General features: G+C 36.1%; 28 protein-coding genes and 2 long non-coding RNA genes across 49 annotated transcripts in view; 17 read left to right on the top strand and 13 right to left on the bottom strand.

Annotated features, from left to right (window-relative positions):
• The window catches only part of LOC6033230 (trafficking kinesin-binding protein milt), a 129,774-nt gene extending 65,839 nt beyond the window's left edge, over positions 1 to 63,935 (top strand). For 2 of the 8 annotated variants that reach the window (XM_038254586.1, XM_038254584.1), the window contains exons 3-6: positions 52,989 to 53,270; positions 57,921 to 58,121; positions 58,188 to 59,651; positions 59,713 to 63,935. In XM_038254586.1, coding sequence (XP_038110514.1) covers positions 52,989 to 53,270; positions 57,921 to 58,121; positions 58,188 to 59,651; positions 59,713 to 60,653 — 2,888 coding nt within the window. In that variant the 3' untranslated portion in view covers positions 60,654 to 63,935. The other 6 variants (XM_038254587.1, XM_038254588.1, XM_038254590.1 and 3 more) reach the window with 6 other exon arrangements.
• On the top strand, positions 15,263 to 22,508 carry LOC119767079. The gene is made up of 3 exons (XR_005277315.1): positions 15,263 to 18,666; positions 18,769 to 19,077; positions 22,391 to 22,508. It is a non-coding gene; the product is annotated as an uncharacterized LOC119767079 (long non-coding RNA).
• A 1,008-nt stretch (positions 63,936 to 64,943) lies between the features above and the next one.
• LOC119767263 lies at positions 64,944 to 66,869 on the bottom strand. Of its 2 annotated transcripts, none has more exons than XM_038255503.1 (4): positions 66,750 to 66,869; positions 66,640 to 66,681; positions 66,498 to 66,578; positions 64,944 to 66,438 (listed from the first exon to the last, which is right to left on the bottom strand). In XM_038255503.1, the coding sequence occupies exon 4, from the start codon at positions 65,615 to 65,617 to the stop codon at positions 64,958 to 64,960; it is 660 nt and encodes a 219-aa protein (XP_038111431.1). In that variant the 5' UTR covers positions 65,618 to 66,438; positions 66,498 to 66,578; positions 66,640 to 66,681; positions 66,750 to 66,869; the 3' UTR covers positions 64,944 to 64,957. The 2 variants fall into 2 exon arrangements, with proteins under 2 accessions (XP_038111431.1, XP_038111430.1); XM_038255502.1 differs by having other exon boundaries at positions 65,685 to 66,438.
• Positions 66,870 to 71,387: 4,518 nt separating this feature from the next.
• On the top strand, positions 71,388 to 72,219 carry LOC6033231. Its single transcript, XM_001843655.2, has 3 exons — positions 71,388 to 71,585; positions 71,658 to 71,911; positions 71,972 to 72,219. The coding sequence occupies exons 1-3, from the start codon at positions 71,510 to 71,512 to the stop codon at positions 72,107 to 72,109; spliced, it is 468 nt and encodes a 155-aa protein (XP_001843707.2). The 5' UTR covers positions 71,388 to 71,509; the 3' UTR covers positions 72,110 to 72,219.
• Positions 72,125 to 73,934, bottom strand: LOC6033232 (protein tilB). The gene is made up of 5 exons (XM_038257838.1): positions 73,764 to 73,934; positions 73,524 to 73,580; positions 72,621 to 73,470; positions 72,366 to 72,568; positions 72,125 to 72,310 (listed from the first exon to the last, which is right to left on the bottom strand). The coding sequence occupies exons 2-5, from the start codon at positions 73,531 to 73,533 to the stop codon at positions 72,180 to 72,182; spliced, it is 1,194 nt and encodes a 397-aa protein (XP_038113766.1). The 5' UTR covers positions 73,534 to 73,580; positions 73,764 to 73,934; the 3' UTR covers positions 72,125 to 72,179.
• A 2,476-nt stretch (positions 73,935 to 76,410) lies between these two features.
• LOC6033233 (phosphatidylcholine:ceramide cholinephosphotransferase 1) lies at positions 76,411 to 120,272 on the bottom strand. Of its 3 annotated transcripts, none has more exons than XM_038252016.1 (4): positions 119,536 to 120,272; positions 77,850 to 78,549; positions 77,610 to 77,788; positions 76,411 to 77,551 (listed from the first exon to the last, which is right to left on the bottom strand). In XM_038252016.1, the coding sequence occupies exons 1-4, from the start codon at positions 119,563 to 119,565 to the stop codon at positions 77,396 to 77,398; spliced, it is 1,065 nt and encodes a 354-aa protein (XP_038107944.1). In that variant the 5' UTR covers positions 119,566 to 120,272; the 3' UTR covers positions 76,411 to 77,395. The 3 variants fall into 3 exon arrangements, with proteins under 3 accessions (XP_038107944.1, XP_038107942.1, XP_038107943.1); XM_038252014.1 differs by lacking the exon at positions 119,536 to 120,272 and adding an exon at positions 94,247 to 95,136; XM_038252015.1 differs by lacking the exon at positions 119,536 to 120,272 and adding an exon at positions 91,560 to 91,715.
• Positions 101,596 to 105,970, top strand: LOC119766701. Its single transcript, XR_005277069.1, has 3 exons — positions 101,596 to 101,905; positions 102,133 to 102,287; positions 105,396 to 105,970. It is a non-coding gene; the product is annotated as an uncharacterized LOC119766701 (long non-coding RNA).
• LOC119766700 lies at positions 103,233 to 105,233 on the top strand. The gene is made up of 2 exons (XM_038252013.1): positions 103,233 to 104,037; positions 104,086 to 105,233. Exons 1-2 carry the CDS (start codon positions 103,255 to 103,257, stop codon positions 104,785 to 104,787), a joined length of 1,485 nt encoding a protein of 494 aa, XP_038107941.1. The 5' UTR covers positions 103,233 to 103,254; the 3' UTR covers positions 104,788 to 105,233.
• A 2,680-nt stretch (positions 120,273 to 122,952) lies between the features above and the next one.
• Positions 122,953 to 124,743, bottom strand: LOC6033236. The gene is made up of 3 exons (XM_001843660.2): positions 124,438 to 124,743; positions 124,110 to 124,369; positions 122,953 to 124,048 (listed from the first exon to the last, which is right to left on the bottom strand). The coding sequence occupies exons 1-3, from the start codon at positions 124,659 to 124,661 to the stop codon at positions 123,120 to 123,122; spliced, it is 1,413 nt and encodes a 470-aa protein (XP_001843712.2). The 5' UTR covers positions 124,662 to 124,743; the 3' UTR covers positions 122,953 to 123,119.
• Positions 124,744 to 129,287: 4,544 nt separating this feature from the next.
• On the top strand, positions 129,288 to 145,216 carry LOC6033238 (chromodomain-helicase-DNA-binding protein 1). 2 transcript variants are annotated; one of them, XM_038258488.1, is made up of 7 exons: positions 129,288 to 129,766; positions 132,725 to 133,294; positions 133,374 to 133,492; positions 138,777 to 143,546; positions 143,604 to 143,759; positions 143,822 to 143,941; positions 144,004 to 145,216. In XM_038258488.1, the coding sequence occupies exons 1-7, from the start codon at positions 129,758 to 129,760 to the stop codon at positions 144,248 to 144,250; spliced, it is 5,991 nt and encodes a 1,996-aa protein (XP_038114416.1). In that variant the 5' UTR covers positions 129,288 to 129,757; the 3' UTR covers positions 144,251 to 145,216. The 2 variants fall into 2 exon arrangements, with proteins under 2 accessions (XP_038114416.1, XP_038114415.1); XM_038258487.1 differs by having other exon boundaries at positions 132,722 to 133,294.
• A 4,650-nt stretch (positions 145,217 to 149,866) lies between these two features.
• Positions 149,867 to 383,584, top strand: LOC6033261 (inositol-pentakisphosphate 2-kinase). 4 transcript variants are annotated; one of them, XM_038251591.1, is made up of 13 exons: positions 149,867 to 150,649; positions 200,199 to 200,216; positions 287,058 to 287,117; positions 341,807 to 342,558; positions 350,932 to 351,081; positions 357,178 to 357,332; positions 372,342 to 372,527; positions 372,595 to 372,653; positions 381,572 to 381,739; positions 381,811 to 381,922; positions 382,012 to 382,119; positions 382,189 to 382,430; positions 382,722 to 383,584. In XM_038251591.1, the coding sequence occupies exons 4-13, from the start codon at positions 342,189 to 342,191 to the stop codon at positions 382,897 to 382,899; spliced, it is 1,728 nt and encodes a 575-aa protein (XP_038107519.1). In that variant the 5' UTR covers positions 149,867 to 150,649; positions 200,199 to 200,216; positions 287,058 to 287,117; positions 341,807 to 342,188; the 3' UTR covers positions 382,900 to 383,584. The 4 variants fall into 4 exon arrangements, with proteins under 4 accessions (XP_038107519.1, XP_038107520.1, XP_038107522.1 ...); XM_038251592.1 differs by lacking the exon at positions 200,199 to 200,216; XM_038251594.1 differs by lacking the exon at positions 287,058 to 287,117.
• On the top strand, positions 156,113 to 171,562 carry LOC6033239 (protein BTG1). Its single transcript, XM_038251595.1, is given in 2 exon segments — positions 156,113 to 157,444; positions 157,447 to 171,562. Coding segments are annotated over 2 exon segments (813 nt in total). The 5' UTR covers positions 156,113 to 156,939; the 3' UTR covers positions 157,755 to 171,562.
• LOC6033244 lies at positions 222,199 to 223,022 on the top strand. Its single transcript, XM_038251601.1, has 4 exons — positions 222,199 to 222,273; positions 222,326 to 222,490; positions 222,556 to 222,714; positions 222,772 to 223,022. The coding sequence occupies exons 1-4, from the start codon at positions 222,223 to 222,225 to the stop codon at positions 222,931 to 222,933; spliced, it is 537 nt and encodes a 178-aa protein (XP_038107529.1). The 5' UTR covers positions 222,199 to 222,222; the 3' UTR covers positions 222,934 to 223,022.
• On the top strand, positions 272,877 to 273,632 carry LOC6033247. 2 transcript variants are annotated; one of them, XM_038251603.1, is made up of 4 exons: positions 272,877 to 272,950; positions 273,012 to 273,176; positions 273,234 to 273,392; positions 273,460 to 273,632. In XM_038251603.1, exons 1-4 carry the CDS (start codon positions 272,906 to 272,908, stop codon positions 273,625 to 273,627), a joined length of 537 nt encoding a protein of 178 aa, XP_038107531.1. In that variant the 5' UTR covers positions 272,877 to 272,905; the 3' UTR covers positions 273,628 to 273,632. The 2 variants fall into 2 exon arrangements, with proteins under 2 accessions (XP_038107531.1, XP_038107532.1); XM_038251604.1 differs by lacking the exon at positions 272,877 to 272,950 and having other exon boundaries at positions 273,028 to 273,176; positions 273,239 to 273,392.
• Positions 274,528 to 275,306, bottom strand: LOC6033248. The gene is made up of 4 exons (XM_001843671.2): positions 275,217 to 275,306; positions 274,987 to 275,151; positions 274,776 to 274,934; positions 274,528 to 274,695 (listed from the first exon to the last, which is right to left on the bottom strand). Exons 1-4 carry the CDS (start codon positions 275,274 to 275,276, stop codon positions 274,528 to 274,530), a joined length of 552 nt encoding a protein of 183 aa, XP_001843723.1. The 5' UTR covers positions 275,277 to 275,306.
• On the bottom strand, positions 278,072 to 278,866 carry LOC6033249. The gene is made up of 4 exons (XM_038251599.1): positions 278,787 to 278,866; positions 278,563 to 278,727; positions 278,353 to 278,511; positions 278,072 to 278,291 (listed from the first exon to the last, which is right to left on the bottom strand). Exons 1-4 carry the CDS (start codon positions 278,841 to 278,843, stop codon positions 278,124 to 278,126), a joined length of 549 nt encoding a protein of 182 aa, XP_038107527.1. The 5' UTR covers positions 278,844 to 278,866; the 3' UTR covers positions 278,072 to 278,123.
• On the bottom strand, positions 280,114 to 281,724 carry LOC119766617. Its single transcript, XM_038251598.1, has 4 exons — positions 281,610 to 281,724; positions 281,385 to 281,549; positions 281,170 to 281,328; positions 280,114 to 280,344 (listed from the first exon to the last, which is right to left on the bottom strand). Exons 1-4 carry the CDS (start codon positions 281,664 to 281,666, stop codon positions 280,177 to 280,179), a joined length of 549 nt encoding a protein of 182 aa, XP_038107526.1. The 5' UTR covers positions 281,667 to 281,724; the 3' UTR covers positions 280,114 to 280,176.
• LOC6033251 lies at positions 284,339 to 285,875 on the bottom strand. Of its 2 annotated transcripts, none has more exons than XM_038251600.1 (5): positions 285,794 to 285,869; positions 285,575 to 285,739; positions 285,360 to 285,518; positions 284,599 to 285,296; positions 284,339 to 284,543 (listed from the first exon to the last, which is right to left on the bottom strand). In XM_038251600.1, exons 1-4 carry the CDS (start codon positions 285,845 to 285,847, stop codon positions 285,129 to 285,131), a joined length of 546 nt encoding a protein of 181 aa, XP_038107528.1. In that variant the 5' UTR covers positions 285,848 to 285,869; the 3' UTR covers positions 284,339 to 284,543; positions 284,599 to 285,128. The 2 variants fall into 2 exon arrangements, 1 of the variants encoding a protein (XP_038107528.1); XR_005277012.1 differs by lacking the exon at positions 284,339 to 284,543 and having other exon boundaries at positions 284,605 to 284,763; positions 284,823 to 285,296; positions 285,794 to 285,875.
• On the bottom strand, positions 287,051 to 288,410 carry LOC6033252. Its single transcript, XM_001843675.2, has 4 exons — positions 288,100 to 288,410; positions 287,864 to 288,028; positions 287,651 to 287,809; positions 287,051 to 287,595 (listed from the first exon to the last, which is right to left on the bottom strand). The coding sequence occupies exons 1-4, from the start codon at positions 288,175 to 288,177 to the stop codon at positions 287,428 to 287,430; spliced, it is 570 nt and encodes a 189-aa protein (XP_001843727.2). The 5' UTR covers positions 288,178 to 288,410; the 3' UTR covers positions 287,051 to 287,427.
• On the bottom strand, positions 293,606 to 294,658 carry LOC6033253. Its single transcript, XM_001843676.2, has 4 exons — positions 294,325 to 294,658; positions 294,103 to 294,267; positions 293,885 to 294,043; positions 293,606 to 293,824 (listed from the first exon to the last, which is right to left on the bottom strand). The coding sequence occupies exons 1-4, from the start codon at positions 294,376 to 294,378 to the stop codon at positions 293,657 to 293,659; spliced, it is 546 nt and encodes a 181-aa protein (XP_001843728.1). The 5' UTR covers positions 294,379 to 294,658; the 3' UTR covers positions 293,606 to 293,656.
• On the top strand, positions 296,239 to 297,183 carry LOC6033254. Its single transcript, XM_038251597.1, has 4 exons — positions 296,239 to 296,395; positions 296,472 to 296,636; positions 296,694 to 296,852; positions 296,947 to 297,183. The coding sequence occupies exons 1-4, from the start codon at positions 296,336 to 296,338 to the stop codon at positions 297,112 to 297,114; spliced, it is 552 nt and encodes a 183-aa protein (XP_038107525.1). The 5' UTR covers positions 296,239 to 296,335; the 3' UTR covers positions 297,115 to 297,183.
• On the top strand, positions 301,968 to 303,107 carry LOC6033255. Its single transcript, XM_001843678.2, has 4 exons — positions 301,968 to 302,062; positions 302,125 to 302,289; positions 302,342 to 302,500; positions 302,570 to 303,107. The coding sequence occupies exons 1-4, from the start codon at positions 301,997 to 301,999 to the stop codon at positions 302,735 to 302,737; spliced, it is 558 nt and encodes a 185-aa protein (XP_001843730.2). The 5' UTR covers positions 301,968 to 301,996; the 3' UTR covers positions 302,738 to 303,107.
• Positions 331,968 to 332,863, bottom strand: LOC6033257. The gene is made up of 4 exons (XM_001843679.2): positions 332,755 to 332,863; positions 332,524 to 332,688; positions 332,291 to 332,455; positions 331,968 to 332,226 (listed from the first exon to the last, which is right to left on the bottom strand). Exons 1-4 carry the CDS (start codon positions 332,818 to 332,820, stop codon positions 332,059 to 332,061), a joined length of 564 nt encoding a protein of 187 aa, XP_001843731.2. The 5' UTR covers positions 332,821 to 332,863; the 3' UTR covers positions 331,968 to 332,058.
• On the top strand, positions 333,164 to 333,945 carry LOC6033258. The gene is made up of 4 exons (XM_001843680.2): positions 333,164 to 333,234; positions 333,301 to 333,465; positions 333,529 to 333,693; positions 333,757 to 333,945. Exons 1-4 carry the CDS (start codon positions 333,178 to 333,180, stop codon positions 333,922 to 333,924), a joined length of 555 nt encoding a protein of 184 aa, XP_001843732.1. The 5' UTR covers positions 333,164 to 333,177; the 3' UTR covers positions 333,925 to 333,945.
• LOC6033259 lies at positions 333,987 to 334,838 on the bottom strand. Its single transcript, XM_001843681.2, has 4 exons — positions 334,714 to 334,838; positions 334,488 to 334,658; positions 334,272 to 334,430; positions 333,987 to 334,210 (listed from the first exon to the last, which is right to left on the bottom strand). Exons 1-4 carry the CDS (start codon positions 334,774 to 334,776, stop codon positions 334,049 to 334,051), a joined length of 555 nt encoding a protein of 184 aa, XP_001843733.2. The 5' UTR covers positions 334,777 to 334,838; the 3' UTR covers positions 333,987 to 334,048.
• Positions 383,585 to 387,473: 3,889 nt separating the features above from the next.
• On the top strand, positions 387,474 to 392,314 carry LOC6033262 (calcium and integrin-binding family member 2). The gene is made up of 2 exons (XM_038256029.1): positions 387,474 to 387,849; positions 391,854 to 392,314. Exons 1-2 carry the CDS (start codon positions 387,498 to 387,500, stop codon positions 392,069 to 392,071), a joined length of 570 nt encoding a protein of 189 aa, XP_038111957.1. The 5' UTR covers positions 387,474 to 387,497; the 3' UTR covers positions 392,072 to 392,314.
• A 61,155-nt stretch (positions 392,315 to 453,469) lies between these two features.
• Positions 453,470 to 454,327, bottom strand: LOC119767814. The gene is made up of 4 exons (XM_038257378.1): positions 454,210 to 454,327; positions 453,976 to 454,140; positions 453,760 to 453,918; positions 453,470 to 453,697 (listed from the first exon to the last, which is right to left on the bottom strand). The coding sequence occupies exons 1-4, from the start codon at positions 454,261 to 454,263 to the stop codon at positions 453,530 to 453,532; spliced, it is 546 nt and encodes a 181-aa protein (XP_038113306.1). The 5' UTR covers positions 454,264 to 454,327; the 3' UTR covers positions 453,470 to 453,529.
• A 14,130-nt stretch (positions 454,328 to 468,457) lies between these two features.
• On the top strand, positions 468,458 to 471,933 carry LOC119766431. Its single transcript, XM_038250973.1, has 2 exons — positions 468,458 to 471,354; positions 471,432 to 471,933. Exons 1-2 carry the CDS (start codon positions 468,458 to 468,460, stop codon positions 471,931 to 471,933), a joined length of 3,399 nt encoding a protein of 1,132 aa, XP_038106901.1.
• A 28-nt stretch (positions 471,934 to 471,961) lies between these two features.
• Positions 471,962 to 473,832, top strand: LOC119766430. Its single transcript, XM_038250972.1, has 2 exons — positions 471,962 to 472,964; positions 473,015 to 473,832. The coding sequence occupies exons 1-2, from the start codon at positions 471,962 to 471,964 to the stop codon at positions 473,830 to 473,832; spliced, it is 1,821 nt and encodes a 606-aa protein (XP_038106900.1).
• A 6,442-nt stretch (positions 473,833 to 480,274) lies between these two features.
• On the top strand, positions 480,275 to 564,240 carry LOC6033265. Of its 4 annotated transcripts, XM_038254849.1 has the most exons (7): positions 480,275 to 481,031; positions 500,044 to 500,099; positions 523,929 to 523,988; positions 554,811 to 555,137; positions 555,202 to 557,077; positions 558,130 to 558,302; positions 563,149 to 564,240. In XM_038254849.1, exons 4-7 carry the CDS (start codon positions 554,811 to 554,813, stop codon positions 563,650 to 563,652), a joined length of 2,880 nt encoding a protein of 959 aa, XP_038110777.1. In that variant the 5' UTR covers positions 480,275 to 481,031; positions 500,044 to 500,099; positions 523,929 to 523,988; the 3' UTR covers positions 563,653 to 564,240. The 4 variants fall into 4 exon arrangements, with proteins under 4 accessions (XP_038110777.1, XP_038110778.1, XP_038110776.1 ...); XM_038254848.1 differs by lacking the exon at positions 523,929 to 523,988 and having other exon boundaries at positions 480,276 to 481,031; XM_038254850.1 differs by lacking the exons at positions 500,044 to 500,099; positions 523,929 to 523,988.
• Positions 564,241 to 576,716: the final 12,476 nt, after the last annotated feature.

Genomic DNA, 576,716 nt, shown 5'->3' with positions numbered 1-576,716 from the left:
CTAAATTTCAAATTATTTTTAATAAACCCAAACATGCTTTAATGATTCTAAATGCAAAGGAATGCATATTTAATTAATTTCAGCTGATTACACTTATTTTTTTTAAGATTTGAAGTTTTTTGAAAATATGTTTTTGTTTCTGGTTTTTCGAGCCAATTTTTTAATAATGGGGGAGGTCGACGAAAGCTTTGTAACATATTTGCAACAATCTTGATCCTCCGATCAAGTAAAAAGGGTCATTATGATTTGTAAATTAATAAAGAAAACATATATTTTTGCAACTATTACAGAATTTTACCTAAGTCAAACTTGAACGTTTTTTAAATATTTCCAAAAATGTTTGATGAAAGTTTTGACGATTCAATCGTGTGATATTTTTTTAATTACTAAATTTTTTTTAATTACTAAAGAATAAAAAAAGATTCGCATATAAATGTTTAAAATAAACCTTAATTTAAAATCACTTTAAAAGTAGTCACGGGCCATTTTATATGATCATCCAAAATGGGTCCGCGGGCCACAAAATATCACCCCGCGGGCCACGTTTGGCCCGCGGGCCATACTTTGGTCACCCCTGCTGTAAATGTAATCTCGTACCATCCTTTGTTGCTCCGGAGTTATAGTTAGGCCACTGATGTAAATTTTATTTTAAGTTTAATTTTAATAAGGCTGCATTATCTTATCTCCGTTTAGCTTTAATTTATTTTACTTTAATAGCTATAAGTATTAAATTTACCGAAATTGTCGACCAAGTTTCCCGGGAATCGAGCAGTACAAAAATATTTAATTTTCCGGGAATTTCCACTCGTCACTCACTATCAGAAATTCAAATCAAATTGACGTCGTCATGCTATCTTGTCGTACTCGCCATTTCGACGTTCCGAGAAAAAAGCGTTTTAATGTTTAACCTTGAATAAACAAAAACAAAAGCACGCAATGTAAACAATAACAAACATGTTTTGTTTGGCTGACCGTTATGTACATTGTCCCAAATGTTTACGGTAGTTTAGCTTGTACGTGCGTCAAACGCGTTTTGACCTGAAATCCCTTTGGCCAGCTGTCGCACTTACATCAATTTTCATAGAGTGACAAGATAGCACGACAAGATTCAAACTACTTTCATATGTAAAGTGACAAAAATGCACGGAGTTTATTCCAATTTCGTTGAATATCTCAGGATTGAAATCGAATTTTGGGGATCTGTGAAGGTCAAAAGGTGAGGCACTGTGAGCTGCACAAAATGGCGTTCTTAACTAAATTTGGCCCAAAATGCACGTACGACAAGTTAGCACGACGGCGACGAAATTAGAGGAAATTTTTCGAGCTATTCGAAACAAATGCAAGGTTGTTTTTCCTACATAAAATATGTTTAGCTGAAAAACTGTACATGTTTCCAAAACTTGGAACAGTACTTTTCATGATAAAAATAATTTTCGATGCGAATTAGAATTTTTAAATTAATTAAATTATAAACTCAAAAATATCGACTCAAGAAATCAACCCTCAAGAATTACTCATAATGGGAGCGTTCTTTTATTACATAACACAAAAATGAGGACTTTTAAACCCCCGCTCGTTACAAAAAAATTAATACAAATTTGATATTTTTTGAACACGATTTGAAAACATTTCCCTCATTATATGACATTCAAATGGACAAATTCCATTTTGTTTAAAATTTAATGGAATTATAATGGTTAGTACTTTTTGTTGCACGCCACCGCCAGAGTCACCCAAAATAACCTATGAACTCATAGAATTTCCATTACTATCGCGTTAATTTTGAACTCCGCACGTTGAGCGTCCACCCCCAAAACAAAGGACCAAACCCCAGCTGTTGAGGTGGGGTTTAGAATGACGCAACTCGCGTCAAGCGTGGAGTTCAAAAAACGCACGGACCGCACCCCAGCAAAAAAAAAATAGAAAAAAATGCTCGCCATTTCGAGCATATTCTCCTGGGGATTGCTGGCCCATTTTTTTCGTTCCAAACCCGCTCTCTAGCAGAAAACACAAAAACTTGCCCCTCACGTATGTAACAGTCCTGTCACTTTAAGTCTATGCTGCGCTCCAATAGTTGGCATAGTTGAGCCGCTTTTTTGCAGCTCACCCCCTCGGTATGCACCAGGTATGCAGCCAAGTGGCAAGTGGCAACACTTTATTAAAAGCACAGTGCCATTCAAGCATAAAATGCCAGGCATGGATTTATTAGCTAACGTGTCCCCCCCCGAAGACTGGGTTGTGTTTGTTTATATTTTTTTCTAAATTGATACGTTCGTGCTTAACGAATCAATAAAGTTCCCACGAGTCACACGAGAGCGTTTCAGGTCTAGCTGGGGGGAAACACGTGGAAAATGTCATGAGAAAAAGGGGGGAAAGGAAAATTATGAAGGAGTGACGACGGGCTCAAGGTCTAAGTTTATGTAATCCTTGTTTTGGGGGTAAGGTTAACCGAAAATGATAAACGTTTGGAAGGACAAGTTCTAGGAAAATATGCAAAAAAAAAGACATGGGAACTGATTTGCTGACTATTCGAAATTTAAGATATTCAAGTGGACTAATCTGGAAACTGTGAAAATTCGACTACATAAACTCAATAATTTGCAAAACTGTAAAACGGGAAGCACCTTTTAAGGAATACGCCTTAACTTAAACAAGTTCTGTTTGTTGCGAACGAGAACTATAAAGATAGCAAGCAATCTGTCCAGTTCACAAATTAATTTCAGTTGAACAGAAGTTTTATGAAATCTAAGTTTCTGAGACTAATTTTTAAAATTTAAATTTTCATAAAATATAACATTATTAAAAAAACAGATTGACAATAACTTAAAGCTTGACATGGCTATAGCCTAGATCTGGCCCATGAAATTCTAGAATATCTCCCCATTTTTTATATCTTCACCGAATAGCTTTTGAGCAATTTCAGCTCAAATCAGGAATTTTTCAGGAACTTTTGTACCCGACCCTCTACGATTTCAATGATACTTTGTAGACATGTTATCTTAGGCCTATATAAGCTTGTATATGAATCCAAGTGTACTCGAAAATAACATATGAAAAAGGCGTAAGTTATTTAAATATTTTTGTATTTTAAAATTTAAAAATTACTGTATCTCGAAGCCGTTGCATCGTATCAAAAAGTGGTCAAAGACAAACTTGTAGGAAATTGGACGGACTTTCTGAAAAAAATACACTGATATAAAAAATACACGCCACTTCTATGAGATTTTTTTTATGTTTAAAGATTAAAATTCAAATTTTAAGGTGACGTCACGATTTTTTTTTCGTTCAAATATTTTGAGAAAATAGTCGTAGATGCTACAAAAAGACTGACGAAAAGTGTCTCTCCTAAAAAAATTCAAAAATCATTTACTTAAACTATTTTTTTGAAAAGTGGTCTTAAGCTCGTCCAATTTACCATAAGTTTGTCTTTGACAGCTTTTCAATTTGATGTATGGGTAAGCTTAAATTCTTTGCTCATAACTGAAAACAGAATATTTTTTCCATTGTGATAGAAACCTGAATAGTAAATAAGCTTAAGCAAATATTAAAACGAGTCAACTAAAAAAGCTGTTGGACGAGCTTTCGGTAAAAATATTTTCGAGACTGAAAAATCAAATCTGTCAGATTGAAATTGCCAAAAACCTCCAAAAAACATATTTTTTCGACATTTTAATTGTTTAAACCGCAGTATCTTCCCAAGGATAAGACATAGGACTATGTCCCACTATCGGTTTTTACAAATTTTGACGATTAGACCACTTTTCAAAAAAATAGTTTAAGTAAATGATTTTTGTATTTTTTTTAAGGAGAGACATACCATCCTGCATTTTTCGTCAGTCTTTTTGTAACATCTTAGGCTATTTTCTCAAAAATTTTGAACGATAAAAAATCGTGACATCACCTTAAAATTTGACTTTTAAACTTAAAAATAAAAAAAAAATCTCATACAAGTGGCGTGCATTTTTATTTCAGTGTATTTTTTTTTTTCAGAAAGCCCGTCCAATTTCTTACAAGTTTGTCAGATGACCACTTTTTGATACGATGCACCGGCTTCGAGTTACAGTAATTTTTGAATTTTAGAATACAAAAATATTTAAATAACTTACGCCCTTTTCAAATATTATTTTCGAGTACAATTGGCTCCACATGCACAAAAATGGCTCCATATACACAAAAATTCCTGATTTGGGCTGGAATTGCACTTTTAAAGAAGAAAATTGTAATAACATATTTAAAAAATATTATACCGCAATAACTAACTTTTTTAAATCGTCGATTTAATTACTTTTAACTCGATATAAACTTTCATCAAATGCAAGTTAAGTCAACAGCTTTTTGTAGTTAAATAATAATATACTCTTAGGTAAGAACTGTAAAATAAAAAGGCTTTGTATAGATCAAAGCGATATTCAAGCTGGTGACACCTGCTACATTTGCTAACTTATAAATTTGCACAACCAAATCAACTTTCACCGAAATATTACCAATTATATGTCCCAAATACAAAAAACACCAAGCTCAGATAAACGCAATAAAAAAATGACCCACTCATAACATTACGTATTAGGATTTCACGAAAAGTTGTGTTTTGTTGAGTTGTCGAGAAGAAAGTACTTTTCTCTACTCGCCCTATTTGTCCTTATTCGCCCGATTAATCCAGTAACATTTTAAGCAACCTTTTTTTTACTTACACATAAATTTTATCTTATTTATTTTAATTTATTTTCATTCATTTCTTTCTAGGTAAGTACAATATACAAGTTGTTATCAAGCTCATGAAATGCATCGCAATTAACGTAAGTACCTCTGTGAATTCCTTACAAATGTTTAAATTGCTGCCATTAGGTCAAACCTACCACCCAAATTTACAAGCCGTTCATATCGTTCACTTCCCTTTCCAACCCCCAACAACACATCAACCAAACCAACCCAGTACCGAAGCGTTCCCCGACAACGCTTCCCACATCGACCCAACGTCGGACGCCGACTTCTTCGGCTGCCTAACCAGCCGGGCGCTAAAACACACACAACATCTCAAAGTCGACTCGCCGGCCGGCTTTTCTCCCGGTACAAAAGCTTCGCCTACTACTCGCCAGATGGCAAACCAACGCCACACTCTTTTCAAGCGTTCCCACCTCACTTTGTTCGCTAAAAATGGCTGCATTTTGCGCAGCTGCAGCGTTTCTTTTTGTGCGTCTTTATGTCGACCGTTTTGGTCGACTCGCTGACAGCTGCACGCTCGCTGACAGCTGTCAGGCATGGGTTGAGTTTCCCCTCGCGTCGCCTTTGTCTGCATCATGGGACTGCTATGTGTGTATCTATATTGCTGCATGATGTGATATAGTTTTGCGAAAAACATGAGAGTGATTACGCGTTCGAACGGCGGGTCGTGAAATTTTCGGGTGTTGCGTTTGTTTTTTGTACCCGTGTGAAAATCACACGTTTCGTGTCACGTTTGTAAGGGCGAGTGCGTTCCGTGTTTGTGAACAAGTTTGGTGGATTTAGTTCGGCTGAGGCGCAATTCTCGAAGCTACTCGTCGGCAAAGAGAAAAGAAAAGTGGCGGAAGGCTGCCTTCGACAGCAATGAAGTTTAATAATTGAGTAGTGCGCGAGCTAAATTCAATGTCAGATAGTGTCTGTGTCTTCTTGGTGGTGTGTATAAGTGAACAAGAGTTGTACGGAATACAACGTCGTTCTCGACTGGATTCTGTGAGTCACACAGATCGTCGAGCCTTGATGGAGTTCGAGATTCTTCGCGAGACTATCCTGAACCGTAGCCATAAACCAGTTCTCCGAGTTATGTTGGGCTCGAGCAATACCCTGCGAAACCCTCCCGACACCTGACTTGTGCATTTTACGTACTGATTTATTTCTGTATCGTTTTGTTTTCCGCAAGGTACACACTTTTTGTTATTACGTACTTAAGTTCTTGTTCTAACCCGTCCGTAGATCGCTAACATCTTAGTTACCCCTTCAAGAACCCCGTACTAACTCCTTCCAGGTCGGTGTCCATATGGAACAGATCGTCGGAAGTTGAAGGTCGCTGTGCCTAGTTTTACTCTCCGTCTTACTAACATGACTAACCGTTGTGCAACCACACAATGGTCTCGAAGCAAAAGTCAGAGAGCGAAACATTGTTGAAATTTTTCCGACTAAATCGAACTCCACGCTGCTGCTTCTCTGTGTGTGCGTTTTGAAGGCCACCCCCAACCGTGGAGCCCGATCGATCCACACAGAGCTCAGCTGCTTTTTTGAGAAGTGATATCTCAAATAAATTCATTTTTAACCAAAGAAAAAAGATTGTTATGATGGTTATGTGTTCGCGCTCAAAGTGTACAAGTATCATAATGGTGTTGAACAAAACAGAGCACTCCACCGAAAAAAAGCGATGAACGCGATGACACAAAACAGCCCCTTCTCGGGGCAGTTATGTCGATATGCTAGGTTGGGGGGGTAAAATATATAGCACCAGCCGAGCAGCCAAGCAAAGGGGTAGTGTTGAGCTTTTGGCAATGCCCCGAGCAGGGGGAGATGATGATATAGAGCAAAACAAGCGGGCTTGATGAATTTATGGAGGCAATCTCGTGTGTGCCGGAAATTGGAAGTGGTAGTATATAGGTCGCGCGCCTTTGGGTTGGCAAGATTTTGATACAAGATAGTCGGAAGATAACAGGGCGTGGGATGTTCAAGCTACTGACAGCAATTTGCTAGTTTAGACACAAGAGATCTGAAGATAGTTGTTCCTGTTGATTGTTGAGAAAATTGCTTACTTTTGAGTTAGGGAATCAAATTTGATACTTGTTAACTTACCAGTTTATTTCCTAAAATATTTTATTTAAGTTTGGGAAATTTGACAAAATAAACCAATTTTGTTTTATAGTCTTTATTTTGTAAGGGAGCGTTCTTTTATTACGTAACCCAAAAAATCGGATTTTTATACCCCCTCCCCCCCCTTCATAAAAAAATTTCCATACAAATTTCAAAAATTTGTGTGGAGCGTAACACTTCCGACCCCCTACTGCGTTTTGTAATAAAAAAATCATCATAATCACACAACTCGACCAGTAAACGCTTTAGTTCCTTAAAGGTATGATAGATTTGGAATTTCTGAAAATGTCCAGAACTGAATCTAAGTGAAGTTATTGTAATAGAATCATGTTGTAAACTTCGGGAACAAATACAATTCAGTCAATTGGATCGTATGCAGAGAACCCAAATTTATCAAATGATCAAACTGAAGCATTTACTGGCATCAACGTAAAAAATGTCGCATTGTGTTAGGCCGATGCAAATATTTAAAAAAGTTTTTGTCTCTCGGCCTGGCCGAGGTCAAGGGGGGAGGAGCAAAATAATAAAAAAATATAAAAATTATAATAACAAGCCATAGTCTTCACATTTAAATGAAAAAAGTGTTTTAAAATGCATTTTACACTAGTTCAGTTCTTTTGCAATCATTAGTTTTCAAAAAATCTAAGATCTGTCAAAAACAAAAATTGTATCGAAAAAAAAGATTTTGCATCGAAAATTTTCAAAAAATCTTAAGATTTTTTAATAAACCCAACCATGCTCAAAATGATTTTAAACGCAGGAGAATGTATTTTAATTTGATTTCAGCGGGTTGCACTTGAATTTTCATTGAAATTTTGAAGTTTATTGTAAAAATATTTTTTTTGCCCCCTGATTTTCGGGCCAATTTTGAAGGGGGGGGGAGGGGGGGGGGGTGACAAAAACTTTTAAAAATATTTGTACCAGCCTTATGATTACCCCAAAATTTTTCAACACACTTTTTATTCCTTTTTTTTTTTTTTTGAATGCATTTATTTATATTTGTGTAAGTTCTAGAAGAGACATTCAACTCAAAAATATATTTAAAAAGTATAATGCAATTGTTGCAAAAAAGTATGATTTTGGGAAAAACTGAATTTCTTGAGACAATAATGTCGGCTTAAGTTTTTTTCTGAGGAGTTGACTTTCAAACTACTTTTCTTTTGAAAATATGATAAATTGCAAAATTTCGTCCGTAAAAATATGAAAATAAAAAAAACATATGAAATAAAAAATAATATTAAAAGTTTCTTTTTACAGGTTTCTTATTTTCATATTAATTTAAACATTATTTCTTGTTAAATTAACCCTGTACAGCTCAATTTTTTTCGAAGTTTCTTATTTTTCCCGTGTTTAGGAGATTCTAAATTTTTTAAAATATTTGTATTGAAGAAATCAGAAAAGATACTTCGAGAGACACTACAAAAATTACATTGAAAAGTGGACGCATATTTGTAAAGTTATCGTCACTTTAAAATTCTACGCAATTTATGTGATATATTTGAAGATGATCAAGCAAGCTTAAAAATTAATTTCATAGTAAAAAAATCTTGTTATCATAAAAAATCAGTTATTGTAAATATAATATGCCTAACTCGAAAACAAATATCGAATTTTTTGTACAGTACTTTTCGATTGCAAAATTGATTGTGCATCGAAAAATAAAAATAATTTTTTCGACTTTTTTTTCACGTTTTTCAAAAGTCATGATATTTTTCATAAATGACTTTTTCAAAAAAATTGGCAGCATTGCCAATTTTTTTGTTTACTAACTTATGGCGTTGCTCAATTGATGGCGAGATTTTCAAAATTGTTTTTTTTTGCGCAATTATTTTTTTTTGTGTGAAAAGTAAATTTAAAGATTTTTTTTTATGTTTTGAAGTGTAACTATTTTTTCCTGAGAAGTCCTAAGCGATACCTACACCTAAAGTTAAAGACCGAGGAGATATTACTCCCGAAAAGAAACGTGAGGAAAGTCCTATTTTGCGAGAGTATAGACCTCTCGCGTGTTCATTCGTTCATTGAAACAGTTCATCCTATTGAGTGGCTTATATGGACAAATGACCGCCACTTAGTCACCGAACCATGGAGGCCCATAAGGCAAAGGCACGGTTCAATACGCCGGAGATCTTGGGTTCGAGTCTCGGCACCGGTACTTTTTTTTTTGATAGATGAACTTTTTTGGGAAATGAACCCATGAGCAAAGTACTCTCGGTAATTTCGGGATTTATCCTCTCCGTCCGCACACAGTACCATTTTACTACCGAACCATGCTCTTTATCCTCTCGTATGCCGATGCCCAGATCAGGTTGTACAACCAAGGCCTAAGACACCAAATCGATCCCAAAATCAGAGAATTAATCAGCAAGGTTTGAAATTAGACAAACTTGGAAACAATAAATGAAAATTCAAGATTTTATGAATTCCGTTTTTTTACTCTCCGGAATTCTATTCAGGGAAATCCACTGATTGAAGGGATAATAAAATCATAAATCTTCAAAATCTGCAATGTTTTTAGTAAACTCTACCACTCGGTCTACAGTACCTGCACACTTGCGCCAACCAGCCAACCAACACCACTTTACGCCGACAATTGGGCTTTTGACGCCTGCCTGTCCACCCTGGCACTGAAGCTTGGAGCTGGTCGTTCGCGGGCGTGTTGTTACCGAATCCACGAGCCTTTTTTTTTCGCCCACCGTGATATAAACTGGACCGGCCCTCGAAGCATGCCCTCAGATATCCCTGCCAGCCACATTCTCTACGGGTTGATTTCGCACCTCGTTGAATAGTGTGTATTCTAGAAGACGACATTACGTCACTTCGAGGCTCACGTGAACGCCGCCGCCACTGAATTATCTGTACGGTCACGAGGAACTCATTAGTCATAAATTCTAGCGAGGCTATCTAAGCTGGTTAGCCCGCCGTAGCGGAACTTGGCTGAATAGCGGTTTTCAAGGTCTTTTAACGAAATTAAACGCTGCCGCTCGTTTTGACGGGCTTGATGTCATCGACTGGTCTGTAGATCCAACTGGATGACTTGCAGCTTAATCCGTGCAGTGTAGACGCAACATACCACTACACCCAGCACTAATTCTGTCCATTCTCCTAGAGGCGTGGACACCTACCACACCAGAGCAGACCAGCGATCGCTGAAAACTTTTGTTTTATGATGTGTGTAATTGAAGATCTTAATTGGACCCGGCTGAGTGCACGTTCGTCGCGACCCAGTTCCAGCCTCTCTACCGCTCGGCATCTTTCTCTTTCGTCGACTACACCTTTTTCGGCAGGGGCTGGTATTACCTGCCTCCGCTGTTGTTCAAGAATCGCTTTCAACGCTTTCCGCTCTCCGCACGCTCGGTGCAGTTTTCAGTTTCAGTTTGCAAACAAATATTTAAATGGGCAAAACTACGCAAAAAGCCGTATTGATTACACGTGATATCGTGTAGCCGCCGACGACGACGAGGAGGAGGAAGCAACGTGCAATTAATTCGCTTCCCCGCTTGCACAGGTGCTCCTACCGAATCCACAACCTGCTGGAGATGACTCGCGAGGGAGCTTGCGTGACTTGGGGAAGTACTAAGTACACACGAAACTGTTCCGTCTCACGAAACCCGAGATAGAGTGACTCGAGACTCAAGGTCCCCGCCGGGTTTGGGGAGGTTCCGTCGAACCTCTTGGCAGTTTTATGTGTCCCAAGACGGTTTTGGGGGAGGTTTGGAGCGATGGTATCAGTTTTAATTTAGTTTTGTTGCAGGGAACCTTTTACTTGGGAGGGACATTTGATATAGCGACCTCTTGTTGGGTGGAACTGGAAGTGGCTTTGTTCTGTTGCATGACATTAGGGGGGTTTAGTTTCATATGTATCACTGAGTGTGAGAATTGAGTTACGAGAAACGTTGAAAGCGAAGTTTTACATGAGAGGACGACTGTGATATCAGATAGTCCTCTCATAGAGAAGATAAAAGATCTATTTCTCTATATGATTTGAAGAAGCATTCAAAGAAAGTATAAGTGATGTAAATGCGATGTTGACCTCTTTTGTACATCGTTGATAATTGATATTCGATGATAATCTTGATATTTGAGATACCGTGGAAAGTTTTCCTTATCCGCTTAAAAAGGTGGATCATCAACAACTCCTATTTAATCTTCTGAATCATTTTACCTACCCGGAGCGACCATTGTAATGCGTTGAAGATCATATCCATCTAAAGTATTCAAGCTATCCGATTATCAATACCTTGTACTAAATTGATATTTTAACTTTCTCTTGAAAAGTTCACCTTCAGACCAATATTTGCAAATAACAAATGTCTTCCCGATAGCGTCATGATAGTATAGCATTACCTCAAGCTATCATACCTCACTTCACCGTTGATACCTCTCTGCAGTGCTTCAGAGCTCTCCGTAGCTAAGCAGCGTCATGATTGTTTCTGCTCATGATTTATGGCAATTTCGGTGGCGGCCATCGGAAGCCTTCTCCACCTTGGCCCCGCAAACGAAACCGGTAGAAGCTTCCGAAATGCTTATTTTGTGTTTATTTCTTTTCCCGTGAAAGGTTATCTCCGGCATCTTCTCCGGGAGGCGCTTGTTTAGGCAACGATCACTTTCCCATACAAATCAAAAGCCGGCAATTATTCTGTTTGTCAGTCCAGCTTTCCCAGTTTGCAGCCTGAACTCAAAGATCGGTAGATTTATGAGCGGGAAACAATCGGTAGCTGCTGCTGGAAATTGTTTTGACATGATGAGTTGCTGCAGCGGCGACACGATTTCTGGCGGCCAAAAGAAGCTCTTTCGAGCGGGGGGGGGGGGGGCTCAGCAATATGTGCAGAAGCAGCTCCCCCATCAGGTATTAGCATACTTTACGTAATGACTTGAGGTTCAGAAGCCGCGTGGTATGCAAAAAAAGATACACAAAATCTAACCCCGTTGGGAGGTCTGCATGTACTGAGAAGCTATTGCTGCTTCTGCAATAGCTGTGGGTACAATTTGGCCAAACTTAGATGGTAATTAAATGTCATTAGACGCCGTTACCGACGCCGCCGCCGCAAGCAAACTCACGAAGGTTGACATCACTTCCTGGAAGATTTGGCGGTACAAATGGTTGCGGTGGGAGGATTGGTCAAGAATGGTTGGGTTTGATGGGAACAAAGTTTGAGGACATTCGGAGTTGTTGAACTCGATACTTTTCGAAAGAATCAAACTTCTTAGGAAAACACGGGATTCTGTGATATTACAGACTTGGCTTTGAATCGGATCATTCTCAATTGCAGGAAGGATTCTCACAAGACTACAGAATCTTAATCATACTAGAAGTTCTTACTACTGAGTATTGACTATTAAATCATTTTCAAATCGTACTGGAAACACTACAAAAATATAGTGTATTGGATTGAATAATTCCTAATCATACCGGGAATTCATACAAGAGTATAAGGTTTTGAACTATTCTTTATCAAGTATGAAGTATGGAGTATCCAATCATTCTAAATCGTACTAGAGAGTCATACGCAAGAATTAGTTTAATTCATAATAGGAATTGAAATATTCTTAGACGTACTAGAAAATCTTACAAAAAGTATTGAAAACTTCTAGATAATACTAGGTATTGTTACACAACTATCAACTATTTAAGAACTTTTTATTAATCCGACAGATTCTTAGAAGACTTCCAATTTTTTAATCATCCTAAATCATACTACAGATTCTTACTAGGGCTTCTTAAAAGATTATTCATTTTTGACTAAATCTTAATCACATTAGAGATTCTTACAAAAGAATGTATAGAATGAATATTGACTGCTTCTACTAGGGCAGAAGTACTAGGGGATTGTTATACAAGTATCAAGTATTAAAACGTTCTTAATCATACTTGAGATTCTTAGAAGCTTACGCAGTTTTGAATCAACCTCAATCATACAAGAGATTCTTACGAAAGTATACAAAGTATTTGATGATACTAAATCATACTAGGGATTCTTACAAGAATATACATTGAAAAGCTCATACTAGAGATACTAACAATAAAAACAGTATTGAATTATTCTGAATAGTACTTGGGATTTTTACAAGAGTATCAACAATTTAATCAATCTTAATCATCCATAAGATTTTAGAAGAGTTTCGAATTTTTAATCATTCTCAATCATACTACAGATTCTTACACTTGTATTAAGTATTTAACGATACCTCAAACTGTCAAATCATAACCTACTGATATGTAATCTTGACCTCAGGAATCGATACCATTACTCAACCACGTTCTAAAAATAGAAATGCTTTTCCGATTCATTTCCCACAAGTGAAACCCACTACCTACAATTCTGATGATTACAGTCCTGCTGTCACAAGCAGAGCGACGTTCGCCACTTTCTTCTCGAGGTATTGCACTGATAGTCGTCGTCCCCCCTCTTATTGATTTTCAATTAGCCGGCGCTTTAGCCTACTTTCGCAGCTACTTCAAGTTTACCATTCACAACAACAACAAAAAAAGAAGCCTACCAATCATGCAACATTTTACCGGCATGCAACTTTGGTACTCAGAGTACCGCACCTTCTCCGGCATCCACACTCCCTTTCTGCGAGCAGAGTGTAGATCGCTCGATCACGATCGATAAATGGACGGGCACATCTACTTAGTCGACGACCTTTGAACATCGCGTGGGAATCCTCAGTCCAGCACCAACTAAAAAAATGATACATTTCCAGCAAAATCTGCCGGGGGACGACCAGCCACATTAGCACCCCCTCGTGCGAAGAGCGCCTCGTACTAATATGGGAGTCGTAAAAAAATAGCGCGCAATTTCCCTTCACTTTTGGGGGTGGAATTACGACGCTTAAGTTTTGCTGATCGGTTTAGTTATGATTTTACGAGCTGCGCTCGTCATGTAACTTGACGTCACTTTTTGACAGCAAAACCTCCAACATTTAATCAATCTGACATTTTTTCGGCTCTGCATTGAGTCAGATTCGGTAGTTCACGACGTGTGAGCCTAATCGATTTGTGGTGTTTGGGCGGCGTAGCATTTTCAGCGAGCTTCCACAATGCGCGTTAGTCACATCGTGTTAGGTTTAGTTCACTTTTTATTGGAAAATCCGTAACAGCTCTAACTAGATGTGGTTATATCAGTATGTGTGGAACTGATTTGCTTAATTGTTAGGTAACTCCAACTCATTGATTGAAACTTCTTTAACAAACTTTTTAAAGATCTGGCAACACTGCCAAAAGTTATGAACACGTAAGAGAACTAAATAAATAGATCTGCAAAGGCAAGACGTTGTACATTTAGATGAAAATGACTTACAGAACCTTATTTTTTCAATTGCCGATGTGTATTTGAAGAGCTTTTTGATAAGCTCAATTTTTCACACATCTGGCAACACTGTCCTGAGCTATCGTGACTTAAGTGGAATTTATATAATTTTTCTGGACCCGATGTCATACATTTGGTTAAAATGACTTCCAGAACAACATTTCATAACACGGATAGAAATCCTGTAAGCAAATCCGTTAACTCTATGTTGTCGAATTTGTAAACATTAAAATGTTTCCAAAGTCTTTAAACATTTTTCCAATTTTGAGCAACAATGATGTCGATTTTGAAAAAGCTCAAATCAGAAATTTTTCTGGTACTTTTGCACCCGACCCTCTCCGATTTCAATGAAATTTTTAGACATGTTATCCTAGGCCTATATAAGCAATTTTTGTGAATATGGAGCCAATTGTACTCGAAAATGGCATTTGAGAAGGGCGTAAGTAATTTAAATATTTTTGTATTTTGTAATTTAAAAATTACTGTAACTCAAAGCCGTTGCATCGTATCAAAAAGTGGTCAAAGACAAACTTGTAGGAAATCGGACGAGCTTTCTGAAAAAATACACTGAAAAAAAAATACACGCCACTTCCATGAGATTTTTAAATTTTTAAGTTTAAAATTCAAATTTGAAGGTGATGTCACGATTTTTTTCGTTCAAATTTTTTGTGAAAATAGCTTAAAATGTGTCAAAAAGACTAACGAAAAATGCAGGATGGTATGTCTTTCCTAAAAGAATACAAAAATAATTTTCTGAAACAGTTTTTTTTGAAAAGTGGTCTAAACGTCAAAATTTTCAGAATCTGATAGTGGGAATCGATTCCCCAGACAATTTTACATAAAAGTCTCCATATTGACCATTGTGCTCTGTCCAATCCTTGTAAAGATACAGCGGTTTTAAAAATAAAAATGTTGAAAAAATTGGTTATTTGATGGTTTTTTGCAATTTCTAAATGACAGACTTGATTTTTCAGTCTCGAAAATATTTTTACCGGAAAGCTCGTCCAATTCCCGCCCTTCTCAAATGTCGTTTTCGAGTACAATTGGCTCCATATACACAAAAATGGCTTATATAGGCCTAGGATAACATGTCTAAAAAGTTTCATTGAAATCGGAGAGGGTCAGGTACAAAAGTACCAGAAAAAATCCTGATTTGAGCTGGAATTGCTCGTACAGCGAAATCGAAAAAAAAATTGTCGATTTAAGGAAATATTCTCGAAAAAATGTAATTAATAAGGTTTTTTTTGTTTTTCATGGTTACTAACCAACTAAAATAAAAATCAAGTTATATCTATAAATCATTCAAATGTAATCACGATTTCCTATCCGTTTAAATCGGACGTAAGCCACAACTATTGTTAACGCAAACGCACCCATATCTGAGAAAATCCTTCACGAAAACCTTTTAAAACCACTGAAACTACCCCTGAACATGACGCACATTTGTTGCGCAACAAAAGTGCTCCATTTCCAGCCCACAATTTACTGGTTTGACGTTTTAACGCTAATCCGACCTCGAATGACCAACGACTTAGTACATCGTAACGCTTAAAATCCCTAATAAATTCATCGCTTTGCGCTGCGCGGCTGTCGAAATGGTTAAAAGTACACCCCTATTCAATAATGAAGAGGTTGATTTTCCCACGCATTTTCACACCTTTCCACGCGGCGCTTTGAGTAGCTGTCGATTTTCCGAGCGAGACGTTTAAAATCTCATTAAACTTGGCCAAACTTTGACAGGGCTGGCTCATATATACTTAAATAGTAGCATCATGTCGGATCACTTGTTGGGTTGTGCAACCCCGTCGTGGGATAAACTGGCCCAGTTTTTCGATTGTTGGGTCGGCGGTCATCGGTTGAGAGCGGACTGTGTTTGGGCGGGTTTCCATCGCGCACGGTGGGGTAATTTTGGGCAAAATTTGGACTTAAAGTTTAAATTTATCCACATTTCAACGAATCATTTCTGCGGTTAACTTTGCAAGGTGGGTCTGGCCAGTGTTTACATTGATGTTGTTAGATATTAACTCAGCATTTTACATGATGCTTTTACGCAAGTCTAGTCACTACGAACATTCTCATCACGTTGGCCAGCCCTACTGCGTAAAGTTAACCGGAGAGATGTTTCGTTGAACGCTTAGGATAATATTTAAAAAGTTTTGCAATATTTTTTTAAAATGAAAATTATGACCTGCCCAACTGTTCCAAACCCTCACCGCTCTTTGGGGTGTTTACCTGGCCGAGGAGAGTCCAGCCGTAATGAATGGACGAAAGTGGAAAAACCTTCAACGGAGGTCGCCGTCTCGAAGGCTGGCTTCTCTTTCGAGGCTAATTAGCAACCATTTTTCCCGCAACCGAGCGCGCGCGCGTTAATGGTTGCATTATATTCAAAGTGGAATCTGCCTAAAACGAATAGGCTTTCGGGTGTTGGTAATTGAAAATGTTATAATTTATTGCTACAGCGCGACTCGGATAGCTGGCAGACATTCCCACAACGAGCTCGGACAGTCGGAAACTGTCATCGTGTAGCGAAATTTGAGTCAACTCTGGGTACGGCACAACAATCGGTTGAATTTATGAACGAGCATTGTTCGGCTGCTGCGGGTTGTCAGAAAAAAAAGGTTGAGCTGGAATTGCACCTGCAGCATAACTGCTCCAGATGTCTTTCACTTGTATTACCGTTTTATTTTTGTCTGGTTGAGCACGATGTTCCGACTTGTAAAATTCAAATTAAATTAGCTGGTCTCGTTAGCATCGTGGCTTTCTGAAGAAAGCCGCGACTTTCTACCACAGTTGGATTCTGGTTTATTGTTTGCAAAATTGACAGAAATAAAGCGGTGAATTTATGATTCTTTGGGGAAATTAAGATTAAGCGCCTGATAGCAATCTAGACATTAGTTATTTGGGTGGAAATTTTCGCCAATTTAAATTTACAGTTATTTAAATTAGAAATGTAGCAAAAAAGCACGCTCATTTGCATACAATTTGCGCGCAAATGACATATCACACCTTGTCACCAATACATCTTTAGTTTTGACGCGTCGCTGTACGATGCTGCTCATCCAAAGAAATTGTATTATTCTTCTTCCAAAATTTGTGCTTGCTTGGACTCAGAGAAATATTTCAAAAATAGATTAACTCGCCTGGGACAAATTGCTCCATTTCAATTAAAAATCCAAATTCCAAAGCCTCTTAATTTTAATTTTTAAAATCTGAAACCAAAAAAAAAGGTTTCCATTGGGGCATTAGATTAAGTAGCCACCACCATCATCTGGGAACAAACCATCAGCAAACGCCATCTTTTCTGCCAGTTTGAAGGTGCCTATTTAATTGGATTAAGTCCATCACTCAAAGTCGCACAGCAGCGGCAGCAGTAGTGTCACTTCCAAGGCGGTTTGTTTACATTTCGTTTGTTTTGATTTCGCACGCGCCGCGTCGTCTCGTCTGCGATAAGTTAATGGCTGATGTCACGCAAGAATTAATCTTGGTTTTTTAGTGGACATGACGATTTTTTGAGGAAAGTTGAACGAAGTTGAAACAATGCACCACTGAATGAATTACGATTTATTTAGGTTTTTGTGCTCTATCCGAATTGTGGGTGGAACTTTAATGTGTTCATTATATGGAAAATGGGAGCTAAAATATTCAATTGTTTAAGCTAAATGTGCGTGATTCTGTACAGTTTAGCGGAGAGGTGTTAACGCACTTATCACAAAATAAAACTGGAGCGAGCGATATGGTTTTAGAACCGGATTGCATATCTCTTGAAAATAAATTTTACGTGGCATTGTTTTCTTTTGTTTGGATGTTTTGAATTTCCCCCGGAATATTTTAATTTAAAAGTTAAATATAGTTCTTCACAACAATTATCTATTAAAACATCTATAATTAAAGGCCCTTCTGATCTTATTAATTTTTGATATAAGGTACCTTTCCTCGGCAATTACTTTATTACCGATTAGTCACACACGTTGTGCTCTCATTACGAGCATCGCACACTGCTCAATTTCCTCGGTGAGCTTTAAATTTGGTTATAAAATTATCCACAACCCCTTTCACTCTGGCAACACTGCCAAAAACACACTCTCAGTTCTCCCCGCTCAAACTATCCAACTGCTTTCCAGTTGCAATTGCAATTCTCCAATTCTCACTCTCTTTCTCTCTGGGTCTATGCAATTGCACCATGCTTTCCATGTTTTGATCCATTCCTTCGCGGCTCAAAACTTCCGCTGCTCAATTTGAATGCTGCTGTTGTTGTTTATGCTGGAGCATCACACCGTGGGATAGAGCCTCCTCCGCTGCTCTTCTGGAGAGTGAAGACTTGGCGTCGTCTGACTCAGCGGTGGCTCCCCCGGTTTGGCGGCGTCAGTCTTGGCGCACCAACCCAAGCCAGCGGTCGCGGTTTTGGGCAGTCGTGGGTTTTTTGTTTTGTTTTGTTGTTGTTTCAGTTTGTTTTTGTTTGCGCGATTAATTGAAGTTGGATATCTTGATGAAAATTGCATGGAATATGAACGGAGTTGCAGCTGCTGGAGTGATAATTTGATCTTAACATAAATCAGTGTTTATTTTGAACGATTGATGTCAACACTTTTTTTAGCAATCTTTAATTCTAATCATACTTTAAATTTTTTAGTTTATTCAAAAAAATTAATCATCGTTCAAAATACTAATGCTAAAATAGCAAAAAAAATATAGTGAATTTTTGACTTAATATGATTATCGAAACTTTTGTGTAATGGACTATATAATGGACTGATGAAAAAACAAGTGAAAAATATGTGAACTTTTGAGAAAAGAGTGCCACAGGGTACCAACAAATTGTTTTAAGTGTGTGTGATTACAACCAAAAATTGCAAAATGAGCGAAGGATTATTCGAACATTCTAACTTGGTTGAAGCCAAGTTTGTTCAATCGATAAGCAATATGGAATATTTTATAACCAGTTGAGTATTGTTGTTGTTGTTGCTCTAAACTAACATCTAGTCCAACTTTACATTACTTTAACATTTCACTTTATATTTTTTTTACATTTATCTAACTATTTAAAGAATGTAATCTGCAAAAAAAAACTTTGAATTACTAACAAAATTATCTTATTGTAAACTTATTTTTAATGAACATTTGAGAGACACTAATTGAATTAAAATGACCCTGTACAGGCCTAAATGACTAATCACGGCTTTGTAGCATAGATTAAAAATATTGTTAATGAGAAACCAGAATTAAACAAATATTTTTCAAAAGATAATTCTGCGGAAATCAACCCAAAAGTGTATTAATCGAATTTTTTAAGCAATTAAACTTACAGAACCTTCAACTTCAAATTTTAATGAAAAAAGTGAAAATTCTTTGATACATTTCCTATTCATCATACAATTTTGCGGACTGTTCATAAAAAATGGGCATGTAATAAAATCGGTAATCTGTATCATGAAATTGGATTTTCTGATCGATGGGGAGTCTTCAGCAAAGTTGTAGGTTATGATTATTTCCGTAACAAAAACTTTTTGAAAAAAAAGAAAACAGAAAAAGAATTTACGATTTTTTATTTGACTTTTTACCATTATAGATTTAATTCTCGAAATGGTGGAAAATCTGATAACAAAGATATGATTTTTTAGGAAAAAAATAATAATTTTAGGAGAAAAAACTCAAAAGTATCGTTAAACGAATTTAAAAAATAAGATACAAAATGAATTGAAGTGCAAAGCAATCAAAATTGATTTTTTTTTATAAGGTGCACCGTTTTTAAGTTGTAGTAATTTTAAGATCAGCTTTCTCGAAAAATGTTCAAATTTTTGCAATTTCCTGTTAATAAACACTTACCATTTTTGAGTGTGTTACGTAAAACTGTCCAAAGAATCCAATGAAAATATTTTCTGACTTATTCTATTTGGTCCAGACACCGTCAAACGGCATTTTAAAGTTTCATTCGACCTTTTCAAATGTTAGGCATGATTTTTCGGTTTTTATACTATTTTCGGTGTAGGCTGTTTTCAAATGGAATTGCTTTATATCAATAATTTTGAAATTTAAATATCTAGCCTCACACTTGAAAATGCCAAAATAAGTGGTTTCAGCAATTTCAAATTTATTTTAATTGAAAAAAACTGAGAAAACTCATTTCTCATCAAACTTAAGCTTTGAAAAGCTGTCAACAATCAACAATCAAATTGTTGATCCGAAATAGAAAAAGGAAAAAAGAAAATTTTCTCAGCTTTTCAAAATTTTGTTTTGTTTTTTTTTTCAATTTAAAAATATGTCATGTTTTTAAATTGCGAAAAAAACTAAACATTTTTCGGAATAAAACACCTAATGCCTATTATTTGAAAACGGTGTACTTAATAAAAAAATATGTTTAAGTCATCTTTGGTTGCAAATTTGATTTTGCAAACCAAATTTTTGTCATTTTGTTTGGCATTTTATTTTTTTTCCAAAAACCTTTTTTTCAAAAACTTGTGCCTCTGCTACAAAATTTTACACCATCCTAAACTCTAACGCAAAAGTTGCCTTTCTAAGTGCATTTAAACATCAACTTTAAAAAAACACCAACACTAACCGAGGACACCAGAAATAGATCTGAAATTCATTCTCAAGATAATGATTTTCGTATAATCACAAGCTGCAAAATTGTATCAAGCTTTCAAAGATCAAAGTTTCATTTAAAAATAATAAAAAATCTAAATAATACGCGAAATTCTCAAAATTTACTTTATTTGAAACTACCTTTCTTTTGAATGAATGAAATATTTCAACTCTTCTTTAAACACTTCTAAAAAAGTAAATTTATTTTATGTGGGATAGTATGATAAACATTTTTCATTTCAAAATGGTAATTGGAGGTTTGTATGACAACGTCAAATACAAAGTTTCAAATAAAAGCACAGACTTAAAGATATGAATTGTTTTGTTAGTAGTTTATGCAACAAGTTGCAAAAAGAGGATTTTTTCAGCACGAGTCGTACATTTATCCAACGAGGTTCACCGAGTTGGATAAATACGAAGAGTGCTGAAAAAATCAAGTTTTGCAACGAGTTCCATACAACATTTTTTGCAATTCCAAAAAACACACACTGAGTGAAATTTTATGTCAAATTTTCATGTATTTTGTCAATAAATCGTTTAAATCAAAAAAATGTTGAAAAGTGTTACTTTTCGAAACATGTGCTGAAAAGTTCAACTTTTCAGCACCCATTTGAGTGCTGAAAAGTAGAACTTTTCAGCATTTATTTTGAAAAGTGTTGCTATTCGATTCTGTTATTTTTGGTACAGAAAAGTAGGCTATTTCGTCGTTAAAGAATGACAGGAAAAGTAAGTAGTTTCACGACGGAATTGCAAAAAAAATCAAGTTTTGCAACGAATTCCATACAACATTTTTTGCAATTCCAAAAAACACACCCTGAGTGAAATTTTATGTCAAATTTTCATGTATTTTGTCAATAAATCGTTTGAATCAAAAAATGTTGAAAGGTGTTACTTTTCAGCATTTATTTTGAAAAGTGTTGCTATTCGATTCTGTTATTTTTGGTACAGAAAAGTAGGCTATTTCGTCGTTCAAGAATGACAGGAAAAGTAAGTTTTTGACAGCCTACACTGAAATTAAAGAAAAGTGTATTTTTATCCACCTGAATTTCATTATGTTTTTTATAAAATAAGATTAAAAACTGCAAAATACATATTTAATGTTAATGTAAAGCAAGCATTTTCAACTCACCCAAATTTGTTTACGCAAACCCCTTTTTCATTCGCACTATCACCGCCGCCGGGACCAATTTCATACTTCATACCCAACCGTCAATATTATCTGATCTCTGCGAATGCGGCTGCTGCTCGCAAACGGTTATTTTCTATATCAAATTATTCCCCCCGTGCTTACGAAATAATTACTCACCTGATTTTGCCAGCTTTTCGTGGCATACCTTAACACTGCTGTTCGGCTCAATGTATCATTGTTTACATCAATTTCCCTTCGAATTTTGATAATCTTTGCACGGCGAAACAACCCTCGCATGTAACCCCATAACCATCCAAAGTGGCGGTTGTGGGGTTTTGAGAGCGCATTGCAATTAATTTAACTTTCTTTCTTATTTTGTGTAAGATTTGATTTGAGTGTCACCCTCTTTATTTATTTTTTCTTGTTCTTTGTTTTGATTTATTTTCTATTATTTTCTAAGATTGATGCACATTAAGAGTTAATACAAATAGACGTAACTCTACAATTTCCAAGTTCATTGAACAAATTCTGTAAATCGCAGCAAAAAAAATCTCAAGGAAGCATGTAAACTTTTAAGTTCGTGGGAAACTTACGTCCATTTGTCTGTCCGATGGCGTCATTTACGACCGCACTTTGCAGAAATCTCAACCGTTCCAAACGTCTCAATTTAAGTCCATTGAAGTGCTCTTTAGACGATCAATTAAGTGGGGGGTGGAGCAGAAGGCACCTGAAAATGCTCTACTTTGTGCAAACACAACCCTCAACAGGTGCGAAAATGTGCGGCGGCCCGCGTAGATCGTGAACAATTATCCGGATCGGCTTCAGGTCATAACTAGAGGGGCTTGTTCGCGGACTTTTTTGTATGCAAATTATTTGCGCGCGCGAAGAAATGATGAAATCAGTGGAACTGGCGCGGAAATTACACGACTCGGTATGATAGAAACTGCCGACAACCACCGACTACGACTGCTTGGAAAGTGCCTTCGATAACGCAAGTTACGCACAACAATCGCTCTGCCTTTGAGGGGAGATCATGAGTAATGCCGTCTCGCCCTCGTCGGGGCCAGAAGCGAATCGATCTCCGTCCTCCGACTACGAGGTGTTTGATTTTGAGGACTTTGACGGGGATTATCCGTACCAGAGGATCCCGCAGAACGGAAGCTTCCAGGACGAGGAGGACGATGAAGAGTTGGACGGAATTGGAACCCCGCTAAATCTGGAACTAGCTCAACTACTTAATCAAGGAATTGTGTCCAAAGCGAAAGCCAACTTTGGAATTTCGAAAAATATTGAAACTTTAGAAAAAAGTACCGTAGAGCTGTCGGAATCGACCAGTAGTCCGAAGCGAAAACCTAAGGAATCGCCGAGTGCTTCGTCCTCGTACAAGCGCGATCCGGATCTGTACCTGAGACGTAACGATGACGACGACAGTTCCGGCAACGAAGAAGAAGTTGACTTTGTCAACATCCCTAGACGGGACGAAGCGGTCTTCGAGAACGGTTCCACCGAGCAGTCCCCCCTGTTCGCCAACGGACCATTCCGGTACACCGAACCGACCACATCGTTCCACTCGGCGTTCGGCTACGACAACGAGCAGATGATGTTCGAAGGTATTTCGTAGTAGAGTTTGCTCTGTAGATGTGCGCGCGTGCTTCAACCTTTACCTTTTCCTTTGCAACAGCTTCTTTCCGTAGATTTGTATTAGTTTCGACCCCTCATCAACCCAACCCCGTTGGGGTGGACCTCAACATATCCGACCCGTAACGCCCCCCCTGACAAGCTTTCCAACTGCGGGGTCATCCAGCTGGGATCAAGCTTGGCGGTCAATGTTCAAGCGAAAACCCCATTTCCTCCAGCGAAATTGATTATTTCAAGTCGTCGGAATGCAACGGAAAGCTCCACCTTCTCAAACTCTCTGTGGCTGTGAGAAGCCTTAAACCCGGTTCGAACGGTACTACCTCTCCAACTCTATGCAAAAATATGTAGGTTACAGCGCCAGGTTTGACGTGACACTTCAATTGAAACCTTATCGATTGGCTAAGGCGAGAGAGTCCGGGGCCTGAAACATGATAAATTGTCCGTTTATTTATGTTTTTCCTCGGCTGCAGCAGCTGGAGGAGATGGTCGAGGATCGTCTTCGTCGGGTCGGAGTCAGTATTGTACCGCTATCGAGTAGAGGAGGGAGGTTGTTGATGTGTATATCAATCAATTTTCCATGATCGATCGTAAATGGTCATGGTTTTTCTTGGATGGCACGCAGATTGATTTCCAGTTTCTTTTTTTTACTAGCTGGAAAATAGGTTTATTGCCTTCGGGGTGGTTTGAAAGGTGATTGAAGGAAGACATTGAACTTGAAGAGTTTGTGCAGGAATCTGCTAAAAATTAAGTTTTGCTTTCAAAACTATTTTATCTTTCATAGTCTCCGTTTTTTTTTTGAATTTCAAAAGTGTTGCCAACTTTGATTCAATTTGCGGTAATAACATGTTCAAAAGATTTATTTTACCGAACACACAAAACTGATTATGATGTCTAATAAATCTTTGAAGGAATATTATTGAAATTCTCAAATAAGTTATTTTAATGCTTGTAAACGGCAAATCTGTAGCTTGAACATTTTTACATTTTGTTAGAAATTTGAAGTGTTCAATTTAGTAAATTTTAACTTTGAAAAAAAAAGTACAAATCATTCAAATTAACTAAAAAACGTTACTTAATCCACCCTTAGCTGGTTGGCACCTTCCTTCCTCACATTTAAAGGATGCTATTCAAAATAGACACAAAAGTGCGGCGTTTTTTAGTTTTCTATCAATTTGACTCATTATTCATGCCACTAGATTGGGTAGTCAGATTTTCATATTGCAGGGCGATCCGGACAACGTTTTCATCAAAATATCTAGGATCCGGCCTCCAAAAAGTGCATAAGTAACACTTAAGTGCTTATAACTTTTGATAGGGTTGTCAGATCTTCAATGTCTTGGACGCGTTGGACAGGTATTTTAAATACCTTTCTAAAAATGTATAACATGACGGGGTTTCTTACAAAAACCACCCTTTTTACGATCTTCCGAACTTAAGTCAAAATCGTTTTTTAGCATAACTTTTGAAGTACTTAACTAAACTGCATAATTTTTAATAGCGACTTATGGGACACCAAGACGGATCGAATGAGGTCCAAATTGGTGAAGACAGTCCGGAGATAAACGTGTGACATTTTTTTGATCAACATCCCACCACACACACAGACATTTGCTCAGAATTTGATTCTGAGTCGAGTATATGAAGGTCTAGACGCTAATTGAGAAGTTCTTTTAAATACCTTTTCTCAAAATGTATAACATGGGGGGAGATATTTTTAGGATATCAAAATCTGACAAATACCAATTTTTTTAAAAGTGAAATCGAATCGAAAGGTAGATTACCTTATTTTTGATAATCGTATCATTCTCAAGTTACAGCTTCGTTTAGGTATACATTTTGTTTTTTTAAATGGTTTTTGAGCATAAAAATAATTTCTAAAAGAAAAGTATCTCTGAAACAAAAGCTTAGAAACTATCCTACATTTTTCTCTCCAATACATTAAGATTAGGCAATTATTTTCTTTGATACAGCCTCAAAAAGAATTCGGATCGATAACAATGATTTTTTTCTGAATGTCACTTGATTAGTCTGTAATTTACAACTAACGATACTCGAAAAAAATTGGTGCGATCTACAATGCAAAATTGTGTGATCTTTTCAATAAAATTAATTTCGGAATCTTAGAAGCAAGCATAACTTTTTATAAAAAGGTTTAAAAATAGATAATTCGTAAAAATTTCAGCATTTTTGCATGACTCAACCTCACCCTAAAGTATTACATATTTTAGACCGATTTATATTTTTTTCAGATTCTTATGAGGCTGTATCTCAGAAACGAATTGAACAATTTTCAAAGTTCTAGAGAGAAAATTGATGAAAATTTCTATTTTTTAGATATGCTTTTTTTCAAGATTTTTTTTAACCCCATAAAAACCTGAAATATCAAAAATTATAGCAAAAATTTTAACTTGAAAACTCTCTTCGATTGTATATTCTATTTTGCTTAAAAAATATTTTATGTAATTTTTTTGTCCAGATTTATTTATGATTTTCTAAAACAAAAATTCATATCTCCTTAACCATATTTTTCACCGCCACGCACTATGGCTTAAAATTTTTTATTTTAAATCCGCTGAAACATATCACAAAAATTGAAATGTTGAATAATACGTATTTTTGGACTATAAATTTTATTCACAAAAAGTATTTGATTATACTTTTTGTGACTAAAATTTGAAGTCCAAACATTTTTCAGTGTATGGAGACTTGTATGGAGACTTGTATGGAAAAATTAATGATGCGAAATTACTTCTTTTGACATAAGGAATGCATGAACGAAGTTTCATACAAATCAAAAAATGAAAATTTATAATCACGGAAAAAATGCAGAATGATTGATTTTTTTCACAAAAATTTGCATTTTTGAAAAAAAATTGAAAAATTGATTTTCAGTATTGTTGTTGTGTTTATTTGGTAAGTTAAAAAAATGTAAAAAAATCAGTTAGTTATTCGCTTAGGTAGGCTTGTGAAAAATTGCTTTTTTGTTTTTAAAATTCGAGAATATTCGAGCCTTTTAAAAGCAGCTGGATTTTCTGGTAAAATTATGTTTGCATTATTTTATGAAATTATGTGTAATTTTCCACGCAAAAATCTGAAGCCCATCACTATGGAGAACCTGCTTGACCGAAATGTCAAGCCTAGTTGGCTATAAGCGTTTCTTTTCTTCAACCGCCTGATAGCCGTGCGGGCTAAGACGCAGTCCTCCCCGTAAATGCTAGGTTTGATCGCCCTGCAAAAAAAAACCGTGTGTAATATTTCATGATTTTCTCACAAAAGTGATTTACATGATTTGCATGCAATTTTACCATAGATTTCTTTGTGTGCAATTTCAAACTGCAAATTGCCCTCGACGTCCCTGAGAACCTCAAAATTACTTTTCAACCGGAAAACCCCCTAATGTGAGACTTCCTCTGCCAGTGTTCGCTTCAGAATCCACAACAAAACGAGCGACCTCCAGTGCAATTTGCCACACCAAAGTGACTTTCCACGTGAGCCAATTTTCGCACCCTTGCAAGAGTGCAAGTGCCCAAAAGGGTATCCTTTTCTTCCCGTGGTCAAGACCCCACGTAATTCGATCGACGACGACCAACCGCAATCAGTCTGGGGGAGGTCAGATCGCATGGGGTCCAAGTCACGTTCGGGGAAAGAAAGCGATCTTGGGGGGCACGCAAAAAAAAGTATGAGCGCAGAAAGGTTTTTTTTTAAGATCAGTAGTAAAAACGTGATCTTGATCGAATCGCTCCACTGGCGTGGAAAGCAATCAGCTGGGCCCGTCAAAAAGGGTGACAGCCTAATGGAACTGCGAGAAATTAATCGAAGCGAACGTCGATGAATTCTGCAAAACATAAATCCTGCTAAATTCCTGATCTTGGTTCGCGGGACTCCCGTCCACTTGTTCAACCCTCGATTGCATAACATTGCTCGTAAAAAGTCAAACAAGTTCCAGTACACCACCCTTCGGGAAGGATTGAATCGCCCAGCCATGTAGGTTTGCCGCTGTAGGGCCGCAGCATCGTATAAAAACTGGAGCCCCCTTTTTCCGCGAACCAAGTCTCGGGTTCCGTTCCGTGGGAACACCCGGACCAAACCAGACCCAGACCCGGAGCGAAAGTAAAAGTAGTAAATTCTGCGGTGATATTTGGTTCGTGCGATTCAATCAGAAGGAACTCATGCAACCTGCGCGCCAAAGCCAAAGCCACTTTGCCAAGGTTTACGGATACTTTATGGTGCAGCAATTTCATAACGAGCGAGATTGAATCTTCGTCGCGGCGCCGCCGCTCCGCAATCTGCGCGTTAAGGTTGATTTACGAGTGCATCTTTATTTTTGCTGGGTGCGAGAGTTAAGTGCTGCTGACTTGTGAAGGGATTCTGTGGGACAAGCTTATGGAATTGAAAGGGAATCTCATCGAGACCTCGCCGTTGATTGGTTTTGGACAATCTTGTACCTGTGATCAAAAATTCGTTCAGTTAACATTTTTACTGGTTTGATGAATCTGATATCGAAACAGCTTCAAAGCCCTGTTTGCTACTAATGAGCAACTGTACCGCGTTGTAACTCATAAAGACCGGAATACAATAAAACGCTGGGAAAGTTCTTAAACTGAGGAAATTTAAAAGACTCCACAACGAAACAGAACAAGATGAAAAACAAAACAAAGTAATTAAGTTGAACACCGCCAACGAGCTCGAACCGACCAAGTTCTGAGAACTAATTGAATGACTAGGGGAAAAATGGTAGCGATTCGGAAAAGAAAAAATAATTAGATGAAATGCAGCTCGGAATCAGGTGCAGCGCACTCCGGAAGCTGTTTTTATTATTTTTTTATGAGCATGAACTTGATAGTTAACAAGATTTGTTTTAAGATGGAAGATTTTCCGTTCTCATTTGGGTTCTTCACAGTCGAGATGCCACTCACGTTAGATAACCCAAATCGATCGATTTTCAATTGTCGATTTCCTTACGACAGTTTTGTCTTGTATAATTGCTAAAATTTTATCCACTTCTACCTTTCGAGTGATGATGTAACGCTGCGATCGTTTTGCCTCGTGCAGGAAATTTAAACTGATTTGGCCCCAAAAACGACTCTCTTCTAGCAGTGCGCTCAGTCGCAGAGAGAACGATAATCGTCGAGGAAGCCTTATAATATAATGGCAGCGCTCCATTTGAAGCTTAACAGTGTTTATCCTGGCACTTGGCCCTACGGCAGTGCGTGGAAATATAGGGAAAAAGGAACTGCATTGTGCTTAAAAATCGATAATTGATCACTTGTTTTAATTTTAAATCGAAATTTAAAAAATTAAATAAAAATGAAAAACTAAATGCCAATATTTCAATGAAAAAAGTGTTGTAAAATGCATTGAATATTAGTTCAGTTGTTTTACATTCATTCGCAGAAACCTTCAAAAATATTTGCAACGGCCTTATAATTTTTTGAAAACAAAATAAAATCTGCCAACCAGATTTTTGAGACTACAGAAGTAAATGTGAAATTGAATTTTCGATCGAAAAGTACTTTACAGAAATTTTAATAAAATTTATCCAGACATGGCCACTTCAAGTTTAATTTCAAATAAACTTTTGCAGTTTTTCGATTTTTTAATTGTGCCCATGCCCATGAATTTTTTTTTCGAAAAGTTCGGAAAATATTCTGAAATTTCGTCTAAAGAACATTAATTACTACGCTATTTTGAAAAAAATAGTCTTGATTCCATCATTTTTTAGAATATGTTTTTCAAAAAGTTCCCAAAATTTCTCAACATTTTAAATTTGCTTAACATTGAAAATTGGACTACTAGTTGCTGAGAAACTGGCAGAAAATTTCAGGATTTTTTTTTTCAATTTGTTAACTCATTGTCATGGACATCTTAAAAAAACTGCAATTTTTTGTTAAAGTCAAGCTTTAAATAGCCATACATCGAAAACAGTGTTTTTTTTTATAAAATTCCATTTAAGTATTTTTCGATTGCAAATTCGATTTTACCTATAAAGGATTTCAGTAAAAAATCTATTTTTGCCAAAAAAATACAATTTGGGTAATTTTCCGCCAACTTACAAAAAATCGGGAAAGTTGTCTCGACCTCTCTTCGATTCTCGTGATACCTTGTCCTAAGGGGTAATTGTTGTCCCTAATCATGAATCTGAACTCAATTATTCAATAATTTGCAGCCTTAAATGGTGATGATATGGAAGTTGGGTGTCAAAGGTACTCAGAATGCTGAAAAAAAAACAAGAAAGTTTAAAAAATTTCTGTCATTTTTTGTTGCTCGACTATAAGTATTTTTGGGACATGTCATTTTATAGGAAGTTAATGTACTTTTCAAATCTGCAATAACCCAGAAAGGTCATGTTTTCATTTAAAACAAAAAAAATCACCTAAGAATTTCGTGTTTTTTTTTTTCATCTTTGCAGTGTTATTTTTAGAGTGTAACATTGTTCTTCAAAGTAGACAAGACAATTAAAAATCACATTTTGATGTATTATGGACAACAATCACGAGTTATTGTAACAATCACGAGATATTGCGATTTTACGAAAAACATCAAAAAATTTAAAATACGGATTTTGGAAAAGTATTTTTTTGGAAAAAAGTTTATTTTCAAATCTAATCTACACTATAAAGATTTTCCGTGTATCATTTTTTATGAACAGTTCTCATAAATATCTACAACGAAATGACTTTTTGGTCATAGGGAAGGCCCCCAAAAAGTTCGAGTCAAATAAAAAAATTCAAATAAAATTAATTCCACAATTCGGAGATAATCTCTCAGTTTCTTTAGTTTCTTTGATTTCTTTAGTTTCTTTAGTTTCTTTAGTTTCTTTGGTTTCTTTAGTTTCTTTAGTTTCTTTAGTTTCTTTAGTTTCTTTAGTTTCTTTAGTTTCTTTAGTTTCTTTAGTTTCTTTAGTTTCTTTAGTTTCTTTAGTTTTTTTAGTTTCTTTAGTTTCTTTAGTTTCTTTAGTTTCTTTAGTTTCTTTAGTTTCTTTAGTTTCTTTAGTTTCTTTAGTTTCTTTAGTTTCTTTAGTTTTGTTTCTTTAGTTTTTTAGTTTCTTTAGTTTTTTTAGTTTCTTTAGTTTCTTTAGTTTCTTTAGTTTCTTTAGTTTCTTTAGTTTCTTTAGTTTCTTTAGTTTCTTTAGTTTCTTTAGTTTCTTTAGTTTCTTTAGTTTCTTTAGTTTCTTTAGTTTCTTTAGTTTCTTTAGTTTCTTTAGTTTCTTTAGTTTCTTTAGTTTCTTTAATTTCTTTACTTTCTTTTGTTTCTTTAGTTTCTGTAGTTCTATTCTTTATTTTTCTCCGGGATTATTTTATAAATTTCATTTCTTTTAATAATTCAAGTCTATCCAACATAAATTCATCCACAAACCAAATTAACACCCAATTACGTCATTTTCGGAGAAAATTTCACACATTTTCGAGACCACAACACGAGTAGTTTCCCGCACCAATTTGCAAACAAATCGTGCAAACTCACCGCGGGATTCGGCGGATTGCCTCATAAATAACCACCACTGAGAGCAGCACCACAAAACACACAATAATAGAGTTGTTACCCGCGGCGGGGAAGCTGGAGAAATTCTACTAGACCAGCGGTTGAGCTCGAAGCTCGCTCGAAGAATGTTAATCAGACGGCTGACCATTTTCAACACCGCAGCAGGAGAGGTTAACCATAGGCCAGTGGCAGCTGCTGCTGCTGCGGGTTGGTTCGGAATCGATTGTATTCCGTGTGCCCAAATCTGCCGGGAAGCCTGAGGGCTGGGAAATTTCGCCTTTTCGCTAATCACTACGGAAAATGCCACACAGTTTGGGCTTTGGAAAGTTTCGAAATTTCTCCACTTTGGAGAGCACTTGGTTGGTGCAACTGCGGGTAACCCTTGACAATCCAGTTGAAATCATGTTCTTTCCATAGACTAGTTGAGGGGTAATGGTTTCGAAAATCACGATCCAATGACCAAGTTGGGTAGATTTTCGCGATCAGTTACACGGGCGCTGACAAATTCCGATGACTTTTGGCCTCCTGGACAGGTCGTTGTCGCGGTGACGGAACGTGATTCCAAGAGGGTAGCGAAAATAATGACCCCGTCGTGAACAATTTGTCACGTCGCGTGTCGTCGCGCGGTGGTTTGTTGAAGTTGTCACGGGCCTGTCCCAACCTGGTCTGGTACACTAAGTACGGTATTTAGTTTCAAACTTGAGTGCAAAAAGGTTTCGTTTTCCGCGTTGTGCGCGGTTCCAAGAATTACCACCCCTCGGTGATCGTGGTTTATGATTTGTCACAGCCACTAGACATGTGACCGAAGCGGATAATCGTGGTCGACGCGGGTGCAACAGACGGCGTAAACACTGTGATTAAGTGCGTGCTAATTGAAGCTGACTTGGCATGTCGATGAGCGTCGTGTGCCTTATGAGCTCTTCAAACGGGTTTTTAAACTTGAGAGGGAAGACACGACGCCAACAGGTTGTCGACGATGTTCGCGCGTCGAGGTAGGAATGATCATGTCGAGCATGTGTGAAATGTAGTCAGATATGTACGTACTACAGCATAACGGGGTCTTGGTTAATGGCAGGGCATGAGGTTGGCAAACGTTGGCACCAAAGCGTTGAACAACTTAATTGATTAATGTCAATTATTGACGCTTGAATTATGTTGCCTTTCAATGTTTGTTAGGTTTTCTTTCTTATATCATGTTTTTTTAACATATTTTCAAAACTTTCAAGTTTATGCTATTTTATAGCAATCCTTTTTTTTTGTACCTTTTTCTTGTGTACATTTTTTTTCCTGATTATTTGCGTCTGTCAATTCGTGAATTTTTTTTCCTGCAGTTTTACGATCTGTGGTTTAATTTTTTTAAATACTTGGAATGCTAAGTAGGGTATTTTAACCATTAGTGGACCCCCTAGTAGAGCCGAAGCACATTTTTCACAAATTTTCAATATTTTAAGCACTTTTTCATACCCCTTTGTACAAAACAATGAAATCTGAAGTCTTTTGAACAATTTTGATTATTTGTTTCATCATTTATTTGTTTTTGAGCAGAAAATAGCCATTTGAAAAAAGTTTTTTTACCTTGTTATGGATTTTTCCTATAGTGGACCCGGGTCCATAATCCGATTGTGGACCCGGGTCCACTATAGGCAAACTGTTATTTTATACCAAATTTAACTGATATTTGATGTTTTGATGCATGGTGTAGGTCTAATGATAGATATGATGAATAAAGGATGGATTTTGCTCACTTTTCATTATAGAAAATATGTTTTGTTAACAAATTTGGCTTTAAACAACAAAACCTAACAGACATTTAAAAACATTTATTTCGAAAAAGATCAGAGAAAACGTTTCAAAAACACTATAAACATAAAAATAATTAAAAAGTAATCTTGATGCAACATTTTTCCATATTAATTACATAAATGGTTGACCGAAACTAAATAATAGATTTGTTTACAGTTGCTGATAAAATCACGCATGTTTATTTAAAAAAAATGTATTGTTATTGATTTATTATCATAAAATATCATTTCAAACTGCATTTATGATGCTTCATTAAGTACAATCAACTATAGTTTTGATTAATTATAAATTTTTACGGCTTCAGCATTTTTGGTACTTTTAACATGAAAACAGCTATATTTATACTCATAATTGAAAAAAATATGCGTTTAAGTTGATTACAACAAGCATTCTTTGTATGTTTAAGAGAAACTTTTGCTTAAATACACAGTTTTCTTTTTTTTTGTAAGTTAAATTAACAGGGGTCCACTTTTGGCAAAGTTTGGATTTTCGTTGTCTTATATTGGACCCCTAAATTTTGCTCGAAAATGAGCAGTTCTTCGTTTTATTTTAGTAAAGTATTTAACTTACATTATTTCGACTTGCTGAAGTTAATAATAAGTCAAAAATGATTGATGATTAATTCAATCATAAAATATAAATGCAGTTTTGTGAAATGCTAGTGGCCATGGCTGATTTCAGATGTCGAACTAAAAACACTTATTTTGGTGAAAAGGACAATTCAATGTCAGTCAACATTGTTTTAAATGATGCTGAACATGCCAAATAAAAGATTTGTAGACAACAGCACGCTTGAAATTGTGATTTTATTGAATTTTTCATCAAAAACCCTTCAGAGGGTCCACTATAGGAAAGGGGTCCACTAATGGATAACGTACACTATGATTAAAATTCAAAAATAGGTAACACAATGCCAATTCCAAATATTTTTTCTGGAATTTTTGTATCCAGAAATTTTATTTTTTTTAGCCATAGTTTTTGAATAAGGATACAAAAAATCAAAATTTGCCCTGACCTAAAGGAAAAAAAAAATTAAAACATGATTTTGAATACATAAAAATATTCGATTTTTCCATTTATGACATTTTGAACTCAATTCAATTTTATTTGAAAAAAAAAATATATTTAGTATGATAGTAAAATATTTTTATTTCAATTTTTTCATAAAAACGAGTGCAATTCTCGCGATTGACAAAAATCAAGGAATAGAGAACATTATTTCATAAACCTTTTCAACATTTCAAGAAATGCGTATGTATGTGAACATTTTAAAACTTGTGGCAAAGAAATGGTTTTCTTTTTAAAAAAAATAAAAACTTCTGTTTTTAAATGCCGAAAATCCATTATAAATAACAAAAAAGCACAAGTTGAATCTGCGAAACTTAAAAATCCCATTTATTATTTAATAAATTACATAGGCTAGCACAAATACTTCAAATAAATACTTTTTACTTTTTCAAAAAACTTCAAGGTTTCAAGGGAAGTTCAAGTGCTATAAGCTGAAATCAATTCAAAATGCGTTTAGGATTATGTTTTGCATGTTTCGGTTTAGGCCGTTGCAAATAACGTCATGATTCGAATTCCCGGACGCTTCGAAACCCGGACACTTCAACTTGTTTTATCAATTATTTGGATACAAGTTCGCATTAAGAATGTCAAAACTGTGTTATTTGATGAATTCTAACATCAACTTTCATTTAAAGTTTGTTTGAACGCTGTAAAACAATAAAATAAAATAAAAGTATAAGTTTACCAAAAATGCGAAACATTTCAACGGAAATATTTCATAGGCATCCGAAACACCGGGAAGGCAACGCAAAAATTTATGTTTTTGATTTTGTTAAATTCTAGCCATTTTTTATATAAACTATCAATTGTTTTGATGTTAACAGCATATTTGAGACCTGAAGAATGCCATCTACTAACATTTAAGTCCAAATTTGTGCGATTCATAAGCAAAATCGAGTGTCCGGAATTCGAAGCAAAAGTGTCCGGATTTCGAATCAGTTTTAACAGTGTCCGGGATTCGAAGCACAACAAGTCATTTTTATTTTCAAATTCTGATGAAAAATTGTTAGACAATACATATTTTGCATGCATTCTCTTAAAACTGACTGTTTATACTAAATCCTGGTGAAATTTCTTCATTAACAACTTATTCCATGATTTTTTGCCAGCTATAACATTTTTTAAAGTTTATGTCCCTCAACTCTGGTCGTGGTCGAGGGGGGAGGGGGCAAAAAATTAAAAAAATTATAAAATTTAAATAACAAGCCATTGTTTTAACATTTAAATGAAAAATGTTTTAAAGTGCATTTTACACCTGCCTAGTTGTTTTGCAATCATTGGTTTTCAAAATATCCAAGTATTAAAGAGATTTTTTTTCGCCGAAAAAAAACAACTTTTCGCGGTGCTGTACATTGAAATTCCACAAACATTGAAAATATTTTTGATCGATCCCAGACATGCTAAATATGATTTAAAACGCAGGAAAAGGCATTTATAATTGTTTTTAGTTGGTTAGACTTCTATTTCCTTTAAAATTTTAAAGTTCTTTTTGAAAAAAAAATTTCTCTGCCCCTTGTTTTTTCGAACCGATTTTGAAGAGGGGGCGACATAAACTTTGAAAAATATTTACAACGACCTTATTGTAAAAAAAAAACATTTTTTGAAAATTTTCGATGTACAGTACCGCAAAAAGGTTTGTTTGCTGAAATTTTTGTTTTCGTCAAATCTTACACTTTTTGCAAAACAACTTAATAAGTGTAAAATGCATTTTAAAATACGTTTTTCATTCAAATGTGGAGATTATGGCTTGTTATTTCATTTTTTTTTATTTTTTTTTTTTCAATATTTGTAAATATTTTTTAAAATAATTTTCACACAAGATCAAATGTGAAAATAATTGAAAAAAAACTCGAAAGATTAATTGAAAGGTTACAGATTCTTTTCGATTTTAAAGCAAAAAAAAACTGACAAACAAAAAATCTGGGAAAGATAATTGTTGGAGATTACAGATTCGACTTTTAGATTAGATTACAGATTCGACTTTAACTGACAGAATTAATAAAAACAAGAATAAATCTTCAAATTTAAGAAGAAAAACATAAAACATGATAACTTTTTTTGTAGAACATAACTGATCAAAAATACTTCATAAAATAATAATCAAGAAAAATTGGGTACACAGTAAAAAAATCATTCTAATGTTAGATCTGATACATCTTTTATGTCAGAAAAAAATGTGTAAGTTTTCCACTTTTCTGGTGTAATGTAACTTTTTCAATCTAAATTGAGGTAAAATTACATCCCAAAAGAGGTAATATTCAACCTTCCAAAATTACTCCTTCCAAATTTACACATTTTTTACTGTGCAGTAGATAGTTGGGGTTGATGATTTCCATTAGAGCCACAAATATTTTCGCAAGCAATTTTTTCTCCTTCCAACCTCGACCCACATTCGATTTCAAACTCCTTGGCAGATGATTCACGTTTGGTCCCTTTGGGAATGTCGCTTCCCGACATTACTTAACATTCTGTCTGTCTACCGTGCACTTGGGTGCGTCTTGCAAGGGTATTAGTGACAGCGCATTTTCCTTATTTTCCTTCCTCCCATCACACACACACAAATCCACCCGCACAAAGCGGATTTTCCCTCACACACTGATTTCATCCCAGAATAAAACGACGGAAAAAAAGAAGAACAAAAAGGACCCATTTTCCTACCCCTCAACACTGCTGCTGCTGTGACTCTCGGTGGCAGTAAAACTTTGAACGTGAGCGTGATGTGAAGTGAGTTTTTCAGTCACGCAATAATTTTCAAGAACGTAAATACAAAATTTCGGAAATTTTAGTTCGTGAATGTTCTTTCGAAACCGTGCGTGAATATTTTTAGACCGTGACGAACTTGAACTTGAACGATTTTTCGAGTTTTTCATTCGGTGGTCACCACTTGACGCAAATTTGTCTTCCCAATTGGATTTGAGAGTGTTTGAAAAAGAAAGCAAAAAAAAACCTCCCCACGTGGGTCGCGCTGTGCTAACAATCCGCTCAGCTGGGTTCAAATCCAGCTCGTCGCGAGTGCTGTGCTAAGAAATTTGAAATTTTCGTGTAATTGAAAGCGAAAAACAGGCTCAAACCACAGCACCATTTGAGGGTTGGTTGCATCAGTGAGAAAGTGAAACAACCACAGCAGAGTGTTTGTCGTTTCGGTGAAAATCGATTGCTCGGTTGCAATTTTAAGGGGAGCGGGCATCATCACTACAGAGAGAGTCACACACTGTGGCAATTGTCATACCAGCAGGAGTGTTTCAAGCCCAAACGAAAACATCAAGGTTTTTCACCTCTTTTTTTCCTAATGCCTTTAGGAGGGGGGCTTGTGCAACATTAAATTGTTGATAGAGCATAGAGTGTGCTTTATGTGTATGCTTTTTTCGCTTTGTTATTAGCCACAATTTTATGTTTTTTTCGGTTTGGTGCAATTATACGACGTTCAGCGACAAACCTCCAATTTTCCGTTCAAAAATAAACAAAACGTGAAAAGTGGCAATTTTCCATTTTTCCATTTCGCCATGCCGTCGAAGGATTTCAGCTGTTTAGTGCAAATCCTTTGCAGCTGTGTGAAAATGCAAACCATCGACGACGAAAATATCACGAATCGGGTTTGTGCGCAAGTCCGCAAACTGTCAACCAACAGAACAGGGGAGAGGGGGTGTAAGTAGGTGGTGGTGTTCTCATTTTCAAGGAAAAACTTCAAAGCTGTTCTCGATTTTCTGACACCGCGCTGCTGTCAAAAGTGAAAATAAACAACGCGCAGAGGTTTTCGAAAAATTGATTGCAGCTGGAGGATGCGCTTATTTGCGAGGCAGACTTTGGATTATTGTGATTGCACACAGAAAAAATAATGGTGGCAATACTCATCAGGAAATTATGACTGATTTTGTGTCAAAAAAAGTTTAATTTTACCTCTTAAAAATGATGAATTTTCATCAGTTTTAGATGAATATTCATCAGGTTCATATTTTTACACATTTCTAAAGTAATATAACACAAAAAAGAGGTAATATTTAACTAACCAAATTTTCAATATTCCAAAATTCAACTTTTTTTTCTGTGTAGCTATTTTTTGAATCATGGTAATATTACATCTGGGAAGGGGTACATCTTTTATGTCAGAAAAACGTGTAATTTTACCTCTGAAAATGTGTAATTCTACCACTTTTCTGGTGTAATATTACTTTCAGTCTAAATTGAGGTAAAATTACCTCATAAAAGAGGTAATATTCAACCTTTCAAAATTACAATTTTTTACTGTGTTTTTGTACTTTTTTGTTGGCTAAAAATTATTAATACAAAATATGATTTAATTTTTTTTTGCTCTTTGCCAAAGATGGGAAATTGTCGTTTGTTTGGCAGCTTTGATCCTTACTAAATTTCTAATTTGTTTTTTATTTGTTGATTTTACAGAGTAAAAATTGTATATATCCGGAAGGTATAAATATTGAGGTAATATTACTTGTTTTATGATGTAATAATACCTCAATTTAGATTGAAAATTAAAAATTAGATTAAACTTAGACTGGAACAGTAATAAATTTACACAGTTTTAGAGGTAAATCTACACGTCATATTTTGAATAAGCAACACAGAAAAAAAAATTATCAGGAAATGGTGACAGATTTGTGTCAAAAAACTGTGCAATATTACAACAAAAATTGATAAATATTGATCAGTTTCTGATAAAATTTCATCAGGTTCACATTTTACACATTTTTTAAATAAAATTAATCATAAAAAGAGGTAACATCCAACCAACCAAAATTAGACTTTTTTTCTGTGTGCACAGAAACAGACAGATTTGGTGTCAAAATAAATGTGTAATGTTTTATCAGTAACTAGTATATTTTCATTAGTTTCTGGTGTTTTTTTTTAAATCAAAAAGAGGTAATATTCAATCAACCAAATTTTCAACCTTCACTAATTCAACTTTTTGTTCTGTTTGTACAAAATAGAACAATACCTAGAAAATACTACCACCCTGACAATAATACAAATTTGACGAAAATAATTGCATTCGAAATTGCATTGTAATTTGTATTATACACAAATTTGAAATTAAAAACTTCAATGATTGAAATGCAATGGATATTTTTAGTACTTCGACGAGATAGTGTACACTGAAAAAAGGTTAATTTTCAATTGTTGAAATTTTGGTTGGTTGGATATTACATCTTTTTTGAGTAATTTTACTTAAATGTGTAAAAATAGGAGCCTAATGAAAATTCATAAGAAACTGATGGAACCAATTTCTGATGTAATGTTAATCTTTTTTAAACACAAAATCTGTCTCCATTTCCTAATAAATATTACCATCTCTTTTCTGTGTACAGAAAAAAGTTGAATTTTTGAAGGTTGAAATTTTGTTGGTAAAATATTACCGCTTTTTGAGTAATTTTACCTTCAAAATGTGTACAAATGTGAAACTGGTGAAAATTCATCAGAAACTGATGAAAATTCACCATTCCAAGATGTAATATTACCATTTTTTATATTTGCTATCTTGTCGCAACCGCCATTTCGACGTTTCGAGAAAACGTGTTTTAATGTGGATTTTAAATAAATAAAATCTGGATGTAAACAATAACAAACAAGTTTTGTTTGGCTGACCGTTCTGAGCATTGTTCCGAAGTTTGATTGAATTTGGTTGCCGGACTCTCAAGTTATAATTTTTAAAAAATGTACATTGTTCGGGTATATACGTGTGTCAAAACGTCTTCTGACTGAATTCCCTTTGGCCAGTTGTCGCACTTGCAGCAATTTTCAGGGTGTGTCATTGGTTTTTCGGGTTTTGTTGAATATCTCATAATTGAAATCGAATTTTGGGCTGCACAAAATGGCTTTCCTAACACAATTTGGCCATAAATGCACGGGCGGCAAGATAGCACAACAGCCACGATTTGCCTAAGTGATGATAAATGATTTTTATATGTACCTTTTTTAAATTCAAAAAGCATGTTTTAATTTTTCTTTCATAATGTTGTCCAATTCTTCAAACTTATCTAATTTATTTAAAGTTCTGTCTTTAAAAAATAAATAATAATTAATTTAAAATTCCACAAAACAAAACAAAAGAAACGTCACAAATGCACCCTCTTCCAAAAAGGTCCATTTGTCGAATCAAATTCACACACACACAGATAAACCGTGGTAGGATTCTGCGCAGCATCCCAACTGCTCGAAAATCCTAACCCCTTTCTCGAACGTTTTTCCTTCAGTCCTGTCAAAAACACAGACATTTCGAATCGATTTATTTTCCATCGCGACTTTAAAGTGGATTTCTTACTAAAAAATTGTGCTAAAATTTTATTATTCTCAGTCCGTGATTTTCGCTTAAATTTCGGCGTGATTTTTCCGTGAAATCTTCCACAAAGTGCCAAAGTAAGAGTCGCAAGCGCTTCTTCGGGAAAGGCAAAGTTTCAAACTACTTCCATGTTGTTTTCGGAGATTGCCAGCCAGCCATCGTGGAGTGTGGAGAAGATGAAATTGTTTCGCTGACGGAGCAGAAAATGCTCAACTGGGGGGGCTTGTTTCGGAAATGCGTGTGTGTAGATTAAATAACGAGCGGAGTGAATCAAGTTTGGTGCGAAACTTAAAACAAATAATGCAATTTGCATGTTACGAAATTCTTACGCGTCGATTGGGTGGAGGAAAAATTTCAGGAAGTTTCGAGCTGCCTGCTATGGAGAACAACTGCTCGACAGGAGTTGTCATTCCCTGGTGGGGGGTGGTGATTCGCTGGAAGGGTTTGTGGGTCCATTGATAAATGATGTACTTTCGTGCGTGGGAGAGAACTACTTTAGAAAAAAAAAAGATGGCAAAAAAGTGTGAATGGAGTCCAACAACCACAACAATGGGCCATTTCTTGACGCACTTGCTTGCATACCGTCATTGCCAATGAACTTGATGCTAATGGAGATAAAATATGTGATATTTTTTTCTTCTGTCCACGACACACAAGACAAACAACCATCACTACAAAGTGGGAAAAGGTCATAAAACTAGATCACCTTTGATGAGATAACACACTAAGCATAATGCCCAGAGATCACAATCCGAGTGAACATTAGGATTTATTGTTTCAACCACATGTGTGCAGTGCAGGTGATATGTTGGAGAAAATTCATAACTGTCAATCTTGATTATGCTGAATGCTGAATGAATGAAGACCTGTGAGAGAATGTTGACACTGTTTCACGATGCACTGAACTCAGCTGAAGCACTGACCTTGTGGATATTGTAATTTACGACTTAATGAACTGGAAATTTGCATTCGTACAATTTCTATTACTCAAAATCAGAACGTCCTATTTGAAAACTGAGTTGAAAACTGCTTCTCAAATTTATTTTTATTATCGTTATATTAACACTATTATTAAGTAAAAGTTTCCACAACTTTACGCAATCCCCACCTTTGCGAAAAATTCACATGACTCGCCCACATTTTTCGCACATCATACCCCAAGCTCAGATGCTTCAAATCATCCTAACCAACATTCGACTAATTCACCGTTATGCAAATGTGCCTGCTCGCGCCCACAGCGCAAAATCCATCAACTTTTGATGCGCGCGCGCGGAAATCTGATACGAAACAACAAGATTCATGGAGATGGCCACCTCCCCCGTATGAGGGCGGGTTGGCGGCCGCCGCTTTTCCGCCGGCTTGTTGGACTTTGTTGTGTTATGTGTAAAGTTTAGCTGGTTACAGTGTGGAGTTAGTGGCTTTTGTTGTAATTTTTGGTGTGAAAAATTGTGCTTGTAACATTTTACATTGAATGCAATTTCAGTACTTTATTCTGTCACATGCCAAGATATGTGTTTTCAGAGATTATGAAAAGTTTTGAATTTAAAATTTTTCGACATGTTTTATGTACTTTTTTTTTAATATGAAAAAAAAAACAAATAAGTTTTTTTATCATTTTCTTGCTCTTGTTTATGCATTATTCAAAAGTAAAAAACGTTACTTAATCCACCCTTAGGTGGTTGGTGCCTTCCTCTCATTCAAAGGGTAATGCTATCAAAAATAGACACGCTCGTGAGAAGGTCTTTAAATTACCTATCCAAAGATAGGTCGCATGATATATTTGGAATACGTTTTCATCTAAATATCTGAGAACTAGCATCCAAAAAGTGTATAAATAACTCTTAAGTGCTTATAACTTTTGATAGGGTTGTCAGATCTTCAATGTTTTGGACGCGTTGGAAAGGTCTTTTGATTACCTGTTCAACGAGGGGTTGCATGATAGATCCGGACAACGTTTTCATCGTGATATCTGAGATCCGGCTTCCAAAAAGTGCATAAATAACACTTAATAGCTAATAACTTTGATAGGTTGTCAGATCTTCAATGTATTGGTCGCGTTGGAAAGGTCTTTTAAATACCTTTAAAATGTATAACATGCTGGGGTTTCTTACAAAAACCACCCTTTTACAATCTTCGGACTTTAGTCAAAATCGTTTTTTTAGCATAACTTTTGAAGTACTTTACTAAACTTCATAATTTTCAATAGGGACTTATGGGACCCCAAGACGAATCGAATGAGACCAAAACGGTCCAAACCGGTTAAGCCAGTGCTGAGATAATCGAGTGCATATTTTTGGTGCACAGACCCACATCCCTACACACACACACACACACAGACATTTGCTCAGAATTCGATTCTGAGTCGATAGGTATACATGAAGGTGGGTCTAGGAGGTCTAATTGAGAAGTTCAGTTTTCGAGTGATTTTATAGCCTTTCCTCAGTAAGGTGAGGAAGGCAAAACGAATATCATGAACAAATTGTAACTTGATTATTCACCAATAAACCAGAATTTAATTGACTAAACATTGACTTGTTTTTTGCATACTTGATAAGATATCAGCATTTGTTTTTTTTATCAGAGTCTTCTAAAAGAATGCCCAATTTTTCCCATATATTTTGTCTATCAGAAGCCATTTGTTCTTTTTTATTTTTTTTATGTTTTAATAGACAAAAAGTGCCAACTTTTAAGCTAAAGGGTAATATTGGCCAAGCTATATTTTTTTGAAAAATAGTGTTTTTAGGAAAATATTGAAAACGCACTCAAAAAACATCATTTTAGATGTAAAATTTAATTTTATTTTGAGAAGTACTGTTGTGAATTTTTGATAATTTTATTTAAAGTCGCCCCCCCTTCCCCCCGCTTCAAAGTGGCCCAAAAAATCAGGGGGCTAAAAAAATATTTTTTTCAAAAAACTTCAAAATTTTAATGGAAATTTAAGTACAATGAGTAGAAATCAATTTAAAATGCCTTTCCCTGCTTTTAAAATCACCTTTAGCATCTTTGAGTTGATTTAAAAATCTTTAGAATTTTTGAAAATTTTCGATGCTTAAATTTTTTTTAAAATGAAAAAAATAAATTTTGAAGCTGATGTTGATTACATTTTCGAAAACATTACGATACGATCCAAAACTATATAGGGGAACAGCATCTAATTCCAGCGTGCCTCTAATGTTGGCAGGTCAGAACATTGACATTCAATTAAAGCTAATTAAAAGCGTTTTCAACTGAAATCGAGTGCTAAAAAGCTCAATAAGAAGTGAGCAAGCAAGTTTCTATCAAAAGTTTTGCAAAATTAGTTGTTTAAATAGTAAAAATCAGCAAATTGGATGGATGGAGCGAGTGCTTAACCTGCCAAACACGAGAATTTCCCCTAAAACCAATTTCAAATGATCTTGAATTTATTTTTCATTTAAAAAAGGTCATGCTTTTTTTCTATTTTTCTGTTCTTTTTTATCTACTTTGTACCATCTTTCTAACATTTTTTCTTCTAAAAGCATTTGAAAATAGAACTTACAACTTTTAGTATATGGCAATAATTTTTTTTATAGATAACTAAAGTTTTAAATAGGTTTTTTATGCTTTCATTGTCTGATTATACAGCAATTCCCCACGAAAACAGCATGGAAAAAAACAAAAGTGCGCGGATCGGGCTAAATTTTTTTTGGGGTTCCCTGGCTGAAATAATTAGACCCTTATTTTTTGTTTGGCCATTAGGGTGACCTATGCCGTGTTAGGGTGGTCTGAAAAATGGCCATTTTCGTCGATTTTCGCCAAAATCACTTTTTTCGAAAAATCATAACTCTTCGCCATTTCAACCGATTTTAACTGTCTTATACGCAAATGGAAAGTAATAAGTTGGCCTTTCAAAGAAAAATAGTAAAAACCATGACAAATTTAGCCTAACATATGAAAAGGGCGTATGAAACTTTAAAATTCCGTTTTGACGGTGTCTGGACCAAAGAGCCTATGTCTGGAAATATTTTTATCGGATTCCCCGGACATTTTTACGTAACATATTAAAAAATGGGTGGAGTTCATTAACAGAATTCCGAGGTATGATTTTTTGAAAATAAAATCCGTGTTTTTCGACGCGCCGCGTACAAAAACCGGAAAATGACGAAATCGGCAAAAAATCTACTTTTTCACTAAAACTGTGATAACTTTAAAATTTCAGCGATGACCAGTTTTTAGTATGTTACGTAAAAATGTCCGGGGAATTCGATAAAAATATTTCCAGACATAGGCTCTTTTGTCCAGACACCGTCAAAACGGCATTTTAAAGTTTCATACGCACTTTTCATATGTTAGGCTAGATTTTTCAAACTTTTTACTATTTTTCTTTGAAAGGCCAACTTATCACCTTTCATTTGAGTATAAGACAGTTGAAATCGGTTAAAATGGCGAGGAGTCATGATTTTTCGAAAAAAAAGTGGTGTTGCGAAAATCGACGAAAATGGTCATTTTTCAGACCACCCTAACACGGCATAGGTCACCCTAATGGCCAAACAAAAAAATACGGGTCTAATTATTTCGGCCAGAGAACCCCCAAAAAAATTTGAACCCGATCCGAGCACTTTTATTTTTTCCATGCTGTTTTCGTGGGGAATTGCTGTATATTTGTTTTTGATCAAATAAAAATAAAAAAACAATTTTTGATTGCAATGGCATTTCAAAACTCAAACCTTCCAAGCTTTTTGAACCTCGACTCAATCCTCCACCCGCATAACATTCCGCTCTGATGTGCCAATTTCCACAACCTTTAAAAGCTCCGTTGTATGCACCCGATTCGAAGGGTCGCTGCAGCACAGGTAGTCAATAAACGAAACCCCCCCTGCCGCTCCAAACAACAAAAACAGCAAAACTAAAGTTCTCCACGCGCGCAGACAATCCGCGCAGTTTCTAGGTTGAACGAAAGGAAAATCTAAGGTTACGGCGCGAACAACACTTTGTTTGATCTATGATCAATGTGGTCTTCGCTACCTTCAGGTAGGGTGTCCAAAGTTGTGGGATTAAATTGAAGATTTTCGTTTTGAAATTTCTGAAATTTCCAGAGCAGGGTTTTTTTTAAACGGAAATTCCCGAAGCAAAAATCCTGAACTCTCACCTCTACCTACACTCGAACAGGGTTGGCAATCTCCGTTAACAACCTTCAATTACCGTTTACTTTTCCAACGTTTGCAACAGTGACCAACAAAAATTAGACATAGATTGGTGCGTAACTTTTTGGTTTGCTCTCGCCCTCGGAAAAAAGAAGGGTTCGTCGAACTGAAGGAAGATCCGCAAATCGAAAAAAACAGACAGGTGCTCCGGAATGACCACCAGTGCAGCCGCCGCCGGGGCGGTCCACCAGCTTTAAGTGATAATCGATTCGACGTGCCAGGAAATGCCGTAACGCGCAGCAACAGTGACTTGAAGTTTTAATCTACAAAGACTGAAGACGCGGTTTGCCAAGTATGTTGACACGTGCCGTGAACGCGTTCCGCAAGCGGCGTCCAAAAGGCGGCGCCGACCAGGAGGGGCTGGCCAGCGAAACCGAAACGGAAACCGAGGACTGTGCCAGCTGCCGGTCTGAACCCATTGGCCGGCTCAACAGTGATACCTCGACGGTGAGCGACGGTGAACTGGCCCAGCTGACGGCGAGCAGCAGTAGTGGTGCGGACCAGCGGGGACGTTCGAAACGGTTTGCCGGGTTCACCGGGTCCACCAGCAGTGCGGCGTCCCTGCTCCGACTGCGGTCACGGTCCCGCTCGAAGGACGTCGGGTTGGCACAAAGTACGATAAGTAACGGTGGTCGTGGTGAAAAAGGATCGAAAAATCCCGACAAGTGTTGTGTGAATTGTGGTGGTTCTGGGACTGGTTCTGGATCTGGCAAGGGTAAAGGCAAAACACGCCAGAAATTGCGACGCGCGGTTCAAACTGAGACACCGGACGATGTTATGGATGGTGGTTCCGGTCATGGGACACCGACGCCACCGGTGATTTCTTCTTCCGATGGTGGTGGTAGTGGACGGAAAACAGGTGTGGATTGGTTTGATGGTTTTGGGGGTTTGGTTTTTCTCATGTTTCTTAAGTGTGATGAACGTCTTAATTTCAGATTACAATATTTTGCCAAAATCTCCGTGTCCCCTGTTCTAATTGTTATGGTTTGTTGGTTTTCGTGTTGTTTGATTTTATAGTATTTATCGCTTCCTGCGTTGAAGTCTGAGGTTAATCCCACGAAGTCCTATTTTATAAAAATGAATACACACATATTTAAAAAAAATCTCAATTTAACATTTTAAAATTATATTTTTTACAAAACCATGATTGTAAACATCTGAATTTTGTTATAGAATGTAACACCTTTTTTGGCTTGATTTGTTTTGCCTCGATATTGGTTTTGACCTTAACTTGAGTCAAACAAATGTGGATAAATTTTATATGTACCAAATTGAAGCTCACACAATCAGATCTGCTGAAATTATTATAACACAGGGTACCAAAGTATGGCCCGCGGACCAAACGTGGCCCGCGAGGTTTCTTTTTGTGACCCCCCAATCTGGACCGTAAAGTGAGTTATTGTTTTTCTAAATGAAAATTATTTTTTAACTTTTTTTCCCTGATACAAAAATAAAGATTTATCCATATGTTTATCCCAATTTTATGACAAAAATATTTTGTTCATAAATCTTTATAATTGAAACAATCCCACACATTTCAATGTAAGTGTAACTAATAAATGTTGTGATTTTTTTTAACAAACATTTTTGGGAATGTTTATGAAACGTTCACATTTGTCTAAGGTAAAAAAATGCAATAAAAGCAAACATTAAGTTTATAAAAATTATAACTTTAAAGCCATAATGACCCTTTTAATGAACCACCTCGGGATTCGAATTCATGACAGTTGGATAACGAATCTGTTGAAATTTGAGGAATAAGGCTGTTGCAAATATTTTACAAGGCTTTTGTCACTCCAACCCTCCCTCCACCCATCAAAATCGGTTCAAAAAATAAGGGCAAACAATATTTAAGAAAAAACTTTAAAATTTCAATGAAATACAGTACAATCAGCTTAAATCAATTTAAAAAGCATTCCTCTGTGTTAAGAATTATTTTGAGCGTGTTTGGGTTTATTCAAAATTACACAGCAAAAAAAATCCGTGTAAAATCGCGTGTAAAAGCATGCACATCACCTTTGTGAGAAAAAGCATGTAATACTGCATGAGAAAACGTGTACACAAAAAGCATGTACCCAAGAAAAAAAAAAGATTTCGCACACACCCCAAAAATAATACCAATCTGGTGAGAATCATCTCCGAATTACCAAGTCCGCACCCCAACCCTTTCGGCTATCTCGCCGTTGTGAAATTGTCTTGGTCAACACCGATGTAGCTGTATGTTTCCCATACGCCGTATTACAGTCAATGCAGTATACGACGTACGAGAAACCTATTGCTACTTTGTCGTTGAACCAAGTTTAAATAAGACGGTGAGATAGCCGAGAGGGTTGGGGCGTGGACTTCGTAATCTGGATATGTCTCTCACCGGATTGATGTTATTTTTGGGGTGAGCAGACCTGATTTTTTTCTTTGGTACATGCTTTTTGTGTACACGTTTTCTCATACAATATTACATGCTTTTTCTCACAAAGGTGATGTGCACGCTTTTGCATGCGATTTTACCATCGGATTTTTTGCTGTGTAATTTGAGTTATTGAATTTTCGATGAAGAGTTGCACCTACCGCAAAATGTGTTTTACGCTTAATTTTTTTTCGATTTTTTTTTTTTTTTTTAAAGTAATGTTTTAAAATCTGGGTACAGGTATTTCTAACATTTTTCATTGAAATTCTGGCTTGTAATTAAAATTTATATTTTGTTGCCTCCCCTCAATCATGGCCAGAGTGGAGGAACAAAATCTTTCTTTTAATATTTTCAATTGATCTTATATTAAAAAATAATTTCGCATCGATTTTTCATTATTTATACCTTTATACAGCAATTCCCCACGAAAACAGAATGGAAAAAAACAAAAGTGCTCGGATCGGGCTCAAAATTTTTGTGGGAGTTTCCTGGCCGAAATAATTAGACCCGTATTTTTTTGTTTGGCCATTAGGGTGACCTACGCCGTGTTAGGGTGGTCTGAAAAATTGCCATTTTCGTCGATTTTCGCAAAAACCACTTTTTCGAAAATCATAACTCCTCGCCATTTAACCGATTTCAATTGTCTTATACGCAAATGAAAGGTGATAAGTTGGCCTTTCAAAGAAAAATAGTAAGAAGTTTCAAAATCTAGCCTAACATATGAAAAGGGCGTATGAAACTTTAAAATGTCGTTTTGACAGTGTCTGGACCAAAAGCCTATGTCTGGAAATATTTTTATCGGATTCTCCGGACATTTTACATAACATACTAAAATGGGAGTTCATTAACAGGATTCCGAGATATGATTTTTTGAAAATAAAATCCGTGTTTTTTGACGCGCCGCGCGCAAAAACCGGAGAATGACGAAATTGGCAAAAAAATCAACTTTTTTCACTAAAACTGCGATAACTTTAAAATTTCAGCGATGACCTATAGATGTCTGGGTACCAAAATTTTCGTAATTAAAAGACGCAACTTTTTGTACCCAGACATGTATAGGTCATCGCTGAAATTTTTAAGTTATCGCAGTTTTTGTGAAAAAAGTTGATTTTTTGCCAATTTCGTCATTCTCCGGTTTTTGCGCGCGGCGCGTCAGAAAACACGGATTTTATTTTCAAAAAATCATATCTCGGAATCCTGTTAATGAACTCCTCCCATTTTTTAGTATGTTATGTAAAAATGTCCGGGGAATCCGATAAAATTATTTCCAGACATAGGCTCTTTGGTCCAGACACCGTCAAAACGGCATTTTAAAGTTGCATACGCCCTTTTCATATGTTAGGCTAGATTTTGAAACTTACTATTTTTCTTTGAAAGGCCAACTTATCACCTTTCATTTGCGTATAAGACAATTGAAATCGGTTGAAATGGCGAGGAGTTATGATTTTTCGAAAAAAGTGGTTTTTGCGAAAATCGACGAAAATGGCAATTTTTCAGACCACCCTAACACGGCGTAGGTCACCCTAATGGCCAAACAAAAAAATACGGGTCTAATTATTTCGGCCAGGAAACTCCCACAAAAATTTTGAGCCCGATCCGAGCATTTTTGTTTTTTTCCATGCTGTTTTCGTGGGGAATTGCTGTATATAAAGATAAAATTACGCCGTCGCATAAATTGTTCAGATTCCATGTAATCATCTTCAAAATAAAATAAACTTCAAAATTTCTTTATAAACACAAGTACATTCAACAAAATACTAATTTTTCCCATACCTAAAACAGTAAAATCAACAAATCTGATGAAAAACTGACATTTTTTGTTTTCTATAATTTTTAAAAAACAAAAATGTTCAAAAAATTACAGAAATTAAAAAAAAACTATCTAACTGTTTTCGATTTTAATTAGAAATGACGTAATTTTTACATTTTGTGCATTTGGCCCGCAGGCTCTCTTGAGCTTAAAATATGGCTCGGCATTCAAAAACTTTGAGCACCCCTGTTATAACTGAATAACTTGGCAGCAATAATAGTCTGTGTTTTTTAATCACTGGACTGATGCATGATAAACGTGTTACTTTTCAAGTTTTTGTTAGGTTTTCCAGATATTTGTCAATTTGTGGTTTTGAACCCATGATTGCACCAAATTATTTGATTGAAGGGGTAAAATTGCTTATATTGAAGGAATTCAAATTAAAACATGTTGAAGCATAATTTAAAAAAAATGATTAACTAGATAAAAAAAAAAACTTCAGAAAAACCTTCAACCAGCGTACTCACAAAAAAAACAAGACAACTTATTTTAATTTTTCAAGATCTTTTTGCGATTAACAGCATGCAACAATACAGATTTTTCAGCTGAAAAATTTCTATTAATTTCTGCATTTTTTTAATTGCTGTTTTTTTTTCAATGCTAAATAATTCAATATGATATTTCATGATTTAAGCAAGCAAAAGACGTTTTTATTTAAGTGTGTCTTTGCCAGAAATATGAGCTGAATTTATCATCTCAGCCAGTTATTGACTTAATGCCTCAAAAGTAAATGTCTTGAAAATAAAAATTCTTACATTGAGGCCTTCACAAGAAATTTAAAAAAATATTAATACCTCATACCAGCTCACAGTAATTTGACTCCATATTTTCGATACTACCTACCTCGTTCAACATCAATTTCTGTTTTTTTCTCGATTGGAAAAATCCAATTTTTAATATTAATCGAACTGTGATCTTTAATGGTTTAAGGTTTTTTTATTCTCTTAAGTTCTAAAAACCTTATGGTAATACAGTCTAGACTCGATTATCCGAAGCATCGATTATCCGAAGTTTCGATTATACGAAGTTCGATTATCCGAAGGATTGTATGGGATTCTAATAATCGAATCACGAACAAACAAATATTTTTTTTCTATTTTCTAACTTTGACATTATAGAATAGTTGATTGCCAATTGTATTTTCCAAAATTTCATCAATATTTAATTTTAGCCGCCATTTTGGATTTAAAAATTCTAAATCATTTTAGTAAGTTCACTTATCGAAAATAAGACACCAATTTTTTTTTATAGTGATTCAATTATCCGAAGTGAAAATTTTCTGAGGCCTTCGGATATTCGAATCTGGGCTGTATGGCTTGGTTTCAATTTCTGAAAATCTCTAGAAATAAAAGGTTATCCAATAGTAGAGTCGTGTGTGTACAAAGCAAATAAAAAAATAATCAAGTACTCCCCAGTTGAGGTTAATAGGTCGTCCAGACCTGCCCCCTAACGACTTAATCTCCCACATCCCAACTGCAACCCGTTAGTTTACATATCTACATACGGGTTAGCAAAATGTCACCCAAACCGTCATCAACTCCCGACAAAACTGACAACGCTCCCCACTTAAAGCTCGAGTGTGCCTGGTGCGTTGAACATTCTGGCCGGCCGCTTTCTAGGTCACAACCCAGAGTTGAAGCTGGCTTGCATTCCTCCTCCGGAAGGTGGTGCATAACTGTAACCCTCTGCGCCATTACCAGAGTGCATCGGAGGAGGATCTTCTCCTCCGGTTCGTTCGCAAATCTTTTCAGGCTGCGATGCGTGAAGCCCTCTTGGTGCATTAGCAAAAGCGAAGCTTTTAAACGAAATTACTTTCAAATTAAGTCTAATAATCGTGCACTTCTGTGTACCGTCGAGCCCCCCAGCATACATATGTGTGGCAATTTTATGTAATAGCAACGGTTTCTGCGCCAACCTGTCTTCTTCCAATAAACTGCTCCAAATATTCACACGAGTTCGGCTCGAAATAATGGGCAAAAATCGCTCGCGTTTGGGTGTGCAACCGTCAATATTTGTCTTTAGGTTCTTCCCACCGCAGCCTCGAACAACGCCCAACCTTTTACAAAATAGTTTCACGCGAAGCGGTGATTATTTGGGGTGCAAAAACTGCATCTTTAATCGACATTTCGCTGCTCCAAGTCATCTCTGTGGGTGTCAATTTGGCCGTGTTCCACACCGCGGAGACCATTAGTTAAAAGTGTTGAAAATCACTTAAACTTCTGCGGCTATGGATTGTCTTATAAAAGGGGCACGACTGGGACGCGACCCCCTCGAGAGGGGCTAAACGAGAACGTTTTCGTGACTGTGATCAAGCTGAAATGCCACCCGAGAGGCTCAGGGCTCAGAAGGGCACCTGACTCGCTGATCCGAAGGTGGTTAATTAGGTTGTTACGTAAGAATCGGGTTGGGTTATGAAGCAACTTGCATCTTTGAATTGTACCAACTTGGATAATAAGTTCCGCGGGACAGGAAAAGGGTCGACACCCCAAAATTATGGACGACTACCGAAGGTTGCATCTTCGGCTCAAATAATGAATGATTAAGGGTTGGCTACAGTCTAGATCTTATTAACGACCGGAAAGGAGTGGATGCGAAGGCGTTGTCGTCGCGCCGGTGGGTAGATCTTGAGTTGGACCTGTAGCTCGAATATGGGATGGGCACCAGAAACCGAGTTATGTCGTGTTATGTAGCAGGTCTATAAATATTTCCGATGGAGGAACTAGAGTTGTGACATTGATTGATGCAATGGCTTCGGACATGACGAAGAGATTGTAACTTCCCGTAACTCTGGCTACTACGAAATGTTCTTTAAAAAATCTAAGATGATTGAAATCTTGACATCTACGCTATATCGTTCAATAAACGACCTTGAAGAAGGGTATTCTAATTATAACCGTCGTCGAATCCAATTATTCCACAATCACCTGCAATCTTCTTCAAGGGCTCTCCACATCGCTTGAAACTATCCCTCTTTCGCTGCAATTCCTTCTCCAGCGCCTTTTAATCTTGTTTGCAAAAGCGACTTGAACATCGAACGCGACGTTACCGCGAGGGCCGGAAGAAAGTGGCATGCAAAGCAGCTATCAACACCACACAACACACACTTTTTGCTTCGCGACGTTTTGCTGCTTCACCTCAAGTTCAAGTTCAAGTGGTCCACTCTTGGAGACCTATTAATATCCCTCCAACCGGGCGTCGTAACGACGAAGGCAAAAGTGGCACTTCAAAACTCTTCAACCTTGAGCAATTTTATTGATTTTTGGACTGTTTGATTTGTTTATTGTTTTTTTATTTCTCACGATTTGTGTTTGGCTTGTGAATTTTTGCACCTTTTCTGTGTCGATTGTGTTACGTAACTGTAATGAACCTAAATTGCGATGCATTTCTGTCGATTATCAGTTTTTTTTACGGTTTCTCCCCGTCCCTCCAAACGATTGTGCAAATACTAAATTTCAACCTTCCATTATTCAATTCTTCCAGTCCTATGCGGTAATCGTGTGAGCCAAATGACCCGCGCGTACGATGACATCGATGCCGTAACGCGCCTGCTGGAGGAAAAGGAGAAGGACCTGGAGCTGACGGTCCAGATCGGGAAGGAGCTGCTGACGCAGAACACGCACCTCGAGAGCCGGGTAGCCGAGCTGGAGCAGGAGCTGAGGAACACGAACGAGAACCTATCGCAGCTCGCCCACGAGCTGCACCAGAAGAACGAGCTGATCGGCATCCTCACCAACGACGTGGACGACAGCGGCAGCGAGAATGGTGAGCATTTTTTCTTTACTTTTCTAAATTCTGAGATACTGCAGGGTTGTTACGAAAAGTTTTATTATATTCACAAAATGGAAATTTCGAAAATACGTTTACGTTCTAAATATTTTCTGAAGTTCATGTTCCTCGCCTCTGACCAAATTCGAGGTTGTTTTGCAATCATTAGTTTCCAAAATATCTGAGTATTGACGAAAATTTTATTTTTTGCGAAAAGAAAGTGTTTGCGGTGCTGTGCATTGGAATTCCATTAACATTCTAATCTAATCTAATCTAATCTAATCAGACCCTAGCGCAGCCAATCTTTCGAAGGGATCCTGGAGAGTGCCTTAGGTTAGATGACGCCTAGCACTCTTCTTGTAATTTATTATCATTTGTAGTGCGCCATTGCATTAGAATGCATTGAAACATCACAAGCGTTAAAGCGGCCAAGCCTACTGCGTAAAGCCGTATCGCAGAGATGATTCGTAGTTGGGTTGAGTTTGAGCACAAAGTGTTCGAACAACAACACAATTCTGAATCGACAGGGGAGGAAGAAGCGTGGGGACACACCACCATACGCTCCGAGATTTGGTTGTATTCGTTGGGAGCACCATGCTAAGAAGGTTTGGTACTCCGGGACCCTCTGGGATGGGACATTGTATTTTCACGAATGCCCTGGACACTATTTGCCGTGGTTATAGCGCCACAACTCGCTCTCTGTAACAGTATTCCTAATTTCAGTCTACGCTCACCAAGTCGTCATGGCCTAGTGGTTAGCATTTTTGCTTACCAATCCAAAGGACGGAGGATCGAACCCCGTCTCGAGCGACTTTGATTTTTCGTTCATATTCATCATTTCAGATTTCTATGTTCTTAACTTTCTCGTTGGGAGCAGATGGGAATCGAACCCAGAACCATTCGCTTACAAAGCGAACACCGTAACCAGTCAGCCACGGCCGCTCCTGCATTGGAATTCCATTAACATTAAAAAAAATATATTTTTTTCCCTTGTTCAGGTGGTCATTTTGAGCAACTTTAGTTGAACGAAAAACTTTACTTCTTTTGTTTTATTTTTAGTAATGAAATTTTCATCTATCTTGTTTAGTTTATGTTTGTTTTTTTTAATAGTATTTGGCATATTCTACCACTTACTATCATTAAAATTTGTCATTCTATTTTTGTCATGGTTTAATAACCACATTTTTAATTTTTTGCTTGTTTTTCACTTTTTCTGCTTCAGAATGACACTATTATCATTTAAATTGAAAAAAAAATCAAAGAGGCATAGTTTGGGACACTACAAAAATTATTGTTTTTTACCTACAATTTAGGAAATGTTAGTAAAAAACAAAAATACATTTTTTAAACATTGGCAAAGTCACATAAAACAAGTCAAACTTCCACCCTAAAATTTTCTTTAATTTAAAGAGTTCTTCTTTTTAAAGATCAAAAATATATTTTTGGCGATTTTTTTAGATCGAAGCCCGTTAAGAGGCGGGGTTGGGTTAATTTCAACTAACCCTCGATACTATAGTAGTTGTTCGGTAACTGGGCTGAACAAAAAAATAACGAGGGGACCACCGATGCATAATATTTTCCAGATGAAATATAAAAAAAAGTTACTAAAATTTATTTTCAATGCTTACTTTTCATATTTCTTTATTTGTAACTTGAAATTTAACAATAGTTTGCAAAAAGTTTTTTTTATTTATTGAATATGATTTTTGCATCGGACCCCTCGGTCATTTTGGTTTGTTTTGGTTTTTTGACGTTTGTCTGTTTTTTAACTGGGCTATGGCCCAGTTATCGAGCGCCCAGTTAAAAAAGCATCCCAGTTAAACAACGCCCAGTTAACGAACAACTACTGTATACGATAGTGTTGCCAGGTCAACTAGTGTGATAAAGTTAAGAAAAAAAATCAGTGGTTCAAATATCCGAATACTTATTGAAGACTTTCGGATAATCGAATATGAGTTTGAACCTTCTCTCAAATATAAAAAGTTTGATATTGGTAGGTTGAAAAAATGATAATTGAATGGTACCTCTTTTCCGATGTAATTTTACTTAAAATTATGTGGAATAAGTAAAATTACACATAAAAAAATGGTAATTTACACTACTTAAAAGGTAATAGCACAAATTACTATGACACAAAATCTGCCAACAACCCATACATGTTAGTAAATTGAAACTGGTAGGATAAGTAATAAGTATACGTTTATGGAAACTATGATGTTATAAAAACTAAAAGGAGAAAAAAAAAAACAAAAAAAAACAATAATTTCTTATTATATTTAAAAATACTCTACGTTGATGGACAATATTACATGCTTTTGCTCACAAAGGTGGTGTGCATGTGATTTTACAAAGACATTTTTTACTGTGCAAAAAGAAGTAATTCAGCTGCGTTTAAAGGGCTTAAGTGTAAGATGAATATTACATTTTTTAAATGTCATGGAAAATTACACGCAGAAATATGTAGCCCTTGGGAAACTTACTTGACCAAAATGTCAAGCTCAAAATGCCGTTCTTCCTATTTTTTACTCTTCAGCATATTATTTTACCGTTAGTTTTTTTTTTTTTTGCTGTGTACGGCCCAGGGATGGAATAATCGCAAAAAACATCAATTTCGCTTGCGAACTTTCTTCACCCGCGAAAGAGAGAGGAGGCAAATCACGCCAAAGAAAATCGCTCCCGAAATTCTCCTAGAAAATCAATCTGCTGATGATTTTTTGTGGATTTTCTTTGTCAGCACCACTCAAAAATATTCATTTCACTTTGTTTACACACATTGCCCATCTACAAAATGTGAGAGGTCATTTTTCGACGTGTGACGTCACACTTGTAAGTGTGGTAGTGAAAAAGATGTTCCGCCGAATAATCAAGATGATGATTTTTTTGATTCTTTCTACCGATCTTTCGTGCGCGAGAGAGGAGAGCCATGCTCCCTTTGGATTTTTTCTCTTGATGAACATCCAAATATTTTCTTTTGATGATGATTATTCCATCGCTGGTACGGCGCATGAAGCTATTTTTTATGGAGATTTTGATTTATTTAGACTTGGTTTAATTTTAGCATTTTAATAAACACCGTAAAAGTGACTATGGGTACATCATGCAATTCAATCGGGCAACTAAATTCATCAATGCTATAAAGTTCGATTACAGATTTCTAAAAGCGTCAAGCAATATATAGCTTAACGGGAAGTGAGCAGGTTTCTCTAAATAGTTTTAAAAGTGAAAATCAGTTGATAGGATGGAACTGGGACCGAATCCTTAGCCTGCAAAAATTACTACAGTTGTCCTTGTCCGTATTTATTTTTTTGTGTACAATGTCACTAATTTTTCAATAATACATGTCATCTTTCTAAAAAAAATTGTTTTCTATTCTGCATTTTTGTACAGTACTAAATAATACTGAAAAAATCTACTTCCTAAAACACTTTTTCGATTCCCTAGCACTTTAAGTTAAACTGACTAATTCGTAAATTATGAACAAATATAATCATTGACAATATGAAAATATTAATTGAATTACATGCGATGATGAGTACATTGAACTGTACAATGAATAAAAAGTAACAAAAGACTCTAAAAAAAGACTTGCTGAAGTACATGTTTGACATACAATCTCAAAATCGCGCATAAATATGGAAGAAAATAATATCACACATCTCTTAACCTACAATCACGTTTCTAATGCAATCATAAGTTTGGGACCATCCATAAACCACGTCGACACTTCAGGGAAGGGAGGGGGTCAGCGCTTGTCCACGCTCCATACAAAAAGAATTGTTTTGTATGAAAACTCACCACACATAACGTTCGGACGCCTAGAAATGAGCAGAAACTTGCAACAAAGCCCACAAAGACCCGGAGGTCGTTAAAGTGGATTGCTTTGCTTTTTACATTTAACTTTAAATAGTTGGTCCACATTTCAATTTAATAGAATAGTTTACCAATCGTTATAAAAATTTGTAATTTTGTTTTTTTTTCTAGCAAAAACTTAAAAATATGATTTGTAATTTCGTACTTTGTTTGCCTCGTAACAACCCTGGATTTAAATTGATGTTCAAAATTAAACTCAAAGTTATCGAGATATCAACTCAACACGTTCAAAGTTCCGCAATCATAAAGCATCCAAAAGTGCCACCGCCACAACCAAATCAACATAATCGACCAGTTTACCACTGGCTTTACTCTCTTGCGTGTTTGGAGGTATTTCCAATGCCATATGCTGGCACACGCTGCCAAACCAAAAACAGTTGGTTTTATTGAGCCTGAAAAAACAACGATCAATATGATTTTGCGCTTTTCGTCCTGCGACGATTTGACCTCCTCCTTCCAAACATTGGAACGGTTCTCTCGTCAGTAGCGATTCAGTCCGAAATGAAAACAGCTGAATTTCGGGGTTCCATTGCGGTCAAGAAGATCTTTGACAGTGATAACCCTACGATCTCGTTGCGCGCAATGTAAATTGAACTGATAACACGCAAAACTTATTACGCCTTATCAGGCACTACGCTGCACGACGGTCAAGTGATTCCGTCTTATCTCTAGGGGAGAAGAAAATTAAACCTTGTCTAGCGGGAAGATGCTTATAATTCGGTTCTGTACGTGGCCGCGGCTGGTCGTTCACCATGGTAAAGTTACGTTTCGTTCCAGTCACGCCCACCACGTCCAAGTCGATCAACCTGGAGCTGCTGCAGCGCAAGGTCAAATCGCTCGAGGATGAGAACAAATCGCTGCGCTGCGAGGCCGCCCAGCTGGTCCAGGAGACGGACGAGGTCGAGGAGCAGGAACGGCGGCTGATGGCGGACATCGCGAACCAGCTGAGCACCGCCAACAGCGAGTACGATGGACTGAGTGAGTTTTGATGGAGGTGTGGGAGGGTGAGAGGGTTTTTGACTTTTAATGTGTTGTAATTTGCAGATTTGGAGCTGGAACGACTGAAGGAGGAGAACCGGCTTCAGCATGAGAACATTATCAGCTTGACGTCGCGGCTGACTGAGGCCGAGATTCGGTTGCATCAGCTGACAACGGAGAACGAGGAGGCGTCCTCGCTGCTCAGTATTACCAAAGAGAACCAGAACCTGCTAGCGAGCGAGCTGGCTGAGTTTAAGGCACGGTATCAGGAGGTCCTAAATTTGCTGCACGAAACGCAAGAGCAGCTGCGGAAGCAGAGGAAGCGATCTGCACCGATGGCGCGTAGTTCGTTGATACCGGGCATGGGCGGAGTGCCGGCCGTGGACTCGCTTCAGTCGGAACTGATGGAAACGTCGCTCTATTCGGAGCACAGTCTGGACTCGGGAATTGCCTCGGAACGGGGTGGCCCATCGTCACACATGGCTTCGTACAAAAAGGTCTTCGAGACGGTTCGTTCGGCGACCCGAGCCAATACGACGGGCTTCAGTGATGGCTACTCGCAGCTTGGGTCGATGACGATGAGTTCTTCGTCGCAGCCACGGATGGCGCCGTACGTTTTCCCTGGAGCGACGGGTGGAACCACGACAACGCACTCGTACAAGAGTGGTTCGTCCATCTACAGCACAATGTACGAAAGTTCGTTGGGCGGTCGTAGCTTCTCGCGCGAGAGTTTGGTCTCCGAGTCGGAAGACGGCTACCCAGGGCCAGCACAAGCCGGAATACCCGGCGCACCCGGTGCCAAAGACCTCGAGGCTGCTCTGAAACGCCTGACGCCTGCTGAAGTGCTCGCCCGAAGGGCAATGCTTCAGCACGCTCCGGCCGGAACCTACAGCTACGATGACCAGCCTAGTGGAATCCCGCTCGGTTGTCGAACCCCGGACAGTATCATGTCCACCGGTTCGTCTGGCCTATCCGGCATGTCTTCGACTCAGTGGCGTCTCCCGGAGAAGCTGCAGATCGTCAAGCCCATCGAGGGTTCCCAAACGCTGCACCATTGGTCACGCCTAGCAACGCCCACCCTGAGCGGTCTCCTGGAGGAACGTCCCGGCGTAACGATCCGTGGTGGACGCGGCCTGGACGACCTAGGTCTCCAAACCTACTCCCTCTCGGACGTCGAAGAAGACGCCGAAGAACACCCCGGCAAGCGCTTCCAATCGTTCGGCTGCACGTACACCTTCACCAACAGCACCGTGATGCACCCCGATGACGGAACCACCGCCGTCACCTTCAGCCTTCCCCCGTCCCAAATGTCCTCGCAGATGGCATCGGCGGCGCCCTCGCGGCAACCCTCGGCTCCATCCACACCCCGGTCTGGCCTGTCGCGGCGGAACTCCTGCTCGACGTTCTCCGTCAACCTGGGGCTGGCATCGATGCTGAACGAACGGGGCATCAAGGCGGTGACACCGAGTGCGCTCAACACCCCCGCCGGGCCAAACTTTTCGCCCACGGTCACACCCTGCAACAGTCCCGGTAAGTTCACCCTTGCAAAAAAGTTCAAATCGAACAACTTTTTAAACAAATTCCCTTTCAGAGGGTTCCCCAACCCGCTCGATGTCTCCGGAGCCCCCACTCCTGTCCGGCCTGCTCGCGTCCGGCGCGGACATTCTGCGCAAAAAGTTCGCCGTCGCTTCCTCGTCTCCGTCGTCCAGCTCAGTGGACATGGAGCGGCCCTCGCGGCTAACGGCCCGCAACAAGCTTGCGCTCACACGGCTCGAGAAGAAGGCGCTGCGCTCGATCAAGATCATGGAGAAGGTCGAGAGCATGGGCGTGGACAACTTTATGCACCACGGCGGCCACGGAATAAGTCCGCTGGCGCTGCACGGCTCATCAGCGCTTTATACGTCGACGGTGCGCGGCCGGACCTCCAGTCCGATGGCGCAGCTGACCAGCTTGAAGCACCTGCAGGACAACCGAAAGCAGCAGCAGCAGCAACAGGACGAGCTGCTGATCGACAAGGAAACCATCAAGAAGGTGCTGTACAAGGGACTCTCGCACGACGGGTTGAAGAGTCTTTCCTCCGCTGCGAGTGACGCGTCCGGTTCGAGCTCGTCCAGTTCGGGCGTGTACCCGGACAGCGATAGCGGTTCGTCGGCCAGCGTGGGTGCCGTGAAGGCGGCGGCGCCACCAGCACTGAAAGGTAGGACGGAAAAGCAGGAAACGTCGACTTCGGCGGCCCGGCTCAAGCAAATGCAACGGCAAAAGAGCCGCCGGAGTTTGCTGAACGGCGCCAACGGGTCGCAGCGGCCCGATCTGGGCACGGTCAACGGGTCGTCCGGTCGGCCCGGTGTGCGGCCGGATCTCGGTACGGTAGGTGGAGCAGCTGGTAGCAATAAGACTAAGAGCAATAGCAAGACGGAAGCGACGACGGCCTCGGCGGCCGTTCCGGTCCCGGAGCAGAGCCGCTCGCTCGGACAGAGCGTGTACGGCACAATCAGCTCGCTACTGTTTGGACGCAAGGGAGGACTCCTGTAAGAGAGAGTGAGAGTGGCACAAACGATTATTGATTGTGTGTTGGCGAAATTAGCTTCTTGTGAGAAAGCGAAAGTTTATTTGTCTGTTTTAAGATTATACTATTGTGCTACACCTTTTCTATTTTAGTGCATGCAATTTATTCTGCACAAACCCTAAATTTGCCTTCTAATGTAACAGTTTACACCTAACGCATCACATTTACGGAGAAGTAAATGATTCATTGCATCAATCTGCTTTTTTTCTTTTTTTCTTTTTATTCTAAAAGACACCGCAAATTGCTCTCTTTTCTTGATATTAAAACAAACCTATTTGCTTTTACCCTTCTGAAATACCTTTTCACACTGCCGGAAACGATCAGTATCATTTTCAGTTCTTACCAAACATCGAATAGTAACATTTCGTTAGACTGTTTTTTAAACTAGCATAAATTTTGAACAAACAAACATGCTAAAACATTCCAGTGGGACTCACACACGATTAGGGTTAGAAAAACGATTTCCTTCCCACTGTTTTCTTGTCTTCTTCCCTTGAAATGCATTTTCCAACTTTCACGCGCTCTCTGCCTCTGTTGCTTTTTCTCTAAATACTATTGATATCAATGAAGAGTGAGCGATTTGTTTGTGTCCTAATGTTCGAAACTTTCGCACCCACTTTAGCTTATTTGTTCAATTTTAATCAACGACCCTTCAACGACAGCAAGAATATATCATCAGTCTAACTTATTTGTAATAATCCACAAAATTTTTGAAAACAAATTCTAGAAAATAATTTCTGTGATAAATTGCCAAAATTCATCGAAATCCATCGTTGTAATAATTTTCAATTTAAAAGTTCTACTGTTAATATATTACTTGCTTAAGTCTAATTTGCCTCATTTCACCTAGCACTCAAAAGGATAATAAAAAATCTCCCCCACAAAACCAGACTCACGAAACTAGATATTCTTCCTGTTTAGTATCCGAAGCAGTTTTGAAATTTAAATGTGTCACTTTTCTTTGAAAAGAACGCTTCAAATAATCGGACGTATTTCATGTAATCACAATTATTTTCCTAACCTCTTCTGAGGCGCCACTTTGACTCTCAGTAAATATAGTGACAGAGAGCAATCTCAAAACTCTCTTTGGCGCTAAAATCTCTCTCTCTTTTTTTTTGCAAAATATCTCTTTCTCGGAACTTTTGCAGCTTGAGAAGAGAAACTCTCTCTCCAGGAATTTCTTTTCTTGCTCAATCTCAGAATTCTCAGATACTCTCTTCTTCAAATTCTCTCTTTAACATTAAATTTCCCAATGTCAAAATGATTATATGAAATACACCCGCAAAAACACTGAAAACATAACCTCAAATAAGTCACCAGTTCCGGGCCTTTCCGCGAAAGGCTCGTGCCAACCGCGAGAGTGACTCAATCTGCTAAAAGATGCCCACGTTCAGGAGTCAAATTTGTCGTGAGTTCTGGACCGTAGACTCCCAGCTCGCTCCGCGCGGCTTGCGCCAGGCTTTGTTTTTGCTTGTTCTCACCATCACCACCACCTTACTTGTATATCTTACTTTTCTTTTGCGAGAAAATCACACTAAGATAAATCTTGTAGAATTTTCTAGTGGCGCGAGCGCGCACGCAGTGCAGCTGGAAGTCAAAGATTGTGTAAAGAAATGGGAGATTATTTGACCTTTTACACCAACTTTGTGCTATACTTTTTGATCCCGAAATTGCTGCATTTAAAAAAAATTGAATAATAAATTCACTCTTCGGAAGAATCGCGTTTCTTCTCTCTTCTGCAGCTTTTGTAGCAAATTTTGAAATGAGAGAAATGTTTTTCTTATGAAGTGAGATTCAACTCTCTCTCTCTCCGTCAGAAATATGGATCTCTCTCTTCAGAGTCTTTGCTCACTCAGATTTTTCCTTTTTGGTAAAGAGAGAAGAGTTCTGTCGGCAAAAGAGTATGGAAATGCGAATCAGTAGGAGAGTTCTTATGACTTCTCTCTTTTTAAAAATGTAGCAAATGGGGTTACTAGACTTGATCCTATTTTGTCCCAAAAAATTACTCGCGAGAGTTAGTGACTGCTTTTGTAGCGTAAAACGTGCGTAGCTAGCGCTAGTTGCCGATAGTTTCTTATTTCCCTTTAGTCTATTATATATCAATACTGCTAAAGTTATCATACTGGTACTAATTTTCTACATAATCAACTATCTATCCTATATACCTTTAATTTTTCGCCGTTATTTGCCTTTCCCTTACACGGACTTCAATTCATCTGTAAAATGGTGCTCTTCAAGCTAAACCAGCTAGAAGCAAATAATAATAACAGACAAACACACACATTATACCTATTGCTATCGTTACTTTTTAGTTTGAAAACCTCCCCAAAAAACAGCCAAGTTCCTCCCTTCGCTAACCGAAACTGGGCGCAAACAGCCTTTGAAGCAAAAAAAAAACATTAACACAACAAAAGAATAATGCTAAGATTGTGTGTGTGCGTAGAGAGGCGTAGCCGAGCAGGAATAAAAAAAAGGTGTGTAAATAGAAGAAAAGTTACAGAAACTAAGTAAAAATTAATCGATTCAAAAATTCTGAACACGATAACACAAAAAAAACAAAAGTAAGAAAACAAAACTGTAGATATAATAATTTAACTAGTTGAATGGAGCGCGAGAGGAAACTACGACAACAACAACGGCAAACACAATAACAGTAAGTATTTATTTTTGTATGACAACGACTAAAAATGCGTAAACCGCACATTGTACTTGTTGTCGTGAGAAGGCAAATAGAGTAACTTCTCGTTCTCCCATTTGAGCAGAAAAAGAGAGTGTTTTCTTACGGAATAGAATGCTTTTATTTTGAGCAACTGTTACTTATTCATCACAACTTACAGATCAACACTAACACACACAAGCGCGCGCATTCTCTCAACGCGAGTAGAAATAGAAGCACACACACACATACACAATTCAATTCTTAACTATAACCTATTCAACCTTTTATGTTTAAAAGAATAGTTAAAGTACAGAGAAGCAGCAGCCTAAATTGGTAGATTTTCTTTTTGTTGTTTACCAAAACAGTGGCGAACTTACAAATTATAAAGTGATCTGCGGAAAGCTTAACTTTAGCAGACTATAACGTAAAGAGAAAAGGTATACATACACAACAAATACAAAACACACAGACACACACACACATTCATAAGCATACTGAGAGGTACAGAAAAGCAGAGAGAGAAAGATATAGGAATGATGATCAACTGAACAGAGAAAGTGTATAGCTAACAAAAGAGAAAAGAGTAACACGAACGGTTGAACGGAACGAAACGAGATAAAGATGTTGGTTAATTGTATTATTAGAATGTTAAACAAAACAAGCCAGAAATATTTTTTTCTGCAGGAAAATAAAACTTGAAAATTATTACAGAAAAAAGGGTGCTGCGAAGGCAGCGTTGTTTGTGGTGCCGTCTAGAACGTATTCGAAAGTCCCTTTTTCAAGATTTTTTCCTCTTTCGCTAAGTTGAAACTTTTGTCTAGAATCGCCTTTCCTGTCCATGCTCACAGCATCAACTATTAATTTTTTATGGTCGTGTTACGTAATAAAAGAACGCTCGCTTAGCCAAACTCGCAAACTTGTATGCGGAAGCTATCACACTACGGCAAACAAACAAATTCGCACTTTTTGACAGTTTGCCTGCTTTGTTTGTTTGCCTGGATTTGTTTGTACAAACGTCAGCCTGCATACATTTTGCCTTGTTTGCGAGTTTGCCCCCAAATAATTTTGCGAGTTTGGCAAACTGTCCTTAGGCTCCTTAAGTGTATGTAACTCAAACTATCAAAAAGTGCGACTTTGTTTGGCTTAGTCTAATTGTAAAAAAAAAAAAACGAAACTATTGGCACTACGCCCCCCGGGGCATGGCCTTCCTCTAACGTGGGATTTCTGCTCCAGCGCCTCTGACGAGACAGGAGAAACCGGGATCGACGTTTTACTTCACCATCCGATAGAAGCTCAGTGGATAAGGCGGGAATCGAACCCGCGTTTCATAGCATCATCGGGATCGGCAGCCGAAGCCGCTACCCCTGCGCCACGAGACCCAATATATAGTCTAATTATAATACCTGCTTAACATTTTTTTTTTTTTTGGCTGAAGATTCAGCAATCGTTGCTGTTTTTTTTTCAGTCATCATTGAGTTTATGCCATTTATGATGCAATCCCAAATTTAGTGTGTGTGTTTGTATTTAACGTTTTGAAACAAAGTGACTGCAATTTCACACAAATTTTACTCATTTATATTTTATATTTTTCGTCCATTTTCATGAAATTACCTAAGCAATCACCAGACAACTCTTGATAACCGGGTTGCTCTTATCGTCAAGATCACCAACGGCCTCCTTAACCGCGTCGTTAACGCATTTCTCCAGTGTTCCGTAGGCCTTGTTTACCGCATCGGTCACCGTTTTCGTCACATTCGCCGAAAGCTGCGGACCGGCAGCCAGCTTGTTCTTCAGCTGGGCAGCCTGTTGCTGCATGGCGGCCGTATTGAAACCTGCAACGGAGTCCATTTGAGCGTTGAACAGCACCATGGTTGCGTTGGTGGTCGAGGTCACGTCCGTGAGAAGGGTCGAGATTGACGGTTCTAGGGTCAGGTGGCACGCGATTACGGAGCTGTTAAACGTCGACTTGATGGCGGTGATGTTCTGGATGGCTGCATCGCACTCGGCCGTACCGTTGGGGCTGGTGTCCTTGCCGATCGCTTGATTGATCCTGGCTGAAACGGTGGTGTCCTTGTTGATGAGAGCGGCGATTGCCCGTCGGTGGAGGGTGGTAATCTTTGGGAGCAGAGTGTTGACAACCTGTACGGTGGAGTCGTCAACGGTTGTGATCGGTTTGAAGTTGTTTTGAATGATCGTTTTGGGGTCGGTTAGAGCGTTGCGACTAACGACGGTGCGAAGCAGGTTGATTCTACTGGTTACTGGTTTGATCATTTTCTGGTAGCTGGTGCTGAAATTGGACAAAGCTGATCGGATAAAAGACTGCAGGGAATAGGTATTGTTCGTCAGGACAGCTCTTAGATCTACCGGAGGAGCAATGTTCTTGAACAACGTTGCAAACTCCACCTTGCCCAAATTAACCTGAGTGGCAATGCATTGCGTCAGTTCATTAACATTTGGTAGCTTGTTGAGAGTACCGGAGATGGCAGTATTCCACGCTGCCACAGTCGTAGCAGCTGCCCTCAGCAAGGCACTACACTCTTTGAAGGGCACCCAGCCTTGGCCAGATCCGCCGCAGTTGATTGACCTTCGCTGAGCAACGTATCCACCATGTTTTCAACGGTTCCTATTTCCGACGAGATGCTTCCGTTAAACGTGCTCAAACACGTGGACAGGTTTCTGTAGAACGAGTTCTCGAGTGATCGCAAGTTCCTGGCAGCCGTTTTCTCATCCGACGACAGCTTCATCCTGCCCAGGTTATCTCGTTCCAATTTTACTATCGCGGCAATGGAAGCTTTGAGCAGTGTTCCCAGACTTGCCAGAGAACGATCCATTCTCTTGTCGGCAGCATCAATAAGGGTCTTTGCGACCGTCGCGAGACTTTTCAATCCGTTCTCGACCAGTTTAAATTCGGCTCCAGTTGAGACAATCTTCGATATGTTCTGAACTGCCTCATCCAAAGAGTCCTTCACATCGGTTGAGATGTTCGCTAGAGCGGTTGTCACGATTTCAACGGTTTGGTTTAAAGCTGCGAGCGTCTGGTTAGTTTGATCTTGGACTCTGGGGATGCTGTTTTTGCTTGAAACATTGAATCCCTAGGTAAAAAATAAAAATAAATTTATTCTGTAATTTTTTTTCTCTGTAATGAACTCACCGATGTTAAACCTGTTTTTGTAAATGCGATTGTTGTTCGCGCAGTAACAGGCGCAGCAGTAGTGGTTGCTGTTGGATCAACCTGTAAGTCATTAAGTGTAATTCAAATTATCAAAAATTTTAACCAATAAAAGACACATTACGCCAGTTGTAACGACGTCCAATTGGCATGTTCCGCGTTGAATCTGTGGAAAGAATAAAACTAAAACGTTATAATCAACTCCAACAACCATACACAACAAAAATCATTCACCAGAAATAGTATCCCGACCAGCAGGATCGCGTTACGTTGGCTCGCCATTATTCAAACTAATTTTGAACAATCGTCAACAATGAACTTATCTTTTATAAGCTTTAAAAAGTTTTCAAAAAAGCATTAGCGAAACTGATTCAAAACAAGTTTCATTTCCCCTGGTTGAATAATTCGATTATAATGGAGATATGCATCGCAATGAACAAGCAGAAAAAATAATTGAGCTCATTTACACATTACAATTGTAATTTACGCACCTAGGTACGGTAGATTTGATAAACATTAAAGGGCGTTTCGACCTAGTTTTTTTTTTTTTTTTTTTTTTTTTTGAAAGAAAAGCTACAATTTATTTCATTAATAAATCAGTACAAATATTCTATAAGGATAGCTCATTTTTTTTCAATTTCATCAAAATATCAAAATTGTTTTCAAAATATTATTTTATTTTGATCAATTTCATTTTTGAACATTTTTCAATCGTTTGCGCGAGTTGTTGAAACTAGTTTGGTCATAATTTCTATCTATAATTTAAAAGTTTAACCGGAATATTTGCTGTAAATTTGCGACCCTTCTGGTTCTTGCTCTATGTTTAGGCGGGGCCAGACAATGCCCAATGACCTCGAAATTGGGCCGCTAGGATCTCTGCCATTCTGAAATGGGTCACCACCTAATACCCGGGTCTGATATGTTGTATCAGCATAACCCAAGTCTGATACAAACTATCCTTTCCCATAATTTCGCTGCCGGCCAGCGGATATTGGATTGGACCACACACACACACACACACACAAGATGGCGTTGCCGAAATGTCAATAACACGCAGTGGTACCGAGATTACAAAAAAGGGTGCCATGGCATAACAGCCACACTTTTTTCTAATGTTGGTAGCTGGATGCTGAATACACTGTAACTGAAAATCGCACTTTTCATACGATTTTTTCAGTTCGACTGTGATTACACAAAAAAGTGTAAGCGTAGTTGAACTGAAAAAATCGTATGGGGAGGTGCGAAAACGAACTCAGCAAAATGCGATTTTCAGTCACAGTGTAGTGGTTCGCAAAACGGCCTCAATTTGAACTGTCAAAGTGGAACCAATTCACTGTCTCCAAAAGAAAAGAGTATTGTTTTCGATCATTAAAAATTGTTTTTGTTTTTTATTTGCTATAATGAAAAATGTGTGGCTATTGAGAAACTGGAGTTGAAGTCAAGAAATCTTAAGAAAATTGGGAAAAGCCCTTTGTAAATTTTTATGTACAACTGTAAAAACACGGTTAAAAACCATTTCAATTCACTTTTTTTTTCATTTTAGGCTTTTGTCACTCCATTTTAAATCTTTTGCGGTCGTTCAAAGGGTTATTGTTATTGTGGGTTAAGCTTTATCTTTATGATCAATAATATCACAAATTTAAACTTCATTTTAGGACCCAGTTGGGTCCTAAAATGAAGCTTAGATTGCTGATCTTATTGTTTACAGCGATAAAGCTTATTTTTCTGAGTACAATGACCCTTTGTACGAGCACTGTAAACTCTTTTTAAAATGGATTTTTAAATCAATTTTGAAAAATTAACCTCGCGGTCCTTCTTGACAGAAAAGCTCCTACTTGACAGCTCGTTCCAAGGGGACCATAGTTGATCCATCGAAAAAATGTTGTCTTGTCAAACAAAATTTTTGCATTAAAATGAAAAAAAGTGATCAGAAATGGTTTTTAATCGTGTTTTTTACCGTTGTACATAAAAATTGACATAGGACTTTAGTACCCAATTGAATACAAGATCGTTATTTTTTATTTTATTACATTTTTTATAATTATGAATGGAAGTTGTTTATGCAGTCGACGTGGTTGTATCCATCCAGAAGTTTTTGTTGGATCAGCTTCGCTAGAATTAGCGATGTTTTTTCGTTGAACCAGGAAGAACTGCAGGATTCCAAAATCAGTCAGGGAATTTACGTGCGACATTGCAAAATGACACTCTCGCCGCAGTTCTTCATCACACGTAAAAAAAAACCTCTTCTATCCGATCAAAACTTTAAAACTCGCGATTTTCCAGCAAAAAATGTCAAAAACTAGACAAAATAAAACACATACCCTGATTATAAAACAGCTCATTTACTTGTAAGAAAAAAGTCATGCTTGTGCTTGAACAGCCTCCTACTTTGTAGATGTAAACAAAGTGGGATCATTCGGAAAACACTTAACGCATTCTCTCTATTCATCACCCAGGTTGGTAGCACTGCGCGATCTTGACATTTCGGTTGATTAAAAATCTGGATAAGTTCACATGGACAAAAGGTTGAATGCCAAAAGGTCGAAGGACAAAAGGTGGAATGTGGAAAAATTCAACAAAATTCTGTTATATTACTGTGCAATTTTTTTCAATACATGTGTTTAAAAATCTGCAGAAATAGTCAGACTCCTAAAATATTTTAGTAAAATTTATTTTCTTCCAAATAAATTTGCTTTTTTTCTGTGAGTTTTTTTCATTTTTTCAATAATGAGCAGCTCATTTAAATAAATTGAATAATTTCCAAACAATTGTTTACAGTTTTTTTTTTCATTTCTTAAAAAATGAGTTTTTGTACTAAAATTGTGAGCTATCCCATTCTATCAAACATGAACTCTGGAGTTTTTTTTTTGAAAAGGTCCAATAAACCTTTTGGGTGTTTTTAGAACCGCCTTGAGTCAGGGGTATTCAAAAACACCCAAAAAGCAAAAAATGAAAAATGAAAAAGTAAAAATAAAAATAAAATTCCACTATTTAATTTTGCGATGGAAACTTGCTTGCTCACTTTCCATTAACGTGAAGACTTCCATCATTGTCATGATGTTTCGTTCAAAGATATAAAGTTTGCGACGCTTTCAATATTTTGAAAAAAAAAATCCTTCAACAAGTTGTTGAGAATATTGCCCTACACATGTTGATTTCTTTTGGTAACGATTATATCCCATTCTCTGTAAAGTTATGGAAATCGTCATTAATCAATGTTTGCCAACTAGGACGTCAATGATTGTACCACAAAGTTATATAAATTTTTGAACCCATATGATTTATATCGAAAATTCTTACAGTGAAATAAATTTGAATTTAATACAGAATATTTTATAGTGATGATCAATTTTCTCCGAAAATGATCAACGGCTTATCCTAATGGTGTTTATTCCGTGATATTGACTGAAAACCTCGCTTAAAACGCTTTTTAGAAGCTGTAATCGTCTGCCCAAGTACTGATAACATTAGATGCACGATGGAAGTACATGCCCTTCTCTTTTTATTGATTGTCGTAAAAAATGTGTGGATTTTTCCATTCTTTCAAAAATTAACAGTTTTATTCATTCACACATACATAAGCAGTTCTGAGAAAAGAGAAAAAAATAACACTTTTGTCACCCCCTTCTCTGCCACGAAAAATCAGGGGTCAAAAACATATTTATATTTGCATCGAAAATATAATTGATTATTGCTTTTAAAATCCTCGCGGCTAGTGGTTTGTCTCATTTATGGCTAGTGTCTTGTATTTTATACAGGACTACGTCGAATAACTACTCTACACTTAACATTTTGGACCACTCACCGTGTTATTTGAACCAGTGACCTCTGGATTGTGAGTCCAGCACGCCATCAATTGATCCACACAGGCTGGTCATTTCCAACGTTTCTTTGAGATTTCAATCGCATTTGGGATTTGGCAAAACATATTTTATATTTTTGAAACAGGCCGTTTTTTTTTATTCTATTCTATTCTTTAATTCGAAAAACCTCTAAATTTTATTGAAAATAAAAGTGAAATTAACTGAAAACTGTTCAAAACACCTTTTATAACTGTTTTTAAACATTTATGCATTTAGGCGCATTTTAAAATATTTTTTTCCTGTAAAAATATATGTTTAAACAATTTTGACCTTTTGTCCTTCCAACGATTTGTCCATTCAACCTTTTGTCCATTCGACCTTTTGTGCACTTTCTTGACCCCTTTCCTTCCTTTCACATTTTGCAAAAAAAATATGATAGAAACTTGTCCAGTCTCGACGTTCCAGCAGGATTCTAGCAGAATTCTTAGAGAGCTGGATATTCTTAGAGCATTCTAGCAGAAATGTTCCACCGTTCTAGCAGGATTCTGACAGAACCAGCTCGTGACTGGGTGCTTGCTCACCTCTTTCTGAGCTATTTAAAAATTGATTTCAGGTGAAACCCCCTTTTAAAATAATAAAACCTAATAGAAGCTGTAATTTATCGTTCAAGTTCTGATATGCCAGCATTATGTGCTCGATGGAATACCATGCTGTTCTCCCTTTTTCTTATGAATTCTTAGCATGAAATTTATATCCAATGATTTTGGCTTACATCCTTAGGGAGCGTTCTTTTATTACGTAACGCGAAAAATCGGACTTTTAGACCCCCTCCCCCCCCCCTCGTAACAAAATTTCCATACAAATTTTAAAATTTTTGTATGGAGCGTAACACGGCCTCCGACCCCCCCTCCCCCTCTACTGCGTTACGTAATAAAAGAACGCTCCCTTACATCTCTGGCCCAGAAAAATGTGCGCGATTATGGCAACTTCCCCAACCCTTATTCTTAAAAGGTCGATGAGGCATGCCATAAAATAAATTTGACGTTTACGCTACCTCTGTTTATAAACACAACCAAAACGCACGTGCATGTTTTGATTCCTTCTCAGAAGTTTCCCAGATTGCTCTGTAAAAAAAGTAATCGTAATAATTTAAGTTTTACTAACAAAAATTACTAAATCAATGGTCAAACCATGTCCAAGGCACTAGTAAAAAAAGCCCTTGCCGTAGTCGAGGAGGGCCTACCCAAAAATGACACACAGACTAAAGGTGAGTTCCGAGTCCTGGATGGCCTGACCCAAGTCACTTGAATTCCGTCGTTTTTCTTCACGCTCCCTGCAGACTCCTCCTCTAAAAAGCGCAAACCAGACGCACCCCTGGCCACCCCGGACCTGATGCCACAGCACCACAAAATCATCAAATACGTCGGCAAACGGGGCAAGAAGGAGGCGCGGGAGCTGCTACGTCGGCCAGAATCGCTGACCGTGGGGGAGGCTCGCAAGCGGCTCCAGAACCGGCGGAACCACACCGAGGAGAACGTGCAGAAGCTGTTGCTGCTCAGCTCGGCGGAGATTGGCCGGGAGGCGAGTGCCAAGGTAGGAGGGATGATGGTTGGTGAGTTTGACGGTGGTACCTGAATGTTTTGCTTGTTTTAGATGATCAAACGAGCGCAAACCGGAAGATACGTGGTCAAGGCGGATGAATTCTTAGAGAAGAAGAAAAAGGAACCAGCAAGTGCCTTTACGGAAGAAGACTTCGACAACTTTGCTAAGGAACTGGAAGAGTTGTGTTAAATAGAGAATAATTTATTTTTGGTAAGTTTATTTAGACTGTTTAAAGCACAAAAAAGATATCACTGTCCAACTAAATTAGAGGGGGAATCTCTTCCTCGTTGATTTCCGTAGATTTGCCGCCTTGTTTGATAATGTTCTTGTAGTCGACGGCCCCTTTTAGGTCGGTCTTGGCAGCAGCATCTCGCCTTACTTTGCTGTAGACTATAAAATTTAAAAGTTAGTCAAAGCTTTTCACGGCTTAAAAAAAATTAGTTACCTTCCGGTTCCCTGAACGTAATATTCTGGGGATTCAGCTTGGGCATCACAATTAACATTTGCCCGGTAGTTGTGGAACGCTTACACGTGGACTCGTCCGTCTTGATTTCGTCTTTCAATGCCAGCTGGAAAACTTTCCCCTTGATCGTAGCTCGGATGTAGTTTGGTTGAGCATCCACTTCAATGCAAGAAGTGTCCAAGAATCTACCAGAAAGTAAAATTAGCTATTTCTGAATTAAAAATTATAAAAACTCACTTATAAATGTGCAAATTCAGCTCGTATCGATCGTCCTCGTCCAAAAACTCAAACTTGATCTTCGCCTCGTTCAAACTGTACGGCCTTCCACATTCTGCAAACAATTTCAACGTTCTCTGTGGAACCTTCTCCCCATTACCTACACCCACCTCGGGCCGTTCCCTTCCCTTTTTGGCGTACTTGGCCATCATGTTCCTCGTCTCCGGACAGTGTTCGCTCTTCTGCTGCCAAAACTGAGTTGCCCGTTGCTCCTCGTCCAAATCCTTAACGCTTTCCTCCTGTTCTCGCAGTGATTCCTCAACCCGAAACTTCTGCTCATCCCGATCAATCCGATGCTTCAACTCAAGCTGCACGATCCTCGCTCGATTAGCCCTAAAATCCTTGGACGCCTTCAACCGATCCGTCCTCGTTATCTCCACCCCGTCCAGCGATTCCAACTGTGGCAGCGCACAGATCACGTAATCCCGATATCCAGCATAGTCCGTACAAGGATTCCCCGTCAAATAAAGCTCCCGCAAGTTGTAATTTCCCCGCAGCGTTTCCACCGAAGTCAACTCCCCAACAAAGTTCAACGTTAAATCCAGCTTGTTCAGCGACTCCAACCCTTCCAAGTTCTCGATCCGCTCGATATTGTTAACGGCCAAGTTGAGATACTCGAGCTTTTTCAGCTTGTGCACATTCTCAATCCGCGAGATCAGATTTGACTGCAGAAACAGGATCTTCAGCTCGCGGCACCAGCTTCCGATGTGCTCGATGCACTCGATGTCCTCCTGGTGCAGGGACAGCTCTTCCAGCGTGCCGATGATGAGCTCGTTGTGCTCGGAGCGCTTGCGGATCAACTGTTCCGTTACTGAATGCGATGATTAGAAATATTGAAAGTTACGAATTTGTAGAAAAACTTACTTCTAACCATGTTTTTTGGTAATTTTGTCCAGTGTTTTTTTTTTGAAAGAGATTTTCCTGTAACGACATGCAAACAAACAGCGTGTTGCTATGGCGGCACGTGGGAAATTCAAAAGCATTTTGTTGTTGGTTCCGTAAATTTTAACTTGAAATTGCGCATGCGTGAATTCTAATCACATAACTTTTTAAAGAGATGAACTACGAACTGTATTTTAAGATGAATGCTCCAAGGGTTCTTACTTGTTCCTGGCGAGTTTTGCACCCACGCAGTGTAGTTGTCATCTCGATGAAAATGTTCAGAAGCTCTTGTGGTAAAATTAGGTTGGTTTTCCCTCCCCTTGTCGCTGATTCAACGTCAATGGCTGCAGATTTGGAACCACTCGAACAGATTCCGCTCCTGGTGACGCCAAAGCAGGAACATCAACGTCCGTGAATGCTGGTGGTTTTTTGCGACGATTTGGTTGGTGCCTCGTCGTCGCTTGCTGCCGATTGTTTACAAACTCAGCACGTTTTGGGCAGCTTCGATTCTTGGTCGAATGGTCGCCACCGCAATTGAAGCATTTGGCTTCGATGTTCTCGTTGATTGTGTTGCAAGCTTGTGTTTTGTGCTCACCTCCGCTCTTCATGAAACAGTTCCTCCACCATGCCCAAACTGCAAACTGTTCGAACACTGTGTCACGTCACAGTGAACTGGACGATAACGTTCCCAAGACACGATGATGTTGAAAATTGCCCGAACTGCTTTCAGCTCAGACGGCGTTGTCGATCCTTTCTCGAGATGAACCAGGTACAGTTGATCACGATACTTGATGTCCTTGTTGTGTCTCGTCATCTTCGATCACGTTCAACTTAAGAGTTTTGAGCTCTTCTTTCAACACACTCACATCCATGTCGTACAGGCAGGGTGGCCACTCAAGTCGGGAAATCGGGAAAGTCGGGAAAAAGTAGGGAATTCGCCAAAATCCGCCAAAAATCGGGAAAAAGTCGGGAATTTATGATTTTTTATCAAAAAGTCGGGAAAAGTCGGGAGTTATAAGCATGCTTGATTGAAAATTAATTGTTTATCTCTTGAATAATTTTGTAATATTTTGTACAATTCTCAAATTGAATTCACTCAATTCTGCTTTAATAACTTACTTTAAATTTAAGGTTCTTTTCACTATTTCAATATATTAGAGTATGGAAAAGCTGTTTAGGACATTCAAAATCTTAATAAATATTGGAGTCTTTGACACAGATCTTCATAATATTTTTCATGAATCATATGATCCCTATAAATTTTTGTTTATCATACAAGAGGTAAAGTTAAAAAAAAAACTAATATAAAAATAGAGCCTAATGGCCAGCTTAGAGTTATGATTCTATTTCATTTTGTAACATAGATTGAATATTTGAAAACAGATTCCAACTTGAGTATGGCAATGGTTTTTTGGTAAATATTTTTAATTGTTTAACTAAATTCTTTAAGTAATTAAAATATGTTTTTTTTTAATGTTGCCGTTAAACTTTTTTTGTGAGTATGGTTAAACTTGTTTTCAGTTTTCGGCAAACTTAAATATCGAATAAAAACCAAAATTTAAAATCTTTTTTACGTTTTGAAAACATAAAGAAAATTTGGAAATTGCAAAAAAAATAATCCAAGAAGTTTAGAGTTATTGCAAAACTGTTTAAAACAATTGTCTCTTCAAACATTTTGCTTAAAATAAGTGGTCAAACATAAAATCATATCTAACTAAATGTTTATTGAAAAAAAAAAAAACCGTTAAATACTGACCACTAGATAAATTAACATTGATTAAAAAAAAACAATATCGAAAATTACAAAATTTAAAAGGGAACCAGGCATTTTTTTATGAATTTCTTGACATTTTTCTAAATTTTTTGAATGAATAATTTCAGCAATTATGTTTTAATCATTCTTTGATTTAAAATGATGATGAAGTTTTAAAAAAAATAGGAACGAAATTTTAAGTTCAGTTATCTTAAACTTTTTGTCAATTCCAGTTGAAACGAAGTATCAAAAACTATACTTTTGCCAATTTAAAAAATAACATGAATGTTATAAGTATTGTTGCACTTTCGATATTTTTTTCAAAGACTAATTCTGGAGTTTTTTTTTTTTTTTTGAAAAGGTCCAATAAACCAAATTTGGAATTTTTGCTTTTTGGATGTTTTTTAACACCCCTGACTCAAGGCAGTTTCAAAAACACCCAAAAAGCAAAAACTGGAAATTTGGTTTATTGGACCTTTTCAAAAAAAATACTCCAGAATTGTTTGTGTTTCTACTCTGAACCATAATAATGAAGTTCCATTTGTGAAGTTTTTTTCAATTGTTGTTTAGTTTCTGTATTTACAAAAAATGCCTATATTTGGATTATTTTTAAATTCATTTAATTTTTTTTCGGTGGTTAATATTGAAAGTTTTTTGTTTGAAATCATTCTTTAGATAAGAAATGCATATTATTTGAGCATTCTGGAAATATCTGGAAAAAGTCGGGAATTTGAAAATGGGATTTGAGTGGTCACCCTGCGTACAGGACCTGTTTCATGGGGCGTTTACCTGTATCGTCATGGCTGTAGTATTCAATCTTTGTGTTGTTCAGGAAATCTCGAACGTAGTTGTAATCCTTTCTGGTAGGTAGCAGAATTTTGAGTTTTCCAGACGAATTTTGAGCGTCCTCGCTCAAACTGCCTGGCTTTGCAGGTAGCGCATCGGCATTCTTTAGCTTCTTCAAATCTGCCGATCCTGCTGGTGAGGACCGCCTCTTCTTCTTGCCGTGAGGCATTTTCGCACTTTTTAGCACTTTTCAGGAGCGAATATCGAGGGAATCGGTTGAAAATCACAAACAGAAATATTTCGGATCCGTAAAGTAAAACCACAATCGACTAACTTTCATCGCTTAACTTTATTGATTGTTATTTCTCTCGAGAGTAAAGGCACACAAGGAGGAAAAGATGGACCCATTAAGAGTGTGAAAAAATTTCGCCGTTGAGTAAAATTGTGGATTGCTTCCAAGAGAGATATCAAAGACACTTTCACACAAAAGTAGTTCTAGGTTACAATACTAATATGCCTCTTGTTTCAAAAAAATAAATGTTAGATATCTTGGGAGGAACAACTCACAATAAATAGTGCTTCGAGCGCTTCTCTCGCCGTGTGTCTTTTGTTTATTCTTTCTTAGCTACAGTAAAAGTTTACTTGATTTCTAATGGTTATCACAATTTTTCGTACATTTTGCTACAAATTTTATATATTTTCTCGTGTTTTCTAGAAGAGTTACTGTTAAACTTTGAAGAAGGCAGCTTCTGGGTTTGGACCTTCGCATTTTTGTTTTCGGTCACCGGTTACACTTATTCCTAATTGGCCTATCATCATTTTGTTTGCAGGTGACTAGAAATTAGTCAACGAATGATGTTCCTCTGTATAACTGTTAATAATCTGCGTTTTTTTAATGACACTTACTTCTAGTTTTCGTTCAAAATCAAACTAAACTTTGTTTCAATTACCCTCTTTACAGCTTAAAACAACATTAAAGAGCTATGTATCTGCTAAACTGGTTGCTACGAATAAAGTCTTATGCGTTTGGGTTTGTTGCCGCCTAGTGCCTGTTAATTTGGTTGTTGGCAATTCGGGACTTGCTCCGTCACACTTCCGGCCTTTGGACCACGTTGTGGTTGTCGTCGTCATCGTTGTCTTCGCGCACCTCCCAGCAAAAATATTAAAGCTTTGACCACGTTCAGGTCACATTGTCCAGTTGTTGCGCCCTCGAGCCGTCCTCGTCGACGACGGCTTTCGTCGGTTGTCCTAGTTCCGGTGGTGGCGGCGGTGTCGGCCCTTCCGGAAGTGCTGCTACGAGCGGCGCCGTCCGGTATCAGCTCTCCCGGCAGGGCAGCTTCGGAACCTTCTTGGTCCACGGGATCGGGAAGGGGCAGTCGTACTGCATGGGCAGCGGACCGCGGACGTTCTTCTCAAAGTACCGGAAGATGAAGAACCACCACTCGCGGCCGATGTAGTTGTGGCCGTTTTGCTGTAATAGGAGACATTTCAGTATCATTGACTTGGTCAGTTAGGAAACTTATTCTCACCTTCAGCAGCAGACTGTTGTTTGCCAGCGTGTGGTAGGTCCAGAACAGTCGCGTCGTCACGTAGTACGCAATCAGAACGTCGATGGTGTAGTGGCCGTGGGCCAGCAATACCATCGTAACTCCGGTTAGGCTGGCACACCACGCGAGCCAGTGCACGATCCAGAACTTCTTTGGTGAATCTGTAAAAGCAAAACAAACAGATTACAACGGCTGTGAAGGGCGTCGAGTTCAACGACTTACACTCGGCTATGATCAGGTAGCCCATCACCAGCGTCACGGTGTGACCACTGTAGATGTAGTCGCCGCAGTAGGTGTGCTTGCCGTTGATCGACAGCCCAAAACCGGAAAAGAGTTGGAAGGCACGTTTGAGGATGATCACGGCCGTGGCGTTCGGTGCCTTCGGACTGCAGTAGTACGTCGTGTTGGACATTGGCATCACCGTCACGTACATGGTTATCGAACGCATGAAGTAGAGCAACGACATCAGCAAAAAGACTCGCCGCATTACGATGAACCGGTGCTTGTGGAAGGTGATCAACAGCACGCACGAGTTGACCACGATCATGATCAGAATCTCACTAACGTCCAGCGCCCAATCAACCGCGGGGATGTTGTCCAGCACGAAGTCAGGCAGCGGCCCATACGTCGCTCTGTCCGGAACTTTGTCGTGGACCACGGCCAGTGAAACCGTCGCCAGGAACAGGTTGAACCCCACAAGCAGCAGCGCCACGAAGGTCTTCCCAATTTCTTTGGGAAAGCGCTGCTCGTCCCGCAGTGGCACCGGGACGTCGATTTTGATCATGACGGCATCGCTGCAAGGGGTAGCGCAACCTCCTCCGCCACCACCACCCGTTCCACCCCCACTGCCGTCCGACTGGGAGCCGCTAAGGTGGTGCTGGTGATACGCGTGACCGTTGTAGTCGTACGCTTCGGGGACCTCCTGGAAAGGGAACAATTTTAAAGAAAAAAAGTTTCATTTCATTTTCTTATTGAAAAGATTCCAAAATGCTTTTATACACTACTTAAACTTTATAAAAATGTTTGTTATTAAATTTAACATTTTTTTCTTAAATCCTCAAATTTGCATGCCTTTTAAATTCTTAACACTGGCATGCCCACCGCATTTAGTGTATCCTTTTCACACCTTCACCTTCACCATCACAACACCAAATTTTTGATCGCCATATTAAAAAAAAAGCTAATCCAATTTTTATTTTTTTCGAATCTCTAAATTGTAAAACTTCTTTTTTTATCTTTGAATCTTATTTTTTCAAATTTTAGGATTAAAAAAAAATGAAATTTTTGATTTCTTTATTTATTTTTTTTAAATTTATTTTCCTTAATTTTTTTTTGTTTTAAGGCCGTTGCAAATATTTTTCAAAGTTTATGTCTCCTCCCCCCCCTGGCCGGAAGAATCAAAAGGCAAAAAAAATATTTTTTTCGAAAACTTAAAAATTTTAATGAAAATTAAAGTTTAATCAACTGAAAACCAGTTAAAAACGTCCGATTTGTCAAAATCGCGCAGTAGCACCAACATTAGACAAAAAATGTGGCTGTCATGCCATGGCACAGTTTTTTCGCAATGTTGGTACCACTACGTGATTTTGACATTTCGAACGCCATTTTTGCTTAAAAAGCTGGATAATCATATTAAGCATGTTTGAACTCCTTTGAAAACATTTTAAATTTTCATGAAATACCAATGTACAGTCCCACGAAAAGTTTTTTTTTGCGAAAAAAAAAAATCCGTCAATACCTCGATATTTTCAAAACTAATGATTGGAAAGCAACTGTGTGCATTTTAAAACACGTTTTCTATACAAATGTTGGCTTGTGGCTTGTAATTTCAATTTTTAATATATTTTTTTGCAATCAAAAAGTACTTTAGTGAAATTTTGATAAATTTGATTTTACAACGAAAAATGAAATCGACCAATATTTGGATTTTTTGAAAAAAAATCAGTATTGATTAAAAAATACTCAATCAAAGATTTTTTGCACAATCTGGAAATTTCTGAAAAGTTGGCATTTAATGTCCTCTAAAACATATCAAAAAATGAAAAAAATTAAAGATAGATTTTTTTTTTTGCAAATCAAGTTTTAGTGACAAAAAGTTAAATAAAAAATCAGAAAAAAAATTATCGTGTATTATAGTCGTTTAGTGTAGCCGTGTCAAAGAGTATTATTATTATTATTATTTATTCCCTTCTCTCTGGCCGTGTATTCCATATCCATACCTACAACTTTACCGAAGACACCAAATCGATCAGAAAATTCCTTCACAAATTTGTATGGAAAATTATATGGACATGGACAATTATATGGACAAATATGGCGATTTTTTATTATATGGAGTTGTGCCATGTAAATCAGGTACTTCCAGTACCCCTTGCGGTACCTCCTTTGAGAATCGCTGACCTAAACGACATTTTTGTTAAAAAGATTTACTCATAAATAATGTGGTCCCTAGGATAAGCGTGTACGTCTTTCTATTCAAAATTACTCAAATTGTGCATTTTCACATTTAAAATCACTCCGTTTTCATCAATCCCGAATCTACTCAGAAATTATAAAATTTGATACTGTCAAATTTGAGTTAAATAAAAATGAATAAAATTCATCCATTTCTACGATGTACGTACACGATAAAAAGCTTGGTAAAAAGTAAGGTTATATTTTGTTCCAACCAGCTAAACCCATCGAGCTGTCAAATCTGCAACAAAGAGTTAAACTTTCTGTGAAGTTGCTGTGAAGTTTACCATGGCACTTCGTTAAGTTTAACTCCAACTTTTAATTTCTCGATGGTATGTATGCTACGCACATGAGATCGGACTTAGATAACTCTGGTGCCCCATTTACGCATATCTGAGTATGTTCAACTAAATTATTAACAATAAGACTGACGTTCTACGCATAATTGTCCCATGTCAGTTTTGGACGATTTTGACTTTATGACATTTTTAAGTTTAGTCTGATGTGTCTTTTAAGAAAAACACATAAAATCTGGTACTTTGTTCGGAAACTCATTAAAAACAACACCAAGTCTGTTTGTCTCATCGTTAAACTTCTACGCATAATTGTCCCACCAAGTATTTTCTTACACGGAACCATTTGTTTTACTAAGCATTATGTCTTGTTTAAATACCAGTTGTATAGAAAGAGAATCACAAATCGACGGTAACATTTCAAAAGGCATCATGTACATTTTGACACTTTCTGGGTTATTGTATATTCTGAAAGTACTTCTAATAAGCTACCTCTCCACCAAAAGTGAGCAAAAGTTACTTCAGTAAAGTCTGTTAAATCATGATTTTAAATAAAGTAACATAAACAAAATTTCTGCCATCAGCAGTCCCTGCTTATATAGCCCTGTCAACCTGTCAAACAAAAGGCTACATAAACCTCGTGACGAAAAAAAAGCAACATGAAAAAAGCGCCATGTACATTCGGCGAAGAAAACCGAATCATAACAAAGTGCCCCCCTTAGTGACAGCAGGGTGATATCGACGTTGGTGATTTCGAAAGAAGTTATGTTTGTTTTTCTCAAATATAATTACGGAAATAATGTTTTATTGAATATGGATGATCAAGTATCAACAAAAGCAACGTTTTTCATCGTTTGTTATCATTAGAACATCTTACTTTGCTTTTATATAAAAATGGTAATTGAAAATGGATGCTCAACATTCAAATGCGTTTTTCTCAAAACGCATGGTTTGTACATGATGCTTTTTGAAATGTTGGCATCGAAATAAGGGTGATAACCTGCTAACTGGGACGATTTGGGACACACAGGGCGAATAGGGACTCACGGGACAATTATGCGTGGTAGAAACACAGAAATCGGTCGAAAAATTTCAATCGCGTTTTTCTCAGTTCCACCTTTTTAGAACATGGGACAATTATGCGTAGAACGGCAGAAGAGTGTATGCTGTTTTTCCTTTTTTTTAATGGGTTAAATTTGAGCGTACATACACGTGTGTTTACAAATCGCGCGCGCGCGCCAAATTTTGCTCCACAAACTTGACCACCATCACAGCAAGCCATTTCGATCGCCCCCCATACTTCAGCCCACCCTTGACCGGCTTCGGTATCCATGGCAACCTTGCACGAGGCCACCAGCGAGCGCCTTTGGCTTGGTTTGCTCGGCCTGCTGCTGCCACTTCCGCACGCACTCTCATCGGGAATGGAGCCGGCGAAAATGGCTGCTGAGACTACCGACGACACCGAACAGCTGATTGCGAAGGGTGAAAATCACGCACCAGACTTTTCCGACCAGCAGCAGGAACAGCAACCGGGTAAGTTTTCCTGGCGAATTTTTGGGTTTTCTTTGATTGAAGGATTCTTCTCTGCCAGAAGACGCTCCGGATGGTTGCCACATCAAGTGCGCCAACTGTGACACGATCTTCACGCCGGACCAGTTTGAGGAGCATGTGTGCGAGTACGACGAGCAAGGGAATCGGATCGAACCGTCGTTGGGCGTTGGCGACGCGCCCCCAGCTCCTGCCGGAGCCGGATGTTTGCTGGATGGGCATGCGTGCTTCCAGCAACTCGAGGATAACATCCAGCAGTGGCGCAAGCTGACCAAGCGGAAGGGAAAATTGGAGGGTACAAGCGGCGATGGAACTGTTGCCGGGAAGCGTAAAAAAGCCGTCAAGGAGGATTTGAAGGAACGCCACAAGTGCACCCACTGCGAGCGCAAGTTCGTGCACGTTTCCGGACTGATGAAGCATCTCGCCAACTGTCATCCGGGTCAATCGCTGGAACCGGTGGAAGGTCCGAGGGAGCCGTTCAAGGTTTGCCTCAAGTGTCTGCCGTGCGGGATGATTTTCGTTTCGGTTGACAAGCTTATGGAGCACTTGGAGAAGACCGACTGGGAGGGCGAAATCGAGCGGCCGGAAGGGACTTACATAAGCGAGGAGCGGTTCTGCTTGAAGAAGGCCACCCGGATTGTGATCCTGACGACCGTGTTTCAGTGCGAGTTTTGCGAGAAGTACTTTTCCGACTTGCCTGCGTTGTTCCGGCACGAAGCGCTACATGACCCGTTGGTCGGGTACGAGTGTACGCTGTGCGAGATCAAGATTCCGTCGGTGAAGGACACGCTGTTTCACCGGTACAACGAGTGCGTCTTCCGGGAGCACTGGAGCGAGCAGTTTGCGGCCCTTTCCCGGTTCTTCGTGTGCAACGTTTGCGATCAGCAGTTTGAGACGCTGCTGGCGCTGTACGAGCATCGTTACGCTAGCTTCCACCTGTTTCCGCGGCTTTCGAGGGTGGACGAACACGACGCTTCGGAAATGGTTCGCGTCGGGTGCGAACTTTGCCCGGTGACGTTCGATAACGCGGACATGCTGATTTCGCATCACACCGAACTTCACACTCCGAAGAAGCCGACTACGCTGGGTCGTCGTCAACCGTCGGGAAAAACGACCTCGTCCACGGCAATCGCCTCGCCCAACAGTCCGCCGGATTCGTCCACGACCCGTCCTTACCTATGCGAGTTGTGCGGCAAGACGTACACCCAGTCCAGCCACCTCTGGCAGCACTTGCGCTTCCACAACGGCGTTCGACCCTTCAAGTGTCCGGAGGTGGGCTGCAACCGAAGCTTCACGATCCGGCCCGACCTGAAGGACCACATTCGCAAGTGCCACACCGGAGAGCGTCCGTATCACTGCGAGCTGTGCGACAAACGCTTCCTGACCGGGTCCGTTTACTACCAGCACCGGTTGATCCACCGCGGCGAGCGCCGTTACGGCTGCGACGAGTGCGGCAAGCGGTTCTACCGGGCCGATGCCCTCAAAAACCACCAGCGGATCCATTCAGGTTTGTAAGACTTCATGTTCTTGAACACATCCCAAAAAAAGGTACCGTTGTCTTAGGTGAAAAGCCGTACGCTTGCCCCCACTGCGAGAAGACCTTCCGGCAGCGGGGAGACCGCGAGAAGCACATCCGGGTGCGGCACTCGGGCGCGGTCGCCACCGTTGACGAGTACGGCGGGATTCAGGTGCCCGCAGCAGCACCCAGCCGGAAGCCGGCGGGTCCCAAGAAGTCGCGCAAGAAGAAGGCACAACAGGTGACGCCGGAGCAAACGAAGGAAAATGGTGGCTCGGAGGAGGAGGTGGAAGCATATCCGGTGCATGTTCCGCTTCCGGCCAGTCTGTTTCAGCCCATCCTGGGCGACATCGATGTGCTGTAAGTTTGTTATTTTTTAATCTGAATAATCGTAAATCGTGTTGAATGCGTTGTCTGTTCTAAAACATAATATATTCACTAATCTTCAAGAGAAATTGTTTCGTCTGTTGGAGGTGAGTCATTTGCGACTCACGAAATGGAAAAGTGGCCCATTTCTTATCAACACTTTTTTGAGGTATTAAGGTAGCAGCGTTTGAACGCTGCGGTAATCAGCAAACAAACTCTAAACGTAAACGGTTGTGAATATTTATGTTATCTTTAGATTCGCACGCATCCATCGTACAAAGTTCAAACGGTATCAAGGTTTAGTAAATTCCATGAAATTACTCTAAGGCTACCAACGGAGATTACCAAAAGCCACGTGATTTGTCCGTCAAGGCAAAATTATTCAATTTAAAAAGCAAACTCTCCGGACTAGAGCAACATTCTCGCTTCAAAACTCGTTGACGTCTTCGTTCAAAAGGAAAATGCATCTCCGTTTTACTGACGTTCACACACACACGTTATCAACTCGGACTGATAAGGTTGAGCGCGCACCTTCCAGATACAACATTCCTTGCGCGCGCGATTGAAATTGATTGCAAACAATTTTGCGCGCACCCCACACGAACATTGCAAGGCGCGCGATGACTCTCCAGCGCCTGGAAATTGTTATTTATGGGCACAAGGCGATACTTTTCGTTTAAAAGCTCGTTAAAATGGCACTTTTTTGTTCCTGTTTGGAGACTAGGGTTGAAAGATGGTCGTAAATTAATTGTGCAAACCATTTCGCGAGACATTGTATCTTCCCTAGACATCATTTGGCAAGTGATTTGCAAAATTATGGTTGAATTTTCAATATGTTTTTAATGTTGTTATTCTCAACTGAAGCATGACGAAAAGCTTGCGTGACTCTTTAAATTAAATTCAATTATTCAAACACGTTTATGTTCACGTGTGACTGATCACCAAATTTTCCGGAGCAAGGTCGAGGCGATGCCATAAAAATCAACTGCTATAAAATCGCTACGCTACGCAAGCATGACACATCGCCATAATGGCTGCTTTATTATTCCTTCGCGTGACTCCCTCTATCCCTCTCGATAATTATCGTTCTTATCGTAACTGGAAGCGATTGTTCATCACCCGCGCGTTGAAAATGTGTTCAATTTCATTAGCGAAATGCACCTTGCACCTCGTTTACAGTTTTCTTTTGTTTTACAATTTCCGTCACAGACAACGAGATCAAAGCCGGGCCGATCTTCGCCATCTTCGCCCGTTTGCTGGCACTAAAAAGTTGTTTTTATTTCTGTGATAAATTTACACTCTGATTTCGTCAGCAGAGCAGCGGGCTTCGTTATCACACCAGTGTGAAAATGTTACGCATATTTAGTCTGAGATATCACAACTTTTAAACAAGGTAAACAGCAAGTGAAGAGTCCAACTTGGGCGGTAGCGACGCCCTCTTCAGAATCTTTCGTGTAATACAAGCGCTCTTCTCAATTGAGAGCCAGAAGATAAGACCGAGTGTTCGAGTGTTCCACAATAAAAGGTCGAATCTATTTGTCACACTTAATAATTGAGTGGCAGACACGGAGACACACACGTGAGATAAGCGGCTTTGATGATGATGAATCAATGTAACGAAAACAGCCACTTGATAACACTTGCTTCGGAAGGGTTGTGTGAAGTTTTGGATAGTTTATTGCCGCCCTGTTGTAAAGTTTATTATGATGACAAGTGCCATGATGGGTGGCAATTTGTTTTTACTGTCCTTCATTTTGTTTACCTTTTTACTTTTCCATTTTTGTTGTTTTAGGTCCAAAAAACCAAATTTTCATATTTTGGCCCTTTTTGCATCGGTATTCGACCTACTAGCAAAAAACCAATTTCAAAAATGTTTGAGGTTGTTCATCTACATGTCCTTCAAGAGCCCTAAATTAAAAATTGCATTTTGCTTCAATTGGGTACTAAAGCCCTAATTTTTCAAAATTGATTTAAAAATCCATTTTAAACTCTTTGTGGTCGTACAAAAGGTCATTGTACTCAGAAAAATAAACTTTATCGCTGTAAACAATAATATCAGCAATCTAGGCTTCATTTTAGGACCCAATTTGAAGAAAAACAAGAATTAGTGCCAGAGGGCACGGTGGTCTTACGGCGTTTTGACTCTTTTCGACCTACACAGAAATGGTCCTACTTGACAGTTCGTTCCAAAAGGACCATAGTTGATCCATCGGAAAAAATGTTGTCTTGACAATTTATTTTTTCAGAAATGGTTTTCAATCGTGTTTTTTACCATTGTACATAAAAATTGACATTAGGCCTTTTTTTTGTCGAGCCATAATATTGCTTATTGCGAGATAAAATCACGTTTCTACTTAACTGGGAGTGACAGGAGATTATTTCCGCCTAACTACCGCAGTGTAAAAATCAGCAAGTTGAACTGAAATTCTGCGTTGATTTAACTGTCAACTTGGTTTGTTTTGAATATTTTTCAAAAAGTCAGCTGAAAACTCAAGGCAACCTTTGACAACAGCCAAACATTTGTTCTGCGGTTGTCATGCGACCATTATTAATATCTTGCGGTGGTATCACCGCGCGTGAACTCTAATTGGGTACTAAAGCCCTATGTCAATTTTTATGTACAACGGTATAAAACACGATTAAAAACCATTTCTGATCACTTTTTTTCATTTTAACGCAAAAATTTTTTTTGACAAGACAACATTTTTTCGATGGATCAACTATGGTCCCCTTGGAACGAGCTGTCAAGTAGGAGCTTTTCTGTCAAGAAGGACCGCGAGGTTAATTTTTCAAAATTGATTTAAAAATCCATTTTAAACTCTTTGTGGTCGTACAAAGGGTCATTGTACTCAGAAAAATAAGCTTTATCGCTGTAAACAATAATATCAGCAATCTAAGCTTCATTTTAGGACCCAATTATTGACGCCCGCAGTAATACCACTGCGACCAATTAAAGGAATATTGTGGTGTAGTAACACAGGGCTTTAGGACCCTATTGGATTACTTTTCCATTGTAGAAGATCAGATTCATTTCGATTGATTCAAATTTCTAAGCTTAGTGCAATTGTCTATGTAAAGTGATTGTAGAATTCTTGTTGTGCGGGAAATTCTCCTATGTTTGACAGGTCAAAAATGCGGTCCTATTTCCATCCAATTTGCCGTTTTTAACTATTTCATCCAAGGGTCCTGATTTTCGGTTCATTGAACGGAAACCACTCACTCATCGCCTATCCATTCGTCGCCTATAGAGGAGAAAAGCAACTCGCGACAAAATTTTGAGGCTAGGAATTTTGACAGGTATGATTTTCATAAAGTATTCGCCTCCTTTTCTCTCCCACAGAAAACCTGGGAACGAGGTAGCTGTCAAACTAGGCCAAAATGTTAAAGTCACTCACAAAATGAACTTTGAGTGATTTGAGTTCATTTCTGATGTCACGATTTTCTCCTCTATAGAGGAAAAAATCGTGACGTCAGAAATGAACTCAAATCACTCAAAGTTCATTTTGTGAGTGACTTTAACATTTTGTCACGATTTTCTCCTCTATAGAGGAAAAAATCGTGACGTCAGAAATGAACTCAAATCACTCAAAGTTCATTTTGTGAGTGACTTTAACATTTTGGCCTAGTTTGACAGCTACCTCGTTCCCAGGTTTTCTGTGGGAGAGAAAAGGAGGCGAATACTTTATGAAAATCATACCTGTCAAAATTCCTAGCCTCAAAATTTTGTCGCGAGTTGCTTTTCTCCTCTATAGAGGAGAAAATCGTGACGTCAGAAATGAACTCAAATCACTCAAAGTTCATTTTGTGAGTGACTTTAACATTTTCGCCTAGTTTGACAGCTACATTGTCCCCAGTTTTCTGTGGGAGAGAAAAGGAGGCGAATACTTTATGAAAATCATACCTGTCAAAATTCCTAGCCTCAAAATTTTGTCGCGAGTTGCATTTCTCCTCTATTCCAACCCGCTAGCATTCATGAGCGAATGATACTCGCAAGCAGCTAGCGAGTGGCCCGAACTGTTCACTCAGCGAACAAATACATCGCACAGTGGGCGAAATGGAACCCAAAATCGGACTTAATTGAACGCGGCTGGTTCCCTGTTATGAATAATAGTGTTTCTTATGTAAAAAAATCCGGGGAATCGATTGGTGATGGTTTCATCCACCGCACGAAACGGCGGTCCATTTGCCCCAATTCCCATTTTTAACATTTTTTTGAAAATCGGTCTGTATTTAGAGCGGAGGCTTTATGCGGCCTTCAAAATGCACTTAACTGATGTGAAAATGTCCCAGGAATCCAGTAAAATAACTTGCAGCAAAAATCATCTAGGTCCATTTAACCCATTATAAAGCATTTTGGCCGTTTTCAAATGTTAGGTCAGATTTTAAAATCTGAAAATATTTTTTTCGTAAAGATCAGACAATTTTACATAAAAATGACGATTTGCACTTGATAGTTTGACACATTTATGTTGATATAGAAATTAAACTAAATAAAAAGATTGAAGAATCAGTTTTGGGCCAATTTTCTCAAACGCAGAATAAACTGCCTTTTACATAATTTTTATTTTAATCAACATAAATGTGTCAAACTTTCAAGTGCAAATCATCATTCTTATGTAAAATTGTCTGATCTTTACGATAAAAATATTTTCAGATTTTTAAAATCTGACCTAACATTTGAAAACGGTCAAAAATGCTTTTATAGCGGAATTGGGGTTAAATGGACCCTAGATGATTTTTGCGGTGCAAGTGGTTATTTTTACTGGATTCCTGGGACATTTTCACATAAGTTAAGTGCATTTTGGAAGGCCGCATAAAGCCTCCGCTCTAAATACAGACCGATTTTCAAGAAAAAATGTTAAAAAATGGGGAATTGGGGCAAAATGGACCCTTTGCCGTTTCGTGCGGTGGATGAAACCATCACCAATCGATTCCCCGGATTTTTTTACATAAGAAACACTATTATTCATAACAGGGAACCAGCCGCGTTCAATTAAGTCCGATTTTGGGTTCCATTTCGCCCACTGTGCATCGTGATAATATTTGTCTACTCCGTCGCTCGACGACACTCACACACTACCATGCTCAGCGAAAAGCCACTCTCACAAAATGCCAGCGCGGCAGTCTTTTTGTCTCCACGCCCTCAGTTTGCCATCAATTTGATTTTTTCTTGGTGGAAATTTCTTTTATGGTGTCTATAATGTTATGAAATCAAAATAAATGCACAATTTAATTGATTACATTGATTTTAGGCAACCCAAATCAATGAGTATAACGCAGCGCATCAGAGAAAAAATGTTTTCAGTTCAGAGTGATCGGCGACGTTCGGCCTGCCTGAGCCGTTCGGAGACTGAGCCGATCAGAGAGAGAAGGAGAGTAGAAAAGAGAGTGTTCGGGAGCGAATGGTTTAAAAGTGACAAACGGTAGGAATTCATCTGGGCAGTATCGCGTCGCCTGCTATTTGTGCTCGCGAATGGAGTGGTTGATTTTGAGCAATCAGGACCCTTGATTTAATCAACTTATTCGTGTCTCGAGCGTCCTTTTTTAAAGTAATCGCTGTTTTTTCATGCTTTAATTAACATTACGATAATTATTTCGTGATTTTAAAAGCCCTTCCTATATCTTCGTTGATCAGAAGGCACGGCGTCGGGCGAATTGTGCATTAATTTTTCGAACAATGCGTAAAATTTTCACGATAAAAAGGTCATTTCTATTTAATCGTTTATCGAAAGACACACTGACATTTTGGTTCGTCGAGTTAATAGTTTATTAGATATAAAAATAACTGTGTGTGAGTGTTCTTGTATGGTAACAAGAAATACCTTCCCATAACATCGTTGCTCGGAAGGCTCGCCGACGTGTCCACTATGAAAGTCCTCCCCATAGCATCGTAGCTCGGGAGGCATCGAAAACCAATACCTTATCCGGTTTACAGAAAGAAAAGAAGATTGGAGTGCACGATGATGGTGGAGTTCGTTGGGGTTGTCGCGTTGCAAAATTATTTGATACAGCAAGAACGTTGCGTGGTGCGCGAGTGTTTTTGTGTTGAAAAAGACCTTCCCATAGCTTCGTAGCTCGGAGGGCTCGACGTCGAGTGAATATGTGTTACGTCTTCCCCATAGCATCGTAGCTCGGGAAGCATCGAAAAGGCAATACCTTATCCTATTAAAAAAATATTAATCCCGTGATGCTTGAAGGAGATGCTGTGGATTCAACGGTTTCATGCGGTGTCAACAGGTTTATAGCGAAAATCTGTGTGCTTGATGAGTCTGCAACTTCAACTATCGGACTAACATTCCTCCCTTTTCTTGAACTGCAGGCTTTTTGGGAAGGCGCCGGTATTGACTAATAAAGTAGGGATCATCAGAGGTTAAACAGTGGACGGATGGTTGGTTCATTGTTGATTCATTGTTTAACTTCAGCTGATCTGTCAATAACGGAGTAGGTAGCAGCTCATTGGCAGTCAACCATGCTCATGCATAAACAACTTATTTGCTAAACTTTTGCAAGAAACTTGCTTGCTCACATTCTACTGAGCTATCGATTACTCGATGTCAGCTCAAAATCTAGCAAAACATTGTAATAGGGCCGAAGCCGAAGTGTAAACAAAGAGTCTATCTTGCCGGTTCCTAATGTAAATATCAACTGGCGTGAGCAGGATAGGGTCTTTGTTTACACTTCGGCTTCGGTCCTTTTACATTGTTTTGCTTGAAATGCTTTCATAAGGAGGAAGGTGATTTTCCTATAAACAAATGTAAACATTGAGTTTATCCCCCTCACACTTATGTAAATTTTTTGATCCGTGAAAAAGGAAACAAGCCGGGAATTTTATTTCTACTTGGAGAAAACCAGGAAAAACACGGGAATTCGAAAGCCATCTTTTTTATAAAAAAAATGGTTTTCCACTTTGGTTCATAAGTTTAAAAAACAAAACAAAAAAAAAATTGGAAAATGTATCACGCAGAAAAAAGTTTTGTAGAATCAGCCTGTACGAGGTTTGAATCAACAAAATTTTTGTTGAATATAATCAACGCCGATTTTGCGTTGAAACAAACCTTGATTTTCTCGATTCCACAAAAGTCTTTTGTTGTTTTGGAAAAGCTGCTTTGACGTTTAGCGTTGATTCGACAAAAAATATGATTTTCAAATCAACAAAACTTTTTGTTGATTCAAATATGCCTTATTTTTCTGCGTGATTTTAAACAATTTATTTGTTTTACTTGTTGAGTCGTGCTGTAAACATAAACATCTTTACCTCGATAAAGAATTTATGTATTATTATTTTTTTATAGACATACGGTGTGAGGAGGGAAACACTCAACGTTTACATTTGTTTATAGGACATAATAAAAAAAAAGTACAGATGTTGGATTTGAATCTGAACCTCGTAATGTACCTAGCTGAACAAATAAGTTGATGCTTGGTTAGTTAGTTTCCCAAAAAGGTACAGCCTTCGTCAGATTTTCTAGTAGGTAAATAATCTTGCGACGAATTTCAATTGAGAAAACTTGTAACTCGTACTCGTAGGTCCGCCGAAGGTCAATTTGATAAGATGATACCACAGATGTACAGACGTAAATCTCCGTTAAAATCCATCAATCAACACCTCTGCGCAATGCAAGAGGAAGATCAATGGATTAGCTGATAACGCACGATTTAAAATTAAACTGATTGCAATTAACTTTTTTAATTTAACCATATTTGATAAGAACACAATAACATAAAAGTCTACATTCTAAATTGAAAAATACTAGCCTTGCACAAAACGTAGTTCAGCAGGTTGTACGGAATTCCGGATGGCCGGTAGTACCGAAACGTCAACTTCATACCGAGAAATAACGCGACAAAACAACACTCGCCCGAAACCCGCAACGGAAACTCACAACCGTCCGCGCAAAAGTACCGAATGCGACTGCAGCAATCCTGGACTAGTCGTAAGTCCGTGTAAAGCGCGATATGAAATTAACACTTCCACCTTTGTGTGTAGGGATGCATGTGGTGTGAAGCAAACGTTTAGATGCCTAAAAATAAGCCCAGATAAATCACTGTCACACACACACACACGGCGTTACACGTTACATGCGGCAAAGTTACGCTTATCGCCGCGGTGTGTCATTGTTTTGGGTTTCACCAAGATTTAGTTTGGTTAAGATAGCGCGCCGACATTGATAAACACTTACACGCGTGACGAAACTTGTGTTGTGATAAGATTTTCAAGATATACGAACACTTTGAAACTTTGCTGGGAACACTTTCCAGAAACAACTTTTTTATGGCAACCGCCGCCATTATGGCACTGGCAACGTCAAGCGTGTGTTATCTTTTTGGATCAATTCAATCCTTCAAGTTTACTGCGAACCTTCTGGAACGCTGAACAACACCACCCGGTTTGTGTCTGGGTAAGTCATTGTCGTTGTCGAGCGCGCATGCAAATTGCGCCGGACGGGCAAAATATTTGCCCTACACATTTTCACCGGTCGACACCGCGCCGCGCCATCTTAAGGGAAAATGTATACAGCGGATGTGTTTACATTACTCGAGACCAATCCCAGCTGGGTCGTAAACAAGACGCGAAACGCTTCTCGTTGCTAGTGACAGAGACGGAGCCCATCCCAATACTTGAAAGCTTCAAGTAAACAGAACGTCATTGCAGGTAACGCCGTTTGTACTTGTTGTTTAGTACCAAGCTTCTAATAGAATCCAAAGATCTTTAAGTTGGCCTTCAAAATGTTGAAGTGATCTAAGAAATCTTCAAAATTTGGTTTATTGGCAACCCTGCCAGAAAAAAACCTTCCAGATGGCATCACTGAGCTTGTAACGCAAAACGCTGTTTATTCAACGGGGTTAACCTTCCGCATATTTTTACTAGAGTTGTAATCATATTCCACCGCCATCGTGCATGGCTTGTGCCGGTACAATTGGAAGACACTATCTCTCTTTACTTTTCACTCTTTTTATAGAATCATCTCGTCGCCAATCAGTGTGTATAATGTAAACCCTTCTTATGTGTGTGCCACGGGTACGGTTGCACCGCGCGCGAGTCTTGTTATTATCATGTCTTTTAAACTGATGACCGCCATAATGGAGGTCAGTACTAGGTGGAAGTGTTTTATGGATTCACAGTGCGATTTAACGCCTTTGGTTGCACTTTTCTATGTGTCAGTATTATCACTGCATCGTTAATTACCCGTCAAGACTCGATCACTTAGTGATCGATTCATGCACTTCCTGCATTTGTTTACGTTACGCCATAACAGCTTTGATTACTGTCATTCTCCTTACGTCATTATGCCATAATGGCGTTGACTTTTAAACTTGTGACGTTTGCGCACGCTAAATCAAAAGACTAACTTCAGAGAATGTGATCACTGTAATCATGAGTCAATGATAAGTTAGCCAACTTTTGAAAATCCGAACGAAACCACTGCAATTAGTAAGAAAGTCCAAACTACTAAATTATTGCTTTATTTATGACACAGCGCACAAAACCCGCCATAAACTTTGTAAAAGCCAGAACGGGGAAAACCTTCTCAAACGTTCTCGCGAGTGTAAACGCTTGGCCTCCGACGGGGGGTGCGTGGGTGCCGGTTTACGTCCGAGTCACGTGTTAGTTTATGCTGCCCCCGGTATAAACAAAGCCCGGCGGTCGTGCTAAACTGAGGCGGCGAACTGTGGCGCGCTTGCCAAGAACTTTCCGTAACACAGTGCACTGTGTTGTGTTTTGTTTACGTAACACCGTCAGCCGATTCTCGCGAAGTTGCAATTTGTCAGCTGGTTGAAGAAGGGGGGTTGGAAACGGTGATTAGTGGGAAGTCGCTGGAGAGTTTTTTGATTAAATTATCAAAAAAAAACCCCAAATTGACACAAAAGTTATGTCGGCACTCCGATTTTAAATTTCTGATTTCTTAATTGCTGCATGCTTTGATTTTTTCGTTCTATCATTTGAAATCTCCCGTTCTCGACGGTCTCTTCAATATTGAAACAGAGAGAGTCCACTGTATTCTTCAACAACATTTTTCGATTTCAAACCTCGTTTCATCCTCACATTCCTGAAATACCACGCACACCAAATCTCGAAATTTATTGCGTCTATAAATCCAGTTCTAGTCCCACCAACGAAAAAAAAACCTGCCCCAACGGTGAGGGCCCTTACATTATCCACCTCTAATTCGTTTCATCAAGCGAGCTGAAGTGTGTCTCGCCGACCGATGCCAACAGATTCCGTCCCTTCTTCTCAAAACACAACTGTGTCTGACGATCTTCGCCGCAGCTAATCTACTGAGCCAAGTTTCTACGTTGGACTTTTTTATTTTATTTTTAGAATCCGACGCTCATTGTGCGGTTTTTGCTGCTGATCAGTCTCGATCGTTTTTATATTTCCCTTTATTCGCCACCCAGGAAACCGAGGGTCCTTTTGCGTAATCATCGCATGTAATACTCACTTCGTAATGCATCTTTCTGAACGTGGAACAGTTGAAGTACAGCTTGTCGTAGATCACTTTGTGTATTCCTTTCTTCACTTTGTACACATAGTTGATGGACATTCTTCGTGTTTCGTGATTTCACAACCCAGCAGTCTGCGTGAATCCCTCAAATGCTTAACTGCACTGACTTTCCTCGTTCGGACTTCTGTGAATCATCAATTCAACGCTGGCAGCTTTCAAACATTGAGCCAAACAGGGGCGGCTGACTCAATTCCACTAATTCCACTAAAGGCCGTCCGTCAGTCCGCGTCGGCTACCTTTCCCGAATTCCGCAGACACGCACTTTGAGTGCTTCTTCTTGACTCGTTAGCTCCAAGCAGGCATTCACACGATCGCTCTGCACGGCTTGCTTTGCTTTACTTTACTTCAGCGTTCGTTGCACTTTACTTTCCTTTGCGCACAGCTACACAGACTACAACAGCATAGACCAAAGCAAGCTGTGAAGACGAAACTCGATACCTTGTTCTGATCAATGACACAGAGACCAGACTGTGTCGAAGATATCGTATTTTGGCGAGCAAAACACGCTCATTCAAAGCGGACCCAACCTGACGTAGGGCCGTCGAAGGTTTCACAACACGGTTCGAGCAGGTTCCGAAGACTTATAACGTCTCTCGAGGTAACCGGAAGTACGCACGGGTAAGAACTCCAATCAGTCAAAATCGTCCAAGCACGACACGCTGATCTCACAACTGATTCAAAACAAAAATAAAGATCATGAATAATTAGCACAACAAAGCAGGCCGCGGCGATGATTACGGGCTTCAAACGAGAAAATTAAACTATTATTAATTTGCCGGTCACAGTCGGAAAGGGGCCCGTGCTACCGCTCCGGACGAGGCAATGGTTACGACTGATTGCGTCTTGGCCGTCGAGCTCGTCGTCGGTACAGAGGAACCGAGAAACAGACAACGTTGATGACGTACACAATTCCGCTCAAACAACTCGAAGAAGCGGCGAGAGATGAGCGAGCATGAGTAATCGGACCGTGCAAAACCAAGTAAGCGGCGAATTGGACTGGTCGCGATGACAGGTAGCCATAATGGCGGGGATGCCATAAAAGGGTGAATAACTCTTTTGGGATTATTGTAACTCATTATAAGACATTTTTGTAAAATAGATCTAAACTGGAGGTTTGCCCCAGGCATCGAGAACTATCGAACCTTCTCAACAATACAACGACAAGTTATAACAGTTCCGCGCTCTCACCACCACCCAAAAGAGAACGAGAGAGAGAGAGGAGGAAACCATTCAAAACAAAAACAACATTCCAACGCGAAGTTTCGAGAAGGCGGCAAAAAGAAACTGAAAAAAAGAAATACAACAACCCCGTCGTGCGTACGTTTTTTCACGCGTTTCCGATTTTACGATGTTTTTTGAAAGTTCTCAGCGAGCGAGTCAGGTGTGTGTTGTTGTTTTAGGCGACCCCTTGTTCGGTTTGACAGCTCGCCGCCATTATGGCAATGTTTATAGCGCGAATCGGCACAACAGCTGTGCACCGTTTCAGAATGCAATGGAAGGACTCTCAGTTCGAAATTGTTTACATGTTGATATCGAAAATTCGCTGCCAGTCGTAAATTGATTGACCGAGAGCGCGCGCGTTTTCGGTGCACATAAACTCGAGGCGGCGAGTAAATAGAGGGGAAAATAAACTTTTTTTTTCTCGCCGATTTTAGCACCGCTTTGGCCAATTCCAAGAAACGTCTAGAGGTTCATTCGGCAGTTCGTTTATGGTAGATAAATGCTTCTTCAAACAACAGTTGGTTTGGGCGAAAACAGATCGTAAACATGGCAGTGAGCCACCCCAAAACGGTCTGCGAACATAAACTTTGAGGAGGTTTATGTGTGAGCTACTTTCTAATGTTTCTAAATAAAAACAAATACTTGACAAAATAAAGCAATGACCTCAATGTGACACAAGCATAATCGTAAACCTTGGTATGAAGAAAATAATCAAAATGTTACCTTTCAAAATTGTTGTTGTGGATGTAGCTCGCTAAAAAGTTCGATGTTTCCAGCACTTGTCGTATTTATCTAACTCGGAAAGCCTGGCCAGATGCCAAAATACCAATTTATAATAAAATCAATCAATAACTTTGTAAAAAAATAGCCTTCAATTGACTTGTTTTCAACACTCCTCTAAAGATCGACACAACACATCGCGATGGCATCTTGGACGCGTATTTTATTGAGAGAGCTGTCTAATTGAATTCAATTCAACCGGTCGCGTTCTGAAATCACGTCCGCGTGGGGTGGTTGTTATCCAACTGGAACCGATCCGATCGGATTGAGAAATAAAAACAAACGTATCAAAGTTTCTTCACGCGTTCACTCTGGGCACGGAATGTGGAGAGCGTTGTAATTAACATTCCTGGATGGAATTCGCGGAAGATAAATAGCTTTGCACGCCAACTATCGATGACAAATCGGGGTATTACAATTGCAATGCTTAAGATTGCAACTGCGACCTGTATTGAATATTTTTGCTGAAGAATCTGAAGAATTACGATCACAGAATTAGATCATTACTTTTTCTAGATAAGTTGGAAAAACAAACGTACTCCCACGTTTACCTCAAGATCTCCTCGGAACGTTTTCTGAAACTTGTAGGTAATGTAAGTTAAGTACAATTGCACTCAACTAGCGTGACTCGTCATCATTGACCTGTTGCGTACGAGAAGATTGTGGCGAAGTCAAGGCGCGAGAAGATGATTCATAAATCTGGCGGGGGAAGCAAGCCACTGAACGTGTAAAGTGATTCAGATTGTTTAGCCGTTAACGACCAATCTAACCGATGGAATGAATTCTGAAGGCCGAGAGTTTGCGGTGTGAAGTTTGTAGGTTTTTCTCCGCAATGGAATCTACCCAACTGTGGGTATTTTTAACGATGTTGACTTGCATATTTATGTGGATAACGTAACAATAATTGTTTGATGTACAGTACAGACTCGATTATCCGAAGTTTCGATTATACAAAGTTCGATTATCCGAAGGTTTGTATGATACTTCGGATAATTGAATCACGACCAAAAAAAAATTGTTTGCTGTTACCATCAAATTTGAGTTCTGAGGCCCAATTTTAGTCAAATTTGAATATTTTAGATTAAAAAATGCATTTTTCTATATGTCATCATCATTGGTCGCTATCTTGGATTTAATTGTTCTCAATTATTTTAGAGTAGTTTATGGGTGATACTTCAGTTCGACAATCAAAAATAAGACAATTTGGAGAGCGTTGATTCGATTATCCGAGGTGAAATTTTTTCGAAGCTATCAGATAATCGAGTCTGTACACGAATGTACAATGTACACGAATATTCTATAAAATTAACTTAAAAAAATAACATTGAAAATCGGACCATTATTTGATGAGACGTCGGCATTGGAAAATGAAGGGTTGTTTGAGTGAGACTTAGAACATTTATTTTTTCCTGTTTCTTTTTCTATTAGCCGCTGTATCTCAGCAACCAGGGATCAAATATTCTTATAATTATTTGTCTCTTATACACTCAAACGAACGGGGTCACTTTTTAGTTTAAACCCCCATTTTACACGGAGTTTACGCATATTACCAAACGTTTGTTTTGATAGTTTACGTGAGCGCCCTGTAAAAAGTGACAATTCGTCACTTTTTGGTTTGACTTTGACCAACCAACTAAAAACACAATTTTATAGCAAATTTTGAATTTAAAAAAAATATTTTCAGAAATGGTAACTCGTGGTCACTACTTTTAAAACCAAAACCAAGCCATGTAGCCCAGTGGGTGATCATCATCATCATGTGAAAGAGAATTAAATTAAGAAATTTTGGAGAAAGTCACTATTTATTTTAGGAAATTGTGCATATCTCTGCTTATAATGAACCAAAACTGATACTTTTTTAAGAAACTTGTTCAGAAAACTGTTCTCTACAATGTGATTGTTTTTAAAATGTAATCGTGTAATTCGGCAGAGGAATGAAAAAATATTTTTTGCAATTCCGTCGTGAAACTACTTACTTTTCCTGTCATTCTTGAACGACGAAATAGCCTACTTTTCTGTACCAAAAATAAAAGCAAAGCAAAGCAACACTTTTCAAAATAAATGCTGAAAAGTTCTACTTTTCAGCACTGAAATGAGTGCTGAAAAGTTGAACTTTTCAGCACTTGTTTCGAAAAGTAACACTTTTCAACATATTTTTGATTTAAACGATTTATTGACAAAATACAAGAAAATTTTACTTAAATTTCTCTCAATGGGTGTTTTTCGGAATTGCAAAAAATGTTGTATGGAACTCGTTGCAAAACTTGATTTTTTCAGCACTCGACGTATTTATCCAACTCGGTAAACCTCGTTGGATAAATGTACGACTCGTGCTGAAAAAATCCTCTTTTTGCATCATGTTGCATAAACTACTATTTCGGAACCTATTGGGTAATAAACAGCTTATTTATTAAATAATCCATGTGTTGCATTGTTTATTGCTCAAAATCGTATCCGGGCAATGTGTTGCTGTATTTCCATGACAAATTCTGGGCTACTGAGAAAAACGTGATTGAAATTTTTCGATCGATTTCTGTGTTTCTACGCATAATTGTCCCGTGGGTCCCTAATCAACCCGGTTAACATTTTATCGCCCTTTTTTTAATCCTCTTACAGCTAAACAAGTAAAAAAGATGAAATGCTTCTTAAAACTCATGATTCCGTGACAGAAAATACTTGGTGGGACAATTATGCGTAGAAGTTCAACGATGGGACAAACAGACTTGGTGTGGTTTTCAATGATTTTCTCAACAAAGTACTAGATTTTATGTTTTTTTTTCTGAAAATATACGTAAAATTAGGCTTAAAAATGATAAAAAGTCAGAATCGTCCAAAAATGACATGAGACAATAATGCGTAGAACGGCAGAATTGTACAAAGAAAAGATTTATTTTCGGTCGTATCGGGGTTTCCTGGTAAATTTGGTTCGATTCTTTTTATTGGAGGTCAAATATTTATCAAATATAGATGAGCAATTCTCTCAGATTTCTGTCATTCGATTTTTTTGTATTTTTTTATATCCGGCTGAAACTTTTTTGGTGCCTTCGGTATGCCCAAAGAAGCCATTTTGCATCATTAGTTTGTCCATATAATTTTCCATTAAAATTTGGCAGCTTTGTATGGATAAAAATTATTTATGAAAATTCAAAAATCTGTATCTTATGAAGGAATTTTCTGATCGATTTGGTGTCTTCGTGTCTATGAATAAGGACTACACTGAAAAAAATTATACTTGGTAAACAAAATTTGGTGATTTTTTAACTTTTTGTCACAAAAACTTGTTTTGCAAAAAAAACACCGTTTTTTATATTTTTATTTTTTGATATGTTTTAGAGGACATCAAATGCCAAGTTTTCAGAAATTTCCAGGTTGTGCAAAAAATCTTTTACCGAGTTATGTATGTTTGAATCAATAATGATTTAAAAAAAAAATACAGATGTTGGTCGCAAAAAATGTTTAACTTCATTTTTTGATGTAAAATCAAATTTGCAATCAAAAAGTATTTTCGTGAAATTTTGATAAAGTGCACAGTTTCTAAATTTATAGCCATTTTTAAGGTAACTTAAAAAAAGTCGCAGTTAATCATTTTATAAAATTAGTGCACATGTTTGCCCACTCTTAAAAAAAATAAACAGCTTAAAATGTAGTAATCCAGCTGCATGTAAAAGTGCTGGGTGTAAAATAAATATTGCATTATTTTATGCAATTTTATGTAATTTTACGCCCTGAAAAATGTAGCCCATCAGTATGGGAAACCTACTTGACCGAAATGTCAAGCTCATATATGCGTTTATCCTTCCATATTTTCAACGGTTTGATGGCCGAGTGGGCTAAGGCGCCAGTCCTTACTGTTGGTGCTGGGTTTGAGTGCCGTCGGTTGCAACTTTTTTTTGTGTTTACAAAAATTGTATGTACAACTAATGGTCCGACTTTCAGTGTTAAAATATGAAACATTCGTGAAATTTTCCGGTTTTTCGAAAACATTATTAAAAAAAAAGTTAGATCAAGATTAGCATTTCAAAAGAGCCAAAAATTCCATTATTTTTCGACTTTGTGTATGCATAAACTGCTACAAGAACAATATATACAGTCATCCCTCATGTTCGGAACAGTTTATAGATCGGCCAATGTTAAAAAAATCATGGAAAATCGATAATTGAAGTTAATGATTCGCTTTTACCTTCATTTGAAAGCTTTTCTTGCGATCTTTCGAATGCTGTATCGAACAACTGCAAATTTCCACTTTTATATCAAGTTTTTCAAGAAGAACTTTCACCCACAAGTTCGGAACACTTTTTTTCTTACGGACGTAAACAAACTATGGATCTCTCCAGGAGTACATATCTGGAGTTTTTTTTGATAAGGTCCTATAAACCAAATTTTCATTTTTTGCTTCTTGGGTGTTTTTGAATACCCCTGACTCAAGGCGGTTCTAAAAACACCCAAAAAGCAAAAAATGAAAATTTGGTTTATAGGACCTTTTCAAAAAAAAAACTCCAGATATTTGTAACAAAATAATTTTTTCACACACTGAAACCAATGAAACTCAAGCTTAGTGATGTTTTATACATGGTCTGATAACTTTTTTGTGAAAAAAAAGTTAAAATTCAGGTGTTCCACAGTTGTGGGAGGCACAATAACATTCTACAATTATGGAACGGGCAATTTGGAGGCAGTGTTTTGTTACTCTGTATGAAACAGTCTTGAAATTAAGCTTTTGGTAAAAAATTCGGTTTTCTTCGCCGAATGTACATGGCGCTTTGTTCATGTTGCTTTTTTTCCGTCACGAGGTTCATGTAGTCTTTTGTTTGACAGGTTGACAGGGCTATATAAACAGAGACTGCTGATGGCAGAGATTCTGTTTATGTTACTGTTGAGTACCCCTCGTTTGAGTACTAGTCAAATGACAGCACAAATACATGTAACGCGCGTTCTCTAACTTACCTTAAATAAACGAGCTTGTGCTCTATTCGGCCTCTTTCTACGCTGATACTCGAACTGTTAACAACTCGCTTTTTTTCTGCTCCGCAAATCACACTTTAACGTCTTTCCCCGGTTATATTAAGTGGCGACGGGGATAAAGGTGTAATTTTTTTTACTACGTGCGGTGGTAATTGAAAACGCGCTTGGGCGTTGAAAATTTAAGCGACCATTTTGTGGCTCGTTCTGTGGGGAGCGTTCGTTGAAGTTAGCGGGCGGATTTGTGGTTCTGAGAGTGAGGAAGAATCAGCAGCACGCGGCAAGCATTCGGCATCGACGGAACAAATCGGGCGGCCATCGTGCGGTGAATTGCCGTGGGGATTTTGGCGGCGTTTGGTGCTGAAATTGGTGCGCTATTTTGTGGTGAATCGGACGGCTATTGTGAGCAGCAAGCAACTCCGTGGTTTGGCGGCATTCCAGAGCGCAACGCTGACGGTGGATTCGGTGTGCTAATCGGGCGGAACCGGCAGGAGGAGAACAAAAGAGGGCGGAAAGGCGGTCGCTGGCGGAAATTTTTGGATCAAGTTCAAGGTCGGGACGCCATTTTGGACGCCGGCTGGTCGAAGACGCGGCGCGCGTTGGTCTTCTTTTGTTCGTTGGGTGCTGCATCACAAGGTAAGGGCGATTGGGGCCAAATAAGCTCTTTTTGCCATTTATATTTATAAAAAAAAGTGAAATTCCTAGGCAGTATCACCAAGGAATTTTTGTATCGACATTTGGTGTACTAACATTTGAACATTTTGCCGTGTGATCGTAAGTGTGTGTGATTCTTTTGTTCGTGAAGAACAAAAGGACTAAATTTTATTCAAATTTTAAGAGAGTTTTCTTCTTTATTTCATTAGTGGGCCGAATAGCCAAGGTGGAGTTTCTGCTAATTCATTAGTGCAAACTTCAGTTCCGCGGACCGGAGAACTCCTGTGCTGGTGCGCGAGTCGCTGAACGAGTTTTGCAGCGCAGGTTGAGTTATTTTCGCTGGCAAAGGCCGGGAAGGAGATCGGTGAGTGAAAAGCTATTTTAAAGTGATCCCTGGATTTGCAGTAATATTTGTGTTTTTCTTTTTATTTTTTTTTTCTTTGGGAAATTTGAAATTTGTTTTTTTTACCTGATTTTTGATATCAAGACATGGGTTCGAACGGGTTAGCTACCTCTATTGAGATGTTTAGAAAGGGTACGTCATTTACGGACTGGTCCGATCGATTGGCCTATACCTTTCACGCAAATCAAGTTGCGGCTGATCGCCAAAAATCGCATTTCATGACGATTTGCGGACCGTTTCTTTTTTCTCAATTAAAGCTGCACTACGGCAAAGATGAGCTGGATAAAGCCACTTATGCTGATATTGTGTTAAAATTGAAACAAAAATTGGACAAAACGGAGCCGGACTTAGTCCAACGCTTTCGTTTTAGTCAGCGAAACCAGCAACCTGATGAATCCAATGAGGATTTCGTGCAGGCGGTCAAGATGCAGGCGGAATTCTGTGGTTTTGGGGCGTTTAAGGACGTGGCCATTATGGACAGGGTCCTGGCGGGTCTTCTTGACGGGAATCTCAAAGAGAATTTGCTGAAGGAGGAAGGTTTGACTTTGGACAAGATGGACAAGTTCATCACAACATGGAACATAGCAAAACAAAACGTTAAAGCATTAAACAATCAACCTGGAGAATCTCAATTGGGACAGTACAGTTACTTTACACCAGAACAAATTCATTACATTCAAAAGACAACAACACAAAGACAAGGGTCTTCACGGTACGGAAATTACAGACAAAATGATGGGTTGCAAGGGCAAAATTTTCCAGAAAGGCGAAACAATTCCAGATTTCAGCCTTATAAAAACTACAATTCTGATTCTCAAGTTTACACTAACCGAAGGTTCAATAACCAAACACAACAACAAAGGTATTTTGACAAAAGCTATGATAGGAGATATCCTCAGACTAGAATTTCGTGTGATTTTGTGGGAAAATGGGTCATTCTAAGCAAAATTGCTTCAAACTTGATTACTTTAACAGACAATTTGTGAATTTCATGGGTGAGAGTACTGCAGATGATTATTCCTGCAATGAAGGTGGTGAAATTGAGTACGCAAATGCGGAAATGTTCAACCAAATAGAAAACTTTCAAGATAATAACGACCAATGCATGAAAATTTTTACTGTTTTGAACACAACATATGTTAAGCTGGATGAAACACAAATAGAGGACCAAATGGTTGATTTTGAAGTTGATGATAGTTGCTTGTTGAATGACAGCAAATTTTCTATACCAATTGATGATGATAGTTATGCTGACATTGAATTGAAAAGTTTGTTTACCCCGAATTGGGAGGATGATTTGATTTTGGATTTGAACGATTTGTTTGATAAAACTTGTTATAATATTGATGAAAATTGTGATAAGGCCCTGAATTGGGATGATAATTTGTTTTGTGGTTTTGGATTTTTACATGATGAGAACATGGAAGGTGGTGAACAAGGTGGTGAATGCGAGAATGTAGGTTTTAATGAACTTTTAGCAGATGTCAGCGTGAGTTTTGAAGGTGCCCCAAATTGGGAAGAAAATGTTGTGAGTGGTTTGAATAATTTATTTTTGTATGACGATGTTTTGGATGTGAAACAAGATGTGATGTTGGAAAATAACGTGGGTTCGATTGAACATAATTTTGATACCAAAAGGAATATTTCAAGCAATGCAATAGCAGCAAATTTATATTATACCTCAAATTGGGAAGACAGTGACAATTTTGATTTGGAATGTTTATTTACTAATGTTAACTCGAATCAAGCAAATCTTGATAACTGTGAGAGTTCGGACAAAAAGCTGCTGATTGGCAATGATGGTTGTGGAATTGAGTGTTGTATTCATGATGTTCAGAATTTGATTTTAACCCCAATTTGGGGAATGTTTCAAGAAAGTTCGGAAAGTGTTTGTTTGGAAAAAGTATTATTTGACGAAGTTTCTGAGATGTCAGGGCGAAAAGGTAGTAGTTTGAGTTTAAAGCTATGTAAATCTAATTTGAAAAACGAGTATGATATGCAAAACATTGAATTGATGATAATATTTTTGATTATGATTGCTATAATTGTTTGCCAAAATGGGTTTAAAGCTATACAAAATTCGTTGTTTCTGTACGAACTGATGACTGAAATTTTGACGAGCATTGCAAATTTGCAATTTATTTTGATTTTGAGTAAAGGATGTGCTAAAAACTTAGACAATCGCTTTGTTGACGATTTTTGTGGTCGGCATGATCAAAAATGTGTGGACGATTGCTGGTTGTTAAATGACAAAGTTGGCAAACCGCTATATTTACAAAGCGGGAAATTGAAATGTTTACAAGTCATCTATGCCAAATCATTAAATCTGTTTTGGAAAGTCATATTTGGTACACAATTGAGAAACAACAAGTGTTGGACAGGAATCTTATTAAAAGCATCAAACCAAAGCTGTTGGTTTGTTTGCTTGAATGTAATTGTTTGCTGGACAGTTTGGCAATAGTCATTGTGTTATTCATATTTTTGAGATTAGTTTTCTCAATTTGTTTGCTAAGAAACCTTATTCGCGGGCTGACGAAAGTGACGAATGGAGAATTCCATAATTTTAGTTTGTTGGTCATTTGTTCAATTCAGTTCATTAATTTTATTCAAGACGATGATTGTCTGTCATGGAAATTTAGTTTAATTTCAAATAGTTGTGTGTGCAATGGTACATTGAATGAAAAGCAAATTATAAACAAGTTAAACTATAGCATACCTAAAACTAAAACTTTTCAAGAGAAATGTTTGACAGATGATCAGATAGTAGATGTGGAAACTCAATGGTTTCAATGGAAACTTTTTGAAAGGGTGGTGAATGAGGTAGTCTCTTTAACTTGGGACATACCTAGCATATATTTTCATAAAATAGATCAAAATATCTTGATTCCATGCATTGTTTGCATTAATTCTCAATCAAAAATCCACAATAGTGATGAATTACTTGTTGTTTCAAGGTCCATTGGCTTTGTTCACAGGCTGATATGCTGGATTTCTGTCCTGAGTTTTAGAGTTGTTATTACAGTTTTCATTATAAATTTCCTAAAACAATTTTATTTGTATTTTAAACAGATACTCATTCAACACGGTTCCCAGTGTAGCGAAGACAAGAAAGCGCGATGGCGGCTAGTAGCACGAACCGTCGTGTTGTGGACTCGAAGGAGATGTGCTGTTCGTGGTGACTGGCAATCAAAGAGGTTGCTGGTGGAGTGCAGCAAACGAAATGACCTTCTACTGAAGACGAAATGCGAAACGACATGGAGATTTCGAACGAGGACACGTGTGGTGCTGGATGCGGCAGATACCGTCCGTTTAGGGGTGTCTCTGAACGGAAAGGAACAAAACGTAAAAAACGCAAAAAGTGACTATTTTAAATTCCTGAACAATATTTTCATTCGAATAGTACAAAAAGTTGTATTAGATTTTTGGTTGATTCATAACCTTGCTTTATATACATTACTTTGTTATCATTTCATTAATGAGTTCGATTAACTTTAGTTTTAAGCAAAGGGGGAAGGACTGTTGAGTACCCCTCGTTTGAGTACTAGTCAAATGACAGCACAAATACATGTAACGCGCGTTCTCTAACTTACCTTAAATAAACGAGCTTGTGCTCTATTCGGCCTCTTTCTACGCTGATACTCGAACTGTTAACAACTCGCTTTTTTTCTGCTCCGCAAATCACACTTTAACGTCTTTCCCCGGTTATATTAGTTACTTTATTTAAAATCATGATTAAACAGACTTTACTGAAGTAACTTTTGCTCATTTTTGGTGGAGAGGTAGCTTATTAGGAGTACTTTCAGAATATGCAATAACCCAGAAAGTGTCAAAATGTACATGATGTCTTTTGAAATGTTACCGTCGATTTCCTGAAGCTAACTTTACAATATTCGTGTGTGTATTGATTCAAGTTATTTGTTGTTTTGTTTATTTTAGGGTTATAATTTTAAAGCGCATTTTTGTCGAACTCTTGGCACATTACAAGTTTAATTCATTTGATACAGTTTCATCAAATATCGATGAACATTAATTTTGAGATCATATTTCATTAATGCCAAACAAATGTGATGCTCTACTGACCTGCTAAAATTTGTCTTTAAATGTATAGCAACATGCAACGAGCACCGAAAACGAGCATTGAAAATTCGCTTCCAACCTGTCTTCGACTTCCGCTTTGTTTACGGGGGTAATCGTTTTGCTATCCACTACTTGTGACCAGAATTGTAATGAACATTGAGTTTTGGATTGACGCTTCACCACTCGCGTTTAGCATTCCACACTAAAGGCTGGTATGCAGATCGGAAGGAAAGGGGTCAAGAAACAGCTTTACGGACAGCAGAACAAAGGAGAGGGAATGATTTCTTGGGGCTTTTCTTCACCCTTTCTGGCTTGCTTTTGCTGCCGCTGCTGCCCATTTGATTTTTTTCTTGACCGATTCCTTCCGAAGTGCGTATACCGCTTAATGCTTGATTGAACTGATAGTCGTCCACAATTGACTTGAAGGCATCATTTGCACTTGAGAGTCTTTTTTCTATGCGTTTGTGTGCAAATGTGACTGACGTAGTTTGTACCGTTTGCTGTCGAGTCGAATCCATTATCGGTTTTGTAAGGGTGTCCCCTTCTCAGCTGAAGAACTAAATTGAATACCGTAATCGGACCCGATGACGACAAGTGACCATCCGCTCAATAACAATTCCCCAGCAAAATACTTTGAATAGTGCGTCACTAGACAAATTTTCCTATCCTGTCTCCCCCCTCTTTTTTAATGAACTTTGACCGTAATTTTGTAGTAATGAGAGCGCCGACAGTTGCATAATTAATTGCTGAAATATAGAGTAACCCACTTCTTTAAGTATATATATATAAACTAAGCCGAAGCTAATCCAATCTAAATATAACCTTGCACCGGTTGATACTGGCCTGGTTGACTGGCCAAGGTAAACACATCCACCAAGTAAACCGTGTGGTTCAATCCGGCTTCCGGTCTATAAATGGCCAAAAGTGACGACGGCGTATTTTTTAGAATGAAAAAAAGGGAGGATTGTGGTGGGAGCTGGGGGCGTTTCTAGTTCAAGGTGCGCGCTGCTTCCAGGCTATAAACAGCAGATAGCGCCCACCTGGTTGGATTAGTAAGAGTGACGTGACACGACGTTGGGGACGTGATTTTTTTTTAACCGGTAATCATGGTGCCAACAAGGGTGGGGTAAAAAAGGACAGCCAAGAAGCTTAAAGTGTGCAAGATGTGCACTTGGTTGTTAAAGTAAGAAAACGGGGGAGGAGGTACTACATTACATTCCAGGCTAAAAATAGGTTCCTGAATTAATTAGCATCGCCGCCAGATGGTCCATTCACAAATTGCTAATTTGGCTCGTAAAACTTGGCTGCTGTTTCGTAGAAAATTGGTGTACACAAAGCGAGTTTACTTTACAAGCGTGATCAGCTCCCACTCACATGAGCGAGTAATAAATTGTGAACATTGAAAATAATTGATTTTGTTGACTTTGATCTTACTTGCCAGAATTACGCTTAAGCTTACGACTCTGATTTATTTTAAATCCATACATTTAAAAATAATAGATGGAAGATATTAGACCCTGATTCAACCTAGTTCTCCATTGACCCCAAATTTCATGTTCCCAGAATTTTCAACAAAGGACCATTTCGTGCCGAACAAGTTCATCACGAACCGCACTTCGGTCATTGTTATCCCCCTCCTCCCCCCTTATCACGCCTGGTCTCGCGATCTTTCTGAAGATCTTATCGCCGACGTAATACAGGTCTCTCTGTGATTGTGTTCTATTTTTGTGACCACACTACTCAAATCGGAACCAGGCAGGCAGCCAGCCAGCAGCAGGTGAACAACGCCCATGTCCGATTGTAACGGCCAGATAACATGCCAAGCCCTAAAGCTAAATACCACCCAGGACCAGAGCTGAAAATGTCAGGGGTCCTGACGCGAAAATCGGCGACGCTTACACGTTTTTTTCAGATTCATTCACTGAACCGCAAAACCGTGACATAAACAAACCTGACTCAGTCGTGAGTGCCCTAGCTCACTGAGCAGCTGCAATGCGAGGCAGTAGTCGACCAACGCTCATTCGACGTTGCACGCACACACATAAAGAAACAAGTGTTTACACAAAAAGTTGGTATTTATGCTTGGAAATGTTATTTTGAATATAAGTTATGTTTGTTTTATGTGTTTTGCACAGTCTACTATCATTCAATTGTTTGAAAATAGTCAAAATAGTGTTTAAAGAGGATTTTACGAGTCAGTCATATGACACGAATTGAGTGAGTGTAGCTCATTTTTTCACGTCTCTCATTCTACAGCAGCCGACCGGCACGAGTCAGGCGGCAGTGGTTGAACGGACACAGTAGGCTTACAGTCAGATGCTAGCAGTGAACTGACATTTTGGTTTGCTTCATGTGTACGCTGGGTTGGAAACATTTTGCAGGCCTGCCCAGGACACACTCCGCGAGAGGACACGGAAGATTGATTCTGATTATATTGTCGCCGCTGCATTGCAACGGTTGGTTGCGGTGCTCCAGGTCTTTCGAACCAGGTCACCAACCACCGCCACCAGGCTCTACCAGGTTGTTGGTGATATCCGTTCCGTTTTTCCGTCTCTCTCTCTCACTATATCGTGCGGAAGCACTTAGTGTTAGACTACGGCACACGTCATCCAGACGACGACGACAACACGGAAACAGGGAGTGTCTGGCTAAATGATGGTCACACGAAGACCGGCGACGTTCATCATATCCGTCTAGAAACAGAGGGAGTGAGAGTGAACAGCATGGTCTTAAAGGTAGAAGCTACAGAGCAACAGATAAGCGGACATGAATTTTCCATTATTGACCTTTTCTTGGAAGGTAGTTTCCTTAATGTAAATTTCAACAACATTTGTGTTTCTTCTCTTCTTTTTGATTTCACGATTTGAAAAAAAAATGCCAATCAGCTTGTCTGTGACCCATATCGAGCGCGTACCACACGAACGAACGGATGCGGATGGTGTCCTCGATTTCCAACAGGAAATTCAACGGTATTCAGTCACAATAGGTCAGGAAGTTGATGTCTGGTACCCCCCTCCGGAGAAGTCGTGCGACATTTTCCAAATGACACCGTGAGGTGGTTAGGGGTATCTAGAACACGACCGTGATGCGTGTTGGCGTGGTACGTACAAATGTAGCATTCCATTGCATAGCTTTAGGATGACGAGTGTTTGTTGTTGTAGCAGAGCAGTTATATACGTTTTTTTTTTAAACAATTTTTATTTTTACAGTTCAGACTCGATTTTCCATTTTCATTTTCCTACTTTTAACATCAGAAAAAAAATTTGATTTCAGAAAATTCGATTATACGAAGTGAAACTTTTCTGAGGCCTTCGGATAATCGAGTCTGGACTGTACTTTTTCATCGAATTGAAATTTTAGATTTTTCAATTGTTTGAGACATAGTTTATAGGGGAAATTCTCGTATGTTTGGCAGGTTATGGACTCGCTCCTAATTCCATCCAATTTGCTGGTTTTCACTATTTAAACAACTAAGTTTGTTAAACTTTTTTTATAGAAACTTGCTTGCTCACTTCTTATTGAGTTATTTATCACTCGATTTCAGTTGAAGAAGCTTTTAATGAGCTGTAATTGAACGTCAAAGTGCTGATATGGCAACATTAGAGGCACGAAGGAATTAGATGCTGTTCCCCTATCGGCCAATTTTTACTGGCTGAGTTAAAATTAAAAAAAAAATATAACATGTTAAACATTTAGGCCGTTGCTAATGTTTTTAAAAGTTTATGTCGCCCAACCCCCCTTCAAAAATGTTCCGAAAAGCGGGGGGCAAAAAAATATTTAAAAAAAACAACAAAATTTCAATGAAAATAGAAGTACACATAATCAGCTGAGAGTAATGCCTTTTTCTGTTATGATAATCATATCTGGAGATTTTTTTTTTTTTAGAAGGTCCAATAAACCAAATTTTCAGTTTTTTGCTTTTTGTGTGTTTTTGAAACCGCCTTGAGTCAGGGGTATTAAAAAAGACTCAAAAAGCAAAAGCTAAAAAATTGGTTTATCGGACCTTTTAAAAAAACTCCAAATATTCAGTATGTTTAAGCTCGTTTAAAAATAATTTGAACTTTTATGAAATAACAATGTACAGCACCGCAAAAAACTTTTTTTATTTGCAACGGTCTTACACAAATGAAAAGAAAGAATTTCTCTTTTGTAAAACTTTGATATAATGTACCGTTACTTCATCAGTTTTTCGAAATATGTAATTTCTTTTTGAATTTCTGGAGAAACATTTCAAAATCATACCAAAGCTCGACAATCAGAAATAAGACAACGACTTTTTTGTGATTCGATTCGAAATTTTTGAATACAGTCCAGACTTGATTATCCGAAGTCTCGATTATTCTTAGCTTCGATTATCCGAAGTTCGGTTATCCGTTATCCTGTGCACTTTTCTGGTGTTTGTCAATTTTTCAGTCTGAAATGAGGCAAAATTACATCATAAAGAGGTAATATTCAACCTTTCAAAATTAAACCTTCCAAATTTACACAACTTTTTTCTGTGTGGTTTGTATGGAATTTCCGATAATCAAGAACATTTTTTTCGTATTTTTTCATTTTCTTACATTTAATATCAAATTCGAGTTCTGCGACCTCGTTATAATAGAATTCAAGAATTCGCCTGTTAGCATACCAAATGCATTTTCTCATTATTTCATCACCTCCATCTTGGATTTAAACGTTTCAAATCAATTTAGAGTAGTGTTGGGGCTATATCCGAGGCCTTCGGATTATCGAGTCTAGAGTATGGTACAGTCAAAATTATCCGATGTTTCAATTATCCGAAGTTCGATTATCCGAGGGTTTATATGGAACTTCGAATAATCAAATCATGAACAATTTTTATTTTTTTTTTTTTATTTTCTTACTTTTACCATCAAATTCGTGTTTGGCGACCCTAGTTTAGCCAAATTTTAATGGTTGATTCTCCTAAAATACACAAAATGATTTTTTTCAATATTTCATCACCGCTATTTTGGCCGCCATCCTGGATTTAAAAATTCTTAATCACTTTGAGTAGTTAAGGTTACAAAGTAAACCAAACAATCAAAAATTAGAAAAATAAATAATTCGTGATTCTATTATACGAAGTTTCGATTATCCGAAGTAAAATTTGTTCGAGGCTTTCGGTTAATCGAACCTGGACTATATTTGTATTTTGACATTTTGAAATTTCTGATTTTTTTAGTTTTGAATTTCTTTATTTTCGATATTTTGAGAGTTTAAATTTGTTAAGCTTTAAATGTTTTTATTTTGAATTTTTAATACAAATTAAAAAATTGAGCAGTAACTATTTTTACTTTTGAATTTTTGAGGCATTTCAAACATTTTGGGTAAGGAATAGCTTTTAAAATGTTTAAAAGATGCCTTTTATTTAAATTTGTTATTTTTCCTTTTTTAAGAATTGTCCTCGCAACTTTGCTGAAGATACCAAATGAATCAGAAAACAACTTCCTGAGATACATAGTTTTGTATATTTACATACTATTTGTATATGCACATTAATAAATATATAAAATAATAAAAATAATAAAAAAATACATTTTCATTAAGTTCCGGGAGATTGTAAAATTGGGTGTCTTTGTAATAAAACCCGTCATGTTATGCAGTCATAGAAAGGTGTTTAAAAAACGTTTCCAACAACTTCAAAAGATTTAAGATCTGACAATCAGATGTTACAAGCAGTTAAGCGTTATCCATAGACTTTTAAAAGACCGGATCTCAGATATTTTGATGAAAACGTTGTCCGGATCTGTCTTGCGACATTTTCGTTGGATGGGTAATCAAAAGACCTTCCAATGAGCCTAAACAATTGAAGGTCGAATAACCCAAAAAATAGTAATGAAGCTTAATTTGTTAATGATGCTATTTTGACGGAAGAGTCGAAAAAAAATACGCGCCAAATCCGCGCCGACCTAAAATCCGAAACCGCGCGAAATCTACGCCATATAAAAAAAAACGCGACCAACATTTAAGAAATTTTATTTTTCAATGAAGAAAAACTAATTCAGAAAGTATTTGATTAAAAAAACTCGTTTTATGTTTAAAGGCTCCAAAAGAATGAAAGCAATAAATCCATTTAAAAATTCCTCAAGAGACGGTCAAGGCTAGGGTCATGAAAAAAAAATCTTCAAAATAGAAAATACAATATTAAAAAACCTTAAAATTTTACTTAAAAAATATAACCTCAAAATTAAATCAAAATCTAAAATTATAATATGATAAAATTTTAAATTTCGAAAGTCTAAATATTCAAAATCTAAAAAAATGTATACAGTTTGTCATCCAAAATCCTCGCTAAAATTTCACTCCGAAAGAAATTTAATTTCCGATATTTAAAATATTGTCTTCTCCTAATTTCAAAATCTTATGTAAGATGTAATGTAATAGGACTTCAAAAATTGTGGAATTCAAGAATTTAAGAACTAAGAATTTAAAAACAAAAACATTTATGAATTCAAGAATTTAAGAATTTAAGAATTTAAGAATTTAAGAATTTAAGAATTTAAGAATTTAAGAATTTAAGAATTTAAGAATTTAAGAATTTAAGAATTTAAGAATTTAAGAATTTAAGAATTTAAGAATTTAAGAATTTAAGAATTTAAGAATTTAAATTTAAGAATTTAAATTTAAGAATTTAAATTTAAGAATTTAAGAATTTAAGAATTTAAATTTAAGAATTTAAGAATTTAAGAATTTAAGAATTTAAGAATTTAAGAATTTAAGAATTTAAGAATTTAAATTTAAATTTAAGAATTTAAATTTAAAATTTAAGAATTTAAGAATTTAAATTTAAATTTAAGAATTTAAGAATTTAAGAATTTAAGAATTTAAGAATTTAAGAATTTAAGAATTTAAAATTTAAGAATTTAAGAATTTAGAATTTAAAATTTAATAATTTAAATTTAAGAATTTAAGAATTTAAGAATTTAAGAATTTAAGAATTTAAGAATTTAAGAATTTAAGAATTTAAAATTTAAATTTAAGAATTTAAGATTTAAGATTTAAGAATTTAAGAATTTAAATTTAAATTTAAATTTAAGAATTTAAGAATTTAAGAATTTAAAATTTAAGAATTTAAAATTTAAGAATTTAAATTTAAAATTTAAAATTTAAGAATTTAAGAATTTAAGAATTTAAGAATTTAAAATTTAAGAATTTAAATTTAAAATTTAAGAATTTAAGAATTTAAAATTTAAGAATTTAAGAATTTAAGAATTTAAGAATTTAAGAATTTAAGAATTTAAGAATTTAAATTTAAATTTAAGAATTTAAGAATTTAAGAATTTAAGAATTTAAAATTTAAAATTTAAGAATTTAAGAATTTAAAATTTAAGAATTTAAATTTAAGAATTAAGAATTTAAGAATTTAAGAATTTAAGAATTTAAGAATTTAAGAATTTAAGAATTTAAGAATTTAAATTTAAGAATTTAAGAATTTAAGAATTTAAGAATTTAAATTTAAAATTTAAATTTAAGAATTTAAGAATTTAAGAATTTAAGAATTTAAGAATTTAAGAATTTAAGAATTTAAGAATTTAAGAATTTAAGAATTTAAGAATTTAAGAATTTAAGAATTTAAGAATTTAAGAATTTAAGAATTTAAGAATTTAAGAATTTAAGAATTTAAGAATTTAAATTTAAAATTTAAAATTTAAGAATTTAAATTTAAGAATTTAAGAATTTAAGAATTTAAGAATTTAAGAATTTAAGAATTTAAAATTTAAGAATTTAAAATTTAAAATTTAAGAATTTAAGAATTTAAAATTTAAGAATTTAAGAATTTAAATTTAAAATTTAAGAATTTAAGAATTTAAGAATTTAAGAATTTAAAATTTAAAATTTAAGAATTTAAGAATTTAAGAATTTAAGAATTTAAGAATTTAAGAATTTAAGAATTTAAATTTAAGAATTTAAGAATTTAAGAATTTAAGAATTTAAGAATTTAAGAATTTAAATTTAAGAATTTAAGAATTTAAGAATTTAAGAATTTAAGAATTTAAATTTAAGAATTTAAAATTTAAGAATTTAAATTTAAGAATTTAAGAATTTAAGAATTTAAATTTAAGAATTTAAGAATTTAAGAATTTAAGAATTTAAGAATTTAAGAATTTAAGAATTTAAGAATTTAAGAATTTAAGAATTTAAGAATTTAAATTTTAAGAATTTAAGAATTTAAAATTTAAGAATTTAAGAATTTAAAATTTAAGAATTTAAGAATTTAAGAATTTAAATTTAAGAATTTAAGAATTTAAAATTTAAGAATTTAAAATTTAAGAATTTAAGAATTTAAAATTTAAGAATTTAAGAATTTAAGAATTTAAGAATTTAAAATTTAAGAATTTAAATTTAAGAATTTAAGAATTTAAGAATTTAAGAATTTAAGAATTTAAGAATTTAAATTTAAGAATTTAAGAATTTAAGAATTTAAGAATTTAAAATTTAAGAATTTAAAATTTAAGAATTTAAGAATTTAAGAATTTAAATTTAAGAATTTAAGAATTTAAATTAAGAATTTAAGAATTTAAATTTAAGAATTTAAAATTTAAGAATTTAAATTTAAGAATTTAAGAATTTAAGAATTTAAGAATTTAAATTTAAAATTTAAGAATTTAAGAATTTAAAATTTAAGAATTTAAGAATTTAAGAATTTAAGAATTTAAGAATTTAAGAATTTAAGAATTTAAGAATTTAAGAATTTAAGAATTTAAGAATTTAAGAATTTAAGAATTTAAGAATTTAAAATTTAAGAATTTAAGAATTTAAGAATTTAAGAATTTAAGAATTTAAGAATTTAAGAATTTAAGAATTTAAGAATTTAAGAATTTAAGAATTTAAGAATTTAAGAATTTAAGAATTTAAGAATTTAAGAATTTAAGAATTTAAGAATTTAAGAATTTAAAATTTAAGAATTTAAGAATTTAAAATTTAAGAATTTAAGAATTTAAGAATTTAAATTTAAGAATTTAAGAATTTAAGAATTTAAGAATTTAAAATTTAAGAATTTAAGAATTTAAGAATTTAAGAATTTAAGAATTTAAGAATTTAAGAATTTAAGAATTTAAGAATTTAAGAATTTAAGAATTTAAGAATTTAAGAATTTAAGAATTTAAGAATTTAAGAATTTAAGAATTTAAGAATTTAAGAATTTAAGAATTTAAGAATTTAAGAATTTAAGAATTTAAGAATTTAAGAATTTAAGAATTTAAGAATTTAAGAATTTAAGAATTTAAAATTTAAAATTTAAGAATTTAAGAATTTAAGAATTTAAGAATTTAAGAATTTAAGAATTTAAGAATTTAAGAATTTAAGAATTTAAATTTAAATTTAAGAATTTAAGAATTTAAGAATTTAAATTTAAGAATTTAAGAATTTAAGAATTTAAGAATTTAAGAATTTAAGAATTTAAGAATTTAAGAATTTAAGAATTTAAGAATTTAAATTTAAGAATTTAAGAATTTAAGAATTTAAGAATTTAAGAATTTAAGAATTTAAGAATTTAAATTTAAGAATTTAAGAATTTAAGAATTTAAGAATTTAAGAATTTAAGAATTTAAGAATTTAAGAATTTAAGAATTTAAGAATTTAAGAATTTAAGAATTTAAGAATTTAAGAATTTAAATTTAAAATTTAAGAATTTAAGAATTTAAGAATTTAAGAATTTAAGAATTTAAGAATTTAAGAATTTAAGAATTTAAGAATTTAAGAATTTAAGAATTTAAAATTTAAGAATTTAAGAATTTAAGAATTTAAGAATTTAAGAATTTAAGAATTTAAGAATTTAAGAATTTAAGAATTTAAGAATTTAAGAATTTAAGAATTTAAGAATTTAAGAATTTAAGAATTTAAGAATTTAAGAATTTAAGAATTTAAAATTTAAGAATTTAAGAATTTAAATTTAAGAATTTAAAATTTAAAATTTAAGAATTTAAGAATTTAAGAATTTAAATTTAAATTTAAGAATTTAAGAATTTAAATTTAAGAATTTAAGAATTTAAATTTAAGAATTTAAGAATTTAAGAATTTAAATTTAAGAATTTAAGAATTTAAGAATTTAAGAATTTAAGAATTTAAGAATTTAAGAATTTAAGAATTTAAGAATTTAAGAATTTAAGAATTTAAGAATTTAAGAATTTAAGAATTTAAGAATTTAAGAATTTAAGAATTTAAGAATTTAAGAATTTAAGAATTTAAGAATTTAAGAATTTAAGAATTTAAAATTTAAGAATTTAAGAATTTAAGAATTTAAGAATTTAAAATTTAAGAATTTAAGAATTTAAGAATTTAAGAATTTAAGAATTTAAGAATTTAAGAATTTAAGAATTTAAAATTTAAGAATTTAAGAATTTAAGAATTTAAGAATTTAAGAATTTAAGAATTTAAAATTTAAGAATTTAAGAATTTAAAATTTAAGAATTTAAGAATTTAAGAATTTAAGAATTTAAGAATTTAAGAATTTAAGAATTTAAGAATTTAAGAATTTAAAATTTAAGAATTTAAGAATTTAAGAATTTAAGAATTTAAGAATTTAAGAGAATTTAAGAATTTAAGAATTTAAGAATTTAAGAATTTAAGAATTTAAAATTTAAGAATTTAAGAATTTAAGAATTTAAGAATTTAAGAATTTAAATTTAAGAATTTAAATTTAAGAATTTAAGAATTTAAGAATTTAAGAATTTAAAATTTAAGAATTTAAGAATTTAAAATTTAAGAATTTAAGAATTTAAGAATTTAAGAATTTAAGAATTTAAGAATTTAAGAATTTAAGAATTTAAAATTTAAGAATTTAAAATTTAAATTTAAGAATTTAAGAATTTAAGAATTTAAGAATTTAAGAATTTAAGAATTTAAGAATTTAAGAATTTAAGAATTTAAGAATTTAAGAATTTAAGAATTTAAGAATTTAAGAATTTAAGAATTTAAGAATTTAAGAATTTAAGAATTTAAGAATTTAAGAATTTAAGAATTTAAGAATTTAAGAATTTAAGAATTTAAGAATTTAAGAATTTAAGAATTTCAAAAATTAAAAAATAAAAAATTTAAGAATTTAGGAATTTAGGAATTTAGGAATTTGAGAATTTAAGAATTCAAGAATTTTTAAGCATAAGAATACTAAAATTATTTTAGATTTGAGATTTTTTTTCTACATTGTTTTTTAATTTGATATTTTTTAGTTCTTAAATTTTGACTTTTTAATTTTGATTTTTTTTAATCTTCAAATTTTCGATTACCCAAATTTTTGGTATTTTGAATTTCAGATTGCTAAAATTTTGAATTTCAACATTTCAGATTTTTTAAATTACGATTTTAGAAATTTCAAAATAAAATAATAAAAATAATATGTATTTTGATTTTTTTGTTATAATAAAAACTATCAAAACATTTTTTTTCGATTTTTTAAATTTCTGAAGCTTTGAATTTGGAATGTTCTGATCTTTTTATTTTCGCCAAGAATGTTTAAATTTCGAAAAAAAATATTTCTACCGATTAAATTCCATTCCAAAATTCGAAAGTGGAGGCCAGCCTCTGTTACGTCCAATCAAGCTCATATTTGGCGCCCACAAGAACAAGCCCCAATAATAGTTTTTGTTACACATTCTAATGTTTATATCTTCGGGAAAAGTTTGTAATATTTGATTTACAAAATAAAAAATAGAATAAATCCAGTATAAAATTAAAAATAAATAAGGTTAAAAATCATTACTCAAAACTCAAAAGAAATTGAATATTTAGAGCCGGAGATGTTAAGAAATGACAAGAAACATATGAAAAATAATTTCTACATAATCTTCATCTTCATTTTTCGACGTTTCGTACTAAAAAAATACAAACAAACATTTTCAGAAGAAAATTCAATTAATAAAAATTATGAAATTTTTGCACTCAAAGGAAAAAACAAATTATCGTAAATTCTGATAATATTTTTCTTAATAGCTTGAAAGTAATTCTATCTCTCTCAATTAATTTAGGGGAAGGTGGGGCAAGACGACCATATGGGGCAAGAGGAACAATCGCTCCTACGGCCGTAATTTGTACAATTTTGATTATTTCCAGTATGAGGAATTGTTGCTAGCAATGCAATTAGCTGATTCTACTACCACATAACCGCCAAAATGACGTAAACGCCACGGAGCATAAGATTTAATGAAGTTTTTTTCGAAACCTTTGTTTTCTTATAATATTTGGAAAGTACAAAATAAGGCTTAGGGTTCGTTTTAAGGCTCATTTTATCAAAATGCTATTTTTCCTAGATTAGTAGTGTCCCTACAAATGACATGCACCTATTACAAAGTATGATTTAACCTTTGGTTATTTTTGTTGAGAGCTTTTAAAAAATCTTGTTCAGGTGGGGCAAGTGTACCATATGGATTTTTAGTATGGAAAAATTACGAATTGCTGCAACAACATATTTTATTGGGAAATAAATACATGAAAGTACTTAAAAACTGATAAACAATCGTTAAAAAAAATTGTACATACAAAGTATAGTGATATTATGAAAATTTACTATTTATCATCGAAGTAGTATTTTTTTCGTAAAAACGATAAAATTTTTAGTAAAATATTATTATTTAATCTAAAAATGGAAGAAACCATTCAAATACATTCTAATCTGATGTATCTAAGTGATAACAGTTCAATTGTTAGCAAATTACCATATTTTTTCATGCATTGTTCCTCTTGCCCCAACGGGTTGCTCGTCTTGCCCCACTAGTTGAGTAGAACGTACGGAAAGTCTAAAATTTTAAAATCAATTTTTCACATTAAAAAACAGGATTTTTTAAAAAACTTGTTTAAACAAAGTCTTAGTCAAGACCTAGAATAAGATGATTATAATAAAATCCGACAGATTTTTTAACTTTTTAATGGGTTATAACGAGCATTTCCTTAGCTTGTTACACTTGCCCCACTTTCCCCTATTTATCAAAATTGCCATCCGCGCGAAATCCGCGCCTGAGCAAAATTAGCCAGCAAATCCGCGCCAGATCCGCGCCGTCCGTAACAACCCTGTATATATAAGAATGTGAGGAAGGCACTAACCACCGAAAGGTGGATTAAGATTTTTTTTTTCTTCAAAAGAACATTTTGAACAATTCGATCCGTTTTCTCAACATTACACAATAGCACTACTTACACTTCTTCGGCAGCGGCTATCCATGACCATCACGTCTTTTGAGGGTGTGTACTGCTTACCGCGTCCGATCGCTGTTCAAAGTTGGGCAAAATTTTCACCAAACCAAATTGCAATTATTGCCACTCTCACCGACGCCAATCACCCACCAACCAATCCACACGTGTAAATTGGCACGCTACCAACAGGCCCGCGTTCCAGCGCGAATAAAGCACACCCCGATAAGAACCTTTCCTCGCCAGAAGTGGCTTGGTGGTGGTTGTGGGAAATGGTAGGTAGTAAAAACAATAGAGTAGCCCTGTCGATGTCAAGTCGCACAAACTACACTATTTTTATATGACGATGATGATGATGGTGGTGGAGCTGACCTAGTTTTAGGCCACGCAGACAGATAACGATTATTTTCCTATTTTTTTTCACCGGGTTTGCGATTCACTACAGACAATTGCACATATTAACGATCAATTTAGTTTCGTTTGTCGACTAGAAGTAAGATTAGCAAACTTTTTTGTTGTTGTTACAGCAATGCTAAACTAGAAACCGACACAATAGACTCAACTTTCCACATCTTGTTGGCGAAGGTTCTTCAAAATATCACACTTTCGTTTCTTCCAACCTTCCAATCGCGCACACACGCGGCACAACCTTCACCATCGACGTCCGGCAACCAACTGAACATCTCCGGTAGAAGAGAGAAACAATAGAATCTCTATACAGCGAACAAGCCGAAGAAACGACGAAACATAATCAATCGCACTCGTCGGTTGATCGGAACAAGGAAGGAAATCTCAACCACAAAAAAAAACAACCTTCACCTTCGTGTAACCTACTGTACGGAGTTTAAATTGATAAAAGAGCCAAAACGGCCGGAAAATTAAAACAACGCGTAGGAAAACTCAACAGTCGAGGTTACGGTGAAGGCCAGCTCGGAATCGAAACACGAGGTGTTGGCCAGCTGGCCGGAGCAGAACTGACTCAGCTCAGCTCAGCTCTAGAAAGCACATCACATCAAAACACTAGACGCGAAACTATAAACAGATGAAGAAGGCGAACGGATGAGCAACAGAGTATGAAGCTTTTGGGTTGGGGAAGAGGTGATGGGTTCAGATTTGAAAAAAAAGTGCGATGAAACACACAGGCGCTGGAAAGGACGAGTTGTGGTTGGGTGGTGGATTACTCGGGTAGTAAATGTACGCGCGCACAGTCATCGACGACGTAGTCGTGTAATCGTTCGCCAGAGAACTTCTAGAAGTGTTTGGAGGGGTGAGTAACGAGTCATCGATTAGTAATGAAACCTGAAACTAATTCGTTGGTGACGAGATTGTTGGAAATCTTTTCTTGGTATTTTGTTTGATTCTTCTGTATAAATTCCCGTGTTGCCTTCCTTGCCTTACTGAGGAAAGGCTATAAAAATCACTCGAAAAATGAACTTCCTAATAAGACCTCCTAGACCCATCTTCACGTATACACATCGACTCAGGATCAAATTCTGAGCAAATGTATGTGTGTGTGGTGGGATGTTGACCAAAAAAATGTCACACGATTATCTCCGGACTGTCTACACCAATTTGGACCGTTTTGGCCTCATTCGATCCGTCTTGGCGTCCCATAAGTCGCTATTTAAAATTATACAGTTTAGTTAGGTACTTCAAAAGTTATTCGCAATTCGCAATTTTCAGTGTAAGAACGGGCCTTGACCGATCTTATGCACTAGGTTCCCGACGAACACGCACTGCCCTTACACCTACATCTCACCCTTGCTCTGAGTCAGTACGAGCAACACGCTAGAACACGCTTTGAGTGTTCGTGCCAGGCATGCACACCTTCTTTTCCGGTTACGCATTTTAACTTGGCCGGGGTGGTACATTACGTAGGGTTCGATGTAAGTATAAGCGCCTAACCATTTAAAGTGTGCCTAACTACTTTCATTAAAGCAAAAACTGTTATATTTTTAGTTTGAATTTAAAAACTAATTGTTATTTACTGTGTATTGCTTTCTCCTGAAATCTTCCCTATTGTTGAGTCGTGTTTATCGGTTGCTATTTCTTCTGTCGCGGTGTTTTGTTACAATATTTTGGTTCTAAGCATTTTAGAAAAGTTTTTCAAAAGTACAGTAATATTTGTGTTAATCCTTTTTTTTTTTTAATCATTCCATAAATTGAGTAAGGGCTCGAACCTCACTTGCTTATGAAAAAGGTGAAGTTTCAAAACAATGGACAGTGAAGGAAATATACTATGTAAAGAAAGGAGGAAAGGAAAGGAAGTAGATAAAGAAATTAACAATAGTTAATAAATAGAGGTAACAAACAAGCTTAGATTGTATTGAGGACAATTTACAGGGAAAATGAGAAATTATTCAAATAGATAAATAAAGAAAAGGCACATGATAAACAAAATTTACATCGCTGCCAAATTAAGGGAAAGCAGACAGTTTTTTACAGCAGCATCAATTGGTAAAATAGAGCGTTGAGAAATAAGAGAATCAAATGAGTAAAATCGAAATCAAATGGAGGATAGTAAACAGAAGCCGCATTAGAAAATCAGTGAAACAAAATAAACAGAAGATAGGTGGTAGCTGAGAATGAAGAGAAGAGAAACCCCGTTGTGCGATGTTTCAAGTACATCCACAGCAGTTGACTCAACATACTGCGAATCAAAACAATACCGTCTACAATCACAAATTACTTCCCTTTCCCACATTGTCGCGGACCTTTCTTTTAGCCGTCTCGACTCTGACCTGCGGTGGTCAAAGGTTTACGAGCCGTTTCCACAGGCCACCAGCTAGTTCATCATGAAAACCAAGCCAACGTGGAGGTAAGAAAATAGGACACTCGCAAGGAACCAGAGCTATGCTGTCCTGATCAAGAATGATCTAACAGGACTACGGGCGTAGTCAGTGACGCTCCTTCCAGGATGTTCCTCGCCTGAGCGTCAACTGAAGAGGTATCATCAGCATCATTCGCCCTTGGCCTGCATGAAATTATGAAGTTATGATATTAAGAAATTAGAACATTATAAAATTATGAAATAAGGCTGGTACAAATCTGGAGCAACATTTGAAAGGGGCGGTACGACATTACTCTTACGGCCTTTCATTACACGCGTTTAAATGGAACGAAGAGCCGTAAGAGCAATGTCGTATCGCTCCTTTCAAATTTTGCTCCAGAAATGTATCAGTTTTTATCGAATTGTCTATTTTTTTCTTAAATTCATTAAAAAAAATCTCAAATTCATCAATTCTTAAATTTTTAAATTCTAAAATTCTTAAATTCTTCAATTTTTAAATCCTTAAAAATTGCGTATCAGCATTTAAGGTGGATTAAAAAACGATTTTTTAAATTTGTTTCATTTACACTTCTTTTTTTTCGTTTGCAAATTGTAATGGTATTGTGATTGTGATATGCATGAGAGAAAAATATCTTGTTTCTTGAGTTGCAGATACTATTTTCAGTAACAGATTTTTATTCAATACGCATAACGACCATGTCAGTCGATGTTTAGTCATAACTTTATACTTATCAGTCAAAAACAACACATCATGTCGATAAAACAAAATACAATCAAACTTACCTAAAATCCTAAGATCCTCACTTCTTCGCCTTGCGCTTCCGTAGCAGCGCCGGAAAGACACCCTTTCGCCAGAACTCGTACGCTTCCTTCATCACCCCGTCGACGTACTCCTTGTCGTAATCGATCCACACCTGCGTCACCTGGCGCGACTTTTCAAAATCGAGCGCGGCCACCCCCAACAGGGCTTTGGTTCGGTGGGTCATGTGCATCTGCAGCTGAATCTGTGCGAAATATTTCTTGGAGAGTTTCTTCACGTCAATGTAGCACTCGAAGGTCTTTGGAGTGTACGGACACTTGATCTCGAGCACGAATTCGTCCGCGAGACCGTCCGGTGAGGCCCCCATCCAGGGAAATTGGGGATCCAGCACAAGGCCGGCATTGCGCAGTGAGGGATACTGCTTTTGAAGTACGGCGAAAACGTGCCCCTCGAGGTCCGTTCCCCGCTTCATGGCGAACGAAAAGCCCGACTTGATGCCCATGATTTTGTCGCACAGCGAACCGCGGAGCATCGAACAGCGAGACGCTTCGTGAATCCGGGACGCCGTGATGCGACCCTTGCGCAGTTCATGCCACAGGTCGGTGTCGGCCTGTTCGACGGTGAGGATTTCAGCGTTGGAGTAGTTTTCCTCCTGCATGCGACGGCCGCAAAATTCGAGAAATTGTTGCGGATCTTGGCCGTTGTACTCCTGGATGAGATTGACGAGGGACAGCTTTTGGGCGGATTCGAGGGCGACCGGAGACGGAGGAGCGGTGACCTCCTTCTTGAGTTTTGGGAGTGGGGGAAGCGTCGCCACCGGTTCAATGTTGACCGGTTTGAGGACATTGTCGTTGTTACGTTCACGTTTGATCTTCTTGAGGTTGATTTCCTGATTATTTTCCAGCTCCTCGAGCTCCGTCTGTCTTTGCTGAATCCACAGGAGAAAGCCGTAAATTTTGGGACATTTATCTGAAATGGATCACCACTAATGAATAACACTCAATCGACTAAAGACCAGTTCAAGTCAAACCTTTGCACAACTTGCAACTGGCAGCGTTGATGAGATCTTCCCCGGATTCGTTGATCTCGGCCCGAATGTTGTGAATCTCAACCGTTGGTTTAACGTCCTCCACCTGAGCCTTTTTCTTCTTTCCTTTCATCACAGGTTTTACCAAAGTATCTAGCTGGATCACCTTTAAAACTCCCTCAACGCTAAAAACATTCGACTTTGCCTCCTTCTTGATCGTGACATTCTCTACAACAATTCCGTCGGTGACCTTTTTCTTCAAGCTGCAAGAAGAATGCAATAAATTAGCTCAATTGAAGCAAATTATCATCAAATTACTTAATCCACTTACGATCGCGTTCTTCTCCCAGTCTTGGCAGATTCGTCACCTTCCGATAAGTTGTTTTCCTTTACAAAGTCGTCGATTGAATCGGCCTCCAGCAGTGGCACCTCCGCGAGAGACGACAGCTTCATGGTGATCCGTAAAATGCACTTTATAACAATCAGTAGCGACACTAGCGCGAATGCGAAACATAAGATTATGTTGGCGAAGTATGCAACTAAACGGAATATCATCCGCTTTATGCTCTGGCCGAAGGACCTGCAGCAGGTGTACGAAGCTCAAGAAGGATCACGAATTTGCGCCAAATCAAACCAAACAAAAGGTGCGAGAGAACTGTCAAATTGAAAATGTCAATGACGGGCGAAGTGGGACGAGGGTGGAGATTACGTTACGCATCTTGCTGATACCAGGATGGGTGAGAAAAAGGTGGGAAATAAACCTGAAAGAATAAAGAACTCGTTTAAGCGACTGTACTGTGCACCAGGGGGTGACATCTATATCTCACTACAGGCAGCTCGACCGCAGCCATCGCAAGCTGTCAATTACGGCACCAGAACAAAAGAGAGCTGTCATTTGTGGCACCAAAACAAAGCCAGAACAAAAGAACAGCTGCTGTTCATTACGGAACCAAAGCAAAGCAACTGTGCACACTGTAAAAAAAATGTACAAAAACTGCAGGCATAAAATGGAAAGAAACTCTAGATTTTTTTAATAGGTCCTATGAACATATCTTGAGTAATTTTTTTGAAAAGGTCAAATAAACCAAATTTCCAGTTTTTGCCGCTTAAATCAGGGGTATTAAAAAACACCCAAGCAAAAACTGAAAATTTCGTTTATTGGACCTTTTAAAAAAGCTCCAGATATGAAAGACAATAGCTTATACCGAGGCTTATACACTCAACCCCCGGTTGGTTGGTGAAAGTCAAACTAAAAAGTGACGAACTGTCACTTTTTACATGGCGCTCACGCACACTATCAAAACAAACGTTTGGTAGTGTGTGTGAACTGCGTGTAAAAGGGGTGTCAAACTAAAACGTGACCCCGTTCGTTTGACAACAGTTGGTGTCAAACCATCGGGGTTTGAGTGTCGGACCTTTTTAAAAATAACTCTAAAACTGATTATTTCTTTGATGCAAAACTTTAACGCAATTTAAGTTTAAAAGTTATTTAATGTATGTAGTAGTTTAGGAGTTTTTGTTGCACCTCAAAACTACTAAAGTTGGGATCAATAAGAACACATCGGGCCTATGGCCTCATTTAAAATTGTACTTTTATCACAAGAAACGTTTAACTAAATTACTGTGTAATTTGACTTTTAATCACCTTTTACTACAGTAATTAAGAATCTATGTTAAAACAAAAATTTGACTATAAATTAAAAATATTTTTGTTTTTACTGTGCGCAGTTTGCGCTTGATATTAATCTCAACCACCCAAGATGGCGGCCCTTAGAATTCCCCTGCTTTGTACACGGTTAAGTGCTTAATTCCAAAAGTGTATTCAAATGAATTGGAATATTCCATGACCCAAAAGAAAATGCAAACAAAATACAAAAAACAGTAACACAAAAAAAAATCCAAAAAGACAGAAAAACACAAAAATACAAAAGTCCTGACAAAAATACAAAAATACAAAAATACAAAAATACAAAAATACAAAAATACAAAAATACAAAAATACAAAAATACAAAAATACAAAAATACAAAAATACAAAAATACAAAAATACAAAATACAAAAATACAAAATACAAAAATACAAAATACAAAAATACAAAAATACAAAAATACAAAATACAAAAATACAAAATACAAAATACAAAAATACAAAATACAAAAATACAAAAATACAAAAATACAAAAATACAAAAATACAAACATACAAAATACAAAAATACAAAAATACAAAAATACAAAAATACAAAAATACAAAAATACAAAAATACAAAAATACAAAAATACAAAAATACAAAAATACAAAAATACAAAAATACAAAAATACAAAAATACAAAAATACAAAATACAAAAATACCAAAATACAAAAATACAAAAATACAAAAATACAAAAATACAAAAATACAAAAATACAAAAATACAAAAATACAAAAATACAAAAATACAAAAATACAAAAATACAAAAATACAAAAATACAAAAATACAAAAATACAAAAATACAAAAATACAAAATACAAAAATACAAAAATACAAAAATACAAACATACAAACATACAAAATACAAAATACAAAAATACAAAAATACAAAATACAAAAATACAAAATACAAAAATACAAAAATACAAAATACAAAATACAAAAATACAAAATACAAAATACAAAAATACAAAATACAATAATACAAAAATACAAAAATACAAAAATACAAAAATACAAAAATACAAAAATACAAAAATACAAAAATACAAAAATACAAAAATACAAAAATACAAAAATACAAAATACAAAAATACAAAATACAAAATACAAAAATACAAAATACAAAAATACAAAAATACAAAATACAAAATACAAAAATACAAAAATACAAAAATACAAAAATACAAAATACAAAATACAAAAATACAAAATACAAAATACAAAAATACAAAAATACAAAAATACAAAAATACAAAAATACAAAAATACAAAAATACAAAAATACAAAAATACAAAAATACAAAAATACTTAAATACTTAAATACTATAATACTATAATACTATAATACTAAAATACTAAAATACAAAAATAAAAAAATAAAATTTACCGAAAAAAATACAACAATATTTGAAGTTCTAAAAGTCAAGTTTGGTGGAAACTGCGACTGCCTAGATTTTTGAATTCTTGTTGTCAAAAGTGCGAGAAAAAGATGCGGACAAAACTCAAGTTACATACATTGCAAGAATCAATAGGCCCCCAAAACCAAAGGTAAAAACTCGATTCGCCACCTACATTCGAGTAGGAGAACTTTGGTGCAAGGTTACGTTTACGTTTTTGCGCGATAAGTGCAAAGGCTAAAACTATTTTAAGGTTTTTCAAAAGAAAATTGATTTTTTGGAGTAAAATAAAGTTAACAGGAGGTAAGAAATAAAAAGTTCTATCGATTGACTTTTAGATTTTTTTGCTAAGTTGCCTTTTTCATTGAAAATTCTGAGATCCGGATTGAAAACGCGAGAATGAGGTTAGATTGCAAATTTTGAAAATCATTCCAATTACAATTTTTCAAGCAGAGCTTTGCTTTTATGGTAGAAGTGACTTTAAAAAATATTTGTCCACTTGAATAATCTACTTTACAATCGATTAGTTAGGTTTTAGTTGATTAAAACACTCCCTTATTTTGAATCAGATAATTTTCAGGTTAAATTGGTCATCACAAAAATATTTTCGTTTATATCAATTAAGCTATATATTTCTTACCTGAAAATAGTATAATTTGCTATTAATGTCGATTGTATGATGAAATAAAACAATTTCAAATTTCAAACCAATTTACTCGCTGTAGGTTATAACACAGACAACAGACGTAGCGGCTAGAACAAAATATTTTGAAAATCGTGTGTAAAAACATGGCTGCCGCATCCTGCTAATCTACTAGCGCCATCTGTTAGCCTGTTGCCACTCTCTAAAGCAGCCATAATGGTTTTCTGAGAAGGTGTGTTTGAAAATGCATCACCCAGAAATGTTTAAAAAATATATTATTTCAATTTTTCGAAAAAAAATAAATTAAAAGGTATAGATTATGTTTTTATGCTATAGTAAATCTACTTTAATTATTAATTAACACGATTTACGAGCAAATGGAAGTTTTTTTTTCATTTAATTATCGATATTTAAAAAAATAGTCTAATCTGTTGCTTTTTTAAACACAGCAACCAAGGCCGCGCTTGAGGCTGTAAAATTCTTGCTGGTTGTGTTTATAAACAAAACCAACAGAGGTGAGCGAAAAGGAGGAGGAGACCCGGTGGAAATCGGGAGGATGGGCAAGCGTTTCTTGGAGGATAAAAGATTCCGAACCAGAAACTAAACAATCCGGAATTGTCGAAGAAGGAAAAACAGCAAGGTATGACACGGTAAAGTCTGGATGTCATCGGCGCCGTCAGCCGTTTTTGCCCCAAACGACCGCATTCCGAAGATTATCTCCGGAACCGACAAACCAGCTACCACGATCATTTCAACGCTCACCTTTAAGACATCAACCTCTTCAACGCCCTCGAAACCCACCCCACCTTCAAGTGCCGCCACTTCCGGTGAACCCTCGTCGCCATACCAAAGGCATGGATCTTGAATGTTCTCCCCGGCGCGTCAGATTCCCCCACCGGATTTCTAGTGCAAGCGATCACAAACACCAGAACCAGAACAAACGATTACAAACGTTGGAAACCAACAAAATGAAAAATGACAGTAGGCGGAAAGCGATATTTTGACAGTGGGCAATGTGTCAGGGCAAAGCGACTGCAGCGCCACAAACGGATTGCCACAACTAAAAAATCTGTAGCAATGATTTACACAAGTAAAGAATCGAGCCCAAACGTCTGTTGTCTGTGGTTATAATGAAAACATCATCCCAAGTTTCAGCGCCCTCTAGTGGGGGGTGATTTTGACGTTTGATTGCCTATATCCAGTGGTAATTTTGAATGATCTGTTTTTTTTTAAACAATCAGACCCGCTCCGCCAAGCCCAAATTTGGGTTTGTTAAAATTGAAATGCATGCAATTCCCACCTTTTCTATCTACCTTGAGCCATGGATGTGAATCAAAGTGCAAACCCCCCGTTCGCTCGCGCCATCTTCCTTTTTCGCCACTCTCCCATTGTAGTGTTCTCTTTTTCCTCTCCGTTGTAGCGCTCCCCGTGGCGAACCGTCGACGTCGCTTCATTGTAAGATGGCGCTCTGAAGAGAACGAACGTACAGAAAAATCGCTCGCGCCGTCCTTCGTTTCAACTACGGTTGTGTGTGAAAAGCCAACTGCCACTGCTAGGAAGACTGCTCGCGCGCACTATTCAGCCGCGATCAAAACAATAACAAGTGTGTCGGGCCGGGTAGCGGATTACGCGCGTTCCGGATCTCGGTGTGTCCCCGCGGACAAGTGCGTGTGTTCCGTCGCGAAGTGAAATTTTTCCGAGGTCACGCAGCCAATCCAAAATGGCGTCCGGTCGCGAGTGGTGAATTTTTTTCGCAACGGTGAAAATTGTTTTTCTCGGCACGGGTGCGGATTTCCGGACGGATTTTGCCGGTTTTCGATGTGTGGTGGCCGGGGCCATTTTCCGGACGTGACCCCCCTCGGCTGGAACCTGCTTTAGGTGGGGTTTTGCAGCAAAAACACCTTCCAAATCGACATGAGTCAGGTAAATCGCTTGTTTTGACCGTAAATAAAGCACTTCCGGCTAAACCGATCCGTTTTTCATGTCCCGGGGTCCACGGCGCCGTCCGGCAGCAGCGTTAGGGCGTGGCGTGCCCCCAGCCAAAGTCGAAAACGGGGCCTCCAGCGAGCCAAGTCTTGAGCCCGTCGCCGTTTGTGGGTCTAACCGGCAACCAAACAACCTCCGTTAGAGCCGGAACCGGTCCGTGTTCCACCCTGGAAATGTCCGCAAAAGCTAGCCCCGGTTCCGCCCTTTCCAACGAGCCCGGAATCGGCCAAATCGAAGGGGGACCCTTTTCCGCAAAATGCACTTTTAGTCAAAAGTTCTACCCTCCAAAACAACCAAAAGTGGTTCCTCACCGTAAATCCGGTCCTTTGAACCGCTTTCCGGGCCGTTTTTTGGCCTTTTCACCGCCCCGAAATGTGCCACGTCACGTGGAATTTTCTAGAAACATGCGGTCGCAATTTTCAAGCCTAAGAAAACGGGACTTTTGGGGCATTTTCTGCGGCTTTTGCTCGCCGGAACGTCTTCACCGGTGCTAATCCGGATGCCTGCGGTGGCCAGCGACGATTTTTGAGGCTTTTTCCCATTTTTTCACGATTACGTAATCGGTCCCCGTCCAAGTGAAAAACCTCTGCAAAGTGGCCAAATCGGCGATTTTCCGCAATTTTTCGACGCTTTTTGGCGCCAACGGAACAAAAGGGCCGGATTTACCGGGTTTTTCGGTGGATTTTGCTGATTTTTCCCCGTTTTTCACGCTATTGCGTCGTAACTTTATGGCCCCTTCGGTCCAGTGCAAAGTGCTTCAGGATTCCCTTGGAAACTAGCCTCAGTCGGTTCTGGAGGTTGAATTACGGGGAGTTTCCGGGTTTTTCCGCGGATTTGGTTGCGCCCGTTGTGGGGTGACCTTCAGCTGACCGGACGGTGTGGTGTGATGGTGGAAAAAGTTGAGCAGACTCGGCCAAGGCCCAGCTTACGGGAACTTTGGGACATTTGCCCTGGAGGAAACATCCGAAATATCCGTGTTTTGTGTGTGATTTTGATGATTTTTTGTTCTGTGAATGATTCTAGTTCTAGAATGTTGAGTAAAGTTTATCGGATTTGTGAGATTGTTGAAAGAATGTTGTGAAAAACAATTGTGTATTGTGAACATTAATAAAAATTGATATTTTTTAAAGAAATCTCGTCTTTTTGTTTTGTTTGGGCTGAATAAATTACTGTTTTTGTTAAATTTGCTTTATTAAAAGCAGCTGCTTCATCGTAAATTGAAAGGATTTTTACGTAAAACAAAGTATAATTACAATTTTCGAAGTTTTCCACAAGTTCTAAGGAATGTGTCAGGTTGTTTTGTTAGTTAACTAACTAATCAAACTGTATTTTTATATTTTTTTGTAATATTTTTTTACTTTTTATCATCGAAACATTGTTTAAAGCAATCTACTTTAAATTTTGAATACTAACTAAAAGAGATAATTGTTGTAAAAAATTAGAATACTGAGAAAAAAATAAACATAAATGTTAATAACTGGTTTAGTAAAATTGGAAACAAATTATTATTTTTTAAATATATCACAAATCATATCGAAATAGAAACAGTGTTGTGCTAAATTATTATTGTAATCAAAATTTACAAAGGAATCTCTCAAATACTTAAGAGCAATCATTTTTAAATATGTTTTAATTTTTTATGGAAATATTAAAACAAAAAAAAAAGGTTTTTTTCATTTGATATGTGAATGTATGAAAAGATTTTTTCAAAACTTTTGTGAAACATTACCGAAAATTTTTAGTTCTGTCATTTAGATTTTCATACTACTTTTTTTTTGTTAAAATTAGTCAAAAGTTTTTCAAAATTTAATAAAACAGTTTTACAAAAACCTACCTTATAATTTCAATATTGCGAAAGCCGTAATTTCTCAACCTTGTGCATTTGTGTATCATTTTAAAATAAAATTGAAATAAATCTTTGTTAGCTCTGACCTCTTCGACTGTTTGAGCTGGAATGAGCTGCATCCGCGCGATGCAGCTCTATTTATACTGGCGCCGAGAGTTCTCGGAAGCACCAGTGTTAGAATTGAGGGCAGTATACATGTGGTGAGAAGAAAGTCACTTTTATTTTGAGCGGCTAGAAAAATGTTTGAATTTAGTTTTTTTTGGCAGATTAATTCAACAAACATTTAAACTTTTTTGAAGATTTTTATAAATTCTAATAATTCCAAGTTCTCGAACATTTTAAAATTTAATGTTGTTCTATCATCGCATTTTTTTTTTTCTCATTTAATAACAAAGCACTTTCAGCAAGTAATTATTATCTACCAAGTTTAAATTTGTGTTGTCAAACTTCATATTAACGTTAATAAATTAAAATTGGTTTAATGGTTGTAAGGTATTTTACTGATTTAATTAAAAAAGTTCTTTTTAGCAAAAGTCTATTGTAGTTGCCATTGGTTTGTTTTATAAATAAATTTTCAAGGCAAGACAGCGAGCAAAATTCAAACGCTCTTAGAATCAAAAAGCTATCTCGCTCGCTCCCTCTCTCTCATAAAAACAAAACAAGAGCAACTCTCTCACTCCTATTAAAAAAGAGAGCAACGCTCTCCTTCTTTGGAAAAGTGAGAGTTACCTTCTTGCTTTGCTTGCTGTCTTATCGCAATTTAATTTATTTTTTCTTGTGGTTTTATTTTTTTAAAGACATCCTGCTAGTTCACATTGTATTCCTGATATTTTTTTTTTACAAATTATAAGATGCATATAGAAGGAACCGCCATGAGCAAGCAATGTGATCATTCAAATGAACCAAATTCGAAAAATATTTCTTGCTTATTAAAAAACAAATTACTCTCAAATATTTTTTTAGTATTTTACACATTAAGCATTCATAATCGCTTCCGTTTCGAGCTCAAAATTTAAAACCTTCTTCTTTCTCTCCCCGCGCCCCAGCAGTCCAAGGAGGACAAGAGCGACTCGGAGAACGAGTCGAGCAACGACAGCAAGAGCGAGTCCGGCTCGTCGGACTCGGAGAGCGAGAGCGGATCCGGCTCGTCGAGTTCCAGCTCGAGCGACAATGAGGGCGACACCACGGGCGGAACGGCCGCGGACAGCAGCGGCGTCAACACGTCCGCTGCCAACGACAACGCGCAGGATGGGACGAAGCCGGAGGAGAACGGAAACGACCACCAGAGTGGTTCTGATGCGGAGCAGGAGGAGGACCAGAGCGAGTCGGTCAGCCGGACGCAGATAAACAATAGCGAAGAGACGAATGATAAGTCGAGGAGCAGCGCGCAGACCGGCGGTTCCGGAACGGACGATAGCGATGACGACGATGCCGATCGGAGCCAGGAGAACAACCACAACAATAACAACAACAGTGGAACCAACAACAATAGCGACTCGGAGGACAGCGGAAAGCCGAGCAACGCTAGCCAGAGTCAGGAGGACGATGACGATGATGACGATGGGTCGGCCAGTCATCAGTCGGAGGATGAGGAGCATTCGTCTAAAAGTAGCTACGATGTAATATTCGCCTCCCGTTTGGATCATTGGTTGTATTAAATTGTTACTTTGATTTTTTTTCTCTTCTTGTTGTGTGTAGGATGAGGACTACGCGGCCAACAAGCGACGGAACAATGCCCGGAAGAAGGCTGCGGCGGCGCAAGCCCGGCGAAAGGGTGGCTCAAGCAGTGCGGCACCGGCCAAGAAGAAGAAGAAGAGGTAAGGCACATAGGACATTTCTTGTCAGCTAGACTCAATCGTTCATGATGGTGATCGTGAAACAATCACAAGTTATTGTGGGTATTGAAAGTCTGTTCACAATTAATAGTGTTTGTTGTGCTAACTAGAGCACAGAGGCATCGATATTCTGAAGCAAACCTCTTTTTAAGATTAAAACAAAGTTATATGAATTGAAATTGTTGGAATCTGTCTCTTATACCGAATCACAATTCAACATTTGGCTCTTTTCCTTAATTTCTCTCATTTCCAAACAGTGATAAAATTATTCTCTCGTAATAGTTATCTCTCATGCTGATCTTTCTTGTTTGATGTTTCGCGCTCTTTTTTGGTCCGATTCTCTCATTTTCTCACTTGCGAGATTTTTCTATTTTAATGAAATCTCTCATGAGTGAAGAGTGAACTATTCTTGCCCACTAAAATGAAAATAATGACAGTTCGTGCCTCTTTTTATTTTCAAGTTGCAAGATTCCTGCCAGATTCGGTGAATTTTGGAGTTTTTTTTTTAAGGTCAAATAAACCAAATTTCCAGTTTTTGCTTTTTGGGTGTTTTTGAAACCGCCTTGAGTCAAGGGTATTAAAAACACCCAAAAAAGCAAAAAACTAAAAATTTGGTTTATTTGACCTTTAAAAAAAAAACTCCAGAATTGGGTACTAAAGCCCTATGTCAATTTTTATGTACAACTGTAAAAAACACGATTAGAAACCATTTCTGACCACTTTTTTTCATTTTAATGCATTTTTTTTTTTAACAAGACAATTTTTTTTTCGATGGATCAACTATGGTCCCCTTGGAACGAGCTGTCAAGTAGGAGCTTTTCTGTCAAGAAGGACCGCGAGGTTAATTTTTCAAAATTGATTTAAAAATCCATTCTGAACTCTTTGTGGTCGTACAAAGGGTCATTGTACCCGGAAAAATAAGCTTTATCGCTGTAAACAATAATATCAGCAATCTATGCTTCATTTTAGGACCCAATTGTACAATTTCGTAAAATTAAGTTTTGTAGCCCCATTTTATAACCGATTATAAGTAGCCCGTGCGAATCTCAAGCAAAACAATGTAAATGGGCCAATGTCGAAATGTAAACAAAGAGTCTATCCTGCTCACGTCAGTTGATGTTGACAGGAACGGGCTGGATAGACTCTCTGTTTACATTTTGACACCGGCCCATTTACATTGTTTTATAACCTCCAATAAATAAATTTTACATATTTTGTGTTTATTTTTCCCAAAAAAAGTTTTTCTTTTTAATGGTTTTGGGTTAAAATCGATTTTTTTGAAAATTTATGATTTTATTTTTTTATTTATTGCATATATCAAATCTCAAGTGAAAAAGAGAAACTTTTTCTCAACGCGGTGGTTATTGAACTTGATCGTAATTTCTCAACTCACGATCACTAGCGTGCCCAGGGTGGGGCAACATGGGGCAGTTGCCCCACCATCCTCGGAAATTTGTTCTAAAATTGGACAGGGGGTGTCCATAAACGACGAAATTTTCAAAACTCTTATATTTTTGCCCCACCTTCCTTGAGGACCTGGGCACGCTAGTGCTCACGATAGAGATTTCTTAATAGTTAGATTACGATCTACCATCGACAAATTACAACTTACCATCAAGAAATTACAATCTATATTTGAAAAAGTTTTTTTTTTATTTTTGTGATCAAACAAAAATCTGAAAAAACCAAAATGCTCAACAATAAAAAAAATAAGTAAACTAAATTTTACATTTTTTTAAAATGATAAAAAATTGAAAAAAATAAATTTCAAAAAAAAAAGTTTTTTAATATAAATATTATATTTTTTTTACAAAAATGGTTTATACGGAATAAAAAAACTGCCAAGCTTCATTTAAGCTGTTTATTTGTTTTTGAGGTTTTAAAATAAACAGCTTTTTTTCATTTTTTTGTTTTTAAATGATTAAAACTGTGTATATTTAAAAAAAAAATATGTTCTATATTTTTGTGGTATTTTATTTAAGTTTCAATTGCGAGATTCCTACTCGAAACAAGGTGTTCAATGGCTTGATTGTTGAGGCAATTGCAAACCTCTTTTTACACCTTAGCTTCCCATCCACCCCGGTATTCGAACTGACGACCTTTGGATTGTGAGTCCAACTCCCTACCAGCGACTCCACCGAGGCAGGACCCAGAGAGACGACCCCTACATCTGGACTGAGCTAACGACCTAACCTTTTAGGTTAGACCAGGGTGGCCACCTCGGGAAAAAACCGGGAAAACCGGGAAAAACCCGGGAATTTATTCCATCGGGAGAAAACCGGGAAAAACTCGGGAATTTGACTGGCAAACCGGGAAAATATTTTAAGTTTAGTTAAAATTCGACAAATTCCTCTTAAATGAATTCAATGTATACTTTTCTCTATTAGAATATTATACTATTTTGTGTAATAGACTCAAGCTACTAGGCTTTGGTTTTATTTTCTTCTGTTGAGTATTCCATGATATTTTTCTTCGGTGAACTTGCTTTTTTAAATAAAATAAATTGTTCAAGGCCATGCTGTAGACTTGGCGCTATGGCTATGGCAAAACAAGATGTCTGAAGGCTTAAAACAGTGAGGTAATCCAAACCTCTTTTTCCACCTAAGCTCCCATCCTCCCCGGGATTCGAACTGACGACCTTTGGCAGTGAGTTGGTTAAGCCTGGGCCATTTACTTCCTCATTCCGACAAATCTCGTCTCGTAAAATGCCATCGGGGCCAACTGGGGGGAAATGCAACCACGATTTAAAAAAACCACCGGACCCGATTTAAAAAACAAATGTTTGATAAGCTGCAATATTCCGATCAATTTCGCGAAAATTTACTCAGCCGTATGATTTTTGAAATCTTATTTCAATAAGTATTGAATTCCATAAGCACAATAAACAATTGACTAAATTCATCCGTTTAATTTTATTATATATTTCAATATCAACTTAAGGTTGCACAGCAGCCAAGGAAGTTGTTGCCTTCTTATTTTAAAATTGTCAAACTTACGGATTTAACCCTTCAACAATATGATTGTAAAAATTGTAAAAATCTGCTTTATTTGTTTTGTAGACAGTACTTAAGGGGATGAATAAAAATCATATCGATAGTTCCCATAATTTTTAAGATACTTAAATCCGAAAAGCGTGGTGCAAAAAGCTCTACTTGATGTGCGCCGTAAAAATAATAATATAGTCCAGACTCGATAATATTTCGGATAATCGAAACTTCGGATAATCGAGTCTGGACTGTACACAATTTTTACTGTAAAACATTTGGTGGAATTTCAAAAATCTGTTTTTAGTAGTATTTTATAAGATGATTTTTGGCTTTCTCAGTCTAACAAATTATTAAGGACAAATTGCTATGAAACTTTGTCTTTGTGTTATTAAAACAGATTTGAGTACTTTTGTATAATTTTAAAATGTCGGAAATATTTGGTATTTAAGATATTTTTATATAGTTATTTGGGAATCTTTTAACAGATAAATGCCTATCAAATTGTGTTCAAATTCAAAACACTTGAAATATCTTTCTTGCAAAATTTGTTTTAAAACTGTAATTTAAATTTTAAATAAAATTTTCAGATATTTTAAAATTACAATATTTTCAGAGTTCTACTGCAAAATAGTCATTTCAATACAAACAGTCACTTTTATGTGGATAGGTACTACATCAACATAAAAGTTGAGTTTTTGTTGGGTTTTATTTAATTCTCATCTGAAAATTTATTAAAAAAATATTAACTCAATTTTGACTGTTTCGGTTGTGTTGTTCAGAAAATCGCAGCACAGTCAATTGATTTCTTACCATTTTGTGTTGCTCAAACTTTTTTAAACATCAAAACATGTTTATTTTTTTCTTTTTTCTATGTCCGTGCATAACTTATTTGCAATAAATGTGGCAAATCTTTTTTACCTATTTGATACATTGTAGATCCTATTTCCTGCTTTCCAGTAATAATTTATGTAATTCTCAAAACGAAAGGTATACGTTGTGTATACGTTCAAAAAGTATTTTGATACTAACGTCAGTCTATAAAAAACATAGTAATTTGATTTAAAACTATATGGAAAAATTCCTTCTGGCCTCGGGAGAAAACCGGGAAAAAACCGGGAAATTGAAAATCCAAATCTGGTGGCCACCCTGGGTTAGACCGGGCCAATTTTTTTTTAATTTATTTAATAATTTTCATATTTTACTTCAATCTAAGATATATTTTAAGTTGCCCTCTTTTTTAGAAATTAATTTTATAGTTTTCGTTGATTTTATATTTTAGGCAGATGCGCAGTAAAAAAAAGAAACTACAAACCCGCATTTTTTTATTTTGTCTAATCTAATTTAACACAAATGGAGCCATTCCGATGAAAGCATGCTAGAAAGTCTTGTTAATAGATTACGCTTCAAGCACTTTTCTTGTCATTTTTTAATAATTGCAGTACATCCGAGAACACTCGAAAAAGTGTTACAAAAGTTAAAGCGGCCAGCCCTACTGCGTTGTGTTTGCCGCAGAGAAGATTCTGAGAACGGATCACATCTCACAGATTTACAGATGCGTGGACATACCGTACCAAACGCTTCACCAAAACGCTTTTTTTATTCTTAAATTTTAATTTCTATGGACGCTCTCTTTGTAAATTCTTTCATACAAAGGAAGAGAAAATCTATCCCTCTCTCTCTCTCTCTCTCTCTATCTCTCTCTATCTCTCTCTGGCAGAATCGCGTTTCGGTATTAGTGCTTCACGTCGCTCTCTCTCTCTCTCTCTTTTCTTTTGAGATGCGAAGCTTATTTTGTAGCCTTCCTTTAATAGTTTTTTAAACTTCTAAAAAACGTTTTCCCGCAGATTATGAGCGAACTCCATTCAAATCTGCTTGTTTATTTTTGTGGAACTTTTGTCATGTGTTCTGCCACCTTTTTTACATTGAATAATAATATAAAAAATGCATTAAAATATGTTTTTTTTTTCTACTAAACATCAGCTTGAAATCTTTGGATCGGGTCTTAATCCAAAACTTGATCAAAAGTGGATTCATGGTCCTTCCTCATATATTGTTTCAAAAGTTGACTATTTTCTCGGCCCGGGAAACCCGTCGGAATGTTCTAGAACGTTTGCTTAGTGTGTCTACTGCGCAGAATCCGGAAATTTTCCTCCGTTTGACGAAATGCGACGCTATAATTAACATAGACCTTTTTTTTCGAGTTGAAATTTGAACAACCTTGAACTCGAAATCGCTCGCCGCTGACTTGCCTCTCTCTCTCTTTTCGCTTCTAATTTCAGCAGCGGCAATCGCTGGAAGTCGGACTCTTCGGAGGAGAGCGAAGATGCCAGCGACCAGGACAGTTCCGATGAGGATGCCAGCTACGGGGCGGCTCGGAAGGCCGCACCGAAGAAACGGGCCGCTCCGGCGCCCAAAGCAAAGCCAAAGCCCACGAAGAAGAAGCGTGCGGCGGCGTACTCGTCGGACAGCGGTTCCGACGGGGAACAGTCCCGGCAGGGTCGAAGCCGGCGGGCAACGGCCGTCAGTTACAAGGAGGCGAGCGGGGATGAAGCGACCGACAGTGACGATCTGCTCGAGGTCGATCCGGAAGCGGAGGAGGCAGCTGCTGCGGCGGCCGCTGAGGAGGAAAAGTCTGAAACGATCGAGCGGATCCTGGAGCAGCGTGTGGGGCGGAAGAGCGCTACCGGAGCCGGTACGACGTGCTATTCGGTGGAGGAGAGTGGCGATCCGAACGAGGGCTTTAGCGATCGCGCCGACTCGGAGAACGCCGAGCAGCAGTACTTGATCAAGTGGACGGGGTGGTCGTATCTGCACTGTACGTGGGAGTCGGAGGAGACGCTGAAGGAGCAGCGCGTCAAGGGGATGAAGAAGCTGGAGAATTACATCAAACGCGAGCATGACATTGCGTTCTGGCGGAAGCATCAGGCCGGCCCGGAGGACATTGACTATTACGAGTGTCAGCAGGAGCTGCAGCACGACCTGCTCAAGAGTTACTACAACGTGGAGCGGGTGATTGCGCAGGTTGAGAAGCCCGAGGGGGGACTGGATTATCTGTGCAAGTGGGAATCGCTGCCGTACGCGGATTCGACCTGGGAGGATGCCAGTTTGATTGTAAAGAAGTGGGAGCGCAAGGTGGAGGAGTTCCGAGAGCGAGAGGATAGTCGGAGGACGCCGTCCAAGCATTGCAAGGCCATTCGGAGTCGACCCAAGTTCCACCACTTGAAGGCTCAGCCGGACTATTTGGGTGTGGATCGAGGGCTTAAACTGCGCGACTACCAGATGGATGGGTTGAACTGGTTGATTCTGACCTGGTGTAAGGAAAACTCCGTCATCTTGGCCGATGAAATGGGTTTGGGTAAAACCATTCAGACGATTTGCTTCCTGTACTACCTGTTCAAGGCGCAGCAACTGTACGGGCCATTTTTGTGCGTTGTTCCGCTGAGTACGATGACCGCGTGGCAGCGGGAGTTTGCCATCTGGGCACCGGAGATGAACGTGGTGACGTACCTGGGGGATGTGCCCTCGCGTGAGATTATCCGGCAGTACGAGTGGTGCTTCTCGAACCAGAAGCTCAAGTTCAACGCCATCCTGACGACGTACGAGATTCTGCTCAAGGACAAAACCTTCCTCGGCAGCATCAGCTGGGCGGCGCTGCTTGTCGACGAAGCGCATCGTCTGAAGAACGACGACTCGTTGCTGTACAAAGCGCTGAAGGAGTTCGACACGAATTATCGGTTGCTGATTACGGGAACACCGCTGCAAAACTCGCTCAAAGAGCTGTGGGCGCTGCTGCACTTTATCATGCCGGATCGGTTCGAGTCGTGGGACGCGTTTGACCGGCTGTACGGTAACACGACCAACGACAAGTCATACTGCAAGCTGCACAAAGAGCTGGAACCGTACATCTTGCGGCGCATCAAGAAGGACGTCGAGAAGAGTCTTCCGGCCAAGGTGGAGCAGATTTTGCGCGTAGAAATGACCTCCATCCAGCGGCAGTACTACCGGTGGATCCTCACCAAGAACTTTGACGCGCTGCGCAAGGGCATGAAGGGTTCCATCAACACATTCCTCAACATTGTGATCGAGCTGAAAAAGTGCTGCAACCATGCACTGTTGACTCGACCGACGGAGTTTGAAACGCAAACCAACCAGGACGAAGTGGTCGTTCAGCTGCTGAAAGGGTCCGGCAAGCTGGTATTGCTGGACAAGCTGCTCTGCCGGCTGAAGGAAACCGGCCACCGGGTGCTGATCTTCTCCCAGATGGTGCGCATGTTGGACATCCTGGCGGAGTACCTGCAAAAGCGGCACTTTTCGTTCCAACGGTTGGACGGAAGCATCAAGGGTGAGCTGAGAAAGCAAGCACTTGATCACTTTAACGCGGAAGGTTCGACCGACTTCTGCTTCCTGCTGTCGACGCGAGCTGGCGGTTTGGGCATCAATTTGGCCACCGCCGACACGGTCATTATCTTCGACTCGGACTGGAACCCGCAGAACGATCTGCAGGCCCAGGCACGAGCGCATCGAATCGGTCAGAAGAACCAGGTCAACATTTACCGACTCGTGACGGCCAAGTCCGTCGAGGAGGACATTGTGGAGCGAGCGAAGAAGAAGATGGTGCTCGACCATTTGGTCATCCAGCGGATGGATACGACGGGACGAACCGTGCTGGACAAGAACGGCGCCAACAACACGGCGAATCCGTTCAACAAGGACGAACTGTCGGCGATTCTCAAGTTTGGCGCTGAGGAGTTGTTCAAGGAGGATGAAGACGGGGATGACGAGTTGGTTTGTGATATCGATGAGATTTTGAAGCGGGCGGAGACTCGGGACGAAGCGCCGGAAATGCCCGGCGATGCGCTGCTGTCGGCGTTCAATGTCACGACGTTCGACTTTGACGAGGAGAAGGAAACGCAAGCGATTCGGAAACCAACCGCGGCGAAAGCGCCGGTGAATGCCGCCGATCAGGAGGACACGAAAGACTGGGACGACATCATCCCGACAAACTTCCGGGAGTTGGTTGAGGCTGAGGAGAGGAATAAGGAGTTGAGTGATTTGTATTTGCCGCCGCGGCGGAAGACACTCCAGCAGCTGAACCAAGCGAACGAAGAGGGAGCGGCGGGTGGTGCTGCCAAGAAGCGGAAGAAGCGCCAGGCCGAAGAGGACAGTGATGAGGAGGAGTCGGACGGGAGTGACGACGGGAAGGCCAGTAAGAAATCGTCGAGTAGGGGACGACCTTCGAACAAGGAGAAGATTGGTGGGTTTAACGACACAGAACTGCGGCGGTTCATCAAGAGTTACAAAAAGTTCCCGGTGCCGTTGAAGCGACTGGAGGCGATCGCGATGGACGCGGAACTGCAAGAGAAGCCACTGTCGGATTTGAAACGGGTCGCGGAGCTGCTGCAGGAGCGTTGCGTTCAGTTCATGGAACACTCGAAGGAAAACGAGGAAAAGGAGAAGAACGCCACGGCGGAAGAAAAGGGCAGCAAGCGAGGTCCTCGGGCAGCGTTTTCGATCCGCTTCGGTGGGGTGTCGTTCAACGTGAAAACGCTGCTCCAGTGCGTGGAGGAGTTGGCCCCGTTGGACGAGTTTCTGCCGGCGGACGCGGACGAACGTGCCCGGTGGGTGCTGAACATCAAGACACGGCCGGCGAACTTTGACTGCGAGTGGAACAATGAGGACGATTCAAGGTTGTTGCGAGGAATCTACCAGTTTGGCATTGGTTCGTGGGAGGCCATGAAGATGGAGGATTCGCTTGCGCTCGGCGATAAGATCTTGCTGAACGACGTCGAGAAGAAGCCGCAAGCGAAACATCTGCAGTCCCGGGCCGAGTACTTGTTGAAGATTATCCGGAAGAATCTCGAGTTGAAGAAGGGCAACGGGAAGAAGCAGCGTAAGCCGAGGAAGCCACGGGAGGGGAAGACGGCGATATCGGCGGCAATTGTCCACTCGCCGGTGCACTCGGCCAAGGATGAAGGAGAGGAGGGTTCGTCCAACGAGACGGCGGCCGTGGAGAGTTCGAAGGCCAAGCTGAAGAAGGTCTCCGAGTCGGATGCGCACCATCACGAGCACGATGCCAGTTCGAACGGACCGAAGGAAGAGCACCATCACCCGCACAAGGAAAAGAAGGAGAGAAAAAAGAAGGAAAAGACGAAAGAGGGCAAAAAGAGCAAGAAGAAGAACACCGGGCCGATGCACTTTACCGCGAATAACGAACCGGCGCAGCTGAACATCATCGGTGATCTGGATCCGAGCGTGTTCAACGAGTGCAAGGAGAAGATGCGGCCGGTGAAGAAGGCGCTCAAGACCCTGGACAATCCGGATCAGACGCTGCCACCGCAGGAACAGGTCAACCAAACGAGAGCCTGTCTGCTCGCGATCGGCAACCAAATCAACCAGTGCTTGACGGCGTTCAAAGATCCGGAGAAAATCAAGGAGTGGCGCAGCAATCTGTGGTACTTTGTGTCCAAGTTTACCGAGTTCGACGCCAAGAAGCTGTTCAAGCTGTACAAACATGCGCTGAAGCGAAGCGAGGGCGAAGAATCGGGCGCGGCTGCCGGCGGAAGCTCGGAGAAGAAGAAGGACCATCACCACCACCACCATCATCACCACTCGAAGGAGGGCGGCGGAAGTGCGCAGAACTCTCCCGTCAAGGACAAGTCGGCGAAGAACGTGCCGGGAACGCCACAGGCGTTGCAAACGCTCGGTAAAATCAAGAAGATCTCCAAGAAGGACAACGGAAGCCAGAAGGTCAGCATGGAGGTTTCGACGCCGTTGGCCGACCGCGAAAAGGAGAAGGTTCCGATCGAGAGGCGCGAGCGCAAGGAGAAGAAGCGACATCACCAGGGCGCAACGGGAACGCCGGATCGAGGGGCGGCTTCCGGGGACGATCACCGGAAGGAACAGCGAGATCGATATCTTGGGCAGGACGGTGGTGGTGCGGGTAGCGAGGAGGACGGTTCTCATGGCGCCAAGCGCAAGCTTGAAGACGGGGAGTTGGCTGATGAGAATAGCAAGGAGTACAAGCGATTGCACGGTAGCGGTGATGGGCGGTGAGTTGAACTCGCGTAGCTTTGAACTTGAATTTTAAAATTGTGTTTTATTTACAGCAACAATCGCGATCGGGACAACAAATGGGACGAGTACGGTGATCGGGGAAGAGGCGGCGGCATGGGACGCAACAGTGGTGGAATGCCACGTGGTGCCGGAATGTTCCCCGAAGGACGTGGACCGTACCCGGATGACCGGTGGAGTGGTCGTGATAGGTGAGATTCGATTGCGAGTTGAAAAGTGGTAGCAATATTTACTTTGTTTTCGCATTCTTTAGGTTCAGTGACCACAAACGGGACCGATACGACGGCTACCATCGGAATGCACCCCCCGGAGGTTACCACCGGGATCACCGAGATCGGGACCGGGGTGACCGTTCGTTTAAGGACAAGCGAAGGTAGTACCGAAAAATTCTTACCCGTCAATCCAAATTCTAAATAAATTGCAATCACCAAACAGATATCCGCCTGGTGGAGGTTCCAGCTATTATGGAATGCCACCCGGAGGAGGAGGAGGTGCCCCCGGTGGATACTACCCGCCTGGCGACAGCGGTTCCTACCGTTACGGAGCTTCTGGCGGTGGTGGTTCCGGCGGAGCGGACTTTATGGACTATCGAGACGGAGGAGGACGCGGACCAGGCCGAGGAGGTGGCGGCGCCGACTACGAAGGACGAAGGCAACCGCCTCCGCCGCCGGCCAACCCGTAAAGACGACTATATCGAATCGGAAATATAGTGCTGTGTGTAGTAGTTGTACAGAACAGAGAAAACAAAGCAATTGCTGGCAACACTGCCAGCGAAGTGTGTTCCACTTGGTTTAATTAAATTATGCGTTTTCTAATTTTATTAAGTCGCCACCAATTTAGTGAGAGATAAATTAACAAAATGAACCAACAAAGATGCTCAGTTTGTCATTAGTTTGATAAGTTTCCGCGAGATGTGTGGCGCGTGCGCGTTTGTCATTTTTGATACCTCAACTTTCGTCCCCGTATTTTGTTTTTAAGCTGATAACGGAGAATATCCGCTAGAGAAGAAAAGCATTTTATTTCTACGCAGACACGCACGCGTTCACTCTCAAAAAACACACACGCACTCTGATAAGTTGTAAATATAGATTGTATTTTCCAACCGACCGATAAACCAGCAGTACTTTAGTGTGTACAGAACAAGCATTCGTATTCGCATGAACGAACAACGTAATCTTAAAAATCACAGCAGGTTCTCTAGCCTAAACTCATCATAATTGTAGTGCAAGCAAAAGCGGAAGCAAGAAGTCAGTGAGTGTAAAAATTACAAAAAACAAGATTGCGAAAGACTGGCAACTGTCGTTCTTAAGGCTAGGGCAAAGTAGGTTTGTAGAACTATTTTAATTTATATACCACAAGAAACTATTGAAAAAGAAAAACAACTAATTGTCGATAGAAAGTCTATTTTTACCTAAACAGAAGGAAACAAGCGAACAAGATTAAAAATCCACTTGAAAAACTAAATCCAACCTTGCTGGCAGTTTAGAGTGTAAATCTCCTTAAAAAGAAAACAAACAAATAAGCAATTAACTCCTATCTATCATAAAACTTCTTAATTTCTGGTTCCTGTAAAAGGTCGCTAAATGCAAATAGTGAGGTGAAAATTACTTTGTGATTCTCAAAACAACCGATTTGGGTGAAAAAAAAATAAAAGAAAAGAAATTAATAACCACACAAATAAACAGGAAAATAATCTCAATCAATAATTCATTTTTGTTTTACCTCTTTTATAACTCAATCCGAAAAAATAGCAAAAGATCAATTCTCTTCAATATCGACCCCTTTCTACAAAAAATAGTAGTTTATGCAACAAGTTGCAAAAAGAAGATTTTTTCAGCACGAGTCGTACATTTATCCAACGAGGTTTACCGAGTTGGATAAATACGACGAATGCTGAAAAAATCAAGTTTTGCAACAAGTTGCTTACAACATTTTTTGCAATTCCGAAAAACGCTTCTTGAATGGAATTTTATGTCAAACATTCATGCGTTTAGTAAATTCACCGTTCAAAACAAAAAAAAAATATTTAAAAATGTTACTTTTCGATAATAGTGTTGAAAAGTTCAACTTTTCAGCACCCATTTCAGTGCTGAAAAGTAGAACTTTTCAGCACTGGTATTGAAAGGTATTAATTTTCCTTTCTGTTATTTTTGGTAGGGAAAAGTAGGCCGTTTCGTTTCTTCAGAAGGACAGGAAAAGTTGACAATTTTACAGCGGAATTGCAAAAAAACTTTTTCAGCATTATTTCTAAAACTTACAATTTGTTTTCGAAATGTGTTTGTTCTGCCCAACCATTCTCGATTATCATCTTCGAAAAAGTTTTAGGGGTTGATAACGTAAAGTCCAAGCAAAATACCTAGGAATTAACACGGTTTGATACATAATCCAATTTTGCGTTAAATGTTTATGTTTGGAGTTGTTGTATTTTTGAAGCTTAGTGTTGCGAATGTTTTTTTTTTGTTTTTAAATATTTCAATTAAAAAAATAACTTTCCCTGTATCACAATGTTTGATAGGTACTTTCAGTTATAAAATTTATTAATATTTGTTGCAGTATTTATTAATACATTTTTTTTATTTCAGAATTTTTGAAATGTTATGTCTTTTGACACTGTATTTTTATTATTATAATTATAATTTAAATCTTTTTTAGATTTCCAAAAACTGTTCACGTTCCATTGTTCACGAGGGGGGAGGGGATTTGAGATTTTAAAAAGTGTCGGATAGCATTTCTGCTTAGTAACTAACGTTATAACACCCTAATGTAATCCTAAAATTATGATTTTTTCGTTTTTTAAGTTGCGCTGTCGTTTTTTTACTGACCACCCTGTACGATTTGACAGCATTTTCATGTGTCAATTTCTTTTTCAGTGACAGATTTGCAGTGTTGCCATTTTGTCTAATAGGTTCCAAAAGCCAAAAAAAGTTCATTAGGGTGTAATACGAGGTGTAATAACAAAATCGATTTTCCAGCACAGCAATTTTTCAGCAAGTTTTTCAGTTCCTTTTGGGATGGGACCATCCACAAACCACGTGGACACTTTTTTGGAATTCTCAACCCCCCCCCCTCGTGGACAATTGTCCATACAAAAAAAAATCTTTTTTGTATGGATCGTGGACAATCGCCATACCCCCCCCCCCCTAAAGTGTCCACGTGGTTTATGGATGGTCCCGATCTTAAACAACTTCCAAAAGTTTGGGAACAATTCTGAAGTTTTTTTTTTTTTTGAAAAGGTCCAATAAACCAAATTTCCAGTTTTTGCTTTTTGGGTTTTTTGTTACCGTCTTGAGTCAGGGGTGTTAAAAACACCCAAAAAGCAAAAATTAAAAATTTGGTTTATTGGACCTTTTCAAAAAAAACTCCAGAATTGGTTTAATCCTCACTTTGCGCAAGACGATTAAATTATTTATGGGAATTTGTATGGGAAAACCAGGGTTACCAGGTCTGAATTTAAAAAAAAGTGGCAAAAAATCTGGCAAGCCACTTTTCTCAAAGCAATGAGAAACATTGTATTCAAAAAAGGTGTATTTTCACTTGTTATACATTTTAGCTTCATTACATAAACAATATACATCTATTTAATAAAGTCTGGAAGAAATATTTTTTTTATATTTTGGCTCAAAAAATTAGGCAATGCCAGATTTATCTGGCATCCCTGGGGAAAACCCATTTTTTATTATGATAATTATAAAATCCACGTGTCACGCTATGACAAACCCGGACTCGTATTCGGTTTCTCCAGAAATAACTTTACAACTTCCCCATGATTTTTGAGTAAAATACATGTTTTTGACCAGTTTAGAGAACGCTGTATTTTCTTTTAGGAAAAATGGTGTGCTAGAGTGTGTGAGCTCGGGATTAGATAAATCTCTTGAAACTAAACCAAACTGTTTACACTCAACCCCCGGTGGTTGGTCACTTTTTCGTTTGACACTTTTTTAGTTTGTACCCCGTTGGTTGGTCAAAGTCAAACTAAAAAGTGACGAACTGTCACTTTTTACACGGCGCTCACACCCACTATCAAAACAAACGTTTGGTTGTGTGTGTGAACTCCGTGTAAAAAGGGTGTCAAACTAAAAAATGACCCCGTTCGTTTGACAACAGTTGGTGTCAAACCATCGGGGTTTGAGTGAATTATCACACTATGGCAACTACGCCGAAAGCAACTTTTTTTAAATGTTGAATTTTTGAGTATTTCAATCTTTTTTTAATTGTTTCTCCCAGGAATCTCAAGCGCATGCACCGCGAATTTGTTTGCTGCAGCATTAAATCTAAATCAGCATTAAAGAGCAGATTCATTGGTTCGAATTTTCCCCACTGAGAATTTCGGCTCGAGCCTAAATCGACTCGAGGCTTGAGCCAAAATTCTCGCTGGATGTCGCTACATCGCATGTCCGCTAATTCGAATGCTCGATAATTTGAACTTATACGAATTTAAAACGAACTCAAATGTCAAAACTGAGTTGTCAACAGGGTTGTTAAAATATCAAAGTATCAGCTCTCAGCAACTACAATTCTCTCGCCTGAATATTCATGCCTCAAATACAACAGCTCTTCTCTCTTCATTGAAACTCTCAGCGCCGAACATAGCCGAACACGTTTTCGTGTTTACCCACTCGCGATTGACATTTTCCTTTTCTCTCTCATTCCCGCTTCCACGATCATGCTACCACAACAGCGTTTAACCACAAAAGCCGCCACAAAACCAATTTCGCAAACGCAGTTTAACAGGACGTCATGCGTGGTCGGCTCCTAATCGCCATCTCGCGTTCTCTCATTGCAGTTTTGGAGAGATTGAGAGACTCAGCGGTGAGAGCGCATAGTCGAGGAAAAGGGGAGGAGTGATAGACAGAGAATGACATCGCTGGGAATCACGAGACACAAGAAGAGATCTCACAAGCTACAGTGACGGCCGCTATACTCTCGGATATTTTTGGTGCAGAGATAATCTATTGATAGCTTTTTTATCACTCATTTGCAACACTGGTTGTCAAACTAATGTTTACATTACATTCCAATCCCTTTGTTAGTCGATTTCCGACATTTCCGAACTTGTGCAATGGTGGTTGCATGCTTTTGACAGTTGCCACTTGCCAGTCGTTCCAATAGGGTCCATGTAATTTTTACAACAACGGTAAAAAAATACGACTAAAAACCATTTATGACTCGATTTATGATCACTTTTTTTCATTTTAATGCAAACAAATAAATTGACTTAACAACATTTTTACGATGGGTCCTCTTGGAACGAGCTGTCAAGTAGAGTCTTTCATATCAAGAGCCCGTTTTTTATGTTTGTACAGCGGTCAAAACCAGGAACCATTTCTTGTCACTTTTTCTCATTTTAATACTTTTTTTTTATAAAAAGCATTTTTTCGATTGATCCCCGTGCAACGAACGATTGGTCCCCGTGGAACAAGCTGTCAAGTAGAACCTTTTCTGTCAAGAAAGACCTTGAAGTTAATTAAAAAAAAAAATGAAAAAAAATTACACTTTAAATCCTTAGAGGTCGTACCTAGGGTCGTACTCAAAAATAAGCTTTCTCGTTGTGAACAATAATATCACAAATTTAAGCTTAACCCTCTACTGCCCAAATTTTTTTTTTCGAAAATATTTATTTTTCCTGCGTTTAGGAGGTAATTTTGAGCAACTTTTGTTCTACGAAAAACTTTACTTCTTTGTTTTATGTTTTTCTTGTTTTGTTTTTAGTATTTTAATTTGCATTCATCTTGTTTAGTTTATGTTTGTTTTTAGTAATATTTGGCCTATTCTACCACCTAATATAATTACATTTTGCCTATCTAATTTTTTCACGTTTTTTCAGTCACTTTTTCAATTTTTTGCATGTTTTTCATATTTTTTGCTATAGAATAATGCCATCATCATTTAAATTGCAAAAAAAATGCGTAGAGGTTACTGATTACTGCATACTTCTTTTTACTGAAAATATAGGAAATGTAAACACAGCCAAAGTTGACCCCTTAAAAAATTACATTTTTAAAAACATTGCAAAGTCACATAAAACAAGTTAAACGTTCCAACCTGTAATTTTCTAAAATTTTAAGAATTCTTCTTTCCAATGCTTTTTAAAGATCAAAATCTGTTGGAAAATTTATATTTGGCGATTTTTTAGATCGAAGCCCGTCTAAAGGCGGGGTTAGGTTGTAGAGGGTTAAATTTAATTCGAAGGCAGTTCAATTCAAATTAACGACACCGCTCTGTATTTAAAAATACTTTTCAAGTTTTTGTACCAATTTGGCAACACTGAGTAAAACTGCCAGCACCAAACAACAAAACTGACAGATTACGGGACCTGCGAGCGAGTCGAGGCGATCTGTGTGTGTTCGGTTCGCGGTTTCGCGTTTTTTTGTAATCCGCGGCCAAGTGCATCGCGTTCCCGTCCGTAACATCAAACCCTGCGGGTGAAATACGGTGCCGTGCCGAAGCTGTGTAGTGGCGTGATCCTGGTTCCGGTTCGTTTATGGGGTGAGATTGTTCCAGCCGTTCGTGTTTTGTGTTCCTAATGAGTGATAGAGGAAGGTTCCCTCAAATTGGCGGGTGTTGTGGTTTTGGGGCTCTTCCGGATGTGATCTATGTTGTGGCCAATTGAAAAGTGGTCAAATCCTGCTAGAAATACGGGGAAATCCTTAGGAGTTTCCAGCGGCCGTGAATTCAGCAGAAAAGGTCAGTGTTTCCCAAATCCGGAGCAAGCAAAAAAGTGCATCGTCAATGTCCTGCTCAGTGTGTGCATAAATTAAGCTTCTATTGCCGTCGAAGGTTGCATAATTATCGAGTGTGTGCAATAAGTTCCAGTGCATTGTGTTACAAGTTTACCTGAAACAAAATGTTTCCTGTTCTACTAAAGAAAATCAATTCCCAATTCGTGTGCCAAAAAGTCCATGTGGCGCTATTTTGAGCGGTGAAATAATTCCAATTGGAAAATCCGTGCAGCCCCGCACAGGGTTCCAATTGCACACAGCAGCGTCGGAACCAAAACCCAGATCTCGTTGTCCCTCCAGCCAACCTCTCGGTGTGACCTTCTCCAGTTGCACCTGCCAGCCTGTTTGTGCTGTTGATGCTGGTGAGTATCTCATTGATTTGCTTCTATTTTAGATGTACTTGTCCATACCAGGTCATATCGAGCTTAGAGGGATGCTTGTAATTGCACGGTTTTGTCCCTGGACGGGTTATTTATTTGGGGAATATCGATTGAATATCGATGAGTTATTACTTTGTGGAACTTTTTAAAATTTTAACTTACTGTACAATTCCAGCCCAAAACAGGATTTTTTTAGGTACTTTTTTCTCGACCCTCTCCGATTTCAATGAAACTTTGTAGACATATTATTCTAGGCATATATAAGCCATTTTTGTGTATATGGAGCCAGTAACACTCGATAATGACATTTGAGAAGGACGTACGTGTTTTCAATATTTTTGTATTTCGTAATATAAATATTGCTGTATCTCGAAGCCGTTGCACCGTATCAAAAAGTGGTCAAAGACAAACTTGCAGGAAATTTGACGGGCTTTCCGAAAAAATACACTGAAAGAAAAAAACACTCTACTTTTATGAGATTTTTTGATTTTTATGTTTAAAAGTTAAATTTGAAGGTGAGCCCACGATTTTTTTTCGCTCAATTTTTTTGTGAAAATAGCCTAAGATGTTACAAAAAGACTCAAGAAAAATGCAGGATGGAGCAACTCACCTAAAAATATACAAAAATCATCTACTGAAACTGTTTTTTTGAAAAGTGCTCTAAACGTCAAAATTTCCAAAAGCCGAATACGGGAATCGATTCTCCAGACAATTTTACATAAAAGTCACCATATTGACCATTGTCCTAAGTCCAATCCTTGTAAAGTTACAGCGGTTTTAAAAATAAAAATGTAGAAAAAATAGGGTTTTTGATGGTTTTTGGCAATTTCAATATGACGGACTTGATTTTTCAGTTTCGAAAATATTTTTACCGAAAAGCTCGTCCAATTTCCCATAAGTTTGTCTTTGACCACATTTCAATTGAATATATGGGCTTACAGATATAAGCTAATTACATTGCTCATAATTCAAACATAACATTTTTTCAGTGTAGTAAAGTAACCTGGATAATAAATTAATTATATCTGTAAGCCCATACATCCAATTGAAATGTGGTCAAAGACAAACTTAGAAAATTGTTAAAATATGTTATGTATTTTTATCAATGCATCTGGAGTATTTATTTCCAAGATATCGTCGAACTAAAAATGTGTCATCAAGCTCTTATTAACAAGAGTATCTATATCTATCTAAATACAAAACCCATGGCGCATTGGTTGTTTGGAGAAAATAGTCTAGAATTATTTTTTCTTCAGTTAAAATCCAAGCGATTGTCCACGCTCCATACAAAAAATATTTGTTTTGTATGGAAATTGTTCACAGGGGATTCCAAAAAAGTGGATGGATGGTCCTTTACTTGTTACTGTAAACAAATTTTGGACATGAGCAATTCCCTATAAAAACCGGAAATGGTTTTTTTTGTATTTTTTTATTTGGATAAAACTTTGTGGGGGCCCTTCCCTATGACCAAAGAAGCTATTTTGTGTCCATAAAAGTCTCCATACAATTTAAGAAGCTGACCATACAAAAATAATACATAAATATTCATAAATCTGTAACTTTTGAGTGAATTTTCTGATCAATTTGTGAGACTTAGAAAATATCAATTTTCCTGTTTCTTTTTCTTTAAGCATCTGTAAGTATCTCAACAACAATAGGTCCAATCTTCAATGTTTCTTAGACAATTTCATTGTAAATTTTCTGAACTTTAAAAAAAAAAAAAATATATATATATATATATATATATATTTTAGAAATGGTCACTCATGGTCACTATTTTTAAAAATCGATAAACTGCAAATATTTCGCCTAAATCAAACTTTCGGTGGCAGAAAATTTGTTAAGTACATTTTGATTGCAAATATTTTTCAAAGTTTATGTCACCCCCCTGTCTCATTGTTCCTCACTCTTTTCGGCCCATGGGTAACAATTAGACACTTTGATTTTTCTTCATTTAACATTAAAAAATCTATGGAAATCTTTCAAAACATGAATTGGAAGTTATTTTTGACATATTTATTTAGTATGAACTTCATTTAAGCAAAAATATAAAGTTATTTGGTAAAATATATGAATTTTACAAAATTCAAATACTTTTTAGTATAACTTTTGTCAATTGAAGTTTCAAGTTGACAAAATTGCTTGAAAATGTTCGAAGCAAGTCACCTGCAATGGAACAATATAAAAACATGATGTTTTACTAGAAAAGTATTGTTTTTTGTAGAATGTGTAATTGTTCCCCAGCTGTCTCATTGTTCCTGCCAAGTACGTCTACAATGAGACAGTTGAATAATTCCGGCTGTAGACGTCAGATCGATCTCATATTTTGGGCAATGTTAAAACACATTAAAAGAAAATCTGGAGTTTTTTTTTTGAAGAGGTACACTGCCGTTCTACGCATAATTGTCCCATGTCAGTTTTTGACGATTTTGACTTTATGCCATTTTTAAGTTTAGTCTGATGTGTACTTTAAGAAAAACACATAAAATCTGGTACTTTGTTCGGAAACTCATCAAAAAGAACACCAAGTCTGTTTGTCCCATCGTTGAACTTCTACGCATAATTGTCCCACCAAGTATTTTCTTACACGGAATCATTAGTTTTACTAAGCATTATGCCTTGTTTACCTGTTGTATAGCAAGAGGATCACAAACAAGGTTGATAAACTGCTAAATGGGGCGATTAGGGACACATAGGGCGAATAGGAACCCACGGGACAATTATGCGTAGAAACACAGAAATCGGTCGAAAAAATTCAATTGCGTTTTTCTCAGGTGCACTTTTTTGAACATGGGACAATTATGCGTAGAACGGCAGTACAATAAACCAAATTTATAGTGTTTGCTTTTCGGGGGGTTTTTGCAACCGCCTTGAGTCAGGGGTATTAAAAAACACCCAAAAAGCAAAAACTGAAAATTTGGTTTATTGGACCTTTTTTTTTAAAAAAAACTCCAGAAACTCAACAAAAAACTCATTAAAACATGCTGATGCAAAAAAAAAAATACAAAAATCGTTGAAAGTTTAAAACCAAAAGTGTCTCATTGATGACTACCCTACCCTGCCTATTTTTTACTCAATAGTCCTCAACAATACCTACAACTTTGCCGAAGACACCAAATTGATTAGAAAATTCACTCAAAAGTTACAGTGCCAAGCACGATTTAATGGGAAATTTAATGTTTTTTTTCGAATCTGCCATAGCTCATTATTTTTTTTCATTTAGAACAAACTTTACGTTTAAAATTTCGTATTTTTTTCTAACTTTGAAGGGTTTTTTTTTTCAAGTGTAACAATGGTCTACAAAGTTGTAGAGCAGACAATTACAAAAAAAAATAATTATATACCTAGGGGTAATTCTCCGCCAACTCACACAGCAGTTTCCCCGACCCCTCTTCGATTTGCGTGAATCTTTGTACTAAGAGGTAACTTTTGTCCCTGATCACGAATCCGAGGTCCGTTTGTTGATATCTCGTGACGGAGGGGCGGTACGACCCCTTCCATTTTTGAACATGCGAAAAAAAAGGTGTTTTTCAATAAGTTGCAGCCTGAAACGGTGATGAGATAGAAATTTGGTGTCAAAGAGTCTTTTATGTAAAATAAGACGCCTGATTTGATGGCGTATTCAAAATTCCGAAAAAACGTATTTTTCATCGAAAAAAAACTAAAAAAGTTTTGAAAATTCTCCCATTATCCGTTACTTGACTGTAAAAAAAATTTGGAACATGTCATTTATTGGGAAATTTAATGTTCTTTTCGAATCTACATTGACCCAGAAGGGTCATTTTTTCATTTAGAACAACATTTTTTATTTTAAAATTTCGTGTTTTTCTAACTTTGCACGGTTATTTTTTAGAGTGTAACAATGTTCTACAAAGTTGTAGAACAGAAAATTTCAAAAATTTAAATATATCTGGAGTTTTTTTTTTAAAAGGACCAATAAACCATATTTCCAGTTTTTGCTTTTTGGGTGTTTTTTAATACCCCTGACTCAAAGCGGTTTCAAAAACACCCAAAAAGCAAAAACTGGAAATTTGGTTTATTGGTCCTTTTAAAAAAAACTCCAGATATAGACATAAGGGGTTTGCTTATAAACATCACGAGTTATTGCGATTTTACGAAAAAAAAGTTTTGAAAATTCGAAATTTTAAAATTATTTTTATTATCTAAATGAAAACATTACCCTTCTGGGTTATTGTAGTTTAAGAATCCCTAAAATGACATGTTCCTAAAAAATTTACAATTTAGAAACGAAATTTTTGTATTTTCGGTTTCGAAAACCGGTTTAGGTTTTCGGGAACGCAATTAACAGAAAATTTCTCAAATTTCCAAAAGAAAACCTTTATAACATTTTTCTCTTAACCTTAATTCCTATCACTATGGGACCATCCATAAACCACTTTTCAATTCCTTTTGGGGTCCTCAAAAATTCCCTAATATTTAGGAACGATTGAGCAAAGAACATTGTGAAGTTGTACAAAGTGTATTACTCAAAAACACAATTTTTGTTTATTGTTTTATTTTTGGATATTTTTTAGGGGATAAAAAATGTCATCTTTTAAAGCATAGCCAAGCAAGGGCAAAATAAAAAAAAAAAAAAAAAACAAAAAAATGTTTATGAGAAAAATCGACATTGCGGCTAAATTGTTTTAAATATATTTTTAAATGTCAAAACAATCGAAATGTGCACTCAAAAAGAACTCATGAGATTTTTTGATAAAGTGCGCCGTTTTTTAAGGTACAGCCGTTTTTTTGTCCAAGAGAAACTTCCATTTTCGGCATAAAAAAAACATTGTGCCCATGTTTTTTTAAAGTTCAAAAAATTTCCCATAAATATAACTTTTGGGCATGTTTAGCAATGTTTCATTAAAAAATAAAGAGACAAATCTGTCTTTTTCAAAACGAAACATGGTTTCACAAACAAAATGTTGTCAGACTGCGATAAAAGTCTGCATTCAACATAAAATTAAATTAAACATCGATGTTAAATTTCGAAAATCAATATAATTCAGATCATTTCCGATATGGTCAATCAGACACGTCACATCTAACCAATTTCGCGACAAACGCAAAAGGTTACAGCAAATAAAAAAACACGTCCGCTCTACCGGGTTTGATAAGATAACATCCTCCTGAGCGAGTGAAGACAAAAAAAATGTGTTCCTCTTATCACCGCGTGTAGTCCATGTGCTTTGTCCAGCCCAGCCCAGCTGACGAGAATCGCGCAACGTCAACGCAGTCCAAAACTAGTTTTCCCACTATGCCGAATACACTGTGCAATCCCTCGGCGCTACCAAGCGAACCCCCGCTTGGTAACCGATCTAGATCAGCCCGCCGCTTGCTGGTGTTGGTCTGTGCGGAAGCTCTACACGCTCGCTGTGTCTGTGACACGCACACCACACAATTCGACGACTCATCGTCCGAACCGAGGTTAGCGAGCTGCTCGCCACGGTTTCCACTCGCATTCGAAGTTGAACCTCTGCCGTGTGATGAGCAGTTGAGAAGCGAGCGGAGACCGAGTCCGTCGTTTGAGAGTGAAAGACCACTGCACTGAACTGTTAGTGTGAGAACTTGAGTGTGTGTGTGTGAGAAAGAGTACGAACGCGTCCGCGAAGCAGAGCAAAAGAACGAGAGAGAGAGCGAGCTAGAGGTGTTTTGCAACCTAGCAGCAGCAGTAGGCCCCGACTGAAAAGGAAGGACAAGTGTGTGAACAGCCAGTCAGCCAGCCAGAGCCAGCCATCTTGGAAAAAAGTTGAAATTCAATTTTCGTTCCACTAAATTGCTAGTTTGTGCGCATTTTGTGATCCCTGCGTCGTCAGAAACGAAACCCCCTTGTGATCTGGAAGTAATTTAAGGTTTGCAACGCTAGAGTTTGGAAATTTCGTGATACAACTACTTCGAGTTTTTTTTGCGACACAAGAAAAGATAGTGCCAGTGCTGAAACCTTTTCTGGGAAGAAAAACCACCATCTTTGAGGTAGTGTGTCTGAAAAAGTGCAAATTTCGCGAAATTCAGACCATCTGTGAGCGCAGTTGTTGAGCGGTGTCGTGTCTCCGAGGGGTTTTGCAAAACGTTGTGGTGAATCGTGAAGTCGGCTCGAGCAAACCGAGCGAAGAGCCCCAGAAATATACCGCGCACAGCTAGGCCAAGAGTGTTGTCGTCGAGTGGCACCTTTTTCGGAACGAACCCGTTCAAAGTTTGATGTTGAAAAGTTGCCGAAGTTGCACCGTACGAAGAAGTCGCGATCTCGCCCGTCAGTCCGAAGCCTCGAGAAAATGAGAATAGAAGTCAATTCGGCCGCGGACTTTGTGATGAACTTGTTGCGAGTGAAAAAGGCAAATCCGCAACTGAGCGAGGGTCAACTGCAGCATTTCAAGGGTTCGCTGGAGCAGATTCTGACGCGTCACTTTGCCCGCCACTGGTATCCGGATGTGCCGACGAAGGGTTCCGGGTTCCGCTGCCTGCGCATCAACGGCAAGATGGACCCGATCATTGAGCGGGCGGGCCACGCCGCGGGGCTGAACACGGTCGCGCTGCGGAAGATGCTGCCGCTGGAGCTGACGATCTGGATCGATCCGGATGAGGTGTCGTACCGTATCGGCGAGAACGGTACCATCTGTGTGCTGTACGACCAACAGCAGAGCCGTGCCAGTCCCTCGTCGGATCTCGACTCGACGGGTAGCAGTAGCTGTGATGAGTTCATTATGGAGCGGGTCGGCCGAGTGGATCTGTCGATGTCGTCGTCCGATAGTGGCACTAGTGTTATGGTAGATTTTATGGAGTCAATCCATCGAATACGCTGGTAACGCAGGGCAGCAAGCACAACAAGTACAACAACAGCAACAATCATCATAATAATCATCATTACGCGAAGCGTCATAACAACAGCGTTAGCTCGTCGTCTAGCGGACAAACTAGTCCTCCCCTGAGTCCCCCATTCAACGGCTACAACAACAACTACAACAACAATAGATATCAACACAACAACAACCAACACACCAACTACTACTCGCCATCGGTTCACCAGCAGCAGCAATACTTCCACTGGGACAACCAGTTCGTCAACAACAAAGTACGTACCCAATGCTAAATTCCACGTCGTCGTACACCTCACCGGATCCACTCTCTCTCCCTGCCGAGACGCGTTATGATAACACAAAAAACACCTTTAAAACGGTTAAATTAACCGAAAACTGTTCATATCAAGCGCGGGCTCTCGAAACGGTACCGCTGTACCCCCGATTTCCCAGCAAGCACGCTCGTCGGCGCGAGAGGGAGTGGATTACGGTGAACGTGCAGTGCAGTCAGCAACACCACAACAACATCAGGCAGGCAGACAGGCAGAGAGGCGTGAGGAGGACACAACTTCGGAACCACAACCCACGACCCCCCAAATATGGTTAGACCATCAACCAGTGCGCGCGAGCGCTGTACTGTACTTTTAAGCTTAAGGTTGCATTTTTTTTAACTGTTCGAAATCTACGACAAAACACACAGACACACTACTATATGATAATACCATATACATTTGTAACATCTCCCATTTGTGCGCGCGCGATATACGAGAATCAAACCGTAAACAAAAGTGTTGCTGAATTACTTATCTTAAAAAAAACATCATTCAATTACAAACAAAAAAACTAGCAAGAAAAAACCCTAAAATCAAAGGATAACAATCATGGAAACAACCCCCCCATTGAAACGCAGAAAAAAATAACAAGAACACGGATACATTTGAACATGGAACCACGGCAAAACGAATAAATGGAAAACTGAAACAGGAATCTATATAAATATAATTATGGTAGAAATAACGCTTTAAAGCTGCGAGTCGTCGGCGAGCTGGTCGTCGCCGAAGGTCCGCTGCTGTTGCGTTTGACCTGAACTCGGGCAGTACGAAAGCTTTAAAGCAGGCTAAATTTAATATCATCAATCTCTCGTGTGAGGTATAGTAGGCAGTAACGAAACACAGAAAAAAAAGCTAAAAAACCCCGAGCGGAGAAATTTTCGTAACAGATGAAACACAGAAAGTATAAATCGATGTGGTGTGTATGTGGCTCTTTTAGCTTGAGAGGTAGCTGGTAGACGTGACGAGGTGTAGGTGGATTTTAGGGAGAAGGTCGTAGAGGCAGGAGGCGACGTTCCACAAACAGACCCCTGGATGTAACATCGCGTGTAGTGTGGTAGCACACAAAATGGTCGGCTCAGAACCCTCCGAGAGAGAGAGAGAGCGCGAGTGAGAGATTGGCAGCTCGGGAGCACCAGAAGAGATGCATTTACGGGTCTCCCCAGCTCCAGCAACATTACGGAAAAGGTGTAATCACTGCGCGAATCGTTGTGTTGTGTTCGAATCGTTCCCAGTTCTGCTTCTGCCGAACGGCAGCTCTGCTGCTGTTCGTCTTCTTGTTCCGTCGTGTGTTATGCAACGGAAATCGGCCTCCCTTCTGCACACGCTGCTTCGCAGTGGTAACGAACGGCTGGGCAGAACAACAACAACAACGCTGAACCTTTACGGATCACCTGTTGTGTGCTGCTCCTCGATACGCTCTATTGTTCGCGCTGGGTAGAAGGGGAGGCAGAATAGGGAACGGACGTGACAACACAAAGCGAACACCGGAGCGAACACCTTTCAAGCCGACCGACGAAGGGTAGAAGGAAGCTAGAAGGAAGAACAAAAAAAAAAGTGTGTGAAGAAAGGCAAAGGGAAAAGACAAAAAGGTCAACCATTGACGACGATGGCGAACGAGAGGAGAACCAGCGAAAACCGACAAAAAGGATCGTGTGTACGGCAAGCCATAAATAGTGCCATCTGAAATGTGTGTGCGTGTGTGCTTGGGCCCGCATCCCGTTGGTCCCTCGATACCCTATAGGGCTATCGAGGACAGGGAACAGATGTGCGTGAAGCGAGCCCGGTTACAAGGGAAGGATACGACGAGGGACGAGATGATAATGATCGCTCGCGAGCTATTAAGGAAAAGTCGACTCAGCAGGCTTGGTAACCATCATCCATCACACAAGCGAGTCGAAAACTGGTTCCGTGCGGTAGTAGTGGTGAGAGCGCTCGCGTTCTTCTTCGCTTGTATTGGTGCAAACGTCACTGCTCTCGGCAGTGTACGTGAGCAAAATAAAGTAAAAAAAAGACGAAAACGAGTCATTTGTTTTTGTCTAGCTTCTTCTTTATGTCTTGTTTTTGCGCGAGCTGACGTCGTGTCGACGTCGTCTTCTTGTGTGAGTCCGCGAGGCCTCATTCAATACGGTCGCGATGTTTTTGTTCGCCGTAGCAGCCCCCCTTTGGGGGTGACTACGTGACGAGTTAAGTGTTTCTTCAAACTACCACCACGCACACACTACTACCCACGGCTCAAAACCTGTTTCTCGAGTACTACTCGGCCCAGACAGATGGGTTGTATAAGGCCCCTCGTAGCGTACGGCTACGGCAACATGGCGTTACGAGCGCTGGCTTCTTCGTCGGCTTCTTGACGGTGGTTACCACCAGCCGCCTCGAGGCAGTTAAGTAGTTACCTCGTGGAGAGAAAGGAAGTCGCGCTAGATGAGTCATCGCGCAGCGCTCTAAATGTCAAATTGAGCTTTCGAAACACGCACACACAGACACATTTTGGGTTAATTTTATGGCTTGCAGCGCGCGGTCCACGACGAGGAAGTAAAGAAGATCTAATAATAATTGTAAACAACACAAAGACCCACCGTCCAACAATAATCCTAGGGAATACGCTAGGGATTGCAAATCTACATGGAAGAAGGGAAGAACCAAGGAAGAGGCAACCTAACGTGGAACAAATCCTATACATTATATGTATATTCCATAGTTTTTTTTCTCTGTACTAAATCGTTGATAATCTTGCAGCATAGAGTTGTGGTTTAGGTTCTACTTCCTGTGTGTCCTGTCCCCAGGAACATCAATTTCGACCAATCTTCGGGGGTGCTTTCGCGGAATCCGTGGTACGAGTCCAAACAGCGAGTAAACGGTACAAAGTCACACAGCAATCGACGAACCCCCCTGTTCTAGTAGCTTTACAAAACAAACAAAACACAGAGCGCGCGCGTCTTCCGCGTTTGCACACACAAACGTCGTAGCATCAAAACCAACGATCTCTCTCTGGCAGGCAGGAAGACAGAAGCGAACGACTGACTGTAGAGAGCAATAGACGAACCAACATGGCGGACGCGGAATGAATGCAAACGGCTCCAAGCGGTGCGTGATTTCCTAGTTTGGCTGTCTCGTGCGCGCGTCAGAATGGTTCTGACAGTTGCCCACCTTGCGCCGTGTACGCCTTGGCGCTTCAAAACCTTCAAGGCTGACGATGTCAGAGGTGGGCAAACGTCAAATCGGACCATTCTGACGCTGCTTGAGGCGTTCTCCCCGGGGGGATGTCCCCGCCTCTAATCTTCGGTAGAAAGTTTGTAGAAATCACGGTGCAAACCGATTTGCCGCGGGATGCAGTACCGCTGCACACAAACTGCCCCCTCCGGGAGCTCCGTCCGCGGACGCCACAAACATGACAGAACCAGTTTTGCGCTCCGTGTTTGTTTCGCCTGCAAGCTGCGGCTACCGCTTTAATTAACGAGGAAATGTTCGGAAATCGTGCACCGTTTTTCCATCGGATAGTTTGCGGCAAACCGCCATCCGCTACCGTCACACACACTCATGCAAAAGCGCGCTGGATTTATTGATTTCTCTAAGGCACGGGCCGCCGCCGACGTCGCCATATTTGGGCCGGAATGGTGCGCCAGATAAACAATCGCAGATAGCGGTGAAATCAACCTTTCCCCACGTCGTGAAAGCGCACGACGCTTTCCAGCGAGTGAAATGTCAGTCGCCATTGTTACCGGAGGGGGTGAGGCAGTTTGGCAAACCCTTTGACCTCTTGACATTTCCATATCACATCTTGCTTTGGCAGTGTGGCCAAACAATTCGCCGCCGAATCGAGGTCGCGCATCTAGTTATCTATGCACGAACTATTGTTCGTGTGTCATCTCATGGCCTCCGACTCCGATTTGGGACGACTTCCAATCCTTCAATGTGCTTCGCGAGCGCGAACCAGAAGCCGTAGGAATTATAATTTCAAATTACTCTTTTTTGTTGCTGCTTTGCAGCGCGCGCGTCCAAAATGGCCGCTATTTGCAGCTGTCACTCGTTGCGTGAGTGCAGTTTTTTTTTCGCAATTAGGCGCTATCTGCCTGTTGTGATGTTCTTCAACGATGATGGCGCTGAACAACCGAACCCGTTCAGAGTTATCTCCCTCGAAAAAAATATTCAATGTCAGCGCGCGCGTATTTCAAGGTTTCCGACGATATTCCGTCTGGCAACCACGAAACAAACAAAAAAAGATCTGCGTTGTTTCACACCAAATTTTACAACCTGAAGGTGACGTGTTTGGAATACGTCATCGTTTGCTGAACTCTTCCGCGCGTGAGTGTGTGTGTGCGCGTCCGCGAATCTAGTTGGCCGAGCGACTTACGTCAATGTCGACACGACATTCTTGACAGCCCTGTTTCGCGTGAGAGTGCGCGCGTCAATTATCGCAAAACCGTGAGAATGTGAAATTCTTGCTCGCGTACGCGATTGTTATCAGCGCGATCGGACTTTTGCTTTCGATTGGGCCGGAAACCGCGATAATTAGACGCCATTACACACACACACACACACACACCATTAGCTGGGCGCTTGAATTTCGCAGCGAGCATGTGTGTGTGAAAGCTAGAACGGGGAATAGCTGCCGGGAATTGCGTTTTAGCCGACTTCGATGCGCATTAGAAGAGTTGGAGAAATCCAGCGTGCGAGCGAGCGCGGATAATCGACGTAATCGAAGCCGTCCAAAGTCAGCTCAATGTCAGTGCGTCAAAGTCGACCGCTCTCGTCGACCTGCCTCCAGGAAAAACAAAACACTCTAGACATGTATAATATTCTGAACCTGTGATGACTTTCTTTATATATTTTTTTTTGTTATTTTTGTAGAAATGATACGCTAAAGTAGGTTACTTGTGAATTTTCATTGTAAATAGCAATTCTTTCTAATTCGATTTTGAACAAAACTCAAGAAAAGCTTGAACCATTCTACTTAAAACCTTTGGTTGCGCCCTTTTCTTAGGTGGAATTGTATATTTTTCTTATAATTGCAAAAATAACTTAATTGGCTGACTTTGTACCGTTACTGTGTGTGTGAGAGAGAGAGTGTCAGCGTGACAGATGATGAGAGAGAGACACGACCCGTTCGGCGAAAGCACCAACACATGATGATGAATAGCGTGACCATTGTTTCGTCTGTGAATCAAAAGAAAGGTAGCTTTAAGTTTTTATAGGTTTATATTAGGTATGTAAATGTTTTGCAAAACAATAACTGAGAACAGTGGAATATGTAACAAAAGAAAACAAAAGAGAGTACACAAACAACATCCCCTAAAACTTGAAGTAATACACACAAATACACACAAAAAATTCGTTAATTTACTAACGACTGCCATTTTAAGCATAGTGTGCAAACTATTTAGTCCACCCGCTGAACCCAGCTGGGAACACTGGACAACTAGAGAGAGCGAGATCGAGCGAGCGAGTTATACATTCGACGAACGAATTTTAAAAACCCTGTTTTTTACGTTTTTGTACATATACTGACATTTTTGCGATTGTCACAAAATAAAAACAAACAAACGCGCGTGTCTTCACCGAACGTCAACAACAACAACATTTGGCGCACCTCCCACAGAGGCCCATCTATCGGAAAATTTTCCCTGAAAAAAAATAAAAACTAAATCATAACAAACCCAAGCGGGAAGCCCACCGTGTCCTGCGTGTTGTATTGTTTAAAGTTTTCTAAACATAAGTTTTTTCCTAACAAAAACAAAAAAAAGTAGCCAAAAAGCAAAAATATTCGAATCTGTGATGCAACACACGCTCCGTGACGTCACTCATCCAAGCAACAACCCCTTTTTTTTCGAGAGAGTAGAGAAAATGTGCTGCTCAAAACTGCGCCGCCATCTTGAATGTTGGCGGACGCAGTGCGTGCGTCAATTTGCGTGTGTCGCTCTTTGGTTGACACGCAGCTTCAAAAATATGCTAAATTTAGATGCAGGACGCGATGATTTCGTTCTGCGAAAAATTAATTTGGGAAATATTTCGGGTTTTGCTGACAAATTCCAATGACTTTTCAGCAGAATCTGATTTGTTTTTCTTGAAAAATTTTAAAACGACAAACTTCTAACGTAGTTTCAAGTAAAATTTACTCAATTTTGGCTTCGCCATCAATGTTCTTCAAATATTTGTTTTTCAATCATATTTTTATTTACATCTACGGCAAAACTTTTAACAGTGTAGCGAGCGTTTGACAGCTTGTTGCACGCTTAAGGGGGGGTTGCTCACTTGTGGAGAACTCACCCAATTTTTTTATTGCGATTTTTGATGTATTCATGCAACTTTGCGTTGCGTTCAAACACGATTCGACGCGTTCGAAACTCGTGCAGATTATGCTGCTGGATGGTGATGCGCGATTGGGCGTGCCTTTTCTGGCGAATTTGAGCTCCAAATTCAAAAGGATTACGAAGGAGAGTAGAGGAGAGGAACGTGAATTTAACTGTGATTTTTCGTTAAGGTGACATGTTGGCACAAGTGTGTGGGTTACCTTAAGATCGAACGACCTGTAGATTTTCCTTTGTATAGTTTTTGGAAACGATTCGGGGAAGTGTTACTTTGTAATTTAAAACAAAAAATCATAATTTCTCTCTAAGGGAAAACAAGCAAGGACTGACTGTTAGCGAGGAACCATGGGGTGCAACCGATTCATACACACAGACGAATATAGGATACAAATAGGCACACACACACTGATACACACAAAAAACGTAGGTGATAGGATCTCTATTTAGGAAACCACAGAAAGATACGATATTTTGAGGTGTGTGGAGAATATTTTCCGGTACCTGGGCTATGATGCGTGAACGTGATTTAGCTGCTAGGAACTCTGCCCCATCTGTGATCCGAGGGCGGGGAGATCTGGCGAGAAGTAATAAGAAACACAAAAATATAAAAAAGTGATATCTGAAAGTCATACTTATTAGTTTAAGGTCTCTTTGTACAAGTCCGTACGAGCCAGAACAAGAAGCGAGAACATGAGAAAACGATTTATGTATACAAAACTTTGGACGAACTCTGTGTATCGTGCAAGCAACAAGTCAATCGTGTTGATTTAACAACGCCAACCACCACCACAACTATATAAATTTACACACACACATGGCAACAACAACAACCCCCTGAAAAGTCTGAAAAAGTTAGGTTATTTTGTTCGTTTTTTCATGAAATAGATCGGACGAATAGAAGGAGAAAAAGAGAGAGGAGTATAGTAATTTGTTGTGATTAATAAAATAACTGATTAGTAGAAAATGATGACTCACGGACGCTTAATGGAATATATTTGAATGTGATAATATATATTTTTATATATTTGGAAAAACCAGAAAAACAAAACAAAACAAACTCTAAGAACATGAAGTAACGGTTACGAAACATATGAAACACAACAGTGCTAAATTTTAGGACGAAAACCTGTACAATAATGTTAGCGAAACAAAGATGACACTCGTAGATGTTTATATACAAACAAACAAACAAACAAACAAAAGAATCCAACGCAGAACATCATACGTTACAAAATTAAGAAACTAACCTGGACTATACAACAAGAGCAAACATCCCATAGTAGAAGCAAACAGCAACACAAAATAGAAGGTTAAAAACAACACCCTGCTCCATTTTTGCCGAAAATGGAACTACATCCAAAATGTGATCGTTTAGTAATGAGAGAGAAAGCGAAACAAAGAGATATCAGAAGCTACTTTTTATATAGAGCGCAAAGAAAGAGAGAACAAAACTATTTATAAAAAAATACTATCACATTCATTGATATTTTTAACCAGTAATCATTTTTTAAATAAAGAAAAATATAAAACATAAAACCAAAGCAAAGCAAAAAAAAGTATCAAAAAAATATCACAGTTTTCAGTGCAAGAGGAACCTGCTTTCATTTGTCTTTACCCACACTAGTACGGTCTTGGTCGGTTGTCACCTTTCCTTCTTTTTCCTCTACAAAACCCCCCTCTCAAAGCTTGATTTGAGCTAAAACTCCCCGTCGAGCCATAATGCCAAAATCGTGACAGTCGTGATGCTGCGCGAGAGAAAATCAATTTAGCGTGCACGCCGCTGCCGCCATCTTTGTTTTCTCGGTGCACCTCTCGCCGCCGTCAAATTCGGGCAAACAATGGCGAGATTTGGTCTGGTCTGGTCGATTTGTGATCGCCCTCGTTGCTTTGTTCTCCGATTTCCAGCTGTCACTTTTTCCTACCACTGCAAAGCTGGACTCCATTTTCAAGTGTGCGACCTCGCGGGGTCACCCCTTAATTTTGCATTGTTGTGCACCCAACCCTCGAAATAAATCTCCGATTTGTTATAGAGTTGTTAGACGTTTTGAAGTCTCATACCGGTTCGTGCTACACCCTCGTCGAAAATGAGTCAGAATTCGTCGAAATCAAATTTGTTTTGATGTGAGTTTTGAGGCAAATGTCAGATTTTGGGTAATTTCACGCGAGTTTTAATTAATTTTGGGTAAAATCAACCCAAATCTGACATTTGTCTCAAACACTCATTTCGACGAAATTCGAGTAACTTTAAATGAGCGTGTAGCTGTCAGTTTTTATCCCAACTTTGCGTGGTTTCTGTTTTCGAGTGCGCGTACGTGCTAGTCAAACTGTAGGTTAACAAATAAAAAAAAATCAACTCTTGTATGCGAGCATAGTTCCTAGAAGGTCCCGGGGCGAGGTCGTGCCCAAAGTCCACACAAAAAAAAAACTCTCTTTTGTGATATTCTGTCAACCGGACACACACACACACACTGGGTAAAGACAAGTGAAAAACAGTTCACAGAAGATCATCTTGCAGCAAGTGAGGAAGTAATGTTTGCTCTTATTTTTGTTGAGACACTTTCGAGGAGAGGTGAACTATTTAGGAGTACGGATAAAAGTCTATTCACAATCCAAAACAGATGAACGGACGAATTTAAAGCAAGGCTGGAAGTGAGAGGGAGAGAGAGAGAGATGTAAAATATTGTTTTAAATATTTTTTGTTCTGAAAGAGGGCGTGTAAGCTTTTATAATATTTACACGAAAAAAAACTGCTAAAATCTTATAGGTAACTCAAAATCAAACTTAAAAATCTTTAAGGTGAAAGATCGAGCTAGTGACGAACGAGAAGCGAGGTGTAGTAAAACATAAGACTTGAAGCAAAACGTACAAATTACTTAGTAACTCGTTTTTATATAGAACAACATATATAAGCAGAGAGGTACTGATTACTACGACCGCGAGTAAGACATTGCGTGAACAAAAAATATCATGAAAAGTTAGCGATCGACATCAGCTGTGTAGCATTATCGACATTTTGAAACAAAATTTTGGCTAAATATTTTGTTTGAAAACGCTTTTGATAGCCAGGTTATGTACACCATCTTTAATTACGCAAATTTCACCAAATTGAACCTACTCAAAAATGGGTATTTTGTCAAATGTCAAAATTTAGTAAAATTTACCCAAATGTTGACATTTGTCTGAAATTTGTTTTTTTTGTACAGATTCGGTTCAGATGAAATCTAAGTGATTTCGAACGAGTGTGCACAATTTGGCTGTCAAATCGTGCACTGTAAACAAAATTCTGCCATTTTGGATGTTTTTAAAAGCAGCCTTCGACCCAATTCGTCGTTACTACAGCATTCGCCCACCGCACAAATTTTGGCAGACCTAGTCAAAAACAACGCAGTAATCGACTCCCTTTCGCAGCCTACTACGGCGTGACGGGAGTATCAAGCAACCACAAAACAAAACAGAGGAAAAAACTCGATCGAGACTTTGTAGGTGCGCAAAACAAGTTTGGACACGTTTGAGTAAAAAAAAGGGGCAGAGAAAAAGAAAGAGAGTAAAAAAAACTGGAAAGACAACTTTTTCGGCCAACTTTTCCATTACAAAGGCGACGTCGACGAGAACTGGTTTTTTGGGTTGTTTTGATCGCAGGAAATAGGGGAGAGGGGCCCGGTTTTGACTTGGTGAACCCATTTTCGACCCTTTTAGGGCGAAAATTGGTTCGCTGGGTGGAAATGGGTGTCGCTACCTTGTGGCTCGCTGCGTAGTAATAGTAGGCGATGAAGGGGAAAGAGGTCAGAGTCAAGTTTTGGACGGTTCGATCAGAATACTATAATAACGATGAATAATAAGGAGAAGGCAAAAAGATAACAAACAAAAAAATCACGCATAGAAATGACAGCTTATGAACACGTATGAAGCGACTGAATCAGAGAGCTTTGAAAGTTTAGGATTCTTACGACAAAAATATGGGAGCGATTAACGAGTGAGTGAGGCTTTGCTTGACAGGATATCTGTGTTTTGGATTAGGAATACGCTTTTGAGACGGAATGTGTGCGTGTGAGAGAAAAGCAGGCATTTGTTTTACTTCATCCTTTAAGTTTAAAAGAGAAATAGTTTTCAAATGATGACAACCACTTGAGAAAATGAATAGTGAGGAGAACAAAAGAGCACATTTTAATTTTATGTCACCGGGATGAATATCCTGAAAACAACAACAACAACAAAAAGGCAAATAAGAAAATGCAGACTCCGAATGTACAAATTTTATTGCTATTTTAAACGAAGTGAATGGAATATAAACCAACCCTTGAAAGAAACAAAGTGGAATCATGATTCTCATCAAAATTAAGTAAACACACAAAACAAACAAAAACACACTGACACGAAACTGAATACTAATTAAGCGAAACTATGAAAAACTGTGATTTAGTGGAAAAGAATACGAATATTTATATTACAACCGGGGCGAGATCAAGCAACACACGTCAAACTCGAGTAATTCGGTTGAAAAGTATAAACAAAAAACAAGAAGAAAAAAATTGCTATTGGTTTTTTCTTGAAAAACGCATTATTTTATTAAGCAACAACAAATGTTATAACAAAGCAGACAAGTAACAGCTAAACACACAACATTAACAAACTGTGAACACACGTAACTTTTAAGGGAGATGCAAAGAAGAAGAAGAAGAAGAAGGCACGCTATAAGTAGCAAACTGTGCGCGATACAAAACAAAAACAAAATCACGTGTAAATATTACAAATTACAAAAATGTTACATATGTGTATAGAGATGTAAAGAAAAACAACATACACTCAAAGCAAAACAAAAATCACACATCCATACAAAAACACACACGCAAACCAACAAAACCCCATCGACCTGTTTTTCGACGCGAAAGTTCCGGCTTTGGGCCCACCGTGCAGCGGCCACGTTTTCGCTGGTTCGCACCCAACTGTCACAGGGCCGGGGCTTTCTGTCAGAAAAAAAAATGAAACAAAAACAAACAAAATCAAGTGCGTGAGAGGGTGAGCAACAATAAAAAATGGAAAAGATGCAGTATTTTTTTGTAATAAAAAAAAGCAAGTGAAAAATAAAAAATGAACTGAAAATTGTACAAAAAAGAGGAAAAATTTTATAAGAAAATTAAAACCGCAAGCGAAAAAATAAAAGTTATCAAAAAACCGTTGTTGAAGCATTTATATACGTAATGTAAATTTATAGAAACTATAGTTTTTATTATTTAAAAACAACAAAACTGAGTGCAGCGCGGCATGGACAAGAGCTGCCGCCGAAAGGCTGCTGCAAGGTATAATCTTTATGTATAAAAACAATATAGATGCAACACAAACACAAAAAAGCTATCAAACAAGAGCGTCATGCAAAGGAGAGACTAAAAGCTCCGTGTATATGTATAATGTAAATTTTTCGCGGATAAGAGGGTTTATGTAGATTGTTTCATTATTATTTCTTATTTATTTTCTTGATTTCGAAAGAAACCAAATTGCTGTGTATGGCACCCATTAATTGCAATGCAAATGACTCTTCACGGCAAACACACACACAAAAGCGAAACGCGTAAACAGCAGCGCGCTCTTCGCAAAAGTTATCACACACACACATACACGCAAAAACGAACGAAAAAAAAACGATCAAGAGTTTCGCCGTCACACTCACACTCTCATTGATGAGCCATTGTACCAAAGATCCGTACTCGCGATTCACACACACACGTGTGTGTGTGTGCGAATTGTTTGGGCAATCAATTTGAGTGGAGGAGACGCGTCGCATCACAGAGGCCATCACTTTGTTGAGGGAGGAAACAATGGAAATTGTACACACTCACACACACACACGCTTAAAGATGCATTAATTAAACATGGAAGCAAAAATTGAAGAAAAACGAAACGAAACGAAAGGCAACATTCATTCGATTCGTACAGTAGTAGTGCATTAACTCGCCTAACGAGAGGAGTTTCGTCTTTGTTTGTAACTCTGAAACAAGTGTAAAAAATTTCCAATGAAATCAGATAAAACCACAGTAAAAACGTAAATTGAAGAAATTTAATACCCGATACCCCATTGTTTAGATGTGACCTACTATTCTACCTTAACAAAACAAAAACAAGTAAATACACAGCGAAAGGTGACGCTGAGCAACACACGTTAAATGGAAATAATAAAATGTCAATACACTTTTAAAAGTAAGCTGCGAAGCAACCATAAAACGCAAACACACAAACATTTCACTGCAAAAGCACTTTTACGTACATGCTAGTTGTAGACTAACATTTTCATCTTTTGCGACACCCAAAAATAATAAAAAACATTGTAAATTGAACCAACCTTTGCAAGTCAGTGCTAAATGAGGCAAATTTAGAACGTCATTATTTGCAAAACAAAACAAATTGTAAATACAATCACATACACAACAATAATCTCACCTTTCAGTAGTAGACACCTTGGATGGACCCCCGCTGTTAATGTGCAAAATTACACTGTTTTTTCCCACTTTCCACCTTCAAAAAACTTCACCCGAATGTCGTTTTTCGTTTCGTGTTTTTTAAACCTTTGGTGTTTCGTTTTTTTTCCTGGATAATTTTCCCTGTTTCCTTCCGTCCCGTTTGGACGACATTTCATCCTGACTGATGCACCCACGGCCAGTTTGGCGCGCTTTCCCAAGCACACCCCACAAACGACTATTCTTTGTTTGATTTGTTCTGTTTTTCTCCAACGAATTAGACGTTAAACTTAAACAAAAAATGGCTGAACTTTTCCTTTTTGAATTTTTCGATTTGCCGTCGAGAAAGCTGCTAAAAAGAGTAAAAGTGTCACACGAAACAAATGTGTTTTTTTTTCTCATTGATAATCGAAGCAAAAGAAGAAGGCTAAGCAGAAGTAGTGTGAAGAGAAAGAGAGGCAAGAAGCATCCGCAAAGAAACACAAACATACCCTAGCACAGATATTTGTGTACTGTCGAAAATTATGCAAAGAAAATGGTCTTTTTAAAATACACACAGAACTCAACACACAGTAATAGCAAAAGAAACCCCCGTAAAGTAACCATCTTTTAAAACAACCCGATAACGAGCACATTTTTGCTCTCATTTCATTACAAAGACATACCAACACATGTGTAGGAACAATGTATCGACAGAACATCAAAAAAAACCTCCATTGCATTGTTTGTTCCGTAGGTGTATTTGTAACATTTTTTCGAATAAACCGCACTCTCACAAACACACTCATTCAAGCGTGTGAGAAAACAATGAAGGTCATACGCCCCCCTACATAACTCATCCCCATACAAAAAAAAGGAAACAAATCATTACGATTTAAAGAAAAATGTGCGCAAGCATGATGCTTTTTGTTGTTTTCTATTAAAAAGGCACGACGACCAACAACCTGCGAAAAAAAAAGAAAAATGAAAAAAAGAATATCCAGCTAACACCATCACAGCTGAGAAGTGCCGAACAAAAAATCTATAAGAAAGGCATATTTCTGATGTTTGATTTTCTTCTTTATTTAATTTGAGTTAAAATTAGATTTTCATTTTTGAAGAAAATACATGCATACAATCTAACTTCTTTTTTTTACAATATAAACGATACGAGAGGAATAAAGAGAAGAAGAAAAACATAAAACAACAATACACTAAATTATAAGATTTGCAAACAACAAGTGAAAATAGTTTTTTTTAATTCTTTTTTTTCTTTTTTATTAGCCCTTAGTTTTTAATGGTAACAATTAATAAATGAGAAAAAAATTCAACTACATGCATACTGAATATACTATATATAGATATATGAATATATAAATGATATAAAATTAAAATTACTTGTACAGAGATTATTGATAAAAAGATGAAAAAACATTTGAAAATAATTAAAAGTATATATATTGATAGTAATAAAACAGCAAACATTTGATGAAAAAATTAAACCTTCCGACTTCTCCATTTGTATCTAATGTGTCCACCTTCCGATGACAATTCCTTGTTTTTGTTCGTCAATAGACTACTTTTCGTCGCTATCTGATGATGCTGTTCGAAAATATTGAAAATAAGATTCCAACTTGGTAAGTATGTCGATAATAGTAGTTTATGCAACAAGGTGCAAAAAGAAGATTTTTTTTCAGCACGAGTCGTATATTTATCCAACGAAGTTTACCGAGTTGGATAAATACGACGAGTGCTGAAAAAAAAAATGTTTTGCAACGAGTTACTTACAGCATTTTTTTTGCTATTCCAAAAATCGCTATTTGACTGGAATTTTATGTCAAACATCCATGCGTTTATTAAATTCACCGTTCAAAACAAAAAAATATTTAAAAAATATACTTTTCGATGTTGAAAAGTAAAACTTTTCAGCACTGGTGTTGAAAGGTATTAATTTTCCATTCTGATATATTTGGTAGGGAAAAGTTGGCCATTTCGTTTCTCCAGAAGGACAGGAAAAGTTGAAAGTTTCACATAGGAATTGCAAAAAGTGTATTTAATTGAATTTCATGAGTACTTCATTAAAACTAAAAATAAATCAGAGTAATTCTTTACGTTTTCAATTATTGTTACGTGTTTAATTGTTTCTAATCGCACAGGTCTCCATACAATTTTGGGGGCCGGTCATAAAAATTAATCATGTAGATAATCGAAAATCTGTATTTTGAGAAGGGGAAGGCCGATTTCATGTCTTCGGCCAAGTTGTAGGTTATGATAAGGACATTGAAATAAGGTTAAATTGAAAAAAAAAACATGGCTGTAAACTATTTACGATACATTGAATAACGTTTATTTTTGTATTTTTATGCAAATAGATATTTTTTGAGCCCTTTAAAAATTTTAAATTCACATAAAAATATACGCAATACAAAAATAACGATATTTTCATGAATTTATTGATATCTTGAAAAAAAGTAGCACGATTGTTTAAATGTTTTTAAACAGCATTTTGTGACCAAAAATAAATGGCATCTTTTGCGTTTGAGTTGATAGGATGGTGCAAAATCTGACACAATATTTAAAAAAAATAAGACATTTGACCAAACAAAATTGAAAAAAAAAACAATTTTCTGCTACGAAATCAAATTTGCAACCGAAAATGACTCATCATATTTTTTTTATAAAGTGCTTTCTGCAAAGTAGGATTTTTTTCAGAAAAAAATTGTTCGTGATTCGATTATACGAAGTCATATTCCAGTGATATCGTATCGAGTTTGTTTTATTTTTCTCACTAGGATTATTCAACTGACTACACAGTAAAACAAACATTGAAGGTGTAATTTTAGGTTGAAAATTACCAGTTTAATGATGTAATTTTACATCAATTTAGAAAAAGATAATGTTAGGTTACACCAAAAAAGAGGCAAATTTACATATTTTTGGAGCTAAAAATAAACATTTTTCAGACATAAATGATGTACTCATTCTCAGATGTAATATTACCATTTTTTTGTGTGCATTTTTAAAAAAATTGGTTCGATTTTAAATAAAGTTAATAAAACTATTGTATTTTAAAGTTTTTTTTTCAAAAAAACATTATTTTATAATCTCATTGTTTTTTCAATCAAGCCTCAAACTTAAAAAAAATCCAAAATAAGTGTTTTTATATCTATGAATGTTCCTTTTAAATATAACAATTCTTAGGATGACTCTTCTTAAACAAATTATTCTTGTTGAATACTGCGAAAAAAATATTAAAAACTAAAACCTAAATTTAAAATTATTTTTATAAACTGTAAATATATTTGAAAAATCCTTTTGTAGACAGTACGTAAGGGAATAAATAAAAAACAAATATCGATATTTCCTGTGATTAATAACAAAATATTTCATAAATGCCGGTGTACCAGACACTAGATTTTGATTTGCTTGTTTTTTTGTTAGGTTCTATACTGCCGTTCTAAGCATAATTGTCCCATGTAATTTTTTGGCCTTTTGACATTTTTAAGTTTAGTTTGTCGTATACTTTTCGAAAAACCCATAATATCTGCTACTTTGTTCGGAAACTCATCAAAAACAACACCAAGTCTGTTTGTCCCACCGTTATACTTCTACGCATAGTTGTCCCACCAAGTATTTTCATTCAAGAAATCATTAGTTATACGAAGCATTGAATCTTGTTTACATACTGTATAGCAAGAGGATCATAAATAAGAGTGATAAACTAATAACTGGGGCGATTGGGGACACATGGGACGAATAAAAACCCACTGGACAATTATGCGTAGAAACGCAGAAATCGATCGAAAAATTTCAATCGCGTTTTACTCAGTAGCACTTTTTTGAACATGGGACAATTATGCGTAGAACGGCAGTATATAACTTAAAATAAATCAAACAGAATAGTTTAATTTTTGTTGTCTCAACATTAATACAAAAAAAAAACAATTAATTTATCAAGGACACTTAAATGATAAAAATCAAACAAAATTGTTTGGACTTAAAATTTAAACCGTAAGGTTTAACATTTTCTTAATTTAAACCTCAATTTTTATTTTCCTTTGAAACTTTTCCCATACATTTCCATTGTTGTTTTTTCCATACAATTCCAATATGCGTACATGCAAAAGTGTTTTGATTTAAATTCTTTATCATCACAAGACTTGTATTTTTTTTTAAATTGTGGGTATTTATCAGAAATATGTTTGGATATTGTACATTCAATTCATTGGATTTCCAAAAATCGGACAATTTTGTTTTGAACAAATTACCTTGATGATTTGGTTTGAAGCAATTTAAAAAAACTGTGTTTTTGAACTACAAACACATTAAATAAATGAATTAGATTGGAGTAAAATTTATTAAAATTTGTTGCTTACACAGTAAACAAATTCTGTGTAAAATCGCATGCAATAGCATGCACATCACCTTTGTGAGCAAAAGCATATGAGCAATTCTCTACGAAATCGGTCTTTTTTCTTCAATTTTAATTTTTGTATTTTTTAATCCGGCTGAAACTTTTTTGGTGCCTTCGGTATGCCCAAAGAAGCCATTTTGCATCATTAGTTTGTCCATATAATTTTCCATACAAATTCGGCAGCTGTCCATACAAAAATGATGTATGAAAATTCAAAAATCTGTATCTTTTGAAGGAATTTTTGATCGATTTGGTGTCTTCGGCAAAGTTGTAGGTATGGATACGGACTACACTGGAAAAATAATACACGGTAAAAAAATTTGGTGATTTTTTATTTAACTTTATCACTAAAACTTGATTTACAAAAACACTATTTTTAATTTTTTTATTTTTTGATATGTTTTAGAAGACATAAAATGCCAACTTTTCAGAAATTTCCAGGTTGTGCAAAAATCACTGACCGAGTTATGAATTTTTAATCAATACTGATTTTTCAAAAATCGAAATTTTGGTCGTAAAATTTTCAACTTCATTTTCGATGTAAAATCAAATTTGCAATCAAAAGTACTTTACTAAAATTTTGATAAAGTGCACCGTTTTCAAGTTATAGCCATATTTAAGTGACTTTTTGAAAATAGTCGCAGTTTTCATTTTTAAATTAGTGCACATGTTTGCCCAGTTTTGAAAAATATTTTGAAAAGCTGAGAAAATTCTCTATATTTTGCTTATTCGGACTATGTTGATACGACCTTTAGTTGCTGAGATATTGCAATGCAAAGGTTTAAAAACAGGAAAATTAATGTTTTCTAAGTTTCACCCAAACAACCCACCATTTTCTATCGTCAATATCTCAGCAACTAATGGTCCGATTTTCAATGTTAATATATGAAACAATTGTGAAATTTTCCGATCTTTTCGAAAAAAATATTTTTGGAATTTTCAAATCAAGACAAACATTTTAAAAGGGCGTAATATTGAATGTTTGGCCTTTGTGAAATGTTAGTCTTGATTTGAAAATTCCAAAAATATTTTTCGAAGAGATCGAAAATTTCACAAATGTTTCATATATTAACATTGAAAATCGGACCATTAGTTGCTGAGATATTGACGATAGAAAATGGTGGGTTGTTTGCATCAAATCAAAATATGCAAAAAGGCTCAAAAATATTTTTTCAAAACTGGGCAAACATGTGCACTGAAAAACTATTTTCGTCACCATAACTATCTTTATTTTTTTTTGATTGCATTGAAGAAGAAAAATGATTTCGATTTTTGAAAAATCAGTATTGATCATAACTCGGTCAGTGATTTTGCACAACCTGAAATTTCTGAAAGTTGGCATTTATGCCTTCTAAAACATATCAAAAAAAAAAATTAAAAATAGTGTTTTTTGTAAATCAAGTTTTAGTGATAAAGTTAAATAAAAAATTTTACCGTGTATGTGTAGTCCGTATCCATACCTACAACTTTGCCGAAGACACTCGATCACCTTCAAAAGATACACATACATCATGGAAAATTTCAAACTTGATAAAAGGCTTCGAATTAAAAAATACAAAAAAAATCGAATGACCGAAATCCTAGAGAACTGCTCATATAATATTGTATGAGAATACGTGTACACAAAAAGCATGTACTAAAAATATCATCAATCCGGTGAGAGTCATATCCAGCTTACCAAGCCCGCGCCCCAATACTCTCGGCTATCTCGCCGCTGTGATATAGTCTGGATCAATACCGATATATCTCTAAGTTCCCCATACATCTCATACAGTTAATACAGTATTCGACGTACGGGATAGCTGCTGGTACATTGGCGTTGAAACCCAGCAATCACAAGAGGGTGAGATAGCCGAGATAGTTGGGGCGCAGACTTGGTAATCTGGAGATGACTCTGTCCGGATTGCTGTTATTTTTGGGGTGTGCAAAATATATTTTTTTCTTGCGTACATACTTTTTGTGTACACAATATTACATGCGTTTTTATACAAAGGTGATGTGCATGCTTTAGCATGCGATTTTACTATCTGATGTTTTGCTGTGTAGCTTGTGTAGAAAATTGGCAACAATTTTTTTTAAATTTCACTAGTTTTTTGAAGTACTAGCAGAGCAAAACATTTTTTTTTGACAAAAATTCCATTCCCTGATGCAATTCATCTTGTTTTTTTGGACTGTAAATCTTTTGTATTGAGTTATCGAAAAGGATCAACATATATTTTTGATTTAAATGTTTTTTTTCTATCAAAAATTAGTAAAAATTCTGCTTTTTTATTTATTTTTTGAGCCAGTTTAAATTTTATCAAATACTTCGAAATGTGTTGTTCCTTTTTGCGATTTAATCAAAATTAGTTCATGCTAATCCAGGATTGGTTTTTCGATCGACGGTAAGATAAAAAAAAGCTTTTTAGGAATATTTTCGCCACTATTTGTCAATTAAAAGCATTTTTTCTGCTCAACTTTTAAAAATTAAAATGATTTTTCATTTTTTTTGTATTTGGATCTTCTGTCTATGCACAGAAAAAAAAATCATGGTAATATTACATCTGGGAAGGGGTACATCTTTTATGTCAAAAAAAAAGTGTAATTTTACCTCTGGAAATGTGTAATTTTATCACTTTTCTGGTGTAATGTCACTTTTTCAGTCTAAATTGAGGTAAAATTACATCATAAAAGAGGTAATATTCAACCTTCCAAAATTACAGCTTCCAAATTTACATTATTTTTTACTGTGTGGCACTAGGTCCAGACAGTGAGCAAGAGAACGACTCTCTTTTCTTCGAAGTTCTTTCCGTCCCATCGATTTTTAATTCCGCCTGCTCCAATTTACTCTTGCTCTGGTGAAAATAGAGGCTTCTATTGAAACCTATAATCAACATATCAATTACAAATATAGTACAAAAACATTAAAATGTCTGTTTGAAAAAAAAAAACATTTTTTTCAGTTTTCTCCAATTTGAATCTACAACTTCCTAATTAATTCAAGATTAATCTCTAAAACTGGGTCCTAAATCTCACACAAACCGAACCTACCAACCAGAGAAGATTTATCGCCAACATTCGGCCAGCAAATCTCCACTCCACGCTCACTTTTGCCCTCAAATTTCTACTCCCAAAACAATGGCGGGTGCTGCTGCTGCTCACCGGTGCAGAGTTCCATCCAGGGTCTACCAGCTCCAACGCGGTCCTTCAGCAGTCAGTCTCTGTGGGCTCCGATCTAGATTGCGCCGCGCGCGCGACTTTCACGGTTTTGAACGTTTCTCTGTTGTATTTCAGCTTTTTTTTTGCATGCTGTTTTGATCGCTCCGTTGTTTCCATTTCAATGTGCAATTTTTCCTTTCCTGCCGCCGTGTGATATACCTGTAGTACCTACCTGAAGTGGAGTTTACAACAGTGCCGATTTTTGCCTCACCCATCAGGTTGGAAGTGGAGTGTATCGTTTTTTTTTGTTCGGCTTCTGAACAGCGCTTTTACTACCTCTTCCTCTATAGACCGTACCCGTTGAACGATGGGGGAAATTGCGAAAAGCAATAAAAAATAAAAGTAACCTAAAAAAAAGCGAGTGTTGTAAACCTTAATTTCAAATACAGTTTAGATCCACTAAACTTCCTTTGAGTTTTGTTTTCACATAAATGAGTCGTGTCAATAACATGTCAGATCATTATTCGTTTCGATTTTTGAAGCTGGTTTAATTTTTTTATTTTGTTAAATTTTAACAAATTTGTTTGCTATAAATGTGTCATTTGATAGTAAGCATTGTTTAAAATGTTCCAATTTTTTGAACCTAAGACTTTAGTTTCGCTTAGTTGCAAAAGTGCTCTTACTTCAAAAGAAATTGACAATCAGCCGTACAACAAAGCACCATTCATTGATTCGCCCCGACAGCACGTCATTATCAGGCCATTCATGTACCATAAATCTGTCGAGCGAATCGAAAATAATCACAACTTTGTGATAGTAGCAGCAGCAACAACTGCCCGATGCTAATATAATTGCATATATGCGAGAAGCTGTTTTCACAAACTGGTCTTTGGAGTAGCCTTTAATCAGCGCTCAGACTGACTGCTGCTCCCATGACTGCCGACCATTTGCATTTTAATTTTAGAACAAGTCATGTAACGTGTAGTCGGCCGGGGCAAAATCCCCAACAAGTCATGTACTGATTGAGGCAAATTAACAAGCCAGATCTATTTTGATGCGCAAAGTTCGAAACAATAAAGTGCCCCGGCAGTCACCTCAGTTCTGTTTTTTTTTTTCGCAACAGTATCATATCACGTGGTTCACGTGGCTACCCAAAACGGTATCGTCATCCAATTTACCCCGTCCAAGAGTAGTTTTTTTTTCCGTTGCTGTTGTTTCGCTCAAAATAAAGCTCATTACCGGCTAAGCCAAACGCGCGCCGCCCGGGCTAATCAACGCCATGTGACCACCATGTATCGGATTCAGCTCCCATGTAGGAATTCAAGAAACAAAAAAAATGCTCACAATTTTTCTGTTTGGTAAAACAAAACATAACTCACCCACCCCCGAACCTCTCCACCAACAATAGTCACGTTTTTCCGCGTTATGTAAACAAATATGACATTTTCAAGCTCAGCTGGACACAACTACCACGGTATCCAGGGTAGAGTGTGGGCGTTTTGTCACGTTTTGCTGTGTGGGGCCAAACTGGCCACCGCGAGACACATTTTTCCAGGCAGACCACAAACCCCCAGACCAAGAAAGGGTTTCCACCGGGGGGGAAACCCTTTCTGGTTTGGTGGAGGCTAGGTTGACATTTGTGTACTTTACGACTGTCAATGCATGTTAAAGGTTCAAATTTAATACAAAATTCATTGTTTTTCCAAGGCGGAAAAAAAAATTATATCTATTTTTTTTATTTTAAAAATCAATCTTGAAAGGACCTTAAGTTATCTGAAAGAGGTTAACGAAAGTTTTAGACTAGATTTTATAAATTTTAAAATTTCAAAAAAGTTTTGTTTTATGACATTAAATATTGGAATGATAGTTTCCAAGTTGTTTCGCCAGTTTAAAAATGGTTGCTTATAAGATTAATATTTTTTCGAAAATTATTACATAAAACTGCCTCTACTTTTGACCGGACTGTGTTTTTAAAGGATGTGTTTTTGATAATTTGTTTTCATAACATTATTTTTATTTTTTATCCTTTTCGGTACTGGGACCTGGTTAGGACCGAGTCGGCTTTAGTGATTACATTTTACTTAAAGCTAGGAGTAATTACAGAGGATCTTGTGATTTTTCAATAATAAAGGCTAAATTTAAAATTTTTATGCTTTTTTTTTATAAAATCGACTTTTCTTGGAATTTTTAGATTTCGATGAAACATAAGAAGTAATTTTGCAACGTTAGTTTTTTCTCAAGTCTCAGAAAAGTTTTAAGGACTAGTCATACAAACTAAGTATTTAAATGTTTGAAATTCTTTATTTTTTATCCTGTGATTTTCTTAGGCAAAGTTGTAGATTATGATCAGGATGTTTCAGAAACAGCAGATACACGGAAACCCCAATTTTTTATTCAATTTTGGAAATATTTTTTTCGAAAAGATCGGAAAATTTCACGAATGTTTCATATTTTAACATTGAAAATCGGACCATTAGTTGCTGAGATATCGACATTAGAAAATGGTGTGTTTTTTGGGTGGGATTTAGAAAACATAAATTTTCCTGTTTTTCACCCTTTGCATGGCAATATCTCAGCAACTAAGGGTCGTATCAACAAAATTCAAGAATGCAAAATATAGAGAATTTTCTCAGCTTTTCAAACATATTTTTTTCAAAAGTGGGCAAACATGTGCACTAATTTAAAAAAATGAAAAACTGCGACTATTTTCAAAAAAGTCACCTAAAAATGGATTTAACTTGAAAACGGTGCACTTTATCAAAATTTCACTAGAGTACTTTTTGATTGCAAATTTGATTTTACATCGAAAAATGAAGTTGAAAAATTTTTGCGACCTATTTTTCGATTTTTTGGAAAAATCAGTACTGATTCAAAAATTCATAACTCGCTCAAAGGTTTTTTGCACAACCTGGAAATTTCTGAAAAGGTGGCTTTTGATGTTCTCTAAAACATACAAAAAAAAAAAATAGTGTTTTTTTGCAAATCAAGTTTTAGTGACAAAAAGTTAAATAAAAAATCACAAATTTTTTTACCGTGCATCATTTTTTTTCAGTGTAGTCCATATCCATACCTACAATTTTGCCGAAGACACCAAATCGATCAAAAAATTCCTTCAAAAGATATAGATTTTTGAAGTTTCATACATCATTTTTGTATGGCCAGCTGCCAAATTTGTATGGAAAATTATATGTACAAACTAATGATGAAAAATGGCTTCTTTGGTCATACCGAAGGCACCAAAAAAGTTTCAGTCGGTTTAAAAAATACAAAAAAAATCGAATGACCGAAATCTGAGAGAATTGCTCAATACCGAAAACACTCATTGTATGGATTTTTTTGTCAAATGTCAATGTAAATATGTCAATCCACCGTTTGAATCAAAACAGTGATGAAAAGTATTAATTTTCAAAAGAGTGCTGAAAAGTTCAACTTTTCTGCATCCATTTCAGTGCTGAAAAATAGAACTTTTCTGCATTTATTTTGAAAAGTGTTTCTATTTGATTCTTTTATTTTTGGTAGAGAAAAGTAGACAAAAAGCAATTTTCGATTACAAATTTGATTTGTCTTTTAAAAATATTTTTTTTTTTTATAATTCGCTTTTCCAGATTTTCGATTTTATTCTAAACACATTTTAAATGTTCGATTTTCGATACACAGATATTCATCAGGAAATGGTGACAGATTTTGTGGCAAAATAAATGATAAATTTTACCCCAGAAAATGATGAATTTTCATCAGTTTTTGATGAATATTCATCAGGTTCACATTTTTACACATTTTTTATGTGATATTACACAAATAAAGAGGTAATATTCAACCTAACAAATTTTCAACATTCCAAAATTCAACTTTTTTTTCTGTGTAGTTCTAAAAAAACACGTTTTTGCCTTCCTCACTTTTTTGAGGAAAGGCTATAAAATCACTCGAAAAATGAACTTCTCTATTAGACCTCCTAGACCCACCTTCATGTATACCTATCGACTCAGAATCAAATTCTGAGCAAATGTCTGTGTGTGTGGTGGGGAATCTATGACATTTCCCCGAAACCCACATTCCCGAAAAGACATTTCCCCGAATGCCACATCTCCGAAAAGACACTTTCCCGAAATTTCATTTACCCGAAAATCATTTCCCCGAACAATCCATTTCCCCGAACGGCCACATCCCCGAATGGCGACTTCCCCTTAAAAACCATTTTCCCGAATGACCACTTCCCCTAATTTTCCATATCCCTGAAAATCATTTTCCCGAATTACCATATCCCCGAACGGCCATTTCCCCGAACGCCACGTCCCCGAACCTGGTCAGGCGGGTATGGCCGTTGCCCTGAACCGCGCGCGGTTCTGGGCAACAACCCGCCTGACCATTCGAAATAACGATCAATAAAGTATCATGTCCACAATGGAACGTTGAAAAAATTCCGAGCTTCACTTGAATTTTGAATATTCAAATTGATGTAAGTGCGACAACTGGCCAAATGGATTTAAGGTCAAAACGTGTTTGACACACGTTCAGGCCCGACTACCGCAAAAATTTGTAATTGTTCCTCGGGACCTTGGCAACTAAAATCAACCAAACTTCGGGACAATGCACAGAATGGTCAACCAAACAAAACGTGTTTGGCTCTATTTTTCGTTTATTCAAGGCCAAACATTAAAACGCGTTTTTCTCGGAACGTCAAAAAGCGACAAACGACAAGACAAAACAACAACGTCGATTTGATACATTGATCATTTCGCAAAAAATGCTTTTAGTTGAAAATCAAAATACAGTCCAGACTCGATTATCCGAAGGCCTTGTCAAAAGTTCACTACGGATAATCATATAATACAAAAAAAAAATAAGTCGTCTTTTTTTTTGGCTGTCGAGCCCCTAAACTACTTTAAAGTGATCAAGTAATTTTAAATCTAAAATGGCGGTGATGAAATATTCAAAAAATGCATTTTGTAATTCAATAATCAACTATTTAGATTTGATTGAAAGGGTTGGTCGCGGAACTCGAATTGGACGTAAAAAAATTAAAAAAAAAAATGTTCATAGCCATATGCCAAAATTGATTAAGACAAATCAGTTCAGTTAAACAAAATCTAGAACAAACTGAATCCTGCGCATCGAGTCGTCGCATAAAGCCGTTGCTATTTAATCCTTACCACGTAGATACCGTTTTGGAAAATTGTCCTTTGCTGAAAATTGCCGCTACAAAAAAAATCTTTATTTTATGAACGTGGATGATCTCAATAACCCGCACTCTTGAAGCGTCCGCGTGTTTTATAGATGGCCTTCTACGGTTATTTGTTTTTTTTTTCAATCTAAAAAAACACGTAGGAGAATTTAATATTTACGTCATACTTAAAAAAAATATCCCTTAATAACAATATAGTTTATATCAAGGTTATCATTCGGGAAAATTGATTTTCGGTGAAGTAACCATTCGGGTGTATGTAAATTCGGGAAAACGACAGTTCGGTAAAATGGCCATTCAGGTAAATGACATTCGGGGATATGGAATTTTTGGGAAAATGATTTTCGGAGATGTGGAATTTTCGGGAAAATGAATTTCGGGGATGTGGAATTTTCGGGAAAATGATTTTCGGGGAAGTGGCACTTTCGGGGAAATGATTTTCGGGGAAATGATTTTCGGGGATGTGGGATTCGGGAAAGTGGGATTCGGGGATAAGGGATAAAACCGTGGTGGGATGTTGATCAAAAAATTGTCACTCGATTATCTCGACATTGGCTGAACCGATTTTGCCCGCTTTTTCATTCGATCCGTCTTAGGGTCCCATAAGTCGCTATTAAAAATTATGCAGTATAGTTAAGTACTTCAAAAGTTATGCTAAAAAAACGATTTTAACAAAATTCCGGAAGATTGTAAAAAGGGTGGTTTTTGTAAGAAAACTCGTCATGCTATACATTTTCAGAAAGGTTTTTAAAAGACCTTTCCAACGCGTCCAAGACATTGAAGATTTGACAAATCTATCAAAAGTTATAAGCACTTAAGTGTTAGTTATACGCTTTTTGGATGCCGGATCTCAGATATGTTGATGAAAACGTTGCCCGGATCTCTCATGCGACCTATCGTTGGATAGGTATTCAAAAGAGCTTTCTAACGCGTCCAAAACATTGAAGAACTGACAACCCTATCAAAAGTTATAAGCACTTATGTGATATTTACGCACTTTTTGCATTTGCGATAGCAATCTTTAAATGTGAGGAAGGCGCCAACCACCTAAGGGTGGATTAAGTAACGTTTTTTTTCAAAAAATCATGTCTCCTGAACCTGATTTTGCAACACCACGCACTAAAAAGATGTCTCTTTTAGTCCCCTGAAATAATTTCTAAAAATGTAAGGAGACTGTGTATTTTGAAGTTAACGCTACATTTATGAAGGAATTTTCGTTTTTTTTAAAGGTTTTTTTTGTATGAAAATAATTCTGGAAAAAGGACAACTGAAAATACATTTTTGAAACGCTTAGTGTTCTCTCTCAAGCTTTGAAAGCGGACAATAAGTTTTTGAGATACAGCCTCACAAAAGTTCGAATCATTGAAAATGAATTTCTCTAAGTGTCACCAAATTAGTCTTTTTCCAGCTGTCGATATCTGTATATATATATATCTATATTGGTTCGATTTTCAATATTGAAAATTGAAACTATTGCGTTATTTTCTGATCTGTTCAATGCTGATATTAAAAAATGTTCTTTGATATGACATAAGATAAATTATCTATTTTAGACCTTTGGTCCAGTTTTTTTTGTCTACATTTTTGATTTAAAAAAAATCACGATTTTTCAAAATTCGTACCATTATATTAAAAAAAAACTGAAAAATTGACACCTTCATAAAAAATCTGTATTTATTGTAATTTTCGATTCCAAATCCGGTTTAAGTTTTTTTCGGCTTTTTTTAGAAGTTTTCCAAAAACCATGATTTTTATCCAACAATCATTAAAATCTGTTCTGAAGATAGAACTCAACAATAATTTTGTTGATGTAAAAACAAGATTTTTGTTGAATCAATTCTTAACATCAAAGTATGTTTTTTCATAACAACAATTGACTTTTGAGGAAGTGAGAAGATTCAAGGCTGATTTATAATACAATATTTTGTTGAATACATTAAATTTTTTTAATATATTCGACAAAAAAAAAGTTGATTATATTCAACAAAAAATAAGTTGAGTCTTGCTTTTTTCATAAAACCTTTCAAAGTTGTATGGATCAATATTTGGTGAAACTCGCATATATAATAAAACGCAATTCAACCGAGGTCTTTCAAACAACCTTCCAGAAAATGGTGACCTCAGCGCCAGCCAAAGCTGGCAACAGCTCGTCCGCGAGTTGTTTTTGGACCTGCTTCAAGGTTTCTTCTTCCAGAGACCCCACCAGCCGTCATCATCATCGTCAGGTATACAGACACTTTCCAGCACACAACAACCATTCCCAGCCCGGGACGACTTTCATGGGAAAAGCTGGTGTTGGTGTTCTGGGCCCAGGAGTTTACTTCGAAGACTCTTGGTCTCTTGGTCTTGGTCCACACTTCTCCAAAAAGCATAAAAACATACACATTATTGTCTGTTCTGCTTTGGTGAGTGGATTGGAGTGTAAGGCGTTTTTTTGTGTACGTTCTGATTTTTTGTCGGCCTGTTTCTACACGGTCACATGCATTACATGAGAAGAGTCGAGTGCACGGAGGGATTTGTGATCAAAAGTGTATTACGTATCAGCTTTGATCTAGATTTGTTTCATTTAGAATTTTGTTTGAGCCTTAAAGACAACCTCTAGTGAACATGAAACCTTGGATATTCAACAATTTCTTCAAGTTTCCCTCCGTGCCCACCATCCAGAGAAAGGGCACCTTTCCGGTGGATTCTCCGGCGGTTCGGCCACGGCCCAGAAGGGTTTCATCGAAGCGTGAAACGATTATGGCCCGCGGGAACGTAATTTCCAAGGGATTTTACCCAACCGGCCGCTGCAGCACTACAATTTACGGCCTGGCGTCCAGCCGTTGTTGTAGGGCTTCGTGGGTGGATGAGCAGCTCTGTAACTCTGTATAGTTATAGTACATCGCTAGCAGCAGCAGCAGCAGCAAAACAAGGGAGATTGGCGAAGGTCATGAAAATTACGAGTGCATAACGCCGAGAACTTTTCGCAATCGGACGAGCCGCATCGCCGGCTTTGGTTGTTGGTGGCCGCAGCCACATCATGACTTTTGGCGGTTGTACTTTGTCCGTATTGGCAAACGTGCGGCGGCGGCACCTCTTTAGGTTATGTTGGCGCACCAAAGTGTTGTCGACGGTTAGCTCTTGAGCGATTTTGGAACGGATGCTTCGCGCAGATTTCGTGCCACGATGTTCTAGCAGGCAGAAGCTCTATGTAGTTATAACACCGGAGTTACGAGCCGGTAGCCAGCTGCTGTTGGGAATCGTGAGCAGCTCAAATCCCCAATTGAACAGTGGAATAGTTTGGCTTATAAAACGACCAAAGTTGTACGTTTTACTCTCAAGTCGTTGAGGACTACGGAGTTCTACGACGATCTCTTCTAACGTATAGATATATAGAAGTCTGCCAATTGTAACCAACTTCCTCGCGAATCTATTCCACCGTTCCCATTCGATCGGACACAGTCCAGCGCGATCTGTTTTGGTTCTTTTTGGCTTTTTGCTACTTGCGGTTTCGAGACGCGTTCTCTCTGTACTTTTGGCGGCGCACTTTTGGGGTAAATACCATGTGAAGGTGTGTGTCTGTTGCCAATGGCAGACTGACATGGCTTGTTGTATAAGTAATGAGTAAATAAAAAAAGAGAGATAAATATCATATGTTGATTTCCTTCTCCGTACCTCCAAGTGCGTCCACGCCACAGCATTACCACACCGCCCGTCTATGTAACGTGCCCGTATGTACATATTTATGTGGCTTTTCTCGCGAAGTACACTATACACCTTGGAGTCGACTTCACCGCGGTCGTGAGTCATCCGACGTTGTCAAATCTCTCTCGGCGGGTTTTCGAAAGAGTTATACACCTCGAGAAAACTATATTTGGTTCAGCTACTGCTGTTCATCATCGTGGAGGTCTACCTTGTTTTGAATAAAGTTATTTTCAAATCAGGAGTTAAAAATACTTTCCATCTTATAAAAATCAAATTGCATGGTCTTGGAAACTGTGATCCGAAGGCTTAAAAACGCAGAGGCAATCCAAACGTCACCTAAGCTCCCATCCACCCTAGGATTCGAACTGGCAAACTTTGGATTGTGAGTCCAACCGGCGGCCAGCGACACTTTCGATGCAGAGCATTTCTTTGAAATTTCGGTCATTCGATTTTTTGTATTTTTTAATCTGGCTGAAACTTTTTTGGTGCCTTCGGTATGTCCAAAGAAGCCATTTTGCATCATTAGCTCGTTCATATAACTTTCCATATAAATTTGGCAGCTGTCCATACAAAAATGATATATGAAAATTTAAAAATCTGTATCTTTTGAAGGATTTTTTTGATCGATTTGGTGTCTTCGGCAAAGTTGTAGGGACTAAGGACTGCACTGAAAAAAAATGAAAAAAAAAAAAATTGAAAAAAACACGACCTCATTTTTCATATTTGCTAAATTCAAAAGCTGAGAAAATTCTTTCACGAATGATATTTTGTTTGTAAAACGTTAAGATAGATTGGTTTGTTTGGGTGAGACTTAGGGTGGATTTTCGGATTTTCGATGACCGACATTTACGATGCTCTTGGTCAAATATGAAAAATCACTTTTTCTGCTTACGTAACGTGGCCAAATAACTAATATTAATATTAAAAGGTCATATGAGTCATGGAAAACCGTGGAAATTTTTCAACATTTCATTTTGATGCCCGTGCATCTTAAGATGACCGACATCTACTCACGAGCATGCTTTTGCTAAAATGTCAGTACATTGAAATTTGATGCTCGTCAGTACGTTATAGCAGCATTTTCGCTTTGAAACGAACAGACAATGAAACTGACTATGGAACTTCATTCAAAAATTCGCCGCAATCTCAATTATTTCTTCGAACCTGTATTAACTTGAGTGGTGTTAGATAGATTTATTCGTTTGGACCAATTAATAAAGGTGAGAATAAATAATATGGAACAAACTTGGTCACAACTAATCAGTCAATGTTGGTTAATTAGGTTTACACCGAGCAGTGCTGGATTATTCAAATTATCCAAGTATTTACGAGATGCTTTGTTTCGTATCCGCATCCGGCACTAGCTCATCTTGGCAATGCTGGAAATTGGAGCAACACCGACAAACTATCGTGGCAGGTTCAGGCAAAACCCGGCGAAGAAGGTGAGCTTTCAAATAGCTGTTCCGGGATGCTTCGAAAGTGACCGTTTTGTTGTTGTTTCAGGCTAAAATTTTCATCAATTAAATCTATATGGAGAACTTTGTCCGAGTCGATGCTGGTGGTTGAAGCTATTCTTCGGGAATTTTGCGACCACTTTCGGGATCTTGGCCCATCAGAAAAGTTCACTGCCGATGCCAAATTTACCAATGAACTAATTTTAACTGGTGAATCAAAAAACCAAGTAATATCGTGGTTAAGTTCCGAAGATAAGCTTTTAAAATGTTGTAAGGTTTTTGATATTAAATGTTGTGAAAATGTTCGCATATGTCTTAGTTATTTTTTCTATTATATCAAGAAGAAGTAATGAAGGAAAGAAAACTAAATGACACACTATTTTAACGAGGTCACATTAATCAATTTGAATATTTTTTTTAAATAAAGTTAATAAAGTGACAGAATAATATCCCAAATCAATGAGTTTGATTACATTTTTTACATCCAGTACGCAGCTAGTCGAAACCCATCCCCTACCGATCAGGATTACCAGTGAGCATTTTTACTCTTTGAAGGGAATCTGAATTTGCCGATCCAGACCGGAATCGAACCCATCACCTTCCATTTACAAGGCGGAACCCGTAATTTTACGGCCACAGTATCTCGGCTAACAATTAACTTCTTCAGTAACATAATTTTTCATTTCAATTTAAGTTTAATTCTTTGATTTCATTTAATATCCTTTCCTTTTTTAATTTAAATTTGTTCAGTTTCTTTTTTTATTTAAATTATTGAATTGATAACAAATTTAAATATCTTAAATTTCAAAATTTCCAAAACTTTAATAGGTTTTTTATTTATTTCTTCTTATTTTTTAACAATTTTAAAACAACGTAAATTCCTATCTTTTTTAATTTGAAAAATTGTTAAAAACATAACCATGCTTTTTGAAATTTAGAATTAAACGAAAAATATTAAACTTAAATGTTGGAGTTTGCAATTTATGAATGCTTTATTGAATATTTCATTCCTGAATATAAAATTTATAAAAGTTATGAATTTTAAATTTTTTTAAAGTTTTATAAATTTTATAAATTTTAAAAATTTTATAAATTTTATAATTTTTTCAAATTTTAAAAAGTTTAATAAATTTTATAAATTATATAAGTTTTATAACTTTAAAATTTTTATAAAATTGACGAAAATTATAATCTAATCTAATCTAATTTAAGAAATTTATAAAGTTCATAAAAATGTGTATAATTTTTTACATTCATAAAATGTCCTTCTTCTTCTTAAATTTCTGAAATTTCTAAAATTTCTGAAATTTCTGAAATTTCTTAAATTTTATAAATTTCTTAAATTTTATAAATTTCTTAAATTTTATAAATTTCTTAAATTTTATAAATTTCTTAAATTTTCAAAAATTTCTTAAATTTCTTAAATTTCTAAAATTTCTAAAATTTCTAAAATTTCTAAAATTTCTAAAATTTCTAAAATTTCTAAAATTTCTAAAATTTCTAAAATTTCTAAAATTTCTAAAATTTCTAAAATTTCTAAAATTTTTAAAATTTTAAAAATTTCTAAAATTTCTAAAAATTTTAAATTTCTTAAATTTCTTAAATTTTTTAAATTTCTTAAATTTCTTAAATTTCTTGAATTTCTCAAATTTCTCAAATTTCTTAAATTTCTTAAATTTCTTAAATTTCTTAAATTTCTTAAATTTCTTAAATTTCTTAAATTTCTTAAATTTCTTAAATTTCTTAAATTTCTTGAATTTCTTAAATTTCTTAAATTTCTTAAATTTCTTAAATTTCCTAAATTTCTTAAATTTCTTAAATTTCTTAAATTTCTTAAATTTCTTAAATTTCTTAAATTTCTTCAATTTCTTCAATTTCTTAAATTTCTTAAATTTCTTAAATTTCTTAAATTTCTTAAATTTCTTAAATTTCTTAAATTTCTTAAATTTCTTAAATTTCTTAAATTTCTTAAATTTCTTAAACTTCTTAAATTTCTTAAATTTCTTAAATTTCTTAAATTTCTTAAATTTCTTAAATTTCTTAAATTTCTTAAATTTCTTAAATTTCTTAAATTTCTTAAATTTCTTAAATTTCTTAAATTTCTTAAATTTCTTAAATTTCTTAAATTTCTTAAATTTCTTAAACTTCTTAAACTTCTTAAATTTCTTAAATTTCTTAAATTTCTTAAATTTCTTAAATTTCTTAAATTTCTTAAATTTCTTAAATTTCTTAAATTTCTTAAATTTCTTAAATTTCTTAAATTTCTTAAATTTCTTAAATTTCTTAAATTTCTTAAATTTCTTGAATTTCTTAAATTTCATAAATTTCTTAAATTTCATAAATTTTGGGGATCAGCTATATTTTGCAAATCCCGTAATTTGCCATATTCCGGGTTTCACCGGAGTGCCGGGAACCGGTCCCAAAGTAGCCAGATCGGCCCAAAAGTAGTTTTGGGGATCATAGATGAGCTCGATTTTGAAAATGATGAACTTTGACACCCATATTGCCATGACAGACATAGTTTTATTTCTGACCATCCCTTGACCGCTTCCCGCGGGGTAGGGAACCTATCCGCCCAATCCGGAACATCCCCGGTGGTTCAAAATACATGGTCATCACTGTCTGTGGGTAGAACAAAGATCGTAACTTGAAAAATTGTATTTTTTCCAAGATTTCTATTAACAAAATTGTGCAGGACCCAAAAATGTCAATTTTTGACCCTGTTTGACCTAGTGACCCACCGGAATACCTCCGGCCACCGGAATATTTCCGGGTTCTGCGGGTCATTTTTGGAAAATGGACATTCTAACGAGTCCAACTATCAAAGAAGTATGCAAATTGGTTGAGTTTTCGCTGTGTTATGGCGATTTTAGTGATTCCAGTTTCACTCATAGGACGCTAGTCTACTCATACGACCATTTGAAAAAGATTTATTGAGCAACATCAACTTATTTCAAAAGTTGTGCTGGAATTCCGACCGCCACGCAAAGCTTCTTTGTTTACGTTTGGATGTCATTTTCCATCCTTCGTTAACTTTCATGCAAGTGTTCCTTATTCCGGAAAGTCGATTTTGGGTTCGTGTCCAAGCTAAATGAAGTAACGCAAGCCATGAGCATCGAGTTGGTTCGATGCTCGTGCTCTCGATGTCGTTGCATAATCCATGAAAATCCACCCTTAGAAATCATCAATTTTCCTGTTTTTAAACCTTTGCGTGGCAATATCTCAGCAACTAAGGGTCGTATCAATAAAGTTCAAAAAAGCAAAATAAAAAGAATAATCCAACATCGTTCATAACTCGTTCAAAGATTTTTTGCACAACCTGGAAATTTCTGAAAAGTTTGCATTTAATGTTCCCTAAAACATATCAAAAATAAAAAAAAAGTGTTTTTTTATGCAAATCAAGTTATAGTGACAAAAAAATTAATAAAAAATCACCCAAATTTTTTTACCGTGTATAATTTTTTTTCCAGTGTAGTCCTTATCCATACGGCTACAACTTTGCCCAAGACACCATCGATCAAAAAATACCTTCAAAAGATACAGATTTTTGAATTTACATACATCATTTTGGACAGCTGCCAAATATGTCTGGAAAATTTTGAGCATGAGCATGAGCATTAGGGTGTTTCATCCAAAACCAAAAGTTTTCAGAATCAGGCAAACCGAGGTTCCCCTAGTAGTGGATACCCATAGGGACTCTCATGCCGAATATCAGCCCATTTGGTTGAGAATTGGCCTGTCCCCAGCAGTTTAAAGTTTACATGGAAATTAATATGAGATTTTTATGCTTTTCGTTCAATCGTTCCTACAGGTCTGGGGAGAACATGGATTCACTCGGAATAAAGACAGGTGTATAGGGGATGGTCCAAGGAACAAATTCCAGAAGGAATTAGGCTTGTCCATGCTGTCCCCAAGGTGCGCATTGGATCGACGTCCGGTGTCTCCAAAACCAACGATTCATCCTTCAAAAGCATCGCTTTTCCTTAGTATGCTATGACGGCTAGGTGAAAACCACGACGCCCCATATGAGACGGTGAACACGTGTAGAGGCATCGATTGCATTATTAACACAAAATCATCATTTTACGTTATTTAGAATAGTTGGAACAACAATAATTATAATTTTAGTACTTTAAAGAATGTTTCTAAGCCTAAACTCGAGTAGATGCTCTGCCACGTGTTCACCGTCTGACATGGGACGTCGTAATTTTCAGCTAGCCATCATAGCATACTAAGGACAATGCGTACATTTGAAGGGTGAATCGATGATTCTGGAGACACCGGACGTCGATCCAATGCGCACCTTGGGGACAGAATGGACAAGCCTAATTCCTTCTGAAATGTGTTCATTCGACCATCCCCTACACACCTGTCTTTATTCCGAGTGAATCCATGTTGTCCCCAGACCTGTAGGAACGATTGAACGAAAAGCACAAAAATCCCATAGTAATTTCCATGCAAACTTTAAACCACTGGGGACAGGCCAATTCTCAACCAAATGGGCTGATATTTGGCATGAGAGTCCCTATGGGTATCCTCTACTAGGGGAACCTCGGTTTGCCTGATTCTGAGAACTTTTTTGTTTGGCTGAAACACCCTAATGAGCATGGTTGACCAATAAGCTGCTACTCCGTTATTGACAGATCAGCTGAAGTTAAACAATGAATCAAAAATGATCAGTGGGAGCCAACCATCTGTTCACTGTTTAACCTCTGAAGATCTCTACTTTATTAGTCAGTACCGGCGCCCTCCCAAGAAGCCTGCAGTTCAACGAAAGGGAGGAATGTTAGTCCGATAGTTGCAGTTGCACAAAGTTTTTCACTGTATACTTGTTGATACCGCTTGAGACCGTTGAATCCGCAGCATCTCCTTCAAGCATCACGTGATTAATTTTTTTTTTGGGTTAGTAGGATAAGGTATTGGCTTTTCGATGCCTCCCGAGCTACGACGCTATGGGGAGGACTTTCATAACAGACCCGTCGGCGAGCCTTCCGAGCAACGATGCTATGGGAAGGTCTTTCTGGTTAACATACAAAATCACTCACACACAGTTATTTTGCTCCACTATTAACTCAACGATCCAAATTGTCAGTCTTTCGTTCAGTATATAGAAATGGCTTTTTCACCGCAAAAAAATAAAACCTTATTCGAAAAATTTAAACACAATCCACCCGACGCCGTGCCTTCCGATCAACGATGATACAGGAAGGGCTTTGAAAATCACAAAAAAATCACTTTTCACTCCGAATTTTTTTTACGACCACGCGCTCCCTTTGTCAATTATGCACTGATGACGCTGCATTTTCAGAGAGTAATTTTTTCCTCGCAGCACACAATACACGATAAAAATTTGAAACAAAAGGCACACACAAAAAAAAATCACTTTTCACTCCGAATATTTTTTACGACCACGCGCTCCCTTTGTCAATTATGCACTCCCAAATATGTCTGGACAATTTTATGGATTTTATTTTATTTTTTTATGAAATGTGGTTGCTCTTTGGGCATGCCGAAAGCACCATAAATGTTTCAGCCGGATTAAAAAATACAAAAAATTAAATTAAAAAAACAAGATCGATTGTGTAGAGCGCTGGTCACATGCAAAAAAAGCCATGTTTTTCAATAATTTGCAGCCTGAAATGGCGAGGAGATGGGAATTTGGCCTATTCGAAATTCTGAATAAACGTATTTTTCATCGAAAAAAAAAACACTAAAATTGTGTTAAAAGCTCTGTAATGTATCGTTATTCAACTGTAATAAATTTTAAAACATGTAATATTTAAGGGAAATTTAATGTATTTTTTTGACGTAATTGTATTTTTTTCATTTAGAATACAAAAAATCATTTAAAAATTTCGTGTTTTTTCTTAACTTTGCAGTGTTATTTCTCAGAGTATAATATTGTTGAGCAGATAATTACAAAAAAAAAAACTAAAAAAAATCTTCTAGGTTGATGCATATTCGAATAGTACATTAAATTTCTCTTAAAATTACATTTTCCATTTTTTTACAGTTGAGTAACGGAAAATAGCAGAGTTTTCAAAACTTTTTTAGTGCTTTGTTCGATGAAAAATACGTTTTTTTCGGAATTTCGAGTACGCCATAAAATCGGGCGCCCAATTTTACATAAGTAAAAGTTCCTTTGACACCAAATTTCTATCTCTTCACCGTTTCAGCCTCCAAATAATTTTAAAAAGATACCTCTTTTTCGCATGTTCAAAAATGAAATGGATCGTACCGCCCCTCCGTCACGAGTTATAAAAAAACGGACCTCGGATTCGTGATCAGGGACAACAGTTACCTCTAAGGATAAAGTTTCATGAAAATCGAAGAGGGGTCGGGGCAACTTTTCCTGATTTCGTTTGAGTTTGTAGAGAATTACCCGTGTATACATTTACCAACTTTAAAATGTTAAAAATATAATGTAACCTATTAGTTGGTGTTGGCAGTGAAGTAATTCAATGAAGATATCATAACTTTGTTATTCAAGCGTGAATCCAACTAACCGTATCGGCCTAGTACTGAGAAATGCCCGCCACACAGAACCGATTCCGAGTCTGCCAATCGTTTCGTTGGAAACCTTGAGCTGGGGCAAAACAAGCTGCTCACGGGGTAGAACTCTATAGCCATCAGCTGCTGCTACCGTCCAGGTTTCTCTATTACGCCTCCAAAGCACCAAGATACTGCGCAGAACTGCCCGATTGGTTCCTCGCGGTTCTTATTTTTGGAAGAAGCAGAAACCTTTACACTTCAGCAGAGGTCATCACTCGGGGGGTTACTTCTTCTCCCGTTTCGAGAGATGTATATTTAGCAGCTATATTCCTCAAATGGGATGAAATGTGTGGCTCTTTCGCCAGCAGGCAAAATAAATTTATGCTAATGAAGCGATAAAAATTGCTCGGAGTTTGTGTGTGAGAGTGTGTTTATATTGCGCTTTCCTGGTAGAGATATAGATATGTTGCGCTCGTTCTTGGAGGTAAACGGTTTTATGTTTTGCCTCGGGGCAGATTTCAACAGCTACTTGCTTCGCAGGTGAGTTGGAAATTCATAAATTTTGTGGTGTTTACAATGTTGGATTTTCAACACCTTGGCGAGGATTTCTGCCTGATGAACAAATTCAGATTCGTAACAGTTTACTTCGGGGTTTTTACGCTGCGACTCACCATAGTCATAAACTCCACAAAGATCGATTTCCGGATAGGGCGACGACAACTCTTGCGGCAATTACGTCGCCCCCACGCTCAACGCTCATGATGTTAATGTACTGTCAGAACTAAAATCGATCGGCGGCCAGGCCAATATTCTACGCCGCAGAGTTTCAACCCGGCCACTTTATGCATCATTCCCACTGGCACTGGCTGCTGACTAATGCACACATGGTGTTTGGCCGCGCTACTATTTAATAAATTATGACCGGCTGCGCATTCAATTCCCACGCCAAATGGCGGTCGCCGGGGGGAAGGACTCTCAACACCCGGGACAATACCCGTCAGAGCAGCCGTCAAAAGGGGTTCAGTCTCAGAAATGGCCGCCGAATTGTGCCTTCACCAAACTTTATCGTCGTCGTGTGTCATTATGTTTCCCCGCAGCAGTGCGTCGCAAGACCCGGGCGATGTTTGTTTAGCTTGTCGAATCAAAGTGAAGAACCTCCTCGATCGGTGCACGCAGCCGATGCGTCGTTCTGGGATCGGGCAATCGTGGCAACGTTGCCTCTTTTTGTTTTTGTTGGGTTAGATGGGCTTTGAAGGAGAAAGAGGAATAACGTTGGAAGGTTTTTCTTTCTTTCGAGTATCAAGAACGATATTGTACTTCAAGTTACGTTAAAATTATGTATTAATCTTATTTATTTATATATTTAAATAAAAAGGCTTAAAAAAATATAAGGCCGATGGAAATAAAAAGAAGAAGCAAACAAATAAAAAATAAATAAAATTGAAATAGCAAGCCATAGTTGTTACAATTATTAGTTTTCCAAAAATGTAAGATCTGACTAAAACAAAAATTTCGACGAAAAAAAGTTTCTGCGATATTGTACATCGATTTTTTTTACAAATCAACAGATTTTTGGACAAACTCAAACATGCTGAAAAATGATTTTGAACAAATGGGAATGCATTTTAAATTGATTTCAACAGATTGTACTTGAATTTCCATTGAAAATGAAAACTTTTAATGATATTTGTACTAGCCTAACATAAGCTGTTTTGCCTTTCTCACTGAGGTAAGGCTATAATCCTGCTCTGAAAATGAACTTTTTATTCAAAGCTCGAAGACCCACCTTCATGTATACATATCGACTCAGAATCGAAACCTGATCAAATGTCTGTGTGTGTGTATGTGTGTGTGTGTGTGTGTGTGTGTATGTGTGTGTGTATGTGTGTGTGTATGTATGTATGTATGTGACAAAAATTCTCACTGAGTTTTCTCAGCATTGGCTGAACCGATTTTTACCAAACTAGTTGCAAACGACTTGGTATAGGGTCCCATACATCGCTATTGAATTTTTTGAAGTTTCGATAACTAGTTCAAAAGTTATGTATAAAAATGTGTTTTCACATATATCCGGATCTCATTTATATGCATGTAAACGATGTCCGGATCCATCATCCGACCCATCGTTGGTTAGGTCATTGAGAGCCCTTTCCAACAAGCTTACAACATTGAAGATCTGGCAACCCTGTCTCGAGTTATGACCACTTAAGTTATATTTATGTACTTTTTTGAAGCCGGATCTCACTTAAATGTATGCAAACGATGTCCGGATCCATCATCCGACCCATCGTTGGTTAGGTAATCAAGATACCTTACCAACAAGCTTACAACAATAAAGATCTGGCAATCCTGTCTCGAGTTACGACCACTTAAGTTATATTTATGTACTTTTCTGAAGCCGGATCTCAATTAAATGAATGCAAACGATGTCCACAACATTGAAGATCTGGCAACCCTGTCTCGAGTTATGACCACTTAAGTTATATCTGTGTACTTATTTTTCTGGATCTAAAAAAATAGCTGTGTCCAAACCACTCATATTACCCATTGTTGGTAAAAAGTGAGGAAGGCATCAAGCACATAGGTGGATTAAGTAAGTTTTTCATACAACATTTAAAATATCTGCTTGATTTTTGAGTTAGAAAATATTACATACTCCTTAGAATAAATTGCATTGCTTAACACTCAAACGCTCGGGTAGTCATTTGACCCTTATTTTTTTTCTTAAAAATCTCATAACTTTTGGTAGAATTGACCAAATTAGATGCTTCCGGTTGCAAAAGATCCAGATTTGTCTATATTTTGAACTGTCAGATGGGGGACAAATATGGTCCACTTTTACCGGAGATATTCCGGATTCCATTGGGGTACCTCGGCCCTCTTATTTGGGGTTTGGTCAATAGAACAAAACCATTGCACAGAACAATGCCGGAAATGATGCAAAACTTCAAGGCATAATTCTAATACATCATCTAGCAAAAATAATGTACATGGTAAAGTCCTACGGGGCACCGGAACTGGTTTCATTTGGGCACCAATCGACATCAGCTCAGTAAACCGTTTCCGGTTGGAACCTGTTTCGGTGACCAAAGGTCTTGGCCATGCCATGTATCTATGCAGGATGATGTATTAGAATGATGCCTTGGCGTTTTGCATCATTTCCGGCATTGTTCTGTACAATGGTTTTTATTTTTTTGACCAAAACCCCAAATAGGAGGGCCGAGGTACCAACGGAATCCGGAATATCTCCGGTAAAAGTGGACCATATTTGTCCCCCATCTGACAGTTCAAAATATAGACAAATCTGGATCTTTTGCAACTGGAAGCATCTAATTTGATCAATTCTACCAAAAGTTATGAGATTTTTAAGAAAAAAAATAGGGGTCAAATGACTACCCGAGCGTTTGAGTGTTAAAGTAGGCATTCAAAAACCGTAAGTACCTTTTGTAATCAATACCTTTTGAACTGGTTAGTTCTTGACCTTGAAATAAAATATAAATATACTGCAGTTCAACACTCTACGAAATCGGCCGATTTCGACCATTTTTATTTTTGTATTTTTTATTTGGCTCACACTTTGGGGGGCCTTCCCTATGCCAAAGAAGCCATTTACGGTCATTGGTTCACTCATGCAAGTCTCCATATAATTTTGGCAGCTGAAAAAATCTGTAATTTTTGAAGAAATTTTCTGATCAATTTAGTGTTTTCGGTAAAAAATAGTTACACGGAAAATAGAATTTTGCCGATTTTTATTTAACTTTTTTATCACAAAATCAAAATTTCCCAAAATCCGTATTTTTATTTTCAGTTACTATGCGCGTATTTTAATTGATTAATTCCGAATTTTACCCAAAGTTATGAACATCCTTGAATTTATAGTGCTAGGAACCAACCCTCGTTTCAGTTCAATTAAGAGATTTTGAATAACATTTTCTTAAATGCTTTAATGTTTAGGTTTTTATCATTTTTATTAGTACATTTATGAACATATCCATAAAAATATTTATTTGGCCCTTCCAAAAATTAATCCTCAATTTGGAATTTTCAAAATATTGCTTTCGAAAATGTTGGAAAATTTCACGAATGTCTCAAAATCGGGCCATTAGTTGCTGAGATATCGACATTGGCAAAAATTGAGGGTTGTTTGGGTGAGACTTAAGGAGCCATTACACTACTGTAAACAAACAAACAAAGTCGCACTTTATCGTGTTTGATAGTGTGCCAAACTCGCAAACTTGTTTGCAGTAAACTCACAAGCAAGGCAAAATGCATGCAGGCTGACGTTTGTACAAACAAATCCAAGGCAAACTGGCAAACTGTCAAAAATTGCGCGTTTGTTTGTTTGTTTGCCCTAGTGTAATAGCTCCTTTAGAAAACTTCACTTTTCATATTTCTTTTTCTTTAAGTCGCTGTATTTCATCAACCAGAGGTCCAATCTTCAATGTCTCTAAGACATTTTTAAAGCAAATTTTCTGAATTTAAAACAATAATCAGAAATGGTCAGTCAGTTATTTTAAAAATCGAATAACTGCAAATATTTTGCTGAAATCAAACTTTCGATGGCTATATCTTGAAAACGGGAACTTCATCAAAAAATCTGTGAAATGAAGTAAAATGAGGAAAAGAAAGTATTTATTTATCAAATTTTGATTTAAAAAAAAACAATTTTTTTTTCCTAAAAAAAAGTGACTTGGTGGCAATTTTTTTGACGACACTTCTCTATGGCTCAAAGGTTGCAATTTTGTCCTCTTAAACATATATAAAAATCCCGAAAATAAAAAGTACGGATTCTGGGATATTGAGATTTTGTAAAAAAAAAATTAATAAAAAATCGTCAGAAAAAAGTTTTTCCGTGTACCTATTTTCTGAATAATCCTCATCAATCATGGACACATACTTTGAAAAAAATTGCAAGGGCCTAATATTTTTTGAATTCTTTTTATTGTTTAAAAGAAGAAATTTTTGTGTGTGTGGACAAAAAATACTTAAAAAGGTCGACAAAAATTTCGATTTTATTTTATTCTTGATCGGATTTAAAATCAAAGAAACTTTCCATAAATGTTGATAAAGTTCACGTTTTCGAAACTTTGCGAAAGTTTTACAAATTTCGTTTTCGACAATATTAGTTGCAAATTATATTATTACAAATTAAATGTTTGATCTATGCAGGAAAATTAGGCAATCTGGGAACACTGCTTGACGAGCAAATTTTGCTACTTTAGGTTTTTTTTTTCATTTGGGTATTTGTGGCCTTTCTTTTACTGTTTTTAAGTTCATTAATTTTATATTTTCTTTCTCTTTTCAGGTTATCCAGATTTAAAAAGTAAGAACTAAAAATAAATGTTTTAGTTAGAGACGAGTAACCCAAGTAACATTTTAGGTTTTAAGTAGGCCATAAAAGCCTATTTATGCCGTATCAGGGTTTTCAGAACCATGATAAAACCTGTAAGTTTAAAAATGTTACTAGGGAAGAGACGCTATTATTTTATTCAAATACAACAATAAAACACTTCTAAAGAAAGGACAAACACAATATAAACGAGTATTTTATGGATTTTTATATCTAAATAATGCCACTTTGACCCCTGCTTACAAACTTGACATTTTTTAGATTATTTATCGAAAAAGGGTATGCTTCAGGTAACGTCGGACCCCTTCCACGGCGACATTTGCAACGGACAGGAAAGGAGGTCAGCAGAATTACATGGTGCTTACTTACTTCTCGTAGGTATCAATTTGGTGGACACGACCATTTTATAGACAGAGGGGGAAACAAAAGTCAAAAAGCGTAAAGGAATGCATAATTGAGCCCCGTACAGTTTTTAGGGTAGCGAACTGGAAATTCGAACAAACCTAAAGTTCTCGATTGCAGTCGAAACTCAACGTAACACCCTGTATCCATTTTAATGACCTCCGGGTCGCTTCGACAACTTTGTGCGGAAATGTGCGTACTTTGGGCTTTTCCATTCATCCCGTTTATTTTTCCCGTACATAATTAAGGACCCGGGACACCTTCGAAGGGTCAACCTTGGTGAGGGGAAAGATGGTTGAACATTGAGGGGTATTAAAAAAGGTAACGGTTTTTTTTCGGGTTCCACCTCCCCCGAAGGAAACGAACTTCGACGCGAAAGGACGTGCGCGTATAATTGGGTAGTCACGAGTTTGATATTTTGGCGGTTGTGCCCTTGGACATCGGGCCCGAAATGAGCTCACTTTTGGTACGATCGAAGGTTGGGCAGTAATTGGTACTTTCTGAACTTATTTTTTATTCAACGAGAGAACAATTCCACTTGGGATGCAACATAGTGTTTAGTGTACTTAGTCAAAAAAAAAAAAAGAAAATTCTCATGGGAAAATCTCCTTCAAAGCAGTCTTTTGATATTAACCCGTCATCAATTTGAGTAAAAACCAGCTGGTTGCCGGATTGTCACCAAGTAAAAGTCAACATTTGTTTTCATTTCTTTCTTGAAAGCAAGAACTTGTTTCCAAATGTCTCCCCCATTTTTGTTCCAGAATGAAACAGAAAAAAAAAACAAACAATTTCTGTGACACATATTTCATGTGACCCAGATCAACCTGTTCTGCTGCTTCTTAGAGCTCGCATCTTTCTTTTTTTTCTGGGAAATCCTTGAAGGGTGAGACACCAAAAATCTCCCTGGAAACTTGTTCCCCTAATTTGGAGTAAGAGGAAGAAAAGTCACAAACAACACTCCGGTGTCTTCTTCTCCCCGCTGATGGTTGTCGAGATGATGGGATCTGCTGTGATGTGTCTTCCAGTTCGTGTGCGTGTGTGTGTGGCTAGAAGTTAAAACACAACCAACATAAACAGCTTCATTGACGTTTTCGGTTTGGTGGAACGGCAGCTGGTAATAGCAGAGTCGGGAAGGGATGGTCAAATTAGATTTTTTTTATGTAAAAATAGATAAAAAAATTAATAAATCGTTTGTATCGTTTCACACAAAAAAATATTGAGGGTATTTCAACCACCTAAATCTCCCAGAGAAGTTTCGTTTGAGCAATTCTCTACGAAATCGGCCGATTTCGACCATTTTTAAACTTTGTGGGGGCCTTCTTTATGACAAAAAAGCTATTTTGTGTCACTGGTACACCCATACAAGTCTCCATACAAATTTGGCAGCTGTTTATACAAAAATAGTACGTAAATATTTAAACAGCTGTAACTTTTTAGTGAATTTTCTGATCTTCGGCAAAGTATTGTTGAGGACTATTGAGAAAAAAATGACACACGGAAAAAAATGGCCGATTTTTTAACTAACATTTTTTTTACAAAAAGTTTTAGGGGACAAAACCCGCAACTTTAGAGCCATAGAGAAGTATTAATTTGATTTGATTTGATGTGATAACCAACGGCCCATAGAGAAGTATGGTCAAAAAATCTGCCGCCAAGTTATGAATTTTTGAATAAAATAGTGATTTTTGAAAAAAATCGAAATTTCATGCAAAAAAATTTGACCCCATTTTTTTTGTAAAATTAAATTTTCAATCGAAAAGTACTTTTCAGATTTTTTGCTAAATGATTCCATTTTCAAAATATAGCTACCGAAAGTTTGATTGTAACGAAATATTTGCAGTTTTTGGATTTATATATTAAATAGTGACCATGAGTAACCATTTCTAAAAATATATGAAAAAATGGTATAAAAAATATTTAAAATATTTTAATGAATGGAAAGCACACCCGCTAAAAAAATATCTTTTTTCATGGTTATGAAAATTTTCTTCAATTTTCAACCCGCAGTACGGTTGCTGAGATACAATCTCTTAAATATTCCATTTTGTTGAAAAAAATTTTATCTCACGGTTAAATCCCCAGTTTTCAACTCACTTGGAAACTCGGATTTTTAAAATTTAAAATCAAATCAAAAGATTTTCTACCTTTAATTTTATTTTAAATTTATGTCTTTTTCAATCTAAATACCGTCATCTGTGGCGAATTGGGACACATGGGGCAAATTGGGACAGCAATTTCAGCAATGTTGCAACCTAATATTTTGCATTTTTAAAATGATTTCTGTTAGACCAGATTAAGAGCAAAAAAATGTGTTTTTATTCATTTCCAAATTTGAAGCTTTTAAGTGCTCTAAAACGTGCTATCCCTATTCAGCCTCTAGTCCCGATTCACCTCAGTTGACTGTAATTCAAATTATTTCAATGCTTTAAAAAAACTCATTTTGGAAATTTAAAAACTTTAAAATCATTTCTATTGAAAAGAGCAGAAAATTTAACAAAAGTTTTTTTTTAATTTAAAAAAGTATCATACACGGAAAAAAGTGTGCGAGAAATCATGAATTTCGATTCAATTCGGTGAAGTGAATTCGTTAATAATTGTAATCATGATTTTATAATACCTTTCATGATTTCATGAATTTTATTCATTTTATTCATGATGTCGCGAATAAAAATAAAGTCATGAATTTTATTTATGGCGAAAACATGTTTACGAATATTCATCAATTCAATTTGAATCAATTTGAATAAATTTAATGAAATCATGACTTCATGATTTTACGATTTTTTATGCATGCAGCAAATTTACGTTGTAGAATTATGTTCGTGAATTCGTGAATCATGCTTTTCATGATTTCCATGTTTCATGAAAAAATGCATGAATTCATGCAACATATTCATGTGTTTATGTGATCTGTGGACCCGGGATGTTGAGCTGCTGTCCGCCGGAACCGGAAACAGATCTAGGTAAACAACAACAAATCCTATAGTAAAATTAGGAAAGGATGTACACATTACCTTGGTGACAAAAGACGTACAATATTACATAAAAACAACGTGATGACATGTAAAGTTTTTCTGTACAGAAAAAAAGCATACCTGCTGGAATCAAAGAGGACTACGCTTTAGCCCACACGGCTTTTATCCGTAAAAGATTGGGAAAGATATCTGCCAATATGACAATTTGATCAAGTTGGTTTCCCATACAGGGGGCTACATATTTCTGTATGTAATATTACATAATATTTCATAAGAGATTGCCAACAATATTTTAAACGCATCTGAATAGCTACTTTTTTTTTGTTGCTGTGTACATTGAGCATCCCTAGCCTCTCCAGAACATGCATCTTTGTACGTTCGACATGCTGCTCCAAGTCTGGAATGTCCATATGTAACCCGGCGAAGACAGACGGATCTTTTACAAGAAGCCGCCACCGCCGTTGATACGCACTGCCGGGAATGATGTACCGTACCAAATCTGGCCAAGATGAATGAGTCTTAAGATGTAAATAAATATTAATTTAAATCTGTTTCCATCACCAAATCATGTAGCCCTTTTCCATGACGAGGACGCAACCCATCTTCGGAACCGGGGGAAAACCGGTTCGTTCCGCTTCAGGAACGGACACTTCCTGCCAAGGCGGTTGAAGAAGCAGCAGCAGCACTTTTCTTCTTAGATAATATTGAGCTGTTTTGCTGGTGCTGGCTGGTTGTGTCCTGAAATGAAATATGGCCATCCTCTCGACAGTGACATCCGTGACCTGGAAATGGTTTGGGTTTGTTGGTTTGGTACCTTCCTTCGTTTTTTTTTCTCACTTTCAGCTTGGCTTGGTTACCCACCGCACCGCCAGGAGAAAGTGAGCAAAACGTTACGACGCACATCCGTTGGAGTGTGAAGACGGGATCCTGGCTATAAATAAATCCCAAATGTCTAAAACATCTCATAATTCTTGCGTTGTGGCAGCCAAGCAATGGGATGTATTTGTAAAGAAAGTTGAACGGTTTCACTGGAGGGTGTAACCAGAAATGCCAACTATTTAAACTATTTTTAAATTTCTAAGAAAATGATTCCTCTTAAGTGTCAAGTTTGTTCTTTCTTAAAAGCAATTAAAACCAAATCCCAACCAAAACTTACCAAAAACTAATGCTTAATTTTCTCAACTGTGAAGAAAGGTCCACAACAACCTCTATTTGGAAAAAACGCACACTCGACTTTTGCTAAATATTTGCGAGCTCAACAGTGCGATTTTGAAGCTCAGGTTGGGCTCATACACATTTCACACGCGAGTCGCGGAAAACGGGGCGCTAAAACGTCGCGAAAGCACGCAAGGTTCATAAATTAGTTTGTTCTAGTGGCGCGAGGTTAGTGCACCGCGATGGATGCCGTCAAACGGGGGGCAGTGCTGCCAGGTTTGAGGAAATTTTGAAATATTTTGTTTCGACTTGAGAATAAACAATCTGAAATTCTTATGATTCTGGCCACACTTCATCAACCATTTTCATTTCAATAATTTTGGCAACACTTTATCTTATTGACAACACATGTTATTTTTTTAAGCTAAAATCAAATGAAAAAAATTTCACGTCTGTCTGGCAACACTGGCCCCGGGTGAATGTTTAGAGAGGTGCCGCTGCACTATGTGCACTATGCCGCTGTGTGTGTGTGATTGTGTGAATTGCAGCGCAGTAGTTTACTTCACCCCGTATGGCGTGTACCGTTTTTCGTATGACTTTGCGTCAACTTGACGCAAAATAAGCAAACTAAAGAGCTGAAGAAATAATAAACTAGAGCACGTCTCGAGCGCGTACACTGCTCCCGTCTGTCTCTTTGGCCGTTTGTCACAGCCCTAACCCTTGACAATTGAGAGAATGGTTGGTTGGAACTTATTTTTTGTTAAATAAATAATGTCAACTTTTATTTCTATTCCTATTTTTTTGTTTTTTTAGTTTCATCAATTGTTTCGTTTTGTTCCTCTTTAAATATTTTTGATTTCTGTTTGTTTTAAGTTGGTTTCCTTTGTAAGTTTTTGAAAGTTCGGTTGAAAACCAAAACTTTTTTTAAGATTGGTTTTTGCTCTTTTGTTTCTCAGTTTATTAGTGTTTTTTATAACAGTATTGTTTTGTTTCTATTTGTTTGTTTTTTTTTTTTAAATCTATTTGTTATTTGATATTTGATTTCTTTTGAGAGAACATTTTTTTTTGTACTGAACTGAAACTTTGTTGGTGCCTTCGGTATGCCCAAAGAAGCCATTTTGCATAATTAGTTTGTCCATATAATTTTCCGTACAAATTTGGCAGCTGGCCATACAAAAATGATGTATGAAAATTCAAAAATCTGTATCTTTCGAAGGAATTTTTTGATCGATTTGGTGTTTTCGGCAAAGTTGTAGGTATGGATATGTACTACACTGAAAGAAAATGATACACGGTAAAAAAATTGTGATTTTTTATTTAACTTTTTATCACTAAAACTTGATTTGCAAAAAAAAAATACAATTTCTAATTTTTTGATTTGTTTTAGAGGACATTAAATGCCAAGTTTTCAGAAATTTCAGGTTGTGCACAAAATCTTTGAGCGAGTTATGAATTTTCGAATCAATACGGATTTTTTTCGAAAAATCGAAACATTGGTCGCAAAAAATTTTCAACTTCATTTTTCGATGTAAAATCACATTTGCAATCAAAAAGTACTTTAGTGAAGTTTTCATAAAGTGCACCGTTTTCAAGTTATAGCCATTTTTAGGTGACTTTTTTGAAAATAGTCGCAGTTTTTCATTTTTTTTAAAAAATTAGTGACATGTTTGCCCACCTTTGAAAAAAATATTTTTGAAAAGCTGAGAAAATTCTTAATATTTTGCATATTTGAAATTTGTTGATACGACCCTTAGTTGCCATGCTTTAAACCTTTGCAGGAAAATTGATGTTTTCTAAGTCCCACCCAAACAACACACCATTTTCTAATGTCGATATTTCAGCAAATAATGGTTCGATTTACAATGTTGAAATATGAAACACTGGTGAAATTTTCCGATCTTTTCGAAAAAAATATTTTGATGTGTTAGTCTTGGTTTAAAAAAATGAAAATATTTTTTTTCGAAAAGAACGGAAAAGTCACCTAAAAATGGATTTAACTTAAAAACGGTGCACTTTATCAAAATTTCATTAAAGTACATTTTGATTTCAAATTTGATTTTGCATCAAAAAATGAAGTTGAATAATTTTTGCGTCCAATTTTTCGATTTTTTGAAAAAAATCAGTATTGATTCAAAAATTCATAACTCGGTCAAAGATTTTTTGCACAACCTGGAAATTTCTGAAAAGTTGGCATTTGATGTCCTCTAGACAAACTAATGATGCAAAATGGCTTCTTTGGGCATACCGAAGGTACATACCAACAAAGTTTCAGTCGGATTAAAAAATACAAAAAAAAAAAAAAATTGAATGACCGAAATCTGAGAGAACTGCTCATTTGTGTTTCTTACTCATCAGTGGTGTTTTTGTTAGTTTTTTTTAAAGATTATTTATCGTATTTTTGTGATAAAAGATTATTTATCGTAAATATTTGATTTAACCTTGACAATTTGCTACTGTTTTACCAAGGTTGGTAAAGATAAAATTGTGGAGGTTCTATAACGGCAACGGCATTTCTAAAGTTATCGTTGAGAGAAGCTATTTTTTGTAAAATACTAAAATTTTCTCAAAATTCCGGATTTTCCCAAAAATTGTATTTTTTTTTGCAAAAAAAACGTTTTTTTTCAAATTTTTATAATTGGCAATATGTTTATCAAACGCAGCAAAATTTTGCATGACTTTTTATTTGTTTAAATTAATGCTCAAATTTTCACAACACATTATATTTTTTTTGAAAATATTAAAATATTCATGAGCTGCAATATGGTAGAAATTTTGGATGCAATTTTACTTCATACGAATTTTTGGTAAAATACTTGTAAAAACTAAAATTTTCACAAAAAAAAATGATTTTTTTTCGAAAATACTAAAATTTTCATAATTTTCTATATGGATATAAAACTAAACAAATTATTTGTATGCGTTTTGGAATGGATTGGATTTTTTTTAAATGCTCAAATTTGCATAAAATTCCTTTATTTTTTTAAATACTAAAATTTTTAATATGGTATTTTCTTAAAAATACTCAAATTTTCATTGTTCGGTAAATGGGTATCAAACGAAGCAAAATTTTGTATAAATTTTCATTTTATCAGCGTTTTGTTTGTGAAATACTCAATTGTTTCCCAAATGCCGTATTTTTCAAATCTGTTAAAATTTTATTGAAAAATACGATTATATGTTTTGTTTAAATTATAAGTATGTTTCAAAAATATATTTAATAAATGGAAAATGCATACACAATTTCGCTTCGATTGAAGCCATATTGTGAATCATGAAAATTTGAGTATTATCGAAAAAATATGATACACGATAAAAAAAGTGAAAATACATGAAATATTGTATATTAAAAAAATAGTAAATTTCGAAAAACAGTTTTTTTGTGAAAAATTTTGTATTTTACAAACAAAAAAAGCTCTAGTAAAGTGAAAATTCATATCAAATTCCGCTTGGGACCATCCATAAACCACGTGGACACTTTTTTGAGAATCTGTTACGCCCCCCAGCCCCTTCGTGGACAATTGTCCATACAAAAAAATCTGTTTTGTACGGATCGTGTACAACCGCCATACCCCCCCCCCTCCCCTTAAAGTTTTCACGTGGTTTATGGATGGTCCCCTTCGTGAATTATGATTTTTATATGAAAATTTTAGTACTATCGAAAAAGTTTGGTGTTTTGTCAATTTCTTTGATTATTAAACATTGAAAATTATATTTTGAGTTAAAGCATTAACATTTTAACATGATATGGTTGAATAAAGTAATATTTAGAAAGATTTAAATAATGAGCAATCATCCGTTATAGTCGATTTAACCGTTGAAATAAATTTATCGTTATCTTAAAACATCTTTGAAATTTTTGTACATTAATTCCATTTCTTTGGATGGAAAAATTTATGATTTTACTTGTTTTATGTGATTTGCCTTTTGATGGGCTTTGATGTGAACACTCTTCATAGATCCAATTTTGTTGAATTTTCAAAAAGATTGAGCAGAAGAGGGCAGGTAGTCTGAGGTTTAATATTCTTTTTTTTTTCCTAATTGCAAAATGCATTTGAAATATTTTTAATTCTCTGCCTTGCTAAAGCATCAAGGGTTCGAACCCTGGTGACGACCATTACTTCACGATGACGACCATGAGAAAAAAGCAGTCGCGTAGAGCCAATCTTGAAGAAAGTGCCGTAGAGGACTCTCACGAAGGTCTTCCAGCGTGAGAGAGCGAGTGATGCGGGAACCGCTGTGAATTACTGCTGAACTATTGACGTGTTCAGCAGTACCTACTAACCAGCGCAGTGGCATTTGAATCGAAAAGCATGTCAAATGTATGAAGGAAAAACATAAAAGGACTTGCGACTTGCGTAATGTATGACGATTTTGGATTGTTGGATGACGAATGTGTGACGTTAGAAAAGGGGTACAATTGCCACTTCAAGGATTTCGGTAGTTGTTAGGGCTCACAGTGGGACACTTAGAGCATGTTGTGAGAGAGCCTTGAGGGTTAAAGAGGGTTCTGCGAAATAGGTTGAGTGGTATGAGAAAACTTGTACAATAATCAATTTTGACTTTGAGCGAATCTTGCATCTCTTAAAAATATAACAAAAGTTTTGTTAGAAAAGTAAGTCCCAATCTGTTTAAGTGTCGAAAATCCTGACTCAACACATCATAATTCCGAGAAGCTCCAGCTGTTGATGGTCTGGAAGGATCTGTCCTGCCCTCCAACAAAAAAAAGCAATTTCCAAAAGGAAGTCAACCAATTTCGATAACCAATCTCCTGGCTGCCGTCGAACAATTTCCCTTTTTGTTCGTTTTTAGTCCCCAAACCAGCAGAAGAGTGGATTCCCCATGTCAAAAACTGGTACCAGGGTCTTTTTCTTCGCTTCTTGTTCTACCCAAAACATGAAGCCAGCACCGATGTCTGGCTTCGTCGTCCAATTTCCCCTTGGAGTTTTGATGCTAAGGCCGGTCCCGATTGTCGATGACGGCGGTGGCATATCGGTTTGAAACCCCCTAAAAAGAAGTCCTAACCGAAACATGACGAATATAAAGTTTCATAAATCAGAAATTCACACGCTTAATTATTCCCGTATGAAAGAAGCTTGTGTGTATATTTTGAGCTGTACTCGGATGGTAATGTCCCCTTAAAAAAACTACACAGACCTTAACTAGGGAGAGAGAGAGAGAGAGCCAGGGTATCCGATGTCGTTCCAAGTTTGGGTAGAAATCACTTGATTCTTTCTTGTTCTTCAAAGGACCGAAAAGCGAAGGTTGGTCAAAGGGAAAATCTTAAAAAATTTCCCCGGTTTTACACTGGTGTAAATTAATCACGTCGTGCCGGGAATCCATTCGAGGTTGACAGACACCAGTGCAGGCCAAGAAAACCCCGAAATTGAAAACCAAACGCGCCAGATTGAAGGCGAGAAATGTGATCGAGAGCGATTGGTCCAAGGTAGAATACCTCCTACTATGTGGAATTTTCTTATTTGGGTCCAGTAGAGGCATCCCGGATGAGCGCTAGATAGATGGACAAGGCGAGGTATTTCCTGTGTGTGTTCTTATAATGGGAAGGGATTGTTCACATGTCGATGTTTATTGACTTCGATTATCCTTTGGGATCATTTGCTGATAGGTTCAAGATGCTGGTTGGAACTTGAAATTTAAGCTGGTTTGGTTCCTGATGTAACGCAGCAAAATCTAATTTATTCCATTTATACTTCTCTTTAATATTTTTTAAAGAGATGAGAGTTTTTTGTTTGTTTGTTTTTGAATCTTAAAACTTTCAACTGGATAAAAATAATACCGAATGCAATTGATTAAATGATTAAACAAGATTCGACATTATTTCGAGTAATTTTCGACACTCCTGATATTTTGTGTTTTCCCGGAAAAAATATGTTGTGTACTTATATTCGCTCTAATTGAATATTTCCTCAAATAACAAGTAAATATCTTCCCATAAATATTGTTAAAAAGTAAGGAACATAAAAAGTTAAGTTTTGAAATTGAAGTTTATTAGACATTTATTTTTCCAAGATGTCTAACATTTATTTTTTCCTTTTGAAATAAATTGCGACCCTTTCAAACATTTTTAAATAAATATTGAGTCCTAAATTGAAAACAGATTATTAAAGTAACTTGCAATCAGCATTAATTAATTAAGCATTAATTAATTAATTAAGCATTAAGTCAAATCAAATGCTGAGTGGTTCTATACGATGCAAATCTACTTTTCTTTGTATTTTTTTTATTTGGATGAAACATTGTCCACAAATTCCATACGTCAAAAGAAGTCATTTTACATCATTAGTTTTTTCCATACAAGGTCTAAAATCAGATAATATTAATTTTTCATATTTTAGACCAAATTGAAAAAAAAAAATATATTGAAGAGATCAGAAAATTTCGCAAAAGTTTCAATTTTTAACATTTATCATTTAACCAATATTTTCCGAGATATCGTTAGTTGTAAATTACAGGCTAATTAGGTGAAATTGTGGGGCTGTATCTCAGAAACTAATTACAAATGATAAGAAATTTTCTCAGCGTTTGAAAAATATTTTTTCAGAGTGATTTTTCTTTCAAGAACTATGTTTAAAATAAAAAACGTTACTTAATCCACCTTTAGGTGGTTGGTGCCTTCCTCACATTCATAAAGTCAATACATTCAGTAAAAATAGCAACATTCCCCATTAACATGTTTGACAAATCAACTTTATTACTCATTTCTGTTGATAGGGTTCGCAGTCTTTTCATATTTCTGGCTATCGGCAAGGACTGATAAAAAACCTATCCAACGATAGTTCACATGGAAGATTCAGACAATATTTCTATCACAATATTTGAAATCAGGCCTCCAAACAGTATATAAATAACACTTAAGTGCTTATAACTTTTGATAGGGTTGTCAGATCCTCGATATTCTAGGCTCATTTTGAAGGTTTTTCAATTATCTAACCAATGACAGGTTGCATGATGGACCCGGACATCATTTTCATTAAATTATCTGAGATCCGGCCTCCAAAAAGTGTATAAATAACACTTAAGTGCTAATAACTTTTGATAGGGTTGTCAGATCCTCGATGTTCTAGGCTCATTTGGAAGGTATTTCGCTTATCTAACTAATGACAGGTTGCATGGTGGACCCGGACATCATTTTCATTGAAAAATCTCAGATCCGGCCTCCAAACAGTGTATAAATAACACTTAAGTGCTAATAATTTTTGATAGGGTTGTCAGATCCACAATGTTTTAGGCTCATTTGGAAGGTCTTTCGATTATCTAACTAACGACAGGTCGCATGGTGGACCCGGACATCATTTTCATTGAAATGTCTGAGATCCGGCCTCCAAACAGTGTATAAATAACACTTAAGTGCTTATAACTTTTGATAGGGTTGTCAGATCCTCGATGTTTTAGGCTCATTTGGAAGGTTTTTCGATTATCTAACCAATGACAGGTTGCATGATGGACCCGGACATCATTTTCATTAAATTATTTGAGATCCGGCCTCCAAAAAGTGTATAAAGTGCTTAAGTGCTAATAACTTTTGATAGGGTTGTCAGATCCTCGATGTTCTAGGCTCATTTGAAAGGTTTTTTTAATACCTTTCTGAAAATGTACAACATGATAGGTTTTCTTGCAAAAACAACCCTTTTTACAATCTTTCGAACACACGCCAAAATCGTTTTTTTAGCATAACTTTTGAAGTACTTAACTAAACTTGCTGATTTTAAATAGAGACCTATGGGACCCCAAGACGGATCAAATGAGACTAAAACGGTCAAAATCCGTTCATCCAGTCCGGAGATAATCGAGTGACATTTTTTTTGTCCACCCACCTACACACATCCACACAGACATTTGCTCAGAACATGATTCTGAGTCGATATGTATACGTGAAGGTGGGTCTACGAGGTCAAATTAATAAGTTCATTTTTCGAGTGATTTTATAGCCTTTCCTCAGTAAGGTGAGGAAGGCAAAAAAAACTGAAAAATGAATGCTTTTACCTAAACGTACCTATAGCTGGAAAACGGAACATTATATTATATATTTTTGCTTTTAACAATGATTTTTAATATTTTTTTTGGTACAGATTTTCATAAAAAACCCATTTTTTTTAAATAAAAAATATAATAAATCGAAAGTTAAAAAAGTCATAGTTTAGTACTTTAAATAAATTGTGCTTAATCAACGATATAAATTAAGTTAAACGATCAAAAATAACAATTTCAACAGGAATAACAGTATAAACAAAAATAATTTTGTAGGGTTGAAAATTATATTTCTAAATATAACATATTCTTTGTATAATTTTACGTAAAAAGTGTGATGAAAATTTCACCTGTTTCTGATGTCAAAAAAAAAAAACGACATTACCAAATTAAAAAAAACCCGATCAAGTCAAGATACAAAGTTGAGAAAACCGAGTGCTAACATTTGTTAGAAACATTCTTACATCCATAAAGGCAAAAAATAGAAAGAGAAAAAAAAACAGAAAAAAGGAAAACAAACATAAATGACAAAAAAACGTAACGAAATACAAGAATTTCTTTTAATGCTAATTTTTTGCGGTTGATATCAATCGTATTCACCTAAAATAAGAATGAAATTTTAATGTTTCTTTTTTCACTCACATCAAACCTTTGCATTTTTTTGGATGAAATTATTGAACAAAATATTTTTGTCGTATGAGTACAATAGTTTAATATTGCTGTGTTGTACATAATCATTAAACCGTCATCAGGGGTGACATTGGGTCTGGGGGTTGAGATTAGGTCATACAAAAATGCTGGAATTTGTATGACCCAATCTCACCCCCAGACCAATGTCACCCCTGATGACGGTAGGTTTAAAAAACTATCTGTAATTTTTGATTATTATTAGGCTTAGTGATTTTTCACGCTAAAAAATTGCAAATTTCACGGAAATTTCACGGAACGTAAAGAAAGTTAAAATAACTAGGAAAACCTTTTGTTAAAATTACAGGAACTACATATTGTGCTTCATTTAATATTATTATTTAATATTATAAAAATGTTTCCACGTGGTTTATGAATTTCATCTAAACATGTTTTGAAACGAAATGTAGGGCATGTGTATTCTCATTTATTGAACTGATTTTTTTTAAATATTCGACTAATATAACTAACAAGTTTTCGCTGAATTGATTCTACTAACATTTAATTGAATTTCATATTAAAGCAACATTTAACATGTTGTCCAGCCAAAATGATCAAAATAACTTGAATTTTCTGCGACATTTTGCCAAGTAGTTTTTTTTAAGTTTTCATCTCACTTCTCAAAATTATATAAAAAATCAAAATCAGAGCAAAAAACAAAAAAAAGCGTTCAATTTTTTAAAATTTCCATGCGAACTATTCACTCAAATAATCAAATATCATGAAAATTAAACAGGACTCAGAAAAATCTATTCAGATCTTAAAATGGGATTTTAAATATCAATTCAATCTCAAAATATTTTTTTAAAATTATACCTTAAAAATAAAAAAGAGTCAAATTGTTATCAACGCGAATGGAAATATTACTAAATGTATTTAGTTTCCTAAGAAAAACTGTTATTGATACTCGAATCTTTAGAAAATTATCGCAATTTACTTGTTCAGTTAACGTTTACAAGTTTAAGTTGAAATGGTCAAAATTTGCAAAAAATCAAACTTTTTGGTAAGAGAATAACTGCAATCATATGATTGATAATATTTACCATGCTTGTGATAAGTTGATGATTCCGAGAAAAGCTTTGACTGATTTTTGTTAATATCATATAAGTATTCAGCAGCATTGACATTTCAGAAAATGTGCTAACAATTTTTTTGTTAATGTATGTTTTGCCAACGATTTTTCGAATGTTTCATATCATGCTTTTCAATTAAATACTAATAAAATTTGTTTAATAAGCCTTTAAGAATTAAATATTTATTATGTTGTTATTTCAAAGAATTGATTTGAGAAAATTGATAAATTTCACGGGTTTTCACGGAAATCTTCAAATTTCATGAATTTCACGCTTTCCGCGAAATCGTGAAAATTCACTAACCCTAATTATTATGAACTATTATAATGGTCAATGGGCCATACTTTGGTCACCCCTGTATAGGTAAACGTCTTAATTTATGCAAAACAATAACAATTATTGTTTTGCATTTATTTTTTATTTTTTTTTAGTTTGTTCTTGCTTGACAACTGTTGTTTGAACTTTCGATTGATACCTAGCCCACAACAGGACGCCTCAAATCACGCTAGGTATATGCTAATCAAATAAAGGAAAGGCCAGGTAAATCACCTTAATCCACGCCTAGAGAGGGATTGAAAGTGCTATTAGGGCTAGCCAATTCGCACGACTGTGCGAATTTGAACGTTAAAATGATGACCGTGACTTGGAAATTCAACACAATAAATAGAAATAGTAAGACACACTTTTGATAAAGGTTTCTACAACCCGCGCGATCCCGCATCAATCACTTCACGAGTGTCGTTTTTCCAACTCTGCTCTCACCTTTGAGAGCAGCTAGCCATCCTGAGTGTTAAGGGGCAAAACTTTCACGCGCTAGTCAAAGGTCTTTTTCCAGGCACAGATTAAGGTGCGGGCCTTGCCTTGTTGACTTGACCTCTGGCCACGACGGACGACGACGACGACGGATGATGATGATGCCATATCGTTGTTGCCTTCGCTGAGATTAGAGGCCACCAATACAACCACACACACACCTTTGCTGACTTTTACAACGCGCAAACACAGCGAAAAAGCTTGTGCGCGTGAGGACGGATAGGAGCTTAAATTCAGCGAGGTGTCGCTAATTAAATGCTAATTAAAATGCACAAATACGGCATTGGAGAGGGTGCCCCTGAAGAGTTGTAAATGGGATGGCTAGGGTGGTCCTTGAGCGTCTGATTTGCTAATTTTCGCCTGGGCTTCACGGCTGTTTCACATTTTTCAGGATGAACCTAGTCGTGGAAAATTTTTGGTGAAATAACCCCCCTAAAAAGTCATTTTCGTGTACAGCCTCCACGAGATACAAAAAAAGAAGAGAAATTACCAAACCGGAAAGTTGTTTTCGTAAAATGTCCACCATTTTTCTGTTTTCGCTTTAGTTGTTTATTTATTTATATTTGTTTGCAAATTAAGCAACTCTGGACGGGGGTTGTAAAAGTGTTGGTGCGTTCATCGGTGATCAACAAAATAATTGACGCCATGGACCGAAAAATAATAACGAAAAAAAAGGTGCCAATCCGCACGGTCCAGCAAAGTGATCTGCGCGCAGAAGGCAAACGCGAACGACGACGACGACGTGACTTTTGCGGAGAGCAGTGCAAATATGGTGTGATTTTGGCTTGAGGTCGCCGAAAAAGTTTGAACTAGGTAAAACTTATTTTTGAAATCCAAACTAAGTTTTTTTTATCATTTTCGACCCCTTAATGTTTTTGTTTTAAAACTTTTTAAACATATTTTCCTTATATCAACTTTCTTTAATTAATTATTGATTAAAGTTATGTTAATTTTTTAAAAGAGCAATTCCAGCCCAAAACAGAAATTTTTTAGGCACTTTTTTCTCGACCCTCTCCTATTTCAATGAAACTTTGTAGACATGTTATCCTACGCTTAAATAAGCCATTTTTGTGTATATAGAGTCAGTTACACTCGATAGTGACATTTGAGGAGCGCGTAAGTATTTTAAATGTTTTTGTATTTCGTAATTTATCTATTGCTGTATCTCGAAGCCGTTGCATCGTATCAAAAAGTGGTCAAAGACAAACTTGTAGGAAATTTGACGTGCTTCCCCAAAAAAAATAAACTGAAAAAAACACTCCACTTTTGTGAGCTTTTTAATTTTAAAGTTTAAAAGTCAAATTTGAAGGAGAGCCCACGATTTTTTTTCATTCAAAATATTTGTGAAAATAGCCTAAGATGTTACAAAAGACTCACGAAAAATGCAGGATGGAGCAAATCAAAATCAAACCATCCATATTAACGACCCCCGGGTCTTTTATGGTCTCAATTGCAAGTTTCTGCTCGAACCTAGGAGTCCGAAGGCTTGAATGGGGAGAGCACCCAAACCTCTTTCTACTCCAAGGAACCTTCCACCCCAGTGTTTGAACTGACGACCTTCGGATTGCGAGTCCAACCGCCGCCAGCGATTCCACCGGAGTAGGCTTGGTTTGGTGTGTTGTTTGTACTTATGGCATGGAGACGACTCCTACACCTGGAATGACTTAACGGCCTAACAACCAAGGCCGGGACCGACATTTTACTTCCTCATCCGATGGAAGGTTGCAGCAGATGGGAATCGAACCCAGAATCATCCGCTTACAAAGCGGACAGCGTAACCATTTGGCCACGCACTGCCACGCAGGATGGAGCAACTCACCTAAATAAATACAAAAATCATTTATTGAAACTATTTTTTTCAAAAGTGCCCTAAACATCAAAATTTTCAAAAACCGAACACGACAGTCTATTCTCCAGACAATTTTACATAAGTCTCCATATTGACCATTGTCCTAAGTCAAATCCTTGTAAAGTTACAGCGGCTTTAAAAATAAAAATGTTGAAAAAATTGGTTTTTTGATGGTTTTTTGGCAATTTCTATATGACAGACTTGATTTTTCAGTCTCGAAAATATTTTTACCGGAAAGCTCGTCCAATTTCCCATACGCTAATTTACTATCCAGGTTACTATACAACACTGAAAAAATATTATGTTTTCAGTTATGAGTAATGTAATTAGCTTATATCTGTAAGCCCATACATCCAATTGAAATGTGGTCAAAGACAAACTTATGGGAAATTGGACGAGCTTTCCGGTAAAAATATTTTCGAGACTGAAAAATCAAGTCTGTCATATAGAAATTGCCAAAAACCATCAAAAAACCTATTTTTTCAACATTTTTATTTTTAAAACCGCTGTAACTTCACAAGGATTGGACTCAGGAGAATGGTCAATTGCATTTTTCGTGAGTCTTTTTGTAATATCTTAGGCTATTTTCACAAATATTTTGAACGAAAAAAAAAAATCTTGTGCTCACTTTCAAATTTGACTTTTAAACTTGAAAATTAAAAAAGCTCATAAAAGTGGAGTGTTTTTTTCGGTCATTGTATTTTTTTTGGAAAATCTGACAAATTTTCTACAAGCTTGTCTTAGACCACTTTTGATACGATGCAACGGCTTCGAGATACAGCAATATTTAAATCACGAAATAAAAAAAAATATTTAAAACACTTACGCCATTCTCAATTGTCATTATCGAGTGAAATTGGCTCCATATACACAAAAATGGCTTGTATAAGCGTAGGATAACATGTTTACAAAGTTTCATTGAAATCGGAGAGGGTTGGGTACAACCGATTCCCTATTTGACATGGAACTGCTCAAAAAAAAAAAAAAAAAAATCCATTTAATATGTTAAATTTGTGACCATAGTTAGTTAAAAGTATTTTTTTATTTAATTTTTTTTTTTCGTTGTTTGGAGAAAATTATTTAAAGAAGAGAATGTAAATATTGTTATTGAAAATATTGTTTTCAAAAAGATCGGAAAAATTCACGAATGTTTCATATTTAAACATTGAAAATCGGAGCATTAGTTGCTGAGATATCGAAATTAAAAAATGGTGGGTCAATTTTCTTGTTTTTAAATATTTGCATGACTAAGGGTCGTATCAACAAATTTCAGAAAAGCAAAATATATAGAATTTTCTCAGCTTCTCAAAAAAAAATATATTTTCATAAATGGGCAAACATGTGCACTAATTAAAAAAAAATGAATAAGGCCGTTGCAAATATTTTTCAAACTTTATGCCTGAAAAATCGGGGGGCAAAAAAAAAAATCCAAAAACTTCAAAATTTCCATGAAAATATTAGTCTAATCATCTGAAAACAATCTAAAATGCATTTTTCTGCACTGATAATCATATTTATCATGTTTGGGCTTGTTTAAAAATGTTTTGAATTTTTATGAAATTCCAATGCATAGCACCGCAAAATTTTTATTTTTCTCAAAAAAAATAATTTTTTGTCAATACTTAGATATTTTGGAAACTAATGATGGCAAAACAACTGGACAGGTGTATAATGCATTTTAAAACACTTTTTTCATTCAAATGTTGAAACCATGACTTGTAATTTCAATTTTTATATATTTTTTTAATTTTTTTGTCCCCCCCCCCCCTCCCCCTCCACTTTGGTCAGAGTCGAGGGACATAAACTTCAAAAAATATTTGCAACGGCCTAACTGCGATTATTTTCAAAAAAGTTACATAAAAATGGCTATTATTTGAAAACGGTGCACGTTATCAATATTTCACTAGGGTACTTTTTGATTGCAAATTCAATTTTACATAGAAAATTAGGTTGAAAAAAATTGAAACCATACTCAGTAATTTTTTTTGGTTATTTTCCATTTCAATTTTGATATGCAAAAAAACACTAATTTTATTTATTTTTTATTTTCTGATATGTTTTAGGGGATATAAAATGCCAACTTTTCAGAAATTTCCAGGTTGTGCAAAAAATCTTTGACCGAGTTATGAATTTGTTGGCATTTTATATCCCCTAAAACATATCAGAAAATAAAAAATAAATAAAATTAGTGTTTTTTGCAAATCAAAATTGAAATGGAAAATCACCAAAAAAATAAAATTACTGAGTATGGTTTCAGTGTAGTCCATATTCATACCTACAACTTTGCCCCTTCAAAAGATACAGATTTTTGAATTTTTATATATCATTTTTGTATGGGCATTTGCCAAATTTGTATGGAAAATTATATGGACACACTAATGATGCAAAATGGCTTCTTTGGGCTTACCGAAGGCACCAAAACAGTTTCAATCGGATTAAAAAATATAAAAAAAATCGTATGACCGAAATCTCAGAGAATTGCTCACATCACTCGAGGCTTCAAAATATGAATTTGCATACATTGATTACTGATTTGATTGGACAAAACCCGAAATCAACGTATGATATCAACTCTCATTTAATATTTTTCGCTGGAAACTCCACCCGTCCTTTAGCGTTTGTTTCTTTGTATAACCATTTTTGTACGTTTTATTTCCTTCTCTCCGGGGCTTATTCGGTTATCGTACATCTGCTAGTTTTGTATCGGTTTTTTTTTTCTTTTCAAACACATCCACTTTCCTTCATCAACGTACTATCAAAAAGTGCGTGTATGCATTTCCAAGTTTTTTTTTAACATTTCAAAAAGTCACATTAGTTTTTTTTAACTTTCCTAAAGTAAAGAATGGTTGATTTTTGGATTTCACTTTAAATCGCGTATAAAAGGTCGGCTCAAGTTACGACCTTTCGAAATGTTACCCCCGAAATTGTGCGTTCGCGCGTACATGCGTTGCCGCGTGCACTTTTCTGGTGCTTGGTGTCTTCTTTTACGCTCAGCCTTTTTTTAATCGTACATCTCAAACTCCTCAATTTTTTCCCGTCTGACTCTCTCGCTTTTTCAGTTAAATTTGTATAATAAACGAAAATTGCGTATCGCTAGCCCGCTTAAGGCACATGTATATAAATTAAAAGCTCTCTTTTCGGTGCGCAGTTTACGAGGCCCCCAGCCGAGTATGTAGTTAAGTGGAAAATGCTGCCAAGCTGGTACAAAAACGAGAAGAGACGGACGACTTTTTTTTTCCGGGCGAGGTTGTTTTGTTTTGCATATACCTACACTTCTACTACTAAAAACTACGCCACCGTCGAGAGGGTCGTAAAACATGTTTTATGAGCTTTTAGTACTTGGTTGTGGCGCACTGTTGGTAGCGCACAAAAAAAGAGCTCCACACTTCTTTCCCTTTGCCAAAATTTGTCACGGGACGGTGCCACTGGGTTTTGTTACTGGGAATTGAAACCCAAGCTCATTAGAGAGCCATTGGGTGCAGGATTGACAGTTAACGGGTAGTAAAATTAACTCTGTTGGTAAACAATGTTGGCTGCGCCATTGAGGTTGGTTTAACTTTAAACCATCTTTAATTTAGAAAACTTTTAAAGTTTCATTTATAAGTACAGCAGATTTTATTATAGATAGCTTAGTTTGGATTTTCACAAAGTTTTTTTTATGTTTGTCTTATGTACATCTTTAGGCATAGCAAAAAAAACAAATTGGGAATTACAGGAAATAACAAGCTCTTCTTTTTTTCTTTTAAAATTTAGATACAAACGTTTGAACAGTATCAAAAATAATCACAGTAATATATCATGGTAATAGAACATTTGGGCAAATTTGGTGTCACAAAGGGTAGTACTTCTTTGAAAAACATGTAGATTCTTGTCTTAATGCATGATTGTTAAGGACCATCCATAAACCACGTGGACACTTTAGGGGGTATGGCGATTGTCCATGCTCCATACAAAAAGTTTTTTTGTATGGACAATTGTCCACGAGGGGGGGGGGGTCGAGATTACCAAAAAAGTGTCCACGTGGTTTATGAATGGTCCCTAAAGCCCAAAATTTAATTGTTAAAGAGAAACATTGAACTAGTGCGTCCAATGGGAAGTCCCGGGATTTCCCCGATAAAAGGCCCGTTTCCCTGGAAATTTGAAATAGTGTTTCGAGTTTAAAAGCGCTAGAAATTAGATTTTTAAGGTAAATTCAATGTTTATTTATTTATTCACAAGTTGTTTTTTTTTTTTTTAATTTTTACTTTATGGACACTGAGACAAATTTTAATGCAATTTTATGGTTGTGGAGCTTAGATTTTCACTATCCAAGCACTTTGATTTAAAAAAAAATCCTTCCCAACAAAAATACAAAAAATATTTTCTTTCATTTGGGACGATTTGAATAATTTAAAAATTAGAAAGTTTATATTTTTTCTCAAAGTTGCATGATTTTTTACAAGCACTCAAGCCATTAATTGATCCTCACACTCATTTTGACCATTAAAGTTGCTGTTCTATACAATTTCGTTGCAAAAGATTAATCAGAAACAGGATTAGAATAATTTTCGTTAAATTTCAAATTTCCCGGAAATTCCCGGGATTTCCCGGGAAATTTGTTGAAAATTTCCCGTTTCCCGGGAATTATGTAATCGCGGGAAATTGGACGCTCTACATTGAACATTAACTTTACAAAATTTTATCGGTGAATTGACAGAGCATTGCATAGCTTTCTTAAGATTTAAATTATAAATTTCCTCAAAAATATTGTGTTAACAATTAGCCAAACTGTCTAAATAGTATACCTTCAACTTTTTATTTTACTACGCAGCATCCAACGGATACACGTTTTCAAATCGTTTGATTCAGACTAAAATTGCATGCCAATGGCTTGTGTATATACAATCAATCCTATCCGTTCATTGGCAATGGTGATTTTTATTTCGAAGCACAATTTTTAAGTGCTACGTGTCATGTATAGTACACAGGAATACCAGCTATTTAAATCAAATTCATTGGCAGACGTAACTTAGTCGTGTTCGGTTTCTTTGTTGATCGTGATGAAACAATTTCTAGCATTGGTGTTCCTACTATGGGACATTTTAGTTTGGGTAAATATGGTTACAAAAATTCGATTATTTCAGATTTTATTTTTTCTAAAAGGGCAAAGTTCTCGTCGATGTCGATGACGAAGTGTACGAGTGCGAAAATTCGCTCCCTATTGCGGCAGTTCTTTTTTCCAACCTCGAATACACCCTGGACGATGATAAGGTCCTGACGATCAACGGAAGAATCGACATCACGGACGATTACGAGGCACCAATTGGGGTAATATTTTGCTTTTATTGTTTAATCTTTCCTAAAAAAAACTCGGATCGGATACATATTTAAAGCTCAACTTTTCCACCCAACACTTGGAGCGTGGCGAATGGAGGACGGGCGTGTTCAGCTCGTTGATCAAGGATTTCTGCCCCGACATTCTGAACCCCATGAAGCCGTGGTATTTCGTGACGAAAACGCTGAATCAAACCAAGTGCCCGTACAAAAAGGGGGTATGAATTATGAAGTTGATCTTCGAGCTTGCTTAATTTGAGATGATGTAATTTCAGCACGTGGAAATAATGGACGATTTCAAGTACGGGACGTACGGTGTTCCAATTCCATTTAACATGTTGGGCGAGTGGAAACTGTTCTGGGAAATTTCCACAAAACGCAATGGACAAATGGTGAAGGAGTGCAACATGCAGCGAGTTTTTCTAACGGATGGCTAGAAAACTTCAAATTTTTCGGATGGAAAATCTGATTTCAAGAAATATATTTCGTCCTCACTTCGCACTTAGAGGATAACTACAAACCTAAATTTTGTCATCTGTTTCAACCTTATTATCTTATCTTATCGATTTGTTTTATGTATTAATCATTACCACCAAATTCTTCTGCGTAATCGTTAGTTCGTGATTTGATTATCCGAGGTCCCACGCAAACCTTCGGATAATCAAAATTCAGATAATCGAGTCTGGACTGTACAAAATTTTGATACACACATGCGAAGCCTCGATATTCAATGTTCGATTATCCGAAGGTTTGTGTGGAACTTCGGATAATCAAATCAAGAACAAAAAAAGTATCTTTATTTCTTTTGTTGTTTTATACGTCAAACTCGAGTTCTATTAAATAATAAAATGCAGTTTTTCAATATTTCGTTACCGCCATATTGGCCGCCATCTTGGATTTAAATTGTTTTAATCACTTAAAAGTAGTTTAGTCAAGTAATCAAGGGTCCAAAAAGATTCAAACACTCGCGAGCACAAATCTAGCGTGAAGAAAAACTGCTCTGTGACTAGAGGGTGACGATTCTCGAGATTTTCAATTTCCCGGGAATCAAGAGTTTAATTTGGCCATTTCCCGGGAATTCCTGGGACCCGGGAGTTTTTTTTACTGTGCCAATTTAATAAAATGAAAAGTAATAAATTTGTTTTTGTTTTTTTTTTTATAAATTCAGCTACAATTGATTCATACTAGAGGTGGGCAAAACCGCTCTTTTTTAGGAGCCGCTCTTTTTCGTTCGCTCATTAAAAAGAGCCGCTCTTTTGAACGGCTCTTTCGCTCTTTTTCAAAATTTTGATGAAAAGGTGTGATTTTGAAAGTTATTTCACATTGGACTTTTATAAATTATTGGATAAATAAAATTAAAACTGAAAACGACACCCATAGGTCTTGGTGGTCTCTATGTCAAGATTTCTACTCGAACCTAAACATTGAACTAATCATGATATTTTATTTAGAGAAAATATTCTGTGAATTCTTTTCTACATTCTGATTTAATCGATAAAGTCTATAAACGCTAAAGTTTAATCGGACAAAAGGATTGATTTTTTCCAAAATTTCTAAACTATTTAGAACATTTTTGGTTATATTTTACAAATTTTTAAATGCTCAAATTTGTATTCCGGTAATACTTTAATGTACAATCAGTTGTACAGTGAAAAGTTAGTTTTTCATTTTGTTTAGAAAATCATTTACTTTTGGGATTAATTTTTATAAGCTTTGAAATATTTGAAATTGAATTATCAATTTAAAAAAAAACAAATTTAATATTTTCTTTTTTTCTGGAAATTCAATAAATTATATTTATATCAAAAATCATGCCATCTTGAAACGGTTCTTTCATAAGACGGGAGTTTAAAAAAGAACCGCGGTTCTTTTTTTTGTGAGCCACGGTTCGTTCGCTCTTTTCAGTGAACCGGCTCTTTGAGCGGCTCGCTCTTATTTTGCCCACCTCTAATTCATACTAATTCTATGAAACGTTAATTTAAGCAGCCTCATAATTTTAAGGAACCATATGAAACTTTTTGATTTTTTTTCTGAAATACAAAATCGTTTCCTGAGCTTTTTAAGACTCAAAATTATAGTTTAAAATATTCACGAATCTTGATTCGCACTGAGTGATTTTTCAAAAGTTGCACAAAGTTGTTATTAGATTTTTGTAAAAAAACATAACTAATATATAATTTCCCAGTATCGGGAATTTTGCAATATGATAAACATCGACTGAAAACAACAAATTCAACTTTTTTTTGTTGTTTTTGAGGTCAACTGTAAAGTTTAATTGAAGAAATATTTAGAATTATCAGAAAAATTCATATGTTCACAAAAAACTAGATTATGAGGATTGCTATGCTCAAGAGAAGATTAACTTGAAAAATCTTTTCCCTCTTAGAAAAAATTAAAAAAAATATTTGAAAATAAAACATTTGACAAACATTTGCGTTTGGAATTTTTGACAAGTTAAAGTTAAAACTTTCTGAATAAGAAGATTAGAGAAGCATTGGTTTCTTCGAAATTGAACATCGAACATCGAACATTGAACATTAAATGTTCAAAACAATTTTGAATTTTTCAAATGTTTTTCTTATTAGTTTATCTGAGTTTGCTTCAATATCTATAAGTTAAAAATTTCCCGGGAGTCTCGACCGAATTTCCCGGGAATCGAAAGGTCCAAAAATGGTCGATTTCCCGGGAAATTTTTCCCGGGAATTCCCGCTAGTCCCCCTCTATCTGTGACCGTTCCCTACCGTTTGTCACTTCCACAACAATCGCTACTGAACACTCTCTCTCTGCTCTCCCTCTCACTCCAAACGGGTACTACAACGAATGGTTCAGAGAGACCGATTTCGTTATGTCGCTCAAAGCTGACTGAAAATAGTTTGCGGTCGGCTTTGCGTTGATCATTTAAGAAATTGCTCTAAATAAATGATATCAATAACGGCAAACTTTTGTAGTGTAGGCCAAGTGAGCGCCGCGCTAGCATTTTTTTTTGTTGACTCTTTCCTCTCTGAGTATATTCGTGGGTGAGTGAAGCAAATGGGCGAGCCGCTGGCAGAGAGCGGGTAGTGTTCGCTCGCGAATTGCTGGTTAATTTGGTGATGAGTGAGTGATGCCTGTTCTTTGACCAGAAACCCTCAGAACTCTTGACTGTATTTGTCTGCTCTTTGTAGTGCATTGCTACACTACACACATAAAAATTACCCTGCAAAATTACAAAAAAACACGACATATTAAAAAAATAGTTCTATAAGAAAAAACTGACCTTTCTGGGTTTATGTAGATTTGCAAAAAAACATTAAATTTCCCTTAAAATGACATGTTCAAAAAAATGACAGTTGAGTAACGGAAAATGACAGAGTTTCCAAAACTTTTTTAGTGTCTTTTTCCGATGAAAAAAAAAAATCCAAAATTTTGAGTACGTCATCAAATCGGGCGCCCAATTTTTCATAAAAGTCCCTTTGACACCAAATTTCCTTCTCATCACCAGTTCAGGCTATAAAATATTGAAAAGATGTCTTTTTTTTGCATACTCTGAAATTTATATTGATAAAGAGCGCAACGATGGAAGAGCATGATTTCGTTCTATCTTTCCGTTACCAAGAAGTCCTCGTGGAGCAGTGGTAAAGATCAAGACTCTCATCTATAGCGCTGCGGTTCCAATCTCAATGTACCAGAGATGGAACAATTGCAAAAAACCTTTTTCGCTTGCCAGCATCCTTCACTCGCGAAACACGCAAAAGAAATTCGCTCCCGAACTTGTCGAAAAAAATTAATCAGTTACAGATTTTTAGTGAACCAACCTTTGACATATCGAAACGCACGCCGTATCGGCCACAAAGGATCGATTAATATGAGATAGTCATTGGATGAAGCGTCTCGGATTTCTATTGTGGATTTAGGGAAAATCGCCCAAACATGATGCTTTTTGGAAAACAAGATTTTTTAAAAGATTTAAAAGCTGCATTCAGGGCTGTGGAGTCGGAGTCGGAGCCGGCGTCGGTGGAATCGGGTCTTTTTGGGGACCTGGAGTCGGAGTCGGAGTCGGAGTCGTCAAAACTCTAAAAGCTGGAGTCGGAGTCGGAGTCGTCAAAACTCTAATAGCTGGAGTCGGAGTCGGAGTCGGAGTTGGCTAAATTGTATGAGCTGGAGAGTCGGAGCCGAAGTCGTAAATTTCTGATAGACCCGGAGTCGGAGTTGTCAAAAAATTTATTATAATTTACGAACATATTTATTGTTTAATATTTGTTATAATTCAGGTTGATTCCCATTTATTTTATATTTTAAATTTATTTATTAAATTGCGTGCACTGCGTTGATTTTTTTTTGTTTAATTTATTTTTTGGTTTAAGATATTTATCAGATACCATGATGTTTTCGAAGCATTTTTATTGTGATTGGAAAGCTCATTATCAGTATTTAACAAAAATAATTATGTTTTTAAAACATTATCAACTATTATATCAATTTTCTACTTGGAACGCAACATGCTCATTCTGTATGTAAATAAAAACAAATCAAAGTTTTTATTTCAAGCTGACAAAAAATATCGAAAATAGGGTATTTTAACCATTAGTGGACCCCCTAGTAGAGCCGAAGCACATTTTTCACAAAATTTCAATATTTTATGCACTTTTTCATAACCCTTTGTACAAAACAATGAAAACTGAAGTCTTTTGAACAATTTTAACTATTTGTTTCATCAGTTTATTTGTTTTTGAGCAGAAAAATATCCATTTGAAAAAAAAGTTTTTTTTGCCTGTTATGGACCCCCTTTTCCTATAGTGGACCCGGGTCCACTATAGGCAAACTGTTATTTTTATACCAAGATTAACCGATATTTGATGTTTTGATGCATGGTGTAGGTCTAATGATAGATATAATGAATAAAAATGGATTTTGCTCAGTTTTCGTCATAAAAAAATATGTTTTGTTTACAAATTAGGCTTTAAACAACAAAAAAAAACCTGACAGACATTTAAACACATTTATTTCCGACAAAGATCAGAGAAAACGTTTCAAAAACCACTGTAAACATAAAAATAATTTAAAAAAAGTAATTTTGATGCACATTTTTCCATATTTATTACATAAACGGTTGACCGAAACTAAACAATAGATTTGTTTACAGTTGCTGATAAAACCACGCATGTTTATTTAAAAAAATGTTTTGTTATTGATTTATTATTATAAAATATCATTTCAAACTGCAATTATGATGCTTCAGTTAAGTATAATTGATTATAGTTTTGATTATTTTTTTTTTACGACTTCAGCATTTTTGGTACTTTTAGCATGAAACAGCTATATTTATACTAATAATTGAAAAAAATATGCGTTTAGGTTGATAACAACAAGCATTTGTTGTATGTTTAAGAGAAACTTTTGCTTAAATACACAGTTTTCTTCATTTTTGAAGGTTTAATTAACAGGGGTCCACTTTTGGAAAAGTTTGGATTTTCGTTGTCATATATTGGACCCCAGTAATTTTTGCTCGAAAATGAGCAGTTCTTCGCTTTATTTTAGTAAAGTTCCTTAAACTTACATTATTTCGACTCGCTGAAGTTAAATAATCAGTCAAAAAGTGATTGGATAGTTAATTTAATCATAAAATATAAATGCAGTTTTGTTGTGAAAATGTTAGTGGCCATGACTGATTTCATAAGTCGAACTCAAAACACTTATTTTGGTGAAAATGACAATTCAATATCAGTCAACATTGATTTAAATGATGCTGAATATGCCAAATAAAAGATTTGTAGACAACAACACGCTTGAAATTGTGATTTTATTGAATTTTTCATCAAAAACCCTTTAGAGGGTCCACTATAGGAAAAGGGTCCACTAATGGATAACGTATATGCAACTTTGCATATACGAGTCATTTAATTTATTAGATATATCGATTACCCCAATGTTTACAATTTCTCGACAAAACTCTTAAATTGTGGGTCCTTAAATAATATCGTTGAACAAGTTTATTTTTTTAATGCCTTAAATTGAGGTGATATAATTGAAATTATTTAATTTATTTTTCAAATATTAGAATTTTCTCATGATTTGTATGTTTAAAGTGTGTACTGGGCTGGATCACACAATGTCTATGTACGTATTCTTAAATAAATTCAAAAAAGCTAATTTTGGAAATTGTTTTCTTTAAAAACCAGGGTATCTTTGATAGTTACTGCACACCAATTTCTCATTACTGAATTCAGTTAAATTTAAATCTGCACTACTAAAATTTTCAGTAAATGAAAACTTGCTGAAAAAAACATTTGAAAATTAGTGTAGGTAGTTAAATAAAATGTTCCAATTTTTCAAATAACAAAATTCTAATTTACTCAGAAAATTGTTGTGCTGAAAATGCATTTTTTTTTAATATTTCAAATACAGATTAGGTGTCGGAGTCGGAGTCGGAGCCGAAGTCAACAAATTTTGGAAAGCTGGAGTCGGAGTCGGAGTCGGAGTCGGCTAGAGTTGGTAGGCCGGAGTCGGAGCTGGAGTCAACAATTTGTGGAAAGCCGGAGTCGGAGTCGCCGACTCCGCAGCCCTGGCTGCATTTAATCATTATTGACACACTTTTAATTTGATGCATTGCGTTTGATGTTCCAAACCGATAACAAAGAGTGATAAGAGTTAAGTTGCGCTTTGCGTGCAGCAATTCTTCCCATATCACTAGCATGCGAAACGGTCTCGACAGTTCTTTTCCAGACGGTCTGGTCCCGTTTTTCGCGGTCATTAATATTAATGTCATAGCGAGACAGTAAAATCTCCTCATTTCCGCAACTTCTATTTATGGGTCATTCACCACACTGGTTCGGCAGCACATTGAGAACTATCAAAGACTTGTCAAATATTATTCCCCCACCTCAACCTTCTCGTCCGTTGTCGGTTTGTTTATTTTCATTTCAGTTTTGAGGCTAATGGTGATAACACCGCTGTGCCCATATAAAGTCGCGAAGAAAGCAACTCTTTCAGCGTGTCCGAACGACCAACTTTTGGAGCGAACTCGTTTCCTTCGAATATATCGTCAATACAGCTGGCTCTGGATGCGTTCATAACAAACCCGAACGCGTGGTGTCAAACCATGGTGGCGGTTTCATAAATGATGTAACGGTTGTTTTTTTTCGGGCGGTCACCAGCCAGGAAGGTTTAAATTAAACTTTTCACTGTTTATCTCCCGTTTCACGGGTGTGCGTGTGTGTGTCTGTTTGGGGTGATATCTTTCAACGACGACCGCTGCTGCCACAGCCGAGACCTAATACGGTGGTAGTCTCTCGAAATGCCACTTTCGAAAGTAGTAAGTTCATAAGTCGCGTAAGCATTCAGGACACGAGACATCTGCCGCTGCGTAATTGGTAGTTTTCACATTTTTCACCGGTTTATTATTTTATGACCCTTTTTTTAGGGGGTATTTTCTTTCTCTCTTTGTTTTACTGCTTATAATAGCTTGCTTTCTTAGCATAACTTTGCCAAATGAATAGCCATTATGAGGCTCATGAGCCTTGAAATTCTTAATATTTTGGACCTTTTTTCATATTTTCCGTTGAGTTGTAATTTTTTTTCTTATTTTCCTGCATTAAGTTTCAAACTCAATCTTCATTTTCAAAACCCCTTTGTATCATTTGAAAGTTTCTTTAATCGCCTTTGATTACGACTAATACGCGAGAGTTTTGCACAATCCCCGCGCACGTGTGTGCCTCCAAACAGGGTCAGGTCAGAGCCAGGCTATATCTACCAGTCGAAAGCGGCTGAACTAGCTCGCACTCCCACGCACCACACACGGGCTCTGTCTGAACCCGCAAGGTTCACAAGTGGCCATTCGGCGCGCGAATCGCCAAGACTCATCATCACTCAGGGGGGTCTTCTGCTCGGGCAGGCCAATCGACAGGGGCAATTTGTGCTAATAATGATCGCAGTTCGATTCACCCACGCAATTTGCGCTGGTATGAGTGTATGATTGGTCAGCACCACGTGACGATTCGGTTGATCGAGCACCACACACATATTCGAACTGAGTGAAGTCGACGGTGGAGGCCAGCAGCAGCAGCAGCTGGAACTTGGAGCAGAAGAAAAAACCAACAGCTAAATAAAATAAAATGTAGAAAAAGAACATTGCAGAAAAAAGACCGCAAGGCAATGACGACGAAACGTTACGAAAACAAACAACGGCTCGAGGGGCAGCTGCTGCCTTAAGTTTATCGAAATGCTGGTCTCGATAATGGGGAATTCCTTGCATCGATAAGAGTTGCACTTGCAAATAAAATAAAGCATTGCAACTGCACCAGAGGCAGGGCAGTACATTTGTACGCCAATTGTACTTTATGGTGGTGTTCTTCTTTTAACTTTTGATTTGCTTGCAATTACCTACTAGCACAAAATTGCACAAAAGTTATTCCTTTTTATTGTATTTTACCCTGAAATTGATTCTTGTCTAATCAAATATTTTTTTTTCGTTATTCTCTCAGTCCATTCTCTGTACGATTTACTACCAGATTGAGACTTTCTTTACTTTCTTCTCAGTTAGGTGCTGCTATTTTTTGAGTGAAGTACCCAGTAATATTCAATGTTTTCATCATGCATCTATCGGATTCTAACCCTGATTAAATATTGAGTATATCTGGGAATCATCAACGAAAAACAAACCAAGAAATCCGGCCACAACCAAAACCTTTGCAACGGTTCCATTTCAACAGCCCCAGCAGCGCTGGCGGTAAGGTCTTGTGGTCTTGTGACTCCGCAGACTTGCAGTGGATCGCCTTGCAGTATTGGGGAGTTGCACAAAACCAGATCTGGCCGCGGGGTCGGACCCACAAACCAACAATGGCAACATTATCAACAGCACCAGCTGCCTTCATCAGACCAGTGAAACTTTATAAACGTCGTAAAATTAATGTCTAGAGCCACCCAACCCTAGAGAGCCCCGCGCGCGACAAATGGCGCGGCGATGAATGTCAAAATATCAATCAAAAAAAGCAGTTGCAGTTGTTGGAGGCGCTGCGGCCCAGCTAGGACGACGTACACGAGAAAGCGCCCTCTAGCACTCAGAAAAAAATTGTAATAAGGTTGAGAGTTGAAGTTTTTCGCAATATCTGAAAAATGGTTCAGATCAAATCTTTAAAAAATCACACGAAAACTTCCCTCGGTGTAACCCGTATCAAGACCTCGGGGGCTTCATTGGGGGTTATAAAACGTTGGCGCACCTGGCGGCAGGCCAGGCCCTGGAACTGGTGACGCCGCCGCGACGCTTGACGAGATCGTCGCCATCTTGCTTACATGTCGCATTTGCATTTTTAACCAAATTACAAGCCGCCTAGGGTTGTGGTGACGAATTGATTTTTTTCGACTTTAGTTCAGTTCTGAATCTGTCTCTGATTTTAGAGACAGATTCTAGCTGTATCTCTGACTCTGATTTTCATTCTGACCTTGATTTTGATTCCGACCCTGATTCTGACTCTTACTCTGACTCTGATTCTGACTTCGACCATGATTTTGGTTCCGATTCTGCTCTACCTCTGTCTCTGACTTGACTCTGACCCTGATTTCGATTCTGACTCTGATTATGACTCTGTCTCTGACTTCAAAGTCAAGAATGAAACTGTACCTCTGACCTTGATTTTGATTCCGAACCTGATTCTGACTCTGACTTTGATTCTGACGCTGACCCTTACTCTGACTCTAATTCTTACTCTGACTTTGACTTTGACTTTGACTTTGACTTTGACTTTGACTTTGACTTTGACTCTGACTCTGACTCTGACTCTGACTTTGAATTTGATTTTGACTCTTACTCTTACTCTGAATTAGATTTTGACTCTTACTCTTACTCTGAATTAGATTTTGACTCTTACTCTGACTCTGACTCTGACTCTTACTCTGACTCTGACTCTGACTCTAACTCTGACTCTGACTCTTACTCTGACTCTGAATCTGGCATTGACTCTGACCCTGATTTTTATTCTGACCCTGACTTTGACTCTGATTCTGACTCTTACTCTTACTCTGATTCTAATTCTTATTTTGACTCTTACTCTGACTATGGCTCAGACTCTGATTTTGACTCTTAATCTGACTCTGAATCTGATTGTAACGCTGACTGTGACATTGACTCTGACTCTGATTTTTATTCTTATCCTGATGCTGACTCTGATTAGGATTTTAACTGTGACTTTGAGTCTAGTTCTGATTTTGAAACTGACTCTGATTTTCACTCTGACTTTGACTATGATTCAAACTCCTACTCTAATTCTGAATCTGATTTTGGTTCTGACTCTGAATTTGACTTTGATTCTGACTCATATTCTTATTTTGACTCTTACTCTGACTATGTCTCAAACTCTGATTCTTACTCTGACTCTGGATCTGAGTTTGACTCTGACTCTGACTATGACACTGACTCTGACTCTGATTCTGATCTGATCCTGATGCTGATTCTAACTCTGATTTTGACTTTGACTCTGACTTCGACACTGACTTTTACTCTAATTCTTATGTAGACTCTGACGCTGATTTTGACTTTGACTTTGACTGTGATTCTGACTCCTTTTTTGAATCTGATGTTGACTCTGACTCTAATATTTATATTGTCTCTTAATCTGACTTTGAATCTTATTTTGACTCTGGCTGTGACTCTGATTCTGACCCTGATTTTTATTCTGATCCTGATGCTGACTCTGACTCTGATTTTGACTTTGGCTCCGACTGTGACACTGACTCTGACTCTAATTCTGATTTAGACTCTGACTCTGATTTTGACTTTGACTGTGATTCTGACTCTTTCTCTGAATCTGATTTTGACTCTGACTGTGACACTGATTCTGACTCTAAATCTTATATTGACTCCTACTCTGACTCTGGCTCAGACTCTGATTATGACTCTTACTCTGACTCTGAATCTTTATTTGACTCTGACTGTGACACTGACTCTGACTCTGATTTTTATTCTGACCCTGCTGCTGACTTTGACTGGGATTTTGTCTCTGACTCTGACTCTAGTTATGAATTTCAGTTCTGATTCTGACTCTGATGATGACTCTGACTCTGATTTTGATTCTGCCCCTGGTTCTGACTCTGACTCTAATTTTGATTTTGATTCTGACCCTGAATCTGACTCTGATTTTGACTCCTACTCTGACTCTGACATCAATACCTGGCGCCAAGCCAGCACAACCCCAACGTGATAGGCAAAGCTCGGTGGCGTTGATGAGGGGGACGCCTTGTCATGTCCTAGAGCTGGCTGAAGAAAGTTGGGCCAGACTCTCGGGTCGTTCAGGGCGTTACGACGACCACGGACTGGAGTGACTTTCGCGCGTGATCGCGTCGTTGATGAAGCCATGATGACGCGACGCGACAACTTTGTTGGGGGGAGCTGCGGCTAGGTACGAAATTACCCTTTCGATATGGTTTATTTAAAAGATTACTTTGTGATGGAAATGTACGGTGCCGAGCGGGGATGAAAACGAGGGTAACGGTAGCTGTCGAGTGGTTTTTGCGTTTTGCGGTTCTGCAGTGGCGATAAAAGGCAGCATCTTTTGTTGTAAAAGACTCTCGATTATGGTGAAATTTCGCTATTATTAGACTGTGGCTTTTGCGATTGTCGGGAACGGGATGGAAGGCAATTATTCTTTTGTGCTACGTGTGCATTGCATTTCGACGAAAAAGATTTCAAATTTAGTTTGTATAAATTCACAAAATTGATTAATTATTTCAACAAGACTTGACATGACTTGAAAAAATAAGGTTCAACAGTCCAAGAACTTAAGCTCAAGATCAAAAGTCCAAGAGTCCAAGAGTCCAAGAGTCCAAGAGTCCAAGAGTCCAAGAGTCCAATAGTCCAAGAGTCCAAGAGTCCAAGAGTCCAAGAGTCCAAGAGTCCAAGAGTCCAAGAGTCCAATAGTCCAAGAGTCCAAGAGTTCAAGAGTCCAAGAGTACAAGAGTCCAAGAGTTCAAGAGTCCAAGAGTTCAAGAGTCCAAGAGTCCAAGAGTCCAAGAGTCCAAGAGTCCAAGAGTCCAAGAGTCCAAGAGTTAAAGAATTCAAGAGTTCAAGAATTAAAGAGTCCAGAATCCAAGAATTCAAGAGTCCAAGATTCCAGAAATCTACGCGACCAAAAATCCAAAAGCTTCAGAGTTTATTAGTCCAGGATTCCATGAGTCCAAGATTCGATGTGTCCAAGTCCAAAAGTCCAAGAGTCTAAGTTTTAAAGATTCCAAGAATTCAAGAATCCAAGAATTCAAAACTCCAAGAATTCAAGAATCCAAGGATTCAAGAATCCAAGAATCCAATGGTCCAAGTATCCAAAAGTCCAAGATTCCAAGATTCTGGGAATTTACGCTACCAAAAGTCGATGAATCCAATAATCCAAAAGCCTCTGAGTTCAATAGTCCAAGAGTCCAAGATTCGAAGTGTCTAAGAGTTCAAAAGTCTGAGAGTTCATCAGTCCAAGAGTCCAATAGTTCAAGAGACCATGTGGACTCTATAAAGTTTCGTAATTTCCGGGAAATCATTTCAATCCAGAGTGTAACGACTCTTTTCCGTTTTCCCAAATCGGGCACCCTGTTTTCCCTAGACATACTCCGCACTGATTCCAACTTCCTAGTACAATTTCGCTCCCCGTCCAGCGTGGTCTCCATCCATCACACACACAAAACTTTCCCAGGTGTCCGGTTCCAGCCAGCCAGCATTGCATCAAAGAGCCGTCGTGATGATAAAAAAAAATGCATTCACCACAATCTCCACCGTTGTTGGCCGTGCGAGATTCGATCGATGACTTGATTGGGTCGATACTGTCTGGGCCCCGCGCGCGTCCATATAACATGCGGTGGGGTCACGACGGCGACGACGCGCTGAAACGAATTTCGAAAATTGAAAATTGGTTATTAAAATTTCCATTCGCCATCGGCTGCTGCTATGGCTGCCGCCGCCGGAGCACGTTCGAATTTTCGTCCCCACTTCTTTTTTTTTTCGCTCTCCACGTTTGGTCTGGTGTGTTACCTGATGGATTCGCAGATTTAGGCTGCGCTTTCCCTTTGGGGGCGCAGACAGGGGGAAAAAAGGTTAGCCCCAGAAGCGAAATGCGCTCGCAGATTTATGTGTGTGTGCGGTGTACACGCAGCGAAATGGGGGTTGTTGTCGCCTGGGGTTGGCAAATGGGACCGATTGTAGGGAGTGTGTCAAGGCACTTCATCAAAAAAGAAATCAAAAGTTTTATATGAAAAGGTCTTATAAACATAGGGAATCCCATGGCTTAAGAGACCTTTAAAAAAAGTGTAGAAATTTCTAAAGTTTGAAGTTTAAATATATTTTAAAAATTTAAAAAAAAAATCCGAAACTTTAGTTAGGATGGTAAAATTAGAAAGTTAGAAAAAATAATTTAACGATAAGTCATAAAATTCCATAAGTTCTTTTTACTAACTGGCATATTGTTTCTTTACTTTCGTTTCAGGTTAGTAATGATGAAATAAACGACTTACAAATAGCGCAATATGGTAACTATGCTATGGGTAATAATTGTAATAATTGTAATAATCGTTCTATGTACAACACTTAAGGAGCCATTACACTGTGTTGCCTTAGTGAATTGTTCCTTTAGTGGTAAATTTACATTATAATTGACAGAAACCTAATTTTATTTTTTATTATTTTTATTATTATTTTATTTTTTTATGAAATTAGTTTTTTTTCTAATTTTAATTTATAAATTTTTTAATCTGACTCAAATCTTTTCGGTGCCTTCTGTATGCCCAAAAAAGCCATTTTGCATCATCAGTTTGTTTATATAAATTTCCATAAAAAAAGATTTGAAGACATTTTTTTATCAATTTGCTGTCTTCGGCAAAGTTGTAGGTATGGATAAGGACTTTTTAATTTAAGTTTTTGTCACAAAAAATTTAATTTGCAAAAATACTATTTTATTATTTTTTTTATGTTTCGATATTTTTTAGGGCCAACTTTTCAGAAATTTTCAGAATGTGCAAACAATCTTTGAACGAGTTATGAATGTTTGAATCCATACTATTTTTTTCAAAAAATCGAAATATTCGTCGCAATAATTTTCAACTTCATTTTTGGATGTAAAATCGAATTTGCAATCGAAAAGCACTTGAGTAAATTTTAATAAAGTGCTCCATTTTCAAGTTATAGCCATTTTTAGGTTTTTTTTTGGAAATAGTCGCTTTTCTTCATTTTTAAAAATTAGTGCCCATGTTTGCTTGACCCCCTCCCGACCCAATATCACCCCTAAGGACGGTACAGAAAAATTATTTTTTATTAGGGTGATTTTGAAAATTTTACTTTTAGGAATATTTTGGGATTTTTTCTGTCTTCTATAGAAATTTTGGGCTTGCCAATCCAAGCAACTTTGTAGCAGACACCAACATTTTATCTTGTTATCTATGCCTTCTTCGACCAAATTTATAGAATGCATCTGAGCAAACTTTTTAAAATCAGTTTTTTGAACTTGGCAATTCAGGGTTAAGTTTTAGAAGAGGTCAAATTTTAGATTTTTGTTCATATTTTGGGTTTAAATGATAATTTTACATGGAAACCTAAAATATGACCAAAAATCAATTTTTCGACACTTTCGCTCAATTCTGAGGGCAGATTCAGACTTATCAGGGAAAATTACTTGGAAAAAATATATTTGGAAAATTTTCGAATTTCGTTAGGGTGGTCCCATATGGTTTACCTTGAAAATTAAACTTTTTCAAATGAAGATATCTCGAGTTCAAAGAAAAACACCCCTGAGACTTTTTCAGCGTTTGTAATGCTGGATCTCCTCTTTCAAATGCAACACGGTGCTTAAAATTGTTTGCTTTTTAGATCTCTAAAAGTGCCGCTAATATCACTTTTCTCTAAAACTTAACCCTGAATTACCATGTTAAAAAAAACAGATTTTTGAAGTTTTGCTCAGATGCTTTCTGAGCAATTCCAGCTCAAATCAGGAAATTTTCTGGTACTTTTGTTCCCGACCCTCTCCGATTTCAATGACACTTTTTAGACATGTTATCCTAGGCCAATAAAAGCCATTTTTGTGTATGGCTCCATTGCATAATGACATTTGAGAAGGGAGTAAGAGTTTTCAATATTTTTTTTTGTAATTTAAAAATTGCTGTATCTCGGAGCCGTTGCATCGTATCAAAAAGTGGTCAAAGATAAACTTGTAGGAAATTAGACGAGCTTTTTGAAAAAAATACACTGAAAGAAAAATGCATGCTAATTCTATGAGATTTTTCAATTTTTAAAAAAAGTTTAAAAGTTAAATTTAAGAGTGATGTCACGTTTTTTTTTCGTTTCGTGTAAAAAAAGCCTAAAATTTGACAAAAAGACTCACGAAGATGCAGGATGGTATGTCTCTCCTAAAAAAATACAAAAATCATTTACTAAAAATGTTTTTTTTTAAAGTGGTGTAAACATCAAAATTTTCAAAAAGCTATAGTGGAAATCGATGCTCTATCCAATTTTACATAAAAGTTTCCATATTGACCATTTTCCTATGTCCAATCCTTGTAAAGATACAGCGTTTTTAAAAATAAAAATGTCGAAAAAAAAGGGTTTTTTGAGGTTTTTGGCAAGAGCTCGTCCAATTTCCCATCAGTTTGAGATTTCCTGTTATTAAATCTTTGCATGGCAATATCTGGCAACTAAATATTGTATCAAGAAAGTTCATAAATGCATAATAGAGAAAATTTTCTCAACTTTCAATAATATTTTCTCAAAAGTGGACAAATAAGGGCACTTATTTTAAAAAATGAATAACTGCGACTACTCTCGAAAAACTTAAATACGGTGCATTTTAACAAAATATTACTGAAGTACTTTTTGGTAGAAAATAATAATTTAGCTTCTAAAAATGAAGTTAAAAAAAATGTGCGACTGATATTTCGATATTTTTGAAAAAATCAGTGTTGATTCAAAAATTCTTGACTCGGTCAAAGATTTTTTGCACATTCTGGAAATTTTTGAAAAGGCGTCCCCTCAAACATATCAGAAAATGAGAAAAACTTCAAATTGTGTTTTTCGGAAAGCAAGTTTTAGTAACAAAAATTTAAATTAAAAATCCCCCAAAAAAATTTTATCGTGTATATTTTTTTTTCAGTGTCCTCATCTATACTTACATCTTACAAAGGCAAAAGCTTCAACTGGATTAAAAAATATAAAAAAACTATAATTGCAAAAAAAAGACCGATTTCGTAGAGAAATATTTTTTGAGCAGTTATTTTTATTCAAACAATTCAGTAAATCTTCAAACATTTAAAATTTGCTTGTGCAAATCACCATTAGACTGCACGTCGCAGTGCGAGTTCATCGTCCCCTTTCAAGGGACTTGGAAAGGCGTCTTGTCACGCCGTGCAGGCCTGAAACACGAGTCGAGCATTAGCAGAGTCGCGGGAGAATAGGTTCCAATCTGAAGCCAAAGCGGCCTTTGGATTGATTGCTGCTGCTGTTGCATTTCCAAATCCAAACCCAACTCTAACTGTTAGTTTTGCGCAAAAAAACTGTTCCAATTGGCGCGCGGTCAGACCAAACCCAACCAAGTCCAACTGCAAAAGTTAGCCCCTCGAACTAGTGAGTGAGAGCCGATTGCTCAAAGTGAACGGCACCTAAAACTGCACTTCACCTCTCTTCTTGCGCAGTTCAAGCTGTCAATTCACCCTGTTACCGTGGGGTAGCTTCGAGATTGTTGGCTCGATCTGGGGCCTGATCTGGTTTGGTGCTGCACTAAGGGGGTACGTACCCTTATGGCCGTGGCGGTGTGTACCCGCGAATCATGTAATGAGTTTCCAATTTGGAATGGAAATGAGCACGACTATGCAGCTCCGATCAACGGCGGTGGAGGCGAAGACCGGCGCTGGCGACAACTATACGTGGTTGTGGTACTCTCTGCAACCGAGAGTTTTGCTACAGTGATCTTCAAGTTTAACATAATCACATTTCAGTTGCAAAAAAGCACTATCAAACTCTGTGTATAACATAGATCTACAGTTGACTAACTGAAATTTCTAAGAAGTGTCCACTTAGTTTACGGATGTCCCCAAATCAATAAATTCTCAAATTTCTCCTCACCGATCCACCATGGGGTTTCAGGCGGCCATAAATCGAAAAACCGACATACTCTAATTATTTTTTTGGTATTTTTTTTCGAAGATAAACATTCTAACTAAGAAAAATCCGGAGTTTGAAAGTTGTAGGTTCAAAATTCACTGAATTGCAGACCTTCAAAGGCGAAAATGGTAAGAAAAAACATGTTTTTTGACAAAAAATGATTATTTTTCATAGTTGTACTGTGTAGCTGTTTATGTATTTTTTCCTGCATCATTATATATATTCAGAAAGGTAATTGATTCAACTTTTCAATAATATTTTACAAAACACACTTTTACAGGCTAAAAAAATAATAAAAATCAAAAAAGATGGATTTTTATTCAAAATTTAGTTTTTTTCAACTTTGTTAATGGAGTACTTTTTTTGTGTGCATTTGTGCGATCTGAAAATTTTGCAGCTTAAAATTTGAACCATGTCCTAACTTGTCTCCAAATTTCAAAGTGCACTTATGTGCACTTTTGAGTTGTGCCATTTTGAACATTTTGATTCATGCAAGGAAATTAATGATTTCGCGTATACGCTTGGTTAAAATCACATTATTTACCTGCGGATGCAGAAATGACGTACCCTGCTGTGTATGTTTTGAAATTGATTTGATATTCATGACTTTGTTGGTACTTAGGTACGTTTAATAAAATTAGAAATTCCTATTCTAAGTATTTTACAGAAACGATTCGTCGAATATTCGTATCAGTTCGTTGTTGTGTTCTTTTGAAAGTATATGGATAATAATACCGTAGTGTCCCTGTACGATATAACGAAGCACTATTCTGAAAACGTGAGAACTGCTTTCGAGTATATTTGTAAGAATTACAACATTGCAGAACCATCACATGATCAACTCAGGGAAAAACCACAGAGGAAAAACTACGCACGTTGTTCTGTAGCTTCAAAACGAGGTATACAAAAGCCCATAGAAGAAGTTCATATTTTAAGTAATCTAACGACAATAGGTTACATAGTGATTTTGATTTAGAAGAATTTATCGTGGAAAACGTGAATTTTGCAAGTGGATCAACCAAAAACGTGGACGAGAATCCATACAATGTTCCATAAAATAAACCGTCTAAAATTTTAAAACACCGCAAAAATCAAATTTTAATTGGAGGGGGAGGGGGGGAGGGGTGTCTTCAAAGAGAGGTGGATTTTAACTCAAGAAAAAGGGGAGGGAGATTGAACGTAAATCAGAAACTTTAACATAGCATAAACCGCCATTCCGTGCATCAAATAGACAGAGCAAGAATATTAAAATTCACCACTTTAATGCATGTGGCCTCAAATATATGTAAAAATCGAAAATTAAACTTTTTTTTGGAAAAATATCAAATTTCATTTGTTTTCATTATACTAAGTACAAACAACACAAAAAAGTCACAAAAAAGCAAAAAAATATTTTTGGCCGCTCGCTTATATGGAAATACCCCATAGTGCGATCCAAGTTCGAAGCACCACTGTCCGCCCCAAAACTGGTTGCCTTTTGCCGGCCGTGCAATTGGAATCGACTCTGATTTATTCGATTTTTTTTTTTTTTTTTTTTTTAATTTATATTTATTCAAGTTTCTTTTCCATGTACATTCATTCAGTAAAAATATTATTGAGTGTCCAATCACAAACGATGACTTTTCACCTCAATTTTAAATACTAGCAACTTTCATTTATTCATGAAATATTGTAGCTTTCGCTATTCAGTGATTTCAAATGTAGGAGGTCCTACATGTACAAAAGGGAAAAGGGATACCTTAAAACTAACTTATAAACTATATAAAGAGCGGATCAATGCAGCTGAAGACTGCAATGATTTTTGTCGAAATGCATCAATTACACAGCGTAACAAAATATTTTTTTTATTTTTTGGCAGCACGAAAAAAAATGCTCCTCTAGGGATCGGCTTCCCGAACAAAATGCAACCTGGCGCATATTTTTATTGTTATCCTAACTCGAGATATTCAATGCAGAAGTTTTGCATATGAATCACCCCCCGTCGGAAAATATTTTTTATTTTGTTTTCTCTGTAACTTTTGATCAATTAGGTCTTTTTGGACGCTTCCGGTGTCATTCGACGGTAAATTGTTAGAAAAACTCAAGATTTGGTCCCATTGGCCGGTTCCCGTAACCGGTTCCGGAGGAAATCCGGAATATTGGCCAAAACTGTGCAAAAACTTCAAAATTTTGAAGTTTTTTGCTCTTAATGCGAAGTGAACGCACTATAGCATGAAACAATCCATACAAACTAAAAAAAATGTTGGTCCCAGCATGTTTGAAGGTGTTTAATTGAAAAGGTGGCCATTGAGAACCGGTTCCGGTGAATCCGGATCCGGAAACTCCGGAAAAATTAAGCAATATTTTCACAATTCCAATGTGTCAGACAGATATAAATAAAAGTGTTGTTGAAGCATTCTTTGCTACTTCATATTCATATTACCACAAAAACATGGCCAAGTGGCCAACGGGAACCTGCTCTAAATGTTCCGGATCAGGGAACCTGTGGAAATTATATATTTTTTATTAATGTTATGAAGCAGTTTTTATTAAGACATTTTCAATGTATCTGGAAAAATCTGAATTGATTCAAAATCAAAATCAGAAATGTGGCCAAGTGGCCAACGGTAACCTGTTCTGAATGTTCCGGATCATGGAACCAGTGGACACTTGACATTTTTTTAATTTTAAAGGCAGTTTTTATTAAGAAATTTTCAAGGTTTCTGGAAAAATATGAATTAATCCGAAATATAAATAAAAGTGTTTTTGAAGCATTCTTTGCTACTTCATATTCATATTACCACAAAAACATGGCCAAGTGGCCAACGGGAACCTGCTCTGAATGTTCCGGATCAGGGAACCTGTGGAAATTATATATTTTTTATTAATGTTATGAAGCAGTTTTTATTAAGACATTTTCAATGTATCTGGAAAAATCTGAATTGATTCAAAATCAAAATCAGAAATGTGGCCAAGTGGCCAACGGGAACCCGTTCTGAATATTCCGGATCAGGGAACCAGTGGTCACTTGAAATGTGTATTAATTTAAAATAGCATAATTTAATTAGGAAATTTTCTAGTTTTCTACAAAAATCAGAATTAATTAAAATCAGAATCAGAAATATGCCCAGGTTACCAACAGGAACCCGTTTTAAATGTTCTGGATTAGGGAACCAGTGAACATTTGAAGTTTTTATCAAGTTTTCAAAAAACATATTTAGATTAATGAAATTTAAAATTCCTGTAAAAATTAGGAACATATTCGATATCAGAATTAGAAATATTGCCAAGTGGCCTACGGGAACTCGTTCTGAATGTTTCGGATCATGTTACCAGAGGAAATTTGAATTTTTAATTAATTTTAAAAATGCATATTTTAATTAATGAAATTTTTAAATCCCTGGAAAATCTGAATGTATTTAGAATAAGAAATAAAAATGATGCCAAGTGGCCGACTGTTCCGGATCAGCGAGCCAGTGGTCACTTGGCATATTTTAATTTAGAAATTTTCTAGATTTCTAGAAAATCTGAATTTATTTGAAATCAGAATTGAAAATGTTGTCAAGTGGCCAACGAGAATCTGTTCTGACTGATCCAGATCAGGGAACCAGAAATCACATAAAAAGTTTATTAATTAAATAAAAACATTTTTTAATTAAGAATATTTCTAGATTTCTAGAAAAATCTAAATTTATTTTAAATCATACTTAAAAATTTTGCCAAGTGGCCAACGTGAACCTGTTCTGACTGGTCACAATTTTTATTAATTTAAAAATATATATTTATTTTACTGATTTGTTTTAAAGTTTTGGAAAAATCACAGTTTATTTAAAATCAGATTTAGTAATATTGCCAAGTGGCCAACGGAAACCCATTCTGAATGTTCCGGTTCAGGGAACCAGTGGTTACAATTTTTATTATTTCAGTAGTCACAATTTTATTATTTTAAAATAAATATATTTATTTTACAGATTTTTTAAAAATTTTGGAAAAATCACAATTTATTTGAAAACAGAATTAGAAATGTTTCCAAGTGGCCAATGGAAACCCATTTTGAATGTTCCGGATCAGGGAACCAGTAGTCACTTGAAATGTTTATAGATTTAAAAAGCATAATTTAATTAGGAAATTTTCTAGTTTTCTAGAAATAGCAGAATTAATACAAAATTAGAATCAGAAATGTGGCCAGGTGACTAACAAAAACCCGTATTAAATGTTCTGGATTAGGGAACCAGTGAATATTTGAAATTTTTATCATGTTTTCAAAAACATATTTTGATAAATGAAATTTTAAAATTCCTGTAAAATTCAGAATTTACTTGAAATCAGAATTAGATGTTGCCAAGTGGCCAACGGGAATCCGTTCTGACTGTTCCGGATCAAGAAACCAGTGGACATGCAGGGTTGTTACGGGAAAGTCGAAAGAAAATCCGCGCCAAATCCGCGCTGACCGAAACCTCAATCCGTGCGAAATTCACGCCATATAAAAATCGCGACAAACATTCAAGAAACATTATTTCCAAACAAAAACTAATACAGAAAGTATTTGATAAAAAAACTCGTTTTATGTTTGAAGGAATGATAGCAAAAATCCTTTTAAAAATACCTAAAGAGACGTCAAGAAAAGTGTCACCAAAAATTTTTTTGCGAATCAGAGGACACTACAATAATTTTGACGAATATAAACGAAATAGAAAATTATAAACCAATATAAACAAAATTTAAAAATCTAATAAATGAAATTTAACTTTAAAAATATAAGCTCAAAAACCAAAATCTAAAATTTGAATATGATTGAATTTTAGATTTCGAAATTCTAAAAATTCAAAATCTATGAATTTTAATACAGATTGTTTTCCATATTCCACACTTAATTTCGAATAATTCCGAAACAAATTTCATTTCCAATATTTGAAATATTTTCTTCCAAAAATTAAAGAATTTAAAAATTTAAGAATTTAAGAATTTAAGAATTTAAGAATTTAAGAATTTAAGAATTTAAGAATTTAAGAATTTAAGAATTTAAGAATTTAAGAATTTAAGAATTTAAGAATTTAAGAATTTAAGAATTTAAGAATTTAAGAATTTAAGAATTTAAGAATTTAAGAATTTAAGAATTTAAGAATTTAAGAATTTAAGAATTTAAGAATTTAAGAATTTAAGAATTTAAGAATTTAAGAATTTAAGAATTTAAGAATTTAAGAATTTAAGAATTTAAGAATTTAAGAATTTAATAATTTAAGAATTTAAGAATTTAAGAATTTAAGAATTTAAGAATTTAAGAATTTAAGAATTTAAGAATTTAAGAATTTAAGAATTTAAGAATTTAAGAATTTAAGAATTTAAGAATTTAAGAATTTAAGAATTTAAGAATTTAAGAATTTAAGAATTTAAGAATTTAAGAATTTAAGAATTTAAGAATTTAAGAATTTAAGAATTTAAGAATTTAAGAATTTAAGAATTTAAGAATTTAAGAATTTAAGAATTTAAGAATTTAAGAATTTAAGAATTTAAGAATTTAAGAATTTAAGAATTTAAGAATTTAAGAATTTAAGAATTTAAGAATTTAAGAATTTAAGAATTTAAGAATTTAAGAATTTAAGAATTTAAGAATTTAAGAATTTAAGAATTTAAGAATTTAAGAATTTAAGAATTTAAGAATTTAAGAATTTAAGAATTTAAGAATTTAAGAATTTAAGAATTTAAGAATTTAAGAATTTAAGAATTTAAGAATTTAAGAATTTAAGAATTTAAGAATTTAAGAATTTAAGAATTTAAGAATTTAAGAATTTAAGAATTTAAGAATTTAAGAATTTAAGAATTTAAGAATTTAAGAATTTAAGAATTTAAGAATTTAAGAATTTAAGAATTTAAGAATTTAAGAATTTAAGAATTTAAGAATTTAAGAATTTAAGAATTTAAGAATTTAAGAATTTAAGAATTTAAGAATTTAAGAATTTAAGAATTTAAGAATTTAAGAATTTAAGAATTTAAGAATTTAAGAATTTAAGAATTTAAGAATTTAAGAATTTAAGAATTTAAGAATTTAAGAATTTAAGAATTTAAGAATTTAAGAATTTAAGAATTTAAGAATTTAAGAATTTAAGAATTTAAGAATTTAAGAATTTAAGAATTTAAGAATTTAAGAATTTAAGAATTTAAGAATTTAAGAATTTAAGAATTTAAGAATTTAAAATTTAAGAATTTAAGAATTTAAGAATTTAAGAATTTAAGAATTTAAGAATTTAAGAATTTAAGAATTTAAGAATTTAAGAATTTAAGAATTTAAGAATTTAAGAATTTAAGAATTTAAGAATTTAAGAATTTAAGAATTTAAGAATTTAAGAATTTAAGAATTTAAGAATTTAAGAATTTAAGAATTTAAGAATTTAAGAATTTAAGAATTTAAGAATTTAAGAATTTAAGAATTTAAGAATTTAAGAATTTAAGAATTTAAGAATTTAAGAATTTGAGAATTTAAGAATTTAAGAATTTAAGAATTTAAGAATTTAAGAATTTAAGAATTTAAGAATTTAAGAATTTAAGAATTTAAGAATTTAAGAATTTAAGAATTTAAGAATTTAAGAATTTAAGAATTTAAGAATTTAAGAATTTAAGAATTTAAGAATTTAAGAATTTAAGAATTTAAGAATTTAAGAATTTAAGAATTTAAGAATTTAAGAATTTAAGAATTTAAGAATTTAAGAATTCAAGAATTTAAGAATTTTTTTGCGAATTTTGAGATTTTTGTTTTTTTTTTGTTTGCAAAATTGTTTTAAATTTTATATTTTTTAGTTTTCAAATATTGTTTTTTTAATTTTGATTTTTTTTTAAATTTGATTTTTTCTATAAATTTTGAATTTTTGATTTTTAAGTTTTTTGGAGATTTTTAAAATTCTGAATTTAGAAATTTTGGATTATTTTAATTACGATTTTGGAAATAATCTGAATTTTAATAATATGAATGAAATAATCTGAATTTTAAAAATTGTTTAGAAAACTATTAAAATATAAAAAGTTTCGAATTGATGAAATTTGAATTTTGAATAATGAAGCATTAATTTTTGAATGTTCTGATCTTTTTATTTTTCGCCAAAAATGTTTAAATTTTGAAAAAAACATTACTCAAAACTCAAAAGAAATTACATATTCAGAGGCGGACATATTAAGAAATGAGTTAAGTGTAGTAATAATTTTATTTGAGAAATTCTCAACCATACATTTAAAAAATAATCTCTACATAATCTTCATCGAAATTTTTCGACGGTTCGTATTAAGAAAATACAAACATTTTCAGAAAAAAAATCTATTAATGAGAAATTTTCATTGCAATCAATGGAAAAAAAACAAATTTGCGTAATTCTTGAAAATATTTTTCTTAATAACTTGAAAGTAATTCTTTATAATAAATTAATAAACATTGTGACCAGTCAGAACAGGATCTTGTTGGCTACTTGGCAACATTTTTAATTCTCATTTCGAAGATGTTCTGATATTTAACAGGAATTTTAAAATTTCATTAATCAAAATATGTTTTTTGAAAACTTGATAGTAATTTCAGATGTTCACTGGTTCCCTGATCCAGAAGATTTAAAACGGGTTCCTGTTGGTCACCTGGCCACATTTCTGATTCTGATTTCAAATAAATTGTGATTTTTTTCCAAAAATCAGTATTTTTTTTTAAATTAATAAAAATTGTGACCAGTCAGAACAGGTTCTCGATGGCCACTTGACAACATTTATATTTCTAATTTTAAATAAATTCAGATTTTCCAGCAATTTAAATAAAAATTAAATATGCTTTATTAAAATTAATTAAAAAAATCAAATGTTCTGGGACTGGTTCCCTAATCCAGAACATTTAATACGGGTTTTTGTTAGTCACCTGGCCACATTTCTGATTCTTATTTTGAATAAATTCTGCTATTTCTAGAAAACTAGAAAATTTCCTAATTAAATTATGCTTTTTTTTAAATCAATAAACATTTCAAGTGACTACTGGTTCCCTGATCCGGAACATTGAAAATGGGTTTTCATTGGCCACTTGGAAACATTTCTGATTCTGTTTTCAAATAAATTGTGATTTTTTCCAAAATTTTTAAAAATCTGTAAAATAAATATATTTTTTTAAAAATAATAAAAATTGTGACTAGTCAGAATAGGTTCTCGTTGGCCACTTGACAACATTTTCAATTCTGATTTCAAATAAATTTAGATTTTCCAAGAAATCTAGAAAATTTCATAATTGAAATATGCTTTATAAAATAAACAAAACAAAAAGTCAAGTAAACACTGGTTCCTGATCCGGAACAGTTGGCCACTTGGCAACATTTTGATTTCTAATTTTAAATATATTCTAATTTTTACAGGAATTTTAAAATTTCATTAATCAAAATATGTTTTTGAAAACATGATAAAATTTCAAATGTTCACTGGTTCTCTAATCCGGATTATTTAAAGCGGGTTCCTGTTGGTCACCTGGCCACATTTCTGATTCTGATTTTGAATAAATTCAGATTTTTCTAGAAAACTAGAAAATTTCCTTATTAAAATATGCTTTTTTTAATTAATAAACATTTCAAATAACCACTGGTTCCCTGAACCGGAACATTCAGAATGGGTTTCCGTTGGCCACTTGGCAATTTTACTAAATCTGATTTTAAATAAACTGTGATTTTTTCCAAAACTTTAAAACAAATCAGTAAAATAAATATATATTTTTTAAATTAATAAAAATTGTGACCAGTCAGAACAGGTTCACGTTGGCCACTTGGCAAAATTTTTAAGTATGATTTAAAATAAATTTAGATTTTTCTAGAAATCTAGAAATATTCTTAATTAAAAAATGTTTTTATTTAATTAATAAACTTTTATGTGATTTCTGGTTCCCTGATCCGGATCAGTCAGAACAGATTCTCGTTGGCCACTTGACAACATTTTCAATTCTGATTTCAAATAAATTCAGATTTTTCTAGAAATCTAGAAAATTTCTAAATTAAAATATGCCAAGTGACCACTGGCTCGCTGATCCGGAACAGTCGGCCACTTGGCATCATTTTTATTTCTTATTCTAAATACATTCAGATTTTCCAGGGATTTAAAATTTCATTAATTAAAATATGCATTTTTAAAATTAATTAAAATTCAAATTTCCTCTGGTAACATGATCCGAAACATTCAGAACGAGTTCCCGTAGGCCACTTGGCAATATTTCTAATTCTGATATCGAATATGTTCCTAATTTTTACAGGAATTTTTAAATTTCATTAATCTAAACATGTTTTTTGAAAACTTGATAAAAACTTCAAATGTTCACTGGTTCCCTAATCCAGAACATTTAAAACGGGTTCCTGTTGGTTACCTGGGCATATTTCTGATTCTGATTTTAAATAATTCTGATTTTTGTAGAAAACTGGAAAATTTCCTGATTAAATTATGCTATTTTAAATTAATACACATTTCAAGTGACCACTGGTTCCCTGATCCGGAATATTCAGAACGGGTTCCCGTTGGCCACTTGGCCACATTTCTGATTTTGATTTTGAATCAATTCAGATTTTTTCCAGATACATTGAAAATGTCTTAATAAAAACTGCTTCATAACATTAATAAAAAATATATAATTTCCACAGGTTCCCTGATCCGGAACATTTAGAGCAGGTTCCCGTTGGCCACTTGGCCATGTTTTTGTGGTAATATGAATATGAAGTAGCAAAGAATGCTTCAACAACACTTTTATTTATATCTGTCTGACACATTGGAATTGTGAAAATATTGCTTAATTTTTTCCGGAGTTTCCGGATCCGGATTCACCGGAACCGGTTCTCAATGGCCACCTTTTCAATTAAACACCTTCAAACATGCTGGGACCAACATTTTTTAGTTTGTATGGATTGTTTCATGCTATAGTGCGTTCACTTCGCATTAAGAGCAAAAACTTCAAAATTTTGAAGTTTTTGCACAGTTTTGGCCAATATTCCGGATTTCCTCCGGAACCGGTTACGGGAACCGGCCAATGGGACCAAATCTTGAGTTTTTCTAACAATTTACCGTCGAATGACACCGGAAGCGTCCAAAAAGACCTAATTGATCAAAAGTTACAGAGAAAACAAAATAAAAAATATTTTCCGACGGGGGGTGATTCATATACAAAACTTCTGCATTGAATATCTCGAGTTAGGATAACAATAAAAATATGCGCCAGGTTGCATTTTGTTCGGGAAGCCGATCCCTAGAGGAGCATTTTTTTTCGTGCTGCCAAAAAATAAAAAAAATATTTTGTTACGCTGTGTTATCTTATTGGACATAACATCCAAAGTGTCAACTTCGGCTAATTGATGAAGTTCACTGGTGCTGAACCAGGGAGGAAGTTTCAGAATCATTTTCAGAATTTTGTTCTGAATCCTCTGAAGTTTTTTCTTCCTGGTTAAGCAACAGCTTGTCCAGATCGGCACAGCATAAAGCATGGCAGGTCTGAAAATTTGTTTATAAATTAACAGTTTATTCTTGAGACAAAGTCTAGAATTCCTGTTTATAAGTGGATACAAACATTTAATATATTTGTTACATTTAACCTGGATACTTTCAATGTGATCCTTGTAAGTAAGGTTTTGTCAAAACCAAGTCCAAGATATTTCACTTGATCCTCCCACTTTAAATTTACCTCATTCATCTTTATAATGTGATGACTTTTGGTTTAAGAAAATCAGCCCTTGGTTTGTGAGGGAAAATAATAAGTTGAGTTTTGCAGCATTTGGAGTAATTTTCCATTCTTTCAAATAAGAATTGAAAATATCCAAGCTTTTTTGTAATCTTCTTGTGATGACACGAAGGCTTCTGCCTTTGGCGGAGATGCTTGTGTCATCAGCAAAAAGTGATTTCTGACATCCTGGGGGCAAATCAGGCAAGTCAGAAGTAAAAATATTGTATAAAATTGGACCCAAAATGCTTCCTTGAGGGACGCCAGCACGTACAGGTAGTTGATCAGATTTGCTATTCTGATAACATACCTGCAGAGTACGATCCGTCAAATAATTTTGAATAATTTTCACGATATAAATCGGAAAATTAAACCTTTTCAATTTCGCAATCAAACCTTTATGCCAAACACTGTCAAATGCTTTTTCTATGTCTAGAAGAGCAGCGCCAGTAGAATAGCCCTCAGATTTGTTGCTTCGAATTAAATTTGAAACTCTCAACAACTGATGAGTAGTTGAATGCCCAAGGCGAAATCCAAACTGCTCATCAGCGAAAATTGAATTTTCATTAATGTGCGTCATCATTCTATTAAGAATTATTCTTTCGAATAATTTACTAATAGATGAAAGCAAACTAATGGGCCGATAGCTTGAGGCTTCAGCAGGATTTTTATCCGGTTTCAAAATCGGAATTACTTTGGCATTTTTCCAACTACTGGGAAAATATGCCAAATCAAAACATTTGTTGAAAATTTTGACCAAGCAACTTAAAGTTGCTTCTGGTAATTTTTTAATTAAAATGTAAAAAATGCCATCCTCACCAGGGGCTTTCATATTTTTAAATTTTTTGATAATAGATTTTATTTCATTCAGATCCGTATTAAAAACTTCATCTGATGAAAATTCTTGTTCAACAATATTCTGAAATTCTATTGAAATTTGATTTTCAATAGGACTCAAAACATTCAAGTTGAAATTATGAGCACTCTCAAACTGCTGAGCAAGTTTTTGAGCTTTTTCCCATTAGTTAATAGAATATTATCACCATCTTTTAAAGAAGGGATGGGTTTTGAGGTTTCTTAAGAACCTTTGAAAGTTTCCAAAAAGGTTTGGAATAAGGTTTAATTTGTTCGACATCTCTTGCGAACTTTTCATTTCGCAGGAGAGTGAATCTGTGGTCAATAACCTTTTGCAAATCTTTTGAATTCGCTTCAGTGCAGGATCACGAGAACGTTGATACTGTCTTCGGCGAACATTTTCAGACGAATCAGAAGCTGAAGATCGTCATCAATAATGGGAGAATCAAATTTGACTTGGACTTTAGGAATAGCAATATTCCTAGCATCCAAAATTGCATTAGTTAAAGATTCCAAGGCTGAATCAATATCAGCTTTGGTTTCTAAAACAAAATCATGATTTAAATTATTCTCAATATGATGCTGATACCTGTCCCAATTAGCTTTGTGGTAATTAAACACAGAACTATTGGGTCTGGTAACTGCTTCATGAGAAAGTGAAAAAGTTACTGGAAGATGATCAGAATCAAAATCAGCATGAGTCACTAAAGGACCACAATACTGACTTTGATTTGTCAACACCAAATCAATTGTTGATGGATTTCTAACAGAAGAAAAGCAAGTTGGCCCATTCGGGTATAAAACCGAATAAAGACCAGAAGTGCAATCTCTGAACAGAATTTTACCATTGGAATTTACTTTTGAATTATTCCAAGATTGGTGTTTGGCATTAAAATCACCGATGATCAAAAATCGAGATCTATGCCGAGTAAGTTTATTCAAATCCCCTTTGAAATAATTTTTATTTTCCCAGTGCATTGAAAGGCAAATATGCAGCTGCAATCATAATTTTCCCAAAAGAAGTTTCAAGTTCAATGCCCAAACTTTCAATAACTTTTAACTTAAAGTCACGTAACGTGCTATAAGTCATACTACGGTGGATAACTATTGCAACTCCACCGCCATTTCGATTCATTCGGTTATTAGTTATAACTTTATAATCTGGATCACTTTTCAAATAAGTGCCAGTTTTTAAAATGTTTCGGTTATAACAGCAACATGCACGTTATGAACTCGTAAAAGTTGAAAAATTCATTTTCTTTCGCTTTTAAAGAGCGAGCATTAAAATTCATAATATTGATGGAATTACTTAGATCCATGATTAAACTTCAGGGTAAGAACAACATCATTCGCAAATTTTAATCCAATCTGGATTGCTTCCATCATGGATGTAGCATTACTCATTGTTTGAATCAAACCAAACAGTGAGTTTTGCAAAAAGTCATTTTTCAAACGTAACATCGCCGAGATCAGAAGATCCCAAAGCGTTGCCAGCAGAAAAATTTTCAAATGAGATTTGAGGTACCTGCCCAATTTCAGAAAGATTGGTAGAGGATTTAAAATTCGTGGATGAACCCGAAACGACGTTAGCATAAGAAATGCCATTGTTGTTACCTAACTTTTCCACGGTAGGGGTATTTCTAGAATTGTTCGAGTGAGACAGCACGAACGTTTGATTTAAAGATGCAGGTACAACCTGACTTTGAGAAAATTTCGGTTTGGATTTCGGCTGATGCTTAGCACGAGAATCCAAAACCTTTTTCTGATGGGGCAATCCCAGAAATTTGATTTGTGATTTCCACCACAATTTGCACATTTAAATTGGGTGACTTCTTTCACGGGACAATTGTCCTTGTCGTGAGAAGAATCCCGCAAACCATGCATTTTGGAACCATGGCGCAATGATCAGTACCGTGACCGAATGCCTGGCAACGCCGGCACTGGGTCAGATTCTGGCCATTACCGCCATGTTTCTTAAAATGCTCCCACTTTACCCGTACATGGAACAAAAACTGAACTTTGTCCAAAAGTTTCAAATTGTTGATTTCATTTCTGTTGAAATGAATCAGATAAAATTGTGAAGTCAAACCAAAGCGAGAAATATTCCCGTTTGATTTTTCTTCATTGGTATTACTTGGGATGGGGCAAAGCCAAGCAACACCTTAAGTTCGTTTTTGATCTCATCCACCGACAAGTCGTTGGAGAGACCTTTCAAGACCGCCTTGAATGGCCGAGCATTCTTGGTCTCATACGTGTAGAAATTGTGTTTGTGGTTTTTCAAATAACCAACAAAAGTTTGGTGATCTTGTAAAGATTCCGTCAACAAGCGACATTCTCCTCTTCGACCAAGCTGGAACGAAACCTTCAAATTGCAAGTTTCCTTGCAATTCTTCAGTTGCGTTCGAAAGCTGGCCAAATCGGAGACGGAAGTCACTACAATTGGCGGAGCCTTTACTCGTTTCTCGACGGCAGAAGGCTCAGTACGAGGAGAAGGTTCCTTGTCTTCAGTTTCGGATAAAACACCGAAACTGTTTGTCAATGGAATTGGAGGATTGACCTCACATTCAGAATCAGAATCAGACCTCAGAAGAGGCTGTTTTCTTTTCTGTTTCCGTTAGCCGGTTTAGCGTTCAAACGCTTCACCGACGTAACGACCAAATCTTCAGAAGATTTGCGTTTACCTTTGTTTTGACGCATTTTGCAAGCAAAGTTCTCTTAAAAAGATGGCTTCGTTTGTAAAATACAACAAAATTTAAGTTGGGTTAGTCTTGAAAAGACTGTTTAGAATTTTGGAAAATAACTCAGGTAGTCTTTAAAAAGACTGTGAATTTTGTTTTGAAATAACTCTGAGCTTAGGTAGTAAAAAATACCGCAGCTCTAGTGTCCGTTCACCACGAAGGTTCGCAAGACACTGACTGATTTATTCGATCGAACTGGTTACTCTCGGCGGCCTGGGTTTGGTGCCCTCCTTCGGGGAGGCCCCTTACTGCCAGCCTCGAGTCGTCCGATCGATGGCGCGGGTCGCAATGCCACTTTTCCACGATCCAGGCCAGGCCTCTGAGCGGCCTCTGCGAGCGCGCGATTTCTCAGTGAAAGAAGTGGATTAAAATCAACTTCTCGTCGTCGTTAGGTTGCACGAGAAAACTAGCCTTTCGAAATTTGCGCGCAAAGTTGCTCTAGAGAGGCAACAGCAACAGCAAAAAAAAAAAAAAGCATGCATTTGTGCAACTCTCAACTGCACACCAGAGATTGCACAACGGATCCCTCCGTCACGGAAAATGCAGCAAATTTGATTTGTGTCAGGAAAAAAAATCGAACCCCTCGCGAGTCCGGAAGCCGCCGATTCCCGTTCCCGATGCGATGATCTGCGGGATCCGTGGGACAGCTGCTAGGCTGCGACGATGATGTGGGAAAGTTTTAAAGGGAAAATACTGCGCAACCCGTGGAGTGTGGGTTTATTTTTAGCTCAATGAATCCCACCCTCGCTCCGGCGATGCTTTAAAAACCGCGCCGGATGAAGGACGAACAGAGAGAGCAATAAATGTATTATTCTATAGCAAGAGCTAGGATCCTGTGCAGCAGCCCTTGAAAACAGGACACGTGCGGCGTTGCCAAGTTGAACGAACGGTGGTGGGAGCTTTAAATGGTTAGATGTGCTAAATGTAGGGGAGGAACGTATTAGGGAATGCATGTTTTCAGAATCTATTCTATAACGGCCTAAACTATTTTATCAGACATTTTTGGTAAAACCTCACTATCTGTTAAAGTAAAAAAACCCTTTAAAATTTTAAAGGGGTAACGATCATTACATAGGTATTTGGTATCTTAAAAAAAATAAGGCTAAAAATTAACAGTTAAATTAGAGCGTCCAATTTCCCGTCCAGGGAAAAATTTCTTTGGAATTCCCGGAATTTACCGAAAAAAACATTTCACGTTTCCCGGGAAATTTGTAAATTTCCCGGGAAATCCTGAAATTCAATCGAAAGTATACATTTTCTCAACTTATTGGGACTTTTTTTTAAATAAAAAAATAGTGAAAGAAATCAACTCACTGATAAGCTCAATAAGTAAATGACAGTAAATTGAATTGAATAATTTACTGTTTTTATTGAACTCATTTATAAGTTCGTCTAAAGATTTCATTTCATGGTTTATTTCAGAAGATATTGATTTCTGAAGCATTCACAACTGGAAATAGATCTTGTTTAATTATTGGGCAACAAGAATTACGATATTATGGATTTGAAATAAATTATTAAAATTTTGGTAAGTTTTTAAAGGAAAATTGTTGCTATACCTCGAGAATTCACAGTTTAAAGTTGAAAATTTTAAGAGCACTAGTGCTACCAAGGGCGTACGTAAAAGATTTAAATATGAAACTACTAAACTACTTTTTGGCTGTGAAAATTGTTTTAACCGAAGGCATTATTAATTTATTGCATTTTTAAAAAGTATTGAAAAAGGTGCCAAAAAAATGCAAACATTTACAAAAAAAAAAAAAAAAAACTCGCTCCAAATATTAGAGAAATTTGAGTTATGATTGCTTAAAAATGGTATTGCAAGTGAAAAAAAAAAAAGAATTCAATGCTTATCTATTTATTCGTGAGCTTAAACTAGTAAATTTATTCTGGGAAAAATATAACAGCTTAATTATCAATATTATTTCTTATTATATTATATTCTATCAAACTAGTCACAGAGACAAATTTGAAAGCAATTTTATGGTTTTGAAGCCTGGACACCACTATGATTAAAAAAAAGTATACCTACTTTTTAACAAAAAAAAATCCTTATAATTATTTTTTGCTGTTTTGTGTAAAGTCAGCTTATAATTTTAGAAAATTTAAATATTTCCTTGAAATTAAATGATTTTTTATAGGCAGTCAGGGCATTAATTGATCCTCGCTCTTATTTTTACTATTTCATACAATGTTGTTGCAAAATAGTTATCAGAACCAAGATCAGGTAATTTTTTGATAAATTTTAAATTTCCCGGGAATTCCCACGATTTTCCGGAAAATTTGTTGAAAATTTCTCATTTCCCTAGAATTTTGTAACCACGGGAAATTGGACGCTCTTAGTTAAATAAAATAAAAATGACAAAATAAACATATTAAATAAAATACATTTTGCAGACAAACTTAATGACACACCCAGAAAATTGAATTGACAGTGCAAGTTAGTATTTGAAGATGCTCAAAATATCGTTTGTGTTTGGGCCTTATTATTTGTCGGAAAACAAATCATTATCAGCTAAAACTCAAAAACAAAAGCAACAGTTCAAAAAACATTTAAGAAGCATTCAAAAAAGTATCACATCAATTAAAATTAAAAAAGATTAAAAAAAATCGTCAAAAGTGAAAGAAACCACTTTCAGTGACCAAACTCTCTTACGCCCAAATCTGTTTTTATAATATTGAATTTTTTGCTTATTCAGGAGATCTATTTGCGCACTTTTGTCTAGGAAAATGTTTTTCTTGCTTAATTTTTAGTATTTTAATTTGCATTTATCATGTTTAGTTTATGTTCCTTTCTGATTGTGTTTGGCTTATTATATAACCTCCTATAATTGCACAGTGGTCCAGATTGCAAAATTATGCGGAAAATTGATTTTCAAAAAAAAAAAGTGAAGTTTCGGACCTTTAGTGTCTTCAAAAAAGTTGTTGAAAATAGAAAGGGGCAACTTTTGTATTGGTTGATTCTTTTCGGGATTTTTTTGTCATACTAAAAAGTGGTTGGGCTTGCCAATCCAAGCAACTTTTTCGCAGACACCAAAATTTTATCACGCAATCTACGCCTTCTACGACCAAATTTAGAGGAAGCATCTATTCAACCCTGAGCAATTCTCTGCAAAACGGTCTTTTTTCATCAATTTTAATTTTTGTATTTTTTAATCCGGCTGAAACATTTTTGGTACCTTCGGTATGCCCAAAATCCATTTTGTATCTTTAGTTTGTCCATATAATTTTTCATACAAATTTGGCCGCTGTCCAATGATTTATGAAAATTCAAAAATTTGTATCTTTTGAATGAATTTTTTGATCGATTTGGTGTCTTCGGCAAAGTTGTAGGTATGGATACGGACTACACTGGAAAAAAATGATACACGGTAAATTTTTTTGTTTTTGTTTAACTTTTTGTCACTAAAACTTGATTTGCAAAAAAAAAAAAACACTAGTTTTTATTTGTTTGTGCAAAAAATCTTTGACCGAGTTATGTATTCTTGAATCAATACTGATTTTTTCAAAAAATCGAAAAATTGGTCGCAAAAATTTTTCCACTTCATTTTTCGATGTAAAATCAAATTTGCAATCAAAAAGTACTTTAGTGAAATTTTGATAGAGTGCACCATTAAATACATTTTAAGGTGACTTTTTGGAAAATAATCACAGCTTTTCATTTTTTTTAATTAGTGCACATGTTTGCCCACCTTTGAAAAACATATTTTTGAAGAGCTGAGAAAACTCTCTATACTTTACTTTTTTGAACTTTGTTGAAACGACTCTTAGTTGCTGCGATATTGCCATGCAAAGGTTTAAAAACGTGAAAATTGATGTTTTCTAAGTCTCACCCAAACAACCCACCATTTTCTAATGTCGATATCTCAGCAACTAATGGTCCGATGTTAAAATATGAACATTCGTAAAATTTTCCGATCTCTTCGAAAAAAATATTTTCAAAAATTTTAAACCAAGAATAACATTTTAAAAGGGCGTAATATTGAAAGTTTGGCACTTTTAAAATGTTAGTCTTAATTTAAAAATTTTAAAAATATCTTTTTTTAGTAACAAAAAGTTAAATAAAAAATCGCAAAAAATTTGTTACCTTGTATAATTTTTTTCAGTGTAGTCCGTATCCATACTACTACTTTGCCGAAGACACCAAATCGATCGAAAAATTCCTTCAAAAGATACAGATTTTTGAATTTTCATACATCATTTTTGTATGGACATCTGCCAAATTTGTATGGAAAATCATATGGACAAACTAATGGTGCAAAATGGCTTCTTTGGGCATACCGAAGGCACCAAAAAAGTTTCAGCTGGATTAAAAAATACAAAAAAAAAATCGAATGACCGAAATCTGAGAGAACTGCTCCCCTTCAAAAATCATTTTTAGAACATTGCAATTCAGGGTAAAGTTTGAGAGAAAAGTGACGTTCGGCGCACTTTTAGAGCTCTAAAAACAAACAGTTCTGTTTTTGTCAATTTAGACGTAAGCGTCAAAAGTTAACAGTCATTTCAAGGTAAAAAAAGAAGATTTGAAATAAAAATTTAACTTTATGTTTTTCTTTGCAATTTTGCCCGCTGAATCTGAATCTGCCCTCAGAGTTGAGCCAAATTGTAAAAACCCGGTTTTTGGTTTCTATGTAATTTTTATTTATTTATTTTTTTTCTATGTAGACCCAAAATATGACTTAAAATTGATTGCGAGATAAAATTTTGATGTCTTCGACAAAGTTGCTTGGATTGGCAAGCCCACCAACTTTCTAGAAACTAAACATAAAAAAAAAAGATTTTCAAAATGAATCATCCTAATCGTGACCCGGAGTTTTGGCCCCGGTTTAACCTTGAAATTAGGTCGTTATCTCAGTCCAGGTGTATGAGGCGTCTACCTGGATAAACTACCTGTCTCAGTAGAGTCACTGGTTGGCAATCGGACTCACAATCCTAAGGTCGTCAGTTCGAATCCCGGGATGCCTTGGATCCTTCGGACACCAAGTTTTGAGTAGAACGCGTTCATTGGATTAAGGATTATTTAAATAACTTTGGATGATCTATTAGCTGTTCTGGATTTAAGAGATGAATGTATAATATGATTCAGGAATATGTACTCGACGACTCGACTCAAGAAACTATTAACGTTCCCCTCCTACGTGCAACCGCGCACAACTCTTAAACTCCATTCGAGTTCAATAGTCCTCTGGGCTGGCGTTTATGTTATTATCCCGATTTTCGTTGCGCGATAACATTCGACCCCTGCTGCAGATGATGGCGATGGCCGTTGAACAGAAGAGGGTGCATCCTTTAGCTGCTCTGCCACCACCACCGTCACGAGGGAGTGTAAATATTCGATAGGGGCTGCAGATAGCCAGATAGACAAATGCATACAGAGTGCATCCGATGCATTTCACATGGCACTCGTCGAAATTTGCTCTCAGGGCATTGCCTGATGCCTGATGGAAGCTTCGAATTTCGACCCCTTATCAACGTCTTTTGTGTGTGGGAAACGGTTTTGAATCAATTTGCTAGCAAACAAATTTGTTAAATTGAAAACAAAATAACACGTCAGATTATTTGTGAAAGTTGTCATGTAACTCCCATCAAATTGCCTCGCTTAATCGTCTTGTTACTTTGTACGAGCAAAAAAAAAACAACATCGCGTCTACACACTTTCCAACCCACCAGCCTGACTTCCTTCCTGGGACCAAGCCGTACACCAAATATCAATTATAGTGCAGCGTGCAAAAACTGCAATCTCTTTCCACTGCTGCAGCAGCCATCAGGAACAGCCGGCTGCTGCTGCTGCTGCTGCACCAATTTTCCTACGCTGGACGAGTGAAAGGTCCACTTTTGCACCCTGTGGCAATGATCAGCGCAAAAAAACGAGGCAAATCGCCGCCTTCCATACGATTAATCGGTTATGCTCGCCTCCCCCTCGATATCATCCACATCCTCGCCAAGTTGTCTCCGTGCTCGATTTAGCTCATGTGCAGGCTTAGTAGCATCAAAGGTTTTTTTTTTGTTTTTTTCAAAGAATTTAAGCAAAAAAAGACATTATTTTTGTTCGTATGCATCTTTCTTAAAAATTCCAAAATTATTTGTGATTATTTTAATGCCTCATATTATTAATTTATTTCATTCCTGTTTTTTTGTTATTCACTTGACAGTGAATAACGTGGTTTGTGGATGGTCCCATGAAGACTTTTCATTCTTGTTTTTTTGGGGGCTGCCGTGGCTGACTGGTTATGGTGTTCGCTTTGTAAGCGAAAGGTTCTGGTTTCGATTCCCATGTACTCCCAACGCGAAAGTTAAGAACACAGAAATTTAAATGATGAATAAAAACAAAAAATCTAAGACGCTCGAGGCTGGGTTCGATCCCCCGTCCTTTGGGTTGGTAAGCAAAAATGCTAACCACTAGGCCATGACAAATTAATGAGCTTAGACTGGAAATAGGAATACTGTTACAGGGAGCGAGTTGTGGCTATTACCACGGCAAATAGTGTCCAGGGCATTCGTGGAAATACAAGGTCCCATCCCAGAGGGTCCCGGAGTACCAAAGCTTCTTAGCATGGTGCTCCCAACGAATACAACCAAATCTCGGAGCGTATGGTGGTGTGTCCCCACGCTTCTTCCTCCCCTGTCGATTCAGAATTGTGTTGTTGTTCGATCACTCTGTGCTCAAACTCAACCCACTTCAAACGAATCATGTCTCTGCGATACGACTTTACGCAGTAGGCCTGGCCGCTTTAACGCTTGTGATGTTTCAATGCATTCCGATGCAATGGCACACTATAAATGTTAATAAATGACAAGAAAAGTGCTAGGCGTAATCTAACCTAACTCTCTAGAATCCCTTCGAAAGATTGGCTGCGGTAGGGCCTGATAAGATTAGATTAGAAGACTATTTTCAACTTATTTAGATGAATTTCAAAAAAGGAACGATTTCGACGAACCTGCATTGATTTAATACTTGAAATCAACTTCGTTTTTATGGAATTCAAGTGGATCGAGTAAAATGAAAAGAGTGGAAAACAGCTGCTCACAAACACAAATGCAGAATATCCCGGCATAAAAACTGAAAAACTGAAAAACACAAAGAAAGCGACCACCACAACCATCCTGTGGCATTCGATCGCATCCTGTGTGTGTGTGCCTTTCAAAACAAAGCTGCTGGCTGCTTCACCACGTTCAAAACCCTTGTTGGTTCATTTATGCAGGTATCCGTTCACATGTTATACGAGCCCGGATGATGCAGGAGTGCAACCTCAAAATTTGATCCAAGGAAAGGGTCCGGCGCATTTGGTATCAAGGTCACACCCGCAGCTGTCGTGTTCAATTTTGGTTGTTACACGGTGAAGTTCTGAAACTTTTCGATGAAACGACTCATTCGGCGAAACGACACACTTCCAGGGGCGTCCTAGTCTTTTGTCACGATCGAGGCTCCTCAGTGGCATCGATCGCTCATAAAACCCATACGTTAAACGGTGTCGTGTACTGTGATGTGATGATGTTTTCACCAACAACAGTCGTCTTTCGAGGCCACTCTCTCCGGACTCGATCGGGCTCTTGATGTTCCCTCGAAGACACCGTCGTCGACGGAATATGGGACGCCGAGTGCGCTGCTCCTCCGGGATGGCTAACCAATGATAATGAGCCTCTCGATTTAAACGAGAGGGGAGAGTCAACTCGAGTCTAGAGGCCTCTCTTGGAGACGACTTCGGACCGCTATGTTAACCTTCTTTGTTCAAACTGGGCGCGCGCCGTCTTGAGGGTGTTCTAGATCTGGCCGCTCCCCGGCTCTGGTTGGCCTTTTGGGTCCCACCACGACTTTGTTCGATGACGGTTGATATGAGAGAGGGGTACGTACGTACTGTCTCACGACTTTTTCCTCTGGCGGCCAAAAGGTCCGCCGAGGGCACATAAACACCTTCGCATTTAGTTGCTTGTCATCCATCAAAGTTTATGAGCGAAGCAATAACAACTCTTTTTTTTGTGGTCGAAAGACCCCTCGTCGTAAGCCAACCCTATACGACGAACTTCCTTTCGCCGAATCTGTGCGAGATCCTTTCTCTTTTGTAGATCATCGCGAGCCGAAGGCCCTGGGCCGGTGAAGGTTAGGCATATACATGGACACGGTGTTTTTATGTGCGTTTTTTTTACAAACATAAAATTCTGAAATCTTACTTTTGATTTCTAAATTTTAATGCTGAAAAAATCATCATTATAGTTTCCTGAAAATTTTAAGACGGTTTTTTGAACTTTGTTATAACTTCAAACTGGAACTTGGGCAAATGGTAGAATAATGCGAATTTAATCCATTTCTTTTTCTTACTGATCATTTGATTAACATTTTTTCCAAGAATCACTATCAAGTTTTTATCAATCCAATCTCTTCCTAATAAAATTAGTGTCCTGTGCAAAAATTAAAAAAAAATATTTCACTTAAAAAAATCTCAAGCGGTTTGCGAATGATCACTTATTTTTATTTATTTATTTTGAACAATTGAATGACCAAAGAATCTAATTTTTATTCTGGAATAAAGTGTATAAAATGTTGCAAATATTTTTCAAAGTGTATGTCGCCCCTTCTGTTTATTTTTTTGTGTAACTTTTGATAAAGGGATATCAACTTTGCCCAAAAACGAAAAGTTTTTGTATTTTTTTCATGAAAAATACTTTTTTCCGAGTTTTGAGTACAAACACGTTTTCGATTAAGGAAAAGAAAAAGTGTAATTGGGCCTTTTCAAATGTTGAAGTTGATTTAACAATTTTGAACATTTTTTTATTTGAATGTTCGCTTGATTCTAAAATAATTTGATTTCGATTGTAAATTTTGATTTTACATCTAAAAATTATGCCATAATATTTTTTTCGACTTTTTCTTGTTTTTCAAAAACTTATATTTTTTCGAAAAAATGGCAACACTGTCAAATCAATATTGAGAAATTTTTAATCAGCTTGTGCCATCTATCGAAGATAGCATTTTTGACGATGAATTTTTTTTGTCATCTAAATTTTTTTGAGTGTACAAGCTTTGCCCAAGACATTAATTCGATTAAAAATTCACATGGTACTTGGTAAAATATGCTGTCAAAGTTTTACTGTGCCAATAATGGAATCGAAAATCTTCAAAAATTATACATGAAAGGTTATATTGGTAAAACGAAATTACGAATAATTCATAAAAAAAAATAATTGTATTTAAAAATCATTCTACAAATTTGGTAACTATAAAGTAATTAAAAAAAAAATGATTTTCAAATGTATTTTTTCATTTATTTATTCATACAATTATTTAAGTTTCTTTAATACCAAACCTTACAATCCCCATGAAGTTGGGTCTTTTTGGAAAGATGGTATCAGAATCGCTAAATCTAGAAAAGCCGGTTACCTGACTTCACAGCCTGTTAAAAACCCACAAAAAAATTGAAAAACTGACACAAAAATGAGTAAATCACAAAAATTTCAAAGATACTGATTGATGGTTGAAGAACAGGGCCAATAAAATCAGAAACAAATTTCAACTAAACAAGATAATTTCCAATAAAAGTTCTAAAATGAATTAAGACTAGCATAAAACAAGATAATTTTAGTTAAAATGAGTTACTGGTCATGGAAAACATAAAAATCATCAAAATAAACAATCAGGTAAAAAAATATTTTTAAAAAACCTTTTAAAAATCCGTTTATTGTCACTTTTTGTTTCAAACCCCCATCTGGAAACGCCGTCCCACAGCTCTCGCGCCCGCTAACTGCCTCATAATTATCCACTTACTTAAAGCCTACGTGTGCCTAATAGCGCAATCGAGCAGCCCCCTTCACGTGCGCGGTGGGGAGTTAAGTGACTTTTTCGTGACGGCGCGGCGTCCATCTCTGTGAACAAAACAAAACGATTTGAGGGACGAACCCCCCGATTTGAATGGCCCCGCGGAGTCTCGTTTCAGCGAAAAAATAGATCTTCACACACTAAAAAAATATGAAAATTACTCTTAACTCAATCTTCAATCTGACAGAAAATTTCAACACATAATCGAAAATTTAACATAATTTTACATCTCAAATAACGTAATCAATACTCAAAAAAGAAAAATTATATTCTGTTTGAAGTGAAATAATATTCATTTGCGTTTGATGTAATTTTATGGCTCATTTGATGCACATAACTGGAGCATCAAAATGAGAGTGATATTCAATCACGTATCTTAATTTTACATCTCAAGAAAATCAATTTTACCCACTTTCAGCTGAATATCTGTGTATTCGCTTCGAAGCGTGCACAACCAGCAAACGTCATTGTCAGCCATCTTGCCTTCACTGGTGCTTGTTCGCTGCTCGAAAAAAATATTATTTTTACTTAAAATGAAGTGCCGTATTAAAAATAAATCGTCGAAATCTATCAGCGAAGTGCGGCTGCCATCCGGCATACTTGGTTGTTGCAGAACCGGACAATTTCCTGAACGTGTGGACAAAGGCCAGTTCCGGAAACTGCCGATGAAACGATGAATCCGGAAAGTAAACTGCCGGTAGGACTGGACTTGCAGAACCGGTGGATTCGGAACGTAAACTGCCGGTAGGACTGGACTTGCAGAACCGGTGGATTCGGAACATAAACTGTCGGCAGGACTGGATTTGCAGAACCGGTGTCCAGTTTGGAAAAGGTCCGCAGCAGCAGTTGAACTCCGGTGGAAGCGGGCTGATCGGAGATGGCCGGTGAACGTTTTGGTTTTGTCAACGAAAGATTAGATCCTTGAAAATATGTTCAGTGGCCACCAAATCAGTGCTTTTTGTTGTTTATCCCGTGAACAAGAGTTTTTTTTTTTGCGATAAGAATGTTTTGTGCAATTCCTCCCTCAAAATGAGTGCTAGTGGTAAACTGCGATAGTTGAAAAAAATAATAAATAATTGTGTTCCGCTGTGAAAATAAACATCTTAACAGAAAAAACAAGCATTTTTGTTTTCTTTATAACCTCAAAAGAAAATGACAGCAGCTTTTCATGTACAGCAGCAGCACGCAAAAACTGGGTCGATTTGAAAATTACATCAACGCAAAATTCAACGCATGTAATATTAAATGCTCAAATGAGCTCCACAAAAGCTTCATGTAATTTTCAAATCGGATGTAATATTCGGTCATTTTGGACGCTCCAGTTATGTGCATCTATTCGACAGAATATTACATGATTATTTTTTGGTGTGCATGAAACTCTGTATGTAGGAGAAAATATGGCGGCGTTAGCATCGAGACATCGAGATTGCAGTGCTGCCAACTGTCAAAATTCTGTGTTGGTCTCTTAAATATTTTCAGATCTGTTTGAATCTACTCTATTTACAATGCTTATATAAATTAATTTGTCCTTAAACTAAAGTAACCATAAATCTGGCACCCCTGCCCGTGCAACTGTCACTTTGGCCGTTCAATTTTTAAGGCTAATTTGCTTGTTGGCTTCGCGAGCGCGAGACGACGCGAACGAAATAATTACCCCATCCGACGGAAGCCGGGGACATCCCCCGGTCCAAATACGGGCCCGCGACATTTCGAAAGGTTCGGCGTCGAGTCGCGCTTGAGGTCTCTCGACGAACAATAGAGGTTCATGGCCCGAGGGGTCCCGCTCTCGCTGGCTGTGGTGTCAAAAGTTTACTCCGTCAAACGGTCGACGCGGCCTAAATGGAGCACCGAAGTGAAATGGAGCGGACCGATCTGACAGATGAGGGTTTCGGTTGACTGAGTCATCTAATTATAGGTGTGGGAGGGGTTCGGTTTTGTTTAAGGTTGTACTGTTGATGATTTATTTACATGCAATCAAAGCATATGAATAATTTGGCAATGACTTCGATTTTTATTAGACTTCGAGGCCCGCTCTTCTGCCAACACAGCATTTTTTTTTATAATTTTGGAAAATCTGCTGGTAGAAATTTGGTTCAGTTTGGCCTCCGGTAATGTTGTATGTTATGATGCGTTGGTATTTTACTATTTATTTTAACAGAAAGCGTCTGTTGGCAAAAAATGGCCCAGGGAGTAAACAATATATTGAAAACGAAAAAAACATGTTTTTTATTAAATTAAATTTTGGCATGACTATTATAAAAGATATTATAAAAAATGCATCATTTGTTGTCGAAACCCTTAAGGCGTCCCAGACCGCCAATTTCAAAAAAGCAATTTTACACAAAATCTGGAAATCGATATCATTTGTATTTTTTTATGCGGCTCTTGCATACATACAAGCTTTCAGCTGTTCATACAAAAATGATTCGTAAATATTCGATGAACTGCATCTTTTGAAGAAATTTTCTGATCGATTTGGTATCTTTGGAAATTTTTTTGTATTGACGAGGGAAATTAAGAAAAAATATGTATTTTTGGTGTGTTTTTTTTTTCGAAATTTTTATGTATGATCTAACTAGTGGTGGGCAGAACCGCTCTTTTTTAGGAGCCGCTCGCTCTTTAAAATGAGCCGCTCTCTTGAACGGCTCTTTGGCTCTTCTTATCTAATCTAATCATACCCTAGCGCAGCCAATCTTTCGAAGGGATCCTGGAGAGTGCCTTAGGTTAGATTACGCCTAGCACTCTTCTTGTCATTTATTATCATTTGTAGTGCGCCATTGCATCGGTATGCATTGAAACATCACAAGCGTTAAAGCGGCCAGGCCTACTGCGTAGAGCCGTATCGCAGAGATGATTCGTAATCGGGTTGAGTTTGAGCAGAATTTGAATCGTTGATCGCCATCTTGGATTTAAACTTTCTAAATCACTTAAGTGTAGTTTATGGGTCATACTTGAGCTCAATTATCAAAAATGCGATAGCGAAAAAAAGGTTTTTTTTGTGATTAGTTTATCCGAAGTTTCGACTATCCGAAGTGAAATTTTTCCGAGGCCTTCGGATAATCGAGTCGGGACTGTTTTTTTTAGAAGTTCATAAAATTTCTTGAGGTAGCTGAGATACAGCGTATAAATCTTTTCTTTCAATTTCTGAAATTTTCAGATCTTTTCGAACAATATCTCGAAAATTTTAAAATTTTAGACTAACATTTGAGCAATTCTCTACGAAATCGGACTTTTTTTTTCGAAAAGATTTTTATTTTTTTTTTCGAAAAGATCAGAAAATTTCACAATGGTTTCATATTTTGACATTGAAAATCGGACCATTAGTTGCTGAGATGTCGACATTAGAAAATTGGGTTTTTTTGGGTGAGACTTAGAAAACATCAATTTTTCTGTTTTTAAATTATTGCATGGCAATATCTCAGCAACTAAGGGTCGTATCAACAATGTTCAAAAAAGCATAATATAGAGAATTTTCTCAGCTTTTCTAAAATAGTTTTTTCAAGAGTGGGCAAACATGGGCACCATTTTTTAAAAACAAATAACTGCTACTATTTCCCAAAAAGTTATCTTAAAATGGCTATAACTTGAAAACGGTGCACTTCATCAAAATTTTACTGGAGTACTTTTTGATTGCAGATTCGATTTTACATCGAAAAATAAAGTTGAAATTTTTTTGCAACCAATATTTCAATTTTTCGAGGAAAAAAACTGTATTGATTCAAAAATTCATAACTCAGTCGAAGATTTTTTGCCCATTCTGGAAATTTCTGAAAAGATGGCATTTGATGTCCCCTAAAACATATCAGAAAATAAAAAAATAAATAAATAAAAAAAGAGTTTTTTTGCAAATCATGGTTCAGTGACAAAAAGTGAATTGAAAAATCACCAATTTTTTTTAACGTGTATCATTTTTTTCAGTGTAGTCCATATCCATAACTACAACTTTGCCGAAGACACCAAATCGATCAAAAAATTCCTTCAAAAGATACAGATTTTTTAATTTTCGTACATCATTTTTGTAAGGACAGCTGCCAAATTTGTATGGAAAATTAAATGGACAAACTAATGATGCAAAACGGCTTCTTTGGGCACACCGAAGGCACCAAAAAGTTTCAGCCGGATAAAAAAATAAAATAATCGAATGATCGAAATCTCAGAGAATTGCTCATTTGAAAAAGGCTTAAATTATCAAAAAATAATAAAATTTTAGGTTTTTTGGCCTAATATTTATTGAAATTGTCAAGATATGATTTCGATTACTATTTTTAAACAAACACAGCTTATTTAAATTATATTAAAACATAAGAATAAGTAAAAGGGCGCCCTTTACTGCACCAACTTTTGGCTGTAAGCTACTTCATTGTGGCTCGATTCGAAATCCAAATTTAGCAGAAGAAAAGCTGTAAACCCTAAACCAGTTTTAACTGGTGCTGCTACTGGTTTACTTGTCGGTCGTGGTTGTTGTTTTTGTCGGCTGAGCTTAAACGCGAAAGACCTGTTCTGGGAGTAAATATGAGCGTGCGCACACACAAACACACATGATGACATTTTAACTCAACAGAAAAAAATAAACATCGTAAAAAGTAGTCTTCCCAGCTTACCCAACTGGGTGGTGCGTTTTTTTTCTAAACGGGGGAGGGCGGTGAACTGGTGGTAATAGGAGTGCGTGGGTGGGTTCCAGTTTTTGTGGATCCCACGAAGAAGAAGGAGACGAAGAGAAACACGCACCATAACCGTTCGAATGGGTTGATATAAAATTGAGTTAAGCTCAATTGAGCAGACATGCTCGTTAGGGTGATTTTTAGGCAGTATTTTGAATATGGGGAAAAGGGTTTGAAATGAAAACAATAAAAATTTATAAATAAGAATATGTTTTTTAAGTCTAAAAAATATTTTATACTAAAAATTGACAAAAAAAAGTTTCATAAGCAAAAAAAGACGATTGATGATTTCAGTAAAATATAAAAAAAATTAAAAACAAAAATTTAAAGATATTAATCACCCTAGTCAGCCTGACTAGCCAAATCGGGCAGCCCAAAAAGACAAAAACGAATAAAAAAAGTTCGAGTGTCTGCCATGGTTTTCGTCACCGATCCCGACCGAATCAGTCGCCGTTTTTGGCTCGCGGTGGCCTTTTGTTTACCCCGTCTGGGGGTCGCTTTGTTTTCATAAAGCATCAATTGAGCAAGGCAATTGACAAAACGAGTTTCTCCACTGCCGTTCGCCCGGCCAGGCTGGGCCATTCGGGCCGTCAAAGTGCGTTAATCATAATGCCACACGAGACCGAGAGAAAAAGAAGAAATCAAGAGACATCGCGCGCCTGGGTAACAACGTCCCGAGTGGGGGTGGAGAGAAGGTTGTTGACGAAATTTGTTTTGTTGATTTTATGTTGATTTTATGGGACTTTAAAAAATAATAAGATAGTTTTTACACTTTTTTACATCAAACATCAACAACAAATTATAAGTATGATGCCAAATCAGTGAAAAAATATAATTAATTAACTTTTCATTCAATACAAAAATATTTCGTTGCTTGTGAGCTATCTTTTGACACGTCCTTTCTTTTTACAGTAGACGTGTCATAAGATAGCACACAAGCGACAATCTATTTTTTTTGTAATATTGGTTGAAAATCATTATTTTGAATTTCCACTGACTCGGATTGGGGGCTCGCGGGCGCGATATAAGCAGATAAGTGTCCACTTTTAATGACTGACCACTTAAGAGGGGAAACGGTCGGCGAGGTGCACACTGACACACGCACGAACGCACTTGGCTTGAGTTTGCCAGCGCAAACATGCACTCGGCATGCTGGATGGAATACTTGCACACATACAAACAGCTTCGGTGCGTACGTGCGTTTTTTCGGATAAAGCTTGTGTCTTGACTTTTGGGGTTTGTTTTAACGGCTTTTTTAATAATCGACCAGTTTTAGACCAGAAAATTTGCAAAAAAGCTTTAACTTTATTCTCAAAATTTTAATTTTATTCAAAATCATAAATTTGTTCTATTTATTTTTAAAACATTTTGCATCATTTGTTTGTCCATATAAATTTTTGTACCTGAAAATTAAAAAAAATTTAACCGTTGAAGGAATTTTTTGATCGATTTGGTGTCTTCGGCAAAGTTGTAGGTATGGATAAGGACTACACTGGAAAAATGTGATACACGGTAAATTTTTTTTTGGATATTTTTAATTCCACTTTTTGTCACTAAAACTTGATTTTCAAAAAAAAAAAAAACACTGTTTTTAATTTTAATACCAAGTTATGAATTTTTAATCAATACTGATTTAAAAAAAAAAAACTACCAGTCGCAAAAAAAATTCAAAACTACCGGTCGCAAAAAAATTTCAACTTAATTTTTCGAAGTAAAATTAAATTCGCAATCAAAAAGTACTGAAGTGAAATTTTGATAAAGTGCACCGTTTTCAAGATATAGCCATGTTTAGGATTTTTTCTTTAAAAAAGTCGCAATTTTACATTTTTTTTAAATTAGCCACTTTGAAAAAAATATTTTTGAAATGCTGAGAAAATCTTCTATATATTGCTTTTTGAACTTTGTTGATACGACCCTTAGTTGCTGAGATATTGCCATGTAAAGGTTTAAAAACAGGAAAATGGTGTTTTCTAATTATCAATGTTATAATACGAAACAGTCATGAAATTTTCCGATTTTTTTTAAAACAACATTTTCAAATTTTTTAAATCAAGACTAACGTTTCAAAAGGGCGTAATATTCAATGTTTGGGCTTTTTGAAACGTTAGCCTTGATTTTTTAAAATATTGAAAATCGGACCATTAGTTGCTGAGATATCGACATTAGAAAATGGTGGGTTGTTTGCATGGCAAATGGGTACTATTTAAAAAATGAATAACAGTTACTGAGACTTTTTTTGAAAAAGTTCCTTAAAAATGGCTTTAACTTGAAAACGGTGCACTTTATCATAATTTCAATAAAATACTTTTTGATTGCAAATTCGATTTTACATCGAAAAATTTTTGAGACCTGTATTTTGTTTTTTTTAAAATAAGCATTGATTCAAATTTTTTCAACTCGGTCGAAGATTTTTTGCCCATTCTGGACATTTCTGAAAAGTTGGAATTTTATGTCCCCTAAAACTCGGCTTCGGCTGCCGATCCCCTTAGCACACATGGGTTCGATTCCCGCCCATCTCATCTGGGTGTTTCCTATTTTTTTTATTACTCTAAAAGTGAATGAATGAGCAGAAATCAACGCAATGTCAGCAACTCTCTATCAAAACCGGAAATGGATTTTATTTGTATTTTTGGATTTGGCTCAAACTTTGTGGGGGCCTTCCCTATGACCAAAGAAGCTATTTTGTGTCATTGGTTCACCCATTCAAGTCTCCATACAATTTTGGCAGCTGTCCATACAAAAATGGTACTTAAATATTTGAACAGCTGTAACTTTTGAGAGAATTTCCTGATCAACTTGGTGTCTTCCGCAAAGTTGTAGGTATTGTTGAGGACTTTTGAAAAAAAAAGAAAAGAATAAGTACACGGAAAAAAATTTGCCGATTTTTTATTAACATTTTTTTCACAAAAACTCAATTTTCCAAAATACGTATTTTTTTTTATTTTCGAGATTTTTTGATATGTTTTAGGGGACAAAACCCTGCAAAATTTGAGTTATATAGAAAAATTGTCAAAAAATCTTTTTGGAAAAAAAATCGAAATTTTTTGCCAAAAAAAATTTGACCTCAATTTTTTATGTAAAATTGAATTTGCAATCGAAAAGCACTTTATAGTTTTTTTTATTAAGAGCTCCGTTTTCAAGATATAGCCACCGAATGTTTGATTTTACCGAAATATTTACAGTTTTTTGATTTTTAAAAAATAGTGACCATGAGTGACCATTTCTGAAAATATTTTTTTGGAAAAGTTCAGAAAAATTGCTATGAGATTGTCTAAGAGACATTGAAGATTGGACCTCTGGTTGCTGAGATACAGCGGCATAAAGAAAAATAAACCGGAAAATTGAAGTTTTTTAAGTCTCACCCAAACAACCTACCATTTTCTAATGTCGATATCTCAGTAACTAGGGGAAATTCTCGTATGTTTGGCAGGTTAATCATTTTTTCTTAACTTTTCAAAAAAATATTTTCAGAAATGGTCAATCATGGTCACTATTTCTTACAAATATTTCGTTAAAATCAAACTTTCGGTGGCTATATCTTGAAAACGGAGCCCTTAAACAAAAAAACTGTTGAGTGCTTTTCGATTGCAAATTTAATTTTACATAAAAAATTGAGGTCAAATTTTCTTTGGTATAAAATTTCGATTTTATCCAAAAATCATTACTTTTTCAAAAAATCATAACTCGGAGACAGATTTTTCGACCATACTTCTCTATAGCTCAAAAGTTGCGGGTTTTTGTCCCCTAAAACACATCAAAAAATCTCGAAAATCAAAAAATACGTATTTTGGGAAATTGAGTTTATGTGAAAAAAATGTTAATTAAAAAATCGGCAATTTTTTTCCGTGTACCTATTTTTTTTCAAAAGTCCTCAACAATACCTACAACTTTGCCCAAGACACCAAATTTATCAGAAAATTCTCTCAAAAGTTACAGCTATTCAAATATTTACGTACCATTTTTGTATGGACAGCAGCCAAAATTGTATGGAGACTTATATGGATGAACCAATGACACAAAATAGCTTCTTTGGTCATAGAAAAGGCCCCCACAAAGTTTGAGCCATATAAAAAAATACAAAAAATTAAATGTTCGAAATCGGCCGATTTTGTAGAGAATTGCTCATATTTTAAATTAATAGTAATTTTCTCCAAATCCAAAGATTTGAGTTTGAGTGATCTCCCCATTCAATTATTCGAACTTTTAGATCATAAATCTTTACATAGAGACCACCAAAAAAATTATTGAAGTCCAATAAGGCCGTTGCAATTATTTTTTCAAGTTTATGTCGAGTCTGGCCAGATTTGAGGGGGAGCAAAAAAGTGAAATAAAAAACCATGGTTGCCAATCTGCATGTCACGTTGTTGTTGAAAGGAAATGTTTGGAATTCAGACAACTCGGCACCACGCCCTTGTATAATATTTTTACTATTCATTGCATAAACAACTATTTTCATGTTTGAAGTTGTTATTCTAAGAGATGTGATCTCTTTTCGAAGTATTTGAATTCATATAGAATTCCAACAGCGAACGTTGCCCAGAAACAGTTGTGGAACTCATTTGGATGGTTTAAAAATGATTTTGTGGCTTGCTTATTTGCTCCTTTTTCCTTCCTGTAAAGTACGTATTTTGCTTTTATTCAAGACAGTTGACAATTGTAATTATCTGCTTTGTTTACTAGGCTAAAATATTTTTCGACATCGATGAGGAATTTCGAGATTGTGAAAATGGAAAACCCTTGCCCCAGTTTCATACATCCGACTTCCACATAATTGTTCAAGACGATGGAACTATTAGAGTGAACGGAACCGTAAGATTTTTACAGGACTATGGAAGTCCAACCAGAGTGAGATGTTTGTTAAGACTTTAGGGTAATTTGATCCTTTTGAGTGTTGATTTTTAGTGGAGGTTGACATCGCAGAGGTTGCAACAAGGCGAGTGGCAAACTGGGATAGTGTCACGGGACGTTCCGAACATCTGTCTTAATTTGCAAATTCCAGCTGAACCATGGTACCCGTTCACAAGTCTCATGAAGCAGAAAACGTGTCCCTTTAAGGCTGGGGTAAGTATTCAACCGGGTTTAATAGTTTGTACAGAAATCAAGAGAATTTAATAAACTATTTTTAAAGCACGAGGAACACGCCGATAACATTAACATTGGTAACTATGCTACAATATTTGCTGTCCCACCGGAGTACCTCGGGGATTGGCGAATTTACTTTACGATAACTACACTACGGAGAGGAACCTTCTTTGAAGAGTGCATCATGTCTCCGGTCTCCGTGTTGGAGCTTTGATTTCATACAGCACCAACAATTTGATAGTATATAAAGATCGAATGTTTTGTTCCAACTTATAAAGATTTTTTCTTAGAAAGAATACCTTTAAATTATTTTTATCCGAAAAACCTTTAAGAAATACAAAGTATTTTCATAATGCTCAAAAAATACTTCAAAGGTAACCTTTCTTCGAAGTTTGTGTATTGTTGCCAACTTTTCACAGCCATTTTCCAACCTGCAGCAGCCATACTGGCTGACCCCGGCCCAAATGCAACCGTAACACTGAGCAGGTTCTTTGAAGTTCTGCTTCCCTCATTGTATGAAATTGGATCTGACGGTGGCGGCGTACAACCACTTTAAACTTTGTGCAACTTGACACCTTGCCTTCGGGGTTTGGTTATGGCCTCCGGTGCCGGTGAATGACGGTCACATGGCGTGCACCGTGCCCTTGTAATGATTTCTGTTGAAAGTTTGTTAAAAGATGCAATTTTTTTTTAAGAGGACGGGATTTCCTGATATTGATTCTTTCTTAAAAAGTTGCTGCTTCTTCCTTCGTCAGATTACTGTCCCAGTTGGCTGTCGTCATCGTGAAGTGTCTCTCTTTTTGTTCATGCATCCGTCAGCGAAAAAATCTGTCTGGTGAAATAAAATCTGATTGCCGCGGACGTCGTCCAGAAGTTTCGCGTAACACGTTGGTGAATTGCGCAGCAGAATTTCAACCTTCAGGGAGAAACTTTGAGGTTATTCTGCTTTGCGTTTTTTGGGCTTTAAATAAACTTTCGATGAAAGGCTCGATTGGGTGATTCAGAGGAAGCAAAAAAAAAAAGAAGTCTGGAAGTTTATTGACTTCTTTGAGTCGGATTCTTGTGGTTGTTGCGTTGTACTTTTGAAAGTTATTTTATTGTAGACTGTCACATGTTATATCTCCGAAACGGTTGCCGGGTTCATGAAGCACTCCTCGACCCGCTGCCCATTACGCGTCGCAGTGACGAAATGGTAAACTTTCCATTCACCAATCAATGCCTCCGCCACACCGTATATTGCAGCAAAATTTCCAATGTCGATATTGTCAATATGTTCTTCGTGCTTTAAAAAAAAGGTAAAAAAATGCTAACTATTAGCCAGAAATCCTTCAAATAAAATAATTTTGTTTAAAATTTGCATACCCCAGCTAGGTAGGGACAACTTTTTTGCTCCATAAACTTGGTGTACCGGTACCAGGGTTCGTAAGGCATCTGCAGAACCGCACAAATGTTCGGGATATCTCGGGCAACAATGGCCGGGTGCCATTCGCCACGCTCTAGCCGTTCCGTATACACTTTCCACTAGCAAAAATAAAACTTATTTTAAGTTGAAATAATATTTGCACTATCATACCCTTGTTGGACTCTCGTAATCCTTGGTGAAACGAACGGTCCCGTTCATCGTAACAGAACCATCCTCCTGTGTAAGAATCAAGAATTGGGACATATCTATGCTCGGCATTGGTATCCCGTTCTCACAATCGACGTACTCTTCGTCAAAATCAATCGATAGGGTCGTCTTGAGGACAAAAACAAAATTAAAATTTGTATCATGAGTTACGAATCATAATTTTCTCTACATACCTTACTGTTTTGAGGAAGTAACAAACAAACGAAAATTAAGGTGGCACTAATTTGTGCCATTTTGCCGAGAGCCACTTGCCGCTTGTTGGTTCTAATGATAACCGAAATTTGAGCTGTCAGCCGAATTCAATGCCCTTAAGTACAGTGAACACATGAGACATCCGACAAATACAACAAGAATCTGTCTTGTTCAAAATGTAAAAAAAGTAATTTTCAACCTGTTGTTAAAGCATCATCATAGAACAAGATCACGTAATAGCAGAGAAAACCATGCGAGGCATAAATGTAAATTTAAACCGGGTGCTTAAAAATTTTGTTGAATGTTTTTAAATTTTCCCTGTGTGTGAGAACAGTTAATGCAACATTTTTTCTACGAAATAGCTTTAAATAGCTTATTTTGTAACTTTTTTTCCTTCAGTAGATTCAGTTGATTCCTTAAACACCCGCAAACTCTGTTTCCAACTTTGAATTAATCAGCTGTTGAAAGTTAGTCTACATTTCAGCATAGGCGTGGATAACCTGTTTAACAATAATGTATATTTTGTCAAATGACTAGACTGACAACAAAAACTAACTTTTTGGCCCAATTTAGAACTAGAGATGGGCAAAAAAAGAGCGAACCGCTCAAAGAGCCGGTTCACTAAAAAGAGCGAACAAAAAAGAGCAGCGGTTCTTTTTGAAAGTCCCATCTTTTGGGAGCCTCTATCCAAACAGGAATGATTTTAAAACTTTTGTTTATTTGAAAATTTATTGGATTTTTTAACAAATCGCTTTTGCTTTTGAGAATGGAATATGAAATGCTTATAATAAAAATTTGCCAGAATTGTGTACACGGTGTTCTTTTTCATGTTCTTAAATTACTTCAAAAGTGAATGCTTAACTAAATTGCAAAATGCCTACTAAAGGAGCTATTACACTAAGGCAAAAAAAAAAACAAACAAACACACTCTTAACTGAATTGCAAAGAAGACTGCTACTAAAAGAAAATAATAAATTAAAATAAGAACATGCCTACTAAAGGGGCCTACGGAAACAAACAAACAAACCCCTTAAGAGTTACATATATGTAGAAAATCACAAAACTTTATATTACAGAAAATTCACTTAATTTACTAAAAACATGATTTTCAAACACTCCTGAAAGTTTCACGAGGATATTTCATTACTGAACTGAGTAAGAGATGATTAAAGTTCACAATTTTGCCATACGTAAAGCGAACTGCAAAACTTGATTTACGGTTGCCACGATATCTCGAGATGGGATGGACCAAATTGGCTGGAATTTGGGGTGAAGACCCCCAAGATATATCCCGTGTGCATGACGAAGCCCGATTTTGAAATTTTGCTTTTTTAAAAATACAAAAATCAAAAACTGACGTTTTTTTATATGGAAAACATAAAAAATAATTTTATTTTTATTTTTAAATAAGGTTTTTGAAAATTGGCCTTCATCATGCACACAGGACCAGTTTAACGAGTCTTCATCAAAATTTTGAGCTGATTTGGTCAAAGCTGTGTTGAGATATCGTGGCACCCGTTTTTTGAAACTGCTAACTTAAAATAGCTATATCTCGGCAATGGTACATCCAAATGTCTTCATATTTATTTTGTTAAAAGATTTTAAAAAAAGTTTAAGTGTGTGCTCATACCAACCTCTGGCAATTTTGACGATTTACATGTATGTAACCCCTTAACTAAATTGCAATAAAAATTGCATAAAAAACTAAATTGCTTAATAAATTGCAAAATGCCTACCAAAGGAGCTATTACATTACGGCAAACAAACAACAAACTTTTTGACAGTTTGCCTGCTTTGTTTATTTGCCTGGATTTGTTTGTACAAACGTCAGCCTGCATACATTTTGCATTGTTTGCGAGTTTGGCAAACAGTCAAACACGAAAAAGTGCGAATTTGTATGTTTGTTTGTTTGTTTGCGATAGTGCAATGGCTCCTTAAATAGCCATGTGCCAACTCCTCTTGCTCGATTATACTATGGCTTTAATAGAGTTTATTCATAAAATCAGAATGTAGAAAAGACTTTGCCGAATATTTTTTTCAAAATAAAATATCCGAATTTGTTTAATTTTAGCTGAAATAAACGCAATCTCGTAAAGTTAACACCGATTTTGCCCAAAATTCTTGATTTCAAATCTAACAACAAAAAAATCACACGATTTTTTAAATTACCAATTACATTTTGAAAAAGAGCGGAAAAGCCGTTCAGAAGAGCTTTTCATTTTAAAATTATTTCAATTTTCAGAAATTCAGGAAAAAATAACCTATTTTTGCGCATGTTAAAAAAATGGCCGTAACACTTGAAGATTTTGAGAATGTAACAGATTTTAAATCTTCTGCTTGTATATATGTTTGGATCTTGTACATTCAATTCATTATATTAAAAAAACAGACTTTTTTTTCCTTGTTGAACGAATTACGTTGATATTTTCGTTTTGAAGTAATCTTCTATATGTATAAAATTCGACGGATTTGTTCGAACGCGAATCAGTTCAATACGGAGCGTCGGATCGAGGAAAGAGCGTTGGGTTCGTATAAGTCCAAGGAAGGAAACCGTCAATCTCCAAGCGAAACTTAATAGGGGATACAGCGGAGAATTTCGACTGTCCCCTTAAAAAAGTGGAGCATTAACATTTTCCGTTTTCCAAATCCTTTTCCTTACCCTCGGTGCGCGGTGGCGATGGGAATGGCCGGCAATGGATGGCTGGCGTTGAATATCTGATTTGATTTAGTTACAGTGTTCCTAGTTATCAATTTCCAAGTACGATACATAAGAAAAAAAAAGTCAGAAGTGAATTTTGAAACAAATCAGTAGTGATTGAAACGCCGTTGAACATTATTTCTTACATGAACTTTATTAAAGGTTTACTGAAAAGTTACGGATTGCTCGTTCAAACTTCCGAAACGGTGATCGGAATCATCATGCACTCCACAACGCGCTTCACGTTCCGGGTTGATGTGATCTCGTAGTACATTCGCCACTCGCCGATAAACGACGGGGGGACCTTAAGCATTGCAGCGAAATTTCCAATGTTCATGTTGTTGATGTGCTCTTCGTGCTAAAATAAAGTTTTTATTTTACAACTTGTTTGCATACGAGTGCTTATTAAAAGTTCTCACTCCGACCCGATAGGGACACGATTTCTGCTTCATTATATGCGTGTACGGGTACCAAACCTCATGTGGCATTTGCAAAAGAAGGCAAATGTCCCGTACATCTCGAGAAACTATCCCAGGGATCCAGCTGCCCCGTTCCAATCGCTCGGTGTACATATTCCACTGAAAATGACACCAATTAATATCATCTGAAGGAAATAAGGTTTTCCGTACCCTTGTCGGACTGCCGTATTCCTGCTTGAATCTGTACGTCCCATTCATCGTAATCGATCCATCCTGCTCTGGCTGTATGTGAAACTGTGAAAAATCATCCTCTGGTAAAGGTTTTCCATTTTCGCAAATGCGGAAATCATCGTCGAAGTCGATCGATAGAACAGCCTGATGCGAAAAATCGGGATTAGGTTAGGTAACGTTAAAATAACATTAATGTGTTTTACATAGCTGATTTTAAAAGAAGTTATGAATAACATCAAAAATGCACTGGTTAACAACATTATTTAAAGTAAACTGAACCTATACCACTAATCATTAAAAGCGTACCGGTATTCTTTTCATTGCAAAAAATAAAAATAAAAAAAATCTTGGAATCACTTACAGTATATACATTAGGGTGGGTACGGATTTTGAAAAGTTCTCAGATCAAGTTCTGGTGTGGTTCCCCTTGTAGGGCATACCCATAGAGACTCTCACGCCAAATTTCAGCTCATTTGGTTGAAAACTGGCTTGTCTCAAGCGGGTTCAAGTTTACATGGAAATTACTGTGGGAAATTTTGAATTTTCGTTCATTCGCTCCTACAGGCCTGGGGAAAACATGTAGAAACTTCTAGGATGGCCAGAAATGAGTGGAATCGTCTGGAGAACAACTTTTCCTAAGAGACCAGGTCGATTCGTTCAACCCCCATCGAGCTCAACGGCAATACATCCGGGGTTTTCGGAACCAACGGTTTTCCCCAGAAAAGCATCAAATTTTCCTTAGCATGCTATGAATGCTTGATGAAAACCGCGACGCCACGTGTCAAACAGCTACCACGTGGACTAGTATCGCCTATAAAAAATTACTTTTTTTTACTTTTTGAACCATAGAATTATCATTCATGGTGATCAGGATACTATTCAGCTGTATTCTGAACCTCTAAATAAGAAAAAAACTGTTATGGTGCAAATTTTACAATCACGTGGTAGCTGTTTGACACGTGGCGTCGCGGTTTTCATCAAGCATTCATAGCATGCTAAGGAAAATTTGATGCTTTTCTGGGGAAAACCGTTGGTTCCGAAAACCCCGGATGTATTGCCGTTGAGCTCGATGGGGGTTGAACGAATCGACCTGGTCTTTTAGGAAAAGTTGTTCTCCAGACGATTCCGCTCATTTCTGGCCATCCTAGAAGTTTCTACATGTTTTCCCCAGATCTGTAGGAGCGAATGAACGAAAATTCAAAATTTCCCATAGTAATTTCCATGTAAACTTGAACCCGCTTGAGACAAGCCAGTTTTCAACCAAATAAGCTGAAATTTGGCGTGAGAGTCTCTATGGGTATGCCCTACAAGGGGAACCACACCAGAACTGGATCTGAGAACTTTTCAAAATCCGTACCCACCCTAATATACATAGTGCAACAACGGATGCATTAACGAATTATCTACACGATATCTTAACATGCAAGCTTACACGACACATCTTTATTTAATTTCCTGAATCAATCATCATTTTTTTAAAATCATAATTCCATTTCTGCATGGCATGTCTCAATGTGATACTTTCGAATATTTATAATAAGTTTCGAGACTAAATCAATTTCTAGAAAGCTTTAATTTCCAATAAGTAAAATGTTACGCTTCGGAAACGGACACCGGAATTATCATACATTCCTCGAAGCGTTTTCCTCGTCGGGTAGTAGCTACCGCATAGTACAGCCGCCACTCGCCGAGAAAATCCGGCGGAATATTAAACATGGCAGCATAGTTTCCGATGTTCATGTTGTTGGCATGCTCTTCGTGCTTTAAGAAAATGAAATAGTTACAGGTTGGATACTTATACTAAACCCGAATCAAACTCCGCTGACATTCGGTGCTGACCAAGCTACTGACATCCGTTGTAAGCTTTTCCGTCAACCTGTGTGGTGCGAGGTCTGTTGCCGTTTTCAAACAAGCTCAAATTGTCAAAATTGCACCAGCGTTTCAAGGCTTTGGAAACTCATGTTATGGCAGATTTTTTTAAGAATCTCAGATTTAAAAAAATGAAACTCATCTTGAAATAAATTTCGGGTATAAATACCTTTTTTAATAAATAATTATAAAATATTAATAAAAAATTACACAGCAAAAAATAATGTAAATTTGGAAGCTGTAATTTTGGAAGGTTGAATATTACCTCTTTCATGATTTAATTTTACCTCAATTTAGACTGAAAAAGTGACATTACATCAGAAAAGTGGTAAAATTACACATTTCCAGAGGTAAAATCACACTTTTTTCTGACATAAAAGATGTACCCCTTCCCAGATGTAATATTACCATGATTTTTTTTTTTTCTGTGTAGCATGCCATATTTTGCTTAGTACCTTGACGGAAACCAAAACAAAACTGACAGCGCACACCACTCAGCTGACAACCATTGACAGTATTCAAGGTCATCAAGGGTGACATTGGGTCTGGGAGGTGAGATTGGGTCATACAAATTTCAGCATTTTTGTATGACCTAATTTCACCCCCACATCCAATGTCACCCCTGATGACGCTCAACATTGTCAACAGTGGGGTAGCATTACCAAGTAACAAAAAGCCGCTCACGGTAGAGCGGTACAAATGGAAGATATTACTTACTCCTGCCCGGAAAGGGCACGTTTTCTGCTTCATATGTCGCGCATACGGATACCATGGTTCGTTTGGCATTTGCAGCGAAATGCAAATGTTGTAAACTTCTCGCGCCACGATTTCTGGGACCCAGCTGCCCCGGTCTAGCCGTTCGGTGTATAAATTCCACTAAAAAAAATCTGTAATTATCGTGGCTGAGAATTAATTCAAACAGAAAGAAAAACCTTGGTCGGATTTTCGTAGTCCTTCGTAAATTTGACAGTCCCATTTAGTGTTACAGATCCGTTGTCCTCGGGTATAATTTGAAAATTTGAAAAATCCATCCCCACCATAGGCTTTCCGTTGCCGCATTCCCGAAAGTCATCGTCGAAGTCAACCGAAAGAACAGCCTGAAGCATTTAATTTTGTAAAAAAACAAAAGTTTCTGAATTTACAAAATGACTACTTACATTGCTGTGTTTGAGCAGCGATAGAAAAACCACTATAAATGCAACACTCAAATACATTCTGGTAGGTAGCTTAGTAAAGTTTTGCTTGATGAATGATTGTAATGATCCTGGGTCACTTGAACTAATAGTGCGTTAGATGGCTGGAAGTGGGCTGCTAGAAACTATTTTTCAATCTCTTTGATTAAAGCTATTCACTGAAACGTGAAATCAAAAGTTTCATGTTATCCAGTCACGCAAACTTGTTTTTGAAATTGTTGTGATTGTTGTGATACATGAAGATTTATTCGGATTTGTAAAATCCCCTCAGTTGGCACGATTAATCTAATAAATATATTTGATTGATTTGAAAACAACAATAAAATGTAACTTTTAAAATTTCAATTGCAATGAAAAGATTGTTATTGTCATTGCCAAATCCCGTACAAGGAAAAAGATCCGTAAAAAAATTCGAGTGGCCTTTACTATATCGTGCTTGCCATTTCATTATGGCACATAACTTTTTTAACCAAAAGTGTGTCCCTTTCACACCTTATGAAAACTGTCATTTGAGTGAAATGCCATCTTTGTTCTTTAATCGAAATAAAAACATTTAAATGTCAAGAAAACTTTTTATTAAAAATTTGTCAGTCTGACGTTATTGAAAAGTGTTCTTTACAAATTACACCTCCGAAACCGTCATCGGTATCATCAGGCACTCCTCGACTCGGACCCCGTTCCTGTTTGTAGCGAAACTGAAGAACAATCGCCATTCTCCAATAAACGACGGAGGCACCTGTAGCAACTCTGCGTAGTTCCCAATGGTGACATTTTCGACGAATTCTTCATGCTGGTAAAAAGATTCCCTAAAGTTGTTGGAAAATAAAACTCCCTCAAATGGACTTACCCCTGCCCGAAAGGGACACGTTTTTTGAACCATGTTACGAGTGACCATGTACCACGGTTCATGTGGCGCTTGAAGAACCGAGCAAAGGTTCGGAACGATCCGAGACAGTAAACCTGGGATCCAGGTGCCGCGTTCTAGCTTTTGAGAGTGAAGTTTACACTGCAAGTTGAGCTTTTTTGATTTTTCATTTGTTACAAAAAAAGCTAACTTTCTTACCCAAATTGGATCCTCATAATCCTCGGTAAATCTGGCGGATCCGTTCAAAGTCGTAGTACCATCATCCTCGGATATGATTTGAATGTGGGAAAAGTCCACCGCTGGAAACTGCTTTCCATTTCCACAATTTTGTAAGTCACCATCGGCTACGTCGATTGATAGTGTAGCCTGGTAAAAATCAAGTTACTAGAAAAGCAGTAAATAGAATTTAAGTTCTTCGACTTACAAGACATGCTTTGGTAAAGGACAGAAGGATCACTAGTCTACACCAAAAGGACATCATAGTGGCGATTACAAGCGGTAGCAACCAGTTTGGAGTAATTTTATTAAAATTTAGCTGCTCATTTGCATTGACTTGATATTGCCATAATTGACTTCACGCGCCGTGTTTAAATGACACGTGTTGCAAGTGATCTACGTAGTTTCCTATCGACCGGATCGCAATTTTAGGTTAACTTCAAAAGTTCCGGGACCGTGGTGTAGGGGTAAGCGTGGTTGCCTCTCACCCAGTCGGCTTGGGTTCGATCCCAGACGGTCCCGGTGGCATTTTTTGAGACGAGATTTGTCTGACCACGCCTTCCGTCGGATGGCGAAGTATATGTTGGCCCCGGTCTAATCAAAAAGGGTTAGGTCGATAGCTCAGTCCAGGTGTAGGAGTCGTCTCCTTGGGTCCTGTCTCGGTGGAGTCGCTGATAGGCAGTTGGACTAACAATCCAAAGGTCGTCAGTTCGAATCCCGGGGTGGATGGAAGCTTAGGTGTAAAAAGAGGTTTGCAAATGCCTCAAGAATCAAGCCTTCGGACACCTAGTTTCGAGTAGGAATCTCGCAATCGAGAACGCCAAGGCAATGCAGTAGAGCGAATAATTTGATTTGAATTTTAAATTACTTTGCCTCCAGAAGCTCATTTCGTCGCTGTCGTGCTAACTTGTCATTGTCGATTTTGGGTTAAATTTAGTTAAGAATTCCATGTTGTGCAGCTCACAATACCTTTTGATCTTCACAGATCCCCAATATTTCGATTTCAATCCTGAGATATTCAATAAAAACCAAAAAAGCTCCGTGCATTTTTGTCACTTTACATGAAAGAAGTCATTTTGTCAATTTTTGTAGGTCAGTGTTATGTACTTTATGCTTTTGGAACTAACGCATTGTCTTAGTACAAACAAAATCGTTTTACTGCATTTCAAAAGTCAGTGAATTGGACATAAAATTATAAAAATAATCGTACAATAACACTTCAATCGATGTGCCTTCCGAGCTTTTATGCTATTAAAACAAAAATTCGGCATGATTTTTAGGAAACGGCTTACTTTTAATCGCTAAAAATAACAGTTCTGAAAACTACTTTTCCGCATCGATTTCAGAGCTGAAAAGTTTAACTTTTCAGCACTGGTATTGAAAAGCAATACTGAACTAATCATTTCCCCTTTATTGCCCGCTATTAAACTTGAACTTATCAAATCAAACCTCCGAAACAGTCATTGCCATCATCAGGCACTCCGGGACACGCCTGCCGTTCCTGGTCGTGGTGATCTCGTAGTACATTCTCCAATCCCCAATGAACGACGGCGGTAGGTGAAGATAGTCAGCAAAGTTTCCAATATTGGAAGGTTTTCCGTTTTCTACGTGCTTTACGATAATATTATTTTCAGAAGAATGACACTTTCGAGTATCAATTCTTACCCCAGCCTTGTACGGGCATGTCTTCTGCTTCAGCAGTCGCGTGTACGGATACCATAGTTCGGTGGGCATTTGCAAAAGTGGGCAAACGTTTTGGACTACGCGATTGAAGAATCCAGAAACCCATGCTCCTCGTTCTAGCTTTTTAGAGTAGACTAGAAGCTGAAAATTATGCATATTTTTTTACTTAATGATTCTATGATATCTCACGCTGGTTGGACTTTCATAATTCCCTGTGAATCGCACCGATCCATTCAACGTCATGGATCCATCTTCTTCTGGTATTATTTGAAAGTTTGAGAAATCCAGCGCCGGAAACGGTAATTCATTTTCACACTCGCGGAAGTCATCATCGATGTCGATCGATAAAGAGGCCTGCACAAACATTTGTTTTAAATTATTTTGCAAATAATTGAACTATGTATTTTTCATACCAAACAGTATTGTAAATGTAATATCCAAATTAGTAAAATCCCACTCAACACCATTTTGATATTAGTTCTATTGAAGGTGCACTTGAGGAATGAACCATCGACAAACATGATACAAAAGGTCGATACGAATCAAAACATTTCCGATTTTATTAGTTTAGTTACGATTACCTGTAACAAGTGTCACGTTGGTGCGATTAAGTTTGATCACGCGATCATTACTGGTTGTTTGTCAATGTCCGTCGAAGTGCCTTCCTAGCTGTGGTGTGAGAAAATACTGACAATATTCGAGCACAAAGATGTTCCAAATTACACTTCCGTAATGGTCATCAGGACCATCAAGCACTGCATTACACGCTTCCGTTTCCGAGTTGTAGCGACCTCGTAGTAAACTCTCCATTCGCCAATAAACGACGGCGGTAGGTTTAGTATTTCGGCATAGTTTCCAATGTTAATGGAATTCACTGGCTCGATGTGCTTCAAAGTAAGACTTTCTGTCAAGTCATCAATACTCAGTGTGACATTCACACGCAAACTTACCCCGGCCCTGTAAGGGCACGACTTCTGTTTCATTATACTGGTGAACGGGTACCAGATTTCGTGTGGTAACTGCAGCAGCGGACACATGTTAAGGACCTCTCGATTTAAGAATCCTGGAACCCATTCGCCCCGTTCAAGCTTTTTCGAGTAGAGACGAAGCTGGAAGGAAAACTCGTTCGAATTATTGTTACGTTTCCAACTCAGGAACCCCTTACTCTGGTAGGACTTTCAAAATCTCCTGTGAACTGAACGGAGCCATTCATCGTCATGGAACCGTCTTCTTCCGGTATTATTTGGAAATTTGAAAAATCAATCGCTGGATAAGGTAGCCCATTTCCACACTCGCGAAAGTCATCATCGATGTCGACTGATAGAGAGGCCTAAGATTAAAAAAATATAATTAATGGATTCCAAATTCCAAGTTTTATACAAACCCAATTGTGCTTTAGAAATGATAGGCAAATTAATGTTATACTCCAAATAAACATATTGAAAACTACTTGTTGTAGGTCTACTTTAGCAATGAAAAAACATAAACAATATTTAGAAAAGTAAAATTACCAATCTTCACGTATCATCTACATGTGTCATACGTAACTGATCGTGCTCTTTGCAATAAAATATTATCACGCAATAAGTAGGGTAACATCGGAATTGTATAAAGGTGCAACTACCCCAACTTAACACAAAAAGTCCAATTCCGAGATCGAATTATCTTATACATACTTTCAAATCACTCCTTTTTTTGGCACCGCCATGTAGTTTTGCAAATTTCGTATTTTTTTCTTTAAAAAAAACAACAACTTGAAGCATGTTTGTGGGTTGTAAATTTAAAATTTTAATCTTGGGCTTTTTGCCTTCCCTCCTTAAAAATATAATAATTTCACAATTCACACTTACACAACTACACCTAACTGTTTCGGAGCGTTAAACGCTCATCGTTTGGTACGGTATGTCCACGCATCCTTCCTCCCCTGCTGATTCTGGTGAAAAGTGATCGTTCACAGAGTCTGTCTCTGCGGTTAATGCTACGCAGTAGGCCTGGCCACTAAATTTTTTGCTGTAAATTTTTGGCGTTACTCATCTTGCAGGAACCTTTACGCGTTTATTTAAAAAATATGTACCTAGATAAGTGGGTCTCGTGGCGCAGGGGTAGCGGCTTCGGCTGCCGATCCCGATGATGCTATGAGACGCGGGTTCGATTCCCGCCTTATCCACTGAGCTTCTATCGGATGGTGAAGTAAAACGTCGGTCCCGGTTTCTCCTGTCTCGTCAGAGGCGCTGGAGCAGAAATCCCACGTTAGAGGAAGGCCATGCCCCGGGGGGCGTAGTGCCAATAGTTTCGTTTTTTTTTTCGTACCTAGATAAAAACGGACCCATAATTAAAAACAGTGCTCATAATTTTAAAGTTCAAAGAATTTTTCACGCTTATTTCGGCAGAAAAGCTACAATTTAGTGTAGTGAGATAAAGATGACGATTTCTGCAACATTCCTTTACTGTGAATGTACATTGGCAGTGTTGCCATATTTTCGCCAATGTGTTGAAGATAATTCATAACGATTATTTTTCAGCACTCTGTAAACAATACAAACAACTCACTCTTTGCTCGGTACTTGCAATCAACCAAAAAACCGCATCCGAGCTTATTTGGTATGCCAAGCCTTAACCTCTCGGCAATTTCTTTTCTCTTCTTTCAGAATATTGATTGCACACCTATCATCATCATCATCGTCATCTTGGCTGAAATCATCACACAGGTTTGTTGAACCCTTGGCCGTAAAAAGCCAGCACACACACCAAATTGCGACGCAGTAGAATTTCGGCGAAGAACACCCCACTAACCGGCTCTGGGGCCTGGGTTCCCTGGCCTGGCCAATCTCTCCACACACACATTTTGACTTTTTGATGTCGTGAGGAAATTTCTCCAACTTCTTTTGGTATATTTTGAAGAAAGGATGATAAAAAAAAACGTTGGAAAAGAACTTTGATTAAAAATAGAACGAACATAAGTTGACAAACTCCTGAACAAAAATTCGTTCCCTCTTGAAACTCTTCACCCATTTCCTCCTAAACCTCGGCGATTGTGGCTGGCACCATGTAGCACTCCTTCTCGAGACGCCCATTGCGGAAGGTGGTGATTTCGTTGTAGATTCTCCAATCGCCGATGAACGCCGCTGGAATCTCGAACGCAGACGCCACGTTTCCAATGTTTAAGTTGTCGAAACTTTCCGAGTACTGCAATGAAACAACTTAATTTTATTTTTGAAAGTCCCAACAGAAAAAAAATCACCCCTGCTTTGATTGGACAGTGTCCCTGCTTCAAATGTTTTGTAAATTGGTACCATGATTCGGTTTGCAGTTGAAGAACCGCGCAAAAATTGGGGATATCTCGCGAGATTATTCCAGGGTTCCATTTGCCTTGCTCCTGTCGCTTAGAATACATGTTCCACTATAAAGAAGCGGGTATTATTTTACTAGAGATATTCCAGCTTGTGCCACCCACCCTGGTAGGATTCCCGAAACCGTTAATAATCTTGACCGTTCCATTCACCACCATGGTTCCATCATCTTGGGGCAGTATGCTAAACTGGGACAGATCCACATCTGGTATCGGCATCCCATTTCCGCACTCACGTATATCTTCGTCAAAATCAACAGTAATTATAGCCTTTTTGTTTAAAAAAAATAAAAAAATAAAAAAAAAACATACAAAATTTGCTAATAACTTGATAAACTTACCATATTCGATGAGAAGTTCCATACAAAGATGATGAGGATGAACCATTGTTGTATCATTTTATTAGAACTGATGCTCATCCTTTCAGTTTGTGAACTGATGGATCTCCGCCAGGAGTAGTTTAATAAAATTACTCGAACGTGACTTAAATGATAGTATTATGGAAAGCTGAATCACTGATCAAATTATGATATATTTAATCAACCAAACTTCTCTACTAACCGCATGTAATCAAACTTGTTGATCGATTTACAAGTTCCTGTTTATATACTAAACTCTACATTTTTTTATGCAGTTTTCATCTTCTAATTAAAACCATGCTGATAGCCAACACAAGTTTGGAATAACATTTTTTGTTATGGAAGATTAGTTGTTGAAATAAAAAAAAAATAATAACAAAGATTTGTTCGAAAAATAACTGAAAATGTTATTAGTTTGTTATTACAATAACAATCCAATAACAAGAAAATCATAACGGCGAATAACAAATCTTGTTATAAATAACATAAAATGTTACAGGCCTAGTATTTTCAAATATCAAAAAATGTTATTCCCACGTTATTTCCGTCTGCTTGGGCACGCCCTTGTAACATCAGTTTTTGGTATTCCTGTGGTCTTCCACTAACATGATTTTGGTATGATTTCATGGTATTTTACCATTTAATACCGGGCAACCAAGAGCATATTTTGGTCGCTGTAATTTGAAAAGTAATATCAAAATTTGGTAAAAAAGGTCATTTTAGTATAGCAGTTGCAATTAGCGAAAAAAAAAACGAAAATGATATCACAATGCTACATATGCAACAGCAAAATCTACTCACCTGATGATTCCATGTTGTTCTCAGTGATATTCTTCGCCTCATCGAATACATTTGTTATTGATGAACGGCATATCCTTGAAGTTCTTGAAACTTCTGAAAAATAAATGTTATTGAAATGAAACTGGATTCCAATCTCCAAAAATTCAATATTATTATGGATTGACTCGTTAATCAAAGTATTTTTTTCCGACTTAGGGACATTTCAACGATTTCAAAATTTTCTTAGTGGGTATATCAAAAATTTAAAAAATCATTTTTAACATTTTTGGTTTTCAAATTATTTTAGCGCAAAAAAATGACCTTGTCAAAATTGATCAAAATTCTCACATAGTTTCAGAAGAAATTGTAATAATGTAATACCAAAATAATACCAAAATTTGGTATCCTGACTAAGAAAATTATCCTCAATTTCAAGTCATTTCTTTAGGGGGTTTATATATTTTTTTTAAATCAAGTTTGAAATTTTTGATTTTGTTTTGCATTTGCTCTTAGACATCTTTTAAGCGCAAAATTTATAACCTTGATCAAAATTTTCCCATAGTTTCTGAAGAAATTCATAAAATACTTAATACCAAAAAATTACCAAAATGTGGTATCCTGACTTAAAAATTTCCTCAATTTTAAGTCATTTCTTTAGGGGGTACATCAAAACTTTTTAAAATCGGGTTTGAAATTTTCGCTTTGAGACATAATTTTAGGGCAAAATTAATTATCTTATCAATATTGGTCAAAATGTTCCCATAGTTTGTGAGGAATTTGATAAAATACTGAAATACCAAAAGAATACCAAAATGTGGTGTCTGATCATTGACAAATTCTGCAATTTTGCAATATTAAAACAATACCTTAAATTGGTATGATACCAAATTTTTCACTTGTGTAAGATAAATTTTAAAGGGTCCAAGAATATCAAAATTTGGTATTGATACCAGCGAAAGGTATTATTACGCATTTCACTTGATATTTAACCCATGCTCAGGTATATAAAAAATCATACATTTGTCCGTTGCTTGAAAAGAGTACACTTAATCAAAATTAAACAAAATTACAAATTGATTTAAAATTTTATGATGTTTTGAAAAGTAACAATAATAATCATAGCTCCATTTTCAAAAGGGCTTCCTTTGAGACAATATAAATATAAACATTTTATTAAAAAAAAAAAACATATATCAATTTCGGATTATTGAGAGTACTACTTGCTGAATGTTTGTTTTTAAATGATGTTCTATTCATCAACTTTTTATGTTTCTTTTTTTCTAAATATCACAGTCGTTTACTTCGAACACACACTGCCCAAACTGCCCAGACCTTTCCGCAGTCCAGACCGTGGCGTATCATCGCGCACGAAGATCTCCCAACTTCCGGCAATCGAAGAATCCACCATACTCAACTTCAGTTGCCCAAAGCTCTTGGCGCTCTGCAGCAGCTCCCGCTTGTACCGTTCGCCACCAAACACCACCCGAATCGGCTGCGTTCTTGCACCGGGAAGTCGTCTAGCTTCTTCGACGGCCCCGCGTGGCACCGAACATCCCAAAACCGCGGCTATTTTGAGAACAACCTGGACGGTGTCCTCCTTCGCCGTGGTAGGATATCCGAGAATCATCACATTCCTAGCGCGTTTGGTTCGCTCGACTTCCGCTTCCAGCTGCTCAATGTTGCTGGCGACCTGGCGATTCACGGCCTGCGAGGTGTCCAGCGATGTCTTGATCGAGCGTTGGTCCTTGGACAGTCGGTTCACGTCCTGCCGCAGCTGGTCCAGTTGTTCGGACAGAAAGCCCTGGAACTCCTTCATTTCGGCAATCGCTTCCAGGATGGTGGTCATTTCTGCGCGCAGTTGACGGGTCAGGTTTGTTGTCTCGTTGCGTAGCTGCTGAATTTCCGGCACGGTGGAGGGTGGGTTCTTCGTTTTCCGGTTGGACGCCGCCATGTTGGGATGGGATGTTGGAGTGGTGCAACCGTTGGTTGCCACTGCGGAGCAGCCACTAAATTTGCGATGCATTGGCAGAATGTATTTATGGTAGGAACGGGGCCTAGAATCAATTACTCATCCTAATTTCGAACAATTGTGTAATGTTTCTTGTACAGTTCAGGCATTCGAAATGAGTCACAATGGTAATTTCTCAGGCAAGCAATTTCTTTGGAATTTATTGCTTCAGAATGCTTTGAATAGTTAAACATGTTTTATTAATCGAATTATTCACCAATAAAAAAACAACTCAAAACTATAAGTCCAAATTATGCGAGAACATACGTAGAAATGTAAATTGATGTTACTACAAAATTGTTAGGTTTACAAAAAGAAAGAAATTAAACAAATGATGGGATCTTTTATTTACTTGAATTTCCCAATCATTTAAATAACAAACAAATAATTAGTCAAAACGGAAATAAACTCATCTATAGTTGGATTTTCCTTACATACTTAAAAAACAACAACAATTGGAAGTCAAAATGACAATGATTTCTTAATACACAGATCATCATAAAATCGAATTTCAAAATATTGTGCAACTATCTTGCATTATGAGTTGTCATCAGAATTGATTGAATAACTTATATATATTTAATAAAATCCTTTTTACCCCCAATTTTTCAACTCGTGATATTCCTAAAACTATTTGTTCGATCTTGAATGTTGAAACATGATATCGTAAAACGGGGTGACTTTGAAAGGTTTGCGATTTTTCCGCAAAGTGAAGAGTACAATTAAAATCCGTAGGGAATGGTTTGGAATCATACCGACCGTGGTAGAGAAGTGTTCAAAGTACCTCAAGAAGAACTGTTCATAACATTTTAAAAAGTTTAAATAGTTAGTTCGTTATAGTTAAGAAAATGTTTTTTTATTATTTTAAACATCCCAAAGTGTCATGATTTTCTCAATGAATATGATTTTGAATCGGAAAACGGAATGCTTTTCAGATTCTTTGGACAATTTCCACTAGGAGAAGGTCAAATAAGTTTGTAAATTTAAAAAAATGTGTGTTTCTGAAACACAACTTAAATAAAACTCCATGTTTGTAGGCAATTTCAGTTGAACAAATTTCATGCAAAGTGTGAAAACTTGTGATTCGTGCTTAGAATTTAGTATAAAATGTAATATTAATCGATAATTTTATAAATAAAACTAGTTTCAACAAATTTCAGGCAAAATTCTGACTTTTTAATAATTTTACCTAAAATTTATTTGTATTTTGTTAAAAGCTTATAAACTTAGTTAACTAAATGAAACATTGATTTTTTTCTTAAAAACTAAATCAGCTACTTCAGTGATAGTATATTTAACGTACAAATATTGTTTGAACATCTTCAATATGATTTTAATTGAAAAACTATGATTATCAAATTCACCCAGGAATTTAATCTAAAATTTGTTAACGTAACTATTTTTCTAAACACTATTGAAAAAACTTGTTTTTTTTTTTCAAAATAGTGCATGGACTTTGTGTGACCTACCCCAGTACATGTTTAAAAAAATAATCTTGAGAAAACCCTTGCCTGTTGGAAAATATTCTAAAAACAAATTGAAATCCTATCAAAGTCACCCCGGTTTACGGTACATCTGTGAAATATTCTGCCTTTTTTCTGTAAACAATATTTTAGGATTTGAAAATCTAGCCCAACATTTGAAAATGCCCAAAATTAGTTTTTTAAAGCTCATTCAAGAGGTGTGATGAAGTTTAAAAAAACTATTATTTGTTGCAAAGTTTTTAAGAATTTGTTGATTTTTTTGAAAATATAAACCTTTAATTTTAAAGTGAAGAATTGGCTCATAATCATAATCATTTTTTTCTAGAAAGTTTTTCATCATTGAAATTAAATGAAACACATAGACAAAAAATCATTTTTTATGGCAACCTCCCTTACATATTTCTTTAAAAATTACTGTTTTATTCATATTGTTTCATAAAGAAATTAATTTGTGGTTAAAAGTTTTAGCTTTACATTTTAATTTTTTCTTCATATGTGTGACATTTCTACTAAGTTAAAACTTTGTTTTCCGATGTCAATATTTCAATAAAATTTTCTATATTAGTTATTTATTTTTAATAAAACATAAAAAGCATGAAATTTTGACATAAAATATGTGTTTAAGAACTCGAAATAATAACAAAAATTTGAATAAAAAGAAACCGTTAAGGCTGGTACAAATATTTTTAAAAGTTTTTGTCACCCCCCCCCCCTTCAAAATTGGCCCGAAAAATCAGGGGGCAAAAAAAATATTTTTACAATAAACTTCAAAATTTCAATGAAAATTCAATTGCAACCAACTGAAATCAAATTAAAATACATTCTTCTGCGTTTAAAATCATTTTTAGCATGTTTGGGTTTATTAAAAAATCTTAAGATTTTTTGAAAATTTTCGATGCAAAACCTTTTTTTTCGATACAATTTTGGTTTTTGTCAGATCTTAGATTTTTTTGAAAACTAATGATTGCAAAACAACTAAACTAGTGTAAAATGCATTTTAAAACACTTTTTTCATTTAAATGTGAAGACTATGGCTTGTTATTTAAATTTTTATATTTTTTTTATTTTTTGCCCCCCCCCCCCCCTTGACCTCGGCCAGGGCCGAGGGACAAAAACTTTTTTAAATATTTGCATCGGCCTAAGTAAAAGTAATACATTGAATGACCAACTTTTTAAAGTTTAAAACACAATTTAATGTGTCTTATTAGTGTTTTGATTTGATTTGAAATGAAACAATTTTATTTATTTTCATGAGTTTTTTTTCTTACTAAACTTCAGAAATAGTCGTCGGCACCATGTAGCACTGCTTTACGAACCTTCCGTTCCGGAGAGTGGTGATTTCATGATAGATTCTCCAATCACCGATAAATTGGGGCGGCGTGTCGAAAGCTGCTGCCACATTCCCAATGTTAAGGTCAACCACATGTTCCGTGTACTGTAATGTGAAATTTTGTTAAATTAAGTTATTTTACTGTAATAAATCAGCGGTACCTACCCCAGCTTTAAACGGGCACTGTTTCTGGCGCAAATGCTTCGTAAACTGATACCAAGCTTCAGTTGGCACTTGCAGCACCGCGCAGATATTCGGAATGTCCCGCGAAACTATTCCAGGGTGCCACTTGCCCTGCTCCAGTCGTTCAGAGTACATCCTCCACTTCAAATTTTAATGTTTTTTTTTTTTAATTTAAAGAAAAGTTATTACAATTCACTCACCCTGGTAGGGTTTCCATAGTCTTTGATAATCTTGACGGTTCCGTTCAACACCATGGTTCCATCCTCTTGAGGTAGTACGCTGAATAGGGCCATGTTTACATCCGGCATTGGCAATCCATTCCCGCACTCTCGCAAGTCTTCGTGAAAGTCGATAGCTACGGCGGCCTTTCGAATTTACAAAATTTAATTGTTTATTCGAATCTGTTATTGAGTAGTACGAACCCAAATTTGCTGGACATTTGAAATCCAGATGGGTACAAAAATCAGAGCTTTCATATTAAATGTGTTGTTTACTCTTGGAATATCTTACACAAATGATTCAAAAGCGAACGGTACAGTGAACAACTGTTTGGATGTTTTTCAGTTTAGATAAAAGATATCATTTGACAGTTTCCTGTACATGAAAGAGATGAATTATTTGAAGTATAAAATTGATCTTGCGTGGTTTAATTTCAACTTAACACGCAATGAACTACTTGTGAAATTTGTCACCGGATCTGAAAATCCTTTATTTTAACGAAAGGTATTACCCTTCAACGGCGAAACGACTTCGCACAAAGTTTGCCAACCTTAATCGCAAAACAATTACGCTCGATTAGCACTTAGTTTGCACTAAACTCCGCGATCCCAATCTCGCGCGAGAGTGCAACAGCTGCATCACCTCATTTGCCATCGACAATGGACTCCGACGATTGTGTGTTTGCCTACATAGCTGTAGAGTATATGAAAAACAGCAAATTATGCTAATCAGAATCGTTGTTTATTGACCGAACTCCTCCTCGCAAATTGCTAGCGCTAGTGTACGTTGTGGCGTTGTTTTCACCCGGACCTCGCCTGTAACTGTGCCGTTGGCCTCCGTGCCCCCGGAGTTCGAATCGACTTCAATTCTAGCCTGGGTGACGCAAAAGCGGTTCTGAAATGACACTTTGGAGGTTAGCGTTTTCCCACGAGGTCTTGCGGGGTACCCAAGAAAACTATGTAGTCGACGCTTGAACCAGTATAAATCCTAATCGCTTTGCAGAGATCTAGCTTAGAAGACGGCGGTGGCGGCGGCGTTGTCCAATGACAAAGTTAATGGTTCTTCTTGCTTCAGGGTAGTTCGTTCATGACTTGAATCTCACTAAGACTACACTGGCTTGACTGCCCTATAAATCTCACATTAGCGGCACTCACCGGACTTAGTCATCGGACGCATCGAGGGCTTACCCTCTCCGGCTGATCTAATGCGCGAACATGGACGATAAATTTCGCGCATGGAGTTCACTTGCCTGCTCAGTAGCCGCCAACAACACCGATGTCAGGTACAACTTTATTCCATTAACGATGCAAGATGCGGGACGCTAACCTTTATCTTGTCTATGTGGAGTTTAACGGAGTTGGAGGAAGTTGTTACCGCCATAAATCTACTTTACCTAGCGATTCGAGGGGTAGCACCGTGTGTGAAAGTAGCCTGAAAGGTAACTCGCGGTAATGGTAGTAGAGTTTTGAATTAGGTTTTTGGGATTAGGGCACACTGGCTTGCTCAACTTTTCATAGCTCGCCAGCGATATTTGAAAACTTTGCCTTGTAAATTCATCAGCAGATACAATCACCCCTAACTTAGCAATTCTAATACGCGCCCCAATCGCTGTTCGAGAGGTTCTGAGATGAGTTTCATCACCTCCGGCTGCATACAAAGCATGTGCTCCATTCGCTGAAAGCTTGCACAGTGCTGAGTACAAACAACTCGCGAAATCGCGCAGTCCATTACCATTAATTGATTCTTCTTATTGCTATTCCCATCGATCTACCGTATTCAATATTCATTCAATCGGAAAGATACGTGCATAGTGAGTGAGAGGCCAATCTCCCCACGGGGGGAACACACAATGTAACGTATTGATTGTACTCGGCCCGGGGGTCGTGGACAATGGTTGCGACAACTACTGCTGCTGCTGGAGGCACAACACTGTTTAGGTTGACCTTTTGTTGGGAGCATGTTCAAAATCAGTCTACAATCTTTAGAACGAAAAGATTAGTACAATTCCATTATTTGCGACTAACTTTTTGAATCGTGCAATGAATTGTCAACGAATCCTGGTTATGATTGACAATAATTACAACAAAATGTAGCAATTGCATTGTTGAGATTTCATCTTTTATTCGAATACATAAGTACCAACTAGTGATTCAGTTCTACTAGCTCTAATAGGAGATCGGTCGCATTTGTAGAACAAGTTTAGTATGAGTTGCAATGATTGTTTGGGATTCAACGTTTTTCTGTGCCTTGCTGTCATTTTTGCATTTGAGTAAGGTAGGACCTTTTGTAAACACATATTGTATTGTAAGATCTACGCTAACGACTTTTTGATTGCGATACCCGCTTCAAGGCAACTCTCTCGATCGATTTTGACGAGGACATTCGTGATTGTGACAATGAAACCCCAATGCCGGGAATAGACACGTCAAACTTTCAAATTTTACCTCAACCGGACGGATCGATTACGGTGAACGGAACCGCTCGATTCACAAAGGACTATGGCAATCCTACCAGAGTAAGTCCGCGGATCAGTTTGTAATATCAAACAGACTAATTGGAAGAAACTTTTTAGTGGAAGTTCTACACCAAACGGCTGGAGCGCGGAAGGTGGATTCCGGGCATTGTTTCGCGGGACATTTCGAACGTCTGTTCGGTTCTGCAAATGCCGTACGAACTGTGGTATCCGTTCACTAGGCTGATGCAGCGGAAATTTTGTCCCTTCAAAGCTGGGGTGAGTCGCGTCATTCAACATTGGGTCGTAACGTTGTACTAATTTAGGAAGATCCGTGGTAGATTTTCACATTGATCACAATCAATCTTTTAAGCACGAGGAGCACATGAACAACGTCAACATAGGAAACCTGGCCAAAACATTTGAAGTTTCGCCGGATTTTATCGGCGAATGGCGAGTTTATCATGCAATTACGACAACCCGGAACGGGAGACCCTTTGATGAGTGTTTCATGGTATCGGTATCCGTTTCGGAGGTTTGAGTTTAAATTTTAATAATAATCAAACATTCTTTAGCATTTCTATTGTTATTTTTAATATTTTAAATAAATGATAAAAATGTAATAGTGACAATTTTCATTATAAATTTAAGGTTTTGAAAATATATTTTTTCTTTCTTTGAAATGGTCAATTTGCGTTGAATATCCAGATTTAAAAAAAATATGAATATGCTAAAAAAACAACCCCCTTAACTGTCCATGTGGTTTATGGTTGGCCCCTTACAATGGATTGCATGATAGATCCAGACTTCATTTTCATCTTAATTACTAGATACGGTTTCATATGATGTCTCTTAAATTGTTATGATTTGAAATAAAGTTGCCAGATTTTCAAATTGTATTGCTCAAAAAAAACAATTTTCCAATTCTCTACGAAATCGGCTGGCAAAAAAATAAAAATGTATAAAAGTTGAAATTACGAGCCATGCAGCCATGGTGGCCACTGAAGTCGGGAAATCGGGAAAGTCGGGAAAAAGTCGAGAATTCGCCAAAATCCGCCAAAAATCGGGAAAAAGTCGGGAATTTATGATTTTTTGTCAAAAAGTCAGGAATTATCAGCATGCTTGATTGAACATTATTTTTTTAACTCTTCAATAATTTTGTAATATTTTGTACAATTCTCAAATTGAATTCACTCAATTCTGCTTTAATAACATACTTTAAATTTAAGGTTCTTTTCACTATTTCAATATATTTGAGTATGGAAAAGCTGTTTAAGACATTCAAAATCTTAATTAATATTGGAGTCTTTGACACAGATCTTCATAATATTTTTAATGAATCATATAATCTCTATAAATTTTTGTTTATCATACAAGAGACAAAGTTAATGAAAAACTAATATAAAAATAGAGCCTGATGGCCAGCTTAGCGTTATGATTCTATTTTATTTTGTCACATAGATTGAATATTTGAAAACAGATTCCAACTTGAGTTTGGCAATGGTTTTTTGGTAAATATTTTTAATTGTTTAACTAAATTCTTTAAGTAATTAAAATATGTTGCCGTTAAACTTTTTTTGTGAGTATGGTTTAGAGCGTCCAATTTCCCGGGGTTACAGAATTCCCGGGAAACGGGAAATTTTCAACAAATTTCCCGGGAAATCCCGGGAATCCCCGGGAAATTTGAAATTTAACGAAAATTTTTCAGATCCTGTTTCTGATCAACATTTTGCAACAAAATTGTGTAGAACAGTAACTTTAATGGTCAAAATGAGTGTGAGGGTCAATTATTGGCTTGATTGCTTGTAAAACATCAAGCAACTTTGAGAAAATATATAAAAATTATAATTGTTAATGCTGTCTTTCAAATCGTATCAAGTAAAAATGTTGAGAAGTATTTTTTAAATCAAAGTGGACAGTGAAAATCTATGCTCCACAACCATAAAATTGCTTTTAAATTTGTCTCAGTGACAATAAAGCTGAAAAGAAAAAAAAACTATCACAACTCAAAATTTTTAGATATTTGAAGCGAGTTCTTGAAATTTGGTTGCATTCTTTGATAAATTTCATTTTCGTTTTTTTATGATTTTTCATGGTTTAATTTATTGTATGATTTTAGGTAAATGGTTATATGGTCTAATAAATTAATTAGATTAAAATAATTTACAAAGTGTAAAAGTGGTTGACATTAAACGACATTTTTTTCATAATTAACCTTCTAACGCCCTTGGACGGTCACGTGCATCATTAATTTATAACTTCAAATTATAATTTCTCGAAATATTTTAAACAAATTCATCTAGCATAACCCTTTTTGAAAAATTGTATTATATCAATTCAGTTTTCATCCAATTTGGTCAAGGTAAACAAAAATGCTGAACAAATTTCAATTTTTATCTTGGCCGGAAGAGGTAATATCTTATTTTCAAATGATATAAAAAAAACTTGTTTAAATAGGTTGGGCGTCATCCATACTATTCATACTTCATGGATGAAACCTTGTCAAAATAATAGCGAAATTGTTGTTGTCCAACATATAAGCAAACAATATTCCTAGTTATGAATGCTTCAAAAATTAATACTATCAACCTTGATATGAAATTAACAGACAAACTGATTAGTTCAATATGAACAGCAGATTGAAGTGAATAAAATCAAATCAGGTTATGTAATTATAATTTTTTGTATGAATTTTCAAAACATTGGTGCCAAAAGAGGCAGGCAAATGTATACTTCCGCATGTATTTCGGGAATTCCCGGGAAATTGACATATTTCCCGGGAAACGGGAAATATTTTTATCCGGGAAATCCCGGGAATTCCCGGGAAATTTTTTCCCGGGACGGGAAATTGGACGCTCTAGTATGGTTAAATTACTACTATACATAAAGCTTGATTTTCAGTTTTCGGAAAACTTAAATACCGAATAAAGTCCAAAATTTAAAAACTTTTTTACGTTTTGAAAACATAAAGAAAATTTTGAAATTGCAAAAAAAATAATCCAAGAAATTTAGAGTTATTGCAAAACTGTTTAAAAAAATGTCTCTTCAAACATTTTGCTTAAAATAAGTGGTTAAACATAAAATCATATCTAACTGAATGTTCATTGAAAAAAAAAAAACAGTTGAATACTGACCACTAGATAAATTGACATTGATTTAAAAAAAAAACAATATCGAAAATTACAAAATTAAAAAGGGAACCAGGCAAATTTTTTTTATGAATTTCTTGTCATTTTTCTAAATCCTTTGAATGAATAATTTCTGCAATTATGTTTTAATCATTCTTTGATTTAAAATGATGATGAAGTTTAAAAAAAAAATGGAACGAAATTTTAAGTTAAGTTATCTTTAACTTTTTGTCATTTCCAGTTGAAACGAAGTATCAAAAACTATACTTTTGCCAATTTAAAAAATAACATGAATGTTATAAGTATTGTTGAACTTTCGATAATTTTTTCAAAGACAAATTGTTTGTGTTTCTACTCTGAATCATAATAATGAAGTTTGTGATGTTTTTTTCAATTCTTGTTAAGTTTCTTTAATTACAAAAAATGCCTATATTTGGATATGCGTGTTATTTCAGCATTCTGGAAAAGTCTGGAAAAAGTCGGGAAAAAGTCGGGAAAAAGTCGGGAATTTGAAAATGGGATTTGAGTGGTCACCCTGGCCATAGTTTCAACACACCCTCCACTTTTATGAGATTTTTTTATTTTTAAGTTGAAAAGTCAAATTTGAAGGTAAGCTTGAGATTTTATTTTTCGTTCAAAATTTTTGTGAAATAAGACTCACGAAAAATGCAGGATGGAGCAACTCACCTAAAAAAAAAAAAATCATTTACTGAAACTGTTTTTTTCAAAAGTGCTCTTAACATCACAATTTTCAAAAACCGAACACGAGAGTCGATTTTTCTGACAATTTTACATAAAAGTCTCCATATTGACCATTGTCCTAAGTACAATCCTTGTGAAGTTATAAAAATAAAAATGTTGAAAAAATTGGTTTTTTGATGGTTTTTGACAATTTTTGTATGAAAGACTTGATTTTTCAGTCTCGAAAATATTTTTACCGAAAAGCTCGTCCAATTTCCCAAAAGTTTGTCTTTGACCACATTTCTATTGGATGTATGGGCTTACAGATATAAGCCAATTACATTGCTCATAACTGAAAACATAATATTTTTCAGTGTAGTATAGTAACCTGGATAATAAATTAGCTTAAATCATCAAAAAACGAGTTGTTTCGAAAAGTGATTCACAGAGATTTTTGAAAATAAGTGTTTTTTGGGCAAAATAAAAGAAATGATACCCAATTTTTGTGACTATACCTTTTAATATAAAATCAAAGTGCACCGTTTTTGAGATACCCTCTTGAAGTTTGATTTGAACTAAAAATTGCAATTTGCGATTTTTAAAATAGTGCCCATTGGTGATCATTCTAGGATTTTTTTTTGAGTGTCCAAAAATGACCGAAAATTTGTTCTAAGAAACACTCAAGATTGGACCTCTGGTTGTTGAGAAAGGTACAGCGGATAAAGGAAAAACAAACACTAAAGTTTACGTTTTCAATGTTTCACTTGAACAGCTCCTAATTTTTTACTGCCAATCTCTCATCTATGAATAGTCCAATTTTAATTGAAAAAATGAAAAATAAACATTTGTGAAGTTTTCTGATCGTTTTGAACAAATATTTTGAAAAATTTGGAATCAAGACTAACATTTCAAAAGGGTGTAATATTAGATATTTGGTTTAAAGGTCTTTCAATTACCTATCCATTGATGTATTAACATGTTTTTTTTTGTGAATTGTTAAATTCAAAATAAATTTAATTTAGTGCAACAAACAGGTTGCAATTTTTTAGAATCTTATAAAAATGTTTCTTGAAATGTAGAGTAGACTTTAATTTTAATAAATCTATAACATAAGAAAAGAAAAAAAGTTTTTGAAATCGAGATGATAGGGGAACAGCATCTAATCCCAGCGTGCCTCTAATGTTGCGACATTCAATTACAGCTCATTAAAAGCGTTTTCAACTGAAATCGAGTGATTAATAGCTTAGTAAGAAGTGAGCTAAGAAGTTTCTATCAAATGTTTTGCAGTCTGCAAATTGGATGGAGTTAGGAGCGATTGCTTAACCTGCCAATTAAACGAGATTTTCCCTTATGTTAAAAGTCATTGATTTGTGTAAAATTGCAATCAGACCAATTTTTCTATGCATGTTAAAAAAATAATCATGTTTTGTAGAACAAGAACAACAAATTTCTTGTTGTCGACTCTAATTGAAGTAATTTTAAAATATGTGTGTGATTTATAGTTCAGATTGATCAAAACGTGTAATAAAAAAGCATTAAATACACCCGACAACAGTTCAGTATCTCAATTTCATGACCAGTGGTAGTTGATGAACAAGTTTGGTGATCATCGAAATGGTTTTATTGTGTACAACTGGAACTACTATCTACGGATTTATTTTACTAGTGCAAATCAGCCAGGTATACGATTGTTGCCTTTTTTAATTTGATTTATTTCTCTAAACGTTTGGGTTATTTGTTAGGCTACCCTGACGCTCGAATTTGACGAGGACTTTCGGGATTGTGAAAATGGACTACCCATGCCGGGGTTTGACGCGTCTGAACTGCAAGTTATTCCCCAGGACGATGGTTCGGTTACGATGAACGGAATGCTTAAGTTCACAAAGGATTACGGGAGTCCTACGAGAGTAAGAAAAAAATATTTGAAAAATTTCAAGGAATTTCAAGTGAAACTTACAGATGAAGATGTACAGCAAACGACTTCAGCAAGGCGAATGGAAGCCGGGCATGGTTTCACGTGAAATTAGTAACCTTTGTCCAGTGATGCAGATGCCAACCGAATTGTGGTATCCGTTTACCCGGATTCTACAGCAAAAGACTTGTCCTTACCAAGCTGGAGTAAGTTGAATGTGATGAAATTTGTAAAAAAGCCCAATCCAACGTGTGTCGCACCGATTTTATTCACAGCATGAAGAACACATCAACAATGTGACCGTTGAAAACATTGCTGCCAAATTTCATGTTCCACCGGATTTTCTTGGGGAATGGCGAATGTATCACGAATTTACGACAACCAGGCAAGGATCTTCGGCGAAGGAATGTCTCATGGTACCGGTGACCGTTTCCGAGGTGTGATACAATTACAGTTAAATAAATTATTTTTTTTTTTTCCAAAAATGTGGGCCAGCAAAAATAATTATCAAATTACGAGTGCAAATTGCACTCTCAGCTGCAGCAGCGTTGAATTCTCCTTCGGTACCACCCGGGCGGGCTGGGCCAACGGACAGAAAATAGATTTTCCCGTGTAATAAAATCTTTATTAGATTTATTTTCAATTTCCACCGAGGCAAACCTCCTCCAATCTCTAACCAACCAACGCAAAACGCGAAACATACTCCCGGGCTGAGATTTATGCCCAGCCATCCCCAGTGCAACGCTGCCAGCTGGTAGGAACAGTACGAAGTGGGTTGATCCCGTGGTAACCCTTAGCACGACAAGTGATGTTCAAAATAATGTAAAACTTAATGAAGACTTATTTAGTTGAAAAATTGCATTGCATTTGCAAAATGTTAAAATGACTTCTTTGCAACTTTCTGCTACAATTTTTTGCTCTTTTCAATAAAAATAACTTGATAATGTTAGGCCCGTATTTCTGACATTCTCAAAAATTGGGCTGATTAAAAAAAAATATTTGTAGTTTCAATTTTTAAACATTGCCGGGGCTCGTGGTGTAGGGGTAAGCATAATTGCCTCTCACCTAGTCGGCTTGGGTTCGATCCCAGAAGGTCCTGGTGGCATTTTTCGAGAGGAGATTTGTCTGATCTCGCCTTCCGTCGGACGGGGAAGTAAATGTTGGCCCCGGTCTAACCTAGAGGTTAGGTCGATAGCTCAGTCTAGGTGTAGGAATCCTCTCACTGGGTCCTGCCTCGGTGGAGTCGCAGTTAGGCAGTTGAAATCTTAATCCAAAGGTCGTTAGTTCGAATCCCGGGGTGGATGGAAGCTTAGGTGTAAAACGAGGTTTGCAATGCCTCAACAATCAAGCCTTCGGACACCTAGTTTCGAAGAATCTCGTAAGCGAATAATTTGATTTTTGTTAGGTCTATTTGTCTGTGGAGATATTCAACTAAATAAAATTAGAAAAACGATGCTATAATCGATATACTATATATTTTCATTAAACATCCGTATAAAAGCATATTCCCCAACTGGGAAGCTAAGGGATGCCAAGGGTGCACATTCTTTCTCATGGAATATGTTCTTTTTCCCTGCTGGTAGACTCTCTTCTCGTGCGGTTTCGGAGTTGCATTATTTTTACTGCATCCCTCCTCTGCGCTTCTGTGCTTGAGCTCTATCATTCGTCTTAGCTGCTGCTAGTTTGAACTCTTAAGTTGGCTTGATTTAGTCTTCATTAGCTTCTATTTTTTATCACAGATCGAAAGATTAAAAAAAATATCTAAATTTTAATACTTTGAGTACAAATTCTGATCAAAAGATGGTTTTAACCAAACATTCCAGGACTTTTAAGGGTTAGCCAAGACCAACCATTTCTCCAACCGCAAAGCCAAGATGATTTATTTTGCTTTTTAGTTATTTGCTTATATTTCAAACTTTTACTGGCTGTGTTCTGCTACCATCTTGTACACAGTCATATGATACAGTTTTTTTAATGCACTCGAAGTTTTTGCCAAGTCGCGCGCAGACAGTGCGGTAGCATGTACTAGGAAGCAGTTAACTAACGCCTCCAGTGATTAATGGCGTCAATCTAGTTATGAAGAGCTGGCGGGGCGAGGGCGAGGGGCAGCTGCCCTGGTTCATAGATTATTAATCAAGTAGATGTCCCACTTGGAATTTGCTCCATATACCCAGTTGGCGACACCCCTTTAGCGCTCAGCGCGCCACCACAGTCAAGTTACAGGTACTAAATTGACAAACAAAATCGTAGCACTCTATGGACATTCCTACCAAAAGTTCGTTGACAACTGTCCTCGCAACTGTCACTCTTTCTGATTTGCTGTTTGTGAAAAAAAATCCTAATGGTAGCTGCGAGCGAGATTCAGCGGACGTAAAATATCCTCGAGATGCGCAAATATGGTTCAGCAATCAACACCATGGTGCCAATGGCCGGAGCGAACACGGGAAAGAGGAACCAGATTTGTTCAGCAAGCCAACTACTTAGACAAACACGGTCAAGTTCCCTGATTTGACGACCATTTGTCGGATGATGAACCGGATAAGAACCTACGTCTAACGTTTCGTCGATCGTAGAGATCCTTGGCGATGAACGGTTGTGAGGCGCCTAATGAAGGACCGGAAGTTAAAGGTGGAAATGACGATAAGATGAAACCACCGATTACCTGGTTGATAAGGCCGCTGTCCGCGGTTCAGGTTAGATTAGATTGTCGTGTGCGCAACAATCTAATCTAACCTAGCCCCGTTACTGCCGGAATACTCCAGTGAATATACCCTATGAATTCTGAAATTGTAAAAAATGTGAACTACAATAAAAATAATAAAGTGTGTATTTTTTATTTCCTCAAAATATAAAACATACATAATTCTTCATTTTGTTGTAATGCTGGCACAGACATCGCATGGCTTTATACACTGTTTTAAAACGTGATTTCCAGGAGAATCGTAGAAGAATCTTCCACGACGGAGGTCAGCATTTTCGTTGTCGAGAACGCTGGCTGGCTCGTGTTTGTTCTGGCAAAGCTGGAAGCATCCGGTTCGCCGCTTCCGAATTCACCGAAGTTCCGTTTTTCACCGTCACCATGGTCATCGTTTCCCGGGACATCACGAGGCTGTGAAAAACAAAATAAGCCTTTTAATGAAGGATTCCTTTTGTTTTCCTTTTTTTAAATTCACCTGCCTAATTTAACACAGCACAGCAACGTCCATTTGTTGTCGCCGCGAACCTGTTTCAAAGTTGTCTCCTTAATTAGCGGACGAGATTTTTTTCTAACACGATCAAAAATTTGCAAAGTCGAGAGAGTTTTGACATTTCATGGAAACAGCAGAAGCTACTCGAGAGTTGCTTGGATATATCCACTGAGCATTGAACTGAAACTGAAGAGGATTTTTTTTCAAGCGTTCCCAAAGGGTAAGTTAGTACCTGTGAATTGCCACACGGATAGAAATCCGGTCCGCAAATCCGAAATCAAACTGTCTTGAAATCGAAAACATCGTATGTTTTCGATTTCGTTTCAAATGTTTTCAAAAACGACAACATTTTCAACACATTCGAAAACATTTGTGTTCGAAATCGCCCCCCGCTTTTCTCAAATTTTCTGAAGCGTAACAACTGTCAAACGCAACCAAAACTGCAACCCAATTACACCGCGCGATTTTTACTGTTTGTTTATGTTTTGGTTTTTAGTTTGAGAGAATTTGTGGAAAAAAAGGTGCGCGACGAGTGGTTATCTGACGACCCGGTTCCCTCCGGATCACGTTCGGTTCTGCTGACGCAGAATGACGAGGACGGCCCGTCCTGGTTCTTCGGGAATCCGCTAGCATTGCGGCGCGTGTTTCTTCAGCGAGGACGGTTGTTGGACACCTTAGTTCTTTTTCGGCGTTGGCCAGCGGAATGTGGCTCGCGTGGTTGTCCAGCGGAACGTGATTCTTGTTCGCCGGGCCCGCGTGTTGATGAGCAGTTCCTCCGACGACGTTAGCCGCACCTAGTTCGGCCAGGTTTTCGACAACAGCGCCGGCTCGGAATCACGATTGCCGATTCCTGACAGCGGCGCCGAACCTAAGCGGCCTCCCGCCGCCCCAAAGTGCTCCCCCAGCGGTGTTTTACTGGCACGAACCGATGGATATCGCGTGGAAACTTCGCGCTGCGCGACCTTCTGAGCGCCCAGGCAGGGAACTCCTCCTCAGCAATGGGATTCGAATATAAGTGAACTGTTCAGAGAAGACAACCGGATCCAGCTACAGCAGAAGCACCACAAGCAGCGGCCAAAGGTGTTGATTCGCTACTCCATGAAGTGTGGTAAGTTTGAATGATAAAAACCTCCCGAAATACCATAACCTAATCAACCTTTTCCCTCAATAGAACTCCTGCGCCGCCGACCTCCACGGCCGCCAAGAAGAAGATATTGTTCAGCGGAAGGTAATCATCAACGAGCCGTTGCCGTGCTGCCGTTGATTGACGTCCCTGGAAAACTTGGCTGCTAACAGAGGAGTAGGAGGTTCCAACGATGCAATCATTCCGATGAAGGTGTCCGTCATTCCAGAACTGAACCTGTCCTCCTCCTCCTCCTCCTCCTCCTCCTCCTCCTCCTCCTCCTCCTCCTCCTCCTCCTCCTCCTCCTCCTCCTCCTCCTCCTCCTCCTCCTCCTCCTCCTCCTCCTCCCCTCCTCCTCCTCCTCCTCCTCCTCCTCCTCCTCTCCTCCTCCTCCTCCTCCTCCTCCTCCTCCTCCTCCTCCTCCTCCTCCTCCTCCTCCTCCTCCTCCTCCTCCTCCTCCTCCTCCTCCTCCTCCTCCTCCTCCTCCTCAAATTTCAATATTTTAAGGCATTGATTTTTAAAAAATTAACAATCGAAAACTCTACAATTCTAAAGTTTCTTTATTTTAAATTTTAAAATTGTTAAATTCAAACATTCTAAAATTTTAAATTCCCAAATTCTAAAATTATAAACTTCAAGAATTATATAATTCAAAAACTCTAAAATTCTGAAATTCTGAATTACTGAAATTCTTAAATAGCAAAATTCTTAAATACCACAATTCTAAAATCCTTTAATTTTTAAATACCACAATTCATAAATTTTAAAGTACTAAAATCTTAAAATTCATGCATTCTAAAATTTAAAAATTCTCGAATTCAAAAATCAGAAAATTCAAAAATTTTAATAATTCTAAGATTTTTAAAATCTCAAATTTGGAATTCCTCAAAATATAAAATGGCAAAATTCTAACATTCTAAAAATAAAAAATAATTATTCTAAAATCCTGGAATTCTCAAAAAACTTAAATTCTAAAATTCTAAAATTCTAGAATTTCTTAAATTCTAAAATTCTAAAATTCTAAAATTTCTTAAATTCTAAAATTCTAAAATTATAAAATTCTAAACTTTTAAAATTCTAAAATTCTAAAATTCTAAAATTCTAAAATTTCTTAAATTCTAAAATTCTAAAATTATAAAATTCTAAACTTTTAAAATTCTAAAATTCTAAAATTCTAAAATTCTAAAATTCTAAAATTCTAAAATTCTAAAATTCTAAAATTCTAAAATTCTAAAATTCTAAAATTCTAAAATTCTAAAATTCTAAAATTCTAAAATTCTAAAATTCTAAAATTCTAAAATTCTAAAATTCTAAAATTCTAAAATTTAAAATTTAAAATTTAAAATTCTAAAATTCTAAAATTCTAAAATTCTAAAATTCTAAAATTTAAAATTTAAAATTTAAAATTCTAAAATTCTAAAATTCTAAAATTCTAAAATTCGAAATTTAAAATTCTAAAATTTAAAATTCTAAAATTCTAAAATTTAAAATTCTAAAATTTAAAATTCTAAAATTCTAAAATTCTAAAATTCTAAAATTCTAAAATTCTAAAATTCTAAAATTCTAACATTCTAAAATTCTAAAATTCTAAAATTCTAAAATTCTAAAATTCTAAAATTCTAAAATTCTAAAATTCTAAAATTCTAAAATTCTAAAATTCTAAAATTCTAAAATTCTAAAATTCTAAAATTCTAAAATTCTAAAATTCTAAGATTCTAAAATTCTAAAATTCCAAAATTCTATAATTCTAAGATTCTAAGATTCTCAAATTCTAAAATTCTAAAATTTTAAAATTCTAAAATTCTAAAATTCTAAAATTCTAAAATTCTAAAATTCTAAAATTCTAAAATTCTAAAATTCTAAAATTCTAAAATTCTAAAATTCTAAAATTCTAAAATTCTAAAATTCTAAAATTCTAAAATTCTAAAATTCTAAAATTCTAAAATTCTAAAATTCTTAAATTCTAAAATTCTAAAATTCTAAAATTCTAAAATTCTGAAATTCTAAAATTCTAAAATTCTAAAATTCTAAAATTCAAAAATTCATAATTTTGAAAATTCAAAAATTCAAATATTTAAAAATTCCTTAATTCCTAAATTTCTAAATTCAAAAATTCAAAAATTTAAAAATTCCTAATTCCTAAATTCCTAAATTCCTTAATCCCTAAATTCCTTAATTTTTAAGTTCCTAAATTCCTTAATTCCTATATTCCTATAATTTTTAAATTCCCAAATTCCCAAAATCCCAAATTCCTAAATTCCTTAATTTTTAAATTTCAAATTTCCCAAATTTCCAAATTCCCAAATTAAAAAAAATCACTAATTCCCAAATTCCCATATTCCCAAATTCCCAAATTAAAAAATTAACTAATTCACTAATTCACTAATTCACTAATTCCCTAATGCCCAGATTCCAAAATGCTTAAATTCTCGAATCCCCGAATTCTTAAATTCCCAAATTCTTAAATTACCAAATTCCCAAATTCTCAAATTCCCAAATTCACTAATTCTCAAATTCCCAAATTCTCAAATTCCCAAATTACCATGTTCCCAAATTCCTAAATCAGCAAATTCACTCATTCACTTATTCCCAAATTCCCAAATTCTTAAATTTTCAAATTCCGTAATTTTCAAATTCCCAAAATTCACAAATTCACACATTCTCAAATTCCCAATACTCAAATTCTCAAATTCTGAAATTCCCAAATTCTTGAATTCCCAAATTCCCAAATTCTTCAATTCCCAAATTCTCAAATTCCTAAATTCTCAAATTCCTTAATTCACAAATTCACAAATTCCCAAAGTCCCGAATTCTTAAATTCCCAAATTCTTAAACTCCTTAATTCCTAAATTCATAAATTCCTAAATTCCTAAATTCCTAAATTCCTAAATTCCTAAATTCCTAGATTCCTAAATTCCTAGTTTCCTAAATTCCTAGATTCCTAAATTCCTAAATTCTTAAATTCCTAAATTCCTAAATTCCCAAATTCCTAAATATTAATTTCCCAAATTCCCTAATTTTCAAATTCCCAAAATCCCAAATTCACATATTCACAGATTCCCAAATTCCCAAATTCTTAAATTCCCAAATTCTTAAATTCCCAAATTCTTAAGTTCCCAAATTCTCAAATTCCCAAATTCTCAAATTCCCAAATTCCAGAATTCCCAAATTCCTAAATTCTCATATTCCCGAATTCCCAAATTCCCGAATTACTAAATTCTCAAATTCCTAAATTGCTAAATTCCTTATTTCCCAAATTACCAAATTCACATATTCACAGATTCCTAAATTCCCAAAATCCAAAATTCACAAATTCCCCAATTCCCAAATTCTTAAATTCCCAAATTCCCAAATTCCCGAATTCCCAAATTCCCAAATTCCTAAATTCCTAGATTCCTAAATTCCCAAATTCCTAAATTCTCAAATTCCTAAATTCCTAAATTTCTAAATTCCTAAATTCCTTATTTCCCAAATTCCCAAATTCCCAAAATCCTAAATTCACATATTCACATATTCACAGATTCCCAAATTCCAAAATTCTCTAAATCCCAAATTCCCAAAATCCCAAATTCACATGTTCACAGATTCCCAAATTCCCGAAATCCCAAATTCACAAATTCCCAAATTCTTAAATTCCCAAATTCTCAAATTCCCAAATTCCCAACTTCCCAAATTCGTAAATTCCTAAATTCTCAAATTCCTAAATTCGCAAATTCTCAATTTCCCAAATTCTTAAATTCTCATATTCCTGAATTTCTAAATTTCTAAATTCCTTGATTCCTAAATTCTTAAATTCTTAAATTCTCAAATTCCCAAATTCCCAAATTCCTAAATTCCTAAATTCCTTAATTCCAAAATTGCCGAATTCCCAAATTCCTAAATTCTCAAATTCCTAAATTCCTTAATTCCTAAATTCCTAAATCTCAAAATACCACATTATCAGGTTCTTGAATTCCTAAATTTTCTAATTCCGATATTCCCAAATTTTTAAAATAACATATTACCATGTTCCTAAATTCACAAATTCCCTAATTTTGATTCGGGATTCCCAGATCCAGAAAATCCCAAATTCCCAACTCCACATTCTAAAATCCCCAGATTCCCATATTTCCTGATTGTCAAAACACTAATTTTTTGTATTCCCATATTCCAAACAAACACACACACACACACACACACACACACACACACACACACACACACACACACACACACACACACACACACACACACACACACACACACACACACACACACACACACACACACACACACACACACACACAAAGATTAGTTTTTTAATTAATGATGTATTTTTTGCCTCAATAAATAAAAAAAACGAATCAACTGTTTTACTGAACCAAATGAAATATCCAACGGTCAATTCAAAAACCAAAACCAACGGTCAATTCAAAAACCGATTAAACCGTTCGGGATGGCTGCGTGCTTTTTGTTTTGCCAGACGTCACCAACCGTGACGACTCAAAATCGACAACATTGTTCTCGATTTTGTTGCAAATGTTACCGGACGACTGGTCGACAACATTCTGAAACGAATTTCAGAACGAATCGAGAACAATGTTGTCGATTTCCCGGACAGGATTTCTATCCGTGCACCAGGTGTAATTTTGGCGTGGCGGTAGTGTCGCCAGCCCCAACAGGGGAGTGGCGTATCTATATATATTTAGTCTATGCCTGGTTGCAGATGTAGATCTGTTGCTCGCACCAATAATCTACGATCGATTAGCACACTTTCCACGACGACGACTTCCCACACATCATCAGCAGCTAGTCGACTATTGATGGGCTGGCTGGATCCAAAAACGGGTTCCATCTGGAAGAGAGCATGTTTGGGCGTGTTTACAGACAGACCAAATTCGTCATCGGCGGGAATGATGGTTGCGGCGCCGCGCACGGTCGTCAATTATTTATTCCTCAATCGCTAATAAATTTCGTTTGATTGATTATTCAATTTAATCGAGTCCGCAGACGGAACTCGATGGAGCGACACAGGTTCAAACTGTTTAAGGGGTTGTTTGATGGATTTGTTTATCAGACACGCGTGTTTGGGGGTTTTGCTGGGAATCATTCTAGGAATTGAGCTCCGGTATGTAAACAAACTAATATATTATTCGGAGTTTGTGGGGAAATATGATTTAGAATGTTTAATGGACACAAAATAGTAACTCCATTTAAGTTAAATATTGAATTTACAATCTTAAAACACTGTTCTTGAGTAAAAGTAATTTTTGAGTAAAAATAGCTTTACAGATAAGGAAAATAATGTAGAAAATTATTAGTTGATTGAATATTTTTGAAGTTTGTTAATAAGCTAAACTGCCGCTCGAATCTAGTCCGTCCCATATGTAAAAACAGCAAGCCGAGAAAAACGCACTTTAAATTTGTCCCGCCCATAAGCTTACGTGTTAGAATTTTTCGAAAAAGTGAATTTTCTACGGTTTTCTGGAACAAAGTACTAAATTTTATTGGTTTTTCTGATAGGTCACAAGATTTCGAATCGAACTAAATCATTACTTCAAAATTGACGAAATTACATATGGGACGGACTTGCTTCGAGCGGCAGTAAACCATTATTGAGTTATTTTATGTTTTTGTAAGAAACATTTATGCCATAATTTCAAAATCATGACTTATGACTAACATTTAACATTTAATTTTTGTAGAGGCAAGATATTAAATATGCAGCGGAATTAAAAGGAACAATTCGTCTCTTTGTATTCATAATAAAATACCAAAACTTAGGACAATCCGTACACCTTAACTACCTTCGAAGAATGTTTTTTTTAAAGTTTTATGGTAATCTTTGTAAGTTAATTAGCTTAAGCCAATTGTGATTGTTTTTTTAACTAGAAGTGATTTTGAACTTCTGCTAACTTTTTGTTGAATGTTTTAAGGAAAAAATGTTAAATTTTACTTATGTATGTAAATAAAATTACAAGCATTCTGGATTATAAACAACTATTATTATTAAAAAAAAAATGCTCATAGTCAAATGAACACATTTTTTACATAAACTGTAAAAAAACATTTGCTGGTTTGTATTTTTTAGTAAAAAGTAGTCTATCGAATTAAAACCGACAGATAATCCGGTTCAAAAAATTTTAATTCAAGAGATCAGAAATCGTCTTCTGAATTTTGGATGCTTTTTTTTCGTTGACACTGAAAACTATTTTCTTTCTGTTTTTTTTTTATATCTCAGCAATTGTAAATCCGATCTAAAAATTGTTTGTAGCTGATCTACAGGAAATTTGCCGAGCTTTACTAACAATTATTTTCAAGGATGGTCAAGTTTAACTATCTAATGCCTAATTTTTTTGAGATTTTTTATTTTTACCGTGTTCAGGAGGTCATTTGAGAACCTTTTGTTTCTGAAAGTATTTGACTCATTCTACTGCCTCGTAGCATTACCTTTGAGCAACTCTCTACGAAATCGGCCGATTTCGACCATTTTCATTTTTGTATTTTTTTATTTGGCTCAAACTTTGTGGAGGCCTTGACCAAAGAAGCTATTTTGTGTCATTTTTTCACCCATACAAGTCTCCATACAATTTTGGCTGCTGTCCATACAAAAATGGTAAGTAAATATACAAACAGCTGTAACTGATCAATTTGGTGTCTTCGGCAAAGTTGTAGGTATTTTTGAGGACTATTGAGAAAGAAATAGGTACACGGAAAAAATTGCGGATTTTTTAATCAACTTTTTCTTCACAAAAACTCAATTTCCCAAAATATGTATTTTTTTTTATTTTCGAGATTTTTTTATATGTTTTAGGGGACAAAAAAAAAAACGCAATTTTTGAGCCATAAGGAAACATGGTCAAAAAATCTTACGCCCAGTTATGAAATTGAAATTTTTAAATCAAGACTAACATTTGAAAAGGGCCAAACATTGAATATTATTATTTTTTTTTTCAAAATATTTTTTTCGAAAAAATCGACAAATTTCACGAATGTTTCATGCTTTTCCATTGAAAATCGAACTATTAGTTGCTGAGGTATCGACATTAGAAAATGGTGGGTTTTTTGGGTAAGATTTAGAAAACTTCAATTTTCCTGTTTCTTTTTGTATAAGCCACTGTATCTCAGCAACCAGAGGTCCAATCTTCAATTTCAATTTTAGCAAAATTTTCTGAACTCTTAAAAAAAATCGGAAATGGTCACTTATGGCCGGGACCACTAGCGTGTACAGGGTGGGGCAACATGGGGCAGTTGCCCCACCATCCTCAGAAATTTGTTCTAAAATTCCCAAGGGGGTGTCCATAAAAGACGAAATTTTCAAAACGCTCATATTGTTGCCCCACCTTCCTTGAGGATCTGGGCACTCTAGTGGCCGGGACCCGCGGCGTAGGGGAAAGCGTGGTTGCCTCTCACCCAGTCGACCTGGGTTCAATCCCAGAAGGTCCCGGTTTGTCTGATCACGCCTTTCTTGGGACGTCTAACCTAGTGGTTAGGTCGTAAGTTCAATCCAGGTGTAGGAGTGAGTCGTCTTCCTGGGTCCTGCCTCGGTGGAGTTGCTTGTAGGCAGTTGGACTCACAATCCAAAGGTCGTCAGTTCGAATCCCGGGGTGGATGGAAGCTACGGTGTAAAAAGAAGTTTGCAATTGCCTCAACAATCAAGCCTTCGGACATCTAGTTTCGAGTAGGAATCTCGCAATCGAGAACGCCAAGGCAATGCTGTAGAGCGAATAATTTGATTTTTTGATCACTTATGGTTACTATTTTTCAAAATCGAAAAACTGCAAACATTTCGCTTAGATCAAACTTTCGGTGGCTATATCTTGAAAACGGAGACCTTTATCAAAAAATCCTGTAGAGTACTTTTCGATTGGAAATTCAATTTCATAAAAAAAAATTATGTCAAATTTTGTTTTGTATGAAATTTCGTAATTTTTCAAAAATCACTATTTTTTCGAAAAATTATAACTCGGCGGCTGATGGTTTGACCATACTTCTCTATGGCTCAAAAGTTGTGGATTTTTGTCTCTTGAATCTTGAAAATAAAAAAATACGCCGTTTGGGGAATTGAGTGGAAAAAAGTTAATAAAAAAATCGGCAATTTTTTTTTCTGCATGTACCAATTTTTTTTATCTAAATAGTCCTCAACAATACCTTCAACTTTGCCGAAGACACCAAATTGATCAGAAAATTCACTCAAAAGTTACAGCTGTTTGAATATTTACGCACCATTTTTGTATGGACAGCTGACAAAAATGTATGGAGACTTGTATTGGTGAACCAATGATTTTCTTTTGAGGCTGATTATTCCATGGCTGGTCATATCCCCACAAAGTTTAAGCCATATAAAAAAAAATAAATATACAGAAAAACTATTTCTGGTTTTGGTAGAGAATTGCTCTTCTTCTTTACAATACCCGCTGAAAAATGGATTTCATGCCCGCTTTGAATTAAATCATATATTTTATTTACATTCGAAGGTAAATTCGATTTTGATCCAAAAAATTTAGTCAAGAATTTGTTTCAAACCGAGCAGAAGGAAATAACATGGAAATACCAAATTGGGCAAGTAACAGCGACCAAAATGTGCTCTTTGGTTGATGTTGTTAATATGAAAGTGAATATAAAACAATCAATTTACTTGATAATCAAAGCACTTATGTTGCATTCGTTTTGAAAATCATTTTAGTAAAAATTATGACCTTGTCAAAATTTGTCGAAATTTTTCAAAATACTGTAATACAAAAAAAGTGGTATCCTTCCGAAATTTTTATCAATTTCGAGTCATTGAATTAGGGGGTATATCAATGAATAAAAGAATAACTTTGAAATCTTCGATTTTCAATGAAAGCATTCGTGTTGAGATTGGTATGATAACAAATCTTGCATAATCCTTAAAACAAATTTTCAAGGGTTCTTGAATACCAAAATTTGGTACTGATACTAGAGAAAGGTACAATTACGCATTTCCCTTGTTATTTTACCTGTTCGGGTAATTGAATTTACTGGGCAAATGTCAGCAGAAATCAGTACCACAACAAAGTATGGCAAATCCCACACAGCACAACCTACATCATTCGCTCAGCTGCACGCACCTGTATTTATATTAAAAATGGTGTTTTGGCACTGTGAATAAGTTTGAATGTTATATTTCATTTCGTATCACATTTAAAAAAAAATTATCATTGACTTTGAATTGATTGCTTTTGTTTAAAACTGGAATGAAATATTTTTTTTTTGTTTTATATCGTTTTTAAATTTTATAGCAAATTTCTTGGTGTGTTTAGAGTAATAGCACCCGCCTGCCAATTAGTGGTAAACAATGCAATCATGACCAACTGCCATTGCTGGGGCTGGCTGCTGGATGCATCACAGCCACGTTTCAGTGCAATGTGCACATCTACCGGTAACCAGCTAGTCAACGTGCCAAACGACATCTCTCTCTCTCTCTGCCAAGGGGGAGGAGTGTTGAACGAATCAGTGCAAATTTGCAACTGTAATCACCTCTCTCGGCTTGTTATGAAGAGACAAAAATGTATTGGGTAAATTCAATGTTAAGTATGAAGGGAGCTTTCTTAACAATAATGTTTCATATTGGACATGATTTTATTAGTCAATACCAGCGCCCTCTCAAGAGACCTACTGTTCAACAAATGGGAGGAATGTTATTCCGATAATTAATGTTGCAGACTTATCCGCTATATTAATGTTTCATAAGGCATTTATAAAATATAATTGAAATGAAATGTTTCAAACCCAGTGTAATTTTCAAAAGCAGCAACTTTCAATACTCTTCTCAGCCAGAAAAAAAACTCACCAATTTCAGCTGGTTAGTACCGTTTTCTGATTGAAATTTGCTAACCCCATTTTCGAGTTGACGGGCAAATAATTGATAATTGAGCAATTTTGTTTATCACCCCGATTGAGAGAGGCATGCATTTTGCGCGACAACGACTTGGCGATGTGCAACCCACAGCAGCAGTACCAACAGCAGCCAACACTCAATCGAGAAGTCATGACGATAAATTATCCTTGTTTACAAAAGCGCAAGTAATCTTCTTAACATACGATGTCGCAAATACGAGCGACAAAAAAAAAGAAGAAATCTTCACATAATGAAAATAATCGATTCAACCTTGGCACAGATAACTTCTTGCATCGTGGCAGGACTTGTAGGCAAGTTATTGAGGCGCACCATCAGAATGTCAATTTCCTTGAGCTGGGCGTCCCTGGCCAGAATCTGGGCACTTCATTCAACGTTGATCCTTAAGTATTGTCTTGTTTAAAATTTTGCAAAATAAGCAAAAAATATGATATTTTAATCATAAAATTTTTATTTGTGGGATTTATACACACAAACTCTCGACTGAACATTGCTACTGGCAAAACATTTAAGTCTTTCCGCACAGCATACCACTTGGTGCGCAATTTGCTGATACCAACGTGCGGTGGTGGTTACCCTTAAAGGGGAAAAATCATCCAAATGATTGAGAAAACAAGTCTTCTCAGAACACGCGCAGCACGACGAGCTCCCTATAAAGATAGACCTAGATAATCCTTGGAATATGGAATAAAGTCACCTGCTGGGCGGTCTGGAATAACAAGTTCGTAGAAAAATGGTCGGTTATCTCGGTACACGTGTGTCAAACTAATGTATTTACATCAAGATAGCTTAGACTAGGATAGTTACAGTATTTCAAAGAAATTTTAAGTTTGAAGGGTAATCTGTAACAAATGGAATCTAGAGGACACTTCGAAGCAAAAAAGAGCTAAATTTTTAAGTAAAAGCCGAATAAAATTAGTTGCTGATTCTAGCAGCCTAAGCCAAATCAAATTAAATGAATTTTAACTCTTAATAGTTTTTGGTTTGTGTTCCAGGTTTAAGCTTCTCATTTTATTATTTTTTTTTCTAAAATCAACTTTCCTTACAAGTCTTACCAGTTAAACTTGTTCTTTATATAAAAAAATCATAATGTCGATTGCTAAAAATTCTATAAAATATTAAAAAAAATTGCCAAAGAAAAAAACTGACCTTTAAAAACCTCAGATTTTGTGTCAGTTTTCATGAAAAACCTTGCTTAATCCACCTTAAGGTGGTTGGCCCCTTCCTCACATTAATATACTCTTGACTAGTGTTGTCAGATTTTCATCCTATTGCACTCATTGGAAAGGTCTTGCGATTACTCATCTAAAGATGGGTCGCATAATAGATAAAGACATCTTTTTTTATCAAAATATCTAAGTCCTCATAACATTTGACAGGGTTATCAGATCTTCAATATTTTGAACGCATTGGAAAGGTCTTTTGATTACCTATCCAACGATAGGTCGCATTAGAGATCTGGACAACGTTTTCATAAAAAATATCTGCCTGTGGAAAGTGTATAAATAACACTAAAATGCTTATCCCGGGCAGACGGTAATAACGAAATTCATGCCATTTCAATAACAAATGCTGTTAAAATAACAAAAAATGTTATGGAATATTCTTGCAAAATCCATTTTTGCATAAGAGCTTAATAACAGTTTATGTTATTATAACCAAATTTGTTATTGGTCTGATATTGGTTGAAAGTCAAAACAACTTGGGAATAACATTTTTTGTTATGGAAGAATAACTCCAATTGTTATTGGGATGATCGGATTAGTTGTTAAAATAACAAAAAAGAATAACAAAGATTTGTTCGAAGAATAACGCAAAATGTTATAAGTCTGTTATTACAATAACAACCCAATATCAAAAAAATCATAACGGTGAATAACAAATCTTGTTATAAATAACATAAAATGTTATTGGCCTAGTATTTTCAAATAACAAAAAATGTTTTTCCCACGTGATTTCCGTCTGCTCGGGATAACTTTTGATAGGTTTGTCAGACCTTAAATAGTTTGGACTCGTTTGAAAGGTATTTTCAATACCTTTCTAAAAATGTACAACATGCCGGGTTTTCTTACAAAAACGATCCTTTTTACAATCTTCCGGATATAAGTCAAAATCGTTTTTTAGAATAACTTTTGAAGTACTTTTAACTAAACTTGCTGGTTTTTATAGAGACTTATGGGGCCCCAAGACGAATCGAATGAGACCAAATCTCAGCTGCTCAGAATTTGATTCTGAGTCGATATGTATACGTGAAGGTGGGTATAGGAGTTTTACATAAGAAGTTCATTTTTCGAGTGATTTTATAGCCTTTCCTCAGAAATGTGAGGAAGGCAAAAAGTTCCATAAAGAACGGTTGTTGCAAAAATCCTCAAAATGTAGTTTTTGAGTAGCTACCTTAAAAATATTAGGGCCGTTGCAAATATTTTTCAAAGTTTATGCCCCTCCCCCCTCCCCCACTTCTAAATTAGTCTGTAAAATCAGGGGGCAAAAAAATATTTTTCCAAAAAACTTCAAAATTTCCATGAAAATAGTAGTCTAATGAACTGAAAAGAATCTAAAATACATTTCTGCATTGATAATCATATTTAGCATATTTATGTTTAACAATGTTTTGAATTTTTATGAAATTCCAATGTACAGCACCTCAAAAATTTTATTTTTCGCAAAAAATAAAATTTTCGTCAATCCTTAGATATTTTGGAAACTAATGATGGAAAAACAACTGGACAGGTGTATAATGCATTTTAAAACACTTTTTTCATTAAAATGTTGAAACCATGGCTCGTAGTTTCAATTTGTAAACTTTTTTATTTTAAAGTTTATTTTTAGTAAAAAGTGTCGAAGCCTTTACTCAGATTTGTTAAAATAAGTGTAAAATAATTCTAAACGACACATGTGCTTAAATGTCAGTTGATATGACTGTTTCGTTGTTTTTAGCTAATCAAAAAGTGCTAGTTTTGAGAAGATTATGCAATATTCCATTTCAAGAAGATTTTGAAACTTTTTTTGATAAAAATATTAATAATTTTAAAACAAATCATTGAAACTAGTTATACATAATATGAAAACCATTTTTTTTTTTAAATAGAGAGAATTAAATATAAAAATGATTTGGCTGAAAACAAACATTTGGTCACGATCTACGGATTTCGCGGCTTCCGTGAAATAGCGAAAAATCACTTCAGGTTTTTTTTATATCCGTATTCTCCGCCTCATTTGCTAGAACCAAATCATCAAAAATGTTGCTTTTGAGACACAGATAGTCAAATATCAATTCTTCACGCAGACTTGTTTGGATGAAGAAATTATGCAAAATGGCTTTGTTGTTCATAGGGTCATCACAAAATGCTTTACAAAATGCAAGTATCTAAGAAATAGTTTTTTTACGAATTTAATTAAAAATGCTTAAATTTTATGATTTCTAAACAATTTTTGCAAAGGCCCATCTCTTTTAGCTCATTTCTGGGGCCACCAGGGACTAGCCAAACTCCACTAGTGAGGCGTAGGCCCAACATTGACATACACTGGATTAAATTATCGATTCATCATTAAAAAGTTTTTAAAGGAATCAAGATAAAAAATCTTAAAATGAGATTCTGTCGTTTTAGCACCAAAAAATCCATGCTGTATAAGTTGTTTTTTTTTTGTGTAAATTTAAATAAAACCAGCAAAACATTTTTTTCCTCGCCATTCCTCAATCCAAGATAACACACCATTAATTCCGTTTATATCGGCATCCCTGCCGAAACACGGTTGACCTTTAACCTTTTCTTTCTATGGAGAGATACATTTGACGCGAACTTTTGCCGTGGAGGAGGATACTATTGGGACCGCAGCTGAGCTAACCAAATCATCCGAAGCCAAAAATATGCCTTCACAACGGCATCACGAACGGGGACTATCTCCGGGGGCCCATCTCTTGGCACGGTTGACCTTGTCCAGGAATGAAACCGTTTCCTCGGGTGGATTACAAAGTGGTGTTGACTTGTCACTCTTTGACAGTTTTTGGGAGATTAGTGTATTACGTGCCCCAGCACAAAATTCCGATGGTAAAATCGCATACAAAAGCATGCACATCAGCAAAAGTATGTAATATTGCATGAGAAGACGCGGGAAACTTTCCGCTACATCGGTGTTGATCCAGACAATTCCACAGCGGCAAGATAGCCGAGAGGGTTGGGGCGCGGGTGGGCAAAATTTTTTTTTCTTTCGTGTATGCTTTTTGTGTACACGTTTTCTCATACAATATTACATGATTTGGCTCACAATGTAGATGCGCATCTTTTGCAAACGATTTTACACAGATTTTTTTTTACTTTGTGTTTCAAACTGAGGGTGCCAAAGTTGACAGTTGCTTTTGCTTTACTTGTATTTTTTCCGATAATTTTAATAAAAACACGACAGGCTAACACTACGCCAACGGGTTTAGCACGCCCACACTGCCGATTGACAATATTTTACGATCCAGAAATAAACTGACCGGCCAAGACGTTTGCTCGTCTAAAATTCCCGAAAGATCATCATCCTTACTCAATGGTTGTCTCCGTTACTTCTGCTATCTTGGTGTGATGCTGGTGGCGGCGGCTGATAGGTTCGAAATAACTGTTCATAAGTTGTTGTTTTTTTTTGCCTCAACCTCACGTTATTGAACAGTCACATGCGGAAGAAATATACCCCCCGAATGGGGTGTTTCGCCATCCGTTGAACGCCTTCGTTCAGTTGCTGAATCGATCTTGAAAATTGACGAGCGACCCCTCGAACCAGACTAGTCATCATCGGACTTTTTTTTGTTGTGATGGAGAGCGGAAAAAAGTGAAGCATAAGCCGACGACTTAACAGATTATACCACATTGACCACGGCGCTCGCTGCTGCTCGGGGATGAAACCAGAAATCGTAAAAAAAAACCATCACGATTTCACGAACCGACAACTCGAAGATTTGCCAACAACTTAGGGTTAGCTATGAAGAGTATAGTTTGAGGAAGTGGTGTTGGCACTCATCGGAGGATCCACCCTAGTCCGAAGCGATTACCAACGATCTTCAGGGTGTGCTAATCTGTCGGAAGTGTACACTTCTCTTTTTTGGGTTAGGTTATGTGTGAAAACGCCCTGTCGTAACTGTCGTCCTTCCCGATTGGGGTAACTGCCAATGTAAGGTTGTCACCCTGCACTTTGAACAGTTTGTTTCTTGCAACTTTGGTGGACAGATAAAACAATGAACTTTAAAGCGCAATTTTATGGATCTCCACGCTAAAGCTGACTTACACAATGAGTTAAGTGCAAATTTACGACCAATGCTGACGGATGCTGGCATTAGCAACATGTTTGCATTAGCCCGCAGTGAGTCACAAATAGGTAATAACGCGGCAACCATGGTCAAGTGATTGGTTTGTAAATCTGGTGTTTGTCTATATCTGCTGTAATAAATGCTAGGTAGTTGGTTGCATTTGTGCTATCTTGGAGCATTAGCATTTTTTAAAGAGTACTTCTATTTTTTTAACCCTCCGAAACTTAAATTTTTAATAATAATGTTTGAAAATCTGGCCACCCTGTCATTTAATTTAACTACATAAAATTGATGTTTCAAGCTTTAAAGCAGAATACTGCTGTTTTTTTGTTTTTTACTTTTTGAGTTTTTGTTTTTTTTTTGGAAATCGTACCATGGGATTTGAACACTTTGTTCGTGGTCCCAATTGTATGAACGCTTGTTCAAGATTTTGAGGATTTTTTTTTTTCGTGTCTTGAAATTTTAATATTAATAACATTTCTGCAATTTTCCCTTTATAAAATTTCTTCATTTGAATTTGTTTTTGTTATTTCCATCAAAATTTTGAAAACAACAAAAGGTTGCTGAAATTGATTGTAGCCTAAAATGCAAAAATGAAGTTTTTTTTTAGAACTACGCAACCCGCCACCAACAAACGAGGCGATTCACTGAATCGCGACGAAAAATGCAAATGCAAAATGTCACTTTCCAGGCCAACAGCACCCGTCAATGTGCGTGTAGGACCATTGTAAATATATGCAAAACTAACCCAAGTACCAAGTACTAACTGATGTTCAATGCCCAAACACACACACACACAGCAACTGTTTATGCAGGGGTTAAATGAAACATTTGAATAACAATGCCTAATTGAATTTGCAATTTCATCTATTGAAAATCTCGGCGCGGCAAACATTTTCATTGAGGTGTTGTTGCTTTCTACTCTTGATGCTTTATTTATTTATTTTCCAACAATTGCCGGATCGTTGCTCCATTTGCAAGTAAATCACAAGCCCACACACACAGAAAGAGACGCAGCCACCCATTAATATGTACTTATTTTAGTCGTACCTGGTAGCCCTGACAACGCTGTGCACTTAAAGCGAGAGTAGATTTTTTGTTGTTGTGTATTTGGTATAATGTAGTCAAATATGCGAATCTCGAGATCTCGGGTTGGTGGACAATGGCCTCGGACTGAACACGAAACTCTTGTTTTTGTTAACCCTTCTGATTTTGAGTTTGAAATCGGTTGCAAAAGTACTCTAAATTAATCTACAGAGAGGCATTTGGATTCAAATTCAATTGAGGAAATTGCAGAATTTTGAATTCGAGTGAGTTTGGTCATTTGATTAAACACATTTCATACTTATTTTTTATTGCATATTTACAATAGGCATGGATTTTTGAAACGCAAAAGCCGACTTTCAATTATATTCATTGCAAAGAAGTTAAACATATGAGCAGTTCTCTACGAAATCGGTATTTTTTTTATTTTTATTTTTGTATTTTTAAATCTGATTGAAATTTTTTTTGTGCCTTTGGTGCTTTTCGAAAACAAAATTAAAAAAAATAAATCAAGGCTAACATTTTAAAAGGGCGTAATATTGAATTGTTCTCGAAAAGATCGGAAAATTTCACGAATGTTTCATATTATAACATTTTAAATCGGACCATTAGTTGCTAAGATATCGACATTAGAAAATGGTGGGTTGTTTGGGGAGACTTAGATAACATAAATTTTCCTCTTTTTAAACCTTTGAATGACAATATCTCAGCAACTAAGGGTCTTATCAACAAAGTTGAAAATAGCAATATATATAGAGAATTTTCACAGCTTTTTAATCATATTTTTTTCAAAAGTGGGCAAACATGGGCACTACTTTTAAAAAATGAAACACTGCAACTAGTTACATAAATAGTGACTTGACTAACTTGAAAACGGTGCAATTTATCAATTTATTTTAAATTGCAAATTCAATTTTACCATGATTCCGACCATTTGAAAAAAAAATCAGCATTAATTAAAAAATCATGACTCGGTCAAAGATTTTTTGCCCGTTCTATAAATGTCTGGAAAGTTGGCATTTAAAACATTTAAAAAATAAAAATAATGTTTTTTTTTTGCAAATCAAGTTTTAGTGACAAAAAGTGAAAAATTTGGCAGCTGTCCAAACAAAAGTGATATGTGAAAATTTAAAAATCTGTATCTTTTGAAGGAATTTTTTGATCGATTTAGTGCCTTGGGCAAAGTTGTAAGCATGGATATGGACTGGTGCCTTTTATCAAAAATTCACTTAAGTACTTTTTGATTGCAAATTTGATTTTACATCGAAAACTGAAGTTGACAAATTTTTGCGACCAATATTTCGATTTTTTGAAAAAATCAGTATTGATTCAAAAAAAACTTGGGTCAAAGATGTTTTGCCCATTTTGGAAATTTCTGAAAAGTTGGCATTTGATGTCCTCTAAAACATATAAAAAAATAAAATAAATAATAAAATGTTTTTTATTTGCAAATCATGTTTTGGTGACAAAAAGTGAAATTTAAAAATCACCAAATTATTTTTTACCGTGCATTCTTTTTTTCAGTGCAGTCCATATCCATACCTACTACTTTGCCGAAGACGTTAAATCGATCAAAAAGTTCCTTCAAAAGATACAGATTTTTAAATTTTCGCATATCATTTTTGTATGGACAGCTGCGAAATTTTTATGGAAATTTATATGAACAAATCAATGATGCAAATTGGCTTCTTTGGGTATACCGAAGGCACCAAAAAAGTTTCAGCCGGATTAAAAAATACAAAAAAATAAAATTAAAGAAAAAGACCGTAGAGAACTGTTCAGTGGCAAAGGATGTGCAATTTTCAAGATAATAAAATGATTTTAAATACATGTTTGTTATGGTCTTATACATTTTGAAATTATTTTTATTTAATTTTTATTAAAATTATTTTCAAAATTAACATGTTGATTTTTGATTACATTCCCTAAAATTTTCAATAAGTGTCCCTATAACAGCATTTTTATTTTTATTTTAAATATTGGGAATGTTATTAATAAATACAGCCAAACTTGATCCCTAAAAATTACATTGGCAGTCAAATAAAAGAAGTGAAACTTCCAACCCTAACATTTTCTTACATTTTAAGAGTTATTCTTTGCACTGCTTTTTAAAGATCAAATAAAAAAAAACAACTAAAAAATTTAGATTGTAAATTTTTTTATGCTTTTGACATGAAATATCATTTTTTTAATCATATGATAAAAAAAACTTTTATTAAAAAAAAACCATAAAATAAAGTTTACGACAATGAATTATGCACTATTTTTACGTTTTCAGGAGGTCGTTTTGAACAACTTCTGTTCTACGAATAAGCCAATTTCTCTTACTATGTTTTGTTTTTATTTTTTTCTTGTTTACATTTAACTTGTTAAGATTTTTTAATTGTTTTTCACATCTATGCTGGAAACTCGTGTGATTATGTTATACGGGGGAATAGGATAACACCAAAATTCCAATCCCCAGAATGCCATTCCCCAGAATAAACCTTCCCCAAAAATCCATTTGACATAGCAACCCATTCCCAAGATTTGTAATATCCAGATTGGTAGTTTTATCAAAAGACTAGTAAATTTTATCATAAGGTTGTTACTCATACAGATTTTTTTTTGTATACTCAAATCTAAAAATCTTTGCATCTTCAATTGCTATTTAAGGGAACGATAAATATTCATGAATATCACAATTCTCACAAAAAATATACCTCTCTGATGTCTTCAAATCAATTCTCATTAAAAAATGGTTAAATCTCTTCGAATAACAACATTTTGTAATAATATCCCTTCTTCATGCTATCTTCAAAGGTTTCAAAAATAAGGGCGAATCTCTTTGTACTTCAAGGTTCTATTAAAAATTTACAATTCATTATGATATCTTAAAAACATTAAATTATACACCCAAAGGAAAAATATATCTCAAAATCTGCAACATAGGATTTGCTGCAGAAAATGTCACATTTTATAACATTTTTTGCAGCAAGCCCGTAGATCATTTTTGCCCGCTTGTAAAAATTTCAGCGATCTGCAGTTCTCACCAACACATATAATAGGGACGTGGCGTTACATCGTGCTGCCATCTGGTTTTTTTGAAGTGCAAGAGTGGAAAAGTGCTGAGTCATCGTCTAAAAATAGACCTCGGCCTATCTCGCCCAGCAAAATTATGTCGATAAAGTAGTCGGTTTTGATGGAGAAAAAGTGGAAAACGTGGTCTAAAAATAGCGACGCCATCCACCTATGCTGGCCCGTCCACGAGCAACACTCCAAAGAGAAGGATATGTTGGTGCTCTTTCACTCACTTTTCATCAAGCGTCCATGGCGCGGTGGTAGCGTGTCGGATTAATAACCAAGAAGTTTGTGGTTCAATCCTCGTTCTGCTAAGTGTTTTTTTTTGTAAAATACAACCAAAAAGCCATCGGTAATGTCGATAATTGTCGGTAACGGGCAAAAATGTCATACTTCTATATCGTAAAAAAATGCATGAGGACAGATTTCATGCACATTCTGATATACTTTCATGCCGCCATGCATCACAATCATGCGACTGCCAGTTGGGTGTATTTAAAAAAAAGATTGGTTAATCTTTATGTGTTTTATAGTTCTTGAAAAATACATTTTTTTTATCAGTAAAACAAAAGTAAAAAAAAATTCTGGGAAATTTTGGGGAATGGTTTATTCTGGCAAATGGATTTTTGCAAGGAAAAAAAATCTGATGGTTGATGACTGAGTTGGTACTGACTGGTGCGAGAACTGGCAGCAGCGGCACGATTTGCAAACACCCAACCAATTGCACCAATCAGCAAAAGTGCACTCCGAATACGACTTACTCAATAACAGTATTTTTTGTCGGTCCGTACTTGGGTGTGAGGTTTGAGCGAATTTGTGTCTTTTGCAGACTGACTGTCCAACGCATAGTGGGTTTAGTTGGAAACACTATGGGACATCTGACAAACATTTTTGAGCATTTGTATAAATTTGAAAAATAAGGAAAATTTAAATTTATTGTCAATCTTTGTTATTTACCCAATCAGCACAAAAACGAAAGAAAATTAGCACTCTGTCACCGAAATAAAACTGGCTATCGTGACAGCTGTGGACATCAGAACCCACTGACAGTGCAGCCGCTGCCGGGGGAATCACGTTCACGATGTGACGCCATACAGAGTTCAATAAACTTAAATCCCAAATGATTGGCAGAGAGCGACCAGTCGGCAGCACTTCTTGGTGGACGTGTCGTGTGCCCCGCTTACTCTTTGAAGGTTTGAGTTTGATAAATTGATTTTATTGATTTCTTGACGTTTGTAAGATTTTAAAGAGTTGAATTGAATAATTAAAAATTTTACAATATTTTAAGAAAAGGAAAAGTCAAAAAATGGAAAAAAAGAAAAAAACAAGAAAAACATACAAAAACATTCCAATAATCAGATAAATGTTTACAAACTGGGCCGATTTTGACCTACAAAGTGTGATTACCCAATGCGAGCTTATCTCGCTCGTAACCTTACCTTATACAGGGCAATTCCGCCGCTTGACGTATGAAGTTAGAGGCCCAGGTACTTTCCCATGCAATATGGCATTACCCAACCAACTAGCCAATAATCCTGCACGGAGAGTGTTGTTTACGAGCGAACGAGCTTGAACGCGCGCGCGCCCGTGTATTTTGATATTGATTTGACACTTTGCAATCACCTTTCGAGCTTAGGCCTCCAAAGATTTGCGACTTTACTGGGGCCTGCGTCACGATGTATAGGTGGGTTGTCGTCATCTGGCGCTAAAGTTATTCAACAGTTTGTGGTTTATTTGACTTTAGATTGAAAGTTTTAGTCACAGCGAAAAGTTTTTTTTAATTAAATGTCAAATGTTGAACTTAATTCAGTGAAATAATTAGTTTGCAAATTCTTTTTTTTTTATAAACATGAGTGAAAAAGTAACGAAATTTTATTTTTACAAATAAATTAAAAATAGATAAAATAAACAAAAATATAGTCTTTTCTTTATGCTGTGCACCTAAAGGGGCCAATTTATTTTTACAACAAAGTATTTGAACCTGCACAATCTCTCGCCACTGGAGAGAAAGTCAAAGATTAAAATACGTCAATGCACTTGTGTTGGCACTTGCGTTTGATGATTAAAGAGTTTGTTTACGCGAGATTGTACCATGCAATTAATTAGCACACAAAAAAACTATGAGGATTGCAAAGTTAAAAATGAAAAATGTTAAAATTGGACAAATATAACACAAATTCAATTTTTTTTTAAATAATTTGGAAGGACACCAAGGATTATAACATCACCCTATTTGTGGTTGTTTTTGGCACTTTGGCTCGGGCCCCTTCACTTGCTGTTTGCCCATGCGAAAGTAATCAAATTGGACTGGCATTTTGATAAGAGGACCTGATGATGGTGAACGTAACGTAAACTCGTGTGTAAATGTGTTTGTCACATCAGTTCATTCCAGTTTACAGCTCTGTTATGGAGTGGTAATTGCGTCGCAGCGAATTTGATTAGACTGGTGGGTAATTAGAGCTCGTTGTAGAATAGTGCTGATTATCGAGAAGTGTTTGAATTCGTGAAGACTTTTTAAAATTGAATATCCCTTTTTTTTCTTTTTTTTTCAATTTATCAAATCAAATATTAAATGAAAGCAATGAATCCCAATTCAATGTATTCGTTTTGTTTTGATGGCATTTAGCAAATAAATATTTTTTTATGATTAGTAATTTAAGAATGATTTTTGATATTTTTTTTATTTTTTTTTTATAGTTTATGTTAAGCTTTGCGGTTTTTTTTCTGGTCAGATTTTGGTACGGATATTTACGTATATTACGGATTTGTATGGAATGTGAAGATGACAATAATATTTTTTTTGTTTTAATGTGTTTTGCCTTTGCCAAGTGCAAATTTTTATTTCACTGTCGGTTTGTTATTTTAAAGCCTTTTTAGTAAATTTAACGGGGTTTCTTTTGTTAAAAGTTCAATTAACGCAGCAATTGTTGTTTTTCTTTTTCTAAATTAAAGCGTCTATGTTGATGAAAACGTTTGAATGGATGGAACTTGGCGAGACCATTTGATATAAAGGAAATTGAGAATATTGTATGGCTGATAAAAAGGTTGTAAAAATTTCAATCGAGGAACTTAGAGCGACCATTTTTGTGTAAGGCCACTTAGCTTTTGCTAAACTGAGTTTTACAAAATATTGAAAGTGAAAGTAGATATAGTTTTACTGCTGCAAATTGCAGTAAATTTTAAAATTGTTTTTTTAACCCTCTACAACCTAACCCCGCCTTTAGACGGGCTTAGATCTAAAAAATCGCCAAAAATCAATTTTCCAACCGATTTTTGATCTTTAAAAAGCATTGGAAAGAAGAACTCTTCAAATTTTAGAAAATTTCAGGGTTGGAAGTTAAACTTGTTTTATGTGACTTTGCCAATGTTTTTAAAAATGTCATTTTTTTAGGGGTCAACTTTGGCAGTGTTTTTTACTAACATTTCCTATATTTTCAATAAAAAGAAGTATGCAGTAATTTTTGTAGTGTCCCAGACTATGCCTCTACGCATTTTTTTGCAATTTAAATGATGATGGTGCGATTCTATAGCAGAAAATGTGAAAAACATGCAAAAAATTGAAAAAGTGACTGAAAAAACATGAAAAAATTAGATAGGCGAAATGTAATTATATTAGGTGGTAGAGTAGGCCAAATACTACCAAATACAAACATAAACTAAATAAGATAAATGCAAATTAAAATACTGTAAATGAAACAAGAAAAACATAAAAACATAAAACAAGAAAAGTAAAGTTTTTCGTAGAACAAAGATTGCTCAAAATGACCTCCTGAACACGGGAAAAATAAATATTTTCGAAAAAAACAAAATTTGGGCAGTAGAGGGTTAAAGCATGCTAAACGAAGTGATATCAAAGCATTTTTTGTAATTGGAGAATTCCTCACAGTGTCACAGTTTATCTTTTAGAAGTCTCCAATATCTAAAACCTTATCAAATAATTCCTCAACATCGATGGACTTTGGTTCAGCAAGAGTTGGTAGCCTTAACTATGACTATCAAGTCCCTGTGTTTATTTCAAATTTCAAAATCATATTTACTTAAGAAAAAACGGATCATTCAAGGTCTCTTTTGGAAAGATCATACAAAAATGATCCTCGTCTTAAGTTCATGACCTCTAACTCATTTAATAAAGTTATTATTTTGAAAATACCAGGTTCCATTGCCGCTTTAATGCAACTTTTCAATTTTGAATTATTTATTTATTATTTAATCACCTTATTTTTCTTTCTTTCAAAATGTCAAGAAATATGTAGATTTATTTATGAATTGTCACTTGAAACTGTTAACTCAAAATAACACTTAATTCTCTTTTCTCTTATTTAAAAAAGGTCGAAGAGTTTTGAAATGTGTTTTTCGAAATGGTTTTGCTAGAAAATCGTGACAAATCACATGGACAATTAAGGGAATGTTCAGAAATTGTTGTTTTCATTTGTTGTAAATAAATTGATGTTGATTATTTTATTTAAAATGTTGATCATTTCTGCATATTTTATTTTGTTTTGTAATTTAATTTTTATCGGAAATGGTTTCTACAGCGATTTGAATGATTTAAATTGAAAGTGGTTTTGAAATATTTTTATTCATATATTTCCAAAAATTTGGGAATCAAAAAAAAATCTAAATTATTCATGACTTTTTAGAAAAGTATTCATTAAATATGTAGTAAAGAGACTACATTCGGTTCATCGTTCAAAAAGTTCTTTTATATTATTACGTTTTGTTTATTCAATGGTTATTAATGATAACACTTTTTTATCATTTGTATCATACATGAGAAGTTGACTCCTATTTTTTTATATTCAATTGAAAATTCTGATAAAAACGGAAAATTATAGACGTTTGCATTTGAATTTAGTTTGAAATTCTCATGAACAACTCCGTATAATTTCATGAGTAGATTTTGCTTAGCAACTGAGCAATTCTCTACGAAATCGGTCTTTTTTCTTCAATTTTAATTTTTGTGTTTTTAAATCCGGCTGAAACTTTTTTGATGCCTTCGGTAAGCAATATTGTAATTTTGAATGTTTGGCCCTTTTGAAATGCTAGTCTTGATTAAAACTTTTTTTTTCGAAAAGATCGGAAAATTTCACGAATGTTTCATATTTTAACATTGTAAATCGGACCATTAGTTGCTGAGATATCGACAATAGAAAATGGTGGATTGTTTGGGTGAGACTAAGAAAGCATCAATTTTCCTGCTTTTAAACCTTAGCAATGGCAATATGTCAGCAACTTAGGGTCGGATCAACAAAGTTCAAAAAAGCAAAATATAGAGAATTTTCTCAGCTTTTCAAAAATATTTTTTTTAAAAGTGGGCAAACATGTGCACAAATTTAAAAAAATTAAAAAACTGAGACTGTTTTGAAAAAGTTACATAAAAATGGCCTTACTTGGAAACGGTGCACTTTATCAAAAAAAGTTCTTTTTGATTGCATTTTTAAATTTACATCGAAAAATGTAGTTGAAAAATTTTTGCGACCAATATTTCGATTTTTTGAAAAAATCAGTATTGATAAAAAAAATCATAGCTCGGTCAAAGATTTTTTGCACAACCTGGAAATTTCTGAAAAGTTAAGGAGCGGCCGTGGCTTACTGGTCACGGTGTTCGCATTGTAAGCGAATGGTCCTGGGTTCGATTCCCATCTGCTCCCAACGAGGAAATATAGGAAATATAAATCTTGAAACTCTGAACATGAACGAAAAATCAAAGTCGCTCGAGTTGGGGTTCGATCCCCCGTCCTTTGGATTGGTAAGCAAAAATGCTAAACACTATGCCTTCGCGACTTGGTGAGCTATGACAGAAATTAGGAATACTGTTACTATCAACTATATACGCGCTGGGTCCTTGTCCATTTGACAAGGGTTCGGAAGTTCTAAATAACGTTTGAATCCGATTGGTGCAAACGTTCTTCAGGGCGGGGCTTGTCGATAAAGCTGAAGTACCTCGCGCTCGGCTAGCCAGCGTAGAAATGGGTATCCGAAGCTGTGGTTGGTTGCACGCACACACACACACACAACCTGGAAATTTCTGAAAAGTTGGCATTTGATGTTCTCTAAACAAATAAAAAATTTAAAAAAAATGAAACAGTGTTTTTTTGCAAATCAACTTTACTTCTCTGTCAGAGGCGACCCTTCGCCTCAGAACAATTTATTTAGTCAATGTTATGTAGTTTCAAATTACAGTTCATTTCAAGCATCATTATTCAAACATCTTCCAGCAAAAACGGTGCCATGGTGCACTCATTGACGTTAACTCCGTCCCGTTCGGATCCAACCTCGATCACTGCCTTCCAAGATCCGAGCATATCGGTTGGAACCTTCAATGTTTCCGCCACATTTCCAACGTTGGCGTTATCGAACGTTTCCGTGTGCTGTAACCAAGATATCCCAAATACGTCATTAAACTCAACTTGTGAAACATGATTCGCTAAATACCCCCTTGGCAAAAGGACAAGTTTTCTTCTCCATGAGGGCCACCACGTTGGTCCACATTTCGTCCTCTTTGCCAATCACGTCACAAAAGTTGGGAAACGATCTGCTCGCTTCCTCCTTCCAAGAATCGCCCTCCTTGTCGAGCAGTCGCATCAGGGATATCTTAACCTTAAGGTCCACGAAAATTACAGAATTTACAAACTAACTCGATGATTCGAATAACGAAGGCAACTCACGGTCATCGGACTCTTGTACTCCGCAGTGTACTCCAACTTTCCGTTCAGCGTGATATTTTCGTTGTCCATCATCAGAATGTCCAGCTTGGACATGTCCCAGCCGAACAGCTCCATCCCGTTGTCGCAGGACTTGAACTCGCCCTCGAAGGTAACGGTGACCACGGCCTTTGAAAAGAAGCAAGAACGTGGACTTGGCATTGATAAATAGGAGGAAAAATAAGAATATCATACCTCGCAAACTTTTGCCTTTCGGCAAACGGTGATGGCGAACACAATTACTAGGAATTGCACTTTCATGGTGAACCGATCAATTGGAAACCACTTGTTACAAATAGTTGAGGTTGACGATTTGAAGCCAATTTATAACCATGTCATATTTCATGATAAATTGTAATTAAATGTTCAGCAACTGTTCAGTGCAATCAATATTTTGTTGCAATGAAATTATCACGTTGAAATTGCTGCTTCGAACATGTGAATCAATTTCATTTAAACGAGATCTGTTCTAATGGGATTTTGATATCTCCGAACATTTCCTCGCAATTTCACTCGGATCCATCATGAACAATACTCATTTCCTGCCCTGTTTAGATCTGATTATGTCTACAAACCCTTAAACATTACACTAAACTCATCCCAGTCGATCGCTTAACCATGAACGTACTACTTGTTGCTGTTTTGCTAGCAGTTTGTGTCCTTCGCAGTGCAAAGGTGAGAATGTCCTTTTCGTCCCTTGAAAATCTATTCAAGATTTAAACTTAGAGTTTCCTATCCTAGGCAGTGGTAACCGTCACCTTCGATGGAGAGCTCAAGACTTGCGAAAGTGGAAAGCAGCGTGTTGGCTGGGATTTGTCCAGTTTGGACATCCTGATGATGGACAATGAAAATATCACACTAGATGGAAAATTTGCCTTCACTGCTGACTACTACAGTCCACTGTTTGTGAGTTGAATTTACGTTTATTTTTAAGTGTTTGTAAAAATTAGGAAAATTTTGGCATTTTAGGCTAAAGTGACGCTTAAAAGGTTGGTGGACAAGATCAGCAAAACCTGGGCAGTGATGGCCGTCAGAGTCATCCCAAACTTTTGCGATGTGGTCAACTTTCCGAACGAAATGTGGTCCGGTGTTATGAGTCAAATGGAACATCGGAGCTGCCCTTTCTTGGCTGGGGTAAACAATATGCTGTTGGTAGACGAGCATGTTTATAGATTTCAATTGTTTTTTTTTTTACAGCACTCGGAAACGTTTGATAAGGCCAACATTGGAAATTTGGCTAAAAGTTTGAAGATTTCTCCACAATTGCTAGGACCGTGGAAAATTTTCATTGAGATCGGCACAAAAAGGGGCGGAGTCAGCGTTACTGAGTGTACGATGGCAGATTTGATGCTGGAAGATGTTTAAAAAAAATCATCTAGTTGAAAATGGAATGAATTTTCGGTAAAATAATTTAAATAAATATGGAATAGATTTTCAGACCAGATAAAATAGTAGTTTATTATTCATTTTGTCTACAGAGCTTATCAATTCACACCTCCAAAATCGTGGTCGGAATCGTTAGGCACTCCTTAACCTTGCGACCATTACGGTTCACAATTATTTCCAGGAAAATTTTCCATTCCCCAGCAAAGTCGGCCGGCAGTCCCAAGCCCAAGTCCTGATAAGGGACATCTGGCAAGATCTCTTCATGCTAGAATCGAACATTAAACCTTACACTCTCTGTAACGCTTCGCAACCTTTGCCGAACTTACCCCCTTCCGAAAGGGACATCTCTTCTGTTGGAAGTGTTTGGTGAAGGTGTACCAAGGTTCCGTCGGGATCTGCAGCTTCATGCAAACGTCAAAATCTGAACGGGAAAGCTCTCCCGGTACCCAGGCACCTCTCATCTTCCGCAAGGAGTACAATCGCAACTGCAAAGGGACAGAATTTTAACGGTCGTGGTGTACGTGATATTTAAGTAGTCTTACTGCAATCGGAGGCGGGTAGTCGTCTTCGAAGATAACTTTTCCTGTAACCTGCATGCTGGAATCGTCCAGCTCGGAGAACTTTAGCGTGGACATGTTGAGCGCAGGCATGGGAATTCCATCCTCGCACTGCTTAAAGTTGTCCTCCAGGTCAAAGTTGAAGACGAATTTAGCCTGGAAATTTTGTTATATCATCAATGTTTAAAAAAAGCTTTTACAATTTTCTTACATGAATAGTTTTACTCAGACAAAATATCCAAAATGTTATGAATAAGGTTCTTAATTTAACCATTGCTGCAATTTTGACTGTTTGTCTTGGAGTTAAACTGGTTTATGACCTTATTGATCTGCCTAAGCTCGTCAACAATAACTGCATGTTGCATGTTAATCGTATATGATTTTTCTAATAAATCTCATCCGGATGTTTTCATTATTGTTTGTTATGTTTTCAAATAATTAAAATGAAGCGTTATCTCGAAAACAGTACACAATATGCAAATAGTTGTTACCGATTCCGTAATAACAACAAAAAAAACCATTGATTTTTTTTTTAAATATGAGAGTTTCAAATTCAATTTAAATTTTAATTTATTTACTTTACTAATTTCGAAATTAGTGTTATATTTTTTTTATAAATTCAATACCAACAACTTTTCCAAATGCATCAAATCGATGAGGAAATTATTTTTAAAGACTACAGGTGGGCAATTTTCATTTTCGCTCGCTCATTAAAAAGAACGACCCTTTTGAACGGCTCTATCGCTCTTTTTTAAAAAAATTGGATGAAAAGATTTTTTTTAAATGGTGTGGTTTTGTATCCCCCTTTTTTTGAACTTGTAAAAAATATTTGATAAAAAAAACTATCGACAAGAAGATTTACTTGAAAATTAAAGGTTTTGGGGAAAATTGCTGTTAATTTTACGAAATTGCGTTTATTTTTGCTAAAATTAACACTGGAACGCCCAACGCATGTCCAACTTACACGGACGCCCAAGCCTCCCAAAAAAGTTGGAACGGTAACTTCAACTCAATGGTTCTCGGGCATAACTCAACCAATTGGGACGATTCTTATTCCCAGTGATTTGTAAGAATGTCTAGATGATCCTAAAATTTTGCAGAACTTGATTTGAACAAATCTGTAATTTCTGCGACCGAAAACATCGTTCCAACTTTTTTTAAACGACTGCCTCCGCGGAATTTTCGGCGAATTTTTTTTACACGCGAAAAAAAAAGTTGGAACGATGTTTTTGATCGCAAAAGTTACAGATTTGATCAAATTAAGTTCTGCAAAGGTCTAGAAATTTTGAAATTAAATATGTCTTTATTGAACATTCTTATAATAATTACATTTCTTTTACATGATAAGTGGTATGGCCTAATGCTCTTCATCTTTGTTGTATTTTTCGTTTTATTATTAACTGATTACATTTATTTACTTGCTTCAAATTGTTTTACATTATTGCATTGAATTGAATACATTTGGGTAAAAAAGAAAAAAAAATCACTTTAACAGCTAATCCTAACCTAAAACTAAAAAAAAAAATAAATCTATTGAAATATTCAAAATCACTAGAACGAGTAAACTACGAACTGTATTTTAAGATGAATGCTCCAAGAGTTCTTACTTGTTCCTGGCGAGTTTTGCACCCACGCAGAGTTGTTGTCATCTCGATGAAAATGTTCAGAAGTTCTTGTGGTGAAAACAGGTCACTACTGCCTTCACCCGTTGATGTTGGTTGGTTTTCCCTCGGTTGCTGACTGAAGCCTGGAGGTGTTGTATGCTCTGTAACGCTTTGCCGCTGATTCAACGGCAATGGCTGCAGATTTGGAATCACTCGAGTAGATCCTGCTCCTGGTGACGCCAAAGCAGGAAAATCCACGTCCGTGAAAGTTAGTGGTGTTTTGCGACGATTTGGTTGGTGCCTCGTCGTCGCTTGCTGACGAATTTTTACAAACTCAGCACGTTTTGGGCAGCTTCGATTCTTGGTAGAATGGTCGCCGCCGCAATTGAAGCATTTCGCTTCGATGTTCTCGTTGATTGTTTCGCAAGCTTGTGTTTTGTGCTCACCTCCGCAGGTTGCACAACGACTCTTGATGAAACAGTTTCTTCCACCATGTCCAAACTGCAAGCAGTTCGAACATAGCGTCACGTCACGGTGCACTGGACGATAACGTTCCCAAGACACGATGATGTTGAAAATTGCCCGAACTGCTTTCAGCTCAGACGGCGTTGTCGATCCTTTTTCGAGATGAACCAGGTACAGTTGATCACGATACTTGATGTCCTTGTTGTGTCTCGTCATCTTGAAGACTTCGATCACGTTCAACTTAAGAGATTTGAGCTCTTCTTTCAGCACATTCACATCCATGTCGTATAGGCCTCAGAGGACTTGTTTCATGGGGCGTTTACCAGGATCGTCATGGCTGTAGTATTCAATCTTTGTGTTGTTCAGGAAATCCCGAACGTAGTTGTAATCCTTTCTGGTAGGTAGCAGAATTTTGAGTCCATCAGCACACAAGCGAATGGAAGCTCGTAAAGCACCAGATTTGATAAACCCGGTCAGCCACTTTCGCACCGAATCCGATGACGATGTTTTCACAAAAATGGGTGGCAACTTTTCCCGTCGTTCAAATTCTTCCTTCTCGCTCACGTCCACAGGGAGGGTAGCGAACTGGTTTCCAGACAATTTTGAGCGTCCTTGCTCAAACTGCCTGGCTTTGCAGGTAGCGCTTCGGCATTCTTTAGCTTCTTCAAATCTGCCGATCCTGCTGGTGAGGACCGCCTCTTTTTCTTGCCCTGAGGCATTTTTGCACTTTTTAAGCACTTTTCAGGAGCTAAAATCCAGGAGTACCTCACTGAATGATGGTCCACAAAGGAATGATGCAAAGGTCTAGAATCATCTAGACATCCTAACAAATCACTGGAAAGAAGAATCATCTTGATTGGTTGAGTTATGCCCGAGAACCATTGAGTTGAAGTTACCGTTCCAACTTTTTTAGAGCCTTGGGCGTTGGAATGTTAAACAAATGCTCAAAAATATCGAAAATTGTAAAAAAATCCAAATTAAGCTTTTTGAAATGTTAAAATTTGTCTTCGAGAAAAAAATTTGTGCATCTTTACGATGAGTTAAGCAACAAAAAAAATATTTTGTGAAAAAAAATCAATCAGCTTTACATTTGGAGTCATTTCAAAGAAAAATAACTTAAAATATGAATGAAAACTTTTAAGTGGCATTTAAATACTGGAAGCAATGCTATTTAGAGTTTTTCAATGTACATTGATGAGAACGTTGCAAACGAATTGTGTCGATTTAGCTCTCAAAATGTCAACTCTCTTTAACCTTTTTTTTGCTATTTTTTTATCTTTAAATTTAAAAAGTACCTCGTGGAACAATTTTGACAGTAATTGATAAGCATTTAAATATTTGAAATTATATATTTAATTCTTTAATTCAAATTTAGTACTCTATTTTTTAAATTCAATGAATTATACTTATAAAGTTAAAAGTATACAGGTTTAAAAACAAAAAATAAAACGGTTCTTTTAAAAGACTGTAGTTTTAAAAAGAACCGCGGCTCTTTTTTTTTGTGAGCCATGGTTCATTCTCCCTTTTAAGAGAACCGGCTCTTTATGCGACTCGCTCTTTTTTGCCCACTTCTACAGTAAAGACACACAGTAAAAAATTTCCGTGTAAAATCGCATGTAAAACCATGCACATCACCTTTGTGAGCAAAGGCATGTAATATTGCTTGAGAAAACGTGTACACAAAAAGCATGTAGGCAAGAAAAAAAAATAAGATTTCGCACAGCCCAAAAATAACAACAATCTAGTGAGATTACCAAGTCCGCGCCCCAACTATCTCGGCTATCTCACCGTCTTTGCATTCGATTTTACCATCGGATTTTTTGCTGTGCATATATTCAGCAATTTCCCACGAAAACAGCAAGATTCGAAAAAAAGTTCTCCAATCGGGCTCAACATTTTTCGGTGGGTTTCTTGGCCGAAATAATTAGACCCGTATTTTTTAGTTTGGCCATCAGGGTGACCTACGCCATGTTAGGGTGGTAAAACAAATGTAGTTTTTGGACGATTTTCGCAAAAACCACAATTTAAATAAAAAAAAATCATCACTCCACGTCATTTCATCCGATTTTAGCTGTCTAGAAGTTAAGCTATTAAATGTTTCAAAAATCTAACCAAACATCTGACATGGTCATATGAAAACTTGAAATGCGATTTTGAAGAGCCTTTGCCTGAAATTATTTTTTTAACGGATTCCTCGGACAATTTCCGGAAATTTCCGTTCTTTATATCTTCTTCTATGACTCTTAGTCGACCTATCCACCTAAAATTTCATCATCTTTCTTCTAAAAATTTGTTTCAGTTTTCAGTGAAAAAGTCTGATTAAAATTAATTAGCATCATTTCTCGGGGACCAAAATAATATGGGAAATCATGTTTTAGTAACAAAAAGTGAAATTAAAAATCACAAAAAAAAATTTACCGTCTATCAGTTTTTTTTACTGCAATCTTTATCCATACCTACAACTTGGCCGAAGACAAAAAAAAATCTTTAACGGTACACTTCAACCATAGCTTTTGCACACAGATTTCTGGTACAGACATTTTAGTATCATTAAAACTACGGGATCTTTCGATATGATTTTTAATTCATTCCCTAAATTACTGTCTCCAAAGTTATTTACAACAAAGTTTGTCTATTTTTACAATCAAATTCTTGCAGGATTGGGTCCGTAAGTTTGTCAAATTTGGTATAAGAAGACAACAACTTCCTTGGTGCACCCTTAAAAGATACAGATTTTTGAATTTTTATAAATCATTTTTGTGTGCACAGCTACAAAATTTGTTTCGAAAATTTTATGGACAATAAAAATGCCAAAGGCAAAATGGCTTCTTTGGGCATACCAAAGGCACCAAAAAAGTTTCAGCCTGATTGAAAAATTAAAATATTGAAATTAAAAAAAATACCGATTTCGTAGAGAATGGGGTCCTAAAATTAAGCTAAAATTTGTGATATTATTGTTCACTCGTTGTGAACAATAATACCACAAATTTTAGCTTAATTTAAGGACCCCATTCTCTACGAAATCGGTATTTTTTTTCAATTTCAATATTTGAAAGCTTGTTTTTCTGAGTATAATAACCCTTTGAACTACCGCAAAGAATTTAAAAAGGATTTTGAATTAAATTTTTAAAAATTAACTCCATGGCCTTTCTTGACAGAAAACATCATATTTGCGTTCCAAGGGGACCATTGTTGATCCATCAAAAAAAAAAAATGTTGTCTTGTAATTTTCAAGGGGCTGGAAACTCTAATATTACTTAGGAATACTGAGTATACTAATGATATTCCAGTATACTTGTTAGTATACTAACCGAAAAGCAACAAACTGTTAGTATATTAAGATACTCTCAGTATATTGGTAAGTATACTGGCGGTATGTAAAGAAAATAATTAGTATACTAACATATATTTTGATATACTGGTTAACATAATAAGTATAGCTCTAAGAGTTTCCAACCCCTTGGTAATTTTTTTTTTTGCATTAAAATAAAAAAAGTGCTCAGAAATGATAAATAAAAATTTATAAAATTTGACATAGGGCTACCCAAATGCTTATTTGCGTCCAAGACAACTAAAATCGGTTGAAATGGCGCGGAGTATGATTTTTTGAAAAGTGTGATTTTTGCCAAAATTTACGAAAATAGTGATTTTTTGGACCATCCTAACACGGCGGTGACAGGTGACCAAACTAAAAAACAAAAAAACGGTCTAATTATTTCGTCCCAGGAACTCCCAGCAAAATTTTGAGCCCAATCGGAAAACTTATATTTCGAATCATTCGTAAATATTAGTTTTGTAAACTTCCACCTTCTAGATTATAACTCAGTAAGATTTGTGATGCCATCTCAATCTGACCATTTTTGTCAATGTTTATCAGTCGGCTCAAGTTGAGCCAATTGTAAATTTCCACTCGCGCACAGCAGACAGGGCGTCATCGCCACACATTCAAAAGGGAGTCGCTTTGGTAAATATTATATTATTTTATTATTTTTATTTGCAACGACACGCGTTATGTCTCGGAGTTTTGCTGATGTTGGTTTTTTGATATCATTGTTGATTGTTTACTGAACAGAAAAAACAGAAGGTTTTTATCGCAATATTTGCAAAATTGCAAAAAAAGAAAAAAAAAAGAAAATTTTTATCGCCAAATTCTTTTAATTTTTTACAATATTTTTGTTTAAATGTAATATTTTGATCAAGTTTCGGTACCTTTCCCCTACAGGAATAAGACACGCGGTGTTTCACGTGGAGGGAGATGGTATCGCTGACGTGTGAGCCGGCTGTTTGTTTGTTTTGGCTGGGATCGCCCGATCTAAACTGGATGGTTCGAGTATGAACTCATTACACTTTTTTTCGCCCTGAATTTGCACAGGTTTGCTATGCCGTGGACGTGCAAATGTTTATGTTGTATCGTATTATCTGTTTAAGGTGGTTCCGATAAGAATTGTTTGTTTTGGTGTGGTTTTGTTTGCCATTAAGTTTGATATTGGTAAACACTGCTGTTCTAAAACTAGGGAGGAATGTTAGTTTCAGTTGATAACAAAGTGGAAAGATTTGGCAAATTATTAGTTTAATTAAATTTAAAAAATATTTATTGACAAATAGACATACATGCAGATTTAAAAAAAAAAATTAAAATATTTTTGGTTGAGTTTTAATCCGAAGTGTAAAGAGTAGTCGTGAATGCCTGAGCGTCAAAATGCAAAATAGCATTTTTTTATTGGAACTACATTCCATATGAAGAATGTCAACATGCTACCGAGTTTTTATCTCAGGATTGGAAGCGATTTTTTTGACCAACAAGATACTAAGAAGTTATTTAAAATATAAAAAAATGAGTCATTGTTATATGGTTTAGTGATTTTATTTTTTGGTATGAGTAATATGTCACTTTAAAACATCAAACAAACTAATTACCTATGAGTCATTTTTTTGTGATTGCCAATTTAGGCCGTCGTTCCACTTGGCGGACTTTCTAGTCACCCCACCAACTTCGTGGGGCCACCCTAAACATTCGTCATCCGAATCCACCTTCACCACAACCGCGCGCACGGGGTTCTTATCACATGACGCCGATGACTGTTTTTATCATGGATAGTCTCAGGTGGTGACCAGTTACGGTCCACCACCGATTCCACACCGCGCTCTCAGTGTAGCTCTCAAACGTGCCCCAAGCTGGTTGGCTTTCCAGAGTTTATAATACGCTGTGTTGTTTCTGTTCGTTTCCACTTGCAGAGAAATCCACGCGCGAAGGCCCTTCCCCGTCCAGCAGAGACCCCCAGACTTCGAAGAATTGATGGATTAGAGTCGGGTCGCGTGCAGCAAGAGTCGCACGGAGGAGTCGCCCCTGGTTTGAAACTCATTAGTGTCCGGAGAAACGACGACGATGATGGCAGCAGCGCCAGCAGCAGCAGGGAGTCCCGTAATTGTCTCCAATCAAGCCGTCAGTAGCAGCTGATCTACGCTTCCATACGGGTCCATCAGCGGGGTCAATCGCGCTACGACCAACGCCAAGTTCTAAGGGAGAGTGCACTTTATTTGGCCTCGACGGAATCTCCGGTTTCAACCAGCAGAAGTGCGTCCTGCGGTATTGGTGCAGCGTTTCAATCGACCCAAAATGGGAAAGATCAACAGCTACAGCGGAGCTGATGCGGGAGGAGTTGCGCTGGAGAGCAACTGCTTGGAGCACTGGAGAGTTCCGGTATCCAGAAGATTCGCGGAACCGGTGGCGGAGCTGGGACGGCAGTGGCCGCTGATCATCAGGGTGAGCGATGCTGATGACAGGTTGATCGAGCAGGACCAGGTAGTTTGCCATCGGGAGGAAGACGAGGAGGAGAACGAAGAGGATCGGGACCACGTAACGGCGATCGATGAGAGTCGGCTGGAGTACCGAGCGGAGGGCAACGCCAACATCGTGATGGCCGTGCAGGGCAGCCGGTACGTGCTGCGGCTGAGGAAAACGGATGTGACGAGGAGTGACGGAAAGGGTGAGTTTTTTTTTGTTTAATCAGTTTTAGTGGGAATTTCAACTTTACACAGCTACATAAATAATGTGAAGTCGGTTGGATTTTTAGCTTTTGAAGCAACTCCGACTTCTGAAAAAATACTGAGCCAGTTTCCAACTCCGACTCCGGATTCTGGAGTTTCAGCGACTTTGACCCCGACTCCAGCTAATCCAAGAGACTCGACTTCACTGAAATTGATGAAAATTTTACGACTCCAACTACAACTGCGGCTTCGAGTCTGAATTCGACTCTAGCTTATTAGAATTTGTTGACACCGACTCCAGCTCTCCAAAAGACCCGACTCCGGCACTTCTTAACAGTCATTATTTTTAATCAACAGAGCGGTTCTCTACCAAAATCGGAAGTGCATTTTATTTGTATTTTTTTGTTTGGCTCAAAGTTTGTAGGGGCCAATGAAGCCATTGCACAGTAGTCCGAAACCGAAATCTAGCGTGACAAAATTGATAGCGGCCACACGTTAAGATTTTTTAGCATTGGTTTGGGACAAATGATCACGGTTTAAAAGGGGCATCTTTTGGTATGGTGGACATTAGGGTGGTCCAAATTTAAGAGTGGTTCAGAATTTTTATTTTGATGGGATGACGAGATGGCGCTTCGGTGTCTTCAGAAAAGTTGTTGAGAACACCATTCTGAGCAACTTTGCTGAGGGGCACAAAGCACTATCTTTAAACGGGAAGTTTTTAGAGCCATTTCCGTAATTTATGCTGAGGCGTTTTTGCAAGAAAATCAGTTTTTTGAATTTATTACCTCAGGCTTATGTCGTAGCATGATGCTGTTTTCTAGATATATAATAAAAAAATAATATAAATATAAAAATACACAATTATCTACCAAGAGAACAAAAATTCGAGCTTTTAAACGAAAGTTATAGTCAAAATACGACGAAAAAGACGCCATTTTGCAATGATTATAACTTGAAAAGGTGGTGGAGTTTGACTTCGCTTTTAAAAGCATCTCAAAGTACACATTCCAGAGTACATTTGCTAAAAATATCTAGGAGGTCTTTGTTGTTTAACTCATTTAATCTCAATATGAAAATGAGCATTTCAAAATCGTTTTTTGCCCATAACTTTCAATGAAATTATCTCAGCAACTAATGGTCCATTCGTGAAATTTTTCGATTTTTTCGAAAAAAATATTTTCAAAATTTTTGAGTTGAAACTAACATTCCGAAAGGGCCAAACATTCAATATTATGCCCTTTTGAAATGTTAGTCTTGATTCAAAAAATCTTTTCGATTGCAAATGCAATTTTACATAACAAAATTAGATCAAATTATGTTTAGTATAAAATTTCGATTTTTTTTGAAAAATCACTATTTTTTTCAAAAAATCATAACTCGGCGGCAGATTAATTTGACCATACTTCACTATGGCTCAAAAGTTTCGGATGTTTGTCCCCTAAAACATATTAAAAATCTCGAAAATCAAAGAATACATATTTTAGGAAATTGAGTTTTTGTAAAAAAAAGTTAATCAAAAAATCGGCAATTTTTTTTCCGTGTACCTATTTTTTCTCAATAGTCCTCAACGATACCTACAACTTTGCCGAAGACACCAAATTTATCAGAAAATTCACTCAAAAGTTACAGCTGTTTAATATTTACGTACCATTTTTGTATGGTCAGCTGCCAAACTTGTACGGAGACTTGTTTGGGTGAACCAATGACACAAAATAGCTTCTTTGGTTATAGGGAAGGCCCCTTGCTCTTGTGGAGTTGTGGAGTAGAATTTTTGCAAACGGGAAGGGGCAACTTTAGGTTTTTTCGAAAATTAGGGTGGTTCACGATCAGGGTAAAATTTTGAAAATCTAATTTCAGAAATAATTAGGGTTAGTGAAATTTCACGATTTCGCGGACAGCGTGAAATCCGCGAAATTTGTCTTTTTCCGCGAAATCCCGTGAAATTTTATGTTTGTGTGAAACTGTAACGTTTTTTAATGTTTTATCAAACTGAAACAGGAATAAAAATAATTCAAAGATCTACTGTAGAATTAAGCGAGTGAAAATACCCTTGTTCAATTACTAATACAGGGTTAGTGAAATTTGATGACCATCCGCGAACAGTATTAAATTCTTGATATTTATAAATTTTCTCAGATCATTTTTTTTCTTCAAACAATTTCAATATTTCAACTATAAAGACTCTTTAAGTAAATTTTATAAGTTTTCAATTGAAAAGCTTGATATAAACCTTTTGAAGAATTGTTTAAATTTATCAGTTTTTAGGAACTAACAAAATTTAGTAATATTTTTTCACTTTAGTAAAAATTTTACTACTATTTAGTTTGAAAATTAAAATTTCAAAAAGAAATAAGCTTTGTTTTATCCAAAACTAAGTGAAGAGTATTTATTATCTTCGAAACCTCATTTTAAAAACATGTCAGATTTTTCTCTAAGTTCTGTTTAATTTTAACGATATTTGATTATTTGGGTGGATGATTCCCCTTTTTTGTTTTCTGTTCTCATTTTAAATAAAAATTTTGATCTTGTTACAAATTATTTTATTTTTGCCTATTGATTTAAAATTTAGTTTTTGAAAAGAGAGAGTAAATCCTTAAATAATATTTTAAATGGGCTAAATGTTTCAAAAAATTCAAACTATTTCACTCATTTTGGGTGGACAAGATTGTTGAATCTTGCTTTGGTATGAAATTCAATAAAATGTAAACTGCTAAAACAGAAACAAATCAGCGAAAACGTTTTTGCTTTATTAGTTGAATATCAAAAATGCAGATCAATAAATGATTATACGCATGCCCTACATTTTGTTTTAAAATATAAAAAGATGAGCTCTAGGTGGAAACTTTTTTGAAAATTATGAGATTTATTTTGTTCCACGTTCAAATTTAGTGAAGATTTTTTTTAGTTTATTGAAGAATAATATATAATGAAGCATAAAAAGTAGTTTCTGTGATTTAAACAAAAGATTTTCAGAATTATTTTAACATTTTTCACGTTCCGCGAAATTTACGTGAAATTTTGTGTTTTAAAATTAAGGTCCCGTGAAATTTGCTATTTTCGACCGTGAAAAATCACTAAGCCTAGAAATAATGTACGTATGTACGTTTTTTTGTACGTAGCAATTCAGGGTTGAGTTTTAGAGAAAAGTGATGTTTGAGGCAATTTTAAAGCTCTAAAACCCAACATTTATTTTTTATTTTTGAAAAGTCAATTTGGACATAAGGATCGATAGTTACTGCAATTTTTAACTAAAAAGAGATGAAAAAAAGATAATTTTAAGCTCTATTTTGCATTTCGAATGCAGTATATATAGTCCAGACTCGATTATCCGAAGGCCTTAGCAAAATTTCACTTCGGATGTCGTTGCCTTATTTTTGATTGTTGAGCTTAAGTACTCTAAAGTGATTTAGAATTTAAAAATCCAAAATGGCGACCAAAATGGCGATGATGAAGTGTTGAAAAAATGCATTTTTCTTGTTTTCAGGCAATCAACCATTCAAATTTGACTAAAATGGGGTCGCTGAACTCGAATTTGATGATTAAAAGTTAGAAAATACGAAATAAAAAATTGTTTGTGATTCGATTATCCGAAGATCCATACAAACCTTCTGATAATCGATATTTCGGATAATATTTATATGATAATTTTCATATAATCACAAAATATGACCAAAAACCGATATTTTAACAGTTTGACTCAATTTTGAGAGTTTCAGATTCAGCGGGATTTTTGAGTTTTAAAATTGCATAAAGTTTAAAATCTGAAATTTTTCTTTCCAAAACGAAAATGTTTGTTTTGAAGAGTGCTCAGAGCAACTCTTTGCTCTAAAACTTAATCCACAAGCTTTCTTAACACTTGTAGCACCAACGGGGTCAACGAAGGATGGGAAGAATCACCTACAACAAGGTAGATCCAAAACAGATGCGTCTACCCTAAGTTACAATGAAAAAGGCATTTCCAACTTTTTTTTCCAAGTGTTCAAAGAGCCGGTGAAATTGCATTTCCAACTATTTTGACACCGTTGGGGCTACAAGTGTTAACGGAAAATCAATTATCCGCTTATGTTTGGGATCTGGACCACTGTGCATTAGCAAAGTCACTTGAAATCTAATCTAATCTAATCTAATCTAACACAAACGCAGCCAGTCCGATGAAAGCATGCTGGAAAGTCTTGTGATTAGATTACGCCCCAAGCACTTTTCTTGTCAATATTAATAATTGCATTACATCCGAGAACACCCGAAAATGTAATACAAATATTAAAACGGCCAGCCCTACTGCGTTGTGTTTACCGCAGAGAGGATTCTGAGAACGGATCACATTTCACAGAATCTACAGGGAGGAAGGATGCGTGGACATACCGTACCAAACGCTCCGGATCAGTTTTGATGTGGTGTGTTTTGTGTGTGCAATTTTTGTAAGTGTCGTGAGTTTTCGCAATTCGATTATATATGGTATGGGGGAATGATAAGAAAAAGGAATAGGGTAAAGAATTATATAGAAATTAAAATAAATTATATAGTGAACAGATAAATACATATAAGCAATAAATTAAAGATGATTCCAGGAAGCTGTAAAATGAATAACTATTTTTTTGAGCACAATCACTCCAAATGGTTCTATTGCTGATTTTTAAGTGTCATGGATTTATGAAAAGTAGGAAAAAGGAAAGGAAAATAGGAGAAGGAATTATATAGAAATATAAATAAATTATATGGTGTACAGATAAACATAGATACAGTGGACTCTCTGGCTGTCGATCTTCTCGATATCAATATTGCTCCAGCTGTCAATAAATTTTTCAGTCCCTTCAAATAGATTGCTTTGATTTTTCGTTCTATAATTTGACAACTCCCGACGGTCCCTTTAATATCGACAACGAGAGAGTCCACTGTATATACAAATATAAGCAGTAAGTTTAAAGATGATTCCAGGAAGCTGTAAAATAAATAATATAATTTAAAGCGCAATGCTTTAAATGGTTCCATTGCTGATTTTGTTAGTGTCATGAGTTTATGTAGTTTGATCATATATGATATGGAGGAATGGTAGGATAAAGGAAGAGGAATGGAGTAAAGAATGAAATGGGAAATAAGGTAAAATATAGTGAATATAAAAATACATATGAGCAATAAATTTCAAGATGATTCTTGGAAGGATGGAAGGATGGAAAAATTGTATAAAGAATAAAATGAAAATATAATATCATGTAGTGAATGAATAAAATCATATAAGCAGTTCATTTAAAGTGATTCCACTGTCCATGTTCGCATAAATGCCCATATGCAAAAACAACAAGCTGAGAAAAACACGTTTGAAGTTTGTCCCTCACACGTGTTACGTGTTAAGTTTTCACCCAAAAACTGGATTTCCTCCTGATTTCTAGAACAAAGTACTGGATGTTGTAGGTTTTTCTGAAAGAGTACGCGATTTTGAACCGAACTTCATCAAAACTCAAAAGCTATTAAAATGTACATGTGACATTTATGCGATCAGGGTAGTCCAGGAAGTTGTAAAATAAATAACTATAATTTAATAATAAATCAGTTCCATAGGGTTTGTTCAAATATTACGTCCAGAGATTTTCGGGATTTCAGTCCCCCTCCCCCTGTCACGCACTTTTCGTATACCTTAATATGGGCTGTTACAAATCTCAGACCCCCCCCCCCCTATTCATGAACGTAATTTTTGAACAAACCCATATGACAGTTAAACAAACAAAAATAAATACAATAAAAGTGTCTCGAATTGGCTTATAATCGTAGTGGCCCCGTTTAACTTTCATATGAAAATGCTATTCAGCAGTATGCAAATTGAAATAAATTATATACTATAAATTTTAAAAGGGTAAAGATTACGGATGGACAAAGTAAATCCTGTTATTCAAGCATTCAATCGATTGACGAAAACTGTCCTATCAAGTGGCTAGAAAGACTGCGACTCAGAAAGCGCAAAACAAAAACCGTAAATAAATAATGTGGGATCAATATTGCGCTGTTCCTGTACCACTGTCAGATGTGAGTGCCGTGAGTACCGTTGCGCATTATGTGAATGGTAGATTGAGTGACTCACACTCTAAAGCTCTCTTCGATCTGTCAAACTCTCGCGTGTTAAACTCACGAAACAGAGCGCCACTCTTCGGAGTTCGGAGCTGGACTCACATAAAGAGAGGCAAACATATTTCCATTTGGAAAACAGTAGGCTGTTTTAGAGGGGCCACAGACCCAAACAACCTGGAGCGAACTCACCGGAAACTTGGGCACACCATAATCCTAGCAGGTCACGTCGTCAATGATGAATGATGATGATGATGACGACGCTGCAGCAGCATCCACCTCGAAGATGCCTGCTTCACATTCACACGTCCGTCATCGTCGTACCAAAAACACACACAGCACTCTTTCTCTTCAAACCTTCACTCTGGGAGAGTAAAAATTCTGCCGAACAATTTTTCACACAGAACCGCAAATAAATCGCTCGAAAATCACAATAAAACAAACAATTTAACAAAAACTTCACTATCCCACAGTAGATCCCATCACTATCTCCCAGATTAACGATGTATCTGGCCTTAAAACACCGTAAAACATCACAAAATAGTCAAAATTATTTCCGACGAAGCAAAACGCGACCGATGCCAACATGGCTGCCGAACTCTCTCCTGATTAAAATATTTTCAACTAAAAGGCATTTATTTCTTTCGAACACCGAATGTCGACTTATCAACATTTTCATTTTAAAAAACAACACATTTCATGAACTGACGATTCTTTTGCCCATTTAAAACTATTGTTATTTTTTTGCGCGTTACCCATTAGCAAAGTCACTTGAAATGATTAAAATCAAATGTGTTACAGAATAGAAAAAAATGTGAAATTTTAGATCGAAGCGAAGGTTTGGGTCTAAAAGTAACAAACAATTTTTATTGGAGATTATTTTATATTTTATGTTTGAAAAAATAAGGAAAAGAATAAACATTGGTTACAATAATTTTTTAACCAGCTGATTTTTAGAGAAATTTTTAAAAGTAAGAAAGACAAATAATTCTGGAAATATTAAAGATTTGCAGGTTTCATGGCCTAAACTACAAAAAATAAAACCACGATAATTGCAGCCAAAGTATAAACAATATGATAAAAATATTTGAACAGATTTTTTTTAGAACAAATAGACCACCTAAATAAAGCAACACAGTAAAAGCTAAAAATACAAGCTTCACCAGAGTAGCGTAAAGCAATAGCAATAAGAATATTGCAAATGATAAAATGCATTTGTTAATAAGCAATGTATAAAAGAAGGGTTTGCTAAAAACATCTTAAATAAGATAAAAAAAAACTCTTTGTGTGTTGCTACCAGCCTAGATATTTCTCCTCCTCCAACAAACTGAGAACAAAAAAAACTTCCAGTCACGTTGTTTTGGCTGATGTTCTCCCCCCTCATCCGATGAACCCCGTCGAAATACAATCCGCTACGGTGAGCAGGTATTAGTGCTGTTCTATCCGTTCTCATTTACCTGTCCAGCGAGCGAGAGGCGCTAGTGCACAACAAAACCACGACCACTAAACCTCACTCTCACCCACCACCACCACCGGTGAATCACCTGCGTCCATTCATTTGAAGCAAGCAAACCGGCTCAATGGCTAATGATGAAGCGATTTACAAAACAACGAAATTGCCACATTCACCACCTCCACCACCACCTCAGCTGTTACGGTCTCAAGTCCCGAACCGTTTCCTGCTTCCTGCTCTCCATACTTTGTGGCTAACTTTAGCCGATTCGATCGATTTAATCCAATAAAGTAATCATGACTAAAATGTTTGAGAACTAAGGTGGAATTGTAATGAGTTGCTTTTTTATTATTTTATTCTTTGGTGGTTTACTTTTCAAGTTGTTTTAGTCTTTGTCATGTTTTATCTTTATTTTGTTTTGTTGTCATTTTTGTCTTAAAATGTTTTTGAAACTTTGTTTAAACATTCAATTAAACCTTAACTTCAACCATTCGAACATTTCAAATTCTGCGTAGCTCCGCAATTCTGCCTACCAGACGCTTTGGCGTGAATGAGGCTACGAACGTTTTTGCATGCTAATGATTGGATTTCGTGTTCATAAATAAGCGAAATGTTCGTGACAACGCGCAAATGGAATAAAAGCGCGACTTGACAAACTTGACGGCGGCGCTGCTGTGTGACAGCTTTTGGGCACGGTCGTAAAAAAAAATGTTGTTGGAAGATGAAGCTAGGTCCCCACATTAATCAGCTTGAAAAACGGGCGTTGTTATGATGATGAAGAAATATTGCGTGATTTGCAATACTAAATGGTTTTGACTAATTTCGACACTATCTAAATTGGGTATTTTTGCTTCTCCGGCAGATTCACCGATCGATCTGGTGAGGTTCATCAAGTATACCAGGGTGATGGCCAGCCTGTTCTCGGAACACTTTGTCCCTGAGCTGAAGCTGGGCCGCGTTGAGACGTACGATCTGGACGCGTTCAACAAGAAGTTGGTTCAATTTCGACCCGGTAAGTTTGATTTTTCTAAAATATTTGAAAATCGTTTGACGATTAGTGGCGCCACGACATGGTTTTGATTCTGCTGCCTTGATGTTGATTGTTTGTTCAAAACGGCTACCTTGCCTTTGCTGTCCACGACTCGCGCAAATTTGCATTGAAACTTATGTATTGTTTAATAATCCTCTACTTTCGCTTCTCGTTGGTGGAAAAGTTGATTGATGAAACGAGAGCCATTGTGAATTATTTATCAGACAAACTAGGATAGATATTACTGACACTACTTAACATGCATTTTGTAGAAAAATGGCACCCTTAAAAATATTTTATTGAAATAAACCGTTTTTTTTCCAAATAAAGTCATATTCAAATAAAGATTAACAATTCTCTACGATATCGGCCAATTTCGACCATTTTTATTTCTTGTAATTTTTTATTTGGCTCAAACTTTGTGGGGACCTTCCCTTTGACCAAAAATGCTATTTTTTGTCATTATTTCACCCATACAAGTCTCCATACAATTTTGTCCGTACAAAAATGGTACGTAAATAATCAAACATTTGTAACTTTTGAGTGACTTTTCTGATCTGTGTCTTCGGCAAAGTGATATGTAGAGGACTATTAAGAAAAAAATGGATATACGTAAAAAAATGCCGATTTTCTATTTTTTTTTTACAAAAAAATAAATTCTCAAAATACCTACTTTTTTTATTTTCGAGATTTTTTGATATGTTTTAGAGCAGGGGTGCCCAACCTTTTGGCCCTGCGGGCCAGATCTGATTTTTCTGAAACAGTGGCGGGCCGGAATTAATATTTGATAAAAGTTGAAAAAAGTAAACACATGTTTTTTTAATTTTCTTATGATTGGGTTCTTTTAAAGCAAATACATAAAAGAACTAGTGATGCAAATATGATTCATATACCTTGATTTTAAAAAAATTAAAACAAAGATAACATTCAAAAATGTGTTTATTCGACTTATTTTAATTTTTGCTTGTTTAAAATTGTATAGATAAAATTGTATAGATATTTTTGACGATTGCAATTAAATACCTTGATACATATTTTTATTATAAAAAAAATCATTCAAATTTCAATAAAAAAAAATAAAAGTTTTTTTTTATGAGCTCAAAAATCAAATTATTCATACTAAAAATATATCGCTGCAAATATTTTTAAAATATTACATTTTTCAATATTTTAAAAATATTTCCAGCGATCTATTTTCAGTATGAATAATTTGATTTTTAAGCTTTTAAAAAATTAAACTTTATACTTTTGTTCTGAAATAATACATTAGTTTTGCTTACTTATTTATATAAAAAAAAAGAAAATCGAAAAAAAACTTCAAATTAAAATAAACACAGTCAAAACTGAAAGAAATAACATTAAATCTCTTTTTGCAAATTTTAAGACAACAATCCAAGTTTTTTCATAAATTTCACAATTTTACGAAATGGATAATTTTGTTTTCCTGCACAATTTTTTCAGTTAAAAAATATCAATATAAAAATTATAAGAATTAAATGCAATCATGAAGAATGTTCTTATAATATGTTAAGATTTGATATCAAGCTTGTTTTTTAAATTCAGACAATAATTTTATTTATATAATACTTCATGAACAGCCTTAAGGGCCGGTCATAGAAATATTTTAAAAAGCCGCCGCGGGCCGGATAAAATGGCTTCACGGGCCGGATCCGGCCCGCGGGCCGGACGTTGGGCAGGCCTGTTTTAGAGAATCAAAACCCGCAACTTTAGAGCCATAGAGAAACATGGTCATAAAAACTACCGCCGAGTTATAAATTTTTGAAAAATATTATTTTTGGAAAAATTCGAAATTTTATGCAAAAAAAAATTAGATAAAATTTTTCAAATGTAAAATTGAATTTGCAATCGAAAAGTACTTTCGCATTTTTTGATAAAGGGCTCCGTTTTCAAGAGATAGTTTGATTTTTGCGAAATATTTACAGTTTTTGATTTTTAAAAAATAGTGACCATCTCTATTTTTTTAAGTTCAAAAAATTTGCTATAAAATTGTAAAAAGACATTGAAGATTGGACTTCTGATTGCTGAGATACAGCGAATAAAAGAAAAAGAAACAGGACAATTGAAGTTTCTAAGTCTCACCGAAACAACCCACCTTTTTCTAATGTCGATATCTCAGCAAATTGCCCGATTTTCAATGTTAAAACATGAAACGTTCGTGAAATTATCCGATCTTTTGGAAACAATATTTTGAAACTTTTATTAATCAAAACTAACATTTTAAAAGGGCGTAATCATGAATTTTTGGCCCTTTTGAAATACTTGCCTTGATTAAAAAAATGTTATGTTTTAACACGAAATTTTATTTTCTTCCCAAAAATCACTATTTTTTCAAAAATTCATAACTCGGCGGCCTTCTTTATAGCTTAAAAGTTGCGGATTTTTGTCCCTTTGAACATATCAAAAATTCTCGAAAATTAAAAAAAAATATTTTGGGTAATTGAGTTTTTGTGAGAAAAAAGTTAATAAAAAATCGGTATTTTTTTACCTATTTTTTCTCAATAGTTCTCAACAATAACTACAACTTTGACGAAGACACCAAATCGATCAGAAAATTCACTCAAAAGTTACAGCTATTTGAATATTTACGTACCATTTTTGTATGGACAGCAGCCAAAATTGTATCGATACTTGTATGGGTGAACCAATGACACAAAATAGCTGCGTTGGTCATAGGGTAGACCCCCACAAAATTTGAGGCAAATAAAAAAATACAAATAAAATCCATTTCCGGTTTGGGTAGAGAATTGCTCATATGAGTCTTTTAGATTTTCTTCCCCAATAAACTCATAGAAATCTGTATTGTGTAAAATAGAGGTGGGCAAAAAAGAGCGAGCCGCTCAAAGAATTGGTTCACTAAAAAGAACGAACGAACCATGGCTCACAAAAAAAGAACCGCGGTTCTTTTTCAAACTCCGTCATTTGAAAGAACAAAATGGAATGATTTTTAAACTATGCAATTCATTGAATTTCGAACAAATTGTTGAATAAAATTTGTTTTTATAATTGAAAATGTAATTCCAAATTGAATAATAATTGCTGATAAAAACTAATCCCATTATAGCTTTGCTGTCAAACACCACTTAAAAGTTTTCAAATTAATTTTTAGTTTCCTACTTTTATTTCAAATTTAAAAAGTAAATAATTTTCTAAACAAAATGAAAAAACTTTTCATTGTTCAACTGATCGTACATTCAAGTATTATTCGAATACAAATTTGTGCATTTAAAATTGCTTAGCTTGTAAAATATTACCAAAAATCTTCTAAATAGTTGATAGATTTTTGAAAAAAAAATCTCTTGCCCGATTAAACTTCAGCGTTTATAGACATTATCGATTAAATCGGAATGTAGAAAAGAATTCACGGAATATTTTCGCCAAATACAATGTCAGAATTAGTTCAATTTTAGCAAAAAAACAAACGCAATTTTAAAATTGATAGCAATTTGGCATAGCATAGCATAACGGGTCTGCACCACGCTGTAGAGGGTGCCACACCCTAGTAACATTTTAGGTTTTAAGTAGGCCATAAAAGCCTATTTAGGCCGTATGCGGGTTTTCAGAACCATGATAAAACCTGTAAGTTTAAAAATGTTACTAGGGCAATGGTTAATTCAATATTCTTAGACAATTTGATTGCTGCCCGGTACAACCAAGAATATCTAAGAACGTAAATTTCCACACTGTGCTCCAAGGCTACGCCCATACAGTCCCGTGGGGATTTGGGAGGGGATGTTTTTGTTGTTCACTAGTGGCAAAAGTGCAGGGAACCCATGCGACTTTTAAAAGTGAACGGAATATTTTTGGGAGGTATGGAATGGGGGTTAGGGGAATTTCATCAGGCCGATGAAAATGGTTGAATGCGTAATGTATTAAATGATTTGAATGTTTGTAAGTGTAAATGTGAGTCTGTTGTGTATTATCTAATAAGCATATAGTTTTGTAATAATCATAAATAGAAAAAGAATATAGTAAATAGAATAAATATAATAAATATGATAAATATAATAAATACAATCAAGATGATTCCAGGAAGCTGTGAAAAAAAGTAATTTTAAATATAAATGCTCCAGATGGTTCCCATGCTGTTTCAGAAAGTTTCGTTAATTTAAGCAATTTGATCATATATGGTATGAGGAGATGGTATGTTACAGGAAAGGAATAGGATAACGAATAATATGAACATTTAAATAAATCATATAGTGAGTAGATAAATTTACATGTAGACATTTAATTTAAAATAATTCCAGGAAGCTGTAAAAATGAAAATAATTTAAAAACTAATACTCCAGATGGAAACACAAATAAAACAACGGAGACACAAAAATCCTAACACGCGGCGTAGTACCTTCCACAGAATTCGACATGATCACGACCACAAATACAGCACAAAAAGAACACCACAAAAATCCATCTTCCCGGCGCTGCTGCTCACACGATACTCCGCAATTTTAAAATTGATAGCAATTTCTCCAAAATTCTAGATTTAAGTTTGGATGCCATACAATTATTTCAACGTTTTGGTTCGAGTATAAATCTTGACATAGAGACCGCCAAGACCTATGGTTTTCAGGACATCTTGTTGGTTTTAGATATTTTTCAAATGATAAGTTGAATGTGAAATAACTGTGAAAATCACACCATTCTTAAAAATAACCTTTTTATCAAAATTTTGAAAGAGAGTTAAAGAGCCTTTCAAAAGAATGGCTCTTTTTAATAAGCGAACGAAAATGAGCGGCTCCTAAAAAATAGCGGTTTTGCCCACTTCTAGTGTAAAAATTCTTACACAAAGTTTATGAACAAAGTATTCATCTAAAAAAGTTTGTTCACATTTATAAATATTATAAACGGATTTTTATCGAGCTTTCTAGAACAATGTACGGACTGTTTGTGATTCTCCGTCGTTAACTAGTTTTTCTGTACCTTTTCGTATAAAATATAGCTAACGTAAGCTGTACTTCATAATCAAAGATAATTGAGAAATTGAAAAATTTCATTGAAAATAATAATAATAATATTATCACCTCACTTTTTTGTGACAGTAATTTTTGTTAAAATAGATTGATTTGTTTTTCTTTTTTTGCATATTTGCAACGGTTTTCTCTGAAACATTCAACTTTAATCTGTAGCTTAACTTGTGTTAGTGCCACTCTGACCGGATTCCACCAAAAACATAAAAAACACCAAAATCGAAGCACCTGCTCTTCTTTGAAATCGCTGTTTTTCGTTGTTTTTTTTGGTATCCTGTGCTTTCGACCGTTTCGGGTCTGGTCTGGTCCCAGGTCCATGCTCAGAACCAGTGGCACCGGTTGTTGTTGGCCAATTCACTTGGCCCGCGGCTGCAACCAGCTCCATTCATGCATACACTTTAGTCGCTGGGCTTAACCCTGCTCTGCTCTAGTTGTTTTTTGATTGGAAAAAATATTTCTATCGTTAATTTTTACTTTTCTTGGATATTTTTGTGTATTTTTTTATATTTTTTTAGTACTTTTATTTGTATATGTTTCTTTCTGATTTCATTAAAATTATAACGATTGTGTACATATGATTTAATCTTTTTAAAATTGTTGTTTGTTTCGACTTGTTTTTATGTCTTTCTTCTTATTTTTTTTTCTTGAATTTTCATGAGTTTATTCTTCATCTGATTTAATGATTCTCTCTTTTGAAGTAGTTTGTATTTATTTTATTTCGAAACATAGGATATATTGTTGAACATAAAATTCAGAAACTCTTTCTCATACTTTTTGAGTGTAAATCATATTTAATAAATTTTGCTCAAGAAGGTTAAAAATTGTTGCAGTTGTGTAGGTGTGTTTACTCTTGTTTTTTTCTACCTTCCTATTCCATGCTCTCAAATACACAGCGCTTATCAGTGAATAATTTTTTGATTGCATCAATTTCAGGTTCAATTTCGTTTGGCCTCTCCGTTTCGCTAATGTCTTTACGATACTTTTTTTTTCTCTCTCTCTTCACTTTCATGTTATTTTCATCTCGCTGGCTGGAAATGGATGCTGTGCCTTGGGGGCTGTTTTTTGTTGTTTCGTTTCTGAAATCAACAAGTGACCCGACTGGACAAGGAAATCCGAGTACGTGACGGCATCCTGTATCCCGACGTGGCGTTTTTGCCGGCCAAGCTGAGTCCGTACGGTGGCTGTGGTGGTGGCGGTTGCCGGCCGAGGGACAACTTCGTCGAGAGCTGCACCGATTACGGGCAGGTGAGTGGATTTGGGTGGATTCAGTTTACATCAAAATATTTTTTTTTGATATGTTAAATTTATGAGAGAGGTTAAGTGTTGAATATCTCCATTCTCCGATATTCGACAATTCGACATACCATCATCAGGGGTGACATTGGGTCTGGGGGTGAGATTGGATCATACAAAAATGCCGAAATTTGTATGTCCCAATCTCACCCCCCAGACCCAATGTCACCCCTGATGACGGTAGGTTTAATTTACAAGTATGCAATAATTTATGTGTTGTATCAAACAGAGTGTTGTTGGTTTGATAGATTGCCTTCTACATCTAAAATTATATTAAAATTATAATATTAGACATGATTGATTAAAATCATGCCTAGATCTTCAAAATCTTATAAATTTAAATACTTAATTTTTCGACGACGTTACGTTTAAAAGAAAAGTAACTCAATTTTGACAGTTTTTAAAAACATCTTTGAGAGTTTTTTTACCTGGCACTTGGAAATTGCAGCACCTCACCCGACCTAGAAACAACAACTCTCAGAGTTGCAAATGCTCCTCAAACAAATGCGCGCCTGAATGAGCGGAGCGGAGCGCAGGCTTCGGACACTTTCAGGTGAAATTCGCAAAACAAACGAAACGAGCCACCACTCTTTTGGTTAGGTGGTCGTTACTTGCCGCAAGATGAAAGGCGGCCCTCTTGGCGAAACCAACCTCAACCACTCTGCGCCACGTGTGTGTGTGTGGGGTTGGGCTTTTGTTGGGTCAATTGTCAGAAAAATAGACGCCGCCGCCGCCACTTTAGGGTTTAGCCATCAATAGCCCTGGTGCACGATTGAATAAATCATATGTGGTGGTCTTAAGTGGTCATTATTTTGGGCTCAGTGAAAAATATTTAATTCAGATAATCAAACACCTCGCTCGAACTCTGGACAAAGCTCGACGAATGGCCTCGAGAGTGGTGGTCAATAAGTAATTACTGTTAGGGGTCTACGAAACATGCATACGTACAGGTTTGTATCTCGGACCAGATTAATCGATGCCGATAGTCATTACCTGCCAATCGTGGCGGACAATCGATCCGAAATCTAGGCTAGAAAGCTTGGCTCGAGGCAGCCATTGAGGAGATATCGCCCTCGTTGGCAGTTGGGGGATTGGCATTCAACTAATTGTTCCAATAGAATTCTCAATTGTTTCGCTAGTTTGATCAATTCTTCCACCAAAAAAAAAAATCCAATCATCACGGCATCAACCATCATTTATTTTTATTCAACAGGTAAAATTATTGTTATCCTTCTTTTCCCCTCTGTTAAGCATTCACACATCGAAAAAAAAAACACGTTTACCTCAGATATCACCTTCAGTCACACCACCTTGGCATTTTATGGTACAGAATTTCTCTCTGTGTAAAGGCAAAGGTTCTTGGAATGAAGAAGTCCCTGAAAATTATAGCCACAGCTTTTGACGTCAGTTGGTTGGGGTTGGGGGGAATATGTCCCGGGAGAATGTTACCGTGTCATGTGCGTTGGAAGGTTTGTGCTTGCAATAACATTTTATCTACTTCCGGCTTTTCTTGATATCTGTCGCGTCATCGATGGATGTGATCCTTTAAAAAAGCGAGATAGGTATTTTCATCAAGAGCGTAAATTGTGGAAATAATTACAAACTATGAAAAGCATGGTTCACAAATTTGCAAATAAAATTTTACGACGTAAATACGTATTTTTTTCTGCATGCCTGAAGTTTAATCATGACTTCATGAAAATTGGTCATGAAATCATGAATAGTGATATTCATGATTTCATGAACGAAAATTCATAAATATTTGTAAACAATTTTAAGCCATGAATAAAATTCATGAATTCATGAATTTTTATGCACGATTTCATGAGTAAAATTCATGAAATCATGAAAAGTATCACGAAATCGTGGACAAAATAATTTACGAATTCATGAATCGAAATTCATGATTTCTCGCACTTTTTTCAGTGATAAGCTCTAAAGATCGTTGATCAAAACAAACCACTAGCGAGAATTTTAACATAAAAATTTTAGTCTGAGTGCCTTCCAAGGAGAGATGCTTTAGGAAGTATTCAATTTTGCACCTTTAAATTACTTTAAGGATATCTTGATTAAGTACATCGTATTCGAGTCCTCAGCAAAACTGTAAGTGTTGCTGAGGACTATTAACCCTCTACAACCTAACCCCGCCTTTAGACGGGCTTCGATCTAAAAAATCGCCAAAAATCAATTTTCCAACCGATTTTTGATCTTTTAAAAGCATTGGAAAGAAGAACTCTTAAAATTTTAGAAAATTTATGTTTTTAAGGTGTAACGGGCCATCATCAAATATGGCGTTTAATTATGGCGAAAAAACATCCCGTTCCACGTTAACGATGATACTTTCCCGTTCCACCTTATCCGGTGAAATTTTTAAACTTTTCCGAAAATTGACGATTGTTTGCATTTCTACTACGGATTAAAATATAAAAAAATAATCACTGTGTACAAAACATTCACGAGAATACAGGGAAACTTGCAGTAGGCTCGAAATAGTTTAATTTTCTTCAAATTTAGCCTGTTTTTGAAAAGTATATTTTTCCATACAAAAACAAGCGCACTTTTGGACACTTCAAAACTACCGTTTTAATTACCTTACCTCAATAAATTGCTAATCCCTCGACGTGCTGCAGGCAGAATAACCAGCTGACAACGACCAAACACAGCAAAACTCGCGATTTTCGCGAAAAGTTGCATCGAAATACGCGAAGTGGAAAATTTCCGCGATTTTTTTTTGTTTTCAAACACTCTTCAACACAACCATTCGTTACACAAGTATTGGTAGTCATCATGAAAGTGGTTGCCAGAAATTTCAGTCAAGCACTTTATATGAAATTCACAAATAACATTTTCTTATTTGATTATTTGCCACGTACTGATGTAAAATATTGAAACAATTAACTAATACATCTTTTTAATGATAAATAATACTTAACATTGGCATAAAAGCTTGAAAATAACGACTTCAAATTCTGGCAATAAACAACAAATTATAAAACTTTGCCCTGTTTGGCAACACTTTTCGCTGACGCTCAATGTTGTGACAGTTGCGATTTTCACTGTCGATCTGTCAGTTTCCTTCGCCGTTCGGAGAAAACAAAATCCTCAGAGCCAAGATTGCAATTGCGGATAAATGTCGGTTCAGAACGTTCCGGATTTGACCGACGAAGAGGACAAGCGGCCCCGACAGCCGACGAGTGGACGAGTCTTCAACTCACGGCAAGTGAAAAGGTTTCGCTGGGTGGCAGTCAGATCAAGCCTTTCTGGATGCGGCCATAAAGGTAGGGACGTCCGCCAACTAGCAGAACTACGGTTCGCTGCCCTCAACTTACGGCAAATGAAAAGCTTATGCCGGGTGCCAGCCAGAACAGAATGGATGTAGCCATGAGGAATACAACATGTCGAGCACCATTCCGTAGATCTTGAGCTGCTTCTCGGTGGATCGTTCTCCTTGATGGCCACATCCGGGTCGGTTTGATCTAGCTGCCATCCGACGCTCGGTTGTCTTGAGTTGATGAGGGAGAGGGGGGATGTTCAACCCGTGGATTTTGAGCTGCTGCTCGGCGAATTGCTCTCCTTGCTGGTCACATCTGGGACGGCCTGATCTCACTAGTCGTGGTTAATTGGGGTGCTAACTGGCTGCTTTCTGGCGCAAGCTTCTCATTTGCCGTGAGTTGAGGGGACCAGACCGTAGATTGTCAGTCCTTGATGGCCGCATCCGAGAAAAGCTTGATGTGGCTGCCACCCGGTGGAAGCTTTTCACTTCCCGTGACTTAGTAAAATTCCTCCGAGCCAAGATCGCAATTTGGCCGGATGAATGCCAGTTCACACCGTCCCGGTTTTGACCGACGAAGAGGACAGGAAGCACCGACATACGACAAGAGGACGAGCCTTCAACTCGAGGCAAGTGAAAAACTTCCGCCGGGTGGCAGCCACATCAAGCCATTCTCGGATGCGGCCATCAAGGACTGGTCCCCTCAACTCACGGCAAATGAGAAGCATGCGCCAGATGGCAGCCAGATAGCACCGAGCCGAGCAGCAGCTCTAAATCCACGGCTTGAACATCCTCCCTCTCCCTCATCAACTCACGACAACCGAAAGGCTTGCGTCGCAGCCAGATCAGGCCGACCCGGATGTGGCCAGCAAGGAGAACGATCCATCGAGAAGCAGCTCAAGATCTACGGACTGGCCCTCTCAAAATATGAAAAGGGAAAAATTTGCGCCGGATAGCGAGGAGTCGAAAATTTGTAAAGCGAGGAGTCTGAAATTTCAAAAATAATATCGAACAATGTGAAGTTGTTCATTTAACGATGCATCGCTGCGACATTAATGGGAAGATTACTAGAAATTTATAAGTTCTAACTTTTTTTCCAAAATTGTTACTGTTTATTTTGCTAAATAAACAGATCATAAAATCACTACTACATTTATACTCGATTGACGTGATGACTAATACATGTATATTTCAATGATCATCATCGTAACCAATACATTCACACCACACTAACACAAACGCCTCACGATGATGAGGCGTTTCACCTTAAAATTGTTATTTTTTTAGGGGTGAACTTTGGCTGAGTTTTTTACTAACATTTTCTATATTTTCAGTAAACAGAAGTATGCAGTAATTTTTGTAGTGTCCCAGACTAGGCCTCTACGCATTGTTTTGCAATTTAAATGATGATGGTGCCATTCTATAGCAGAAAATGTGAAAAACATACAAAAAATTGAAAAAGTGACTGTAAAAACGTGAAAAAAATAGATAGGCAAAATGTAATTATATTAGGTGATAGAATAGGCCAAATACTACCAAAAACAAACATAAACTAAACAAGATAAATGCAAATTAAAATACTAAAAATAAAACAAGAAAAACATAAAACAAGAGAAGTAAAGTTTTTCGTAGAACAAAAGTTGCTCAAAATTATCTCCTGAACACGGGAAAAATAAATATTTTCAAAAAAAAAAGTTCAAGATGGTATGTCAGAGACATAACCGAAAGACATAGGACCAAACAATTTGAATGTGTTTTTGGATTGCTAGTGAAATCTGAAATAAGATTATTTTATTTTGTTTCATAGATTTGTCGGCAAAATTGTCATAAATGTTCTCCCAAGGTGAACCTTCTATGAGGGCACCGGCAACTCCAGGTTGTGGCCACTACGGTCGAAATGTCAATTTTCATGTTCAGTATCAAAACCATGAATTTTGATATCCATATTGCCACAACTCGTATGGTTCTGTTAAAGACCCTCCGGGCCCCGGGAAACCTGCTTTGAGATCACCGGTCACTCAAGGTTGTGGCCACTACTGTCGGAATGTCAATTTTCATGTACAGTATCAAAAACCATGAATTTTGATACCAATATGCCACAACTCGTATGGTTCTGTAAAAAGTCCTCCGGGCCCCGGGGGAACCTGCTTTAAGGGCACCGGCCACTCCAGGTTGTGGCCACTACTGTCGAAATGGCCATTATGTTCAGTATAAAAAACCATGAATTTTGATACCCATATTGCCACAACTCGTATGTTTCTGTAAATGTCCCCCCAGGCCCCGGAGGAACCTTCTTTGAGGGCACCGGCCACTCCAGGTTGTGGCCACTACTGTCGAAATGGCCATTATGTTCAGTATAAAAAACCATGAATTTTGATACCCATATTGCCACAACTCGTATGTTTCTGTAAATGTCCCCCCAGGCCCCGGAGGAACCTTCTTTGAGGGCACCGGCCACTCCAGGTTGTGGCCACTACTGTCGAAATGGCCATTATTATGTTCAGTATCAAAAACCATGAATTTTGATACCCATATTGCCACAACTCGTATGTTTCTGTAAATGTCCCCCCAGGCCCCGGAGGAACCTTCTTTGAGGGTACCGGCCACTCCAGGTTGTGGCCACTACTGTCGAAATGGCCATTATTATGTTCAGTATCAAAAACCATGAATTTTGATACCCATATTGCCACAACTCGTATGTTTCTGTAAATGTCCCCCCAGGCCCCGGGGAACCTTCTTTGAGGGCACCGGCCACTCCAGGTTGTGGCCACTACTGTCGAAATGGCCATTATTATGTTCAGTATCAAAAACCATGAATTTTGATACCCATATTGCCACAACTCGTATGTTTCTGTAAATGTCCCCCCAGGCCCCGGGGGAACCTTCTTTAAGGGCACCGGCCACTCCAGGTTGTGGCCACTACTGTCGAAATGGCCATTATTATGTTCAGTATCAAAAACCATGAATTTTGATACCCATATTGCCACAACTCGTATGTTTCTGTAAATGTCCCCCCAGGCCCCGGAGGAACCTTCTTTGAGGGCACCGGCCACTCCAGGTTGTGGCCACTACTGTCGAAATGGCCATTATTATGTTCAGTATCAAAAACCATGAATTTTGATACCCATATTGCCACAACTCGTATGTTTCTGTAAATGTCCCCCCAGGCCCCGGGGAACCTTCTTTGAGGGCACCGGCCACTCCAGGTTGTGGCCACTACTGTCGAAATGGCCATTATTATGTTCAGTATAAAAAACCATGAATTTTGATACCCATATTGCCACAACTCGTATGTTTCTGTAAATGTCCCCCCAGGCCCCGGGGGAACCTTCTTTGAGGGCACCGGCCACTCCAGGTTGTGGCCACTACCGTCGAAATGGCCATTATTATGTTCAGTATCAAAAACCATGAATTTTGATACCCATATTGCCACAACTCGTATGTTTCTGTAAATGTCCCCCCAGGCCCCGGGGGAACCTTCTTTAAGGGCACCGGCCACTCCAGGTTGTGGCCACTACTGTCGAAATGGCCATTATTATGTTCAGTATCAAAAACCATGAATTTTGATACCCATATTGCCACAACTCGTATGGTTCTGTAAATGTCCCCCAGGCCCCGAGGGAACCTTCTTTGAGGGCACCGGCCACTCCAGGTTGTGGCCACTACTGTCGAAATGGCCATTATTATGTTCAGTATCAAAAACCATGAATTTTGATACCCATATTGCCACAACTCGTATGTTTCTGTAAATGTCCCCCCAGGCCCCGGAGGAACCTTCTTTGAGGGCACCGGCCACTCCAGGTTGTGGCCACTACTGTCGAAATGGCCATTATTATGTTCAGTATCAAAAACCATGAATTTTGATACCCATATTGCCACAACTCGTATGTTTCTGTAAATGTCCCCCAGGCCCCGGGGAACCTTCTTTGAGGGCACCGGCCACTCCAGGTTGTGGCCACTACTGTCGAAATGGCCATTATTATGTTCAGTATCAAAAACCATGAATTTTGATACCCATATTGCCACAACTCGTATGTTTCTGTAAATGTCCCCCCAGGCCCCGGGGGAACCTTCTTTGAGGGCACCGGCCACTCCAGGTTGTGGCCACTACCGTCGAAATGGCCATTATTATGTTCAGTATAAAAACCATGAATTTTGATACCCATATTGCCACAACTCGTATGTTTCTGTAAATGTCCCCCAGGCCCCGGGAACCTTCTTTGAGGGCACCGGCCACTCCAGGTTGTGGCCACTACTGTCGAAATGGCCATTATTATGTTCAGTATCAAAAACCATGAATTTTGATACCCATATTGCCACAACTCGTATGTTTCTGTAAATGTCCCCCCAGGCCCCGGGGGAACCTTCTTTAAGGGCACCGGCCACTCCAGGTTGTGGCCACTACTGTCGAAATGGCCATTATTATGTTCAGTATCAAAAACCATGAATTTTGATACCCATATTGCCACAACTCGTATGTTTCTGTAAATGTCCCCCCAGGCCCCGGAGGAACCTTCTTTGAGGGCACCGGCCACTCCAGGTTGTGGCCACTACTGTCGAAATGGCCATTATTATGTTCAGTATCAAAAACCATGAATTTTGATACCCATATTGCCACAACTCGTATGTTTCTGTAAATGTCCCCCCAGGCCCCGGGGACCTTCTTTGAGGGCACCGGCCACTCCAGGTTGTGGCCACTACTGTCGAAATGGCCATTATTATGTTCAGTATAAAAAACCATGAATTTTGATACCCATATTGCCACAACTAGTATGTTTCTGTAAATGTCCCCCCAGGCCCCGGGGGAACTTTCTTTGAGGGCACTGGCCACTCCAGGTTGTGGCCACTACTGTCGAAATGGCCATTATTATGTTCAGTATCAAAAACCATGAATTTTGATACCCATATTGCCACAACTCGTATGGTTCTGTAAATGTCCCCCCAGGCCCCGAGGGAACCTTCTTTGAGGGCACCGGCCACTCCAGGTTGTGGCCACTACTGCCGAAATGGCCATTATTATGTTCAGTATCAAAAAGCATGAATTTTGATACCCATATTGCCACAACTCGTATGTTTCTGTAAATGTCCCCCCAGGCCCCGGGGGAACCTTCTTTGAGGGCACCGGCCACTCCAGGTTGTGGCCACTACTGTCGAAATGGCCATTATTATGTTCAGTATCAAAAAGCATGAATTTTGATACCCATATTGCCACAACTCGTATGATTCTGTAAATGTCCCCCCAGGCCCCGGAGGAACCTTCTTTGAGGGCACCGGCCACTCCAGGTTGTGGCCACTACTGTCGAAATGGCCATTATTATGTTCAGTATCAAAAACCATGAATTTTGATACCCATATTGCCACAACTCGTATGTTTCTGTAAATGTCCCCCAGGCCCCGGGGGAACCTTCTTTGAGGGCACCGGCCACTCCAGGTTGTGGCCACTACCGTCGAAATGGCCATTATTATGTTCAGTATCAAAAACCATGAATTTTGATACCCATATTGCCACAACTCGTATGTTTCTGTAAATGTCCCCCCAGGCCCCGGGGGAACCTTCTTTAAGGGCACCGGCCACTCCAGGTTGTGGCCACTACTGTCGAAATGGCCATTATTATGTTCAGTATCAAAAACCATGAATTTTGATACCCATATTGCCACAACTCGTATGTTTCTGTAAATGTCCCCCAGGCCCCGGAGGAACCTTCTTTGAGGGCACCGGCCACTCCAGGTTGTGGCCACTACTGTCGAAATGGCCATTATTATGTTCAGTATCAAAACCATGAATTTTGATACCCATATTGCCACAACTCGTATGTTTCTGTAAATGTCCCCCAGGCCCCGGGGACCTTCTTTGAGGGCACCGGCCACTCCAGGTTGTGGCCACTACTGTCGAAATGGCCATTATTATGTTCAGTATAAAAAACCATGAATTTTGATACCCATATTGCCACAACTAGTATGTTTCTGTAAATGTCCCCCCAGGCCCCGGGGGAACTTTCTTTGAGGGCACTGGCCACTCCAGGTTGTGGCCACTACTGTCGAAATGGCCATTATTATGTTCAGTATCAAAAACCATGAATTTTGATACCCATATTGCCACAACTCGTATGGTTCTGTAAATGTCCCCCCAGGCCCCGAGGGAACCTTCTTTGAGGGCACCGGCCACTCCAGGTTGTGGCCACTACTGCCGAAATGGCCATTATTATGTTCAGTATCAAAAAGCATGAATTTTGATACCCATATTGCCACAACTCGTATGTTTCTGTAAATGTCCCCCCAGGCCCCGGGGGAACCTTCTTTGAGGGCACCGGCCACTCCAGGTTGTGGCCACTACTGTCGAAATGGCCATTATTATGTTCAGTATAAAAAACCATGAATTTTGATACCCATATTGCCACAACTAGTATGTTTCTGTAAATGTCCCCCCAGGCCCCGGGGGAACTTTCTTTGAGGGCACTGGCCACTCCAGGTTGTGGCCACTACTGTCGAAATGGCCATTATTATGTTCAGTATCAAAAACCATGAATTTTGATACCCATATTGCCACAACTCGTATGGTTCTGTAAATGTCCCCCCGGGCCCCGAGGGAACCTTCTTTGAGGGCACCGGCCACTCCAGGTTGTGGCCACTACTGCCGAAATGGCCATTATTATGTTCAGTATCAAAAAGCATGAATTTTGATACCCATATTGCCACAACTCGTATGGTTCTGTAAATGTCCCCCCGGGCCCCGAGGGAACCTTCTTTGAGGGCACCGGCCACTCCAGGTTGTGGCCACTACTGCCGAAATGGCCATTATTATGTTCAGTATCAAAAACCATGAATTTTGATACCCATATTGCCACAACTCGTATGGTTCTGTAAATGTCCCCCCGGGCCCCGAGGGAACCTTCTTTGAGGGCACCGGCCACTCCAGGTTGTGGCCACTACTGCCGAAATGGCCATTATTATGTTCAGTATCAAAAAGCATGAATTTTGATACCCATATTGCCACAACTCGTATGTTTCTGTAAATGTCCCCCCAGGCCCCGGGGGAACCTTCTTCGAGGGCATCGGCCACTCCTGGTTTTGGCCACCACTGTCGAATTGGCCATTTTTCATGAGAACCGCCGCATCATAGCGACTTCCACGCCGTCCGCTTCGCTCGAATTTCCTCCTTCTGCTGCCGGTGGTTCTTCCTTCTGGTTGCTGGTCCTCTTCTTCTATTGGCCGCTGCTGCTGCTGCTCCGCGCCGGCCCGACGTGCACAGTTCGAGTGCTCGTTCCAAAGTGACTTGCTTTTGCGAAATTTTCTGCTTAAATAGCGGCACAGCCGGAGAACGGCACAAAAGGGGCGCGGTCTCGAATGCATACGCTCGCTCTGATTGGTCATCTGTCCGATTTGTACTGAAAAATTACTCATTTTGATTGCATGTTTTAAGTGTTTTTACTATGTTTAGTCAGACTATCTATGTAGTTAAACAATAGCTGAAATCTTCCTCTTTCGATTGGTGGTCCAACCATCTGGATTGATTCACAGGGAAAAAAGATATAAGCGTTCAAAATGTCCCCTTTTTTAACGCTTAAAAGTGACGCTTTGGATCGAATTTCTGAACTGGCCCCCCAATATAGTAAGTAAAGACATAGTCCTATGTCAAAAAATTTGGGCAGTAGAGGGTTAAGAAAAATATGTTTAAATTTTTGATTTTTTTTATATGTTTTAGAGGATGATTTTTTTAAATAGTGTTCATGATTGTCCATTCGTCAAAATAGTTCATATTATTTCCAAAAACGGTGATGAGATAGAAAATTGGTGTCAAAGAGACTTTTGTGTAAAATTAGACGCCCGATTTGATGGCGTACTCAGATTTTCGAAAAAAACATATTTTTCATCGAAAAAAAACACTAAAAAAGTTTTAAAAACTCTACCATTTTCCGTTAACTGATTGTAAAATTTTTTGGAACATGTCATTTTAAGGGAAATTTAATGTACTTTTTGAATCTAAATTGACCACGAAGCTTCATTTATTTCATTTAGAACAAAATGTTTCATTTTAAAATTTCGTGTTTTTTCTAGTTTTGCAGGGTTGTTTTTTAGAGTGTAACAATGTTCTACAAAGTTGTAGAGCAGACAATTACAAAAATATATAAACATAAGTAGTTTGCTTATAAACATCACAAGTTATCGCGATTTAACGAAAAAAAGTTTTGAAAAAGTTGGTCGTCGTCGATCATGGCCGTTCATCGTCACCCGCGACAGACACGGACGACGAAACAAAGAGAAACGCAAAAAGTAACTTTTTCAAAACTTTTATTCGTAAAATCGCGATAACTCGTGATGTTTACAAACAAACTACTTATGTTTATACATCAAATTTTTTGTAATTGTCTGCTCTACAACTTTGTAGAACATTGTTACACTCTAAAAAAAACCCTGCAAAGCAAGAAAAAACACGAAATTTTAAAATGAAAAATTTTGTTCTAAATGAAAAAATGACCCTTCCGGGTCAATATAGATTCAAAAAGTACATTAAATTTCCCTTAAAATGACATGTTCCGAAATTTTTTACAATCAGGTAACGGAAAATGGTAGAGTTTTTAAAACTTTTTTAGTGTTTTTTCGATGAAAAATACGTTTTTTTTCGAAAATCTGAGTACGCCATCAAATCGGGCGTCTAATTTTACCTAAAAGTCTCTTTGGCACCAATTTTCTATCTCATCACCGTTTCAGGCTGCAAATTATTGAAAAACACCTCTTTTTTCGCAAGCTCACAAATTAAAGGGGTCGTGCTGCCACTCCGTCACGAGATATAAAAAAACGGACCTCGGATTCGTGATCAGGGACAAAAGTTATCCCTTAGGACAAAGTTTCACGCAAATCGAAGAGGGGTCGGGGCAACTTTTCCCGATTTCGTGTGAGTTGGTAGAGAATTACTCATACATTTATACATTTATATGATCTTTTCGATAAAATTATTTAGAAAATATTGGAATCAAGACTAATATTTCAAAATTCAAAAAGGGCATCTTTATCAAATAACCTGTAAAGTACGTTGATGTCAAATTTGATTTTACATTAATAACTAAAGTGAACATAATTTTTTGACTTATATTTTTTTTTCAAAAAAGGTTTTTTTTTGTCTATATTTATTTATGACTCAAAAGTTGCGATTTTTGTCCCCTAAAACATATCATAAATAAAAAATGAAAAATACAGATTTAGAGAAATAAAAGTTTCGTAATAAACGTAAATTTTAAAATTGGAAAATTTTTATTTCCGTGTTTTTTTCTGAAGAGTCATTACCTATTAGTGTGTCTCGAAAAAGGCGATGTGGTGGAAACCTCGGGTTCACCCAAATTTCGATAGGTTTTAGCCTCAGAACAATGTTTTCATATATGAAAAAAAAAATGTTTTCATACAAAGGAAAATTCTCAAAATTGTTTTGAATTGGAACTCGCGATTTGCGATTGATTGAAAAATGGTCTGTTTTCATAGAAAATATCATATTTTATTCTAAAAACTTAAAAATGCATTCAAAATGTTCCGTATTTCACTTTGAATCATAGTTAGGAGTCCTACTAATAATGCTCTGTATTCATATTGATCAAGAAAGTCGTCATTTTGCATTAGCAGCATTTTAAAGTTAGTTGGAAAAATGTTTTTTTCTTGCATGAAATTTTTACAAATTAAAATTCTCAAAAATCCATCTAAAAAAATGTTGGACCCAAAACCAATACAATCATCTTGTAGGTAACAATTTTCTAAACAATTTTGCTTTTTTAACAATTAGATTTTGTCACTTCAGTGCCAAGATACAGCCATTTAAGTGAAATAAAAACGGTGATTTTTCAAAATTCCCTGTGCAAACTCAATTTTATTAGTTACACCACTGTTTCCAATACTTTTGCATTGTTTTATAACAGCAATTTTCAAGCAAAATCGATATTTTTCATTGATTTGACTATGTGACGTAAGGGCTATTACGAAGATTTTTTTTTTTTAATTAACCGCTTTTAGTACAACAAAATCACATTTTATTCAAGATTTTGAAGAAAATTGTTTTTTTTAAAGAAAAATTACTTACATAAATATCAATGTTTATATTTCAAATTGAAAAAAAAAATTGTAAACATTTTAGGCAAAAATCATTTTTCCTACTTTAACATGCTGCCAATGAAAAATTACGATTTCCTGGATCAATATGAATTACAGGACATTATTGGTTATTACGAAATTTAGACATAGGTTGTCATTTCGCGCCAAGTGGCACATCATTCGAAATTGACTATCTCTGATCAAGCTCAAATTTGGTGAAGCTATTGATACTATATCAAAACATATAAAAATCCCGATTTTGAACCAAATTTAACAAACAAAAATTATTGCGATTCCTGCAATTTTTCTAATTTAAATTTGAAATGTACGACATTTCTGTTGACAAAGTTTTTTAGTTACTCTGTCAAAACATTGGAAAGGGAAATAAATATATGTTTTGAAAATTATGACTTTCGTGCGTTTTGACCTTTATTTTTTTCTAGTCAGTTTTGTTGTTTAAAATATTTAAAAGAAAGAAGAAAAAAAACCGAGCAAGTTTATCGTAGAACAATATTTGCTCAAAACATGGGCACGAGAAAAAAAATGTTGGTAGTAAAGAGTCAACTTTATAAATACAGTCGACTCTCTGGCTGTCGATCTTCTCGATATCATTATTGCTCCATCTATCGATGAATTCTTCAGTCCCTTCAAACTGCACACTTCGATTGGCTTTATTCCTCGATATTTTCTTTTGCTTGAAGGATCTCTTCCTCGACGGTCCCTTGGATTCTGTTTGCTTTAAAAATCTCTTCCGGTTGTCAATATTGTCACTATCTCATGGCTTGCATAGACATTTTTCTTTGCGAAACGAAGCTTTGAAGGGTGTTTGACATTAGTTTGTTTTTGTTTGCTGGACGTTGCCATGATTCTCTCCCATAGCTGGGTACCAAGAAAAACATATTTTCAATCGAATCTTCATTTTGCATTGTTCTGTAAACTGATGATTCTCTTCCTCGACGGTCCCTTGGATATTGACAACCAGAGAATCGACTGTATTGTCATCAATTTTCGTCAACACTTCCTGCATTACCTATTTTTACCATCGACCTCCACATTCCCAGCGTCATAAACGCTCATCTCTTTGCTATGGCCGCAGAATTGAACGCGTATAGTGAAGTCGATGGACTCAGCTTGCGCGGTCCACAAAACTATTACAAGTCCTATATTTACACTTAATGACCTCTGCCGAGAAAGTAAACCGTAAACGCAGCTGTTGATCTTTCCCCGACCGCCGGCGTTGGGAATGTTCTCAAAATAGCCGCTGATATTGTAATAATTGCGCAGTAAAAACTAACTTTTTCAAAATTAAGATTTTATTATTGATTCATAGCTGAAAATTTTTGTTTTACGAAAAAAATATTTATTTTTGTATTATTTTATTTGCTGTGCTCATTATTTTCGAATGGCCCTTGCTTACACTTGCTACTGCCGATGGCCATTAATGGGGCTTAACTTCTGCGAGTGTTCGAAAGAGGTGTGTAAATATTTACCAACGCTTTTGTTTGATTGACTTTAATTGACCAAAGGGATTCATTCGTGGTTCGTTTGAAACGGTAGTCTTTTTATTATTATTTATAATCCAAATAATTTAAAACTCCAAATGAAATCAATTCCAGGATGCCCGCTTCCTTCCCTCCAGCACGTACTGCGTGGAGATTAAACCAAAGCAGGGTTGGTCCTTCCTGGACGGAAATTACGCCGAGGAGGAGGAACCGTTTCCAAACTGTGATAGCCTGGCGCTTCCGGAGCTGGCCGGAACGAGCGGCGGCAAGTGCCGCTTCTGTCTGTTTCAGTATTTAAAGGTGAGTTGAGTTGGTGAACTATTTCAAGTTTGGAATATGTTTAATCAGTGTTTTTTTCTGTTTGTAGCTGCAAAGGAAAACCATAGGAACTATAAGCAAATACTGTCCGTTAGATCTCTTCTCAGGGTAAGTTCTATTCTAGTTAAGAACAACAATTTCATGAACAATTTACATCGAGTGAAATTTATCTGTTTGATATTTCCTGTTCTCGAAAATGAATCAACGTTTTTTTTTCTCTGGGTTTGTCACCGTCAAACATCTAACGTTGACGACGTTGGTGTTCTATCTATTTATGTAGTGCCGCCACCTTAACATTCATTTGTAAACTTTTGTGAGTAAGACATAGTGTGTAAAAATAACTGTGCGTTATTACTGAGGCATTTATACTTGATATGTTTTTGTTTAGAACAACGCTGACAAAACATGAAGTAATTTCACTTCTGAATATTTATTTGCGACCTTGCCTTGAGAAGCGTGATGACAGATTTGGTTATTAATGCTTTGTTTTTTTTTTATTTTGATTTTTAAGTCTTAATTCCAAATTTTACAGATATTCATACAGCAATTCCATTTGAAAAGAGCCTAAACCGAAAAAAAAGTTCTCCGATCGGGCCAAAATAATTCTGGAGGTTCCTTAGCCCAAATAATTAGACCCGTATTTTTTTTTTGTTTGGCCGTGAGGGTGATCTACACCGTGCAAAGGTGGTTCCAAAAACAGCCATTTTCTTCAATTTTCGCAAAAAACACACGTTTAAAAAAATCAAAACTCCGCACCATTTCAACCGATTTTAAGTGTCTTGGACGCAACTGAAAGGTGATTAGTTTGACTTTCAAGGAAAAATAATATGATATTCGAATAAAAAACCGCCAAACATTTATAAAAAGTCGAATGAAAACTTAAAATGGCGTTTTGACCGCGTCTTAATTTTTTTTGTCGGATTCCTTGAAAAATTTCACATAACTTACTAAAAAATTTGCGATGTCGAACCGAGATATGATTTTTCATAAATAAAAACTCGATTTTTCGACGCACCTCGCGCCAAGACAGGGAAATGATCAAATCGGCAAAAAATCAACTTTTTTTTACTAAGGCTGCGATATCTCTAAAATTTCAGGGATGACCTATACATGTTTGGGTACTAAAAGTTGCGTCTTTCAATTAGGGGAGAGTGGGGAGACTTGATCCTCTTTTTTTTGTATCGCACATAACTCTGTCAATTTCTCACAAAACTATAAACTTTTTGCATGAATTGAAAGCTTAAACATTCATCTATGTTTGGCTAATAAGGATATTTCATCAGATGAACACTTCGAATTTTTTTTTTTATAAAATATTTATTCAGTCATTTGTAAAAGCTAATTACATGATGAATTCTAGATTTCATTTTCCAAGTGAAAATTAAGGGAATCTACATCAATCTGATTATTACATTGATTAATAAAGTTGATGTAATTGATGAAAAGTTTCATCACTTTGTGTTTCACATCTCGTCGTAATCTTCGTAGTTCTGGTTGAGCAAGGCTGTTGAAGCTGGTGGTGCCATTCATCCCCGCCGCTGCAAGGTGGCGTTGGAGCGTACTCCACGCACCGGTCACTCTGGAACAGGCGCTGAATTTGTGTTGTAAGTCTTCTCGTTGCACACCACAGTGTGCGCAGTTCGGTGTGTTGACGATGTTCATCCGATGGAGCAGCTCCCCGTGAGTGGTTTTCTTGTTCACCAGTAGGAAGTACCAGCTTCTCTCAGCTGATTTTAATTTCTTGAGTTGATGTTGCGCCATATCAGCTTCCAGTCCAGGGTAGGATCGCTCGACATGACTTTTGGTGTGGCCACTTGCTGAAGGAGGTTCGTGTGAACACCCGTCGCAGTGGCGTTGTTGATCAGCTGTTCCGGCAGGTAGGCAATCTCCTGGCAGACTACCTTGAGACATGGGCAGTCAGTTGGTATCGTGTGCAGGTCCGGAGGGTTCTGGATGCGCTGCATGAAGGTCTTGTAGAACGGTGTGCTGTTGCTCTCCTGTAGGTGTCTGTTGGTCAGCAGTGCTCGACATTTGAAGTAAGGCAAGTGGAGCTTGAGACCGCCTTCCTCGATTGGGAGCGCCAGTTGATGCATTGGCACCCTTGCCTGGTGGCCGTGCCACAGGTAGCTGCCCATAATGGAGGTAATCTTGGCGATGTGAACTTTGTAAGGTGCAAGTACCGAGGAGAGATACCACATCTTCGATGTGATGAAGACGTTCAGTAGCGTAACTTTTTGATGCAGTGTTAAACTGCGCATCCTGTGGAGCCAGATCAGCTGTCCCATTTTTGTGATCAAAGTGTCCCAGTTCTTGTTGATCATCTGGCGTAGAGAGTTCAGGTAGATCACTCCGAGGACCTTAACCGATTCGCTCGATTGTATCCACGGCAGCGCAAGTCTGTTTCGATCGTTTATGTGACCCACATCGATGGCCGTCGTCTTCCGTAGGTTGAGCATCGCGCCGGAGCATCCTTCGAAGTCACGAAAGAGACCCCTAACCTGCTCAGCTTTGTCAGCGTTGGTGGTGATCATGCTGATGTCGTCGGCGTAGGCGACGACAAGATCGTGAGGTCCGTCACAGATACGCTCCATTCTCGCTACCAGTGGATGCAGGTAGATAGCAAACAAGTGCATTGCGAGAGGGTCACCCTGTCTAACCGATCTCTGGATAGGAAAGGCAGCAGAGAGGTGTCCATTGATGAGAATCCGAGAGGTGGAGCGCTCTCCGATCCTCTCTAGCAGATTCACCAAATCGGGGTTGAGACCAAGCGAGTTCATTGTGTGATAGAGGAAACCTCTATCAACACGGTCGAAGGCACTGGAGAGGTCGAACGATACCAACTTCCCAGAGAGTCGTTGGCTGCGTAGTTGTGCGATGCGGTCTTTGAGCGAGAGAGTTGCTTGGTAGATGTTTCGGTCTCCGTTCGAGCATTTCTGGACAGGGCTGATTATATCGTGTTCGCGCAAAACACGATCGACTCTCGCTTTCAGGATTCTGGCCAGCAACTTGTAGTCGTAGTTGAGCAGCGATATAGGGCGGTATGCAGTGATGGAGTTTCCAGCTTGTTTTTTCTTCACCAGGACGATCACACCGTTCACGAACTCTTCGGGGATGTCACCACGAAGCGCCTCGTTCAGCAGCAGATTCAGCTCTCGGTGAATGATGTCGAATGTGCGTACGTAGAACTCTTTGGGAAGACCGTCGGACCCTGGGGATTTCTTCGACGAGCTGAATTTGATCGCCTCGTAAATTTCCGCAGTTGTGATTTCCTCCATGCAGGCATGATTAGAGATGCTGTCTGGTGGAACCACCCTAGCGCAGTCGAATTCGGGATTTGCTCGCGTCTCTCCTTCTGCGTACAGGTTTCGGTAGTAGTTGACCACGTGCTCTTGGATCTCATCTGAACTCTCCAGAGAGGCGCCAGCGTCGTTCTCCATGCTCTCGATGATCGTGCGTTTCCTCGTTCTCTCTCAAGCTGGAAGGTTGACAACGGCTCGCCAGCTACGTGAGTATCGTTGATACGCACAAACAGCTGAGTGAACTGCTTCTGTAGTAGAAGCAATTGGGACTTGATGCGGTTGATGGAGGTCAGCATGTCCGGATTGTGCAGGTACGCGCGATATGCCTGGTGAAGCTGCGCGTAGAGATGCTGCTGTTTTCGAGTGAAATCATCAAACGCCTCCTTAGACTTCCATCTAAAGAAGGACTTCATTTTTGGTTTCGCGAGGCGCAGCCACCACTGCATCCAGGAGTTGTAGCTACGGCGTTGTCGCGTCCAATAGTTCCATTTTTGTTGAAACTCCTCGATCGTTTCGTCTGTCAAGACGTACGGCCGGAGTGACCAGAAACCCATACCATGCGCTCGACCTTGGTTCGGCAAGCACAGGCGGGTTGTCAGGGACATGTGGTTTGTGAATGAGCAGGCACTCACGTAGGCTGTACGCAGCTGTTCCCGCAAGTTCGAGCTCACGTACACACGATCAATGCGAGAGGCCGAGTTGTGTGTTATGTAAGTGTGTTCGACCCGAGTCCCATGTAGTGCTTCCCATACATCCTTCAGTCGAGTCTGTTGGACAGTGTTTTTTAGAGCAAGGCTGTGGTTTCCCTCTCCCGTAGCGTCTCTTGCGTTGATCACCGAGTTAAAGTCCCCGGCTAAGATAGTGTAGTTGGTTTGGTGTCGCAAGAAGTGAGCTAGTGTGGTGTTAAAGAAGGTTTCCCTGTGTGTACGTTGTTGGCTTCCAGAGGGCGCGTACACATTCACCAGTGTAACCGACCCTTGCAGGCGTAGGGCGATTACTCTGGAGTCCACGCTCTTTTCGACGTTCGTGTACTTGATGTGGTGTTTGAGAGCCACTGCTGTGCCCCTCCGATTGTGATCGACATTGCATATGACTGTGTATCCAGGGATAAAAAGCTCGTCGCTGTACACCTCTTGCAGGAAGAGTATGTCGAGATCGTGTGTGCGTGTGAAGTTGTGTAGGGCGTTAATTTTGTTTTGGTTGGAGATAGTGTTGATGTTAAGTGTACCAATATTAAAGCTTTGATAATCCATTGTGTTAAGGGGAAATTAGGGGTGTGTTGGTGTTTACGTGCTGGTCTTTGGTTTCTTCGGGGGACGGCCTCTCGGACGCTTACCCGATGCAGATGACGTAGAAGATCCATCGGATTCCTCTGCGCCGTCACCGTCTTGTGGAAGTGTGAGTGGAGTCTTGAACACGCATAGTTGGTCGCCGTCGCGGATTATGGTCTCCTGCAGGATCGGTGTCGTCTTCTGGCGCATATCAGCGAGGCCGTTGGCGTCGCCGCTGCTCCCGCCGTCTTGAATGATGATCCCGGGCTCCGCAGCAAAACCGCTGCCTCCGCCACTGCTACCATTCCCTTCGGTGGTCATCTCGGAATTCTCTGCATCGGTGTGTGTGTTGTCGCCATCACAGTCCATACCGGTGTTGTCCTCAACGAGAACTGCCGGCACGAAACGGGGTGAAGGTTTGGTCATGAGGGCATCAGCGTAGGACGACTTGCCGGTTGGCTTCTTGGCGTCTTTGAGGCGCTCGTTGACGCTCACCTTCTGCAACAACAGCTTCTTGTTCTGCGTACAGGGGATGCCACTGTGACTGTATTCGCCGCAGTGACGACAGGTGGTCTGTTGCCCGATGTATGTGACGTATGTGTGTTGGCCCTCGATCGAGATGAATGACTTGATTTGGTGCTTCAAGATCATCTTCACCTCGCGAACGCCCGTCTTGAGTCCTGCGAGCTCATATTTCTCCTCCCACACCAGCTCGCGCACGGACAGGATCTCGCCATACGCAGACATGAATTTCTTGACTTGATCGTTGGTGATCTCTTCGGGTAGGTCGTGTAGGCGGACGTCAACGGCCCCATCTTCCATCTGGATTTTGATGGTGTACTTCTTCCCATCAATCTCGAACGCGTGCTTGTTGTTGTGCTGCAGGACTGTTTGCTGGGCTGTGGCGAGATCCACACACTTCACAAACACACACCAGAAGTAGTGGTTGACTTGGAGTCGTTCGATCTTTTCTTTGGGAATCCCCAAGGTCGTCTTGACGAAGTGATGGATTTCTTCAAAACGCGGTTTTTTTGGAAGACTAGCGAAGTCGATTTTGAACGTGTTTACGCGGCGTATTGTCGAGCTCATCTTGCTAGATGTAGCAGGTCGGTGCTTTTTGCAAAAAAAAAAACTTAGCCCGTAGGTACGGGACAGCAAAAAGCCAAGCCGATTACAGTCTTTCGGATCGCACGATTTTTCTAAAGACTGCACTATGCGTCTGCTCTCTCTGAGAGGTGAACGCTGCGAATCATGCCAAGCGTTTTAAAAAAATATTTTTAACCGGCATTTTAAAAATGTTAGGGGTAACTTGATCCCCCTTTCAACATTTTGAAGAAATCTTAAGCAAAATGTTTCTTATTCATCCAAACTTTTAATTTTCTATAAGTTACAGCAATTTCACATAAAACCTGTACGTTTGTGTTCAAAATATAACAAGTTTATTATGTTAAATATTAAAAACTTAAAATTTTCTTTTTTAGACCAAAATTGAGCATGTTTACAAAAGCTGGTCATTTTTGTTTACAAAACTTTTAAAAATGGTTCAAACTGCAGTTAGTTATGTACAACTATACTAAAGGAAACTATGTATGAAAACCCAGCCCAATTATTTAATCTTGAGGCTGATTCCAGTGACTGTAAAAAGGCAGGGATCAAGTCTCCCTAAACGCACTTTTTTAAACAATTGATTGTAAAAATAGTATGACGATAAATTTAACATCAAATGCGTAAGGGTTTTGGAGTTGATAAGTTTATCAAACAATTCATGTATAAAAAATATGTTTTTGAATAATTTTTGAGTGTTTTCTATACATATCAATACAAAGAAAAAAAGATCTCTTGGAAGTTTTTTGCAGCTCGTTTTAGAAAAATGTGTGTAACTGAATCTAAACATTTTTTAATTTTTTTCTTTGTTTTCTACAATGAGTTTTAGTTGATTTCGCACAACTTTCTAGAACAAAGCTAATTGTTTTACCCACATGCTGACGAGATACAGGCTTGGGATCAAGTGTCCCCGGGGATCAAGTCTCCCCATTCTCCCCTACGGTTAGACATCGCCAATTTTTTTAACGGTTGTTTGAAATTTTCTGAGGAATCCGATACTAATATTTTCAGACTTAGGCTTTTTGGTCCAGAGCATGAGCATGAGCATGAGCATGGTTGACTGCCAATGAGCTGCTACTCCGTTATTGACAGATCAGCTGAAGTTAAACAATGAATCAAAAATGATCAGTGGGAGCCAACCATCCGTTCACTGTTTAATTTCTGAAGATCCCTACTTTATTAGTCAATACCGGCGCCCTCCCAAGAAGCCTGCAGTTCAACGAAAGGGAGGAATGTTAGTCCGATAGTTGAAGTTGCAGACTCATCAAGCACATAGTTTTTCGCTATATACTTGTTGATACCGATTGAGACCGTTGAATCCACAGCATCTCCTTCAAGCATCACGTGATTAATATTTTTTGGTTTAGTAGGATAAGGTATTGGCTTTTCGATGCCCCTCGAGCTACGACGCTATGGGGAGGACTTTCATAACAGACCCGTCGGCGAGCCTTCCGAGCAGTTATTTTGCTCCACTATTAACTCAACGATCCAAATTGTCAGTGCGTCTTTCGATCATTATATAGAAATAGCTTTTTCACCGCAAAAAAATAAAACCTTATTCGAAAAATTTAAACATAATCCATCCGACGCCGTGCCTTCCGATCAACGATGATATAAGAAAGGGCTTTGAAAATCACAAAAAATCACTTTTCACTCCGAATATTTTTTACGACCACGCAATCCCTTTGCCAATTATGCACTCTAATATTTTCAGACTTATGCTTTTTGGTCCAGATGCGGTCAAAACACCATTTTAAGTTTTCATACGACTTTTCAAATGTTTTTCATCTCAAATTATTTTTCCTTGAAAGGCAAGCTAATTACCTTAAATTTGCGTCGAATTTTTGAAACATGTGGTTTTGGCAAAAATTGACGAGAACTGCCGATTTTGGAACCACCCCAGCACGGAGTAGGTCACCCTAACGACCAAACAAAAAATACTGGTCTAAATCTCTTTTCAAATGGAATTGCTGCATAATAAGATTTCAATGTGTTCAAGATAAGAATCAACTCAAGCCCAAATGGAAAAAAATCAAATATTTTTAGCATTAGAGGAGTTCTCTCAGATTTTGGTCATTCGATTTTTTTTTTGTATTTTTTAATCCGGCTGAAACTTTTTTGGTGCCTCCGGTATGCCCAAAGATGCCATTTTGCATCATTAGTTTGTCCATAAAATTTTCCATACAAATTTGACAACTGTCCATACAAAAATGATGTATGAAAATTCAAAAATCTGTATCTTTTGAAGAAATTTTTTGATCGATTTGGTGTCTTCGGCAAAGTTGTAGGTATGGATACAGACTACACTGAAAAAAAAATTGGTGATTTTTTTATTTAACTTTTTATCACTAAAACTTGATTTGCAAAATACACTATTTTAAATTATTTTTAGTTTTTGATATGTTTTAGAGGACATCAAATGCCATTTTTTCAGAAATTTCCAGATTGTGCAAAAAATCTTTGAGCGAGTTATGAATTTTTGAATCAATACTGATTTTTTTCAAAAAATCGATAAATTGGTCGCCAAAATTTTTCAATTTTATTTTTCGATGTAAAATCAAGTTTGCAATCAAAAAGTACTTTAGTGAAATTTTGATAAAGTGCACCGTTAAATCCATTTTTGGGTGACTTTTTTGAAAATAGTCGAAGTTTTTCATTTTTTAAAATAAGTGCACATGTTTGCCCACTTTTGAAAAAAATATTTTTGAAAAGCTGAGAAAATTGTCTATATTTTGCACTTTTGAACTTTGTTGATACGACCCTTAGTTGCTGAGATATTGCCATGCAAAGGTTTAAAAACAGGAAAATTGATGCCACCCAAACAACACACCATTTTCTAATGTCGATATCTCAGCAACTAATGGTCCGATTTTCATTTCATTTCATTTTTTGCGACCATTTTTTCAATTTTTTGAAAAAATCAGTATTGATTCTAAAATTTATAACTCGCTCAAAGATACAGACTTGATTTTTCAGTCTCGTAAAAAATTTTACTTGAAAACTCGTCCAATTTCCCATAAGTTTGTCTTTGACAGCATTTCAATTGTATGTATTGGCATACAGATATTAATTACATTGCTCATAACTGAAAATAGAATATTTTTTTCAGTTTGATAGAAACCTGGAACGAGTCAAATTAAAAAGCTGGCAAAGACAAACTTGTGGGAAAACAAATATTTCTATAACGAATGAAAGTGCCATCATTAGATTTTGAAAAAAAGTCATCTTTGCTGTGAGCAAATTTTTGGTGTGCCAATATCATTTGCAGGGTCGGAGAATCTTATTCAAAGTTTGCAATAAATGTTTCCGATGTTACGAGTTTTTTTTTAACTTTTTCTCCTCCCAACCCCAGGAAGCCGCTCCGGATGCTGCGCGCCATCAAGGGCCTCATCGGGGCACCGCAGAACAACTTCAAGCTGACCAAGAACGGCCGCATCGTGTACGAAGAGACGCGGGAAAAGTGCATGCTCAACCGGGTGCTGAAGGAGATCTTTCAGCGAGACCAGCAGAACAAGGAAAGGTTGGTGGTGGGATTAGAGTTATTGTTTCTTAAACGATTTGACGATTTTTTTTTATTGTTGTTGTTCCCAGACGAAAAACCATTTTTATGAACCTGATAAAGGAAACTTTGCTGAAGGATTACTCGGTGAATGAGGCGAACTCGGACCGAACCCTGCTAACGATTCGGAAGGACAGGAAAAAGGTACGCTGGGATGAAGCAAATCTTCTTTTTATTGGGTCTTTCTAACGAAGGGATTTCTATCCCTCTGTTTTTTTTTGGGTTGCCCACAGAAGGATAAAAACCTTATACACGAACGTACCTGTAGCCCAATTAATTACCAGTTTCTACCGGAGAATTGTGCGCTCAAGCAGATCCAGGACGTGCAGCTTCTGGTTAAGGTAAGGCCATTTAGATGTTTTTTCCTGATTTTGTGGGGTTTAAAACAAAGTTTCACTTTCTTTTTGCAGTCAAATCTGACGACGGTTCAGCCGGACAAGTTGCGAAAGCACGAGTACGTTGACGAGCTGTACGAAAAGTGTGTCGATTGTGGGGAAGACTGCACCAGCACCTTCATCGATAGCCGGCGGAGGTTGAGCCACTTTGTCGAGCAGTACCTTAGCCCGGAAGAACGGTACCAGCTGGGTGCGACTGCACTCGATTGCTCCATCATGATTACATTCAGGCGATTGACGGACCGCGAGGAGGAAAGGTGAGGAGACTGAAATGTGATAGGGAAAAAATCTCGTCCATGAAATTGAATATGTTGACCCGTGGACATCCTCTCTGGAAGGCTTCCTTCATTCACTCCGAGGAGAATCGTCCCTTCTTTATTCAATACAGAGAGAAAAAAAAGGATAAAAGCTCACGAACCCATCAATATTCAATTCGGCCTCAGATTTATACTGAAAGCAATTTTCACACGCACCAAAGTCCCATTCCTCCCAATTGATATTCAAATCGAGTTCGCACCGCAGAGAATAAATCTCTTGTTTTTTTTTAGCCTTCCGGCGGTCGCCCAGTGCCACATCATCAGTATTGAGGGCATCAAGTTTCTGACCAACGTGACCATCACCGACCTGGACCCGAAAACGCTCCAGCACGTGCAGCGCAAGTACCTCGGCCAGCTGCGCGAGTCCGCCGTCGCGTATCGGGAGTTTCTGTCCAAGATTAAGCGTTAAAAGTTAAGGGGTTTTGTGCATTTATCAAATTTGAATTAAGTGTATTTTTGGCTAAGTTAGGTTAGGGTTTGCTAAAGCATCCTGTCGACAGAATTTTTCAGTTTTATTTGAACACTTTTGTGTCACCGCGTTTAACATTCACCTTTTAGCACTACTTTTTAGAAATCAATATCTGTTGAAAGCTCTCAAAGATTACGTATTCAGAAAATGCAATAGAAAACTAGTGTCCCGGAATTAGCTTTACAATTTAAATAACGTTTTGGTAGACTTAACTCATTGTGCTCAACATACTTTCTAGATAGAATCGTCGTTAGCCTAACACAACAAAATATTTATTAAAAATGACATAGTAATATTAAAAAAAATGCAATTTGCAATAACTACCGAGGAGTAACTTATGCTGCACAAGGTTGTAGAAGTGCCAATAATTGTGAGCTGTCAAAGAAGAAATATTTATCAAATTTGTACTTTTTTTTCTACCACGGTTGAAATTAACTAACACAAAATATACGTGTGTCGTACCGGAATGATGTGATCAAGTAGATAAAGCGTAATAAGCAATTGTGTCCATAATTGTCACCTTTTGTAACACTACACAATGTTTTGTCTATCGATGGAATGGTAATGGAATTTGTGGAAAAGAAATCTAGCAAATAAAAATAAAATATGTTTTCAAATCGTACAAAAAAAAACTTGCATTTATGTTCTCAATCAAGAATCAGGTTAAATTTTGGCAAAACTCACAGTGTAAAACAATAGCTTGCCTCTCCATATATCTTCAACACGTCAGGTTTTGTTTTATAGTTTCAGAATTCATGCTTTTCTGGGGAAAACCGTAGGTTCCGATAACCCCGGATGTATTGCCGTTGACCCCGATGAGGGTTGAACGAATCGACCTAGTTTCTTCTGGAAAGTTGTTCTCCAGACTATTCCGCTCATTTCTGGCCATCCTAGAAGTTTCTTCATGTTTTCCCCAGGTCTGCAGGAGCGATTGAACAAAAAAAAAAAAAAAAAATTCTAACAGTAAATTCCATGTAAACTTGAACTCGCCTGAGACAAGCCAGTTTTACGCCAAATTAGCTGAAATTTGGCGTGAGAGTTCATATAGGTATGCCCTACAAGGGGAACCACACCGGAACTTGATCTGAGAACTTTTTAAAATCCGTTCCCACCCTAATGAGCATGATTGAACCAGTTAAAAAATATTCCGATTTTTTGCGTACGTTGCGAAAAACAAAAATCTGTCAAAGCATTATTTTTGACTGCAAAACTACTCAAGAGTTTTTTTTCGAAAAGGTCCAATAAAAAGAACTTGTTTTTTGCGTTTTATGCGTTTTTGCAACCGCCTTGATTCAGGGGTAACAAAAAGTCAAAACCCAAAAAGCAACGTTGTTTAGGCCGGTACCCATTTTATTTAATGTTTTTGTCAACTATTGGCTTGATTTGCAATTCACGCATTACCTTTTTTGTAAAACAAAATGAAACTAGCATAATTTAAAACTTTGAACAAAAATAAATACCTGCAGCTCTTCTCTTGATTTTTAAGTGTTTATTTAAATGTTTAGTTTAACATTTAAAAGAGCTATCGAATAAGCAATTTATAAATAATTTAATTTTAATTCTTGTGTAAGAGCAGTCCTGCCAACCTACGGTTCGCGTGAAAAAAAAAATAGTAAAATATTTCGATGACTGGCCCGTTGAGCTGTTTATCAAATTTTATATAAATATGTTGAGAGTTTTATTTTTACAATAATGCTTGGCCGTTGCAAATATTTTTCAAAGTTTATGTCGCCCCCCCCCTCCCCTTCAAAATTGGTCTGAAAAATCAGGGGGCAAAAAAAAATCAAAAAAACTTCAAAATTTTCATGAAAATATTAGTCTAATCATCTGAAAATAATCTAAAATGCATTTTTCTGCATTGATAATCATATTTAGCATAATTGGGCTTGTTAAAAAATGTTAAAAATGTTTGGATTTTTTATGAAATTCCAATGCAGAGCACCGCAAAAAAATTATTTTTCGAAAAAATAAAATTTTCGTCAATACTTAGATATTTTGGAAACTAATGATGGCAAAGCAACCGGACAGGTGTATAATGCATTTTGAAACACTTTTTTCATTCAAATGTTGAAACCTTGGCTCGTAGTTTCAATTTATATATATTTTTTTATTTTTTTGCCCCCCCCCCCCTCGACTTTGGTCAGAGTCCAGGGACATAAACTTCAAAAAATATTTGCAACGGCCTAATAATGACATTTATTTGATTTTTCCCTTAGCAATAAAATGTTGTTAATTCAACGTTTTATTTAGACCTAGCTTTTATATTTATTTTTTATATATATTTTTTGTTTCAAATTCATTAAAATTGTTCCGTACAGTCCATACTCGATTGAAGTGAAACTTTGCCAAGGCTTTCGGATAATCGAGTCTGGACTGTTTATGAAAAAAAAACCCTTGGATGTTGGCTTAAACTATACAGAAAAGAACTGAATTTAAATTACTTACGGTTTTTACTGCGTTTACTTCATATTGAAGTTTATCTATTTTGAAGAATTTGAATAAAATTAATACGTCAATAAATGAGCAAGCAAAAAGAAATATATTTGTTTGCGATAACGTTTGGTTTGAAAAGGAAATTAATTATTCTGAAAATAAAAATTGCTGCCAATATTATAATAAAATAAAAATGTCTCAAAATAAGTCAAGAAATCAAAGGGCACCAATAAAAAAAATCATAAACCTTAATAGTTTACAGAAATTCAAAGAACAACGATTAAAACACTTTTCAATATGTTTTTTTGCAAACCTGTTTAAATTGTGTATGCATTTGAAATCATTTTAAAATATATTGTTGAAATAATTGATTAACAACCCAAAAATTGTGCTTATTATTTTTTTCCGGCTTAGCCTATGCTTCAGAAAAATCAAATCCAGCCCGCAGGGCTAAAATGTTGGGCATCCCTGTGTTAGAGTTATTTTTTTCAAAATATTTTCAAACGAATGACCAAGAAGTTTAAAGCTGCCTGAAATAAATGAATTAACTACATCAAATCTTCCATCTAATTCATAACTAATTTTATACTAGTATAAGAATCTATTGCTTAAGCATCTATTGGATATCAAAATTCATATTTTGAATGTAATTAGAGGAAATATACACATTTTTAGCCTAATAAGCTGTCGTGTTTAAATGATGCTGAATAATCTGGAGTGTTCCTTGAAATTTACTAAAACCTACTACCTAATTTACTAAGTACACCAACAAGTAGAGCAACTTTTTGTGAACATTTCTGTTTATTTCCACTATTACTAAAAGTTACTCTATTCCTTTTACAAGCATTTGAAAAAAATATTTCCCAAATGTATTTTAATCAGTCGGAAAGCATTAGGCCACGCCCATTTTCCTATTTTCAGCTTAGTTCTTTTTTCTTCCAGCGCTCTTTTGGGTCTGCTTAGTGCTGCCAAAATTAATGAAAGTTTAAGCGAACACTCACGAAAAGTAGCATTTATAGTGAAAGTTTCCTGGCAGCACTTGCTCACTCCAACAGGCGCTGCTGGTGGTGTTGGTGGCTATATCCTTTGATCTTTATTTGCTTCTCGCTTGGTTTTCTTCAGCCTTCGATTGGAATGGGTCGTCAAAAGTCAAACGTTAAAAGGCTTGGCGCGTTTGTTTTTTTATGGCGCTTGCTAATTATTTACATGTTTCGGGATTATATTTCAAGTGAGTGACTAACTAATGTTCAAAAGAACATTTTGCCGATAGTTAGAGCAATTTTATATCTTAAGCGCTTTGATATCGTTAGCGCAAGTGAAAAGATATTGATGGCGACTTTCGTTAAGCAGTATACCTCTCATCTTGCGTCTGGATGTGTGTGCCACCAAAATGATGAGAAATGATCTCGCAAAATAGAAATTATGATCAAAAGTGTTTTAAATTTGATCTTTTTGGCCGGTAAGTGGCATTCATTTGCGTGCTTACTCGAGGCGGTGCTGTTGCTGGTAAGTTTATAGCCTAAATAGTATTTTTGGAGCTTTAATCGAGCATCAAACTCTCCACATGACGAAGATAGTTGTTTGATTGGAAAGGGTATATTTCCCCTACAAAAAAATAAAGTTTCAAGGCGAAAATATTTGAAATTGACCCTTGACCCAGGAGCTCCGTCTTCGCGAGGAGCATGGTTGATCTGGACTGGACGACTTAAATATAATGGAAAAGCACATTGGTAAAATTTATTCCCACCATCCCCACACTCTTAGAAATATCCTTACACATGGGAGTGCCCCGCAAGCAAACATCAGTCAACCCAACAGCAGTGGCAGAAGTGCTAATATTCATGCTGGCTTTTAATTTCCCCGCGTGGGTGGGTCCATTTTTCCTTCCTTTCTTGCCCTACCCTGTCGTCGCGTTATCATATCACCCCGTCGGATGATTGCAATCGTCTTCACATTCCTGACGGTGCTTTGCCTCTTTTTTTATTGCGTGTTGCTCCTCAATTCAACCTGCTTCCTTCCCCCGGGGGAGTGTTTTATAATTGAAGCCACGGCCTTTGGGACCAGCAGTCTGATTCCGGCAGCCAACAGGTTCACATCATTTGGCCATGGGCAACAAGGTGGTCACTTTCACCGACCAGCAGCTGGAGGACTACCAGGACTGTACGTTCTTCACGAGGAAGGACATTCTGAGGGTGCACAAGCGGTTCCGCGAAACCAGCCCGGAGTTGGTGCCGGAGGTGATGACCGAGGGGCAGGCCACCTCGATACAGGTGCCGCGCGACAGGATCGAGAAGATGCCCGAGCTGGTGGAGAACCCGTTCAAGGGGAGGATTTGCGAGGCGTTCTCCCGGCAGGGCGATGGGAATTTGACCTTTGAGGATTTTTTGGATCTGCTGTCGGTGTTTAGTGAGCAGGCGCCGAGGGATATAAAGGTGTTTTATGCGTTTAAGATTTATGGTGAGTTTTGAGCAGGATTTATACGTTGAAATTTGTGGTAATTCTATTTTTAGTTTTTTTTCGATCGATACCTGAAATTTTGATTTACCTTTAAAGAACACCATTTACCAAGAAAAGCTAAAACTGGTATTTGTTTATTTATTTCAAAAAAAAAATAATAATTAAAAATATCTGCGTGAATTTATTTAGCATCATTCTTTCTTCCATGTTTACAAGTCTTCGTAAAAGGTTAAGTTGATCATAAAATGGTCCCGTTTCTCTTCACGGGTGTTCCTCCAGGAACAGGGAAAGACTTTCTTTTACTTTTGAATATAAAGAAAATACCGATCTTAATAACAAGGACCAAACTGTCAATTTTTAAGCTAAAGTGCACGACAGACGATTTTTATGACCCATTTATGAATGTTTGAAAAAGATTTTTTGAAAGCTGTGTAAAAGCACTTGAATAATTTCAGATAGCATTGTGAAGGTAATAAAGTCCAATGTTTTGAAGTAAATTGTTGATAAAATTTATACATTTTATTCACAATCGTTTATAAAATTTTGTCAATGCAAATTTTTAGCCAAGGTATTTTTTTAATAAACGAAAATAGAGTTAGTCCAGTCCAAACTCGATTTACCAATGACCTTGAAAAAAAAATAATTAGAAGAAGAATTTCTTAATTCAAGATGGTGGCCAAAATGGCGGTGATGAAATATTGGAAAAATGCATTTGTAATTCAATAAAAATTTGTAATCAACTATTCAAGTTTGACGCAGGCCAAGGATTGATACCTAAGAGCATGCAATGGCACTGACCTTGTTGCGTGCTCTTCGGTTGACGTCCACGTAAGGAACATCCTGGAAGGAGCGTAACTAACTACATCCGTAGTTCTGTTAGATCATCCGAATTATCTTGATCAGAACAGTATAGCTCTGGTTCCTTGCGAGTGTCCTATTTTCTTACCTCCACGTTGGCTTGGTTTTCATGATGACCTAGCTGGTGGCCTGTGGAAACGCATCGTAAACCTAAAAGAAAGGGGCGCGACAATGTGGGAAAGGGAAGTAATTTGTAGATTGTATTGTTTTGATTCGCGGTATGTTGAGTCAACTGCTGTGGATGTACCTGAAACATCGCACAACGGGGTTTCTCTTCTTTCCATTTCAGCTACCACCTATCTCCTATTTTTATTTTGCTCTTCTGATTCCCAATTCTTCACTGATTCTTCTATTTAATATCCAACATTTGATTTTAATTTTACTAACTTTTGATTCTCTTATCTCTCAAAGCTTTTCCACTCTTTTCTATCAATTGATACTGCTGTAACAAACTTTGTTTTGTTTTTTTTCCTTAAAAATATACTTTTCCTTAATGTACTAGTAATATCAAGTCTATTTATCATTCGCCTTATCTTTTTTGATTTTATTGCGAATTTATTTATTTGAATAATTCTTTATCTGCCCTATGAATTATTATTACTATAATCTATGCTTGTTTTGTATCTCTATTTATTAACTATTGTCTAATTTTCCATCTAATACATCTAGCTTCTCATTTTTATTCTTCAAAATACGCTCATTATTCTCTTACTATTGATACTTGATTTCTATGAAATAAATTCTCTTTTACTGTCTATTGTTTTCAATCTTCACCCTTTTTTCAAACAAGTGATGTTTGAGCCCTTACTCAATGTATGGAATGGTTAAAGGATTAACACAAATATTACTATTGTATTTTGGTAAACTGTAACAAAACACCGCGACAAAAGAAATAGCAACAGATAAACAGACTCAACAATAGGGAAGATTTCAGGAGAAAACAATAACAGTAAATAACAATAAGTTTTTGAATTCAAACTAAAAATAAAACAGTTTTTGCTTTAATGAAAGTTGATAGGCACACTATAAATGGATAGGCGCTTATACTTACATCAAACCCTACGTAATGTACCACCCCCGGCCGAGTTAAAATGCGTAACCGGAAAAGAAGGTGTGCATGCCTGGCACGAACACTCAAAGCGTGTTCTAGCGTGTTGCTCGTACTGACTCAGAGCAAGGGTGAGATGTAGGTGTAAGGGCAGTTCGTGTTCGTCGGGAACCTAGTGCATAAGATCGGTCAAGGCCCGTTCTTATAACCCGAGCATGGGTAAATAACAAGGGAATTGCGTAATAATACCTTTCTCTGGTATCAATACCAAATTTTGGTATTACTGGATCCTTTAAAATTTGTCTTAAGGATTATGCAAGAGCAAAATGTGGTATCATACCAATTTAAGGTATTGTTTAGATATTGCAAAATTGCAGAATTTGTCAATGGTCGAACACCACATTTTGGTATTCTTTTGGTATTACTGTATTTTATCAAATTCCTCTGAAATTATGGGAAAATTTTGACCAATTTTGACAAAATAATTAATTTTGCGCTAAAATTATGTCTCAAAGCAAATGCTTTAATTGAAAACCGGAAATTTCAAACTTGATTTTAAACATTTTTGATATACCCCCTACAGAAATGACTTGAAATTGTGGAAAGTTTTCTAAGTCAGGATGGCACATTTTGGTATTATTTTGGTATTGAAAGGTTTCATCAATTTTCTCTAAAACTTTGGGATTTTTTTTACCAATTTGGACAAGATAATAAATTTTGCGCTAAAATGACTTGAAAAAAAACAAATACTTTGAAAAACGAGTCAATCGAAAGATTATTGAATTTTGGTGAATTTCAATCCAGTTTTATTTTAATAACACTTATTTTTCAATCTTGTTATTTTTCAGAATCTTCAAGAACTTCAATCACAGGCCGTTCATCAATGACAAATGCATTTGGTGTGGTGAAGAATATCACTAAGAACAACATGGAATCATCAGGTGAGTAGATTTGGCTGTTGCATATGGATCATTTCCGTTTTTTCACTAACTGCAACTGCTGCACTAAAAATGGTATGAAAATACCAAATTTTGGTATTACTTGTGCAAATATCAGCGACCAAAATGTGATCTTGGTTGCCCAGTAATAGATGGTAAAATACCATCAAATCATACCAAAATCATGTATGTGGAAGACCACAGGAATACCAAAATATGATTTTCAAGGGCGCGGGAATACCTAAAATTAAAACCATGGCAATACCAAGTTTTGGTATTCAAGCAATGTTCAAAAATCCAGAAGACCTCAACTTGGTATTGAAATGGTTCTATTGTGAGGTATTATTTTACCCTTGGAATAACATGGTTTGGTATTGTTGTGCCCTTCCACATACAAGACTTTGGTATGATTTCATGGTATTTTACCATCTATTACTGGGCAACCAAGGGCACATTTTGGTCGCTGTTATTTGCTCAAGTAATACCAAAATATGGTATTCCCGTGTTATTTACCCCTGCTCGGGTACACTGAAAATTGCGAATTGCGAATTGCGAAAATTTGATTTAGCTCTAATAGAATTTTTAGGCCACTTTTAAGTTATAATTCATTTTTTTTTTCAAAAATGCATGTCACTTAAACACATTACTTTTCACATCATGCACTATGGCTCACTATGGGATGTCTTATTGAGTCCTAAAATAAAAAAAAAAAACAAATAAAAAAAATCGATTTTTGCTCATATATTATTATTTTCCAATGATCCTTACTATAATCAAATTTTTTGCCGATTACACCAGCTTGATCACAAAATCTAATCTTAAGATTCAAATTTTCATATATTTACGTACCCATTTTGCATGATCAGCCCACAAACTTGTATGGTGACTAATGATGAAAAAATGCTTCGTTTCTTTTATCTTTTGTTCAAAAATCGCAATATTTATGTTAAAATAAAAAATGATGAAAATATGTTGCAACAAAAAATTACCCTTTGAGAATTAATAATTTTCTATAGTTGAATAGTGATTTTTTAATTGAATTTTTCATTAATAATTTTAACAGTAAAAATGGAGTACTAAAAAAATCTTAGTTCAATAACATTTTACTTTGAAATTGTCAAGTCATTTTCTCAAACTTTCACGAATCTTCTATATTCCAGACTACGACAAGGACGGCTTCATCGGCCAGTCGGACCTGCTAAGCGTAATCACCGCCCTAACCGCTAACGACCTTACCACCGAGGAGCGCCAGCAGATCGCCGACAAGGTTATCGAGGAATCGGACGTAGATGGCGACGGAAAGTTGTCCTTTCTGGAGTTTGAACACGTGATAACCCGAGCACCGGATTTTATTTCCACGTTTCACATTCGAATTTAATGCCGCCGCCACTTTCGTCCATCTGTCGGGAAAAGAGGGGAAACTTTTCGATGAGCATAGCTGAGACGACAACCTTCAGTTCGAAAAGCGAAGTTATTTTACGAGTTTTCGGTATAACAGAGTGATGACATCTGTTTCAAAACAGTTGGAACTGTTCAAAGGAGATGGATTCTGCTTAGGTTTAATGCAATTTGTATGCCAGTTGTTAATTTGAAAATAATAAATTAAAATTTTATTATGGATAAATTATGACAAAATGTTTCTAATAAAAATGAAGAGACAATTTATTCAAAACTAAACTTTTTGTTTTTAATGGCTTTCATCAAGCGAGTTTTAGTTTATGGTTGATTTGTCACACAATATCCGTAAAAGAGGTAAAAGATTACCAACTGATTGGGCAAATAGTCCATAAAATTTGAATTTAGGTTTTTGTCTCACCCCAAATGCAAATTTTATGGACTTCAAAATAGTTTTCGTTTGCATTTTCCAAGCAATAACAATTTCGAGAAAGCACAGTTTTATGCCTCTTTTTCCCGTTTAAAAAGAAATATCCCCCGAAAATGAAGCAATTTACACAAACACAAATTCCACACTCATACAAACAGAGCAAATTATGCTTCCAGACGACCTTAAGCTAACAACTCCTGCTGCTGCTGTCGGAACATGCCTTGAGGCGCGTGCCGGCCAGTAAACTGAACCAGCTCACCTTCCTCCTTCTTTTTCCTTTTCCTTCAAACAAGGAGTAAGCCTAAAGAAGGGACAACATCGGAAATGGCACTAAAAAAGGAGTCAAATAAAAGAAAAATAAACGAGGACGAAATTATTATTGCCGCTGTTATTTCGCACCCCCGGGTTTTATACAGGGTGGTGTCCAAAGCAAATGCAGGGAAGTGGCTTAACCCTTGGCGATCATGGAAATCGGATTTTGAAAAATTCTTGCTTACTTTTTCAAAAGGTCATATGTACATAGAAAACTCATGGTGCTTTAGATGTTTTGAAAAAGTAATCAAGAATTATTTAAGCTTTTTTTAAGGCAACTGACTTGTGCTCAGAATGTTTGATACCTGAAATTAAAATAATAAAATATTACATCTAATTCACATTCAAATAGAAACAAGACCCGCAAAAAAATCAATAGAATTCTTTCCAAATTGAGCAAAAGTTAGATTCGTAAATAAAAGTCATGTTTGTTTTTTTTTCAATTCGATAAAAGATGATTTTTTTTGATAATTTGTTTCAAAATCAGTTTCAACGTGCACCAGCTTGGTTTTAATAAAGGGGCCTGATTGCTCCAAAAAGATTCAGTCACTTGCGAGCACGAATTTCGCGCGACGAAAAACTGCTCTGACCGTTCCCTACCGTTTGTCACTTCCACACCAATCGCTACTGAACGCTCTCTCTTTGCTCTCCCTCTCACACCAATCGGGTAGAACAGCGAATGGCTTAGAGAGACCGATTTCGTTTGCGATTTTCAAAAAAGTGTCCACGTGGTTTATGGATGGTCCCTTACATATTTTCGAATATTTAAGTACCATTTAATAAATAAATATGGTCGAAATCGGCCGATTTCGTAGAGAAATGCTCAATTTACTTATTGATTAGAATGGATTAAAATTTAAATCAAAGCTTATTGAAGCACTGCCCACAAAAGCATAACTGTCCCGTGTGTAATTTTGGAAAACAGAATGATACGTTTATTGCTTTATTTTTCAAATAGAAATAAATCTCAAAAATTATATTTAAGCGGAATCTCATTATCCTTATACATTTCGAATCCCTAATCAATACCATTTCAAAATATTTTTCTGATCTTGCAACCCTTCCGTGTGTTTAACATCAACTGAATGATAACAACATGAAACAAAACAATGCTGCTATCTTCAACTTTGTCAAACAAATTTTCTCTAACTTTGTTCCAGTTCTCAGCAGTTCGATTTTTAAGTGATCTCAATCTGAAATACTTCTTAAAAATTGGTATTTCACCATAGTTTTGTTTAAATAAGCATCTAAAACATAATAAAATTATGTTTTATTAATAAATAATGATTTTTTTTTTCTATTTTAGAGAAATAATGAATATTGCCATGCAATCAAATGAAACTTCTCAACAACTAAAAACAATTGAAAATATAGTTATTTAACACAATCCTTACAAAGAAAAGCCAGATATTTTGGAGAAAGTCGCATTTTCATGTTTAATGTTACTAAGGAGCAGTTCCAGCCCAAAACAGGATTATTTTAAGTACTTTTTTCTCGACCCTCTCCGATTTCAATGAAACTTTGTAGACATACTATCCTTCGCTTATATAAGCAATTTTTGTGTATATGGAGCCAGTTTCACTCGATAATGACTTATGGGAAATTGGACGAGCTTTCCGGTAAAAATATTTTCGAGACTGAAAAATCAAGTTTGTCTCTTAGAAATTGCCAAAAATCATCGAAAAACCCATTATTCCAACATTTTTATTTTTAAAACCACTGTAACTTCACAAGGGTTGGACAATGGTCAATGTGGAGACTTTATTGTAAAATTTTCTTGAAAATCGACTCTGGTGTTTGGTTTTTGAAGATTTTCATGTTTAGAGCACTTAAAAAAACAGTTTCAGTAAATGATTTTTTTGGGTGAGTTGCTCCATCCTGCATTTTTCGTGAGTCTTTTTGTAACATCTTAGGCTATTTTCACAAAAAAATTGAACGAAAAAAAATCGTGGGCTCACCTTCAAATTTGACTTTTAAAACTATTTAATTTTATTTATTTAAGGCATAATAATAATCAGCTCGATAAATATGTTCTAAATGAATTCATCAATTTTTAGTAACATTTCTAAACAAATATTGATAAAAAAATCTTAAATCTCAAAAAGGTATTTTGATTCAACCCACAATATGTCGTGTTTTTTAATCTTAACGAAAAACACCGTGTCGTTTATACTTGAACTTGTCTATGAACAGAAATACTTTCCAAATAGACTGTTAAAAAAATTGAAGAGTTTTTATGGAATAGAAAATTCAAATAAACATAAAAAATTTCGCCAAAAACAAAAACTTTGGTTCATTACAATTCTAATTGTGGTGACAAATTAAGTCGTTTGAAAAAATGGAGCGATTTTTGATTGATTTTGAATGTGTTGCTGTTTGAAAAGAAGAGCTATTATAATATTCGAAAATTTTAAGGTTGGATGTTTGACTTGTTTTATGTGGCTTTAATGTTTTTAAAAATATATGGTTTTGCAGAGTTTTTTTTTTTAAATTCATCATCTCGGTATGAGCATCGAACTCACGACCTCTGGATTGGAAACCCAGCACGCCGCTAGTCGAAACCCATCCCCTACTGGTCAGTACTCCCAGTGAGCATATTTACTCCTTTAAGGGATCTGACTTTGCCGAGCCAGACAGGAATCGAACCCATCACCTTCCGCTTACAAGGCGAAACCCGTAACCTCACGGCCACGGAAGCTCGGAGTTGCACTTAGCAGTGTTTGTTAAAAAAATCTAGTTATTTATGTAAAAATCAGTATGCTGGAACTGGAAATACAATTTGATATACGAATTTGATGTTTAAAACAATAAAAAGAAAAAAAAGAAAACCAATTTTTTTGTTCGTGATTCGATTATCCGAAGTCCTATAAAAACCTTCGGATAATCGAACTTCGGATAATCGAAACTTCGGATAATCGAGGCTTCGAATAATCGAGTCTGGACTGTATGTAAAAAAATAAATTTAAAGGTGTCTGAAACAATATTTAAAAACTAAATAGACAAAAGTTAATGATAGAAGATGGTTGAATTGGCCAATTACTATCAAAATCAAACAGTTACTAAAGAAAATAAGTGCTTAAAAATACACAGTAAAAAAAACATGGTAAAATTACATCTAAAAAGGGGTACATCTTTTATGTCAGAAAAAAGCTGCAATTTTACCTCTAATAATGTGTAAATTTACATTTTGCAGACGCTAGGAAAAAATATCTGTAATCCTTAAAATAATATCAAACCGGCGTTAGTTATATCTAGCTTACTAAGTACGCGCCCCAACCCGCACGGCCAACTCGCCGCTGTGAAAACTGGACGATCAAAGCCAATGTACCTCTATGTGATCCGTACATTGTATGCTGTATTTACTGACGGTACATAGCGTCTGTCAGATGTAAATTTACGCATTATTTGAGGTAAAATTCAAGCTTTTTTCTGACATAAAAGATGTACCCCTTTTTAGATGTCATTTAAACCACGTTTGTTTTATTGTGTAGGTACACAATATGAAGTATGACAAACCTAAAACAAGATAAGCAAAGTTTTGTGTAGAACAAATATTTTTCAAAACACGGGAAAATATAAAAAAAAAATAAAAAGCGCATAAGAGATTTAAGGGTTAACTTTCATGCTGCCCTTAGCCCTGATGGAGCAGCAAAACGACTTTAAGGGTGGTCAACTGCGAGGGATGAAACGATGATGAGTTCCAGAGGGGAAAAAAAAGCCGCACGTTCCGTTCCATGTGAGTTGGGGTGACAATCAGCTGAAGACTGGGCGCACGGGCAGCAGCATAGTTATCATAACTTCCAATGAACGAAGCGCGGCAGCAGATGGTCCGGTATGTGCTTTATGTTGGGTTCATGCGGGTCAGCGGCAGTTAGATCGCTCCGTTGGCTCGTTCCAGTAACAGACGTCTTTTAATATGTTTTATCAGTTGGAAGTTCCTTTGCGGGGGAAGACGTTAAAACTTTGTTTTCGGGAGAGAGGTTTCTTGGGGAAATTTTAATTTAAATAAAAGTATCTCCCGCTTCCCACACTTGCAGTGAACCGGTTTATCTTTACGGAAAAGTTGGCACCATTTGCTTTTATTAGCGCCATTAGTTCGTGGTATCAGTGTGCAGAAGTTTTTTGTTTGAAAAAATGTATATTTAATTTGTCGGGTTTCCGCCTGGCTTGCCACTTTGCTGTTCGTTTCGCGTTGATTGATCTTAACTGGAAATTTGGCCTTTTAATTAAATTTAACAGTTTTTGTTTCTGTAATCTTTAAAAATATCTGAGTATTCCTGCTTAAATTGCTGTTTTTAATTTATTTATTTTTCGAAATATTTTTAATATTCCATGACAAAATCAAAATATCAAATTAGATATAGTTTTCTTTGGATTCTTCAGTAATTTATAATTTCCATTTGAATTAACGATTGCAAATTTGAAGTCATTATGAAGTATATTAACTAGTATTAAAATTATTTTAGTGAAATTCCATGTGAAAAATTGCCTGCTTGAAAATACATCTCAGTTAACGAGCTGCATTGACCACTTTCAATCCCATCACTGGTCCACACTTTGCCTGCCGTGAATAATAATGCGGTTCGGACAAATTGTGACAAAATCTAATTAACCGCGGTCAAAGCCAACCCATAATCAAATTTCAAATCAAAATCGTCCCTTTGATTACCATATTTAATGCAGCCGGCCGGCTAGTTTTGCTAATCAAATGTGCTAAATAACACACACACACACACCCACAACCATAAAGTACACATAAATATCATAATTCAATCGGACCGGGGTGTCATGCTGGTGTAGATTAGTTGCGCTTGTTTTCCATTTCGGCGTGTACAGTAATTGAATTAACCTCAAGCGGAAATTTATCGGAAATTATTGACTCAATTCCAATCACGAACTGTGTGTATGTGTTACAGTTTAGAACTGTCAATATTGTCAGAAAAGAACTGATTTGTTTTTTTTAATTTATATTCGAAAGATGGAAAATCATTTGAATGAAATTAATTAGAAATTTCTTTTACTAAAAAAAATTATTAACTTAACAAAAAACATTATATTTTAAATGTTTTAACAATTTTGTCAAAAACCAAAATAATTTGAATGATTTTCTAAATTGAGTGATGTGATTGGCATAAGGCATGGATTCTTTATTAACGCGATTTCAATTAAAAAAATTACATTTATAAACCGGAGCGTTTGGTACGGTATGTCCACGCATCCTTCCTCCCCAGTAGATTCTGTGACATGTGATCCGTGATCAGAATCCTCTCTGCGGTTATCACAACGCTGTAGGGCTGCCCGCTTGAATTTTTGTATTTCATTTTCGAGTGTTCGCGCATGCACCGCAATCATTAATATTGAGAAGCAACTAGCTTGGTGTGTAATTTAACCCAAATACTTTCCAGTATGTTCATTGAATTGGCTGCTCCTGAGTTAGATTAGATTAGATTATAGATTCCGAAAAAAATCTCAAAGGTCTTCTTCAGTACTCAATTTTGATGTTACATGCAAATGTAGAGCTTTTTTTGAAAAGGTTCTATAAGCTATGGTGTTTCATGTATTTATAGGACCTTAAAAAAACTCCAAAAATGCAATTTCAATTTCTAGCATGACATCGTTCTCTGGAACCGACTGAAACTACATTTCCGTAGCAACACCCAGCAGTGACAATGTGCATTTCGGTTTCACCAGAAGAGTTCCTGAAATGGCATGCGCCCACCCCCAGGGACTGCCACTGGCCACACCACATTCTGATCCTTCCCGCAAAAACCCTCCGGAATGTTTGCTGTCGATAACGTTGAGGCGCCATGTTAAATCTCTGCCGCTAACCCGGTCCGACGGTCCCCCCTTCCTTCTATTCCTGGTCAGCAGATTATTCGCCCAAAGCTCGGAGCCGATCTGCAGTGGTCCATCGTCGTCGTCGGCTGTGCCTTTAATCTGCTTATGATTAGCCGGGCTTAAGAACGGAGCCGCCACATTGTTTTCCGGCTGAATTGTGGAATTATGTCCTGGCCAACCCAGCTAGCCAGCCATCGTCTCGATATCCTTGCTAAAAGACTGGACTGGATCTGTTGCAGCGTGCAAGCTGGAACGGATTTTCAATTTGATGTTGAACATTTAATAACTTGCCTTGTAAGCGATATGTTGGGCGGATTGGTTACTTCTAGCTAAGAAGACACTGACAATGTAACGTGTTGGGTTTATCTGTTCCAGATGGTCCATTTAATAACACTTGAAAGATTGAATGAAATGCTTTGTTTCGTAAAATATATGTAAATCATTACTTACGAATGAGGAGTAAAATAGTATTTTTCAGCTGCATTACAAGACAAAATAAACTATTTTGAATTTTTTTCGTAAAATTTGGGGTCACCAATATAACTTATCAGTTCTGAAAATTCCGCATCGTTTCATATTCTTACAAATCAAATTCAATTAAATCGAAAATTTAAGTCAAAATTTGTTTCGGCTATAATTATGATATTATGGAAAAACCTTTTTTTTCAAAAAATCATAACATATCAAACAAATTTTCATCACTTTGTACCAAAGCTCACAAGATGCTGTTGTCATCTAAAACGAACCAAACCAAATAAAAAAAACGAACCAAATAATATTGGACATTGGACGATTTGACCTTCCTCCAAATTCAAATTGCTGGTGTTCGCTCTTGTTTCGTGTTTTGAATGAATGGAAGTACTCTGAAAATTATTAAAACCTTTTAGATTTTTTTAAGAATAACAAAACTCACGAAATACGAATAATACTTATGTTTGAAAGCTTGGATAAACACACATTTTTTACAACAATTAAGAATGGATTGTTCAGAACTAGAAAAAATACTACAGCCTTCAACAGGGCTGTGGAGTCGGAGTCCGAGTTGGAGCCTTAGTCGGTGGAGTCGGGTCTTTTCGGGGACCTGGAATCGGAGTCGGAGTCCTCAAAACTCCCAAAAAAAGTCCTCAAAAAGCCAAAAATTTCTGATAACCCGTGTCGGAGTCGGATTAATCTTAAATTAAAAAAATGTATTATTTTTTATTGTTCAGTATATGCTATGAAACAGCTTAATTTACAAAACTTCTAATATTTTTGATTGTTATTTTAAGTCACATGCACTGAGTTGTTTATTTTTTAGATTTATCAGATGCCATTATGCTTTTGAAGCTTTTTTGTGATAGGAAAGCTCTATTTGTGTTCTTTCACTATGATCACTAAGTGATATCCTGTTAATAAATATTTAATTGATTCTTGTATGCTTTCCTTTCAACTCAAATTCAAACAAATTTAATCTAGTTCTTTCTGAAAAAAGTATACACAAACAGTTATCTTTTTCACCTATGGCGAAAGTCTTGGAGGTGTTATATAAATTATTTTTCAGCAAAAAAGTTACGAGGTACATAAAAAGATAAAAAATAATAGTCGCTGTTTTTGGAAATCGGAAAAAGTCACCGACAATATAACTCTTCCAACAAATATACAACGGTTATAACAATCTATTACTTAGAACTCAACATGCACATTTTTGTATAACTAAGTACAAACAAATCAAGTATTGCATTTAAAATAATTGAAACTGACAAAAATATAAAAAAATATATCGATTATAATTATCTTAATGTTCGATTATAATTATCTTAATATTTACTAACATCTGAGAATGTTGATCCTTGACAAACTATTTGATATTGTTGCAAATTAACGTTGAAAAAATCTCAAGATACCAAAGTACCAAAAAACTTTATTTTTCAAATCGTTAAGAATTTTCTCATACTGTATGTCCCACGCCAATATGACGGAAGGTGATTATCATTGCAAATCAAAGCACCTTGAAATATTCTCTTCGGAAAGATAGTTTTAGGACTCCCAAGCTTGAGAAAAAAGCGGAAGTTATATGGAAAGTCCTCCTTTTTCTCGAGCATGGAAGTTTAGGTGTTAAAGTTTTTTTTTAAATATCCGTGACCTAGAAAATATTTTACCTTTGGATTTTAGTTTTTAATTCATATTTAAGTTTTTTTCATTTATTTTGATGGTGGCGCACGATCGTTCATAAAGCTTTAGGTACTGATCTGCCAGTGTAAATTACAGCAAATCAATCATAATTTTTGAAAAACTTTGAAAAAACAATCAAAACATAATTTCACTAATTTTTTTATGCAAAACAGGATTGTTATTAAACAAATTTTTCACAGAAATTTCGAAGTAAATTAAACCAGAGTATGTGAAAATTTTGCAAGTTCTATCGTTGAATAGTTTTTTTTTTCGAAGGTTCAGATATTTTAGATAATTTCATATAAATTTGTCTATGAAACTCTAGAGATTGGATCTCTAGTTTCTGGAATGCAGCTACAAAAAAGAAACAGGAAAAAAGTAATATTTGTGTTATCATAACAAAAAAGCACTCAATTTTTAAATGCTAAACTATTGAGCAACTATAGCAACTACTTTTGAAATGATTTTATTTTTTTTTTAAATAAAACATGGTTGAAATGTTTTCAGAACATTAAAAAAATGTTCTGCCCTTGCTGGATGTTCCGAAGTCAGAAATTTTGTTTTCAAGTTAAAGATTCTATAATATTCAGATACCATTTTTTGTCTGGATAGAAGTCAAATTTGTAAAGACGAACCAATGAAGCATATTGGCTTCTTTAGACAAATGAAAGGCCCCCACAAATTTTAAGATAAAACAAACAAATTTTTTTTTTAATTATTTCTGAAACCTGCATTTTTCTAATAAACTTAGGAAAAAGGCACATTGAGTAACGAAAATAAATTGCACTTATTAATATAAAATTTCTGGAATCCACGTTAGCATTCAATTAAATCCATTCTTTACTCGGCTGGTGTCATACCAACACACCCACCTTCAGGATTACGAAAGTGTTATCGTCCAAAGACGGTTTGTTCATTTCCCCCCTCAAGGCAAGGCAAGTATATCAAGGAAAGTATCGTTCTTAATCGAACAGTGTGTCTGTGTGTGCCCATTTGCTTGTTGATATCTTATCACCCAAGGTAAACATAGTCGCTTGAGTCGTCCCATATGTGCTGAGTAAATTTCAACATAACACTCGGGCACGCACCAACGAGGGAAGCTCGATAGACATGTGGCAGCAAAACTCATAGAGTCAATGTTGCGATGGAGGGGTGATGATATGTATTTAATGGAACTCCGATAAAGCGATGGCTTCATCGGTGGCCCTTGATCGTAAACACAGCCGAAAATTGAAATGCACTGCCTCCAGTCCCTAATCATGGTTACGAAACCCAGCAAATGTTTACCAAAACAAACACAGGCCACAGTTTCGACAAAGTTTGATGTTTTTTGGGTATTTCAACTGGGGCTGAGTGTTGTTTTTAGATAATGTTTACCGAAAATCGATGTTTAATGTAGATAACTTTGACTTGGCAGGTATTTTCGTATCAACAGGTGGACAAGTTTCATCAATTGTATCCCTAAATTTGTTAAATTTCTGTGAGAATATGCATTACATTTCAACAGCTCCTCTTTAAATCTCAGCTGCAAACAGCTCTTACAGCTAATACTACAAGTGCCATTACGGGGAGAGCAGCACATGTGGGAAATTAATTTCCCACAGACTCAAATTGAAAGTGAACTCAACATGCTCTTGGCCTCGTAATCAGGTTAGAGGGTTGGTATGGAGGACTGTAGAGAATAAAAAAAAACAAGTTAAAATCCATTCCTGAAGCACATCTTAGCATCCTGATGTGGGCACTATTCTGAACCATTCTCCATGTCGTTCTGGATTACAGTTTCTCTTATGTTATATTGTAAAGTGACTTATACTCCATTCAACTGGATTAGTTTATGGCGGGTCCATTTTGCACAACGAGATAATTATGAGTAGCAATCAAAGCTAATATTTAAACTTGTGGCCAGCGATGGAAGAATCATCATCAAAAGAAAATCTTTAAACGATCATCAAGAGAAAAAATCGGAAGGGAACATGGCTCTCCTCTCTCGCGCACGAAAGATCGGTAAAAGGAATCTAAAAAAAATCATCATCTTGATTATTCGGCGTAACATCTTTTTCACCCGTCGAAAAATGACCTGGCACTTTTTGTAAATGGACAATGTTTGTAAACAAAGTGAAAGAAAAAAAAGGTGGTGATGACAAGGAATAATTCGGGAGCGATTCTCTTTTGCATGATTTGCCTTCTCTCTCTTTCGCGAGGGAAGAAAGCTCGCTTGCGAAATAATTTGTTCGCGATTATTCCATGCCTGCTTGGGGCGCTTACGTCACTCGTCCCCTTTAAATGGCAATTCTGTGCACCATATAATGCGTTAAATGCATAAAACTTTTTTTTCCACCTAACCGGTGGGAAAAGGACGTGATCCGGAGGAAAAGAAAAGGCAAGATAGTGTCAGCGCAGTGAACAAATGTGTAGGGGAGAGTGGGGAGACTTGATCCCCTTTTTTTGTATCGCACATAACTCTGTCAATTTCTCACAAAACTATGATCTTTTTGCATGAATTGAAAGCTTAAACATTCAACTATGTTTGGCTGATAAGGGTATTTCATCAGATAAACTCTTAAAATAATGCCAAGCGTTTTAAAAAAATATTTTAAACCGGCATTTTCAAAATGTTGGGGGTAATTTGATCCCCCTTTCAACATTTTGAAGAAATCTTAAGCTAAATGTTTCTTATCAATCCAAACTTTCAATTTTCTATAAGATACAGCAATTTCACATTAAACCTGTACGTTTGTGTTCAAAATATAACAAGTTTAGCATGTAAAATATTTAAAAACTTAAAATTTTCTTTTTTAGACCAAAATTGAGCATGTTTACAAAAGCTGGTAATTTTTGTTTACAAAACATTTGAAAAATGGTTCAAACTGCAGTTAGTTATGTACAACTATACTAAAGGAAACTATGTATGAAAATCCAGCTCAATTAATTAATCTTGAAGCTGATTTCAGTGACTGTAAAAATGCAGGGATCAAGTCTCCCTCAACGCACTTTTTTAAACAATTGATTGTAAAAATAGTATGACGATAAATTTAACGTCAAATGCGTAAGGGTTTTGGAGTTGATATGTTTATCAAACAATTCATGTATAAAAAATATTTTTTTGAATAATTTTTGAGTGTTTTCTATACTTATCAAAACAAAGAAAAAAGATCTCTTGGAAGTTTTTTGCAGCACTTTTTAGAAAAATGTGTGTAACTCAATCTAAACATTTTTTAATTTTTTTTCTTTGTTTTCTACAATGAGTTTTAGTCAATTTCGCACAACTTTCTAGAACAAAGCTAATTGTTTTACCCACATGCTGACGAGATACAGGCTTGGGATCAAGTCTCCCCGGGGATCAAGTCTCCCCACTCTCCCCTACTTAGGGGTGCATTAACGGTTTCTAAGCGGGATGCTGCTAGGGCACGGCGTGTTTTCTGGGCAACCTTAAGGAGAAAAAATAGTCATCACTACTTTCAAAAGTGTCTTATAGGAAATTTTCTCAGCTTTCCAATGCTTCTAAGAGCGAAATGTTTCATCGGGAAATTTCTGAGATATCTCTATTTTAAGTTTTTTCTTTTCAAATCTTTCATCATTTATTGGAAACTTTTAATTAACAGCCCAGGAAACATGTCAAATGATGTGTTTCATGTGTATTTTACTGACCAAAATGTGCAAAATAAGACAAGAAACAACTTTGTAGAAGGTTTCAAACCGCTAAACATTTTGAAAATTAAGTTTTAACCGAATATGTGGGATTTATTCAAATAATGAAATAATAAAACCGTATTGAAATATTATTTTTACAAGAACAAATAGATTATTACATAATTGTTGTGTACAAATAACACCGGTCTGCTCTGATTCAGCTTGGAATTAGCTGATACAACCGAAATTTCTACAGGTTTGAGATTGATAGGGTATTACAAGATTTTTATGAATAAATATTATATTTCCTTAATCAAACACTAACTAGTTGCACGGATAAAAAAAAGTTTTATACTCGAAATTATATTGCAAATTACTGTTGCTAGCTTTAGGAGATATACTTTTCATTAGTATGAAATGATTGTTTCAGTTTTTTTGTATTAAATGATCAAGGAATTAGCAATATCTTAAAAGTTTATAAGACTCTCATCTTCAATCTTATCTTAAAAAAATATATATGTCTTGATTTTTGTTCAAATTGTTTGGAAAGAAAGTTTCTGTTAGATTTTTTTTTGTTAAAATACTATTTAATTTTTGTTCAAACAAAAATAAATGTTTGTGACGGTGTTTTCAGAATTCTGAATTCGAAGACTCGAGTTTTATTGCTACTTTTAAGTGCATTTTCTACAGAAAAACTTTTTCAAAATTTTATCTTTATTTTATACTCATAAAAAATGACTTTTGAAGCTTGCTATACAGTAATATGTAGTACATTTTCGATTTCAAATCATATTTGTATTTATGTTCCTGGTTAATGTTTGCTTAAGAAAATATCAAATTTATTCATTAAAATTCAATAATACCATTAAAAATCACAAACCAGCCAAAATTTCAGTTGAACAAGCTAAATCAGAGTAGACACATGACATTTGTACACAAAAAATATGTAATTATCAAATAATTCTTGTTAAAAAATACATTTTACACTGTTTTATGATTTTAATTTCTGAATAAATCCCATGTATTCAAAAACATAGACAAAACATAATTTTCAAAATGTTCAGCGGTTTGCAATCTTCTACAAAGTTGTTTCTTGTCTTACTCATCAAAATGTGCAAACATTTTGATGAGTAAATGACTCATGAAACACATCATTTGATAAGTTTTCTGAACTGTTAGTATAACATTTACAATAAATAATAAAAGAATTTAAAACACAAAAAATTAAAATAGAGATATCTCAGAAATTTCCTGATGAAACATTTCGCTTTTAGAAGCATTGGAAAGCTGAGAAAATTTCCTATAAGACACATTTGAAAGTGGCGATGACTATTTTTTCCTGATAAGGTTGTTCTAGAAAACACGCCGTGAAGGGCTAGGAGGACCGTGAAATTTTAATGCTGGAGCTGCGTTGCAAGTATTTTTTTGTCAGGACTGATTTCTTTCCTTCGTCAGATTTTTATACTCTGTTGGTGGTTAATGTTTGTGTCAATTTTGTTAAATGCTATTTTTTCCTTTTTCATTTTTCATATATTTTATTTAATTCGTTCTTCTTACGCAGGGAAAATTCTCGTATGTTTGGCAGGTTAAGCACTAGCTCCTAACTCCATCCAATTTGGTGATTTTCACTATTTAAACATGTTATTTTGCAATGCTTTTGCCAGACATTTACTTGCTCACTTCCTATTTATCACTCGGCTTCAGTTGAAAACGCTTTTAATGAGCTGTGATTAAATATCAAACTGCTGATATGGCAACATTAGAGGCACGGTGGAATTAGATGCTTGTCCGCTATTATTGGTCTTTGTATTCGAAAACTTGATTGATAGTGTAACTGGAATTTCAATCTGTGTAGCAAGCAACCATGGATTACTTGCCAGTCTGATGATAAATTACTTCTATTTCTGGTCTAATACACTGAGAGAAACTTTTGTTCATAACACAATTATTAGTTGAATCCGGAACATGATATCTTTGAAATAAAATAACGAAAATGTCTAGATTGTATTTATTCGTTCATGATTTTTAATTTAATTTTGTTATGGTCTTCCAAATAATTCTTAATTTTTCTCATCAATACTTACAACATTGCCGAAGATACGGAATCAATCAGAAAAAGTTTAAATTAAATTTGTACCAGCCTCATCGGCTTAAAAAACAAATTGCCATAAAAAATATTATACACTATTTCTATTCTGAAAACGGCTTCAAAGCTCTGGTGATAAGACGATAAACTTGTTTTTAAAAATTGAGATTAAAAGTAGGGGAAATCTACCCATCTAAGCCTAATAAGCGGTTGTGTTTGTATGTTGCTGGATAATCTGGAGTGTTCCTTGAAATTCACTAAAACCAAGTACCGTAAACCGGGGTGACTTTGATAGGATTTCAATTTGTTTTCAGAATATTTTCCAACAGGTAAGGTTTTTCTCAATAATATTATTTTTAAAACATGTACTGGGGTAGAGCATGAGCATGAGAGATCACCCATGGTTGCCCCTCCGTTGCTGAACAGAACCGTAATAACCTTTCAGCACTACTGATTATAGGCTTCGACGATCTAGTGGTGTTTCCCTTATCAACAGCATGTATGAATGCGCTGAAAAGATAAAACACCATGATTGCTAAAGCTAGATCAGTTGCGAATAGGTAACAGTCATTGGCCACCAACGGCGCCCGCCATGTCAGTTTGTAGACCTCGATTTTAAGGGACGGGAATGTTAGTTAGCGCAGGTTGCTACTAGGGCAGCTGATTTACTCTGTGCTTACACCCCACGAGCGCCAGGAACCTGAAAACTTGTTAGTAGGATAGGGTGTTTGGTCAGGATTCATCATAGAAGATGATGATGCGACCCAAAATCATAGTGTTTGTTGAAAGGTATTATATTTTATTCTCAAGGCAAACAATCGGATGCTGCGGATGAGACATTTCCCGTTTAACTGTTGTTAAATTTTTAACGAAATGGTTTAATCTTAGACAGCCGGCTGTGGAAAGATAGAACCAAATAATATTTATTTATAAAATGAGGTGTTAAATGCAAAGCTGCAATGATTGCGTAGTCTGATTTTTAATTATATAATCATTTAGTTCATGAATTTGTTACGGAATAGACGCGACGATCTCAACCAGCAAGTGCCTTCCGATCCTCTTTCTGTTAGCTAGATAAGGTATTGATTTTCGTTGCCTCTCGAGCTACGATGCTATGGAGAGGGCTTAACACACAAACAACCGACGTCGAGCCCTCCGAGCTACGGAGCTATGGGAAGGTCTTTCCAACACAAAAAAGACTCTTAAATAAAGCACACACACACAAAAAAAATAATAATAATAATTACGCCCGAAACACGAATAATCCTGCAAAGCGTGCGCGCTACCCCACCAACAAAAATCGACTCAAATCGAAAAACCTAGAAAATAAGTTGATAAACATTAAACGAACTCATTCATACCAACGCTTACATTCCAGCCTATGACACCAGTATAACCCAAAATACTTTCTTACCTAAATACTTTTGAAAACATTTAAGAAATATCATATCACAAAAACATCGGTTTATTATGACACATTCAAAAGGAATGCTGTTTAATGAATAAATTTTAGCATAGTTTAAATCAATTAAAATTTTCATAAATATTATCTGATCGCTCAACATTTACCGAACGTAAAGTTGTAAGTCTTCTAAGATCTTGGCTGTTGAAAACGGCACTGTGCCGACCAACGTTTTAAATGCATGCATGTTAAAGAAAAAGAAAAAAAAAACAAACAAGAAAATACAAAGGCGTAATAAATAACGCTCAATTAAAATTGCTACCCAATTTTGAGATTATTCTCCGCAATCTTTAGAAATGACCCCACACCCTCCCCCCAACTACGTTACGTAATGAAAGAACGCTACCTTGCTAACTATCATGCATCCGTCATCCATACATTCAACACACTCCTACAGTCACACATCCTTCTCTCTCTCTTTCTTAAACTATCTCGATCCTACCCTCCCCTAACTTCTTCGCCCTAATTTGAATCTCACTCTCTCAGGCACTCACTCAAGACACTCACAAATAAGCCGACGGCTTGGAACAGACTCACCAACTATCACAGCACGCTCCTCGTCGTCTTCGACTGTATTGGTGCGTTCTGACCGTGGGTTGGCACACAGTCGGGTTGAAACGCTGAAATCATGATTTCAGCCTGGCCACAAATCTAGAGTTTTTTTGATTAGGTCCTATAAACATATGAAAGACAATGGTTTATTGGTCCTTTTCAAAAAAACTCTGGAAATCCACTCTTCACTCCCTTTCCTCATGCACCGACCACGCGTCTCGCCACCATTGAGTCAGTAGCGACTACACTACTAAAAATATTATTTGCACACCAAAGGTTAATTTTTCTCACAAGGCAAACCGTAAGCGCCGCAACGCAAAGACGGCTCGCATCTCTTTCCTTATTGGGATAACAGAAGGCAAATGTCAAGACCCGAAAGAGAGGGAGAGAGAATAAACACTCATGCAAATACATTTTTCAAACACACTTGCTCTCTCAAATGCACACACTCAAACTATTCAAACACAACATAAAAAGAACGCTCTCACCCAGGTCACAGCATGCTGTGCAGTCGCCTTTCCGCTCGATCGATGCTGCCTGCTCCTCTCCGGGCGACGGAAGAGCGTTGAACCGTCGTCAGCACCGCTTAGTAGGCGCTGCAGTCACAGGGCTGCCATACCAGTCTCGCCTCCGCAAAAAAAAAAAAAATACAAGCCACCAACACAAGCACTGACAGGGAAACTGCCTCTCTACTGGTCAATCTACACCTAACCACCACTGAAAGCCAGTCACACCACCAAACCTGCCCACCCCCGCCCCCACACTGCACACACTCACGACACCTTTGCAAGATGCGTGCGTCGAACAAGCTGGTCATCGGCGAACCAAACAGCTCACACACACACACACCCACAACACGAACACAATCAAGATCTTGCTGAACCAACACTACACCACGAGGCTCTCCCTCTCTTAGAAAGATAGCTCTCGGGAGATGCTCCAGCTTGGTGTAAAAAAACATGGCCGTTCACAAAAATTTTCTTCCCGGAGTTAAAACGCTTTGATTTCACATGAATTTCACGAATTCCATTCGAAACTGCTCTGAACCGCACGGAAGAGCACACCGCACGTCACGTAACAACAATTTTAAACCGAAATTTCACGTTTTTCACCCTGAAAACCAGCTCTTAACACGAGCAACGAGCAAACTAGACCGAACCGCACGCGGGCACCCACCGGACAGATTTCCGTGTCGTTTCTTTTAAAACATGTACTGGGGTAGAGCACACAAAGTCTATGCACAATTTCGGAAAAAAGTTTTTTCAATAATGTTTAGAAAAATAGTTACGTTAAAAATTCTTAATTGTAATTCCGGGGTGACTTTGATAGTCATAGTTTTTCTTGTTAAAATGATATTTAAGATGTTCAAACTTTATTTGTACGCTAAATGTACCATCAACAAAAGAACTGATATAGTTTTTAAGAAAAAAAATCAATGTTTATATTTTGTTAACTAAGTGTATAAGCTTTTCAGCAAAATACATATAAAATTTAGGTAAAATTGTTAAAAAGTCGGAATTTTGCCTGAAATTTGTTAAAACTAGTTTTGTTTGTAAAATTACTGAAATTGCCTATAAATATGGAGATTTTTTTAATTGTGTTTCAAAAACACATATTATTTATTATTTACAAACTTTTTTAACCTTCTCCTAGTGGAAAATTATCCAAAGAATCCGAAAATGCATTCCGTTTTTCGATTAAAAATCATGTTCATTGAGAAAATCATGATACTTTGAGAAGTTCAAAATAATGACTTTCATCAACATTTTCTTAACTATAGTTAACTAACTTTTTAAACTTGTCAAAATTTTATGAAAAGTTCTACTTGAGGTACTTTGAACACTTCTCTACCACGGTCAGTATGTTTCTAAACCATTCCTTAGGTATTTTAATTGTACTCTTCATTTTGCGGAAAAATCGCAAACCTATCAAAGTCACCCCGGCTATCAAAGTCACCCCGTTTTACGGTACACCAACGAGTAGAGCAACTTTTTGTGAACATTCCTGTTTATTTTCACTTTTACTAAAAGTTACTCTATTCCTTTTACAAGCATTTGAAAAAAATATTTCCAAAATGTATTCTAATCAAACGAATGCATTGGGCCACGCCCATTTTCCAATTTTCAGCTTAGTTTGTTTTCACTTCCAGCGCTCTTTTGGGTCGCTTGGTGTTGCCAAAATTGATGAAATCTTAAGCGAACACTCACGAAAAGTAGCATTTATGGAGAAAATTTCCTGGCATCACCGGCTCACTCCAACAGGCACTGCTGGGGATGTTGGTGGCCACCCTTTGTTATTTTTTTTTCTTAACTTATTTTTATTAGGTCCTTTTAGGTGCTGTGACCAGGTTGGGACCGAGGATCACTTAAACAATATATAATAATAAAAAAAAAAATACTCCTTAAATTCCATACTTGGAGATCATGTAACTGACGAGGGTTACTTGGTCCAAGCAGGTCTTGCAGGTCTTGAACCTGCCGATGTACTCGGAGAAAATCCCCCACAGCTCAGCCGAACTGTAAAGTACCTCCCCGGCTTCCTTCTCCGTGGCTCCACCGTCTCGGAGGCCACCTTGGCTGCTTCCTGCGGGACGAGGGCGATCCTTGGATTTTCCGTCCGGAACTGCGCCCGGCAGCGGAGGGAACTCCGCCGGCGTAAACGCCGGAACTGCTGGACTCTGCTTCTCCGCCTTCCTTGCCGGCGGTTTCGGTTTCGACACCTGCTGGCGCCTCCGGATGAAGTCCGCACGCTTAGGGCAGCTGCGGTCCGTGGCTTCGTGGGCTCCAGAGCAGTTGGCACACCGCTTCGGCTCGGCTTCTTGGACTTTGCACTCGTCCGTCTTATGGGGACCCCCACAGTTGTTGCACCTGCCTTTCAGGTGACAGTTCCTGGTTCCATGACCCAGCTGCAAGCAGTTCCTGCACTGGGTCACGTTAGGCCGCTTGTTCCGGTAGGCCTCCTTCCGAATGATAGTACTTGCCACAACTTTCATTGCAGAGAGCTTCTTCAGATTGGTGTATCCCTTGGGGAAGACCACAATGTACGGAGTTTCGTCCACGGTGGACTTTTCCTTCCGCTTGATGATATGCACCTCCAGCGCGTCCAGCTTGAGATCCCTCTTCAGAAGGTACTTCACCTCGTCCGGTTTCAGTTCATCAGGAAAACCACGAAGAACCACCCGATGATTTCATTCGCTCCGGCGATCGTGGGTGTAGAATTCCACTTTCTTCTTCTTGAGTAGCTCTTGCAACTTGTCAAAATCTTTGACAGAGAAGCAGGTCACCTTGGTTCCAAATCGGGTTAGTTTGTAAATCGGTTTGAAACCTTATTCACAACTTTCCACTATCGCCACGAGCTTGTAAAAATCCGTGGTGTTCTTCACCAACAAAGGTGGTTGCTTTTGTTTACCTGCCGACTGGCCGGGTGGTGGAACCGCCGGGGCGTCCCCTCCTCCTGCTGGGCTGGTATTGTTGTTGTTTTTGTTATCCGCTAGCGGGCTGAACTTGTTGTTGTTGAGCAGGGTCTTCTCAACTTTTTCTCCTTCGATGCCGATTCCAGTGACCTCGCTGGACTTCTTCCGCTTCCGATTCCCGCGGACGGGACGAAAATCTTCCTCCTCGGAGGATTCCTCCACCTCCATCTGTCAAAATCTTCCAAGCACGCGAGATGACAACACGAGCAAAACACCACCCTCTGTTCTTTATTTGCCTTCGCTTCACGCTCGGTTTTCTTCAGCCTTCGATTGGAATGGGTCGTCAAAATTCAAACGTCAAAAGACGCGTTTGTTTTTTTGATGGCGCTTGCTAATTATTTAAAAGTTTCGGGATAATTTTTCAAGTGAGTGACTAAGTAACGGTCAAAAGAACTTGTTACCGGTAATTGGAAGCAATTTTATATCTTAAGCGCTTTGAAATTGTTAGCGCAAGTGAAAAGATATTGATGGCGACTTTCGTTAAGCAGTTAACCTCTCATCTTGCGTGTGGATGTGTGTGTCACCAAATTGATGAGAAATGATCTCACAAAATAGAAATTATGATCAAAAGTGCATTAAATTTGATTTCTTTGGCCAGTAAATGACATAAATTTGTGTGCTAACTCGAGGTGGTGCTGTTGCTGGTAAGTTTATAGCCTAAATAGTATTTTTGGAGTTTCAATCGAGCATCAAACTCTTTTTTTTTTTTTTTTTTTTTGAATTAAATATACTTTATTGAATCTTTCTTATAATAATTACATTTGGTTTACATAATAAGTGGTCAGCTGTGGCTCTTCAGCTTTAGTTTGCTTTTCGTGATTTAAACACTGTTCATATTCATAACTTTAAAAGTATATGATTTATCATTTTTGTAACACTAGGTACAATGAAAAAAAAAATTAAGAAAACATAACCTAACCTAAAACTAACTTAATCTTACCATAAACTAAACCAATCCTTGAATCAAGGGGTATTCAGATATAGCACATTTTTCCCTGAATTTCAAACATTTTTCTTGAATCTTCTGATCCAACATTTTTACTTCTGCTAATTCATGAACCTCACTTGATCTTGTCCAGCCAGGAACATTCAAAACCATTTTGAGTACCTTGTTTTGGACACGCTGGAGCTTCAATTTATGAGTTCTAGCGCAACACTCCCAAACAGGTACTGCATACTCAATAACGGGGTAAATTATTTGTTTGTAAACTGCTAGCTTATTTTTCAAAGATAGCTTTGATTTTCTGTTAATTAAAGGATACAAACACCTGATGAGAATGCTGCACTTGTTCAATATTTTATCTACATGCTGCCGAAACAATAGTTTCGAGTCAAGTATGAGACCTAAATAGACAACTTCCTTTGACCAGGGTATCGAAACATCATTCATTTTAATCAAAACATCATCCTTTGGGACAAATCTGGCCGATTTGGAAAGTGGAAAAATGATGGTTTGAGTTTTGGCTGCATTTATGCGAATTTTCCAGTCGCCAAAGTATTCGGAAAGAACGTCAAGACCCTTCTGAAGACGGCCAACTAAATATCTGGTTATTTTACCCTTATAAATAACGGCAGTGTCATCAGCAAAAAGTGACAACACACCATTACCAGGAAGAGTAGGCAAATCAGATGTAAAAATATTGTACAGAAGTGGGCCAAGAATACTTCCTTGGGAACCCCAGCATCAATGTTGAATAATCCAGAAGCAATCCCATTCAGAAAAACCCTGAACGATCTCTCCGAAAGATAGTGCTGGATAATTTTGATAAGATACATTGGAAAACCGTATAAATACAGTTTATGTATCAAACCATCATGCCAAACATTGTCAAAAGCCTTCTCAACATCCAACAAAGCCATAGCAGTTGATTTAGACTCAAGCTTGTTCTGCTTGATGATTTTAGTTACTCTCGTAAGCTGATGAGCAGTATTATGTCCCTTTCGGAAGCCAAACTGCTCATTCAAAATTATATTATTATCGTTGGTAAAATCCAAAAGCCTTGAATAGATGACCTTCTCAAAGAGTTTGGACAGACTACTCAAAAGACTAATGGGACGATAACTTGTTGGCGATGTTGGATCTTTTGAGGCTTCAAAATTGGTATGACTTTGCCCAGTTTCCAATTGGTGGGGAAGTAACCAAGTTGCAAACATTTATTGAAAATATTGGCTAGATGTTGAAAGAACTGATCACTCTGTTTTTCAACACTAGATTAAAATGTTATCAAAGCCTGGAGCTTTCATATTTTTCATTTGTTTAACTGCAACTTTGACTTCCTCACCAGAAACATGGGAATCTGCAGGAAATTCAAAGGTAGAGTCATTGATTGTTGAAATACTATTGGCAACTGATGTTTCTTTACGGCTGGTCATGGAAGCGCCAAGATTATGTGAACTAACAAAATGAAGCCCAAGTGCATTTGCCTTTTCCTCGGATGTAATCAAAGGAGAATCCTCAACAATAAGAGGAGGAATAGGCTTTGGTTTGTTTTTAAGAACTTTTGAAAGTTTCCAAAATGGTTTTGAATAATTCCCAAGCTGGCTTACATGTTTTGAAAATTCTTGATTTCTGATATTGTCAAGTCGGTCTTGTATGATTTTGTTCAAATTGTTCACTGAAATCTTTTGTCATAGTCCCCAGTCCGTTGATATTGTCTCCTATAAACATTCCTAAGTCTAATCAAGTGTTTAGTATCTACGTCAATATCAGTTACCTTAAAATTAACAGGAACCTCCCGAACGTTGGCAGCCTCTGCTTGGTTGATAGCCTGCTGGATCACCTCCAGCGAACGATCAATATCAGCAGAAGTTTCCGGGTGTTGATCATAGTCGATGTTGCTGTCGACCACTTGCTGAAACTGCTGCCAGTCAACGTTGTGGTAATCTTTCCGGGTTGGTTGCCGCTGCGGAGTAACGGAAGCTCCAACCTCCACAACCACCGGATAGTGATCAGAACTCAACTCTTCAAACACCTCAGGATGAGCCACGTTCTCAGCCATATTGGTAATGAAGAAGTCGATGATTGAGTGATTCCCAGACCGAGCCACCCTCGTTGGACGATCCGGACTCACAACGTTGTAGTATCCGTTTTGCAGATCGTTGTGCAGAATCACTCCGTTCCGATTCCTCCTGCTGTTGCCCCAAACTTCATGCTTCGCGTTGAGGTCACCAGCGATGATGTACTTTGCGCTCCGCCGTGTCAGCTTCTGGATATCGCTCTTCAGTTTTGCTGCTGAACCATCTCTGGAATTCACCTGACGTGGGCAGTATGCAGCAATGAAGAGTACTGGGCCAACCGAAGTGGGAATTTCCACCCCAACGGCCTCGATGATGTCCAGCTTGAAGTGTGGCAGCCGGCGTGGCTTGAGATCACGATGAACAGCGACAAGCACACCTCCTCCTCCAGAGGTGGTCCTATCGAGCTGCGTCGCGATCTTGTAGTTTTGCAGATAAACTTTTTCACCGGGCTTCAGATGAGTTTCCGTGATGGCAGCTACGTCGATCTCCTTCTCGCGAAGAAAATCCACCAGCTCTAAGTTCTTCCTCCTAATGGAGCAAGCGTTCCAATTCAGCAGCTTGAGGGACCTACGATCCATACTGGATGACGAACGAGGTCAGCACTTCAATCTGCTGGGTCTTGGTTTTGCATCCACGCAGTGCAGCGGACATCTGTTTGAAAATATTGAGGAGTTCGGTTGAGGTGTAAAGATCATTACCATTTTCCTCAACTGCTGGTTCTTGGGTTGGTCTTGGCTCCTGGCTGAAGCCCGGTGGTGGCGGTCTCGGCTCCTGGCTGGAACCCGGCCGTGGATGATTCATCTCAGCTCTCTTCCTGGGATCCAACGGCAACGGTGCCAAGTTCGGGACCTGGCGTCGCGGTTGAAGAGGTGGAAAATTTTGCTCCACCAGGGCTGGAGGAGTTCTACGACGCTGAGGCTGATTCTTCGTCGATGCTTGCTGCCGAATTTTCACGAACTCAGCTCTCTTGGGGCACTTTCGGTCGGTTGACGAGTGCTCACCGTTGCAGTTGAGGCACTTCACCAGCGAATCTTGGATGCACTGGGATGTGATGTGCGCATCGGTACCACATTTGGCGCAACGACGCTTCAGGTGGCAGTTCTTACCTCCGTGCCCGAAACCCAGGCAGTTGAAGCATTGTGTGACGTCACGATGCACTGGTCGGTATCGCTCCCACGACACGATAATGTTGAAAACCGCTCGGATTGCCTTCAGCTCAGGAAGCGTCGTCGATCCCTTAGCCAAATGCAGCAGGTAGAGCTGGTCACGGTACTTGATGTCTTTGTTGCGTCGGCTCATTTTGTGCACGGCCAACACATCCAGTTTCAAAACTTTTAGCTCGGCAGCTAATTCCTCCACTGGCATGTCGTACAGACCTCTGACGACGATTTTGTACGGCTTATCCATGACGACATCATGGGTAAAGTACTCCGCCTCGTTTTCGGTCAAGTAATCCTTGACCAGTTGATAGTGCTGCCTGGATTGCACCAGCACCTTAAATCCGTCCTGACACAGACGAATGTTGCCTAGGACTTTCCCAGACTTGATGAGTTCAACCAGCCCCGCTCGAAAGTCGATCGTTGCTGCTGATTGCCGCACATAAAAGGAGGCAGTTTCTCCTTTCGCTGTTTCACTTCATTCTCCTTTGCTTCCGCTACCTGGTCCTCGTCAGGCAGTCCAGCGAACTTGTTGTTCTTCAATAGCTGCTCCTCGTGCGACGAAGAGTTCTCCTCCTCCTCATCCATCGGTACAGTACCGTCGCTCTTTTTCGTCTTTTTGCTGTTCGATGTCACTTCCAAAAGCACCTTCCTTTTGGAAATCCCCGGTTTTTGGCCATCAGTTGAGGCCTCAACCTTCCTTTTGGAAATTCCCACTTTTTTGCCTGCTTGAGCCGCAGGTAGGGCAATATTGCCGGCGTTCTGCGCCGGGACGCGACGAGTCATGTTGATTCAGACAACCTTCACCAACGAATGCCGAGCATCAAACTCTTCATATGACGAAGATAGGTGTTTGATTTGAAGGGGTATATTTCTCCTATATGTACCTATTTTTTTCTCCAACAATGCTGCAAAAACTTTCAAACGGTAAAATCTACCCACAAAGCCTTACAAACTTTGCACGATTAATTCCCACCGAGCGTGGCTTATTCAAATGTGGCGTTATTAAGTCATTTGCAATGCGCGGAATTTTGATTGATCTATATAATGTGGTCAAAAATAGCTGGTCGGGTCGCATCCCTGGCGGGAGTCTAGATAGCCCCTCCTGTTTGGCCACTTTTCACAGCCGGTTTGTCCCCAACTGTTCGAGGGGTGCCCGATGACAGCCAGCAGCCACAAAATCAGCCGAAATTTACATTCATTACCATACTGTGTGCTCCCCAATCGAGACGACAGAGAGAGGGGCGAAAAGTTCACACAACTTTTTAAAGAAATGAGAAAAACTCCCCAAACTGGTCTGCTTCAGGGAGGACGCCGACGACGCTTATGCTGCCGCGTGGCCAGACACCAAACAACATAAAACGGTATTTTGCACCACGAGCCGAGTCGGTCTGGGGGTCCTACTACGGCGGCAAAGGCCGACAAAAGCATCCTAGCCCATTATGGGCCTAATTCGTTCCACAACAAACGTTTTTCAGCAAAACATTTCTCTCTATCTCGCTCGCTCGCTCCCCGTCCAGAACCAGAATTCCTCGGCAATTTTGCTTTGGTTTGGACCTTTTCTGCGTGTTTTCTGCGGTTCCCGGGGGATGTCCAGAAGGAGGGGGAAGAAGGCCTTGACGGACACTTTATGGCCTCACGATCACGACCCGCTATTTATTGGCCATAATTAATTATCGTCCCATTTCTGGGTTCTCACCTGCTGAAACGCTGAAAGAGAGCGGTTTTCGCACTTTTTTTGGGGTTTTTGTGGGGCACGGATTTAACCGGATAACCGGGACCGCTGCGGTGTTGTTGATCCGCGGGTGAGTTTTCGTAAATTGCGGTTTATTTTGTATTTTTCTTTTTTTTGGGTTCCATTCATCATCGTTCATGGAGGAGGTCACGTACATGAGTAAGAAATGTTTCATGATGACGTCAAATTCGGTCGGGTTCTCCTTTAAGCATTACATCCAAACCTCCAGACAATCTAATTGGTCGTCAGAGATCGATTTTGGTGATTTTGTTTCAGGTGACTTATCGATTGTTTAAAAAAAAAATATTTTTTCGGGAATTGAAATTGGAAAACTTTTTTCTTATATAATTTCAAAATAATATTGCAGTAAAGCAATTCTCTCTGAATTAAGCTTTTTTCTAATCATGTTCAACATCCTTGGCTGATGTGTACCCTGAAGCTGTTATCTTGAATTTCAAGTGAGATGAAATAAAGCACTTTCTACAATCCTGCAATGACCCCACACGATGACGGACCTCCACCCCCACTCTCCAGTCGATAATCCACTCATAATAACCCTAATCTTAGCACCACAGTGAAAGGACCCTCTGCGAAAACATCGATTAGCATCTAGAAAGCCCTTGGCGGTGGTCTTTCACCGAGCTACTAAGCTCTCCCTTTAATGCCGGAGATAATAGATTAAGCAAATCATCATAATTTATTAGCTCCACCTGAGGACTTACAGCCATTGTTTCCATTCCATCAAACGATAGGTGAGTGAATTTTGATGGACTTTGAAAAGCTCATCTCTCGAAGGTACGCGGCAGTTAATTGCTTAATCGAACTGGGATGGGCTTAGATACACCTTCGTTGCTTGTCTCATGATGCCTATCCCTTGGCTAACCATGGTAGTGCACACTCAACTAGAATCGTTTTCAATCCCTTGATGCGCTCATGTCCTAATCCCCAAAGTGGCGGATGCCTCCCGGTTTTAGAAAAAAGCACAAAGGAGGCACCACGCCGATTAACAGGAATTGATGACCCAATTTTGCGGTCCAAATCTGTTCCGATCTCTCTCGCCTGGCAGTGATGGGCTCGCGGGATGGGTTTAATAACCCAGTTTCTGCAAAGCAGATCACACCCCATTCGTCCGTCCTCCGTCAAGGTGGGGCAAAGCTCACTTTCGTTTGGCGAGATGTCTTCTGGGATTGGAAGCGCATGAGTGAAATTGAAACGAGATTTAATCGTAGGGAGGAGATTGGTACTGTCATTTGCTCGTGACAAGAGCACCAGTTTGAGCTTGAGTTGACTGGGTTACATTTTCAAGAATGTCTGACACTTGGTTTGTGAATTTCACTGAAATCTTGTGTTGAAAAAATAATTTATATTCTGTAAATTAATAACTGATCAGTTCATTGATAAATTAATTCAATAAACTGTTTCAAACAATTTTTTTAAAAAAGCTTTCCCAAGTAGCATTTGGCAACATTATAAAATTGACTAAGTCCAGTTTTTGTTTTGTTTTGCTGTAGAAACATAAAAATTACATTTTAGCAACAATACGTTGCATAGGGGGATGGCGTCGCTATTTTTAGATCACGTTTTCCACTTTTTCTCATCGAAACCGACTACTTTATCGACTTCATTTTGCTGGGCGAGATAGGACGCCGTCTATTTTTAGACGATGACTCAGCACTTTTCCACTCTTGCGCATAAAAAAACCAGGTGGCAGCACGATGCAATGCCACGTCCCTATTGTTGCAAACCTTTCGAATTGAAAACAATTTTGCAACAATCCATTTCGTTTTATAATCGAAACATATTGAAAACTTATTGGTTCCATTGTTTCAACATGTGACTTAGCCCGGTTTGTGTGCTAAAAATAATATTGAAATCAAAAATCCTTAGATAGAGTTCAGCCCAACCCTTTGCCCTATCGTGAATAGGGGGATGGCGTCGCTATTCTTAGACCACGTTTTCCACTTTTTCTCATCAAACCCGATTACTTTATCGACTTCATTTTGCTGGGCGAGATAGGGCGCCGTCTATTTTTAGACGATGACTCAGCACTTTTCCACTCTTGCGCTCAAAAAAAACCAGATGGCAGCACGATGTAACGCCACGTCCCTATTCATCCATGGCTCAGTGGTAGAGGCAAGGTGTGAAGATCTGAAGGTACCAATCCAGAATCCCGACTGGGGCACTTTAGTTTTTTTGTTAAAAAAGTTTTTTTTTGTTCCGCGTAAATTAAACGATAACATAATGGCAACATCATGACAACACAACAAACTACTTTACCGACATATTTAGACAAAAAAATTGTTTCTGAAACTTTGTCGTAACAAAGTTGAAACAAGCGGCTAAATGTTGCCAACACAAAATTTTCGTGCGCTTTTTAGGGCACCAGGAGTGTTCTAACTATGTTGAGATATCACGTTTGGGTGTTACGAAATAGTTGCATTTAAGGATCCGCAACAAAAAATGTTACTCGGGTTTCCCACTTCAAGATGGTAAAATAGACGTTGCCAAATTTGCTGAACTTTCCGACCTTTAGAATGCACACAATTGAGGTTATCGGTGGAAATCTTGAAAATCTGGTAAAAAAGATCAGAGTTATCAATTTTAAAAATTTTTTTGTTACATTTTCGTAACTTTTTTATTCCGCAAAATCTGTTTCTAACTTGGAATCAGTTAGCTGTCTAAAGGTAGTCCACATCGCAACTTAGGATAGTAACTTCATACAATTTCTTGTTACTTTCAATTTTATGGAAAAAGATGTTATCAATCTGTGGTCCAAATTTAACGATACTTATCTGAAATCAGACTGAAAATGAAGAAAAAAAAACTTTTGCAATTTCGTCGTGAAACTGCTAATTTTTCCTGTCATTCTCTAACGGCATATTTTTCACTACCAAAAATAACAGAATGGAAAATTAATAGGGTAATTCTCTACCAACTCACACGAAATCGGGAAAAGTTGCTCCGACCCATCTTTGATTTGTATGAAACTTTGTCCTAAGGGGTAAAATTCTAAAAAGACGTGTTTTTGCAGCCTGGACTTTTATGAAAAACTGGACGTCAGATTCGGTGGCGTGCTCAGAATTCCGAATAAAACGTATTTTTCATCGAAAAAATATAACAAAAGATTTGAAACCGCTACCGCTACTTTTTGTATCTGTAATAAGTTATAAGTGTAATTTTTTGATTTAGAACACAATTGTTCATTTTAAAATTTCGTGTTTTTTAACTTTGCCGGGCTATTTTTAAGATTGTAAATGTTCTAAGTTGTATAGCAGACATTTTTTTTTATTTTTAATCGTAAGAAGTTTGCTAGTAACCAAAACGAGTTATCGCGAGTTTACGATAGAAGTTATGAAAAGTTATTTTTTAAGTTTCTCTTTGTTTCGCCGTTCGTGTTCACTTCACAAGCAAACGTCAAAATTGCTTGCTCTACAACTTTTGAAAACATTTTTACAATTAAAAAAATAGCTAAAAAGTTTGAAAAACACAACACAATTTTTTATGTTCTACATGAAAAAGTGATCCTTCTGTTTTATTGCAAATTCGAAAAGAACTTTAAATTTCCCATAAGGCTTGTACCCCCCCCCCCTTCCTTTCTCCCTTCAAAATTGTCTCGAAAAATCAGGGGGCAAAACATATTTTTTTTTTCAAAAAACATCAAAATTTCAATGGAAATTTAAGTGCAATCAGCTGAAATCAATTCAAAATCCATTTCCCTGCGTTTAGAATCATTTTTAGCATGTTTGGGTTGTTTTTAAAATCTTTTGATTTTTTTGAAAATTTTGGATTTTTACTATTGCAACAAGCTTTTTTTTCGGTAAAATTTTTGTTTTCGACATATTTTAATTTTTTTGAAAACTAATGATTGAAAATCAACTGAACTAATGTAAAAGGCATTTTAAAACACTTTTTCCATGCAAATGATGAAATTATAGCTTGTTATTTCAATATTTATATTTTTTATTTTTTTCCCTCCCATCGATCCCGGCCAGAGCTGAGGGACAAAAACTTTGAAAAATGTTTGCATCGACCTAAAATGACATATCCTAATGTTTTCAACAGTTGTGTAACAAAAGATGCCAAATTTTGAATTCGATTTGTGTATTTTTTGGATAAATTTTTTTTTTCTGAGTTCTTCGTACGTCATCATTAGGGTTAGTGAAATTTCACGATTTCGCGGACTGCGTGAAATTCGCGAAATTTTTCTTTTTCCGTGAAATCCCGTGAAATTTTATGTTTGTGTGAAACTGTAACGATTTTTTCAAAAATATTTTATCAAACTCAAACAGGAATAAAAATAATTCAAAGATCTACTGTAAAATTAAGCGAGTGAAAATACCCTTGTTTAATTTCTAATATAGGAGCAGTTCTCTAGGATTTCGGTCATTCTATTTTTTTTGTATTTTTTAATCCGGCTGAAACTTTTTTGGTGCCTTTGGTATGCCCAAAGAAGCCATTTTGCATCATTAGTTTGTCCATATAATTTTCCATACAAATTTGGCAGCTGTCCATACAAAAATGATGTATGAAAATTCAAAAATCTGTATCTTCTGAAGGAATTTTTTGATCGATTTGGTGTCTTCGGCAAAGTTGTAGGTATGGAAATGGACTACACTGGAAAAAAATGATACACGGTAAAAAAAATTTGGTGATTTTTTTATTTAACTTTTTATCACTAAAACTTGATTTGCAAAAAAACACTATTTTTAATTTTTTTAATTTTTTGATATGTTTTAGAGGGCATAAAATGCCAACTTTTCAGAAATTTCCAGGTTGTGCAAAAAATCATCGAGCGAGTTATGAATTTTTGAATCAATACTGATTTTTTCAAAAAATCGAAATATTGGTCGCAAAAATTTTTCAACTTCATTTTTTGATGTAAAATCAAATTTGCAATCAAAAAGTACTTTAGTGAAATTTTGATAAAGTGCACCGTTTTCATGTTAAATCCATTTTTAGGTGACTTTTTTGAAAATAGTCGCAGTTTTTTATTTTTTTAAAATAAGCGCACATGTTTGCCCACTTTTGAAAAATATATTTTTGAAAAGCTGAGAAAATTTTCTATATTTTGCTTCTTCAGACTTTGTTGATACGACCTTTAGTTGCTGAGATATTGCAATGCAAAGGTTTAAAAACAGGAAAATTGATGTTTTCTGTCTCATCCAAACAGCCCACAATTTTTACTGTCGATATCTCAGCAACTAATGGTCCGATTTTCAATGTTAATATATGAAACATTTGTAAAATTTTCCGATCTTTTTGAAAACAATATTTTCAAAATTTTCAAATCAAGACTAACATTTCAAAAGGGCCAAACATTCAATATTACGCCCTTTTAAAATGTTAGTCTTGATTTGAAAATTTTGAAAATATTTTTCGAAAGATCGGAAAATTTTACAAATTTTCATATATTAACATTGAAAATCGGACCATTAGTTGCTGAGATATCGACATTGAAAAATGGTGGGCTGTTTGGGTTAGACTTAGAAAACATCAATTTTCCTGTTTTTAAACCTTTGCATTGCAATATCTCAGCAACTAAAGGTCGTATCAACAAAGTCCGAAGAAGCAAAATTTTCTCAGCTTTTCAAAAATATTTTTTTGAAAAGTGGGCAAACATGTGCACTAATTTAAAAAAAATAAAAACTGCGACTATTTTCACAAAAGTCACCTAAAAATGGATTTAACATGAAAACGGTGCACTTTATCAAAATTTCACTGAAGTACTTTTTGATTTCAAATTTGATTTTACATCGAAAAATGAAGTTGAAAAATTTTTGCGACCAATATTTCGATTTTTTGAAAATATCAGTATTGATTCAAAAATTCATAACTCGCTCAATGATTTTTTGCACAACCTGGAAATTTCTGAAAAGTTGGATTTTTATGTCCTCTAAAACATATCAAAAAATTAAAGAAATTAAAAATAGTGTTTTTTTGCAAATCAAGTTTTAGTGATAAAAAGTTAAATAAAAAAATCACCAATTTTTTTTTACCGTGTATCATTTTTTGCCAGTGTAGTCCATATCCATACCTACAACTTTGCCGAAGACACCAAATCGATCAAAAAATTCCTTCAAAAGATACAGATTTTAGAATTTTCACATATCATTTTTGTATGGACAGCTGCCAAATTTGTATGGAAAATTATATGGACAAACTAATGATGCAAAATGGCTTCTTTGGGCATACCGAAGGCACCAAAAAAGTTTCAGCCGGATTAAAAAATACAAAAAAAAAATCGAATGACCGAAATCCTAGAGAACTGCTCAGATGTGACGTTTTTTTCTTTCAGTGTAATTTTTCAAAAACCCTTAAAATTTTCTTTTGAATTGATGCAGCATCGGCTTTGAGTTATAGTAATATTTTAATTACGAAATGCAAAATATATAGAAAACAATCACGTCCTTCTCAAACGTCATTATAGATTGCAACTGGCTCCATATACAAATAAATGGTTTATATAAGCATAGGATAACATGTCTACAAAGGTTCATTAATATCAAAGAGGGTCTGGTAAAACCAATTTTTTCAAACAGATAAAAAATCTGTCAAACAAATTTTGACCATTTTGTGCCATAGCTGTAATAAAAGCACTTTTAGTCTTCTCATACATACAGTATGTAAAAAAAGTATTTACACCCCTTGGGCACTATGCACATTTTGTGATGAAACATGTAAAAAATTTAAAGTTTGACAGGAACCTAGTACTACGTTTTGTTCAGAAACTCATGCCAAACATTTTGCTACAAAAAGCTCATGAAAAGATGATTTCTTTAAAAAAGTTATATAACAAATACTATTACGAAAATAAAAAAGGTGCAATAAAAGTTTGTACACCTTTCGGAAAATTAACATAAATAATGTTATTTGTTGACAAATCTTATCTAAACTTAATTTTGCAAACTTTTAATTCAAATAAATGTCAATATATTACCATAGAATTGCTAAATAAACATTTTGGAGTGGGTATAACAACGTTTTGAGGGTATTTGTATCGCTAGAATAGATTTTTCGTTGGAATTTCGTACCAACCCGGAATTACGTCGTCGGAAAATCCGCCGGCATCTGAACCGGTCCAAAATTCACAAGTCAACCTATGTGGCATCAGAAAGGGCATAAAATTTCCGATCTTTTGATACCCATACATCCAGGTTTACTATAAAACCCACGTTTTTAAATACCTAAGCAAAAACGTTGTTATGGTTTCGTTTGAGCAACCTGCCAAAAATGTATTGAATTTCGTAATTTTTGTTCTCGTGGATCAAACTTACTTTTTGCCCAGGTATTTAAAAACGTAGGTTTTAAAGAAAACCTAGATGTATGGGTATCAAAAGATCGGAAATTTTATGCCCTATCCGATTCCACATAGGTTGACTTGTGAATCGTGGACCGGTTTGGACGCAGGCGGATTTTCCTACGACGCAATTCCGGGTTGGTACGAAATTCCAACGAAAAATCTATTCTATCGATACAAATCACCCCCAAAACGGTGTTATACCCACTCCAAAATGTTTATTTAGCAATTCTATGGTAATATATTGACATTTATTTGAATTAAAAGTTTGCAAAATTAAGTTTAGATAAGTTTTATATAGAATTTCCAGAGTTATATAAACTTTTATACTAAGTAGTTAGTGAACTTTATATTTAATCCGAATTATTTTTTAATCAGTCAAGGATGCCTATTTAGAGTTGGGAGACTGGATTTATGGTGATTTGTCTACAAATAACATTATTTATGTTAATTTTTCGAAAGGTGTACAAACTTTTTTTGCACCTTTTTTATTTTCGTAATAGTATTTGCTATATAACTTTTTATAGAAATCATCTTTTCATGAGCTTTTTGTAGCAAAATGTTTGGCATGAGTTTCTGAACAAAACGTAGTACTAGGTTCCTGTCAAACTTTAAATTTTTTACATGTTTCATCACAAATTGTGCATAGTGCCCAAGGGGTGTAAATACTTTTTTTACATACTGTATCTAAAAATGAGATAAAAAACTTTGCCTGTAAAATATATATATATATATATATATATTTTAAAGTGTAGCTATTTTTTGTGAACTGTCCTGATCACAACCAACAACAACTTGCTGAAGACACCAAATCGATAAGAAAATATGTTCTCAAGATACAGATTTTCGAATAATTTCATGATATTTTTGTATGAGCCCTAGGGTGACAATAAAAAAAAATCGACATTTGGGATACCTTCTGACTCGATTCTTTAGATAGAAATAAGTTATTGTGTAAATTTTGAGCCAAATTGGTTAAGGTTGAAGGGTTCAAAGATCAAATTCAAAATCAAATCAAAGATCTTATAATTTTCCTATATTTTCCTATATTATGCAGAATGTTGCTAGGGATCATCAAATTTATAGCAAAAAGAGAAAATTAATTTGTTCTAAAAACTGATTGTATTTCTTTTAAATTGAACTTGATTCATGAAAAAAACACAAAAATGATGGCACGACACAAGTTTTTAGAAGCACCTTTAAGGTTCCATTTCCTGCAAACGGTAGGTAGCAAGCAACCTGTCGAGTTCAGATATTGATTTAAGTTGAACAGAAGTTGTCCTAAAACTGATGTCCTATTTAAAAAAAAATCAGTTGATTTTTGAATTTAAACACATGAAAAATTATTATGAAAAAAATCGTGATTCACTTCTAAGATTCTGTTTATTTGTACAGATGAAATGACAAAATGAAAAAAAAAAGCGTTAATAGCGTTCATATTTCTAAATTTTGCTTAGTAATTTGTAGAGCTAATTGAAGCTTCAAAGCCAGACAAGTCTATTTGCAGCGAGTGTCTGTGATTCCGGAACTCTTCCATAGTCAACAAGTACGTACAGAAAAATGTAAAGAACTAACCTCAAGCAAGCACTCGCGATGGAATTCTTTTTTTACACGGTTCTTTTACTAGTTTATTCATAAAGGCGGGAGGTGCTCCTTTTATTGACAATTTCAAAGTTATTAGCTTTTATACAATTTCAAATGTAATTCAATTATGATTATTTTAATGCTTCCATAAAATATTCGCATAGTGATATTTTGAGGAATTTCCAAAAATATGGCCCATATATCGGAAACCACCCCACATTTTAAACCATAACCAACTGCTGTCAGAGTAAATTGTGACTCTAGTGTAAGAGAGTCAGCTCACCCTGGTGGCACGGTTTTAGCGTGTTTATTTATTGAAGCAGCCGAAAAACTCTAAATTCACAACCGCACACACAGAGAGTGAAAAAGCAGCCACCAGGACGTGGTACCGCAGAGGGCACACGTGTTTGCGTGGGCGTGGGAACAACGAATCGATAGCGGTGTGCTCTTTTATACTAACTGACATTTTGGTAGTTGCGAGAAAATCGATTTTTAAACTTTGAATTACTGTTTCTGGAAAACTATTCGACAAACAATTGTTCTAACAATTTTAAAGTATGCACCTGACATTACTTAAAGACATTGTGAAATATAAAAACTTTTGAAATGCTAGAAAAATTTTGGCAGAGAAAATACGAAAAAAAATCATGCTTGCAATTGGCACAAGTGTGTTTTGGGAGGTAATTTGTATGAGTTAGCACAAACGTGCACAGGGCTTTGGTACAAAAGCGTGCAAAGTAAATTTATTGTTAAAATAGTTCAAATTAGTTGTTTCAATGTTATTTTTTTACGAGTTGGTTAATTTAAGCGTAAGAAAAACATTTTATATCAAAACTTTTTTCAAACAATTATTTTAGTTTGAATTTGGTAGGAAAATTAACCTTTTGGAAAAATTAGCATTTAAATCAAAAATTTTGTATGAAAAAATTAGTGAAATTATATTTTTTATGAATATAATTGTAAAACCATCCATAATACATCAACTATGACGAATACTAGGTTGATGTATTCCTAAAAACATAAGAAAATGATGTTGTAAAAACTTTAAGCTAGTTTATTTTATTTCAATTATATCATACGACCTTTCAAAAACGAATGGTATCCAAGGCACAAACCGTTATTTAGATTTATGGTGAATTGCAGTTGGAACAAGTGTGTCTCATGCAATGGAATCGATGAATGTATTGAATAGAACAAATGTGCCTTAAACAAATTAAATGCGTAATATTTTTAAGTATGGACGACCCATACAGTTGTGCCAAGTGTGCACATAAACTATGGAAGATGTTGTTACGTCGTTTATTTTTTGCATGGACGTACCCTACAGTTGAGCTAAGAGTGCACAACGACTTGAAGAATGTTTCAAACTGGACTTTAAGGTTGGGCTAAGTGGGAAATGGGTTGGGGAAAAATGTTGTTACGTCGTTTTTTTTTGCCTGGACGACCCCTACAGTTGAGCTAAGAGTGCACAACGACTTGAAGAATATTAAATTTGACTTTTGGGTTGGGCTAAGTGGGTAATGGGTTGGGGAAAAATGTTGTTACGTCTTTTTTTTTTGCATGGACGACCCCTGCAGTTGAGTTAGGAGTACACAACGACTTGAAGAATATTAAATTTGCCTTTCAGGTTGGGCTAAGTAGGTAATGGGTTGGAGAAAAATGTTGTTACGTCGTTTTTTTTTTGCCTGGACGACCCCTACAGTTGAGCTAAGAGTGCACAACGACTTGAAGAATATTAAATTTGACTTTTTAGTTGGGTTCAGTGGGTAATGGGTTGGGGGAAAATGTTGTTACGTCTTTTTTTTTGCATGGATGACCCCTGCATTTGAGCTAGGAGTGCACAACGACTTGCAGAATGTTAAAATTTGACTTTTAGGTTGGGCTAAGTGGGTAATGGGTTGGGGAAAATTGTTTTTACGTTGTTTATTTTGCATGGACGACCCCTTCTATTGAGCTAAGAGTGCACAACGACTTGAAGAATATTAAATTGGATTTTGGGTTGGGCTAAGTGGGTCGTGAGTTTTTTTTTTAATCTTTTTAAGTACTTTGTATGGGATTTTGTATGAGCTTTATTGTGCAGGAAACATGTAAGCAAAGTTTCAGCTACGTAACAACATTTTACAAGTGGGTTTCAACCCAAAAGACCAAATTGAAAACATTCTTTAAGTCGTTGTCCACTCTCAGCTTAACTGCAGGGTTCATTTATGCAAAAAAATACTACGTGCCGTTAGTGGGGGTGACACTGGGTCGGGGGGGTGAGATTGAGTCAAAGTATTTTTTTTACGGATTTTACCATTTCTCAGGTGCGTCTCTATGACTCTAAATTCTGTGAAAATGGTATAATATTGAATAGTAGCCCAACTCAAAAGTCCAATTTGAAGCATTATTCATGTCGTTATGCACGCTTAGCTCAACTGTAGGGGTCGTCCATGCAAAAAAACGACGTAACAACAATTTTCCCCATCCCATTGCCCACTTAGCCCAACCCAAAAGTCCAGTTTGAAACATTCTTCAAGTCGTTGTGCACTCTAAGCACAACTGTAGGGGTCGTCCATGAAAAAAAACGACGTAACAATAAATTTCCCCAACGCAATGCCCACGTAGCCCAACCCAATAGTCCAGTTTGAAACATTCTTCAAGTCGTTGTGCACTCCTAGCACAACTGAAGGGGTCTTCCATGCAAAAAAACGACGTAACAACATTTTTCTCCAACCCATTACCCACATAGCCCAACTCAAAAGTCCAGTTTGAAACATTCTTCAAGTCGTTGTGCAATCCTAGCTCACATATAGGGGTCGTCCATGCAAAAAAACGACGTAACAATAATTTGAAGGGGTCTTCCATGCAAAAAAACGACGTAACAACATTTTTCTCCAACCCATTACCCACTTAGCCCAACCCAAAAGTCCAATTTGAAACATTCTTCAAGTCGTTGTGCACTCCTAGCACAACTGAAGGGGTCGTCCATGCAAAAAAAAAACGACGCAACAACATTTTTCCCCAACCCATTACCCACTTAGCCCAACCCAAAAGTCCAGTTTGAAACATTCTTCAAGTCTTTGTGCACTCCTAGCACAACTGAAGGGGTCGTCCATGCAAAAAAAAACGACGTAACAATACTTTTCCCCAACCCAACGCCCACTTAGCCCAACCCAAAAGTCCAATTTGAAACATTCTTCAAGTCGTTGTGCACTCTTAGTACAACTGCAGGGGTCGTCCATGCAAAGGAAACTACGTAACAACATTTTAAACTAACCTACAGAACCTAAATACACTAATCCTAATCAATGGGTCGTCCAAACAAAAAAAAACTACTACACTTAACCATTTTAACACACTTCACCTAACTGATAATTCCTTCTCGCTTCCAAATGTGCACACTTGTGCTATTTGCCTTCCAAAATAGTGCTCTATAATATTGCTCAAACTAGTAAGGACACCTGCCAATTTACCATAATATTATAGTGTAATCGTATCTTTATGGATTTGCGTGTTTTCAAAAGGTCAAGCCATGATGGAAAATAAGAGAGCACATCCATGATGCGTTCGAAAATGTCAGTTAGTACAAATGGTTGCAAGGCGATATCTCCGCGTAGGAAACGAATTTTTCAGATCTGTTAGAAGCGTTTTGTAGAGAATTTAATTAGCTAAAAGATGGCATCATTAACTCATTTTGGCCCAATTTTCAGTTAGAACATTAGAGCACACCGCTATCGGAATGTTAGTTAACTTTTCATGAAGGAGGGAAGGTGGTTTCATCCGCTGCGAAAACTCTCAACCAGCGACACTTTCATCTCTGTGGAAAGTGAGGTTAGGTTGTTAGTTTTACGGTTTTGAGGTTAGCACAAATGTAGAGTTATGTTTTGTCTCTGCCTCGTTGAGAAAAATAAATAATCTGGGTTGTGAAATTTAGGTTCCAATTTAGAAATTCAAATAATTGCTTTGCTTGAAAATATTGTGTGACAAAAATTTTCTCTCAGTTTAAATAAATATAAGACATTTCAATATTATTGAAATCCCTTCCCAATCATCATTTCTTCTCAGAAATCGGATGATTCACTTCTAGTAAATTTATTCATTCCTTTTTTCAGATTCCCGCAAAAAAAAACCTTCCTGAAATCGAATTCGTCGTGACAGGTACGACTAAGCATGGCATTATGGCAAACGTTGCCATCGCCCGGACAAGGTCGACCCCGAGACAGACGACCTTTTTTGCTGCGTCGATTTTGCGGGTGTTTTTGTTTATGATTATGACGCGTCGGTCAGCAATGGATGATTCTGCAGTAATTTATGTTGAAGATTGAATTGATGTTTTGCAAATTTAATCAACCAACAATGTAAGAAATTATTTTTTAAACGAAAAGAGCTGTTTCCTAATGCATAATTATTTGTAAATTAAAAAAATAATTATGGGACAAATTTAGACTGGCAAAAACATAAATTCAATTTACAAATTTAATTAAATCGCCCCCTTTCCTGCAGCAGTAACCAGCACGTGCGTGCAAAAATAACCTTTCATTTTCAACAACTAACTAATACCGCTCATAATTTTGCCCCTTCGACCGCAAAATTGCAACAACGACAGCAACCTGCTCATTAGCGCACTCTGCTCTAGTCTGGAGGGAAGCGAACAGCAAAACTTTTCCTCTTCATTAGTCGAGTCCAGGAAATTTGATACAAGTGCTGCTCTGCAGAATGACACGGAAAGTGGTTTTATTTTTTCCCACTATTGGTCTTAAGTTAGGGGGTAAATTTTCAAATTTGACGTGAAATTGCAATTTTCGTTTTAAATTTTGATCAGCTTTATCTGTGAATAAACCAAAGTTTAAATATAATTTTGTGAGATATTCTCCAAATAACTCCTTCTTCACACAAGAAACCTAAGGACATGGAAAGTTTTCACTTTCCTCGCAAATTCAGCATACAGCACAATCACATGATGTATGAAGCTGTCAAAGACGCATGGTCGGTAATGAAGCGGCGTTGATGTCCATGATTATGATGAGCTCATCGTCGTCTCTTCGGAGCGGCCAGGAAAACGGATGGATGAGAGAATGTCCGACGACCTGTTTGTAATGAGAGATGCATTCCAGCACACTTCCAGGCCGTGCCAAAGGATGCAATTTGAACCGGCGAAGGCGTGAGTCAGAGATTAGCTAATTGGCATTTCGTTGGAAAGGGGTGTTTATCTCAGTTTAAAAAAATGAGCTCACGTTATTAGTGCTTTTGCCAATTGAAATGTGGGGTTTACAAATTAAAAATGCATAATAAAGAACTTGTAAGCAATCATTTCAACATTTCATAGGACAAACGAACAATTTTTATTTCATTAAATTGTTAAGATACTCAAACTTACAAAAAATCTTAGTTTTTCATTTTTGTACCAAACGATCCCATTTTCAAATGTAATGTTAATATTTAGGGCTAGTGATTTTTCACGGCAATTTCTTTTTTGAAATTTCGCGGCAGGCCAATTGCAAAACATTGGAATTCCGCGGCAATTTCACGCTAATCTAAAATCTGCTCAAAATAAATTCAAATATGTGTTATTGTAGAATATTTGTGTAAAGTTAAGTTTCGTAAAAAGTTGGCAAAATTTAAAGATACAAAATATGCAATTTTTGCTAAGTTAAATATTATAAAATCATAAAATAATAGTTTCAACATTTGAATTTACTATTTAGCTATCCTAATTTAACTGAGACTTTAGAAATTTGAAAATCAGAATAATTGAATTGAATTAAAAGTGCCATAAAATGTTGTCTGTTGTCGTGGTTTTTAGCAAAAAGAGATATTTGATTATTTTGGAAACTTTTTGGCAAAGTCCTATTTATAGCAGTTTTATGTAACATTTGATATTGATAATACCACAATCGAAAGCGAGTGACTCATAAAGTTAAAGTTACCCAAATTAAATCAACAATAACGATATCAGATTGCAATCAAACTTGGCAAAATGCTTTAAAAATATACCAATCATTATAGCATTTTGAATCAAACTGAATTAAAAAACTTGATTTCTACCTAAAAATTTTCAAACATTTTGAATTTTCCTCACGTTTTATAGAACTTGTTCATTTTATTATATTTTATCACTTTTTAAAAATAAAACTACTGAAATTGTATCCTTGCCCTGATACAAAGTGTAAACTAACAGGATATCGTTACCAAATAAATTACAATTACAATTACAAAATAAAAAAAATTGTTTTGCGTTATTTCCATTTAAGTTCACGTAATATTATCCATAGCAATTTACAATCACAACTCATTTTGCTGTATATTAAAAATTGATCATCTGCATTTCGTGAAAGATTAAAAAAACATTTATTACATTATACAGTATGTAAAAAAAAGTATTTACACCCCTTGGGCACTATGCACATATTGTGATGAAACATCTAAACAATTTAATGTTGACAGAAACCTAGTACTACGTTTTGTTCAGAAACTCATGCCAGACATTTTGCTACAAAAAGCTCATGAAAAGATGATTTCTATAAAAAGTTATATAACAAATACTATTACGAAACTAAAAAGGTGCAAAAAAGTTTGTACACCTTTCGAAAAATTAACATAAATAATGTTATTTGTTGACAAATCACCATAAATCCAGTCTCCCAACTTCAAATAGGCATCCTTGACTGATTAAAAAATAATTTGGATTGAATATAAAGTTTACTAACTACTTAGTATAAAAGTTTATATAACTCTGGAAATTCTATATAAAACTTATCTAAACTTAATTTTGCAAACTTTTAATTCAACTAAATGTCAATATATTACCATAGAATTGCTAAATAAACATTTTGGAGTGGGTATAACACCGTTTTGGGGGTATTTGTATCGATAGAATAGATTTTTCGTTGGAATTTCGTACCAACCCGGAATTACGTCGTCGGAAAATCCGCCGGCATCCGAACCGGTCCACAATTCTTAAGTCAACCTATGTGGCATCGGAAAGGGCATAAAATTTCCGATCTTTTGATACCCATACATCTAGGTTTTCTATAAAACCCACGATTTTAAATACCTGGGCAAAAAGTAAGTTTGATCCACGAGAATAAAAATTACGAAATTCCATACATTTTTGGCAGATTGCTCAAACAAAACCATAACAACGTTTTTACCTAGGTATTTAAAATCGTGGGATTTATAGAAAACCTAGATGTATGGGTATCAAAAGATCAGAAATTTTATGCCCTTTCCGATGCCACATAGGTTGACTTAAGAATTGTGGACCGGTTCGGATGCCGGCGGATTTTCCGACGACGTAATTCCGGGTTGGTACGAAATTCCAACGAAAAATCTATTCTATCGATACAAATACCCCCAAAACGGTGTTATACCCACTCCAAAATGTTTATTTAGCAATTCTATGGTAATATATTGACATTTAGTTGAATTAAAAGTTTGCAAAATTAAGTTTAGATAAGTTTTATATAGAATTTCCAGAGTTATATAAACTTTTATACTAAGTAGTTAGTAAACTTTATATTCAATCCAAATTATTTTTTTCAGTCAAGGATGCCTATTTGGAGTTGGGAGACTGGATTTATGGTGATTTGTCAACAAATAACATTATTTATGTTAATTTTTCGAAAGGTGTACAAACTTTTTTTGCACCTTTTTATTTTCGTAATAGTATTTGTTATATAACTTTTTATAGAAATCATCTTTTCATGAGCTGTTTGTAGCAAAATGTTTGGCATGAGTTTCTGAACAAAACGTAGTACTAGGTTCCTGTCAAACTTTAATTTTTTTACATGTTTCATCACAAAATGTGCATAGTGCTCAAGGGGTGTAAATACTTTTTTTACATACTGTATATTAAAGATTAAAATAAGATTTAAATTTAATGTGAAATTTTTTTTTATATTTTAACAATTGCTTTCAAAATGCCTGTCTTTAAGTTTGATTCTTTCAATAATCAAAGTTTGAAAAACACTAAGGAGCAACTTTACAAGTGAACATTTTGAATTCGCAGCATTTCACGTTATTATTCAGATTTCACGGCCAAGGGCAAAATTCACGGATTACGCGGCTTACGCGAAATCGCAAACTAGTGATTTTTCCTTTAAATATTTTTTTTTGCTAATTTTTAAAATCACTTGTATCATAAAAACATATTTTTAAAGAAAACATCTTTTTTATATGTTTTAGGTAACATAAAATGCCATCTTTTCAAATAATTACATAAAGAGCAAAAAAACCTTTGACCAAGTTTTTCTTTGGTGAATTTTCAAAAAGAAAATCAAAAAAATTAATAGAATTGCTTTAATTCAAATGGCATATTTTATTTTCGATTAGGCTGGTACAAATATTTTTAAAAGTTTTTGTCACCCCCCCCCCCCCCCTTAAAAATTGGCCTGAAAAATCAGGGGGCAAAAAAATATTTTTACAATAAACTTCAAAATTTTAATGAAAATTCAAGTGCAACCAGCTGAAATCAAATTAAAATACATTCTCCTGCGTTTAAAATCATTTTTAACATGTTTGGGTTTATTAGAAAAGCTTAAGATTTTTTGAAAATTTTCGATGCAAAATCTTTTTTTTTCGATACAATTTTTGTTTTTGTCAGATCTTAGATTTTTTGAAAACTAATGATTGCAAAACAACTGAACTAGTGTAAAATGCATTTTAAAACACTTTTTTCATTTAAATGTGAAGACTATGCCCCCCCCCCCCCTTGACATCGGCCAGGGCCGAGGGACAAAAACTTTTTTAAATATTTGCATCGGCCTTAGAACACTTTAAAATAATAAAATAATATCATTTCTATATAATTTATTCTTTATTCTTAATTTTTCAAAATAAACAGTTATTTCAAAAAGTACATGAAATTTGTTTGAAATTTTCAAAAATATTTTTTTCCAATATAATTTATATTTTTTTTAGAAATACCTCTTTGATTTTTCCTATATTTTGAAGCATGAATAGGACGTCAAATAAAAACCTATTTTTTTAATCGTAAAAACTTAACAAGTAGCCTAGCCGTGGGATGAACCTCCCGGGTGTTTCTTTCAGCTTGCTATATTTGCATATGGGACAATTATTGGCACCGGAGCAATGTAGTTCTTTAAAAAGTTTTTGGGAAAAGACTGAATGAAAAACATGTTTCAAGAAATTTATAAGCTTTGAATATATTTTAATCCATTTTCTGAATTTGTTGGTGAGTTTTTGTTCCATTCTTTGAAACATCAACAGATTTATAAAATTGTATAAATTCTTACTCATTTTTATTTTGAATTAACTAAATCTAGTTTCAGTGTTTTACCCAAACTTTTAAAAATGTTTCCAACGTGGAAAAAAAGATTGCTATTTTAAACTCTTAACGAACCAAAAATTATGATCAAATAATAAAATCACGCATTTCAGACCTATCGTCCTTTCAACCTTTTGCCAATTCGGCTTTTATCCATTTTCGAAATTTTGTCAAATCAGCCTTTCGTTCGATCGATAATTTGCCTTTGACCTTTAGTTCGCCTGTTCTTATGTATTTCGACCTTGTATTGTAGTAGTTCAAGCCAAATTTGAGCGAAATTCTTAAAAAATAATCCAAAAGTTGATTGATGCTAGTGAAACTAATATTTACATACACAAAGTGATAATAACTTTTCAGGATCGGAATTGCTATTTTAGGACTCTGGGTCAAATATGAGCAAAATCGGTCAACATTTACCCATTGATACTTGAGGGTGAAGTTTGTATGGGAAAAATCGGAAAAATGTTCGAAAAACAAAATTTTCTTTTAGTTTTGTCTGCAGAACGCGCTGATTTTATCTAAATATGCTCAAAAGTGACATTCTTCTTGGAAATTTAAAGTTCTACAACTTTGTCGAACTTAGTAAAACTGTAAAACTCGATCCTAAAAAGTTTATAGCGTCTCAACAATGTCATTTTTGCTTGAAAAACATTTGTTTCACCAACTTCAGGCTCTAGTATCAATCGGTTTATCTTAAACAATTTCGTTCAAAATTATCACAGATGTTTAAAAAAAATAAAAAAAAAGCATTTTCCGCTTGTGTAGCAGTAGATCATTTTTTTGGGCACCCTAATGTACATCTATGGTTGAAAAAATCTCATTTTTACATCTCTTGACCTTAACTACCGTTTCAATTGAAAAAAAAAAAAATACTTTACTGAAATGACCTTGAAATCCCGAAGCCATAAATTTTGAACTTTAGAAAATTCAAAACTTTTAGCCGTTTTGCGTTTGCAAAAGGACAAAAAACTAAATATTCTCATACGAATTCAATTACCTCTCCCGTCCAACACTGTGCACCACCTGGCCCTAACAACGCTAAATTCTCCCCATAACGGCACGTAAAGGTAACTAATAACCCTTCGGTATGTCGTTTCGCCCATTTGTGTCCCTTTGAACGAATCGATTCCTCACCCCGTTCGATGCTGCGAAATGTTTTCTGTAACACACGTCCCATATCGTCTGGGATGCAACTTACTTTGCAACAGTTCTGGAGAAGAAGAGTTTCTACAAGTTTGCGTCTTTTTTTCCCCACGTGCACAACTGCACGACCTCGGGCGAGATTGGCTCCTCCACCCCCTCAGCTAAAAACGTTAAGGTTCGAACTTCTCCACATAATTGGCACTGCTGCGTGGAATGAATCACCTGAAAAAAACGTGAGTTTATGCATGCTCTTCTCTGCAGACTCTATGGTGGGGTAAGATTGTTCCAAGTTCATGTGGGATGACACCCGAGAAAAAGTGTGCGTTCTTGGAATGGATGAGAGCGATCTTGGAGAAGGACGTGAATTCCTTTGTTGTGTAATAGTCTTTTGATGATGTGTAGCGTAGTAATTTTTCAAATAATTATTGTAAATGATCTTTTCTACTCGGGCTATCACGACCAACTACAAAACAACGAGTTTTCAATCGATCTCGATTTTCTTGTCCAATCTTCATACTCGGACTTGATGAGATTTGTTTTACCATGGTCCATAAATCATATACCATGACCTGGTCAGTTGCCCTAGTGTTATATCTTCTTGTAGCTTGAATCAGGAAAAACACCGTTATGCATTAGAATTGCAATTTCGATACCGAGCGTCCATCTCAGTTACAATTTCCACGTAGTTTTTATTCCCCAAGGCGACCTCTCATTTCGCAACAACACCTCCCAGCCAAACAAATCCAAACATTTGCAAAAAAGCGCTGATTCGTTGTTGAGGGTGGCCATCGGAATCAAAACTATCATGCAAAACAAATACCAAACCCAACCGAAAGCAAAAAAAAAAAAGGCTCACAGAAATAGCCGGAAACTTGATAACGAATGTTGGACACACGAGGCAGTTTGGAGCACACGATGGCGGCGGTTGGTTTGGTTTAGTTTGCCGACATTGTTACGTGCAGAGGAACGACAAACAGGATTAAAGCAACTTTGACCCTGCCCAGGTGGACCGACCCGGCCGAGTGGCCACGTGGATGGGGGAGATAGACTGGTTCCGAGAAGTGATTGAATGTTAAAATTCGAGGTTTTCTGACTATTTTTGTTTGCTGGATCGGAATTGGATTTTATTTGTATTTTTTTTATTTGGCTCAAACTTTTTAGCCTTCTCTATGACCAAAGATGCCATTGTGTGTCACTGGTTCGCCCATACATGGCCCCATACAATTTTGGCAGCATACAAAAATGATACGTAACTACAGTCCAGACTCGATTATGCCAAGGTTTGTTTGGGACTTCGGATAATCGAATCATGATTTTTTTTGTTTTGGAATTTTTTTTCATTTTCTTACCTTAAACATTGAATTTGATTTCTGCAAACCTATTTCAGACAATTTTGAATGGTTGATTGCCTTCGCTATTCCCTATTTATAAAAGTGTATTTTTTCACAAAAAGAAAACATTATTGAAGCGTTTTAAAATGCATTTAGTTTCATGTTATTATTCGATTATTTCAAAATATTAAAATTTTTAAGAAAATGTTTTTTAATCGGAAAACACTTTTTTCGGTACAAAACATCTGAATTTTACAAATATTAAAAATGTTTGTAGCCAAAACATGCTGAATATTATAAACGCATCAAAATGCGCTCAAAATGGTTTCAGTTTATTAGACTTCTATTTTGTAGTTTGACATTTTCATGAACAGAGGGAAGGGGGTGGGGGCGGTGCTATGCTTAAACTCTGAAAAATATGTGCAATAACTCTAATGTTAAACCAACTTTGCAATTGAAATGCAGTTTACAGAAATATTGTTAGAGTGTGCCGATTTTTAGATAAAATTTTCTAGGCTAAAGGTTTTTAAGGCGAAATTCTTAGATGTTTCAAATATCTAACCTAACATTTGAAAAGGTTGAATGAAAAATTAAAATGCTGCCTTGACCGTGCGCAAAAACGGGAAAATCGACTTTTTTTTTACTAAAATTGTGATAACTTTAAACTTTAAGCTATGACCTATACATGTTTGGGTACCAAAAGTTGCGTCTTTCAATCACAAAAGTTACCGAAAAATGTATAGGTAATTGCTTAAATTTTAAAGTTATCACTAGAGGGTGACGATTCTCGAGATTTTCAATTTCCCGGGAATCGAGAGTTGAATTTGGCCTTTTCCCGGGAATTCCCGGGACCCGGGAGTTTTTTTACTATGCCAATAGTGGCAAAATTTAAAAAGAAAAGTATTAAATTTGTTATTTATTCGTTAAATTAAGTATACTCATAGTTTTTAGGAACTATATAGTTTACTATAGTTGTTTTAAAATGTTTATGAATCATAATTCGCAATGAGTGACTTTTCAAATGTTGCATAAACTTGTACCATGAACTTCTTATTATTATAATTTCCCAGTATCGAGATTTTTGCAATATGATCAAGAACGACTCAAAACAGCAATTTAATTTTTTTTTCATCCTTTTTAAGGTCAACTGTAAATTTTAATTGAAGATATATTTACAGTTATCAGGAAAACCGGAGTATTCACAATTGGTGAACCTTAACTTTACAAAGATTACCGCTCCAGAGTTTAATAGTTTAAATTACATCGCTTTGACATCAAAAAAGAAATAACCTTGAAAATAAACTTAGGTACTTAAAATTAAAAAAAGGATTGCTATGCTCGAGAGAAGATATGGAATTTGAACTTATCTTGAAAAAGCTTTTACCTCTTAGAAATAATCAATAAAAATAATATTTCTAGAGTTTTTTTCATAACGCCCTATAAACACTCTGGATTTATAAAAAAGAAAACATTAAATTTCATTTCTGGGGTGTAACTGCAGAGTATGTTTTAAGGTAAATTTTGGGGTCCACATTTTTTTGGCTTCTCTCGATTATAGTTATTGGAATTTTTGACAAGTTAAAATTTAAAAAATAAAAAAATATGAATAGGAAGATTAGAGAAGCATTGGTTTATTTGAATTTGAACATCGAACATTAAACATCCAATGCTCCAAACAATTTTGAATTTTTCAAATAATTCTTGATAAGTTTATATAATTTTGCTTCAATATTTATAAGATAAAAATTTCCCGGGAGTCTCGACCGAATTTCCCGGGAATCGAGAGGTCCAAAAATGGTCGATTTCCCGGGATTTTTTTCCCGGGAATTCCCGCTCGTCACCCTCTAGTTATCACAGTTTTAGTAAAAAGTCGATTTTTCCTATTTTCGTCATTTAAGGTTTATATTTTTAAAAGATCGTAGATCGTAAAATTGCAAACATAAATTAACCATTTTTGATATTTCTTTTAAAATTTTCATTTTTTTCAGACTTGTCTTTGTTCCCAAAACCTTCAAAACAGCATTTTAAGTTTTCATTCGACCAAGACAACTAAAATCGGTTAAAATGGCGAGGAGTAATGATTTTTTGTAAAAAGTGTGTTTTTTTTGCAAAAATCGATGAAAATTGCCATTTTTGGACCACTCTAACACGGCGTAGGTCACCCTAATGGCCAAACAAATAAATAGGGGTCTTATTTTTTCGAATCATGTCGTTTCCGTAGGGAATTGAAGTATAGTCACTTAAGGTTACGTTTTGATTAAACAGTACTTTTTCTTCATTTAAAAAAAATGTACACTTCTGGAAATAGCTTTTATCAAAAAAAGTCCAAAAATTTCCTTTAAGTTTGACTGAAAACATAGAAGATTGGACTTCTGGTTGCTGAGATACAGTGGATAATGTAAAAGGAAACAGGATTACTGTTGGCTAATTGAAGAATGTTGAGCCTCACACAGACAGCCCCCATTTTCTACAGCCTGATGTTCTTTTTTGGTGAACTTTAATCAAATTTCCAAGATTCCGTTATTCGATCAAAATTAGGGTTTCCATTAAAACATTAAATAAAAAAAATGGTGTGTTTACTAGAATTTACTTCGCTTCGCTTCGCTACGCTTCGCTTCGCTAGGAGACGGTGATTTTAGCGGATTGCAGACTGGATTTTCGCCATGTGATGTGATGATTGTCTAAGCCCAAGTTGCCTAGGAATCGATAATTGGGAATAGAACCAATTCCACCTGAACCAGATTCTCACCACCATGGCAGCCGTCCATTGCCGGCCGCTCCCATCTCCACCGCGCACCAGGGACAAGGAAAGGGAATTGGAAGACGGGAAGTGTTGATGCTCCACTTTTTTAAGAGTATTAAGGGAAAATCTCCACGGTATCCTCAAGTAAGTTTCGCTTGGAGTTGGACGGTTTTTGGGAAGGTGAATGGTCTGAGGAGCCACCCTAGGCGAGTGGTAACGACCTTTGGCATTGTTGTTCGAATTCTTCGTGTGTTCTCATTTCTTATGGGAATGTTTTCAATTCTTCTCATCTCTTATTGGATGAATTCTATCAGTCGCCCAGGCTATTTATAGCGAGGTATTTTTAGATTCAATTTCAATGCGCTTGCAATCTTGCATGCAATCTTGTTTGAGTTCTGATGTTCAACTTGCATTCAATTGACCCTTTGTCCGATTCTTGGATTCAACTATACCAGTCTAATTCCTCCTCAAGCTACCAATGCTCCACGGTTAAGTGGAAAGCATTTTGCTTGCCAATCCTAAGGACAGGGGATCGAACCCCGCCGTGAGCTTGAAGTTTTTTCATTAATTCCAAATTCAATGAGTCCAGAACTTTCTCGTTGGGAGCAGATGGGTATCGAACCCAGAACCATTCGCTTATAAAGCGAACATCGTAACCATTCAGCCACGACCGCTCCTCTGTGTTTACTAGAATTTACTAAGGGTAAACAAATCCACAAGTCTAATATTTGGAACATTTTTCAAAAAAAAAAATAATTATGAATTTTGCGGAATCGATTTTATTTAAAAAAAAATGTGATTCTACCAAAAGATGCAAATTTTTGAATATTTAGGTACCGTTACTGTATAGATAGTAGACTGGCTCGTCGTTAAATGGAAAAATCAAACCAGAACAAAGTTTTTTATGGTGCCTTTGGGCCTCAAAACAACCTTCTTAAATTTGGGAGCGATTGGTTGCGTCCAAACTTTGCGCATTACATTTCAATTTCGAAAGGTAATTAGTATAGGAAAACCCTCAGTTTTACAAGTTGATTTTTATCAGTTTTATTTTCCACTTAAGTTTTCAAACCAACAATAGCGTTAAAATTGAGAAATTTCTCTAAAACTTTATTGTGCTACCTTGCTCCTGTCAAAAGATACAGCGTGCTCAAAACTGGTCTAAAACATGATTTCTTAGCCAAAAAAAAAAAAACACGTTTTAGACCAGTTTTGAGGACGCTGTATCTTTCGACAGAAGAAAAGATAGCACAATACTTTTTTGGAGAAAGTTTTAGAGAATTGTCTCAGTTTCAACTTTATTGTGTTTGTTTAAAAACTTCAGTGGAAAATAAAAATGATAAAAATCGATTTGTAAAAAGGAGGGTCTTCCGATACAAAATTGAAATGCAATGCGCAAAGTTTGGGCGTAACCAATCGCTCCCAAATTGATTTTATGCAATCGAATCAATGATTAAAACACAGCCAATCGCAGATGATTTCGAGTCAGTTTGAAGCGACTTAGAGCAATCGTTTCGTCTGAGCCTATTAAATCGACGTCGTCGTGCTATCTTGTCGCACCCGCCATTTCGACGTTCCGAGAAAAACGCGTTTTAATGTAAGACCTTAATAATAACAAACACGTTTTGTTTGGCTGACCATTAAGTGCATTGTCCCGAAGTTTGGTTGAAGTTGGTTGCCGGAGTCCCGGGTTATAATAACACATGTTTACGGTAGTCTAACTTGTACGTGCGTCAAATGCGTTTTGCTCTGAAATTCCTTTGACCAGTTGTCGCACTTACATAAATTTTCAGGGAGTAACAAGATTGCACGACAAGGTTGAAACTTCTTTCATTTGAAAAGTGACAAAAATTCATGGAGTTTTTTCGGATTTCGTTGAATATCTCAGGATTGAAATCGAATTTTGGGGATCTGTGAAGGTCAAACGGTGAACTGCACAAAATGGCGATCTCAATTTGGCAAAAAATGTATGTACGACAAGTTAGCACGACGGCGACAAAATGCTAGCCTAACAGAGCGAAAGAGAGCGAGAGAAAGGGAGAAGGAGAGCGTATGAGAGAGTGTTCTGAAATGATTGGCGTGATAGTGACAAACGTTACCCAAGTAACATTTTTTCCCAGGAGTTATACAAGAGCTCTTCTAGATAGCTACAGCATAGCAGTTTGGACCGCGGTAGGATAAAATTCTCTTCAAAACTTCTTCCAAACTCCTGAAGAAGTTTTGAAGAGAATTTTATCCTACCGCGGTCCAAACTGCTATGCTGTAGCTATCTTGAAGAGTTCTTGTAGAACTCCTGGAAAAAAATGTTACTTGGGTAGGATCATCTAAGCAGGTTTGCGTCACGTGTGATTTGTAGTGCTTCTCCAGGATTTAATTTTTTCGTTTTTCTTTTGTATAGAAACCATTGAAAATATTGTCAACTTGACAGCAGTTCTTCTGATTGGTCAATTAAAACCACTTGTAACAGCCTAATTAAATTTGAGCAAAATAATACGTCCCTCCTTCCACGAATTTAGTTTCAGTTTCAGATCAATTCAAAAGGATGGAGCCGTACATGTGTGGGCGTGTGTGGCGGATAACGTGGCTTTCAAAGTTTGTCCGGCCGGCCACCCAGCCAGCTTCGGGATCAAACGCCGGTATTTGCCGGGCAAACAAATTGCAATCTAATTGGATCCATTCAAGCGGATTACACCACTCTTTCGGGGGCATGTGTCGCCACTTTGTTGTCGTCTCTTAATTGATGTTTGGGCTTTAATTGGCTTAAGCTTCTTTAATTGCACTACTTACGGTGATGGATAAGGATCACGGGTATAACTTAAAGTTTAACAAAGGATTATCTCAACCGTAAACTGCTCGGTCACCCGAAGTGATACTATCCCATAAAATATGAGCTTTACTCGTGAGAATCTTCTGGGACATTTTTCCACTTTTTCGTCTTCATTTGCATACAGAATGATAAAATATCATTCCAACGAAAACGTGCTTCTGGTATAATTTTAGCTTTCCTCACCGCGAGCTTACCGCCCCGTCAACCGAAGATTCTGTCCAGAATTTCAATTGTCTCACGGCTTCGGACACGGAAACCTTTCGGGTTATACATTCCACTGCTGGCCTGGTGAGACGTTTTGGCCACGTTTGCCAGTTCGAGGAAATCCAATAAGGAGTGTGCTGCTACTGCCTGGTCAATGCACGTTGAAAGAATTTAAAAACAATGTGAGTTCAAGACGACGACGAGCTACTTGACTGAGGTTTCTGGTGGAATCTAGGGAGAGAGAAAGGTTCCAATCGTAATCACCTCCTCGATAATCAGAGAACTAATTACGAAATTAAACTGTTTTCGAAGACGTTAGCCACATTTTTAATCAAGGTTCTCAAAGAAAATAGTTGGAAATTAATTTTGTATGATATTAATTTCGTTTGGAATAATTGTCAACAGCTGTTTTGAAATCATATTCTTTGTATTTTCTGATTTACCAAAGTAGCCATTTCGTATAACTGATTTGTTCCTACAGGTATCTATACAAATTTCACAGCTGTCCAGACAAAAATGGTTTCTAAATTTTCGAGAATCTGTATCTAAACAATTTCTGATGAACTTTTGTGTCTCTTACTTTCTCAAAAAGACTTTCTTTTGACATCAGTTCACCAAAATATTTTAAATACATTTCACTGTCATCGAAATTTATTCTGGACCCACAAATTGTACTCGCAAAGCCCGTTAGTCGTCCGTTGTCGTCGACAAATAGCTTTTATTTTTTGTTCGTCCTCCCCCAAATACTCTCACCCGATGTGTGTGTGTTCTTTGGCCCAGTCATGGCACATGGTTTAGAGCATTCCCGGCGTTTGGCGTTGTCGTTTCCTGCTCGAAAGCGAATGTCACTGCCATCGATACACTTCCCCTTTGACTCCAAGCATTTGGCACGGAATGCCATCCGGAGGCAATTCCGCTGTCAACTGGTGGTCTTTGGACGACACCCCGCCACCCCGGCGGCTCTGGGAGATTCTTTTGGTTCTGTATGTGTTCGAAATGAATGCAGAATTCAAGCCGATATATTCGGGTGGAGCCACTTTACTGGAAATTTATTCATAGAGGAATTTGGCAAACTATTTGAATTTTCTGCAGTAGCGTAAAGTCAGAAAGTTCGACCCGATGACTTCCAAGCCCCTTCGCCGAGTCGGCCAACCAATGTAAGTATGGAAATGTGCCTTTAAATCTGTTGGTCACGAGGCTAGTCGGTTGACCTGGGCCACGCTGGATGGAAAGCGGACAGGAAAGACACATTTTGCCACTGGTGGCACATTTACCGACTATTCCTCGACCGACTGTTGCTGCTGGTCGTTGAGAACGTTGAACGACAATTTCCTGTTTCAATTACGGGCTGGTACACGTCGATCGATGTTTTGGTTTGGGAGGCACTGCTTCAAATGGTGATCGCAACCCGCAAAAACATGATTTAAAATGTTTTCTTTAAATCAAGAAATATGTTGACTTTATATTAGCTCTGAAAAAGATTTGCAATCAAGATGTATTTTACACAAATTTCGATATCGTCCACATTTCGAATTATATCCACTAAAAATTTATATTTTGATTATAACGTGACTTTTTTACCTTTAACAGTCATGACCAAGCTTGACCACCCAGATTTTTTTTTATTGAAAAGCAACAGATTCATAACTGTATTTCAGCGAAAACTTAACCGATTTGAATCCGGAAGAATGTCAAGAATCACCTCCAACAAGGTAGATCCAAAACAGTTGCGCCTACCTTAAGTTATAATAAAAAAGGCATTTCCAATTTTTTTTCCAAGGGTTGTATGAGCCGGTGAAGTTGCATTTCCAACTTTTTTGACCCCGTTGGGGCTACAAGTGTTAAAGATTAGCTAATCATTCAACAAAGAAAAATCTCACAAGAAAAACGAGTTTTTCTCTACAGAGCAGTTTTCAACGAAGTCGGTCTTTTTTATATTAATTTTCGTTTTCGTATTTTTTAATCCGGCTGAATTTTTTTTGGTGCCTTCGGTATACCCAATTTTGCATCATTAGTTTGTCCATATAATTTTCCATACAAATTTGGTAGCTGTCCATACAAAATTATGTATGAAAATTCAAAAATCTGTGTCTTTTGAAGGAATTTTTTAATCGATTTGGTGTCTTCGGCAAAGTTGTAGGTATGATTATAGACTACTCTGAAAAAATATGATACAAGGTAAAAAAAATTGGTGATTTTTTATTTATCTTTTTGTCACTAAAACTTGATTTGCAAAAAAACACTATTTTTATATTTTTATTTTTTGATACATCAAATGCCAACTTTTCAAAAATTTCCCGGTTGTGCAAAAAATCTTTGACCGAGTTATGAATTTTTGAATCAATACTGATTCTTAAAAAAAAACTAAATATTGGTCGCAAAAAATTTTCAACTCCATTTTTCGATGTAAAATCAAATTTGCAATCAAAAATTACTTTAGTGAAATTTTGATAAAGTACGTCGTTTTCAAGTTATAGCCATTTTCAGGTAAATTTTTTTTGAAAATAGTCGCAGTTTTTCATTTTTTTAGATCAGTGCACATGTTTGCCCACATTGAAAAAATATTTTTGAGAAGCTGAGAAATTTCTCTATATTTTGCTTTTTTGAACATTGTTGATACGACCCTTAGTTGCTGAGATATTGTCATGCAAGTGTTTAAAAACAGGAAAATTGATGTTTTCTAAGTCTCACTCTAACAACCCGCCGTTTTCTAATGCCGATATCTCAGCAACTTATGGTCCGATTTACAGTGTTAATATATGAAACATTCATGAAATTTTCGGATCGTTTCGAAAAAAAAACAATTTTTTTAACCAAGACTAACACTTTAAAAAGGGCGTTATATTGAATATTTGGAACATTTGAAATTTTTGCCTTGATTCGAAATTATTGAAAATATTGTTTTCGAAATGATCGGAAAATTTCACGAATGTTTCATATTTCAACACTGAAAATCGGACCATTAGTTGCTGAGATATTGACGTTAGTAAATGGTGTTTGAGTGAGACTTGGAAAACATCAAATTTCCTGTTTTAAAACCTTTGCATGGCAATATCTCAGCAACGAAGGGTCGTTTCAACAAAGTTCAAAAAAGCAAAATAAGAGAATTTTCAAAAATATTTTTTTCAAATGTGGGCAAACATGTGCACTAATTTAAAATAATGAAAAACTGCGACTATTTTCAAATAAGTTACCTAAAACTGGCCTTAACTTGAAAACAGTGCACTTTATCAAAATTTCACTTAAGTACGTTCTGATTGAAAATTTGATTTTACATCGAAAAATTAAGTTGAAAAAACTTTGCTATCAATATTTCGATTTTTTGATAAAATCAGTATTGATTAAAAAATTCATAACTCGCTCATAGATTTTTTGCACAACCTAGAAATTTCTGAAAAGTTGGCATTTGATGATAGAAATAAAAATATGTAGTGTTTTTTGCAAATCAAGTTTTAGTGACAAAAAGTTAAATAAAAAATCACCAAATTTTTTTTACCGTGTATCATTTTTTTCAGAGCAGTCTATATCCATACCTACAACTTTGCCGAAGACACCAAATCGATCAAACAAATCCTTCAAATGATTCAGATTTTTGAATTTTCATTCATTGTTTTGTATGGACAGCTGCCAAATTTGTATGGAAAATTATATGGACAAACTTATGATGCAAAATGGCTTCTTTGGGCATATCCCGAGCATGGGTAAATAACAAGGGAAATGCGTAATAATACCTTTCTCTGGTATCAATACCAAATTTTGGTATTCCTGGACCCTTTAAAATTTGTCTTAAGGATTATGCAAGAGCAAAATGTGGTATCATACCAATTTAAGGTATTGTTTTGATATTGCAAAATTGCAGAATTTGTCAATGATCGAACACCACATTTTGGTATTCTTTTGGTATTAAAGTATTTTATCAAATTCCTCTGCAACTATGGGAAAATTTTGACCAATTTTGACAAAATAATTAATTTTGCGCTATAATGATGTCTCAAAGCGAATGCTTTCATTCAAAACCGGAAATTTCAAACTTGATTTTAAACATTTTTGATATACCCCCTAAAGAAATGACTTGAAATTCCCGAACAGGGGTAAATAACACAGGAATACCAAATTTTGGTATTACTTGGGCAAATAACAGCGACCAAAATGAGCTCTTGGTTGCCCAGTAATAGATGGTAAAATACCATGAAATCATACCAAAATCTTGTATGTGTAAGGGCACAACAATACCAAACCATGTTATTCCAAGGGTAAAATAATACCTCAAAATAAAACCATTTCAATACCAAGTTGAGGTCTTCTGGATTTTTGAACATTGCTTGAATACCAAAACTTGGTATTGCCATGGTTTTATTTTTAGGTATTCCCGCGCCCTTGGAAAATCATATTTTGGTATTTCTGTGGTCTTTCACATACATGATTTTGGTATGATTTCATGGTATTTTACCATCTATTACTGGGCAACCAAGAGCACATTATGGTCGCTGGTATTTGAACAAGTAGGGTAGAGTAGTCATCAATGAGACACGGGGAACAATGATAAAATGGCTCTCATAAGTCGTAGTTTCAACCAATCAGGCTCATATTTGAGGGAAAAGTGTATCTACTGGATACACGTCTGCCATATTAGTGGCTTTGGTTATGGACGCTCCCTTGAAAAGTTATTCATAAATGTTTGATTCTGGGGTGTAAAAGTAAATTATGGACAAAAAAAACTTTTTCGCTCATAGGCTGCCGTTTACACAAAAAATAATATTTCTTCAAATTTCTTTCGACGTTCCATAGGGATTAAGTTGGGCTACAATGTCCTTTCATTAGATTTGGCCAAAATTTAGAATATAGCCAGAATCCAGGGCTGTCTCATTGTTCCCCACTCATTTCAGCCCATGGGTAACAATGAGACACTTTGTTTTTTCTTCAATAAACTTTTCAAAATCGATGGAAATCTTTCAAAACATGAATTAAAAGTGATTTTTGGCATATTTATAGAGTTTAAACTTCATTTAACCAAAAATAGAAAGTTAGTTGGTATTAATATATGGATTTTACAAAATTTAAATACTTTTTAGTATAACTTTTGTTATTAAAAGTTTCATGTTGGCAAAATTGCTCTAAAATGTTCAAGGCAAGTCACCTGCAATTGAACAATACAAAAACATGATGTATTGCTAGAAAAATTTTGATTTTCGTAGAGTGTCTCATTGTCCCCAGCTGTCTCATTGTTCCTGCCAAGTGCGTCTACAATGAGACAGTTGAATAACTCTGGCTGTAGATGTCGGATCGATCTCATATTTTGGTCAATATTAGAGCACATTAAAAGAAAGATAATGCAACTAAAAGCTCATTAAAACATGCTGATGAAAAAATTAGAATAATCGTTGAAGGTTGAAAACCAAAAGTGTCTCATTGATGACTACCCTACCCTAATACCAAAATTTGGTATTTTCATACCATTTTTAGTGCAGCAGTTGCAGTTAGTGAAAAAACGGAAATTATTCATATGCAACAGCCAAATCTACTCACCTGATGATTCCATGTTGTTATTAGTGATATTCTTCACCACACCGAATGCATTTGTCATTGATGAACGGCCTGTGCTTGAAGTTCTTGAAGCTTCTGAAAAATAACAAGATTGAAAAATAAGTATTATTAAAATGAAACTGAATTGAAATTCACCAAAATTCATTAATCTGTCGATTGACTCGTTTTTCAAAGTATTTGGTTATCCCGACTTAGAGATATTTCAACGTTTTTGAAAAAAATATTAGTGGGTATATCACACTAATTTTTAAAATCATCTTTAACATTTTTGGGTTTCAAGTCATTTTAGCGCAAAATTAATTAACTCGTAAAAATTTTTAACAAATTTCCCATAGTTTCAGAGAAAATTGATGAAACCTTTCAATATTCAAATAATACCAAAATGTGCCATCCTGACTTAGAAAATTTTCCACAATTTCAAGTCATTTCTATAGGGGGTATATCAAAAATGTTTAAAATCAAGTTTGAAATTTCCGGTTTTGAATGAAAGCATTCGCTTTGAGACATCATTTTAGCGCAAAATTAATTATTTTGTCAAAATTGGTCAAAATTTTCCCATAGTTTCAGAGGAATTTGATAAAACACTTAAATACCAAAATAATACCAAAATGTGCCATCCTGACTTAGAAAATTTTCCACAATTTCAAGTCATTTCTATAGGGGGTATATCAAAAATGTTTAAAATCAAGTTTGAAATTTCCGGTTTTGAATGAAAGCATTCGCTTTGAGACATCATTATAGCGCAAAATTAATTATTTTGTCAAAATTGGTCAAAATTTTCCCATAGTTGCAGAGGAATTTGATAAAATACTGTAATACCAAAAGAATACCAAAATGTGGTGTTCGATCATTGACAAATTCTGCAATTTTGCAATATCAAAACAATACCTTAAATTGGTATGATACCACATTTTGCTCTTGCATAATCCTTAAGACAAATTTTAAAGGGTCCAGGAATACCAAAATTTGGTATTGATACCAGAGAAAGGTATTATTACGCATTTCCCTTGTTATTTACCCATGCTCGGGTTGTGGAACATTTTCTAAGTCAGGATGGCACATTTTGGTATTATTTTGGTATTAAAGTGTTTTATCAAATTCTTCTGAAACTATGGGAAAATTTTGACCAATTTTGACAAAATAATTAATTTTGCACTAAAATGATGTCTCAAAGCGAATGCTTTCATTCAAAATCGGAAATTTCAAACTCGATTTTAATCATTTTTGATATACCCCCTATAGAAATGACTTGAAATTGTGGAAAATTTTCTAAGTCAGGATGGCACATTTTGATATTATTTTGGTATTTAAGTGTTTTATCAAATTCCTCTGAAACTATGGGAAAATTTTGACCAATTTTGACAAAATAATTAATTTTGCGTTAAAATCATGTCTCAAAGCGAATGCTTTCATTCAAAACCGGAAATTTCAAACTTTATTTTAATCATTTTTGATATACCCCCTATAGAAATGACTTGAAATTGTTGAAAATTTTCTAAGTCAGGATGGCACATTTTGGTATTATTTTGGTATTTAAATGTTTTATCAAATTCCTCTGAAACTATGGGAAAATTTTGACCAATTTTGACAAAATAATTAATTTTGCGCTAAAATGATGTCTCAAAGCGAATGCTTTCATTCAAAACCGGAAATTTCAAACTTGATTTTAAACATTTTTGATATACCTCCTACAGAAATGACTTGAAATTGTGGAAAATTTTCTAAGTCAGGATGGCACATTTTGGTATTATTTGAATATTGAAAGGTTTCATCAATTTTCTCTGAAACTATGGGAAATTTGTTAAAAAAATTTTACGAGTTAATTTATTTTGCGCTAAAATGACTTGAAACTCAAAAATGTTTAAGATGATTTTAAAAATTAGTGTGATATACCCACTAATATTTTTTTCAAAAACGTTGAAATATCTCTAAGTCGGGATAACCAAATACTTTGAAAAACGAGCCAATCGACAGATTAACACTCAAACGCTCGGGTAGTCATTTGACTCCTATTTTTTTTCTTTGAAATCTCATAACTTTTGATAGAATTGACCAATTTGGATGCTTTCGGTTGCAAAAGATCCAGATTTGTCTATATTTTGAACTGCCAGATGGGGGACAAATGTGGTCCATTTTTACCGGAGATATTCCGGATTCTGTTGGGGTACCTCGGCCCTCCTATATGGTATTTGGCCAATATAATAAAACTTTCAACAGAAAAATTTCGGAAATGATGCAAAACTACAAGGCATCATCCTAATACATCATCCTGCAAAATAATTGACATGGTTAAGTCCTACGGGGCAGCGGAGCCGGTTCGAGTTGGGCAACAATTGACATCAGCTCAGTGAACCGTTTCCGGATAGAACCTGTTCCGGTGCCCGAAGGTCTTCAGCATGTCATGTATCTATGCAGGATGATGTTTTAGGATGATTCCTTGAAGGTATGCATCATTTCCGATTTTATTCTGTTGAAAAGTTTTTATTATATTGGCCAAATATCCATTTAGGAGGGTCGAGGTACCCCAACAGAATCCGGAATATCTCCGGTAAAAATGGACCACATTTGTCCTCCGTCTGACAGTTGAAAATATAGACAAATCTGGATCGTTTGCACCCGGAAGCATCCAAATTGGTCAATTCTATCAAAAGTTATGAGAATTTTAAGAAAAAAATAGGGGTCAAATGACTACCCGAGCGTTTGAGTGTTAATGAATTTTGGTGAATTTCAATTCAGTTTCATTTTAATAATACTTATTTTTCATTCTTGTTATTTTTCAGAAGCTTCAAGAACTTCAAGCACAGGCCGTTCATCAATGACAAATGCATTCGGTGTGGTGAAGAATATCACTAATAACAACATGGAATCATCAGGTGAGTAGATTTGGCTGTTGCATATGAATAATTTCCGTTTTTTCACTAACTGCAACTGCTGCACTAAAAATGGTATGAAAATAAAATTTTGGTATTACTTGTTCAAATACCAGCGACCATAATGTGCTCTTGGTTGCCCAGTAATAGATGGTAAAATAACATGAAATCATACCAAAATCATGTATGTGAAAGACCACAGAAATACCAAAATATGATTTTCCAAGGGCGCGGGAATACCTAAAAATAAAACCATGGCAATACCAAGTTTTGGTATTCAAGCAATGTTCAAAAATCCAGAAGACCTCAACTTGGTATTGAAATGGTTTTATTTTGAGGTATTATTTTACCCTTGGAATAACATGGTTTGGTATTGTTGTGCCCTTACACATACAAGATTTTGGTATGATTTCATGGTATTTTACCATCTATTACTGGGCAACCAAGGGCACATTTTGGTCGCTGTTATTTGCCCAAGTAATACCAAAATTTGGTATTCCCGTGTTATTTACCCCTGCTCGGGTACCGAAGGCACCAAAATAGTTTCAGCCGGATTAAAAAATGGGTAATTTTCCGCCAACTCACACAGCAGTTGCCCCGACCCCTCAACCACGCTTACCCAAGCAAGCAATCTGTCGAGTTCAGAAATTGATTTAAACTGAACAGAAGTTGCACGTAAAAATAAAATATGTTAATGGAAATCTTTTGAACATGGTTTACTTTTTTTGCACCCATTAATTTATACTTGCATACTAGCTACATGTTTTAAAGGTTTCTTTGTAGGTGCTGCTACCTATACTTCTGCAATAGTGGTCGGTATCATGAAGCACTCCCGGGCGGGCAATCCGTTCCGAAAAGTGGAAATTTCATGGTAGACTCTCCACTCTCCGATGAACTGCGGCGGCACATCAAACACTGCGGCCATGTTCCCAATGTTGAGGTTGTCCAAACGTTCTACATACTGCAAGTGAAACAAAACGTTTTTCATTTCGATGTTATGTGTCGGAGGTGATTTTCACTTACGCCCGCGTTGATAGGGCAGTGCAGATTTTCCAAATGTTTCGTGTACTGGTACCATGGTTCAGAAGGCATTTTTAGTACTGGACACAAGTTTGGGATGTCACGCGAAACTATTCCGGGGTTCCATTTGCCCTGTTCCAAGCGTTCGGTGTACATCTTCCACTTGAATAAACATAATTTTAAAATCATTTTTTTTCATTGCAAAATCGATCAGCATACCCTGGTGGGATCATTGTAACTCTTGTTTATCGTGACCGTTCCATTCAACAGCAGAGATCCATCATCTTGGGGCAAAATGCTAAATTGTGACATGTCCATATCTGGCATTGGCAACCCATTTCCGCACTCCCTTAAATCTTCATCGAAGTCGATGGTGACGGTAGCCTGATAGTATTGTTTGATAGTATTAATAATAAGCTAAACATTACTTATTTGAGAATATTTAGTTCTTACCTGATATTGAAGGAAATTTAATATAAAAATAACTGCACAAAAAAGAGATATCATTTTAACTGGGACCAAACTGAAATAAGCTCAAACTACACTGTTGCTTTCACATCAAGCGACTGAGCTGAACAATGTTAGTTAGTACATCAACATCTCTTGAATGATAATATCCTGAACAATGCACACAAATTATGTACAATTAATAATTATCTGATTTCACCCATGCAATACGTTTTATTCAATGAATTTGACCGTTATTCATTAAAGATATATTTTTATGATTTTACAACACGCATACTTTACAAATAATTTGTTAATAACTTTTATAGATGATCTCTTTCGTGTAAGAGACTTATCATCACAACAGTTTTGTTGGGATGTTGTTGTTCAAATTCAACTTTAAAAATGATGCAAACGCCATTCTAACACTCATCTGAAATTAACCCAATTAGAACTTCTTACAGGTCATCCACTTAATTAAGTGATAGCCTAATGTTCAAACCATAATTTGTCTGAAAGTCTCACTTCCAGCCAGATCCCACAATAAACCGTCCAAGTTATGTTATCGAAGTGGGTGAAATATGATGCCACCGTTACGATTTTCAATCCAAATATCCATTCCACAAATTAATTGTCTCAAAATGGTCTGCGTCGGCTTCGAATTGATTCAACCCCTGTTGTGTCCTCCGCTGCTGTCGATCCACATTTGCTTGTCAATCGATTATGCTAATGTGAGGTTAAATAATTCCGAGAAAGGGTGCCTCTGTTAATTTGATTTGCTTGACCTCTATTCACCAATCTGCCGGCCGACCAGAGAGACTTGAGGCCACAGTCACCGTAGGGTGCCAATTTTGCTTGTGGACTTTAGAATGGACGACACCCGACCATCATGGGTTCCCAGTTAAACATCACTATCATCGAGGTTTTATTCCATTTGTGGTGATATCTTTAGGGTAAACCCACAAATGTTTACCTTTTTAGTCGACGATCCTGAAAGAAATGCTGAATAGGTCAAAAAAAGCTTCCCTTCGCCCAAATGTATAAAATTAAGCTACTTTGTGGACAGCATTACCCGCTGGCTGGCTTCGGGGTGTCACATGTCGGAAGCTAACAAGAGGCATTTTAATTTAATTAAAACTTTTCACAGATTCACCCCGCCTATGCGGGGAAGCTTTGCAACGTTAAGTGTGACTTTGAATTTTGTGCCGGTCACAACTTTGAGCTGAAAGGGTCCAATATTTGGCTAAAGCTACGGTATTCCTGTCGAGCTTTGACTATAGTAAGGCACCACAAATGGGTCATGCTGAGTTCGGGAATAAAGTAACAAACTGTTTATGGTCCAATTTGGATGCTGTGAAATTGCCAAATGGGTTTATTCAATAGGTGAAAACTAATTCGTGATGGTCGTTTTAAATTTAAATTACCGGTTTCAAATACTATTTATTTCATTATAAAAAAGTCTTTTTCGTTCATATGCATAAAATTATGATATTTTTAACCAGATAAGGGCTGTTATAAATAACAAACACACCTCATTTTAGCGCTAAAATATTGATAACAGTTCCTTTAACTAGCATGGACAAATTGTCCATGTCATGCTCTCATGCCAAATGATAGATGGAATGGAATAATTAAAATAAATATGCTTAAATACAATGCATGCAAAAACTAACAAAAAAATTCCAAAATGTTATGCAAAAAATCGAAAGAACTGCTCATGTTAGAAAAAATGCAAAATCTCATAAAAATTATACAAACAATTTGCTTAAAAAAACAAAGAATGCAAAAACTTACAGAAAATTTTCAAAATGTTATGGTAAAAATCAAAAAAACTGCTCATGTTTGAAAGAATGCAAAACCTCCCAAAAATTATAGAAATAATATGCTTAAAAAACTAATAATGCATAAACTCATCAAAATATTTGAAAAGTATGCCAAAAATATAGAATGCAAAAACTAACAGATAAGGGCTGTTATAAATAACAAACACACCTCATTTTAGCGCTAAAATATTGATAACAGTTCCTTTAACTAGCATGGACAAATTGTCCATGTCATGCTCTCATGCCAAATGATAGATTTGAAGTTTGATATCTTAAAACAGAACCAAAAATAACAAAGCTATATGCATTTCTTATTTATATAAATTTTCTTCAATACTTAATCCCAAAATTATCGTCCTTATCCTGTGTTTTAGAGGTCAACTAAAGCAACTGTTGTACACGAAATAATTCGTTCCTTTGCATGACTTATCAAAAAACCTTGCAGTGAATAAAACACAATACAGTATAGGGAAATGTCAGAAAGGAATGGACATTTTCAAAATATACTCTAAATTAAAGATTTATTTTATTATCTTTGACTGAACAGGCCTAAATAAATACTAATAAAATAAATAAAGTCCTAACAATTATTCTTTAAAATTTTTGGCAATATGTTACTTCATAAAAGCATCAAAAAATCATCAAAGTCAAAGGAACATTTTTTTTCTGAATTTCAGACTTTGCTTTGACCGAGAAGGTTTTAATTTTTTAAAGGTTTGATTTTTGTATTTTTTGATTTTGATGAAACTTTCTGTGTACTTTTTCAGTGACCAAAGTATTCACTTTGCATCATTGGCTCGTCAAGTCTCCATAAAATGTTAGCAATCGTCCCTACCAAAATGCTTTAAAAAAATAAAAAAATATCTAGTAAGGGACCGTCCATCAACCACGTGGACACTTTTTTAGAATTCTCGGCACCCCGTGGAAAATTGTCCATACAAATCTGTTTTGTATGGAGCGTGGACAATCGCCATAGCCCCCCCCCCCCCTAAAGTGTTCTCGTGGTGTATGGATGGTCCCTAATCGGATTTTCTGATTGATTTGGTGTCATTCGCAAAGTAACAAGTATTGCTTAGAACCCTACATAAATAGAAGTTTATGCAACAAATTGCAAAAAGAGGATTATTTCAGCACAAGTCGTACATTTATCCAACGAGGTTCACCGAGTTGGATAATTACGACGAATGATGAAAAAAAATCAAGTTTCGAAACGAGTTCCATACAATTAACGTATTATGCAATTCCGAAAACACCCTTTTTATAGGACAAACTTCTATGCATTGAATCAATGAATCGATTAAATCAAAAAAATGTTGGAAAGTATAAATTTGTCTATCAAGTGCTGAAAAGTTCAACTTTTCAGCATCCATGTTTTTAAAAGGTGTACTATTTTATTATTTTTGGTACTGAAAAGTAGGCAGTTTCGTCGTTCAAGAATGTCAGGGAAAGGAAATAGTCTCATGACGGAATTGAAAAAAAAAAATTAAAATAATTTGCAATTCCGTCGTGAAACTACGACTCGTGCTGAAAAAAAATTCTTTTTGCTACTTTTTGCATTAACTACTACTAACGATGTTTTCGGTCGCAGAAATTACAGATTTGTTCAAATTAAGTTCTGCAAAGTTCTAGAATCATCTAGACATTTCGAGCCAAACATTTCATTAGGGCACAAAACCAAAAACCGCCATTCGAGAAAATCGCTTGCAAAAAGTGGGCTACTTGTTTCAATTCCTTTTTAAAAAAGAAGCTTGACTGATGGTATTTTAACTGACGATTCGATAAATTACATCATTATCCTGAACTCTGCTTTAATGCTTCTTAATTTTTGTAGATTTTCGCAATAAAAATCATAATTTTAAAAAATCCCGTTATTAGGCCCTTTTAGCTTTCCAACTGCTATTTATAATGGGCCCTTTCTAAATGCAATTTCGAAGAGAATTAAAAGGGCACTAAAGCGCTGTCGCCGGATTGATGTTTTGAATGATGTTTATGGGCCCTTTTGTATAGTGTATAGAAATAATGAGGGATTCAGTGGAAATTTTGATAATTTGTGAAGTTCTGCGATTGAATGGTGTAGATAAGGTATGTAAAACATAAAAATTCTTCAAAAGAGTACTGAACAGCAGCCGCGGGACCGTATTAAATATTGTATTTCAACGAAGTTTTTTTCTTCAGAAATGCTTGGTGAAAAGTAAACCAAACTTTGTTTTGAAGTGAATTAGTGTTAAGAATGTATGAAAAGTTCATTTTATAACACAAAAAGTTCCACAACTAATAAAAACTAACGAAAAACAAAAGGGCACATATTACATCTTTTTTGGTTTTGGAGTGAAAATTGTTATGTGCCCTTTTGTGTTTTGATTTTTTCAATGGTAAATTGTTTGCTATCAATCTGATTCTTGGAGGGCATGTAGGGATTGTACTAATGAATGGAATAGTGGAATAATCCCGAATGTTTACGTTTTGGTTTTGTGCCCTAATGAAATGTTTGGCTCGATTTTAACAAATCACTGGAAAGAAGAATCATCTTGATTGGTTGAGTTATGCCCGAGAACCAGCGAGTTGAAGTTACCGTTCCACCTTTTTTGGGAGGCTTGGGCGTCCGTGTAAGTTGGACATGCGTTGGGCGTTCCAGTGTTAAGTTGCACTAAAAAAAATAAAGAAATTTTGAACTATGGCACTAGTTGAATCAAAATTGCAATCTAAAAGCACTTCACCTAAAATTTTGATTTGATTTCATTGATCTCTGAAAAAAAAAAACAAATTTCATGAGATCAATCAACTTTAAAAAAATGCTTCTAGAACAATAAAGATAGGAACATTGGTTAATGAGATACAGACTCCGATAGAAAATTACACAAGAAAACGAGGATTTTCTCCATGTTTTTTTTCCTACATCAGTAAAATAGTTTAAGAGACTATAACTCAGCAAATATGCGTCCGGTTTATCTTGTCAAAAAATGAATGTGTCGTAAAGCTCTGGATAATAATATTCTTAAAATGTTTCTACACGGATAGAAATCCTGTCCGTGAAATCGACAACATTGTTCTCGATTCGTTCTAAAATTCGTTTCGGAATGTTTTCGACCAGTCGTCCGGTAAAAATTGCAACGAAATCGATAAAAAATGTTGTCGATTCCGTCAACATCAATTTCACGGTTTGAATGCGCCTAGATGTATGCAATTTGCAAAGTATCGATATAGCGTCGATATTTTGCATTCAAATTGGCCGTTATAGTTCAAAACTGTTCCGGAATAGTTAATCATATCAGAAAACTACTGATTTGCATAAAATTTCTTTTATTTTTGTTTTATAATCAAAAATTAACTTGCACACAAAGGTGTACACTCGATTTAGGTAAAATGTGGATTGACATCTTAGAGACTAGTGGTAAATTCCGTCAGTTTTGGGTCCACGCTGGACCAGCACAGCACAGCCGGACGGTCTAACATCCAAATTGATGCCGGAACGTGGCTTGTCGCTGCGTAGTCGGGTTGACGATCTCCTTTGCCGAGGACAGAATCACTATGACATTCTGGACCGACGGAGCGGAGCCCTTAAGTATTCGCGCAGTGTAAGCAGGTGTTTTGTAGTCATGATGAGCTGGCATCCAAACATCAGCTGGCATTTCAGACTTTCAAAGAGCTGAATGGATTGGGAGAGAGATTAGTGAATGTGCAAAGGAGTTTGAGATTGAGAATCTTACCCGCTGCCCTTTCAGATCAGCACTTGGAGCAAATCAGATGCGACGTACTCATCGGGCGAGGTCAGCGTGATCGCGTCGGTGCGCAGCTGCACATCCGGCTAAGGTGATTCGCCGACGACGTCGCCGCAATCAACCAACAACATGGCAGCGGTCTCTGGACAACAGCAACGGATCATGGTCATCGAATTAGACCACATGGAATGGCACGAGCTGCATGCACCAAGCTAGATATAGCCAAACAAATCTCGTCCAGCAACCCCTGCAGAAGAAAGCAATAAATAAAAATCTAAAATCTAAAATCTAAAAATCTAAAAATCTAAAAATCTAAAATTCTAAAAATCTAAAATCTAAAAATCTAAAAATCTAAAAATTTAAAAATCTAAAAATCTAAAAATCTAAAAATCTAAAAATCTAAAAATCTAAAAATCTAAAAATCTAAAAATCTAAAAATCTAAAAATCTAAAAATCTAAAAATCTAAAAATCTAAAATCTAAAAATCTAAAAATCTAAAAATCTAAAAATCTAAAAATCTAAAAATCTAAAAATTTAAAAATCTAAAAATCTAAAAATCTAAAAATCTAAAAATCTAAAAATCTAAAAATCTAAAAATCTAAAAATCTAAAAATCTAAAAATCTAAAAATCTAAAAATCTAAAAATCTAAAATCTAAAAATCTAAAAATCTAAAAATCTAAAAATCTAAAAATCTAAAAATCTAAAAATCTAAAAATCTAAAAATCTAAAAATCTAAAATCTAAAAATCTAAAATCTAAAAATCTAAAAATCTAAAATCTAAAAATCTAAAAATCTAAAATCTAAAATCTAAAATCTAAAAATCTAAAAATCTAAAAATCTAAAAATCTAAAAATCTAAAATCTAAAAATCTAAAAATCTAAAAATCTAAAAATCTAAAAATCTAAAATCTAAAAATCTAAAAATCTAAAATCTAAAAATCTAAAAATCTAAAAATCTAAAATCTAAAAATCTAAAAATCTAAAAATCTAAAAATCTAAAATCTAAAAATCTAAAAATCTAAAAATCTAAAAATCTAAAAATCTAAAAATCTAAAAATCTAAAAATCTAAAATCTAAAAATCTAAAAATCTAAAAATCTAAAAATCTAAAAATCTAAAAATCTAAAAATCTAAAAATCTAAAAATCTAAAAATCTAAAAATCTAAAAATCTAAAATCTAAAATCTAAAAATCTAAAAATCTAAAAATCTAAAAATCTAAAATCTAAAAATCTAAAAATCTAAAAATCTAAAATCTAAAAATCTAAAATCTAAAAATCTAAAATCTAAAAATCTAAAATCTAAAATCTAAAAATCTAAAAATCTAAAAATCTAAAAATCTAAAATCTAAAATCTAAAAATCTAAAAATCTAAAAATCTAAAATCTAAAAATCTAAAAATCTAAAATCTAAAATCTAAAAATCTAAAAATCTAAAAATCTAAAATCTAAAAATCTAAAATCTAAAATCTAAAAATCTAAAATCTAAAAATCTAAAATCTAAAAATCTAAAAATCTAAAAATCTAAAAATCTAAAAATCTAAAATCTAAAAATCTAAAATCTAAAAATCTAAAATCTAAAAATCTAAAATCTAAAATCTAAAAATCTAAAAATCTAAAAATCTAAAAATCTAAAAATCTAAAAATCTAAAAATCTAAAAATCTAAAATCTAAAAATCTAAAAATCTAAAAATCTAAAAATCTAAAATCTAAAAATCTAAAAATCTAAAAATCTAAAAATCTAAAAATCTAAAAATCTAAAAATCTAAAATCTAAAAATCTAAAAATCTAAAAATCTAAAATCTAAAAATCTAAAATCTAAAAATCTAAAATCTAAAAATCTAAAAATCTAAAAATCTAAAAATCTAAAATCTAAAAATCTAAAAATCTAAAAATCTAAAAATCTAAAAATCTAAAAATCTAAAATCTAAAATCTAAAAATCTAAAATCTAAAAATCTAAAAATCTAAAAATCTAAAATCTAAAAATCTAAAAATCTAAAAATCTAAAAATCTAAAAATCTAAAAATCTAAAAATCTAAAAATCTAAAAATCTAAAAATCTAAAAATCTAAAAATCTAAAAATCTAAAATCTAAAAATCTAAAAATCTAAAATTCTAAAAATCTAAAAATCTAAAAATCTAAAAATCTAAAAATCTAAAAATCTAAAAATCTAAAAATCTAAAAATCTAAAAATCTAAAAATCTAAAATCTAAAAATCTAAAAATCTAAAAATCTAAAATCTAAAAATCTAAAAATCTAAAAATCTAAAAATCTAAAAATCTAAAAATCTAAAATCTAAAAATCTAAAAATCTAAAAATCTAAAAATCTAAAAATCTAAAAATCTAAAATCTAAAAATCTAAAAATCTAAAAATCTAAAAATCTAAAAATCTAAAAATCTAAAAATCTAAAAATCTAAAATCTAAAATCTAAAAATCTAAAATCTAAAAATCTAAAAATCTAAAATCTAAAAATCTAAAAATCTAAAATCTAAAAATCTAAAAATCTAAAAATCTAAAAATCTAAAAATCTAAAATCTAAAAATCTAAAAATCTAAAATCTAAAAATCTAAAATCTAAAAATCTAAAATCTAAAAATCTAAAAATCTAAAAATCTAAAATCTAAAAATCTAAAAATCTAAAAATCTAAAATCTAAAAATCTAAAAATCTAAAAATCTAAAATCTAAAATCTAAAAATCTAAAAATCTAAAAATCTAAAATCTAAAAATCTAAAATCTAAAAATCTAAAAATCTAAAATCTAAAATCTAAAAATCTAAAATCTAAAAATCTAAAAATCTAAAAATCTAAAAATCTAAAAATCTAAAATCTAAAAATCTAAAAATCTAAAATCTAAAAATCTAAAATCTAAAAATCTAAAAATCTAAAAATCTAAAAATCTAAAAATCTAAAAATCTAAAAATCTAAAAATCTAAAAATCTAAAAATCTAAAATCTAAAAATCTAAAAATCTAAAAATTTAAAATCTAAAATCTAAAAATCTAAAAATCTAAAAATCTAAAAATCTAAAAATCTAAAAATCTAAAAATCTAAAATCTAAAATCTAAAAATCTAAAAATCTAAAATCTAAAAATCTAAAATCTAAAAATCTAAAAATCTAAAATCTAAAAATCTAAAATCTAAAATCTAAAAATCTAAAAATCTAAAAATCTAAAAATCTAAAAATCTAAAAATCTAAAATCTAAAAATCTAAAAATCTAAAAATCTAAAATTTAAAAATCTAAAAATCTAAAAATCTAAAATCTAAAAATCTAAAAATCTAAAAATCTAAAATCTAAAAATCTAAAAATCTAAAATCTAAAAATCTAAAATCTAAAAATCTAAAAATCTAAAATCTAAAAATCTAAAAATCTAAAATCTAAAAATCTAAAAATCTAAAAATCTAAAAATCTAAAAATCTAAAAATCTAAAAATCTAAAAATCTAAAAATCTAAAAATCTAAAAATTTAAAAATCTAAAAATCTAAAAATCTAAAAATCTAAAAATTTAAAAATCTAAAAATCTAAAAATTTTAACATCAAAAAATCTAAAAATCTAAAAACCTAAACATCTAAAAATCTAAAAATCTGAAAATCTAAAAATCTAAAAATCTAAAAATCTAAAAATCTAAAAATCTTAAAATCTAAAAACCTAAAAACCTAAAAATCTAAAAACCTAAAAATCTAAAAATCTAAAAACCTAAAATTCTTAAAATTCTTAAAATTCTTAAAATTCTTAAAATTCTTAAAATTCTTAAAATTCTTAAAATTCTTAAAATTCTTAAAATTCTTGAAATTCTTAAAATTCTTAAAATTCTTAAAATTCTTAAAATTCTTAAAATTCTTAAAATTTAAAATTCTTAAAATTTAAAATTTAAAATTTTTAAATTTTAAAATTTAAAATTTAAAATTCTTAAAATTTTAAAATTTTAAAATTTTAAAATTTTAAAATTTAAAATTTTAAAATTTTAAAATTCTTAAAATTTTAAAATTTAAAATTTTAAAATTTTAAAATTTTAAAATTTTAAAATTTTAAAATTTTAAAATTTTAAAATTTAAAATTTTTAAAATTTTAAAATTTTAAAATTTTAAAATTCTTAAAATTTTAAAATTTTAAAATTCTTAAATTTAAAATTCTTAAAATTTTAAAATTTTAAAATTTTAAAATTTTAAAATTTTAAAATTTAAAATTTTAAAATTCTTAAAATTTTAAAATTTTAAAATTTTAAAATTTTAAAATTTAAAATTTTAAAATTTTAAAATTTAAAATTTTAAATTTTAAAATTTTAAAATTTTAAAATTTTAAAATTTAAAATTTTAAAATTTAAAATTTTAAAATTCTTAAAATTTAAAATTTTAAAATTTAAAATTTTAAAATTCTTAAAATTTAAAATTTTAAAATTTAAAATTTTAAAATTTTAAAATTCTTAAAATTTAAAATTTTAAAATTTTAAAATTTTAAAATTCTTAAAATTTTAAAATTCTAAAATTTTAAAATTTTAAATTTTAAAATTTTAAAATTTAAAATTTAAAATTTTAAGATTCTTAAAATTCTTAAAATTCTTAAAATTTTAAAATTTTAAAATTTTTAAAATTTTAAAATTTTAAAATTTTAAAATTTTAAAATTCTTAAAATTTAAAATTTTAAAATTTTAAAATTTTAAAATTTTAAAATTCTTAAAATTTTAAAATTTTAAAATTTTTTAAATTCTTAAGATTCTTAAAATTCTTAAAATTTTAAAATTCTTAAAATTTTTAAAATTTTAAAATTTTAAAACTCTTAAAATTTTTAAATTCTTTAAATTCTTTAAAATCTTTAAATTTTTTAAATTCTTTAAATTTTTAAATTCTTTAAATTCTTTAAATTCTTTAAATTCTTTAAATTCTTTAAATTCTTTAAATTCTTTAAATTCTTTAAATTCTTTAAATTCTTTAAATTCTTTAAATTCTTTAAATTCTTTAAATTCTTTAAATTCTTTAAATTCTTTAAATTCTTTAAATTCTTTAAATTCTTTAAATTCTTTAAATTCTTTAAATTCTTTAAATTCTTTAAATTCTTTAAATTCTTTAAATTCTTTAAATTCTTTAAATTCTTTAAATTCTTTAAATTCCTAAAATTCTTAAATTTTTTAAATTCCTACAATTCTTTGAATTCCTAAAATTCTTTAAATTCCTAAAATTCTTAAAATTCTTAAAATTCTTTAAATTCTATAAATTTCTAAAATTCTTAAAATTCTTAAAATTCTTAAAATTCTTAAAATTCTTAAAATTCTTTTATTTCTTCAAATTTTTTAATTTTTTTTAAATTCTTTAAATTCTTTAAATTCTTTAAATTCTTTAAATTCTTTAAATTCTTTAAATTCTTTAAATTCTTTAAATTCTTTAAATTCTTTAAATTCTTTAAATTCTTTAAATTCTTTAAATTCTTTAAATTCTTTAAATTCTTTAAATTCTTTAAATTCTTTAAATTCTTTAAATTTTTAAATTCTTTAAATTCTTTAAATTTTTAAATTCTTTAAATTCTTTAAATTTTTAAATTCTTTAAATTCTTTAAATTCTTTAAATTCTTTAAATTCTTTAAATTCTTTAAATTCTTTAAATTCTTTAAATTCTTTAAATTCTTTAAATTCCTTAAATTCTTTAAATTCCTAAAATTCTTAAAATTCTTAAAATTCTTAAAATTCTATAAATTTTTAAAATTCTTAAAATTCTTAAAATTCTTTAAATTCTTTTAATTCTTTAAATTCCTTAAATTCCTTAAATTCTTTAAATTCTTTAAATTCTTTAGATTCTTTAAATTCTTTAAATTCCTTAAATTCTTTCAATTCTTTAAATTCTTTCAATTAAGTTTTAATACAGAATGACTATTTGGGCAATTTGAAAGGGTTAGATATGTCGCATGATACATTTTGAGCCATAAATGTTCAACCGTTGCAATTATTGAACAGCTTGGATGAACCGGTTTTGAAACAGAACGTTCAAACATGAACCAGTTTTGAAACAGAACGACTATTCATGAAATTTTGAGAAGTTAGATATACCGCATGATTATGTGTCTGATGAAAAGTCATGTTTAATGTTCTCTTACTGAAGATAGTATAAAGAACAACAAAAGTTTACCAAACTTTTTTTTAGTGACACTTTTTTGAAAACGTACTCTTTTTATATTTTAAACGCTAATTGTAGATTAAGATCTTTCCAAAACACTATAAAACTTTGAGTTTTGGTTATGTTTTGCATGAGATATAAATTTTACAAATTTACTGTAATATAACGCATTTTGCTATGATATTTTTTCGTTCAGCCCCTCTCCCCCGATCCCCACTCAAAATCCACTAATTTGCATATTTTCTCCTTCAAGTAAACATCCTGACGATTCCAAAGCACTATAAAACATTGAAGTTGCAATTATGCCTATTTATTCAAGCCTGCGAAAATTTACTTTAACGCATTTTGCAGCCTTCGGGTTGAACAGGGGTTTTTTTCTTTCGGGTTGTCCCGTAGGTAAGAATTGTTGGTGGTAGCCAATGTGGTTTACTCTATAACACTCACTTGGCTGATCCGGGCTGTTCCGGCTGAAACTCACCAAACTAATCCATCCAAAACTGCGTTCAAAAGTAAAACATTGACAAAAGCACAACATTTCACAGCCTAATAATTTCAATTGCCGAAAAAGCTCACCGCACCGGGACTTTTCCGTATCCGAAAACGTGGACGAGGAACCGGTCGCGTCTTCCGAATTCACCAATACAAAAACGAACACCGTAATCAAAACTGCGGAAACGTTGACGAGGTTGAGATACCTGGTCACGGTAATAGAAAAACGGCCCGGGAACCCGGCGCGACGCGGCTAAGTGGCCAAAAAGTTTGTTTTGATCTGTTTGCTAAAATAAACAAAGTCCCGAAACGTCATCACTGTTTACCGTGGTGGTCGATATTATGTAAAGCAGAAAACGGCGGGCGCCGAAATGTAGGCAACAAAATCACCGATTTCGTCGACATTGTAGACATTATCGAAAACATTGTTTTCAAAATCGAAAACATTCAATGTTTTCGATTTTATCGCCTAATGTTTTCAAACACACGGACAGGATTTCTATCCGTGTATCATCCCTAACAATAACAGTAGTCAAGTGAAAATAAATTCAAAAACAAAAAAAGATCTATATATAAGCAAGATTTTTTATCAGTATGAATATCAGTTTAAGGAAATTTAAAATAATATTTGAAGGATTGAATTAATAACAAAACATTTTGAGAATTTAAAATAAATTGTTTGCGATCAAAACACAATTGCGCCAAGAGATCAACTAGTTTTCGATAACCATCAAAGGGTCTCTCTGAACTGTCCTCCCCAGAAGGGCATAATCCGTAGGATTAAATGTAACCGAAAACCATCCTCTCTAGTTCAGCCAAAGTTTGTTTATTGAATTACCTAGCTGACCTTTCGCGTTAAATCATTCCCAAAAGTCACTGTGTCTGCTTGAACCTAGTTCGGTGGTGCTACCACGAGAGACAAGTTGACATGTGGTCGCAAGATTATGTTTTCTTCTTCAAATTTTCACACACAACTTGATTAACGGTATTATTTTGTGTCCATTGACCAAATCGGTGCCGACTTACGGTCCCATTACATAATTTTGCCTTCCTGTGTGCGCCCATGTGTCTGAATTTCAATATAAATTACACTGTAAAAATCAAGTCTATTCAACAGTTCGATAGCTGAGAAATTTGTCTTGTGTTTAAAAGAAATATTTTTTCAACAGTGGAACTAATCAACCCGTGGCACACTACCGGGGCCAGCAGCTGTTTCCCTTCGCGTGACCACCGCGGCCAGTCATCGATCGATCGACCGATCGATTTGGCATTCTCCGAATTCGTTCATGCCCGTTAGTTTGCCACCCAAAACATAAACCAACTTCATTCACATTAACAACCACACACCGACACGAGTGTGTAAACAGTTGGTTCATTTATGCTTATGCTTGTCGTTTGCGCGAGCTTTCTTTGACCACCGACGACTTAGTAGATGTGCCAACGACCGCCGTAGCAGCAATTTGGTCGTGTTTATGCCCAAACCACGATAATGATGACGATGCCGGGGTTGATGAGGTGGTGACTACATGTTGCGCTACTTGCGCATCCCTAGCACGAGAAACAGCAGCGGCGTTTTTGGCACACCCTGTACGAGGCGCGCGCGAAACTCCACACACACACTAACACACGATCTCTGTAACGACACACACGAATAAAGTACCAGTCTCAAGTAGTAACCTTAGCAAACGGACGCGTTTTTGCCTTTGCTCCCGAAATTACTGCTTGACCGCGAAACCGATTTATACAGTCCACTCATCCGGAGGAACATTGGTCCTTACGGAACCGGATACGCGGAAAACCGGTGGAATCGTCGTGGTTCTGTTTTTCGCGAGAAAAGTGCCGATTGAAACATCCGCGATCGGATGTTGGTGACGCGGAAGTGCGCGTTGCTGCCGAAAAGAAAAAAAAAAAAAAAAAAAAAAAAAGAGTAGCCTCCTCCGGGGAACGGCGGAAGTGACCCGGGAAGTGCGATCCCGACGGAATTTGCCAGAAGGCGTTCCGATTTCGTGAAGAAAAAGTGAAAAAGTGACTTTTCCGGAAGATTTGGTCGGCTTGGGTTGGCGTGGTTTGGACTTTGCAAATGGCGGACGGGCAGCAGGAAAAAGTGTGTGAGTGAAATGGACGATGTCCACGCCGTTCGGGAAGTCTAAAAGAACGCCAAGAACACCACCACTGTCTCCGTCGCCGTTGCCGACACCAACACTACCAAAGACCCCGTCGACGCCGCAAGTGAAGTCTGTGGCCGAACAAAAGTCGGAAAAGAAGAAGAAAGAAGAAAAGAGGAAGATGGACGCGCAACTGAAGGCGCTAGTGAAGCAGAGAGAGGCAGTGCGTGGAAAGCTTTTTCGTGTGCGTGCGGCCTTGAGAGACAGCGAGGAGGAACCGAACCCGAACGTTCGAAACGTTCACTTCCTCCAGCTGCAGAAGCGGGCTTTGGAGAACATTTACGGCGAGTGCAATGATGTGCAGAACAAAATCTACGCACTGCCGCTCTCTGAAGACCAAGACACAGTGCAAACCGAGAAGTACGTGGAGTTCGAGGGTGTCTTCAACGACGTGTCGCTGAAGTTGAGCACGCTGATCGATGTCGTGCCGAAGGCGGAACCAGCTGCCCCAGCGGCCGGAGCGCCGATCCAGCAGCCAGCCCAGCACTACCTCCCACCGCTGCAAGTGCCCTTGCCCAAATTCGATGGGTCCTACGAGAAGTGGTACGCGTTCAAGGCGCTGTTCACCACTCTGATGAACCGCTACCGACAAGAAGAGCCCGCCCTGAAACTCTACCACCTGCGGGACTGCCTCGTAGAGAAAGCAGCCGGAATCATCGACGACGAGATGATCAACAACAACGATTACGACGCCGCCTGGGCGCTGCTCACGTTGCGCTACGAGGACAAGCGGATCGTCGTGGACAAGCTCGTGGAGAAACTCTACGGACTGCCCAAGATCAGCCAGGAGGATGCTGCGGAGCTGCGGAAGGTGATCGACACCTGCACGAAGAACGTTGATGCCTTGAGGAACCAGGAACTACCGGTGGCTGGGCTCGGCGAGCAGATGCTGATCAACCTCATCGTGGGCAAGATGGAGAAGAAGCTGCAGTTGTCCTGGGAGGCCAAGCAGAAGAAGAACGTGCTCTCGACCTACGCTGCGTTGATGGCGTTCCTGGAAGAGCAGTGTCGAATCTCCGAGAAGCTCGACACGAAAGTGAAACCAGTGAAGGAGAGTGCGAAGCCGAAAACGGCGGGAAGAAGCCACACGCTGGCAGTGAGTGATTCGAGAAACGAACTAAAGTGTCCAGTGTGCAAGGCCGCTCACGAACTGTGGAAGTGCGAAGTCTTTAAGAACAAAAGTGTCAGTGACAAGTACGAGATCCTGAAAAAGTGCGGCGCCTGCTTCAATTGTTTGATGAAAGGCCATCGAACCCGCGCGTGTTCGTCCGGCTCTTGTCGCCATTGTGGCAAGAAGCACCACAGCTCGCTCCACGAGGACAGTCCCAGCCAGGTCGCGAACAGCGCAGCTCCGACGACGCCAGCGTCCGAAGTGTCCCAGACGATCAACACACCAGCAGCGGGAACGTCGACAACCCTGTGCGTGAGCGCTGCGAGCTCGGAGAAGCAAACCGTCCTCTCGACTGCCGTGGTTTTGGTTGACGGCAAGTGCAGCACTCCCATCCCGTGCCGTGTGCTACTCGACTCCGCCTCGCAGATGAATTTTGTGACCGAACGCTTCGCGAACCTTCTCTCCCTGAAACTGAAACCCGCTGACTACACGGTCAGTGGTCTGAACGGCAACAAAACCCGGATTAGCCGTCGACTGCGCGCGACCATCAGGTCTCGCCACGGAAACTTTGCTGCTGAACTGGACTTCCTGGTGACCCCACGAATCACTGGTGAGCTTCCGGTGAAATCCTTCGACGCCTCGGAGTGGCCCATCTCAAGCGAACTTGTGCTGGCAGACCCGGCGTTCAACAAACGAGGACGCGTCGATATGCTGATCGGCGCCGAATACTTTTGGAACCTGCTACTAGACGGCCGATACGAACTCGGCCCCGACCGACCTGTGCTGAGGAACACCAAGCTGGGTTGGATTGCCGGAGGTGTGATTGCGAGCGATGCGACGGTCGTTGCGCGCACACTTTGCCAGACGTCTGAAGAAGAGCCGCTCATCGAGCTGCTGAAGAGCTTCTACAAGGTGGAGGCCTGCGACGAGATCCGCTCATCCCCGACGGCGGACGACGAGATGTGTCTGGAGCACTTCCAGCGCACACACGAACGAACTGAGGAAGGGCGCTACGTGGTACGTCACCCTTTCAATGAACGCAAGCGCGAGTTGGGAGACTCGCGTGAGATGGCGCTGCGGCGTTTTCTGGCTCTGGAGCGGAAACTGGACAAGCAGCCCGAACTGAAGGAGCAGTACTCGCAGTTCATCCGAGAGTACGAGCAACTCGGACACATGCGAGTGATCGAAGAAACACCGAACGAGGACCCGGGATCGGCGTTCTACTTGCCGCACCACTGCGTGCTGAGGCCCACGAGTACGACCACCAAGCTGCGGGTCGTGTTCGACGGGTCGGCGAAGACGTCCACGGGCGTCTCGATCAACGACGTTCTGAGGATCGGCCCAACAATCCAGAACGACCTGACGGCGATCCTGCTGCGATTCAGAGGCTTCCAGTTCGTCTTCACGCTCGACATCCCGAAGATGTTCCGGCAAGTGCGCGTCCATCCGGAAGACACAAGGTACCAGCGAATCTTTTGGAGGTACGACCGGAACGATTTTCTCACCGTTCGAGAGCTGCTCACGGTGACGTACGGCCTGGGACCCTCGCCGTTCCAAGCAACCATGGCGCTGAAACAAGCTGCAGCAGATCACGAAGACGAGTTCCCGAGGGCCGCCGAGGTGGTCGACAAGGGAACGTACATGGACGACGTACTGACGGGTGCCGATACGCTTGCTGAGGCGTGCGAACTCCAACGGGAGATGACCGGGCTCCTAGCGAAAGCCTGCTTCGGCGCCCACAAGTGGTGCGCGAACCACCCGACCTCTTGCGAGAGGTCCCTGAAGAGCTGCGTGGCAATTCGTTCGAGGTCACCGACGACAGCTCGAAGACGATCGTGAAAACGCTGGGCGTTACGTGGAACCCGTTTGAGGACTGGTTCTCGGTGTCAGTGCCCGACTTCGACGACCTGGAAGAAGTGACTCGGAGGAAGCTTCTGAGTCAGCTGGCCAAGATCTTCGACCCGCTGGGATTCTTCGGGCCAGTCATCACTTACGCGAAGCTGATCCTGCGAGAAGTTGGCGAGCTGCACATCGAGTGGGATGACCCGGTCCCAACAGACATCGGCGAGAAGTGGCGGAGCTTCCGCATCGAGTTGACCGCGCTGAGAGAAGTGCGACTGCCGAGATGGATCTCCTGGAAAGGCGCGCTCAAGCTAGAACTGCACGGGTACGCGGACGCATCTGATCTGGCCTACGGTGCGTGCATCTACGTGAAGGGCTTCTTCGCGAACGAGGAGACCGAGATGAGATTGATCTGCAGCAAGTCTCGAATCCTGCCCAAGAAACGGAAGCCCAAGGAGAAGGCCATCTCGACCCCGAGCTGAACTGCTGGCGGCACTGTTGCTCGCTAGAATGGTCGTGAAGTTCCTGAGCGCCACGGAACTCAAGTTCGAATCGGTGCACCTCTGGAGTGACTCGCAAATCGTCCTGGCTTGGCTCAAGAAACTCCCGCAGCTGCTGCAGACGTTCGTGTCGAATCGGGTAAGCGAAATCCAAAACCTGACGCAAAACTTCCACTGGCATTACGTTGCTACGCACGAAAACCCGGCCGACTTGATTTCGCGGGGAGTCACACCGAAGAAGCTGATCAAGTCCAAGAAGTGGTGGCAGGGCCGACCACGCACAACCGTAGCCGCGGCTGCGGACGAAATCGTGATTCCGGATGACGAGCTGCCGGAAATGCGAACTGGAGTAGTGCTGGCCATGACAGTTCCTGTCGAACGTTTCCCGATGTTTGACAAGTTGAGCAGTTTCACGGGGATCGTCAGAAGCATGGCCTACTTGGTGCGCTTGGCGAGGTTCGTCAAGTCGCGCAAAACGGAGGTGGTGAAGGGACGACTCACCGCCAAGGAGATGCGCACAGCAACGCTCGTGATTGTGCGGCTGGTTCAACGCGAAGCATTCCAGCCAGAAATCCTCGCACTGATGGACGGTGCGGACACAAACCATCGACTCAACGGGCTGAAGGCGTTCCTAGATCCCGACGACGGCCTTCTGCGAGTTGGTGGCCGGATCAAGCGGGCGTTCGTGCCGTACGATAGCCGTCACCAGATGCTGCTGCCGGCTAAGCACCCGATCACCGAAGCACTCGTCCGAGAACTGCACGTGGACAACCTGCACATCGGGCAACGAGGTCTGCTTGCAGTTGTACGACAACGATTCTGGCCGCTCAACGTGAAGAGTACGATCCGCCAAGTGATCCGGAAGTGCATCGTGTGCTTCAAAGCGAACCCGTTAAAGACGACACAGCTGATGGGTGACCTCCCGTCGTATCGTGTCCAGCCAGCTCCGGTCTTCTCGAACACCGGTGTGGACTACGCCGGGCCATTCTGGATCAAGGCGTCGTCGGCCACGCGTAAGCCCCAGATCACGAAAGCTTACGTGTGCTTGTTCGTGTGTTTGCAGACCCGGGCCATTCACTTGAGCTGGTCTCGGACCTGACGACGGACGCCTTCCTAGCGAGCTTGCGACGATTCGCCAGCCGACGCGGGTGCCCGAAAACGATGCACTCCGACAACGGGACCAACTTTGTCGGGGCCAAAACGGAGTTGCACGAACTTTGGCAGATGTTCCAGAACGAGTGCGCCACGAAGAAGATCACCAGCTACTGCGTCGAGAAGGGAATCGAGTGGTCTTTTATCCCGCCGCGGAGTCCACACTTCGGCGGCATCTGGGAGGCCGGCGTGAAGCAGGTCAAGCACCACCTGAAGCGGATTGTCGGCGAACGAAAGTTGTCCTACGAGGAACTCTACACCACGCTGACCCAGATAGAAGCTGTTTTGAACTCGCGGCCCCTGGTGCCGAGCTCGGACGACCCGTCGGACTACACCGCGATCACGCCAGCGCATTTCTTGATCGGACGCGAGATGCAGGCCGTGCCAGAACCAGACTACTCGCACCTGAAGGAGAACCGACTGTCGCGATGGCAGCTGGTGCAGACCATGCTGCAGCACTTCTGGAGGCGGTGGACAGCTGAATACCTGCCGGAGCTGCAAAACCGATCGAAGTGGCTGAAGACGAAGGTCATCAAGGAGGGTTCACTCGTGCTGCTCGTGGACCAGAACGCGCCGCCTCTGCAGTGGCCCCTTGGACGAATCGTGACCGCGCACCCCGGAGAGGACGGCGTGACTCGCGTCGTTACGGTGCGCATGGCGAATGGAGCGGAGTTCAAGCGTGCGGTGACCGAGGTGTGTTTGCTGCCGTTGGACGAGGACGAGGATTGAAATACGATTTCAACGCGGGGGAGGATGTTGCGCTACTTGCGCATCCCTAGCACGAGAAACAGCAGCGGCGTTTTTGGCACACCCTGTACGAGGCGCGCGCGAAACTCCACACACACACTAACACACGATCTCTGTAACGACACACACGAATAAAGTACCAGTCTCAAGTAGTAACCTTAGCAAACGGACGCGTTTTTGCCTTTGCTCCCGAAATTACTGCTTGACCGCGAAACCGATTTATACAGTCCACTCATCCGGAGGAACACTACAAGAGCATTAAATCGGCATTAGTAACGCGGGTTTCGCGGAGGTAAACACGTGTGCGCGCGCCATGCAGGGCTTTTCTTTGTGAATGTGAATCGGTGTGGAGTTCGGTCCATTATGCCACGGGATATCGACTTCGGGAGCGATGAAATTTGGAAAATGTGGAACGAATTACAGCTGATAGAGCTGGATAGAATAAACATTGCAATGCATTGGGTCCATGAAAAGTTTTTTGTTGTCTATAGAAGGCAACAAACTTGGAACAAAATCAAATATAAATTATTTATTTCTATTTATTTTTTATTTTATTTCTTCTCATTGGCTATTTTGAGAATGTTTCGGTGATTGCTTTACTTTTTCTCAAGCGATGTAGTAATCTAATCTAATCTTATCTAATCAGACCCTAGCGCAGCCATCTTTCGAAAGGATCCTGGAGAGTGCCTTAGGTTAGATGACGCCTAGCACTTTTCTTGTCATTTATTAACATTTGTAGTGCGCCATTGCATTGAAATGCATTGAAACATCACAAGCGTTAAAGCGGCCAGGCCAACTGCGTAAAGCAATGTAGTAAGTTCAAGAATTATTAATGATAATCCAACATTTCTCGATCTCTAGCTTTTTATCAAGATTATTAAATTTTGATCATATTTAGTTTTTGATTTGGACAAAACTCTATCCATTAATTCCTTAAGTTCAAATACGCCATTTTACGTCATTGGTTTCTTTATACAAGTCTCATACAAATACGAGGGTGCTCAGAATATGGGACTTTTGTTCAAAACCTCTCTACACAAGCTGAACATTGTTATCTGGATTATATTAAGCATCTGAGCTAAATATGAGCAAAATTGATCAATATTTACCCACTGCTACCCGAGGGCAGGGTTGTTAAAATATCAAAGTATCAGCTCTCAGCAACTACAATTATCTCGCCTGAATATTCATGCCTCAAATACAACTGCTCTTCTCTCTTCATTGAAACTCTCAGCGCCGAACATAGCCGAACACGTTTTCGTGTTTACCCACTCGCGATTGACATTTTCCTTTTCTCTCTCATTCCCGCTTCCACGATCATGCTACCGCAACAGCGTTTAACCACAAAAGCCGCCACAAAACCAATTTCGCAAACGCAGTTTAACAGGACGTCATGCGTGGTCGGCTCCTAATCGCCTTCTCGCGTTCTCTTATTGCAGTTTTCGGAGAGATTGAGAGACTCAGTGGTGAGAGCGCATAGTCGAGGAAAAGGGGAGGAGTGATAGAGAGAGAATGACATCGCTGGGAATCACGAGACACAAAAAGAGATCTCACAAGCTACAGTGACGGCCGCTATACTCTCGGATATTTTTGGTGCAGAGATAATCTATTGATAGCTTTTTTATCACTCATTTGCAACACTGCCCGAGGGTAAAGTTTGTATGAACAAAATCGAAAAATGCTTGAAGAAATTATTTTTTCTACTATTTCATCAGCAGGTGGTTCCATTCAAATGTTCACAATGCTCTACAACTTTGTCAAACAGACTAATGCTGTAGGACCCCGTGATTTTCCGGGAATTCCCTGGTGTCGTTTTTCAAATATTTTGTCCCGATAATTTTCAAAATTGGAAAAAAAAATGATATTCTGGCTGGAAATTTAGAAACAGTTGCATTCTTAGTAATCGATAGAACTTTTAATTTAAAAACATTTCGTTCGGCCTATGTTACTTTACTATTTTTTTTTTAATTTAGTGTGCAGAACCCCAAATTGCCTGGCGCTTAGAATATTTTCTTTGCAATTTTTCTATATTTTCAGCAGATGGGGTATGATATTAACGTTAAGCCTTTTTTTTAAATTTAAAAACAATTTTCAAATTCAATATTTTTTCCATAAGCGACAGCGTCTGGGTTGAATTAGAACAAATCGTCGCCATTGTGCTAACTTGTCGTACGTGCATTTTGGGCCAAATTGAGTTGAGAACGCCATTTTGTGCAGCTCACAATGCCTCACCTTTTGACCTTCACAGATCCCCAAAATTCGATTTCTATCCTGAGATATTCAACAAAAACCGAAAAAACTCCGTGCATTTTTGTCACTTTACATATAAAAGTAGTTTCAATCTTGTCGTGCTATCTTGTCACTCCATGAAAATTGATGTAAGTGCGACAAAAGGCCAAAGGCATTTCAGGCCAGGACAGTCAGGATGCGTTTGTCGCACGTACAAGCTAGACTAACGTAAACATTTGTAATTATAACTCGGGACTCCAGCAACCAACTTCAACCAAACTTTGGGACAATGCACAGAATGGTGAGCCAAACAAAACGTGATTGTTATTGTTTACATTGCGTGCTCTCGTTTTTGAATATTCAAGGTCAAACATTAAAACGCGTTTTTCTCGGAACGTCAAAATGGCGGGTGCGACAAGATAGCACGACGACGTCGAAATGTAACAATTTTTGACAGATGTTGGTTCAACCATATTTTTTGCACAATGTTATGATATTTTTGATTGATTTCAAACAAAGCAGGAACAGAACAATAAATTTAGTACACCGAATTCCAAATTTAATGCTTTAAAATCTAATGTCCCTATCCAGACCGTAGTCCCGATTTGACCAGGTTGTTAATAAATAAATAAACATAAAAAATAATCTGAAATTATTTGTTAGGCAAGACATTGAATTCTAAAAATGTATTAAATTTTGCATTGTTTAAATTTTGTTTTCTTTGTTTCTGCTTCTTTCGTTTTTGTAAATTTTTCTGACATTATTAACCACAATAAAATAAATTTAAACTTTTTAATGCAACTGATTTAAAAATTTTAAAAAAATCAACAAATTTATGATCTTTAGAAAGCATTGGAAAGAAGAACTCTTAAAATAAAAGAATATTCTAAGGTTGAAAGTGTGAATTGTTTCATATGACAGTGTTTTTAAAAAATGGCATTTTTTTCTGAGGCCAAATTTGGCTGTGTTTTTTACTAACATTTTCTTTATTTTATGTTAAAAGATGTATGTAGTAATTTTTGTAGTGTCCCAGACTATGCCTCTACGCCTTTTTTTCAATTCAAATGATAATGGTGCCATTCTAGAGCAAAAAATATAAAAAAAAACAGGCAACAAATTTGAAAAGTGACTTTAAATAGATGAAAAAACTAGATTGGCAAAATGTAATGATAGGAGGTGGTAGAATAGGCCAAATACTACAAAAAACAAAGATAAATTAAACAAGATAAATGCAAATTAAAATTCTAAAAATATAGCAAGAAAAACATAAAACAAGAGAAGTTAAGTTTTTTGTAGAACAAAAGTTGCTCAAAATGACCTTCTGAACACGGGAAAAATACAAATTTTCGATAAAAAAATTGAGCAGTAGAGGGTGAATGAAATGAAAAAAATAGAATAGAAATTTATTTATAAGAAACTTTTTTATTCTCAATCACATTTAAATTTAAAATTTTAATACTTTTAAGTTGGGTTTCAATGATTTTACGAAAAAGTTATTTGAAAAAGTGATGATGTCAGCTATTTTTGACAAGTTTTCCATGTTTTTGGTCTATGAAAGTAAATCTTGTACATTCCAAAGTTATTTTTTAAAACTTAGCTAATTTTGCTTGAGCATACTCTAAATAATAATCTTTTGAAAATACAAATTTACACATAATTTTAAATAGTTTTTGTGATTTATTTGTAATATTTGTGATTTATTTGTAATATTTGAGTTTTGCAGATTCTAAAAGAAATTTAAATTTTTCCTAATATGCCAAGCCTCTTGTTTTTGCACAGATGAGAAACGAAGAAAAGCGAGTGAAAAACTATTTCTTTTCAGGTGCAAAATCTCCCTTTGCCTTTCTTACAAAAGAAAGGTTCAAGGTTTGCTTTTGAAAATATGCTCTAGGGTAGAATAGTCATCAATGAGACACGGGGAACAATGATAAAATTGCTCTCACAAGTCGTAGTTTCAACCAATCAGGCTCATATTTGGGGCAAAGGTATGTGTACTGGATACACGTCTGCCATTATAGTGGCTTTGGTTATGGACGCTCCCTTGAAAAGTTATTCATAAATGTTTGATTCTGGGGTGTAAAAGTAAATTATCGACAAACATTACTTTTTCACTCGTAGGCTGCCATTAATACCAAAACTAATATTTCTTCAAATTTCTTTCGACGTTCCATAGGGATTGAGTTGGGCTACAATGTCTTTTCATTAGGTTTGGCCAAAATTTAGAATATACCCAGAATCCAGGACTGTCTCATTGTTCCCCACTCATTTCAGCTCATGGGTAACAATGAGACACTTTGATTTTTCTTCATTATACTTTTCAAAATCTATGAAAATCTTTCAAAACATGAATTAAAAGTGATTTTTGGCATATTTATAGAGTTTTAACTTCATTTAACCAAAAATACAAAGTTATTTGGTATAAATATAAAGATTTTACAAAATTTAAATACTTTTTAGTATAACTTTTGTTAATTAAACTTTCAATTTGGCAAAATTGCTCTAAAATGTTCAAGGCAAGTCACCTGCAATGGAACAATACAAAAACATGATGTTTTACTAAAAAAATCTTGATTTTCGTAGTGTGTCTCATTGTTCCCCAGCTGTCTCATTGTTCCTGCCAAGTGCGTCTACAATGAGACAGTTGTATAACTCTTGCTGTAGATGTCGGATCGATCTCATATTATGGTCAATGTTAGAACACATTAAAAGATAGAAAATGCAACAAAAAGCTCATTAAAACATGCTGATCACAAAATGAGAAAAATCTTAGAAAGTTGAAAACCAAAAGTGTCTCATTGATGACTACCCTACTCAGAAATCTTTGAAAATTCGTGCACTGGTGGAAATCGCCCAGAATGGAATCCTATTACTAGTTTGAAGGTTTCGATGCGCTTTTTCGATTGTATTTTGGCCAGAATATCTGAAATGAAAGCCTGATGTTTATGCGGGGTTGAGATTTCCAAAAAAGTGTCAACGTGGTTTATGGATGGTCCCTTACTTTTGAGTACACTATCGAGTCAGGCGTTCAACTTTTTGACATCAACTTATTTTTCGCGGTTTCGAGCTATAAATAATTTAAAAAAAACGAGTCTTAGTGGAAAACCAAAAAAAGGAAGTGATCTTACCATCAACACGAGAGATTGAAAAATTTACCTCAGATTCCTTTATAAGTGCTTGTCACCAAAATAAAAAAAAAATCATTACACCACTCAGTTCATCTTTTCAGCACTTGTATCAAAACGTAATACTTTTCGATTTGCGTTGGTTTATGCGTTGACCAACTGCACGGGTGTCAAACATTTCGCTAGAAAAAAAAATTATTCAAAGGTATTTTGGGAGTTTCAAACAAAACTCGATTTTCCAGCACTCGTTATATTTATTGTTGGTTTAGAAACGTATTTTGCTTGAAATGATCGTCAAAATATATGGATTATCCTTTAAAAATCAAATAATAAAAAAAATATGAAAGGGTGTAACAGTGTTTTAAAAATCAATGGGTAAAAAAGATGTTTCACTGTATGCAAAAATACATGTGACAACTTTGTGTGCAGCAAGTCCATTAACCATATAGAACAAGCCACTTATTTCGTTTACACCTGTTGGGTAGAATCTTCTCTCACTCTCGAAACTCCATCCATTACCATATCGTTGTCACCAGACAAATATGCAAGACCTGTTCTGGTGTATCGTTTCTTGTCCAGCGATTCCTCACGGCTCGTTCTGCCACTCTGTATCATCTCCTTCGCTCCACCATCAACGCTCTGCGCAATGTTTACAAATCTACGCTTCTTCTTCTGCTTTCTGCTTGTTCCTTTTCGCCGCGGTGATTCGCGCGAAGCCACGTTTATCATCGCACCGTCATCGTCAATGACTATAGGTCCAACTCCACGCTGAGCCGATTCATTCGCTTGCTGATTTGAATGAGTCAGCAGGGCCATCAAACGGTGGACTGGCCGTTACGTCGTTCAACTCTCAGCCAGAGGTGGTGTTCACGTGTGAGCACAGTGAAATGGCGCTGGTTTGACAACGTCCTCGTTGGATTGTGTAGCGATTGTACGGATTCAAAAGTGTCGAACAGCCGAGGTTGCACAGTAATGCGAGACCTAGACGTTCGTTGAGCCTAGCTATTGCTGACTCCGTGCATGGAATACCAGCGCACAAAAGGTAGACCCCGTAGGTGTTCATTCGATGACTGGTCTGGCTTGGACGACCGTCGTCGCCGTTGGATACCTTATCGCGAGCGCCATTCGCGACTGGTTCGTAACGCGTACGGACGTGGTTTATGAGTGCTCCCGCCGGGGAAAGGCCGTCGTCTCGTTTCGGTGTTTAGTCCGGGAATTTGGCAGTGGACATCGAAGGGATTTGCTGCATGAGTTGGATGCGTGCGTAGATTCCGGTAGATTACGCGAAACGACCTGCCTGAAGTGCGTGGATGATGCAGAGCGGTAAGCCCGTGCGGAGTTCAACGAATAAGCTCAGGAGACCAGTGGACAAGCGCTAGAAGAGCTGGCCATCGGCGCTTATCAAACGTTCGTACGATTGCTTTGAAGAGCTCAGAAGAAGCGAAAAAAAAACTGCTTGCGAAATTGGAATTTAAGTGAGATTGTGCAAGCCGACATCGAGCGAAGAATCGATTGCGGTGGTAACCGCCTGAAATTATGGGTTTTGTGAAGTAGGGTGCACGCAAATGTAAGCCAAATGTGATAAGAAGAATTGCCCATGAAAAAATGAGTAGTGATTCAACATAATAAGTGTGATTTCAAGCAGTTTTTGTTTTCCTGCGAAACGAATCGTTTTGTGTAATACAATCGATCAAAGTGCTAACTAAGGAAGGTCAACGGTTCATCAACGAAAATTATTGCATATCGTTAGCCACGGAGTTTTTGGATTCAATCGGCGGCGGCGCCGGCCTGGTCATCAATCAAAGCCCCGCGAAGCAATCGAGCGGAAAGGTAGGTTTTAATGCCATAGACATCAGTGAGGACAAGGGGTTGGCCGGGGATGTGGTGTGTTGTGGTTTCGGTAATTAATTCGAGTTTGGTGGGAAATTGATTGTTGCATTAGCACCTGGTCATTGCTACCGATGATTACAGTCCAGACTATCCAAAGTTCGATTATCCGAAGGTTTGAATGGGACTTCGGATAATCGAATCATGATTATTTTTGTATTATTTATTATCTTTTTTTACACATATAAATTGGGTTCTACGGCCGCCTTTTTTTGGAAAAAAATAACAAATTGATTGCTAGTTCTGTTTTATCGTTTGATGTTTCCTGACGTTCCAATAAATAAAAGCGTTCGAATATTTGACCATGAATCAATAAAAATGAGAGCACGTAATGTAAACAATAACAAACACGTTTGGTTGGGCCGTCCTGTGAAATGTCCCGAAATCTGGTTGCCGGAGTTCCGTGTGATAATCAATAACATATACAGTAGTCGGACATTTACATGTGACAAAACGTCCTCTGGGTGAATACCCTTTGGCCAGCTGTCGCAATTGCAGGGTGTGTCAAGATAGCACAAATTTCATCATGCTCGTGCTTTTTTATCATTTCGGATCTAAAAATTCTTTTTCACTTTAGAGTGATTTAGGGTGATTTTTACTTTTGATTCCAATTCAATTTCATTTTAAAACATTGTTTTTATTGTTGAGGCAAGTGCAAGCCTCTTTTTACACCTAAGCTTCCATCCACCCCGGGATTCTAACTGACGACCTTTGGATTACTAGTCCAACTGCTTACCAGCGACTCCACCGAGGCAGGACCCAGGGAGACGATTTCTACACATGGATTGAGCTAACGACCTAACCTTCTAGGTTAGACCGGGCCAACATTTACTTCCCCGTCCGACGGAAGGCGTGATCAGACAAATCTCGTCTCGAAAACCGCCACCGGGACCGTCTGGGATCAAACCAAAGCCGACTGGGTGAGAGATAACCACGCTTACCCCTACACCACGGTTCCCGGCCGATCACCAGACCAATGCTTTTGAAATAAATATTATTTTTATCTAGTATTTTAAAATTTAGTGCGCATTAGAAAATAAAGTAAATTTAGGTGTCAAGAAAAATTGAAAATTTGTTGCATGATTGTGGTGCATGGTGGCATGAAATTATATCAAAATCTGCATGAAATCTGTCCTCATGCATTTTTTGCGTTGTAGGGGTATGACATTTTTGCCCGTTACCGACAATTATCGACATTACCGACGGCTTTTTGGTTGTATTTCACAAAAAAAAAACCCTCACAGAACGAGGATTGAACCACCAACTTCTTGATTATTGATCCGACACGCTACCACCGCTACACGCTTGAATGAAAGAGCACCAACATATGCTTCTCTTTGGAGTGTTGCTCGGGGACGGGCCAGCATTGTATGTGTTGGTGAGAACTGCAGTTCGCTGACATGTTTACACCAGGAAGGTGCTGTGTCCTATCCCTCGCCTAGACCAGACCAAAATCCATGATAAAGCTGACAGATCAAATCTGTCAGACCAAAGAGCAAAAAGTAAACAATCTTGGTCTTCGACGTAGGTGCACACAAATCAACAAAAGAAAATTTGAAAAAGATTTTATTTTTCCAATTCAATGACTGGGTTTGGACTGCAAAATTGAATGGACGTCAGAAAATGATTAAACAGTGCGGCGTCCTGTACACCGACAATTAAATAAGCAGTTAAAAGCCTTATTCTACCACTTTAATTTTTGATCGCGTTTTCGGTTTACACCTGAAAAATCTTGAAATTATTTATACGGATTTGTGATTCCTCTCTTTCCACCATTCCCTTGGTTTACACGCGGGCAAAAATGAGCTGTGAGCTTACTGCAAAAACTGTTATAAAATATAACATTTTCTGCAGCAAATTCACTGTTGCAGATTTTGATGTATATATTTTTCCTTTGGGTGTAGATTATAGTTATTTGTCTAAATGCTGTCAAAATATACAATACAAGCAAGCAAAATAATTTTCAATCTATTGTCGTCGCGGCACTAAACCGAATTGAGCAAGTTTAACTCTCACGGCGATTTTCTGTCGCGAAATATCTGTCAAGCAAGTTTAGGTGATTTTGAATCAGTGTGTTTGATTTTGTTTTGATGGCTTGACAAGCAATGATGGTTGCAAAAATACTTGGCTGATCTTTTCTGATTTACCAAAGAAATGGAATGCTTTTGATCAAATTATTGTTTAAAATCATGCTTTTTAGTTCTGCTATAGAACAAGACCTTTTTTAATTGGGTTAATTCATGAGAGCATTGTTTTCAAATTCGTTTTTTTTTTAATTAATTTGCAGAGTACCAAAGGATGAGAGCAAAAAAAAAAAAAAACAAACAACTATGATTATTTTATTTCATAATTTTATAAAAATTTCTTCTCAAGTCAACAACATCTAATAGCGTACCGTCAGTAGAGTGACATTGGGTCTGGAGGTGAGATATGGTTTAAGTGATTTTTTACGGATTTTACCATTTGTCAGGTTATTCTCAATGCAACTTAATTCTTTTAAAAGGGCTGTGTAGGGGACATCTTAGGATGCTAAGCTAAAAAAATCTCGTTCCTAGAACAAATTATGTCATTTTGGCAGCTGTTTGAAGCTGGGTGCTGAATAGTGGTTCGCAAAACGGCCTCAATTTTGAGCTGTCAAAGTGGAACCAGTTTACTGTTCGCCAAAAGTAGAGAGTATTATTATCGATCATTAAAATTGTTTTTTTTTTGTTTTACAAGAATGGCAAATTTGTGGCTTTTAAGGACCTTGAGTTGAAGTCAAGAAATCTTAAGAGAGTTGAAGGCGAGATCGTCACTTTTTAGAATTATGAATGGAAGTTGTTTATGGAGTCGATACTTTTGTATTCATCCAGAAGCTGTCTTAATTGTTTGATTCCGTTTGAAAACCTACTGGTTTAGTGAAAATCTTCTCTGTTTGTTGGATCAGCTTCACTAGAATTAGCAATGTTATTTCGCTGGACCAGGAAGTGCTACAGGATTCCAAAATCAGCCAGGGAATTTATCTGCGATAACGCAGAATGACACTCTCGCCGCAGTTCGTCGTCACCCGTAAAAAGAAAAACATCTTGTATCCGATCGAAACTTGAAAACACACAATTTTACAGCAAAAAAGTAAAAAACTAGACAAAAAAAACTCATACCACTAATTATAAATAACTCATTAATATTTTTGTTGGAATTGCTCAAAAAGTACCAACATGAAAGTCTCTACTTCATACATTGCAGCATTTGAGCATCATTTTAGTTTCATTTGACATGAAATTCCACCATATTTCGGGAAATTGTTAGTAAAAAATCTAAGAACAATTCTACGTTAAAAGATTTTCGATGTTATTTAAATTGTTTTTGTTATTAAGAAATTACGAGAGATGTATCGTTTTCTGACCCATAGTTACCCCCACTATCGGTAGTCATAACTTGAGATGAAAGGTTAATGAAATCATTTTTAATTTTGATAACAATGCAGTTTAAAAAATCTTCCTTCAAGAATTTTGGTAGTATCTGAAATTAATGTTTTGGGTTTGTTGATGTTATAGAAATTAGAGCAGAATATTTAATTAAATTGTCCGAAATAAGAAATATGTCTTCAACAAATTTAAAAAGCATGACAAAAAAAACTACCCAGTCGAAACATACGCTTTGAATTTTAAAAAGGCTAACATTTTTGCGCCTTTTTTCAAGTCCACTTCTCCAAGAGCCTCGCCAAAGAACGGCTCCACTTTCGAGCAAGCGTCCAACAAAAATGTGCCCCCCTTGGTAGAGGCCGTCACATTATATCATTACCATAGCACCTGAGAAGCGCAAAATGCTCTGAATCGCAAATGTACCACCTCAACCTAACCTCAAACGCAGAACGTCGCTGCCGCCGCCACAAAAGAAAGGCCGCAGTCCAAAACCGACCGCGTGTCAGCAATTGAGGAGTAGGTACGGATAGTGTTTTCGAAAACACCCTCTCTCTCTCTCTCTTGAGTGAGGAGCACTTTGACGGATTGAGCACTTGGGCCTTTCTCCACGGTGAAGAACCCCGTTCTGTTCAGCAGGGCAGTTGAACTTCAAAGCGGGGGTGTGCGGAGAATCAGAGAGGACATTAGGCGCGTTAAGGAGATTAGCAATTGTAGGTTAGGTTCGGGGGATAACAGTTGGGCTTAAGGTATGGCATTACAACGGTTGAAATTCGCCCTCAGGTGACGACCACTTAGGCTAGGTCAGTACAATTTGGAAAGATTTATCTAGCGCCCAAGCAACACGTGTAATGAGTGCAATTTCGAAACTGTCTATGCCCGGCAGATGTTATCAGTAAAGTGTTGGTAGATTGTGCCAGTTTGAAGATTGCTTCCTCAAGCCATGAGTTTCAACAGGCCTGAAGTTTGCATATCAATTCAACCAACACAAAAATTTCACCAGACAGACAGATGGACCACCCCAACGCAATCTCCGAATTTCGAACGACGACGACAAAACCAATTTGGCCATGGCACCTCAATTAGAGACACAATAACTTAATCGCGCGTCCGAGTGGCCTCCCAAAATGCCATGGAAGGTTCTACGTGAGTTCGAACAATGATCGGAGGACCATCTTCTCACAGATTAGGGGTCAAGCTCGAGCTGAACTGCCGGGCAGGGGTGGTCTACCTTCACGCGTTTATCAGATTTCCAAAAAACTATATAAACATTTTTTTTAAATAGCAAAGAATCTATTTTTTTGTTTTATTTTACTGAGTTGAATCATACAGTGAACATGTTAAAATAGGCAAGATATTATGGGACCATCCATAAACCACGTGGACACCTTAGGGAGGGAGGGGGTGGTATGGCGATTGTCCACGGTCCAAAGATTTTTTTGTATGGACAATTGTCCACGAAGGGGGTTGAGATTTCCAAAAAAGTGTCCACGTGGTTTATGGATGGTCCCTATGGTACACAGTATAAAATAATGTAAAAAATAAAATAAAACTGTAATTTTGAAAGGTTGAATATTACCCCTTTTATGATGTAATTTAACAACAATTTAGACTTAAAAAGGGACATTACAACAGAAAAGCGGTAAAGTTACACATTTCCAGAGGTAAAATTACACCTTTTTCTGAAATAAATAAATAACCTTCCCAGGTGTAATATTACAATGTTTTTTTTTCTGTGTTGTTAAGTCAAACACGTTTTGTTATGTGCAATGTCCCGAAGTTTAATTGAATTTAGTTCCCGAAGTCCCGAGTTATAATTACAGATGTTTACGGTAGTCGGGCATGTACGTGTGTCAAACGCGTTTTGACCTGGAATCTCTATGGCCAGTTGTCGCACTTGCAGCACTTTTCAAGAAGTGTCAAGAGCACGAAAACATTGCGACATCTTTCATATGAAGAGTATACATTGTGTGCGAAGTTTTAGGGTTAATTAAATTTCTTTTTTAAATTTTGCGATCATATTTTTTGCTGTATCTTAAACAATTCTCAAAGTTTTTACAATTATGCCTTTTAACCATCAATTCCTTCGTTCAACCACCATTATGACATTGGATCTGAGATCGTATGAAAAATCACGCAAACATCAAACAATTTTAGTGTTTTGAAATCGGGATGATGGCAGCAATCTATTGCATGAAAATAAAAAAAAACGTTTTTTTCCTGTATTTAGAAAATGCCATTTTTTTGCTATTGAAAAAAAAAAACTCAAAGTAATTGTTGTTGCAATATGATGTCAAATGATAGGGTTTTTTTCATATATTTCGAATGTAACACTATTTAGTTATTGAAAATATTCAAAATTTTCACAAAATTATGTGTTTTCAAAAATACTTAAAATTTCAGTTTATTACGATATGGGTGAGTGAATTTTTTTCATACATTTCAAATATAAAAACACAATTTTAAAAAATACTCAAAATTTTCACAAAACTACATATTTTCGAAAAAATACTCAAAACTTCGATTTTTTACAATATGGGTTTCAAATGATAGGGATTTTTTCAAACATTTCGAATGGAAACCCAATTTTGTTTAAATACTTAAAAAAATCACAAAACCACGTATTTTCGAAAAAAAGCTCAACATTTCAGTTTTTCACGATATGGGTAGCAATAGCTGAAAATTTTAGTATTTAAAAAAAAATTAATTTTGTGAAAATTTTGAGAATTTTCAAAAAAAATGTGATTACATTTGAAATGTATGAAAAAATCTAGATCGTTTGATACCCATATTGTAAAAATCTTTAATTTTAAGTAATTTTTAAAAAAATACATAGTTTTGTGAAAATTTTGAGTATTTTCAAAAAATGTTATTACAATTAAATGTATGAACAAATTCAAATCGTTTTAAAGCAATATTGTAAGAAATGAAATTTGGAGTATTTTTTCGAAAATACGTTGTTTTTTTTCATTTGATAGCGATATTGTAAGAAATTAAATTATAAGTATTTTTTTCGAAAATACTTGGTTTTGTGAAAATTTTGTTTATTTTCAAAAATTTGTGTTATAACTTCGAAATGTATGATAAATGTATACGTAGTTTTTTGAAAATTTTAAATAATTTGCCTTTTTTTCTAATATAAAAAATCTGTATTCTTCTTTTCTTTTCCCTTCATTTCTGTTTTTCACGATATGGGTGCAATAACTGAAAATTGGAGTATTTTTCAATTAAACGTAGTTTTGTGAAAATTTTTAGACAAAAAAAATTACTTATCGAAAAATGGTTAAGATTTTGAATAATGATAAAATTTTCGACTTTTTTTGTTTTCAAAAGCGTTTTTGGGAATGACAAATTTTGGTTTGGTTGAAAATTAGGGTGGTTCACGATTGGGCTGATTTAGAAAATCCAACGCTTCAGGAATATTTTTTTCCATTTTTTTTTCTAATAAGTTGTCCAGCAACTTTGTCGAAGACACTTACATTTCATTTCGCAAACTACAAGGCGTACGACAAATTTTGCCAACATCATCACAGCAATCTCTCAAAAATTAATCAGGGTTAAGTTTTATAGACAATGTATATTCTGAGAATTTCTGGAGCTGTTAAAAACAATATAAATATTTCTCATAACGCTGGCAATATAACAGGTTGAACTCAAAAGGTGAGATTTAGTATCACAAACATTGATAAAGCATTGGAACATTACATACTACATAGAATGAATCGGAATATTGCCATAAGTGTATTTTCTACGACAGCCTATTTGGTTTACAAAAAACATGCCTGAAACGTTTTTTTTTTCAGACAAATCAGAAAGATCCTACAAGATTTCATAAAAAATAAAAAAAAACTATTCAATGTTTTGAAAAAGACCCTAGTTCTCATCGAAAACTAAAGGCAGGTTAGGCAACCACTGACCCATTCTCCGCCGCTAGAAGTCACCTGAAAATTTCGCGCGTGACGTTAAACTGCGTTTGGCTGACCGTTTAAAATTTGTGTGTCCGATTGGACGGCCCCGGTGGGGAATATCTGCAAACGATGCTGCTGCTCCAGCTGACCGCTGGACCGCCATCCGGTGACGGTCAAGGTAACGGTTCCCCGCTGCTTTTGCGCAATTAAATTTTTCGGTCCTCAGACTTTGGCCGGCAGAAGCCGCGTGACCGCGTGCGGAGAAGGTGGAATTGAAGATTAATTTTCATTCAAATGTCTGCCCTTCTTCGCGCCTCAAAAAGAAAAAAAAAGAGCGGAGGTGCTAAATTTTTCTGCATTCCAAAGTGCTTTCAATTGGAATAAAGAAAATAATGACATGTAAACATGGCCGTGGACTGGACGAAATTGATTTTTCTTTTCATCGCGAATTAACTATTCAAACTGGGGGAAGAAGGGCTGAATTGGACCCACTTGGTGCGGGAACAATGAATACAAAAAATGAAGTGAGTGAAATTTAAACAGCCAAATGTATTTCAAGAAATTTTAGTATTTAACAAGATTTGTTTTTATCGCAAGTATAGAGGTGGAACGAATCCGTTTCCAAATCGCGACATACATTTCAAAAGAGGGAAATAATACAAATCTTCCCAACAATTTTTTGTAAGGGTTAATGATACAGGTTCAAATTTGTTTAACCAATCATCATTCTTGCGTTTCTTTTTATAAGCTACCAACGCCACGTCCGATCTCGATCGCTTTCCTGTTGTTTGAACTTACCCCGTCCAGATCTTTTATCGCTTCTTAAAGCCTGACCATTCCGCATTTGGGGTTTAGGTTAAGGTTAAACCCGCGCGTTATATGGAGATGGAATTGCGCAAAAGTGTGCCACAAATCGATTCCGTAAGCTTTCTACAGTATAGGTTAGGGTCCAAATTGCTTGTCTGATGAGGGCCGGGAATGGGGTGGAGAAGCCGCCACATCACTCAACCCAAGATTCCGGGAGCCCCGGGAGGGACTGGGAATCGGTTTTGCGATACGATCTAGTCTACGGTGGGATAATTTGAATGGGGAGTTGTTTTTTAGGGCATTGCTAGGTAAAAAGCACAAGGTAAATTTTGAAGACGGTTGATCTTGGGATTGAGGGAGTGGTTCAGTTGTGTGATAAATCACACTTTGAATTAACTTGTTTTCAACTTGTTTTGGTGCATAAAATCTATCATATGTATAGCCAACTCAATCAAGACCAAAATCTGTTGATGCATTCCAGTTAACCAATTTCACGCATGACCTTAAATTCCTTTGCGTTACAAAAAAAAAAATGAGGCCACAAACCAACAAACGTTTCCAATGTTTCCCCCTCTTCTCTACGAGGTCACGTGCCATCGAAAATTGTAACCGAAAATTTAATAAAGTGCTGCACTTCCCATTCATTAGTCGAAGTGCCTCCGCCGAGGCCATAGTGCTCTGAGGGATTCCTACAGGCAACTCCAGGGACAGAAGGACGCATTTTTTTTTTTATTTTTAATTTGAATGCTCGAGGAGGGGCCGCTTCAAAGCATATGGTTTCCGGTTGGAGGCGTTTGCCCACGCGTAGTGTGTGGTTTTGAATTTTGTTATGCTGATGATCCTACCGGCAGAGGGCGATGTGATGATGAGCAATATGCTGTTGATGATGAGCACGCGGTGGTCTAGAATGCGGTGACGACAATGAGGAACGATAATGAGTTTTTGGTGATCCTCTTTACAGTTTCCTTTAGGGTACCGTAAGCCGGGGTGACATTGATAGGTTGGTGCTTTTTTTTTGCAAAATATAAAATACAGAATAAATATCAACATAACGGTATAGAATAATACTGTGTTTTGTAGAGGACTGCTCATTAAACCACAAGAAGTTATATTTCACAAATTTGAAAAAAAAACTAAAGTTAGTGGACTTTAATTATGTAAAGATTGATGAAAAGTTAAAATTAAACAGTGGCTCCTTTTCAAAAAAATTCCCGGTTTTTTTCAGCGTTTTGGCTGTAGTGGCAAAATAAAAGAAGAAACCTCCCAATGTTATTGCATATTTGGAAAGATAATTGATTTTCCTACAAAGAAATATCATGCAGAAAGAACCATATAGTACCTGTGCTTCCCCTGAAATAAAAATGTAGCGTGACGGGACAACATCGTAAAACTGGACTTTTAAAAGGCACACTACAAAAATCGCTACAGTTTTGCCAGTTTGATTTTTTAAAACTTTTGCTCTTCTACACATTATCACAAATTAAAAAACGAATCTTTTGCTCCTTGAACTGAAAGAATTGGATGAAATTTGAGTTTTTGCCAGCCATTTCTTTTCGTGACGGGACAACGAAAGGAGCAGATTTGTGAAAAAACTCCTCTCCCGTACAATGGCTTGCAGACCACTTTTGGTCAATGTTCTTGGCTTATAAGGTAAGAAAACGCATTTAAAGCACATTGCAATTATTGCATCATAATAAAAATGATTTTTTTCATATTAAAAATCATATTGAAAATTGAAAAATGTGACATTTTGGTGTAGCTTCGCTAAGAATCGGTCTGTTACGTTTTTCTTCAGAAAAAAATAGTTCAAAATGGATCATCAGATTTTTTTTTTGGAAAACTATGCTATCATGTGACGTGTACATTTTCGAAATGTACAGTTTCATATTTTTATCAAATATCATTAGGCTGGTACAAATTTTATTTAAAGTTTTTGTTTCTCCTCCTTTTAATGTCGTGCGCAAAATCAGAGCGCAAATTTTTTTAAACTTCAAAATTTCAATGGAAATTTAAGTGCTTTCAGCCTTAATAAATTTAAAATGCATTCCCTTGCGTTTATAGTTAATTTTGGCATGTTTTAGTTGATTTAAAAATCATTAGAATTTTAAAGAAATTTCGATGATTTTTTATTGCAACAAGTTTTTTTTCGCTAAAACGTGTATTTTGGTCAAATCTTACAATTCCGTAGTAATAGTTCAATAGGGTAAATCTGCGTTTGTAAACAAGCAGTTTATCCCCCTCTTACTTGACGTGAACTGTCACTTGAGCAATAGGGATAAACTGTTTGTTTACAAACGCAGATTCGCCCTATTGAACTGTTACTACGGATTTTTTGAAAACGAATGATTGCAAAAAAACTGAACTAATGTAAAATGCATTTTCCATGCAAATGTAGAAACTATGGCTTGTTATTTCAATATTTATATTTTTTATTTATATTGATCATTCTTTTGCTATGTTATAAATAAAAGTTATTCTTATTAAACAAAAAACTGCATTTCAAGACTATTTTATCAAGTGCAGCAATACGCTACCTCAAATATGCCTGTTACTGAACATCAAATTTAATCTATTGTTTCACAAAATAATGGGAAGATTATTATCAAAACGATAATTCAGCTTACTTTCATTACTTTTAACGATTGAAAGCAATAATTTTGTTGAAAATATTCACTTCTGAAGAACACTCAAGTTTGTTTACCTCTTTATGATTTTTTTTTTATTTTTGTGGATTTCAGAGATGAATGTTTTTTACCTTTTTTCATATAAATCGTTTATACTTGAAATGTTAAGTTTTATGGTCAATCTCCAATCTGTTCAGAATAAGTGTGGTGAAAGCAGTTTTTTCTAATTATCAATCAACAAAAATCATACAAAGTGTGACACTCAAGGACACTCCATTGGCATTAAAGTCTGGAGTTTTTTCAAAAGGACCAATAAACCAAATTTCCAGTTTTTGCTTTTTGGATGTTTTTGAAACCGCCTTGAGTCAGGGATATTAAAAAACACCCAAAAAGCAAAAACTGAAAATTTGGTTTATTGGACCTTTAAAAAAAAAAAACTCCAAAAGTGTTACTAGGATTAATCGTTTGAAAAAATCTAAATATATTGAGCAGATGCTTCAGTTTATTGCATTCTATTTTCTGACTTGTAGCGAAATGAGCGGATAAGCCGCTCATTTATGTTCAAAAGAGCCGCTCATTTAAATGAGCGAACGAAAATGAGCGGCTCACAGAAATGAGCGGTTTTGCCCACCTTTTTATTTCACTTTGTAGGGTACGTTATCCATTAGTGGACCCCTTTCCTATAGTGGACCCTCTGAAGTGTTTTTGATGAAAAAATCAATAAAATCACAATTTCAAGCGTGTTTTTGTCTACAAATCTTTTATTTGGCATGTTCAGCATAATTTTAAACAATGTTGGCTGACATTGACATGTCATTTCAGCCAAAATAAGTGTTTTGAGTTCGACATCTGAAATCAGCCATGGCCACTAGCATTTTCACAACAAAACTGCATTTATATTTAATGTTTGAATTAACTATTCAATCATTTTTTGACTGAATATTCAACTTCAGCAGGTCGAAATAATGTAAGTTTAAGAAACTTTACTAAAATAAAGCGAAGAACTGCTCATTTTCGAGCAAAAATTAGGAGGGTCCAATATAGGACAACGAAAATCTAAACTTTTCCAAAAGTGGACCCCTGTTAATTTAACTTACAAAAATAAAGAAAACTGTGTATTTATGCAAAAGTTTCTCTTAAATATACAAGAAATGCTTGTTGTAATCAACCTAAATGCATATTTTTTTCAATTATGAGTATAAATATAACTGTTTTCATGTTAAAAGTACCAAATAAGCTGAAGCCGAAAGAATTTATAATTAATCAAAACTTTAGTTAATGGTACTTAACTGAAGCATCATAGTTGCAGTTTGAAATGATATTTTATAATAATAAATCAATTACAAAACATTTTTTTTTTAAATAAACATTCGTGGTTTTATCAGCAACTGTAAACAAATCTATTGTTTAGTTTCGGTCGATCATTTATGTAATCATTATGGAAAAAATTGCATCAAAATTACTTTTTTAAATTATTTGTATGTTTACAGTGGTTTTTGAAACGTTTTCTCTGATCTTTTTCGGAAATAAATGTGTTTAAATGTCTGTTAGGTTTTTTTGTTGTTTAAAGCCAAATTTGTTAACAAAACATATTTTTTCATGATGAAAAGTGAGCAAAATCCATCTTTTATTCATTAAATCTATCATTAGACCCACACAATGCATCAAAACATCAAATATCGGTCAAATTAGGTATAAAAATAACAGTTTGCCTATAGTGGACCCGGGTCCACAATCGGATTATGGACCCGGGTCCACTATAGGAAAAGGGGGTCCATAACAGGCAAAAAAACTTTTTTTTTCAAATGGCTATTTTTCTGCTCAAAAACAAAAAACTGATGAAACAAATACTCAAAATTGTTCAAAACACTCCAGATTCCATTATTTTGTTCAAAGGGTTATGAAAAAGTGCTTAAAATATTGAAAATTTGTGAAAAATGTGCTTCGGCTCTACTAGGGGGTCCACTAATGGTTAAAATACCCTATTTAAACTGTTTGTTCTCACTTCAATTTTTTCTTGAAAATTTGGTGGCAAAATACCAATTAATTTTGTGGATTTTTATAACAATATGTTTTGAATGTTTTCATTTTTTGATAAATTGCATCGATTTCAACTTCAATCAGATCTTAAATATTTCGTTTTTGAGCCTCATTTCTTCAACTGGTTTTATTTCGTCAAATATTAGTACAATCTAAAACAAACTAACGTGAAATAGCTGAATCTTTACAATCAAGTTTTTAATTAGCTTTATTTTATTTTTGGTATTACCGCTTATTTTGACATTTTTTTTTGTAAATTTTACCAAAAATTTCAGAAACGTCCTCAGTAATAATGGATTGCTAGTCAGAAAATAAACTTTAACTTATTATTTCTAAAAACTACTCTTTCTAGGAGCATTTCATAGTTTTTTGAACATATTTTTGATTTTAAATCAAGTAGGACATTTTGGCAAATTTTGAACATTTTGGGTCACAGACAGAAAAAAGCGTATTGCTTATAAAATAAATTGTTTTCATTATTTTTTAATGGTTCTATCCCATTCCCCAGAATCTCATTCTCCAGAATGGCCCATTTCCCAGAATGATCCGTTCCCCAGAATGACCCATTCCCAAGAAATATTTAGGACCCTGAAAAACATGTTTGATTTCCCATTTGGCATTTGACATCTTCACTAAGGATTCAACTTATTTCAGCATGTCACAAGTCATAAGAGTTATCCCTTCTTTAAAGAAGGGAATATTCAACTTTATCACAAGTCAAGACAGATTTCCTTTCTTTAAAGAAGGGAACATCCAACCTTTGTCAGCATTTATCACAATAAAGGCGAAATCTAAACACTTCACACTTTAAAACTGTTCACTTTTTGAAATAAATAACATTCGTAATAAAAAAACTTTTCTGGGGAATAGGTCATTCTGGGAAATGAGTTTCTGGGGAATGGACCATCCTGGGGAATGGGATAGAACCATTTTTAATATTTAGTTTTTTTTCATTTATTTTGTTTCATATTTTTTAAAGTTACTCCTGAAATTTAAAATCTATATTTTTTTAGTTTCACCATCTTGATTAAACTTTGACCAAGGAAAAATAAATATTAAGTTGCCTTAGAAACTAGCTATTTTTTTAACTTTATTTTTTATACTTTTTCTCGTTTTTTTTCCAAAACAGGATCTATGATCTGTCAATTTCAAGAAATCCAACAGTTTTTTACATCATGAGGCATTTTTAAATTTAATATTTTCAAAAAAATAAAAAATAATTTCGTTAAATGGTACCATTCAAATAACTTAAAAAAAAAATGATAACATTGTATTCAGCGATAAATGAAATTTTACAATAATATTCCTAAGCTAATGATCATTTTCCCTCAATTTTCCATATTTTGTCGTTTTAAAAACACGGTTTTTAAGTGAAAGTTTTTTTTCAATGTTTTTTGAAGAAAGATTGTTTTAAAACGTATGTATAGGCGATTTTTAAGGTTGAAGCTCATCCAGGAGCGAGGTTGCGTCTTCGAGGGTTGAAACGAAGAGTGCTCTTCTTCATATGGAAATTGTATCTATTTTAAATTTCAAAACAGCAGAGGACCCACCAGCAACCACCAGCATAACAAGCGATCCCTTTCCAGCTCAGTAGCAACATCAAAATTTGAGCGTTTTCGAGAGGGGAGGAGAGGGAAACAGTCAACCGGAAACAGATAACGCCTTCCATACGCGTACGGCACGCGCTCGATCCTCTAACACTCTATTTTTAACAATCATCCCTGTGACGCTCCGGTTGTTCCACGGAAACGCGAGTGACAGCTGCGGTGCGGTGTGTTTGTGGTCCTTGTTTGGAAGGCCGAAAATAGGGGGACAAAATTTTTAGTTTTCGTACAGTCATTTTTCAAATTTTTGTAAGTTGTTGTGAAAATTTAGAGGGAATTTGGCCTTACTTTTGAGTCATTTTAGTCAGAATTTATAAAATTCTCCACTTCCACTTCTCCACTTCAGTTTAGATTTTAAAACGATCAAAATTAGTCGAAGACATTTTCGTTTTCACGCTTAAACTGCTTCCTAATCTGTTGGAAAAAAGTTGATATTCCAAGTAATTGTAATAAAAGTTGTCCCACATTGCTCTTTTCGTCGTCTGAGCCATCTTTTGTCTGTAAGCATTTCAAAAGAATTGTAGGAAAATGTGTGGCATTTCTAACTCAAAATGGCAAATTGTCCGTGTCACAAGTTCAGCGAAAACAGGAGAATTCAATGTCAAGAGAGGCAAGATTCCAGATGATGTTCGCCAACGCGTTGCTTTTAAATTCAGCAAAAATGGTAATCAGAGAAGATTTTCCTGGAAGTGAATGAATTCCTTTTTGCGTTGTCACCTACGTCTGACGCAATGAGTGGCACAATGAAAATGTAAAATTAAAAACTCAGAATATTTTGCTAAAAATTCAAATGTGATCATAAGTCATTCAAATCCCTTGAGCATAATTTTAATCAGCTTCCATGTATCGGGCTCAAACTTGGACGAGTAAGGCTGACTCACGGTTTCTCTCTTCACGAGATCGCAATGTCTAGCGATTAGCGATTATATTTTTGTCGAGTCAAAGCCGGCCCAGTATCGCACCCAAGAGAAGAGGTGTCAGATTAGAAGGGCGTTCTTTCAGGTGTTATTTGCTTTGCCGGTATCTGCGTGAGAGTGTGTGTGTGAATGTTTCAAGGTGAATTTTGGCTGGAAAATTGCTAATGGAAAAATCGATGCGTGAAATTGGATTTCGTACCCGGGGTGATGATGCAATAAGGAAGTTTTTAAAAGTTGGAATGGAACAGATTCGAGTTTGTTTTGAAAATGTTACAGGTTTACATTGCTAACAAAATTTGTAGTTTTTTAAAACTGACAGTTCGATTCGATTCGAAATAAGAATTCAGGTTGTTCCCCTAATGCAGGGCTTTTTTGGTCTATTGCAAGATTTCTACTCGAAACTAGGTATCTGAAGCTAGATTGTTGAGGCAATTGCAAACCTTTTTTTTACACCAAGCGTCCATCCACCCCGGGATTCAAACTGACGACCTTTGGATTGTGACCAGCGACTCTGTGGGCAGTTTTTTTTCACCTGGACTGACCTAATGACCTAACCTCTAGGTTAGGACGGGACCATAATTTCAATATTGGTAGTATTCGCTTTTAAAATTATCTGTTTAAAAAAAAGCCAATTCATATGGTTTAGCAGAGCTCAGTCCACGAGCAATTTGTTATCAAACAGAACGACCACGCGGACAGTGAGAACTTCACGATGTCATGCTGAAGTGTAGATGTCCAATAAATTCGACAACGGAATGTCTTTCCAAGGGACACCCTCTTTTCAGAACAAAATTATCTCTCCCCCGAAACCCACCGAAGAATTTGCAATTGTTGCAAATTTAGACAAGCTCCCTTTTTTTACAAATTCCAAGCACACTTTTGGGCTAAACGGTTTAATGTTGTAGCTGGACGTGATCGAGATGCTCAAACAGGAGGGGTCCATGACGTGTGTCTGACTTGTTTCGTCTCTTTCGTAGGTAGTTTGTTGTTGATAGTTTCATTCCAGCGTTCAAAGTCCCTTTTGAATAACTTGAGGTTGTGCTGGCTGGCTGGCTCTACAACTACATCGGCCGGTAGTCAATTTCGAAGAAGTAAATTAAAGATTTGCTTATACAAGAGATTCGTGATTGCAGTGAAGCCCTGTGGGCTCAGCTTTGGCTATACAGAAGCTTCTTAACTGCACAGAGAAGAGGGACACGAGAAGATCGAGCGCGGTCATGACGAGACACATGCCCCGGAACGTGACGAGCGTTCAAGAATCGATTCTCGACAGCCACACTGTATTGAACTTTCAAGTTGAGGATGGTATCCAGCGTGAACTGGTTAGGTAATTTAGGTAACCTCAACTCAAATGGTCGTTTATCATTCCCTAAATGCAGAAACAGTGCTGATTTACAGCCTCTTAACATGCGGAAAATTAGTGCTGTCAGTTCGACCATGGTGAATACCACTTTAATACTTGTACCCAAACAAAACCAGTTGCTCCGGCTGGAATCTGATTTCCCCCTGATCTATGACAAGCGCTCGATGAACCTCCCCTTAGGATCGATTTTGAAGACCTCACTTTTTCGGCCAAAACCCCCACGATTACACTCTCCTCGGAAACTACTCCACCACGTGGATTACCCCGTTAGATTACGGTGAATCAGCGGAATAATTGATCATTAAAGTCGTGACTTACGAACATCACCGTAGAGTGACGACTCCGCCGCCGTCCACACTCGTACAATTTCCGCAAAGTCAGCAAACAACGTCGACTCGCAGCGCTGACTCATCAACATTGCAGAGTGCTGAATCAACAAATGTTTACTATAAAAACAACCACTGCAACTCTCTGGCAGGCAGGCATGGGTTGTGCGGTCTCGATGAGCTTGATATATTTTTTTATTTTAATTTTTTTATCCACTCGCGTATCAGCTTCCTGTGTGAATACAGAACCCCTCATCTCGATCGGCTGTCAACTCGGGTTGTTGTTCTACCTGAACCGGCAGGATTACAGGTTGACAACTTTTTCAATTATTTCCGACAACTGCGGATTGATTTTTTTGTGGGTGCCTTTGGGTTGAGTTATTTTTTTTCTGTTGATACGGGGTTGAGTTGAACGATTTAAATGTTGGTTTAACGGCGTTGAAAAGTTACCACGGTGGGTTATTTGAGTATCATTTTTGGAGCACAACCCGTTGCAATAAAGGTGAACTAATTTTCATGACAAAATATGGTACGAATCGTAAAGTATCATTTTAAAACAGAAATAGCTGCTGCAAATCCTTTTCAAAGCGTTTACACCAGTTCCTTGGAAAATATGAAAAATGAGAGCAAAACACATATTTCAAGCAAAAACTTAAATAGTTTTTTTAGAAATTGATATAAAATTTTCTTAAATGTTTAAAAAGAGAACAAAATACAATTTTCGATCAAAAAACAAAAAACAAAAAACAAAAAACAAAAAACAAAAAAACAAAAAACAAAAAACAAAAAACAAAAAACAAAAAACAAAAAACAAAAAACAAAAAACAAAAAACAAAAAACAAAAAACAAAAACAAAAACAAAAACAAAAACAAACAAAAACAAAAACAAAAACAAAAACAAAAAACAAAAAACAAAAAACAAAAACAAAAAACAAAAAACAAAAAACAAAAAACAAAAAACAAAAAACAAAAAACAAAAAACAAAAAACAAAAAACAAAAAAAAAAAACAAAAAACAAAAAACAAAAAACAAAAAACAAAAAACAAAAAACAAAAAACAAAAAACAAAAAACAAAAAACAAAAAACAAAAAACAAAAAACAAAAAACAAAAAACAAAAAACAAAAAACAAAAAACAAAAAACAAAAAACAAAAAACAAAAAACAAAAAACAAAAAACAAAAGAGACCAAAAAGTACAGTTGATCTGCAATCATAAGTTTTAAAAAATGTAAGATTAACCGAAAAATTATTTTTTTGGGAACAAGTTGATTGATTGATGTTTGATTTCAATTATACCAAACGTGATAAAAAACAATGCTAAACGCAGTTGATTGCTCTTGCTCTGTTTTGAAAAAAAAATTGGAGTGGAAAAAAAATATAATCAAAAAATTAATAATATTTTTCCAGTTTGCAAACCAATTTTAAAGATTTTTAGAAAGTTGTAACATTCTGGAATAAGCGTTTTGTAATTTTCTTCTTGTGCTCCATTTACCCATAACCACCCATCAATTAATTCAAACCTGCCAATCAGTTGACACTTTTTGCCGCAGTGGGCCCAACCTCCCCCCTCCCCCCCCAATATCTGGACTGCACCACAAATCGGAGCTGGGTGTTTGCGGTGATGCAGTTTTAATTAAACAGTTTTTTCCCCGTAAACCGTGTGATTATTGACTCCGGTGGCTCCGACATACTCTGGGTCTGGTCGACTCGGTATCCGATGATCCGTCGGATTTAATTTAAAATTTAAATTTCCCATGTGGTCATGTCATCCCGGCAAAGCCAGGGTGCCATGGGACTGAAGCTGTCACCATTGCACGGTGTGCTGAGTGCCGGTGTGGGTATTAATCCGATGATTTCAATTGTTATTGATATTTAGTTTCGAGCTGAACTGACCAAGTTTGTTATTAGGCCTAGATTTTAGAATTGTTAAAACTGAATTGAATTTAAAACATTGTTTTATTTTCAGGAACAGTCCCAACTTCAAACGATCCCATTAATAGCAGCGTGATATCATCATCTAAAGTGAGTGTTATTTTCAATGAAACAAAGTATTAACATAATAGGATTTAAATGGCACACGTGGAGTCAGAGTGAAATATTCACGTGCGCAATCGAAATAATCTCGACATTAAGTCACCATCAGCATTCGGTTCTCGATCGTATTGTGGTGCAAATGCAATAAAAACAGCTTACACAACATTAACCTATGGGGTGAAATTGATTCCCTCTGCCAGTTTGTTGAGTGATTTTTTTATGTTCAAGTGCGTAAATAGCTATTGTTGAGTGCCACTGCTGATGCATCGTATTATGCTACATTATGCCGATATTGACACCAAATATTGGCAAAGTACATGGTTGGGTGTCTAACGGAAAATTCATATAATTCTTTTAAACTGGTTTAACTCATTAAACTGAAATGGACGGTAATCACACTACTTCACCAAAAAATATGTTTTATTACCGAAAATCTCATAACCATAGATCACATCTAACCAAAATCATTCTCTAGAACAAATTTCGTCAGAATCCTTGAATAAGATGTATAATTAGATTACTTTTATGATTATGTCCCGGGGATTCACTCCGTATTATGCGCGTCCTCCCAAGAAGTACGCCATGTTTCTCGATGAAAGGACCTCTTTCAAATATGGTAATCCACCCAAACTTGACATAAAGGGACTGGAGCTGGATTTGGGTTGACACCTCCCGGCCATATCTTTCCACGACGGGTTTCCCACGATACCATGAAGCAAAACGTTGACACCTTTGCGTTTACGAGGAGGAGTCGTTTTCACGTGATAAGATGATTTCGCAGAAGAGGCTAAGATTAGTTAAGAGACAAGCTTTTTTGTGTCATATGTCCTATTTGTGTTGATGTAATGCCATGATGTATGTATGTATGTAATGACATGATTTTGTATTCTATATTTTTGTTACAGTTTAAAAAATGTTAAATCTCCACTTGATTCAACGCATCACTGATGCTGCATTTCGGGCATCATATCAAAAACATCTAATCTCATCTAGATGCAAGCAAGCAATTCAATCTATACAGAATAACCTGTCATTTGATTGACTTCTGCTTCATCGTACTTCATATACAGTACATGACGTGAGTTTGTGATCAATTGTATATTCAAGAAATAAAAACAAATTAGGGCAATTTTTTTTTCATGAAAATATTTGTTCTTTCAGTGGTGGCATTTTTTCTTGCTTGCGCTACAAATTTGTAAGCAATTGACCAAAAAATAAAAAAAAAGCGTTGCACAAACAAAAACCTACAAATTTTAAAATAAAAATCAATAGTGCTGATTCAAAAATCGAAAAATATCTCGGAAAACATATAGGGTGAAAGCATCTAACTCCAGCGTGCCTCTAATGTTGCCATATCAGCACTTTGACGTTCAATTATTGCTCATAAAAAGCGTTTTCAACTGAAATCGAGTGATAAATAGCTCGATACGATGTGTGCAAGCAAGTTTCTATCAAATAGTGTTTAAAAAGTTTGTTTAAATAAAGGAAATCAGCAAATTGGATGGAAATAGGAGCGAGTGCCAAACATACGAAAAAATTTCCTACATATATACAGTTGAGAACCGGAAACGGTAGAAAATTTTGCCGAAAAATGTTGAAAAGTGGGCCATAAACCATTTGGACACTTTTTTGAAAATTTCAAACCATATCTGGACAATTGCAAAAACTACCGCAATTAAGAAAATTGGTAAGTTTACTACTTTTTTGATGGAAAATTACACACTTTTTCAGACAGAGATATAATTAAACTTACAACATTGTCTAGATTTCATTTTATATAGATTTTTTCCTATATACGATGTTTCAAATTTTCCAAAATAACGGTAAAATTTTGAAGTTATTATTTGACTCCTGTTTAAGTTCCACATAAAATTTCTGTCCAAAGGAACCATAAATGTTGATTATTTGCCAATTCAAATTATTTTTATTGATTTTTTAGTATTTGTTTATATTTATATTTTTTACCTTGAGGTTGAAGTGCCTTAAGAAAAAAAAACTCATAAAAACTATTCTTTAGCTTTTTATGTAACTTTTAAGAAAATAAATAATTTGAAAAAAATCAACACTTGTTTACAGTAATTAAATTGAAAGTTATAACATTAAATACTGTACTAAGCTAAACCTTAAAAGTAAATCGAGAAATTAGAATTGGTTTTCATGTTTCTACTTTTTCTAAACTCAGCAATCAAAAAAACTATTTTTTCTCCACTTTCTCACAAACATTTTTCCACCAACTGTAATTTCATCGCTCAATCGTTCCATCCTTTGCCGTCCTCTGCACCAATTTGCACCAAATAATGACGAATTGAGTTCGTTCGAGGTCCCATCAAATCCAGAGATCGACCGACGAGAAGTAAGGTGTGTTGGCCCACCCGCTCAGCGTTCGAATTAGATGAAAAATTGATGCTATCACACCGAAAGACAACATTAATTTAGTCGACTAGGTGGGTGGATCTTTCCCCTCCATCCCTGGTGGTGGAGTTTGATGGTTCCTACTGGAAGAGTCGGTAGCATCTAGTTGAAGTTGTAGTGGACTCTTGCCATAATTAGGTTAAAATTTGAATATTTGATTTAGTTTATGATAACCCCGTTTTTGATAGGGTAAACATTTCTATCAATACTCAAAAAATAAAAAAAAATGTATATCACAAGACTACAACATCAGAAGTAAGGCAGAAAGAAAAGTAGCAAATCATTACCGCTTAATGACCCAACGCGCGTTTGGACAGCAGCCCACAGAATGGAAACAAAAGTGCATTCATGCAGTCTTTTTTGCTATCGAGGGTACAGGGTGAGCAGGGTCTTTGTTCCCTTTTGCACAGCAAGTTGATGACGGGTAATTTGCAGCATTTATCACCTCGTTTTTCACGAAAAGCAGAGTGTGTCTATTTGTGTAAGGTGAATCTCGAAGGAAGAAAAAAAAGAAGGATTTTCGGTGATTATTTTGGACAAGATAAATTGCTGAAAAGACTCGATTTGTCGGTAACGAGCAGCACTTTGTCAGTTTGATGATGTTCTGATAAATTTACTAATGTTTAATCGTTACAAGTTGGTCAAACTTTGCCGTAATTCAATTATGACCTGTTCTTGTTCTTACGCCACGTTGTGAGCCATAGCTGCACGTACCGACCACAAGTCAATGAACGCGGGGTGTTCGTGCTCATCACTTTGAGTTCGGTTTTTAGTCCTCCCTCTTTCGTTTTACCTGCAGCACGAGGTGACAGTTTAGAGACACTTGAAGAATACTTGAGGGAGTGCACTCAGACAATTTTTCTTTAGAATAATCGTTTATTTATTTTAAAATATTTATCAATATCAATAATTTCAATTTGATTGTAATTAAATACTTTAAGGATTATATTACCCTTTTTTCATGATTCGTTTGTCAATACAAATCATTTTACTTGTCTTATTTTCTCGAACAACTTAAACATTTAAATAATTCGATAATGGCACAATTAAAGAAGAACTATAAAACTAATTTGTATTGTTCGTTTGTCAAACAACATACTTTAGAAATGAAGTTAGTTGTTGTTTTACCAAAAAAGAATAAAATATATGGGTAATTCTCTACCAACTCACACGAAATCGGGAAAAGTTGCCCCGACCCCTCTTCGATTTGCGTGAAACTTTGTCCTAAGGGGTAACTTTTGTCCCTGATCACGAATCCGAGGTCCGTTTTTTGATATCTCGTGACGGAGGGGCGGTACGACCCCTTCCATTTTTGCACATGCGAAAAAAGAGGTGTTTTTCAATAATTTGCAGCCTGAAACGGTGATGAGATAGAAATTTGGTGTCAAAGCGACTTTTATGTAAAATTAGACGCCTGATTTGATGGCGTACTCAGAATTCCGAAAAAACGTATTTTTCATCGAAAAAAACACTAAAAAAGTTTTAAAAATTCTCCCATTTTCCGTTACTCGACTGTAAAAATTTTGGAACATGTCATTTTATGGGAAATTTAATGTACTTTTCGAATCTACATTGTCCCAGAAGGGTCATTTTTCATTTAGAACAAAATTTTCATTTTAAAATTTCGTGTTTTTCTAACTTTGCAGGGTTATTTTTAGAGTGTAACAATGTTCTACAAAGTTGTAGAACAGACAATTACAAAAATTTTGATATATAGACATAAGGGGTTTGCTTATAAACATCACAAGTTATCGCGATTTTACGAAAAAAAGTTTTGAAAAAGTTACTTTTTGCGTTTCTCTTTGTTTCGTCGTCCGTGTCTGTCGCGGGTGACCATGAACAGCCATGATCGATGACGACCAACTTTTTCAAAACTTTTTTTCGTAAAATCGTGATAACTTGTGATGTTTATAAGCAAACCCCTTATGTATTTATATCAAAATTTTTGTAATTGTCTGCTCTACAACTTTGTAGAACACTGTTACACTCTAAAAAATAACCCTGCAAAGTTAGAAAAAACACGAAATTTTAAAATGAAAAATTTTGTTCTAAATGAAAAATGACCCTTCTGGGACAATGTAGATTCGAAAAGTACATTAAATTTCCCATAAAATGACATGTTCCAAAATTTTACAGTCAAGTAACGGAAAATGGGAGAATTTTAAAACTTTTTAGTGTTTTTCGATGAAAATACGTTTTTCGGAATTCTGAGTACACCATCAAATCGGGCGTCTAATTTTACATAAAAGTCGCTTTGACACCAAATTTCTATCTCATCACCGTTTCAGGCTGCAAATTATTGAAAAACACCTCTTTTTCGCATGTGCAAAATGGAAGGGGTCGTACCGCCCTCCGTCACGAGATATCAAAAAACGGACCTCGGATTCGTGATCAGGGACAAAAGTTACCCCTTAGGACAAAGTTTCACGCAAATCGAAGAGGGGTCGGGGCAACTGCTGTGTGAGTTGGCGGAGAATTACCCATATGAGAATATGAAATCATCGATTCCTTCTGTTTTGGTCTGGTTTTGACAAATCATCGAATATTTCAATGTTCTGAAGAAGAAGGTTTAATTTCAACGAAATCAATAATTCTGGTAAATCTCTATGAAATTAATAATTCTCGTCCAAATTCAGCCTTCATTTTCAAAAATTCATAACTCGGTCAAAGATTTTTTGCCAGTTCTGGAAATTTCTGAAAAGTTAGCATTTGATGTCCCCTAAAACAAATTAGAAAATGAAAATAAAAAAAAATGTTTTTTTGCAAATCAAGTTTTAGTAACAAAATGTGAAATTAAAAATGATAAAAAACCGTGTATAATTTTTTCCAGTGTAGCCCTTATCCATACCAACTTTGTCGAAGACACCAAATCGATCAAAACATACTTTCAAAAGAAGGCACCAAAGAAGTTTCAGTCGGATTAAAAAATACAAAAATTAAAAAAAGATCGATTTCGTAGTTTTGGGTTTAAAAATCTGATGATCACAGATTCATTTTTTTTTAAATTTTTGGAGCTCCTGCTCAAAAACATTATCAATTTCGTTGTTTTTGTGGTACGATTTAAAATTGGAGAACAGTATGCAGAATATAGGATCAAAAATCAAAACAATATAGATGTTCTCAAGTGCTCTTTTGAAAGAAAAGCATCTATTAAACTTACCTGCTTTATTAACAAAATTCACAATCCAGAAATATCTAAATATTTCATTTGCTATGAACCCCTTTAAGGAGATTTTTATCTCTGCTCAGAAAAATGTCGGATAATAAAATGCACAAGAGGCATTTTCTCAGCGCAAAAATAAAATCAGAATAATTGAGCTACTCATAAATAATGTTATACTTTATATAATACTTCGAACTTTGAAACATCCTTTATTATATTTAAAAAAATGACAAAATACTATATTTTGAGCTGCAATGATTCGTCAAATTTCGATAAATAATTTTTGAATTGAAACTGTTCCATGCTGCTTTAAACAATTTTTTTGATGTTGTTTGATTGAATATAGATTGTATCCTTATAAGGTTATTTTTTTGTATGAGAAATTCAACAAATAAAGGTGTTTTTTCAATACTTCAGGTTAAACTAATAAATTAAGTTTATGTATAATAAATAAATGCCCCTGCATTTTATTCTTTTATTTTTGGTCCACCCTTCAAACTATTCTTAAAACATTGTATATTGCTTATTTATGTTTTTTTTAATCAAATAAATACTTTTTAATCATTTAGCTTATTTCAAAATTTGGAATCAAAGACGAAAAAGTTTAAGATAAAAAATGATTTCATAAACTCACTGATATTTTGTTGATTTTTTATATTTCACTGCAAAAATAAGTTGAATTTTGGAATTGAATATTTCCTGAAAATGTGTAAAAATGTGAACCTGATGAATATTCACCAGAAACTGATGAAAATTCATCATTTTCTGATGTATTTTTTTGACACAAAATCTTTCACCGTTTTGTGATGTTACTTTCATTTTTTTTCGGTGTAGCATAATTAAATTATTTAAAAAGCTTATGGGATACTTTTCAACTATTTTTTTTTAAATTTTGTTTTTTATTTATCAAAGTCATTGTTTTGTTCCAATAAGGCCGTTGCAAATATTTTTTGAAGTTTATGTCCCTCGACTCTGGTCGGGGTCAAGGGGGGGCGGGGAACAAAATAAAAAAAAAAAATATAAAAATTTAAATTACAAGCCATGGTCTCAACATTTGTATAAAAAAAAAGCATTTTGCACCTGCCCAGTTGTTTTGTAATCATTAGGGTTAAAAATATGCAAGTATTGAAGAGATTTTTTTTCGCCGAAAAAACAACTTTTTGCAGAGTTGTACATTGGATTTTCACAAAAATTGAAAATATTTTTGATCGATCCCAACATGCTAAATATGATTTTGAATGCAGGAAAATGCATTTCTAATTGTTTTCAGTTGGTTAGACTTTTATTTCCTTTGAAATTTTTAAGTCTATTAAAAAAATTTTTTTTTGCCCCCTGATTTTTCGGACCGATTTTGAAGGGGGGGCGACATAAACTTTGAAAAATATTTGCAACTGCCTAAAGGCCGCGGAACAATGTTTTCAAAATTATTTGAAAATCATTTGAATGGTTTCATTTCATTCAATTGACTTTTTTGTGATTAAAATATCTTTCAAGCGTGATACGGTTTTTTTCTGACAGTGCTAGTCAATCGTCGTCACTTCGTTCACCAGTTTTTTTTTCTCACAGAACGTGTCCGGTGAACCCTTGGCAACATTATATTCTTCTAGAGTGTCAACCCGGGGTATACCGGCGTAGGGGCCATCCATAAACCACGTAGAAACTTTTTTGGAAATCTGTTACCCCCCCCCCCCTTCCTCCTACAGTGTTCACGTGGTTTATGGATGGTCCCGTAACCGATCGCAACGATGAGTGACATAAATGTCTGATATATCCGTGGAATGTTAAGAATCATCAACCGCAGTGACAATTTCTAGATAAGAAGGAAAGACAATTTCTTAATTTAGAGGATAACCATGGAACTGTTGAAAATTTTCCTCGCCATAGCAAAAGCAAAGCAATCCACTTTAACGACCCCCGGGTCTTTTGTGGTCTCTGTTGCAAGTTTCTGCTCATTCCTGGGCGTCCGAAGGTTATGTGTGGTGAGTATCCCCAAAACCTCTTTTACGCAAATGGACCGACGTTTTACTTCCCCATCCGATGGAAAGCCAGGAGGAAAAGGCGGGAATCGAACCCGCGCCCCATAGCAACTGAGCGATCGACAGCCGAAGCCGCTAACCACCGCGCCACGAAGTCTTCAAAGCATAAAGCTATAAAATATCCGCCAACTGAATTCCACTTAAACCAATCAAGCCATCAGAAACAATTCTCGGAGCGTCATTTTTATTGGATTTTCGCAGCCGCCCAAATGAAAAGCGTTGACCGGAAAATTCCTTCCCACAACGATTGGGGTCTCGCGCGGGGAGAAATTCCAGTCTCCAATTTCCCAGACTAGGAAGACGACATCTCGACGGCGACGACGTCTGCGACTTTAGACGGCATCTTCGCCGGTTCGTTCGTTTTGAGGTTATGTGTGTGTGTGTGTTGGGCTTTGAAATTGCTTCTGCAATGTGGGCTCTCGAAAAGTGGGCCTTTTTGTTAAAATATCCTCCTGGAGGCAATTTTATTTGTGCTGCGAAATGGGAACATAATTGAAAGCCGTTCTCTTTTGTGATGCTGAAACGTTGGAAAAGGTTTCCGAATCGAATGAGCTTTAAAGTGAAGAAATTAAAAAAGCTTGATTTTATTACACATTTTATTTTTCCAGCGAAAATAACCAAATATTTACTCTTAAACTCTAATTAAAATTTCAAGCATCACCTAAGCTCACTAATTGCGCAACCACCATCATTAATATTCACCTGGTCCATGGAAATACAATTCCGCGAAAATCGTGTTTCGGTAAATAGAGTTGAAAACCACTTTGCGTTCCCTTGTTTTTTTTTTGTTGAGTTGCCAGATTTGAATAAATTGGTCACTCGAAAAATTACATTACCGAGTAAAATGTAATAAAAGCGCTTAAACTGTGTGAAATATTTCCCAGCGCGCTCGAGAGGAAGGTCGTCAGCACTTTGTTTTGTTCTTCCAGGAATTTGTACGCACAAAATGTAAATTCCGGCCACGTACCATAAACAAAGTTTGATGGTGTCCTGGTATGGACGTGGGCTGGACAAGGCGAAAAAAAAAACGCAATGGACAGAATGCGGCTTTTTGACAACAAATTTGAAATATTTTTGTTTTGTTTTCGACTCTGGAACGTGACAAAAAGCTTTCGTTTCTGCTACACTCGATGAGGTTAAATTGTGACGTTTGTGTGATGATGAAAACTTTTATTTTAATTTGAATATTTTTTCTTCAAATTTAAGTATTTTTTTTATTTGTTGGAAACTGTTCAACTTTACCTAGAGTGTCAAATTTTCTCGGAATTGCAGTAATTTTGAATAATCAACATACAATTTTTGATGCTATCTATACAAAAATGGTTTGCTAATATTAGAAAATTTGTGTAAAATGATTTTTTAACCCATTCAAAATGTTTATCTTGGTTTAAAAATAGTACAAATATATTTGCTTGATTTTCGTTTTTTTTATATAAAACTCTTTTTTCGTAAAATCGTGATATTTTGTAATGGCAAACTCCCTCCTCCATAACTTTTATAACATTGATCTCACTTGCACAAATAATGGCACGGTAATTTCACAAAATACACGAAAATTTAAATAGATTTTTTTTTTGATTTAAAAAAAACAAAATGACCCTACTGGGTTTCCACGATTTTTATTTAAGAAATTTGGTTACGCCAGCAAATCTGGCGTCCAATTTTAGTCTCTTTGATACCAAATTTTCAAATAATCATAATTTCAGGCTGCGAATTATTGGAAAAAACACGTCTATTTATGTTCAAAAATAAACGAGGTTTTGAAAATTGAACCATAGATTCGTGAGAAAGGACTAAAATTTCCTCTTATGACAAATTTTCACGGAAATTAAAGAGGGATTGGGACAACTTATCTTGATTTCGTGTGGTTTTTTTTAATAAATCAGCTTTGGATTTTATTTTTTATGTAAAATAATAATTGAAATAATTTTTATTTATGATACTTTTAAAGAGTTGTTTAAACCGAGTTGTTAACATCAATATTAACACTCTTGCAGAAGAAACAAAATCGATCTGAAAAAATAGTTGTTAATGTATCGATGTTAGACTATTTTTATAGCATTTTCAATATGGACAGCTGTCAAAATTGTGTATTGGTTTGTATGAACAAACAAATGATACAAAAGTTTTTTTTACAAAAAGAGAAAGTGATCACCATTTTTTTGCAAGAATTGCTCTTCTTGAATTTATATGAGAATTTTTCAAAGAAAAGGGCAAGTTTAATTGATTTTGAATTTGGAAAAATTAAAGGGCATATAGTTTGGGTTAAGAAAGTCGATGAATAACTAGTGGATATAACATATAACATTATAATAGGTATTCTGAGAAATTTAACTTTTGTTTCTGAATAGTCCTTACAAATTCCTACAACTTTGCCGAAGACACTAAATTGATCAGAAAATCCCTTCCCAAATCACAGCTTCCATTTTTATATGGATAACTGTCAAAATTGTATGGAGATTTATATGGACGAATCAATGATGAGAAAAAACTTACATGAGCAAAGGGAGCCCAATTTTCTTCCGGCATTCTTGGAGAATGTACGTTCGAGTAAAACGCACTCAACAATGAACAAAACCTAGGACATGCAATGTAAACAAAAAAACACGCTGTGTCGTTGTTTGCATTATCCTGGAATTCGGAGGAGTTTGACTTTTTTCCGAGTAATAATCAAAAATGTAAACAGTAAACGTGCATAAAATTCCTAGCAAAATTTGATCGGAACTACACTTCATATGAAGAGTGTCAATATGGCACGGTGATTTTATGGTTTTCATTAAATATCTCAGGATTGAATTCGTGTTTTGGGGATATGGAATGGTCAAAAGGTGAGACATTTAAATTACATTTTTAACTATATTTGGCTCAAAATGCACGTGCGACTAGATAACGACTAAAAGTATCAAACTTAGTTGAACAACATGTACTAGCGAAAGCATGTTTTTGAATCATTAAGATAGCAATTTAATTTCAAGCGATATTATATTAAATTTTGTATCAGAATAAATCAACTAATTTGTCGAATTTCATTTGTTAAGCTGTGCTGTGAATAAATTAATCTGGAAGCTGCTAATTACTTGCATCACCGCCCTCAAACGTGGGCAGATTGTAAATATTAATTGGCAATCGGAAAAAATAATTCCAGCATCGGGGATGATTTCATCAACCGGTAACGACAAAGCAGCTTCAATTGCGTCGCATTTGAACGAGAACTAAAATTAATCACTCGATAGTCGATGATGGCTCGTAATTGTGCCCCCAACTTGTTATTCCACACTGGTTGTTGTTTTCGAACAAATTTTCCTCTCACCTGGGTGGAACGTCCCCTTTTCAAATCCAATGAATCGACATCGTAATTAAAATTTCTCCAATCAGCTTCGCCTTGGCTACCTTGGCCTTGATTATGATATTGGCATAAATTGTGGTATCATCGTAGCGAAATAAATTCCAACTTGTCGAAACATATGCTGCCTGCCACAGGTTGGTAAATGATTAAATGTTGTTTACTGACAGGGAGCATCCTTAGATTGCGTTACAATGTTTCTCATACTTTGTTGTTAAAATTTACGCATTCTTTTTTAATTGATGAATAAATGTGCATTTAAAATCGAAATTCTTTATGTTAGCAATTTATTGTCAATTTATGAACAAACACATTACATTACTTAGATGACTATTCAATATTATTCAGCATAGAGCTGCATTCAAGATTGTTCTAGATTAAATTTTTTTTAATTTTCATAGAATTTTTTTTTGAAAAATAACATCATTTATTGAACTATTTGGTTCAGATCAGAAATTTAAAATATTAACAAATTCTAATGCATGAAGAATATCAGTCTATGAAACGCATACCGCCCTTCACGGATGCTGGGGCCGCCACACCCGTTGAAATATGCGAGCAAACGTTACGGTTGGTGAAGGCGCCAGTGCATGTCGATGAGCTTGCAACTTACTACACGTCGGACGTCCTTTCCATTTCATGTAGTCGAGCCAAAGTCGGATGCTGCGTGTTTATGCATTGCAACAGATGAAATCAGATCGGCACACGACAGAGATGTTGACTGCGAAGGTATCATACAGAAATTTTGTTAAAGATGCTGTATAAGAGAGTTTCTAGTTGAGTATTTCTCATATTATTTTATTATATTTTTCATTTATATATTTTTTTGAGTTTTGAATTTTGCATCTCTCATCCCTCATCTCTCATCTCTCATCTCTCATCTCTCATCTCTCATCTCTCATCTCTCATCTCTCATCTCTCATCTCTCATCTCTCATCTCTCATCTCTCATCTCTCATCTCTCATCTCTCATCTCTCATCTCTCATCTCTCATCTCTCATCTCTCATCTCTCATATCTCATCTCTCATCTCTCATCTCTCATCTCTCATCTCTCATCTCTCATCTCTCATCTTTCATCTCTCATCTTTCATCTCTCATCTCTCATCTCTCATCTCTCATCTCTCATTTCTCATCTCTCATCTCTCATCTCTCATCTCTCATCTCTCATCTCTCATCTCTCATCTCTCATCTCTCATCTCTCATCTCTCATCTCTCATCTCTCATCTCTCATCTCTCATCTCTCATCTCTCATCTCTCATCTCTCATCTCTCATCTCTCATCTCTCATCTCTCATCTCTCATCTCTCATCTCTCATCTCTCATCTCTCATCTCTTCTTAGTCTTTCTTAGCTAGCTGATCTTTATTTCCAGGATCGTTAGCATTAAAATTACGGCAGTATGTTTCGTATGACGATGCTGATGGCAGCAAAGGTGCCATCGGAAACTCCAAAGTAACAATTCTAGGGACTGGTTGGTTTCATAGACTAGAAGAGAAAAAACGCAGAAATTTTGATTAGATCCATCTTTCTTTGATAGCAGGTATTGTGGAACAAGTTAATTATAAATATTTTAAACAACTTCAAATAAATTGATCAAACCAACGTCCAATTGCAGCTGATTGCACTTCCTAATGAGCTTCTATTCCGCTTTACCAATCAATTGTTTCATTTCCTTTGGCGCAACAGTCAACGGCTTCCGAGAGGCGTCATGCTGTGTGCTCGTTTCGTTAGCAATCAGTAATACACAACTTGCGTATTTGCGTCCCCTCTCGGGAGCTTTCAACCCATTTCCCTCCCATCTCATAATGGAAACCGATGCATTTGTTGCACTGCAGGAAATACGCATCTCTTAGTGTTACTTACTGCGGTGCCGGCAGAACCGGCAGGTCTATTGCAATTCGTTCCGGTTGTGCTTTGTGGTTGCATGTTTTCGACGTGAAAGGTAAGTCGGCACTCACGAGTGGCAAATTTATTCGGACCGAACAACACGTAAGACAAATGGCACATGATTTCGAGCTATGCGACAAAATTTTGTATTACGAGTGGCAAGATTGTATGTTTGTTTTGTTTTTGTAAAATATTTGAAATATGGAACCAGGTTATGAAGATTTGTGTAAGCAGTTATCACTAATTTTTTCTCAATAATGCACGTGTGGCAACATTGCACGACCTCGACGAATTACTGACTCTATGCTTCGCTACTGGTCGGGGCTGAGGGCCCCGTTTGTCTTCCTTTCCAGCGTGTGGAATCCCGAGCAAAACGCGTAAATATTTATTACGAACTTTATGAAAAGGGGCGTGGCACGTTTCCACACGGGTGGAGGAGTTTTGTACCGGCGGGCAGTTTTTACTTTTCACTTTTATCAGATCTCGCTGAGGCATCAGGCTTGACGTTGGGACCCACTGTGGCATGCATGCTGCTGACGATGTGCACGGGGAAGAAAATTAAAATTAGTGCTATGCATTCGCTTTCATCTGCGGTGTTGTGGTTGGTAAGCTTTGCAGGGGTTATCAAATTTGGGAAAATAGCTAAAAATGCAAAATACTTAAAATATCCTAAAATTGAGCTATGAAAAACAGTTTTACCTGTTTTTATCTTTAACTTTTTAAATTTTTTCCATTCTTTTTAAATTAATTATTTCCAAATATTTGTTTCTTGTTTCTTGTTTCTTGTTTCTTGTTTCTTGTTTCTTGTTTCTTGTTTCTTGTTTCTTGTTTCTTGTTTCTTGTTTCTTGTTTCTTGTTTCTTGTTTCTTGTTTCTTGTTTCTTGTTTCTTGTTTCTTGTTTCTTGTTTCTTGTTTCTTGTTTCTTGTTTCTTGTTTCTTGTTTCTTGTTTCTTGTTTCTTGTTTCTTGTTTCTTGTTTCTTGTTTCTTGTTTCTTGTTTCTTGTTTCTTGTTTCTTGTTTCTTGTTTCTTGTTTCTTGTTTCTTGTTTCTTGTTTCTTGTTTCTTGTTTCTTGTTTCTTGTTTCTTGTTTCTTGTTTCTTGTTTCTTGTTTCTTGTTTCTTGTTTCTTGTTTCTTGTTTCTTGTTTCTTGTTTCTTGTTTCTTGTTTCTTGTTTCTTGTTTCTTGTTTCTTGTTTCTTGTTTCTTGTTTCTTGTTTCTTGTTTCTTGTTTCTTGTTTCTTGTTTCTTGTTTCTTGTTTCTTGTTTCTTGTTTCTTGTTTCTTGTTTCTTGTTTCTTGTTTCTTGTTTCTTGTTTCTTGTTTCTTGTTTCTTGTTTCTTGTTTCTTGTTTCTTGTTTCTTGTTTCTTGTTTCTTGTTTCTTGTTTCTTGTTTCTTGTTTCTTGTTTCTTGTTTCTTGTTTCTTGTTTCTTGTTTCTTGTTTCTTGTTTCTTGTTTCTTGTTTCTTGTTTCTTGTTTCTTGTTTCTTGTTTCTTGTTTCTTGTTTCTTGTTTCTTGTTTCTTGTTTCTTGTTTCTTGTTTCTTGTTTCTTGTTTCTTGTTTCTTGTTTCTTGTTTCTTGTTTCTTGTTTCTTGTTTCTTGTTGCTTATTTCTATAAAATTTATTTGCACCGGCCTCGAATCAATGTTGAACAGAAAAATTATAGTTTTGCAAAAAGCTCCCCTGACTCTTAAAATCAAAAGTGCAACACTGCCAACTGGTTGCATAAACCCTTCCGGCCAGCACGTACGCCAACGCCAAGTAGCAACAATTTGTAGCCAACACATTTCGGCAAACGGTCCCGGAAGACCACGAGGAAGGTAATTTCGGCCGGTTCCTGTTGAAAAGCTGTACCAACAATTTTAGCGAGCCATTCCGTAGACCCTCGGATGGTCAAGCAATCGCCTGGGCAAATCACGGGTTAATTTATGGTCAAAAGTTCCTTTCTGAAGGAAGAAGAGGAAAATTTTCGTGAAACACATTTTCATAAGGCACGATTTTGGTGGACTCGCCAAAATTATGAACGCGGAGATTGATGGTTTCAAGTAACAGCACCAGCTTGGTGAAAGTTGAAGAGTGATTGAAAGTGGTGTAATTTATGGCATATTTTATGGTTTTGATTAAATTATGGTCCAGAAGGTGAGCCATATGGACGATGAGAAATATGGAGATTTATTAGGTTTTTTCATGGTCAGAGGCGTGTTTAACAAATCACATTAAAATGCTTTTTAAATTGCAATTTCAACGTTGGGTTCAAGTGAATTGAATCTCAAAGCTGAGGATTATTTAAAGCTCCTAAGCAAACATCTTCATCTCCATTGATATGGAATGTATCCTCAAAATTGGATTAATTTCAATTATGAATGATACATGAGCCATAGATCATGTCTTTGGAAATTGCATTCCATAGCATCTATTGTTGTCATCGTTCCAATAGAAGCACGATTCATGTAGACTCTTGAACTTTCATGTCTTCAATTGTACGAGTTCACAGCTGACGATGTCGAAGCAAGCAAATTCATCTGCACAAAAATAACGAATTCGTAGAAAACATCTTGCTGAAAGTAGGCAGCCCTGAATGCATCGAAGAAGCTTCCTTTTTCTGTATGAATTCAGTTTACTAGCAAGTCAATAATCTGCTTGTTACCATAGAAGAATCTATTTTAGGTAACAAACATTTCAAAGTTAGGTGATTTCAGGTTAGACTGTTCGAATTTATCATCCTGCGAGAGCGTAACTGAGTCGTAAAATTTGAACCAGTCTACCCATCATTCACTTTCAGCTGCTGTTGCTGCTGCGTCGTTGCTAGTCAGACTCGAAATTGTTATAATCATCTGCTGTACAAGAAAAGCTGAACGCGTCTTCCGATCCAGAAGGTGATATCAACCCGTTCTGGACCATCAACTACGCTGAATCGCACCTTATGGACCACTACGTGCCAGTCTACCCTGCGCACGTGGAACGGTGACGGTGACGACGACCAAGAAGTGATATTTTGCATTTTGCCGGTGTTCGGCGCTGGTGCAATTTGTTTTAGTTAAATTACATGCTGCTGCTGCCACTGCACTTCTACTTGTACATCTCGATCTGGTGGAATCGGCTTCTGCATCTGCTGCGGCTGTAGATCTTTCCCGCGTGATGCGCTCGATTTGTGTTCCGCGGGCTGCTGCTGATGTGTATATTTTACTCGTTTCTGTTGAAAAATGTATATTGTACATCGCGGTGGTACTTGTTGCAGATGCTGCTGCTTGCTGAATTAATCCTGTATAACAGTAGTGCACTTTCGGGATCTCAGCGCGTGTGATTACTATGGTTTGGTTCTTATCTCTGGGGGGAAGGGATGGGCTGGTCTTTCTTGTACTGCACACGGAAAATATGGTGAAATCATGATGCATGCGATGGCAATGAACCGCATTTCAAGGGTTTTCCAGATCATTGCATTAGATTGTGCGGACTGGGTGTAGTTACAGTAATTATGCTAACAAGTCTGTGTTTGCGTTTGCAACATTCCTGGAGTAAATTTTGAGCAATTATTGTTGGTTACGTTTTTCGTTATAACTAATCTCCGTTATCAACACAATTTTCCAAATTGCTGACTGTTTTTTTGTAGTTAAAAAAAATTATTTCAGAAATTAAAATTTTCTTCTGATTCGTGAGAACATACTTATCAAATTTTAAAGAAAGGAGAAACATAAAACATTTCAATACCTTATTTTGCCAAGGAGGTTCCCTTTTTTGACAATGTGAACAAAAAAATTCTATTAAATCATATTTATTTTAAAGATTTTTAATCAAAACATGAATTTAACGTATTTTCTTTTGACTTTAGTTTTAATTGTGATTTTTTTCTTGAATAACATTCAAACAGACTGAACTCTACTAAAAAGTTTGTAAACTTATTTGATTGTTTCTGAACAGCAAATGGAACATTGTTTCGTTTTCTGTAAGAAAAGATTATACAAAAAAATAGAGGAAGGGCCTCTCGTAACCATACAATCTTTTTCGACCTCTCGAAATATCTAAAGAAGTTCAAAAGAATTAAGCAGCTTACCCTTGTTTTTCTCAATAATTTTTTTTTCTTCTAATAGCTACAAAATATTACAACAATAGGTTGCTCAGTTGAATGCGAAGACAAATGCTTTTTCTCCAATATTTTTTGTATTGTTTTTTTTATGAAATTATGAGACTGATTAAAAAAAATCATGGTAAGACAGTCAAGTGGACAGTAAATTTTATAAAAATATAAGTCTTGTTTTTAGTTTAAGCCTTTTCTATTTCTATCCCGTTTCCTTTGCAATTTCAGTAAGTTTTTTCTAAATTTTTTCTTACTTTTGGTAATCTCTTAGTCATAAGCAATAATCGTTCCAAAATGGATTGAGATTTAACACACAGTTGAAAGGAACTCCAAAACTCTGTTATGTACTACGAATGAACTAATTGTAACATGATTATTCACTAATAAAACCGAATTGAATTGAATTGAAAAAGTCTTGTTTTGCCTTTGAAAATTTTTAAATCGTCGCCATCGTGCTAACTTGTCGTACGTGCATTTTGGGCCAAATTGAGTTAAGAACGCCATTTTGTGCAGCTCACAATGCCTCACCTTTTGACCTTCACAGATCCCCAAAATTCGATTTCTATCCTGAGATATTCAACAAAAACCGAAAAAACTCCGTGCATTTTTGTCACTTTACATATGAAAGTAGTTTCAATCTTGTCGTGCTATCTTGTCACTCCATGAAAATTGATGTAAGTACGACAAAAGGCCAAAGGGATTTCAGACCAGGAAAGTCAGGATGCGTTTGTCGCACGTACAAGCTAGACTACCGTAAACATTTGAAATTATAACTCGGGACTCCAGCAACCAACTTCAACCAAACTTCGGGACAATGCACTTAATGGTCAGCCAAACAAAACGTGTTTGTTATTGTTTACATTACGTGCGCTCGTTTTTGTATATTCAAGGTCAAACATTAAATCGCGTTTTTCTCGGAACGTCAAAATGGCGGGTGCGACAAGATAGCACGACGACGTCGAAATAAAACTTCTGGACCTTTTTTATCAGAATATCAATTACCGTTTATGTTTGTTTTTTTTTTTTAATTTGGCTTAAAAATTTCTAAGTACTTTATGACCATGGAATCAATTTTGCATTATTGCTTCGCCCATACAAATTTGACAGCCTATATTGAAATGCTATCTAAATATTTGAAGATCTGTAACTTGAGAGTGGAATTTTTCATTAACTATGTCGCCTAAGCAAAGTTGTGTATTGCAATAAAACTAGGTACGTTCTTAAGAAATAACCCATTGTCAGACAAAAATCAATTTGATATGTTTCAGAGGATCAAAACACATTTTAAATATTTGTCGCTACGGGCAAACATATTTTACATTGTAGCCAATTGCTTGAAAACAATCAATCATTTGGAAAACTACGAAAACCTGATCATAAAAAAATTTTACCTAGTTTTGAGATAAGTTCTCTTGAATTTTGAAATTTGTAAAAAATAGATTTTTTGCAATTCCGATCTGGATTGTTCCTTGAAATTAAATAAAACGAAGTACACCAAAGAGTTGAGCAACTTTTTGTGAACATTTCTGTTTATTTTCACTTTTACTAAAAGTTATTCTATTCCTTTTACAAGCAAAGGAGCGGTCGTGGCTGAATGGTTACGATGTTCGCTTTATAAGCGAATTGTTCTGGGTTCGATACCCATCTGCTCCCAACGAGAAAGTTCTGGACTCATTGAATTTGGAATTAATGAAAAAACTTCAAGCTCACGGCGGGGTTCGATCCCCTGTCCTTAGGATTGGCAAGCAAAATGCTTTCCACTTAACCGTGGAGCATTGGTAGCTTGAGGAGGAATTAGACTGGTATAGTTGAATCCAAGAATCGGACAAAGAGTCAAATTGAATGCAAGTTGAACATCAGAACTCAAACAAGATTGCATGCAAGATTGCAAGCGCAGTTGAAATTGAATCTAAAAATACCTCGCTAAAAATAGCCTGGGCGACTGATAGAATTCATCCAATAAGAGATGAGAAGAATTGAAAGCATTCCCATTAGAAATGAGAACACACGAAGAATTCGAACAACAATGCCAAAGGTCGTTACCACTCGCCTAGGGTGGCTCCTCAGACCATTCACCTTCTCAAAAACCGTCCAACTCCAAGCGAAACTTACTTGAGGATACCGTGGAGATTTTCCCTTAATACTCTTAAAAAAGTGGAGCATCAACACTTCCCGTCTTCCAATTCCCTTTCCTTGTCCCTGGTGCGCGGTGGAGATGGGAGCGGCCGGCAATGGACGGCTGCCATGGTGGTGAGAATCTGGTTTAGGTGGAATCGGTTCTATTCCCAATTATCGATTCCTAGGCAACTTGGGCTTAGACAATCATCACATCACATGGCGAAAATCCAGTCTGCAATCCGCTAAAATCACCGTCTCCTAGCGAAGCGAAGTTATTCTATTCCTTTTACAAGCATTAAAAAAAAATCCCAAGTGACCATTTTCCTATTTTCAGCTTAGTTCTTTTTTTCTTCCAGCGCTCTTTTGGGTCTGCTTGGTGTTGCCAAAATTGATGAAATCTTAAGCGAACTCTCACGAAAAGAAGCATTTATAGCGAAACTTTCCTGGCATCACTGGCTCACTCCAACAGGTACTGCTGGTGGTGTTTGTGGCAACCCTTTGTTCTTTACTTGCCTTCGCTTCTCGCTCGGTTTTCTTCAGCCTTTGATTGAAATGGGTCATCAAAATTCAAACGTCAAATGACTTGGCGCGTTTGTTTTTTTTTATGGCGCTTGCTAATCAATTACATGTTTCGGGATTTTTTTTCAAGTGAGTGACTAACTAATGAGCAAAAGAACATGTTGCCGATAGTTGGAAGCAATTTTATATCTTAAGCGCTTTGAAATCGTTAGCGCAAGTGAAAAGATATTGAAGGCGACTTTCGTTAAGCAGAATTGAGCAGTTCTCTAGGATTTCGGTCATTCGATTTTTTTTGTATTTTTTAATCCGACTGAAACTTTTTTGGTGCCTTCGGTATGCCCAAAGAAGCCATTTTGCATCATTAGTTTGTCCATATAATTTTCCATACAAATTCGGCAGCTGTCCATACAAAAATGATGTATGAAAATTCAAAATCTGTATCTTTTGAAGGAATTTTGATCGATTTGGTGTCTTCGGCAAAGTTGTAGGTATGGATACGGACTACACTGGAAAAATAATACACGGTAAAAAATTTGGTGATTTTTATTTAACTTTTATCACTAAAACTTGATTTACAAAAAAACACTATTTTTAATTTTTTTATTTTTGATATGTTTTAGAAGGCATAAAATGCCAACTTTTCAGAAATTTCAGGTTGTGCAAAATCACTGACCGAGTTATGAATTTTTTAATCAATACTGATTTTTTCAAAAAATCGAAATTTTGGTCGTAAAATTTTTCAACTTCATTTTTCGATGTAAAATCAAATTTGCAATCAAAAAGTACTTTATTGAAATTTTGATAAAGTGCACCGTTTTCAAGTTATAGCCATATTTAAGTGACTTTTTTGAAAATAGTCGCAGTTTTTCATTTTTAAATTAGTGCACATGTTTGCCCAGTTTTGAAAAAAATATTTTTGAAAAGCTGAGAAAATTTTCTATATGTTGCTTATTTGGACTTTGTTGATACGACCTTTAGTTGCTGAGATATTGCAATGCAAAGGTTTAAAAACAGGAAAATTGATGTTTTCTAAGTTTCACCCAAACAACCCACCATTTTCTATCGTCAATATCTCAGCAACTAATGGTCCGATTTTCAATGTTAATATATGAAACATTTGTGAAATTTTCCGATCTCTTCGAAAAAAATATTTTTGGAATTTTCAAATCAAGACTAACATTTCACAAAGGCCAAACATTCAATATTACGCCCTTTTAAAATGTTTGTCTTGATTTGAAAATTCCAAAAATATTTTTTTCGAAAAGATCGGAAAATTTCACAATTGTTTCATATATTAACATTGAAAATCGGACCATTAGTTGCTGAGATATTGACGATAGAAAATGGTGGGTTGTTTGGGTGAAACTTAGAAAACATCAATTTTCCTGTTTTTAAACCTTTGCATTGCAATATCTCAGCAACTAAAGGTCGTATCAACATAGTCCGAATAAGCAAAATATAGAGAATTTTCTCAGCTTTTCAAAATATTTTTTCAAAACTGGGCAAACATGTGCACTAATTTAAAAATGAAAACTGCGACTATTTTCAAAAAGTCACTTAAATATGGCTATAACTTGAAAACGGTGCACTTTATCAAAATTTTAGTAAAGTACTTTTGATTGCAAATTTGATTTTACATCGAAAATGAAGTTGAAAATTTTACGACCAAAATTTCGATTTTTGAAAATCAGTATTGATTAAAAATTCATAACTCGGTCAGTGATTTTTGCACAACCTGGAAATTTCTGAAAAGTTGGCATTTTATGTCTTCTAAAACATATCAAAAATAAAAAAATTAAAATAGTGTTTTTTGTAAATCAAGTTTTAGTGATAAAAGTTAAATAAAAAATCACCAAATTTTTTTACCGTGTATTATTTTTCCAGTGTAGTCCGTATCCATACCTACAACTTTGCCGAAGACACCAAATCGATCAAAAATTCCTTCAAAAGATACAGATTTTTGAATTTTCATACATCATTTTTGTATGGACAGCTGCCGAATTTGTATGGAAAATTATATGGACAAACTAATGATGCAAAATGGCTTCTTTGGGCATACCGAAGGCACCAAAAAAGTTTCAGCCGGATTAAAAAATACAAAAATTAAAATTGAAGAAAAAAGACCGATTTCGTAGAGAATTGCTCAGTTAACTTCGACACACACTTTAACACGACACTCTCATATTGCGTGTGGATGTATGTGCCACCAAAATGCAAAATAGAAATTGCGTGCTTACTTGAGGCGGTTCTGTTGCTGATAAGTTTATAGCCTAAATAGTATTTTTGGAGCTTTAATCGTGCATCAAACTCTTCATATGACGAAGATAGGTGTTTGATTAGAAAGGGTATATTTCCCCTAGTAGTTTATGCAACAAGTTTCAAAAAGATGTTTTTTTCAGCACAAGTCGTACGAGGTTTACCGAGTTGGAGAAATACGACGGGTGCTGAAAATATCAAGTATTGCAACAAGTTCCACACATTTTTTTTGCAATTCCGAAAAACACAATTTGAATGGAATTTTTATTATTTGTTTCAGTGCTGAAAAGTTGAGTTTTTCGGCACTTGTGTCGAAAAGTATCACTTTTTGAAACTTTTATTTTTGGTAGAGAAAAGGAAGCCTTTTTGTCATGCGAGAATGACAAGAAAAGTAAGAAGTTTCACAACGGAATTGATAAAAAAAGTTGTTTACAATCTTTTTTTTTATAAATTTGAATGTTTCATCGTTTTTGAGTTATTGATGCAGTTTGGTTCAACATCATGTGATCTTTCAGAAAAGCCTACAACATTTTTTCTAGAAATCATTAGGTAATTAAGTTTTTTCGCGAAAACTTAAAACGTAGCCTTTTGTGTGGGACAAACTTCAAATATTTTTTTCTCAGATTGCTGTTTTTGCATATGGGACATTTATAAGAAGATGGACAGTGTTGTAAATAGATAAAGATCATTCGTGAACGCAAATTTGTTTTTGAATGTATGAAATGCAAGTACTTGAAGTTCTTATCTATGTTTGCGAAGTGCAATTTAAGAGGAAAAATTGAAATTCATGGATGCGATTTGAAATATTACATTTAGCTTGAAGGTTCAAAGCATATTAAAACGATTTTAAAGGATTGCACTTTTACAGATAAACAATTAAGCTGCGATTGAGTTTTTTAGTCGTTGACAACATTTTGAGTCAAATGTTAAATAAATCGAATTGTCTGGGCACTAATATAGGCTTTTAAAATTAGACGGACTATTCTCTGACTTTCGTCTTAACTTTTTCGGACTTTATTTAACGTCAAAATTTTGAAAAAAATATTCGCTCAATTTATCACATATTTTTAGCAAAAAAAAAGCATTGCAAAATTGTGGTAATTAAAAAATTAGCATACATTTTCCACATTTAACAACATTTCAACAGATGATCCTCCGCAAGTTCCTTTTCATCAAGTCGAATCGTGCTCTCTTTTCATTTCCAATAAATCCCTTCCAAGGGGTAGGGCACATAACAATTAAGGGGTCCCATTGAGCTGAATTTTCCCTCGCAGCTCTGAAATCTGTTCCACGGCAACCACGCACAATAACATAAAGTCTGCCAGCAAAAATTGGCGGTTTACTTCCGATAACGCTTTTCGTGAGCACACATCTGCCAGTTAATCGTCACTGGTATTGTGTACAGCGATGGTACACTGTGAAAAATGTTTTTTTTTTCATTTGAAATTGAGAGTATGCTTGATTGATCAGATTCATTAACAAAATTAAAACTATCCAAATTTGGAATAATTTTTTTTCTGTGCACCTTCGGCGCAATCTCTGTCACCCTCTTTCAGTACTCTACACTTATGTTTCCACACGACATCAACAGCAAAAAAAAGAAACTCTCAGCTGCTTTCTGATATTTTTGCTTTTTTGCCTTTCTGGCTTTCCCCCTTTCTATATTTCCTACTTTTTTTTGTTGTTGTAGTTGAAGTTGCGCGGCTTTCGACGTTGCCTTCTGGATTGTCGGAGATCCTTTAGCAGGATCTGTGAGTTTGTGCGAGGGGAAACGTGCGTTAGTCATAAATCCTGGCACCTCCCTGATTTCATTCAGTGTGTAAGTGAGTGTATACGAGCTTGATCATGTTTGCGATATCTTTTTCGTGTTTGGTTATTTTAGCCGTTTTCAGTAGATTTTACTTTTTTTTTATTGAGATTCATTGGAAGAATTAACACTTTTATTTAAATTTTCATTATTTTGATTAAAGGTAAATTTTAGTTTTTTTTAAATTTATTTTCTTTTTATTTTCAGAATCTCATTTGATAACACAATCAATGCAGACATTTTGAACTTGCAGATCCAAATTTTCAGGTGAAATTGGGCGAATATATTCAAAATCATCATTGGGTTATTCTTTACCAACTTACACGAAATTGGGAAAGGGGTAACTTTTGTCCCTGATCACGTGTCCAAGGTCCGTTTTTTGCCTTTCTTACAAAAGAAAGGTTTAAGGTTTGCTTTTGGATAAATGCTTTTCTCAGAAATCTTAAAAAAATCGTGCACGGCGAGGAATCGTCCCAGAAAAAATCCTATTACTAAATTGAAGGTTGGCCCGAAACCCGGAACTCAAAGTCTGATTTTTGAGAGCTCTTTTTCTGTAATACTTGAGCGATGTCTGTATCCGCTCTTAAAAATGTGTGTCTTCCGTCATTGGAAAAACGCTCGTAAAACCCACAATTTTTATGTTTCGATTCACAATTTTCGATTAGTAAATGTGGTCAAAGCAATTTTTAGAGGTATTTTTCGAACTATTTTACAGATAACACTATCAAATTAAAACAATTCAGTTTCAAACAAAAAGCCATTCGAAAACATGCGCCATTAGGGTGTAACATCAAAATCAATTTTCCAGCACAGCACTTTTTCAGTTCCTTTTGGGGTCCTAAACAACTCCCCAATGTTTGGGACCGATTGGTGTAGTCCTCACTTTGCGCAAAGCAATTCAATTTTCCATATAAATTTGTACGGGGAAAACCATTTTTTTTTATTTTGATATTTGACAATTCGACGTTTCATGCTACCTCAAAACCGGACTCATATTTGGATGCCCTGGAATGTGCTCTACAACTTTGCCGAAGAGAGTATGGTGCTAACTTGCTCCTGAAAGAAGATATAGCGTCCTCAAAACTCGTCTAAAACGTGATTTTCGAGCATAAAAAAAGGTTTTAGACGAGTTTTGAACACGCTGTATCTTTTTTTAGGGGCAAGCTTGCACCACACTCTCTTCGGAAAAGTTGTAGAGCACATTCCAGAGCATCCGAATATGAGTCCGGTTTTTATATAGCATGAAACGTGGATTTAATAAATATAAAAATCCAAAAAAATGGTTTTCTTCATACAAATTTATATGGAAAATAATTTTTATTTGCGTAAAATCGCGATAACTCGTGATGGTTGTAAGCAAACCCTTTATGTTTCTATATTCAAAAATTTGTAATTGTCTGCTCTACAACTTTGTAGATTATTGTTACACCCTACAAAGTTAGGAAAAACTGAGGAAAAAAAATTTACAATGAAATAATTTGTTATAAATGAAAAAATAACCCTTCTTGGTCAATGTAGTAGATTCGGAAAGTACAATAAATTTCCCTTAAAATGACATGTTCCAAATAAATTACAGTCGAGTAACGAAAAATGGCAGAGATTAAAAAACTTTTTAGTGTTTTTTTTTTTTCAATGAATAATACGTTTTTTTCGGAATTCTGAGTAATTGGGCGTAAAATTTTACATAAAAGTCACTTTGACACCAAATTCCTATCTCATCACCGTTTCAGGCTGCAAATTTTTGAAAAACACCTCTTTTTTCGCATGTTCAAAAATGGAAGGAGTCGTACCGCACCTCCGTCACGAGATATCGAAACCTGATTTATATTATCAGAGGTGAAATAATGCCTTTCTTACAAAATTATGAAACTCCAACAAATATATTGGTTCAATTAATTTTTCAGAAACATAATGATACCACCCAGTGAGAATTTGACCTAAAGCTTCGAATCTTTTAAGGCTAAACCTCAAATGCCTTTTTTTAATTTCATAGGTAGATTATGGGTCGCAAGATAATTATATTTAATTAAGAAAAACATATTGGATTGACATTACAAAAATTACAAAAAAGGGTACTCAGTCTTTAATGTTAGTCTATGATTAACTTAAAAAAATATGTATCGATATTGCACTGTGTCGATATATTATGAGAAGCCAGAAAGAACGTAAACGTATTTTTCATTGAAAAAAAAAACACTAAAAAGTTTTTAAATCTCTGCCATTTTTCGTTACTCGACTGTAAATTTTTTTGGAACATGTCATTTTAAGAGAAATTTATTGTACTTTCCGAATCTACTACATTGACCAAGAAGGGTTATTTTTTCATTTAGAACAAAAATATTTCATTGTAAAATTTCTTGTTTTTTTTCTCAGTTTTTTCTAACTTTGTAGGGTGTAACAATAATCTACAAAGTTGTAGAGCAGATAATTACAAATTTTTGAATATAGAAACATAAAGGGTTTGCTTACAACCATCACGAGTTATCGCGATTTTACGAAAAAAAAGTTTTGAAAAAGTTACTTTTTGCGTTTCTCTTTGTTTCGTCGTCCGTGTCTGTCGCGGATGACCATGAACGGCTATGATCAACGACGACCAACATTTTCAAAACTTTTTTTTTTCGTAAAATCGCGATAACTTTTGACATTTACAATCAAACCTTTTATGTTTTTATATCCAAAAACTTGTATTTGTCTGCTCTGCAACTTTGTAGGTTATTGCCACACTCTGAAAAATAACCCTGCTTAGTTAGAAAAAAACACGAAATTTTAAAATATTTTGTTCTAAATGAAAAAATTACCCTTCTGGGTCAACGTAGATTCGAAAAGTACAATATTTTTTTCTTAAAATGACATATTCCAAAAAAAATTACAGTCGAGTAACGGAAAATGGCAGAGTTTTTCTCATATTTATTTTTAACTTGAACATATTTTATTAGAACTTTTTTGTAGATTATGAAAATTTCAAATGAAAAATATAAAACCTTTAAAAAAATAATTTTGATTAATTTTAATAATTTTAAAATGGATTTTGCTTTAAAACGATGCATCTAAAGAAGATGTCCCATGATTTGTCTTTGCTTGTCATTTAAATTGTGCTTCTTGAATATTTATTCTTTAACATTATTATTGAAATGAACCGCGAAAATGTGTTGAAACTTTTCTGAGATTCTTTTTTGTATCATTTTAAATAAAAAATATCTAGAAAACTAAAATGAATTGGAACTAAAAATTAAACTGAGCTACATAAATCTAAAAACTAAAATAAAAAATTTTGTCATAATATATGCAATCATACCAGATTTTTTTCATAAAATTATTTTTACAAGGTTCTTTATGGTGAAGGAACCTGGTAAGGACCGAGTCGGCGTTTGCAACTACAGATTTTTTAAAGCTAAGAGTAAATTACGCTGTAATAAAAATAATTGCCTAATACAACCTTTACTAAACGAAATAAATAAGCACTCCTACACAACGATGTTAACCTGTTCCAAACAGCAAGTGCTGTCTTTAACACTCTTCTCCAAAAGTGTTGCCCGAGCAGACGGAAATAACTTGGGAATAACATTCTTTGTTATTTGAAAATACTAACCCAATAACATTTTATGTTATTTATAACAAGATTTGTTATTCGCCGTTATGATTTTTTTGTTATTGGATTGTTATTGTAATAACAGACTAATAACATTTTACGTTATTTTTCGAACAAATCTTTGTTATTATTTTTTGTTATTTTAACAACTAATCCGATCATCCCAATAACGTTTGGAGTTATTCTTCCATAATAAAAAATGTTATTCTCAAGTTGTTTTTGCTGTCAATCAATATCAGACCACTAACAATTTTTGTTATGATAACATAAACTGTTATTGAACTCTTATGCAAAAATGGATTTTTCAAGATTATTCCATAACATTTTCTGTTATTTTAACAGTATTTGTTATTGAAATGGCATGAATTTAGTTATTATCGTCTGTTCGGGTGTGCAGAAGTAAACTTGGCTAAATACACTTTTCATGGTTACATGGCACAATCGTATCGTACTCCGGATTTCATTGCCGGTACTGAAAAAGCGACTTGCTTTTTCCAGATTAACTTCTTGCACGGAAAATTGAGTTTCTGTTTTTTTTTTTCAATTATACATGAAAAATAGTTTGAAGATGGAAGGTTTTTTATTTTTTAATTTTTGTTTATCTTTTTAAAGAAAACAATCGTATTTCTTTTCGTGCCACTTTCCATCGTGTCGTTACGCACGGGTACAGACAAACAACAATCCTTACCGGAAGAAGGAGGAATGTTTGCACGAAGTAAATTTACATCAAATAGACAGTGTTACTGTTGGTTTTGCTTGGATTTCCGCAGAAGTACTCGCACAAGATTGTTTTCAGAGTACACCTCACTATAGCGTGGAAATTCGCGTTTTTATGTTTCGCACGTTAAATTTGCACAGTTGGTGACCAGTAATATTGCAAGATTTGTTTAAAGGAATCTCGATTCTAAATCATTGGATAAATATCCAATTTATATTGAATTCTGTGTAAATATCGTATCTAAGTTAAACATAGTCCTCCCGAGCAGACGGAAATAACGTGGGAATAACATTTTTTGTTATTTGAAAATACTAGGCCAATAACATTTTATGTTATTTATAACAAGATTTGTTATTTGCCGTTATGATTTTTTTGTTATTGGATTGTTATTGTAATAACAGACTAATAACATTTTGCGTTATTCTTCGAACAAATCTTTGTTATTCTTTTTTGTTATTTTAACAACTAATCCGATCATCCCAATAACAGTTGGAGTTATTCTTCCATAACAAAAAATGTTATTCCCAAGTTGTTTTGACTTTCAACCAATATCAAACCAATAACAAATTTGGTTACGATAACAAAAACTGTTATTAAGCTCTTATGCAAACATGGATTTTGCAAGAATATTCCATAACATTTTTTGTTATTTTAACAGTATTTGTTATTGAAATGGCAAGAATTTTGTTATTACCGTCTGCCCGGGCTGCCGAAATCCCTTTTCAACTCCGTTCAAATATTTGCAAAACGTTTCCTCAAAATGTTGCTAACCAGAATCATCGAGGAGAATTTCCACAACCTTCATCGAAAAGTGTCGGAAAAGTACGTGACAAAATGTACTGCGTTTACGCACGTTGCTTTCACTGTGAAATGTGTCACCGTGTCGTCGAGTAGGTACACGATACGCAAAGTGGTGGAATACTGTAGCGGCTGGTAAGAGTTAGTGGCTGTTGCTGGAACTTGAAGGCATCTCTGGTAGAAACGGTGTCATGTTTGCGTGCCGAGCAACGAGGACCGTGAAACCTAGCATAATGTTTCTATTCTGCGCTGCGTGTCTGATAAAGCATATTTTGCCTTGAGGAAGGACGCGTTGATTTGCGTGGTTTAAAGTGGCCTTTAAACGAAGAAATTCGTTATTATTATTTTTTGCATAACTGATATTAATTTTGGACAACACATTTTTCTGAGTTGAAATTGACAAAACTTTCCCCGAAATTACCGCTGCAGTTTTAGTTCATCCAGATGCAAATCTACCAGATGCACACAACAGTCGCAATTTCCTTCTTTTTCCCCTCCCATCTGACACACTTACAAAATTCATCACCTTTGTGCGATCGCCCAGGCGAGAAGCTCCGCCGCATACCGTTCAATCAGCCAACTGCATTCGTGTGACGAGCCTTCATTGAGCAGTGCCAGATGGTCTGCTCCCATTAACCGACCAAAAGAAGGGCCAGAAGGATCGTGCCAGCGACGATTACGATCACGATGCTACTCTTCCTCTCTCCCCGCTCAACCAAGCGAGGAGTCGTTCGTCCTGGCGCGCTCTTGTTTTTGTTTCTCTCTCTTTCGATTTCTGTTCGTTCTCTCTCCTTTCTCGGTAATGAAACGTTTTCATCACAAAACGGGAAAAAACAGCTGAAGTGATTCCCAAATTAAAGGGAGGGGAACAACACACTATGGAGTTGGGCGAATGAGTGGAGTAAACGAAGAGCACTGAAAATACCCGCTGGAAGGATTTTTGTATTGGGACATCGAAAGCCACTTTGAAAATGCGGTTCGGGATGCGGAAAATTTTAAGGGATGTTGGGGTTAGTTTTTAATTACATTTTGAATATCCTGTATAATGAATAGAAATACAATCGATCCTCCTTCAATTTACATGTAAAGGATCATCCATTAACCAAGTGGACATTTTTTTTAAGGAAATCTGAACCCCTCCCCCATTCCCTCGTGGACAATTATGCATAAAAAAATTATTATTTTTTGCATGGAACGTAGACAATCTCTAACTCCCTCCCCCCGTAAGTTTCCACGTAGTTTATGAATGGCCCTTTACCAAAATACAAAAAAAATCCGCTTCTCACTCTCTTTAAATGCTCTTTATTGAAAGTAATGGAAAACTATAATCAAAATTCTGATTTTTTTCAAGGTCCAATTAACAAAATTTTCACGAACGAGGAAACAAAGAGAAACAAAGAAAAATAACTTTTTCAACAAGCAAAAGAAACAAAGAAAAACAAAAAAAGGAAATTTTTTTAAACTTTTTTTTTTGGTAAATTTGTTACATGGTTACAAGCAAACCCGTTGTGTTTATGTATCAACAATTTTGCAATTGTCTGCTCTACAACTTTTTAGAACATTTTTACACATTAAAATATGCACCCTGAAAAGTTACAAAAAAATATATTTCAAAATGAAAAAAAAATGTTTTGAATGAAAAAATGACCTTTGGTTCAAACTGAACATAAAATTTCCCTCAAAATGACATGTCCTAGTAGGGTGAAATATTAAGATCGATTTTCCAGCACAGCACTTTTTCAGTTCCATTTGGGGTCATAAACAACTCCCCAAGGTTTGGAAACGATTGGTTTAGTCCTCACTTTGCGCAAAGCGATTCAATTTTCTATGTAAATTTTTATGGGAAAAACCATTTTTTGGATTTTAATTTTCATAAAATTCACGTTTCACGCTGTACTACAACCGGATTCATATTCGGATACTCTGGAATGTGCTCTACAACTTTGCCGAAAAGAGTATGGTGCTAACTTGCTCCTGAAAGAAAATATAGCGTCCTCAAAACTCGTCTAAAACGCGATTTTCGAGCAAAAAAACGTTTTAGACGAGTTTTGAACACGCTATATCTTTTTTAGGAGCAAGCCTAGCAACATACTCTCTTCGGGAAAGTTGTAGAGCATTTTTCAGAGCATCCAATTACACAGCGTAACAAAATATTTTTTTTATTTTTTGGCAGCACGAAAAAAAATGCTCCTCTAGGGTTCGGCTTCCCGAACAAAATGCAACCTGGCGCATATTTTTATTGTTATCCTAACTCGAGATATTCAATGCAGAAGTTTTGCATATGAATCACCCCCGTCGGAAAATATTTTTATTTTGTTTTCTCTGTAACTTCTGATCAATTAGGTCTTTTGGACGCTTCCGGTGTCATTCGACGGTAAATTGTTAGAAAACTCAAGATTTGGTCCCATTGGCCGGTTCCCGTAACCGGTTCCGGAGGAAATCCGGAATATTGGCCAAAACTGTGCAAAAACTTCAAAATTTTGAAGTTTTTTGCTCTTAATGCGAAGTGAACGCACTATAGCATAAAACAATCTATACAAACTAAAAAATGTTGGTCCCAGCATGTTTGAAGGTGTTTAATTGAAAAGGTGGCCATTGAGAACCGGTTCCGGTCAATCCGGATCCGGAAACTCCGGAAAAAATAAGCAATATTTTCACAATTCCAATGTGTCAGACAGATATAAATAAAAGTGTTGTTGAAGCATTCTTTGCTACTTCATATTCATATGACCACAAAAACATGGCCAAGTGGCCAACGGGAACCTGCTCTGAATGTTCCGGATCAGGGAACCTGTGGAAATTATATTTTTTTTCATTAATTTTATGAAGCAGTTTTTATTAAGACATTTTCAATGTATCTGGGAAAATCTGAATTGATTCAAAATCAAAATCAGAAATGTGGCCAAGTGGCCAACGGTAACCCGTTCTGAATGTTCCGGATCATGGAACCAGTGGACACTTGACTTTTTTTTTAAATTTTAAAGGCAGTTTTTTATTAAGAAATTTTCAAGGTTTCTGGAAAAAATATGAATTAATCCGAAATCAGAATCAGAAATGTGGCCAAGTGGCCAACGGGAACCCGTTCTGAATATTCCGGATCGGGGAACCAGTGGTCACTTGAAATGTGCATTAATTTAAAATAGCGTCTAGTTTTCTAGAAAATCAGAATTAATTAAAATCAGAATCATAAATACGGCCAGGTAACCAACAGGAACCCGTTTTATATGTTCTGGATTAGGGAACCAGTGAACATTTGAAGTTTTTATCAAGTTTTCAAAAACATATTTAGATTAATGAAATTTAAAATTCCTGTAAAAATTAAGAACATATTCGATATCAGAATTAGAAATATTGCCAAGTGGCCTACGGGAACTCGTTCTGAATGTTTCGGATCATGTTACCAGAGAAAACTTGAATTTTTAATTAATTTTAAAATGCATATTTTAATTAATGAAATTTTTAAATCCCTGGAAAAATCTGAATGTATTTAAAATAAGAAAAAAATGTTGCCAAGTGGCCGACTGTTCCGGATCAGGAGCCAGTGGTCACTTGGCATATTTTAATAAGGAAATTTTCTAGATTTCTAGAAAAATCTGAATTTATTTGAAATCAGAATTCAAAATGTTGTCAAGTGGCCAACGAGAACCTGTTCTGACTTTTTATTATTTTTTTATTATTTAAAAAATATATTTATCTTACTGATTTTTTTAATTTTTTGAAAAATCACAATTTATTTGAAAACAGCATTAGAAATGTTTCCAAGTGGCCAATGGAAACCCATTTTGAAAGTTCCGGATCAGGGAACCAGTAGTCACTTGAAATGTTTATTAATTAAAAAAAGCATATTTTAATTAGGAAATTTTCTAGTTTTCTAGAAATAGCAGAATTAATTCAAAATCAGAATCAGAAATGTGGCCAGGTGACAAACAGGAACCCGTTTTAATTGATCCGGATTAGGGAACAAGTGAATATTTGAAATTTTTATCATGTTTTCAAAAACATATTATGATTAATGAAATTTTAAAATTCCTGTAAAAATTCAGAATTTATTTAAAATCAGAATTAAATATGTTGCTAAGTGGTCAACTGGAACCCGTTCAGACTGATCCGGATCAGGGAACCAGAAGACACTTGATTTTTTTTTATTAATATTAATAAAGCATATTTCAATAAATGACATTCAATAATTCCACTTAAAATATTTAAAATTTTAAAATTCCTTTAAAAATTCAGAACATATTTGAAATCAGAGTTAGGCAAGTAGCCGACGGAATCCGTTTTGAATGATTTGGATCAGCGAACCAGAGGACACTTGAATTTTTTTTATTAACTTTAAAAAAGCATATTTTAATAAATGAAATTTTTAAATTCCTGAAAATTTTTGAATATATTTAAAATTAGACATAAAAATGTTGCCAAGTGGCCAACTGTTCCGGATCAGGGAACCAGTGTTCACTTGACTTTTTTTTATTTTATAAAGCATATTCTAATTATGAAATTTTCTAGATTTCTAGAAAAATCTAAATTTATTTGAAATCAGAATTGAAAATGTTGTCAAGTGGCCAACGAGAACCTGTTCTGACTAGTCACAATTTTTATTATTGAAATAAATATATTTATTTTACTGAATTTTTTTTTTTAATTTTTGGAAAAAAACACAGTTAATTTGAAATCAGAATTAAAAATATTTCCAAGTGGCCAACGGGAACCCATTCTGAATGTTCCGGATTAGGGTACCAGTGGACATGCAGGGTTGTTACGGGAAAGTCGAAAGAAAATCCGCGCCAATTCCGCGCTGACCGAAACCTCAATCCGCGCGAAATTCACGCCATATAAAAAAATCGCGACAAACATTCAAGAAACATTATTTCCAAAGAAAAACTAATAAAGAAAGTATTTGATAACAAAATTTAACTCGTTTTATGTTTGAAGGAGTGATAGCAAAAATCCTTTTAAAAATACCTAAAGAGTCGTCAAGAAAAGTGTCACCAAAAATTCTTTTGCGAATCAGAGGGACACTACAATAATTTTGACCAATATAAACGAAATAGAAAATTATAAACCAATATAAACAAAATTTAAAAATCTATTAAATGAAATTTAACTTCAAAAATATGAGCTCAAAAAACAAAATCTAAAATTTGAATATAATTGAATTTTAGATTTAGAAATTCTAAAACTTCAAAATCTATGAATTTTAATACAGATTATATTCCATATTCCACACTTAATTTCGAATAATTCCGAAACAAATTGCATTTCCAATATTTGAAATATTTTCTTCCAAAAATTAAAGATTTTAGAAATTTAAGAATTTAAGAATTTAAGAATTTAAGAATTTAAGAATTTAAGAATTTAAGAATTTAAGAATTTAAGAATTTAAGAATTTAAGAATTTAAGAATTTAAGAATTTAAGAATTTAAGAATTTAAGAATTTAAGAATTTAAGAATTTAAGAATTTAAGAATTTAAGAATTTAAGAATTTAATTTAAGAATTTAAGAATTTAAGAATTTAAGAATTTAAGAATTTAAGAATTTAAGAATTTAAGAATTTAAGAATTTAAGAATTTAAGAATTTAAGAATTTAAGAATTTAAGAATTTAAGAATTTAAGAATTTAAGAATTTAAGAATTTAAGAATTTAAGAATTTAAGAATTTAAGAATTTAAGAATTTAAGAATTTAAGAATTTAAGAATTTAAGAATTTAAGAATTTAAGAATTTAAGAATTTAAGAATTTAAGAATTTAAGAATTTAAGAATTTAAGAATTTAAGAATTTAAGAATTTAAGAATTTAAGAATTTAAGAATTTAAGAATTTAAGAATTTAAGAATTTAAGAATTTAAGAATTTAAGAATTTAAGAATTTAAGAATTTAAGAATTTAAGAATTTAAGAATTTAAGAATTTAAGAATTTAAGAATTTAAGAATTTAAGAATTTAAGAATTTAAGAATTTAAGAATTTAAGAATTTAAGAATTTAAGAATTTAAGAATTTAAGAATTTAAGAATTTAAGAATTTAAGAATTTAAGAATTTAAGAATTTAAGAATTTAAGAATTTAAGAATTTAAGAATTTAAGAATTTAAGAATTTAAGAATTTAAGAATTTAAGAATTTAAGAATTTAAGAATTTAAGAATTTAAGAATTTAAGAATTTAAGAATTTAAGAATTTAAGAATTTAAGAATTTAAGAATTTAAGAATTTAAGAATTTAAGAATTTAAGAATTTAAGAATTTAAGAATTTAAGAATTTAAGAATTTAAGAATTTAAGAATTTAAGAATTTAAGAATTTAAGAATTTAAGAATTTAAGAATTTAAGAATTTAAGAATTTAAGAATTTAAGAATTTAAGAATTTAAGAATTTAAGAATTTAAGAATTTAAGAATTTAAGAATTTAAGAATTTAAGAATTTAAGAATTTAAGAATTTAAGAATTTAAGAATTTAAGAATTTAAGAATTTAAGAATTTAAGAATTTAAGAATTTAAGAATTTAAGAATTTAAGAATTTAAGAATTTAAGAATTTAAGAATTTAAGAATTTAAGAATTTAAGAATTTAAGAATTTAAGAATTTAAGAATTTAAGAATTTAAGAATTTAAGAATTTAAGAATTTAAGAATTTAAGAATTTAAGAATTTAAGAATTTAAGAATTTAAGAATTTAAGAATTTAAGAATTTAAGAATTTAAGAATTTAAGAATTTAAGAATTTAAGAATTTAAGAATTTAAGAATTTAAGAATTTAAGAATTTAAGAATTTAAGAATTTAAGAATTTAAGAATTTAAGAATTTAAGAATTTAAGAATTTAAGAATTTAAGAATTTAAGAATTTAAGAATTTAAGAATTTAAGAATTTAAGAATTTAAGAATTTAAGAATTTAAGAATTTAAGAATTTAAGAATTTAAGAATTTAAGAATTTAAGAATTTAAGAATTTAAGAATTTAAGAATTTAAGAATTTAAGAATTTAAGAATTTAAGAATTTAAGAATTTAAGAATTTAAGAATTTAAGAATTTAAGAATTTAAGAATTTAAGAATTTAAGAATTTAAGAATTTAAGAATTTAAGAATTTAAGAATTTAAGAATTTAAGAATTTAAGAATTTAAGAATTTAAGAATTTAAGAATTTAAGAATTTAAGAATTTAAGAATTTAAGAATTTAAGAATTTAAGAATTTAAGAATTTAAGAATTTAAGAATTTAAGAATTTAAGAATTTAAGAATTTAAGAATTTAAGAATTTAAGAATTTAAGAATTTAAGAATTTAAGAATTTAAGAATTTAAGAATTTAAGAATTTAAGAATTTAAGAATTTAAGAATTTAAGAATTTAAGAATTTAAGAATTTAAGAATTTAAGAATTTAAGAATTTAAGAATTTAAGAATTTAAGAATTTAAGAATTTAAGAATTTAAGAATTTAAGAATTTAAGAATTTAAGAATTTAAGAATTTAAGAATTTAAGAATTTAAGAATTTAAGAATTTAAGAATTTAAGAATTTAAGAATTTAAGAATTTAAGAATTTAAGAATTTAAGAATTTAAGAATTTAAGAATTTAAGAATTTAAGAATTTAAGAATTTAAGAATTTAAGAATTTAAGAATTTAAGAATTTAAGAATTTAAGAATTTAAGAATTTAAGAATTTAAGAATTTAAGAATTTAAGAATTTAAGAATTTAAGAATTTAAGAATTTAAGAATTTAAGAATTTAAGAATTTAAGAATTTAAGAATTTAAGAATTTAAGAATTTAAGAATTTAAGAATTTAAGAATTTAAGAATTTAAGAATTTAAGAATTTAAGAATTTAAGAATTTAAGAATTTAAGAATTTAAGAATTTAAGAATTTAAGAATTTAAGAATTTAAGAATTTAAGAATTTAAGAATTTAAGAATTTAAGAATTTAAGAATTCAAGAATTTAAGAATTTAAGAATTTAACAATTTAACAATTTAAGAATTTAAGAATTTTAAAATCTAAGAATTTAAGAATTTAAGAATTTAAGAATTTAAGAATTTAAGAATTTAAGAATTTAAGAATTTAAGAATTTAAGAATTTAAGAATTTAAGAATTTAACAATTTAACAATTTAAGAATTTAAGAATTTTAAAATCTAAGAATTTATTTTTTTTGCGATTTTTGAGATTTTTGTTTTTTTTGTTTGCAAAATTGTTTTAAATTTTATATTTTTTAGTTTTCAAATAGTGATTTTTTTTTCAATTTTGATTTTTTTTTAATTTGAATTTTTCTATAAATTTTGAATTTTTGATTTTTAAGTTTTTTGGAGATTTTTAAAATTCTGTATTTAGATATAATCCAATTTTAATTACAATTTTAGAAATTCGAAAAAAAATACATCTGAATTTAAAAAAAAAATTGTTCAGAAAAACTATTAAAATATAAAAAAAAGTTTCGAATTGATGAAATTTGAATTTTGAATAATGGAGCATTAATTTTTGAATGTTCTGATCTTTTTATTTTTCGCCAAAAATGTTTAAATTTGAAAAAAAAAACATTACTCAAAACTCAAAATAAATTACATATTCAGAGGCGGACATATTAAGAAATGAGTTAAGTGTAGCACTAATTTTATTTGATAATTTAAAAATAATCTCTACATAATCTTCATCTTAATTTTTCGACGGTTCGTATTAAGAAAATACAAACATTTTCAGAAAAAGAAAAAACTATTAATGAGAAATTTACATTGCAATCAATGGAAAAAACAAATTCTCGTAATTCTTGATAATATTTTTCTTAATAACTTAAAAGTAATTCTATATATTAAATTAATAAACATTGGAACAGGATCTCGTTGGCAACTTGGCAACATTTTTAATTCTGATTTCGAATATGTTCTGAATTTTAACAGGAATTTTACAATTTCATTAATCAAAATATGTTTTTTGAAAACTTGATAGTAATTTCAGATGTTCACTGGTTCCCTAATCCAGAAGATTCAAAACGGGTTCCTGTTGGTCACCTGGCCACATTTCTGATTCTGATTTCAAATAAATTGTGATTTTTTCCAAAATTAATAAAAAAATCAGTATTTTTTAAATTAATATAAATTGTGACCTGTCAGAACAGGTTCTCGTTGGCCACTTGACATTATTTATATTCCTAATTTTAAATAAATTCAGATTTTCCAGCAAATTAAAAAAATTAAAATATGCTTTATTAAAATTAATAAAAAATCAAATGTTCTGGGACTGGTTCCCTAATCCAGAACATTTCATACGGATTTTTGTTGGTCACCTGGCCACATTTCTGATTCTTATTTTGAATTAATTCTGCTATTTCTAGAAAACTAGAAAATTTCCTAATTAAAATATGCTTTTTCTAAAATCAATAAACATTTCAAGTGACACTTGGAAACATTTCTAATGCTGTTTTCAAATAAATTGTGATTTTTTCAAAAAAATTAAAAAAAAATCAGTAAGATAAATATATTTTTTTAAATAATAAAAAAAAAAATAATAAAAAAGTCAGAACAGGTTCTCGTTGGCCACTTGACAACATTTTGAATTCTGATTTCAAATAAATTCAGATTTTTCTAGAAATCTAGAAAATTTCCTTATTAAAATATGCCAAGTGACCACTGGCTCCCTGATCCGGAACAGTCGGCCACTTGGCAACATTTTTTTCTTATTTTAAATACATTCAGATTTTTCCAGGGATTTAAAATTTCATTAATTAAAATATGCATTTTTAAAATTAATTAAAAATTCAAGTTTTCTCTGGTAACATGATCCGAAACATTCAGAACGAGTTCCCGTAGGCCACTTGGCAATATTTCTAATTCTGATATCGAATATGTTCTTAATTTTTACAGGAATTTTTAAATTTCATTAATCTAAATATGTTTTTTGAAAACTTGATAAAAACTTCAAATGTTCACTGGTTCCCTAATCCAGAACATATAAAACGGGTTCCTGTTGGTTACCTGGCCGTATTTATGATTCTGATTTTAATTAATTCTGATTTTTCTAGAAAACTAGACGCTATTTTAAATTAATGCACATTTCAAGTGACCACTGGTTCCCCGATCCGGAATATTCAGAACGGGTTCCCGTTGGCCACTTGGCCACATTTCTGATTCTGATTTCGGATTAATTCATATTTTTCCAGAAACCTTGAAAATTTCTTAATAAAAACTGCCTTTAAAATTAAAAAAAAGTCAAGTGTCCACTGGTTCCATGATCCGGAACATTCAGAACGGGTTACCGTTGGCCACTTGGCCACATTTCTGATTTTGATTTTGAATCAATTCAGATTTTCCAGATACATTGAAAATGTCTTAATAAAAACTGCTTCATAAAATTAATGAAAAAATATAATTTCCACAGGTTCCCTGATCCGGAACATTCAGAGCAGGTTCCCGTTGGCCACTTGGCCATGTTTTTGTGGTCATATGAATATGAAGTAGCAAAGAATGCTTCAACAACACTTTTATTTATATCTGTCTGACACATTGGAATTGTGAAAATATTGCTTATTTTTTCCGGAGTTTCCGGATCCGGATTGACCGGAACCGGTTCTCAATGGCCACCTTTTCAATTAAACACCTTCAAACATGCTGGGACCAACATTTTTTAGTTTGTATAGATTGTTTTATGCTATAGTGCGTTCACTTCGCATTAAGAGCAAAAACTTCAAAATTTTGAAGTTTTTGCACAGTTTTGGCCAATATTCCGATTTCTCCGGAACCGGTTACGGGAACCGGCCAATGGGACCAAATCTTGAGTTTTTCTAACAATTTACCGTCGAATGACACCGGAAGCGTCAAAAAGACCTAATTGATCAGAAGTTACAGAGAAAACAAAATAAAAAATATTTTCCGACGGGGGGTGATTCATATGCAAAACTTCTGCATTGAATATCTCGAGTTAGGATAACAATAAAAATATGCGCCAGGTTGCATTTTGTTCGGGAAGCCGAACCCTAGAGGAGCATTTTTTTTCGTGCTGCCAAAAAATAAAAAAAATATTTTGTTACGCTGTGTTATGAATCCGATGTAATACAGCGTGAAACGTGAATTTTATAAAAATCTAAATCCAAAAAATGGGTTTTCCCATAAAAATTTACATAGAAAATTGAATCGCTTTGCGCAAAATGAGAACTAAACCAATCGTTTCCAAACTTTGGGGAGTTGTTTTAACCCCAAATGGAACTGAAAAAGTGCTCTACTCACTAAATTTGGACAACTTTATTTTAAAATTTCAAATTCGTCTTTTTTCGAATGTTCAAAAAGTATAGGGTGTTGTACCGCCCCTTAGTCATGAGATATCAAAAAACGGACCTCGTCACGTTCTGCGAATTGGCGAAAAATTACTCAATTATTAAAGATAATCATTATAAAACTCATTCGTTTCTCAGTATTTTGTATAAACATAATATACTTTTCGATCTGCAGTAACCGACTTACATTTTCTTCCATTTTTTTTTCTTTTATTGCTTTGTTTAAAGGTTTATTTGTATAAAAAAATATTGGAAATAGGTCTTATTCTATAATTTTAATCCGGCTGAAACTTTGTTGGTGCCTTCGGTATGCCAAACGATGCCATTTTGCATCAATTGTTTGCCCATATTATTTTCCATATAAATTTGGCAGCTGTCTGCATTAAAAATTTCATACAAATTTAGCAACTCACAAATTTCTAAAAAAATGATTTTTTTTATTTTTTTTCGATTTTTTTTTCGTTCAAAATTTTTGTGAAGATAGCCAAGATATTACAAAAAGACTCACAAAAAATGCAGGATGGAGCAACTCACATAAAAAAAATACAAAAATCATTTACTGAAACTGTTTTTTCAAAAGTGCTCTAAACATCAAAATTTTCAAAAACCGAACTCGAGAGTCGATTCTCCAGACAATTTTGCATAAAAGTCTCCATATTGACCATTGTCCTAAGTTCATTCCTTGTGAAGTTACAGCGGTTTTAAAAATAAAGATGTTGGAAAAATAGGTTTTTTGATGGTTTTTGGAAATTTATATATGACAGACTAGATTTTTCAGTCTCGAAAATATTTTTATCGGAAAGCTCGTCCAATTTCCCATAAGTTTGGCTTTGACCATATTTCAATTGGATGTATGGGCTTGTTTTTTTCTTTCAGTGTATGTTTTTTTCGGAAAGCCCGTCAAATTTCCTACAAGTTTGCCTTCGACCACTTTTTGATACGATGCAACGGCTTCGAGATACAGCAATATTTAAATTACGAAATACAAAAATATTTAAAACACTTACGCCCTTCTCAAATGTCATTATCGAGTGTAACTGGCTCCATATACACAAAAATGGCTTATATATGCCTGGGATTTCATGTCTACATAGTTTCATTGAAATCGGAGAGGGTCGGGTACAACAGATTCCCTTTTTGACATGGAATTGCTCAGATATATTTTTTTGTGAAAATCTAAATTTAAGTCAATAATTATTTTTCCTATTGATTGATTTTTTTTAATTTAAAAAGGGGGAAGTGATAGGAGGGAAGACAATACCTTGAAGTATATTTTGTAATGGCCGTATTTATTTTTATTTTAACAGTCATTTCTCGTAATTTAAACTTTACTTTTCATTTATTCAATTCAATTCGGTTTTATTGGTGAATAATCAAGATACAATAAGTTCTTTTGAGGTACATAACAGAGTTTTGGAGTTCCTTACAGCTGTGTGTTACATCATAATCCATTTTGGAACAGTTATTGCTTGTAAATAAAGGTGTCACCAAGAGTAAGAAAAATATAAAAAAAACTTACTAAAATTGCAAGGGAAAGGGGATAGAAAAAGAATAAGCTTAAAACTAGATCACAGTATTTTATCCTTTATAGATGTGCTTGATCATCAGCTCCCCAAGGGCCAGGAATTGCTCCGCCTTGTTACGGCAGGTCCGAAACCGCGTCATCATCTCCCCTGCGAGAGCAAAGAACTCTGGCAGGGTAAAGAGATCTTCTCCGGTAACTTCTTGCTGGGCCGTATTGCCACTGCCGGCAGCGACCACGCTGGCGAACGATCGCCCCCATCCAGGAGGGAACGCTGAGTTGTCCGCTGGAACCGTACGATGACCAGCTGCCGGCACGGTTTCGCTCGTACTTCGCTGAGGAGGGTGGGACGCTGCTGCTTTCTTCTTCCTCTTTCCTGCTCCTCGAGGTAGTTTTTCCGTGCGCTGCATCCACGGTAGTTGCTGGTATGGTTACCTCCACAGTTGGCGCACTTGATGCGCGCCTTGGTTTGCTCTGCCTTGTCCCCCAAGTCCGCCTTGCACGGCAGTGCGCACGCCTCCGAGAGGTGTGTTTCACCGCACTTCACGCAGCGGGGCGGAGGTTGCAGTTCCGCGAGCCGTGGCCAAATTTCTGGCAACGGTGGCATTGCGCTGCGTCCGTCGGGTTCTTTGAGTAAAACCGCCAGTTTACCCAAAAACCGTCCAACGCCTTAGTTTTCCGCAGGTCTTGAATTTTGACGGTGCCGCGGTCGAAGTACAACAGGTACAGTGTGTGTGTACCTGTGACTGTAGTCTTCCGCGAGAGCACTTTTATGTCACGCGGCGTTATTCCAGCACCCGAGAGGTCCTTCTTGAGGTCGGAGATCGGGCGGTCTTGGTACCCCTGCAAAACGACCTTAACGGCAGTCTTCTGCACGGGGTCGAATGTGTAAAACTTGAAGTTTTGATGCTTCAATTTCTCCACAACCAGGTCGAAGTTCTTTTCGTCAAATGTGTAAACTTGCACTGACGACTTACCGATTTTCAGACAATATCCGAGGCCTTCCAGCAACTCGTCAATATCGTCCGCCAACGTGTCCAAAACAAAAATTGGAGGTGGTCTTCGTTCCGTCAGAGAATTGTTCTTTTTTGACGTCGGCACTTTTTTCCGTGCACGACCATCATCGTCGTCGTCGTCGTCGGTAGTGCTGCTACCATCGGTGTTGTTGTTTTCTTCGTCGTCGCTCAGCATCTGGAACTCGTTCCTGATGGGGATGTTGGCGGATGTTGATGTGCCACTGGTCGTGGCACCGGAAGTACCGGAACGGGTTCGCACTGGTGATCTCGGAACGTATCCGGGATGTAGATACTTTTTGTCGATTCCATCTGCGCTCACGCTCCCCTGCGCGATGGCGGCCGACACGGCGTTGGTTTGTTTACCTTTTTGCACACGGCCGGTAGACGAACTTCGCGGGTTTTTCGAGGCCGCACTCGAACTGCCACGGCCACGGCCGGCCTTTGGCATGCTGGAGAAGCAAACTCGCGGGTAATCACTAATAACTACGGCGAAAAATTTCGAAAAAACGGTAGAGCACAGAGCACTTGACTGCTACTTGCTCTCGTGCGTACACGGAGGTGTACTTTTCATTTATTTTAAATTTTTAAAGCTCATTTGTCAAAATGGAATCAGTGAAAATATTGATAATTAAAAACTATAGAAATGTTCTTTTTTTTTAATTTTTCATGAACTTGGTATAGAAGTACTGTGGATATTGTACCTTTTTGGTTATCAGGATTGATAATTTTGTATGATTTTTATGAAAACTCCTCAAAAGTCCCAACCATCCCCTACAAGGTTTGACATTACAACCAGTACACCACGGTATTGTAATCGAACATGCAGGCAAGCATCATATCGCATCGCTGCCACCGTGCAAGGACGAACTCTGTATGTAGCAAAAGTAAACATTACCTCCCTGTCCAGAGGGGTGGTGAGGGAACGGCCGAGGTGCCGAACATCTGCTCGTGGCGCTTTAACTGCGCGCTGCCGCCTGCCCTCGGCTTGTTTTGGCCGGCTGCACCGTGTTTGGCCCTCTCTTTTCCTCTTTCTTCTTTGGTTACCTTGGCTTGTTCTGTTCTGTACCGTTCTGTTGTCGTGCGTGTGTAAGCTGCTGCCTTCTGCCATCATCGTCCATCCTCCTCTGTTGCCCGCCCGTTGGAAAAGGTTCCTCATGAGGGTGATTATGCCGTGCCGTACCGGTGTCGGCTCGACGGTTTGTAACGGAGTCGTCCTCAGTGCATTTCGGGTAAATATCGAGAACGGTTCAAAGCGCGCGCTGCAGCTACGTCTACTACTTTGGGTTCGCGGGGCAGGGCTTTTTCCGGGGGATAGTTTTGGAGTTCTACGGGGGATTTCGGGGTGGCCACTTGGTTTTGCTGGAGGTGCGGCGTAATTAATGGGCGAGCCGTTGACCGCCCTTTGTTTTGTGCGCGTATTGGGTGGCACATTGCTGGGTTCCGGAAGCAGTTGAGCAGTCCCGGAAGAGCTAGTGGGTGGGTGTTTGTCGAGTGTCACACTCGAAAAGTGTGAATAGAGTGTCGTTGAATAAGGTGTTTTGTGTGGTGTTGCAACTATTACAATCAGTGTATCGAATGCTAGTGAATTCGTGGCCAACCATGGTCAATCAATAGCAGCGATTGTGCAGTAAAAGTGATGTGAAAGTTTAACGGATTGTGGATACGTTTACCAATTTTGGATTATTTAATTTGGATTTTAAATCAACGGCGAAGTAACGATGAGCTATGTAAGTTTTTCCAGAATCATTATAATTTTAAATCTAAATTTTTAAAATGCAGCAAATGCACGCACACTTCATGCCGGCTTAAAACCCCTATGCATGCCTTGCTTGGATTAGGATTACTTATGGCAGTTACGGATGGTTGACGAGAAGAGCGTTAAGGGAAATCCTCTTAGGGGTAGTTTTGCTTTACGGTGTTTGTTCACTCCATATGACGTTCGTGAAGAGATTTTGCAAAGCGCATTTGGAAGCTTTAAGTCTATCTTAAATTACACATGTAAATATTTTGAATAGTAGGGAGTTTTTTTTAAGGCTGATTTTAAATAGTTTCAAAAAATAATGTCATTAACTCAAAATAACCTAGAATGGTAACTCTTCGCACAAATCACACAAATCGGAAAAAGTTGTACCGACCTGCAAATGTTATTCTAAGAAGCAATTTTTGTTATTGATCACGATATCAGATAGCTCCGTTTTTCGATATCTCATGACGGATGGACGGTACGACCCCTTCCATATTTGAACATTCGAAAAAGACGTGTTTTTTTTAATTTATTTCATCTAAAATAAAAATACAAAAATAGTTTCAAAAATTGCGATATTTTCCGTTACTCTACTGTAAAATTGCTTGGAATATCTAATTGTGGTTTGGTTGAGCGTTTAGCAGAATGCATTACTGTGAATACAAAAAGACGAGTAATAGTTGTTCCTTTTAATTCCGCTTTATATATAATCTTTTGAGGAACAATTTCAATGTACATTTTGAATCTGCAATAACCCAGAAGAATCTTTATTTTCAATGAGAACAAAAAAAATCATTTTAAAATATCATGGCCAACCGCGACAGTCACGAACGATCAAACAAAGAGAAGCTTAAAAAGTAACCAAGCTTTGTTTGGAAATTGGTTGCTTTCCTTTCTGCAATATAAATCAAGTAAACTGATTAATTTCATTGTTTTCCTGAACTTCATTGCCTTTTGTTTGCTTTTCTCAAATTTTACTCCACACTGCTTTTAAAAATCTTAACAATAATTTAAATACATTTATTTTGTTTTATGTTCAATTGTTAAATAATAAATTTATTGAAACATAATTTTATGATATCTGCAGCTAGGGCCAGGGCGCCATTTTTTTAGCCAGATTGGCATGATCATTTTTTTAATAAGTGGCGGGCCTGAGAAAATTATAAAAGTTTTAAAGAAAACAAAGCTAATGATGCAAACAAGATTCATTTTGATATCTTAATTTTTAGAAAAAAATATAGAATTACTTTCAAAAATGTGTTTATCTGTCTTTTTTATTTTGAATTGTATAAAATTGTTGTCAACTGTGTTTGTGATATTTCATAACTTTTTAAAATCATTCTAATAACATTCACCGTTGAACATCTTTGAAGTTGAATTTCCTCCTCACAACGATAAGAAACAAAAATTAATGAGCTATTGTCTGTCAATCTTAAATTTATTGATGTTTGGATTTGATTCTCTTTTACAAACACTTTTTTTTTGCGTTGCTATACACCTTGATTCAAGTATTTTAAAATGATTACAAACACACAAAAAATAATCTTAAGTTGATTCTTGATTTCTATGCTCATTTTGGAGCATTTTTCAATTTTTAATAATTAGATTCCAGTTTCAAAAAAAAAAAAAAAGATTTACGTTGATTTGTTTAAACGCAGTTGAAACTGATAGAAATTAATTCTTTTAAACAGGTTTTATGACATTTAGAATCATACAAAGGCAAAATTTATAAATTAATTTGGATCAAAACTTTTTTAAAAAATAAACACAAAGAAATTCCAAACTATACATTGAATAAGAAAATAATCATTCTTTTTTCATAAAAAATATTTTTATTTAATTTTTCTTGTAAAAAATTGATCTCAGGCTTATTTTTTGAATTTAGATTCTCATCTCATGAGCAGCCTGAAGTCACCTAATTATTTTTAAAAGCCTTTGTGGGTCAAAGGTTGGGCAGGCATCAGGTAGGGCTATTTTTCTCATTACGAATTATGAATTTTTGAGACTATAGAACAGAAACTGCCGTTTAAATTGAAAATAAATAAATGAATTGTTTTTTTGTATATTCATTGATATTATGTTTTTTTCTTGGAATTGCACATCTGGTTGCACAACAGTTTTACATGTATGTCTTCTTCTAATGTATATTAGGGTGCCCAGAATATGGGACTTTTTTTCAAAACCTCGCTCCACAAGCTGAATATTGTTCCTTGAACTATTTTAGGACTCTGGGCCAAATATGAGCAAAATCGGTCAACATTTACCCATTGATATTCGAAGGTGAAGTTTGTATGGGAAAAATTGAAAAAATGTATGGAAAACTCAACTTTTTTACGGTTTGGTCTCCACGGTGCGCTACTTTCATCCGAATATTCCCAAATGTGAGATTCTCATTGGAAATTTAATGCTCTACAATTTTGTAGAACATACCAAAGCTGTAAAACTTGATCCTGAAAAGTTCTTAGCGATTTAAAAAAGTCATTTTTGTATGAAAAACATTTTTTTCACCAACTTTGGGCTCGGGTATCAATGGGTTAATCTCAACCAATTTCGCTCAAAATTTACACAGATGCTTAAAATTACCCAAAAAACCGTTTTCTGCTTGTGGAGCAGGGGGTCATTTTTTCTGGGCACCCTAATGTATATTCAATAGAGTATTACTTTTGATAAAGTATTACCTTGTGATGCTAAATTCATCACTTAAAAAAATAAGTTTAAAATACAATTAAAGAATAAAACATAATTTGTACCGAATTCTTGTGTCATATTATATTTTCTGTTGTTGTTTTAAAAAGATATTTAAATAAAAAATGTGTCACTACAAATATCCACTGCCAAAACAAATCTCTTCAACCGTATGCCATTGCAAGGTGTCACTTGGCAAACAATTTCGGCTCGAATAAAACAAGAAAAAAAAAACTAGCTTGAACTTGAAACTCACTATCGATTGACACGTTCTGGGTTGCTGGAAAAGCAAATATCCTGCCAGTTCCGGCTGTGGTACATATTGAAACTGGAGAACTTCTTGAAGAAGGAACAAGTGCAAAGAAATGGAGAGCAAAAAAATCTGCCAAAGTTTCTCGGCTGCTGGTTGGCAGCAATGTCAAATATTGCCACTATAAAAGTTTCAAAGGGGCTCTGGCAAAAACGGGGTGCTTTGCAGATTTTTAAGAATGAATATTGGGTTTGTTGTTGATAAAAAAAATCCACGAGCCATTGGAAATTTATTAACGTTATTATGAAATTTAAAATAAATCCGAAAAAACTAACGATTTTTGTTTGGCTTGACATAAGATGAAAAGTGCCAACTGACTCAGACAATATTAGAAGTAGAAAAAAGTGACACGTGCAACGACATCGACAAAGAAACTTAGGAAAAAAGTGGATTTGTTTTGTCTCTCTTGTCGGATGCAATATTGCAATTGCAATACCCACTGGCCAAACTGGTGGTGATGACAGTAGATTAGTCAATATCTCTTTTTGAATTTATTGAATTATATTCCTTTTTTAAGCACCGACCTATATATTGTCAAGTTTGTTCAAACTGTTTTTGGCAAAGTTTTTGTACCTATAATTTACTTATTCTTCTACAATACTTACAATTCTCAACTTTATAAAAAAAACCCTCACCTTACATTTATCACTCGAATGAATCGTCTCGTGAGGAATTTACCCGCCAATTTCCAACAAACCACGTTCATGAATGAGTGAGTAATCCGCGCGAGCCTTATGGAAGGTTGGTAGTAAAACTTCATTGCTTATTCATGTTAATTGGCGATAACACAACAACACACGTTGTTTTAAGCCGCCGGGATGATTCACGCTGCGAGCTCGTTTTGCTAAACAAAACTACCTTTTGTGTTTTCTCATTTCTACGAGCAGCAACGAGCTTCTGTTTTCCCTTTTCTGGCGAAACTGTTGTAAAACATAAAGTCTTTTGTTTACACTTCAAAGGCTTACGAGCAGCTACTGAATGAGTACACGACGAATTCACGCTGCTGGAGTTGAAACATGTGTTTGTGTTGGGTTTTTGCAGCTGTGTAGTTGTTTTGCGAATGGTTTACGGAGGACGACCGAAACCAATAGCTGAACGGTTTCATTCAGCTGCTTTGGGTTGATTCAACTGTTTGGATATTCGATCGACTACAGTAGGACCTCGATATCGAAAATCGTTTCCACGAATGTAAAAAGAAGTCAAACGACCAGGACTTTCCCGTACCAACCCTATCGATACTAAACTGCTTTGTTTAGGGTCTGAAGCTGTTACTCTATGCAGTTGCGACTAGGCTACCAAATGCGGAAGCTGCCCCCGGTATTGGATGGAATGTTAACAGACGCTGGATTCGCTGCAGTGCAGCTGGTGGTGCCCATAATGGATGAGCAATTAATTTGAGGAATGTGCTGCTGCTTGTGTTTGTCATTAGCTCTGAAGCTGCTGGACTACGAAAGGGACTGCTGTGAGCATAATCGATTAATCGATTAGGTGATTAATCATACTGGTGATGACAGTGTCGGGATTGGTTTGAAGTGTTGATTAATTAAATTTGGATGAGGCATTTTCTATTTTGCACTTGTACAGATATTTTCAAGCAAGTTATAGATCAAATCGAAGAAAATTTACGAAAATTGCTTCATTTCTGGTAGCATCTTACTTACTTATAAGGCTGGTACAAATTTTAAATAAAGTTTTTGTCTTTCTCCCTTTCAAAATTGGCCCGAAAAATCAGGGGGCAAAAAAATATTTTTTCAAAAAACTTCACAATTTTAATGGAATTTGCAATCAGCTGAAATCAATTTAAATGTATTCTCCTGCATTTAGAATCATTTATGCATGTTTGGGTTAATTTAAAAATCTTTCGAATTTTTGAAATTTTTCGATGTTAATTATCGCAAAATGTTTTTTTTTTATGCTAAAATTTTTATTTTCGTCAAATTTTACATTTTTTGAAAACTGATGATCGCAAAAATCTGAACTAGTGTAAAATGCATTTTAAAACACTTTTTTTATGCAAATTTTGTAAATATGGTTTGTTTATATTTTTTTATTATTGTGCCTGTGCCGAGGAATACAAACTTTGAAAAATATTTGGGTAATTCTCCGCCAACTCACACAGCAGTTGCCCCGACCCCTCTTCGATTTGCGTGAAACTTTGTCCTAAGGGGTAACTTTTGTCCCTGATCACGAATCCGAGGTCCGTTTTGATATCTCGTGACGGAGGGCGGTGACCCTTCCATTTTGCACATGCGAAAGAGGTGTTTTTCAATAATTTGCAGCCTGAAACGGTGATGAGATAGAAATTTGGTGTCAAAGGGACTTTTATGTAAAATTAGACGCCCGATTTGATGGCGTACTCAGAATTCCGAAAAACGTATTTTCATCGAAAAAACACTAAAAGTTTTAAAATCCCATTTTCCGTTACTCGACTGTAAAATTTTGGAACATGTCATTTTATGGAAAATTTAATGTACTTTTCGAATCTACATTGTCCCAGAAGGGTCATTTTTCATTTGAACAAAATTTTTCATTTTAAAATTTCGTGTTTTTTCTAACTTTGCAGGGTTATTTTTTAGAGTGTAACAATGTTCTACAAAGTTGTAGAGCAGACAATTACAAAAATTTGATATATATACATAAGGGGTTTGCTTATAAACATCACAAGTTATCACGATTTTACGAAAAAAAGTTTTAAAAAAGTTGGTCGTCATCGATCATGGCCGTTCATGGTCACCCGCGACAGACACGGACGACGAAACAAAGAGAAACGCAAAAAGTAACTTTTTCAAAACTTTTTTTCGTAAAATCGCGATAACTTGTGATGTTTATAAGCAAACCCCTTATGTCTATATATCAAAATTTTTGTAATTGTCTGCTCTACAACTTTGTAGAACATTGTTACACTCTAAAAAATAACCCTGCAAAGTTAGAAAAAACACGAAATTTTAAAATGAAAAATTTTGTTCTAAATGAAAAAATGACCCTTCTGGGACAATGTAGATTCAAAAAGTACATTAAATTTCCCATAAAATGACATGTTCCAAAATTTTTTACAGTCGAGTAACGGAAAATGGGAGAATTTTTAAAACTTTTTTAGTGTTTTTTTCGATGAAAATACGTTTTTTCGGAATTCTGAGTACGCCATCAAATCGGGCGTCTAATTTTACATAAAAGTCCCTTTGACACCAAATTTCTATCTCATCACCGTTTCAGGCTGCAAATTATTGAAAAACACATCTTTTTTCGCATGTTTAAAAATGGAAGGGGTCGTACCGCCCCTCCGTCACGAGATATCAAAAAACGGACCTCGGATTCGTGATCAGGGACAAAAGTTACCCCTTAGGACAAAGTTTCACGCAAATCAAAGAGGGGTCGGGGCAACTTTTCCCGATTTCGTGTGAGTTGGTAGAGAATTACCCATTTGCATCGGACCAAACAAAAAAAAAAAAAAAACATATATAAATTTGAAATGTTAAAATTTCTTATCTGCATAAAGGCAACTAAACAGCTCTAATTTCGCCACCAGTTTGAAAAATATTTAAGCATTCATGAACATATTTTTTCCCTCAAATGAACCTTCCGGTGGAGTCAATTGGGACTAATCTTGTGAACATTAAAATGCCATTTTAAAGGTGTCCGGACCAGTCGCTATGACATGCTATGTGAAATTCGATAGACATATTTTCAGAAACTGGTGCTTTGGTCCAGACACCTTCAAAGTGGCAGTTAATGTTTCATTTAGACATTTTCAAATCTGATTGATTTTTATTAATTTTATGAAAATTATTAATTTTCTTTTTTTTTAAATGGAATGAGGTGTCATAAACTTTAACAATGTGATATATCTTCACACTGATTTTAATTTTATGGAAAAATAAGAATGTAATTTAGTTTTAAATAATGGATTTTTGTATTTAACTGTCGATTCAAGAAGTTCAAAAAAAAAAAGAGTTTTCAATGTTTACTCTTTGTTTAAACTAAATATTTATTGTTATCTAATCTAACGTGATTTATTTAAATACTCGAAAATCGGTCCCTTTTGAAGGAATTTTTTGATCGGTTTTATTGTATTTGGCAAAGATGTAATAACTTTTATTCAACAAAATTCAGTATCGCAAAATGAATATTTTTTAAGTTTAATACTCAAACAGAAAAAAAGTTTAGATTTTTTTAATGAGACAAAAAGCAGCAACTTTTGAGCCATCGATCAGAGACACAATTTACGTCGAGTTTTTGATAAATAAACGTGTTTGTTCGAAAAATAGAAATTATATTTGATTTTTTTAAGGATTGTTTTCATTAAAAAAAAAAAAAAAAACAAATTTGCAATCGAAGGGACTTTACAGGATTTTTGATTAACTGCTCCGTTTTCAAGATAAAGCCACTTTTAAGTAAAAAAGTAAATCTTTCCCTGTTCCTGGGGGGAACACCCGTGTAGAGAATCGGGGCCGGAATTTACAAAGCGGATTCAGTGAAAGTTTATTTTAACATGTTAAGGTTATTGTTAAAATTCCATAGGTTGTCTTCCTAGGGTGTCTTGATAAGGTCCAGTTTGTGACGATACACTACCTTCCCTTTATTAAGCAATCGAATCCAGAAAGGAAAAGATCACCAGTTATGTTGGTCCGAGCCGGGATTTGAACCCCGATCTACCGCTTACGAGGCGAAAGCGTTACCACTGGGCTACGTGGCTCGGCCACTTATAGTTCAATTTAAATTGAAAAATTCCAGTTTTTAGATTTTTTTTAAATAATTCACATGATTGTTCATTTCTGAAATAGTTTTTTCAAAAGTTGAGAAAACTTTCAAATAAATTGCCCAGGAGACATTTAGGATTGGACCTCTAGTTACTGAAAAAAAGCAGATAAAAGAAAAAAAATGAAAATTGACGTTTTTGAAGTCATATCCAAAGAGTCTTTCATTCTATAGAACCAATATCTCAGAAATTAAAAAAATTAAAAATAGTTCAATGTTAAAAAAGAAATATTGTGATATTGTCTGATCCTTGGCCAGATTCAAAATAATTTGCGAAAATCTAGAGCATTACTCATTGCTATTTTTATGTAAAAAATGCACATTCCAAATAGAGCCATTCAAACAAAATTTGCAGCGGTAATATTTAATTTTTGTTATGTTTTTGCCTTCCTCACCTCAATGAGGAAAGGCTATAAAATCACTCGAAAAATGAACTTCTTTATCAGACCTCTAAGGCCCAACTACACGTATACCTATCAACTCAGAATCAAATTCTGTACAAATGTATGTGCGTGTGTCTGGATGTGAGTCCGTGCACCGAAAAATATGCACACGATTATCTCCGGATTGGCTGAACTGATTTGAACCGTTTTGGTCTCATTCGATCCGTCTTGGGGTCCCACAAGACCCTAGTTAATATTATGAAGTTTGGTAAAGTACTTCAAAAGTTATGCTAAAAAAACGATTTCGAATAAAGTCCGGAAGATTGTAAAAAGGGTGGTTTTTGTAAGAAAACCCGTCATGCTATACATTTTTAAAAAGGTATTTAAATGACCTTTCCAACGAGCCCAAAACGTTGAAGATCTGACAATCCTATCAAAAGTTATAAGCACTTAAGTGTTATTTATGCACTTTTTGGAGGCCGGATCTCAAATATTTTGATGAAAATGTTGTCCGGATCCACCATGCGACCTGTCTTTGTATAGGTAATCAAAAGACCTTTTCAATCAGCCTAAAACGATGAAGATCTGACAACCCTATCAAAAGTTATAACCACTAAAGTGTTATTTATACACTTTTTTAAGCCGGATCTCAGATATTTTGATAAAAATAAGTCTTATTTATACTCTTTTTTGAGGCTCTGTAGTTCATTAACTTTATGAATGTAAGGAAGGCACCACCCACCTAAAGGTGGATTAAGCAACGTTTTTTATTTGATAAATGAATAAGTAATTGAAATTAATCTTACAGTTTTTGATTCATTAAATGGATTTTTTTTAATCATTAACTTAACATCAATACTATTCTATTTTGATCACTCATTGTTCATTATTTCTCATTCTACTCCCTAGTCAGAGTTCCCAAATTGAGTGGTTTTCTCGTTTCTTAAGCTTCAAACAAATCTATTAATACATTTATCGGAAGCCTTTCCAATTAGCTCTTACTAGCTCTAGTTAATAACCTCAGTTGAAGCTAGGGCAATTCTACCTTGCTCTCCAAAACTTGCTTCGTCCTTTAGAATTTCAGATCTATGGAGTCCCCTGATGAAGTGGAACTATTTATTCGTTCGTGAAATTGATTCGGAAATCCCAGTATCGGGGCTCCTGAGAGTGAATTTTTCCATTAGGAAAGTACTTCTTTTTGCTCGAGCATCGTTGACGGAGGCATTTGAACCACTTGTTAGAGCGGTAGGTTCCGGTGGGATTCAAGTTGAATTGGAATCCAGTTGAATTGAAATAAACAATCTCGAAGAAAGCTTCAGAGAGAGCAGATGTTCGACAAATCTTTGATTGTATGGTGGAGGATTGTTGAAGATATTTCATATCGCTTATAGAATAAAATTCTAAACCCCTAAAGCATGACGGGAAAATCGCATTATTCAATTTTTTGTTTAGATTTGCTCCAACACAATAAATTACTACGTTTGCAAAATGCTCATAAAAGGGTGGGTGGGTCGTTGGCAAGCTACACCACAAAAGGACTTCAGATGGATACTAAACTTTTCTTCCTGGTTGGGTTTATTATCTGGGAAACCCGTCAAATAAGTGTCAAAACCATAAATCCAATCATCCGGAAAAGTTGTTCATGCTGAGTACAAACTTTGTGAATGTTGAAATTTGGCTACCTTCTACAGATGTGTTCTAAAGCTTGCTTATGTTTGCAACATTTCCTTGAACTAGCACAATAAAGAGGGGGGCTGTTTCACGTGAATCGGGTAAAACTTTTTGGACTAATATATCAAGTCTTGAAACCAGGTTGACATCAAACTGGATCGTTTATTTCAATAGAACGTTCTTAGAAGACCCGCGTTATGTTCACAGCTTTGTCTAAATAAAGTTCAAAACCGGGTTTGATGGCCCTACAGCACCAAAATAAGCGCAGATATTCTACAATGATTCTAAAAGCTCTCCCGTCAACAGGTTACGCACATCCCAATGCGAAACACAAACTCAAACGGACCAGATCCCGGTCTAATTCCAATGAAATGTTCGGTCACGCTGTTGGCTCTAATCCCAACCGTGCGTAGTCCTGGAACAAACCCCAACTCTGGGCCGTGATTAATTTTATTGATTCTGTATCGCATTGCGACACACAGCAGTTTCGTGGGGGAAGGGGTTTGGGGAATCCGACAAGTAGTAGCAAAACGACTGAGCCATGTAATCCGATACCTTTAACCCGCTTAAAGCTGCCGTTGGAGACTCAAGTGGCTTCCCGCACGAAGATATGATTGATTGCTCCGTACACGGTGTCTAAACTAGTTCTTTCTTCTTCTCGTTTTGCCTTGCAGATGTCGCGCTCAAATTTTCAGCGCTCGCAGAGCCGGGTGTTTTACGGGAACGCCGTGCCGGATAATCCGTTTTACGCGGGCGTTTTTGGAGCGGGCGGAGGACACTACTTCCACGGCGGGTACAACGCACAGCGGCCACAGCAGCAGCCGCTGAGGTCGACTCTGACGGGCAACTTTCAGGAGCTGGACGAGGAGGAGGAGCTATCGCTGGAGCGAACGCCGGAAAAGCAGACCAGCGGCGTCGCCGGGGGCAGCGGTAATGGAAGGATCGGTGGGGGTTGGAGCGAGGCCAACCGGCAGGGCAGTCCCGCTAGTCATAAGAGTCAGGTGAGATGAGAGAGAGAGAGAGTTGATTGTTTTGTGACCGTACTCATGATCTTTTTTTTGACAGGATTCCGGATTCTCCGACACGGAAGGATCACCGAACATGCCATCGATCAACAGCAGCAGTACCAACAGCAGCGGTCGAAGCTGTAACGAGAACAAGTCGTCGCCGGAGAAGTTGACGCCGAAGCGAACGATCAACGAGCAGTTGTTTCAGCGATCACCGTCGATCGGTAGTGAAGCACCGACTCCTCCTACGGTTATCAGGAGGCCACCACCTCCAGAGCCAACCCGAAACGAGCTGACGGTTCGTCGGATATCGTACAGCGAGCCAAGCTCGCCCGTCCCAAGCGTCGATCTGATCACCAAGATCGACAGCCTTACCTTCAACAACACGTCACCCCTGGACGCTAGTCAGCTGGACAGCTCGGGACCATCGTCCCTGACGTCCCAGTCGTTGTGCCATTGCCCGGCGCGCAGCAGCGGAAGCTCGCTGAAGCGCGGCCGTGTCCTCACCAAGTGCCTCCGGGTCAAGCGGAACCTCAACCAGGCGCTGCGAGACTCCGAGGAGGAGATGATCTCGCTCGATAGCAGCGAGCTGTCCAACATGCTGAGCCAGACGCTGTCCGGGGATGTCAGCTTGGCGGCGTTAAAGACGCCAAAGGGTGAGTACAACAACGAGACAGTTGTGTTTGGGCAGGCGGAAGAAGTCCCGACGAGGGATAAGGAGCTGCCTACCTATGCGGAGCTCTACCCCAATGGAACCTCCACTCCGATCATGTACCAACCAAAGTTCTACCGATCCCTGCCCCCGACGCCTTCGAGAACGCAGCGAAGCGCAGTCAAGCTCCGTCCCACCAAACTGATCGACAACTTCTACGAAGAGCCAGATCTCGATCACACCAACCGTCTGTCCACCGGCAACGATCTGAACTTCACCCAGTACGAAAATCCCCTCCTGAACGGTCACACCCCAGCTGTCCAGTCCTGGCTGGACTGCATGCGGATGTCCTACCAAAGCGAAGTCATGTCCATCCTGCAGACCAAGTCGATCAGTGTAGAAGCAGCTCGGAACCTGAAAATGACGTCTGCTACCGCGGTCAAACTGATCCGACACCTCCAAACCAAGGTCGTTGCCCTGCAGGGTGAGTTCGAGAAGGTCGAGAAGGTGTTCGCCTCGATCAAGCGCTACCAGCAGCAGCTTGACGAAGAGGACGAGGACGACGAGAAGGAGATCTACGCTGCGGCAGCTCCGCTAGTACAGAGTCTAGCCGCCCACATCTACGAGTTTGTGCAGAAGCAGAAGAGCAACGACTACTTCGGAAAGGACAAGACGGACTTTAAAAAGTTCAAGGAGAACACTCAATCCCTGGTGGACATGGCTACCGATCTGCGAATCGCAGCCGCCAACGGTGAAGACTTCGACCATCGCTCGGTCGAAGAGGAGATCCAGATCATCAAGCGCTACTTCCTGATCACATCCCGACTTATCTTCAAAAACCTCGTGAAGGTGATCGTGGACGCGATCGAGGACTCCAGGTGCGATCTCATGCTCCGGTCAAACCTCAGCTACGTCGCCACACTCTCCAACCTCGACTACCAAGGGCTCGCGTCCCTCAACGACGCCTTCATCTCAAACGGCACCGTTCGAGCCCTGCTGATCATCTGCATCGAGTCCAAGTTCTCCTCAATCCGTGCGCTCGCACTGCGAGCCCTTGCAACGGTCTGCTCCACCTCGGAAACCATCCGTCAGCTGGAGAAGGCCGACGGGGTTGAAATTCTGCGGGACATCCTGGCCGATCAAAAGTCTAATCAGCGAAGTGAGCCCGAGTTTCGGGAAGCGGTGTCCGTGCTGACCCAGATTACGGCACCGTGGCACGGTGAGGATCACCGGATCGACGGGTTGAGGCAGCACGTGCACGCGATCGTGGAAGCCGTGACGGGTAAGTTTGGCATCTACATCTTAATTAGACTTCAAGTAGACCTCCAACCGTGCTTTGAGGGATTAACTGCGTAATTGCTGCGTAGTCAATTTTAATTACTGGTTGTGGTGAGTATTAAAACCGTCAGAGGGTGGTCTATCTGATGTTCTTTATCAAAGTATCGCCCCTTCACCTCATATCTAGAGGAGAGTCAATAAAATTTTATGGCGAAAGCAATTATGGACTGACAATGGAAGACGGTGACGACGTTGCGAAGACGATTAAGGCAATGAACAGCAAGTGCGTGAAAAGTTTCCTGGAGGTTGTTACAGTTGAGGTCATGAAAAAGGAAGTTGTTGTCTTCTTATTCCGAAATTGGCAAATTTGCGGACCCAATCCTGCAACAATATGATGGTAAAATTAGTCAAATTTTGTTGGAAACTATTTTGAATTCTGTACTTTAGACAGTTGGAGATACTAAAATATCGGTAACGATAATCTTGGCCTAAAAGTTCTGGTTGATGAGCACCGTTAAGCATTTCAATTCAAGGTTGTCTCTCAGAAACAGAGCATTAGTTTGTAAACTGTCCCAAAATATAAAAATTTCTATTTGGTATTATCGTGTTTAAATAAGATATATATTTCATTTATTATCAGTTTTAGAAGAATTCATCTGAAATATTCTGACTCTCTTAACATTTTAAGTACTGTTGTAAACTTTTAATCAGACAGCATTCATCTCAATTGGTTTTTCATCTTTTCTTTAAACACCGCTGCGCATTGAGTGCCACTTTAACTTTTCATTTCCTCTGCAAGTTGTTGCCTTTAAACTGTCATCTTATCTATTATTCCATCACGGGCCCTCATCCTTCTTGATATTACGGTTATTATCACGTCTTCGTGCCGTCGTCCGTCAGCCACCAACTTTTCTAGGAATTGTTCGTCCTACAGAAAAATTGCCATTTCTTGACACTCGCTGACTGATCCTGTTGAAACTGCCACACTTCCAAATAAAATTGTTTTGCCCTCCAAAAAAAAAAGCATACTAATTTTCACATCCTAATTCCTTCCAGAAATCGTCGAAAAGACGACCTGCTGCCAAACGCTGCTGCTGTGTTCGGCCTGTCTGAACAACCTGACCCGGATCGAGGTGACCTCGGTGTACGCCCTGATGGCCCACGAGACCGCCCTTAAGCTGCGGCTGGCCGCCGACCGGCGGGGACCCAGCGCGTCAATTTTCCTTTTCGTAAGTATTTTTAGTAGATTTTTTTCATAAACTTAGAAATTGAAATCCACAAATTATTCAAGCTGTGTTAATAAAATTGTTACAAACATCAATTTGATAGTTTCGTAGCCCTGAAGTCACTACTCCAACTCCTCCGAAACCTTGAATCCTGTCCCGGGACAAATGACGCATCGTTAAGTTTCAATCCAGAGCTGCTTCCACGACCCGTGCAGTTGACTGACGCCAAACGACAAGTAAATTCTAGAGAAAAATGATTGCATCCACTTGCATTGACTGACATCATCGCACGCAAGACCTGCCCGAATTTCTCCCAGAGGAAAACGATCACTGTTCACCGAGTAGACAGCTTTATGGCCAAAATTAATCCCACTCTTGTGGAAAAATGAATTTGCTGTCGGATGGCTGCACTGAAAAATGCTAATTTATCTTCTCAAAAAATCGTTTTTTTTTTAAAGTTAATTCCATCGTGTTAAATAAATATTCATGTTTATGATTTAATAGTTAAACAAAAATTATAAAAAATATATTCTAAATGTGAAATCAATTTTTCTTCAGTGCACAAGGCCTAGCTGGTCGTGAAAAATTGCCATCCCTGTTGTTCGATGGAGTTGCAAAAAATAGTGGCCATTTTGGCGTTACGTACCCCCGAAACTAGGCAAAAGTGATTGACGTTGAATTGCACGAAAGCTTCTCTTTCCTTCCCCGGTGGTGGTTCAATATCGGTTTGATGGAACCCCACACCGACGCTGATGATGATTGAAAAATGTCTCCCGGGTTTTTTTCAACTGGATCAGTAAGTGGTTCCGGACGTAGAAGTGCGTAAGAAGCGTTTTTTTGCGATGAGGTATTAAAAGGATTGATGCTTTTTTTCCTTGTTAGACGCTGGACCGCATAAAAATATCACCTCAATTTTTTTGTTATATCAAACAATGTTTATCGAAGAAATGGTAATCGCAAACAATTGCACTCAGAAATATTTCGCCTGTGTTTGAATCCCGTCTGTTCCAACTTTTTTGTGTGTGTAGATCCACCGCAATGCACTGTACTGTACAAGCAATGTGTAATATCAAGTGACTTTGCTCACAAAGCTGATGCGATTTTACGATTGGAATTTTTATTGTGTACTTTTGCAAATAATTTCCAAGACTTAAAAATATTGTTAAATGTTGTTAAAATTGAAAAAAAAAACAACTTAACGTATCAGTACTTTTAAATATTATGAAATTTCTTAAGTTTTATCTTCAAAAGTTTTAATCTCCCAATCTTCAAGTCATTCAATTTTCATATTTTGAAATTTGAAACTGTTTTATTTTTAAATTTGCGTATCTTTAAATTTTAAAATCATCAAATCTTCAAATATCACATATTTCTTACATTCAAATCTTCAAATCTTCAAATCTTCAAATCTTCAAATCTTCAAATCTTCAAATCTTCAAATCTTCAAATCTTCAAATCTTCAAATCTTCAAATCTTCAAATCTTCAAATCTTCAAATCTTCAAATCTTCAAATCTTTAAATCTTTAAATCTTCAAATCTTCAAATCTTCAAATCTTCAAATCCTCAAATCTTCAAATCTTCAAATCTTCAAATCTTCAAATCTTCAAATCTTCAAATCTTCAAATCTTCAAATCTTCAAATCTTCAAATCTTCAAATCTTCAAATCTTCAAATCTTCAAATCTTCAAATCTTCAAATCTTCAAATCTTCAAATCTTCAAATCTTCAAATCTTCAAATCTTCAAATTTTCAAATCTTCAAATCTTCAAATCTTCAAATCTTCAAATCTTTAAATCTTTAAATCTTCAAATCTTCAAATCTTCAAATCTTCAAATCTTCAAATCTTCAAATCTTCAAATCTTCAAATCTTCAAATCTTCAAATCTTCAAATCTTCAAATCTTCAAATCTTCAAATCTTCAAATCTTCAAATCTTCAAATCTTCAAATCTTCAAATCTTCAAATCTTCAAATCTTCAAATCTTCAAATCTTCAAATCTTCAAATCTTCAAATCTTCAAATCTTCAAATCTTCAAATCTTTAAATCTTCAAATCTTCAAATCTTCAAATCTTCAAATCTTCAAATCTTCAAATCTTCAAATCTTCAAATCTTCAAATCTTCAAATCTTCAAATCTTCAAATCTTCAAATTTTCAAATCTTCAAATCTTCAAATCTTCAAATCTTCAAATTTTCAAATCTTTAAATCTTCAAATCTGTTGATAAAGAAACGAAAGCGCAAGGATTATTTTTTTTTTGTGGAAGATGATTTTGTTCATGCATTCCTGAAGTCAATAAAAGCAATTTTGCATAATTCGTTTTTCCATACAAGCCTCCATTTGGTGTTTTCGGCAAAGTTGAAGGTTATGATGATGACTTTTCGGAAAAATAGATAGAAAGAAAAAAAACAATTGTTTAATTCAACTTTTTATCACCTAAACATTGAATTCTTAAAATACTGAATTATTTTTATTATGATTTGTTTAAGAGTAATAAAAAAAACATCTTCGAAGCTGTATTGCGCGATGGTGGAAAATCTGGCTTGGGAAACACGATTTTTTGAAAAACCGTAATTTTGGAAAATAGGTCAAACCAGGACAAAAAAAAAAAAATAAAAAAGATTTTTTTGACCAAAACTAATTTAAAATTGAAAAGAACTTGAGATTTTATAATAACATGTACAGTTTTTTAAAAATATTGCTACTTCGAGGTGTACATTTTCAATGTATTTTCGTTTTTTTTTTGCACTTCAAAAATACTTCTTGAAAGAAAACCACTCCTTAACAAATGTTTTTGAAAAACTTAGAAAACCTCCTACAATTTTCTCTCTGAGACTTTGAAAATTAGGCAGTTCGTTTCTGAAACATAGCTTCACAAAATCAAATCGATGATAATAAGGTAACTATAATTTTCAACTGGCGATATCTCAGAAATAATTGGTCCGATTTTAAATTTTCAAAGTTAAACTTTTGTTAAATAATTTGGTCTAAAATTTTTCAATTATTTTCATGGAACAGATTAGCAAAATTCACAAAAGTTGATTTTTGGAAAAAGATAATCTTCTCAAAAGTGTTTTAACTGATAAATTTGATTTTTATCTTATCTAATCTAATAAATTTGATTTAAAAAAAACTGAAGGTGAGCATATTCCAAGAAAATTAGCTAATTTGATAGAAATATAACCAAAAATTATTGCATATTAAAAATATTTGTTTGCTTCGGAATTTGGTTCTACAAGAAATAAAGAAAAACTGTTAGAATAATTCTAAACCTATTTAAATGTTCACTTTAAAAATATTTCTTAAAGAAGCAAGTTCAGAACTCACTTTCTAATACTTACAATTCGCAGTCACACAAATTCAATGCCAACTCAGAATTGCCATGTTCATCCCACAAAACACCTTTTCACACTTCAAACGTTTCTTTACTCACAGGCGATTTTGCTTTGCTGCCACATGCTTATTTTTGGGCCAAATTTTGATTTTTTTCAATAGACTTACCTGATAAACCTTTGAACCTTACGGAATATTTTAGTAAAGTTGCAATTCTGCAAAACATATCTATCAAAAAGCATCAATCACCAAACAAGTTGCAACGTACCGCCAGGGCCAAAATTAAGTGAACAAATACACTCAAACCCCGATGGTTTGACACCAACTGTTGTCAAACGAACGGTGTCACTTTTAAGTTTGACACCCTTTTTACACGGAGTTCACACATACTACCAAACGATTATTTTGAAAGTGTGCGTGAGCGCCGTGTAAAAAGTGACGAACTGTTTAGTTTGACTTTGACCGACCAACGGGGTACAAACAAAAAAAGTGTCAAACGAAAAAGTGACCAACCATCGGGGGATAACTACATTGCGTTTTTCTTAAAACGTCAAAAATCCCACATGCGACACGAAAGCAGCACCACACCAATATGTGTGCTCACTTCCGAATGTACTTTCTGTGTTCCTTTTGTTGAACCCTGGCAGCGAGGCGTTCAATCGAAAGCTTTGCCTTTCCGGGTGAACCAACAACCTGGAGTCCCGGCAACGGAAAGCGGAAGCTCTTTTCCGAACAGAACCAGCTCCGGGTTTGCTTCACACTCACACACACATACACACGGTTGTAAACTTTGACAAACGTAACTTTACGTTATGGTGAAAGGAGCGGACTCAATTCACTACTGTCGCCAGTCACACAAATTTGTCGTGTGCTTTTGTGAGCTTTAAAGTGGAGCCATTTTCAGAAATTGTTGGTGTCCTTCAGCTTCAGAGAGAGAAAAAAAAAACTACTATAAGGAATAAGACTTCTGTTATTTTTAATGATTTCATTCTTCAAATGATCTCAATTTTAAATTTATGTTTTCATTATCAAACAATATTTTATCTTAATTTTAAATTTTAGAACACTTCACGCCAATGTCCACCTCGCATTCGAAAACCCTCCCCACACGATTGATCAATTTCTGGGGAAATTTCCCATCATCATCTCCGACGACGACAACGATGTCGGTGACTGTCGCCGATTTTTCCTCGATAAAAAGAACAATAGCTGTTACACTTGAGCACTCCTGTAACTTCCTCATGCAAATAGTCACAACTTGGAAGGGGAGTTTTCCTTTTGTTGTCGGGGAATCGGGGTACCAAACAGCAATAGCGCAAAATTCGACGAGATTGCTTCCGTTTGTCAGCAGAAGAATTTGGGTTCTTTTTTTTAATGGCTCAGCAATTTTTACTTTTTGTTGACAAATGAAGTGCACCAGAATGACTATATTGTTCTGAAATTGACTTCGGAAGTGACACATTTCGGCTGGAAACCTTTTGAACTTGGAAGTAACTAATTTTTCTCTTTCCTTTCCAATTCCAGGAACAAATCACCTCGATGTTGTACAACATGTCGTCCAACAAAAAGTCCCACCCCCACCTGGCGGCCCGCCCCCTGGTCCTCTTCCTGGCCACCACGTTCCAGCAGCGATTCCAGGAAAGCCAACGCCAAAACACCACCAGCCAGTCCAGTAGCCACGTCGAGGCCACGCGCAAAACCATCCGGAACATCCTGCACGTGCTGTCCCGGCTGGTGGCCAGCGGAACCATCGGCGGGGACCTGCTCGAGGGGGTCGTGGGGCCCGTTTTCGGTCGTGTCGAGCGGACCATCGACCGCAGCGGCAGCACCACCTTCCGGGATGTCGCCGCGTTGAACCGGAAGCTTAACGAGGGCTTGAGGCCAACTGGGTCAGCGGAAGCAAGGGTGGCCACCATGTCGGTTGTTCCGGTGAACCAGCAGCATGTTACGCGGCTGACGATCGAACGGCAGCCGAACGGGGCGGTTGTCATTTTGGACCAGCAGGAGCGGCAGGAGAGCTTTGTTTGAGAGTTGTATTACGGCGTTCCATACCAGTGAAGATTAATCGATGATTTCATCTTATTAAATCTCGAATCGCAATCAGATTCAATAGTTTACGTCAACCTTACGAGTTCACGAACTTTCAACTGATGAATTATTCAGATCATTCAACGCAACTGTTCGAAACTTGGGAAACGCAACCCCGAAAAGCAGGTCTTCATTACCGGATAGATTAGTGTGGAAAGGATAACGAACCTTCGTCAATTAAAATGATTGAAAAGATTTATCTTGTAGAGTGCCAAAATGTTACAACGATAAGAGAGGTGCCATAGCGAAGAGTACTTAATGTTTCACGATACAGACAGGAAAGATACGTTTAATCAAGTTAGAATTGCCACTTTCAAGGTTTAGGAATGAATGAGTCAGCGAGTTTAACTTTTAGTGTTCTAATATATTCGTGTTACTTTGTAAAAAAAAACTAAAAATTGATTGTCAGAGTTTTAATATATTTCCGGAACCAATAATTAATTTATTATTCATTAATATAACAAGTACAGAATTACTTAAGAATCACAGTATTTGACCAATAAACTAAATATTGTATTGAAAAGCCAATTAAAACTCTTTTCCCAAGTTCAATATCACACCATCCCGAAAGTAAAGCACCCAGTTTCTGGGCATTTAACATCGGAATCTAATGACGCTCAACAAACGACCGTCTGGAAAAGCATTGCATTGACGACGATGGACCCCTTTGACCCTCTTGAGTCTGCAGACTCAGATCTGGATGAAATGGTTCGGCACGGTCGATTTGAGGGTGGTTTGATTTGTCTATCGTGACCTTTTACACGGCTCGGTGAAGCGATTGAGTTGATTGTTGAAAAAGTACACACACTTGAGTATTGTGATTTGTAAAAAAAAAGTCTGTTGAACAAAAATCCAACTCCTCTTCGATTTGCGTGAAACTTTGTTTAAAGGGGTAAATCGGGTCTCTGACCAAGAATTTGATATCCATTTTTTTACATACTTTTGCCATTTTTCGTTACTTATATGCTGGATGTTATATGTCATTTTTTGCTAAGTTACAAAAAACACGAAATTTTAAATTGATTTCTTTTGTTCTAAATAAAAAAAAATCTTCTAGGTAATTGCAGATTTGAAAAGAACATGGGTTGAATGAAAAAAAAAAATAAAGTTGTCCAAATTTAGTGAGCACGGCAATGTTTCAGTTGTTTTTGAGGTCCTAAACAAGTCCCCAATTTTTGGGAACGATTGGTTTAATCCACACTTTGCGTAAAGCGATTCAATTTTCTATGAGAAATTTGTAAGGGAAGAACTTTTTTTATTTTGATGTTTATATAAACATATCACGCTTTACGCTGTACTAAAATCGGATTCATATTCTGATGCTCTGGAAGGTACTTTACAACATTCCCGCAGATAGTATGGTGCTAGCACCGGGTTCGAGTGGTAGAAATGACAGTTCTCCCATAAGGAATACATTGTTGATAAAAAACTAAAACTGCTGAAATGGAAGTGCTCCATTATTTTTACAATTAGAATGTTGCAGGATTATATCCAAAAGTTTGTCAATTTTGAAATGAGAAGGCAAGAAATTCTTATGGGAGCGTTCTTTTATTACGTAACGCGAAAATCGGACTTTTAGACCCCCTCCCCCCCCCCCCCTCGTAACAAAATTTCCATACAAATTTTAAAATTTTGTATGGAGCGTAACAAGGCCTCCGACCCCCTCCCCTACTGCGTTATGTAATAAAAGAACGCTCCCATTATATTGGTTGCTGTGAACCCTTGATTTTATTGTTATTTATTTTGGGTACCATCATCAGGGGTGACATTGGGTCTGTATGTATTTTGTATGACCCAATCTTCCCCCCTAGACCCAATGTCACCCCTGATGACGATATTTATGGTGTGTTGTTTTGACATGATTTGTTGTTTTTCTCTGCCGAAGATTTCAGTAATTTCTGTATGATTGATAAGATATGATGATTTGCGTTTTCTCTTCCACCTAAAATTGAATCCCTAATCTTATTGTTGTACTTTGATACGATAAGTTTCACTACTGAGCAATTCTCTACGAAATCGGTCTTTTTTCTTCAATTTTAATTTTTGTATTTTTTAATCCGGCTGAAACTTTTTTGGTGCCTTCGGTATACCCAAAGAAGCCATTTTGCATCATTAGTTTGTCCATATAATTTTCCATACAAATTTGGCAGCTGTCCATACAAAAATGATATGTGAAAATTCTAAAATCTGTATCTTTGAAGGAATTTTTGATCGATTTGGTGTCTTCGGCAAAGTTGTAGGTATGGATATGGACTACACTGGAAAAAATGATACACGGTAAAAATTTGGTGATTTTTTATTTAACTTTTATCACTAAAACTTGATTTGCAAAAACACTATTTTTAATTTTTTATTTTTGATATGTTTTAGAGGACATAAAATGCCAACTTTTCAGAAATTTCAGGTTGTGCAAAAATCATTGAGCGAGTTATGAATTTTTGAATCAATACTGATTTTTTCAAAAAATCGAAATATTGCTCGCAAAAATTTTTCAACTTCATTTTTCGATGTAAAATCAAATTTGCAATCAAAAAGTACTTTAGTGAAATTTTGATAAAGTGCACCGTTTTCATGTTAAATCCATTTTTAGGTGACTTTTTTGAAAATAGTCGCAGTTTTTGATTTTTTAAAATTAGTGCACATGTTTGCCCCCTTTTCAAAAAAATATTTTTGAAAAGCTGAGAAAATTCTCTATATTTTGCTTCTTCGGACTTTGTTGATACGACCTTTAGTTGCTGAGATATTGCAATGCAAAGGTTTAAAAACAGGAAAATTTATGTTTTCTAAGTCTGACCCAAACAGCCCACCATTTTTCAATGTCGATATCTCAGCAAGTAATGATCCGATTTTCAATGTTAAAATATGAAAAATTTGTAAAATTTTCCGATCTTTCCGAAAACAATATTTTCAAAATTTTCAAATCAAGACTAACATTTTAAAAGGGCGTAATATTGAATGTTTGGCCCTTTTGAAATGTTAGTCTTGATTTGAAAATTTTGAAAATATTGTTTTCAAAAAGATCGGAAAATTTTACAAATGTTTCATATATTAACATTGAAAATCGGACCATTAGTTGCTGAGATATCGACAGTAATAAATTGTGGGCTGTTTGGATGAGACTTAGAAAACATCAATTTTCCTGTTTTTAAACCTTTGCATTGCAATATCTCAGCAACTAAAGCTCCTATCAACAAAGTCTGAAGAAGCAAAATATAGAGAATTTTCCCAGCTCTTCAAAAATATTATTTTCAAAAGTGGGCAAACATGTGCACTAATTTTAAAAAATGGAAAACTGCGACTATTTTTAAAAAAGTCACCTAAAAATGGATTTAACATGAAAACGGTGCACTTTATCAAAATTTCACTAAAGTACTTTTTGATTGCAAATTTGATTTTACATCGAAAAATGAAGTTGAAAAATTTTTGCGACCAATATTTCGATTTTTTGAAAAAATCAGTATTGATTCAAAAATTCATAACTCGCTCAATGATTTTTTGCACAACCTGGAAATATCTGAAAAGTTGGCATTCGATGTCGTCTAAAACATATCAAAAAATAAAAAAAAATAAAAATAGTGTTTTTTTGCAAATCAAGTTTCAGTGATAAAAAGTTAAATAAAAAAATCACCAAATTTTTTTACCGTGTATCATTTTTTTCCAGTGTAGTCCATATCCATACCTACAACTTTGCCGAAGACACCAAATCGATCAAAAAATTCCTTCAAAAGATACAGATTTTAGAATTTTCACATATCATTTTTGTATGGACAGCTGCCAAATTTGTATGGAAAATTATATGGACAAACTAATGATGCAAAATGGCTTCTTTGGGCATACCGAAGGCACCAAAAAAGTTTCAGCCGGATTAAATATTACAAAAAAAATCGAATGACCGAAATCCTAGAGAACTGCTCTACTCACAAAGTATTGAAATAAAATGTTTTTTTTTTTTCGACGATTCATTTATTTGACCTATTGTCCACTTTTATCCTCCTGTACTTTTGAAAAATTTTCTTACCTTTGGCAATCAAATTTCTGTAATCTCCTCAATCATTTAAGTTTTTATTTTATGCTAACGAAAATTCGACCTGTGTTATTTAAAACGGAATATTATAATTATTACTCTTTTTCATTAGGCTAAATTTCTGCAATCTTGTAATTTATAGAACTTGTAATCAGGTTATTTAATGTTTTACAGTACTTATTCGGTAACTGGAAAATGCTTATCTGGTTTTTTTTAATGTCTTAAAACAAAATTAAACCAAAATGACTGAGGGATGCAAAAATCAAGTGTCTTAATTAACACTTTTTTTTACGTTTTTGTGAAATTTCAATTAAAGTAAACTTGAAAAGTGAGCTTTAGACTCAAATTTTATAAGTTTTTGCTTTTGAATTTTTAAAGAAACTATAATGCGTTGGTACCTCGGCATTTTTCGTTCAGCCCAGTTAGCGAGCAGCATTCGGTAACTGGGCTACGTTCTCAGTCCAGTTACCGAACAAGTACTGTGTATTTTATAGGAAAATAATGACAATTAATGAATCATTAACTAATTACTACCTACATCAAGTAATTCTATCGGCGATCATTTTAACGACGATAACGGACTATGACTTGCATTTAATGTATATCTAAAATGACTAAAATCAACCAAATTATGTTGAATTTTCAAGCTTCCTCTTAGTAAATATTTTTTTTGATAATACGGTAATTTTTAAAGCATAAATACTAGAAAAAAAATACAAAATGGCGTATTTTTTGAAAATAGTATTTTTTTTTATAATTTCCAATATGGTTATCAAACGATTCGATATTGCATGTATTTTGACTGTTTTAGAGTTTTTTGAATGAAATACTCAAATTTAAACAAAACACTGTACTCTATTGAAAGCCGAAGCTTCGATTATCTGAAGTTTCGATTATCCGAAGGTTTGTATGGGACTTCGGATAATATAATCACGAAAAAAAAAATTTTTTTTTGGTCTTTTTCTTGTTTTGAATATCAAATTCAAGTTCTGCGACCCCTTTTTGGTCAAATTTGAATAGTTGATTGCATTTTAAATATTTAAATGCATTTTTTCAATATTTCGTCCTCGCCATATTGGACGCCATCTTGGATTTCAAAATTCTAAATCATTTTAACGTACAGTCATCCCACATATTCGAAACACCCACAAATTCGGAACACTTTTGTGATAATTTGTCAATAGCATGCAAAATGAATCTTTTCTGGCGACCCTTATATTTTAGGATCTTTATTTGGACATTCTCTTGCTATTTCACTAGCAAAAGGAGTTCTTTTTGAATAAAAACTGCATTTCGAGACTGTTTTGTTCAGAGCTGCAAAACTCTGCCTCCAAATTGCCTGTTCCATAATTGTGGGATGTTATTGTGCTTCCCACAATTGTGAAGCACCTGAATTTAACAGATATTTTCACAACAAAAGTTATCAGACCATTTATAAAACATTATTAAGCTTTAGTTTCATTGTTTCCAGTGTGTGAAGTCATTATTTTTTGTAGAAAATATGTACTCCTGGAGAGAATCAAAATTTGTTTACATCCGTAAGAAAAAAGTGTTCCGAATTTGTGGATTTCAAGGGTCAAAGTTTTTCTTCAAAAACTTTATATAAAAGTTGAAATTTGCAGTTGTTCGATAGAGCTTTCAAATGAAGGTAAAAGCGAATCATTAAGTTCAATTATCAATTTTCTATGATTTTGTGAACATTGGCTGATCTGTAAACTGTTCCGAATATGAGGGATGGCTGTAGTTTAGGGGTCATACCTAAGCTCGACAATCAACAATTCTGGAGTTTTATTTTGAAAAGGTCCAATAAATCAAATTTTCAGTTTTTGCTTTTTGGGTGTTTTTTAATACCCCTTGAGTCAAGGCAGTTTCAAAAACACTCATAAGGCCAAAACTAGAAATTTGGTTTATTGGACCTTCTCAAAAAAAAAAAAAAAAACTCCAGAATGAGACAAATTTAAAACAAAATCGCGATTCGATCATCCAAAGATTCGGTTATCCGAAGTGAAATTTTTCCGAGGCCTTCGGATAATCGAGACTGGACTGTATGGGTATCAAACGAACCGAGATTTTACCTGCATTTTCATTCAAAAAAATCTTTAACATGCAAAATTTTGAATCGTTTGATAACTATATTGCGAATCAGAAAAAAATTGAGTATTTTCGAGAAAATACGTTGTTTTGTGAAAATTTTAGTATTTCATTCAAAAAACTATTAAACAGTCAAAATGCATAGAACATTTCGAGTCGTTTGATGCCCTTATTTCAAATTAGAAAATAAGAAAAAAAGTACTTAAAAAAAAGGTATTTTGAGATTTTTTTTAGTATTTGTACATTGAAACATTCAATATTATCAAAAAATATTTACTAAGAGGAAGCTTGCAAATTCAACATAGTTTGGTTGGTTTGGTCAATTTTAGAAATATATTAAATATAAGTTATCGTCCATTATCATCGATAAAATCGTTATCGTTATCGAACCTCGATAATTTTATCGTTAACAACCTTGGTACTGAAATTGACAAACTCCATTTCAGCATAAAGCAATTATTAATTTATAAATTAAATTACCTAAGCTGTAAAAATTGATTGCAATTTATAAACAAAAGTAAAAGTCATGCAAATTCAGGACTCTTTACAATCATTCAACTAATGAGCACGTTTACCGAAATCAGGCACTGATTGATACGTTTTAATTTGCAACAGGTTTTCCAAGAAACCGTTCGAACTCCCAACCCGACCCACCGTCCATATCCCGGCCACGGATTCGGGTGATTGAGTTCCAAAAGGTTAAGTGAAATTCCAGGAAGAATCCTTTTTGCTGGCCGGCCTGAAAAGGGTACCAAACTAGGTACCTACCATGGATTGTGCCTGGGGTGGGGGCAAATTTTCGCCTTAGCATTCCTCAAAGTGCTTGATTTTATTAGACTTTGCGATGGAATTTTCCAAGGTTTGGAAAAGGAGTGAAAATTTGGTAAACAGCTCGTTTTTGCTCTCTCAACCACCATCGAGTTGATTTGCTGCTGCGAGCTATGCTGAGATGTTTCGATAAATAATCATAAGCGGAGGTGGGGTTAGATCGACCGCCTGTGGGGAGGCACGTGATAAAGTTACCTAATTCGCGCCCACAAATATATTTGATATTCTTGGTGGAACCGGAGGAAAAAAACGCGGGAAAAACGACTGCTTGATTGATTGCGGAATGTAGCAACCAAACCAACGACGAGTGAAATGAATTTTGATTGAATTTGGAGGGAGCATCTTTCAGGAGTTTCCTAGCATTAAACATAGGCGGGCTTCGGATTTTTATCAACATTGGTTAATTGTTTGTGCACATTAATTATGTGAAAATATTTATGAGAGATTCTTTCACCTTTAAATATATTTGTTTTCGATATTTTTGCTGATTTACAATAATTGACTATTATTTAAGAATGCACGTCTCTCAAAATCAAACGCACGTCTCTGCCTTCACCATAAAACCGTAACTTTCCGAGAAATGAGAAGTGATATTCCGCGGGGAGCTTTCGTTGATTAGCCTCATCTTTATCTTTCCAGTTTTAATCTGGCCTTCGCACGTCCCCAGAGGGGGGTTAAACTCTACGTGGGGTTTATTTTTCTACAGTAAATTACGAGAAAAATATATATTTCAACGTGATGATCCCGGATCCTCGATAATGTACCGTAGTCACGTCGTCGTCCTTAAACTTCAAACTTCCCGACACGAAAATTGAAAAATGCTGTTCTTTTTGGCATTCACCGTAAAAATTGCTTCATTACATCGACTTTTCCCGACCTTCCAAAGGGGGAGACGAAAAAGTTATGCCAAACAGTTTGAGGTGGGGAAGTCCGCTCAACAAAACATTATTAAGTTTCGATGCTTGCGAATGGCATCACCCGTGTCTGGTTCTATCAATCAGTGGAAAGTTTTTCGACTTCGTCAAGAAAAAGGGTTGATGGACCGAATGGTTGTTTTCGAAATACTTGATTGGAATCAAGTCTGCCTGTGTGGATCAATCGGACCGCGCACTGGACTTGCAATCCAGAGGTTGCCGGTTCGAATTCCGAGGCGGACGCATAAAATTCTAAGTGTTAATATTAGGTGTTCGGCGCCCTCTCCCCGTGCCATACCTTCACACTTAGGAGACCCGGGAGGCGGAGTCTTGTCGCAAAAAGAACGATACACGCCTGTGGATCCGTAGACGAAACCGCAAGGTTTAAGAGGGCCACATTATAAGGTGTTACGTCGATTCCGTTTTTTTTGATTGGAATCATTGATGGGATGAGAAATTATCTTTAAGCGTCATTAAACTTATCTATGTACTGTAAACAGAAAACTGAGTTGTGGTTTGGTTGAGCGTTTTAGCAGAATGCATTACTGTGAATACAAAGAGACGAGTTGTTCCTTTTAATTCCGCTATATATTTTAATATCTTGATACTGCCTCTTTCCCAAACGATTATCATCTATTTTCATATCGTGTGTAATCAGTTCACCAAAGTAAAATCAAATAGAAACCCTAGAATCAACAAACAGTTTCTTCCAACACAATCTTTCTTTCTGTTGTCAAGCTAAGCCAAGCGAAAAACTGATAAGCTACCCAGCTGGGGATAAAGTTTTGCATACTGTTTTGGCCTGGACTGCTGGCGGCTGTGGCCATCCAAAGTATGAAAAAGTCGCATAAATCGTTGAACTTTGCAGAGCACGTGGCCCTAGCAAGAAGTTCATCAAATGGCAAAGAAGCACCATTGAATTATTCAGAGGTGAAATAAAAAAATATCTCAGGTTTATACATTGAAATTAAATGCAAACAAAATGCGAGGAAAATTGTTTGCAGCCAATCGTAGTTTATTGGAAAGTCAGAATAATGTGCAATTTGATTTTTTGTCCCAATTTTTGTATGGAAAGGATAATTGGTATTTCTAAAAACTTTGTTTAAGAAATGATAACGGTTCGCCAATTTTCCACTTCTTGAGGAAGATCAGAATTTTAGGCGATTGTTTGCTTTGAGCAGTTTCAATTTTAATTTCTTTGCATTTAATGCGTTCCTTATTCTTTGAAAAGAGTTTAACAACACAATAAATTTTCTTTAATATTACATTCAATTATAAGATTTTTCCTTTTTCTAGGTCTTTTTCGTCTTCAAAACTTCTTGATTCATCTTGGCATTAATTTTCAAATTCTTTTTTATTATGTGAAACAAAATTTTTAAAATATTTTATTAAATTTGATATGCTCATCACTATTTTCAGTTCAAAGATTTCTTTAAATTAGCTATCTTCTCTCTTTAAAATTAGCTATCTTTAATTTTGTTTTTACTCAGTTTAATCTTTATGGGTCTTTTTTTATTACCAAAGTAGTTATCTGTCATCAGTGGTTCGTCGATACATGTCTTCATTTAAATTTGACAACTTTTCATATAAAAAAATATTAAATTATATAATCTGTGTCTTGAAAATATATAAAATTGTCTATAAATAAATTTACTTCAAAGACATTGAAGATAAGTGCGTTCGAAAGAAAAGAGAAAAGGTATCTTGAGGGGTTTTCAGCAAAACAGTGTAACATTTTCAAGAGGCTCAGCGAAAATGTGTCCGATTTTTATTGTCAAAAAATGAAAGTATCAAATCAACTTCAACATTTGAAAAAACTTTTTTCGAATATATCAAAAACGTAGGGTAAGTTTACAATAATTTCATTTTTTTAAATCTAAAATCGCAGCTTTTTGTCGAGTAATCGTCTCTTAAAAAATTTACGATATTTTGTGATGCACCTATTTTTTTCTGTTTGCTGTTTACAAATTTCATGTTAAAGTCCAGACTCGATTATCCAAGCAAGTTGTGGCGCTATAACCACGGCAAGTAGTGTCCAGGGCATTTGTGGAAATACAGTGTCCCATCCCTAGAGGGTTCCGGAGCACCAAAATTTCTTAGCATGGTGGCTCCCAACGATAAATTGCCTAAACAAACAGAAACGTTAGCGGGGATCCCCACGTTTCTTCCTCCCCTGTAGATTCAGAATTGTGTTGTTGTTTGAACATTCGTGCTCAAACTCGTTCCAATTCAACGAATCATCTTTGCGGTAAACTTTACGCAGTTGACCTGGCCGCTTTAACGTTTGTGATGTTTCAAAGCAATTTATTGCATTGGGGGCACTGCAATTCGACGTCGTCGTGCTATCTTGTCGCACCCGCCATTTTGACGTTCCGAGAAAAATGCGTTTTAATGTTTGACCTTGAATATTCAAAAACGAGAGCACGCAATGTAAACAATAAAAAACACGTTTTGTTTGGCTCACCATTCTGTGCATTGTCCCAAAGTTTGGTTGAAGTTGGTTGCTGGAGTCCCGAGTTATAATTACAAATGTTTACGGTATTCTAGCTTGTACGTGCGACAAACGCATCCTGACTTTCCTGGCCTGAAATTCCTTTGGCCTTTTGTCGCACTTACATCAATTTTCATGGAGTGACAAGATAGCACGATAAGATTAAAACTACGTTCATATGTAAAGTGACAAAAATGCACGGAGTTTTTTCGGTTTTTATTGAATATCCCAGGATTGAAATCGAATTTTGGGGATCTGTGAAGGTCAAAAGGTGAGGCATTGTGAGCTGCACAAAATTGCGTTCTTAACTCAATTTGGCCCAAAATGCACGTACGACAAGTTAGCACGATGGCGACGAATTGTTAATAATGACAAGAGGGTGCTAGGCGTTAATCAACCTAAGGCTTTTTTCAGGATGCCCTCGAAAGACTGGCTGCGCTAGGGTTAGATTAGATTAGATTAGATTAGATTGAAGTCCAGACTCGATTATCCGAAGCTTTGTATGTGACTCCGGATAATCGAATTATAACCTAAAAAAATATTTTATTTTTTTATATATTCGAACATTAAACATCAAATCCGAGTTCTGCGAATCCAATTGACTTAAATTTGAATGTTTGATTGCCTTTCAAAATTTTGATTTTTGGGAAAATTAGCAACATTGCCAAATGAAATTTTGAGCAACTTTTCCAAATTTTGCTTGTGGTATCGCATAGCTCTCTCAATTTTTCACAAAACTTTGAACTTTTTGGCATGAGTGGATAGCTGAAACATTCAATCATGTTGGGCTGATATGAATTTTTGTTTAAAAGAGATCTTTGAGTTTGCCAACATGCCGAAATTTTTAAAATAGTCGGGGTAATTAGAACCTCTTTTAATAATTTGAAAAATCTTCAGTAATTTTTTATTCCTTATGTAAGTAACAAAAATTTCAAACTTTTTATAAAAATTATTTAAAAAATTTAAACATTCATATTCAAACCAAATCTAAGTTTCCAAAAAAATAAATTTTTGGTTTAAAGAGATTTTAAAATTGGTTCAAATTACGTTAGTAATCTTCAAGTTCAAGTTTTGTATTTTAATTACAAAAATTTTGGTATCCTGACATTTATACGTCATCGCTGAATTTTTTAAGCTATCGCAGTTTTAGTGAAAAAAGTTGATTTTTAGCCGATTTCGGCATTTTCCTGTTTTTGCGCGTGGCGCGTCGAAAAACTCAGTTTAAAAAAAAATATCTTGGAAACGAACGGTTCGACATCGCCAATGTTTTATATAATATGCAGTGATGTCAACCATCGCGACGCTCATTTTTGGTTCGCGGCACATTTTTTGTTTGTAGTGCTTTTCAGTTACGGGATTTGACAAAGTTGTGTATGAAGGACTTGTATAACACACCAAATCGTACAACTTTGCTGAACATAGTATTGATTTTTGATGAACACAAAAAAAGTTACAACCAAAAATGCGTTAGGCAAAGCATCGCGAACCATTGGTCCTGAGGTCAGGAATCTTCTTGTAACTTTTTTCGTATGAATTTTACAGCTATACAATGTTCTGAAGAAATGTTGCTGTTAGTGAGTTCTACAAGTGCTTCCAACACCATTTTGTCGAATTCCATAACTGAAAAGCACTACAAACGAAAAATGTGCCGCGAACCAAAAATGAGCGTCGCGATGGTTGACACTACTGATAATATATGAAATTTTCCGAGGAATCCGATAAAAATATTTTCAGACATAGGCTCTTTGACCCAGACACGGTTTCATACGACTTTTAAGGTTTCATACGACTTTTAAGGTTTCATACGACTTTTTCAAATGTCAAGATAGATTTTTGAAACTTCTTACTATTTCTCTCAAAAAGCCAATTTAATCACCTTTCTTTTGTGTCTAAGACAGCTAAAATCGGATGAAATAACGCGGAGATACGATTTTTTGAAAAAAGTGGTTTTTGCGAAAAATGACGAAAATTGCCATTTTTCGATCCACCCTAGCACGATGTAGGTCACCCCAATGGCCAAACAAAAAAAAATTGGGTCTGATTATTTTGGCCAAGGAACCCCCAGAAATTTTTTTAGCCCGATCGGAGAACTTGTTTTCGGTTTAGGCTCTTTTCAAATAGAATTGCTGTATTTATATGCTCCATGATTTTTTATTATTTTTTTTTAAATGGAAAGGAAGGCAACATTTTTTGTACAGGTATAATATGTATTGGCCTTAAGAGGGAAAACCAAATTTTAATAATGTCGGAAAAAATCAAGTTATATTATGCCATTTCTGGTAAAAACATATCGTAGAAAATTGTTTTGTTGAGCAAAGCCATTATTTTGAACAAAAAATAAAAATAAGCAGGTCCATAGATTTTTTTGAATAGATTTTTTTAAATACATATTCCAAACATTTAATTTTAATGGAGCAGTTTTTGACAGTTCGCTCCATAAGAAATACATTGTAGAAAAAAGCAAAAACTGCTCGACGACGGGTGCTTCATTTCATGCAGTTTATTGTATTGTATACTATAAAGGTGTCAAGTTAAAAAAAACACTAGCCTGGTAATCAAGCTAGATTTGAGTTTAGTTTTCAGCTTGTCGTTTATCGTCGTCCTTGCGCTGCTTTAAAACGCCTTTGGTTAGGCAACCGCTTAGTATTCGAGCAGT

This window comes from Culex quinquefasciatus, chromosome 2 (assembly GCF_015732765.1).
Source record: "Culex quinquefasciatus strain JHB chromosome 2, VPISU_Cqui_1.0_pri_paternal, whole genome shotgun sequence".
Taxonomy (NCBI): Eukaryota; Metazoa; Arthropoda; class Insecta; order Diptera; family Culicidae; genus Culex; species Culex quinquefasciatus.
Note: the sequence above shows the minus strand (reverse complement) of the source record. Positions and strands in the feature narration are given on the sequence as shown.

Bases quoted from the DNA above. Each gene is read 5' to 3' on its own strand.
- LOC119767263 (XM_038255502.1), bottom strand. From the start codon at position 66,797: ATGGCGAGCCAACGTAACGCGATCCTGCTGGTCGGGATACTATTTCTG. The intron at 66,579-66,639 runs GTAATGTGTCTT...AATGACTTACAG, and splicing joins TGGACGTCGTTACAACTGGC to GTTGATCCAACAGCAACCAC. The intron at 66,439-66,497 runs GTGAGTTCATTA...TTTTTTACCTAG, and splicing joins CAAAAACAGGTTTAACATCG to GGATTCAATGTTTCAAGCAA.
- LOC6033231 (XM_001843655.2), top strand. From the start codon at position 71,510: ATGTCCAAGGCACTAGTAAAAAAAGCCCTTGCCGTAGTCGAGGAGGGC. The intron at 71,586-71,657 runs GTGAGTTCCGAG...CGCTCCCTGCAG, and splicing joins AAATGACACACAGACTAAAG to ACTCCTCCTCTAAAAAGCGC. The intron at 71,912-71,971 runs GTAGGAGGGATG...TGCTTGTTTTAG, and splicing joins GCCGGGAGGCGAGTGCCAAG to ATGATCAAACGAGCGCAAAC.
- LOC6033232 (XM_038257838.1), bottom strand. The intron at 72,569-72,620 runs GTGAGTTTTTAT...ACTTTCTGGTAG, and splicing joins CTGAATTTGCACATTTATAA to ATTCTTGGACACTTCTTGCA. The intron at 72,311-72,365 runs GTAACTAATTTT...TAAATTTTATAG, and splicing joins TACGTTCAGGGAACCGGAAG to TCTACAGCAAAGTAAGGCGA.
- LOC6033233 (XM_038252014.1), bottom strand. From the start codon at position 94,348: ATGTCCATCAACTATGTGTACAAAGTGAAGAAAGGAATACACAAAGTG. The intron at 78,550-94,246 runs GTGAGTATTACA...TTCCCTTTCCAG, and splicing joins TCAGAAAGATGCATTACGAA to GAGGTCCCCGAAGCGTACGA. The intron at 77,552-77,609 runs GTGAGAATAAGT...CTCCTATTACAG, and splicing joins ACAACAGTCTGCTGCTGAAG to CAAAACGGCCACAACTACAT.
- LOC119766700 (XM_038252013.1), top strand. From the start codon at position 103,255: ATGGGTCATTCTAAGCAAAATTGCTTCAAACTTGATTACTTTAACAGA. The intron at 104,038-104,085 runs TTGGAATGTTTA...GCAAATCTTGAT, and splicing joins AAGACAGTGACAATTTTGAT to AACTGTGAGAGTTCGGACAA.
- LOC6033236 (XM_001843660.2), bottom strand. From the start codon at position 124,661: ATGATATTCCGTTTAGTTGCATACTTCGCCAACATAATCTTATGTTTC. The intron at 124,370-124,437 runs GTAAGTGGATTA...TTCTTCTTGCAG, and splicing joins ACTGGGAGAAGAACGCGATC to CTTGAAGAAAAAGGTCACCG. The intron at 124,049-124,109 runs GTTTGACTTGAA...GATCCATTTCAG, and splicing joins CAGTTGCAAGTTGTGCAAAG to ATAAATGTCCCAAAATTTAC.
- LOC6033238 (XM_038258487.1), top strand. The intron at 143,547-143,603 runs GTGAGTTGAACT...TTTTATTTACAG, and splicing joins CACGGTAGCGGTGATGGGCG to CAACAATCGCGATCGGGACA. The intron at 143,760-143,821 runs GTGAGATTCGAT...CGCATTCTTTAG, and splicing joins CGGTGGAGTGGTCGTGATAG to GTTCAGTGACCACAAACGGG.
- LOC6033244 (XM_038251601.1), top strand. From the start codon at position 222,223: ATGAAACAATTTCTAGCATTGGTGTTCCTACTATGGGACATTTTAGTT. The intron at 222,274-222,325 runs GTAAATATGGTT...TTTTTCTAAAAG, and splicing joins TATGGGACATTTTAGTTTGG to GGCAAAGTTCTCGTCGATGT. The intron at 222,715-222,771 runs GTATGAATTATG...ATGTAATTTCAG, and splicing joins AGTGCCCGTACAAAAAGGGG to CACGTGGAAATAATGGACGA.
- LOC6033247 (XM_038251603.1), top strand. From the start codon at position 272,906: ATGATTTTGTGGCTTGCTTATTTGCTCCTTTTTCCTTCCTGTAAA. The intron at 272,951-273,011 runs GTACGTATTTTG...TTTGTTTACTAG, and splicing joins TCCTTTTTCCTTCCTGTAAA to GCTAAAATATTTTTCGACAT. The intron at 273,177-273,233 runs GTGAGATGTTTG...GTTGATTTTTAG, and splicing joins ACTATGGAAGTCCAACCAGA to TGGAGGTTGACATCGCAGAG.
- LOC6033248 (XM_001843671.2), bottom strand. From the start codon at position 275,276: ATGGCACAAATTAGTGCCACCTTAATTTTCGTTTGTTTGTTACTTCCT. The intron at 275,152-275,216 runs GTATGTAGAGAA...TTTGTCCTCAAG, and splicing joins TACTTCCTCAAAACAGTAAG to ACGACCCTATCGATTGATTT. The intron at 274,935-274,986 runs GTATGATAGTGC...TATTTTTGCTAG, and splicing joins ATTACGAGAGTCCAACAAGG to TGGAAAGTGTATACGGAACG.
- LOC6033249 (XM_038251599.1), bottom strand. From the start codon at position 278,843: ATGTTGTTAACCAGTGCATTTTTGATGTTATTCATAACTTCTTTTAAA. The intron at 278,728-278,786 runs GTAAAACACATT...TTTTCGCATCAG, and splicing joins CTTCTTTTAAAATCAGCTAT to GCTGTTCTATCGATCGACTT. The intron at 278,292-278,352 runs GTGAGAACTTTT...ACTTTATTTTAG, and splicing joins CGTGTCCCTATCGGGTCGGA to CACGAAGAGCACATCAACAA.
- LOC119766617 (XM_038251598.1), bottom strand. From the start codon at position 281,666: ATGTATTTGAGTGTTGCATTTATAGTGGTTTTTCTATCGCTGCTCAAA. The intron at 281,550-281,609 runs GTAAGTAGTCAT...TAAATGCTTCAG, and splicing joins CGCTGCTCAAACACAGCAAT to GCTGTTCTTTCGGTTGACTT. The intron at 281,329-281,384 runs GTTTTTCTTTCT...GATTTTTTTTAG, and splicing joins ACTACGAAAATCCGACCAAG to TGGAATTTATACACCGAACG.
- LOC6033251 (XM_038251600.1), bottom strand. From the start codon at position 285,847: ATGTTTATTTGGAGTATAACATTAATTTGCCTATCATTTCTAAAGCAC. The intron at 285,519-285,574 runs GTAAGGGGTTCC...TTTTCCTTCCAG, and splicing joins ATTTTGAAAGTCCTACCAGA to CTTCGTCTCTACTCGAAAAA. The intron at 285,297-285,359 runs GTAAGTTTGCGT...CTTACTTTGAAG, and splicing joins CGTGCCCTTACAGGGCCGGG to CACATCGAGCCAGTGAATTC.
- LOC6033252 (XM_001843675.2), bottom strand. From the start codon at position 288,177: ATGAGCATCAGTTCTAATAAAATGATACAACAATGGTTCATCCTCATC. The intron at 288,029-288,099 runs GTAAGTTTATCA...TTAAACAAAAAG, and splicing joins GGAACTTCTCATCGAATATG to GCTATAATTACTGTTGATTT. The intron at 287,596-287,650 runs GTGATTTTTTTT...GTTTCATTGCAG, and splicing joins ACTGTCCAATCAAAGCAGGG to TACTCGGAAAGTTTCGACAA.
- LOC6033253 (XM_001843676.2), bottom strand. From the start codon at position 294,378: ATGAAAGCTCTGATTTTTGTACCCATCTGGATTTCAAATGTCCAGCAA. The intron at 294,268-294,324 runs GTTCGTACTACT...TAAATTCGAAAG, and splicing joins CAAATGTCCAGCAAATTTGG to GCCGCCGTAGCTATCGACTT. The intron at 293,825-293,884 runs GTAGGTACCGCT...TTCACATTACAG, and splicing joins AGTGCCCGTTTAAAGCTGGG to TACACGGAACATGTGGTTGA.
- LOC6033254 (XM_038251597.1), top strand. From the start codon at position 296,336: ATGATTGTTTGGGATTCAACGTTTTTCTGTGCCTTGCTGTCATTTTTG. The intron at 296,637-296,693 runs GTAAGTCCGCGG...GAAACTTTTTAG, and splicing joins ACTATGGCAATCCTACCAGA to TGGAAGTTCTACACCAAACG. The intron at 296,853-296,946 runs GTGAGTCGCGTC...CAATCTTTTAAG, and splicing joins TTTGTCCCTTCAAAGCTGGG to CACGAGGAGCACATGAACAA.
- LOC6033255 (XM_001843678.2), top strand. From the start codon at position 301,997: ATGGTTTTATTGTGTACAACTGGAACTACTATCTACGGATTTATTTTA. The intron at 302,063-302,124 runs GTATACGATTGT...GTTATTTGTTAG, and splicing joins TACTAGTGCAAATCAGCCAG to GCTACCCTGACGCTCGAATT. The intron at 302,290-302,341 runs GTAAGAAAAAAA...TGAAACTTACAG, and splicing joins ATTACGGGAGTCCTACGAGA to ATGAAGATGTACAGCAAACG.
- LOC6033257 (XM_001843679.2), bottom strand. From the start codon at position 332,820: ATGAAAGTGCAATTCCTAGTAATTGTGTTCGCCATCACCGTTTGCCGA. The intron at 332,689-332,754 runs GTATGATATTCT...TTCTTTTCAAAG, and splicing joins GAAAGGCAAAAGTTTGCGAG to GCCGTGGTCACCGTTACCTT. The intron at 332,227-332,290 runs GTATTTAGCGAA...TCTTGGTTACAG, and splicing joins CTTGTCCTTTTGCCAAGGGG to CACACGGAAACGTTCGATAA.
- LOC6033258 (XM_001843680.2), top strand. From the start codon at position 333,178: ATGAACGTACTACTTGTTGCTGTTTTGCTAGCAGTTTGTGTCCTTCGC. The intron at 333,466-333,528 runs GTGAGTTGAATT...TTGGCATTTTAG, and splicing joins ACTACTACAGTCCACTGTTT to GCTAAAGTGACGCTTAAAAG. The intron at 333,694-333,756 runs GTAAACAATATG...TTTTTTTTACAG, and splicing joins GCTGCCCTTTCTTGGCTGGG to CACTCGGAAACGTTTGATAA.
- LOC6033259 (XM_001843681.2), bottom strand. From the start codon at position 334,776: ATGGTTAAATTAAGAACCTTATTCATAACATTTTGGATATTTTGTCTG. The intron at 334,431-334,487 runs GTAAGACTACTT...GTCCCTTTGCAG, and splicing joins ACTACCCGCCTCCGATTGCA to TTGCGATTGTACTCCTTGCG. The intron at 334,211-334,271 runs GTAAGTTCGGCA...GTTCGATTCTAG, and splicing joins GATGTCCCTTTCGGAAGGGG to CATGAAGAGATCTTGCCAGA.
- LOC6033261 (XM_038251592.1), top strand. From the start codon at position 342,189: ATGGGAAAGATCAACAGCTACAGCGGAGCTGATGCGGGAGGAGTTGCG. The intron at 351,082-357,177 runs GTAAGTTTGATT...GAAATCAACAAG, and splicing joins GTTGGTTCAATTTCGACCCG to TGACCCGACTGGACAAGGAA. The intron at 372,528-372,594 runs GTGAGTTGAGTT...TTCTGTTTGTAG, and splicing joins GTCTGTTTCAGTATTTAAAG to CTGCAAAGGAAAACCATAGG.
- LOC6033262 (XM_038256029.1), top strand. From the start codon at position 387,498: ATGGGCAACAAGGTGGTCACTTTCACCGACCAGCAGCTGGAGGACTAC. The intron at 387,850-391,853 runs GTGAGTTTTGAG...TCTATATTCCAG, and splicing joins TTATGCGTTTAAGATTTATG to ACTACGACAAGGACGGCTTC.
- LOC119767814 (XM_038257378.1), bottom strand. From the start codon at position 454,263: ATGATATCTCTTTTTTGTGCAGTTATTTTTATATTAAATTTCCTTCAA. The intron at 454,141-454,209 runs GTAAGAACTAAA...CAATACTATCAG, and splicing joins TAAATTTCCTTCAATATCAG to GCTACCGTCACCATCGACTT. The intron at 453,698-453,759 runs GTAAGTGAAAAT...TTTCACTTGCAG, and splicing joins ACTGCCCTATCAACGCGGGC to TATGTAGAACGTTTGGACAA.
- LOC119766431 (XM_038250973.1), top strand. From the start codon at position 468,458: ATGTCCACGCCGTTCGGGAAGTCTAAAAGAACGCCAAGAACACCACCA. The intron at 471,355-471,431 runs GTGCGCGAACCA...CACCGACGACAG, and splicing joins TGCTTCGGCGCCCACAAGTG to CTCGAAGACGATCGTGAAAA.
- LOC119766430 (XM_038250972.1), top strand. From the start codon at position 471,962: ATGGTCGTGAAGTTCCTGAGCGCCACGGAACTCAAGTTCGAATCGGTG. The intron at 472,965-473,014 runs GTAAGCCCCAGA...GTGTGTTTGCAG, and splicing joins CAAGGCGTCGTCGGCCACGC to ACCCGGGCCATTCACTTGAG.
- LOC6033265 (XM_038254847.1), top strand. The intron at 557,078-558,129 runs GTAAGTTTGGCA...AATTCCTTCCAG, and splicing joins GATCGTGGAAGCCGTGACGG to AAATCGTCGAAAAGACGACC. The intron at 558,303-563,148 runs GTAAGTATTTTT...TTCCAATTCCAG, and splicing joins GCGCGTCAATTTTCCTTTTC to GAACAAATCACCTCGATGTT.